This window comes from Homo sapiens, chromosome 4 (genome assembly GCF_000001405.40).
Source record: "Homo sapiens chromosome 4, GRCh38.p14 Primary Assembly".
NCBI classification, from domain to species: Eukaryota; Metazoa; Chordata; class Mammalia; order Primates; family Hominidae; genus Homo; species Homo sapiens.
Window position 1 is genome coordinate 14,466,817 of NC_000004.12, and position 424,888 is coordinate 14,891,704.

Genomic DNA, 424,888 nt, shown 5'->3' on the forward strand with positions numbered 1-424,888 from the left:
AGGTAAGGGAGGACTACTGTAATAGAAGCCTAATACAGATATGCTTGGATATGTGATGACCAGAAGGATACACAGTGAAAAAGATTGTTTGCAGACCACCAGAAATTATTTGGCTCTTTCCCCATGGTTTAGAATCGCTATTAGGAAAATATCACAGTAAGGAACATATTCCCCTACCCTTTTATCAAGGTAGGGCCATATGACCAGCTCTGGTTAATGTATACTGGAATAATATGTACCACTTCTGAGTGAAGGTTTCTATGTGCCCTGCATGCATGACACATCGTCTCTTTCTATTGGATCATATATACTGAAGATAGTCGAAGCCCATGAAGAAAGAGGCTTGGATCCTTAAAAAATTGCATGGGACAGAAGACCTTCCCCTCCCATGTTTTCATCAATGATTTAAGCTGTAAAATGAAAGAAGGATAAACTCGTACTGTGTTAATTCATCAACACTTGGGATTTTTCATAATATAACTTCACCTATTCTGACTAACACCATAAAAGCAAAGTATTTTTATTGTCATTTTATTTTAATAAAGACCATTTCTTGAATTAATTTTATAATATTTAAATGACAAATGTTAGGTATATATACCAGTGCATTTTATTTCTGAAGTGAAACAAAAAGAAAACTAGCATTGCTTCCAACTAAGTTTATGAATACCTCAATGAAACAAATCAATCAAGCAAGTCATTTTTATATCAGTTTTCTAGAACTATATATGCATATTCCAAGATGAGAGTAATATATCCATTGGCTAATCACAATATGCAATTGAAATTGTGTAAAGATCATGGACTTTGACAAGTTAGAGATTTGAACTTAAAGCCTGGTTTCAAAAAGTACAAGGTGTTTGATCTTGGCAAAGTAATTTAACCGGTTTCTCATTTTTGTCATCTTGTAAATGTGCATAGTATTTATAATATAAAACCGTTAGGAAAACGTAGTGATGAAAAATATCAAGCAAGCACAGTTCTTGTCACTTAGTAGGTGGTCAAACACTGCTAGATCTCTTCTCTTTCCCCCTTTATCTTTGTGTATCATAGGATGTCAAACAGATAATGAATAGCATCAATTATAGCTATGACATCTCCAGGACGTTACTAATGAGAGTCATACATCAAAACATTAGGCTTATGTGTTATGCAACTATTTGCTGAAGCTGTTCCTACTTTAATTTTTAAGACAGTAACTTCAGAGCTTTCTAACATAACAAAATCTATATTTACTTTGAAAGCTATGCAGTGCTTTGAGTATAAAAGCAAACTGACAAAACTGTACATTTGGAATCACTACATCTTTACAAAATCCTCCAAAGCCTTTTATGTCCACATATTTCTAACTAAAAAGTAAAAATTCTGTGAAGTTTAGTAACAGCTGTGTGTGTGTGTCCGTGTGTGTGTGCGCGCACACGCACACATGTATGTATTTGGAACTCGAGAACTAAAGAAGGACTGAAGACACGTTTGTGGTGTGGCAACCTTGGAATTTAGTGAACAATATTTTGCTTCTTACTCACTTTCCTTGTACACATCAGAGCCATTCACCTTTATTCTTTTAATTTTGCTCTCTCCTCTTTTCACTACCAGTGTCCCTCCTCTTATCTCACCCATTCTTCAGAACCCAGCTTAGGTTTCTCCTGTGCTAGAAGCCTCTCCTTAAGATTTGTCTCTTCATTAGCTGATTTGGGTCCTATTTGTTTTTATAGCAGAGGTCACAACTGGCCCAGAAAATGGCACTTGGATTCTGAGGATCCAAGTCCATAGCAGAAAATTCCAATGCTACAGGAGATATTGGTGGGGAGAGGTGATCTAAAATATCAAGGGAAGTGTCTACACACACCAGTTCTGGAGGGGTCAAATGTGAGTTTGAACTTGAAATCCCAAGAGATGACACCATAATAGGTGGAGAAACATGCAGTATCTTTATGTAAGGCTAGATGATGAAAAGTTTCCAAGAGGGCAAATTTCCCCAGACTGTTCTACAGAGGATATCTTACCTTTGTGATCATAAGACTTTATTGTTTATATTCATAGATTAATTAGGATGTCAGCCTACAGGGCCTGAAGTACTATGTCTTGGTAGGTAAATAACAGTGTTCTAGATATGGCTTCACAATTTATTAACTGCATTATCTTAGCTATGGTGCTGAACTGCTCCTGAGTCTTGGTTTAATAAAATACAGGAGGTCAAGTAATGCCCATCTCATGGAAGGATTGGAAATTCAATGAGATAATGCATGGAAAAAATGTGTGCAAATTCGAAGCCTGGAGATATACTAAAGAATGTTTTTATCTTTGGATCTGAGTCCATTTGGTGTTCCTATAACAGAACATCTGAGGCTGGATAATTTATAAAGAAAGAGGTTTATTTGGTTCATGATTTTGGTGACTGAAAGTCCAAGAGCATGGCATTAGCATCTGCTTGGCTTCTAGAGACAGCGTTTTTCTGTGTCACAATGTGGTGAACAGGCAGAAAGAAAAGTAGGTGGGAGCAAAGTGGCCAAACATGAGACGCAACCTCAATTTGCAACAACACACTTTCACCAGGACTAATCCATTCCTCAGAAAACTAATCCAATCTCATAAAAAGACAGTAATCTCTCTTTATGACCTAATCATCTCTGTAGAGTATCACCTCCCAACATTGCCACAATGGAAATTAAGATTCCTGCATGAGCTTTGGTGGGGAACACTCAAACCATAGCACTGTGCGATAAAATTGAGCACTCATTGAATGCTATTTATTAACTCCACTATAGACATAAAATACTCATTTTTTAACTTATAGTGAAAGCTTTTTGATGGGAGAAATCCAAATATCATTATTACTAAGTCATGCTTTAAAGTATAGGTCTAAGAGTACATTTGATATTCAACACGTTTATTTAGTGTTCAGTGAATGATTACTCTTCTCTCTGCACAACACTTTCTAATCTTCTGCTTTCTCTTATGTTTTTTATTACAAAAAGAAATTTACATAAATGATCACTTCTCAGAATTAAATTGACAGTGTAAATGACATGATTTATTACTGCCTAAAATATCTGAATTCAAATCCTGGCTTTGCCACTCACACAATTTTTGAGTAAATTGCTTAGCTTCTCTTTATCTCTTTGTTAATTTAAAACTATTCTTTTCTCCATTACTCATCTGTAGAATGGAGGTACGAATAGTTTTCTCAGGGAGTTTTCAAATGGCCAAATGATTTAAGGTATGTGAAATACATAACACAGTGCTTTGCTTAGCACAAAATAGTTGAACAATAAATTCTTCTTCCCCTTATCTCCCTTCTGCCAATGTTGTCTCTTCCCTTGAAGGATGCGAGAGCATGGATGATCTCACTACCTGATTATTGATGGCCTGCTTTCCTGTAACCATCTCTGAATTTAAGGATTATAGATATAGAGGAGGTATGTCACAATGAGACTAGAAGGTTTTCTTTTTAGAGTTAATATATTGTTATAAAAAATAGGCTTGGTTGTCCCTGCTTGATAATTCCCACAGCATCCTCCTAGCTACAGATAAAAGGACTTTCTACTTCATAACAAGAAGAAGGTTGTTTGATGTCATTTGAAAATTTTTAAAGAAGCCTATGGAAGGAAGTCTACAAATAAAATAACAGTGGCTGACTCTCAGGAGTTTCAGAGTGAAACAATACTTTATTTCTGTTCACAGGAAACTTTACCATTCAAATAAATTCACTTTTCATACAGCAACTCCTCAATTTCAGACCGAATGTTGAAAACTGGCCGCACTAAATCAGAAAGAAAACACTTTTGAAATCATCTTTGCAAAAGTACAATTTTGACACAAAAAGAAGAGAATCAAGAAGGTGAACAAAATTAAAATGGAATTCAGTTCAAGGGAGACAAGTTCTCAGGTGGTTAGTTATTTGTGAAACTTGCAAAGTACCAATCAAAGGGGGAGACTATACCCATCAGCACATATTGTTCCATGATAATGCTGATTCACTCTTTCAAACATTTAGAGTCAAGAAATTATAGGGGCCAAGGATCATATTTTATAGAAAAGGGAGGACACAGAATTGATCGTAGCAAGCATATTTATTAGAAGTCTTTCTTCATTCCTCTCTCTTCTTTCAAATCCTCTTTCTTCTTCATGGCCTCTTTCCACACCCCACTGCATCTACAAAGCATTCCCTGACCACTAGGCCTAACCATGTTTCCTTACTCTTTGAAAATCTGTGAAGACAGATTCTCTGCTCTTTTTAGGGCTGTTTCATGTAGTAAAGTATTGGCTCTGGATGTCAGACTCCCTGGATTGAATCCCCAGCACTTGCTAATTGTAAAAAATCTTAGGTGACATTATTTAAATTGTTTTTTTTTTTAGATTCCTATTATTATTATTATTGTTATTATACTTTAAGTTTTAGGGTACATGTGCACAACCTGCAGGTTTGTTACATATGTATACATGTGCCATGTTGGTGTGCTACACCCATTAACTCGTCGTTTAGCATTAGGTATATCTCCTAATGCTATCCCTCGCGCCTCCCCCCACCCCACAACAGTCCCCAGAGTGTGATGTTCCCCTTCCTGTGTCCATGTGTTCTCATTGTTCAATTCCCACCTATGAGTGAGAACATGCGGTGTTTGGTTTTTTGTCCTTTTGCAATAGTTTGTTGAGAATGATGGTTTCCAGCTTCACCCATGTCCCTACAAAGGACATGAACTCATCAATTTTTATGGCTGCATAGTATTCCATGGTGTGTGTGTGCCACATTTTCTTAATCCAGTCTATCATTGTTGGACATTTGGGTTGGTTCCAAGTCTTTGCTATTGTGAATAGTGCCGCAATAAACATACGTGTGCATGTGTCTTTATAGCAGCATGATTTATAATCCTTTGGGTATATACCCAGTAATGGGATGGCTGGGTCAAATGGTATTTCTAGTTCTAGATCCCTGAGGAATCACCACACCAACTTCCACAATGGTTGAACTAGTTTACAGTCCCACCAACAGTGTAAAAGTGTTCCTATTTCTCCACATCCTCTCCAGCACCTGTTGTTTCCTGACTTTTTAATGATTGATTGCCATTCTAACTGGTGTGAGATGGTATCTCATTGTGGTTTTGATTTGCATTTCTCTGATGGCCAGTGATGATGAGCATTTTTTCATGTGTTTTTTGCCTGCATAAATGTCTTCTTTTGAGAAGTGTCTGTTCATATCCTTCACCCACTTTTTGATGGGGTTGTTTGTTTTTTTCTTGTAAATTTGTTTGAGTTCATTGTAGATTCTGGATATTAGCCCTTTGTCAGATGAGTAGGTTGCAAAAATTTTCTCCCATTCTGTAGGTTGCCTGTTCACTCTGATGGTAGTTTCTTTTGCTGTGCAGAAGCTCTTTAATTAGATCCCATTTGTCAATTTTGGCTTTTGTTGCCATTGCTTTTGGTGTTTTAGACATGAAGTGCTTGCCCATGCCTATGTCCTGAATAGTATTGCCTAGGTTTTCTTCTAGGGTATTTACGGTTTTAGGTCTAACATTTAAGTCTTTAATCCATCTTGAATTAATTTTTGTATAAGGTGTAAGGAAGGGATCCAGTTTCAGCTTTCTACATATGGCTAGCCATTTTCCCAGCACCATTTATTAAATAGGGAATCCTTTCCCCATTGCTTGTTTTTGTCAGTTTTGTCAAAGATCAGATAGTTGTAGATATGTGGCATTATTTCTGAGGGCTCTGTTCTGTTCCTTTGATCTATATCTCTGTTTTGGTACCAGTACCATGCTGTTTTTATTACTGTAGCCTTGTGGTATAGTTTGAAGTCAGGTAGCATGATGCCTCCAGCTTTGTTCTTTTGGCTTAGGATTGACTTGGCAATGTGGGCTCTTTTTTGGTTCCATATGAACTTTAAAGTACTTTTTTCCAATTCTGTGAAGAAAGTCATTGATAGCTTGATGGGGATGGCATTGAATTTATAAATTACCTTGGGCAGTATGGCCATTTTCACGATATTGATTCTTCCTGTCCATGAGCATGGACTTTTCTTCCATTTGTTTGTATCCTCTTTTATTTCCTTGAGCAGTGGTTTGTAGTTCTCCTTGAAGAGGTCCTTCACATCCCTTGTAAGTTGGATTCCTAGGTATTTTATTCTCTTTGAAGCAATTGTGAATGAGAGTTCACTCATGATTTGGCTTTCTGTTTGTCTGTTATTGGTGTATAAGAATGCTTGTGATTTTTGCACATTGATTTTGTATCCTGAGACTTTGCTGAAGTTGCTTATCAGCTTAAGGAGATTTTGGGCTGAGGCAATGGGGTTTTCTAGATATACAATCATGTCATCTGCAAACAGGGACAATTTGACTTCCTCTTTTCCTAATTGAATACCCTTTATTTCCTTCTCCTGCCTGATTGCTGTGGCCAGAACTTCCAACACTATGTTGAATAGGAGTGGTGAGACAGGGCATCCATGTGTTGTGCCAGTTTTCAAAGGGAATGCTTTCAGTTTTTGTCCATTCAGTGTGATATTGGCTGTGGGTTTGTCATAGACAGCTCTTATTATTTTGAAATAGGTCCCATCAATACCTAATTTATTGAGAGTTTTTAGCATGAATGGTTGTTGAATTTTTCAAAGGCCTTTTCTGTGTCTATTGAGATAATCATGTGGTTTTTGTCTTTGGTTCTGTTTATATGCTGGATTACGTTTATTGATTTTCGTATGTTGAACCAGCCTTGCATCCCAGGGATGAAGCCCACTTAATCATGGTGGATAAGCTTTTTGATGTGTTGCTGGATTCGGTTTGCCAGTATTTTATTGAGGATTTTTGCATCAGTGTTCATCAAGGATATTGGTCTAAAATTCTTTTTGGTTGTGTCTCTGCCAGGCTTTGGTATCAGGATGATGCTGGCCTCATAAAATGAATTAGGGAGGATTCCCTCTTTTTCTATTGATTGGAATAGTTTCAGAAGGAATGGTACCAGCTCCTCCATGTACCTCTGGTAGAATTTGGCTGTGAATCCATCTGGTCCTGGACTTTTTTTCATTGGTAAGCTATTAATTATTGCCTCAATTTCGGAGCCTGTTATTGGTGTATTCAGAGATTCAACTTCTTCATGGTTTAGTCTTGGGACAGTGTATGTGTCGAGGAATTTATCCATTTCTTCTAGATTTTCTAGTTTATTTGCGTAGAGGTGTTTATAGTATTCTCTGATGGTAGTTTGTATTTCTGAGGGATTGGTGGTGATATCCCCTTTGTCATTTTTTATTGAGTCTATTTGATTCTTCTCTCTTTTCTTCTTTATTAATCTTGCTAGCGGTCTATCAATTTTATTGATCTTTTCAAAAAACCAGCCCCTGGATTCATTGATTTTTTGAAGGGTTCTTGTGTGTCTCTATTTCCTTCAGTTCTGCTCTGATTTTAGTTATTTCTTGCCTTCTGCTAGCTTTTGAATGTGTTTCCTCTTGCTTCTCTAGTTCTTTTAATTGTGATGTTAGGGTGTCAATTTTAGATCTTTCCTGCTTTCTCTTGTGGGCATTTAGTGCTATAAATTTCCCTCTACACACTGCTTTGAATGTGTCCCAGAGATTCTGGTATGTTGTGTCTTTGTTCTCGTTGGTTTCAAAGAACATCTTTACTTCTGCCTTCATTTCGTTATGTACCCAGTAGTCATTCAGGAGCAGGTTGTTCAGTTTCCATGTAGTTGAGCAGTTTTGAGTGAGTTTCTTAATCCTGAGTTCTAGTATGATTGCACTGTCATCGTACATATATTTTTTCACCTATAGAATGGGAATATTGTTAGTATAATAAATTTAACTGATAAAAGTTAAATGAGTTAAGGATTGCAACACACATCAAAAAGTACCAGAAGTGTGGTTAATAGTACATGCTGCATTAGTTATTTTTAGTTAATATGACCATTCTACGTTCATTGGTTTCAGACCTAGAGCTGTGCAATCTTTCTAAAAGCAAATTTGTCTTAGCCACCTTATGCTGCAACTCCTTCAATGATTTTACTATCTTTAGAAGGAAGCCCAAACTTCTTAACATGATGTTATGGTGAGCAATGCACACCAGCCCCCCCACCCAAAAACCATTCACACCCTAACACTGGAACCTGTGAATATGTCACATTCCGTGGCAACAGGGAATACTTTACTTTGCATGTATACTATGGGTATGAAGCTTGATATTATCCTGGATTATTCAGTACAAGCAAGTGTTTCCTTAAAAGTGGATAATCTTTCCTGCCTATGGTTATGAGAGAGAGACTGATGATGGATAAGTGTCAGAGAGATGGAGGAAATGAGGCCACATACCAAGGAGTATAGGCAGTATCTAAAAGATGCAAAAGGGAAGGAAAGGGATTCTCCCACAGAGCCTCCAGAAGAGAATGTAACCCTGCAGATACCTTGCTTATTAGTCCAGGTAAATCCATGCCAAACTTCTGGTCTAATGTACTGTCAGATAATATATTTGTGTTGTTTTAAGCCATTAAGTTTATGTTAATTTGTTAGAGCAGCTGTAGGAAACCAATACACGTGATATACAAAGCCTTTGAGGTTTCATGTTTGTCTTCTTCTCAGCCTACTTTCAGGGCCCTGGAGAACAAGATGAGAGAGAAGGTCTGCGGCTAATGGCCAAGCTTGTTTGTGTATAGACAGTATTCACATGGGTCTGCTGGTGTATTTCCAGGAAAGAGACAATGTAATTATAAGGATAATGAATACATATCTGGCGCGTAACTTCTCTAAGTCTGAGTCTGCACACATGGCTGTGAGGAGGATTAAATGAGGTGATTCCCATAATAGATTTTTCCTGATTCCTGGTGCACAAAAAGAGTTTGGTCAAAGGTAGAAAGGTAGTTATGATAGGTCTTCTTCCTCGTTTCCCTATCTCCCCTTTCTTTCTGTTGAAACTTCCCAGTATAATTGGAAAAGAGTAGCAGTCAATTCTCTGGGAAGATGAAAAGGAGCAAGTTGCAAAGATTCTTGAATGCAAAGCTAAAAAAATTTACTCTATTCATTAGGCAATAGAAAAATCAGTCACTTACTTTAAGAGTAATTATTTTTTAGTTATTTATTTATAAATTAATAACTAGAAAGGCCTCACTCCGTAGTCCAGGCTTGAGTGTAGTGGCATGATCATAGCTCACTGCATCTTTGAACTCCTGGGCTCAAGTGATCCTCCCACCTTAGCCTCCAGAGTAGCTGGGACTACAGTTATGTGCCACCATACCCAGCTAAAGAGAAATTACTTTGAAGTTTCATTACGTATACTGCAAGAGCTATGTGATCTCTACATGTTTTGTTTTCTCAACTATAACATTAGAAATATATGAAGACCTGCCTACCTCATACACTTGAGTAAATTAATACAAGCAAAGTGCATGGAAAAGTATCTTAGATGGTAAAGATTCAATAAGTGGAATTTCAATATACTTATTTACTTATCCATCATCCAATATTTATTAAGTGCCTACTGGTGTCAGAAAATGTTCTAGGAGTTGAGGATATATTAGGAGAAATAAACAAACTTCATGAATCTGACAATATGGTGGTGGTATTCAAACAATGAATTTAAAAGTTTTTAAAGTGTGTGTGTGTGTTTAGCATGTTAAGTGGTGATAAATGCTCCAGAGAAAAGAAAAAAAATTTTATAAAAGGGAATCAAGAATGTCAGGGCAGGAGCAGGGCAGACAGGCTTCAAGTATAAATGGATTATTCAGGAAGTTCTTACTGGGAGAATGACATTTAACCAAGACTGAATGGAAGAGGGAGCGTGCAAGCTATGAGACTTTCAAGGGGAAGAGCATTGCAGGCAGAGAGAAGAGCTAGAGCTGAAGTTCCAGCTCTAACTAGAAGCCCACCAGACATGTCTAAGGAACGGCAAGGAAGCCAATAGGGCTGAAGTAGATGTGGCCAAAGGAGAAGAAGCCATTGAATTAGAAGGAGAGGTAAGAAAGATTTTGTAGGTACCTCATTGCCACTGTGTTAGAATTTGGGCTCTGAGTATGCTGGATGAGGAGCTGTTCATCATTGCTAAGCAGAGGAGGAGCACAGTCTGGCCTATATTTTGACAGCATCAGGCTGGATGCTGTGCTACATATCGATGCAGGAGGATGAGATCTGAACCATTGAGACAAGTTAAAAGAATTGAGTAGTATATCAAATAGTACTATAAACGTTTAAACTTCAACTACAGGTTTTAAACAAAATGTTTGTTTTGGAAATCAAAATCTGCTTTCCCCAATGAATAATTTAATACATTTTGTATAGCTGAATGTCTTTTTTTTCTCTCTCTCTTGAAATAATACAGGTAATAGATCTTTCTTATTCACAGCTCTTTGTAAATTATCTGAAATTCTGCCAGCATTTAAAGCTGGATTAAAATGCTGGCTGCCTCGTCCTCCGTTAACATTTGCTTTGTTCAGAACGTGACTACTGGATAGATGAAGGATCAGGATGATTCAGAAAAGAAATGTATAGCATTTGCAAAGGACTTGAATGATAAATTACTGAGCATTCCCCAAATGCCAGCATCACATCACAGATCTCCTTACCTAGACCAAGGCAGCCTCCAGGGTTAATCATTTCTTCTTTTGGTGTCTGGGTAGTAGAGTCTGAAATACAGAAATATCCAAGACATCTGTGGCTCTTGAGACCTTCTTTTAGCTGTGAAGTTTAGGGAAGAAGAGATGTGTTACTCTGACTCACTCCATCATTGATGGCAACACCAAAGAAAGTACTTATCATTTCTCTTGTTAAATGTAAACATTTAAACATTAAGCATTTATTGAGACTCTGTTATACATTAAGCACAATGCTAAGCATTGTGGTAATTTGTATTTGAATTTTAATCCTGTTTTTTAAAAGCTATGAGTCCTTAGGAAAACCGTAATTCAGCCTAGCTTCAATTTTCTTATTATTTAAAGTCAGTAGAGGCAATTTCTGACAATATGGCAGAGAAAACTTGAATAGATTCCCCTTCAACAGTCCTGTGATAAATTTATAAAAATTCTGGCAAAATATTTTCAATATTTTGAAAACATTAAACAATTTTAGATTAAAAATATTTTTAAATATAAACCAATTTATATGTAAATATTTGTTTATATCCAAGTTCAAAATAAAGCAAAATATACATGTGAAAAAAATGTAGATAGAACTCAAAGTCATAATAATAAGGACCATCTGATACCATGGCAAAACCTAGAGGTGTTGGTCTCATTTAAAAGACAGAATGAGACAAAGGATTAAGATGGTGGAAGCAGGACTAGCTTGCAGCTCCCACTTGGATGGACAGAGCAGTGTATGGAGACACATAGTGAACTTTTGCTCCAAGAACTACCTCAGGAACATAACAGGAAACCCGAGAGAATTCATAGACCCCTGGAATGAACTAGATCACCACTGCAGGCTTCCTGAGATGCCAAAAATCTGTAAGTCTGCTTTCTTTCTCACTGGGGAGGCTTGTGGTCTAGGGCAAGCTCTCAGCCCTGGTCACTGACTGCCTGGAGATAGACTTGGTGCTCTTGGAGGGGCACGGTTGGAGTGAGACCAGCCTTTAGGACTGCCAGCTGCATGGGAGCAGGGTGAAGCCAGTGACTGCCAGCTTCCCCCCACTTCCCTGGTGATCTGCATGACTCAGCAGAGGCAGCCATAAACCCCCTGGGAATATAACTCCACTGGACTGGGAACCATACCCCTATCCCCCACACCAGCCACAGCAAGCCCCATCCAAGGAGAGGTTGACCTCAGACATGCCTATCCCTGCCCCTACCTGGTGGTCTTTCTCTACGCGCCCTGGCAGCCAAAAACAAAGGTCATAATCTCTTGGGAGCCCTATAGTCCTGCCCACTACCTGAGAATCCTGAATACTATACCAGGTGTCCCTACAGCAAGTTTGCATCCTCCCTGTAGCACCACAGTTTTGATACACTCTTGAAAGCGCCACCTTTTGGCTGGCAGCCAACCAACACAAAAGCAGTGCACTAAACAAAAACACAACCAAGGACCCTCACAGAGTCCATTTCACTCCCCTGTTATCTCTGCTGGAGCAGGTGCCGGTATCCATAGCTGCAAGACCTGAAGACATCACATCGCAGAACTCTTTGCAGACACTCCCCAGTACCAGCCCGGAGGACAGTAGCTCCACTGGGTGGCTAGACCCAGAAGAGCAAAAGCAATTACTACAATTTGGCTCTCAGGAAGCCCCATTCCTAGGAAAAGGGGGAAACTACCACATCAAGGGACCACCCCATGGGACAAAAGAATCTGAACAGTAGTGCTTGAATCCCAGATGATCCTTCTGACATAGTCTACCCAAATGAGAAAGAACCAGAAAAACAATTCTGGTAATATGACAAAATAAGGTTATTTAACACCCCCCAAAAGTTCATACCAGCTCACCAGCAATGGATCCAAACCAAGATAAAATCTCTCTCTGAATTGCCAGAAAAAAGAATTCAGAAGGTCAAATATTAAGGTAATCAAGGAGGCACCAGACAAAGGTGAAGTCCAACTTAAAGAAACCAAAAACATGATATAGGATATGAAACGAACATTTTTCAGTGAAATAGCATAAATAAAAAATAATAACTTATAGAAATCAAGAGCACAGAGAAATGCAAAATGTACCAAAAATCTCAGCAATAGAATCAAACAAGCAGAAGAAAGAACTTCAGAGTTCAAAGACAAGGCTTTTGAATTAACCCAATCCATCGAAAACAAAGAAAAAAGAATTAGAGAAATGAACAAAACCTCCGAGAAGTTTAGGACTATGTTAAATGTCCATATCTAAGAATAATCGGTGCTCTTGAGGAAGAAGAGAAATCTAAAAGTTTGGAAAACGTATTTGGGGGAAAAATCAAGGAAAATTTCCCCAGCCTTGCTACAGATCTAGACATCCAAATACAAGAAGTACAGATCTAGACATCCAAATACAAGAAGCTCAAAAAACACCTGGGAAATTCATTATAAAAGATCCTCATCTAGGCACATAGTCATCAGGTTATTACAGTTCAGCTGTAAGGAAGCCCCAGATTATCTAAAATCAAGACAAAAGAGAGAATTTTAAGAGCTATGAGACAAAAGCATCCAGTAGCCTATAAAGAAAAACCTATCAGATTAACAGCAGATTTCTCAGCAGAAACCATACAAGCTAGAAGGGATTGGGGTCCGATTTTTAACCTCCTTAAACAAAACAATTATCAGCCAATAATTTTATATCCAGTGAAGCTAAGCTTCATAAATGAAGGAAAGATATAGTCTTTTCCACACAACCATGTGCTGAAGGGATTCAACACTATCAAGCCAGAACTACAAGAATTGCTAAAAGGAGCTCTAAATTTTGAAACAAATCATAAAATACATCAAAATAGAATCTCCTTAAAGCATAAATTTCAGAGGACCTATATAACAATAACACAAGGAGGGAAAAACAAGGTATTCTGGCAAAAAAATAGCATGATGAATAGAATAGTACCTCATGTCTCATTACTACCATTGAATGTAAATGGCCTAAAGGCTCCACTTGTAAAAGTACAGAATGGCAGAACGAATAAGAATTCACCAACCAAGTGTCTGTTGTCTTCAGAAGATCCACCTAACACATAAGGACTCCCATAAACTTAAGGTAAAGGGGTAGATAAAGATATTCCATGCAATGGACACCAAAAGCAAGCAGGAGTAGCTATTCTTATATCAGACAAAACTAACTTTAAAGCAATAGCAGTTAAAAAAAAAAGACAGAGACATTAATGATAAAAGGACTAATCTAACAGGAAAATATCACAATTCTAAATATATATGCACCTATCACTGGAGCTCACAAATTTTTAAAGCAATTAGTACTAGACCTAAGGAATGAGATAGATGGCAACACAATAATAGTGGGGGACTTTAATACTCCACTGACAGCACTAGACAGGATCAAGACAGAAAGTCAACAAAGAAACAATGAACTCGGGAGGAGCCAAGATGGCCAACTAGGAACAGCTCCGGTCTATAGCTCCCAGCGTGAGCGACGCAGAAGAAGGGTGATTTCTGCATTTCCATCTGAGGTACCAGGTTCATCTCACTAGGGAGTGCCAGACAGTGGGCGCAGGTCAGTGGGTACACGCACCCTGTGCGAGCTGAAGCAGGGCGAGGCATTGCCTCACTTGGGAAGCGCAAGGGGTCAGGGAGTTCCCTTTCCGAGTCAAAGAAAGGGGTGACGGACGCACCTGGAAAATCGGGTCACTCCCACCCGAATACTGCACTTTTCCGACCGGCTTAAAAAATGGCGCACCACGAGATTATATCCCGCACCTGGCTTGGAGGGTCCTACGCCCGCGGAGTCTCGCTGATTGCTAGCACAGCAGTCTGAGATCAAACTGCAAGGCGGCAGCGAGGCTGGGGGAGGGGCACCCACCATTGCCCAGGCTTGCTTAGGTAAACAAAGCAGCCAGGAAGCTCGAACTGGGTGGAGCCCACCACAGCTCAAGGAGGCCTGCCTGCCTCTGTAGGCTCCACCTCTGGGGGCAGGGCACAGACAAACAAAAAGACAGCAGTAACCTCTGCAGACATGAATGTCCCTGTCTGACAGCTTTGAAGAGAGCAGTGGTTCTCCCAGCACGCAGCTGGAGATCTGAGAACGGGCAGACTGCCTCCTCAAGTGGGTCCCTGACCCCTGACCCCCGAGCAGCCTAACTGGGAGGCACCCCCCCAGCAGGGGCACACTGACACCTCACACGGCAGGGTATTCCAACAGACCTGCAGCTGAGGGTCCTGTCTGTTAGAAGGAAAACTAACAAACAGAAAGGACATCCACACCAAAAACCCATCTGTACATCACCATCATCAAAGACCAAAAGTAGATAATACCACAAAGATGGGGAAGAAACAGAACAGAAAAACTGGAAACTCTAAAAAGCAGAGCACCTCTCCTCCTCCAAAGGAACTCAGTTCCTCACCAGCAATGGAACAAAGCTGGATGGAGAATGACTTTGATGAGCTGAGAGAAGAAGGCTTCAGACGATCAAATTATTCTGAGCTACGGGAGGACATTCAGACCAAAGGCAAAGAAGTTGAAAACTATGAAAAAAATTTAGAAGAATGTATAACTGGAATAACCAATACAGAGAAGTGCTTAAAGGAGCTGATGGAGCTGAAAACCAAGGCTCGAGAACTACGTGAAGAATGCAGAAGCCTCAGGAGCCGATGCGATCAACTGGAAGAAAGGGTATCAGTGATGGAAGATGAAATGAATGAAATGAAGCAAGAAGGGAAGTTTAGAGAAAAAAGAATAAAAAGAAATGAGCAAAGCCTCCAAGAAATATGGGACTATGTGAAAAGACCAAATCTATGTCTGATTGGTGTACCTGAAAGTGATGGGGAGAATGCAACCAAGTTGGAAAACACTCTGCAGGATATTATCCAGGAGAACTTCCCCAATCTAGCAAGGCAGGCCAACGTTCAGATTCAGGAAATACAGAGAATGCCACAAAGATACTCCTCGAGAAGAGCAACTCCAAGACACATAATTGTCAGATTCACCAAAGTAGAAATGAAGGAAAAAATGTTAAGGGCAGCCAGAGAGAAAGGTCGGGTTACCCTCAAAGGTAAGCCCATCAGAATAACAGCGGATCTCTCGGCAGAAACCCTACAAGCCAGAAGAGAGTGGGTGCCAATATTCAACATTCTTAAAGAAAAGAATTTTCAACCCAGAATTTCATATCCAGCCAAACTAAGCTTCATAAGTGAAGGAGAAATAAAATACTTTACAGACAAGCAAATGCTGAGAGATTTTGTCACCACCAGGCCTGCCCTAAAAGAGCTCCTGAAGGAAGAGCTAAACATGGAAAGGAACAACCAGTACCAGCCGCTGCAAAATCATGCCAAAATGTAAAGACCATCAAGACTAGGAAGAAACTGCATCAACTAATGAGCAAAATAATCAGCTAACATCATAATGACAGGATCAGGTTCACACATAACAATATTAACTTTAAATGTAAATGGACTAAATGCTCCAATTAAAAGACAGACTGGCAAATTGGATAAAGAGTCAAGACCCATCAGTGTGCTGTATTCAGGAAACCCATCTCACGTGCAGAGACACACATAGGCTCAAAATAATAGGATGGAGGAAGATCTACCAAGCAAATGGAAAACAAAAAAAGGCAGGGGTTGCAATCCTAGTCTCTGATAAAACAGACTTTAAACCAACAAAGATCAAAAGAGACAAAGAAGGCCATTACATAATGGTAAAGGGATCAATTCAACAAGAAGAGCTAACTATCCTAAATATATATGCACCCAATATAGGAGCACCCAGATTCATAAAGCAAGTCCTGAGTGACCTACAAAGAGACTTAGACTCCCACACATTAATAATGGGAGACTTTAACACCCCACTGTCAACATTAGACAGATCAACGAGACAGAAAGTCAATAAGGATACACAGGAATTGAACTCAGCTCTGCACCAAGCAGACCTAATAGACATCTACAGAACTCTCCACCCCAAATCAACAGGATATACACTTTTTTCAGCACCACACCACACCTATTCCAAAATTGACCACATACTTGGAAGTAAAGCCTCCTCAGCAAATGTAAAAGAACAGAGATTATAAGAAACTATCTCTCAGACCACAGTGCAATCAAACTAGAACTCAGGATTAAGAATCTCACTCAAAACCGCTCAACTACATGGAAACTGAACAACCTGCTCCTGAATGACTACTGGGTACATAACGAAATGAAGGCAGAAATAAAGCTGTTCTTTGAAACCAACGAGAACAAAGACACAACATACCAGAATCTCTGGGACGCATTCAAAGCAGTGTGTAGAGGGAAATTTATAGCACGAAATGCCCACAAGAGAAAGCAGGAAAGATCCAAAATTGACACCCTAACATCACAATTAAAAGAACTAGAGAAGCAAGAGCAAACACATTCAAAAGCTAGCAGAAGGCAAGAAATAACTAAAATCAGAGCAGAACTGAAGGAAATAGAGACACAAAAAACCCTTCAAAAAATTAATGAATCCAGGAGCTGGTTTTTTGAAAGGATCAACAAAATTGATAGATCGCTAGCAAGACTAATAAAGAAAAAAGAGAAGAATCAAATAGACACAATAAAAAATGATAAAGGTGATATCACCACCGATCCCACAGAAATACAAACTACCATCAGAGAATACTACAAACACCTCTACGCAAATAAACTAGAAAATCTAGAAGAAATGGATAAATTCCTGGACACATACACTCTCCCAAGACTAAACCAGGAAGAAGTTGAATCTCTGAATAGACCAATAACAGGATCTGAAATTGTGGCAATAATCAATAGTTTACCAACCAAAAAGAGTCCAGGACCAGATGGATTCACAGCCGAATTCTACCAGAGGTACAAGGAGGAACTGGTACCATTCCTTCTGAAACTATTCCAATCAACAGAAAAAGAGGGAATCCTCCCTAACTCATTTTATGAGGCCAGCATCATTCTGATACCAAAGCCGGGCAGAGACACAAACAAAAAACAGAATTTTAGACCAATACCCTTGATGAACATTGATGCAAAAATCCTCAATAAAATACTGGCGAAACGAATCCAGCAGCACATCAAAAAGCTTATCCACCATGATCAAGTGGGCTTCATCCCTGGGATGCAAGGCTGGTTCAATATACGCAAATCAATAAATGTAATCCAGCATATAAACAGAGCCAAAGACAAAAACCACATGATTATCTCAATAGATGCAGAAAAAGCCTTTGACAAAATTCAGCAACGCTTCATGCTAAAAACTCTCAATAAATTAGGTATTGATGGGACCTATATCAAACTAATAAGAGCTATCTATGAAAAACCCACAGCCAATATCATACTGAATGGGCAAAAACTGGAAGCATTCCCTTAGAAAACTGGCACAAGACAGGGATGCCCTCTGTCACCACTCCTATTCAACATAGTGTTGGAAGTTCTGGCCAGGGCAATTAGGCAGGAGAAGGAAATAAAGGGTATTCAATTAGGAAAAGAGGAAGTCAAATTGTCCCTGTTTGCAGACGACATGATTGTATATCTAGAAAACCCCATTGTCTCAGCCCAAAATCTCCTTAAGCTGATAAGCAACTTCAGCAAAGTCTCAGGATACAAAATCAATGTACAAAAATCACAAGCATTCTTATACACCAACTCAGGATACAAAATCAATGTACAAAAATCACAAGCATTCTTATACACCAACAACAGACAAACAGAGAGCCAAATCATGAGTGAACTCCCATTCACAATTGCTTCAAAGAGAATAAAATACCTATGAATCCAACTTACAAGGGATGTGAAGGACCTCTTCAAGGAGAACTACAAACCACTGCTCAATGAAATAAAAGAGGATACAAACAAATGGAAGGACATTCCATGCTCATGGGTAGGAAGAATCAATATCGTGAAAATGGCCATACTGCCCAAGGTAATTTACAGATTCAATGCCATCCCCGTCAAGCTACCAATGCCTTTCTTCACAGAATTGGAAAAAACTACTTTAAAGTTCATATGGAACCAAAAAAGAGCCCGCATCGCCAAGTCAATCCTAAGCCAAAAGAACAAAGCTGGAGGCATCACACTGCCTGACTTCAAACTACAGTACAAGGCTACAGTAACCAAAACAACATGGTATTGGTACCAAAACAGAGATACAGATCAATGGAACAGAACAGAGCCCTCAGAAATAACGCCGCATATCTACAATTATCTGATCTTTGACAAACCTGAGAAAAACAATCAATTGGGAAAAGATTCCCTGTTTAATACATGGTGCTGGGAAAACTGGCTAGCCACATGTAGAAAGCTGAAACTGGATCCCTTCCTTACACCTTATACAAAAATCAATTCAAGATGGATTAAAGACTTAAACATTAGACCTAAAACCATAAAAACCCTAGAAGAAAACCTAGGCATTACCATTCAGGACATAGGCATGGGCAAGGACTTCATGTCTAAAACACCAAAAGCAATGGCAACAAAAGCCAAAATTGACAAATGGGATCTAATTCAACTAAAGAGCTTCTGAACAGCAAAAGATACTACCATCAGAGTGAACAGGCAACCTACAAAATGGGAGAAAATTTTTGCAACCTACTCACCTGACAAAGGGATAATATCCAGAATCTACAATGAACTCAAACAAATTTACAAGAAAAAAACAAACAACCCCATCAAAAAGTGGTCAAAGGACATGAACAGACACTTCTCAAAAGAAGACATTTATGCAGCCAAAAAACACAGGAAAAAATGCTCATCATCACTGGCCATCAGAGAAATGCAAATCAAAACCACAATGAGATACCATCTCACACCAGTTAGAATGGCAATCATTAAAAAGTCAGGAAACAACAGGTGCTGGAGAGGATGTGGAGAAATAGGAACACTTTTACACTGTTGGTGGGACTGTAAACTAGTTCAACCATTGTGGAAGTCAGTGTGGCGATTCCTCAGGGATCTAGAACTAGAAATACCATTTGACCCAGCCATCCCATTACTGGGTATATACCCAAAGAACTCTAAATCATGCTGCTATAAAGACACATGCACACGTATGTTTATTGCGGCATTATTCACAATAGCAAAGACTTGGAACCAACCCAAATGCCCAACAATGATAGACTGGATTAAGAAAATGTGGCACATATACACCATGGAATACTATGCAGCCATAAAAAATGATGAGTTCATGTCCTTTGTAGGGACATGGATGAAATTGGAAAGCATCATTCTCAGTAAACTATCACAAGAACAAAAAACCAAACACCGCATATTCTCACTCATAGGTGGGAATTGCACAATGAGGTCACATGGACACAGGAAGGGGAATATCACACTCTGGGGACTGTGGTGGGGTGGGGGGAGGGGGAAGGGATAGCATTGGGAGATATACCTAATGCTAGATGACGAGTTAGTGGGTGCAGTGCACCAGCATGGCACATGTATACATATGTAACTAACCTGCACAATGTGCACATGTACCCTAAAACTTAAAGTATAATTAAAAAAAGAAAAAAAAAGAAACAATGAACTCACCGGGCACAGTGGCACAAAGAAACAATGAACTCGTCTGTAATCCCAGCACTTTGAGAGGCCAAGGTGGGGGATCACGAGGTCAGGAGTTTGAGACCAGCCTGACCAACATGTTGAAACCCCATCTCTACTAAAGATAAAAAAATTAGCTGGGCATGGTGGCGGGCACCTGTAATCCCAGCTACTCAGGAGGCTGAGGCAGGAGAATTGCTTGAATCCGGGAGGCGAAGGTTGCAGTGGGTGAAGGTTGCAGTGAGCCGAGATCACACCATTGCACTCCAGCCTGGATGACAGAGCAAGACTCTGTCTCAAAAAAAAAGAAAAAAAAAAAAAAGAAACAATGAACTTAAACTATACCCTACAACAAATGGACTTAACAGATATTTACAGAACATTCTACCCAATAACTGCAGAATATACATTCTACTTATCAGCACAGGGAACATTCCCCAAGATAGGCCATATGATAGGCCCCAAAACAAGTCTCAGTAAATTTAAGAAAATCAAAATTATATCAAGGAAATTAAAATTATGTCACTCTCAGACCACAGTGGAATACAATTGAATACCCACTCCAAAAGGAATTCTCAAAACCATGCAAATACATGGAAATTAAATAACCTGCTCCTGAATGACTGTTGAGTCAACAATGAAATCAAGATGGAAATTTAAAAATTATTTGAACTGAACTATAATCGGGACACAACCCATCAAAACCTCTGGCATATGGCAAAAGCGGGGCTAAGAGGAAAGTTCACAGCATTAAATGTCTACATCAAAAAGTCTAAAAGACCACAAATAAACAATCTCCGGTCACACCTCATGGAACTGGAGAAACAAGAACAATTCAAACCCAAACCCAGCAGAAGAAAAGAAATAAAGATCAGAGAAGAAATAAATGAAACAAAATCTACAAAATATAAATGAAAAAAACAAAGCTGGTTCTTTGTAAAGATAAATAACATTGATAGACCGTTAACAAGATTAACCAAAAAGACAAGAGAGAAGATCCAAATAAGCTCAATTGGATATGAAACGAGGGATATTACAGCTTGAGAACAGAACTACAAAAGATTATTCAAGGCTACTATGAATACCTTTATATGCACAAACTAGAAAACCTAAAGGAGAGGGATAAATAGAAATATACAGCCCCCTAGATTAAACCAGCAAGTTATAGAATCTTTGAACAGATGAATAACAATCAGTGAGTTTGAAATGGTATTAAAAAAAAAGTCAACAGAAAAAAATCCAGGACCAGATGGATTCACAGCTGAATTATATCAGACATTCAAATAAGAATTAGTACCAACCCTATTGACATTATTCCACAGGATAGAGAAAGAGGAAATCCTCCCTAAATCGTTCTATGAAGCCAATATCACCCTAATATCAAAACCAGGAAAAAGACATAACAAAGAAGGAAAACTACAGACCAATATCCCTGATAAATATAGATGCAAAAATCCTCAACAAAATACTAGTGAACCAAATCCAACAGAACATCAAAAAGATTACCTACCATGATCAAGTGGGTTTCATACCAGTGATGCAGGGATGGTTTTACATATGTAAGTCAATAAGTGTGATACAGTACACAAACAAAATTAAAAACAAAAATCACATGTTCATCTCAACAGATGCAGAAAAAGCACTTGACAAAATCCAGAATCCTTTTTTTTGATTAAGACTCCCAGCAAAATCAGCATAGAAGGGACATTCCTTAAGGTAATAAAAGCCGTCTATGACAAACCCACATCCAACATTATACTGAATCGGGAAAAGTTGAAAACACTTCCTCTGAGAACTGGAACAAGACAAGGATGTCCACTTTCACCACTTCTCTTCATTATAGTAGTGGAAGTCCTAGCCAGTTCCGTGAGACAAGAGAAAGAAATAAAGGGCATCCAAATTGGTAAAAAGGAAGTCAAACTGCTACTGTTTGCTGATGATATGATTGTATACTTAGAAAACCCTAAAGAATCATTCAAAAAGCTCCTAGAACTGGTAAATGAATTAAGCAAAGTTTCAGGATACAAAATTGTTGTACATATATCAGTAACTTGTTACACACCAACAGTAACTAAGCTGAGAATCAAATAAAAAACTCAACCCCTTTTACAATAGCTGCAAAAAAAAAAAATACATAGGGATATACTTAACCAAGGACATGAAAAGCTTCTCCAAGGCAAACTACAAAACACTGCTGAAAGAAATTATGGATGACACAAACAAATGGAAACACATCCAATGCTCTTGGATGGGTAGAATCAATATTGCAAAAATGACTATACTGGCAAAAGCAGTCTACAAATTCAATGCAATTTCCAGAAAAATACCACCATCATTCTTCACAGAACTAGAAAAAGCAATCCTAAAATTCATATGGAACCAAAAAAGAGCCCACAGAGCCAAAGCAAGACTATGCAAAAAGAGCGAATATGGAGGCATCACATTGTCCAACTTCAAACTGTAGTATAAGTCATAGACATCAAAACACTATGGTAGTGGTATAAAAATAGGCACATAGACCAATGAAACAGAACAGAGAACCCAGAAATAAAGCCAAATCCAGTCACCTGATCTTCAACGAAGCAAACAGAAACATGAAATAGGAAAAGGACACCCTATTCAAAAAATGGTGCTGGGATAATTGGTAAGTCACATGTAGGAGAATGAAACTGGATCCTCATCTCTCACCTTATGCAAAAATCAACTCAAGATGGATCAAAGACTTAAGTCTGAGATCTGAAGCCATGAAGATTCATCAGAAAAACCCTTCTAGACACTGGCTTGAGCAAGGACTTCATGACCAAGAACCCCACAGCAAATGTAACAAAAATAAAGATAAATAGGTGGGACTTAATTAAACTAAAAAGCTTCTGCACAGCAATAGAAATAATCAGAAGAGTTAACAGAACCCACAACCCACAGAATGGGAGAAAAATCTTCACAGTCTATACATCTAACAAAGTACTAATATCCCAAATCTACAAAGAACACAAACAAATCAGTAAGAAAAAAAAATCTCATCAAAAAGTGGGCTAAAGATATGAATAGACAATTCTCCAAAGAAGGTATACAAATGAAAAAAAGTATATGGAAAAATACTGAATATCACTAATTATCAGGGAAATGCAAATGAAAATCACAATGCAATACCACCTCATTTCTGCAAGAATGGCCGTAATCAAAAAATCAAAAAATAATATGGTAAGGTGAAAAGGGAACACTTTTACACTGTTGGTGGGAGTGTAAACTAGTACAACCACTGTGGAAAACAGTGTGGAGATTCCTTAAAGAACTAAAAGTAGATCTATTGTTTGATTCTGCCATCCCACTACTAGGTATCTACCCAGAGGAAAATAAGTCATTATACCATAAAAATACTTGCACACACGTTTATAGCAGCACAATTTGCAATTGCAAAAATATGGGACCACCCCAAATGCCTATCAGTGAACGAGTGGATACAGAAAATGTGGTATATATGTACCAAGGAATACTACTTAGCCATAAAAAGGAATGAAATAATGGCATTTGCAGCAACCTGGGTGGAATTGGGGACTATTATTCTAAGTGAAATAAGTCAGGAATGAAACGTCAAACATTTTATGTTCTCACTCATATGTGGGAGCTAAACTATGAGGACATAAAAGTATAAGAATGATTCACTGGACTTTTGTGACTTAGGGGAAAGGGTGAGGGGTGGTGAGAAATAAAAGACTACACATTGCATACAGGGTACGCTGCTTGGGTGATGGGTGCACCAAAATCTCAGAAATCACCACTAAAGAGCTTATTCATGTAACCAAACACCACCTGTTCCCCAAAAACCTATTGAAATTTAAAAAAATTAATAATAAACAGAATGGCTGGGAGCCTAGAGTTCTAAAGCCTTCACAGGAGTAAAATCAAAGACCTCTAGCCCACTAGAACCTAGATCCTAAACATTAAAGTAGTACCTCCTCCTCAAATATAGATACTGACAAATGCTTCTACAAGGTTATGGATGCAGTGAAGAATCTTGCCTATGTTCTAGGCTTTGGATAGTTTAAATAAAAAAAGATAAGTCACCATTGAGAAAATGAAATTCTAGGGCTGTGCCACCTGAGATTATGGGATCTGAATTTATTAGCCATATTTGGGGCTAGAAGCCCAAACCAAGAAAATCACAAATAGGAAAGGACCTTTGAAATCCACAGAAACTCTTCAGAGACAACACAAAACTGTTCTATAGGTTAATTCACAGGATTCTTGTGAATCCTGCAAGTTTCCTGGAAATGAGCTCACATTCAAAAAGTACACAAGTGACGGCAACCATGCAAAAGGAAGAGTCAGGCCAGGTGTGGTAGCTCACACCTGTAATCCCAGCACTTCGGGAGGCCGAGGCAGGAGGATTGCTTGAGCCCAAGAGTTTGGGACCAGTCTGAGCAACATAATGAAACCCCATCTACACAAAGAATAAAAATATTATCCAGGCATCGTGGTATGTGCTGGTAGTACTTGTTATTTGGGAGGCTGAGGTTGGAGGGTCACTCTAACTCAGGAATTTGAGGCTACAGTGAGCCATGATCATGCCATTGCACTTTAGCCTGGGCAACAGTGCAAGATGCTGTCTATTAAAAAATAAATAAGAGAGAGAGGGAAAAAAATGAAGAGTCAATGAATAAAAATGAAGATACAATACATAGAATCAGTGCTCTAAGAATTAAGATAATCATATATATATTTGGTTTATATATTTATAATATATATATTTTTATATATAAATGTATTTATATTATATATAAATGTATTTATATTTATATATACATTTATATATATTTATAAATATAAAATGTATTTATATTCATATATAAATACATTTATGTATATAAATACATTTATATATGAATATATTTATATTCATATATAAATACATTTATGTATATAAATACATTTATATATGAATATATTTATATTCATATATAAACCAAATATATTTATATATAAGCCAAATATATATATACCAAATATATTTTGAGGAATAAAATAACCAAAGTTGTAGAGTGAATTTTCAAGTCATGCATTTTTCTAAATTTACCAAATTTCCTGAAAAATATTTGGAAAATCCTTATAGACCAATTAGTCTAAAAGTAATAAGCAAGTTGTCAAAAAGCTATTTCCCACTTCCTGAAAACAATATGGCCAGATAGTTTTACAGGGGAATTCTGCAAAGTTTTATATAATAAAATATTTCAATAATAGTTAAGCAGTTCTACAACATAAACAGAAGCTTCAAAAATTTATTTTATAAAGTTAGCATAAAATTGGTACCAAAACTTAACAAAGATTGCCTTGATTGACTTAATATTTCAATTTAAGTGAGATACTACATGTTAAAATTTTGAGGTAACCATTAAAACAATAACAATGAAATCTATAACTTCCAACTAAACAAAGAACAAACACTCGTTTAAAGATATCTGCTAACAATGATTCTCAGATTAAATGTATGCATTCCAACTTCATGCTATTTATGAGATTTCTCTAAGTTAATGAAATAGAGTGGTTTAAAGTAAAACAGAGAGAAGACTATTTCAATATTGTAATAATAGTAATATCTGATTATATATATTTTAAGATAAAATTTCTATTAAGTATGAATAGTTTATTTTATGATTAAAATTTTCCTTTTATTTATATATACATCTGCAGAGAGAAATAGAATTATAGAAAAAATTTAACTAAAATAGTGGCTATTAAAAATATACCTGCCTCAGAATTTACATATACATTAACAAATGATGATCATATAGATTTTTTTTTTCAACTTTTATGTTCTGAGGTACTTGTGCAGGAGGTGCAGGTTTGTTACACAGGTAAATGTATGCCATGGTGATTTGCAGCACAGATCAACCTACATATTAATCCCAACATCTATTAGCTGTTGTTCCTGATGCTCTCCTTCCCCCCGACACCCTGACAGGCCCTAGTGTGTTTTGTTCCCCTTCATGTGTCCATGTGTTCTCATGGTTCAGCTCCCACTTATAAGTGAGAACATTCAGCATTTGGTTTCTTGTTCTTGCATTAGTTTGATGAGGATAATGGCTTCCAGCTCCATCCATGTTCCTGCAAAGGACATGATCGTGTTCCATTTTATGGCTGCATGGTATCTTATAGACTATTTGAAAGGAGCCGTTAGCAAGAGAAAATTAATGAAGTCATAAAAAACTATCAATCTTTGCAGTCACAGGGTAATTTTAACAAATATTAAATAATTGATCATTTATAGTACACCTTGCCTAAATATAATGCAATTAAGTTAGATATAATACCCCAATAAAACACCTGTCAAAAAAGAGCAGGTTTTGACTAAATCTGTTTTTATTTAGAATATATATTATGAGATAGTCAACTGGGGCCACAAGAGGAGGCAGAGAAAAGGCTCAGGAAGACAAAGTTCATTACACTCAAAGGTCCTAGAGACAAGAGGCACAGCTACTGAAGAGGGTCCGGTGGGCCAGGAGAAACCATTAATACAGAGCCTGGAATGGGGGTTTCACATGCTGTGGTCTGAAAGTTTGTGCTCTTCCAAAATGCATATGTTGAAACCTAACCCCAAAGGTGATGGTATTGCAAGGTGAGGCCTTTGGGAAATGATTAGGTCATGTGTCTGGAGTCCCCGTGAATGGGATTCACACCCTTACAAGGGGCTATGTAGACCAGAGTTCTCTTCTGCCAGGTGAGAACACAGATAAAAAGTGCTATCTATGAACCAGAAAGCCAGCTCTCACCAGACAGGGAACCTGCCAGCACCTTGATCTTGAACGTCCCATCCTCCAGAATTGTATGAAATAAATTTCTGTTGTTTATAAGCCATCCAGGTTACCATAATTTGTTTCAGCAACCCGAATGGATGGAGATATCAAGGGAAAAGCAATGCAGGGTAGGATGAACAGTTTAGAATCGGCTAGTTGGGATAGTTCTAGCATGCTCTGGGGTATGGGGGTGGTCTCTTGTTGCCTGGTATCTGATGCTGGAGGCAGAGGAATATTGCCTGCTGGGGTACATAGGTTTAGTTTACATATCGAAGGCATGCTCCTTGCTGGACCATTTGTTATCTCTGAAAATTGGCTAGGTATAGGGGAAGAGGAGGTAGTCTCTCTCCCATCCCTTCAAAGGTTTTTTTAAGATCATAATATATAGAGAATTTTAAACACACACACATATATAATATTTTTAAATGCTTTGCTTTTAAAAAATGCTTTTGCTATTGTGCTATTGTGCTTAGCAAAAGCAAAACATTTAAAAATAATTCTTGAGTCAAAGAGAAAATAATATAATTGTGAAATATTTAGGAATAAATGGCAATGAAAACACCACATATAAAAAAGTTGAGGAATGCAGTGAATGCTATACATGTAGGGGAGGGCACAGTTAGACAGAATTTGTAGTCATAGATATTCATACAAGAAAAGAAAAATTAAAATTATAAATGGCATTCTCCAACTCAAGAACTTAAAATAATGATAAAACAAAGAACCATGCACATCAAAAAAAAAAAAAGGAGATGAAAGTAATAAAAACAAGAGGATAAATAAAAGAGTGAGCAAAGATACCATTAAAAAGAGCCATGCAACTCCAAAAAGAGCTGATGCCCAATAAGTAGTAGCTTCTGCCTTCACCATCACAATTGCCTACCTTTGGTTTTGTCAGACTGATGGGAACTAGTTTTCTATCACATTCTGCTGTAACATATGAAAGTTTCAGCTGGATGTTAAAAAAGTACAAAGCTGCAGAGTGTGTCATTTTCATACCAACTCAACTGGTGGAAAATGCAGGGAAAGGAGTAGGCTCTGCTTTTGCATCCAAATCTCATTTAATCCTTCCAACATCTTGTATCATTTAACTGTGGTCACAATAATGCTATGTAACAACCATCCTCAAAAATCTCAGAAGCATGTAATGAGCATTTATTTAGCTTATATGTCTCTAGGTCTGTTGGGGATTGGCCAGTCCAACAGGGCTCAGCTGTAGGTAGCTCTGTCTCAGCTGTCTCTCATTCTGAGCTTAGGAGCAGTCATGGTTCTGAGCAAGCTCTTGCCATGGTGATACCAATGATGCCAAAGAGTAAGCCCAAGTATACTAGTTATTTCAGGACTTCTGCTTATGAAGGTGAAAGCAAGTCCTATTTCTGATTCCAAAATTCAGGGTGGAAAAAGTTACTCTGGCTTCCTAATGAGAGGAACAATAAAGTCACATGGAAAAGTGGATGCAGGTAGACACGAAAATTGGGACCACTAATAATACATTCTATACAGTCCAGGATAGTAGATATTGTTGATATGCATCTCAGTAAATTTCTGAAAAAAATAGAAAAAAAAAAGAAAACTTAGAGTGCTGTAGCACTGGGCACCTATAAATTGATTTTCAGAGCCCAGTGGGGGAAATAAGACTTCCATAAATATGAGTGGAAGAAGGTTTCATAGTTTTTGTAGTTCAGTACTTACTATACTAAAGGAACCATGCTAGGCACTAGGGAACGCACTAGTGAGTATAAGCTGACATAGATTCTGTCCTCTGTACTGTCCTACCAGTACATAGCCAGAAAACAAGAAAATATTAGGTAAGTTAATGTATAATGTCATACTTTTTATTGTGATGAGTGGCCTGAAGGAAATGTCCGTGTACTTAATGCATAAAGGAGATGTGACTTAATCTGGGTGTCAGGTAGGATCCCTGAGGAAATCATGATGAAACTGAGACGTGAAGAATTAGCAGACATTTTGAAGCCTTAGACAGGAGGGAAAAGCATTACCAGCAGAAGGAAGATTATTTACCAAAACTCTGTCATGGGGAGGAACGTATGAGTGGCCAGGGTAAAGAGAGTGGAATAAGATGAGGCTGGAGATATGGCCAGAGCTAGAGCCTTTGTGGAGTCATGTGGGACGGGTGGAGGACTTGGGTCTTTATCCCATGAAAAATGGAAAGTCATTAAAAAGCTTTCACAGGGGCATAACATCATCAGGCTTTCACTTTGGAAATATTATTCTGGCTACAACATGTAATAAAATGGGCATAATGCAGGAGTGAATGGGTGGGAGGGCACAGTGAGGAGTTGCTTTCAATGCACCTGCTGATGAGAGATGACAGTAGCTGGAGAAGAATGAACCTGCACAGGAGGTGGAGGAAAAGCTAGAATGTTGGAACAAGCAATTAAGAGGTACTACTTCATTATAGTGGAGAAAATTGTTATTTACCAGAACAGAAAGAAAGAAGGATTGATGAACGATACTCTGAGAGATCAGGTACTGCTGGAGGTCACTGGTAATCTTAACGTGAATTGTTTCAAGGGAGTGGAGGGGAGGTGGCTAAATCTTGACTGCAGTGGGCTGAGGGATGAATGGAAGATCACTTTTGAGAAGTCAATTGTTGAAGGAAAGTGAGAGAGAGCGGGAGTTAGAGGCATGATTCTGATATAATTTTTGAGGTTATTTGTTTATTCTGTTCATGATTAGAGACTTAAGACAGTTTAAATGCAGACATAAAGGATCCAGTTGAGAAGGAGAGATTTAAAATATTTAGGAAATAGGGATCATCAATAATTTAAAATTTAAGGAAATACTTAAGCAAAGATAAAAATAAAGGCAATAAAGCAGTCTAGCCATTTTAACAGAACAAATTGTCAGGCAAGAATAGCAAAAGCCGTAAAAAAGAAAATACAGACTTGTCTAGCACAGAGGCCATTCCCTGAGCCACATTTGCAAATACCATCAAGAATTACTTCATGAAAATGCACAAGTTAATGTGAACCTTCTCTGTATAATTTATAGTATATGCTTATGTGTGTTTACAGTAAAAAATAAAGGGTTCTCATTATAGAATGCACACTCAGTCATTTCTACAAATAACAGTCTTGAGTTTAATAATACTTTTAGCAGTATCATAAATGGGTAGCTACTTTGGATACAGCTACTTGGATATTAGAGAAAAAGTTCATATGCCCAACATTAGTAAGGCCAGATAAAATCCCCAGACTCTATAATAAAAAAAAATTCAGTTTGAGAATGGTGCTCATTTCAGATGAGTGACAAGAAAAATCTAGAATTTAGAATATTACACTGAATAAATCCCTAATGAAGAGAGAAAGCATACACATTTAATTTTATCTTAATCTCATGATTTTATAATGTAGCTCATAACAGTAAGATTTTTGTGCCTACTATTTGCCCTTCCTCCCCAAGCTGATCTGCACAAACCTCCCTTGGCAGTCTCTCATGTTCCATCTCCTTGACAATATAAGTCAGCCTCAGGTGTCAGTGCATTCAGCATGTATTGACTTTTTAAATTTTTACTTTGACATTCTAATGATCTCTCTATAGATTTACACTGAAATCATGTTGCCATTTTCTTGGCACTTTAGAGTGGGTATTTTTGGCTTTGTATTGTTTTTAAGGGATGGGTGTGTGTGTGTTCAGTTTCTAGTGGTCTTCTGTTGGATGGAGAAGAGCAGACTAAAGCTAAAGGAGATCAATTTCACTTTCAGATTATCTGAAATTTTAATAACTCAAAAATATCTTGGACAATTGATAATTTAATGACTTGAGGTTTCCTAAACAATGCAAATAGTAATATTAACAGATATAGACATTTTGGAATGTAATAGAACAATATATGTTACATTTAACATATACAAACTCTTTGACCCAGTAAGTCTACAGTGCCAAGTCTTTTTCTATATGTGTATGCACACACACATATACATATATACATATACACACACACACTATATATAGGCATTATTATGACAAAAGCGTGAACATAAACTAATTGACCTTCAACAGGAAAGTAATTAGAAAAATTATGATATGGCTATACTACATAACACTATACAAACCTTCAAAACAGTGACTTATGTCCCCATGCAAGGACCTGGAGGGGTGTTCACTAACCAAAGGCTAGAACTTCAAATATAAGAAAATAGGAGATGTCTCAATTTAAAATGTGCAATCAATTTGAATAGATATTTCGCAAGAGAAATTTCAATAAACATATGGAAAGCCATTCATTCTCAGAACGTCAGAAATATCTTGATAAAAGTCACAGTTAGATACCACACACCCACTTTCAAAAACACTGACAATATCACTGCTGTTGATGATAAGGAGCTCCTGGAACTCATAGATTGCTGGCAGAAATGAAAATCTAGAATTATAGATTAAAACTGAATATAAAAATACCATAATTCAGCACTTTTCCTCTTAGGTATATGCTAAGCATATATGTGTATATATGTGTTTAAAAGGTCATGTAAAATAACATACATAGCAAGCATTATTCATAGCACCTTCAAACTGTTAACAATCCTCATATTCATAAGCAGAGTGAAGACACAGGTTAGGGTATATTCATACCATGGAATACTATACAGCAATATAAATAAGCCAATTCCTATTGCATACACTGATATGGATAAACATCACAAACATAATTTGGAGTAAAATAAGTCAATGCAAAGGAATATATACTCAATGGATTTATTTACATAAAGTTCAAACACAGGTAGAACTAATTTATGGTGAATGGCATAATTTTTCTAAAACAAAAGGGTAGGTCATTTCAACCCATACCTCAAGGAAAAGTATTCAAACTAGCAATAATAATATTGTAATATTGTTACTGTATAAAAATTGTGTTGAAATACTATAACACATGGCTAAAAGAAGCAAATGTTCTAAATTATAATAAACAGTTTTGTTGTTTTAGTGATAATACAAATGTTAACATAAGAATGTTATAATAGTTACATAAAAAATTTCAAAATCTCGCTCTTATTGAGAGATACAACCGTCTTAAACTAAAAGAATGAGGTTTGCGTTCTCTTACTTTACTTCCTAAAACATCATTTTCCTTGTTTGTAAAATGCATTGCTAAATAATATCTACCTCACAAAGTTGTTATAAAGATTCAATGAAATTGTGTAAGCACATGCATTTCAAAAGCCTAAAAATTACTAATAAATGCAACTTCTTGTTCATATAAATGGCTCTAACAATTTTGGAGCGGTTTTGCATGCTGATGTACAAGTAAACATTTTTCAGATCTTATTTTTGTTTTTTTCTTCTTCCAAGCAAATTGCATACTAAAATTCATCTGCTATAAATATGTGTCATTATAAAGTATTTGCACACAATTTGGTTCTATTTTAAAAGTTTCTACCTCACTTGAGTACCAGTACCTTTCAAAAATAACTTATATTACTACAGTGTCTACGTCAGTGTTTCTCATCTTTTAGGTTTATTATTTTTAATTAACACCAACTAATGAACCTTTCTAGATATCATTTTTCTAATTGATACCCATGAAATTTCCATACTACAGATAAACACTCCATGTTTGTATAGTGTATGTAGATTTGTACTTTGAAAAGAGTAAAATCCCCTCCTCTTCTGCCAAGAACGAATTTTCACTTCTTTGGATGCAGTTGAGAATGTATGAACTAGAATAAAGCTCATTTTAAACTTATATTTCTATTCATATTGCACAAGTCAATATTTGGAAAGTTCTTAGAACAGTGTCTGGTACAAGTTAGGTTTTATCTAGGTGTCTATTCATTAAATTCTGTGGGCAGTTCAGGTAGAAACACACAATTAATGCTAATTACAGTTTGAAATCATGCTCTCTGAGCTTTCTTGTTTGTGAATCCCATAAGAAAAAAAAATTCTTAACATGCACCACAAATGCCTGCATAGTTTGTTAATTGACAAGTTATATACCATATGCTTTGTAAAATAAACATAAAAACAGGAACTACAGAAGAGGTAAAACTTATGTAGAAAGAGAAATTCTAGTATTTTCCTCCCACATCCCAATCACATCTGTATCAGTGAGAGGACTCTGATTTCAACACATAATGCTGTCAATGTTCATGTAAGAACGAACTTTTTTCATGTACCACTTTACATTGTCAAGGCCCTTTTGCATTAAATGTCATACTTGACCCACATGACTGCTCTGTGAGACTGAGATGAGCCAAGCAAGTAATAGTCCCCCTACAGTCAAATGAAGCTGAGAATCAGAGAAGTCAACGTGTCTTGAGCAAGCTGTGTGAGTACACAGTCAGAATCATTGCTGAATGTCATATCTGCCTCTTTGACTGCTAAGAGTTGCCTTAGCATAATTCTTAAGGGTCCTAGGATTTTTGAAATGGTCAGTGAGCCTTGGCCTCAACTTAAAGTCCCCAGCTCCATTAGCCCCTAACAAGAGAGTCAGTCTGTCCTCTGCAGCTTTGAAGGAAGACATTGACTTCTCCTCTGTAGCTATAAAAGTCCTAAATGGCATCTTCTTCCAATAGGACACCATTATGTCTACATCAAAAATCTGTTGTTGAGTGTAGTCACCTTCACCAATAATCGTAGATCGATCTTCTTGATAATTTGCTGCAGCTAGTGCATCAGAACTTTCAGCTTCACCTTGCACTTTTATGTTAAGGATAGTGTCTTTCCTTAAACCTCATGAACCTACCTCTGTTAGTTTCAGACTTTTCTTCTGCAGCTCTCTCACCTTTCTCAGTCTTTACAGAATTAAAGAGAGTTAGGGCCTTGCTCTGCATTAGGCCTTGCATTAAGGAAATATTGTGGCTGGTTTGATCTTCTATATAGACCATATCAGCAATAGGCTTTTTGAATTTCCTTCAAGAACATTTTCTTTTCACTTATAACTTGGCTGTTTGGCACAAGAAGCCCAACTTTCAGCCTATCTCAGCATTCAGCATGCTTCCTGCATATTTAAAGTGAGAGACATGCAACTCTTTCACTTGAATACTTAGAGTCCATTGTAGGATTTGGTTGGCCAAATTTTAATATTCCTTTGTCTCAGGTAATAGGGCAGCCCACGTTGAAAGAAAGAGATGGAAAATGGTCAGTCAGTGAATGGAGCAGTCAGAAAATGTACAATATTTATCCATTAAGCTTGCCATCTTATCTGGGCACCGCTTGTGACATCTCAAAACAATTTCACTAGTAACATCAAAGATCCCTGATCACAGATCACCATAACAGACAAAATAATGATGAAATAATTTGAAATACTGTGAGAATTACCAAACTGACACAGAGACATGAAGTTGGTACATGCTGTTGAAAATACAGGCTTGCTCAACACAGGGTTGCTACAAACCTTCAATTTGAAAGAAAAAAACAACACTATCTGCAAAGTGCAATAAGGCAAAGCACAATAAAACAAGGTATGCTTTATGAGGAGGATGCTTGGGGAAAAGCCACTGAATGTGGTAAATTTTGTGCAGACCTTGATTCACAGAGTGAATCATGTGGATTTCTAAAGGAAGAGCATCCCATGCTAAAAATACATCAACTTGAGGACTGGACTTAATGTGTTCAAGGAAAGTAAGGAGGCCAGTGTGGTTTGAACCATTGGAAAGAGAGCCTTTAATTTCAAAGCAATGGGAGCGGAAAAGGAAGGATGCAGAAAGACACAAGGGGCAGTGAGCCTGCATGCTTTCCCATAATCAAGCTCATTTTCTCTTTTTCTAATGTTGGAAGAGGGATTTAAAAGACTAATCTAAGAGACTGTTCTAAAGCTTCTCAGTTAAACAACCCCAGAGTCGATATTCATATCCAGGCCAGACCAAAACCCCAGAGGATTTCCCACTACTCCTGATGTGCACCCACTTCTCGCTGGCTTTACACAAGAGAGGTGTTTATGGAAACTTTAGCCATGCTTCTAAGCTCTACCTTCTTGCTTCCTGAATTGTTTGCAAGTTTTCCATTCAACAGGACAACACAAACAGACTTTCAGCGACGGATTTACTTTTCTTTGCAAATTTTATTTTAGGTTCGGCAGGTACATGTGCAGGTTTGTTACATGTGTAAATTAAGTGTTTTTGAAGTTTGGTGTACAGATTGTTTTGTCACCTATGTAATAAGAATAGTGCTTGATAGGTGGTTTTTTGAACCTCACCCTCGTCACACCCTCCACCTTTAAGTGGGACTCGGGATCTGTTTTCTTCTTTGCGTACATGTGTACTCAATGTTTAGCTCCCACTTATTAGTGAGAATGTATATATTTGGTTTTTTATTCCTGTATTAATTCACTTAGGAAAATGGCCTTCAATTGCAACCATGCTGCAAAGGACACGATCTTGTTCTTTTTATGGCTGTGTAGTATTCCATGGTGTATATGTACCATGTTGTCTTTGTTGTCATGAGGTATATGTACCATGGTTGTCTCCATGTCTTTGCCATTGTAAATGGGGTGCTGTAATTAACATACACGTGCATGTGCCTTTATGGTAGAACAATTTATATATTCCTTTGGGAACATACCCAAAAATGGGATTGCTGAGTTGAATGGTAGTTCTACTTTAAGTTCTTTGAGAAATCTCCAAACTGCTTTCGACAGTGGCTAAACTAATTTACAATCCCAATAGCAGTGTAAAAGTGTTCCCTTTTTTCTGCAACCTCATCAGCATCTGTTATTTTTTGACTTTTTAATAATAGCCATTCTGACTGGTGTGAGATAGTATGCTATTGTGGTTTTTATTTGCATTTCTCTAATCATTAGTGATGTTGAACATTTTTTTCATATTCTTGTTGGCCATGTGTATGTCTTCTTTGAAGAAGTCTCTGTTCTTGTCCTTTGCCCATTTTTAAAAATGCGGTTGTTTGGTTTTTGCTTGTTAATTTGTTTAAGTTCCCTATAGACTTTGATATTAGACCTTTGTCATATAGTTTGAAAATATTTGCTCTCATTCTGTGTGTTGTCTGTTTACTTTGTTGATAGTTTCTTTTGCTATGCAGAAGCCCTTTAGCTTAATTAAACCCCATTTGTCAATTTTTGTTTTTACTACAATTGCTTTTGGCAATTTCATCATGAAATCTTAGCCAGGGCTTAAGTGCAGAGTGATATTTCCTAGGTTTTCTTCTAGGGCTTTTATAGTTTTAAATTATATATTTAAGTCTTTAATCCAATTTAATATTTTTTTAATATGGTGAAAGAAAGGAGTCCAGTTTCAATCTTCTGCATATGGCTAGCCTGTTATCCCAGCACCATTTATTGAGTATGGAGTCTTTCCCCCTTGCTTATCTTTGTCAACTTTACTGAAAATCAGATGGTTGTAGGTGTGCAGCTTTATTTCTGTGTTCTCTATTCTGTTACATTAGTCTATGTGTCTGTTTTGGTGTCAGAAACATGTTTTGGTTACTGTAGCCCTGTAGTACAGTTTGATATCAGGTAATGTGATTCCTCTGGCTTTTTTTTTTTTTTCCTTAGGATTTCTTAGGCTATTTGAGCTTTATTTTGTTTCCATATAATTTAAAAAAATTTTTTTTTCTAATGCTGTGAAAAATGTCATTGGTAGTTTGATAGGAATAGCACTGAATCCATAAATTGCTTTGGGCAGCATGGCTATTTTAACAATAATAATTCTATCCATGAGCATGGAAAGGTTTTCATTTGTTTGTGTCATCTCTGATTTCTTTCAACAGTGTTTTGTAATTCTCATTGTACAGATCTTTCACCTCCCTGGTTAGCTATACTTATAGGTGTGTAGAAATGCTACTGATTCTTGTACATGTATTTTGTATCCTGAAAGTTTGCTGAAGTTGTTTATCAGATCTAGGAGCTTTGGAGAAGACAGTATGGAGTTTTCTAAGTATAAAATCATATAATCAGCAAAGAGAGATAGTTTGACTTCCTCTCTTCTTATTTGGATGCCTTTTATTTCTTTATTTTGCCTGATTGCTCTGACCAGGACTTCCAGTACAATGGTGAATAAGAGTACAGAGAGTCTTGTTTTGGTCCTCAAGGGGAACACTTTGGGCTTTTGCCAGTTTAGTACAAAGTTGAGTGTGAGTTTTGATTCTTTCTATCCATGAACATGGAAAGTTTTTCCATTTGTTTATGTCATCTCTGATTTCTTTCAGTAGTGTACTTTAATTCTCACTGTAGAGATATTTCACCTTTCTGGTTAGCTGTATTCCTACATAACTTATCAATATAGATGGCTCTTATTATTTTGAGCTATGTTCCTTCAATTCCTAGTTTTTTGATGATTTTCAACATGAAGGGATGTTGAGCCTTATCCAACGTGTTTTCCTCATGTATTGAGATGATCGTATGATTTTTGTTTTTAATTCTGTTGATGTGATGAATCACATTTATTGACGTGTGTATATTGAACCAATCTTGTATCCCAGTAATAAAGCCTACTTGATCATGGTGGATTAGCTTTTTGATGTGTTGCTGGATTCATTTTGCTAGTATATTGCTGATGATTTTTGCATCTATGTTTATCAGGGATATTGACCTGAAGTTTTTTTTCTTTTTTCTTTCTTTTTTGTTTTGTCTCTGCTAGGTTTTGGTATCAGAATTATGCTGAGTTAGGGACGAGTTTCTCCTCTTCAATTTTTTGTAATAGTTGCAGTAGAATTGATACCAGCTTTACTTAGGACATCTGGTAGAATTCAGATGTGAATTTTTCTGGTCCTGGGCTTTTTCTGGTTGGTAGGCTTTTTATTTTTGATTCGGTTTCAGAACTCATTGTTGGTCTGTTCATGGTTTCATTTTTTCCTGGTGCAATCTTGAGAGGTTGTAAGTTTTCTACATTTTATCTATTTATTGTAGGTTTTCTAGTTTGTATGCATAGAGGTGTTCATAATAGTCTCTGAGGATTTTTTGTATTTCTTTGGCATTGGTGGTAATGTTCCCTTTGACTTTTCTGATTGTGTTTCTTTGGATGTTCTCTCTTTTTTCCTTTGTTAGCCTAGCTAGTGCTGTATAAATCTTATTTATTCTTTTAACATACTGACTTTTGGTTTTGGTGACCTTTTGTATGGTTTTTCACAACTCCATTTCACTCTGATTTTGGTGATTTATTTTCTTCTGCTAGCTTTAGGATGTGTTTGCTCTTTTTTTTTTCTATTTTCTCTAGGCTTAATGTTAGATTCTTAATTTGAAATCCTTCTAACTTTTTGATGTGGGCATTTGGTGCTATAAAATTTCTTCTTAACACTGCTTTAGCTGTGCCCCTGAAATTCTGGTATGTTTTATCACTGTTTTCATTACTTTCAAATAATTTGTTAATTTCTCCCTTAACTTGTTTACCCAAAGGTCATTCAGAAGCAGGTTGTTTAATTTTCATGTAATTATATGGTTTAGTGAGATTTTCTTAGTATTGATTTCTATTTTTATTATGCTGTGATCTGACAGTGTGGTTGGTATGAGTTTGGTTTTTATGAATTTGTTGCGAATTGTTTTATGACAGATTGTATGGTTAATTTTAGAGTATGTGCCATATGCAGATGAAAAGAATGTATATTTCGTTGTTGTCGAGTGGAGTGTTCTGTAGATGCCTGTTAGATCCATTTGGTCAAGTGCCGAGTTCAGGTCTTTAATATCATTGTTAGTTTTCTGACTCAGTAATCTGTCTAATACTGTCAATGAGGTCTTGAAGTCTCCCAATATTGTTGTGTGTTTATCTAAGTCTCTTTGTAGTCTTTAAGATCTTGTTTAATCAACTTGGGTAATCCAGTGTTGGGTGCATACATATTCATACATATTGTACTTTTTATCATTATGTAATGCTCTTCCTTGTCTTCTTACACTGTTGATTTAAAGTCTGTTTTGTCTGAAATTAGTATAGCAACCCCTGTTCTTTTTTTTTTTTTGTTTTCCATTTGCTTGGTAGATTTATCTCCATCCATTTACTTTAAGCCTATCAATGTCATTGCATGTGAGATAATCTCTTGAAGACAGAATACAGCTGGGTCTTGCTCCTTTCTCCATTTGACCACTATGTGTGCCTTTTAAGTGGGGCATTTAGCCCAGTTATGTTTAAGGTTAATATTGATATGTGCAGATTTGATCCTGTCATCATGTTGTTAGCTGGTTGCTATGCAGATTTTATTGTATAGCTGATCATAGTGTCAATGATCTATATACTTAAGTGTGTTTTTGTGGTGGCCAGTAACAGTTTTTTATTTCCATGTTTAGCACTCCTTTAAAACATTTTATAAGGCAGGTCTTTCCCCAGTGATAGTAGAATAGATGGGATCAGGGGTGTTAATCAGGTTAAGTTGTTTCAGGTGTGAGATAGTAATAGGGTTGTAGTGCTTGAGTTTAGGTTGAGTACTAGGAATGCAGTAGTTGTTAGAATAAAATAGATGGCTAGGTTAAAAATGGTAATATTTGGGTTGTATATTAGCACTGCTATTATTCAGCCTATGTGAGTGATTGGGGAGTATGCTAGGATTTTACGTAGTTGTGTTTGATTAAGTCCAGCCTGCCATGATAGATAAAATTGAAAGGGTAAGAATAATATTTATGTTTACTAATGGGGAGATTTGATATGTAATTGAAATGGGGTTAGTTTTTGTCATGTGAGGAGGAGTAGGCTGGGTATTAGCGGGGGTTCCTTGAGTAACTTCTGGGACTCAGAAGTGGAAGGGGGCTATTCCTAATTTTATTACAAGGGCTATTATTATTATTAAAGATGAATATTGGTTAGTGGTGTTGATTGTGGTTCACTGTCTGGAAAGCAGGTTATTAGAGAGAATGGCTATTATGATGATTATGGATGCAGTTGCTTGTGCGAGGAAATATTTAATAGTGGCCTCTGTGGAATGGGGGTTTTGGTGGTAATGAATTCCCATAGCATCTGCTTATCTGAAAAGGATCTCATTTCCTCTTTTGCCTATGAAGCTTAGTTTGGCTGGATATGAAATTCTTAGTTGGGAATTCCTTTTTTAAAAGAATGCTGAATATAGGCTCTCAATCTCTTCTGGTTTGTATGGTTTCTGCTGAAACGTCTACTGTTAACCTAAAGATGTTCTCTCTGTAAGCAACCTCCCCCTTCTGTCTAGCTACATTTAATATTGTCTTTCACTTTGCCCTTGGAGAATCTGATGACTATGTTTCTTCAGGATAATCATCTTGTATAGTATCTCACGGGAGTTCTCTGCATTTCCTGAAAATGAATGTTGACCTCTTCAGTGAGGTTGAGAACATTTTCACGGACAATATCTTCAAATATGTTTTCCAAGTTGCTTGTTCTCTCTCCCTCTCTTTCAGGGATGCCAATGAATCATATGTTTGGTCTTTTTACATAATCCTATATTTCTTGGAGGTTTTATTATTTTTTATTCTTTCTGTTTTTTTTTTTAATTTTCTGACTGAGTTGATTTGAAGAACTGGTCTTCAGGCTGTAAGAATTCTTTCCTCAACTTGGTCTATTCTTCTATTGATACTTCCAATTGTATTATAAAATTATTTTAATGAGTTATTTGGCTCTATCAGAACAGTTTTGTTCTTTCTTTAAAAATGGCTGTTTAGTATTTCAGCTCTTGTATTATTTTATTGGATTCCTTAGATTTCTTGGGTTGGATTTTGACTTTTTCCTGAATCTCAATGATCTTGATTCCTATCTAGATTCTGAATCCTATGTCTGTCACTTCAGCTATTTCAGCCTAATTAAGAACCATTTCTGGAAAACTAAGTGTGGTAATTTGAATTTGAAGGTAGGAAAATACTGTGACTTTGAGTCGTCAGAGTTCTTACACTGGTCCTTTCCCATCTGTGTAAGCTGGTGTTCATTTAATCTTTGAAGTTGCTTTCCTTTAGATAAGGTTTTTTTTTTTCTTCTTGTATATTCTTTGATGCACTTGGAGGCTTGACTGTGGCATAAGGTGGGTTTAGTAAACTGGCTTTTTTCTGGATAACTTCAGCAGGACAAGGCTTAGCTCATCACTTCTGGTCTGCATGCTCTCACCCTGGGGGACTGGTATCAGGTGCATGGCTTTGTTCTCTGGCCCCTCAAGGTTCAGGACCTGCTGTGCTGCAGGGCCCAAGGTGTTCCCAGTCCATTTGCAACACCACTGTGATGGGGGATGCTGGTCAAAGTACTTCACATGGACAGCGGTAGTGGGATTTGCTCTCATATACATGTGTCATCAGTGATGGCAGTGCAGCAGGATGTGTGCACATTAGTGAGGGCAAGGCACCAGTGGGGGCTTGACTGTCACTTTTTTTTTTTGTAGATGCAAGGTCTCACTCTGTCACCCAGGCTGGTCTCAAATTCCTGGCCTCAAGCAGTCTTCCTGCCTCCCCAGGTGATGAGATTACAGATGTGAGCCACCACTCCCAGTGCTTCAGCAGACTAATTTTCATTCTTAACTCCTAAACACAGTTTTCACTGTGGAGACACTATCTGGCGACTTTCAAGCAATTTCTTATTAATGGGTAGAATCGAACTAAACTAGAGTTAGTTAAGGTAGTCCGGTTCATAGTCCCCCACCTAGAGGGAGAGGTATGCTATATTCTAAAATCTCAGCTATCCAGAACCAAGCCGAGTATGCCTAAGAGAACAAACACTGGCCTTAAAATTAGAGTTAGAATCCATGTGACAACATTTATTAATTACATTTTTTAAGGAGGTTATCAGGCTCATATTCAAATTCTATTCACTCATTCTTTACCAAGATGTATAACATGCTAGACTGTCAGTGTTGCAGGATGACAGCTTGCAAGTAGAGGGACCAATTGCCCCTAATGTCCCTAATTGAAGGGTTCCACAGGAGTTGGGGACTGTAGAACGAAAACTAGGAAAGCCTGGGGCAAGCAGAAGCCAGCCACCCTATTTCAAACCATCTTCAAGACTAACAGCAGTTGATAGATGTGGACAGAGAAAGATGCTACAACAGAACAAGCCAAAAACTGATCTTCCAGAAAGAGTCAACAAAACAAGTAAAGTTAAGGACATGATAATTTCAAGCACTGCAATTGGGTCATTTAGTGCAAGAGAAAATAAGCTTTCATGCTTCACACCCATGAGGATATCTAAAATTATAGCACAGCACAAAAATGGATATGATTTTAGTTTAAAAAGTAGAGAAATATGAAGTTTATTTATAAAGTTTTCATTTCAATAACTAACCAAATGTAGTTGCTTTATTAAAAGGACAGCTTTTAGTTATTTGCAAAATTGTCTCTTAGGAAATAGCACATTTTCCAGTGTTGTTGGACAAATGAGAGGCAACTGTAATATAATATGCTAGAGGCCATCTGCACCTAAACTGCTATTCTAAGCTTTGAAAAAAGTGGTAATTTGTTCAGGCTTCTACTAATTTGGGCACTAGAGGGATAATTGGTTAAGTAATATCCTTGTAGTAGAAAAAAGAAAGAAAAATATATCTCTGCGCTTTCAAGAATGTCTTATGGGCAATTCAGGTGTCATTTGCTCATCAATAAAATCTACACCAGCATATGACTTAAAAGCAAAAAATGGTGATTCGATCTGGTGAAAGATAGATAGGCACAGATCTTTACTGTGAGAATATGTAATCTGTAGGTTCTAAAATTAGGGCAGAGTCTAATTTTAATTTTTTACAACAAATTTATTTTTGTCAAAATAAATTTTTTAAACATGTCTTAAAGTCTTTAGAATATTTGGAATAAAATATTTTCAGCTCTGTTAATAATTTCACATGTAATAATGACATTCCAATATCAATTTATAATTTAAAAGACACATCAGATACTTCACTTCAAACCCAATAATGCTACAATAGAAATATTAACTCTGTTGTATAAATGCAGACAATTACTCTTAGAAAGAGGAATAAATTATTTAGTACCTACTGCATTTTACAATGCATTATTTTATTTAATCCTTTTAGTAACCTGACACAGAAGGAATCACTAATGCCATTTACAAATGAGGAAACTCACGCTTAGGTAAATTTGTTTCTTGGCTTTTCAAAATCCAAAATCTATATTTCCCCTCTGCATTTCTATATTTCCAAATAACTTGCTAAGAAACACTCAGCAAACCAGTAGATTTCAAACAGCTCCATCACTCAGCCTGGGGTTCTTTCTGATAAATTAAAAAAAACTAACTTAGCTGTTATTACTTTTTAATGATAATAAGCAAGCATTGACTTCTAATGAAACTAAACAAACAATAAAAATCTCGAATTTGGTTCTATACAGTAAAATTTACAGTTGAATAAACTGGCTTATGTAAGCTGTAAATTAATATGTAATAAACAGTTTACCAGAATAGCCTGGTTTCTCAAATGTATCACCCTTAAATTAGTCAAAATGGCTATTAGAGTTGCATTTTATCTGTTATCATGTAATAATATGCAAATATTTATTTTATCCTCTTAATAAATACATATTGAGTATCAACTATATGCCAGGATTATCTAAAACTGAGATTTGAAGGTAAGCAAACATAGCCCAGCGCCGAAAGCTCTCACAATTTAGGTGAGTGTGGTTCCAAATTGCTGGCTCCATCTGTTTATGTTAAGAATCATTGAATTTTAAAAGTGACCACATATGCAGCCCTAGCTAAATACAAATGATGGTCAAACGCAGGGGAGCAGATCTACAATTTGGAGACAGTCATGACAAAATTTAGCTACAGCCAGTTTTATGTGAAACAACAATAATAAAAAAGATGGCTATGTGATAATTCTGCTGGGCACTTTATGCATCATTTCATGGTTGCAAATCTGTAAAAGACATATTATCACCATGTTACAGGAGACAGAGATTGCACAGATGCTAAGTAGTGGAGATAGGTTTTGAATGACAGACATTGACAAGAGATTATTATAATACCATGGGATAAGACTTATGATAAAGTTATGCAAAAATTGGTGTGAGTGTAGAATACAGGATACATGATTAATTCAATAAAAGGCCTATTTCCAGAAGACTTATACTGTCTATGGTAGAGACCAAATTTTGCTCATAGGTCAAATGTGGAGATATGTCAGTGAGCAAATTAGTATAGCCATTGTTAAATCACTGTACTGTTCATTGATAAAACTGTCTGTTACAATGGCAGAATTACCTAAAGTTTAAACTGAGGACATCTCTCTATAGTTCACTGATAAATAATCCCAATCTGGGTTTAGTCCTAAACACCAAACCAGGAGCACATTAGACAATAATTATTAGTACTTAGGTCTTGAGAACTATACTTCATGACTTTGGTCAATATCAAAAATTTACTTTTTCTGTTAAAATAAACTCAGTAAGCTGTGTGTGGTGGTGCACTCCTATAGTCCCAGCTATTCTAGAGGCTGAGGTAAGAAGATTGCTTGAGCCCGGGAGTTAAAGGCTGCAGCAAGCTATGATGGTACCACTGCATTCCAGCCCAGGTGGCATAGCAAACCCTCATCTCTTAAAAAAATTTAAAAGTCTCAAATCAGTACTGACAGTCTTATTAGTTTGAAATAATTCTGAATTATACTTTGAGTCTGGGAAATCTAATTCTAGCCATCCCAGAGATTAAATCAACTCATTGGAATTTGGACTGTGCAGACTGAACACCTAAATTGAGAAGCTAATGCTACTTAGTTGGGGAATTGTGTTTCATTAAAAATGCTATTCCGGTCAATGTTGTTACATAGTGGCCTCTCAAAAATATGGTGCAAATGAATGACTATTAATGTTACTACTTTATGTTACTACTTTTGCTGTAATGTTACTATTTTTCTATGGCTGTGGAAAATTATTCCAGCACCTTGAATTTTTGTTGAAGAGTTTATGATTTGTCAAGCACTTTTTTTTTTTTTTTTTTTTTTTTGAGACGGAGTCTCGCTCTGTCACCCAGGCTGGAGTGCAGTGGCGCAGTCTCGGCTCACTGCAAGCTCCGCCTCCCGGGTTCACGCCATTCTCCTGCCTCAGCCTCTCCGAGTAGCTGGGACTACAGGTGCCCGCCACCACGCCCGGCTAATTTTTTTTGTATTTTTAGTAGAGACGGGGTTTCACCGTGGTCTCACTCTCCTGACTTCGTGATCCACCCGCCTCGGCCTCCCAAAGTGCTGGGATTACATGCGTGAGCCACCGCGCCCGGCCTGATTTGTCAAGTACTTTTAAGTCCCTAAAGCATATATGCTCAATGAAGACAGGGACTTGTACGCTTTGTCAATGCTTATATTTCCAATACCTAGAACACAGAAGGCATTTACTGAATATTTATTACTTACCTAATATAGAACATAGAAAGCACTTACCTAATATTTATTACTGCACTATGCACATAATAGATGCCCCATTAATATTTGCTAAATGAATTACCATATGTCCTTGCAATGCACTTCTTTCAATTTATAAATTTGGGTCAAGTGGATTTTTTTTTCTAATTTCCCTCTCTTTACTAATTATCACAAGAGGACAAGGAGAGAGCTGTGGAAATGTTCATTTTATGAATTCACCTTAAAGGCTAGAACTTTCAGATAAATTTAATCAACACTGTTATTCTTTAAAATAACAATTCTTATTTTCACAAAGTAAATAAAATTTCTCTCCACATTGAGTGTAATATATGAATGAGACATCTGAGAAGAAATGGAAATAACATATTTGCTGAAACCCAGGTTGATTAAAGTTAGGTGAGTGCAAAAGTAATTGCAATTTTTGCATTGTTAGAATTTGCCATTTGATATTGTTGTACATTCTTAAACAAATGTGGTTATGTTATATATCATTTTAATGGGCATTTCTTGTTTTATGTTTTTTTGTGAATGACTTAGTACTTGCTGTTTATGTTTATTTTAGACTATGGAAATGATGTTAGACAAAAAGGAAATTCAAGCGATTTTCTTATTCTGGTTCAAAATGGGTAGTGAAGCAGCTGAGACAACTCACATCAACAACGCATTTGGCCCAGGAACTGCTAACAAATGTACGGTGCAGTGGTGGTTCAAGACATTTTGCAAAGGAGACAACAGCCTCAAAGATGAGGAGTGAGTGGCCGGCCATCGGAAGTTGACAACAACCAATTGAGAGCAATCACAGAAGTTGATCCTCTTACAACTACACGAGAAGTTGCCGAAGAACTCAACAATGACCATTCTGCAGTCGTTCGGCATTTGAAGCAAATTGGAAAGGTTTTGAAAAAGCTCTATAAGTGGGTGCCTCATGAACTGAGCAAAACTAAAAAAAAAAAAAAAAAAAAAAAAACACTTTGAAGTGTCATCTTTTTTTATTCTACACAACACAGAGCCATTTCTCCATCCAGTTGTGATGTGCAGCAAAAAGTGGACTTTATACAACAACTGGCGACTACCAACTCAGTGGTTGGGCCGGGAAGAAGCCCCAAAGCCCTTTCTAAAGCTAAACTTGCACCAAAAAAAAGTGATAGTCACTGTTTGGTGGTCTGCTGCCAGTCCGATCCACTACAGATTTCTGAATCCTGGTGAAACCATTACATCTGAGAAGTATGCTCAGCAAATCGAGGAGATGCACCAAAAACTGCAACACCTGAAGCCAACATTGGTCAACAGAAAGGGCCCAATTCTTCTCCATGGCAACACCTGACCGCACATCAGTTCTTCTTCAAAAGTTGCATGAATTGGGCTACGTAGTTTTGCTTCATCTGTCATATTCACCTGACCTGTCACCAACTGACTACCACTCTTCAAGAATCTCGACAACTTTTTTTTAGGGAAAATGCTTCCACAACCAGCAGGGTGCAGAAAATGCTTTCCAAGAGTTTGTCAAATCCCAGAGCATGGATTTTTACCCTAAAGAATTAAACAAACTTATTTCTCATCAGCAAAAGTATGTTGATTGTAATGGTTCCTATTTTGATTAATGAAGATGTGTTTGAGCCTAGTTATAATGATTTAAAATTCATGGTGTGTAACCACAATTACTTTTGCACCAACCTAATATTACTTTTTTTTAAAGAAGTATTTACTTAGGTGTGATTTTTTTGTTATTTGTTTTGTTTTGTTTTTGACAGCCTCTGTTGCCCACACTGGAATGCAATGCTGTGATGCAAGCTCACCGCAGTCTCGAACTCTTGGACTCAAGCCATCAGCTCGCCTCTGCCTCTTGTGTAGCTAGGACCACAAGCATGAATGAGTACAACTTGCCCCTACATTTATTACTTGAATGATTTTCTCAAGCTAGCCATGCCAACAGGCTTTGTTAGTACCATTTTATAGAAAAACGTGGGATTCAGTGTTTTGCTCAGAGTAATTGATGAAATTGGTGGAAAAGCTACCTGGGCTCAATCTAGCTTAAAGTTCTATGCCCTTTGCATTATGTTCCTATTCTTTCTACAAATAACGTTATGATTCTAAAAAGTTCAGGGAGATGGGCAAATAGGTTTGCCTTAATCTTAAGAACCTGCTACGTGCTGGTGGTCCATCAGTGAACAAAATGGACAAAGGTTGTGCTCTTTTAATCAAGTTATAGATGAAACAAACTTAAAAGCCAGTGCTGGAGATAAGAGATGATTAAGCAAACACAAAAATAAACATATCATTAACCTTGGGTGGATCACAATGGAGGAAATGACCAATGCAAGAATAGAAAACAACACAGGGGCCTGCTTAGACAATGAGCATCCTGTCAGTCATAGTCCCTGTACAACTCTGAACAAGCAAAATGTGAGAATTAAACATTGTATCCACTTCCTGCTCTCAAGTTAGTTACATTTTGAAAAAATTATCAAGATTCTTTCATATTCAGTTTCTTTATCAGAAAGATAGAATTCATCTTTTGAAGATATTTTGAGGTTAGATAATTTTGGTTGTGAAAATGCTACACACTCAGACACACATTAGGGCTTTATTATAAATGGTTAAAACACGACCTACAGAAACTAGGCAAAGTACTCAAAATATAAAGATAAATAAGTTGAAATTCTTACTCTTGGTTAAAGGGTAAAACATATCCATAATTAGAAAATTACATTCTGCCAAGTAAAATATAGATAAACATAGAGGAGAAACATCTAACACATTAAACCTTACTGGAGGATATGACATTCCTCCCTGGAGGATATGACATTCCTCCAACGTGGCAAAAAGATTCCTGGTAGAACAGCAGAGACAGAAAGATGGAGATGGGACACAGCATTGGTTTCTGGAAGTTAAGTGTGGACCAGTGCTGGAAGTACTTGGAAGAAGTAAAAGGGATGGATAATGGACAACTTTTCACGCTTCCCTGTTATCTCATTTAATTTTCTCCACTTATAAGAAGACCAGCTTCACATGTTATCATGGCTATTTCACAGATTAGAAAACTTTTGAGCAACAGTAACAACAATAAAAAAGAACACTAGATTCTAAGAAGATAGATCTGAATACTTCAGATTAAAGAGTAAATAACTGGAGGTGAGGTTGAGAATGGGAAGAAAGCAGAAATACAAAATAATAGAGTGATGATCACATCCCATGGAAAAGGAGAGAGACTGGGCTGATGGCCGGAGAGGTATATGGTCAAGGGAGATATTTTGCTTTATTTCATTTACATATGTCTTTATACTGAAGCTTAAAGCAAGGAGGAAATAGAAGGTACTGAAGAAAAATAATGATTAGGAGAAGAGACTAGAAAATAAGAGAGGTAAGGAGCAGAGGTGAAGTTATTACCCTTAATGCTAATAAGTTCGTCAGTGTGTATTAAGTATTTACTATGTATGAGAATCTGTTGTAAGTGCATTAACATGTTTATGAGGTATATACCATTTTTACACAACTTTAAAAAAGAGAAAACTAATGTACAGTAAAGGTAAAATAATTGTCTCAATATTACTGAGCTGGTTAATGCTGTAAATGGGACTCAATCACACACCACTAAGCTCTATGAAAGTAAAGGAAGAAAAATATTACTCAGTTTGTAATTTGTGACATTGCCATGACCACACACTATATATAATATTCGTTCATCAAATCTAGATACTATAGTGACATAGTTTAGATCTAATTAACAAGAGTGTGTTGAAAGCAAAATCTTATTTCCTAAAGTACAATCCCTGTTAATTTTTGTTTTCCTAGCAGAATGAGACAAAGGAAAAGCTAAGATGATTTTTTAAGCACTTCAGTTCTTTCCTCCCAATATATGACTATTTCTATCAAATACAAAGATGTTACGCAATTTGAAAAATATTTTTCAGTTTTGGCATATATCTGCAAAAAGGATGTTATCTTCAAGAATCATACGTCTTTTGAAAAATGTTTCCAAGTGATTGTTCCTGATGCTGCTCTGATCAAAAATCAGGTTTGGATGAATGAAAAGGTTGGTTTCTTTAAACTCAATAAATGTATCCAAATGTTCTGCTCTCTGTCTCTTACTCATGAGGAATCTCGCTAATTTGAGTCCATCTGAATATTTAGAAACTGGAAGTTATCTGTTAGTGTACTGAATTATTTTCAGAAGACTGCTGAATTAAATTATTTAGTAAACCTGATATTATATCAATTAACTATTCAACTAGAATATTAATCCAATCCTTGCTATTTTATTAGTGAGTGCTTATAATTTATTGATCACTAATAATATTATCATGAAATTGTTTTTAAGCACAATTAGGATAAGTTGAAACATATAGGACCTCTTTTCTGGCCATAATAGAATAACACAGTCCAAATTTTTTCATTTCACATGTTCTGCTAGAAAGTATATAAAACAATCATTTTCAGACATTTTGCAATAGGCAGCAAGGTTCTGTGGTTGCTCAGAGAAGGAAAACAACAAGGTAGTCCTTTAGATCACCTGGCATTCTGACTGGAGGCACACCTTGGACCACAGAGCAATAGGAAATAAGGCAAGCATAGCATTCGGGCCTCACTGAATTTAAAGTTACAGAATTTAAAGTTTAAGGAGACCAAAGTTGCTGAGTGCTGCAGTTTTAGAAACAAAAGAGTTAAACAGAAAAAGAGCTCCAGAAATCTATAGAGAAATACTTGCTTGTTGGACACCAAGGGCAAGATTCCATGAAGTAGGGCAAACAGCATGGAGGAACCGTGAGCAAAGTGGTTTCCATAGTCAATTCAGTGCTAGAAAATGTTTGGGTGTCGACCAGCCTGAGTAACAAGTATTCACTGATTACTCAGGACATTCATGAGAGACTCCAGAAGAACCAGGCCTTTTCAGTGAAAGTAAACAACTTACGGAATAAAGACGAGTGTAGATCTGCTCTGACAATGATTAAAGGTAAGCCTAAAAAGATCACACTAAACTGGAACTAATTAAGAGTCTGCCAGAACAAAGCCCAATCCTCATACAATAAAAACAATAAATTTCAGACAATTCACAACAAAATATCACAATATCCAGAATCCAGTCAAAATTACTAGACATGTAAAGAAGCAAAATTAAGTAAATCACGACAAGGAGAAAAAAAACAATAGAAGCAGACAAGGAACTGAGGAAGAACATGAATTCAGAGATAAAGATTTTTAAATAGCTATAAAGTTTTGTTACTATATTATGTTAATTAAAGAAGAGGGAGGAACAAGAAAACACCAAAAAAAAAAAAAAACCCAAATACAACTGCTAGAAATGAAAATATATAATGTATGAAATAAATAGTGGGATTTAAAAAAGTAAGAAGGGACTAATATGAGATCAGGCATGGCAGAAGAAAATATTAGTAAACTTGAAAAAATAGCAATACAAATTATGTTAAAAAGACCACAGGGAGAGTAAAAGGTTTTAAAATATCAACAGGGCATCTGTTAGCAATAGAATAATATCAAATACCCTTATATACAATAAAACTGGAGTTCGAAAAGAAGGGGATGTGAAATAGAATTATTTTAAAATAAATAGCCAACTATTTTCCTAATTTAATGGAATTTATAAACCTATGCTTCTATGAGAAACTCAATGAACCTCAACTGGGATAAATACAAAGAAAATCATACCAATTCATAGTGATCAAATTGCACAAAATTGTTCACAGAAATAAAATTTTATGAGAAGCCAGATACATAATCTGTATTTGCATAAAATACAAATAAGCAGTCATAAGAAACTATGAAAGCCAGAAAAAATAATAAGATAGCTTTAAATTGGTGTATGAAATATTTTCAAGTTAGAATTCTGTATTCAGTTTGTGTGCTGAAGATTAAAGACCCCCACCCACACCCCAGCACACACATATATTGCTGAGAAGACATCCCCATAAAAAGATTAAATAAAAAATTTCAGAAATAACTGAAATGTATATCGTCAATTTGTTGTTGACAAAAATATCAAGTAGAAAAATGAAATAAGAATGAGACTTTTTTCAATACATGGTGTTGAAACAACTGAATATGCATCCATGTGTAGGGAAAAACACCTACCCATCCACACTCATGTGACATATAAAGAAATCTCAATAGATGCTAGTTATCTTCATTATTTTTTCTAACATGTACAATTGGAATAATGGTATTAGTTCAACTGATCAGTCTAACTTCAGTGATGGCAGGCAGGATGTGGCCAAGTGGGTCAGTGAGGAAGGGGAGAGAATTGTTTATGAGATGAATACTGGGAATGCCATTGTAATGCTGTTTAATTTATTTTTTAATTTAGGAAAGAAGACATATTGATCTACTTTTAGCTCAGAATTCATGCAAGAAATAAGTTTTTGTACTAAAATGGTTTTAAAGTGCCCCTCTCTCTGCTAGAGTGAACAGAGAATGCTGAAAGCCACAAGAAAAGGCATTCACCAAAGAGAACAGAGCCAGGAGAGAGCCTCTGGGAAAGAGAAGGCTTTAGAGACATCGTTTTAACTTGGCAGTAAAGCAAACAAGCAACATAGCCACAGGACTGTTGGAGTGCGACAATGTTTTCTCTAGAAATAAACACTCAAGTCTTAAGGATTTGTTTTGAGCAAATGCATAAGAAATAAAACTTTTATTTGAAAAGTAATATGCATGTGTATGTGTGTATAGAGTGTGCCAGGAGAAAAACAGCATCATGAAACACTCTAAGGGTAAATACAAAAAATAAAAAATGATTTTGTTACTTTTATTATGACATCTGAAACATCACTTTCAAACCTTTCAACATAGGTGATGTATCCATCCTACAGTGTCCATGAGCCTTATTTTATTCCTTAGTAAAATAAATCCATCGGATAAAAGGGTCTCTTTAGTTCATCCTAGATTTAGTGGTCGCTATAGCATCTCCCCTTTACTCTGGAAAAAAAATATATATGATCCATTTTCTTTGGAAAGCTTAACCCAATCTCTACAGCACCCTTGACATGAAAAAGAAATGCTATATTGGTTATTTTTGCTTAAAAAAAGGGTTTGTTTAGCATGGAAAAATCTTTGCAGCTTGTGGGGCGATGATCAAGAGAGACAAAATTTTATAATCTCCCTTACAGAGCTCTTCATGGCTGCTATGATCACATATTAAAAGTCCCCCTTACAAAGGCATCTGCCAGATGTTTCATGTGACCCTGACTTTCCTAAGGAAAGAGTGAGGCCATATGAGCTAGATGCCAACCTCATCTAATTCGTTGAAACATAATTCATTTCCAATCAGGATATTAGATGAGAGAGGAAAGAGTGTTTTTATAGACTGCAGAGAAGTAATAGTGGAGGAAATAACTTGAAATAGACTGAGAATTATTTTTGGTCCTAGGAGACTTGGAAGTGAAATATGAGTTCCTTGAAATTGCCCTCAGGTCTTTAGCCTTCTTTAAAGTGTTCTATGGTTCACCAGAAATCCCACTCCTTTTCTTACAACAACTACTAACAATACTACTAGGGTCAGCTTTAGGGCTTTTAGATGTGTTTATAAACACCTGTTAACTGTTGTTCACATGGGGAAACATGGTTCTTCACTGGCTAGCAATAATACTTGTTCATCAAAAAGGGCACGTATTGCATAAGGCACTGTGGCTACTCATGTGTATTGGTGAACCATCTTCTGGAGCAAAATGCCCTGGTTATCATAGATACCCAGGTAGACTTAGAGCAGTTTACTCCAGACCATGACAACAACTTCTCCCATGTTCCTTTTAATTTCTTCTAAACTGACTGGGTTTCTTCTGCCTTGAAACCTGATCAGACCTCCCACCTTTTGAAAAGTATGAGATTTCTTTAATAGAATTACCCTTCAGGATTTTATTCTGAAAGAAAATTACACTGTGCCAACTTCTCTCATTTTGTATTGTAAAATTAGGTTAACAGACTCTTTGTTATTAGCCTCAAAGAAGAAATAAGTCACAGGTGGATCTTAAAGAGAAAACTAGGGTGGGGAGAGTCAATCCTTTCCCTATATTCCACTCACGGCCCTGGAAATAAATGTGTTTTTACAAGCCACGAGCTTCCAAATGGAGAATAGAGACACTAAAGGGGCATCTAAAGGTTGCTATTCCAATTGAGCTGTGGGCAAATGTCACAGAAGGTCTAGGAATCAGGGTCGGGGGCAGGAATTGAGGGCAACTCAGTTTCTAGATGTCAGGACATAAGCCACGAAGAACCTAGTACAGAAGACAGCAGAGTTAGAGTCATGGATGAAAGTCAAGGTCCAAATCTGGTAATATAAAGAAAGATAAAGTAAGAATCAGGCCTGGAACAGTCAGCCAGTCTTGGCTGGGAAGGAAGAAGTAAATTTTGGTCTAAATTAATTTAGGAAAAAAGTTTCAATTGACAAGGAATTTATTTAAAGGTCCAGGCACCCAGATGCTTGGATAAGCATCAGATTATCTCCAAATGCGCTGTCTCTGGCTCACACTAGATCTGTTACAGGGCTTGCTTTCAGAATCAGTATCTTCCCATCAAGAGGGTGTTTTCCTGACTCATGACTCAGCTCCTCCACTAGTCTTAACTAGCTGTTTTGCAAAGTGAGTATACACAACTACAGAGTTCCTTCCTCATCAACTGATATAATTGTACTCATATCTGCAAATGGTCCATCAATTCACATGCCAGTGTATTCTGTGAATGTCCCTAGCTCAGAGACTTTTAGAAAAATATAGAAACACAACGTGATTTTCACATCTTTGCTCCTACCTGAAGAATGACTGGTAACACAGATAAATCTTCAGATTCCTCACAACTGCATCAGAATGATTTCAAGAAGTGTTTGAGACCTTTTTGCATCTCAGTTCTGTGTTCAGTCATTACAGGAGACATTCAATGCTTTCCCTTAGGTCAGGCCCCTGGGCCCCTCATCTATAACACTGAAGTTAAACAGGAATTTTTCTTGCTAAAGACTTAACATAGATTTTAGTGAGAATGATCTGTGGTTTTTATCACATTTTCTTCCCAGATCAGAGGTTTCCAGAATGTGGATATGGTAAAAAGTAAAGGGTTGTTGGGGGTGGATGAGAATCATGACAAGCTCCTACTCTTTGTTCACTGGCCTCCTATGTTAGACTCTGCTTTCGCAAATCCAATTTCCTCCTCCCTTAGTAAAGTTATATCTGTGCAAATCTCAGATCTCCTACATACAGACTCACAGCAAGAATTGCCAGTGGCAAGCCAAGAGATGCCTCAATTCCAGAATAAATGGAGTTTTATGAAAAAGTATCATAGAACCTATGGCATATAGAATCATTGGTGTTCTCAAGTATCATAATAGACATACAAATATAAATTTTTTTTAAGGTTTGGAAAGGCTGAAGCACTAAATCTTGTTTTCAAAATTCACTTAAAGTCTTAAAATTTCCAAATTTTTATTCATAGAGTAAGCAGCAACAAAATATCTTGAGGCTTTCTGGGACATAGATGTCTTTTCTAAACTGTTTATCTCTCCACACACCAGGGTGGCCTTAAGCTCCCTTAATCCTGTCATAACATTTCCCCTAGAAACCGTTAAATAAATCAAGCATCACTTATTTATTCTATGAAGACATATTCCTTATCTTCCTTTTGTTGAATTTTCAGTTTCATTTATCTATTATACATTTATATATTTATCTACCTATCATCTATTCATCATCTATATTCTGTGCTGGGAAACCCAAAAATGAATCCCAGCACTAATACTGCAGCCTGACACTCATAGTGCCACAAGGTTTTGAGCTCCTGCCATGTACATGTGTTGGTTGGTTCTCACAACATTCTGAGATGGATATTACTATCCTCATTTTGCTATGAGAAAACAGAAGCTCAGAAAGGTTAAGCAACTTGTCCAAGACCACACAGCTTTCAAGAAGCACAGGCAAATTTTGAAGCCAGGTTTGTCTCCAAAGCTAGTGCCTTTTCCATTATTACACTGCCACTTAGCTCTTTGCGCCTCCCTTTACCTTTCCTTGGGGCAAATAATGCTAATATCATAGGATGGTTTTGTGAATTAATTACAAAATGTGAATGTACCTGGTACAAAGTCTTAGGAGCCTTAGGTACATTAGGGCCCAAATACTATCTTCACTTTAATTTATCCCATTGTTTTTAAAGTTTACCTTTTTTTTCAGTTGAAATTAATCTATTAAAGTCTGCAGGGAGCTTATCCTCTAGAAGCGCTTAGGATACTGTGGGGAAAGGGAAAGGCATTGTTGTTTCTCAGAGCCCTCAAAAAGATGCTGAAGGTGATAAAAACAAGGAGGCGGGATTCTGAAGGAAGAACTAAGGAAAAGAGAAGTTTGTAAATGAGACTGAAAAATGTGGACGAAACTAGGAGGAAAAACATTAGATAAAATATTACAAAAACAAGGAAGAAAATATTTTGAAAAAGACCTCAAATCATTTAAAAGCAGTATATCATAGATAATTACAAGAGCTACGATTATATGACTCTTTATGTGCCAGCCCCATTGTGATATATATACACACACACATAATATATAAATATATATTATAAATATAATTAAATTAAATTATATATAATATAGCATTATATAGAATATATATCATTTATGTATTTTATATATAATATTATAATATATATACATGTATTTAAAATCATTACATTGCTCACAACAATGTACAAAATAGATACTATTGTTATTCCCATTTTACAGAATAGGGATTTGAATATTAGAAAGATTGGCACCCAAAGTCATTATATCAGTTTTCTATGCTATGTAACAATATTACTACAATCTTAGCAGCTCAAATAAAACATGATCTTACCATTTTTGAGGGTCAGAAGTTTAGCCATAGCCTAGGTGGATCCTTTGCTTACAGCTTCACCAGGCTATATTCACAGTTTAGGCAGGGCTGTATTCTCATCTGGAGGTTCGAGTGAGGAAGACAGCTTCCCAGCTCACTCAGTTCCTTGATGGTTATTGGCTGTGGGCTGCCTGCAGTTTCTAGAGTCCATCCACAGTTCCTTGCCATATGGACATTCTCAAAATGGTCATTTACTTCATCAAACCCACTAGAATAATCTCTGGAGTGAGTCTGCTAGCAAGCCAGTCTTATACAATGTAATGTCATCTTGGGAGTGACAAATCATAATCTTTGACATATTACATTGGTTAGAAATAAATCACAGGTTCTACTCACACTCAAGAGAAGATTACATAGGGGCATGAATAGCAGAAGGCAGGAATCATTGGTGGTGGCTTGAGGGTCTGCATACTAGTCACCCAGCTATCGAGTGACAAACAGTTTAACTCCAGGGACTTCTCTTAAGCATTTTTCCACTGGGATTAGCAACATGGATATCAATAGAGATTTGAGGGAGAGCAATTTTACTGGAGCTATGAGTGAAAAACCCAACTGCTAGGACAACAGGCATATTTCAATTATTCCTAAATTTTTGCTTCTTTTGTTCCTTCCTTTCTTGTCTTTTCTTTCTTTTCATTTTCACTTCCCTTCCTTTTATTTTTCTTCTTCTTCTTATCCTGATCCTCTTTCTCTTTAGCACTCAATTGCTGATAAATTCAATCACAAATTTGGTTTACTCCAATAACATTTACTCGTAACAGGTACTAAGTCAGGTGTTTAGGGCCCAGTTCTGAATTAGAAGCATATTTATTTGCTCCCAGAGCTTGTCATCTTCCCAAGATTCTGAGACAAACTTTTATCTTGAAAATTACTCAGACTGACCCTCTGAATTATTCAGTAGGCACAATTCATCTCTCTTGTCACTGGTCCTTCTAGTCTGACTTTTTCCCAGAAGTGAAAGAAGTATAACTGGAAATTCATGGGGATTGTGAAGTCAATCCAACCTGTGTTTGAAATTGGCTGGTACCAGGTCACATTCATCAACCTTGCTGCTGAAAATCTTAACTTTTTAGAAATTGTATATAATTCAAAAAGGCAATGTATAAAAGCACTGATTTAAGTCCTGCCATTGTTCTAATTGAGAACGTGATGACTTCTACCTAATGTAAAGTACTTTTACAATGATCTCCAAAAGGTAAATATTTAGTTCTTTTAACCATGTATTTTTACCAAAAATGAGCAAACATAAAAGGGGCCTATAAACTAGGTAAATTTAATTTTGTATTTTTCTGTTTAATCCTTGGACTTATACATAGAATCAATAAAGACATGTAAGAAATGGTCACATTTGTTAAATTATTTTATGAAAAAAGACAGAACGAATAATAGAATGAACCAGCAAAAGAGAAGTGAATGAATAAATAAGTAAATAATGAATCAACTACCTACCTAGTAAGAACAACCTTGTATAGGCCAAAGATGATAAACTAATTTTTGAAGACATATTTCTTTTGTATTTTCCCATTTTGCTTTTTTCCACTTGAGCTGTCCATAGCAAAATATTAAGGAGTGAATGAGGAAGTCTTACTAAACCACAGTGGTGAGAGTTATGTAGAGTAGCCTTAGCCTCAGGAATTTCCATAGTCTGACAGAGGTAACTGGTGATGAGGAAAAACAACAACAGACAGACAAAAAATCATTCTGGGTTTCAGATAACCTCCAGCCAAGATAGCATTTGCTAAAGGAGAAAAGAGACTTGATCCAAAGCCAAGTGTCTAACAACCAGCCAGCCAAGAAGATGCAGGGGTGCTAGCCTTTAGTGAGTTAGAGCCAAAAGAATGCCTTGTGAATTAGGGCTACCACCTCTTAAGTACTTTCTATAAGCCAGAGATGTTGCACGCTGTCTTCTTCAAGCCCCAGCAGTTCTCAGTGCAGGAACAAGGCCATGGGACTTCAATTAAAGTTCCTGAGGCCTGCTGGCTTTCAACATTCAGAAGTATAGGACTCTAGAAAGCATAATACTCTATATATGCTTCATACTATATAACATCCTCAGCTTAATCACATTAATACATCTATATCCAAAAATTGGGAATATTAAGTGTGATAAGGGAAGACTTAAATAGTTGTATGTCAATTCAGAAGAGATTTTACTGCCAAAGGATCTTTCTCAATTAATTAATTTTTTTTAGATTCAGGGCTTTAGAATTTCAGAATTGTGTAAAAGAAATTATGAACATGAATTTGTATAGTCATGTTATAGATAAAGAAACTGAGACCCAGAGAAGTAAAATGACTCGCCAATATTTGCAGAGCTGAGGAGCATGGAATCAGGATGTGAACATCAAAGTGATGCTCAATGTTCCAAGAGAATATAGGCCCAGAGGAAGAAGCTTGAGTCTTGCTGGTCCAAGAGTCTGTTAAACACATCCTTTGTATTTAATGTACAATGAAACTGTGGATATAGGGCCTCTCAGTGACCCAGGCTTTGCTCAATTTTTGAGTCTTCCAGGATATTAAATGATGAAGAAATACTAAGATTCAGTTGTGAAAAATATACATTTTCACTTAATCTTTCACTTTTTAAAAACACACACAGTGATCTTTATTTGGAAGTAACATTTTTAAAAATCTAAAATTAAGACCTTTTATGAGCATGCACTGGTTAAATGAGTCTGTCAGTCCCATTTGCCATAATTTTAGCCCTAGAGAAATGTCAGTGGAACGTATCATATCTCAACAGTCTTAGGATCAAGAGAATTGATTATTGAGAAGGTGCTGTGTGAATTGTAAAACATCATATGCACATGTACAATCATCATTATTCATAAACAACTGTATTATTTGCATCTACCACTTTGGCCATGAAAGCTTCTGAATTTGAATTTCCCTGCCTTTTTTTTCTTGAGGCTATAAGCTATGCTAGACTATGTCTAGGGATATCTAATGCTGTCAACTCAGCAATGTCCATTTTTAATCGCTTTTTTGGGGTATACTTCATACATAAGTACGTACTGTTTTTGGCACAGTGATAAGCACTGAGTATACTTGGGACTAACCAGATAATCTCTTAACATAATAGGAATTTAAATTTAGTTCAAGAGGTGGATAATGAGCAACAATTGCTAGATAAGTGTTTTTAGTTTACAATTATGTAAGTGCTATGAAAAAATAAAATACTATCTGTGAATGTGAAAAAGGAGGACAGAATGAAAGCTGGCCCAGAGCTTGATTTAATCTGAGACCTAACAAGAAGTAGGGGACATCAAATCAACATCATGAAAATGGTCATAGAGCCCAAAGTAATTTACAGATTCAATGATATTCCCATTAAATTACCCTTTGCATTTTTCACAGAATTAGAAAAACTACTTTAAAATTTATATGAAACCAAAAAAGAGCCCACATAGCCAAGACAATACTAAGCAAAAATAAACAAAGCTGGAGGCATCATGCTACCTAACTTCAAACTATGATACAAGGCTACAGTAACCAAAACAGCATGGTACTAGCACAAAACAGATACAGAGACCAATGGAACAGAATAAGAACTCAGAAATAATCCCTCACATCTACAACGATCTGATCTTTGTCAAACCTGACAAAAACAAGCAATGGGGAAAAGATTCCCTGTCTAATAAATGATGCTGGGAGAACTGGTTAGCCACATACAGAAACTTGAAACTGGACCCATTCCTTACACCTTATACAAAAATTAACTCAACATGGATTAAAGACTTAAATGTAAAACCCAACACTATAAAAACCCTAAAAGAAAACCTAGGTAATATTATTCAGGACATAGACAAGGATAAAGATTTCATGAAGGAAACGTCAAACACAATTGCAAAAAAAGCAAAAATTGATAAATGGGATCTAGTTAAATTAAAGAGCTTCTGCACAGCAAAAGAAACTATCATCAGAGTGAACACACAACCTATAGAATGAGAGAAATTTTTTTCAATCTATCCATCTGACGAAAGTCTAATATCCAAAATCTGCAAGGAACTTAAACAAATTTACAAGAAAAAAACAACCCCATCAAAAAGTGAGCCAACTATATGCACAGAAACTTCTCAAAAGAAGACATTTATGTGGCCAACAAACATGAAAAAAAGGCTCAATATCACTTATTATTAGATAAATGCAAATCAAAACCATTTGAGATACCATCTTATGCCAGTCAGAATGGCGATCATTAAAACAAGAAACAAATGTTGGCAAGGCTGTGGAGAAATAGGAACACTTTTACACGGTTGGTGGGAATAGAAATCAATTCAACCATTGCAGAAGACAGTGTGGCAATTCCTCAAAGACCTAGAACCAGAAATACAATTTGGCCCAGCAATCCCATTGCTGGGTATATACCCAAAGTAATATAAATTACTGTATTATAAAGATACATGCACGCATATGTTCATTGCAGCACTATTCACAATAGCAAAAACATGGAATCAACCCAAATGTCCATCAGTGATAGACTGGAAAAAGAAAATATGGTACATATACACCAAGGAATACTATGCAGCCATAAGAAGGAAGATCATATCCTTTACAGGGACATGGATGAAACTGGAAGCCATTATCCTTAGCAAACTAATGCAGGAACAGAAAACCAAACACTGCATGTTTTCACTTATAAGTGGGAGCTGAACAATAAGAACATATGAACACAGGGAGGGGAAAAACACTCACTGTGGCCTGTTTGGGGAGGGTGGCAGGGAGAGCATTAGGGAAAAGAGATAATGCCTGCTGGGCTTAATACCTAAGTGATGGGTTGATAGGTGCGGCAAACCACCATAACACGTGTTTCCCTATGAACAAACTGCACATCCTGCACATGTATCCCGAAACTTAAAATCAAATCAAATCAAATCAATTTTTTTTAAAAAAATAACAATTATAGTAAAAAGAAGTAGGAGACATCCAGTAGAAACCATGGGGTTAATCTGAAATAAGGATGCACAGAGAGGCAGTAGCCAGATCCCAGATGACCCTTGTATGTTGTATTATGGCACACGGTGGGGCACTGCCCAGGGAGACAGTGGTTCAACTCTTTTGGAATTTTCATTGTCACATGTTATGGCAGGGACTGAAATATACAATGCAGCATAAATGATAGATATAGTGTCAGCTCAGTATAATCCCAGGATGATTTGGCTGGCATACCAAGCAACGTAGTTGGTTTGGGGTGTAGAAAAAATAACGAAGGCTAGCCTATGATGTGGGAGATTACGTCTGGATCATGATCCTGAACACTATAATCCTGAGTGTTGAAATCTCAAAAGATAAAAATCCCTAATGTCCAAAACTCTGCAAATCACAATCATAGGATGGTTGCATCATGTTAGGCAGAACTATTACCTTGTTTTTGTTATTATTATTATTGTCTTTATTTGGAATTCAAGTATGCTTTAAGGACATGAACTGAGAATTAAATATGGTTAAGGAGATGTTTTTGGGTGCCAAGTGGACAAGGGGTGGACTTGTGGACTTAAGTTTATGTTTCAACTTGAATGGATTAAGGAATACCTAGAAACCTGGTAAAGCATTATCTGGATATGTCTATGAGGGTGTTTCCATAGATTAGTGTATGAGTCTGAGTAGATTAGGTGGCAAACATCTGCCCTCGATATTGGTGGTCGCCATCCAACTGGCCAAGGGTTCAGAGAGAACAAATACAGAAAGGGAATGGCACTCTATCTGAGGGCTAGGACAGACTTTTCTTCTAGCGGCCTCAGAACACCAGGCTCTCTGGCCTTTAGACTCTAGGATTTACACTATTCTGCCTTCATAAAATGCTCTTTGTCAGAGAATAAAAAGAATTCAACAAGCTCAGTGACCTGTTGAACCAAAGACACTTGCTAACTTCCTTCAGTGTTAGAAAACACATTACATGGTGAAATAATTTGATTAGGGATTTGACTGTTGAAGAAGATAGACTTCCTATATTTACCACTAAATCTAACACAGAAAAACTAGCACATGCTTCAGTTTGGCTAATAGATGGCACTTTCAAAACTCTTTGTACTGTTTATATACAATTCATGACCCTGTTGGATCTGAAAATTCTAGAACTCTACAATTAGAATTCTGGAATTCTACCTTCTCATTTATGTATTAATGAATGGAAAAAGTGAAGCATTTTATAAACACTTATTTGAAGATTTGGTGGACTTTGCAGAAGAAAATGAATTTCAATCAAATCCTCAATCCATAATGACAGATTTGAAATTGGGTATGAACAAAGCTTCTAAAAGTGACTTTCAAGGTATTACCTACCAATAATGTTTGTTTTATCCATTAGGCTCAGTGCATTTGGTGGAAAATTCAGATGAGCGCATTGGTCACCTGATAGGGCAATGACAAAAACTGTAGTTCAAAAATGTGTCATTTGCCCGCATTGGCATTCCTTCCAGCTGATGACATTCCAGGAGTTTTTAAGGAATTAAAGCCACATTTTTCTGAAGAAGCCAGCAAAGCTACTGACTGGTTCAAAAATAATTATGTGCATGGTAGGATAAAAAGACACACAACAATATTGCTGTTTGATCTCCAATCTTGTTTCTGCCAAATTTGTTGCCTGTAAATGTAGGCATGCAGAATGTATTTCTGCATACCCAAAACAACAAATAAATAAATATCTTTCAAATAATTTGAATTATAGCTTTAGAATTATATTTTCAGGATTTTGATCTTTCAGCATTTCAACATTTGGGATGATGGCGTGATTGTGTCTTTCAGGATTATAATCAGCTCCCTGGTAGATTATGTTCACTTTTCTAATACTTCTTACATTGTATTATGGTCATTTTTCACAAGTCTTTCTCCCACTGTAGGCTTGAAACTCAGGGAGTGGGCAAATTTATATCTACCTCTACATCCTGTTTCAAAGATGAAAGCAAACTTTAAAAATAAAAATGAATAGGGCCTATAATTTGAGAAACATACATCTTTCAGTGCAAAGGAATCTGTAGATTTAGCAGTGGGAAAGCATGCTGACAAGGGAACAGTGCCCCTTGCAAAGAGCCTTGTGAAAAACACCCAGGATTAAGGGCTTTATCTTGCCTGTGATGGTGAGTCATCGAAGGCTTTAAAAATGGCATGGTCAAATTTACTTTTGAAAAGATGACTCTGAGTGCACTAGAGACAAATGCGTCTGGCAGCAGGAAGTCCAGTTAGGTGGCTGTGGCAACAATACAGAGGGGAAAAAGGAGACCTAAATCAAGGAAGTGGCGGAAGAGAGGTAGGGGAGAAGGCATATTAGAGAAGCAACCAGGAGGATTTTGCAACTTCAATTGCTCAACTGACTATTATCGGTTATTTACTATTTACTAGGTAGGATAGGGAGAAATAGTCCCCAGCCCTGCTTCTGAGGAACTCAATTATTTTAGGGGGAATGAAAAAAGTCAGGTGTTTTCTATTATAAAATGAGAAGAAATGTACTTTATTGGCAAATATTTGGAAAAATCTAGTGAATACTGCTTATGATAGTACTCTTTAAATTATTTATTTATAGGTATTCTTAAAAGCAAAAATAGTGCCAGGTACTATTCTTTACATTTGTTAATCCATTCAGTCCTCAGAACAGCTCTATGTGGTAGGTTCCAATATTAGCTCCATTTTACAGATGAAGAAACCAAAGTATTGTTGTTATTGAATTACACCAAGTAGCTTATCTGATTATCATAAAAATATGCCATGCCTTTAGAATGCAACCTTAGACAGCAGACAATAAGATGGAGCTAATAACATAGTACAAACTGATTGACCTTTTCCTAAGTTTAGGGGTGTGTGCTGCATGAATGTAGGTGAACAAAGCTGGGCCAAGAGTCACTCTGATCCATTCCTGCAATCCAAATTGCTAAACTAAATGAGTGGTTGGATATATGAAAGCATGGATGAGTGGTTGGCTAGTGGATGAAAGATAGATCCATCTCAGCATGTGATTTTTAAAACAGGTGAAGCCAGTTGATCTCATATAACATATATGTGATAGCTCTTAAAGAGAAGTCAAGGCCAGGCATGGTGGCTCACGCCTGTAATCCCAGCACTTTGGGAGGCCGAAGCGTGTGGATCACCTGAGGTCAGGAGTTTGAGACCAGCCTGGCCAACATGGCAAAACCCCATCTCTACTAAAAATAACAAAAATTCGCTGGACATGGTGGCAGGTGCCTGTAATTCCAGCGGTTTGGGAGGCCGAGGCAGGAGAATCGTTTGAACCCAGGAGGCGGAGGTTGCGGTGAGCCAAGATTGCACCATTGCTCTCCAACCTAGGCAACAAGAGCGAAACTCTCAAGAAAAAGAAAAGAAAAGAAAAAAAAAAGACAAGCCAGACACCTATGGGTATTTGGATGCATTTCCTGACACCTATGGGTATTTGGATACACTTCCTGGGGGACTTCATTATCATGTTGCATTTTCTCCTTTAAACTGATGTTTGATTAAGCCCCTGGCTTTTAAATTTGGTTTCCCTTGCTTAGACCATCTGGGGACATTTGTATTCCTCATTCAGAATTTTGAATTCCCAATCCAGGGGTCAGTGCCCTGTGCTATTTGGCCAATCCTCCACGAACAGGGGAATTCAGACTAGATGGATGGAAGAATGGATATATCATCACCTGGACCTCATAAATTACTAGATTAGAGATCACAGTTGGGCCCAGAAATGTACGCCTTATTCTTCAACACTTTATTTTTGTTTCCACTTTCTACAGCTTGTCTTGGCAGAATAATTTTTAGCAGAATTATTCTTGATTGACTGTCAACTTTATTTTAAGCCAGTATCTTATCCATGCCTAGAGCAAAAGTTATATAATGTTTCGCTAGGATAACTGGGAGTTCAGCTATTGGAATTCAACAATTAATAATGAAAGTATCAAGTCATGAGATTTTCCATTCTCTATAGGGTCTCCTGTTTGTCTGACTTTGAACTTTGAAGATTTTTTAGTAGACACCAGATTTCACACTTGAGTGGGTTCCTGCCCTCAGGTTTAACCAATATGCTTTTTCTCTCAGCTATAGCAGATACTGTTCTATTTTATTTGAATTCAAGTAAAATAGGGTTTGGTTGGGTGTACACATTCATCCTATGGGTCTTTTGTTCTTTTTCTACTATTTTTAAAGGAATATCCATATTTTTGTACGGTTTTATCACAGAGACAACTGCTTAAGAGTAAGGATTAGAGCGTGAATCAAGGGAAAGCCACAGGTTCTATGAAAACTGAACCACCAAACATGATTCTAGGAAATCCTTTGGATTCCAAGCACAATTGCATTTAACTCCTTTACATGCATGATATCTCCAAAAGAGATTTAATTCATCAGAGTTATGGTATGATATAGCAGAAAGTCTATTAGCTTTGTTAGAACAAAAGTAGACAGTTATGAGCTAACCTGAAATTTACTTATTTTAACATCTTCCTTCCTCCCTTTTTTCCTTTGTTTACTTCTCTTCTTCTTCCTTTCCTTAAACATGTATTTACTGTGCACCTGCTATGGAGCAGGCCCTGTGTTCGCATCTGGAGTAAAACCACATATTCTCTATCATGGATTCTATAAACTTAAGACTGACATGTTAATACTTCTGTCCTGGGGCTCACATCTATCCAAAAATCAGGTAAGTTTGCTCGTGAATGTTGAGCTCTGCTGACTAAGTACAAACAAGTGCAGTAGATCTGAAACAGTAGAGGAGGGCTCCTTGGAGAGGAATTTGCTAGGGTAGAGGTTCTGTGGAAAGAATAGGACAGCAGTTGCAGCTGGGGTGCTGAGACTGAGGGGATATGGTGAGAGATAAGTCCTAAAAGGCAAGTCATGGTCAGAGAAGGAAGGACCTATGTCATTCTAAAGAGGAGAAGAGGTATATTTGCAGTGACTAGCCTGGTGTGTTGAAAATACTCTTGTGGTTACAGAGTGAAGAGCAGGTTGAAGAGGGGCATGAACAGATGTGAGCAGATCAGTTAGAAGGATATGGCAGCAAGCCAAAGGTAAGACAATGATAGCTTCTACTTGGATGGGGTGATGGAGATGGAAAGAAATAGACTTATCCTAGACAAAATTGGAGGGAAAAGGCTTTCTTTAAGCTCCTCCAAGCTAAATTCTATTCTTTCAGAAAGCTTCTCTCATTTTTGAGATGAACAGAGTGTGTTTTTAGACTCTTATCTTCTTGTTCCCCTTTATAACCAGATTTGGCTTTATAAAGCTCTTCATTTTACATGTTTGTTTGTTTTTTTGTACAAAGTAATAAATGAAAAGCAGCAATTAAGGCCATTTCAATTGACCTTTATGTGTTTAGTGGTTTAGTGTGAATTCATTCCATCATCATAGAAGAAATCATTCTTGAAAAAGATCTATTGTTAGGGCCTGGGAAATTCAGAAATAAATAAGCCACTCTCCTTATTTGCCCTCAAGAAATCCCCTTTATCAGGGGAGAAGGACATGCAAATAGATCATTGCAAGGATATGATGTGAACAAGATCAAAAGCATGCACCAAATGCAGAAAAGATCTCAGAGAGGAATTGGATGATTCTGATGATAGGTTATAAGAGGATTAAGAAGGTCACAAGTCACCCAATATTTGAGACAGAGCAGTGGTTTTCAAACTAAAACTAAACACATGATTACCAGGCAGAGCTTGGATGAGTAGCTGAATATACAAGGGAAAATAAAGCAGTTTGAAATACTCTAGAAGCATATTGCTTTGGACATGTCTTTGATAGCTATCCTGTTTAACTGGATCTCCAACAGCAATAACTGGCAAGACAGAACAGGAAAGGGAGAAACATTCCCCAGACTCCATGGTGCCAGCATGTTGTTCAACATGAGGGACTTCCTGGGACTTCAGTCTACTTATAAGTCTAGAAGAAAAGAGTGGTGGTGTGGGGGTGGGTCCTGAGAACAATATGTACTGTATTGCAAAACAATAATCTCAAGAGAGGCTGTTAAAATTTCCTCAAGTAAGGCAGGATTCCCTCCTTCAAACAGGAATGAAGAGATGCCTTCTACTAAAGCTGGGAAGGTTGCTTCCACTGGTAAAGGAGACTCATCAGAATTTAGAGGCTCATTATCCCCAGCTTTATTGAGGTCTTCTCACACATCCCTCTTCAAATTTTTGGTATCCTTTTCTTTCGCAATCAATGCCCTCACTTTAACGTTAGACACCCTGTAAGGTGGGAATTCAACTTGCATTGTAACTCAGCCAGTCACTAAATGAGATTCTGGGTTTGGTTTTCAGGAATCTCACCCTGTGGCTGTAGGAGAAAAGGATCTTCTTCAGGGTACACATAGAAGATTTCAGATCATTTATGGGCCACTTGAGTTGGGAATTTGAGTTTCTGAGCTCATTCTTCTTTTCCAACACTTTGTCCAATGACCATAGGAGCAATCATCTAGCCTCGTTACAGTTGTTAGTTTGATTAAAAAAATGTTTAAAAATATCATGTATACCATCATTCACATCCTTGCCTCTCATAAGTGGTTATTAGGAATGTCCAATGGTGATATGTTGCATATTTCTATTGCCAGATGACATCATGGACTATTAGTTTTCTGCTTACTATAAAAATAGAGTAATTTATGTCTTTAAATATAATCACATTAGACAGCCAATTTCAGAAATGGAAAACCAATTCTAAAAACTCATTCTTAAATTTTTTTTTTAAGGATAAGTTTTTCACTCTCAGTATCAAAAATCTATATTTGTCAGATTATCTATCTATCAAAATAGAGAGCAATATTTATTATAAGAAACTGACTCATATGATTATGGAGGCTGGAAAGTCCCAAAATTTGCAGAAGGAGTAGACAAGCTGGAGACCCTACAGAGTTGATGATTTAGTTCCAGTTGAATTTCAAAGTCTGAAAACTAGATTATTTGATAGTGTATTTCCAGTTTGAATCTGAAGACCTGAGAACCAGGACAGCCAATGATGTAGTTCCAGTCTGAAGGCCAGCAGGCTGGAGACCCAGGAAGATTTGATGTTTCAGTTCAAGTTAAAAGGCAGGAGCAAAGTTAATGTTCTAGTTCAAAGACCATCAAGCAGGGAGAATTTCCTCTGAGGAGACAGTTGGTTTTTTATTCTATTCAGACCTTCAGCTGATTAGATGAAGTCCACCCACATTATGGAGGACAATCTGTTTTATTCATTCTACTGATTCAAATGTTAATCTCCTCCAAAAATGCCCTCATGGACATACCCAGAATCAAATATGACCAAATATCTGGACCTCTTTTGACCTAATCAAATTGACATACAAAATTGATCAGCATTTAGGATGTCTTTCTTTACAGCTTAGATAGGATGGTGGGAAACCAGCTCACTTGGAATATATCTGTCTCACATAAACTTATAAGTAAATATATATCATATATAGTAAATAATCTTCATGTAGGCAACTTTACAAAGTTTTGATAAACACACAGCACCCTGTCAATCCCCTGTAATTTTATCTCCAACCTACCATTCATAGCCCATAGATCAGACCATCATCTTCCTCTCCTCATAAAGCAAATTCTTCTTTAATTATCATAAGAGCATGGTTTTAAAATATATAGTTATTTAATGTTTTAAAAAATACAAGTTTGAATGTTTTGGATGCTTGCATCAGAATTGAGGAAAGGGATAAATTGGGAAGTTATGCAGTAACAACACATGCTTTATCCAGTCATGGTGGGGGTGAGTGGCTCTGGAACTAAAATAGGTGTACAAAATTATCCTGAACTTTGATATGGAGGCAGGGCCTTTATAACCCAGCATTGGACCAGTCATTAAGTGTGCTATGTGCCTTGGAAAGAGTTCTGATCGCATGTTAAGTCTATTACTTCAGCCAAGAGGTACATCAGGAGGGATGAGCTACAAGCCATCAATAATCCCTGGAGCTTAGGTGAATGAGCTTTTCAGTCTTGAGTAGGAGTGGGAAAGCTGATAGTATAGCAGCTCATCCTCCACTCCCTATTGCAGTTCTTTGCCAATCATATCAAGATATGAATGGGATGCTAATGTGTGGTTCAGTTCATAATTATGCATCAAATAATCTGGTAGAAGTTCCAACCTGGAGAGCAATGCCACAGTGTTGGCTAAAACAGCCTTGGAGCTGTGATTATGGTCACCTTCTCCTGATGTTTGACTGAAAGAGCTAAAGGAGGCCTGTTTCCATGTAGTCACAAAAACATGACACAGAGTTCAGTGAGAGGGCAGGATAAGGTACGGCTTGGGGAAGAGTCTGAGCTCCATAAAGTCATTCAAGGGTCTAAACGCCTTCCATCTTGTGACTCCATCCTGTTCAAGATCATTAGAGTTTTCTTTTGTCCACTACTGGAAAGAAATAGGTCATCTTAATGAACAGGACTGCACATGGCTTTTATCACTTCTGCTCATATTTTATTGGGCATAAGTAAGTCTCCTGGGCTTACTGAGCTAAATAAGGAAGTCTGTAAAACGTACTCCAGCTGTTTGTTCAGGAAGTAAAGAACACTAATATTGACTGGGCACGGTGGCTCATGCCTGTAACCCCAGCACTTTGGGAGACCAAGGCAGGTGGATCGCAAAGTCAGGAGATCGAGACCTGCCTGGCCAAAATGGTGAAATCCCGTCTCTACTAAAAAAAAAAAAAAAAAAAAAAAAAAAAAAAAAAAAATTAGCTGGGCATGATGGTGCATGCCTGTAGTCCCAACTATCTGGGAGGCTGAGGCAGGGGAATCGCTTGAACTCAGGAGGCAGAAGTTGCAGTGAGGTCAGATCGCACCACTGCACTCCAGCCTGGCAACAGAGCGAGACTCCATCTCAAAAAAAAGAAAGAAAAAAGAACACTAATATTTGCACTCAGCAATGGTCTCTGCCACACAATAGAAAGACCTTAGGCAGAATTATGTTCAAATTCCAGTTGTGCCATCATGTGCCATCACATCCGTAGCTGTGCCTCATGGGGCCAATTGTCAACCTTTCTGACTCATTTTTCTCATCTCTAAAATGTGACTATTATGTGTTTCTGCACGGCTTGTGGAAAAATTCATTGTGGTGAATTTGATTTCACAGAAAGTCTTACATAGTTTTTCTTTCTGTCTTCTTTTTCTAGCTCGTTATAAGTATGATCTTTCTAGTATTTGGAGCTGTCCAAAGAGGTGTGAAATTTGGTGGCCTGAAAGTTAGTCGCCCTGGGAGGAATTTTCATGAAGTGGCAAATGGGCCGTATTGACTTCCAAAGTTCTTCAATCCCATAGAAACAGCTGAGATAGTCATTAAACTCACACCAAGTTAAGCCAGAATCAGACTGGGCATTCACACTGGAACCAATCTGGAAAGTGCTCAGTAACCATAGCTTTTCTTTTCTTCTGGAACTAAGTCTTCTCAGCAGAATATCGACATCTATAAAGCTTTCAGACTCGACTTTTCATTTCTCCTCTTTGCAGAGCTGTGCTTGTCTTGGCCTTTTCATCTCGGCATTTAAGTGAGAAGAATTTCAATTGTTTGCAGTCAATCCCACAGTGCTTTTTCAATTTCCTTTTGTTTTCTTTGGGATTTTCAGAAAACCTCATGTGCCCTATATAATGCAGTTGTGATTCCAAGAGTCTGGTGCCTCAAAGTCACTGACAGATGCTTAAAAATATTTCAACTCCTGTGTATGAGAAGGAGCATTGAATTAGGCATTAGAAGGCCAGTGCCACACTCCAGCCCTGCCATTAATTAGCTGTGTGACCTTCAAGAAGTACTTTTTTTTTTTCCTTTCTAGGTTTTAGTTTTTCAATTGAATAAGGAGAGTAAGTTGAATCCATGGTTTGTAAACCATGTTTTGTGGAATCCTGGGTTTTCTTGGAGATATTTCCAGGACGGTGGGTATTTCCAGGGGTGATGAAATGCAGTCTTTTCCCCATATGACTCAATTTTTTACTTAATGTGTATATTTGGAGTTCTAGTAATGTCTTAATACTTGATGTTTCATTAATTTTTGTTTAAACCACTAAATTCTGATGACCCCTAAGGGCCAATCATGCTTCTACTTTCTCTAGCATGATAAGTTGACCAACATACGTATGTTTTTTCAAATGTAGGATAAAATGAAGAACTGACAAAATACTCAATTTTAGAGGAAATCAAATTAAGTCAGTTGTATCATAAAATAGCACAGAAGTAAGCTCAAATAGAAGCTCTGCCTTCAACTGCCTTTGGGTAAATCATTTGAATTTTTGAGCTTTAAGTTACTCATTGTAAGATGTAGAAGAAAGTGCTCACCTTGCAGATTACGATTGAAGTTAGTGCTGTACAGTGTCAAGCATAGAGGCAGCAAATTTGCACAACTGCTGGTTTTCACTCCCACACCCACTGCCCACCAATTAATGCCAGATTTTCTTCCCACCCTAGATGTGGCTCTGGAATCCTTCCCACACTGGGCAGTAGGCAACCACTACTATAAGAGGAAATCTCCATTTGGGATAAAGTGCAGCTGACATCCTGTTACACTCCCATTTTCTGTCTGTATAATAAGAATAGCTGTAGACTGAATTGTGTCCCCCCCAAAAAAAAATTCATATATAGAAGCAATAACTTCCAATGTGACTATTTGGAGACAGGACCTATATGGCAGTAATTAAGGTTAAATGAGAATTGGGCCCTGATCTAATAGGAATAGTGTTTTGTGAGATACCAGAGAGCTCACTTTCTCTGCTATGTGATGAGACAGTGAGAAGGCAGCTATCACCAAGCCAGAAAGAGGGTCCTCATCAGAACTCAATCTTGTTGTCACCTTGATCTTGAACTTCCAGCCCCCAGAACTGTGTGAAAATAAATTTCTGTTGGTTAAGCCACCCAGCCTATGGTATTTTCTTACAACTTAAAGGAATGCCAATGCCTTTTTAGATATGTATTATGATGATTAAAGAGGGCACCTTGCATCCAATATTATGCATGTCTACTATCCATGGGACTCTATCATAGGTGTAGGGCATTTAAAGGCACATGTACCGTGTATCAATTCTCATGGAAGTGACTGTCTTAAAGAAAGTGCTAACATACTGCCATTGCATAAAATAACCTAGAAAGTGCATGCTACCTTGGAGACATGCATACACAGTTAAAAAAACATAAATGCCAGTTAGATGCAGATTTAGTTGTAAATAATATTAACTGAAGACTTTGTATAATAGTTTAATTTGGAAAGGAACTACAATTTGTTTTTGACTCTGAGCATACCACGTGCCTTTTACCTTTTAACACATTCTCTCCACTAACCACAGTGGCCAGAATAGAATAGGAGATTGTACCTGTTTGTGGAATAAGCACATGAATTAATGTTAATATGTAATATATTATACATAATATATATAACCATATCTCATATCAAAGAGAGGGGAAAGGAAAATATACACTAAATTGTTAGTAGATTATCTTCACTTTTCATGAATCCATGTTTATATATAATAAAAATAAACATTTACATTTCTTTTGTGGTCAAAAAAGGAATTCTATCATTGATGTTTAGCTAGGAAAACAGAAGCCACTCTAGATGACCTGATATCGACTAAATGATTATCCCCCACAAATTCATATTTTGAAGCCCAAACCCCCAGTATGATGGTATTTGCAGGTGGGGTCTTTAGGCAGTAATTAAGGTTAGATAAGGTTATAAAGGTGGGAGACTCCTGATAGAATTAGTGTTGGCTGCTGGTTGTGGCAGACTGTGGCCAGAGTGCCTCCTCAGACCTGACCCTGACTCATCCTTCCTCACTGGGTGGGGCTTCCCTGCAGGAACTCCAAAAACTCCAGCCAGAGGCTCAGGGACAGATCCCAGATCTCCCTGGGCCTGAGGCCCTTAAGGAGTAGAATGGCCACAGACTCTGTGGACCAGCAGACTTAGCCTTTCCCATTGGTTGTTCTGAGGAATCCCGGCAGCCCAGATAAGCGTGTTTCCCCTTAGTGAAGCACACCCCCCTCCACCAAGGAACAAAGTGCTTCGTTAAATGGGTCTTGTTCCCTGTGCCACCCAACTGGTTGAGACCCTCCAACAGGGATTGTCAGACACCCTATACAGGAGCCTCCTTGAGTGACATCTTCAGGCACGGGAGCAAACCAGATGAACAGGGCCTGAAGTGAACCCCCCCAGCAAACTGCAGTAGCCCTACAAAAAAGAAACCTGACCATTGAAAGAAAAACAAACAAAGAGAAAGCAACAACAACAGCATTATCAACAACAAAAACAGTCCCCACAAGAACCATATCCAAGGGTCAGCAGCCTCAAAGATCGAAACTAGACAAAGATTAGAAAGAATCAATGAAAAAAAACACTGAAAACCCAAAAGGCCAGAGTGTCTCTTCTCCTCCACATGATTGCAATGTCTCTCCAACAAAGGTGTAGAACTGGACAAACGAAGAGATGGACAAATTGATAGAAGTAGGCTTCAGAAGATGGGTAATAAAAAACTACACTGAGCTAAAGGAGCATGTTCTAACCCAATGCACAGAAGCTAATAAATTTGATAAGAGGTGAGAGGAGCTGCTAACTAGAATAACCAATTTAGAGAGAAACATAAATGACCTGATGGAGCTGAAAAACACAGCACAAGAACTTCGCAAAGCATACACAAGTATCAATAGCCAAATCGACCAAGTAGAAGAAAGTATATCAGAGTTTGAAGACCACCTTGCTGAAATAAGGCATGCAGATAAGACTAGATGAAAAAGAATAAAAAGGAAAAAACAAAGCCTCCAAGAAATAATAGAGCTTCATAAAAAGACCAAACCTTCGATTGAGTGAAGTACCTGAAAGAGACTAGGAGAATGGAAATGAGCTGGAAAACACACTTCAGGATATTATCCAGGAGAACTGCCTCAACCTAGAAAGACAGACCAACATGCAAATTCAGGAAATACAGAGAACATCACTAAGATACTGCACAAGAAGATCAACCCCAAGACACATAATCATCAGATTGTCCAAGGTCAAAATGAAGGAAAAAATGTTAAGGGCAGCCAGAGGGAAAAGCCAGGTCACCTACAAAGGGAAGCCCATCAAACTACCAGTGGAGCTTTCAGCAGAAACTCTACAAGTCAGAAAAGATTGGGAGCCAATATTCAACATTCTTAGAGAAAAGAATCTTCAACCCAGAATTTCATATCCAGATAAACTAAGCTTCATAAATGAAGAAGAAATAAAATCCTTTCCAGACAAGCAAATGCTGAGGGATTTTGTTACCACCAGGCCTGCCTTGTAAGAGCTTCTGAAAGAAGCATTAATTATGGAAAGAAAAAACCAGTACCAGCCACTGCAAAAACACACCAAAATATAAAGACCAATGACACTATGAAGAAACTGAATCAACTGGTGTGCAAAATAACCTGATAACATAATGACGACAGGATCAAATTCACACATAACAATACTAACCTTAAATATTAATGGGCTAAATGCCCCTACTAAAAGACACAGACTGGCACATTGGATAAAGGCTGAAGTCCCATCGGTGTCCTATTTTCAGGAGATTCATCTCACGTGCAAAGGCACACATAGGATCAAAATAAAGGGATGGAGGAAAACCAAGCAAATGGAAAGCCAAAAAAAGCAGGAGTTGCAATTCTAGTCTCTCATAAAACAGACTTTAAACCAATAAGGATCAAAAAAGACAAAGAAGGGCATTAAATAATGGTAAATGGAACAATTCAACAAGAAGAGCTAACTATACTAAGTATATATGCACCCAATACAGGAACACCCAGATTCATAAAGCAAGTTCTTAGAGACCTACAAAGAGACTTAGACTCCCATACAATAATAGTGAGAGACTTTAACACCTCACTGTCAATATTAGATCAATGAGACAGAAAATTAACAAGGATATTCAGGACTCGAACTCAGCTCTGGATCAAGTAGACCTAATAGGTATCTTCAGAACTCTCCACCTCAGATCAACAGAACATACATTCTTCTCAGCACCACATAGTACTTATTCTAAAATTGACCATATAATTGGAAGTTAAAGACTCCTCAGCAACTGCAAAAGAACTAAAATCTAACAAACAGTCTCTCAGACCACACTGCCATCAAATTAGAGCTCACTCAAAACCACACAATTACGTGGAAATTGAACAACCTGCTGCTGAATGACTTTGGGTAAATAATGAAATTAAGACAGAAATCAAGAAGTTCTTTGAAACCAATGAGAACCAAGAGATACCGTACCAGAATCTCTGGGACACAACTAAAGCAGGGTTAAGAGGGAAACTTGCAGCACTAAGTGCTCACATGAGAAAGCTAGAAAGAACTCAAATTGACACCCTTACATCACAATTAAAAGAGCTAGAGAGAGGCAAGAGCAAATTAATTCAAAAGCTAGCAGAAGACAAGAAATAACTAAGATCAGAGCAGAATTGAAGGAGATAGAGACACAAAAGACCCTCCAAACAACCACTGAATTCAACAGCTGGTTTTTTGAAAAAATTAACAAAATAGATAGACCAATAGCTAGATTAATGAAGAAAAAAAGAGAGAAGAATCAAATAGACACGATAAAAAATGATAAAAGGGATATCACCACTGACCCCACAGAAATACAAATTACCATCAGAGAATACTATAAACACCTCTACGCAAATAAACTAGAAAATCTAAAAGAAATGGATACATTCCTGGACACATACACTCTTCCAAGACTAAACCAGGAAGAAGTCGAATCTCTGAATAGACCAATAGCAGTTCTGAAATTGAGGTAGTAATTAAGAGCCTACCGACCGAAAAAAGCCCAGGACTAGAAGGATTCACAACCGAATTCTACCAGAGGTACAAAGAGGAACTGGTACCATTCTTTCTGAAACTATTCCAAACAACTGAAAAGGAAAGACTCCATCCTAACTCATTTTGTGAAGCCAGCATTATCCTGTTACCAAAACCTGGCAGAGACACACACACAAAAGAAAACCAATATCCCTGATGAACACTGATGCAAAAATCCTCAATAAAATATTGCCAAACCAATTCCAGCATCAAAAAACTTATCCACCATGATCAAGTCGGCTTCAACCTTGGGATGCAAGGCTGGTTCAAAATACACAAATCAATAAACATAATCCATCATATAAACAGAGCCAAAGACAAAAACCACATGATTATCTCAATAGATGCAGAAAAAGCCTTTGATAAAAGTCAACATCTCTTCATGTTAAAAACTCTCAATAAACTGGATATTGATGGACTATATCTCAAAATAATAAAAGTTATTTATGACAAACTCACAGCCAATATCACATTGGGCAAAAACTGGAAGCATTCTCTGTGAAAACTGGCACAAGGCAAGGATGCCCTCTCTCACCTCTTACTCAACATAGTATTGGAAGTTCTGACGAGGGTGATCAGTAAGAGAAAGAAATAAAGAGTATTCAAATAAGAAGAGAGGAAGTCAAATTGTCTCTATTTGCAGACGACATGATTTTATATTTAGAAACCCTCATCATATTTGCCCCAAACCTCCTTAAGCTGCTAAGTAACTTTAGCAAAGTCTCAGGATACAAAATCAATGTGCAAAAATCACAAGCATTCCTTTATACCAACAATAGACAAGGAAAGAGCCAAATCATGAATGAACTCCCATTCACAATCACTACAAAGAGAATAAAATACCTAGGAATACAGCTAACAAGGGATGTGAAGGACCTCTTTAAGAAGAACTACAAACCACTGCTCAAGGAAACAAGAGAAGACACAAACAAATGGAAAAACATTCCATCCTTATGAATAGGAAAAATCAGTATCCTGAAAATAGCCATACCACCCAAAGTAATTTATAGATTCAATGCTATTCCCATCAAACTACCATTGATATTTTTCACAGAATTAGAAAATACTACTTTAAACTTCATATGGAAACAAAGAAGACCCCATATAGCAAAGACAATTGTAAGCAAAAGGAACAAAACCGGAGGGATCACACTACCTGACTTCAAACTATACTACAAGGCTACAGTAACTAAAAGGGCATGGTACTGGTACCAAAATAGATATGTAGACCAATGGAACTGAAGAGAGACCTCAGAAATGACACAACACATCTACAACCATCTGATCTTTGACAAACCTGACAAAAACAACCAATGAGGAAAGGATCTCCTATTCAATAAGTGGTGCTAGGAAAACTGGCTAGCCATATGCAGAAAACTGAAACTAGACCCCTCCTTACACCTTACATAAAAAAAACTAAAGATGTATTTAAAACATAAATGTAAAACCCCAAACCATAAAAACCTTAGAAGAAAACCTGGACAATACCATTCAGGACATAGGCATGGGCAAAGAATTCATAACAAAAATGCCAAAAGCAATTGTAACAAAAGCCAAAGTTGACAGGATCTAATTAAACTAAAGAGCTTCTGCACAGAAAAAGAAACTATCATCAGAGTGAACAGGCAACTTACAGAATGGGAAAAATTTTTGCAATCCACCCATTTGAAAAAGGCCTAATATTCAGAATTTACAAGAAATTCAAACAAATTTACAAGAAAAAAAAACCATCAAAAAGTGAGCAAAGGATATAAACAGATACTTTTCAAAAGAAGACATTTATGCAGCCAAGAAACATATGAAAAAAAAGCTCAACATCACTGACCATTAGAGAAAAGCAAATCAAAACCACAATGAGATACCATCTCATGCCAGTCAGAATGGTGATTATTAAAAAGTCAAGAAACATTAGATGCTGATGAGGCTGGGGAGAAATAGGAATGCTTTTACACTGTTGGTGGGAATGTAAATTAGTTCAACCATTGTGGAAGACAGTACGGCAATTCCTCAAGGATCTAGAACCAGAAATACGATTTGACCCAGCAATCCCATTACTGGGTATATACCCAAAGGAATATAAATCATTCTACTATCAGGCAAGAGAAAGAAATAAAGAGTATTCAAATAGGAAGAGAGGAAGTCAAATTGTCTCTGTTTGCAGACAACATGATTTTATATTTAGAAACCCTCATCATCTTTGCCCCAAAACTCCTTAAGCTGCTAAGCAACTTTAGCAAAGTCTCAGGATACAAAATCAACGTGCTAAAATCACAAGCACTGGGAATGTAAATTAGTTCAAATCATTCTACTATAAAGACACATGCACATGTATGTTTATTGCAGCACTATTTCCAATAGCAAAATCATAGAATCAACCCAAATGCCCATCAGTGATAGGCTGGATAAAGAAAATGTGAATGTGGTATGTGTACATTACAGAATACTATGCAGCCATAAAAAGGAATGAGATCATGTCTTTTGCAGGGACATGGATGAAGCTGGAAGTCATCATCCTCAGCAAACTAGCACAGGAACAAAAAACAAAACACCACATGTTCTCACTCATAAGTGGAGTTAAACAATGAGAGTACATGGACACAGGGAGGGAAACAACACACGCCAGGGGCTATTTGGGGGTGGGAGGTGACAGGAGGTAATTTAGAAGACTGGTCAGTAAGTGCAGCAAACCACCATGGCACACGTATACCTATGTAATAAACCTGCACATTCTGCACATGTATCCCAGAACGTGAAGTAAAATAAAATTAAAAAAAGGACCAACAATTACGTGTGTGTGTGTGCGTGCGTGTGTGTGTGTGTTGTTTAAGGCAAGTCTGGAGTACTTTATCATAGCAGACTGAGAAGACTAATACATTATTCATTAGGAAAGTTTTCAGCATGGAGATTCAGAGGCCCACACACCCTAGTATTTGCTGGAAAGTGAGGTCAGTGGAAGTGAAAAAATTAGAGGATTAGAAGGAGGATACCACAAATAGTCTCATTTGCTAGGTTCACCACCAAATAGGTGTTTCTCAGGAGCCTCCTTAGAAGCTGGTACCAACTTCACATCTGTTCTCTGCCCACACACCATCTACCATTCACAGTTTATTCATCTGGAATGCAGACATCCTATTTTATTCATCTCTTACACACAACACCTAGTAGAATGCCTGAAACATAGAAAACATCTCATAAATGTTTATTGAGTAAACAGGGTCTTCTTCCATCCTCACAACTGATCAGATAATCCCAATGATACAAATTAGGAAGTTTCTGAAATTCATCAAAACTGCCTTAAGATAAAAAGTTATGCAATAGTTTTCAAAATTTTAATGACACGAGAGAATGCTAATAATAAAATATTATCTTTACAAACACAAACACACACACACACACAAACATGCTGAGGTATTAGCAGTGATTATTTCTAAATCGGGGAATGAGGCTTTCCTGTATTCCTCACTACCGAGGTGGGAGGATTGCTTGAGCCCAGAAGTTTGCAATTGCAGTGAGCTATAATAGCACCACTGCACTGCAGCCTATGTGACAGAGTGAGACTTTGTCTCTAAAAAAAAATGAAATTTTGTTGCCATTCCAGTCAGTCCCCACGCCCTTTAGTCACTATTCAAATTTCTATCACCATAAACTAACTTTGCCTTCATATAATAGAATTACACAGTTTGTACCCTTCCATGTCTGGCTTCTTAGCATAATATTTTTGAGATTCATCCATAATGCAGGCATCAGTAAGTTTGCTCCATTTTGTTAAGGAATAGTTTTCCTTTGTATACACATACAACAGTTTGTTTAGTTATTGAAGTACTGACAGGCATTTTAATTGTGGCTAGCATAAGTAAAGCTGCTATAAACATTCTTTCAAAATCTTTGTGTGAAAATAACTTTTCATTTATTTAGGTAAATTACTAGGTGTAGAAATTTCTGGATCTTTAGGTAGATGGATGTTCAAATGCCAAATAGTGTTCCAAATTGGTTGTAGTATTCTACAAACCTCCCCCAAACCTTCAGGACGATATGAGAATCCCACCTGCTACACATCGTCACCAATGTTGTTTTGTCAGCGTTTCTAATTTGAGCTCTTCTGGAGAATGTATGCTCTATTTAAGTTTATAATTTGTATTTCTCTGATGACTAATGATCTTAAGCAGTTTCTTTCAAATTTTTACTGGTCATTTATATATCTTCTCATTGAAGTGTATGTAAAAAAAATTGTCCATTTTTAAATTGAGGAATTAGTCTTGTTATTGATTTGTAAAAGTTTATTACATATTCTGAATGAAGTCCTTACAGATATATTTACTATATATTAATGATATATTATATATTATCAAATATATACACATAAACATTTAAGAAGAGGTTAAAAAAGAAAAAGTAGATATAAAATAGTCTAAAAATGTTTAAAACTCTGAGTCATTGATCAGAGTTGACATATCAGCCTCTTTCAAAACTTACCAATAAGAAATTTAAAAAGACTTACATGTATTTAGCAACACCACTAGGCAAAATACTGTGAAGTTTGCTATATAAAGAAGATTGCATCTCGTTTCACAAGAATGAGAACTTCCTAGGAACATGTGTTACGTGCTTATATTATCATTTGATTTAGCATTAAAACTGGCATATTGAAGATTGTCAAATACATTTGTGGAGAGATGATTGAGATAATAAGTTAATTGGCTAATTGTATCATTTAATTATCATAAAATAGAATCAATCACTAAGCTTTGGGGAAAAATCCAAACCACTGCAAATAAAAGCAATGTGTATGTTATGTATTGATGATGTTTGGCTTCATCCAAGTGAGAAATGAGCACAGTATGAAAACAAGATAAATGGGATGGAGCACCCATCCACAGTTCCTAGATGTCCATAAATCCCATTTAGCCTAAGGCTAAGAATCAAATAATGCACTAATGTTTCTGGACATAATCAATTTCTTTCTCATGTACCATGATTCTTACTTTCTCCTGGATCAATCCTATCAGCATTCACACACGGTTTTTGTCTCCTTTCACTAACCCTCCTTTGACCTCATATACTCCTCAAGGCTTCTCAGAGGTGGAAAAAAAAAGGAAAAAAAATTTTGCAAAAGTTGTTGACACCTGCTGTCTGTGCTTCCCAGTCTCCAATTTATTTTTCCAGTCTTTCCTATCTGGTTTCTGCCAACCACATGCCATGGATATTACTCTTGTTAAGTCCGCAGAATGCAAAATCAATGAGCAGTTCTGTGTCCTAGCCTTACGTGGGCATCTCTGCAGCACTTATCAGGACTGGGTCAATATAACAAAGTGGTTTATGTGGGAGCAGGAAACCACACTGCACGGATTGGGATGTCAGCTCTGCTGCTTATTCAGACATCCTCCTCTGGCGGTCATATTATCTTTGTCATTCCTTGAAAGTTGATTTTTTTCTTCCCCACTTGGAGCCTTTGCATTCGTTCTTTTTGCTTAGAATGTTCCTTTCCATTTTGTCTCAATGAGATGAGCCAGGTACCTCAGTTGGAAATGCAGAAATCACCCACCTTCTGCATTGATCTCACTAGGAGCTGCAGACCACAGCTGTTCCTATGCGGCCAAAAACATGAAAAAAGTAATAAAACTAAAGAGCTTCTGCACAGTAAAAGAAACTATCATCAGAGTGAACAGGCAACCTACAGAATGGGAGAAAATTTCTTCAATCTATCCATCTGACAAAGGGCTAATATCCAGAATCTACAAAGAACTTAAACGAATCTACAAAGAACTTAAACAAATTTACAAGGAAAAACAAACAACTCCATCAAAAAGTGGGCAAAGGATATGAACAGATACTTCTCAAAAGAAGACATTATGCAGCCAACAAACACATGAAAAAATGCTCATCATCACTGGTCATTAGAGAAATATAAATCAAAACCACAATGAGATACCGTCTCATGCCAGATAGAATGGTGATCATTAAAAAGTCAGGAAACAACATGTGCTGGAGAGGATATGAAGAAATATGAACACTTTTACACTGTTGGTGGGACTGTAAACTAGTTCAACCATTGTGGAAGACAGTGTGGCGATTCCTCAAGGATCTGGAACTAGAAATACCATTTGACCCAGCAATCCCATTACTGGATGTATACCCAAAGGATTATAAATCATTCTACTATAAAGACACATGCACATGTATGTTTATTGTAGCACTATTCACAATAGCAAAGACTTGGAACTAACCCAAATACCCATCAATGATAGGCTGGATAAAGAAAATGTGGCACATATACACCATGGAATACTATGAAGCCATAAAAAAGGATGAGTTCATGCCCTTTTTAGGGACATGGATGAAGCTGGAAACCATCATTCTCAGCAAACTAACACAAGAACAGAAAACCAAACACCACATATTCTCACCCAGAAGTGGGAGTTGAACAATGAGAACACATGGACACAGGGAGGGGAACATCACACACTGGGGCCTATCAGGGGAGGGAGGTGAGGGGGCTAAGGGAGGGATAGCATTCAGAGAAATACCTAATGTAGAAGATGGGTTGATGGGTGCAGCAAACCACCATGGCACATGTATACCTACATAACAAACCTCCACATTCTGCACATGTACCCCAGAACTTAAAGTAAAAGAAAAAAAAAACCCACAACCCCCACCAAAAAAAAAAAGAAAAGCTCATCATCACTGGTCATTAGAGAAATGCAAAGCAAAACCGCAATGAGATACCATCTCATGCCAGTTAGAATGGTGATCATTAAAAAGTCAGGAAACAACAGATGCTGGAGAGGATGTGGAGAAATAGGAACACTTTTACACTCTTGGTGGGACTGTAAATTAGTTCGACTATTGTGGAAGACAGCATAGCGATTCCTCAAGGATCTAGAAGCAGAATTACCATTTGACCCTGAAATCCCATTAATGGGTATATAACCAAAGAATTATAAATCATTCTACTATAAAGACACATGCACACGTATGTTTATTGCAGCACTATTCACAATAGCAAAGACTTGGAACCAATCCAAATGCCTATCAATGATAGACTGGATAAAGAAAATGTGGCGCATATACACCATGGAATACTATGCAGCCATAAAAAGGATGAGTTCATGTCCGTCGCAGGACATGGATGAAGCTGGAAACCATCATTCTCAGCAAACTAGCCCAGGAACAGAAACCAAACACCGCATGTTCTCACTCATAAGTGGGAGTTGAACAATGAGAGCATATGGACACAGAGAGGGGAACATCACACACTGGGGCCTGTCGGCGGGTGGGGAGCTAGGGAAGGCATAGTGTTAGGAGAAATACCTAATGTAGATGATGGGTTGATGGTTGCAGCAAACCACCACAGCACCTGTATACCTATGTAACAAACCTGCATGTTCTGCACATGTACCCCAGAACTTAAAGTAAAATAATAATTTTACTTTAAGTATAAAGAAAGCTCCTTTCCCAGGCCCTCCCTATCCTTCATTTCTCTGCTCACGTTAATCCCCTTCAGAGAGGGCTTCCCTGTCCTCCCTTGTACATTAATGTTATTTCCCCCATAATTTCCATATCTGTCTCTGAAGCAAGGCCCATGGGAATAACGGCTTGGCCACACTCTGACTCCATGACCCAGGCCAAGTGTAGAACTTCTTCACACTGCACTTTTCTCTTGTTTTCATTACCATGACGCCCACCGCAACAGACTGCTGTAAGCACCCAGTGAGTTAATGCAGGTAAACTGCTTGCTACAGTGCTTGCCACATAATCAGCTATTGTTATAAGAAAAGTCCACACTCGCTTTTCCCTTCCCAGGTATGACTGAAAAATCTGCTATGGTTAAAATTGCCTACTTGTCTCTTCTAGAGAAAGATCTCCAATAACTGGAACAGATTGCCATACCTGTTGGGAAAATAAACTTATTCTTTTTAGAGATGGTCATTCTAGAGAAAGAAAAAGGGTAAATAGGTCTCAAAACAAAATAGAAATGAGCCTTCCCCATGCCTTTTAATAGAAGTGTTATTTAACTTTTATGGGTGTGTCATAGAGAAGACACTACTTTCTGCATGGCGAACTTACAAACAAAATAAAATAAACAAATAAGGGAGGCAGCGGGCCATTTGATGAACCTCCTCAGAAGACTCACAGTAACTGGAGAATCAAAATTAACCAGCTGTGCCTATTCACTTTTAATTTCTATCTGGGTTGAAGTTTAATTTCTGCCTGAACACATGCTATCTTTTTTATTATGAATTTTTCCCTGAAGAAACATGTGTCCTAGTCTTCTGTCTCCTGCATTTTTTCATAGAACTTGTGATCCCAGCATATGAAGAGGTGTGTGCAAGGCAGTGTGGCATTATGGCTAAGCATAAAGCTGTTATCAGACCATTCTAGACAATCATTTGAACAATGCCTGACTCAGAGAGATTTTCCTAATGTGTTAAGCCTCATTTTGAAACTGAGGAAAGTATTGTCACCCATCCCATAGAGTTGTGGAAAAGTTTAAATTAGATGATTCATGTAAAGCCCTTGAAGCTTACCTGGTCTGGAATAAGCAATGGTTCAATATTTGATTGCTTTCCTCTGCCCCCATATCATTAGGATGAGTCTGACTATGATGTTTACCACTACTAGAGGGAGCATCCAGGAGGGCTCTCTCCTCTCCAGTCTTGTCACTTAGCGTTCCAGTTTCTGACTCTTCCTGAAACTTGGATGACCATACTTCATGGAAGACATCCAGGGAGAGACTGGGCTGCCCTTGTTGGGGAGGTGGAAGAATAGAGAGTGAACCATGTACATATGTTTGAAGGTCTCTTCCACCTTTGCGACTCAAAGACAACAAAAATCTGAACAATGGTGATTAATATATCAGCTGTTTAAAAATCTACTTCATGTCTTGATTTCTTCCTCCTTGCAAATTTCGAACTACTCCTAACTAACCAAATGACTCTAGGTTGGTTGGGAAGAGCTTGGTGTCTTCCCATCATAGAAGGGACATGTGAAGTCAGATTACATCAGCTCTAAAACTCATTAGAGCACCAAGAAACCATGATCCTTCTTCCCTTGCTACAAACAAACAAAGAAACAAAAGAACAAGACAATGTGCTCGTGTATTTTTTTAGTCCTCTAACTAAACTCTTAAACTGTGGTTAATCACACTCTGTTTTTTGTTTTTTTTTTTTTATCCATCATTCTCTGATTATTCCCTTCATGAAAGAGTCCCTCCCTGGTCCCCTCCTCTCAAGAATGAAGGGAGTGAGGCCTCCCTGCAGCCTATCACTCTGCCCATTGAATGCATGAAGTCCCAGGGTCTTTGGTTGATAACTGTCACTTGCAGACCAAGCTGAAGCAAGAGTCTAACCCTATATTACAAGTGAAGACCCTTGTCAGGGATGAGTTCTCTAGGCAGAGCCTTGTTTGAAAAAGAGAAATATCCCTCTTCAACTGATTGAACTCTTTCCTGATTAATACTGGATAAATATGGAGACTATTACTTAGATACCACATGCTGGGAAGCAAATGTGATAATTATATCTGTCAATCTGCAGAACCTCATGCCCACCCCCAAGCCCAGTCTCAACTCCAGTGAAATGCTACCATTTCAATCTCATCTGCGAGAGAGGCAAATGGAGGGAGGACAATGACTTTGGAGAAAGCTGAGAGCACCCCAGCTGTCAAAGCGTGTGTGGGAGGCAGTGGATGGTTTGGGTGTCATCACATTAGCAATCTCTTGAATGAAGGGAAAAATGAAAAGGAAGTCTGGCTGCTTTGCGCCTTGAAAAGGAGCGGCAGTTGAAAGCATTAAAATTAGATGCCATTTTGCTGAAGATCATGATTATTTAAAATGTCAGTTGTTTTCCCTAAAACTATCATTTATGATGGAACACAGTGAAGGATATCAACATAACCAGGGACTGAGTCTTTTCTACATGTCACAGAGTGATGAAAAAATGCACTATTTCAGATGGTACTGAGGGCTCACAATAGTGGCGGGTGTGTGTTCGGATGTGAACATGTACGCATTTCCAATGCTGCTCTGAATTCCCCTCTCCTTATTAGGAGAGCTGGCCTTCAGCCCACCACACAGGCTGGAGAAGACAGGGGGAGACTTTCCATGGGTAGAGAGGAAGGAGAGATTCAGCAAGACACAGTGTAACACCAAAAGACACGGTCCCAAAGGGATACCAGGAGCCCATGTATAAAGGTGATGATGTTGATGGTAATAATAATAGCTAACATTTACATACTGTTGACTGTAGTTCTAATTTCATTTATGTGAATCCACTGCATGCTTATAATAGCCTCATGAGTTAGAAAACTTTTTTTTTTTTTTTTTTGAGAGGGATTTTCGCTCTTGTTGCCCAGGCTGGAGTGCAGTGGCATGATGTTGGCTCACTGCAACTTCTACCTCCTGGGTTCAAGCGATTCTCCTGCCTCAGCCTCCTGAGTAGCTGGGACTACATGCATAAGCCACCACACCCGGCTAATTTTGTATTTTTAGTAGAGGTGGGCTTTCACCATGTTGGTCAGGCTAGTCTTGAACTCCTGACCTCATATGGTCCACCACCTCGGCCTCCCAAAGTGCTGGGATTACAGGTGTGAGCCACTGAGCATGGCCCAGAAAACATTTTTAATCCCCTGTTTACAGATGAGCATCTAAAGATCAGGGAGATAACTAGCCCAAGGTCAAGTGATGGTGGGGACTGGCTCTGGGAGTTGGCTCCAGAGTTTATACCCTTATCTTCCTAGTTGGATGCTTTTCAGAGTAATGGTCTGGATAAGCACAAGGATTTGTGTGAAATAGCAGTTGGCTCATAAACAGGGAACGGTCAGGGCAATTACCACAGAAATACCCAGGTGTAATGAGGGGTGCAGCGTGGGGCTGCAGCATGGAAAAGGCCAGGTGGGCTCTAACAACATGAAACCCAGCAGGCAACTGGGCCAAACTGCATGTGGCCCTGAGGAGCCAGCTAGAGTATGCCTAGCATGTGCACATAGCACAAAGTCCTAGGATGCATCTGTTCATCAAGAATATCTTGTTCATTTTTATTTATTCAACACTGTCATTTCCTTCCAACCACAGGACCTTTGCACATTCTGCAGTCTCCTCCTGGAATGCTTTTACCAGAGGATCTTTCCCTGACCATCCAAAATACTAGTTGAGCAGGCCTTTTCCCCTTCTTAGCGCTCAATAACATGTAAAAGTAATTTATATCTAGTCATTGTCTTTTTTGTCTCTTCCAATAAAATTCAAGCTTCTAGAAAACATGTGCTATATCTATTTTTTTAATATCAATTATCCAAATTCTAGCACAAATAGAATTACTAGTAATAATAGTTGTGAATACTTCTTTACTGCAGCATACTCTGTTCTAAACGTTTATATATATTATGTTTGAAATCCCCACAATAGTTCTATAAGAGAGGTATTTTATGATTTCTCTTTACAGCTGGGAAAACTAAGTCATGAAATTTTTAAGTCCTATTGATATAAGTAGTACAGCCAAAATCTGAATACAAGCATTTAGGCCCCAGTGTCTACTCGTTTAATTTCATTTAAGTAAACTGTCCTTTCTATAAATCCTCAGGTAAAATTTATTAAATGGAGACATGAAGGAATGAATTAATGTCTTCATAATGGGCCAAAATAATGTCATGTGAGGTTCAGTGCCTATGGCAGAACCCAACCTGGGAGAAAAACTCTGAAGAATTCTAAGTGCAGTGACAGTCCATAGAGAAAGGAAACTGACTCTACTCCTTAGGTAGGACTTGGCCTTCGGAGAGTCTGAGGTAAATCTAAACATAAACCAGACAGAAGTCTCAAGGACCACTCTTCAGACAGATCATAGGGTGATTTCACTGCACTGCTTTTTTGTTCCTTTGCAATTTCCAGATGTTTTTCAGCATCTTTTTTTTTTTCTTTTTTGAGACGGAGTCTTGCTCTGTCACCCAGGCTGGAGTGCAGTGGTGTTACCTCAGCTCACTACAACCTCCGCCTCCCGGGTTCAAGCGATTCTCCTGCCTCAGCCTCCTGAGTAGCTGGGATTACAGGTGCCCGCCACCACCACACCTGGCCAATTTTTGTATTTTAAGTAGACACAGGGTTTCACCGTATTGGCCGGGCTGGTCTCGAACTCCTGATATCGTGATCCGCCTGCCTCGGCTTCCCAAAGTGCTAGGATTACAGGCATGAGCCACCGCACCTGGCCTTCAGCATCAATTATTAAGGAACAAATGGAGACCCCTCACATGACTAATACCTGAGTGTGAATATTTTCATCAAATTAAGCAGAGCTGTGATCATTTTGATTAATTCATCCACCCATCAGTCACTGAGAAACCCATCTGTATCAAGCCCTCTGTGAAGCAGACAAGAAGACAGGACTAGATGTATAAAATATTTATTGGGGAAATAAATCTCTTCACAGGAACACCTGTAAAGCAGAAAGGGGAGGGTGAGCAGGAATAAGTTGGAAGAGGATTCAGACTATGATGTAGGGTCTTCACCTTTGAAAAGGAAGGGGAATATCACACTCTGGGGACTGTGGTGGGGTGGGGGAGGGGGGGAGGGATAGCATTGGGAGATATACCTAATGCTAGATGACGAGTTAGTGGGTGCAGCACACCAGCATGGCACATGTGTACATATGTAACTAACCTGCACAATGTGCACATGTACCCTAGAACTTAAAGTATAATAAAAAAAAAAAGAAAGGAGGAAGAAAGAAAATGGGGTACGAAGAGGCTTGGACCACAGAGCAACTCTGAGAAAGTCTCAACCAGGTCTATGGGGAGTCCATGAGCAGGAGTTGCCCATTAGAGGAGTCCCGATGATAGTAGCCCCACTATGCTCCAATAGTCACTGGGAACAGCCTAGGTAAGTGAACACGGCCTCAGGTGACTGCTGCAGTGGGTTTGAAGATAAGGTTCGGCAGCTGGAGGCTGTCAATCCATTGTGCTTTTGGTAGCAGGTCCTCTTGCGGGGAGCTCTGAGTGACACAACTCCATGGCCTCTTAACTGCGTTCTTTAATGCTTCATTCATGTGCCACCCCCTCTTCAAAGCTCTCCCTATTCACCCAACCTGGCAATAAACTCTTCCTCTAAAACTTTTGGCACTTTCATCTTGTGTTTTGCCTTTTCATGTATCATATTAAATTTTAGTTTAATTGTGTATGAGAAAGTTCATGATGGGGCTGGGGCACTCTGACCTGCATGCTTATATTGGCTATTCTCAAATTTCGGAACTCACAATGACCTCTGGACACCCATGGCCTTTGCAAAGAAAATGCAATGAGAACTTTGACAAAGAGATCATTGAAATGCTTTTGGTGCCATCCTAACGAATACTGCTCTTGGTATCCTGAGTAGGCATACTGAGTAAAGGCAAAACATATGCCCCTCCGTGTACGGTGTTCAGGATTGGTTGGGAAGGATATTTTTAAGTGGCACATAGTGTGTGGCCACTTGCTGTCCCTTGAGGGACTTGTTCTTAATCCTTGGCAGACAGGATATCACACTGGAAGGACCAGCTTATCTTTGTGTTCTATAATGAAACAGCTACTTATCAACCAGACCCTCAAAAGCTGACCAAAAGAGCCCACACAGCTTAAGCCTTTCCTGCCTCAAATCTGGATGGATTAAGAACTACCTATATGTATCCTGCTGGATAAAAGTAGAAAAAGCTAGGTGGGAGGCTGAAGGAGTCCTCAGGGATGGGAAAGTCATATGTACTAGCTGGTATTAATCCATAGGCTTCAAGTTCAGCTTTAGGTAGAAAATTTCTCCTTCTAGTCACTGGTTCCCTGCTCAAATATCATGCTCCTGAGAATAAATACCTTTCCTCTCTGCTCTCTTCAGTGATGTGTGCTGTGCTTTCAAATACCAGCTCTGCTGATTTCTCAGTTGTCTCTCATCAGAGAATACAGTGTTGCCTCTGATCAGCTAAAGCATTAGGCTTGCTACCCCCAAAAGACCTTACAGGAACCATCAACTTGTCTTTCTTTATTTCTGAAGGAAATTTCATACCCTCATTCCCTATCACCAGCATATAGCCTCTGACTCTTCCACCCATTTATGGACCTCTGCTCTTTTGGATCATGACTGGCATGAGATGCTTCTTGTGTACCATGTCTATTCCATGGAAGCACTGCTGTCTTTTTACAACAGCCAGTTATAGGGGAAAATTGAATTTTAGGGTGGAAAAGCCTGGTCATAGGATGCTATAATTAACTCTAGAATTGACCACCTTTCCTGTTATGTATTTTCGTATTATCATGCCCAGTCCTTGTAATGCAGTTGTCACAATTTTAATTATTGTTGTAATTACGGAGTAACGCTTCCCTCCACTTTAGTGGCTTCCTAAGATCTTGCTGTCTTGTTCATTGCTGTATTCCCAGCTACTGGCTTAGGCCATGGCACATAAAAATAAGCCATTAATATTTGTTCAATAAATGGATGAATAAGTTAATGAATGAATGTCAAAGGATCTACTGAGTAAGGTTAAACTCACGCTTTGTAATTAGAAATCTCTACTTCTATATAGGTTTTAGTACCAACTTATATACAAATTCTGGAGACTGTTCAGTGTGTCCTGGTAGCCTCTGAGTTCTCCTCTCTAAAAAAGCTTTTGAAATCATCTAGCTATGGCATTTATCACCCCAATAGAGGCTAGGGTTTACTTAGTCTATTGAACCAATTTGTTTTGTGTAAGAGTCTGGTGTGTGTGTGTGTGTGTGCATGTGTGTGTGTGTGCGTGTGTGTCCCTTTCTCATATTTTACAAGTTTGGAAGCAGTTTACAGAAAATGACCTCTAAGTCAGCTAAAATTATGTTTGTATTAGAACTTAGGCTTGCCATGTTTCTGGCTTTGTTCAGGTTTGTTTCTATCCTAGATCATGTTGAATTTGTCCCACACTATAGGTGTGAAAACAACTACTTCTTGTTTTAGAAAGCTATTAGGATAAACATATGTGTTTGCTCAAAATATACGTTTTAAATACTAAGCCTCTATCAGTTAATTTCTTCTTTAAAAAAGCTTTACTTCCTTCTAACATGCTGGTTGTTGATCTATCTGTTAATGAAAATGAAGATAGTGCTACTGCTCACTGCTGTGCTGGTCAGAGAGTTGTGCCTGAGTTCTCTATATAATTAATTGTTTAGCCTTTGTTATGGCATCAGAAGTATTTTAGCTAGCTCCTCAAGTTTTATAAATTTTTTTATTCTGAAATAATTTTAGATGAACATAGAAGTTGCAAGAATAGTGCAGAAAGTTCCCATGTCCACTTCATTTGGTTTTCTCCAATGATAGCATCTTTCATTGCCATGGAAACCATTGGCACTATACCAATAACAAAACTACAGATCATATTCAGAATTCACCAGTTTTCACGTAAACTCATTTGTACGTGTGTATAGTTCTGACATTTTACTGCCTGTATGGATTCATGTAACTGCTAGCACAATGAATACTACCTCTCGATAGTTACATATTCCTCCAACACTTGAAAACCTCCCAATCTGTTCTCCATCTCTATAATTTTGTCATTTTGAGAATGTTGTCATATAATATGCAACCTTTAGAGATTGGTATTTTATTTCTGAGTTTACTGCCCTTGAGAATAGTCCAAGCTGTTTTATATATCAGTAATTCTTTTCCTTTTCACTGCTTACTAGTATTCCATTGTATGAATGTATGTGTTTGTTCAGCCATTCATCCCTTGAAGGGCATTTAGGTTTTTCCAAGTTTGAGGCTAGCACAAATGAAGCTGCGGTTTTTAATTTTTATGAATGAAGCTGGACATTTGTGACAATATTTACGTGCAAAATGTTTTCATTTCTGTATTGTTAATCCCGGGAGTTGAGTTGGTAGCTCATATAAAATGCATTTTTTAACTTTATAAAACACTGCCAAACTTTGTTCCAGGATAGCGATACCATTTTGCATTCTCAACAGCAAAGTCTGAAAGATCCAGTAGCTCTGCATCTTTAATAGCACCTGGTATGGTCAGTATACACATTTTTAATTTTAACTATTTTAGCAGGAATGTACCCTATTTATAAATAGTTATTTTTTGCAAGAATCTGAGATAAAATGCATTTCTCCACTGGATAAAGCCACAACAGACCCAGTGTAATATAGTTAAACATTCCTTCAATAGCTATGGCAGAGCGAGTTAATGTTTTTGCACCAAACGTCAAATGGGTATTACAGAATTCTGTAATTTATAAAATATTATATACATGAATTATTTTCTTGTATTATCACTCATAAGAAACATGTGGGGAGAAATTAGAGGGTAACTGGATTAACTAGACATAAGACTTTTTGAGTGACAGGAAAGATATTTTCCTAACTGTAGAAACTGAGGAGTCATCAGACAAGTAATAAAACCAAAGCTAGTTTTCTGGAAGATCCGTGTAGTTTCACTGTGGTAGTTGGAGTAAATGGAAAGGATGGTAGAGTGGACGCTGAACAAGCAGCCTTAGAGAAACTTCATAAAAATGTATACAAGGCCAGCGGTAGAAAAAATAAGATACAGGAAGAACATGTTGTAAAAGAAAAACTTATGTATCAAGGGAGTCATGAGATTTAGGATGACTCTAGGCTTATTAAAAGAGAAATAAGAAAGTCAGAATTAAAAGCTGGTATAAACAGAGTGTTAGTGATAATCAAATCAACCAGCACTACCAACACCTGGCTGTGCTAAGTGCTTTATCTGGCAATCTTTACCATAGTCCTACAAAACAACAACAATCACCTCCAACTACAGATGAGGAAACTGAACCTCACAGATGTCAATAATTTGTCTGAGATCAAACAATGAATAGATTTCTCTATTTGTGTAATGAGACAGTAGTGCTATCAATATGATTATTGAAATATTAAAATAAGATATCTACAAATTTTAAGGGCCATATAAATATTATCTAGTATTGTTTTGGTAATAATTCTTCTCTAAAGATTGAATGTACCAAAGGTTTCCAGGATTTAAATAATGGGCACATTTTCTCTTCAGAAAAAAGATGTTACCACACAATAAACATTTTCTATTTCAAAGTAAAAGCTCTTTGGGTTTAATTCCAAGATCTCCCATGAGAGACCATAATTTAAAAATGAATATGACAGGGAACTCAGAATTCTTTTAATTTTCCATCAATTATGTATAATATAAATGTGCATATAAGCAAGTATTGCAGTAGAAAAATAATACTTTATCCTCATTTTTCTAGAGTGTCAAAAATGATAAATTTGAATATTTGTGGTAAACACTCAGCGAAAATGTCAGAAACATTACTTCCTCAAGCCAGCATCTCATTGTCAGCTTTTTGTAATCAGTTTAACTTTTATTGAGGAAAAGGAACAATCACAAATCAGCCTTTTTGTGTCCTTTGAATTCTTATGGCTGCAAATGAGGCTTCCAGCTGCGTCAATTTCATTTTGCAAAGGCACCATGTTGAATCATTAATTACCTAAGAAGGTACTGGATCCTTATCTCCTTCTGGTAACAAAATTTTTTATATATTATATGTATATACACAAATCAGATTGGAACCTGGAGCTATAAAGTCATCTTTTCTTAAAATGCCATCTGCCAGATTTCACTTCAGAACATGAGAAATCTTTAAAGGTGAGGGAAGGAGAGACAAGTGAGGGTAGTGAAGCATCAGAGTGCTAGGCTGTCTTGTCATCACAGCCTGTGCTGTTCCCTCCTCCCCAGTCTCTCCAGCTCCAACCCCCCTTGGATTACTGATACAGCCTGCTATCTCATCCCCCCACCATCAGCAGCCCTGTCTGCCCATAAATCTGAGCGGCCAAAACAGTCACTCCATAATGCCTATCCAGCCACGTTTCTTTCCTGCTCATAATCTCCCAAAGGCCTTCCATGCCTGTGATGTCAGGGCTCCTTAAAAGGCCAGCAAGGTGCTTTCTACTCAACCCCCACATATCTTGTCAGCATCCTCTCTCACTATCAACTATCTGATAAACCATGCTCCTGCCATGTGTAATTATGTAAAGTCACTTTAACTCTAGGCTTATTATTTTAGTAATCTCTGCCTGACGCAAAATTCATGGCTCAGTTTATGTTTTACCTCTTCTAAGTCTTCCATAACCTTCTCTCCGACTACCAATCAGCATTTTTTATCCACCTCAATCATGAGACTGAACATGGTGCCCTGCAAATTGGTTTCAGCAAACTTTGATAGTGATTGCATGTTGTTATAATTGTCCTTTGTCTTTTTTCCACCTTCCAATAGTTTGTAAGATGCATGTAACAAGGCACAAAAAAGCAAAGATGATGTCATATTTGACAGCATAAATGTAGTCCCAGTGTTACATATGTAGTTGACAGGGAAACAAATGTCATATATGAAGGTATTTGAAATAAAAGAGAGGAAGAAAGAAAGGAAAGAAGGGAGGGGGGCAAAGAGAAAAGAAGGGAGGGAGGGAAGAAGGAAGGAAGGAAGGAAGGAAGGAAGGAAGGAAGGAAGGAAGGAAAGGTAATAAAAAATTATGGTAAAGACTAAGGTGTAGTGGGTGGGCTGGATGTCCATTCTAGTCCTGATTCTTCTCTCATCAACAAGTTGAGAGTCCTAATAAATGTTTATACTATTTGAGCATAAGTTTTGCATCTTTAAAATAAGATAGAAAGAATTCCTAGGGTTCATTTAAACTTGAAAATTCTGATTCTGTAACTCATTATCAGCATCCTCAAGGTGATTTTAGCAGCAGAAAAAGGCAGGACTTCTGGTGAAGTTGGACATGCCTATCTCACCGTTGGAGCCCAGGAGCTGCCTCATCACACAGTCTTCATTTTGCTCTACCGTGGCACACAAATCTCTCTTTTTTTTTTTTTTTTTGAGATGGAGTCTCACCCTGTTGCCCAGGCTGGAGTGCAGTGGCGTGATCTCGGTTCACTGCAACCTCTGCCTCCCGGGTTCAAGTGATTCTCCTGCCTCAGCCTCCCAAGTAGCTGGGACTACAGGTGCCCACCACCACGCCCAGCTAATTTTTTGTATTTTTAGTAGAGATGGGGTTTCACCGTGTTAGCCAGGATGGTCTCGATCTCTTGAGCTCGTGATCCGCCCATCTCAGCCTCCCAAAGTACTGGGATTACAGGCATGAGCCACCACGCCCAGCCTCTACATATTTATTAAAACAAAAAACAAAAAACAAAAAAACACCTGCACACTAATGCTGGCATTCTGAATGTTCTGCATTTCTCACCATTCTGAAACACGACCAAGCCTTGTGCAGGTCTTTCCAATACTGCAAAAAGTCTGATAACTGGGACTACATCTGTAGAAGACCAAGCCTCTCCTTAGAGTTTGACATTATACCACATTTGTACATTCAACCCATACTTATTAAGGGCTTGTTCTATGACTAATACTATACTAGGCACTAGTGGTATGATTAAAAATTAGACATAATTCTTTCTTTCATAAAGCTTTAAGTCTAGTTGGAAGACTAAACAATGGTATCTATCTTAACAATTTTTGTATTATAAGAGGAAGCCCAACTCAACATGGATAGGAAAAAGAAATGTATTGGCTGTAACTAAAGAGACTGTCTGTGGGTCCAATTCAGACAGAGATTGATCAAGGTTCTCAAATGATAATCACAATGAAAGGACACACACAAACACACATGCACACTCACAAACACACATTTATTTTCCTTTCTCTTTCTTCACTACATGATGGCTACTTCAGCTTCGGCTCCTACATTTTTCCTGATTTATGTCGACAGGAAAGAGAAAGCTACATCCCCAGCAACTTTTTTTATGGCCCAGAATTGAGTTTCACTATGCTACACTGTCCTGATTTGAAGTCAGAGACCCATCCTGGAAGCAGTTACCATGAGCAGAGGGGAGGATGCAATGACTGCTTTGGTCTCAGTCATGTGAGCCCTGGAGCCCTGGGCTGAAGTCAGCTTCATTTAAAGCTTATGGGCTCTCAAAAACTAAATTGTGCTTCTCTTTCCCCAATAAGTAAGAGGGGATATGGGCAGCAAAAACCCAAAATTTGCTTTAATATAACTTAAATGTTGGCAAATGATATGAGAGAAAAGAATAATGAGAAAATTGGAGAAAATGTCTATCTTAGAGAGCATGCCCTGGGAAACTCACCCTGAAGAAGTGATCATTCCACAAAACGGGATCTTTCAAAGGACAATAAGGAAACAGCCATAAGGCCATCCATGGGAACAGTATTTCATACATGGAAAATAGTACAAATGCCTGAGTCTCAGAGGAGGTTGGCCGCTTCTGGGCGGCATGAGATCAGGTGGCTGCATTGTGGTGGGATAGGAAGAAAAGGGTAAGGTGGATGGCGGGGAGGGGTAAGCAATGTCAACTGCATTCTAAATATTATAAGAAGCCACTAATGGATTTATTCCTCTCAGTCCTCAATATCGCTAAGCTAATTATTCAGCAAATCTTCCTGTTATTTATTCAATAAATAAACATATTGCAGGTGTCAAGAAGTAGGCAGGCTTCCAGCTTTCAAGAACCTCACAGTCTAAGGAGTGGGAGGAAGAAAAGACAACAATACCACAGCAAGATAGAAGAACAGCAGCCACACATGAGCATCTGCCAAAGCCGCCTGAAACTGCACTAGGTATGCCGTCTACATGCTCACTAATTCCCCTACAAGCAATTTACCAGATAAGTGTCATTTTGCAGAAAGAGGACACCCACGTATCCCAAGCTTGCCTGATGTCTCACCCATAGATTAATTGGTAGAGATAAGGTTTGAATTTAAACCTGGCTGACTTCCAATAATATTTACAAGACCTTCTTAAATGTAATAACAAAGCAGCCATTTACATTTAGTTTCTGCTAGTTTTCAAAACAGTCCAATATTAGATAATATCCTCTCTCTAATAATAAAAGCAACATGGCCTTAAATAAATAAACCCATTTCCAAGGTCACAGAGCAAGAGCATAGCATGGAAACCAGGATCATCTGGGTCCCAAGCCAGTGTTCTCTGTCCTGCCATGCTGCCTCCAAGACCCTGAAATACGCAGTACTTTGCTGATTCAGAAAAAGGAGGGTGCAAGTCCAGCTGAAGAATTATGGAAGCTTTCTTGTTTGGGCAGCAACTTGCTGCTGAGGCATTGACTGAACCTGGGCAATCAGATTAGGGGAGATTTTAACTATGGGAGCTCTAGCAGTTCCCACCGTCCCTCTCTCCCCATTCAAAGAGCTCCTCAGGAGGTCCTGGAGTAGGGATTAAACACATGTCTCTGACAGGTAAGCCCTTGAGGATGGACCCAGGTTAGCTGGGACCCCCACACTGTTGACAGCCTCCTCTCTTTCCCTCTTGGCTTTCAAAGAAAATTAGCTCCTGACAAGCAGAGGAGACAGTTTTGGCTTCTCTACCTAAAGGCTAACCCAGTTCTCACAGTGTAGTGCTAGGCTGCCCCATCAGCTGGCATCCTCCATGCCAGAGACACCCATGGGTACCCCAGGGGAAAGAAGCTGTGTCAGGACCCATGGTGGCTTGTGTCATCTCTTCTGGATTAGTCCTTGAGGGATGCACATCTTAGTCTTGCTTCCCCATAACATATGTCAGTTAACTTGCTTTCAGTATGCAATATGGTCCAAGCACTGGACTGGTAGGCTCAGTAAGTAACACACTAGTACTTGCCTGGCTTCATGGTGCTTTTAATCATTAAACACATATCTCTGACAGGCAAGCCCTTCAGGATGGGTCCAGGTTGGCTGGGGCCCCCACCTTGTTGCAAACCTCCTCGCCTTCCCTGCTGGCCTCCAGGAAAAATTAACTGAAAATTAGCTGTCGGGCAGAGGAAACACCAGGAATTACAGTTTGGTGCGATTTATGTACTTATTTATTTATTGAAGGAGGTGTATTAGATTCCTCAGTTGCTCCTAGGGGAGTCCAGAACGCACAAGAGCTCTCTCCTGTGGACCATAAGGGCTGCAAATTTAGGCTAAACTCCTGGGCTTTCACTTCCATCTAAACCTCACGGGAAACATGTCTTCCTTTAAGTTTGCTGACAATGCAAATTTCATAAAAATCTTTTCAATACATATTTCTTACTTTGAATTATAAAATAATCTGTTTAAAGGGCACATATTAAGGGATACTGCATTTTGGGAAACAGACAGAGCTGGTGCCTGTCACACAGGCATGCCCCTCTCCCTTGGAAGTCACTCTAGTGTCCGCAGGAAAAACTTCCAACTCCTTGGTCTGGATACAAGACCTTCCGTGTTCTTGAATCTTGGTCTGTATTTCTAGCATCACTTGCCACCATTTGTCCAGGCTTCTGGGCAGCTCCCACACCATCTTCAGTGCTGTTCTCCCTATCACGACTGCCTTATCCTACCCTTCTCAAAAATGGGTTGTTCTATGATCCCACTTAATAGCACCCACTATGTAAACTGTGCCCTGAATCCTTCAGGCAAAATTCGTGGGTCTTGTTCTGATCCTGAATCATCCCTTCATGGTGCTAATAGGACACTTATCACAATACAGCCCAGGTAGGTGCATATGTGCCCATCATCATCTGCGACTCCCCCATCCTCTATAGGGCCTCTACAGGGCCTCGCCTTGCTCATGGAAGGTACATGACTCAATGATTACATTCATCGTAAAATGTAAGATGGTGGATTTCACAGAGCTTAAGTTGCAGGGCAGCAGCTGACAAAAGCACAAGGGAGAGAAAAGAAAAGGGGATTGGTATGGGACATTTGTTTAACTAAATACAATTGTGTTGGAAAATCCCTATAGGAAGCCTCCGGGTCTTTCTTTCCCATCTACACATGGCTGGAGGTCAATTTCTTAGAAAAAAAGTGAACAACAATAGTGAAAAAATAATAATACCAGCCAGCATAAAAATTGAGCTGTATGGTTTTTGTACTAATAACATTTTTATCACAGATGTAACAAATGCCCATTATAGAAAATTTAGAAAACACTAACAAGCAAAGAGAAAAAAAAAGATAGTATTAATTCCACCACAGAGAAAGAGCCACTATTAATTATTTAGCATGTACTTTTCATATTTTTGTTTTCATATGGTATCTAAAATAAATATTCTATTCTTTCTCCCTATCCTTCTGATATGGTTTGGCTGTGTTCCCACCCAAATCTCATCTTGAATTGTAGCTCCCATAATCCCCACGTGTCTGGGAGGGACCTGGTGGAAGGTAACTGAATCATGAGGGTGGGTTTTTCCCATGCTGTTCTCATGATAGTGAATACGTCTCACAAGGGCCCATGGTTTTATACAGGGCAGTATCTCTGCACATGCTCTGTTGCCTGCTGCCATGTAAGACATGCCTTTGCTCCTCCTTCTCCTTCCACCATGATTTTGAGGCCTCCCGAGCTATATGGAACTGTGAGTCCACTGAATTTCTTTTTCTTTACAAATTAGCCAGTCTCAGGTATTTCTTCAAAGCAATATGAAAATGGACAAATATACCTTCCTTCATTTTTCTCTTCTTTCTCTGCTGTTCCTTCTTCTTTTCCTGCCTTCCATCACCTTTTCATTCTTTACCATATTAATATAGGCAGTTATTCAAAATATAAGATTCTAAATAGTGTTTGCAGAATGCCACCTTTTGTGTAAAATCCAGGGAGAATAAGAATATATACATTTGATTTTGCTTATATTTCTATCAAGGTTCTAGAAAGACACATAATAAAGAAATAAAAGTGGTTGCTGATTGGAGTGAGCTGGGGCAAACTAGCTGGATGAGAGCAAAAGTAGAAGGAAGAATTCTTACTTTTCACCAAGTATCATTCTATGGTACAGATGCTCCTTGACTTACACTGGGGTTACACCCTGAGAAACCCATCGTAAGTTGAAAATATAGCTAAGTAAAAAATGCATTTAATACACCTAACCTTCCAAACGTCATAGCTTATCTAACCTACCTTAAATGTACTCACAACACTGTCTGTACTTTGATTTTGCATCAGAAGAACATAATTCCTTGTAAATAAAAATAATAGTGTTGCAGGTCACACATGCTTTCCTGTACTATGCCTTTGCTACTCCCTCAACTAGTGTCCTCTTGAATCTAGGTGGCATCTCAGACTGTTTGTCCAATAGAATGTGGTAGGAGTGGTGCTGTGTCAGTTCTGGATGCCATGGATTGGTCTAGATGCTTTCTGGGAAGCTAGTTACCATACAAGGAGTGTGACTACCTGTGTACCATCATCCTCTGGGAGCCCCAGTTTTGCACAGAGGCCAACAAATATCAAAGCACTAGTCATATGCATAAAGAAACCACCAGGCATTCTGCTCAGTTACTCCTCCAGATGTCACCAGCCTCAGCAACAATCTCACTGCAACCACATCATGAGATACCCCCAACAAGGCCCCATCCAGTCAAACCACAGAAACCTGTGAGTCACAGTAATGTATTTTATTAAATAAAAAAATATTTCAGGGTAGTTTGGCATGCAACAATAGACAACCTGACCAGAAATACTAAAATGTAGGTCGACAAATACTTACCATGTGCCTGCTCTGCAGCATAGGGGTAAAAAACTCAGATTTTAGGTTCAGGTTGCCTGTATTCAAATCCTGGCTCTAACACAACTATCTGCGTGACCTTGACCAACTTTATTCACCTTTCTGTGTCCCAATTTTCCATATAATAGAGGTAATACTACCTACCTCAAAAGAGTGTTATGAGGATTTAATAATATTTAGAATAGAACCTGGCACACAGCAAATGCTCGGTATTAGCTATTATTATTATATACCAAGAGTTATACAGAATTGTCAATATTTTTAATACGAAAATATTCCTCAAGTAAATAATAGGCATTATTCCCGAAAATACTGTGATGGATTTTTTTGTAATTTTTTAAAATTGAACCTCTATGTTCAAATTAAGATTAGACTGGATTTTTTGTTTTTTTTTCTGTCTGTGCTCTTTTATAAGTTATCAAGGTTATGTTTGCCTCATAAAAAGCTCTGATTTTGGAAAGGTTTACATAATATATAACCTACCTTTTTCTTAGAAGTTGGAATCATGTTGGAAAATGCTTGGAAATTTTGACTTTGAATTTGTCACTTTGAAAAGATGCAACAAGTTTGTAATTTATTCTGACTTTACTGGAAAGCACTAGAAGTAGTTTAAAAAGATGGTGTCATGCTTAAACCATTATGAGAACATGATGGTCTTTTGCTACGTGGTGTGGCACTCTGAAGGAGAAGTTGAGCAACAGCTTAACACTTTTTGCCACTATAGGTCTGGCTCCTTTTTATTTGCCTGCCTGAATTACAGATTCTTTTTTATTATTCCTTGTTATTGTGAATGTCACAAAGCTATATCTAAGAATGATAGTCATGAACCTCATGGCATTCGTTTGATTGGTGAGCCTGAGCCTCTCTGATTTGAACATTAATTATTCAACCTTATTTCATTATTTCTTTCATTTCTCATCTATTCTATGTATCATTTATGTTCTCTTTGTTATTTTTCTGTTATTTTTCTTGAACAATGGAATTATATTTGAACCAACTTCTCAAATACTGATGTATTTACTTTTCCTGCAGAATCCAGTTTTATCCACTGTCTCCATAACTTTTTTTCCTTAATTCTAAATTCTTTCAATTCTCTAAAATTTTCTGGCCTTAAATCATTTTATTTCATAAACATCTTGCTTCTTTAATGATTTGAAATTTCCTCAAATCTTGTTGAGAATATGAATGAATATATCCTAAACATATCTCATGGTTTGTTTTTATTTTTTGTCCAGTATTCTTTTTTAGCCCTTCTCTTGAGTTTTTCAACCTACTCTTTTCATAATCTTAGATTACAGAAGATCAATTCACTTACTATTGGGAGGTGGCACTGCTTCTATCAAAAATAGCACATATCTCTGTTCATAAGGCCCTGATCCTGACACTTGAAGTCACAGGTGACAAGGGAAAATGCAGCAGTTGAAACTTTCAAGGCCTGAATTTGTGTAATAGAGGGAAGAGAAATAAAAAGAGAAAAGAAAACAATTTAGAGGAATCTAGGAGGCAAGGAACTGAGGGAATTAAAGAAGGCTCTTGCGGCCGGGTGCTGTGGCTCATGCCTGTAATTCCAGAACTTTGGATCTGCTCCAGTTTTGTGCACATTATATTGAAGTTTTCTGCCAAAGCTCATGTTCTTTTCCTTTTAAAGTTTGTCATGTGATTGTTTCCCTATAAAAATAAATATTGGAGACATGATAGTTTGTAGGAAAGAACATTAGACTAGGAATAAATACCTAAGTTTAAATTATTTTACACTATATTATTTTATGATTGAAAGCAAGAGAACAACTTGGTCAGCATTTAGAAAGATCACTCTGGACACCATTTGGAGAAGAGATTGGAGAGGAAGAAACTTCAGGCATTGAGAGAGCTATGGAAATAATTCAATTCAGCAAATGTAAGATGAGATTTTCCTTTATCTTTGGTAATGCTGAATTCTGTGCCTAGAATTTACTATTCCATATCAGTCCATTTAGACAGATAGATAGATAGATAGATAGATAGATAGATAGATAGATAGATAGATAGATACATACATACATACATACATACATACATACATACATACATACATACATGAATCAGGCACTGTTGGTTGCCTACCCAACAAGAATACCTGATTTTGTTTCACCTCTTCCCCACATGACTCAGAGATCAATCCTGATTTATTTCACTTAAACATGACAATCATTTTGCCATTAAAAATAATGCATTTGAAGGTGTCCTTTGACCCAGTTTTCATCATTGAATTGAGAGGACAGGTTTGCTGGAAGATCTTTCATGAAAGTTCTAGAACTTACATAAACAATAGGAAGAAACAGTGCCTTCTCTTGCACTGAACATGACTAAAAGTGACTATGCAAGAGTCTCAACAAGGACAAAAGTCTAATGAAAGTGGTAAAATTGAAAGATGGAAAGAACTGGGTACTTGTTAACATTTCTGAGACACTGAATGACCAACCCAAAAACACATTATCCCTAGCCATTAATGAAGCTATGATAACATGCTTATTACTACTATTATTATTATTAACTTTTATTTTAGGTTCAGGGGTACATGTGCAGACTTGTAATATAGGTAAACTTGTGTCACGGGGATTTGTTGCACAGATTATTTCATCACCTATATACTAAGCATAGTACCCAATAGTTATTTTTTCTGTTTCTGTCCCTCCTCCCAGCCTCCACCTCCACATAGGCTCCAGTGTCTTCTCCCTTCTTTGTGTCCATGTTTTCTCATCATTTAGCTCCCACTTATAAGTAAGAACATACAGTATTTGGTTTTCTGCTTTTGCATTAGTTTGCTAAGGATGATGGCCTCCAGGCCAATCTATGTTCCTACAAAGGACATGATCTTGTTCTTTTTTTTATGCCCCTTATTTTCGAAGCCAATTAAATTAAGTCTTCTGTTAGTTGCAGCCAAAAGCATTGTAGCTGATGTAAACAACTACTATGAACCAGACACAGTGCTATGGGTAAGAAACCAAAGTGAGGTCATCACAGGCCCTGCGTTCTAGGAGCTTATCGTCTTTCGTAAGAGTTTTCAATCTGTATGTGAAGTGTTGGAAACAATAGTTTTTTTCTAGGCTGTGGTAAAATTCCTCTACATTTTATAAGGCCTACCCAAATTCATTTTTTTCATGGATTCTTAATGCTTCTCTCATAGCACTTATTGTACTTTTTTGTATCTTGCCATTAATATATATCCTCTCCCCAGCACTGTAGGAGAATGAAGCTATCTTGGAGTACTGCACTGCTTCTACTTTATATTATTTAATTGTGAGGCTAAGAATTCAGATGACAAAATCATGTATAGCCCACACATAATTGCATCCCTGACTATAACCATGATCAGATGACTTAATCTTCTGGCCCTGACCACAGGCCTACAAATATCACAAATAAATATTTAATGGAGGAAAATCTAACTACTCACTGAACAATTGACATTTAAGCTCTTGTTTTATTTCTGTCTGATGTCAATGCCACAAGGTCATCTTCAAAACATCCCTTTTATCCCTATGCATGTTTATATGGCACCAGGTCTTTGGTAAATGGAAATGGACACTGTGTAGCCAATTACCAGAAATTTACATTTTATGCTGTCGAGTCATTAGAGAAACAGCATTTGATTACTGGTTACTTTTTGTTTTATCCCCTGGCTTATTCCATCACACATAAATCGACATATTTGAGTTTAAGGAAGACCCATAGGTATGTAATTGTGGAGTATAATCGTGGCATCTGTTGGCATGTAAATCCCTTAGGTTTGGTTCTCATAATGAACTTTGCAGTCCCAAACTACCAAATTAAAATGGAAATCTTTTCTGCTCTTCAGGTACAGAAGCAATTGCTACATCTTAAATTGGGGGCAGATCACCTAGATAAAATAAAATGCTGGGGAAAATAAAATTATATGCAAGTTCTCTACACAAGTAATGGTGGTCTGAACATATATCTTTTTTTCATCAACTTTCAAGTTCCGGGGTACATGTGCAGGATGTGCAGGTTAGTTACATAGGTAAATGTGTGCCATGGTGATTTGCTGCACAGATCAACCCATCACCTAGGTATTAAGCCTAGCATCCATTAGCTATTCAAGACTGAACCAGGAAGAAATTGAATCCCTAAATAGAACAATAACAAGTTCTGAAATTGAGGCAGTAATAAATACCCTACCAACCAAAAAAAAAAAAAAAAAAAAAAGTCCAGGACCAGACAGATTTACAGCTGAAATCTACCAGAAGTACAAAGGGGAGCTGGACCCATTTCTACTGAAACTATTCCAAACAACTGAAAAGGAGGGACTCCTCTCTAACTCATTTTATGAAGCCAGTGTCATCCTGATACTAAAACCTGGCAGAGGTACCACAAAAAAATAAAATTTCATACCAATATCCCTGATGAACACTGAGGCAAAAATTCTGAGTAAAATACTGGCAAACCAAATCCAGCAGCACATCAAAAAGCTTATTCACCACGATCAAGTTGGCTTCATCTCCAGGATGCAAGGTTGGCACTTGAACTTATATCTTCTAAGTAGAGTTTAAATTAGAGATTTTGATATTATACAGTCAACTTGTTCTTTGCAAAGAGGAAGGTTTTAAGTCTGGATGAACTCACTGGTTGTCCTAAGGTGATCGACATAAGCAAAACATTACCTTATTCTCTCTTATTCTGTGGTGCTGATAATCATACAAATCTTACTCCTGTAAGTCACCTAATAATTTTTCTCACACATGATCCTATCCCCTGTGAGCTTAGGAATACGTATTTTTGCAGAAATATATTCTATAGTTTCAAAGGCATATCTTCTAATCAGTAACAGTAGGGTGATCCACTCTGCAAAATGTGTTAAACTTATCCACAATCCTCAATCTTACAACGTTTCTGTGACATTTCCTGCAGCTGAGCCAACACTTGGAGGCCACAGATGATCAATTATCAAAGTCCCTGCATCATTTTCTCTGCATGGAGTCTGAGGCCAGGCCCTCCAAGCTAATTGGATTTTCCCACCTTTCCTCAGTGTCTGTGCTAGGAAGGATGACAGTGAAAACCAGAGAGTGGAGGAAAAATCAGCCCCTAGCCTTTTTTCTCCCAGTTTGAATCTAGTCCCATCCTTTGAAACTGATGTATAATCTTGATCCCCTCAGCTTCATCATGGAAATCTCTAAATACCTTGGCCAGAGTTCCCATTGGATTCCTCCACTCCTGGATTTCTCAGATAGGAGAGATTATCTTCACTCTTGTTTGTGGACACAAACATGGCCTGATTTTCCTGAGGAAAACATTTAAATGGAGAGAGAATTGATAAGAGGCAAAGAAATAAGGTGATGAAAAATTACAACAGGAGGCTTCATCCTGAGGTCATTGGAGGTCATCTTCCTGGGAGTGGATCAGTCAGGCTAGTTATGTGAACAGGCTCTAGTAGACATTAGGATAGCAAAGAGCAGAAGCAGCAGCGACCACTTGTGCAAATGCATCTTAATCCCACTTCTTCTCCGATATCCTAGCCTGTCTGCTTCATACTTCTCTCATGTCCACCACCTGACACAAGCCAAGCTGTGTCTCTAAGTGATGTTAAGGATCTTTTTGGGTTTATGGCCAGATACCCAAACTCTAATTTTTGGAGTGAAGGGGCATAAAGAGCAGGTTGTGTAGTTTTTCCTATCTGTATGTTATATAGATCTAGGGATTGGTTCTTGGGGCCAGAAATGGATTATAAGTCCTACCTAAGGCATCCAAGAAAAAATCTTTACAAAGGGTCAGTTGGAGACAAAGTCCTTAGATTATGTCATGAAAATTAGCAATAGGTATCTAGCCCAAAGAAGAGCATGGCTTGGATTACCTATTGCTGCGTAACAACCCATACCAAGTGTAATGGTTTAAAGCAACACCAGCCACTTATTTTCCTTGTGAATCAGCAATTTGTTAAGAGTCAAGTATTATGGGAGCTAGAGAATAAGCTGCCTCTATAATTGTGTAAGCCATCTTTCAGAAATAACATCTATCCATCAATCTATCTTACCTATATTTAAACGTACCATTGGTTCTGTTTCTCTGAAGAACACTGATTAATACAGCATTTGATTGAGTCACTGTTTAATTCCAGGCCATAAATCATACTTTGGATGTCACTGAATATTCTGCCTATGGGTCAGATGCCCACACATCTTGACATGACTGGCGAGTAAGTGCTGGTGTTACGGGTTTAACTGTATCCCCCCAAAATTCATATGTTGAAGTCCTATCCTCCCCAGTACTTGAAAAAGTGACCTTTGATGATCAAGTTTTTATAGAGGTAATCAAGTTAAAATAAAGTCATTAGGGTAGGTCCTAATCCCATATGTCTGATATCCTTATATGAAGGGAAAATTTGAAAACAGACAAGTCCGGAGGAAAGACTGTGAAGACACAGGAGGAAGATGGCCATTGAGAAGCCAAGGAGCTTCTCAAGCCTGGATCAGATGCTTTCTTCACGGTCCTCACAAGGAGCCAACACTCACCAAGCCTTGATCTCAAACTTCTAGCCTCCAGAACTGTGAGGCAAATTTGTGTTGTCTGACCTACCCAATTTGTGCTACTTTATTTTGGCAGTTGTATCAAACTAGCACAGCTAGCTATTAGCGTCTCTGAACATGGGTCACTCCTAGGGTGACTTTAGCTTCCTCATAGCATGGTGGCTGTGTTTCAAAAATGAGCATTCCAAGAGCAAGGAAATGGAAACTGCCATTTCCTTTCACCTTGAGCCTGGAAACTGGCATGGTGTCATTTCCTTTGTGTTCTATTAGTCAAAAATCAAAAGGCTGGATTCTACGGGAAGGAATATAAAGTGTACTTTTTAACGGAAGAAGCATCAGATAATTTTGAGGACATGGGCAAAAACCGTCTCCAGAATTGAGGCCAAGAGACAAAAGATGGAACACTTTGAATATTCCTCGTAAAAAATAATAACTAACTCTTGTTGAATATTTACCATGCCCAAGGCTCTAGAAGCTTAAGTGCATTATTTCTTTCTACTCTCATCATGATCCTAAATAATCCTGATATAGATATTGTTGTTGTTATTCTCGAGCTGGAATCAGAAAGATTAAGAAACTTACTCAGGGTCACACAGCTAAGTAATCGTCAGAACTGTCATTTGAACCCAAAATATCTGATTTCTGCACCTGCGCTTTTAATGACTGCAATACTGTCATATAGGTCTTGCAGGATTGATAGTGTAGAAGTTTCTGTGTTGGAGATAACTCCTACCTCAGCCCTTTAAACATGCACCTACTGGTTTTTAAGCTTCTCTTCCAAAACATGCTGCCCAGATTATCTAGTTTAAAAAGAAAATGCAACCCTCTTTTCATTTTTAAATAAAGGGTAAGAATAAAATCTAGCAACTTCTATAAAACAGCCATAGATTTAAAAAGGATAGATATAGGCCAGATAAAAAAAGTTTGTTACTCTGAGAATAAACTCAAGTGCATTAAGTTTATAGGCACAAGCAGGAGAATAAATCAATTTAACTCTATATCCCATCATTCTTTACAGGTTTGTAACAAGATGTACTTTGTTAGATTTTAATCTGTCTACATTTGAGACAGCAAAGCTCTCCACAATCATCTTTTAATGGCATTGCAATTTATAGACAGTAACTAATTTCAAACTTCATAGCACTTGGCTTTTATGATTATTTCAAATCATTTAAATGCAAATGAATTTCCAGAGCGAGAAAACATCAAATGCCCTTGAGTGGCACCATGTAATAGAACCATGCACGGAAGCCACTGTAGGAATCTGAAGCAGTTGGATAGGGTTGGGTGGTAAGACTGTATAAAAGTGTTTGCCTAAATCCAATTTACATTTCATTCCACATTATATTCTATTTACCCATTTTGTCATTTTAATACGACTTATTTACTTAATCCTCCTCTGAAATCCTATCCATTCTCCATTGCAAACGTAATATTTGAGTTAGGAAAAAGGAATGGCAATGCAACATTCCAAAACAAAAACTGGGGGCTGGGCGTGGTGGCTCACCCCTGTAATCCCAGCACTTTGGGAGGCTGAGGTGGGTAGATCACCTGAGGTCAGGAGTTCAAGACCAAACTGGCCAACATGGTGAAACCCCGTCTCTACTAAAAAATACAAAAAATTAGCCAAGCATGGTGGCACTCGCCTGTAATCCCAGCTACTTGGGAGGCTGAGGCAGGAGAATCGCTTGAAGCTGGGAGGCAGAGGTTGCAGTGAGCCGAGATCACACCATTGCACTCCAGCCTGGGCAAAAAAAGTGAAACTCAGTCTCAAAAACAAACAAACAAAAACAAAACAAGAATGGACGACTCTCAGATACCTCTTGCTTCTCCACCCCTCTTTGCAGTTAATGATGCCACTGTCTGATGCAGCCCCATGCATAAATGTGTAAATTATACTATTGCTCTTCTTTCAAACAGAGCTTGTGTTTGCCTGAAGACAAAGTAACATTTCCACCACAAAATTGCTAAGCAACAATATATACACAGTATCAGGACAAAGAAGGCTGGCCCCTATATGAACTCATTCTACCCTGATAGTTCACTAAAGCATTGGAAGCATCATGGCAATACACTTAGAGAAAAGCTGTGAGTAGCAATGTGCTCTTTAAAAAGGAGGAAAGATGATCATTCACTCCCTCAACTCTGCCCAGTATATGCCAAGCTCTGGGTTCAGCACTAGGAATACAGGTATCATCCTTGGTCTCTATAAGTTTAAACACAGTAGAAGAGAAAGATGCAGTTGAACAGCCATACACCAAGACTACACGGCACTGCAGGGCAGTGACTATCTCTAAGCATTAAAGAAAGTGGAGGTAAAGGAGACGGTAGGTAGTGTGGCAGATATTTCAGAGAACAGATTGATTGGATTGCCTGTTTTCACTTCCAGTTTTGGGGGCTTTTGCTTCATGATGCTCATCTCATCTAAGTTTTAACCATTTATAATTAGTGGTTCTCTTGTAGAGTAGTGAATCAGCCCTGCAAACCCTGTATCTTGCAGTTTATCACAGGGCCCCACATATAGTAAGAACTTCATACAATTTGTTGAACAAAGGAATCAAAGTTACTGTTTCTTTTCAAACATTTTAATCACCATGGTAAGAATTGGCTTTCGTGCCAGTCACGTGATCACCTATGCACTCACCACTTCTCTACATTTGAAGGTGCTGGACTTTCTGTTGGGGTCACTGCTCCCATTCTTTTCTATGTGGTCCATAAAAGCCTAGTTGAAAACTTTGGTTTTATCATAAGAACTGACCTGACAATGATGTAATGATCTCCCTACCTCTGAATTTGTACAACATGAGTTATCATTTTCATGGATTTCAATGCAAAATTGGTGTGCCATTCTTGGCTACAAGAAGTGTGTGTTTGTGTATCTGTGCAAGTGTATGTGTGTATGATTGGCATGGAATTATTTATGAAACTGTTTAAAATACACACTATGTCTTTTATGCCATGTTCTCCACTGTGTAGCATAGAGTGCAAACCTCAAAGAATAGAATTTCCGAGCCTTTATATTCTAGACGATAATACGATCCCCTGAACATGAGCCATTGTTTTGCATTTTCAGGGGAGCTAAATAAGCACGAAGTACCACGTCCAGCACCAAACAGCAGGTGCACAGAGGAAGACCCAGAATTTGTTTTCCTCACTTCTAGTCTCTTCTTGTTTTCATGCTTCCATGTTGCCATTCTTAAATGCACAATAAAGAGTCATATAAAAGATGAGAATTTGAAGCAATCGAAATCCATAGCTGATACCCTAGCTCTTCAAGATCAGTTCTTTTCCTGATCTGTGCCTCCATCTTCTCCCCTCCAAGATAAAAAGTCTGGATTAGGGGCTTTCTCAATCCTCTTACAACCCAAAAGTTTCAGTATCCATTTTCTGAGTTGATGGTTTTTGCTGCCTGGGAGAATTTGGAAATTGAACATTGTGATATGTATATATAACAAACTTTTATTCCTCATATTACAGTGTAATGACCTTTTTACATCAATTTATGACAAAAAATGAACTAGGCAAGAAATACAGTATGCAGATATCACTCCCAATCTTTCCTAAGAAGCTTAGAATTCAATTAGATAGAATGACAAGTGAAACCAAAATTACAGGGAGAAAATGAGTCACCAATCAAGGAACATAGAGCCCACAGGCAGATTCATTGAGTGCTATGTGAGTATTAGCACAAATCTCTCCATTAATTTGATAAGAATTTCAGAAGAGTTTCCAGCATAATATTTGAAAAAATTGTGAGAGAAAATTAGTTAGATACCAAAAGTGATTCATTTGGGGCCACAGGACATAAAGGGTGGAAAAGAATAACGGTTAAGTGCATCGACTTTGGAGTCATTGAGATCTGAGTTTAAATCTTAACTCTACCACTTTGATGTGAAACTTGGATCAAGTTATTAAACATTTGTAAGCCTCAATACAATTATATGCAGGCAAAGGTAAATAAAAATATTTTTTCTCAAGTTCTTTGTGTCTGGTTTCAATGATGTAATTTGTGTAGCCTCCAGGGAATAGTAAGTGTTCAATAAAGTCAATATCACAGGAGATCAATATTTATTAAATTGAGTTCACACAGTTTTAGGAAGCTATATTGCCAAGGTAATTATGTTAATAAGCCAAGAATATTGGAGATAGAATGAAGCCAGAAAAAAAATTTTGAATAGTAATTGTTATTAATATTTGCAGGGACATGATCGGAGCCAGAGGCCATTATCCTTAGCAAACTAACACAGGAAAAGAAAACCAAACACTCTATGTTCTCACTCATAAGTGGGAGCTAAGTGATGAGAACACATGGACACAGACAGGGAACAACACATACTGGGGCCTTTTGGAGGGTGGAGGGTTGGAGGAGGGAGAGGAGCAGGAAAAATAACTAATGGGTACTAGGCTTCACACCTGGGTGATGAAATAATCTGTACAAAAAACTTCCATGACACAAGTTTACATATGTAACAAACCTGCACTTGTACCCCTGAACTTAAAATAAAAGTTAAAAAAATGCAAAGTGCTTAGGAAACTCTCTTTAGTGCTTATCTCATTGAAAAGTATTAGAAGCTCTTTAAGTGACCAGAGAAGGGCTTGTGCTTCTTACTTTAGAGATGAGGAAATTAAGTAACTTGTTCACAGTCACGTACTTACAGAGAAGTGGAGCTGGTTCTCATATACATAATATTCTAAGTACCCAAATCCCAAAAAAAAAAAAATGCCTCACACTTTGTGTCAGGAGACTTCAAGTAAAAAGCAAGGGTTAGATTTAAATATGAGGCCAATAAGGGTCATATAGAAGACCTAGAAGAGAAGAGATGTTACGTTATTAGATGATAAGCATGGGACAAGTTGACACAAAGTACAGGTCTAAAGTAGAGACTAGAACAGAATGGAAAAGAAAGACATGTTAAGAAGCCCTTCCCATGGAAAGGAACACTTGGTTGTGATCTCAATGTGGGGACTGGAACTTTTTATTCTTTATCTGGAGTATGGCTATACAGATGTTCTGGAGGATGGCTATACATATGTCTGAAGTATGGCTGAATAAATGCTCTGGAGTATGGCTGTACCTATGTTGGAGCACCTGCTTTATCCCTGCTCCAGAATAAAGGTTCTTATCCTGATTTGGGATAGAAAAAGGACAGTCCCAATCCCTTGCCTCCTTCTTATGGGGTATCCTACTACAGGCTAGACACTGACTCAGGAGCTAGAAGTGCAGTAATGACAGGTTAACCCTGTTCAGGTTGTCAGGACACAGTAGAGTCAAATAAGGAAAAAGGCAAATCTAATAAAGTGGCAAAATATTAGAACAGAGGAAAGCACAGGGTTATCTGGGATTGAAATGGAAGGCTTCTGCACAGGGATAGAAGCAGAGAAAACCATCCTTGACCAGTAAGGAAAGAACTGGGTCTCAAGATGAGCACGAGATCAGCATGGGAGGAAAATGAAAGAAGCAGCTGTGAGAAGAAAGGGTGCTCCAGTAAGTAATCCAATAAGTAAGATTGCACAGCCCATGCCAGAGCATCACAGTGTTGAGGGGTGGGCATATCAAGATTATCCACCCATCCCCCTGCCTGTACCAGGAAAGCCACCTAATTAGGGATGTAATTGTTCCCGCTCCACCCTTCCCTTCTTCTAAATATACTTTCTCCATCTGTGGTGAGAAACAGCCACTGTATTTGGTACCACATAGCTTGATCTCAGCTAGCCACAGCCATGTAGACAAGCATGCACATCTGACCCACAGGCAGAATATTCAATGACATCGAAAGTATGACTTATGGCCTGGAATTTTAAAAATTATTCAATCAAATGCTGTATTAATCAGTGTTCTTCAGATAAACAGAACCAATAGTACATTTAAATACAGGTAGGATAGATTGATGGATAGATGTTAATTCTGAAAGATGGCTCACACAATTACAGAGGCAGAGAAGTCCCACCATATGCTGTCTGCACTCTGAAGGTTCAGAAAAGCTGGTGATGTAGTTCCAGTTCAAATCCAAAGCCTGAGAATCAGAGCAGACAGTGATGTCAGTCCCAGTTCAAATCCAAAGCCTGAGAATCAGAGCAGACAGTGATGTCAGTCCCAGTTCAAGTCTGGAGGCCCTGGAACTGGGACACTGGTGTCCAAGGACAGAAGAAGATGGATATCCCAGCTCAAGAAGAAACAGAAGATTTCTCCTTCCTTTATCTTTTTGTTCTATTAGAGCCTTCATTGGATTGAATGATGCCCCTTACATTGGTGAAGGTGGATCTTTTTCACTCAGTTTACTGATTCAAATGCTAATCTCTTCCAGAAACACTCTCACAGACGTACCCAGACATAACGTTCTACCAGTTACCAGAGCATCCCTTAGCCCAGTCAAGTTGACATCTAAAATTAACAACATAGGTGATCCACTTATTAATTATAATGGGAAAAAAGAGACACAAATGTAAACGGTAATATGAGAAAAAGCAAAAAAAAAAAAGACTATCTAGAATTACCAGTAGAAAGCATAAGAGATGTAGGTAGACAAGTAGACAAAGCCATAGGTCAGACATAGTTAGCAGGGAGAAAGGAACACAAACAATTAAAGAAACTAAGCTGGTAGAGAGATGAAAGTAAAAATATAAGCAATGACAGATGTCAAAGCTTCATGCAAGAGAGAAGTCTACTTTCTTGGTCCCTGTTATTGTTTTTTGGCATTATATGCTACTTGAGATGTAGTAAAAAAAAAAAAAAAAAAAAAGGATGATAACAGCAGGTAATTCTGAGTCAGCATTTTTGACAGTCTTCTAATCAGAATCCATATTTTGAATGTAGACTAAACCACCTCAAAAAGGGTATTTATCTAGTGATGTGAAAAAAAAACAAATAAATGAATAGGAAGCAAATAATTTAAGTAAAAAGATTAATATCTAATTTGTCTCCAAACTTTCTGGCAGCCAGAGCAAAAAGAAAAACCATGGTGAGTTACTAAATTTTATTGTCACAGTAAGAAAAGTCTCAATGGCCCAGAGGAGTTGAGACAGGATAGGAAAAGTCTCATTTCAAACTTCAAAATGAATTTCCACATGGGTCATTCTACTAGGGTTACTCTTCAGTACAGCAGCCACTCTCCTCCATGATAATTTCAGAGTAAATTCAAAAATGGTTTTCAAATGATGCATAGTCTTAAGTCATAATTAATTGAAAGAGGCCCTGCAAGGGCCTCATGTGATCTGGCTTTGCAACCCTCTGTGGCCATATCTGGAACCCAGTGCACTCTGAATACCAGGCAAACTCTCACTTCATCTCTTCCATGCTTCCTCTCATTTTCCACAACCCAGGGACATGTGAACAATAGAATATAACTTTCAAGGGTGCAAGACATTTTGTCTGCTTTGTTAACTGCTGAATGACCGTCACCTAGAATAGAACATTGTACATAGTTGGAACTGAGTAGATACGTGTTTATTTAGTGTGGACTGACTCATTTCAATCTCAATCTATAAATTATAATAGGTTCCCTTTACTAAATATGCTATCGAATGTTTTTCACTTGTTGTTGAAACCACATCCTTGAAGCTGGCCTTCCTAGAAGACTATAAACTCATTGAGGGTAGTACTTCTTACTGTCTTATGGTATCCCCAGACTTGGTGCAGGATCCTGCATTTAGAAGATGTTCAGTACATCGATGGTGAATGATTGATGATAGGAAGGAATGACTCATGAGTCATAAGTTGTATCATGTAATGCACGTCTAAATGCAATATTTTTAGGGAACTTAAAGAGGATGGAAGGATTGCAGAATGATTGAAAGTAAGAGGAGAGAAATAGTAAATGATGGAGGAAGAGGGTAACAAGGACAGGTAAAACAGGTTAAGAACCAGAGCATGGCTGCTGATGCTGAGAAGGAGGGTGATCCCATACATATCATCTCATTTGATCTTCCTAACAGGAAGAGTTATAGCTGGAGCTTGTAGGTAAAGAGACTAATAATTTAAGGGTCTAAGTAGGATATATTCAACGGATTAAATTGAAGATATGATTTTAACTATGATTGTTAAACTTTATGCCAAAGAGCCTCTGAGTCTTCCCACTGGTATGGCTAGCTCAGGGCCACCTGGCCCACCCACCCATTCTGCAGATAAGGGAGAAGGTGCAGCGAGATCTCATGAGTTATCCAAATTTGTCCAAATGGCTGTTAAGTGTTGCAAGAAACTGCAAAACAGTGACACTAAAGAGGGCTCCTCAATTTTCTCAAATGAAATCCTTTAAATGTGTGTGGTATCACAGCAGGGACTGATCAGGGTGAGAGTAGGGGAAGCAAAGGAGTTTGCTGTTTCCACTATCCGCACTTTCTCTTCAGAGTGGCCATGCCAATCCTGGGGGACATGCTGAAGCCAAGGGCTTGGTGAGTGTGATTATCCTCTCCCTCTGCTAATTAACCCCTGCAACTGACCCCAAAGAAAAGGCCCGAGGGAAGCCAAGGGTCAGATCAGCCAAAGGCCAAGATAATAAGGCTGACCTTTCAAGAGGCAATCAGACTTGCATAGTGATTTGTAAAGAGGGTAGGCCTGTCTTACAAAGGTCAGCTACCTCTTCTGAGCAGAAATGGCACCCTAAGCATCTAACAACGAGTGAAGGCTGCAGGGGCCCTAACAGGTGGGTCCATGTGACACTGGTGAGCCAGGTGGCTGTCGTACACTGACACCCTGCTGGAGCCCCATACAGGAATCTGACAGAATGAAACTTCCCTCAATAAAAAGACTTAGAAACTTCCTCCAGGTAAATATATACACTGGATTCAAGAAGATAAACACAAAGGTGCTATGCCTAGAAACAGTGGCACCTCCTGAAAAATACAATTATTCTATCACATAGCACACTACTCATTTTCCTAAACGTAGAGTGCAGCAGTCTTGGCTTTCTGTGTGTAATAAAGTTTATTTTCCAAGGAAAAGCTTACTACCAACACCAATCTATCAAACAAAATCTGAGTGCTATTAATTGAAACAGGATGGGGACAAGACATTTCCTTCAAGCCCCTTTTGCCCACAGCTGCCTCAGAAGCACCTCGAATGGACTGAATTTAAAACTAAAAACAAAAACTACTGGTGTAATAAAAAGGATTTCAATTGCATACTTGCTTAAGGGATGATTTGCTTAATGTCTGTCTGTCCCACTGTACTATTACCTTCCCAAGGGCATAAATTGATCTGCTTTTCTCAATGTCGCATTGCCACCACCTAGCACAGAGGTCAAAACAAGGCTTGAGATGGTGTGTGGGAAAGTGCTTTGTAAATTCTAAAAAACTAAAAGGCTACAGCTAGAAAGGAGTAGTCTCAATTCACTCATCAGAATCTATTTCAGGAAGCAATTATGTTCAGTCAAGTTGAAAGTGTTCTCTCAGTAAGTTCACTGGCTCCCAACAAACAAACAGAGAATTATTGTTTGACTGATGCCTGACAGACACTTGAAATGACTCCCAAGCCTATTGTTGCTTGTCATCATTTTAAAAATGCCCATCCCTCTCTCACTAGCTCCATGTCCCACAACTCATTGTTTGCGAGGCATCCATTGTCTCCAAGTTTCTATCTCGAACACCTGCATTAGCTCCTTTCAAATGGCCGCACAACAGCAGAATATAATTGCACTTTCATCTTCCTTAGGTATCATGTCTAAAGAAAAATCTGTGGTGGGCCTATTCTTCTGATTAGATGGGCATGCCAACAAAAAAATAAATTGAACCTCTGTCTTTCTGTGAAATCCAATATTTCACAATATACTATTTGACACAGCTCTGACTGCACTGATCTGAAAGGGAGCATTGTAGCACACGGAGAGAATGTTCACCTTTTACTATGTTACATGGATAAAGAGTGGTTTAAAGGCCCCAAATATAAACAATGTATTGAGCCTTCCTTGCTGATAAGTTGACATACTAGGTGTCAAGTAAATATTAAGAAAATGTTTTGCTCAAAGTTACATAATGAGGATGACCTATAATGCTTGCAAAGTACCTCATAGGTTATGAGTCATGAGGTGTGGACTGGGGAATCCAGCAAACAGGACTCCCTGCGTAGTGGGGAGAACTACACTCCCACCAATTCAGCCTGTGGTCATTCTTTTCCTAGCAGCACCTTCTACCCAGAGATAACAAAGAAGTCTTCATACGGAAGAAAATGCTTAAGGGTAGACTTGCAGGACCAGCTGACTTCACCTGGTAGCACCTGGAAAAGACCTTCCAAGCAGAAGGACTAGCACTCAAATGAGCAAGCACAGACCTCTCTGGCCTCTGGTTTTCCTATAATCCTCCGAAAGGAGCACAAGGATGGAATATTTTACCAAGACCTGTCTACTGCACAAAATCATGGGACTATAGTGGTTGGAACCAGCAGTGCTGGTTTCAACCCTTCACTCTTTTGCTGGTAGATGGAAAGCACATGATCAGCTAAATCCTCAGCTATTTTTTAGTGAACAGCTGCCCAGTCAGGAGTCTCTTCTTGCACTTACGAAATGAGTTTGTAACCTTTTCTCGTGCGCAATTTCACTTTTACTGTTTTTTTGTTTTGGTTTCATTTGGTTTGGTTTTTGCCTCAGCGTCCATACCTCTGAATATTATTTTAATCGCATATCCTTTGTTAATCATATGAGCTACGAATCCCTCCCTATTATGCCTGTTAGCAAACTTCACAAGGAACCTGCTTTTATCTTTGTGTATATCCTTTATAAAAATGTTGGTCAAAAAGAGATCAGGACATTCCCATGATGGTACAGGAGAGGACTCACTTGGGATCATGCAGACTCATTCATTAGAGGTGTCTACATAGGATTGATCTACCATCTTTGATTATGATTTTAATCATTACTCTTTAGTCACAAGATTTTTGCCAACACAATGCAGCACAGTGAAAAAAATCATTGAAGAATGAGACAAGATCTAAATTTGAATTTTTACTCTGTTACTCTCTGTACAAATATAGCATGGCATTTTTCTGCAAGTCTCAGCTTTCTAGTCTCTAAAATGGGGGTAAAAATGCCTTCCTCTGATGAGTGGTCTGAAAATGTAATTCACTGACTCTGAATACCTGGAGTCTAACAGGTCCACAAGCACATAAATGGCTGATGATGCTCATGCTGATGCCCTTAATGGTTCAGGCCTAAAAATAAACATTGCTTCTTTCTATTTCCAGGTTTTGGATAAATGAGAATATTTTCTTCTAGCACTTGCTTATTCCCACTGGGAATTGTCTCAGTGACTCTTTTCACAACATCTTCTATCTTGCAGTAACAGAGGTTCAAGCTCAGCTCCACTTATGAATCATATGCAACCTTGGACAAATTGTTTCCCCTTCTTTAAACTTTATTTTTCTTATCTGGAGAGTGAACATAATATTATCTACTTTGCAGCATGGTTAGGTGTTATTTGTTCATGCTGCTACAACAAAGCACCATAGACTGAGTGGCTTATAACAGAAATGTATTTCTCACGGTTCTGGAGGCTAGAAGTCCAACATCAAGTTTCTAGCATGGCTGGGTTCTGCTGAGGGCCCTCTGCTGACTTCTCCTTTTATACTCACATGGCAGAAAAAAATAGTGAGCTAGCCCTCTGGTCACTTCTTACAAGGATACTAATCTCATTGACCAGGGCTCTACCCTCATGACCTAATTGCCTCTCAAAGGCTCCACCTTCAAACAATATCACATTGGAAATTAAGATTTCAATAAACTTTAAGGGAACATGGACTTTCAGTCCATAACGGGAGGACAACATGAGACAGTCCAGACAGGACACATACAAAGTAGTAGCTTCTATTAAGAAAATGGCCTCTGAACCAATGGCTCTTCTAGTGTCTTCTGCCAAATCAGTGAAGCCCTTTTTAAACATGTAACTAATAAATTGAACTGATTCTTACTGATCATTTGCCGTGTGCAAGGTATTGTAGAGAAAAGCAAAATGGAAACTATGCCCTTAAGGAATAGCTATTCTCCTATATGGTGATGTTTGCCACTGTAAGTATACTTCAGTCAAGGTATGAGAGGTGATTGCCATGAGAGAGGTAAAGGCAAGAGACTGTGAGATTGCAGAGGATGGGAGAGAAGCCCTCTAGTTGGATAAGGCCATGAAGTTTCCTTGTACAGAAAGACTTTAAACCTGCCCTTAAAAAGCAAGCAAGTAAATTAATTCAAATATTGTGGAAGACAGTGTGGAGATTCCTCAAAAATCTAAAGACAAACTACCATTTGACCCAGCAATCCCATTACTGGGTATATAACCAAAAGAATATAAATTATTCTATTATAAAGACACATGCGCACATATGTTCATTGCAGCACTATTCACAATAGCAAAGACATGAAATCAACCTAAATGCTCATTAATGATAGACTGGATTAAAAAATGTGGTACATAGACACTGTGGAATACTATGCAGCCATAAAAAAGAATGAGATCATGTCCTTTAAGAGATATGGATAGAGCTGGAGGCCATTATCCTTGGCAAACTAACACAGGAACAGAAAACCAAATACCACATGTTCTCACTTGCAAGTGGGAGCTAAATGATGAGAACACATGGACACAGAGAGGGGAACAACACACACTGGGGCCTTTCAGTGGAAGGAAGGAGAGGATCAGGAAAAATAACTAATGGGTACTAAGCTTAATACTTGGGAGATGAAATCATCTGTACAACAACCCCTGTGATACATATTTACCCATGTAACAAACCTCACTTGTACACTTGAACTCAAAAATAAAAATACAACATAAATAAGTGAATAAAACTTAAAAAAAAAAAAAAAAGCAAGCAAAGATGGACCTGAGGAGATGGGATTTAAGTTAGATTAAAACTCCTTGGTGGCATGTACCTGAAAGCAGGGAAAATAAAAACATTTTTTAACGGTTCTGTTAAGGAAAAGGTAAGATTTGTTAGAAAGATTCATAAAGCGGAATTTCATTATCAAGCTTGAGGAAATTCAGGAACCAGCACCTCTCTGAAAATGCTAGCAAAAGGAGCATATAACTCTTCTCTCTAGGATGCAACCAAGAAATAACTAATTTTCAGCTGCATTTTACAAATAGACATCTCTGTTCCTTTGTTCAAATTATCAGGAGAGAGAATAAAATTGGCACAGTGTGTATCAGTAAAAAGTGGCCAGTGTAGGGACGGCATAGTCATTGGGAATGCCTTTGTAAGCAGAGCAACTACCCCAATTTGTGTTGATTATAGAACAGAATGAGGAAACGCATTCTAGGGGACAATAGCATGGAGGTCAAAGCGCTCAAGATGTGCACAGACAATAGCAGGCTGCATGGCCAGATTGTACACGGTGTGCAGGAGAGGAACAAGATGAAAGCTGGAACCTGTTTCTGTTCCATCAATGTCTTCAAAATCCCACGAATAAAGGATGAGTGAGAGATGAGAGGTCAGAAAGGAATGAGTGACATTTGGCTAAATTACTGTAGAGAAATTGTACTGTGTAGGATCTGCTGGGTTGTTACTGAACACCAGGACAAAACTTACTCTGGAAACAAATGGCAGAATCAAAGTGTGTTCAGTTTAATTTCACAGACTGCTCAAAATAAAAAACAAAGTACTTCAAATAGATTGAAAAATATTACTGGAACCGAATTAAATTTATCGTAACCTGGAAAATCTTGTTTTGATTTTGCTATCTAAATTGATTATCCTCTCTATTGGGAGTTTCCAAATTATGTCTAAGTCTCACTCATTCGTTCAACTAATTCTTTGGAGAATCTGAACATTCATTTATTTCTCAATAGGTAAATTCTGCCTGGTTGAATATGGAGACTCAATTCCTAAAACATAGGGACTGAGTTCTTAATGTCTCTCCTGAAACCCCACCTCATGTCTCTACAAACACCCCACCAAAATAAAATTCAAGAAGTACAAAAAGGAATACATTTATATGAGAAAACAGAGAAATATTTTTTAAAGAAGAAAGAAAAAAGGAAAGAAAAATAAAATGTGAAAAACGTTTCCAGAGCATAGAGCAAAAACACAAATAAACATAAAATTAAGGCAATAGAAAACAAATATGAATGCTCATTACATAAATGTCTTGGTGGGGGGTACTAGTATGATAAGAGGAGAAGAAATTAAGAAAAATCGAAGTAATTCAGAATAATCTCAGACTTAATGAACAACCGCTCAAATTAAAACAGCTAATAAATAAGCACAATTAATTAAACAAAAAGGCCCACATATTAACATGTCTTCATACGTGCACAACATCAATGATTACTTTTCTAAAGAAAAGGGTAATTCACATACAAAAGAACCAAAATGAGAGCATCACCATTCTAGCATCAACACCAAGCATCAGAAAACTTCAGAACAATAGACTCAAAGTTCTGGAGGAAAAATTTTCAACTCTTTAATCTCAAAAAAAAAAAATTAAAAGATAGCCTTTGTCCTTTAAAATGGGAACATAACTAGTATATTTTATAATGATTACATTTGTTTTATTTTATTTCTGCCATTTTAGTTTTCTTTGCTCTTAAACTTTTTTTCATGATTTCTGTTAGACTATATTTTCTTATTTTATTTTCTTATATTGGCTCCTGCATGAAGAGCCCCTATCCATTTATATTCCAAGAGCCATTTTTAAGAATACTCTTATCCTCTCTCTAACATCCTCACTAGGTAGCCTCAGGTTTTTGGCCACATTTTTGACAAGCTGACAGTAAAAAAAAAAAATCAATTTATTGACTACTAACTAAAAAAGATTCATGCTAATCACTGTGTTTATTTTTGGTAAGTGGTTCGCATATCTTTTCCATTTCTAATTTGTTTATTTCTTCAATACTGAATTACAAGTATTACATATTGTAGATACTAATTATTTTATATTATTTTAAATATTTTTTTCTCATGATATTACTTGTTTTTTAACATTGTGCTTCATGGTACTTGAATAATAGAAGTTTTTAATTTTTTTTTTTTTTTTTTTTTTGAGATAGAGTCTCACCCTGTTGCCCAGGCTGGAGTGCAGTGGCACGATGTCAGCTCACTGCAACCTTCACCTCCCGGGTTCAAGAGATTCTCATGCTTCAGCCTCCCAAGTAGCTGAGATTACAGGTGAGTGCCACTACACCTGGCTAATTTTTGTATTTTTCGTAGAGACGGGGTTTCACCATGTTGGCCACGCTGGTCTCGAACTCCTGACCTCAGGTGATCCACCTGCCTTGGCCTCACAATATGTTGGGATTATAGGCGCGAGCCACCGTGCCCTGCAGAAATTTTTAATTTTTAAGAGATCTCACTTATAATGCTGTTTGTTATTGTTTGTCTTTGAAGACTTTACAATCCCAAAATTATAAACATATTACCCTATATGTTTGTAATATTTTTGTCTTAATAGTTATTTTTATCATACTCTAAGATATCTGAGGATGTATAGTCCTGAGTTAATTTTTAATATTAACCAAATTTTCTAAAGTCATATATAAACAAGTCCATCTTTTCACTAGTGAGTTGCAATGATTTTTTTTTAATTCTCCAACACATCTGAATGAAATAATTTTATCACACATGGATTTCCATATATATACATGAGTGTGGATTCTCTATTCTGTCTCATTGATGTATTTATCTATTGTATGCAAATACCATATTGTATTTATTATTACAGTTTTGTGTATGTGTTTTAATCTCTGGTTGAACAATTGCTTTTTCTTAAGTTATCATTTACAGATTAATTTTAGAAACACCTTATTTCAGATATTATCCTAGAAGGTACTGTGCCACAGGATAGAAGGTCAATACACAAAAATTAATCACAATTTTCATACTGTCAGTAATCTATCAAAAACAAAAATTTAAGGTACATACCATTTACGATCACTTGAAAAAAAAATACGTAGATATAAATCTAACAAAACACAAAAACAGGTTCTACATGTAGAAAAACTGTAAAGTCTTGTTGAAAGAAAGCAAAGAATGTCTAGATAAATGGAGATAAATACCATGTAGGTGGATTACAAGGCTTTACATAGTAAACACATCAATGCCACCAAAATTGATACATAGATTAAAAACAATATCAAAACTTCACCAAAATTTTTGTAGTTATAAACAAGATCACTGTAAATTTTATATGGAAAGGCAAAGAATGGCTGAAATTATTTTGAAGAGAAAGAGTGAAGTGGATGGAGTTACATTAGCCAATTTTTTTTTTCTTTTTTTTGAGACAGAGTCTCGCTCTGTCGCCCAGGCTGGAATGCAGTGGCGCGATCTCGGCTCACTGCAAGCTCCGCCTCCCGGGTTCACGCCATTCTCCTTCCTCAACCGGGACTGCAGGCGCCCGCCACCACGCCCGGCTAATTTTTTGTATTTTTTTTTTTTTTTTTTTTTAGTAGAGACAGGGTTTCACCGTGTTGGCCAGGATGGTCTCAACCTCCTGTCTTACAATATAACTGCAGTATTTAAAACAATGTGTATTGGTGGAAGTATCAACACAGAGAACAATGCCACGGAATAAGAAACCCAGAAAAATATCTACAAATATATATTCAACCGATTTTTGGCAAAAGTGCAAAGACAATTCAACGGAGAAAGGATAGTATTTTTAAACAAATGATGTTGAAACAATTGCATATGCATAGGTCAAAAAAAAACAAAAAAAACCTCAACCTAAACCTCAGGCCTTCTAAAAAATTAATTCAAAGTGAATCAGAAATCTAAAAGTAAACTGATAAAAACAATATATATATTGTACATTTTAAAATATAAGAGAGATTTAGAATGTTCCCAACATAAAGAAATGATACATTTTTGAGATGATGGATATCTTAATTACCCACATTTGGATCGTTGCACATTGTATGCTTGTATCAAAATTTCACATGTACTCTTAAATATATACAACCATTATGTATCCATAATTTAAAAAAAAATCTTCTTTGAAACAGTTAGAGCCTTTATGTTCACAAAACATAATTAATTCCAGATAGTAATGGAAGATGAAGCTAAAATTACAAGAGCCTACTTTAGAATTAAAAATCATGTAGACACATAAGACCATATATGTTATAATTTCATTCATATGAAATATCCAGAACAGGTGAATTCTTAGAAACTGAGAGCAAATTAGTACTAGCCAGGGGATATGGGGAGAGAGGCATGAGTAATGACTGTTTAAGTTGTATGAGATTTCCTTTGGAGTGATGAACATGTTCTGAAAGTAGACAGGGGTGGTGTTTACATAACATTGTAAATGTACTAAATGTCATTGATGCTAAATTTTGGGTTCAGTGTTTAAAATGTTTAAAATATTTAGAAATAAAAGTACACCTAGGCAGAAAATAAATAAAAGTAAAAAAAAAACCATAAAACTATAAACCTTCTGGAAGAAAGCTTTAAAAAAGAGAATTTTTGGGCAAATAATCTTTAAACATAAAGTTCTATAAAAGATCTTTGAAAAAGTAGATAAATTGAATTAATCAAAATTTTAAAAAAGGTTTTCTTCGTGAAAGACCCCTGTTAAGAAGACAAAAAGACAAGCCACCAAGTTGGAGGGCAGGGAGGATCCTGTTTGCTAAGCACATATATGACAAAGGACTTTCCTCCAGAATATTTAAAAATACTCTAAGCTCAATAATAAGAAAACACAGAATTCAATTAGAAAATGAGAAAAATACTTAAACAGGCACTTTGCTAAAGAAGATAAATGAATGGTGAATAAGTATGTAAAAGGATGCTGCAAATCACTAGCTATGAAAGAAAAACAAAATCATGAAGATACGTCATTAAAAACCTATCAAAATGGCTGAAATAATACTGTTAGTACCAAATGCTGGAGAAGATATGAAGAGACTGGGTATCTTACATGTGCTATCGGGAATGTGAAATGGTACAGCTACTCTGGGAAACAGTTTAGCACTTTCTTTTGACGTTAAACATACATTCGCCATGTGACCCAGCAATGCCACTCCAAGAAAACTGAAATGTATGTTTACACTAAAACCTATACACAAATGCTCACAGCAGCTTCGCAGCTACATTTATAATAATCTCAAACTGGATACAATCTAAATATCCCTCAATGCGTGAAAAGTAAAATAAACTGTAGTACATCTATACTACTCACCAATATGACTCAACAAATTATTTGATGGTTAGATCTCAATAGCATTGTGCTGGATATTTTTAAAGCCAGTTTCAAACAGACGCATATTCCATTATTCCATTTATTTATTTATTTATTTTAAATCATATATATATATATAAAGAGAGAGAGAGAGATGGAGTCTCGCTCTGTCACCCAGGCTGGAGGGCAGTGGTGTGATCTCAGCTCATTGCAACCTCCACCTCCAGGGTTTAAGCAATTCTCGTGCCTCAGCCTCCTGCGTAGCTGGGATTACAGGCGTGGGCCACTACGCCCAGTTAATTTTTGTACTTTTAGTAATGATAGGGTTTCACCACTTTAGCCAGGCTGGTCTTGAACTCCTGACTTCAAGTGATCTGCCCATCTCAGCCTCCCAAAGTTCTGGGATTACAGGCATGAGCCACCGCACCCGGCCTGATTCCATTTATGTAGCATCCTCAAAATGACAAAATTGTATAGATGGAGACTAGATTAGTGATGATCATGGTTTAGAAGAAGAGTGACTCAAGTTTACCTATGTAACAAACCTGCACTTGTATCCCTGAACTTAACAGTTTTTTAAAGAGTGTGATTATAAAAGAATAACATGCAATTTCCATGTAGTGAAGAAATAATTCTGTATCTTTATCATGGTGGTAGTTATATAAATTTATACATGTGATAAAATGTCATAGAATTTATATGTATAACCCATAGACACACCAAAAACATGAGTGTATGTAAAACCTGATGACGTCTGATTAAGTTACAGTCTATTTAGTTGTATTATACCAATGTCAATTTCCTAGCTTTATTAAAAAATTACTATACATTAGTAATTATGTAAGATGCTACTATTGAAGGGACCCAAGTAATAGGTACATTGGATCTCACAGTACTCTTTTGAAACTTTTTGTCAGTTTATATCAAAATAAGCTAAAAATGTACATAAAGGGAATCGTATTATATGTATTCTTTTGTGACTTTTTTGGGGTCCTCTCAACATCATTTATAAACTTCATCTAGAAGATTACCCATAATTCTTACTTATTTTCACTGCTGTACAGTAGTTTTATTATGAGTACTCTATACTTTTTATCCTCCCTATGATATACATTTAGGTTGTTTCTAATCTAATTGTTGTTGTTTTTGTTGTTTTGTTAGTGACAACAGCAATGTTATGAACAACCTGGCGCCCAGAGGAGATTATTTTTGGGAGGCATATACCTAGGAGGAAAAGCCCTAGATTGTACAGGGTGGACATTATGAAATTTACAGAAAAGCTCATTGCTCTCCAAAGTAGTTATACCAGTGTGCACTACAACAGGTAGTTATAAGCAATCTCTTTTTCAGCCACTGGTATTTGTCAGACTTTTAAATTTTGCCAGTCTGATGATGGTATTTGATATCTCACTGCTGTTTTCTTTTGCATTGCTCTCATTATGAGTGTCGTTTCTAATATTTGGTGATTGTCTCTGCCTCCCTCCTCAAAGTCATCCCCTACCACCCAACCCCATTACTGATTGTGCCTCAGCAACCCTGTCCTTCTTTAATCTCCTTGTTGAGTCATAGACGGTTCCTGCCTTAGGGTTTTTTTATTTTATATTCCCTCTACTCACCCTCTCTGTTTGAATTAGTCTGTCCTCCAGCAGTCAGAGAACTGGCCTTTCTTATCCTTTGGGTTTCACTATATCCTCAAAGAGGCATTTTATAATTGTCTTCATGTCACCTTTTTACACTTTTAAAATATGGTTTATTTCTCTCTGAAACAGCAGAAAAAATCTTGATGATTTTGTGTTTAATAACCTTGTTGAGTCACTCCCCTTCTACAATATTATAATCTCCATGAGAGGAGCGGTTTTGTCTTTATCACAGTCTTCGCTACACCTGGAATAGTGAAGAGGTAACAGGATGTTGTGGAAAGGTTCTGAGGCTTGGAGCAAGTTGGAATGTTTCAAGAATGGAGCACGTAAGACCTTGTAGGCCACACTAAAGAGTGTGAATTTATTTTTAAACATGATGATAACATTTAAGGAACATGAAAAGGGAACAGGGCAATCCTACTTATATAGTAAAATTTATGTAATTCTCCTGCACAAGCCATAAACACTAGCCTTATCATAAACCTGTTCTCCAGGTTGGTTGACCTGTAGAGATGTTGCACAGTGGCATTCTGAGACTCCCTAATTTGAAATCTCCATGAGATTCAACATAATCGTCTATGTTGTTTTATTTCTTATTTTTCTGAAGTTTGTTTTCATGCAACTTCTGTGAAAATAAAAATTTTCAGACTCCTTGCATGTACAGTGTGCTCTAAATTGATAGTTTGGCAAGGTATCAAATAATAAGCTAAATTTGTTTTTAATAGAAAATCAAAGTAAAAAGCTATTGATATTTGAATCAAAAAGACAACCTTAAATACTAAATTGTTGAGATGGTCTTCAATTCATGTATTAGGTAACAGGAAAGAGAATTAATGGTCCAACTCTCCAATATACTAGAAGAATAAGACAATAAATAACAGAAGTAGAAATATATGGATAAAACCAGAAACTCTTAAAATTTAAAATACACATGGATACATAAAAACAAAAAAAGGACATAAAATATAAGTTGAATTTGTTTTTAAGTCAAAAAGTCTAACCATGTAAGAAAGAGAAAAAAACACCAAATAAATATTTGGATAGGCAAGAAGTGTTCTAACTACCAAGAAAAATATTTTTAAATTGCTTAAAATACAAATAATCAGATTGATTGAAAACAGTGTATAAATTTTAACATTAAAACTTGAATATATTTTTAAAAGACTGTAGAATAATTATAAAAATCTATTACTTATAAGCTACAATGAAACTATTAATTCAAATAAAAAGAAATTATGTTATATTCCCTAATGATTATGTTGTAAACTTGTTATATATAGATATACATAATAAATTAGACATATATATGACAAGACATATATATTGATAGAGAATTTTTAAAACATATTTTCTAAATAACACACCTAAAACCATATACAACTTTATACCAGTTAATTTTGAAATCTAGATGACACAGATAGTTTTCCTAAAACAACTAAATATTTCTGAAAATTCTTAGAAGAAAATAAACTCAAAAATCTTTAAACAGCTCAGACTAGTCAATTGTATGAAAGCTTTAAATTTCTCAGTGTCACAGTCTGAGATCTCCAGAATCTGGCACCCTTATGAGACAAAACAAAGGAAGTTTCATTGTGTACTTCAAAGTGACACTTTTAAAGATTCGGTTTGTAAATAACCAATCCCTTTGGATTGTTTTCAGCCAAGAATATAAGTCTGTCCATTCTCCTTCACTTCTTTGTGTTATAGGGCAAGCCATTCTTCCTTACTTTTTATACTTCATTCTGTTTGCACAAATGAATAGGAAAGCCTGTATAATTTGGAGTTTAATGAATCCCACTTTCTCACAGATGCATGCCACTATTTCAAATATCACCTTTATCAAGAATAAAAATAATATTTTGATTGTTCATCTCCTTTACTTTCCTTGTTTCATTTTAATATAAAGGCACAAAACTTGAAGAGAAAAGAGAGATGTTGTTTATTGAGGTCTTTGGAATCCTCAACACTGGCTCCAGCCATAAAAGCAAAAAAGGAGGAGCTGTCAATTCCCCTCTGTCTATAAAAGGTAATTGCATCTTTAAGGCCCCCAGGTTGAGAAAGGCCAGTACACCAGGCTTCTGCCCATGGATTATCTACCCACAAGGGATTAAAATGGGAGCAAAACCAGGTGAACTGGTATCTTAAAAAAAGAGTAGTTTTTCTATTTATTTAACTCACTGGACTTTTAAAATTATATATACCAGAAACTAAATCTCAGTCCTGACAAATGTGTTCCATGAATTAAATAATTTTTTGTTGAGAATTACAATGTAGTAAAGGTGTAAAGAATTCCCAGAATTTCTTGTAGAAAGCCAGGGAAGCAGTTGTGTAGATTATTTTATGACAGGTACGTGAAAAAGTATTTGATTATATTTATGATAATGTTGATATTTAAAAGCATATAGAGCTTTTAAGAGAACATGAAAAGTTTTTAAAAAGCTTAAAAAACGCAATTTTAAGAAAGATGATCCAGCAAATAGGGTACAATGCCACTTCTCTGAGGGAGACAATGAAAAAGTATTTTAGCAAATGAAAGGTTCCATTTCTGAAATAATTAGCACTTCTCAATGTCAAGTTTGCTCATCTTATGAACAGTTCTATTATTAACATACAGAAAGCTAATATGAAAAGCACATTCTTATGTTAATTATCTAATTAACTAATCCAGGCACAATTAAGCCACTAAATTCACACAGTATTAATTTTTCTTATGTTGGTCTCATGGATACTAAATTTCTTGACAAGTTAACATTTCTGCTGGTCTTCCTGACACTTTGATGTTTGATAAGTCCACTCCAGTGGACTTCTTAGAATGCATGAACTCAAGAAAAGTTAGAGGTCTCTCATTTAGTTTCACACGTCTGTTTTCTAGAGAATTTTGCCCAACTTCACCTGAAGAACTCAAAAAATATTACCCAGCAAGTAACGTTTCACTTCAAATGACAGTATTAAGTCCTTCCTTTTTTAGCAATTAATCATGTGATGACGAGAGGAGAAGGAAGTAGAATGTGTTGAGTGCATGGGGATATGAGGAAGCCCTGGTTTGAAGATTGAAAATTTTAAAGCAGAAGAGACAAGTGTCCCTGTTTTTTTTCCTGTAGCCATTGAGAGTGGGAAGACCACTGTTCTATCCCACATAGCCAAGATGCTGGACATGGGATTATGATCTGACTGGACACAACTATTTCTTGAGGCAGCCCACATCGTCTTCTCCTGAGTTTCCCTAGAAGCCTAGAGGAGATAAAAAAGATGACAGTGGCTAAGCATGAGAGCTTTTATCTCTGCCAGAGAATTACCCCAGGAAGGAAACAGAGTTAGAGAGAGCTAAAATCTCAGAGTAGCAGCAGCTGCAGCCATATCAAAGGTGAGAATTGGGCCAACAAAGGAAAAGCAGCCAAATACTCCAGTGAGTGTCAGAGGATACCGTAGAACATTCTGATGTCAAGGGCAGAATTATGCTTTTTGATGGACACTTCCCATCAGCAACCTTGGCTGCTATAACCCATGATCTATGAATCACATAATGGACAACATACTACGATGCCTACTGGGAAATTTGAGTCAAAACTGAGTTTTAAAATAACAAGTGATTGAATTAAAGGCTCATATGAGTTGGAGAACAACTGGATTGGTCTGACAGTTTTCCAGAGTTGGTGAGGCTTAATTGGATTCTAACAGAGCTACAATCTCAGCTTATATTGATTCTGATGTTATCCACATCTATTGAGCTAAGATAATAAAATATATTCCACTACTCAGAAGAGAGAGTGCCCATGAAGAGTCTAGATTTTGCAAATAGGGAAACGTGGGTGTAAATTCAATCTCTGCCACTAGGCTGGCTGAGTACACCTCAGCAAGCTTTTCCCTTCCTTAAGACTCACTGCCTTTTGCCTATGTCAGGTTGGAGGCTAATAAAATACCAGACAGCATTGGTGCGAGCATAGGTGTGTGACTGACTCAGAAGCAAGTCTCCTCTGAAATCCTTTGAATAACTGAGTCTCTCATCCCACATCCTCTGCAAAATCCTTCACCAGAGTTCTGGAAATTCCTGAGAGTTTGTGTCTCTCCCAGTCACCTTTAGCTTTAATGCCTATCTTCCACTAAAATTTCAGTCTTTACTTTGCATTTTGTGGCTATCTGCTCATTGAAAATCCAAATTTAAAATGTGTCCTTCTCTTGGTTTCTCAGCTGCCTCAAGTAGATTGTTATTATTCTTTTAGGGGCTCCACACTGCAATAACACATGATAAATACATTTATACTGAGTATTTAGGAACCATATTTTTAAGGCCCTTTTCTGATTCCAGCAAGTCAATTTTAGTAGCCTCCCCTCTATTTTCCTCAGCTCTCTCTTTATTTTCTCTACCCTTCTTTCTTCTCTGAGCTCTGCACTCACACATCTCCCTTTTACTCCATTACTTCTAAATGACCTATATGTGTAATGTTTTACTTATTTATATATGTATGTTTTATATATATACATGTTATATATATATGTTGTATGTATTTTTATATATGATGTAAAATTCTAGAAATTAAAGAAACAATCACCATAACAATTGTATTACCTAGAACCATTCATGTTTGTAATTGAAAACTATCCAGGTTAGCATCCAGACTTTACCTATGTTGGCTTGGGTAATTCTCCAAACCTGCCTATGTCTCCATTCCATCATCTCAACAGTGAGGAGAATAATGGTAGTTGCCTCTTAGTGTGGTTGGTTATGAGACGTAGTGAAGTATCACGTGCACAGTGCTCAGGAGACTTCCTGCATTCAGTAAACACTCAGTAAGAGGTGCTGGACTGCTCTTAGTATAATTCTTTGGCATTATAATTTCAGCCATCAATTTATCATATACAGAGTGAGAAAGGTAAAGACAAATGAATAGATAGAAATAATGTCTAAAGGAAGAAATCATTCTGGCAAGTATTTTTATTAATTGTTAAATTTTTTCTGTATGGTATTTTAATCAACAAATAAAATTGAAATTGTTAACTATCTGGTAAGAATTTTTCACAAATATTAAATATTATTATTTCTCTACAGTTAATAAAAATGATTGTGCAAACAGCATTATAAGGTTAGACTCATTACTTCCTTAACAACACTCTTTAATTTCAGAGGGTTTAAATTTATTATTTACTATAAAAGAGGCGAGATCAGGTAGTCAAACTACCCTGTCTCCAATTTCTCAACTCTCTCCTTTTCCCACTTCTAATTTGTGTAAGGTAAATTATGATGTTTATATTACTAAGAATTATAATATTTATGTACTCTTTTATGTATAATTACCCAAGTCTTAACTATATATCAAATAAATGCAATATTCAACCCAGATTTTTACATAGCTTTTTTTTTTAATTTTAAAATTTTGTGTGTTCTTCTTTAATTGGCCATTTTGTTTGTTTTGTTGTAAGAAAGGCATATGGTTATTGTATTTTTTTAATATTCTGTATCTGACAATATAGATGTTCCTTAACTTATGATGAGGTTACGTCCAGATAAACCCATCATAACTTGAAAATATTGTAAGTAGAAATACATTTAATATACCTAACCTAGCAAACACCATAATTTAGTCTAAGCCACATTTAAGGTGCTTAGAATATTTACTTTAGCCAAATCATCTAACCCAAAGCCTATTTTATAATAAAGTATTGAATATCTCATGTAATTGATTGAATACTATACTGAAAGTGAATAACAGAAAGGTTCTATAGGTACTTGAAGTATGGTTTCTCCTGAAGGCATTATTGCTTTCATACCATTTTAAAGCCAAGCAATTGTAAATCAAACCATTGTAAATCAGGGACTGCTGTGGTCTGGATATTTTCCCCTCCAAAGCTCAGATTGAAATTTGACCCCAAATGTTGGAGGTGGGACCTAATGGGAGATGTTTTGGTCCTGGAGTCAGATGCCTCATGTTTGTGCCATCCTCGCAATAATGTGTGAGTTCTCATTCTCTTAATTATCCCACGAGGTGGTGGTTTAAAAGAGTCTGGCACCTCCCTCTCTCTTGCTTCCACTCTTGCCATGTGACCTCCACACTCCAGCTCCCCTTTGCCTGCCACCAAGAGTGGAAGCAGCCTGAGGCTCTCACCAGAATCCCACCAGATTCCAACACCATGCTTCTTGAGCAGTCTACTGAACCATGAGCCAAATAAACCTTTTTTTCTTTATAAGTTACCCAGCCTCAGGTATTCCTTGATAGCAACACAAATGGAGTAAGAAAGGAACCATCTGTACTATAACCTCTATCCGTGCCACCAGAACTGCACTGAAATTTATCCACCATTTCTTGGCATTAAGTATTACTGTCAAGAAGTAGAAGTCCAGACAACTCTTTCCCCATGTAGGTGGCTCACTATTTCTGCAAGGGTATCAGAAATATGCTTTTCTATTTCTACCAAACAATCGGTAATTTTATTAGGACATGACCCAATGTAGATCAATCAGAATTTTATTTCTAACTATGAATTTACTTCTTTCTTGCTTTCAGGAAACTTTCCTGTATTATACCTTTAAATATGTTTTGTTCTGCACATTGAATTTACTAATAAGGACACCATTTATCCTTATGTTTTCTACCCTTTACATTTACCCTCTCCTATTTGCTTAATCTCTTCATCTTTTTTTCTGTGCATTCTTTTGTGATTATCCCAAAACTCTGTTCCATGACAAAAGAAAAAAATTTTCAGCCATTTTATCTCTCACTCTTTGTCATTTATTATTTGTCCTGTGGTGTCTGCTTTAATAATTGACAAATGTATTATCATCTTTCGTTCTGACTTTCCGTTTCCCATCACACCCCGTCTCACCCCTCCGCCTTTCATATTGGAGTTGAATGAGTCTCTCCCAGAACTGCCTCTGATCATGATCATGCTCATCGCCCACATTTCTAACCCCTGGCTCAAAAAATCTTCAAGGATACCCTGACTCTTCCACTATCTCTCTGAGACCTGAGAAAGTTGCTGCCATCAGAGTCCTAGTATCCTCACGTTTGTTTTTATGGATTTCAAAGGAGAAACTTAAAGGAGAAACTTTCATAACAATGATGATGATGATAATGACCATGACAATAGATGATACATATTGAGTCCTTGCTATCTGCTAAGAAGTGTTCCAGCTAATTTTTAATAATTGCCTCATTTAATCTATGTAACAGCTCCATAAGGAGGGTGCTAGTACTATTCTTATTCTCATTTTGTCAATGAGGCACAATGAGAAAATGAAGGCACAGAGCAATTAAGGAAATCACCCTGAATCAGACAGCAATTTAAAAGTGGTTGCTTCACTGCAAAGTGTTTTCCAATACTTTTTAGAATTAGTGTGTCTTTAGGAGTAAAAAAAAAAAAGTCATCTGCCTAACAAAAAGGTGCTCCCCAACCTACCCTGTGTTTTAAATTGCTTTAGTAGCAAAAAACATCATTCATTTTACAGTCCTGATTCAAGTCAACTCCTGCCTGACTGTCATAGTCTCTAACTGGTCTCCTGTGTCCAGCCACACCACCTACCAATCCATTCTGCTCACATTTGCCCATGTGGTTTCTTCAGAATACAGACTTAAGCCCACTATCCTTCAAGGGTCTCCTGGGTGTTAGAATAAGTCCCTAACGCTTTCATGTGATTCCTAAGATTCTCTATAATCCGGCCTTTACCAAATCCCTTTCTGGACTCATCTGCTGCTGCTCCCCTTCCTGAATTTTTTATTGCAGGACCACGGACTCTATTCTTTTAAAGTAATATTGGTATAAATGTATGAGTTACAAGCACGATTTTGTTACACACATAGGTTACATAGTGATGAAGTCAGGGCATCCATCATCCAAATAATGTATGTTGTACCCATTGCTCTATGGCTTCTTGAACCTTTGCTCTTCCTCTCAAATCCCGATTTCTGACTCTCTGCATTGAGTAAATGTCACACATTTTACTTGTCTCAACTTTACCATTGTTTTACACAGGCTTTTGCTGACCCTATACAGGTGTCATTTCATATAGTCCCATAACTTTAAATATTCATCAACCACATTTCATTGAGATTAATTTATACATAGGTTTGTTCACTTTGGTTTCCCCGGCACTTAACCCTGCATCCAGAAACGAGTAGGCTTGAAGTAAATATAGGTTTGTGGATGAATAAATAAATGCCATTGGAGAAAATAAAAACTGAGAAGGCACCCTAAATGTGGACTCCTGCTCTGAGGGAGAAATTAGATTAAGAGATGAAAATTGTGCTTAATAATTTTTCTGTGCCCTGGAAATATACTGAATATTATTTATTTGGGGGACCATTTTCCTCACTAGGTTGTGGGCTCCATGAGGAGAGGGACCCCATGTTATTTATGTCATATACCCACTGAATAGAAACATATTTGGCCCAGGGATTGATCATACTTTTTTTTCCCCGGGCATGGTGGCTCATACCTGTAATCTCGGCACTTTGGGAGGCTGAGGCAGGCAGATCACTTGAGATCAGCAGTTCAAGACCAGCCTGGCCAACATGGCAAAACCCTGTCTCTACTAAAAATACAAAAATTAGCCGGGTGTGGTGGTACACACCTGTAGTCCCAGCTACGTGGGATCCTGAGGCAGGAGGATCCCTTGAACCCAGGAGGCAGAGGTTGCAGTGAGCTGAGATCATGCCACTGTACTCTAGCTTGGGTGATGGAATAAGATTCTGTTTCAACAATAAAAATAATAACTATAATTTTTGTTTCCTTAAGTGTCAGTGTATACTCACTACCCACAGAAAACTACCAAACTAATCACACAGTCAACCGGATGTTATTGTCTTTTCAAAAGGAAAAGTCACACTGATTTTTCAGTGAGACACACATCACACAAAGTGAGACCTACGTGCATGCCTCTGTTTAAGGTTGGTTGAGTTATTTTCCATTTCCAAGGCAGTTGAGTTTCAACCACTTTTAAAGAGCAACATTCTTTCTGTAGTTTGGAGTATTCTTTGTTTGCTAATAAAGTTCCCCTTAAAGAAGGTGATAATCAGGTTTCCTTCCATTATGCATAGCACAAAGCACATGATTTATAAAGCCCATGGTACCATAACAATGTAAAAACGTCCTGTCAGATCTCTGGGAAGAAACTCTATATCCCAGTTCAATAACAAAGACACTGGAAATGCAACCAGCCCCTGGTTCTTCTGTGCACAGTAGCCTCTCAAAGAAAGAGAGAGAACAATAGACCTACAAGTTGAATTCTCAAAGCCAGCCACTCAGACAACCCACTGGGATGATGAATGAGCTGTCAAGTACATAAATAAACAGTAACTCTGCCATCGCATTCAATACTTTATTTTGATCAAATAAATGTCATTATAGAGATACATCATTTGAGAATCATTGTGTTGGAGAGGACCTTAGACATGTTATTAATAAGAGTATCTAATATTCATTCACTATTATCTGGGGGTAGGCAATTTATATGGATTACCATATATAGCCCTCAGAACAACCCTATACGATAGTTAAATTAGTCCCATTGCTACAGATGGGATTCTTGATGGATAGAGAAAAGAAGTAACTCTCCCAAATTCTTGTAACTATAAAATGGGAGAACAAGGATTTGAATTGGGACTATGCAGTTCCAGAACCTGTGACCTAAACTATAGCTAATCCCTTTGTCATAGAGATGAAGACAACAAACAGTGTAAGCAAAGCTACAATGTATTAAATCGTTAACATGAGTATTTCTCTGAGAAACCCTATACATTAATTGTGTTATTTACTAATGAAAATAACACTATAAATCTGAACATATTGTCCCCATTTTACTAGTGAAGAAAGGGAGGTTCAGAAACATTTAATGACTTCCCCAAGGTCGCACAAATAGTAAGTGCAAGGTCCATGATTCAAACTAAGGTGTGTAGACCTTGAAACTGAATCATGACTCATTATTAGTCTGCGTGGCTTCAAAAGATAATGAAGGCAATTAGTGCAAAACTATAAGTGATAACTCAAAAATGATACAGTGGTAAGAAGGGTACTGGGACAAAAGATAGTTGGGTTCAAATTGTAGTACCATCACATTTACTTTGTGATCTTAGGAAAGTTATCTCCTCCCTTCTACTCCTTTTGAATTTCCATTTTCTCAAGTTTAAAATTAAATAAAAATCTCTTAATGAAATATTACTGACAAAGTTAAATAAAGCAATGTAGGCAAGGGGGCTGACATATGATAGAAATTCAAAAAATATTAGTATATACCAATTAAACATGGCAGCAGATGTGTGTATTTGTCTCTCCCTTCCCACACAATGCTGAAATAAAAGTAAAGAAGTATAAGGGTAGGATCCCTCAAACACACACAAAAAAGAGGAAATAAATATGGATGATAGATTTCAATAGATTTTTGAAGGATGGGAAGCCAGCAGAGGAAGTTAAAACCTAAACACCTGCGAGGTGAGTAATTATTAGAAACAATTCAGTTAAATCCAAAGAATCTCAGAAATGTTCAAAATTGTTGGTACTATGAACTATGAAAGGTGTGGATGATACGTAGAATTTAAATGCAGATTTGATTCTCGTCTTCCCTCTTTCACCCAATGAAGAGGTAGCTGGCTATATTTTCCTGCTGCTGTAGGAAACTAGAGTTTATTCTTTGGAGAAACAAAAAACAAAGAGGTCCTGAAAGCAGATTCACCATGTCTGGAAGTTGTTAGAAGTGACACACTAAAATACATGGAAGCCTGCAGAGTGAACGAGGCAAGCCCAAGTGTCATCCTTTATTTCCAAACACCAGCAGGAGGGAAGGTATGAGATGGCTTCAGTCACATGTCTGCTACCTTCCTCAGATTGGCTTGAAAGCTGAACTTAGCAGGAGCCTTCTTTTTCTCCATGTTCTTTTGGGGCCTCTTCACATCTGTGTTGTTTAATAGTGTGGATCCTGTGCTCCAAAAGACTAGGGTGGAAGCCTTGCAGTCTTCCTAAATGCCAGGCCCAGAAAATCACAGCATCATTTTCTCTCTGTTCCATTAGCCAATGCAGTTACAGGTCGGCCCTTGTTCAAGAGGACAGAAACAGCATACTCCTCTCGAAGCGAGGAGTGTCATAGAATCTGCAGCCATCTTTAATCAACCACAGTTCACCGTTTCATCATAAATTATTTGCACTCCACATAAATCTAAAATATACTCACTCTCTTCGAAGGTTTCCTGAGTAGCATCCCATTTCATTGCAACATTAGCTCACAACCAGGAGTGGTGGAGGCTCTTCAGATATGGTTCCTTCAGTAAAGTTCCTCTTAATCTAAAAACCTGGAACTGAAGACATAGCTATGTGGACTCTTCACATCCAATATGTAATGCTGGAACAAAGACAGGGTACTACCATTGACAGTCCTGTTTCAAAAGGGAGAAATGAAGAGCTATATTGCTGTTGGTAGTGTAGAGAAATTTAGAAGTCTTGCCAGATATATGTTGCCAATTCCTTTATTTCATTCCAGTCCTACTTTTTGGAAAAATTTTCTGTGGCTCTAACCTCTGCCCTCTGGGTTTTGGGTTCTGCCATGAATCACCTTTCCTTTTCCATAGTAAATGAACTGGATAGCCCATATTTCAGCCCAATTCCTATTGAGAGTTTGGAGGTCTTGAGAGCTCTCATGCCAGCTGGTGGCATATATGCCAATCAACTTATTTTTAAAGCTTCATGGATTTCATTTGGATCTTATTGAGGTTCACTATAATAAACCATATTTATACCCATAATAACATTTTCCCACAAAATAAAATATTTGTATTTCATCTTCACAACATTTGTGTCATTTCATTGAGCAGGCATTATTATTGTCTTCATTTTCCAGAAGAAGATATGCCTTTCTGACAAAGGCTCTTCTCTGTCTTAGTTTGGCTGGGAGTTTGCTGTGGGGCAGCTTATAAGATTCTTCAAAGTTCTCTTGTCTAGCAATGACAGGCAACAAATATGCCTTTAAATCTTTCTGAGATATTAATAAATTGTCTTGTAGCCACATCCCACTTTTTTGCCCTGAAATTATGCATTGTTGCCATGGATTTGATCTTTGCCCTGTGACATTTCTTTGAGTATCTTTTGGTTGATGGACATACCTACATTATTTAGGTTTTTAAAAATAGATGCCAGATTCTATTTCAGCTGTATATCGCTATATAACAATCTTCCCCTAAATTTAGTGTAATAAAAAAACAAATGTTTTGTAATAATTTGTGATTTTGTGGGTCAGGGATTCAGGCAGGAATAGGCTGTGTTATTCTTCTGACATTGTATAATTTAGTAGCATTCAGCTAATAGCTAGGCTGGTCTAGGGGATCCAAGATGGCTTCCCCCAGGAAGCCCAGTACCTTGGTGGAGATGGCAGGAAGGCTGAAGTCAGCTGCCTTCCTGCTCCCCCATGCAATCTGAAGGTCTCTTTGCATGATCTTGTCAGCAAAGGAGCTGTAGTTCTTAAATGGTGGCTCAGGACTGAAAAATGATAAAGGCAGAAGCTACCAGTTCTCCTAAATTCTCAACCTAGAACTGGCACAGTATCACTTATGCCACACTCCAGTGACCAAAGCAGTCGCATTCTAGCCCATGTTCAAGGGCTGGAGAGCAGATACCACCTCTCAATGAAAGGCATGTCACAGAACTTGCAGCCTTCTTCAATCCACCACAGTTATTTCAGAGAATGCAGGAAGAGAATAGAGCTCTAGGTGTAAGAGAGCTAAATGTTAAATTACTATAATACAGAGTCAATAGATAATATTTATAATTATTATCAAGACCAAGAAGTACAAACATATTACTTACAGCTTTTCAGATAAATTCTGGAAATAATGGCTTTAAGAAAAGAAAGTAGGTACCTCTTGGGGAGGACTTGTTGGCAGAAAGGGATAAACAAAGCTCTTCTTACATTTTATTTGTAGCCTTTGAAATAATATTTGATTCATTTCACTATGCACATGAATTACTTGACAAAAATTAAAATTAATTTCCAAAGGGTAGTTTCTCATTATTTTTTTCAAGTGTGATAATTGTACCCCACTAGCCTAAGATGAAGTTGAATGAATTTTGCAATGTTATTATTCTGAAATAAGCAACTAAAGAATTATTCAGAAGTTCCTCTCTGTCTCTGACTCAGGATAAGCTCAATAAGTCAAATAATAATAACATTTCAGGAGAGCCAATACCATAGTTCCTACAAGAAAAAGGACTGAGACTACAAGTTTACAAATCTTTTAAATAAATCCAATGTTTGTTACACTTTAAAAGTGTGTTAAAGGCCGGGTGTGGTGGCTCACATCTGTAATCCCAGCATTTTGGGAGGCTGAGGCGGGTGGATCACAGCTCAGGAGTTTAAGACCAGCCTGGCCAAGATAGTGGAACCCCATCTCTATTAAAAATACAAAAAATTAGTCGGGCGTGGTGGCAGCTGCCTGTAATATCAACTACTTGGGAGGCTGAAGCAGGAGAATCACTTGAGGGAGGAGGTTGCCGGGAAGCCAAGATCACACCACTGCACTCTAGCCTGGGCAACAGAATGAGACTCTGTCTCAAAAAACAAAAGTGTGTTAAAATGCATGCCAATTTTATAATCAAACTCCAAAATAAAACCATTGGTAATATTTGTGTAGCGTTGTGCCTTTGATAGAGGATTTTCCTATACATATGTTTTTATTTCATGTCCACAACACTTCTGTTGTTTTATTGAGCAAGGATTACTATTGTCTTCCTTGTCCAAAGGAAGAAAGTGAGGTCTTCAGATATGGTTCCTTCAGTACAGTTCCTCTTAATCTAAAACCCTGGAACTGAAGACACAGCTATGAGGCCTCCTCACATCCAATATGTAATGCTGGAACAAAGATAGGGTACTACCATTGACAGTCCTGTTTAAAAAGGGAGAAGACCTTGAAACTTAATCATGACTCATTATTAGCCTGAATGGTGATGACGACGGTTTGACTCTGAGTCTCTACCCAAACCTCATCTTGAATTGTGATCCCCACATGTCAAGGGAGGGCCCTGTAATCTCCACCTGTCGAAAGAGGGAAGTGATTGGATCATGGGGGTGGTTTCCCCCATGCTTTTCTCTTGATAGTGAGTGAGTTCTCATGAGATCTGATGGTTTTATGAGTGTCTGGCATTTCCTCTGCTTGCACTTCTCTCTGCCACCATATGAAGAAAGTTCTTGCTTCCCCTTCATTTCCACTATGATTTAAGTTTCCTGAGGCCTCCCCAGGCATTCGGAACTGTGAGTCAATTAAACCTCTTTCCTTTATAAATTTAAATTACCCAGTCTCGGGTATTTCTTTATAGCAGTGAGAAAACAAACTAACACAAATGAGCTAAGTACATTATCAAAGCTGATTTTTCTTTTCCAAACCCTGAGCTCTTTCACTACACTTAGTAATGGTCTGCCAAACCCTTATAAGACTATGACCAGAGTGTGTAAGGGAAACAGAACTGTGAATGTTCATCTGAATCTGAAAAATACTACTACACTCGAACATTCCACAAGAATGAGTATAATCTTGACATGTGTAGTAGTGGTAGTATATTTATGGATTATTGCAACATCAAGAAGCAAACAGTGTCTTTCTTGATGCAAACAATGAAGAGAAAAGGATTCCAACTCAGTAACATTTCAGTGATAATGTTGAAAACTTTCCTCTATTAAGATAGAGACATTATCCAGAACACTTCCTTCTGGACAGTGCCAAAATGTATGTAACTTGAACAACCAACCAACCATTTAAAGTCCGGTTTGCAGAAATTCTGGTGTGATTTTTAATAGGAAGGAAAATGTGTGACTGGCATGAAGAGGTTTCACAGCTACATTTCACAACACGGGGTACTCAGCTGCTCCTCTTGAATGGACTAGCATGACAATGCACACTTATTCTGTAAACAGGTTTCACTTAGGGACCTGCCGCTGTGGCTTTGAAGGATAGAGCTGCCATCTTGTATAGTGTGATGAGCCACTGCGAGGTGTGGTTTTCCACTTGGCTAAGAATTGTTGTGTGACCAAGGGCACATAATACCTGAGTCTCAGTACTCTTATTTAAGTGTAAATAAATAGCGTTTTACAAAGTGTTGTGCCCATACCACTGACAGCACACATGTCAGTCTTAGTTGGGACAGAGCTGAAAGCTTTAAATTGTGATCATAACTTGTTTATTTTAATAGGGATTAGAATAACAATAAAGTATCTTACCTTCTCTAAGACTTTATCAACATTATTGCTTGGTTTGAGACTAGAGTAGGTATTAAAATTGTTGAAGGTAGTCAAATTAAAGGAAAAAAACAATTAAATAATAATAAAAGTATATGTGTGGGGAAGCAACTAAAAAGCACTGGACCAGAAGAATCCTTTCTGCTTGAAAAATGTTGTGATTTTTTTTCCTTAAAAGACAGGAACATCAACAAGAAGTAGTATTTTTTTCTATATTAATAAGAACACTGTTAATGATAACTACTGCTAACAGCTATAATATGAAGAAACTGTTATTTTCCCTGTTAAATAAGGAAACAACAGTTCAAGGAGACTAATTTGTAAAGAACCACACATCTAACTTGTGGCAGTGCCAGGATTCAAAGCAGTTTCACAATAATTGCAAAGTCCATACTTTTCCATGGACTATGGAAGAACATAATAGCTGGAGTAAAGTGGCTGAGGCTCTGGAATCAGACTGCTCAAACTGGCAACTTGGCTCCACCATTTTCTCTTTTATTAACTTTTATTTTAGGTTCAGGGGTACATGTGCTGGTTTGTTATACAGGTAAACTGTGTGTGATGGTGGTTTGGTGTATAGATTATTTTGCCATCCAGGTAATAGGCAACTTCCCAAGACTGAGCCAGAAAGAAATTGAATACCTTAATAGATCAATAATGAGTTCTGACATTTAATCAGTAATAAAAAGCCTACCAAGAACAGCAACAACAAAAAAATGACCAAGAAACAGAAGGATTCACAGCCAAATTCTACCAGATGTATAAAGAACAGCTGGTACCATTCCTACTGAAACTACTCTAAAAACTTGAGGAGAAGGGATTCCTCCATAACTCACTCTCTAAAGCCAGCATCATTCTGATATTAAAATCTGGCAGAGACACAGCAAAAAAAAAGAAAACTTCAGTCTGATATCCTCAATGAGCGTAGATGCAAAAATAGTCAACAAAAACCGAATCCGGCAGCACATCAAAAAGCTTGTCCACCATGATCAAATAGACTTTATCACTGGGCTGAAAGATTAGTTCAACATACATAAATCAATAAGTGTGATTCATCAAACCAGAACTAAAGACAAAAACCACATGATTATTTCAATAGATGCAGAAAAGGGTTTCGATAAAATTCAACACCACTTCATGTTTAAAAACCTTAAGAAATCAGGCATTGAAACCATATACTTCAAAATAATAAGAGCCACCTAAGAAAAACCCATAGCCAACATCACAGTGAATGAGGAAAAGCTGGAAGCATTTCTCATGAAAGCAGCACAAGACAAGGACACCCTCTCTCACCACTACTATTCAACACAGTATTGGAAGTCCTCGCCAGAGCAATCAGTCAAGAGAAAGAAATAAAAGCCATTCAAATAGGAAGAGGGGAAGTCAAACTATCCCTGTTTGTAAACAATATGATTCTATACCTAGAAAGCTCCATAGTCTCTGCCCAACAGCTCTTTGATCTGATAAACAACTTCAGCGAAATTTCAGGATACAAAATCAATGCACAAAAATCAATAGTATTCCTATACACCAACAACATTTAAGCTAAAGGCCAAATCAAGAATGCAATTCCATTCACAATAGCCATAAAAAGAGTGAAATACAGCTAACTAGGGAAGTGAAAGATCTCTACGATTAAAATTATAAAACACTGCTCAAATAAATCAGATGACACAAACAAATGAAATAGCATTCTATGCTCATGGATAGGAAGAATTATTAAAATGCCCATACTGCCAAAAGCAATTTACAGATTCAATGATATTCCTATCAAACTATCAATGACATTCTTCACAGAATTAATTTATAGAAAACTATTCTGAAATTCATACTGAACTCACAAAAGGGCCTGAATAGCCAAGGAAATGCTAAGCAAAAAGAGCAAAGCTGGAGGTACCATGCTATCCCACTTCAAACTATACTACAGTATAGTGACTTGCCCACTCTTTTGCAGATGGATTGTGGCAGAACCAGTATTCACCCCTATTTCCATGCAATTCTGTAATGCACAACCTCGACGGGTCACTTAACATTTACTATGACTTGAATTTCTGCTGGTCTTGGACCTTCCAAGGGTTTGCTCAGAAGCTGTCAAGTTCATTTATGGATGATTCCCATACTACCTTTTTTTTTTTTTTTTTTTTTTTTTTTTTTTTGCTGAAGACATTTTTAGTTTGGGGCTCAAGAAACATGACTCCCATATTTACACAAATCTGGAAGAGTGTCCTCCCAGGACATCATCTGGAAGACAAAAAAAAAAAATTTGTTTGCCTTGTTTAAAAGTGATGTCCTTAGTCAAGATGAACACATACTCTTTTTGAGGAGTTTAATCATTTTTCTAATTCAGACGAAATGTTTGGAATTGTTTGGTATCTACTGGCTTATTGTGATGGTCACAAATTGTCAACAAGGACCTTGAAAACTCTCTGAATCTTCATCCACAATGCTCATTTCAGCCATCCCCAACACTTTGGAGGAGGATTCACTTTATAGGAACTAAAATTTTTAATGTATCTTGTAGTGTTAAGGCTCTAAAAGAAACTTGGTACATTGGGGTAGCATCAATCCCTGGAACAAAATATTTGATTTCATATGGCCTTTCTTAGGCTCTTATGGTTCAGCTCAGTGAAGGAAATTTCCAGGCAAAGGAGAATTCTGAATTATATTTGTTTCTATTATGGTTTTGCTGGTGATTGGCTTTTCTTAGTTTGCCAATGGCACTAATGACCATAGTGAGTTTGAGCCTTAAAATATCAATATTTCTTACAAATAACACATGTGGGCTATTGATACTATGTCTTACAGTAAAAGATCTATCACTAAAGCAGCATCTACCTGAAAACTCAGTCTCTTTTATTCCTCTCTCTCTCTGAGTCTTCTGCTTTTGTAAACTTTTCTCATATGCCTCATTCATGTGTGAACAGCCAGTGATATCTGCAATGAGGGAAAAGGATAGACTATAATTGAAATTGAGAGACAGATATAGGAAAAGAGGAGACGGAGGGATATTGGGAACATATCACTTATGCGCCTGCATTGTTTTGAATTCTTGTGTAGATTCAATATGCATCATTATTTAGTCCTCACATTAACTTTATATTTATTTATCTCTGTATCTATCTCAATATGGAGCCATCAGACCACCCTATCTGGGCTCAAACACAGAGGGAAGCCTGAGATGAGGTTTAGCTAACACAAATGCTGATCCTTACTGGGTGTGAACATTTGGATAATTGTACTCTTATTTTCTCTTTTTACATCTTCTTGTTGCATGAATGTTTTTAATTTAAAAAAATGCATTTTTTTCAAGGTTCTTAGTATTAACAAAAATAATAAATACCCAAAGAGTCCTGTCCCAGCTTGGGCTCTCTAGAAATAGACTCTGAGACAGAGTTTAGTGTGCAGGGGGTCCCTTGGGAGCAACACCCATGGAGGAGGTGGTGAAGCAGAACTGGGTGAAGTAAGCTCATAAACTGTGACGCAGACCCGAGAGCCTCAGTGGACCCACAAGAAGGTCTGGAGTTGAAATGGCCCATCAAGCTGTTGCACATGGGGCTAAAAGGAGCAGTCCTTTTTCTCCATGCCAATCAGCTGGATATGATCCTCCCTAAAGTTCCTGTCCAAAGTTGGGTGACCTTGAGCAAGCTGGCTTTACTGAAGCTAGTCCTTATGGGCTGATAGCTGAAGGCTGATCCCTAACAGCATTTCTTGAAGCTGAAGCAACAAATTCTTCCATTGAAGGGGGAATCTGAATGGCACCTGCTTCACTGGCACATGATCTCTGTCATCACACATGGTCCTGGGCTTAGAGGGGATCATGTTTGGTTCAATGCTCTGCTGTTGCTGCTGTCCTCAAATTTAAATTTTAAAATAAGAGTTCCTGTATTTTCATTTTGCACTGAGCCCTATAAATTAGGCAGCCAATGTGTTCTGGGTACACAGCTCAATATCCTACTCCCTATGGGAAGTAGGAAACATAGTTCCTACTCCCTATGATTCTGATGTATCCTTATAGAGTAAGCTAGCCTTGAAAAATGAACTTCCAGAGTAAAACAAGATTAGTACATGCTACCCCTCAGCTGTGCTGATGCAGAATAAAAACCTTGAGATCTTCTGAAATGGAATTAAACATCTACATAATTTAGCTAGTTAGGTCTAAGTAAATGCCATTAGAGGTCCCTAAATGAAATTAGGCAACTGAGTTAAAATAAAGAATAATAAATCTTTTTCATCCATTTTGTTGCAACTTTTAAAAAATGTTTTATTACAGTGGTGAGTGTTGCATATCTGGAAACTGAATATAACATACCCAGAGATGTGAACTTTCAACTTTCAAAAAAATTCAGAGGGCAAAACTGATTTTGTTTCATAGACAAAATGTGTTTATGGGAGGTTGATGGTTTGAAACAAAGCCAAGAAGCAAAACTATGTCAAGTATCATTGTTATTGGGGTTAGTTGAAAATTAAAATATTTGGGCCAAATATTCTTTTCTAAAAGCAAAAATAATTCTGGAACAATGGAATGTAATCTTGGATAGGGACTAGAAGTGCTCATAGAGCTTTGACTATTCAATAAAAAGTCACAGTGAACTCTGTCTCTAGCATTTCAAATCGCCAGCAAACTCAGGTAATTTGGTGTATTGTTTTCCTGGTATGTTAAACTTGAGTTTGTCCATGCATTTTATCTTGACTGCTGCAGCTACCTCTGTTTGCCTCCATCTTAAACTAGGAGAAATAGAAAGAAAACTAATTTCTGCCTATCATCAGCATTCTTGCAAAATAAGAATTAGATCAATTAGATTCATGGATAAATCACAGTGGGTATTTCTTAGTCACCTTCCCTATGTCCTTTCCACTTTTTTACTTTTGAGAATTCATCCTCATCCAATTTTAGCCAATGCATTTAAGGTGGATTGAATTTATTTCAAGAAATCAATGCCTATTGGCCTGAACCAATCAGCCTATCTCATGTCTGATTCAGACATGGATTTATGACCAGGTTAGAGACTCTGAAACGCTGTGGCTACTCCAAGAAAACAGTTCTTCTCTCTTCCAGTCCTAGCGGTAATAGGATACAAGGCTTGGAGCCATCTCACCACCATTAGATGAGGCAAGTTTTGAGGAAACCAGTATAAAAGGAGGCAGAAGGCAAACATGATAAAATAAGCACTAATAACATAGTCTGAGCCGTCTAGATCAAGCCATGCCTTTGCCCTTGTCTGTTACTTTATTCCCCAAATTCCCCATTTGATTTGAGTTATGTGCTTATCCTTATGGCATAAAAAATAAAGATCATTAAATTATCCATCCCATTACACTTTGCATAAACCCAACCTGCACACCATATTATCCCAGTAATAATTCAGAATGTCCTGGCCTCAGGACTTGACCCCATCTTGAGATATTTGTCCAGACTTTGCCTACCCAGCCCTTCCACACTGTTGTTCTTTTTTCTTCCTCTACACACATCCCCTCTTCAATAACCACCATGATTACTGACCACAGAGTTCACTACTTACCCCGAGACCCCAAGCTGTGACAATCCATTTGGGTGTGCCTCTCCAAGATCACACCAACAAATTCCCCTTGGGCACAGTGTCAGGATGGGGACTTTGTAAACACACTACACGGCTGGATGGAAGGGGGACTCACAATTTCTTCTCATGCTCAATGAGAGCTAGCTGAGAAGATTGGATACCTCTGGCTCCTAGCCTCCCTAAAGAAGGAAGAATTAGATCACACTGATGGATGTGTTGCTGTGATTGAAGGTCAGTCCTGGAAAGAGCATGGTAAGGAGAGAACATATTTCTTTCCAATAAAAAGAAAGTGATAAGCAAAGTGGGAAGTGGAACTCACCTGAAAGCAAAAAACAGAGTTGCAGGCTGGGCGCAGTGGCTCACGCCTGTAATCCCAGCACTTTGGGAGGCTGAGGCAGGTGGATCACAAGGTCAGGAGATCGAGACCATCCTGGTGAACACAGTGAAACCCCGTCTCTGTTAAAAAAACAAAAAAATTAGCCGGGCGTGGTGGCGGGCACCTGTAGTCCCAGCTACTCGGGAGGCTGAGGCCGGAGAATGGCGTGAACCCGGGAGGCGGAGCTTGCAGTGAGCCAAGTTTGAGCCACTGCACTCCAGAGCCTGGGCGACAGAGCGAGACTCCATCTCAAAAAACAAACAAACAAACAAACAAAAAAAAAAAACAGAGTTGTTTCTGTGGTGGTTTTTCCCAACTGCATCATCTTTCCCTAAAAAGAGAGGTCTTTAGCTTAGAAATCTTGGCTACCATAAAGTTAATGTCTTCAAAATTTGTGAAACTCTAAGTTGTTTGGGGTGGGAGGTAAAATCTTCAATTCTCCCTACTCTACTCTCTGGGGAAAAAAACAAATAAATAGACAAAACTTAGTAAGACACTTAGAAAACAGGAGAGCAGCGCTCATCTGCTCATTCCATTAACTGACATAGAACCCTTGCCTTGGAGAGTGTGGAGGAACTTCAGAAGCAGACTCCAACTCCCACCTTAGAAAATGACAAAGCTGAGGCTCGGGAGCCTCCTTACTCTTGCCTGAGATTAGGCTAAGACTTAGCCTAGCGCCAGATGGAGCCAAAATAGCCTGGTTTCCACCCAGTGTTCCTGCATTGCAAATACTAAGTCATTCATAGTACAGTAACCATCCATGTGCCAAAACCTGACTGAATATTTGCTATGTGTAGGACACTATGCTAGTCACTCTCAATGTAAATCAATAAGTCAATTCCGTATCTGAAGGACATCAACTTGCTTCACTAGCAACATAAATAAAATTCATTGCATTCCAGGCTAAAAGGGTTGCAATTTCACAACTTTACAAGGCAGAATCTAGTATGAGGGGTTTCCAAATACAATGTTTGGGGAGGTCCAAGACTATTGTTTAATACCTCCATGTAGAATAAATTGCAATTACTTATCTATAATCATAGTTTATCTTCATAGATGGATGTATTGATATTAAAAGCTGCACTTGTTTTCCTCTTCAGAGCTGTACTAAAGGTGATTTAGAAGCAATGGTGGGCATAAAGTTTACAATTTAAATTCAGGACTTTTTCTTCAATTGATCCATCCTGGAACTTGTCAGCTTATCAAGCTAAACTCTCACTATGATCTGTGATTTCAACTCTCTTTCATATTTTTGTGATTTCCAAATCTATATCTACATCAAAGGCCCCCTTCCTAGCTTTAAACCCTTATTGTCCAAACATATATCAGATTCATCCAGCTGGATGTCACACTGAGGCAACTCAACAGTTCCAAACCAGAATCCTTCATCTTTCTTGCAAAGTTTTTGCTTCCCTCTCCCTGTGTAATTAATGATGTGTAGTTGCTTAAGACAGAAATAACATATTTATCTGTAGCTTCCCCAAATCCCTTGCCCTTATACCCAGTTGGTTACTAAGGCTTATCAAGTTTTTCTTCATTGTAATATTAATTCGCTTCCTCATTTCAATTCTCACTGCTCTACTTGAGACATTTATTGCTTCCTCATTGAACTTCCACTTGACTGTCCTTTAATTCACCCACAACTTCACCATCACGATTCTATTTCTTCATATTAGAAGATCAACGATGATGTTTCTCTACCTAAAATATTTTAACACTTAACCATTGCCTACTGAATAAATTTCAAATTCCTAAGTTTGATATTCTAACTTCTCTACAGATTCCAGCTTACATTTATAACTTGATGTCGGCCACTCATCTTAAAGTACAATATTATGTGATGAAACCAAATACTAGCCATTCCTGTAAGATGATATATACTTTCACTGGTGTCTTTTACTAGACTCTCTTTCCCCAAATCTTTATCTGTCAAAATTTTATCCATCAATGTCCACTGAAGTCTAACATTTACTGTCATCTCCTCTGCCAAGTCTTTTCCTACCATCCTTCCAAATGGAACTAAGTCCAGTTTCTATTTCAGTAAAATAGTTTTTTCTTGATAACTATTCTATAGCATTTTTCACGTTATACTATCATTTATTACATACCTGTTCATATCCTTAATTAATATGCATAATCTAAGAAAGCTGAAGTCATGCTTTTTATCCTCTCTGTTATTCCAAATGTCTACCAAGTTCCCCTGCATAGAAAAGGCAGTTTGATAACTATTAAGTAAAGGAACCCATAAATAAAACTCATGAATAATGAAAGAGAAGTTTTGTAATTAGAAACACACATGTTAGCTCTGCATATGTTTAGTCAAACTGCCTGTGGTCTCAACTACTTGGGAGGCTAAGGCAGGAGTATTGCTTGAACCCAGGAGGTCCAGGCTGCAGTGACCCATATTTGTACCATTGCACTTCAGCCTTGCTAACAGAGCGAGATCCTATCACACAAAAAAACTAAATTTTAAATTAAAGTTGATAAAAATGGAGGCCCAGAATATCAGGATCTGATAAAAAAAAGAAAAGAAAGGAAAGGAAAGGAAAGGAAAGGAAAGGAAAGGAAAGGAAAGGAAAGGAAAGGAAAGGAAAGAGGACTCCCATAGTTAGCTGGGAGTAGAGGAGACACAATAGTTAGAGAGTAGTACTCTAACTTCTAGTAAAGATCTCTCCACTCAGCTAATTTTTTTCTATAGCTTTGAGTCCCCCAAAATTATGATTATACCATTCAAACAACTGATTTTGGATACATGTGAAACCAATATTGACTTTAATTGTCAGTAAAAAATAAGAAAATTTTTACTTGCTTGAGATTCAGTATAACTAGGTCCTAATGCTAGGTTCTGGTCCTAGGAGCTAGAAAAGAACCATGCAATATTGGAAAAAGTATGCTAGAAGCTGGAAATTAACATTTGCTGGTAAATTTCCCATGATGAAGTGGGCGTGATAAGGGCAGAAATTTTTATACTATTCACCTCTGCATTCACAGTGCTTGGAATAATACCCAGTTGCACAGTAAGACCTTGGGGAAACATTTAGTTTATACAATAATATATAAATTTCTATATGCTATAAATTTTATTTTGTATTTTATATGCACTACTTCACTTAAATTTTATAATCAACCTATAGAATAATAAGTCTTATTAGCTCCACTTTCCAGATTTTAACACCAAGGCTCAGAGAGTAAAAATGTTGTTAAGAAACTCAGAATTATTTAGTGCTAGAGCAGGTACTAACACTCGGGTGTGTATATCTCATTGTTCTTTTTCCATCTGTAAAATCATAATGTTGGAAAAGTTTAAAGGCAAAAAATATATTATATATACACATACATATGTACATACATACATACATACATACATATGGTGAGGGAAGAAATACATTAATACTTTCCAGATCAAAAGGCATATTATTGGTTTAATATTTAAAATTACATCATGCATTGCTTAGTTTGCTGATAAAATTGTCACGACTGACATATTTAGATTTTTATGGATGAGAAAAATAATAGAACATTTCTGGAATTTAGGAATGCTGAGTTATTTTAAAAGAATGTTTGTTCAACAAACCTGCACGTTGTGCACATGTACTCCAGAACTTAAAGTATAATTTTTTTAAATAAAGAATTTTTGTACCCTTCCCCCTATCCCCTAGAATAACCAAAAAGTCCTTAAGATATATTTTCAAAATAACCCCACATTTTTCCTTCTGGGCTTTTACATCCCTAGGACTAGGTTACTACCAAGGTCTAATCAAGTAATAAGCATTTTATTATTGTAATAAAGTGCAGAATGGAATATTCAAAAGCCAAAAATGTATGCTTCAGAGACCAAGTATGAAGAAGAGTGGAAGACAAAAGATAATTATGGCCTGAAGTCCTAGAGGCAGGCCTCATGGAAGACTGGAGAATGAGGGAGACGAGCTATATCTTTATGATGGATATCTGGGTGGATTTTCTCATTTTGCTTTGTTTTGCTTTTGCCTTCTCAGTATCCGTTTCCTAATTCTGTTTTTCTTTTTGGAACTTGCCCCAATCCCACTTTGTTCATTTGGTTTGGAGGGAAACTAACCCCCCACCTACTACCCCAACCCATGGGGTGAGTTCTGGTCTGAGGTTTGGCCAACCAGAATTACATTGGTTTGTTCAAGGTGTATAATAAGTTCAGGTCAATAAAAGAAAATATGAGACTTTTGCTAAATGATTTAGCGAAAAGAAATCCTCTTTCTATTGGAGGAGGTAAGCTGGTAGGATGAAGTCTAGATCTGTGATGATCATTTAGGCAATTCATGGGAGAAGCCTAGGGATGGAGACCCAAGACGCAAATTCCTGGTGTGGTTTCATGAGGTCTTGAATTCATGCCTGAAAGAACTAGGCATCTCCACAGACTTTTTGCCTTCACTATTCATAAATTCCTTTTTATGAATCAAGCCAGTTTGAAGTGTTTATATCCCATGCAGCCAAGAGCATCCAAACTAATAAAAGCATGGATATGACTTGGATTAGGATGGGTAGAGAAAAACAATAAAAGTGTTTCCAATGAACCATTCTCTCATGAACAAAGGTCAGATGTAGGAACAGGTGATAAAATGGAAAGAAGACTAGAGATAATATATTGGGGCAGACCATGACATAAATGCTTTTACTGGTCAGTTGGGGACAATGGATGCAAGACTTTAAACACATTGATGGAAGTTCTTATACTAATGATGTCAAAGAATCACTGAAGGTTTTTGAGTAGTAGCCATAGTGATAAGATTAATTTATGTCTGAATAGCACTTTACAGCTTTCAGAGTGATTATTCTTCTATTATCTTACTTGACCATATTTCAAAGACATTAATATTATACATTTTTATAATAATAAATGTTGTTTTACATATAGTGAAACTAGGATTTAGAGAGGTGATATAAAACAAGCATTCTATCAAACCCTTCAGTGTTTTCTCATTGTTCTTAGAATAAATTCAAACTGTTTACCACAAACTTATAATTTCCTACACGGTCTGGCCTCTCATTTTCTCTTTAGTTTTATCCCATTACATTCCCTGCCATGTTTACAGTGCACCAAGATATTGTCTTGACTTTCATTTCTTCAAAAGCACCCAGCTTTTCAGGACTTAGGGCCTTAACACATGACGTTCCTCTGCCTGGAATTATCTCTCTGATTTTATTCCTTCAACTAATACTGCATGTGCCTCAGTTCCTCGCTTTGCCTAGGAGGGCTTTTCCTGACTAACCCTACTCCACATAAAGCAGGAGCCTTTGTTATACTTTCTAGTAAAACCATGAGTATTTCTTTCAAAGTAATTTAATAATTTCTAATTATGCATTAATTAGTATTATTTGTAATGTTTGTTATTCTATTAGACTATAGTTCCGTGAAGTATGAGAACTAGAGTCATTTCTTTTTGGTTCCTGTCTATCAAGGACTGAGGACATTAATTTCCTCAGTATTCAGTATCCATTTCCTAATTCTGTTTCTCTCTTTGGAATTTGCCCCAACTGCTTTGTTCATTTGTTTTGGAGGGGAACGAACTCCACCTAGTACCCCCAATCCATGGGGTGAGTTCTGGTCTGAGGTTTGGCCAACCAGAATTACAAAGGTTTGTTCAAGGTGTATAGTAAGTTTAGGTCAATAGAACAAAACGTGAGATTTTTGCTAATTTCCTCAGTGGCCCTGAATCAGAATTGTTGAGTGAATTAAAGAATAAATGAATGAATAACTTTCTACTTTCTGAACTGTAAAATATGAATACAAATAAAAATGTTTATGGCTTAGTTTATAAGATTCTGTAACAATTAAATTAGATAATGCTTGTTAAAAGTGGGTGATGTTTTCACCCAAGCACCTGCATTGGCCCCTTTAAATTGGGTTTTGCTATAGCCAAGTGTTGTGGAGAAAGGATATTTGCTAAATCCCTTTATCTCTATGTTCTAATCAAAGAAGGGGTCTCCCATAATGTAGAGAAAATCATCTTTCTACTCAAGGCAGACAGTGAGGCCACGAGGTTTACTGCTTAATGATAGAAAACAAAACCAAGATTAGCATCATTATTGTCATTATTACCACTACCATTATCTTAGTGCTTATAATGTGTCACTCATGCTTTGACTCCATCTATTGGGTTAATTGTCACAATAACCCTGTAGCAGAAGTGGATATTATTGTCTACATTTTCAGATGAAGAGGTAGATGCAGAGATGGTAATAAATATGCCCTATATCACATGGTCAGAGGCTCAGCCAGGACCAATCCAAGCAATCTAGTTTCTGAAGCTGTGTACTTAACCATTGCAAATACTGCCAATTTCATCACCATTTGGCTACACTGGTAGGGGCAGCACAGAAAGACTTGCTCTGTATCTCTGCCTTCTGGGCACAGCCACCTCCAGGTATCAGACAGGGCAGAGTAGTCACACAGAGGGACATCAGCTGTATAGTTCCTTGAGCCTCCCTTATTCCTCAAGGGGCCTATGCCAAGGGAAGATCCAGTGGCTATCAAGGTTCCTGTCAGGAAAGGTGACAGAGATCCATCAACAGAGTGGTGGACAGGACCCCCAGGCCAGTGAGCTGCATGGGGATGGTGCAAAGAGTCAGGATTTGCAGCCAGTGGGTACCAAAGTGAGGCCAAATAAGCCAGAAACCCCCTCAGACTTCCAGCCAGAGACAAAGTCGAGATTAGCATCTGTAAGAGTCACAAGCTTCAGCCACTACAGGGATCTTGTATGGCTCATTAAATTGCATCTGTTTTCTTTCTTTCTTTTCTTTTCTTTTTTGAATACTAAACCAAATTATAAATAACACAAAAGAATCAGTGATTAAAAAAAAAAACATACTTTAGCTTCTATTGTTCTACAACTAGCACTAGATTGCAGGCACGGATCAGTGTGAGAAATCAAAATGAGCCTGCTAAAAATCTTCCTTGATGGATATTTAAGTCACTGACTCTCACTGATTTATCCAATGAAGAAATGTGAAGAAAAAGGTAGTCATTTCCCAACCTGGCAATTCTCTCCTGCAGAGTGAAGAGTTGAAATTGAGAAGAGAAACACTGAGAACACCTCAGGAGTGGGACAGAAACATCAGATGAATAGATACATAGTTTTACATTTTCTCATAGCCACATTAAATAAAAGTAAAAAGAAACAATGAAGTTAATTTAAACAATATGTTTTAACCTATATTGTCAAAATACTATTTCAACATGCAATGAATATAACAATTACTACATTTATGTTCTTTTTTCATACACAGTCATTGAAATCTGATGTGTATTTTGTATTTACAGCCTATGTCAATTTTGATTAGCCAAATTTTAAAAGTCCTTAAAGAGGAGTATGTGTCTAGTGGCTATATTATTGGACAGCTCAGATTAAAAGTACTGAGTTGGCTAAATTTAGACTGCGCTAAATAATATTTTATTTTCTAGGAACCAGTGCATGAAGCTTAACAGGAAAGCTAGAACAAACACGGAAAAAATAAACTACATTCTGACTGCCTAGCTGAGTTTCCTTGTGAGTTAGGATTTCAACCTCTTCAACCTTTCAGCATTTATAAATCACTTAACGTAGTGTCTGACACAATGCAAGAGTACAGGAGTGTGAACTGTTTTTATTAGCGGCATTATTAATAGCAGGGACAGAACGAATGACCAGGTCTCCTGACTTCTAACCAAACGCCCTTTCCAGAATCTCAGGGGCCTCTCATGTTGGCAATACATTTGTGCTAAGAAGACAAAGTCATGATTGGCCATCAACGTTATTAAAACTTGTACACTGGATTCCTGGTGCTGTAAGATCTGAGATACTTCAAATGAACTGCTTGCAAAACAAAGTACTGAAAAACAAATCTTCTCATTTTCCTGAACTGACCTTTAAATCCACACATACTGCCTCTGCCATGCAGCCCTGGCTGCTAAGCACCCTGATGTTCTTATTAAAGATGCAAGATCCAGCTTGCTAGCAGGAAGCACCAGAGGCCTGTCATGGTTGAAAGTCAGTGTTGGGAGGCTGTGTTTTTATGTGAATATATTCTCATCAGTGAAAAAACTTACTGAGGCCACACTTGAACTACATTCTTACTAATGAATCAACTAAGAAAATGAAAGTTAAAAATGCTTCATAACTATCTTTTTGCAACATCCTCAGAACTGACAATGAAAGAAAATGCATTTTCTTAAGACAGCAGCTCTTGGGGACAACCATAGCAACCAAATCAAAGCCAGAGTATTACACAGAGGAGAGAAGCCAACTGTGAATGGGTAAGTACCAAATTAAGTCCCTTTTCTAGAAATGTATCCTCAGGATCCATTTGTTGTTCCTAGTCACTAAACATTTTGTAAAGGTTACCTAGTCTCTTAGGAAACTTGTCCTTATATTAATACTTTTTTAAACCCCGAGGGACAGATTAAAATGCTTATGACCACAAGTGTGAAAGAATCACACACAGCCAAAGGAGGAACCTCAACTACACCCCCTTTACAGGTAATATGGAAAAATCAAGCTTCCTCACTCTGAGTGGCAAATGTTTAGGGAGTGGATCAGAGAGCTGTCTGCAGCAGCAGAATATGGTGATCACACTTATTCCTTTTTCACTCTGTCGTCGTTCATCTACCATGGGCAGGTACCGTGCTAGGTCCTGAGGATAGACAAGAAATGTAGTTCTGCCTTGATGGAACCCACAGTCTCGTGGAGGGGAAGAAAAACATTAATTAACAAATTATGTAGACACTTAATAATTTAAATTGATTGAACATTTTGTACCAGGACCTGTAATCAATATTAAATATATATTATTTCTAGGAATCATCGTACTGCAAATGAACATCAAGCTACAAGTAAAGTATATGCTACAAAGAAGGGGAGCATGGGGTTATGGTATCACAAAATAGGAGGCTTGACCCAATCTGAGAGACTAGGAAATGACAAATGAGCAAGAGTATGTTGGTAAATGGTTAACAACAAGTTCTCCAGAGTAAAAGTGTGATGTGTAGTGTTTGCTGATTTCCAGAGTGTAAATAGTTCTGCAATGTCTGATTTTATGCTACTACTGTGATGTCACTGAAGGTGGAATAGGAAAAAGATGTGCACGATCAGATCTTTTCATGAGCAGAGGTAGTCTTGCTCCAACTAGATATTAGGACAATAAGCTATTGTCTGGAGAAGAAAAGATAGGCAGCAAGTTGAGTGGGTCTTGAATTCATCTGCTAGGACTGCCATAACAAAATGAAACAACCTGGGTGAATTAAACAACAGAAATTTATTTTCTAGTTTTTTTTTAAATTTTACTTTAAGTTCTAGGGTACATGTGCACAACGCGCAGGTTTGTTACATAGGTATACATGTGCCATGTTGATTTGTTGCATCCATTAACTCGTCATTTACATTAGGTATTTCTCCTAATGCTATCCCTCCCCCAGCCCCCCAACCCCCAAAATGTCCATCAATGATAGACTGGATTAAGAAAATGTGTCACATATATACCATGGAATACTATGCAGCCATAAAAAAGGATGAGTTCATGTCCTTTGCAGGGACATGGATGAAGCTGGAAACCATCATTCTCAGCAAACTATCACAAGGACAGAAAACCAGACACCGCATGTTCTCACTCATAGGTGGGAATTGAACAATGAGAACACTTGGACACAGGGCAGGGAACATTTTCTCAGTTTTGGAGGCTTGGCATCTAAGATCAAGATGCCAGCAAGGTTGGTTTTGCCTGAGGGCACTTTTCCTGGTGTGTAGACAACCACATTTTCACTGTGTCCTCTCATGACATTACCTCTATGTTTGCAGGGAGGAAAAGATATATGGTATCTCTTCCTTTTCTTATAAAGACACCAATCCTTAGGTTGTTTATGGCCCCATCTTTATGACCTCATTTAACCTTATTAACATCCCTAACAGCCCTGTCTCCAAAAACCATCACATTGGGGGTGATATTAACTATAGGCTTTGTGTCCCTACCCAAATCTCATCTTGAATTTTAATCCCCTTAACTCCCATGTTTGGTCAAGGGAGAGAACAGGTGGAGGTGATTGGATCATGGAGGCGGTTTCCCCCATGGTAGTTTCGTGATAGTGAGTGAGTTCTCCTGAGATCTGATGGTTTTTTAAGGGGCTCTTCCCCTTTGCTCAGCACTTCTCCTTCCCACTGCCTTGTGAAGAAGATTTCTTGCTTCCCCTTCACCTTCCACCATGATTGTAAGTTTCCTGAGGCTTCCCCAGCCATGCTGAACTGTGAGTCAATTAAACCTCTTTCCTTTATAAATGACCAAGTCTCAGGTGATTATTTACAGTGGTATGAAAATGGATTAATACAGAGGGTTAGGGCTTCAACATTTACATTTTGTGGGTTCATAATTCAGTCTATAACAGTTCCTACCCTCTCCGTTTGCACAGTGAATGCATATGTCATTTCTCTGACTCTGGGGTTTCCAAACTGCAAGCTACAGGTAGGAATACGGTGTCCTTAGAGCCATGATAAGGGATTTAGGCAGGCATAAATGCATACCCAGAATCTGCCTGTAGAATGAGTAGATATCTTACCTATATAAATAAACTGAAATTCTCATAAGCAATTACATATTCTTTTTTTTTTTTTTTTAAATTGAGAGGGAGTCTCGCTCTGTCTCCCAGGCTGGAGTGCAGTGGCGCCATGTCGGGTCACTGCAAGCTCCGCCTCCCAGGTTCAAGCCATTCTCCTGCCTCAGCCTCTCGAGTAGCTGGGACTACAGATGCTCGTCACCACGCCCGGCTAAATTTTTTGTATTTTTAGTAGAGATGGGGTTTCACCGTGTTGGCCAGGATGGTCTCGATCTCCTGACCTCGTGATCCACCCACCTCAGCCTCCCAAAGTGCTGGGATTACAGGCGTGAGCCACCGTGCCCAGTAGCAATTACATATTCTTATGATAAATAAAATAATAATGCACTAAAGATATTGGTAAGTTCCTTGTAGCTTTTTTTCATATAGTATTTTATCAGTAAGAAAACACGACTGATTTAAATCTGGAAAATGAGTTACTGAAGCTGGATGTTAAAAATAATTAAGGGTTTACCCAGTTGTAAAGGACAGAAGACATGCCAGAGGTAGGTTCTATCTGGAGCAGACTCAGAATGGTCCATGGTGTGGGTAGGTAGAGCACAATATTATTGGAGAAGACACTGAGGTGACAGTAAAAGACTAGGAGCAGATGTGGAGGGTTATTTTACTTTGCTAGGTAGTGTGGGCATCCCCCTGGTTATACTGGGCTTTTCACAAAGAGCTTTAATGCGGAATACAATTTGAGAAGACCTGCGTTGCAGAGGAATCTTTTGTTAATATGGAAGATGGATTGCAGAAGCCAGGATCTGGGAGCATGAAGATCAGATACAAGGCTGTGGCAGTAGTTCTGAAACATGAAGAGGGCTGTGTCAGAGGAGGTTCAAAACACAGGATGGCACTGATGCAGTTCTTACCATACTTTTCCTCCACACACATGTGGACTCTATCTTTTCTCATCAGACTACTGATGACACAAAGATGATGAACGTCAAACAGATATACTAATTTTCTACCAACAAAAATTGGTTAATTAAATAATAAATCAATGTTTATAAGCACACATTATAATTAAGATTCTATTTACAATTTTTACCAAATAGTCTTTGGAGGAACCTATACATTGTTTCACTTATTTATGCCAGAGAGCTTCAATGTAATGTCTTTGGTTTAGAGAACTACAAGGGAGAAAATCCTGTGTGTAAATGACGGATTTAAAACAGATAGATTTTGTCATACCCTCAAGGTGAACAAGGTTTTCTCATTTCTAGAAGTTTAGAATTGGTTTTCTTAATAGTTCGGATTTAAATCTTGACAGCTAGAAATAAAGTCAAAAGAGTAGAGTAAATTCAGATTGTTGAGATCCTAATTGATTTCGGTGTTTGATTTTTGCATAATGTTTAGCACACCTAGGAAAAGTCAAGCCCTGGTTAGACAGAATTATTAAAGAGACTCGCTTACATAATTTTGTCCTCACCAGGCACTGTGGCATACTTCTCTTTTTATGCCCATATATTTAATGTAGAGCATTATGAAAATGGTGGGAGGTTTCTCTGAGAATGATTGGGCCCACACAGACAAAAAAAATACATAGCTCTTAAGTGCTTACATACATTACTTTATTAAATTCTTTTTTTTTTTTTTTAGACAGTCTTGCTCTGTCGGCCAGGCTGGTGGCTGGAGTACAGTGGCACGATCTCAGCTCACTGCAACCTCCGTCTCCCCAGCTCAAGCAATTCTCCTGCCTCGCCTCCCGAGTAGCTAGGATTACAGGTGTGTGCCACCATGCCTGGCTAATTTTTGTATTTTTAGTAGAGACGGGGTTTCACCATGTTGGCCAGGCTGGTCTCGAACTCCTGACCTCAGGTAATCTGCCCGCTTCAGCCTCCCAAAGTGCTGGGCCACTTTGTACAGGCATGAGCCACCATGCCCGGCCTACTTTATTAAATTCTTTCATCAGCTTTACAAAGTGCTGTTATCATTCCATTCCACAGACCACGGAGCTGAAGCTTTACTTGCCTAAATACACAAAACTCAAAAGTAGATGCCACCTTTTCTGTCTGACTGCAGGGGCTGGGCTTTAACCATGCCACCACACACATTTTCTTCTTCATTGCTCTCTGTATCCAGTCAAATCCCAGGTACTGCTGAGTCTTTCCTGGATTGTTCTCGAATATTTGCTCCTGTCCCACCCCTTCATCAGACCTACCATCCAGCTTGTACCAAGACATGGCAAGCACCACCTAACCCTCTGGCTCCAAACCAGACTTTTCAAATACAAATCTGATTGGACCATTGCCCAGGCTTTAAACCCTTTAATAGTATCCCACTACCCTCATGATAAAATCAAGAATAATGAAATTAGAAATCCATATTAGACTTAGGAGACTTGATGTGAGCATAGCCCTACGTGATTCTACAGCCCCTACTTCACAATCTATGTTCTAAGTACAGAAACTACCTATATCTAATCATCTAACAGATATGCAGCGCTCTTTCGTACCTCTGGCACTTACGTATGATGTTTTCTCAAGGACCCCAGAGAACTGAAAGGCCCTGAGCTCAAGCTGGAGCCCAGCTTTTCAACCCAACATAACAACACTGGCAAATAACCATCCTGAGATATATTTGTATAATGTGAAAAAGACAGGGAGCCCACTCTTTTGTAAAGCAGACCGGTTCTTTGCAAAAGTTAGTTATATATATAGCTACAGGTACCAGCATCTTGTGTCTCATGATTCCCATCCATTGCCCTCTAAGTTCTGCCCTCTGGAGTTACTTAAGAGCAATCTAATTCTTTTGTACACAATGTTATATTGCCAAATATTAAAGTCAATTCTCATGTATTTTTATTCTAATGTTTATACTTAGACATAATTTTGTGTATGCGTGTATATGCTATTTTCTTTTCGTTTATTTTCTTTCCTTTTCTTTTGAGACAGAGTCTTGCTCTGTATCCCAGGCTGGAGTGCAGTGGCATGATCCTAACTCACTGTAATGTCCACCTCCTGGGTTCAAGATATTCTTGTGCCTTAGCCTCCTGAGTAGCTGGGATTACAGGCATGCACCACCATGCCCAGCTAATTTTTGTATTTTTAGTAGAGATGGGGTTTTGCCTTGTTGGCCAGGCTGGTCTTGAACTCCTGGCTTCAAGTGATCTGCCTGCCTTGGCTTCCCAAAGTGCTGAGGTTGCAAGTGTGAGCCACCATGCCCAGCTGTGTATGCTGACTTCATAAGACGACAAGAGAGTGCATAAAACACAAGGGAGACAAAGGTGAGAATAAGTCGTCAATCCTATACTCCTTAGATATATCTTCTAAAACAATAGTTCCCAAGCTTCTTGTATTGTTACCCCATCAAAAAAGTGCATTTCACATTATGGTCCACTATACGCATGCACACACCCACACGCATTTAGTCATGTGCCATATAAAGACGTTTCAGCCAACCATGGACTGCACTTATGATGATGTTGTAGCCTAGGAGCAACAGGCTGTACCATATAGCCTGGGTGTGTAGCAGACTATACCAGTGAGATTCGTCTAAGAAGCTCTATGATGTTCATACACTGACAAAATCACCTGACAACATCAGAATATATCCCCATTGTTAAGTGATGCATGACTATGTATCATAGACATTTGACCCTTGAGCAACTCATGGTTTAGGGGCACTAACCTCCATGTAGTCACAACTTTTGAGTTCCCAATAACTTAACTACTAATGGCCTGCTCTTGACCAAAACCTTACCAATAACATATAGTTGATTAACACATGTTTTGTATGTTATATGTATTATATACAATATTCTTACAATAAAGGATGGTAGAGAAAAGAAAATATTATTAAAAATCATACGGAAGAAAAATATGTTTCGAGTACTGTACCGTATTTATTGATTCTGTAAGTTTACAAGATGAACAGTCGGTCTAAGATGGCAGCAACTGCAGCTGCAGACCTCAATCAATGGTCCATATCAAGCAATTCAACTTTTTCTTATATATCACGTCATGAATTTTCCCTGCTTCTTGGGGAAACTTCCAGCATGACTAGTGGTGCTGCCTTTGTATAAGTCCCATGTCACTTGGTATTGCACTAAACACAATGAAAAACACATAAGAGCTATAAGAAATTACTTTTCACTGTGATACAAAATTTACTGGAGACATGAACTGCTCATGTAGAGATGATTAGCATCACTCGGCATTTTAAATGTATATTCCCAAAACTTGAGCTCACCAGAATGGCAACAGAAGGTGACTACAAAATTATTACAGTGGTACAGTATTATTACAGTTAATTGTATGCAGTTATAATTTAATATTGCATCTTTGCATTTGTTTACATTTGTCTCAACTGTGAGGGGCACCATAATAGATTTATGTATATTTAAGGTGGCAAATGATAAAATAGACTAGTATCTACTATTCTAGATCTACTATCTACTACTCTCTACTAGTAGCTACTATTTTAGATCTACTATTTTAGAATAGTATCTACTATTTTATGAATTTGTCATATACTTTTTTTTACTTTTTTGGTATTTCTAGGATACTCAGTTCATCTGCTAGTTTTCCAAATTGTAGCAAGTCTCAAAAGTTCTTTCAATATATTTTTTGAAAACAATCCACATCTAAACAGACCTGCACAGCAAGAGTCAACTGTATACATACTAACCATCTACACACAAACACACACACACACACACACACACACACACATCATTTATTCTGTCCAATGGACTCTCATTTTATTTTCTATTTTTCTTTTTTAGATTCTGGTCATGACTCACACATTTATTTCAGAATCTGCTAATGTACAACAACCAGCAATTTGAAAGACATTGTTCTAGATGAACTCTATCTCAAACATGGTCCTCTTAACACATAGATTCATGAACTAAATCAAAGATTCCCACACACTCTATTGCTAATAAAAAATGTTAATTCCATGTGTTCAAGTACTATATGACAAAATTCTAAAGCACAATGAAGTTGCCAAAATATCACAAATATCAGCACAGGGGGCCAGGATTTGGCTGCATGAGAACAAAGTCAACAGCTTGGCCAGCAAGGATTTAGGAGTCATAGTAGACTGAACAGTTAAGCCTCTGAAAATAGATAAAAGGATGTGTTATCAAAAATGACCTAAGAAATATTCTCCGTGCCTCCTTTCCATGTAGTAAAAAGAAGAACCCAAAGGAGAATGTCTCAATTCCTTATGCCTGGACTCTAGGCCTATATCTTCCAGGAGTGAACTAAGAGATATTGAATACGTCCTTTTATTTCAATAGGCCTTAATCTAGTTTTAATATTTAGGAGTTTGCCTTAGAGTAGATTAATGGTCCTCAGCCCTGGCTATTAGCTAGGGAGCTACTACAAATTCTAGAACAGGGGCCTTCTTCCAGCAATCCTAGTTTAATCGATCTACAAAAGTACCTGGGAATGGGGTAATTCTAATGGTGAGCTACTGATGGGCATTGTTGCCTCAGGTAATTTCTAAGGTCCTTATAGCACATTCTGCAATTCTACAGCAGAAAAAAAGAAAGCTGTGTGTCCTAAGTGGAGACAAATTTCCAAGCGGCAATATGGCAGGCTGTGCACAGCAAAGGCTCTGGGGTCAAGTCAACATCCTTCATTTCCTAGCCTCAGTTCTCTCATAGGTAAAATAGAGACAGAAGTAGTCCCTGTCTTAGGAAGTAGGTACAGGGATTAAAGAAGAGCATAAGGATAGTGTCATTTGCATATCACTGTACACACACATGTGCACATATAAATATAAAGCTTTAGGTAAATGTGAGCAATCACAGTTATCAATGTATTGATTAAATAACTGAGGTCACTTAAAAAGATAATTGAAAGTGAGCTATGTTTACTCTCCTACCCAAAGTTTAAAATAAATTTTTGTTGGCCCAAATAAAAGTAAACGTTTGTAGTATGCTGAAGTAGGGGTGAAATGACATGATGTCTGAATTGCTTTGAAATTCATCAGACAGCAAAAAGAAAAGAAAAATGGGTATAACGTAAATATGACAAAGTCTTGGCAACTGTAAAATATAGTGAATATATAAAGGTTTGTTGTACTATTTTTTCCACTTTCTGGCATTTTAAAAAGATTTCATGCTAAAATGTTTTTTCTTTTAATCCAAAAACAAAAGAAATAAAGTCTTGGCTGTGGTATGCTCAGATCTGTAGACAACATACCTCCCCCAACAAAAGAAGAAGACTAGTTCCATGATAATCCAGAAACCTTTCAGAAGAGTTAAGAGAAGGATGCGTGCACAGAAGTCACGACAAGGGAAAAAACGAAGACACTAAGTACATTCAGTTTTTGTCTGCTTTGTTTTGCTCTACAGTTGGTATTTTCTTGAAAAAGAATGCAAGCCAAAGTATCCAATTCTTAAACCTATTATATAACACGATGTGAAAAATAGTGATGCAGAATTCTGTACTTGTGGAAATTAGTTTGTCTGGAAACATCTGAGGTCCTTGTATGTAAATGAACATTCAGAAAAATCTCTGTATTAGATCTGAACTCTTACGAGAGGTTTTAGTTTCCCAGAAAAGTGGCCTCCTAGAACCACAGGGAAGTTTCAGACCTGTTGATTCAATGGTCTCTTTACTGTGCCCCAAAGAATCCATAAAAGAGTCTTATTCATTCAACAAGCATATAATGAGTACCTGCTATGTGGCAGACACTGTTCTAGTACTCAGTGATAAAAACAAACAATTCTTACCTTGCCCTAGAATGGAAAAGGTAGGTTGCTGGTGATCTAATTGTTAAGTGCCTGCTGTAAGATTTGCTTCATGAGTTAATGGTCTGTTGTGAGACTTCTTTAAAAGAAAAGGTTTTAATAAAAATGAACTAACGCTATTTAAAAATAGCTAGTCTACTCTAAACCTTCATTTTATATTAAAATTTTATGGCCCAAAAAGGGAAACCAAATCTCCTGAGGTAGTGTGGAGCTGGTGGCAGGGCCAGGACTAGCACACCACATTCTAGGCTCCAAGTGAAGGCTTTTCCCTCTCTCTCCCACACTGTTTTTTGGCTCTTCTCCCACCCCACCCCACTTGACAGACTAGTCTAGTAGGAGCTCACAGATATGGAATAAAAAGGTTAGAGTCTAAATCCCAGATAAATCAATTACATTTTCCTGGAACTCAGTTTTCCTGGATCTTAAAGGATACATGTGGTTTGGGGAATCAAATCAGCCCAAATATTTTGTACATAATCTGTAAACTGTAAAATACTATACAGATGTTAGTAATTATAGTCTGAGTTCCTGTGTCTTCTCATTGGTACTCCTCAAAGCAAAATAATTGAAAGATGGAGTAATAATAGTGAAATGAAAGGAAAATAAAATGTGTCCACTGGCCAAATTGTTATAGTTAAAACAAAAAAAAATGAAATCTAAACAATCTTAGTTAGATGCTGGCCCTGCTGCTTCCTATGCAATGTCAGTCAGTGCAGGGAGGCCCTGTGGGCAATGGTGAGGCTTGAGCACTAGAAAGTCAGACAGGCTCTGAAGTAATCTCCCTGTCTCCAATTTGTCAACTGTAAAGTGGAGAAGATGACACTAGTGCCTATTTCATTTGGCTGCTCTTTGAGATGGTGCTTTAAAAGCCTTTAGCATAATATTTAGGACACACTCAATGCTCAGTGATGATTATCTATTATTTTTAATTCTAAAATATGGACAATAACTCCTACCTCATAGGATATTTATGAGGATTGAATGAACGAAAGTAAACTGTACATCCAATAAGTGAGTGATGTCTCTGAAAGGTTAAAAATATGTTCTTTACCTTTTCCTTCATTTTTTACTGATTTATGAAATTGGTTGCAAAAAAATATACTTACTGGAGGATTGTAATTTAAGGGGCATGTGATAAGCCAATTTCTCTGTCAGTAGCTCCAAAATTTTAGTATATGTCAGAATTTTATGCCAAACCAGGAAGGCAATCCCATTCACAATTGCCACAAAAAATAATAAAATAAGGAATTCAGCCAACTAGGGAGGTAAAAGATCTCTACAATGAGAACTACAAAACACTGCTCAAAGAAATCACGGTTGATACAGACAAATGGAAAAACATGCCATGCTCATAAATAAGAAGAGTAAATATCATTAAAAATGGCCATACTGCCCAAAGCAATTTATAGATTCAATGCAATTTGTATCAAACTTCCAACAACATGTGTCACAGAACTAGAAAAAGCTACTTTGAAATACATATGGAACCAAAAAAGATCCCAAATAACCAAGGGAATTCAAGTAAACAGAACAAAGCTGGAAGCCTCATGCCACCCAATTTCAAACTATACTGCAGGGCCGTGGTAATCAAAACAGCATGGTACTGGTATGAAAAAAGATATTCATTTTTTTAAAAAGGCAGCAGTATCCATGGACCCTCCTCCTATGGAGAGGGAGCTCAGAAATCTGATTTTTAACAAATAATTTCAACACTATAACACAAACGATGGTGATATGGTTTGGATGTGTCCCCACCCAAATCTCATCTTGAATTGTAGCTCCCACAATTTCCACTTGTCACGGGAGGGAACTGGTGGGAGGTAGTGAAATTGTTGAGTGCATGTCTTTCCTGTGCTGTTCTCATGATAGCGAATAAGTATCAAGAGATCTAATGTTTTTTTAAAGGGGAGTTTCCCTGCACAAGCTCTCTTCTCTTGTCTGCCACCATGTGAGACATGCCTTTCACCTTCCACCGTGATTGTGAGGCCTCCCCAGCTATGTGGAACTGTGAGTCCATTAAACCTCTTTCTTTTGTAAACTGCCCAGTCTCAAGTAGGTCTTTATCAGCAGCAAGAAAACAGACTAACATGGATGGGTAAACACTTCTTGAGTGGTGTAAGCCCTTGTTACTCAAACTGTGTGTTCTGGCAGCAAAAGCAACTCCCTGGGGATTTGCTAGAATCACAGAATCTCAGCTGCACCCTGACCTGCTAAATCAGAGACAGCATTTTAACAAGATCCCTGGGTGACGTGTGTGTGTGTGTGTGTGTGTGTGTGTGTGTGTGTGTGTGTGTGTGTGTGTCTAAGCTCTGTCTCTTGGGAGTTAGGTAACTGACTGTCTTCCTGGATCTCATAGCTTCTTTTTCTGTTAAAAAAAAAAAAGTCATTGCTCTTCCTTATAAATGGGAGCTTTATAAAAGCTTAATAGAAAAAAAGAACATATTAAGATATCTCAATATTTCTGCTGAATTATTATCAGAAGTTTTTCCCATTATATTGGTCAGTGTCTTTCATTTAAAAGGCTGTATGATAAATGGATTTTAGAAAGACAAAATCTCTTTTAAAATATTTATCTTCTGACCATTTTTATTTTATTTTTAAAAAGGGAATGAAAATCATTTGGAAGTTTTTCATTGGCTACTACCTCAAAGTTAAATTTGATATTCAGTTACAGTAACTTTAATAGCCCAGGTTTGGATATGTTAATCCCCCTCCCTATTTGTAGAGCTTTTTGCTGTTCTACTGCTTCTTAAAGATTTTTTAAACATAGATACAATTAATATACTATAGGCCAGGTGCTATGGCTCATGCTTGTAATCCCAGCATTTTGGGAGGCTGAGGTAGGTGGATCACTTGAGGTCAGGAGTTTGAGACCAGCCTGGCCAACACGGTGAAACCCCATCTCTACTAAAAATATAAAAATTAGCTGCGTGTGGTGGTGCATGCCTGTAATCCCAGCTACGTGGTGGCTTGAGGTGGGACAATCATTTGAACCCAGGAGGCAGAAGTTGCAGTGAGCTGAGATTGCACCACTGTACTCCAGCCTGGGTGACAGAGTGAGACTCCATCTCAAATAATAATAATAATAATAATAATAATAATAATAATAATAATAAATATACTCTAAAGCTCAAAGCCAGATTATTTTCACATATCCATGCACCCATGTAAAAATAGTTACATTGCACCCCTTCCCAGTCAATAGCTCCCAATTCCACCCCAACTATTCCAACTTCTATCACTATAGATTAGTTTTGGCCATTCTTGAACTTCATATAAATGAAATCATAGAGTATATAATCCTCTGTGTCTGCTTTCTCTTACTTAAGATCTTCAAAATACATCCATGTTATTGTATGTGCTAGCAGTTCATCCTTTTTATTGCTGTGTAGTATTCCATTGTATGAATACATTGCAACTTTTTATCCATGCTTCTGTTGTGGGCATATGAGTAATTTCCAGTTGGGAGTATTACAAATAAAACTGATGTGAAGATTCATGTCTAATTATTTTGGTGGCTATCAACACTTATTTATATTGGGTATGTACTTAGGAATGAGTTGCCCTTTTAACAGTTTTCTGCGTACATGAATAAATTCTTTCTGGTTATCAGTAGTTTATAGATTAGGGCTGAATGGAAAGAAAAAAAGTGTAAAAGGGAAAAAAAGAAACAAGCATAAGAGAAAATGGAATATAGAGAAAACATAACAGCACTTCAAGATCAGAGGTGGACCCTCCTATGAGGGAAAATGCTGGTTGAGCAACCCAGAACCCTGGAATTCTTTAGGTAAATCATTTATTCTTGTTAGTGGTTAGTTTACTTATCCAAAAGTTGTGGATAGACTAGATGTCCTGAATGATCCTTTCCAGCTTGATAATCTAGAAATTTAACAAGTGAATTATGCAGTCACTTGAAAAGGAAATGCATTGAAGAGTCCTTTCTGATTAATAGGTTGTGGAGAGGAAATTTCTACCACTTTTCTCTCATGCTAGGCTCACCTCTCTCTACTTCTTCCTGAATCCCTCTCTCAGAAGGAGGCATCATTAAGCTTACTGAACAGAGCCCAAGCATTCATTGGGCCACATTTCCTGGAGGGCAGGCCACTGTGTCTTGTTGGGCAGGAACTCAGGTTGCCCCGTCGCTTTATCACCCTGTCTCCTGGTACAATAAACTCTCCTGGGCAGACCCTGAGCTCTAGGGAAGGTTGATCCTCCTGTTAGCTTCCCTCTTCCCACCCATGTGTTCATCAGGGTGAATATGCTCAGAAAACATGGCACCCATCTAAATGTTCCTTCCTGTATATGCACGTTTTAGTCCCTGAGCCCCAATATTTGAGTTTGAAGAAGACAAGACACCACACTTCATCCAGACTTTATCACACACTAACTCAAAATTCTCAGAGATCTATATATTAGTGGGTATTGGAATCTTGGTTGACTACTGATAAAGCATTTTCTTCCAGTTGAGGATTTGTTTTTATTCCCTTTGTGCATTGTACTCCCTTAGTCCAAAACCTCAGAAGGGAAAGATGGCCGAATTATTCAGACTCCCTTAAAGCCTTCTGAGACATTGCAGAAATCCTACACCCAGGGCAGCCAAAGGCGGTATCAAGAAAAGTACATCGTTAAAACAAGGAGCCAGGGTGCCATGCCACACAAACATCCAAACCACAAACCTGCAGCCACAGATCATGAGGGTTGCTTGTATTAGGAGGACAAAGAAAATTAGACATAAAGGAGACGTAGGAGCTCTGGGAACACAAGCTACCTGCAAAAGGACTGGAGCATATTGTGGGAATGCTGATCTGAGCAGCTGTCATGTGCCCAACCTGAGCTTGTCTCTTTATAGAACGTATTTACTGCTCCCCAACAGCTTTTGTTATCATAGGGGTTTATATGCCCATTCCAGATGTGAAATACAGATGTTTAGAAGAATTAAGTCACCTGTCCTAGAACACACATCATGTGGCAAAACCAACTTTAAACTTTGTCTGCCTGCAAAACCCATGATATTTTTGCCATGACCAGCTATCTCCATCTATCATTCTAAACTGAAGAAGTTGTAGCCCAGATGACCTTTGCAAATTAGTTGTCAGAGTCAGGACAGGAGACTGAGACTTCTGACTCATTACTGGGTCAACTCCAGTCATACTGTCCTGTCTGTTAATGCCAAAACAAAGTGAAGCCCTATTTGGCTTTCAAAACATTGTCTGAAATGTCATGATGGGATTGTTTTGCCATCTCACTTTTAAAGACATGAGCCCTGGAGTCCTACTGACTTGATTTAAAGCATAGCTCTATTATTTGTACTGTGCTACTGGCAAGCTACTTAGCCTTTCTGTGCTTTAGAGTTTGTTATCTATGAAATGGGTAAAATAATAGTGCCTTCCTATCAGGTCTTAGGAAGACTAAATGAGATAATCCATGTAATTAGTTTACCATCATATTAGACATGATGACTACTACAGAAGTAATAATAATGGCTACTATATATGGTGCGGTGATTTATCAGTGCACCATAGACGTAGGTTGTTTTCCTGGAGCTCCTGCTTCTTTTTCATGTCTAATTATTATTTCTGTGCTATTTCTCACTCATTAGCAATAAATGCGGTTTCCCTGAAGACCAGAGGCTTGAGGATAAGGAGAGTGATTATTTTGTCTTCACGATATTCACGGGTCTGTGAAGATACACTTTCCCAGGGCCTTGGATCAGACCTATGTCTTAGATCAAAGCAAAGGACCAGCCTGTGTCTCATGTTCATGATTATTCAACAGATTAGTTCAATATAATATGCCAGGCCCTAGGCTGGGCTCCAAGACTCCAAGGATGAAAATAACAGAGTTCCTTCCTCACAGTTCAGCCAGGGAAAAAAACATCAACAAATGAGGACAATATAGTGGAACAGGTTCTGCTACATTGAGAAAGGGATAAGAGGTAATCTGTTTGCTGATTTAGGGTCCGTGCACAGCCAGAGCAGCTCACCAGAAAGCCTCCTGGCTTGAGGACCTGATGAATCTTCTGGGGGAAACAGAAGAGAATGCTCTGGAGCTGAAAATCAGCCTGGAACACTGGGAATAGGACTGAGAAACAGGAAGAGGTTTCCCTGGCTCTGAGCAAGTCTCTCTTCTTCTCTGAGCCTCTGATCCCTCAACTCCCTCAATGGGTAGATTTAACTCTATATATATATATAGTAGATTTAACTATATATATATATATAGTAGATTTAACTATATATAGTAGATTTAACTATATATATAGTAGATTTAACTATATATATATACATATATATATATATATATATATATATATATACATATATATATATATATATTTTTTTTTTTTTTGAGACAGAGTCTCACTCTGTCGCCTAGGCTGGAGTGCAGTGGTGCAATCGCAGCTCACTGCAAGCTCCACCTCCCGGGTTCACGCCATTCTCCCGCCTCAGCCTCCCGAGTAGCTGGGACTACAGGTGCCCACCACCACGCCTGGCTAATTTTTTTTTGTATTTTTGGTAGAGACAGGGTTTCACTGTGGTCTCGATCTCCTGATCTCGTGATCCACCCACCTCGGCCTCCCAAAGTGCTGAGATTACAGGTGTGAGCCACTAAGCCTGGCTGATTTAACTATTAATGTTACTATAAACATTAAACAGGAACAATTTTTGTCATGTAGCAAGTACATAATAAATCGTAATTTGATGAGGATAATGATGATAACAATATAGTTCAGGGTACAAAAAAAAGAGTAATTTCATTAAAATATTATCTGAATCAGGTCTGGGTTAGTTTCAAGACTCTGATTTTGCTTAAAATCCATTTAAAAAAATGAAAGGTAAATCAGAGAAAAAGAGCAGAAAAGCCTTCCAGACACAGGTTTACAGGACCCAGAGCACACCCTCTTCCTCTTCAGAGTTCAGTAATCCTGTGTTGAGAAAACTAAAGAGAGTTCTAACCCCAGGAAAATGACCCCTTCCCACTCCAAAAAGAGCTGCAGGGCTGTAATAGGAGTCACAGTCCAGGGCCTTGGCTGTATCCAGCGCAGAATCAGCAGCTCTGGCTATGGCCACAAGGCAGACAGCAGAAATCAGTCCTGGAATTACCAGCAGAACATTTTACTAATCACTAGAGAGAATACGTGAATCTTCAGGGACCCTGAAAGGGGAAGGAGGAAAGTAAAGGGATTGGAGTTATAGGAATTATTCTGAGTGTGAGCACAGATTAAAAGGCAACTTTCCCTTATTGTTCTAACATCATCCTTCCCCCTCCCTGGGGTGGCTTATAGAAGTAGCTGTGCATGTGTATGTATGTAAAGAACATATAAGATAAAGCATCAGGAGTAAGAATGGTAAAAAGATGTGCTCAGCTACAGGAGGCAGGGGTGGGATGGGAGTGAAATGAGGGAAGACTTTACAAGAGAGTCACTTTGGACCTGCAAACACCAGCAGACCAGAGGCCACGTAGAGCTGATCCATGGATGTATCTCCAGCACCTAGTACAATGATTGGCACCAGCAGGCAGTCAGTGAATATTAACTGAAAAGCAGATCTCTGAAAAAGAGCAGAAAAGCATTCCAGACACAGGTGTACAAGACCCAGGACATCACCCTCCTCTTCTCCTGTGTCTAACTAACAGACAGGAGAATCAATTACCTAAAATGAGATGAAATTATCTGCTTTTTGCTTTTTGAATGCTCAGAAAGAATCCAAACATTTGCAAAGGCAAGTCTCTTGACTGAAAAACATGTTGGAATATTTTACCTCATATCTCACCTGTGACTTTTAACCCAGTCACAGGTGGGCTGCCTCCTCAGGGGAAGCACTAGCCTTGTTGTATGGACCACAAGTGATAAGGCAAAAAAGGGGAAGCTTCTCTCTCTCTCTTTTTTCTCTTCTCTTCTCTTCTCCTCTCTTCTCCTCTCCTCTCCTCCCCTCCCCTCCTTTCCCTTTCCCTTTCCCTCTTTCTTTCTTTCCTTCCTTCCTTCCTTCCTTTCTTTCTTTCTTTTCTTTCTTTCTTTCTCTTTCCCTTCCTTCCTTCTTTCCTTCCTCTTTTCTTTTCAGACAGAGTCTCACTCTGTCACCAGGCTAAGGGAGGCTTCTCTTTTCAGGGATACAGGTACAAGAGAACAGTGACCCTTTACTTGGGAATCCCACATACAAGCGACAAGTCCAAGGGATGCTCAGCTTTGTCCAAGAATATGGTCACTTCTTTTGGGGGTAGAAACTAGCAAGAAGGTAGTGAAAAAGAGGGACATCTTTTACTCCAGGATGGGCCAAAGCAGAAATATGGAAGGTGGGGCAGGATCCCTTTCCACAGGCTGAACTTGGGCAAAGACACAGGAGAGAGGAAGGTAAAGTAGCTTGGCACAATGGAGCACAGGGGATGTGTGAATGGGGATTGTTGACATGAACCTCAAAGACAGGCATGGGCTGGACCATACTATGCTAACAAATCTGGAATTTATTCTGTAGATCAGGGGATGCAATAGGAGGTCTCAGAAGCTAGAGAGGGGCACAATCAAATTTGATGCTAGAAGGCAAATTTTCATTCAGATTCTTATGTGTGGTAGATGGCAAAAATGGCCACGAATTCTTCCCATTCCTGCATACATACATCTTGCTATGTGGTATGGTATAATCTTCCCCCTCAACTCCCTTGAATGGGGGCTTGGCCATTTTATTTTCTTTGGCCAATGGACCATTAGCAAACATGATGCAAACAAAGATTGACAAGTGCTTGCACATTCAGGCTTTATCTTTCTTGATGCTCTGAGAATCCTGAGATTACTGTGGAAAGGAGCCTGAACTGCTAGAGGATGAGAAGTCATGCAAGGGAGACTGTGGCACTGATGTGAATAGTCTACCAACGTCACCCATGTGAATGTGATCATCCCATATCATCCAGCTACCAGCTAACCTACCAGCTGACCACAGGTGTATAGTCAGGCCCAGAAGTGATCAGCAAGGTGATCCAGACTGGAAGAGCTTCCCAGCCAATACAGAAGCAATGATTTTATTTTTAGGGTTGCCACTAAGCAGTGACAGCTCACTGGTACAGAATGTTCCTTGAATGTGTCAGCTCCTTTGTCTTCATACCAATATAGTGTTGGATGGCAATAAACAGAGAAAAGTAACAAATAACTCAGAAATCAATCTCAGTATTTATTTAAAAAGCAATATATGGCATAGGTGGTCTTTCAAAATATTGGAAAAGGATGTACAACCAGCACAATTGCTTATGCTTCCAAAGAAAATAAGGCTGGATTCCTATCTCACACTAAATGTAAAAAAAAAAGTAAATAGATAAACTATAAAACAGAGAAAATCAAATAAAAAAATCAAGGAACCTTATACAGGCACAGCCTAGGGGTTGAGGAGACCCCAATGAACACAGAAAACCCAGGTGCGATAAAAAAAATAATATTGATATAATTGACCATTGTGATGGTTAACTTTATGTGTCTACTTGACTGGATCACTACATGCTTGAATATTTGGTTAAACATCATTCTGGGTGCAAATGTGAGGCATTTTTTATGAGATTAACATTTGGATCCATAGACTGAGTGCAGCAGATTGCTCTCCCTAATGAAGGAGGACCTCATCCCATCAATTAAAGACCTGAATAGAAAAGAAAGAAGAAAAGAAAAAAAAGGAAAGGAAAGAAGGGAAGGGAAGGGAAGGGAAGGGAAGGGAAGGGAAGGGAAGGGAAGGGAAGGGAAGGGAAGGGAAGGGAAGTGGAGGGGAGGGGAGGGGAGGGGAGGGGAGGGAGGGGAGGGAAGGGAAGGGAAGGGAAGGGAAGGGAAGGCAAGGGAAGGGAAGGGAAAGAAAAGAAAAAAGAAAAGAAAAAAAGAAAAGGGCTAACTCTACCAAGAGGAAAAGGATGCTTCTCCTACCTGACTGCTTGAGCTGTTGATCTTTGGACTGAGACTGAAACATTGACCCTTCCTAGTTCTTGAGAGTGCTGGCTTTTGGACAGGAACTTACGTCATTGGTTCTTCAGGGTCTCCCACTTGGTGACCACAGATATTGAGACATTTCAGCCTCCACAATCATGGGAGCCCATTCCTTACAGCAAATCTCTCTCTCTCTCTCTCTCTCTCTCTATATATATATATATATATATATGTGTGTGTGTGTGTGTGTGTGTGTGTGTGTATTATAGACATAGTCTACATATATGTATACATACATACATATATACATGTGTGTATATATATATATAGTACGTGTGTGTGTGTGTGTGTGGAGAGAGGTGTATACAGAACATATATGTATACACACACACCACATCCTGTTGGTTTTCTCTGAAGAGCTTTGATTAATATAGCCATCAAAAATAAAAAATACTTGCTTGGTGTGGTGATATGTACATATAGTCCTAATTACTGGAAAGTTTGAGGCAGGAAGATGCGTGAGTCCATGAGTTTGAGGTTACAGTGAGCTATAATCACACCACTGCCTTCCGGCCTGGGTAACAGAGGAAGGCCCTGGAGATAGGAAGGAAGGAAGGAAGGAAGGAAGGAAGGAAGGAAGGAAGGAAGGAAGGAAGGAAGGAAGGAAGGAAGGAAGGATGGGAGGGAGGGAGGGAGGAAGGGAGGAGGGGGATTGGAGGGGAGGGAAAGAATGGGGTAGTATAGGAAGGAGGCAAAGAGGGAGGAAGGAAAGAAAGAAAAAAAAGTATATGCCAAAATATAACATAAAGCTAATAAAAAAATAAGATTGGGGAAAATAGCAATGAAGATAACAGATAAAAGACTAGTATCTACAATATGTAGGGTGATAATAGGTTATCACAAATAAAATAATGAGGTCTATATATGTGTACGTTACAGAAGAGAAAATTCATGTGGACGGCAAACATATGAAAAGATGTTCAAGTTCACTTATAAACAGGGAACAACAAGGTATTACCTTATATGCCCATCTGCTGGCAAGAGTTAAAAAGGGCAAAACACTGATTGCTGGCAATGATGGGGGATGTGGTCGCATATATCACTGGTAGAAATGTTGCCTATTATAACCATTTTGGAATCAAAAAGGGCAAAACCTATTCAAATAAAAAAAAAATGGACTTTTGTCCCAGGAAATCAAAACGGGCAAAACCTATTCAAATAAAAAAAATGCACTTTTGTCCCAGGAATCTCTTCCAACCTAGAAATCTCACTTTTGTAAATCTACCCTACAGAAACAAAAGAAAAATTATATAAGGTGTATTTTGCAGCATTGTTTCACCAGGGCAAGAAAATCGGAAACCAAAGTCATATGCAATGGTACGATATGATGGAATAAATATTAGTGCATCCACCTCATAGAATACTGAGCATTCATTAAAAATGAGTTTGAGGAATAACAGTTAACTTGATATAATTTCTATTAAATATTGATAAGAACACTAAGATACAGAGAATTATATAAAAATTTATGATATAATGATGTTTTTCTAAAGTAAACAATTAACTCTCTATGTATTTAGAGATGAATACATCTCTATTTGTTTGTAAATTGTTATATAAGCATTAGTAAAGTATGTATAAAAAGATGCCCTTCTGTTTATTAGCATAGCTTGAGGCAGGGGGCACATGTTTAGCAACAAAAACAGCAGAAATTGGAAATAGAAATAGAAGAAAATGGAAAAACAGATGGCACTTAATAAAATAGCATATATAGTCTAATTCAATTTATGTAAAATTATCTGTTTATCTATAAAATTAGAACAAAACATACATACACACACACATGTGTTTATACATAAATATCTATGTGTGTGTCTGTCTGCTGATTTGTAGGAATATCCCTCCATCAACTGACTATTTTTCCTTGAGGACCTACTAGATGCCAGGTATTTTTCTGAGGGTATAGCAGTAAAAGGAATAGGTACAAAGTCCCAGCAATCATGGAGTAGACAGAGTAATGAAAACATTCTATTTTACTATGTACTTATAATAATTATTCTATACAGATATAATTACTAATATAAATCAATAAAGGCTATGGAGAAAAATCAGTCTTGGAAAAGGGGTACAGAATGTCATGGGTACAGATTATTTTGCAGTTATAAATAGAGTATCTAGAAAGATGCTGTCTGAGAAGGTGATATATGAAAAAAGACTTGAAAGAGCTGCATAAAGGAGGAAGCAGGGAGGTCAGTGAAGAGGCTGTAGCAACAAGGCGAGTGAGAAAACATAGTGGCTTAAACCAGAATGGAGATAGGAAAGGAGGTCAGAAGTGACTGGACTCTGAATATGGTCTGAAGAAAGAGCAAAAGGGATTTGAAAGATTCAGTGTGGCATAACAGAGAAAGAGAGGATTCACAAGATTTTAGAAGGCTGAGCCAGAGGAATGATGGCATTTTCATAAACTAAGATGAGGCAGAGTCCAGGGATAGCCGGCTTGGTGGGGACAGGAGTGGTGAGAACACTAGGAGCTCCACGGTGAACAGGTTAACTTTTAAAAATCTATGAGACAGGCAAAGATTAACAATGATTAGGCAGTTGAATATACAAGTCTGAAATTCAGGCAAAGGTCCTGTTGGGAGGTAGAAATTTGGAATCAGCAATCTAGAGATTTCTAACGTCTTGGTACTAAATGATATCATGAAGAGAATAAGTGCACTAAGGAAAACAAAGAGTCCGAAAACTAAATGCCGGATAATATCCATGATCTGTGTGCTATATTCACATTGCCAAATGAAAAATTCAGGTTTCAAAGTAATATGTGTAATATTCCATTTGGTTAAAAAGTAATTAGACTAAACCCTTACATTATTTCATGTTGGCATATGAATATCAGAACAAGGGGGAAAATGGGAGAGTGCACATGAGGCTATTAACATTGGCTACGCCAAAGGTTTGGAAGTGGAGCAGTCACTATGGAGAGGGTCATTAACTGCGCCTTTATATATCTTCACTTTCTTGTTTATTTTTGCTTGTCACAGCAGGAAATTAATGTAGTTTGTAAAACCTCAAATGAAGAACAAAAATATCAGTTTGCTGCACCCCAAAATAGTAATTTCTGACTTCTCTGCAAGTAGGAGGAATAATAACACAAGTTCTCTGTAAAGTACTGTACAAACACTAAGGCCATATGGGAAGGGTAGAATGGCCTCTTGTGGCTCTGCAGATAAGCAGCATATGAGCCAGAGATTCTGAGGGGGAAACGCATTGAACATTCGCCTTGAGCAACAGCGCAGCTCCAGGGAAAGGTTCAGCTGTCTTTGGCTGTGGTTCACTGAGCTGTAGAAAAGCAGCATCGTCCTGAGATGAAAATTGGGGAATATATACCCATAGGGGCAGGAAGTTTCAAATGGAAAACCTGTGAAGGAGGCAGCAGCAAAAGAAGGTCCCCACATGCTAGAATGTAACTGGAGAAATAATCTATATTTATATTGGCTTCAGGAACAATTACCTCATTGAAAACCGATACCAACTACACAGGATATTGGAAGAAACCATTGGCTCTGGGCTCAACACTGACTTTTTTCTGTTCTGGCTCTGCCAGTTCATTGTCTCACCTATGACAAGTTGCTATACTTCTTTACTTCTCAGTCTCCTCATATGAAACAGTATGATAATAATTATGGTGATAACAGGACTTGCTTTATAGGAGTGTTGTGATTAAATAAGACAATAGTTAACTCAATGCCTGGTGAATAGCAAGCACATAATAAATATCTGCTGTTATTATATTACTACAAATATCTTAGTAAAATTAATTTGATTAATGCTGTGGGTTGAATTGTGTCTGAAGACATGTTGAAGTTAGAATCCTCAGGCTCTGTGAGTATGGCCTTATTTGAAAGTAGAATCTTTGCAGATATAATCAAGTTAAGAGAAGGTCATACTAGATTAAGGTGAGCCTTAAACCAATGGCTGGTGTCCTTGTAAGAAGAGGGAAATTTGGACACAGACACACAGGAAGAAAGTCATGGGAAGACAAAGGTAGATATTGGAATAATGCAGCTACATGCCAAAGGAGTCTAGCAACCCCAGAAGCTAGGAGAGGGACAGGAAACATACTCTCCCTTGGAGTTCCCAGAAGGAACCAACCCTGTCAGCACTTTGATTTCAGATTTATAGCCTCTAGAACTGTTAAACAGTAAGTTTATCTTGCTTAAGCTATCAAATTTGTAATAATTTGTTATGGCAGCCATAGGACATTAATACAGTTAAATATATGAGAACACTTGATGAGCTTTTCGAGCAGTAACTCTGACACCACAGAAACCACTTTGGTCTGAGGATTGATCAGTCTCATGGATTTGGACAAGCTGATGACTGAACAAAAAGTGGAATATTCCTTCATCCTTTCTATTCAGTGGAGCCTTAGATAGCTTAGTGTATTTCATAATAGGTTAAAGAAGACAGAGACTGCCACAGTCCTAACTGGGAAACAAACTCTTCAGATGCATAAGCATTAAATAAACTTCAATGGGACCAAATGAACTGCATTGAATACCAACATAGAGCAGGGTTTTATTGGAGTTCACTATTCTCTATTCTAAACAGTTTGCATTTCTTAACCTATTAATTCATATTACAATTCTTTTCAATAGGAAGAAAGAGCAGTTGATATTATAGTTTTGTTTACTTGTAGTAAAATGGTATTATGTCATGAACTTTGGAAAGTTTCCAACACACAAACAGATCACAAAAATCAAAGAGCCACGTTCCCTTTCTATGATATAGAGCTGTTGTTGGGAAGTAGTTGCCAAGCCAGGGATTATGTTTCCCAACTCCTTTGCATCTAATCCAAGTGAGGTCTTGTTTCTGGCCATTGAAATATGAATAAAACTGACATGTGTCAAAGCGGGACCAAGGAATTTACATATATAGTAAACTTTTACCATGTTCTCTCTTTGCCTTCTTCATGAACTCTAGAAGATGGGCGATGTGTATGGAACATCACAAGCTGGAAGCCTGTATCTCTGAATTATTTGCTACAGTTAGCCCCAGAAGGGCTGCCCCACAGAAAGAAACATTCCTAAACCATCCTGGGATTCTTTTTTACAGCTTTTGGCCTACTCTTGTTATCATTGTTTTTGCCATCATTATAATTATTGTCATGTAACTTTCATATTTAAGAAAAAAGGAACGAACACTGGAAACTCCACTGTTATACTGAAGCCATCCCCTAAAAATACTTCACAGATTGGAAACTCATTACAACGTGTCTAATGTTTGAAGTTTGGGTCAAGAGAAAAATCTTTTTTAAAGCATTTGTTCATTTTCTTTCCAGGCCGCCTCCAAGTAAAGTGACTATTTTTCCCAAAGTGCTTGAAAATGATGTTTTTGTTGAAGATTACTGGGTTTCAGATTATGACTTCAAGCTGTAGAGAGAGAGATAAGGATGGCAGCTAGACCTGGTTGATCAAGCTCACCCAGCCCTTCTGTCTGGGCAACTAATGAGTCATAAACCATTTGGGGGAAATGTCTACATTACTGAGTGGCTAAGCAAATGAAAAATCTGTCTTCCTCAAAACCACAATTTTCTCTAAAAGAGAGAAATAGAGAAATTATTAGTCACAGTGTTGGGTACCATTTTGAAGCTGATCCTTAAAAGCCAATCATTCCTCTCCTAATTTTAACTGATTGAAGCTGATAAGGTAATATTTCCTCAACATTTCACACTCCATTTTCTCCAAGGTAATATCTTGGCTCATATTCGAATAAGTTTTTTTTTCCATGAATCTATCAGCTCGCCATTTGTAGACTCAATATTTGCATCTAAGTCTAGAGAGTTGGAGCAAAGCACTCAGCACAATTCATTGCATGATTAACTGTAACTACTCTATAAAGATTGTTGCCTTTTCTCCTTATCAATTACCATCCACTGTCACAATTACTTAGTTCTGCCACTGGAACATGACAACAGCCATGGGCAACTTGTAAATGAACAGGCATTGTTATGTTGCAATAAAACTTTATTTACAAAACAGGCATTCTGAACAGCATTTCAAAGATAGAGAAAAGCAAGTGCCACAAGCTGAAGGCATTAATGTGTGTGGCATTGGCATGTTCAGAGAAAAGAAAGACCAGCTGACCAAAGATTAGTGAGCAAGAAGGAAAAGAAGTGTATACTAAGAAGTCCAAGAGATATCAGGAACCAGGTAAAGCAGGGATCTGTAGGCAATGATCTAGCTTTAAGTCTACATGTTTTTGATGGATTAGATATACAGTGAGGGAAAGTGATAAATCAAAGCAGATTACTAAATATTTTACTTGACAAACAGGATCACCTATGGTGGGGAACAGAGAATTTGGGAAATTGAACTCAAAAATTATATTTTGGACACCGCATGGTAGGCAAACCATTTTTCCTACAAAATGCTGCAATGGCAATTAGTGATGCATTTGTTTAGTCTTAAATTCTGGGTCTCATCGTTCTTGGCCTATATCACAGCTTGGTGCCATAGAAGAGTGGACTTTTAGGGAAGACAGAATTGGGTTGAAATGTCGCCTCTCACAAGGTCTGGCTGTGTGAACCAGGAAAGTCATCCTCTCTGAGCCTCTGTTTCAACATCTGGGATATAAGTTTACTATTGTCCACCTCAGAGTTATTTTGAAGAAAAGATTTTAATTAAGAATACGGCATAAAAAACCGGGCATGGTGACAGGTGCCTGTAGTCCCAGCTACTTGGAAGCCTGAGGCAGGAGAATCACTTTGGAGGTTGCAGTGAGCCGAGATTGCACCATTGCACTCCAGTCTGGACAAAAAGAACAAAACTCTGTCTCATAAATAAATAAATAAATAAATAAATAAATAAATAAATAAATAAATAGAAGACTGTGGCATAAAGTACATGCTCCATAAAAATTGTTTCCCTTCCTTTATTTATTCATTCAGCACATTTTTATTTTATTTCATTTCATTGTGAGACAGGGTATCACTCTGTCACCTAGGCTGGAGTGCAGTGGCATGGTCATGGCTCACTGCAACCTGGACCTTCTGGGTTCAAGCGATACTCCCATCTAAGCTTCCCAAGTAGCTCGGACCGCAAGTGCACACCACCATGCCTGGGAAATTTTTTGATTTTTTTGTAGAAATGAGGTCTTGTTATGTTGCCCAGTCTGGTATCAAACTCCTGGGCTCAAGTGATCCTCCTGCCTCAGCCTCCCAAAGTTCTGGGATTACAAGGTGAGCCACTGCGCCCAGCCTATCTATTGCATTTTGTGCTAAGTATATATCTGAGCACTGGTATAAGATGTGAGCAAGACTAACAAATCTTAGTCCTCATAAACCACAGATACAGATCTGTGAATAGATCTGGATATGGGTGTGGATATGGATGGATATAGATATAGACCATTAGTTCTCAACTAGGGATGGGTTTCCTCCCACGAGGACATTTGACAATGTCTGGGATGATTTTTAGTTGTTACACTAGCAGGAAAATCCTATTGGCATCTAGTAGGTAAAGGCCGAGGATGCTGCTAAACTTGCTGCTAAGTACTGAACAGCCCCATCCACAACAAATGATTATTAAGTTCAAAATGTCAATAACATGTTAAGAATCTGATATTGTGTGTGTGTGTGTGTGTGTGTGTGTGTATGAGACAGAGAGAGAGACAGAAAGAGAGTTAAAAACTATAAAGAAAAGTACAAAAAACAAAGTAATAGAGTACTATGGGGGCTACTTTATGTACAAATATCAGGTAAGTTTTCCTTGAAGAGGTAAGCCCTGAATAAAATGAAGGTTCTCTTTGTAATATCTCAGACAAGATTTTTCCAGAGAGAAACTAGGGCTTGTAAACTGTCTCTCATGATAAGTCTTAAAAAAAAAAAAAAAAAAAGAATAGTCTGGATTCCAGCCATAAATGTGAATTAAGTTTATCATTAATTTTTGCTTTAATCTCCAAGGATTTATGTGGTTCTTTATTTCTCATACTGTGAGCTATAATGATAAAGACAAGGATATTACAGCTGAATAGACTTAGGACCAAAAGAACAATCCTAGGTTCATAATTTTTTTAATTTTAATTTTTTTGAAACAGGATCTTGGTCTTTCACCCAGACTGGAGTACAATGGCATTATCATAGCTCACTGCAGCCTTGACATCCTGGGCTTAAGAGATCCTCCCACCTCAGCCTCCTTAATAGCTGGAACTACAGGTGGACATCACCACACTCAGATGATTTTTATTTTTATTTTTAATGTTTTTTATTTTTATGTTTCCCAGGCTGGTCTTAAACTCTTGAGCTCAAGTGATCCTCCTGCCTTGGTCTCTCAAAGTGCTGAGATTATAGGCATGAGCCACCACACCCAGCCCATAATTCATTTTATAACCTTAAAAACTCTCACTTAATATCTTGCAACCCTGGTTTCTTTACCTGGAAAAAAAAGAACTGATAACAGAAAACACATAAAACATGGTTGCTTTGAAAACTAAATAAAATAGCCCATGAAAAGCACCTATGTCATTGTCTGACACACAGGAATTCAATAAACAACCATCCTTCTACCCAATTGTCTTGAGAATGGAGACATTTTGTCTCTTTTAATTACCACTTGTAAGTACGTGAGCCGAAAATCTCAGAATCATTTTTGACTTTTCTCTTTTTTTGAGAAAAGTCCCCTCTAACATTCTCCCTTTGAATTAGTTCCAAAGTCATACAGATTTAGCCTTCTTGGTAAAAGTAGATCAGTTTGGAATTTGACAATTTAGGCCTACCAGGAGCTCACCCAGGGAGCTGTCCAGCAGGGAGTTAGAAATCCAGGATAAGAATATTGAAGACAAGCTAATTCCCATGTCAGCATTATAGGAAGCATCCACCTTGCAGCAATATTGGAAAGGACAAAATCTTCAAGGAGAGTAAAGATGATTGAACCTTAGGGAAAGATTTCATGTGAAGGAGAATGCCTATCAAGTTGGTGGGATAACCCAGCCAATGAAGCTTCACAAAAGCCAAAAGAATGTAGGTAGTCAGCAGAATGAGATGTGTCGGAGGGGGATAAGGATAGAATAAAAACCACTAGATTTCCTTATTGCAAAGGCACTTCCAACTCTCTAGTTAGCCAGTTTAATAGAGCTGTGTGAATGGAATCCAGATTACAAGGGAATCCATTGGAACATAATGTCATATAGGCCATATATATCTATATGATGTTTTCAAGATGCTCATAGCAAAAGTAAGTAGAGAGAGGGGAAACATCTTAAAAAAGAGGTGGAATGGTGACCTAAAGCAGAAGTGAAAGTATTCGTTTGGGCAAGCAGTGGAGGAGGAGCAATGGAAGAGAAGTGGAGATATGGACGAACTATGAGAACTCTCACCATATCTCATCTTCTTTTTCCAATGAGGCAGCAGATGAAGATGATCAATGATTAGCAAGCAGCTGAAGAGTTTGGATGGCAATTTAAAAGATATGCAATGGTTGCTTTGAGAATATGTCAGAACCCTTCAGAGATCAATCAAGGGTTGCTAAGCTGTGGGCAGAGCCTAGCTGAGCTTACAGAGAATCAACTTGTCATGAATTTGACTACCACACTGTAGCTATCATCAGCAGCAGTGGTTGGCACAGAGCATAGCAGAAGCCAGTATACCAGAGAGTGGATGACCTGGATTAGTACATTGAAAGAAAGAATGTAAATTAAGAAGGTTAAAGTTGAAAGGGAAAATATCAAAATGGTAGCAGGCCACAGAGTTGGTCTGCTCTTTACTGTTCGGGTTGACTGGGAAGGCATGAGCAAAGAAAAGAATTAAAGGAGGAGGGTAAACTTTAGTCAGTTACTCACCAAACACATTTTACATCTACCATATATGGGCTGTAAGTGAGGCAAGGCATTTGGGGCCACAACTTTGAGTAGAACACAATCTCTGCCTTTTACAGATCTCTCTGTAAATAGAAAAGAGTACTAATCATGACGTGGGCTATCTTAGAGAGCATCCAATTCCAAGGGAAAGAAAGCCTTTGAAAACTCAGTAGGGGATTTGTTATCAGGATAATGATACATTTCATAGAACCAAAGGGCTGGGAGTACAATTGGTCTTCAGTAAGAATTAGATACTTCCTAGGAAGTTCCAAGGAATCAGAGCATCTACCCTTTCAATTTCTATTTTGAGTCTTATTATCTCTCGTGTCTTTGAATCTTCTTTACCTGGAGATCTGAAGTCTGGCTTTCTCTACTGTCTTGTATCTTCTTAATGCTGCTTTAGCAATCAATGCTTTACCAAGTTAAGCACCCAACCAAAAGAGTATATGCATATGTACTAATACATATGTTTATGTATTAGTATATGGGTCACCATATACTAACATCAGATTCTAGGGAGCCAACATGATTGCTCAACCTTACCAAGAAAGTGTCTCCCTCTGAGTCAGATGTTCACCCTTCACTGAGCTATGCAAGGGTGACAGGATTACCTTGTTCAAAACATGAGAGAATGTAGATGGGGCAGAGGCTCAAGAGAAAAAGAAACATTCAACAGGTCAGACACTCAGAGGGGAAATGTTGAAACTTTTACTTTTTCTCAATACAGAACAGCAAAGGCATCAAAAAAAGTATTACACCTGCCAGGTATTAGAGATGTATTACATGCCAAGCAGTAATGTGCTTTAATGAGGTAAAGGCTCAGCCTGAGGTTCTTGGAATTGGAGACTAAGGCAAAGGCTTGCATGGAGAGTTCATTTAGGAATGTGATCCTAGGCAGGAAGAGTGAGGTTGGGACATAAAATAAGGAAGGAAAAGCCAACTGGCCATCAATCCTGAGAGACATTTGAATGATCCTCATGACATAGTTCTCAAAACTGTCTGCTTGGAGAATAAATGGGTAGAGCACTTATTCACCTGTTCCTGCCCTCATTAGTCAAAAATTGCCCCACATTGTTACTCTCCTGAAACTTCCAGGTAACACATGCACAGTGCATCCCAATCTTCAGCGTCAGAGAAAATACAGGGCAGGAAGAGGGAAGTATTCAGTGCAGGGCTGGATGAGATGCTGTCAGGTTGCACCTGGTGAAATGGGTCCAACCTGCATAAAACTGTGTTCTGTCTAGAAGTGGTTACATAAAAGATAGGGCCAAGAGAATAAGCAGCTGTTTGCAAGTGGATTCCTGGATAAGTAATGTCGAAATGTAAACAGAATATGAGATCAGGCTGCCCTTGTCATCTGTACTGGATCTTTCATCAACGGTTTCCTCATATGCTGACCACTTATGAAGCAGGGTGCTGGAAAGTAGGTGTGGGAGAGAGGGATAGAAAGAGGGAGAGGGAGAGGGAAAGGGAGAGGGGGAGAGAGAGGAGGGGAGAGAGAGAGAGAGGGAGAGAGAGAGAGAGAGACAGAGACTGACCAACCAAAAGGGAAGAAAACAACTATTTACTGATTCTCTATTTGATAGCACACAAATTTTATGCTGAATCACATTCATTTCTCCAAACAGTGAACAGCTCTTGGATTTAAATATTCAAATCTCCAATTAAAGATAAACAGAATGACACTCAGGTTAGTTGAGTAATGTGTACAAGGTCACACAACTATAATTAAAATCTAGGTGAACTCCTCCATGATTTTTCGTCCAAGGTTAGTTAGACACAGTCTCTACCTTCAGGAAGCTTGCATTCCCATAGAAGGGAAAACAACATGCAGATGTTAGCAGTCACAACGTCCTGCAGGATCATTGACCACTGACCAGGAGAAAGCCAGTACCTAGACTTAGAGTTTTCAAAGATTGGATAGATGTGCTTCAAAATAATGATTATGCCTTAATGCTAGATGACTTTAGGAAATCTAGGGTACAAAGCACACCAGACATATATAACTTTGTTTTCCTTTTTTTGCTACTATAGAACATATTTATTAATATTTTGAACAGGTTCAGCTACCGGTAATTTTAGAAAGGGAAGTGAGGAGGAGAGCACATGTTCACCTGATGAGCCCAGCTAAGTTGCTGCCAGGCCGGAAACCTTGGCAGAGTGTCCAGATTAGGACCCTGGAGGCAATGAAAACAGCAGAGAACTTAGGACAGAGAGTTCTGTGTCTGTTAATAGGGCACTTAGTCACTTGCAAGGTTAAAATAGCCTACTGGGATTCTCTGTTTTCATCTAGAAATTTAATATTTGTAACACACTTTTCATGTTATTAATAGTAAAATAGCTTCTTACTATATTGTCTTCAGAGGATACACAAATGAAAACTATTGGGGCCACTCAGGACTGTAACTATTGCTGGTTTTTCAGGTGGAGTCATGCCAAAGCAACGTGAATTATGATAAAGCCCAGGGATACTCTGCTGTGTCAGAGCTCACAGTTGAGGTTAGAGAGTATTGCCCCATCATGGACCCAACCATCATATTGTGTGATCTTCTCCGGCAATAGAGTCTGGCAAGGAGCAAAGCAGAAACTAGTAAACTTGAAAAAGAAAGATGCTGGGCAAGATCATTGGGAAGTTAGGTTGAAGAATCCAATCTGAGCCTTCGTGGCCATACGTGGTTCCATAACTATATGGTGAGATCTATTTGTCAAACACTTTCATTTCCCTCCATTCCTCCAACTATAAACACATGTATATGCATACACACACACACAGGGATGAACACATTTAAATAACACTGCTGGTGGGAATGTAAATTCATTCAGCCACTGTGGAAAGCCACCAACATTTGTCTGGTGTTTTCTGAAAGAAGTTAAGACAGAATTGCCATTCAACCCAGCAATCCCATTATTGACTATATACCCAAATGAATATAAATCATTCTACTGTAAAGATACATGCATATGTTCACCACAGCAGTATTCCCATTAGCAAAGCTAAAGAATCAACCTAAATGCCATCAGTGATGGACCAGATAAAGAAAATGTGGTACGTGTATGCCATGGAATACTACGCAGCCATATAAAGGAACAAGATCATGTTTTTTGCAGCAACATGGGTGGAGCTGGAGGCCATTATCCTAAGTGAGTTAACACAAGAACAGAAACCCAAATACCACATGTCCTCACTTATAGGTAGGAGCTAAACAACAAGCACATACGAACACAAAGCAAGGAACAGTAGACACTGGGGCCCACTTGAGGGTGGAGGGTGGGAGGAGGGAGAGAATCAAAAAACTACCCATCAGGTACTATGTTTATTACCTGAGTGGTAAAATAATCTGTACTCCAAAACCCAGCAACATGCAATTTACCCATGTAGCAAAGCTGCACATGTACCCCTGAATTTAAAAGTTTTTAAAAAATCCATATTTATGTTATAAAATAATTATTCATTAAACTCCCATTTTAAGAGAAGAAAAAAGAATGTAGGAAAACATAAAAGATCAGAACAATAGGAGATGGAAATCCTCAGTTGGAAGTCATTTCTTGTTCCGGAGACAGCTCCTTGAGGCTAACTATGAGAGCTACCATTTATTCTTTGCTAAGATGAACCAGGTTTCTCCTCTTTAATGTTCAAAATAGCTCTTTGAGGTGAATATTTATTATGCTTATTTTACAGATGAAGAAACTCCAGCACAGGGAGATTAAATAACTTGCCCAAAGTCTTTAGCTGGTGAATGATGAGGCTGAGATTCAATTCCATGTTTCCCTGATTAGGAATTCAGATCTCCCTCATGTATACACAGTGCAATCCCCATTCTTGCCAAATCTTAAGATTCTTTTACTGAAGAGATTTAAAACTGCCCTACCCTTCCTCTCTGTTCTGTGTCACCAGACATTGGTAAAAAAAACGCTACTTCAAACACTAACACTGGATCGAGACTAAGAAGCAGATCTTTACATATTTTCCACCGACTTTTTACTTCCTTGTATTTTTACGTATTTATGGCTTATCGATAAAGGATTGCAAGTTGAGTTTTTGAACGATGGGCCATAAACCCTCAGCCCTAAAATTTTTATTCATTTATCCCACAAACAATTATTGTAGCAAACATTGTGCCAGATACTTGATATACACAATGAATGGGTTCCTGGCTTCAAAGAATTGAAAACACAACTTATATGAAAAGAAAAGGAGACATAGACAGAGGTGAAAACTAGGAAGAGTGAGGTAAATATCGCATTGAGAGTCCACACAGTGTACTGTGAGGGCACAAAAATCTGTGCCAACACCAAATAAGATATCCTGGTGGTGTGACTAGGAAATGTTTTTAGACTTTGCAAATGGAAGAAAGGATTTGTCATCATTTGAGATGGGGGGTGGAGGAGTGGAGCAGGTTGTGATGGTGGGTAGGGTGGGAGGTTAATGAAAGGTCCAATTTGAATTGTCTATTAGACTCCCAAATAGAGAGGCAACATAAAATAGTTGAATGTTGAATCTGGAGTTTGGCAGAGAGGTCTGGACCCTTCGGCATATTGATAGTGTTTAAAGCCTGATGCTGGGTAAGATCATCAAAGGGATGAATTTGTAAGGGAAGAGATGGAGAACAAGCACTGAGCCTAGGGAGACTCCAGATGAAAAGATCAGGAAGCCAAGACACCAATACACGAAAATGAGAAAGAACCACCAGTAAAATAGAAATAAAATCAAGACACGTTACGTTATTTTGCTGTTGTTGTTTTTGTGGTAAAAGCCACATAACATAATGTTTATCATTTTAATTATTGATAAGTGTACTATTCAGTGGCATTAAATATATTTACAACATTGTGCAACTATCACACTGTCTACACTCAAACTTTCAAAATCATCCTCAATAAGAAAGCTGCACCCAATTAAAAGTAATTACCCTTTTCCCTACTTCTCACAACCTCTGGTATACTCCATTCTACATTTTGTCTCTGAATTTGCCTATTCTCAGTGCCTCATATAAGTAGAATCATATAACATTTTTTTCTACTGTACCTAGCTTATTTATCTAAGGATGTTTTCAAGGTCTATTCATGTCATGGCACATACAAAAATTTTATTTTTTGTCTGAATAATATTCCATTGTATGTATATATCACATCTTTTTTATTCTTTCCTCTCTTGATGAAAGCTTGGGTTGTCTCTACCTTTCAGATATTGTGAATAATGGAACTATGAACATTGGTGTGCAAGTATGTGTTCAGGTCCCTGCTTTTAATTATTTTGGATATATGAGTGAAATTTCTGCATCATATGGTAATTCTATGTTTAACCCTATGAGAACCCACAAATCTGTTTTCTGCAGTAGCTCCACCATTTTACACTCCCACCAGAAATACAAAAGTTTTTCAATTTCTCTGCATCCTCATTAACACTTTTTATTGCCTTTTTTCTTTTTAAAATTATAGTTATCCTAGTTGGTATAAAATGGTTTTGGTTTATGTTTCTCTACTAATTAATGATGTTAAATATCTTTTCATATGCTTATTGCTCCTTTGTATATCTTCTTCGGAGAAATGACTATTCTAGTCTTTTGCCTATTTTTGAATTGGATTGTTTCATTTTTGTTCTTGAAAGGTGCCAAGACCATTCTACGGGGAAAAAGACAGTCTTTTCAACAAACAGTGCTGGAAAACTGGATATCTACATGCAAAAGTATGAAAGCAAATTATGTAACCACATACACTAACTCAAAATGGATAAAATGCCTAAACTTAAGGGCTAAAGCTATAAAACTTCTTTTTTTTTTTTTGAGATGGAGTCTTACTCTGTCTCCAGCCAGGCTGGGGTGCAGCTATAAAACTCTTAGAAAATACTGGGGGGAAATCTACTGATATGCTTTGGATATCTGTCCCCTCAAAATCTCACATTAAAATGACTCCCAGTGTCAGAGGTGTGGCCTGGTGGGAGGCAATGGAATCATGGGAGTCAATCCCTCATGCATGGTTTAGAACCATCCCCTTGAGAGTGATAAGTGAGTTCTTGCTCAGTTAGTCACGTGGGATCTGGTTGTTTAAAAGTCTGGGACCTCCCCCTCCTCACTCCCTTTCTCACCATGTGACACCACCTGTTCTCCCTTCACCTTCCGCCATGATTGTAAGCTTCCTGAGTCCCTCCCCAGAGCCACATGCTGGAGCCCTGCTTGAAGAGCCTGCAGAACTGTAATACAAGTAAACTTCTCTATTTTTAATAAATTATCTAAGCTCAGGTATTTATAGTGATGCAAGTACAAACCAACACATCTATGTAACATTAGATTTCACAATGATTTCATAGGTATGATACCAAAAGCACAGACAACAAAAGAAAAAGAAAATCAAAGTGAACAAAATTTCATAAAAATTAAGAATTATTGTACAACAAAGGATCCTGTCAAGAAAGTGAAAAGACACCCTACCAAATTGAAGAAATGCATTTGTGAATTGTGTATCTGGGTTTAATAGCCAGAATATATTAAGAGGCTTTAGAGTCCTGCAAATCTTAAAGAAAGAATACCAAATGCTGCTGATAAATCAAGTAAGATCAGGACCAAGAACTGACCACTGGATTTTGCAATTTGGAGGTCAGTGGAGACCTTGAAGTGAGTAGTCTCCACAGAGGTATACGGAAGAAAGCCTACTTAGAGTGGTTTTAAAGGAAAAGAGGAGAGAAACTGGAAACAGAATAGACAGGTCTTTCAAGGTTTGCAGTAAAAGGAAGCATATGAATGGATAAAGACTCACAGGAAGAGGGGGTTCTAGAGGTTATTTCTAAGACAGAAATAGCACATGATTGAATGCTGATTACAATGACCTAACAGAGAGAAATGTCTATTGAGGATGTAAGAGAGAGGGAAGAATTGGTAAAGCAAAGTCCCCAGTGGAAGATAACTATATAGGGGAATGATACAAAGATTTTGCTTATTTTACTAAATGTGGGGAGGCAAGCTAGTTTATTTGGTGTCTGCCATATACTAGGCACCATGCTTTGAATTCCCTATTCTACATAATTTCTCAAAAAATGTCTTTTCCCAACAGCTCTTTTAGGCTGCTCCCAAGGCTCAAAAAGATAAAATACCTTGAGCTAGTGAACAGCAGAGCCGGAGCTTTAATCTTCACCTACCTCCGTCCAAAGACCATCCTCCTACCTCAACAAATGCTACCTTCTCTAAAGGAGGAACAAACAAACAACAATAAGCTTCTAGCAGGTGTGAAAGATGGGACAAATTAGGAGGCAGGAAGCCAATTAGGAAGCTCCTTTAATCATCAGAATGAGCAGTGGTGACTGCAAGGGCCTTAGCTGAGATCAGGCAGTGGTACTGAGTGGGAAACCCAGTAGGGAGAACTTTATGAGGTGGGCTTCTCTGATATAGGGAGATGTAAGGGGTGAAAGTGAAGTCAGGAGAGGTATGGAGGAGGGGAATAATCTAAGACACCTCCCAGCTTTCTCATGAGAGTAGACAACAGAGGAGAACAGGTAATTCTAAGGTTAATAAATGAGGATAGGAAATAAAGAATTCTCAAGGTGGGGCGCAGTGGCTCATGCCTGTAATCCCAGCACTTTGGGAGGCCAAGGCAGATGGATCACCTGAGGTAAGGAGCTCAAGACCAGCCTGATCAATATGGTGAAACCCCAACTCTACTAAAAATACAAACACTAGACGGGCATGGTGGTGTGTGCCTGTAATCCCAGCTACTCAGGAGGCTGAGATAGGAGAATTGCTTAAACCCAGGAGGTGGAGGTTACAGTGAACCGAGATCATGCCATTGCCCTCCAGCCTGGGTGACAGAGTGAGACTCCATCTCAGAAAAAAAAAAAAAAAAGAAAGAAAGAAAGAATTCTCAAAGGAAAAGAACATATTAATGTGTGTGGATTCACGGTTTTTCTTCCATCCTTGTGTGTGCCACAATTCTGCACTAAAAAACCTTAGACAAATTAAATGTAACACTTTAAATGAGGAAAAAGCAATTTAAGCGTCGGCAGCCCCCAAACCATAATAGGTTGAGAGAGACTCCAGGACAGCTGCTTGGTGGAAGAAAATTTATGGGCAGAGAACGTGATGTGCAGAGAATGGAAGTGAAGTAAAAAAATAGCTGGATTTGTTCCAGCATGGTATTTGCTTATTTGAACATGGTTTGAACAGTTGGCCTTCCTTGACTAACCAAAACGTGGTGATCGGCACCAGAGTAGGTTACAGTCTATTTGTACATCCAGTTAGGTTTCAGTTCACTGTGCATGAAGAAACTTTTAGACTGAACTGAAAATATGGACAGGGGATGCTTTAGGCTAAACTTAACAACTCTCTCCTCTGTCTTCCATCTCCCACTTTCGCCCCCTACTCACTGAGGAAGCATAAAGGTCCCCTCAGGAAAAAAAGTGATAACAGGAGAAGGACTATGTTATCATAAGGCTTAAGGTGCTGAGAAGAGGGGCAACTCTGAGAACAGGGCAGCAGAACAAGAGGAATGACAGAGGTGAATGTGCACAGCCCCTAGGAAACTGGCAGAGAAGAGAAAAGGCAAGGTTTTACAAAACATTAGTCATCTTTAATATGTATTGACCATTTATCATATGCAAAATACTATTCTGTGTGCATGTGTGTATATGTGTGTGTGCATGTGCATATGTATGTGAGTGTGTGTGTTGGGAGAGACCATCTTTAATCCTCCCAGTGTGGTAGGTGATTTCATTAGGCCCATTCTACCCTTGAAGATACCATGGGAGGCTGAAAAACTAGCTTTCCAAAAGACGATCATATTTTAATTTCTAGAACTTGTGAATGTTACTTTATGTGGCAAAAAAGTTTTTTACAGATGTGATTAAGTTAAGGACCTTGGGGAGAATTATCCTCGATTATCCAGGTGAGTACTAAATGCAATAAATCATATGTTTTCTTTTTCTTTTTTTTTTTTAATTAACTTTAAGTTTTAGGGTACATGTGCACATTGTGCAGGTTAGTTACATATGTATACATGTGCCATGCTGGTGCGCTGCACCCACTAACTCGTCATCTAGCATTAGGTATATCTCCCGATGCTATCCCTCCCCCCTCCCCCCACCCCACCACAGTCCCCAGAGTGTGATATTCCCCTTCCTGTGTCCATGTGATCTCATTGTGCAATTCCCACCTATGAGTGAGAATATGCGGTGTTTGGTTTTTTGTTCTTGCGATAGTTTACTGAGAATGATGATTTCCAACTTCAACCACGTCCCTACAAAGGACATGAACTCATCATTTTTTATGGCTGCATACTATTCCATGGTGTATATGTGCCACATTTTCTTCATCCAGTCTATCATTGTTGGACATTTGGGTTGGTTCCAAGTCTTTGCTATTGTGAATTGTGCCGCAATAAACATACGTGTGCATGTGTCTTTATAGCAGCATGATTTATAGTCCTTTGGGTATATACCCAGTAATGGGATGGCTGGGTCAAATGGTATTTCTAGTTCTAGATCCCTGAGGAATCGCCACACTGACTTCCACAATGGTTGAACTAGTTTACAGTCCCACCAACAGTGTAAAAGTGTTCCTATTTCTCCACATCCTCTCCAGCACCTGTTGTTTCCTGACTTTTTAATGATTGCCATTCTAACTGGTGTGAGATGGTATCTCACTGTGGTTTTGACTTGCATTTCTCTGATGGTCAGTGATGATGAGCATTTTTTCATGTGTTTTTTGGCTGCATAAATGTCTTCTTTTGAGAAGTGTCTGTTCATGTCCTTCGCCCACTTTTTGATGGGGTTGTTTGTTTTTTTCTTGTAAATTTGTTTGAGTTCATTGTAGATTCTGGATATTAGCCCTTTGTCAGATGAGTAGGTTGCGAAAATTTTCTCCCATTTTGTAGGTTGCCTGTTCACTCTCATGGTAGTTTCTTTTGCTGTGCAGAAGCTCTTTAGTTTATTTAGATCCCATTTGTCAATTTTGTCTTTTGTTGCCACTGCTTTTGGTGTTTTAGACATGAAGTCCTTGCCCATGCCTATGTCCTGAATGGTAATGCCTAGGTTTTCTTCTAGGGTTTTTATGGTTTTAGGTCTAACGTTTAAGTCTTTAATCCATCTTGAATTGATTTTTGTATAAGGTGTAAGGAAGGGATCCAGTTTCAGCTTTCTACATATGCCTAGCCAGTTTTCCCAGCACCATTTATTAAATAGGGAATCCTTTCCCCATTGCTTGTTTTTCTCAGGTTTGTCAAAGATCAGATAGTTGTAGATATGTGGCGTTATTTCTGAGGGCTCTGTTCTGTTCCATTGATCTATATCTCTGTTTTGGTACCAGTACCATGCTGTTTTGGTTACTGTAGCCTTGTAGTATAGTTTGAAGTCAGGTAGTGTGATGCCTCCAGCTTTGTTCTTTTGTCTTAGGATTGACTTGGCGATGCGGGCTCTTTTTTGGTTTCATATGAACTTTAAAGTAGTTTCTTCCAATTCTGTGAAGAAAGGCATTGGTAGCTTGATGGGGATGGCATTGAATCTGTAAATTACCTTGGGCAGTATGGCCATTTTCACGATATTGATTCTTCCTACCCATGAGCATGGAATGTTCTTCCATTTGTTTGTATCCTCTTTTATTTCCTTGAGCAGTGGTTTGTAGTTCTCCTTGAAGAGGTCCTTCACATCCCTTGTAAGTTGGATTCCTAGGTATTTTATTCTCTTTGAAGCAATTGTGAATGGGAGTTCACTCATGATTTGGCTCTCTGCTTGTCTGTTGTTGGTGTATAAGAATGCTTGTGATTTTTGTACATTGATTTTGTATCCTGAGACTTTGCTGAAGTTGCTTATCAGCTTAAGGAGATTTTGGGCTGAGACAATGGGGTTTTCTAGATATACAATCATGTCATCTGCAAACAGGGACAATGTGACTTCCTCTTTTCCTAATTGAATACCCTTTATTTCCTTCTCCTGCCTAATTGCCCTGGCCAGAACTTCCAACACTATGTTGAATAGGAGTGGTGAGAGAGGGCATCCCTGTCTTGTGCCAGTTTTCAAAGGGAATGCTTCCAGTTTTTGCCCATTCAGTATGATATTGGCTGTGGGTTTGTCATAGATAGCTCTTATTATTTTGAAATACGTCCCATCAATACCTAATTTATTGAGAGTTTTTAGCAAGAAGAGTTGTTGAATTTTGTCAAAGGCTTTTTCTGCATCTATTGAGATAATCATGTGGTTTTTGTCTTTGGCTCTGTTTATATGCTGGATTACATTTATTGATTTGCGTATATTGAACCAGCCTTGCATCCCAGGGATGAAGCCCACTTGATCATGGTGGATAAGCTTTTTGATGTGCTGCTGGATTCCTTTTGCCAGTATTTTATTGAGGATTTTTGCATCAATGTTCATCAAGGATATTGGTCTAAAATTCTCTTTTTTTGTTGTGTCTCTGCCTGGCTTTGGTATCAGAATGATGCTGGCCTCATAAAATGAGTTAGGGAGGATTCCCTCTTTTTCTGTTGATTGGAATAGTTTCAGAAGGAATGGTACCAGTTCCTCCTTGTACCTCTGGTAGAATTCGGCTGTGAATCCATCTGGTCCTGGACTCTTTTTGGTTGGTAAACTATTGATTATTGCCACAATTTCAGCTCCTGTTATTGATCTATTCAGAGATTCAACTTCTTCCTGGTTTAGTCTTGGGAGAGTGTATGTGTCCAGGAATTTATCCATTTCTTCTAGATTTTCTAGTTTATTTGTGTAGAGGTGTTTGTAGTATTCTCTGATGGTAGTTTGTATTTCTGTGGGATCAGTGGTGATATCCCCTTTATCATTTTTTATTGCATCTATTGGATTCTTCTCTCTTTTTTTCTTTACTAGTCTTGCTAGTGGTCTATCAATTTTGTTGATCCTTTCAAAAAACCAGCTCCTGGATTCATTAATTTTTTGAAGGGGTTTTGTCTCTCTATTTCCTTCAGTTCTGCTCTGAAATTAGTTATTTCTTGCCTTCTGCTAGCTTTTGAATGTGTTTGCTCTTGCTTTTCTAGTTCTTTTAATTGTGATGTTAGGGTGTCAATTTTGGATCTTTCCTGCTTTCTCTTGTGGGCATTTAGTGCTATAAATTTCCCTCTACACACTGCTTTGAATGCATCCCAGAGATTCTGGTATGTTGTGTCTTTGTTCTCATTGGTTTCAAAGAAGATCTTTATTTCTGCCTTCATTTCGTTATGTACCCAGTAGTCATTCAGGAGCAGGTTGTTCAGTTTCCATGTATTTGAGTGGTTTTGAGTGAGATTCTTAATCCTGAGTTCTAGTTTGATTGCACTGTGGTCTGAGAGATAGTTTGTTATAATTTCTGTTCTTTTACATTTGCTGAGGAAAGCTTTACTTCCAAGTGTGTGGTCAATTTTGGAATAGGTGTGGTGTGGTGCTGAAAAAAATGTATATCCTATTGATTTGGGGTGGAGAGTTCTGTAGATGTCTATTAGGTCTGCTTGGTGCAGAGCTGAGTTCAATTCCTGGGTATCCTTGTTGACTTTCTGTCTCATTGATCTGTCTAATGTTGACAGTGGGGTGTTAAAGTCTCCCATTATTAATGTGTAGGAGTCTAAGTCTCTTTGTAGGTCACTCAGGACTTGCTTTATGAATCTGGGTGCTCCTGTATTGGGTGCATATATATTTAGGATAGTCAGCTCTTCTTGTTGAATTGATCCCTTTACCATTATGTAATGGCCTTCTTTGTCTCTTTTGATCTTTGTTGGTTTAAAGTCTGTTTTATCAGAGACTAGGATTGCAACCCCTGCCTTTTTTTGTTTTCCATTTGCTTGGTAGATCTTCCTCCATCCTTTTATTTTGAGCCTATGTGTGTCTCTGCACGTGAGATGGGTTTCCTGAATACAGCACACTGATGGGTCTTGACTCTTTATCCAATTTGCCAGTCTGTGTCTTTTAATTGGAGCATTTAGTCCATTTACATTTAAAGTTAATATTGTTATGTGTGAATTTGATCCTGTCATTATGATGTTAGCTGGTTATTTTGCTCATTAGTTGATGCAGTTTCTTCCTAGTCTCCATGGTCTTTACATTTTGGCATGATTTTGCAGCGGCTGGTACCGGTTGTTCCTTTCCATGTTCAATGCTTCCTTCAGGAGCTCTTCTAAGGCAGGCCTTGTGGTGACAAAATCTCTCAGCATTTGCTTGTCTGTAAAGGATTTTATTTCTCCTTCACTTATGAAGCTTAGTTTGGCTGGATATGAGATTCTGGGTTGAAAATTCTTTTCTTTAAGAATGTTGAATATTGGCCCCCACTGTCTTCTGGCTTGTAGGGTTTCTGCCGAGAGATCCGCTGTTAGTCTGATGGGCTTCCCTTTGAGGGTAACCCGACCTTTCTCTCTGGCTGCCCTTAACATTTTTTCCTTCATTTCAACTTTGGTGAATCTGACAATTATGTGTCTTGGAGTTGCTCTTCTCGAGGAGTATCTTTGTGGCATTCTCTTATTTCCTGAATCTGAATGTTGCCCTGCCTTGCTAGATTGGGGAAGTTCTCCTGGATAATATCCTGCAGAGTGTTTTCCAACTTGGTTCCATTCTCCCCATCACTTTCAGGTACACCAATCAGACGTAGATTTGGTCTTTTCACATAGTCCCATATTTCTTGGAGGCTTTGCTCATTTCTGTTTATTCTTTTTTCTCTAAACTTCCCTTCTTGCTTCATTTCACTCATTTCATCTTCCATTGCTGATACCCTTTCTTCCAGTTGATTGCATCGGCTCCTGAGGCTTCTGCATTCTTCATGTAATTCTCGAGCTTTGGTTTTCAGCTCCATCAGCTCCTTTAAGCACTTCTCTGTACTGGTTATTCTAGTTATACATTCTTCTAAATTTTTTTCAAAGTTTTCAACTTCTTTGCCTTTGGTTTGAATGTCCTCCCATAGCTCAGAGTAATTTGATCGTCTGAAGCCTTCTTCTCTCAGCTCGTCAAAGTCATTCTCCATCCAGCTTTGTTCCGTTGCTGGTGAGGGACTGCGTTCCTTTGGAGGAGGAGAGGCGCTCTGCTTTTTAGAGTTTCCAGTTTTTCTGTTCTGTTTTTTCCCCATCTTTGTGGTTTTATCTACTTTTGGTCTTTGATGATGGTGATGTACAGATGGGTTTTTGGTGTGGATGTCCTTTCTGTTTGTTAGTTTTCCTTCTAACAGAAAGGACCCTCAGCTGCAGGTGTGTTGGAATACCCTGCCGTGTGAGGTGTCAGTGTGCCCCTGCTGGGGGGTGCCTCCCAGTTAGGCTGCTCGGGGGTCAGGGGTCAGGGACCCACTTGAGGAGGCAGTCTGCCGGTTCTCAGATCTCCAGCTGCGTGCTGGGAGAACCACTGCTCTCTTCAAAGCTGTCAGACAGGGACATTTAAGTCTGCAGAGGTTACTGCTGTCTTTTTGTTTGTCTGTGCCCTGCTCCCAGAGGTGGAGCCTACAGAGGCAGGCAGGCCTCCTTGAGCTGTGGTGGGCTCCACCCAGTTCGAGCTTCCAGGCTGCTTTGTTTACCTAATCAAGCCTGGGCAATGGCGGGCGCCCCTCCCCCAGCCTCGCTGCCGCCTTGCAGTTTGATCTCAGACTGCTGTGCTAGCAATCAGCGAGACTCTGTGGGCGTAGGACCCTCTGAGCCAGATGCGGGATATAATCTCGTGGTGCGCCGTTTTTTAAGCCCATCGGAAAAGCGCAGTATTTGGGTGGGAGTGACCCGATTTTCCAGGTGCCATCCATCACCCCTTTCTTTGACTCAGAAAGGGAACTCCCTGACCCCTTGCGCTTCCCAAGTGAGGCAATGCCTTGCCCTGCTTCGGCTCGCGCACGGTGCACGCACCCACTGACCTGCGCCCACTGTCTGGCACTCTCTAGTGAGATGAACCCGGTACCTCAGATGGAAATGCAGAAATCACCCGTCTTCTGCGTCGCTCACACTGGGAGCTGTAGACCGGAGCTGTTCCTATTCGGCTATCTTGGCTCCTCCCCCATATCATATGTTTTCTTACGAGAGAGGCGGAGAGACATTTTCTTATACATCAAGGAGAAGGTGATGTGAAAATAGAGCAGACAGAGGATTGAAGATGCTGGCCTTGAAAATGGGAATGATGTGACCACAAGCCAAAGAATGCTGGCAGCCTCCAGAATCTGGAAGAGGCACAGATTCTCCTGTGGAGCATCTGGAGGAAGATGGCCCTGCCGACATCTTGATTTTCCCCTAGTGATATTAATTTCAGATTTCTGGCCTCTAGAACTGTGGGAGAATACATTTCAGTTGTTTTAAGCCACCAAGTTTGTCATAATTTGTTGCAGCAGCCACAGGAGACTAATATAGATGCCAAAAGAGTTTAAGTAATTGGCCCAGTAAATTGCCAAGCTCTCTTCAAACCCAGGCAGTCTGACCTGGGCGGCCTTGAACAACTCCTCTGTCATCCTTCCTGGATGCTGGCCTCCTTCAAGTGTTTGCAAGAAACAAGTATAAGGATTGGAATTCCTGTTGGTCTTAATTCTTTAACAATAATACCATTCTGCCACTCATCTTGGGGGCCCCTGCTTGATAGCCATCACACACAACAGGCACATGGCCAAGTTCAGGCCAGTGTGGGAAGTTAGTGGGGCAGCCAGAATAAGAGCCCACAACTCCAGAGCCCAACAGAGTTTGTTTATTTTTGAACCCAATCTTCAAGAACTGCCTTGGAGCAGCTTTTAAACGGAGTCTCTGGGAGACTGGGGTGAATAATGCCTGTGAAGTCTGGAACCTTCCTATTTGCACAGCCTCAGATCTCCAGTCACCCCCCTAGAAGGAGCAAGCCCACCCCCAGGGCTGCTATGGGTCTCACCTTTACCTAAGGGCAGACGGTCCCATAAGGTTTTTTTGAGAGTTTCGCTCTTGTCACCCAGGCTGGAGTACAATGGCATGATCTCAGCTCACTGCAACCTCCACCTCCCAGGTTCAAGCAACTCTCCTGCCTCAGCCTCCCAAGTAGCTAGTATTACAGGCGCTTGCCACCACGCCCAGCTAATGTTTTTGTATTTTTAGTAGAGACGTGGGTTTTCACCATGTTGGCCAGGCTGGTCTCAAACTCCTGACCTCAGGTGATCCACCCACCTCAGCCTCCCAGAGTGTTGGGATTACAGATGTGAGGCACCGTGCCTGGCTGGTCCCATAAGATTTTAATGCTGTATTTTTATTGTGCCTTTTCTATGTTTAGACATATTTAGATACACCATTACTAACCATTGTGTTACAATTGTCTATAGCACTCAGTACAGTAGCATGCTGCACAAGTTTGTAACCTAGGAGCCACAGGCTATACTACAGGTGTGTCGTAGACTACATCACATAGCCATCTAGGTTTCTGTAAGTAAACTCTATGATGTTTGCACAGTGATGAAATCACCTAACAATGCATTTCTCAGAATATATTCCCGTTGTTAAGCTATGCATGACTATAAATAGAGTTTCCTTGGCTCCTCCCCTTCCCTGAACTGGAGACCTTCTTTAGTCAGGCTTTAGAATACAATTAAAACCCTTTTTAAAAGGTTTCACATTTCCATGAAACATCTCTTCTGTCACTGGAGATATGCCAAGTGTCTTGCTGTGAGATGTTTTCTCCTCTGCATTCCTAATCTCTTGATGGGCACTGGGGGGTGACACCACCACCACAGTATTAGCCCTGTCCACCCCATTTCCTAGCACACCCTCCTCCACTAATGCACATTTTGTTCCCATCACCAGGATCTCCTCAGCACCTCCTCTGTACAAACTGTTCCTCCTTCTCACAACAGTCTCTCTGTGTCCTCTAGGACACATGTACCCACCCCCGTCTTCCCTGAATGATTTGGTTGTACTCGCAGGGGCCACTCTGTTGCCACTTCCTCTGAGAAGCTCTCCTTGATCAAACTCCCACTAGGTCTGAGTGTGGTCCCCTCCCCATACTCCCATAGATCCTGTGTACATCCTGGTAATAACTTGTAGTGCCTGAAGGTGTAATAGTCTATGGATTGTCCACAAGCTCCTCAAGCAAGAATGTTGATTCACTTACCTGTCTTTTTTTTTTTTTTTTAATCCGGAATCCTGGCACATGCTAGGGGTTCACTAAGGATTTGTAAATCACTGGATGAAAGTACAAACAAGTGAATGGGTGGCTTTGGGTTTGCTTGTCTCTGAAGCCCTTTGTCCCTTGGCAGACAGTATAATGTGGCAATAATGTATCCTACTCATCTCTCTGTCCTTTATAGGGCCTTGCCCAGAGCAAGTGTTCAATATTATATTATTGATTGATTCACATCAAAAATTAATCTTGATTGAAGAAATTTCAGATGTTACTGATGGTATTAACCTGAGGGCTCTGAATTCTAATAACCTAGACCCAGAATTTATTTTCAAAACCTTATTCCTCACGATTTCCTCCAGTAAATCATTTCACTGCTTTCCAACAGGGCATACTCTTGAATATCCCTGTGTTTTTATCTATGCTTTTGTTTCTACCTAGAATTCACTCTGATGTCCAGCTAGAAAACTTCTTATGTTCCAAGGTGCAGCCAGACTGGAAAGAACTGCTCCTTTCCCCAGCCAGATTTCTACACTTTGCACCCACTTCTATTACAGTATTTTCTACATTTAAATCAATGTAGTTGTTTAAGTGTTGGTCCCATTGTGCTGTGAGATTTTTGAAAATACAACAGTATCTTATTGAGCTTTGTACTGCTGTGTCTAGAGCCTACTGAGGTGCTCTATAAGTGCTTGATGACTGAATGAATGAATGAATGTGTGATACCAGCTTGACCAAAACAGAGCTCAGAAGGTCACCCATAATGACTGTAACTTCAAGTTTTTACTGTCAGAGCCATTTCTCAGAAAAATAAATAAACTGAAACACACAAAAGGCAAGCAGCCAAGCTCAAAAGTATACAGTAAGTTAGTGGGGTAGCTAGAACAAGAACCCAAGCCTTGAGAGTCTAGCCGGATGCCTTTGTCACTGGTCAGCCCTGAGAGGCTACAGCTTGGTGTTCTGCCCACTTTCCTGTATTATCGGCCACAAGAGCAGCATTTTGGGTCCACCCAGGGGCTGAGTTAAGGTCCTGGTTGCCTGAAGTCCTTACACTCCTTTGACTCAGAAAAGAAAGGAACTCATTGTTCCAGCCAGATGTGTCCTCCCTAGGGAAGCTGCAGACAAACTTGATTAGCTCCCTCTTAATTGTCTATGAAATGCAAATGTGTCCCACTCACACGCCAGTGACATCCTTTGTCTGCTTCTGTGCAAGGGCCGATAATGCCAATTAAATGCCAAGGCTCACTTAACAGGTGTGCTGATTGCCACTGTGGGATGATTTACTGGAGGAACACTCCGGATATGAAACAGACAATAAAGAACATTCTGTCTCCTCCTGCGCTCCATCTTGGTTATTAGCTTTGAAATTTGGTCTTTGCTTTCAAGAATTAACTTTTTCCACCTAAAACAATGTCAGAATCATGTTTCACATGTGCCAGAAATGCAGCAACATTTCTGATCTGTAATCTCCCCATCACGACTGCACCTCTTCAGTGCAGTCTCTCCCAGTCTTTGCCCACCTCTACCCCCATATCTAACCACCCTACTCACAGCTTCCTCAGTGATCTTCCTGAGAAGGCACAGCTCTGTCTGTCATTTTCCTACTCAAAAGGCTTCAGTGACTTCCCTCTACCAGAGGAAAGAGCTTGTTTAATTATAAGGTCTGATGTCTGTGGCCCTTGATTTAGCCTAAATAGCTGATTAAACCAGTTACCCAGGAACCCATCTATTCAATCAAGTGCATATTCTTCAGCCAGGCCCTCAAAATCCTCTGTATGTTGGGCCCATCCTATTTCTACAGATAATCTCCCACTGCACCATCAGCCCAACATGAACCTCATACTCTACTTTTCACGTCTGATTAGAAGTAAACTTCTAAGTTGTTGCCTTTACTGCCTTCTTGTCCAGTAGCATAACCCTTCCTCCAGAGCCATCTCTTACCAATAACAAAACAAATCAAAACAAAAAACAAACAAACCAACCTTTTCTAATCCCCCTTGATCAGAGCTTCTTTCTGTTTCCCCTACCATCCCAAAGTTATTGGTGTAGAATTATCAGTCTTTGAGCATTTACTGTACAATACAGATGCATGCCTGTTGCTTTCTTTGCACAACTTCATTTCATCTTTACAAAGTGAATTATTGTTAATCTCATTTTATGGATGGGAAAACTGAGTCTCTGAGTGATGAAATAACTTGCCCAGATCCACAGAGTTAATAAGAGGCATAACCTAGCATTAAACCCAGATACGAAGTAATTCCAAGGCACCAGCCCTTACTTATCCTGCATGTATGTGTTGGGACTCTGGGTAAAGTATTTATTACTGAGTATCATGTACCTGACAATTATTCATGTCTGTGACTACCTCTATCATCAAGTTACGAATCCAGACAGAAGAGAAAACATGTGATTTTCACTTATGTACCACTCCTACTGAAATGGAGAAGCTCCAAAGTAGATGTTGTTAAAATATTTTAAAGCAATCCAATCTGTCTTTGGAGAAAGATGTCTGTTTCTGCACTACTTTTACCTAAAGGATGTCTATAGATGTGTTGCATGAAAATGTGGATTTAAATTCTGCTGGCATAGAGGCTGGGATCATTTGTCATATTTATATCAAAGGTCTATATGGTTGGGAGTCACAGGGTGGTGGGGGTGAAATTATGTAATGTATATTGGCTGAAAATCAAATGCCATCACCCCAGACCCCTTAGAGCACAGTATTCCCATTGCTTTGGGTTTCTGCTCTCCACCACTGCAGGGTCCTACCTAGAGAAAACCACTACCCATTCCTGCTCCTTCCAAACTTTAACTTCCTTCCCCCAAGTCCAGAGAGCCATGATGACAGGCCCTGCTGCTCTCAGACAGAGCTGCAGAGAAGCCTGCCCATAGACAATTTTCATTTCAAAGCTCAAACATGAAAAGCACTCCCTTGCTGGGTAAATGAACCCACTGTTTTCTTGCTAAATCAAGCTCTGTTGAAGGGAAGCTGGAGAATGAAATTGGCAAAAGAATTGAGGAGATGGGAAGTGGAAAATAAAACTTTGATCGTTTCTTTTTTTTTTCTTTTTCATTTTCTCAGCTAAGCTTAACTTGACTGAATAAATAAACTGTGTTTTCCTAAAATGCATTGAGAAAGGCGACTATCAGAAAGGGCTTATTCAAAGATGAGGTCTGATGTTGGTGGCCCTTGATCTAACCTAAGTGGCTAATTAAAGCGCTTACCCCTGCATCCACACCCCTGTGACAGTTTGAACTTCATTTGCGGGGGAGGGTCATAAACATCCATCTTCCTTTTGTACAGAGGTGGAAGTTCAGTTTCCTGGAACCTGATATTCATGCAGTAGCAGTTTCTTTGCTACCTCTGGAAAATTACCAAAAAAAAAAAAAAAAGGAGCTGCAAGTTTTTCATAGTGGGCAGGGGGTAGATTTTACCTTCCTTATAATCCCTCAGGCTGCCTTTGAGTCTTTGAGTCTGAGCCATCTCCCTCTATAACAAGGGGAAATAAGGCTAATGATTGAATTATTTGTACAGCTCAGCTACCTAGTTTCCTAGCAAAAGAAGAGAATGGTGGTTAGCAGGGGCTGGGGGGCAGGGGGGTTGGGAGATGTTGGTCAAAGGATACAAAATATCACTTAGTAATGAGGAATACTTTCAGGAGATCTATCATACAACATGGTAATTATACTTAATAATAATGTATGGTATACTTGGAAATTGCTAAAAGAGTTGATTCTAAATGTTCTCACCACATAAAAAATAAGTATACCAAGTAATAAATATGTTAATTAGCTTGATTTAATCACTCCACAATGCATACATATATCAAAACATCATGCTATATACCACAAACATATGCAGTTCACCATAAATATATGCAATTCTAAATGTGTCAATTAAAAAATAAATAAAAATAGAAAAGAGCAGTCTTTTTCTCTCTTAGAAGAAATTCATTTTCCAAGAGTTGTAAGAGGACTCCACATAGAGCCAGGAGAGGGGAAGGGAATAGGTGCAGATACATGGCACAGTTGGTTATCACAATGCCTGGAAACGAGAGAGAGAGAATATTCACTTTCACAGATGATCCCTGAGAACCTGACCAGGTTTATTCCATGTGATTTTTAGGACACACACTTATTATTCCTCATGTTAAAAAAAAAAAACAGCAACAACTGAAAAACCCTTCCACCATCACTTGGCTCCTTTTCCTAATGTAACTAATGAAACACTGCCAATCAGTTCTTGTACAGCCACCTTTGGGTTGTCTATCCTTCTTTCTTACTGACTGAACCCACTTGTCCAAGGGTTGTGAGGGAGATAAAAGAACACACAAACATGCACAGACATACACACACATACACACACACAAGTTGGGTAGGGTTGAACCGTGGCTGAGGCTGAAGTGTAGCTAAAACTAACAATACCCAATGCTGTAAACTGGGATCTGGCACCGGACCACAGGGAACGCTCATCTTCACTAAGTGAGACATAATGCTCCATTAGTTTTCCAGCTGTTTTACTTCTCTAAGTGCCTAAACTCCAGTTTCAAATGTTAAAACACTATGGATTATTGCAAAAAAGGAGCAGAGAGAACAAAGTTTCCTTGCATCCAGAGTTTTACTTTGACCCTTTATGCTTTAGCAGTACAGAAGAGAAAGCCTGACCCATGTATCCTTCCTAAAACACTCTGTGATTCCATCTTCCAGTGAACAAGGCCAATCAGTGATTTGAATATAACTAGTAACAATACTGTTCCTCTCTTTAGGGACATGATACAAGAGAGACTGAAAGTACCATATAGAAGAGAGACAATATTCTGGATATAACTGTGACACAGTATTACGTAGTGTATTAGTCCATTCTCAGGCTGCCAACAGACATACTCAAGACTGGGTAATATATAAAGGAAAGAGGTTTAATTGACTCACAGCTCAGCATTGCTGGGGAGGCCTCAGGAAACTTACAATTATAGGAGAAGGGGAAGCAAACATGTCCTTCTTCAAATGGCGGCAGGAGGAAGAAGTGCTGAGCAAAGGGGGAAAAGCTCCTTATAAAACCACCAGATCTTGTGAGAACTCACTCAGTATCACAAGAACACGCATGGGGGTAACCACCCTCATGATTCAATTACCCCTCAACAGATCCCTCCCACCAGATGTAGGGATTATGAGAACTACAACTCAAGATGAGATTTGGGTGGGGGCACAGCCAAACCATATCATGTAGAGAGAAATAGAAAAATTGAAGGGACAAGAACAGTAGAAGAAATGTGTCTGAATGTTCAGGATACAATTTGAAATCAGGCAGGACACATACTGTTTCAAATATCACAGCCCCAGAGAGAGTGTGAAATAGTGGAAAAGCATAGCCTTTCGAGTAAAAAATGACTTCTGGCTCTGAATGCGTGATAAATGTATTCCATTTTGCTCTTTCTGATAATCACAATTTAAAAATCCCTGGACAAAATGCATAAGTCATCTAGTAGAAAACTCTGGGAGATGGAGAAAAGGACACCATGCTAGGGACCTTGGGACTTGAGTAAGGACAAAATACCATTTCTAGGTGCAGCCTAAGACAGAGTTCTAACTTCCACCCCAACCCTGCAGTGATAGGCATTGCCCTTCCTCCTGCACTGTGGACACTGTGGTATGGGAGTCCTGTCATCCAAGTAACACTCAAGTTGAGCAAACTGTAATAGCACTTCAGAAACGCTAAACACAACTTGGCATTTAAATCATAAAAGGGAGCCAGGATATGAATTCCGAACCTAAATAGGTTCCAAAGTTCTTTGAAATGCTCTAAAGAACACTTCAAAGTCTGTACTTTTTTCTATGAACTTAACTTGTGTCCTCATTTTCACCAGCTCGAGGACAGAGATTGTGTGTCTAATTCTGGATATTTAGTGACATCTGGGAGTTAATGAACATTGACTACTTACATGTCACCATATCAGGTTGACCACCTGATAAAATAAAAGACTTAAATCAGGACTAGAGTCTCATAACTTAATACTCAAAATTTCTAGGATAGAGTCCAAATTACTAATTATACCAAGAAAAAGGAATGTCTCAACTTAAATGATAAGGGACAATCGACAGATACCAACACCAAAGTGACACAAATGTTGAAATTATCAGATGACAGAAAGGCAACTAAAACGAAAATGTTCCAATGATCAATTATAAACACTCTTGAAACAACAACAACAACAAAATCTCAGCAAGAAAATATAAGACATAAAGAAGAATCATATAAAATTTTAGTTTGGAAAAACAAAATAATTGGAACAAGAACAGCATAGGGGTAACCATCCTCATGATTCAATTACCCCTGAACAGATCCCTCCCACCAGATGTAGAAATTATGAGAACTATAATTCAAAGTAACAAATACCTGAATTTAATGCAGCTAATTAATAATCTTGTTATTCTGCTAAAATGACCTCTTAGAATTGTATCTGCATGAATTCCTCTCTGTGGGCTTGAGTTCAAATCCTGTATAAATGAGTATTTTATACAATATTTCTTAGAGCTATTGAAAAAAATTAAATGCTATTAAATATCAAAAACAAAACATGTATTGGTTGATTGCTACCTAACAAACTACCCCAAACTTAGTGACTTAAAATAACAAAAACAGTTAATTTGCTCTTGAATCTGTAATCTTGTAGAGCCTTTTTTTGTTGGCTTCACCTACAGTAGCTAGAAGGTTGGGAACTAGAATTATCTAGAACATCTGAAAGCTCTCTCATGCACATGACTGGCCCCTGGGCTACAAAGAATCAATGAGGGAGGGCCAGGGATCTATATAGTTTTTCCATGTGAGTATCTGGCATGGCAGTTTCAGATTAGCAGGACATTTTGTATGTAATCTCAGAGCTCCCAAGATGTATGCTCCAAGCAAGTCAAGGGGAAGCTGCCTAATCTTTCATGATTTAGTATTAGAGGTCATGCAGCAACACATCTACTGTAGTTCCAGACCCACCCAAATTCAAGGGGAAGAAGTATAGACACCCCGCCCCCATCCCCATGTTTATTTACAAAACACAGTAATAGGAGAATATGACACAGAATACATTGGTGTGGCCCCATGGAAAATTCAATCTGCTACAGCACGTGTAAGTCCTTTGTCTAATATTGTAAACCATAAATTAGCAAACTACAGCCTGCAGGCTAATTCAGTCTTCTGCCTATTTTCATAAATAAAGTTTTATTGGCGTGCATTCATGCCCATGTATTTACATATTGTCTATAGCTGTTTTTGTGCTACAACAGCAGAGTTGAGTAGTTGTGACAAAGACCATCTGGCTGCAGAACCCCAAATATTTACTACCTGGCTGTTTGCAGAAAAAGTTTACTGAGCCCTATTGTACATAGTTGTTACATCCTCCTAGAGACTGCTCCCTGCCCCTCAGAGCTTCCATAGCACTTGCTCCATATTCTATTGGGTTCAGAATTATTTCCATAAACATCCAAGCTGGTTTTCAGCATGAAAGCTTTGCCTTTGATGTTTTCTCTGCTAAAAGTATTTTCATGTAGCTCTTGTAATGGGTGGTTCCTTCTCAGCACTGAGGTTTCAGAGCCTTGTCATCTCTTCAGAGAGGGTGTCCTTGTACATTAAATCTGAAGTAGCTCCCTGTTCTCCATCCGCAATTATTCTATCCCACTTTGGTGTTTTATTTTCTTCATTAAACATGTCACCACTGACAATCGTTGCGTTTAGTACCACCATGCTCTTCACTAGGGTAGAATTTGCACGATGGTAGATAATACATCAGGTTTTTTGCTTGTTTTGTTTTTTAACAGCACTCCTAGGACACTAGGCTTTCAATTAATACCAGTATAATTAAGCAAACATGTCAGTTTTGTTCCAACAAACTGAGTAGAGTGTTTTAAAGCAAATATTTATTACTTTTTATATGTTGGGTACTCAGCAGAGTAAAGGAAACATAATGAGTACGGTACAAATAGCTCCCAAGTACATGTCAAAATGACAGATCCCTTGAAGTCTACAACACAGTGAATTCTAAAGAACATTTCAAAGTCTGTAGCTTTTTCTCTGAACTTAACTTGTGCCCTCATTTGTCACAAGCTCCTTGAGGACAGAGACTGTGTGTCTACTTCTGGATATTTAGTGACATCTGGGAGTTAATGAGCATTGAGTACCTACCTGTCACCATATACAGATGACGACTGTAGCAAGACAATGGCCAGTGAACAAGGTTCAACCACAGTGAAAGGAGCAGCCCAAGTGAGGAATGAGCTTAGAAAAAGACCAAGAACAACTTCCTGGAGACCTCAGCAAGGTTTGGAAAATGTCAAGAGTCTTGAGTAAGAAAGAAGAAATTGACGAATAAAGGTCATGCGAACATGTTATAGCTCACATTTTATTATATATCAAATATTATGTTTAGGATTTTAACATATTATCCCATTTATTTCTCACATCAATCAGGTAATAATTATATCCTGCCTTAAGGAAGAGAAAACAAAATTCGAGAGAGAATTCTAACCTAGGTCAGTCTTATGATGATGATGATAGTAACTAATAATTATATAACAATTACTATGTACAAGACACTGCTCTGCACAATTTTTATGTATCATTTAACCACATAAGAAAAATACTATTATTAATCCTAGTTCTTCAAATAAGAAAATTAATGCACAGAGGGCAAGTAAATTTCTCAAGTTTGTTCAGCTCATACATTCCAGAGCCAAGACTCAAACCCAAATAGTCTGGTTCCAGAGGCCATGTTCCACCACACTTACTTACTCCCTAGGGCTCCAACATTTTTTCCTGCCTTTCACTTTGTTCTTACTAATATATTTACAGTCTTTATCATCATAGCCAACATCTGCATATGTGTCTAGTTTGGCTTAACCATAAAATATAGGTTGTAGGGGTGATACTGTGTGAGGACAGGTGAGTCTGGACAAGTAAGATAGGTTTATAATACAAAGGAACTCAAGTGCCACACCTGGAATTATTTTGAGATTTACCCAAAGGAAGTATAGAGCTATCAAACAATTTTTAGTAGCAGCCAAGGAGCCCAGAAGATAAACTTTTAATTGTTCGTTGCTTGATGAAAATGGTATTAAAGTGTTAGTGATAGACCAACCTAGATGTGTGGCTAGACTTGGTCACATGCAATGGACAGGTTCAGATTTTATTAAAGTGAATGATAATGTGTTTTTTGGAGAAGCCACCTAAGTCTGACTTTGAATCTCTGGTTCCATTAATTCCCTAGTCATGTAACTTTGGAAAAGTTGCTTAAACCTTCTAACCCCAATTTAAACATCTATAGAATGGAGTTAATAGTAGTTTCCAGCATCTAGGGCTAGCAAGATAAGTAAATGACTTTAAGCCAAATCACATTTACCTTTGATTGAACCTATTACCAAAATGGAAGTATCTTAAGAGATATCCTACAGATAGTAGGCAGTATAAATAAGTAAACTGAATAAAGACTGCATAAGTATTCTACCTGGTGTACATCATCTACCCAGTGGGAATATACCTCACATTTTTATGTTAAGATCACAAGAAAGTTTATTGGTTATTTGGCAAAGAAGGAGAAAACCATCTGGAAGAGAATGGCTCTTTTAAAAATATAAAAATGACAAATAATAAGAATAAAAGGGCAGAGAGGGGCCATTTTATTATCTGTTTTAAGTGAAAATTGGAAGTGAGACCCCCAGCTTCCAGAGCCACATCCTTTTCTCATCCCCTGTATTAGAGGAACTGGCAGAGTGGTCGTTCTGACTACATAATTAGGTCATGAATGATAATTAATCTTGGACCCTGAGTCAGTTCCCTGCCGGGACACTTCCTTTCTCAGTTCCAGTTTTCCATAACCCAGCCTGCCTCAGAATCCCAAACCTAAAACCATTCATTTTAGTTTGGCTTAATTAATTTCCCCTCCAAAATCTTGCCTCTTGCCTTTGCTCTTTGTTATGCTTCTACTGAATTTCCCCACTGATTATATTTATTTCCTCAGAGCCTGAAGGAAGGACAATAAAAGTGCAATGCTTCACTCTTCCCAACAATGCTAAAGGACATGGTGGAAGGCCCCCCTCCTTTTCTATTTGTGCTTAAAGTCTGCATGAAATTGACATTATGCATATGCAATGCACAATTTGGAAAAGACTGCCAAGAACAAAGACCAACAAATTGGCTGTGGTTTTATTTTAAGCTCGATTTTGGGTAAACAAGGTTGAACATGCTCCAGTGGTTCCCACTGCCACCAACCACATCTAAATCATTCTTGGTCAAGCCTTGCCGACTTCTGTGTTTAATGTAAAGGAGGTAGAAACAACAAGGTTTGGAGACTGACTGGAGAAGAACTGAAGATAAACCAGGTTTCTGCCTTTGTGCCGGGATGAACAATGCAGGCATTCTCTCAGAAGGGCAATGTTGGAAGAGAAGCTAATTTGAGAAGACAATGTTAATAGGTTCAATTTGGGGAATGTTGAGTGTGAGTTGCCTGTTGGACTCTAATAATCTTGACCCCAGTTCCCTCTCTTTAAAGAAAAACGTCTTGAAACAGATATTTATACTTAACTGTCTTAGGTCTGGGGTTCACGGAAGGAGACCCCAAGAGGAGGATGTGTGCTAAAGTGACTTAGGAAGTGTTTTTCTCAGGCAGATTCCCACAGAGGATACCTTTACTCAATCCCCCAAGGATCTAGAGAGGCAGCATAAATCACAACTGAAGAGGAGGGGGCAACGAAGCCTAGGGACTCTAAATTTGCACTTTCCTGCTTGGAAGTGTCTTTCCTTAGATTTTTGCAGATCTAGCTTCTTAAGATTTGGGTCTCTACTCACATATCATCTTCTATGGAGGCCTTCACTAACTACCTAATTGAAAATGGCTTTTTAGCCCCATAATGTCCATTACCATCGCCTCCCCCTAGAGCCACCATGATCACCACCAGCCACTGCTTTTGCTCTCCTAGCTTGCTTTAATGTTTTCCCCAGGACCTTGCATGGCTTGACATATATAACATTATATATCATAGACTTGTTTAGGGCAACTTGCCCCTCATGAATATAGGTTCCTGGAGATCAAAGACTAATGTGCGGTTACATCAGCAGTGTCTAGAACATGTCTGCCACATGGCAGGCATAGAAATGTATAGAATGGTTGCCTGTTAAAAGAATGACTAGTGAGGAATTGGAGAGAGATGGAGTCACTATAAAGGAACCATCTGGAGGAAGTAAGAAGGAAATTTAGGTAAGAACCCAGGAAAGAACTAAAGTTGCCCAGGGAGAGGGAAACCTCTCATTCTGATGCTGAAAATAAGAAAGTGGGGGTGGGAGTAGGCAAAGGAGAGATTTTTGAGAGATTTTAGACCTGACAGTTTCCCTTTTCTCTGTGAAACTGCAGTTACCTTAGACCTTCTGCCTGCCTCAGCCCCTGGTAAGCTCATTAAACATACTCTCAGGGAATTTTTACATTCTCTAATGATTCCATTTAAGAATCTTATTTTATAAGCCTATCAATTATTCCACCGTGTACCATTTATGCTTGATATTAAATGCCTTTATACCATTTTTCTGTGTTTGTTACTAGAGATTCAAAGGGGGCATGAGATCTGGAGTGGAGTCACGGAGCCGCTCATGTCATGGCCTGACTGCAGCAAGCCCTGCCAGAAGGCAGCCTAGTGTAAGGAAAGGAGTCAGAGGAAAGGCCCTCAATGCCTCACATTCTGACATCAACACTGGCACAGCTGTTTCTTGCTCATCACATTTGACCCCACAAGAAACAATATGCTTTAGAGGAAAGAATTTTAGAAACGAACGCAGAAGCCCCACTCCTGATGTCTGAGTGAACTCAGACAGTGATTCCTTCTCTTTTTTTTTTTCAACTTTTATTTTAGGTTCAGGGGACACATGTGCAGGTTTGTTACATGGGTAAATTGCATGTCTCTGCGGTTGGTGTGCAAATGATCCCGTTATCTAGGTAGTGAGACTAGTATCCAATAGGTAGTTCTTATTTGTTCTGATCAGCAGTTCTTCTGACTCTAAATGCCTGGTGGGGTAACCTGACCTCCATGGCCCCTTTGACTATGGGATCCTCACAACTCTATGACATGGTCAAACTTGTACTGTCAGATACTTTTTACAAAAAAGGAAACTGAGGCTCACAGATGTGAGACAACTTGCCCAAAAACCACACAGCTCCAGAGCAGCAGAGTTGACCCAAAAGCTCAGCTCAGTCCAGTTCCAAAGCTGGGCCTTTCACCCACTCTGCCGTCCTTCCCTCCATCCTCTCAGAAGTCCTGGGTGCTCTGAGCAGCAGAGTTCACAAGGGTGCTGCTGACTATCCGACAGAGCCAGTGGGGAGGCCTGTGGCAGAGGGGAGGACTGTCCTCTCTTACCTAGTCTGGGCATCTGCATCAACTGTCTCAATTCCTCCTCCTTGGCTCTGCAGATTTCTCATTCCACCAAGGCATGCCCTGCTCCATGCCACCGCCACTGGGGCAGTGCTTGTGTAAATCCTGTTATATGATCTGGATCTACATAACAAACCTGTTACATATGGACCCAAAAAGAGAGACGCTGGGAAGGAGAGAGAGGGAAAATGAAAATGACTTCATTAGCACACGGTGGGTTGAGATTCAAGGCCTCTGGGAAGCCCTGCAACCTTCACTGGGAATGGAGATTGGGGTGGAGGCTGGGAAAGCCTGGCCGTGGCCTGCCAGCACAGCGGGCTACACTCCAGTCTGCTACTTCATGTGTGAGTGGGCAAAATACTTCCTTCTCTGAGCCTCAGTTTCCTGTCTGTAAATAGGAAAAACAGTACCCACTTCACAGAATTGTAATATGAACCAGAGAAAAAAGCTTGCACAAGGCTAGCAGTGTGTAACATACTGTAGGTGTCTGATAAACGGTCTGTGCTTCAACTCATAAGAGAGGGCTCATTTGAAATGGCAATGGCAAGGGTGGGATGAGCTATTTGCTGTCTTTAGAAGAGGGAACATCTTCAGAGAGATGGCAACCCCTTCTTGGGGTACAGCATCTCTTCCCAGCATCTGCCACCCTGGCTGGACAAGACACCACTCCACAACCCAGGCAGGCAATGCCGTTTCCATGGTGATGGAGTCCCATGCTCAGTTCTGCTCTGGCCAGCCAGGACGCACAGAACACAGGTGGACAGCTCGCTGTCTGGAACAGAGATCAGGCTGCTAATGAGGAGGGAGGTGTGGGCCAGCCCACAGTCTCAGGACTCTCACTAACTCAGTGCATCTGGAAGTAACTACTTTACTTCAGTAGACCCCAGTGTCTTCATTGGTAAAATAAAAATACTAAAACCTGTCTCGAAGACTTATTTTAAAGATTAAACTAGGTTATGCATGTAAAATCACCAAGGGTGGTTCCTGACTGGTCCTTATCAAATGCTAGCTCTTTTCTTCCTTTCTTGTTATATTTTTAGTGGAATGAGAAGGAAGCGAAGAGCAGGAGAAAGAGAAAGAGAATGGTAAAGAAGGATGAGGGACAGGAAAAGAAGACAGAAAGTATGATAAAGGAGAAGAAAAACAACAATAACCAGAACAGCAAGAACAATAGCATTCAGTGTACCTCATGCATTTGGTGCTCCAGGGCACCAGTTTTTGTAATTAACAATCCTCATTGTATCTGTTTACTATTGCTGTAATTGTAACCAATTACCACAAAGGTGGTGGCTTCAAACAGCACAAATTAATTATCTTACAGTTCTAGAGATCAGAGGTCTAAAATGGGTCAGTAGGGCTGTGTTCCTTTGGAAGGTTCTAGGGGAGAATTCATTTCCTTGCCTTTTTCAGCTTTTAGAGGCTGCTCTCATTCCCTGGCTTGTAGCCACACCACTCCCTTCATCACTCTGAACTTTTCTTCTTTTGTATCTCCCTTCTGACTTTAACTCTCCTGCCTGACCTTTTTTATGTATAAGAGCCCTTATGAATATACTGAATCCACATAGACAATCCAGGAGAATCTCTCCATCTCTGTATCCTTAGCTTAACTCAATCTCATCTGCAAAGTTGTTTTGTTTTGTTTTGTTTGCTGTGGAATGAAATATATGCACAGGTTCTGAGGATTAGCATGTGGACTTTTTTGGGAAGGTCATTATTCTGCCTACTATATCCACACCAGCTACTAGATGGGTATTATCAACATTTCTACTTTCAAGGTTAAAATATATAATAATAAAAATATGACTCAGAAAAAGTAGGAAGCTCTCCAAAGGTCACACATATGTAAGGATTCAAACCACATTCTGTTCAACTCTGCACCATATGTTCTTTCTGTAGAATATACATGAAGATACTCAGAAAATGTTGCCTCTAATCCAAAAGGATTGGGTTGAATCATCTTTGAAATTCACCTTCTGTCTGATACTCTATGATTCTCTATTCAGGGGGGAAAAAAAAAGTCTTCATTATAGCCAGTCTTAACCATGATTATTCCTTCTCCTCTGGCTCTAGACTCTAAATCGAAGAGTCCTAAGGCATCACTAGAATGGAAGAGAACGATGGGAGTGAGCTTTTCCTAGGCAAGAACTTTGAGAAATGCATGACAAACCCTGCTCCTGCATATACTACCTTGGAATAATAAATACAAAATCTGCTTAAGATCCTGAACTATTTCCCATTGGGCTTCTCTCCTGGAAGCCCAACCACCAAAATCAATGACAATCATGTTGGCATTTTGCTAATTGAACCAAACAGGAGGTAACTGGTCTTGAAAACCTATAATGAAGTAATTAGTTACTCTATCAGTAAACGGAAATAATAGTCATAGATTGTTGAAGCTAGAAACAAACTTTTTGATTATAGATGGGGACCTGAAGCCCAACATGTCTGAACCACCTGACATAGCTGTGATGGGCAGGGCTGGGACTCACAGCAGGTCTCCTAGCTGCTGGCCTAGGATTCTTTCCACAGGACCACCATTTCTGGAAGTTTGAACATGACTAGGTGGTTTCTCCTAAAAACTGGAGCATCAGGGATGAAATGACAGAGACTGTGTAGGCATCACAGCCTTTGCCCCAGATAAGGGAAGGATTGCTGAAGAGTCTGGAATCTGTCTGCATCTGCGTTTGGGCTGGTCCTTGGGTCACATGTACTCATCCACACATTGTTTGATGGGCTTACCAGCTGGCTTGGCTTTCCAGGATCATTTTTTAAATTTTTCTTTTCAACTATAAAAATGCTGGGTTATGACAAACAATCATTTGGAAACCCTATGTTAAAAGTTAAAATAAAAGTAAATCATTCACCAAGATATCCACATGTTAATTACTCCTAATATTATGAAGAGTATATAGAATTTCTGGCATTTTTTCCTTCTGTGTCTACTCAACAGCTCTTTGGAGAAAAGAAACCTCCCCCATCACATAACAATACTAAAATATTTTTACGGCCTCATAATGGGCCTCACACTGTTAGCCTGGCCTCTAGTTGAGCACAGTGATTTGCTCTTTGCCTTGGCCACAGTGATCTGTTCAAGGATGGCCACGTGAATGAAGCCAAGCCAATAGAAGACCTCTCTAGGACTTTCCTAAAGCTACTGGATACTGGAAATAATGTTCTTATTCTAAAGCATGAAGTCTCTTTACTGGGTTGACTTCAGACTCATGTTATCATGTAGGGAAAGTCGGCCCAAATAAATCCAAGCTGAAACAAGCAGAGCCTGGATAGATATGGCGATAAAGAGAGAGAAGAAGAAAGGAAGAGGGTGGGGGGAAGAAAAAGGAGGGAGAAGAGGGGGAAGAAAAAGGAGGGAGAAGGAGGGGAAGAATATCACTACATCATTCTATTTGGATGACTAAACTTAAATATATGTAAAGCCAGCTCTTCCTAGTAGATTTTCTATTTATTTATTTTATTTATTTATTTTTTTTTTAATTTTTTTTTTTTTATTATACTTTAAGTTTTAGGGTACATGTGCACATTGTGCAGGTTAGTTACATATGTATACATGTGCCATGCTGGTGCGCTGCACCCACTAACGTGTCATCTAGCATTAGGTATATCTCCCAATGCTATCCCTCCCCCCTCCCCCGACCCCACCACAGTCCCCAGAGTGTGATATTCCCCTTCCTGTGTCCATGTGATCTCATTGTTCAATTCCCACCTATGCGTGAGAATATGCGGTGTTTGGTTTTTTGTTCTTGCGATAGTTTACTGAGAATGGTGGTTTCCAATTTCATCCATGTCCCTACAAAGGACATGAACTCATCATTTTTTATGGCTGCATAGTATTCCATGGTATTTTATTTATTTATTTATTTATTCATTCATTTTTGTGACAGAGTCTCGCTCTGTTGCTCAGGCTGGAGTGTAGTGGCACAATCTCGGCTTACTGCAAATTCCGCCTTCCAGATTCGAGCAATTCTCCTGCCGCAACCTCCTGAGTACTGGGATTACAGGCACCTACCACCACGCCCAGAAATATATATATAAATATTTTTTAGTAGAGACAGGATTTCGCCATGTTGGCCAGACTTGTCTCAAACTCCTGACCTCAAGTTATCTGCCTCCCTTGGCCTCCCAAAGTGCTGGGATTCCAGCTGTGAGCCGCTGAGCCAGGCAGAGTTTCTCATTCTTATGAGACAATAAATTGTCTTCTTGATTAAGTCAGTTTGCATATTTGTGACTTACAATTGAAAGAACACTGATTGATACCAAAATCAGTATCCAGTTGGTGTATCGCAGGTGGCAGATGCTAATATGTGAAATTGGCTGAGTTGAGGGAGGTTGTGAAGTGGTGAGAGGGCAAGAGTGCCCCAGCTCTGATGCAGAGATTGAAAGTCCTGTGCTAATGTGGACTTTATTTTATCTTGTCACTTCATGCTATACATATGAGTTTGTGCCATGCTTTTTTTTTCACCTACCACAATTATGGAGATAATGGCAAAGGTTTCTATTAATTGAACATTGAGCATTGTGTGCTGTGCATTATCCATGCATTCTCTCATTTTATCACCCCTGCCCTTTCTATTAGATGTGTGCTATGATAATCAACACTCATAATTATAAAGAAGTTAGAAAACTTGCTTAAGTTCCAACAGCTTAAAAGAATTCAAATGGTATAGTTCTAATCCAGAACAAGAGTTCTTATCTACTGGTATTTCTTCATAACCTTGTTTCTCTGGATTATTTATTCCTTGTAAACCTTTTTAACAGCAAAACACTGTCCCAGTGGAAACATTTAACAATTATTTCTCTCTTTTGAGTTGGGAAATAGAAGATTAAGAGATGATAAGACGTGGATCAAGGCTTCAAAGACAAGGGTTGGATCTTGGTGACAAAAAAGTACATCTTCCTAAAAGTCTTCATGGGGAATTCCCCCCATGCTCCTTCCAACTGGGTCCTGGTAATTTGTACCAATTTTCTTCATACTCATTCCCATTGAACCTGCACAAATAACGAAATGAGTTGTAACGGGAAAAGGGGTCTTCTATGGCTGGAGGTAGGGACGGGGTTTAGCCACTCAATAAAGTATGTTAATGCCTCCTGTATGTGGTTGGGGCTCTAGCACTGACCCAAGCCACAAAAACCCTCATCCTTATAAAGCTTACATTTTCACTCTAGTTCAAGTCACTCTTTTATCTCTTAATTTGAACCCCTGCTTCTACATTTGCCCTCCCATAGTCACTTCTCATACACAGACCAGAGGGGTCCTCTGGGCAAGCCTTTAGTGAGGAGGTGACATTTGAGTGGACACAAGGCTATGAGGGGCTAAGCCATGTCAGTGTGTAGGGAAAGAGCATTCCATAAATGTGTTCTGGCAAACATAAAGTCTCTGAGGTGAGGGACTGTCCTGTTTCTGAGGAAGAACCAGGAGCCCAGTATGGCAGGAGTAGAGCAGGTGAGGAGGACAATATTAGGAGGGGAAGACAAAGAGAAGAGGTGGCCGAGGGCAGATTCTGTGAGTTACTGCATGCCCTGGGAGTGCTTCAGCATTTGAGCTGAGGAGTGGAATTCCAACTTAGAGTTTAAGAGGACCCCTCTGGTCCATGTATGAGAAGTGACTATGAGAGGACAAGTGTAGAAGCAGGGAGTTCAATTAAGAGATAAAAGAGTAACTTGAACTAGAGTGATAATGTAGATGTGTTGAGAAGTAATCAGATCCCAGATGTGGGGAATGCAGACCAGAAATGATTTGCTGACCCATAGAATGTGGGGACAGAGAGCCAAGAATGGCCCTGGTGTATAAACAAAAGCATCTTTGTTTGCCCCTGCATGGTTAAGGTTGATGTGGACCATGTCCATGGCCTCCGTCTTCTCTGGAAACTGGAGGCTGGTGGCTGCAGGTGGTCCATGCCCTTCCCCTGCTAAAGTCATTTGATGAAAAGGAAGGTGATTTAAAGATATAGCCCTAGTAATTCGCTTTTCCAATACGTAATTGGTATTTTAGAGCATCATAAAGTTATTGGTCTCTAAAACTGTGCCTTTCTCAGAATGTTTTAGGTGAGTTCTACTTTTCTGCCAGTCCACTTTTAAATCTTGTTTTGTCAATTATTTCTCTTCTGTATACTTTACGTTGAGAAACATTGGAAAAATCTAAGTCACAAATAATTATTTAGATGATGACATAAATTATGGAAGATAACAAAAGAGTGTCTATATTAAATCTTTTTGGTATAGTAAAATAAGAATACGTAGAGAGACATCTGGGAAGATCTTAGGTATACACAATGGTTTTAACAAATGTCAAGGTGCGAGAGATTATGAATATTCTGTTTGATTTTTCTTTAATGAGAGATATGGTTTGGCTGTGTCCCCACCCAAAATCTCATCTGGAATTGTAATCCCCATAATCCTCACATGTCAAAGGAGAGACTAGGTGGAGGTAACTGAATCATGAGGGTGGTTCCCCCAGGCTGTTTTTGTGATAGTGAGTGAGTTCTCACAAGATCTGATGGTTTTATGAGTGTTTAGTAGTTCCTCCTGCATTCATTCTCCTTCCTGCAGCTTTGTGAAAAAGATGTCTGCTTCCCCTTTGCCTTCCACCATGATTGTAAGTCTCCTGAGGCCTCCCCAGCTATACTAACCTGTGAGTCAGTTAAAACATGTGGCCCCAAACTAGTTCACACCAGTTCTCATGCAACAGCCCCTCACAAGTCCACCTGCTTTCATGGTGCTCTAATTGTTTATAATGCAAGTTGTTTACAAATTTGATCATGGCCCTCCTGACTTGCATCTTCCAATGACTTCCAATTACTCATTAGATTGACAAATGGGAATTTCAAGTTGTTCAAGAGTAATTTGGAGAGATAATAACAATCACCATTATTGAGTGGCAACACTATGGCAACTAGCATGAGTGGGTGCTTTAGGGACATTATTTTTTCCTCACAACAGCCTCATGAGGGAGGAACTTTTATCATTAGCACTGTTCAGATAAAGAGATTCAGCCCATCAATCAGCGAGTTGATAAAGAAGTCATAGAATGAATATATATATATATATATATATATATATATATATAGAGAGAGAGAGAGAGAGAGAGAGAGAGAGAGAAACAGAGAGATTATATTTTAATTGGTTGTAAAGTTTCACCCTTCAATCTATTACCCCAACTACAATGGGAGCTCTTGCAGCCAGGACATGGCCTATGTACTTTTCCTCTTTAGAACCTGAGACAGTTCCTCTTATAGAGACATATTTATTAAATGGTACATGAATGAGTGCTTTGATATATTTATAGACATTACATAAGATCAGCCTCACTCAGGTGTATACGTGTTTTCTCGCTTGTTTTTATGTAAAAGAAAAAGCAAGTTATAGCAGCAGGGTAAAAATACTCATGTTAACATCTTTTCAGTTCTATAAATGGGTCAGATTTTGCTTTTCTCTGAGCAGTTGCCAATAGTAATAAAAATGCTTAGAGTTGGTCTTCCAATTCTCTCATATAGTATATAATATTATATCCACTAGAGGGTAATAGCTTCTATTTATAACTCTAAAATGTATTTAACATTTTCTGTTATAGTGATGACAGCTTTAATATTAATACTCTCTTAATGGGAAGGAAGGAAGAAAGAAAGGAGGGAAGGAAGAAAGAAAGGAGGGAAGGAGGGAATGATGGAAAGAAGAAAGAAAAAATGACAGAAGGAAAGCTTAGTAAATTCTTAGGACAAAAAAAGTCCCTGGGCCCATAAATATTTATTTATTGAGGTCAACTTTAGAATGTTTATCTTTTCTCTTAAATTTTATCATTCATCTAAACTTGTGTTTTGTCCTACTATTTTCAACTAACTAGCCCTCCAACTCCTTTTATTTTCAAAGCAGATGATCTCACATCCTATCTCATAAACACCTAAAATTTAATCTCATTACCTTCAAATTTATTAGGGACTTGTCTCATCAATTATTTGTCCCCTTTTCCAATATATTTTCCAATCTCCTTTCAACTAATTTCTATTCATCAAGAGGTAAATATTCCAGCTTTGCCCAATTAAAACAAAAGGCTTTTATTGCTCCATATTACCTTCCAGCTCCTGCTGTGTCTACCGATTACCTATCTCTTTATATTCAAAGTCTTAAAATAATTTTCTACTTTAACTGTCTCCTACTCATTACCTGGTCCACCTCATGTCACTAAGTCAGACACAGCCACATATGAATGCATTTTGAAATCAACGGACATCCCAGTCTTACTTTCCTAATGATTCAGTACTTTACCTATGTACATCTGTATCTGCAGAACAAGGTCTCCTCAGAGGAGCACATCTTTGGAATGGTTCCATCTCCATGAAAGTGGTCCCAAACTATGTCACACCAGGTCTCACACAACAGCCCCTCACAAGTCTACCTGCTTTCATGGTACTCTAATTGTTTATAATGCAATTTGTTTACAGGTTTGATCACGGCCCTCCTGACTTGCATCTTCCAACGACTTCCAATTACTCATTAGATAAATTCTAAAAGTCCCTGATGCAATATAAAATGCCCTCTAAGTTTTATCCCTGTGTGCTTCTGGAGCCCTTCTCCCAGCATCAAATCCAGTCATAATAAACTTCTTTCAGGTTCTCAAAACGTTAAGCTCTCACCCAACTCCAAATCTCACTGTGCTTCTACTTTTGCCTGGAACCCTATCTTCCATCACTCATCTCTGTCTAATGAACTCTTACTAGATATTTAGGTCTGCTTTAATGTCACGTTTCTAGGAGCCTTGTCTGAATTTCTAAGCTATCAAAAGTGTCGCTGCTTATATGGTCCCAAAGCATATCATTCTTCCTCTATAATAATACTTACTATGCTTCACTGAAATTTCACATTTAGTCAATTGTTTCTGCAGCTAGGCTTTAAGAGAAAAGAGTCTTGATTACTGTTATAAGCCCAGAATAAATTAGAGAGACCCACAAATTGTGGATTTAAAAAAGTATTTATAGAATGAATAAATAAATGGACAGATACTCATCAATTGGCTGAACCACTCACTATTTTAGGTGGTTGGTACAAGTGAGTGAAGGTCAGGAGCTCTTGACTAGAGTAGCAGCAATTTTACTTAGATTTACATTTATTATTGAACATGGGTCATACTCTCTAATATCTGTGCTAAATAGTAGCTGTTGTTGAATATTAATAATCTCTATTATCACTGTGAAGTCTGCAATAGGCTTTAAAATAATGCACACAGACATATAAATCTATGAATATATTTCTCACTTTCCTTCAAAGGGGCCCATTGTAATTTGCGTACTCTACATCAGGATTCTTTTTGTCCAGTGTTCCTCAGCTTTAAACCAACTTCTTAGTTTCCTGATCATTTAATGTTATTTCCTCTATCAGCAACATTGCAACTTTCCATCAGCTTTTCTCTCTTCAGAAGGCCTTCCTCTTACTAATTTTATCAGGTTTTTCTCCACTTCCAGATTTTATCCAACTGAAACATCTTCACTTCTCTATAGAGCTCCTTGAAATTGACATCTTTTTTTTTCAATTTGCCTTCTAGTCTAGCATAGTATTCAGAGCAGATAAGAATCTCAGGAAAATAAATGAATTAAATAAAATAATGAATGGATAGATATATGAAAAGACAGATGGTTGGGTAAAACAATAAATGAATGAAATGAATGAGTAAAATGAATGGATCTATCCCTCATAAATCTAAGTTTTGTGGAAGACGAGGGCACATACATCTGGCCTTATCTCACAATGTACAAGTAACCCAATAACAAGAATCACAATAGGCTAAAGAACTTCTCATAAGTCCACATGAGGGGTCTTCGTTCCACACTGACATATATTGCTTCTGCTTGAGAACATCAACAGCAAATACCATTGAGGAAATACAGCCTTCTCTCATAAAAATCTCATATAAAGGCAGGTACTGTTAGAATATAACTGAAGTGTTTTATTGTTATTGTCATTGCTTAAAGCATTGGATACATAACTATCTCTAACTCCATTCCATACTAAGACAGAGATGTTGCATCTCAAACATCTTTTCCTTGGGAAAAAAATAATCCAATAAAACCTCATACTTCTCCAAAACACAATGCTCTGGAAGCTTTGTCTAATAGAAGTTGTCCATTAGTGGACATCTGATATGGTTTGGCTGTGTCCCAACCCAAATCTCATCTTGAATTAGTTCCCATGATCCCCACATGTCATGGGAGGGACCTGGTAGGAGGTAATTGAATCATGGAGGCAGTTGCCCTCATGCTGTTCTCATGATAGTGAGTGAGTTCTCATGAGATCTGATGGTTTTATAAAGGACTTTTCCCCCTATTGCTCAGCACTTCTCCTTCCTACCATCATGTGAAGAAGGATTTATTGCCTTCCCCTTCTACCATGATTGTAGGTTTCCTGAGGCCTCCCCAGCCCTGTGGAATTTTGAGTCAATTAAACTTCTTTATGTTTTAAATAAATTACCCAGTCTCAGATATTTCTTCATAGCAGCATGAGAACAGGCTAATACAGAAAATTGGTACCACAGAGAGTGGGGTGCTGCAATAAGAATACCCGAAAATGTGGAAGCAACTTTGGAACTGGGAAACAGGCAGAGGTTTTAACAGTTTGGAGGTCTCAGAAGATGACAGGAAAATGTGGGAAAGTTTGAAACTTCCTAGAGACTTGGGGGGCTTAGAAGAAAGGAAGATGTGGGAAAGTTTGTAACTTCCTAGAGACTTGTGGAATGGTTTGACCAAAATGTTGATAGCGATATGGACAATGAAGTCCAGGCAAAGGTGGTCTCAGATGAAGATGAGGACCTTGTTGGGAACTGGAGCAAAGTTGACTCTTCTTAATTCTTTAGCAAAGGGACTGGAAGCTTTTTGTCTCTGCCTTAGAAATCTGTGGAACTTTGAACTTGAGGGAGATGATTTAGGGTGTCTTGTAGAAGAAATTTGCAAGCAACAAAGCATTCAAGAGATGACAGAGCATAAAAGTTTGGAAAATTTGCAGCCTGACAATGTAGTAGGAAAAAAACACATTTTCTGGGGAGAAATTCAAGCTTGCTGCAGAAATTTGTATAAGTAATTAGTAGCCAAATGCTAATCACCAAGACAATAGGGAAAATGTCTCCAGGGCATAAGAGACCTTCCCAGCAACATTTCCCATCACAAGCCTGGAGGCCTAGGAGGGAAAAATGGTTTCCTGGGCTGGGCCCAGGGCTCCTTGTTGTGTGCAGCCTAGGGATTTGATGCCCTGCATCCCAGCTATTCCAACTGTGGCTAAAAGGGGCCAAGGAGAAGCTCAGGCCATTGCTTCAGATGGTGCAAACCCCAAGCCTTGGCAACTTCCACATGGTTTGGGGCCTGTGGGTTCACAGAATACAAGAAATGAGATTTGTAAATCTTCATCTAGATTTCAGAGGATGTATGCAAATGCCTGAATGTCCTGGCAGAAGTCTGCTGCAGTGGCAGAGCCCTCATGGAGAACCTCTGCAAGGGCAGTGCAGAAGGGAAATGTAGGGTTGGAGCCCCCACACAGAGTTCCCACTGGGGCACTGCCTAGTGGAGCTGTGAGAAGAAGGCCACTGTCTTCCAGAACCCAGAATTGTTGATCCACTGACAGTTTGCACCACAGACACTCAATGCCAGCCTGGAAAGCAGCCAAGAAGGAGGCTGTACCCTGCAAAGCCACAGGTGTGATGCTGCCCAAGGCCATCAGAGCCCACCTCTTGTATCAGTGTACCCTGGATGTGAGACATAGAGTGAAAGAATATCATTTTGGAACTTTAAGGTTTAATGAATGCCCCACTGGATTTCAGACTTCCATGGGAACTGTAGCCCCTTTGTTTCGGCCATTTTCTCCCATTTGGAAAGGGTATATTTACCCAATGCCCCCATTTTATCTAGGAAGTAACTAATTTGCTTTTGATTTTACAGGCTCATAGACAGAAATGACTTGCCTTGTGTCAAATGAGACTTTGGACTTGGACTTTTGGGTTAATGCTAAGACTATGGCAGATGGTTAAAAAGGCTTGCTTGTGTTTTGAAATTTGAGGACATGAGATTTGGGAGGGGGCAGGGGTGGAATGATATGGTTTAGCTGTGTACCCACCAAAATCTCATCTTGAATTGTAGTTCTCATAATCCCCATGTGTCATGGGAGGGACCTGGTGGGAGGTAATCCAATTATGGGGGTGATTACCCCCATACTGTTCTGGAGATACTGAGTGAGTTCTCATGAGATCCAATGGTTCTATAAGGGGCTTTTTCCCCTTTGCTCATCACTTCTCCTTCCTGCTATCCTGCGAAGAAGGTGACTTTCTTCCCCTTTGCCTTCCACCATGACTGTAAGTTTCCTGAGGCCTCCCAGACATGTGGAACTGTGAATCAATTAAAACTCTTTTCTTCATAAATTTCCCAGTCTTGGGTATTACTTCATAGAAGCATGAAAATGAACTAACACAACATCTAACAACTGAAAATAGAACACCTCTCTACTATGTCAGAATTTGGACTTGACAACCTTTAAGATTATTCCAAATTTGAAGATTCTGTAATTCATTGCAAGCTCTGAAAAGGGCAATAGGAGAATTGAGTCTGAGAGAGGTGCCAGACAGGATGCAATCAGAAAAACAGAAACCATGCTAGGTATTTTAACAGAGAAAGCTTATTATTAGATCTGAGTTAAGTAAATGCTACTCAACTGAAAAAGCAAACAGGTAACCTGAAGATAACCCAGACTGCAACTGCAGAAAGCAGCTGTCATTCTTAGGGTTAGGGGGAACCGTCTGTTACTGTTATGGGAGTAAAGATCTATAGCTGAAACCACACTGAAAGGAATTACAGGCAAATAGAAAGAGTTAATCCCTTCTGTCCTGTTCTGCCTTCAAGTCTTGCTCTAACACTCTTTATCAGCAGATCCTAACAGCTGGCATACCAGAAATAGAGTTTGCAGGTTCCAAGCACCAGCATTAAGAGGACAAATATTGAAGGATGGATTTGATGCTGAGAGATTGAGAGATGATAGCTTAGTAAGTGACAAATATAGGAATCTTGCTGGCTAAAAATTTAGATGCTTAGAATTGTATATGGGAGCACAAAATATTCTTTAGTAATGCTGGGATACAGCAGTAGAACAGCTGAATAAGCAAAATGCAAATGGGAGATCTGGAAAGAAAAGTTAACCTTATATCATTGGAATGGTTTTGGTAGCCAGTAGAAAGAAACCCAAGTGGAAAATACCAGATTTTTGGAAATTAAAATGTTCATATGATTTAAGCTGTGTGTCTATATAAAAAAGCAATCTGCATAAAAGAGAGTAGGGCAGAATCTTGTTCTTTTCCTAGTGAGACAAAACAGATTTAAACCCCTTAGGAGCACAAATAGAATATTGGTTAAGGGCTGGGTCCCTGCAGCCAGGAAAACTTGGTGTTAAATGCTATTGCTGACTAGCCCTGCCACCTTGCACTTGTCTGTGTTTCCTGATCATTAATGTTGAGACACAAAACTACCTTCTTTTAGTTCCAGTGAAACAGGATAATTTTGAGGAGTAAATAAAATATGCTCTTAAAATGCTTAATAAGCACACTTAGCGCATAGCATCAATGCATGGGAGCCATTACCTCACCCCGTCCTACCTTCATCTGGTCCTTCCTATATTTTCTTCAAAAATTAAGAAGTTGATAGCTTAGGTCTTCTTTGTGGAAAACAGCATGTCAGGGAAAATTCTTGAATTAAGAAGGTTAGCTTCCTTCTTTGTTCTCTGCCTATACAACTGAGACCCCTGATTTTTCCCCAGCCTTTCTCATGAGTCTAGAATTGCCCAGATTCCTTTGACTAACTCTGAACTTTCTTTTATACCCATGGCCCAAGGAATGTTTTTCCCTGCCTGAAGATGGTACAAAATGTTCAGTCATGCCCTGTACTCCCTGAAAGGCTTCTGTAATGGGATAGACTGTCCTACCTCAAATCAAGCTCTCATTAAACCACATTAATTCATGAGTGAATTGCTATGCTTTCTTCAAAAATTAAGAAGTTCACAGCTTAGGACTTCTTACGGATTAATGAATCCCTTGGGAATTAATGAATTCACAAAACACCACTTGAGTTAAAAACAGATTAGAATAAAACAAAATATCCTTCTTCTTTACATTAACCCCAAGTTGATCTTCAGGTTAAAAGGGTACAACTGTGGCCATTCTTATGTTTTCTCCACAGATAAGCATTGTTAGTCTTCGCTGTTCTCTACTGTAGTTTGTATTCTTCTGTTTTCTTCATAAAGGGGTTGAGGATTGAGGAAATGAGCAATTAAATATTATTTTTTGGGTATTTGTTCCCAAGATGGGGAAAAAATCACATTCTGTTGATAAAATGCACAATGAAAATATATGAAGAAAAGCTCTGTGGAACCAGAACCAACTAAAGAATCTGATCAGAATTTTTTTTTTAACAAGAACAAAGCAAAACAAAACAAGCATGCATTTGCTCCATCTGTCACTGTCCCATGGAAAATAGGGTGGGGTTTACCCAGATTTAATTTGTTGACATAACGACATAAGGGACAACACTAATTTAATCTTGTCTTCAAAATCAAATAACGATTAACCACACTGAATTCTTCCCACAAATTGCATTACTATTTTTTATTATTCTAACTCATTATCCACAAGAGTCCTGCTTTTAAGGGCGGACTTTCTATTATGGGTTGTTACAATTGATTAAATGAGAGGCATCTAAAATGTTTTCTTGGAATCCCAATGACGTTGCTAATGCAGACTGAGATTTGAATAACTACAGCTGAAACTATAAACGGAAGATGAAAATTATGCCTCCAGATGTGGGGAGTGTTTCACAACACACATCATTCTCCTGCCTCTTAATCTAAAATAATAATAATAATAATAGATGATTCATGGTTTCAAAGCAAGTTTTTCCATGCTTAGAAACCACATTTTCATTGTGTGACCACAGTTTTTAAAGGATTTTCATCGGAAAGATAAAGAAGGGTTGATGAAGTGATAATTGCCTTGAGATAAAATGTAAATTTCATGAATTTTTTTCAAGGTTAAGATTTTTGCAATTGTTGGCTTTTTCTTCAGTTTATCTCACTCCTATATCTTAATTCCTATTTTCAGAGCCTTTCTCAATTCATGCTGCACTTTTATTGGATGATTTCATTCTTTGGGTACAAAACAATATTGAGGAAGGAATTACTATTATCCCTCTTTTATGGGTGAGGAAACAGAGGTTCAGAGAAATTAAACAATTTATTGAGCAAGGTCACATAACTAGCAAGAGACAAAGGTGGGATTGGTGCCCAGGCTGGCCCAATGCCAAAATTAATGCCTTTTCTAGAAACCTATATTGTCACCAGCCCTGATTTCCATCTCCTTGTTAACCTCAGGAAAGCTCCTGAAAATTTTGACATGCTTAGAAAAGATTTCCCAAGTTAATCTCCCATAGACTTGGAGGACAGAGGCTAGTTCTGGTTATTCTCTGCATCTGGAGAGCTTGGTACAAGGTTGGCAGCAGAGTATCCGTTCATTAGAACAGCTTTAACTGAGGGACTAGTTTCTCTATTTAATCTGCATTAATGGAGTCCTACTGGATGGGGAAGCAGGTAACAGAGAAGACCAAAGGAGAAAGGGAAGGAGGAAGGGATGGAGGCTGAAGAGAAAAACAAAGAGGCTTGAGAGGCCCCAGAGAAGGACTGGTGACATATGATGGCCACGAAACCCGCCCAGGTTTTAGTTGACCTCCAAGAGGCCTTTGCAGTAATAGAAGAGAAGAGCATATCTGAAAGAAATTATCAGGAGCAGAATGGCAGGCACAGAATATTTCTCCATTATCTGCTAGAGGAAAAAGAAATGTAGGTTCTTAAAAACAACTTGTTTTGTTCTACTCTCACACTGTTAAATTATAAATCCTTTTTCTTTTCTTTTTTGAGATAGAGTCTTGCTGTTGCCCAGGCTGGAGTGCAGTGGCATGATCTCGGCTGACTGCAACCTCCGCCTCCCAGGTTCAAGTGATTCTCTGGCCTCAGCCTCCCAGGTAGCTGGGACTACAGGTGCACACCACCACACCCAGCTAATTTTTGTATTTGTAGTAAATACAGGGTTTCACCACGTGGGCCAGATGGTCTCAATCTCTTGTCCTTGTGATCCGCCCACCTCTGCCTCCCAAAGTGCTGGGATTACAGGTATGAGCCACTGCGCCCAGCCTATAAATCATTAAAGCTAGACAGGCAAAATTTACCAATCTTAAAAAAATGCTATATAGCATTTATTTAGTTAATAGTCTGGGTCAGACATTCTGCTAACTGATATGCTTATATTACCTCATTTAATCCTCACAACAATTCTATGAAATAATTACTATTATTCCCCTTTGTACAGATGAATGGGCTCAGATAAGTTAAGTAACTTGCCCAAAGTCAGAAAGCAATAACCTCTTTTATTTTTGTTCCATATGTTATATATGTTACGTATGTTTATATATGTTTTATCCTCTGTAAAACAGTGATTATAACAGCTCCCTATTGGAGTTGTGTCCCAGTGAAAAGAGAAAATGTATATATGGGAACAGAGTCCAGCATACAGCAAATAACAGATCTTCACTCAGTCACTTAAAGCAGAAGTACAGATGTGGTTTGAATGCAGGTGGTTAAGGTCCCATGTGTTACAACAAAATACAGGGGTCAAAGCACTTGCTCTGGTTTATTCATCTGGATGGGTTATCTTGGCTTTTTAAGCTAGCCCTGTTTCCTTAGTTCTATATGCTAATATATAACAATGATAGAATGTGCCTCATGAGGCTATTGCTAATAATCAAATGAGGTTATGCATTTGGGTAGGTAGAATTCTACTATGCCCCCTATAATCTCTGCCCTCTGGTGTCATGTTTTTTGTAATCCCCTACCCCTGAGTGTGGAAGGCACCTGTGACTTGCTTCTAACTAATAACATGTCAATGGCAATGGGCTATCATTCCTGTGATTAAGTTCCATTATATAAGACAAGCTAGTCCAACTGGCAACCTGAGGACTGCATGTAGCCCAGGACAGCTTTGAATGTGGCCCAACACAAATTTGTGAACTTTCTTAAAATATTAAGAGAGTTTTAGTTTTTGTGTGATTTTTGTTTAGTGCATCAGCTATCATTTGTGTTAGTGTATTTTATGTGTGGCCCAAGAAAATTCTTCTTCCAGTGTGGTCCAGGGAAGCCTAAAGAGTGGACATCCCTGATATAAGACTTTGTTTTAGCAGAGCAAAAAGAAAGATTCTCCTGCTGGCCTTGAAGAAACAAACAGCCATGTTGTGAGCTGCCATGAAGGGGCCACGCAGCCAGTAACTACAGGCAGCCCCTAGGAGCTGAGGTAGCCTCCAGCTGACCATCAGTAAGAGGCCAGGGCCTTCAGTCATGAAGCCACAAGGAAACAACCTGAGAAATCTTGGAAGTAGATTCTTCCTTAGTTGAGTCTCCAGATGAGAATGCAGCCCAGGTGACACCTTGATTGCAGCCTTGTCAGTTCCAGAGCAGAGGACTCAGCTAAGACTTCTGACCCATAGAAATTGACAGATAATAAATGTGTGCTGTTTTAGTCTGATAAGTTGTAGCAATTTCTTATGCAGCAAGAAATAACCTAATACATACATATAAAGCATTTGGCACCGGGCCTTGTATGTATTAGTCTTCAAAAAAATACTACGGGTATCTTCTACATATGTCAATCAGTAAACATATGTTTACAGAGTTCTTACTTGTGCATAAAATATCTCTTTAAAAGACAAATGCATTTATTGAATTCATGCCTTCTATATAGTTAAGACAAATATATTTTTAGAACTTTCTAGTTAATGTCCAGAGTTACAGAACACTCTTAGGGTGCTAGATAGCTATATTGTAACAAGGTCTCAGAGACGCTGTGAATGCATAAGATTCAACTATGTGCCTAGAATATGAAAGGCCTCCAAATAAGGAGTGAATCTGTAAAGTGGATGGGTGAGACTGACTTTATATAATAAGCCATGTCATTTGTTTTTAGGCTTTTGTCATATTACTAAATGACAATTTTTAGCAAACTAAATGATAGCAGCAAACTTCAGTTTACCCACGTTTAGCCACGATACAATACACATATGCTTTTAAAATCCTCTCTAACAGCTAGTGAGACTTCAGCCTGAGACAAATTCATAAATATGTATTTTATAACTTGTTTGGTGGGACATTACAAAATGAAGCTAGCTTTATCTATCAGTTATTCAATCAATGGAAATAGAATACTTTCACAATACAGGCTGCTCCTGCTCTAAGGCTGCTGATGTTGGGGGGCTCCTTCTCTAAGGCTGTTGATGTTTGGAGGCTTCTCCCTCAGACTCCTGTTACCTCTAGAGAAGGGGATTACATGTCCATGGACACACTGACAAAAGTATTCAAAGACCAAACCAAAGAAAGTCTTCATCTTGCCATACACTAGAGCTCTCCTTGGCTACAACACTGAGTTAGGACTCCACTTACACAGTTTTTCCATACCTAGTTGAGCATTTTTTCATTATATTAACCTTGAAATAAGTGAGGACTAGTTTTTATTAACCCATGCATTCCTTCAATAAATAAGTCATTCAGTACCTACCCTATGCCAGTAAAATAAAACAGAAGAACCTAAAGAAGTTTAGTGACTTGACTGATGTCACACACTTGAAATGCAGGAGAGTTGGAACTCACACATACAGCCAGCTCTGTTGGTCTGTTCCCAACATGTCCTCTGGCCACAACAGCACTCACTTGTTTCTGTCATAATGATGTAGGATGCAGGAGCATGGATGAAGCTGGAAGCCATCATTCTCAGCAAACTACCACAGGAACAGAAAACCAAACACTGCATGTTCTCACTCATAAGTGGGAGTTGAACAATGAGAACACATGGACATAGGGAGGGGAACATCGCACACTGGGGCCATTCGGGGGCTGGGGGCAAGAGGAGGGAGAGCATTATGACAAATACCTGATGCATGTGGGGCTTAAAACCTAGATGACGGGTTGATAGGTGCAGCAAACCAGCATGGCACATGTGTACCTATATAACAAACCTGCATGTCCTGCACATGTATCCCAGAACTTAAAGCAAAATAAATAAATGAATAAATAACTTTCTGAAATTAGAAAAATAAATGCAACCTCAAGGGGAGCAATGACAGTTAGAATTAGTTCTGAAAGACAAATGATGCCTTGTTGTTCTAACGGGTTTTGCTTAGGACTGTAATTGTCAGGGAAGTACAGAGATGTGTACCAATCCCAATACTCAACACTTGATGACCCCACACTGTGCAATGGGGAGGCACTGACTCATTACCTAATTACATCCAACAGTCTTCAGATTGCCCAGTGGCTTGTGTTGATATTTTTGTTTGTAATTTTAAGTCTGCTATGAACTACTGCTCTTAAGTATACTTTCCAAATATGCCCTCTCAGAAACATCTCCAAATGATTGAAGGAAAAACAAACACCACCACTTATTTCAAGGTCTTTCCCATACTGTATTCCCAGTACTTGCAACCAGCTATACTAGCCACTAATTCATTTATTCAACAAATGTTGATAGATCACACTTTCTACCTGGGGGGCACAATCAGGATGAAATTGATTTCCACTGGGCAAGAATAACTCTCAATCACTCCCCCTTGTGTCACATGCATCACTCAGCACCTTCTCTCAGTCTTTGCTATAAACTGCCTTTAATTTCTGTTGCAAAGTCCTCACAAAAACACGTTTGGCTATTTCCAGATCTTGTACAGCTTTTGGCATACACGGCTACATTGACCAACTGAACAGGCATGGAGAAAAAAACAACCACTAAAGAAAGGACTCTTGAACCCATAGCATGGAAAGGTGTTGATGAGTGACTGTGAGCGTGGGCTGTGGAGCCAGGCTGCATGGATTTGAAACTTGGCTCTACCACTCACCAGCTGTGTGTGATCCCAGGCACACCCACTTCACTTCACCTGTAAAAGAAGGATAATAATAGCAATTATCTCACAGGACTATTGAAGGAATGACAAGAGCTAACATAGGTAAAAAGCTTAGAACAGTAGCTGACATTTGGTAAGCACTCAATAAATGTTAGCTATCATTATTATAAAGAATATTGAATATTTTCATCCAAATTCTATATATCTTTATATAGGATGTGAATTCACTTTTCATAGTAAATTTGAAAAAAAACTGTCTTATAAAATCTTCCATATCAGCTACCTTTGGGGGAGTAATTCCAAAGCCATTATCATAAACATGGGCTATTGTTTTATAATCAGGGCAAGAAGAAACAAATGTTGTTTTTAAAACTTAGATTTAAAACATGAATTAGTTTTGTTATTCTGACTCCTTCACCTCCCCATCGTGGTAAGTACAATTTGTTAATTCCTTTCCGTGTTTCTGTGCTAAGCTTTCTTTCCACTCTGATTACTCTTGGCTAGTTCTCGACCCAGACTGTCTATATTTGCAATCTGGTTCTTCTACATCTTGTCTATGAGAGCTTGGAGATGTATTTTACTCTCTGTCAATCAGTATCCTCTTATCAAATGGGAAAATAAGTTGGACCTACCTCTTAGTATTGTTAAGCTGGCACAATACTGGGCAAAGATAGGTTCCCAATGAATTCTAGCTATGACTGTTACCCTGAGATTTCAGGACAATATCTGACCTCATAGCTGTTCACTGAACACTTTTTGATGTTATGTTCTATGAGCAGCAGGAGCAATGACTCGGTGCTAGGACAGTGCAGGATGGGTAGCAAAGAATGCAAAGTGTTCCATGAAGCCAGAATATGTGTCACTCCAGACATGAAAGCCAAAACCCTCTTCCAGATGTTGAAGCACTCCTGCTCCAAGTCATTGCCAAAAAGCCAGGCCTCTCCACTTTGCTTGGCAATGAAGACCAATAATCCACCTTAATTTGGAAAATTCCACTCACGTTCCTGGTCTCTGGCTTTCCACATGTCCCCACAAGGTTTTATGCCAGCTCTGAGTTCCAAATGTTGAGGAGGAAGAAAGGAGGGAATGGAAAAAAAAAATAGGTAGAGGAAAGGTCGGAAATTTAAACTGAATTATTTGGTAATGGAAATTCCCTTTCAAGTCTCTTTCATTCTTTATTTGGATTCCATTGAGTGTGGGCCAAAAGAGAAAAAGGAAAGGTTAAATTCTCCTATCAGATCTGGCAAAGAATCTCAGCCAAGCAGCTTAAGGGACAGATTAGCTTGCCTGCAAAGCAAAAGTGTTGATACACAAGATGCCAGCAGGCTGCACAGACCCCTCCTTAGAGGCCTTGGCATCCACTGGCCCTGGGAGGGGCTTGCAGGAGGAAATTGGCCCATAGGCAATAGCTTGATCCTCAAGAAAGTGCAAAACATTCTCTCTGCCCAGGGGTAGAAGGAGGCTTTAGATATTCTCACCTTAACTAGTCGGATCTGCTTCCCTTTGAAGAATAAACTTTCATATCCTCCCCCCAGAGAAATACTCACAAGATTTTGCCCCCAACCTAGGGTTTCATGGACCTCAGCTATCCCACCCACAGACCTTGAACCCCTGTCTTATGAGATCCCCGACCTCTTTGAGAACATCTTACTAAAAGCCTTTCTATTTTTCACAGGCCTCTTTCCATCAGCCTTCACTAGAGTCAAAACCCTTCTTTTTAAACTAAGATCAGATCCAAAATTCAAAACATGTCTGGCTGTGGCCTGATGTGTCTGTGTTTAATTCAAAAAAAAAACTGGCAAGTTTAGTGGGGAAAAATAACCCGAAAAACCGATCCTTGGAGTAAATACTGAGCCCTACTATTATCTCCTGGAGTAAATATTGGTCTCTACTTTTAGCTCCTGCAGTCCTGGACTGGGTGTTAGGAAAGTCACTCAGCATTTCAGAGTTTTCAATTTTCTCATGAATAAAATGGGAATTTATTAGTCACCTGTCAACCTCTTCAGGTTTTTGTCAGGTTACATTTCCTGTTTGTCAAAGTGATTCTCCAATGATAAAAGAAACTATGAAATATGAAAGTTTAATGAGCAGCTATCACATGACAGACCCTGAAGATGGGGACATAGGTTCCTCCTTCCCTGAAGGGGCTCCCACGGAGTGGGGAGGTGGCTGAGGAAGGCAATGACCACAGTTCATTATGAGAAAGCATTCTGATAAAGGCTTGAAGAGGCCTTCCAGGGAGGATTCCATGCCTTCTGAGACAATCAGGAGACACTTCCTAAGGGAGAGAAGCATCTGAACTGTTCCCACTAGGGCAGTGAGAGGAGCCAGCTGGGAAAAGGAGGGACAAGATATTTCCATCAAGGGAATCAGCATGCTCAAACTTAAAGAGGAGAAGTGTAATAATAATGACTGCATGATATGGTTTGGCTGTGTCCCCAGCCAAATCTCATCTTGACTTGTAGCTCCTATAATTCCCATGTGTCATGGAGGGATCCAGTGGGAGGTAAATGAATCAGGGGGGTAGGTCTGTCCCATGCTGTTCTCATGATAGTAAATAAGTTTCCTGAGATCTGATGGTTTTACAAAGGGCCTCTCCTGCACACACTCTCTTGCCTGCCACCATGTAAGATATGACTCTGCTCCTCATTTGCCTGCCCCCATGATTGGGAGGCCTCCCCCAGCCATGTGGAACTGTGAGTCCATTAAACCTCTTTCCTTTATAAATTACCCAGTTTCAGGTATGTCTTTATTAGCAGCATGAGAGCAGACTAATACCCTGCGTATTTCAGCTCAGGCTGCTGATACGGACATGAGTGCTTACTGTGATGCTGGGAGTCTTGAATTAAAACACAAATACTGAAAGGACATTTCAGGGTCACGAAGTGGGGCTGAGGAGGAGAGAGTAGGGAACAAGTCCCCTCTCCAGTCTCCTCACCACCCTGAAAAAAGGCAGAGCTTGGCTGTTGAGAATATCGATTCTCTCTACTCCCATGTTTCCCTGTGTCCCCATGTCCATGGTTCTATTTAGGGGAGATGCTACAAAAGGCCACACTTCCTCAGTGTGTCAGATTCTTCCACCTGCCTTTAGACTCTCCAAATTTCAGATTAGAGGACATTTTTAGTTCTTCAAGGTCTTTGGGATCGAGCTCTTAAGCAAGGGACCCGGGTGTACATCAAGAAAGCTGAGCCTGCTTTCTGGCAGAGGAAAGCAAGCCTGTCATTCATGTGAAGAGCATCCCCTAAATGATCATGTGTCTACGTGCATGCAAACACTGGGGATTTAACAAAACCAAAGAAAAGTATTTGGAAGCCCCTTGCCAAATACTTTTCTCATTAAATGTTAAGTGTGTTTGTGTTTTAAAGGGAAATGTAATCCGTATGTTTCTGATGGACTTAGATTTAATATATCCAAATGCTTCATAGTAATGTCTACCATCCAAGAAGTTCTTGGAACTTGGATTTTAGTCTGAAATCCTCCTCAAAAATAGAAAGCTATAGATATTTTCTAAGAGAAGGAAGAGCATGAAGCAGGTGGGACAAACTTCAGTTTTTTGTTTAATGCATGGAAAAATAAATCTCCCTAAAACAAACTCATCTGTGACAGTTCTCACCTGCCCTTTCTCTTTGGCATTCACAGTTACCTTATTCATTGGGAAGTTGACCTCATATCTCACTGTCTAGGACAGTCCCAGTTAATGCCACTTGTCCCAAAATCATTGTCTACAGTGCCCATTTTTATTCTCCAAATATCCTGGTATGAATAAGAAATGATGTGATCACCCTAGATAGGGCAGAACTCTGACATGCCCATTCTCTCCTTCCTTCCCCTTTGAGATAGCCCGAATACAAATGTAACACAAGCCACAAATTCAAGCTACATATGTGACTTAACATTTTCTAGTAGCTATATTAAAAATAGTAAAAATGAACAGGCAAAATCAATTTAAATATATTTCATTTAACTGAATATATCTAAAATATTATCATTTCTAAATATAATCAACATAAAATATTAACAAAATATTTTACATTACTCTATTTATACTGTCTTTGAAACTTATGATGCATCTCAGATTGGACTTACTATATGCCATAACCACATACCACAATTGTCTACTGTACTGGACTGTGCAGTTCTGCTATGAATGTCTTCCATGTCAAGCTTTTTTACCCCATCTATGGTTAGTAGTTAAATTCATTTACAATGAGTTCCTGTACTTGTATCTTAGTATGTAAAGTGAAGATTTTCAAAGACTGGCTTTAAAACCCATCATCTTTCCATGGCCTTAATAACAGGAATAAAATCTAGTTTCACACTCAAATCCCAGGAATAACTTTGTATTCAAGGTGGTATCTTGTCTCCCCTTGAAATACTGAAATCCATTATTTTCATGGGGTAGCCAGACACATAGCAATGCAATTTTTAAGTGAGGAAGAATATATTGGCTATTTCAATATTTCACATTAACCTCAGTATACAATCAACAAAGGTTGTTTGCTCTTATTTTTATGTTCTTCTTGTCTGCCACCCTTTAGTGTCCTTTTAGGTCAATAAGATTCTTGGATTTTTTTTGTTTTTGAAGCCCTGCCCTAGGGCCTCTGCCATGCCTGCAAATATTAGACTCCTAGTCATTGTCCTAGGAAGGTATTTGGGCTCTGACTTCAACTCTCACTTGTTTAGGAACTCTCTGGCAGGGATTTCCTCCCCAACCATTGGGCCTGAAACATCAAAGGCCATTCACTGACATCTGCTACTGGAAATGATGGACTTTCTCCAAAAGTGCCATATTTGATTAGTGATACATTCAATTCTCATTTAAATTGAAGTTGTCACTTCCTTGTCACACTGGGCTCCTAAAAGGCCATGTTCACATATGTCCATGTGCATGAACACACACACACACACACACACACACACACGGTTAGTAATTAATGCATTTGTGTATTCTTTTCTTCTCTCTCCCTGCTTGTATTTCTTCCTTTCTACCTTTTTAGCATTTGCCACTAAGGCTGACATATAATATGTACCTGATATGGTTTGGCTGTGTTCCCACACAAATCTCATCTTGAATTGTAATCCCCATAATCCTCACGTGTCAAGGGAGGGACCCAGTGGGAGGTGATTGGATCGTGCGGGCAGTTTCCCCCATGCCGTTCTCATGATAGTAAGTTCTCATGAGATCTGATGGTTTTATAAGTGTTTGACAGTTCCTCCTTCACATGCTCACACTCTTACCTGCCAGCTTGTGAAGAAGGTGCCTGCTTCCCCTTCTGCCATGATTGTAAGTTTCCTGAGGCCATGTGGAACTGTAAGTCAATTAAACCTCCTTTGTTTATAAATTACCCAGTCTCTGGTAGTATCTTTATAGCAGTGTGAGAATGGACTAATACAGTACCCAATAAATAGTTCTTAGCTAACTGATATATCTGACAAATTTTAATAAAAAGCAAGAGGTTTTAAAATTTAAAAATACTCATAACTAAACATTTAAATACGTTAAAAGGCAGCTTTATAATTCCAGATGTCACTACAAACCAACTCAACAGGCTCAAGCCATTTCTAATCTGGGAAAGTCTAAAATAAAGCTAATTCTGTTAGCTTTTTAATGGGACAAAAATTACGGTTACTGTGAAAACTTTAACTTAGAACTCTCAGACTTGAGGATAATTAAAGTCACAGCTTGAACACTACAGAAATAACTATTTCAATTTAATTTACTATTGCATACAATGTAAGGGCTGATTACTTTCCCCTCAGCATTTTGGACTTTGATATAACTTCCTTTTTGTGAGTTAAATTTACTTAAGTGTCAATATTTTGCAATTCAAAGTACCAATTAACTTTATGTGTGTTTTTTCCCCTTTAAAAAAAGCAGCATTCAACAAAATTGTAAATGTTCTCTTGTTTTGCTTCTATCACACACTTTGGGCTTGAGTTGTATTTTGGAAATGTTTGTGTCAGGATAAGGCAAACTCAGGGTGTTCCTAGGTCAAAAGCTCTAATCATCAAATAAATTCATCACCACATTGGTTTTATTCTTGGACACTCACCCCTTTTACCTAAGAATGTAGTATAGCATATTCAAAAGAACAGGTGGTCTACAGAATACTGGGATTTGAAACCTAGATTTCTATGAGATGTTGGGCGAGATATTTTAACTTCTCTTAATCTCTCCAAATAATAATAATAATAATACCTATTGAATGCTTATATGCTAGGTACTGTTCCTGGTAATTTTCAAATGTTATCTCATATAATAATCATTAAAAATCCCATCTCTCCATTTTGAAGATAAAAAAATGAAGCTTAAAAAAGTTAAATAACATGCTCAGAATCACACAGCTAGTACAGAATAAAATCTGGATTCCCAACTCATCCAACAGTTTCAGTTCCACTGCTTTTAATCCCTACTACTTGGATTCTGTAAACTGATGGTGGCACCATTGTTAAGACACAGACTGGGAGACTTGATGCAGGGCATGCATCTGGCTCAAGCTTACTGTTGTCAGTGGACCATAGGTGCCCAGAGCTCTAACTCATCCTCTGTTTGACCTGTCAACCTAACATGAGTGACACAGAGATCAACTCTCCAAAACAAAGAGTTTATTCAGGAAGAATAAGGGATTGCATTTCTGGATATGTGTGCTACGGCAGACCATAGGCATATCTGAGAAGGCATAAGCAAGGGAAGCTTTTTTAAACTGTTTAATTTTTTTTTAGAGATGGGGTCTTGCTCTGTCAGCCAGGCTGGAGTGCAGCAGAACAATCATAGATAAAAGTAGATTCGACCTCCCAGGCTGAAGCGATCCTCCCACCTCAGCCTCCCAAATAGTTGGGATTACAGTGTGAGCCACTGTGCCCAAGGGGAAGCTTTTAAAGGCAAGACCATTGTTTACAGGAGATTTTCAAAGTCGCTGGTGTTGGTTCATTGGTGGTGCTAGCTGTTGATAGGTGAAGGCCTTCATAAAAGAGGCTTAACTGGAAAGTTCTGGTTGGGAAAGTCCTTTGTGGCAGTTCCTGTTACTGTCATACCTGTGTGAGGGCCCTTCCTTCATGGCCTCCCAGTTCCATTTTCTTAGGGTTTGACATGAGTGACTCCATCTTTGTACTGATAATTTTCACAGACCTGAGAGAGAATCACCCCAAACTGTCATGTTTATACCTTTCTATGTGGCCCAAATTTATACAATCCTGCAAAATAAATACTGAACCAGCCAGTAGGAGCAATCTGCTTACCAGGCAATCCTTCTGGAAACCTTGCAGGCTACAAGTCCCAAGACAGCCCTGTAGGCACAAGTCCTAGAGCGACTCACAACATCTGGTCGACTCCACATAAGGTTCAGAGTTCCCCAGGGGGCATCTCAACCAGTTAGCATAGCCAGACCCGGAGACAGGGGCTCCAAAACTCAGTCATCTCTGATGCTGGGAAGACCAGGACCTCCTGTTTCCCAGATCAAAAGACAGTATTGTTAACAGTCCGATCTTCTAACCAGGTGGACGAAGTTGAGCCGAGAGAAGCAGAGAAGAACAATGAAAAGACCGTCTCATCAGCTTTCACATTCCCAGAGACCAGACTGGACCCCTGCCCTCTATATTAGATGAACTATTTTAGTGTCCTTCCACACAAAACTTGCCTATTTTGATTAAGCAAATTCAAGACAGATACCTGTGTCTAAAATCAAAAGAATTTTTAAGAATGTACCAATGAACAATTTCATTCTTGTTATTTATCCTGGGACTGGCTTCCATAAAAAATTCATAGAGCAGAAGCTAATCGACTTGAAAGTTAGAACACTGGGAACAGTTTCCCATCTGCCCCTTATGAATTTCATGACTGTCAGGAAGTTATTTCATCTTTCTTGCTCAGTTTATTCACCCCATTTAAAATTGCAAACACACACATTCCAGAAGTCCCTACCTTCCTTCCCCACTTGATTTTCCCCATAATAATTTTTATTTCTAATATATTAACTTATTTTTAATAATATTTTATTTTATTATTTTATTTATTTTATTTCTAATATTTTTGGATATAAATTTCTAATTATTTTATTTCTAATATTTTAACTTATTTATTCATTTTGTTAATTGTTCCCCCCCTATATGCAAGTTCCATATAGATGCTTCTGAATCTCCCTGGTCCAGAATAGAATATAATACATAAGAATTCAATAGATATTTCTGGCAGTTGTTGTTGAATATATTATGTGATTTGATTATACCGTATCAGTGGTTGCCCTCTTGAGATCCTATGAACTCTGTGAGTTCATGAAGATAGTATTAGACAAGCCTCAGGCTAATTTGAATATGACTGAAAGCATAATGGAGATAACACATTTTAACCATCACTATGTTCCTCCAGCTAACATATCTAACATCTTATTACACAAGAGAATTTAATGCTTCTTAAAATTGCGTTTATTATTACTTTTCACTATTTTCATTAATTATCTATGTCTTTTGTTAATAAAAAATGATAATGTTATTAGTTTGACCAAAAGTCATAACAAGAGACAATGGAAGAAAGAGCTACAAAATAAATCTTTGGCGTGTGACAATTCTCAAGTTAATCTTCTCAAGCCATATTTTGTTACCTTAAAAATAAGTGTGGTATAAGATAGCACATATAAATAGCCTAACATGTACTTAATAAATACTAGCTCCTTTTTTTCTTTCACATGGTAGAGAAATAACTCTTTTCCAATCCTAGAATCCAGGATTCTTTGTTGTTGGAGCTGCACAAGCTGAGATGTGTAAGTGCAGTTTAAGACCAGAATTTCAAAAGATCATATTGTCCACTTAAGAGCTCTTTTAAAAAGTATAATAATAATAAAATAAAAAAAGTTCAACAAATAAATAAGGCTTAACAAATCTCTATTAAGCTATCATGAGTTCAATTCTTATTGAACTTATCGAACACTGCAAAATTGGCTCAGAAAAGACAGCAACATAGGTGAGAATAGTGCTTATATCTCTGATTCTCAGGAAAAGTAACCAGTGTGGGGCAATTCATTGAGTGGTTTATTTCTAGTTGCATAAGGAGAGACTGGGCAAAAGTGACAGACTGAGATAAAGTTTGAGAAGAAACAGAAAGAGGACACTGGAAGACAGAGTGACAGGGCAGGTAGATGACAAAAGCTAATTCCTTCCTTATGCTGAGGAGCCCCGTATCTGCATTAGCATTTGAGCAATAGAGGAATTAAACAAGCATATTCCCTCTTTCCCCCATTGGTTGCTAAGTGACACCCAGAAAAGAGGTCAGAAGAACACAACTTAAAATGGGAATCTTTTTAATTTCTCAACATTTCTCATGCTTCTTGAAAGTAGGAAGCTTTCACGGTTACCTTTGTCAAGAATCCCTGAGGCTATGCACGGGACATTAAACACAATAATAATAACTAGGAGCAATTCCTCTATGCCCAGATGTTACCTTAGATACTTTGCACATATTACCTTGTTTAGTTTTACCCTTCAAAAATTCCACAGTTTTCTAAATATTATTAGTTCCACTTTTAGGATGAGGAAGCTGAGCTTCAGAACAGCTAAGAGGTTTGATTAATCAAAGATAGGACAGGTTACATTAAATCAACAAACAGCCGCCAAATCTAAATGGTATTTTTTTACACAAAGTTCTTTCTGATTTGAATCCAAGGCACTCTCCAGAATAACTTTCCTCCATGTGGTGAGTTGAGACTCCAAGCTGATCACCATTTTGAATCTGCAATCTTAATGTGAGACCTCTTCAACAGCTATTTTGGCAGGAGAAGGAAAACAAGTGGAAGATCTCATACTGACAAATGCTTCAGCCCAGAAGTGGTAGGTGTCACTTCTGTTTACAGCCAATGGGCAGCAAAAAGCCCTCACTCAACTGTGATTACCCACAAGAGAAGAATTAGATATCAGTAAGTCCTAACAGAGGCTTCCCCAAGGCAACATAGGGAAAAGACAGAGTAGTAAAGACCCTATTTCAAGTGTTTTGATTCCAAATTCCTAGTTTATTGTTTTGTCAGCCAATTAAATAGGAAATTCCAAATGTATAAAAGAAAGATTCTCAAATATTGACAACATTTTAGAAACTGTACATGCTTAGGGAAGATTTAGGGCAAGTAAGAAGTTTCTTGCCACCTTAAATTATACTCTACTGTCAACCAAAAACAGATGTTTCTGGAACTACAGATGCTTCTGGAAGAGCCAAAAGGGAGAAGTCTATCACTCCTCAGTAATGCCATCATGGTCAGCTCAACACCACCCCAAATAAACAATCTAATGGTAAACATTACTAGTGTTAGTATTAGTATAGCCTGTATCTATTGAGCAATTGTGTCATAGCAAATGGTTTTGAAAATTCTTTTCACATATTGATTCATTTCATCCTTACAAGAGCCCAATGAATTAAGCATCACTATCAGCCTCGTTCTCATGTGAGAATAAAGGATGCAAGGATCAAGGGGTCAGGTAACCTAAGTTCAACCTGTAAGCCTGCTACACAAATACAGTTGAAGAAGCAGTCTCCGTCTTTGCCTTTTTACCAGATTGCTCTTTTTGGGTTCCTTGTGTATCCAGTTCTAGAGCTACCTCCATGCACAGTCATCTCTGGGTAGGACAAGTCAACACACCAAGTCTCAATAAGTCAGAGAAAGCAACTGGCCAGGTCCAGAGAGGTAGAAACTGAAGTTTAAAGCTTTGGCTAAATACCAGACACTCGGGTTACACAAACCAGCTCTCAGGACAACCCAGTGGAAAAAAGAACAGGAAGAAAAGAGCAAACATTTATGGAAACTTGTTAAACTAGCGAAGTGGGAGAGCTCAGCACTCTGTAGAGGATTCGGAACTCCAATGATACAATCCCAGCAGGTTCCTCCTTTTTACTTTTTATTAGCAGCACTGGTTGAGGCTCACTGTCAGCTGCAATAGGGCTTGTCTTCCCAGAGCATTCTCCTTCTCTGAACAGTTTTTTTTAATGGAAGAAAAAGCAAGAAAAAAATTTTTAAAAATTTGCTTAAAGAATTTACAAGTAAATTCTCCAAATATGAGAGCTTTTGAGTGATGAATAAGGACAAGTTATGAATCTTCTGTAGCCAGAACACTGAATTAGGAGCTTTAAGAATGTATGAGAAGGGACTCAGTATCTCAGCTTTCAATGTCCAGTAGTGTTAGGATTGAAAACAGCACTGGACTTAGATTTAAAAGATCAGATTTTTGGTTTGCTACCCATGGCACCACAAACAAATCAGTTAACCTCTGTGAGACTCATTACATTGTCTATTAATAGTGAAATATGCATCTCTTATCTCCTAGAATACATGGCATACATAAGAAACACAAAGATTTCATAATACCCCAGACCCTTTCTCTTACTTAACAGCCTCTGAAAGTGTGTCTCCTTCTCTTTTGAATGTCCTGTCCCATCCAGTCACCCTTCATATGGCTAATTGTATGAAAACACATATGATCCTGTATTGCAATGCCATTTTACGTGCCTGTTTCCCAACTCTGCTGTGAACTCCTTCACAACAGAGGATGGTGTCTGCTGTGAACTCCTTCACAGCAGAGGATGGTGTCTTGCTATGCATCATTGAATGACCAGCAAACATAGGGGTTGTGCTGAAAACGCACAGTGGGGACTTGTAATTCCAGAAATACTATGAACAAAACATCATAACACTGAAAATGCTGACTACAATATACACAAACTTCTCATTAAATTCATCAATGGACTGACAAAGAAGGAAAAATATGTAAAGGTCAAAACCTAAATGCACAAGGGTAACCCAGAAGGTTGAGCATAGCACTGAAGTCAGCTCGCATCCAGGGTTTGTTTACTGAGCTCCAGTGGTCTTGAGCACTAGTTAACAAGGAGACAATCCCCAAGGCTCACCCAAAGTAGGAAATCTGATAGGAGATTTCCCAAAGAGCTATGACTTTAATTTAAGACTGAACATAAAATGAATCTACCATCAAAATGATTACAAAAGGATGATCCTGTCACAAACTTTTACACCGTGTGGAAGACAAAAAGCTCTCTGAACATTCTTAATCATAAGTTGGCCTCCAATCAGGTTTATTGTTCCAAATCTCCATAGCTGGGTGAAAATTCCTATCTGAAGATTTGGTTTAGAGTATTCTCAAATTAGTGGAACAAATCTCCCCTGAAGGAATCAGGTCCAAATGAGGCCTCAAGTAATTCTTCAGATGAGGAATAAGAGGATAGAGCTCACTATCACCTCTTCCATTCAATATTTGTTGGGGGTCCCAACAAAATAAAATGGAATAAAAGTGATGAATAAAAACATTTCTAGAAAAAAAGAAAAATATTATTATTTATAGACTATATGATTATCCACACACAAAAAAACAAAATCAACAGATTAACCATTAGGCTCAATAGATATATTATCAGAAGTTCTTGATAAAATATGAAATATGAACAAACAGAAAATAGACTTTAAAAGAGAAACCATTTATACAATTAAGTATTTATGTCTGTTAGACGTAAATCTAACAGAAATGGGAAAGAGCTTTATGGAAAATATAAAACTTTATATTGAAAGTTATATATTGAAAAACATTAAAGAAGGACAAAATTTTAGAGAAGAGATATGTACATGGATAGGAAGACTCAATATTTATGACACTTCTTTCCAAATTTATTTATAAACCTATAAAGTCAATATAACTCTAAGAAATTTTAACAGGTTATTTTTAAGGAACTTGGCAAAATGACTTGAACATTTTATATGAAATAGCAACGCTCCAAGGACAGCCAAAACACTCCTGAGGAAGAACAGTTTGGGGTTTTATCTTTCACAATACCAGGCATTATTAGATGAGGGTAATTAAAGAAGGCTGGTGTTGGTGACAGAAAAATAAGTACAGAAGAAGGAAAAAGGTGGACAAAAACAGGACCACACATATATGGAAACCCGATTTATGACAGCCAGCACTGCAGATCAGTGGCAAAAGATGACCATTCAGCAAATAATCTTAGAGCAATTGGTTACTTATATGGACCAAAATAAAAATTAACCCCATCTCACACCACACATAAAATCAATTTCAGCTGGTTTAAATATTTAAATATGAAAATAAAAAATATAAAACTTCTAAAATATAATACAGGAGAATACCAGAATATCTTGATGACATCTGGGGAAGGAAGGGTTTATAAACAAGAAATAGACAGTATAAATCTTGAGAAAATGAATGATGTACTTTGTCAATGTTAAGAACATCTATGCATCCAAAGGCATAGTACAGAAACTGAAGTGACAAGTCACCAACCAAGAGAAGGTGTTTGGGAATATATCATGATGAAATTAGTATCCAGACTGTATATACATGTATATACAATTTATATTAATTGATAAAGACAAACAATTTAATAAAATAAAATGGGAATGTCCTAAATAAGCATCTCACAAAATTAGAAACTGTAATGACAAGTTTTAAAATATTCTTCACCTCTCTAGTAATCAAACTAATGCAAACTAAAACCACAAGGGGGGACAATTTTTTATCCAATAGATAGGCAAATATTAAAGACTAAGAATAACAAGTGTTGACAAGGATGTGAGGCAGACATTACCATGATAGACATGAGCTGGGATTGTAAATGGGCATAGCTACTTTGTGTAACAAGGCTACGGCATTATCTAGTTAGGTTGGAAATGTTCACATCCTGCAGCCCATCAGTTTCATTCTCTGATATCTACGCTGCAGAGAATTTTGCCCATGTATACCATCAATTTATATAATAATGTTACTAGAAGCACTTGTAGTAACACGAAAACAAATTTAAAGGAAGTAACTAAAATGCCTATTAAGAGTGAAATGGATAAGTGAATTCCTCCATATCTGTCCTCTTGCATAGTACTGAAAGAATTCATTACAGTTATGTGAACAACATGGATACATTTCAGAATACCACATTGAGCAAACAAAGCAAATAGCATAAGATCAATAGCAATGTGATTACATTAATATAAATGTCAAAAGCATGAGAACCCCCCCCAAAATTTATTGTTAACAAATGCAAACATAAATGGTATAACCATAAAGAAAGGCAAGGAAAGGCTCATCACAAAATTAAGAGTTGTGGTTGCCTCTGAAAGGAGAAGATGAGTGCTTTCATATGGTCGTCTTCACAGTATGGTGAGTGGATGGTTTATTTTGCTGTCATGTTATATAATGTATGCATTTTTCCAAACACCTCATGTTCTCACTCATAGGTGGGAATTGAACAATGAGAACACTTGGACACAGGAAGGGGAACATCACACACCCGGGCCTGTCATGGGGTGGGGGGAGGGGGAAGGGATAGCATTAGGAGATATACCTAATGTAAATGACGAATTAATGGGTGCAGCACACCAACATGGCACATGTATACATATGTAACAAACCTGCACGTTGTGCACATGTATCCTAGAACTTAAAGTATAATAAAAATAATAATGTATGCATTTTTATAATTAATATTAATATATATTTACTACATAATTATAATTAACAAGTTTTTTGATATTTAATATAAAAATTTAATGACACATTGGATAATGAATAAATTAATTACATACCTCCTTACATTGGAAATAATTAACTTATGAATTTCCCTTTACTAAGTATTTTGCTAATGCTACTAATAACTAATAATTACCAAACCATTGTTATGTAGCTGGAAATGAGTAACCAGTATTTATACATTATTTCTTTTAATCTTCTCAAACCTGTTTATATCTATGCCCGTTATATAAATGAGAAGACTATATGAGAAATTAAGTAAATTACCAAGGTTTCATAGGTATTGAAGCGGCCCTTGTTGGCGCCCTTGAGCTCACCAAGCTTTAGTTTTCAGTGTCTCATGCAACATTTAGATGCTTGGTACATGGTCAGTGGTCAATGTATTGGGAGCATAGTTTCTACTGCCAAGAAGCTTAAATAACCTCACTCAATGACCTCCTGAGATGAGGCTTGAGAAGGTGACCCCTGCAAGTTGCTGATAATTAGTGAAAATCAATAAGAAGGATGTTAACCATCTTGGGCACTATAAATAAGTCAACTCCAGGTGGGGAAGCAAAAAAACAAAACAAAAAAAAACAAACAAAAAAAAAACCAGAAACGTGTGGGTTTGTTTTGTTTTCTAAGAAGATTATTATTTAAAAACATACAAGACTGCCATTATGGGGAGGAGCAGAGGGAACCAGCAGGTATGGAGCAGTCCTTATGCATGACAGTCACTTTCTCTGTACTCTCTCATTTCATTTTCATACCCATCCTGCCATGGTATATTTTATTTCTTTCATAGGTAAGAAAACTGGGGCTCAGGCATTATTTCTGACTTACCCAAGCATGCCCATCTAGTAAGGAAGAGATCTGCATTTGAATCCAGGTCTGTCTTTCTCCAAAGCTGTCTTTACTCTGCCAGATCAAATCAAGAAAGAAACATCTTTGAGCCTCTGCTAGGTATCGGTCCCTCTGGTGGATACAGCATGGAGGGTGTGTGACATCTCATCCATATCAGCTTTGGTGTCAAATAAACTACATTCTGGAAATTTGATGCTTGATCTTTATACTTTTTATTTAGAAACTTATAATAATTAATAATAATAAGAAGAAAACCAATCTTACAAGATTGTCATAGTGAATCCAAAATAATATTAATTATAAAATTCTTGACAGCTAATAGGTGTTTATACAGGTTTGTGCTCTTACTCTTCCTACCTTTCTCTAGGTAGGAAATTAGTGAGCTGGGCTTCGATTTTCCACAGTAGCTGAGAGGGCTTTATGAACTGACTCCCCTCCTCTGGGGCTTCGTGTTCTCATCAGCACAAAGGGCAGTAGACCAGATGTCATTAGGAAGGACCAAGCCCCAAGGGCCACGGTGAATCAGGCTTCAAAAATGAGATGGCAAATATCCTCCATCATTCTATGAAGCAGTGTGAACAGAGAGCAGGGAAATGAATCTCATTCTATTCTTTTCTGAAACAACAGGAATACGAACCCTCACCACCCACCTCGCTGGGATCTGGGAAGGATTAATGAGACATAATATGCAGTGCTCCACTGAGAGCTATTACCATCTTATAGGGGGAAAATTCCCATTGTTGCCTGCAAACAAGACTGACAATTTGATGAGGTGTGAATATTTTTAGTGTAACAGTATGTAAACACTGCTTTTTTCATCCAAGTCATCACTGTGCACATACCCTTATGCATTTTTATGAGGCCATTTCTCTGCGGCTGTAAATAGTCTGTGCTTGCCCTTTTCCACGAGCTCGTAGAATGTGCCGACCAGGGGCCAGGCTGAACCTCTAAGCTGATTCCTAGGGCTGTCCACATCCTTTGGGAGAATGTTAATAGGCATATTCACATTTTGTACCAAAGTATATGCCTTCCTGCTGGCCTATACAAATTGCATCATGCAAGGACAGGGGCAAAAAAGGCCTCTGTTGGAGAAGGTTCAGCTATTTCATAGTGATAAATATGGAACGGCAACGTGATTACCAAAGCAGAAAAGCAGAAAAAAAGGCAGGATTCCTGATGCTAATTTCTGTTCCTGTCACACTTGCTTAGAAAGTCAGAAAAAAGCCTAAGTCTTCAAACCAATACCTTTTCAATAAAGAATTCCACCATTCATTCAAGAAGCATTAACTGGGCACTAGGTACTAGAGGCTGAGCCACGCACTAGGATATAAAAGTTAATACGACTTAGTTCTACCCTCCTGTGATTATATTTTAGTGAAGGAATTGACAAATAAATGACGACAATTCAGTGAAAAGTGTGCAATGCACAGATTTTCTTCCATCTTATCCCCCGTCCATCTAACCCCTAAAGCATCACCTTCCTCACAATACCCGATAAAGAGATGGTTTGTCTCATGTCTTTCCTGGAGGGATGTCCTTGGCAATTGTTTTTGCACGTTTGTTGTTGTTTTTGGTATTTTGTTTCGTTTTGTTTTGTTTTTTGAGACAGAGTCTTCCTCTGTCGCCCAGGCTGGAGTGCAGTGGTGCAATCTCAGCTCATTGCAACCTCCACCTCCCGGATTCAAAGGATTATCCTGCCTCAGCCTTCAGAGTAGCTGAGATTACAGGTGGACACCACCACACCTGGCTAATTTTTGTATTTTTAGTAGAGACGGAGTTTCACCATTTTGGCTAGACTGGTCTCGAACTCCTGACCTCAAGGGATCTGCCCACCTCAGCCTCCCAAGCTGCTGGAATTACAGAAGTGAGCCACCGTGCCCAGCCTGTTTCTGCATTTTGATATCTCTTTCCCAACCCTCTCTCTGCTGCTGGTTACATCTTAAATTCTAGGGCCATTACTGTCTGAGACCCTATTACTACACTGCCTGATAGGCCTGGGCAGTGGGGTGAATGAGGGGCAGGGCAGGGTTTTCTCTTTTGCCTCAACACTGCATTCCTTATGAAAGCACATTGCAAGGTGGTAACACATATCTCATACCACTGAGGGTGGCATGCATGGTGAGGTCAGAGTATATAAATCCATGCACTAAAAATAACAAATCCTGCCATATCCACCTCCAGAAGATCCCCAATCCAATCATTTCTTTACCCTTCCAGTAAGATCCCCCAATCCCAACAACTCATGATTATTTGTAATTTGGCTAAACCAATAGTTTCCTATTTCTCACACTCTACTCTTTTCCCCCACTCCCAAAATCAATTTCCCCTCAACAACCAGAACAACTTTTAAAATTATAAATTAGATCATATTCTGTATTATATAGGCCCTCCAATTCTTCTGTAACACTTAAAATCCAGAATCTTCACAATGGTCTTTAAGACCTGGTTCCTGCTGGTCTTTTCCAAACTCTCTCTTACTTCTCTCCCCCTTACTCTATGGATCCAAACTACATGGCCCTCTTTCTGTGCCCTAAAGATGTTCAGCTTGGAGGAAGAGCTCCCGCCTGTAGCTCCCAGCAAGACCAACGCAGAAGGCAGATGATTTCTGCATTTCCAACTTAGGTACCCAGTTCATCTCATTGGGGCTGGTTAGACAGTGGGTGTAGCGCAGGGAGGGCTAGCAGGAGGGTGGGGCATCAACTCATCTGGGAAGCACAGGGAGTCAGGGAACTGCCTCCCCTAACCAAGGGAAGTCATGAGGGACCTTGCTATGAAGGATGGTGCTATCTGGCCCAGATACTATGCTTTTCCTACGGTCTTCACAACCCACAACCCAGGAGATTCCCTCAGGTACCTACACCACAAGGGCCCTGAGTTTCAAGCACAAAACTGGGCAGCCGTTTGGGCAGACACCAAGCTAGCTGCAGGAGATATTTTTTTCCTATCCCAGTGGTGCCTGGAATGCCAGTGAGACAGAATCATTCACTCCCCTGGAAAGGAGGCTGAAGCCAGGGAGTCAAGTAGTCTTGCTCAGCGGAGCCCAACCCACAGAGCCCAGCAAGCTAAGATCCACTGGCTTGAAATTCTTGCTGCCAGCACAGCAGTCAGAAGTCAACCTGGGACACAGGAACTTGGTGGAGGGAGGAGAGTCAGCCATTACTGAGGCTTGAGTAAGTCGTTTTCCCCTCACAGTGTAAACAAAGCCTCCAGGAAGTTCAGACTGGGTGGAGTCCACCGCAGCACCATGAAGCCACTGTAGCCAGACTGCCTCCCTAGATTCCTCCTCTCTGGGCCAGGGATATCTGAAAGAAAGGCAGCAGCCCCAGTCAGAGGCTTATAGATAATGCTCCCATCTCCCTGGGACAGAGCACCTGGGAGAAGGGGCAGCTGTGGGTGCAGCTTCAGCAGACTTAAACATTCCTGCCTGCTGGCTCTGAAGAGAGGAGCAGATCTCCCAGCACAGTGGTCAAGCTCTGCTAAGTGGACCCCCAGCAAACTCCAGCAGACCTGTAGAAGAGGGGCTTGACTGTTAGAAGGAAAACTAACAAACAGAAAGGAATAGCATCAACATCAACAAAAAGGACAACCACACAAAAACTCCATCAGAAGGTCACTAACAGCAAAGACCACAGATAGATAAATCCATGAAGTTAAGGAAAAACCAGCACAAAAAGGCTAAAAATTCCAAAAACCAGAATGCCTCTTCTCCTCCAAAGGATCACAACTCCTCAACAGCAAGGGAACAAAACTGGACAGAGAATGAGTTTGATGAATTGACAGAAGCAAGCTTCAGAAGGTGGGTAATAACAAACTTCTCTGAGCTAAAGGATCATCTTCTAACCCATGGCAAGGAAGCTAAGAACCTTGATAAATGCTTACAGGAATTGCTAACTAGAATAATCAGTTTAGAGAAGAACATAAGTGACCTGACAGAGCTGAAAAATACAGCACGAGAATTTTGTGAAGCATACGCAAGTATAAATAGCCGAATTGATTAAGCAGAAGAAAGGATATCAGAGATTGAAGATCAACTGAATGAAATAAAGCATGTAGGCAAGATTAGGGAAAAAGAATGAAAAGGAACAAACAGAGACTCCAAGAAATATGGGATTATGTGAAAAGACCAAACCTACATTTGATTGGTGTACCTGAAAATGATGGGGAGAATGGAACCAAGTTGGAAAACACACTTCAGGATATTGTCCAGAGAACTTCCCCAATATAGCAAGACAGGCAAACATTCGAATTCAGGAAATACAGAGAACACCACAAAGATACTCCTCAAGAAGAACGACCCCAAGACACATGATTGTCAGATTCACCAAGGTTGAAATGAAGGAAAAATATTAAGGACAGCCAGACAGAAAGGTCAGCTTACCCACAAAGGGAAGCCCATCAGACTAACAGCAGATCTGTCTGCAGAAACCCTACAAGCCAGAAAAGAGCATGGGCCAATATTCAACATTCTTAAAGAAAAGAATTTTCAGTCAAGAATTTCATATCCAGCCAAACTAAGCTTCATAAGTGCAGGAGAAATAAAATATTTTACAAACAATAAAATGCTGAGAGATTTTGTCACCACCAGGCCGGCCTTACACGAGCTCCTGAAGGAAGCACTAAACATGGAAAGGAAAAACCAGTGCCAGCCACTTAAAAACAAATGAAAAAATACAGACCATTGACACTATGAAGAAACTGCAACAACTAATGGGCAAAATAACCAGCTAGCATCATGATGACAGGATCAAATTCACACATAACAATATTAACCTTAAATGTAAATGAGCTAAATGCCCCAATTAAAAGGCACAGACTGGCAAATTGGATAAAGAGTCAAGACCCATCAGTGTGCTGTATTCAGGAGACCCATCTCACCTGCAAAGATACACATGGGCTCAAAATAAAAGGATACAGGAAGATTTACCAAGCAAATGGAAAGAAAGAAAGCAGGGGTTGCAATCCTAGTCTCTAATAAAACAGACTTTAAACCAACAATGATCAAAAAAGACAAAGACGAGCATCACTTAATGGTAAAGGGATCAATGCAACAAGAAGAGCTAATTATCCTAAATATATATGCACCCAATACAGGAGCACCCAGATTCATAAAGCAAGTCCTTAGTGACCTACAAAGAGACTTAGACTCCCACACAATAACAGTGGGAGAATTTAACACCCCACTCTCAATATTAGATCAATGAGACAGAAAATTAACAAGGATATTCAGGACTTGAAATCAGCTCTGGACCAAGTGGGCCTAATAGACATCTGCAGAACTCTGTACCCCAAATCAACAGAATATACATTCTTCTCAGCACCACATAGCACTTATTCTAAAATTGGCCACGTAATTGGAAGTAAAACACTCCTCAGCAATTGCAAAAGATGGAAATCATAACAAACAGTCTCTCAGCCCCCAGTGCACTCAAATTAGAACTCTGGATTAAGAAAATCACTCAAAGCCGAACAACTACATGGAAGCTGAACAACCTGCTCCTGCAAGACTACCAGGTAAATAACGAAATTAGGGAAGAAATAAATAAGTTCTTTGAAATCAATGAGAACAAAGACACAACATACCAGAATCTCTGGGAAACAGCTAAAGCAGTGTTTAGAGGGAAATGTATAGCACTAAATGCCCACAGGAAAAAGCAGGAAAGATCTAAAATCAACACCCTAACATCACAATTAGAAGAACTAGAGAAGCAAGAGCAAACAGATTCAAAAGCTAACAGAAGACAAAAAATAACTAGGATCAGAGCAACTGAAGGACATAGAGACACGAAAACCATTCAAAAAATCAATGAATCCAGGAGCTAGTTTTTTGAAAAAATTAACAAAATAGATCGACTGCTAGCCAGACTAATAAAGAATAGAATAATCAAATAAACACAATAAAAAATGATAAAGGGGAGATCACCACTGATCCCACCGAAATACTAACTACCATCAGAGAATACTATAAACACCTCTATGCAAATAAACTAGAAAATCTAGAAGAAATGGATAAATTCCTGGACACAAACACCCTCCCAAGACTAAACCAGGAAGAAGTCAAATCCCTGAATAGACCAATAACGAGTTCTGAATTTGAGGTAGTAATTAACAGCCTACCAACAAAAAAAGCCCAGGACCAGATGGATGAACAGCCGAATTCTACCAGAGGTACAAAGAGGAGCTGGTACCATTTCTTCTGAAACTATTCCAAACAATAGAAAAAGAGGGACTCCTCCCTAACTCATATTATGAGACCAGCATCATTCTGATATCAAAACCTGGCAGAGACAAAACAAAAAAAGAAAGTTTCAGGCCAATATCCGTTGATGATGAACTTCAATGTGAAAATCCTCAATAAAATACTGCCAAACCAATTCCAGCAGCATATTAAAAAGCTTATCTACCACAATCAAGTCGGCTTCATCCCTGGGATGCAAGGCTGGTTCAACATATGCAAATCAGTAAATGTAATCCATCACATAAACAGAACCAATGACAAAAACCACATGATTATCTCAATAGATACAGAAAAGGTCTTTGATAAAATTCAACACCTCTTCATGCTAAAAACTCTCAATAAACTAGGTATCAATGGAACATATCTCAAAATAATCAGAGCTATTTATGACAAATCCATAGCCAATATCATACTGAATGGGCAAAAGCTGGAAGCATTCCCTTTGAAAACCAGCACAAGACAAGGATGCCATCTCTCACCACTCCTATTCAACATAGTATTGGAAGTTCTGGCCAGGGCAATCAGGCAAGAGAAAGAAATAAAGGGTATTCTGTTTGCAGATGGCATGATTGTATATTTAGAAAACCCCATCATCTCAGCCAAAAATCTCCTTAAGCTGATAAGCAACTTCAGCAAAGTCTCAGGATACAAGATCAATGTGCAAAAATCACAAGCATTCCTATACACCAATAATAGACAAACAGAGAGCCAAATCATGAGTGAACTCCCATTCACAATTCCTGCAAAGAGAATAAAATACCTAGGAATACAACTTACAAGGGACATGAAGGACTTCTTCAAGAACAACAAACCTCTGCTCAAGGAAATAAGAGAGGACACAAACAAATGGAAAAACATTCCATGCTCATGGATAGGAAGAATCAATATCATGAAAATGGCCATACTGTTCATAGTAATTTATAGATTAATCACTATTCCCACGAAGCAACCACAAAGATTCTTCACAGAATTAGAAAAAACCACTTTAAATTTCATATGGAACCAAAAAAAAAGCCCGTATAGCCAAGACAATCCTAAGCAAAAAGAACAAAGTTGGAGGCATAACACTGCCTGACTTCAAACTATACTACAAGGCCACAGTAACCAAAACAGCATGGTACTGGTACCAAAACAGATCTATAGACCAATGGAACAGAACAGAGTCCTCAGAAATAACACCATAAATCTACAACCATCTGATCTATGACAAACGTGACAAAAACAAGCAATGGGGAAAGGATTCCCTATTTAATAAATGTTGTTGGGAAAACCGGTTAGCCATATGCCAAAAACTGAAACTGGACCCCTTCCTTACACCTTATACAAAAATTAATTAAAGATGGATTAAGGATTGAAATGTAAGACCTAAAACCATAAAAACCCTAGAAGAAAACCTATGCAATACCATTCAGGACATAGGCATGGGCAAAGACTTCAGGACTAAAACACAAAAAGCAATTGTAACAAAGCCAAAATTGACAAATGAAATCTAATTCAACTAAAGAACTTCTGCACAGCAAATGAAATCTAATTCAACTAAAGAACTTCTGCACAGCAAAATAAACTATCACCCAAGTGAACAGGCAACCTACAGAATGGGAGAAAATTTTTGCAATCTACCCATCTGACAAAGGGCTAATATTCAGAATCTACAAGGAATTTAAATTTACAAGGAAAACACAAACAACCCCATCAAAAAGTGGACAAAGGATATGAGCAGACACTTCTCAAAAGAAGACATTTATGCAGCCAACAAACATGAAAAAAATGCTCATCATCACTGGTCATTAGAGAAATGTGAATGAAAATCACAATGACATACCATCTCATGCCAGTTAGAATGGTGATCATTAAAATGTCAGGAAACAACAGATGCTGGAGAGGATGTGTAGAAATAGGAACACTTTTATACTGTTGGTGGGAGTGTTGTGGAAGACAATGTGGTGATTCCTCAAGGATCTAGAACTAGAAATACCATTTGACCCAGCAATCCCATTACTGGGTATATAACCAAAGGATTATAAATCATTCTACTATAAAGACACATGCACACTTATGTTTATTGCAGCGCTATTCACAACAGCAAGGACTTGGAAACAACTCAAATGCCCATCAATGTTAGACTGGATAAAGAAAATGTGGCACATATACACCCTGGAATACTATGCAGCCACAAAAAATAATGAGTTTATGTCCTTTTCAGGGACATGGATGAAGCTGGAAATCATCATTCTCAGCAGACTAACACAGGAACAGAAAACCAAACACCGCATGTTCTCACTCATAAGTGGGAGCTGAACAATGAGAACATATGGTCACAGGGAGGGGAATATCACACACTGAGGCCTGTCGGGGGCTGGGGGGCAAGGGGAAGGATAGCATTAGGAGAAATATCTAATGTAGATTACGATGGGTGCAGCAAACCAACATGGCACATGTATACCTATGTAACAAACCTGCACATTCTGCACATGTATCCCAGAACTTAAAGTATTAAAAAAAAAAAAAAAAAAAAAAAAAAGATGTTCAGCTTGGTTCTATACCTTTGGGTTTATGCATTTGTTATTTTTTTCTATCTGAAATTTACTCCACCAAGACCTTCACTTGGCTGGCACCCTTATATCATGTCTCGGCTCAAATGCCCCCACTTAACTGACTATCCAATTTGTCCCCCACCCCCATGCCATGAGGTGCTAACAAAAAACTCACTTTTATTTCATCATAGCTATTGTCATGATCTGAAATTGTCATGTTTATTTCTTTGCATTTGTTTTTATTGTGTGCATTGCCCTACCAAGTTTCTAAATCACATTAGGAAAAGCATTTTACTGCCTTATCTACCCTTTATCCCAACACTTAGCACAATGTCTTCCAAAGGGCAGTGGCTCAATAAGTGAATATCCTGATCATACAAAAGGAAACTATAAGAAATGTTGATTGTTCAGATTTCCCAGACAACTTATCAATCTATAGTGCCCCACTCCAGTCAGAGTACCACCTTCTTCAAAGCCTTCAGTGCTGATGCCTAACTCCTATCCACAGGGCTGGTCTGGACCAGAAATCTGTACCCTGACAGTGCTTCACCTATTTGCAGAGACAGAACTACATTTTTCAGAGTCTAAGTCTTTCAGTCTAATATTTCAGCAAAATATTTTAACACCAATTCTGGCCCTATACATTTATCAAAACTGTTCAGCCCCTTCAAATTCTCTTCTCCCAGGAGAGGTGCTGCAATGCTCCCAATATGGTTTGAATGTTTTCTTGTGTTCTCCCAAGAGTCACATGTTGAAATCTGAGCCCCCAAGGTAATGATATTAGAAGAAAGGATTAAGTCATGAGGATCAAATCCTCATTATTGGGATTAGTGCTATTATAAAAGATGCCCAAGAAAGATCCTTGCTTTTTCCATCATGTGAGGACACAACAAGAAGTCGGCTTTCTGCAAGCCAGGAAACAAGCCCTCACCAGGAAAGATATTGATTGGCATCTTAATCTTGGATTTCCCAGTCTCCAGAACTGTGAGAAATAAATTTCTGTTGTATATAAACTACCCAGTCTATGATATTTTTATTGCAACTCAAACCAACTAAGAAACCCCCTCATTCTTCTTAATCACCAAATAAATAGATGTTAGGTCAAGAAAATATACAAACACACACACCTGTTAGGGGTAAGCATCAATTTTCAAACACAATACAATCTGAATCCATCCTAAGTAGAGGAATAAAAATATTCCTGGGAGCAGGAATATTTTCACAATTGTTATTGCTCATATTGATCATATCATCTTTCAACATTAGAAGAGCAATGGCCATTTCCCTTCAGACTCTGTCCTGTATCACTGGTGATGTATGAGAAACAAGGTGCAGTACAGAACCATCTACTCCCACTGGTCAACTCTTAACTACCAACAGGCCAGTAGAACATTTTACATTATTTTAATTTTGTTCGTTTACTCTTTGGTCCAAGTCACTTCTCTGGTAGATTGTCTTTTTGAGATTCCTAGACACAGAAGAAAGGCTGTGTAAGAATCCATCTGTAATTCTTGGAAAAGTAAGACAGTCATTTTTCCAGGGAGGGTCTTTCTCTCAGGTACAGATAACAGCTAAACAGAATGTTTTAGCTCCTTGGAGAAGAGGCCACTGACACAGCCCACGTGTGACAGGTGGATGAGGCAGAAATGAGAGAAGGTTTCCCAGGCAGGTGATCTAAGAGCCAGCTCTAAATAGTTTATAAGCAAAGAAGATAATTTCAGGCAGAATCTGCATGAGCAAAAGTCTGAAGGCAAGTCATAGCATGAAACAACCCGAGAACCCAGGGAATTTCATGCAGGTGAAGCACAAAGAGGCATAAGAGAAGAGTGGTAATAGATGTGTCTGAAGTGGAAACAACAACAACAAAAAAAGCACCTATCATAAATAACGTAGTAAGTAGTATAAGAAATCCAAACACTTCTCTGAAAACAAAGCAAAAGAGTGACAGGTTTTAAGCAGAGAATGGAACTTGGATTTCAGGATTTTGTTTTAGCACTAGAGTTTGCTTCGACCCTATGTGCCCCTCCCGTTGCTCTCTCCCCTCCCATTGCTGGCCTATACCTGAGCGCTGAGTCATTGCCAGGTGCTAGGACTTCTAAGAACATCAACCACAAATCATTACCTGAGAAACAGGCTTATGTTTTTGTTTTGTGGTTTTTTTTTTTTTCATTTTACAATGGAAGAGACCTAACTGAAGTTCCTAGTAATTAAAATAAGCAAATGCTACTTATGTAATGGATTATTAATTATCCTGCCTGTGCTTCTGAATGTCTTGTTTGAATAGATCTTGATATTTAGAGGGGAATTTTGGTGTCAGAGGTGCCTATCTTCTGCGTCATGCATGACTGTTGATCCTTTTCCAAAACAAATTCAAGTCTGCTGACTAATATTTAGATGATAAACTTGACATTTCCATTTCTTAGGTTATTAATCATGTGCTGTATCCCAACTGAGGTTTGCTTTAAAAAGTCCTCTCATATTATCTACACTTTCTCTTCAAGCATTATAGAAAATGTATCTGTGTGGAATGGGAGAAAATTTTTGCAACCTACTCCTCTGACAAAGGGCTAATATTCAGAATCTACAATGAACTCAAACAAATTTACAAGAAAAAAACAAACAACCCCATCAAAAAGTGGGCAAAGGATATGAATAGACACTTCTCAAAAGAAGACATTTATGCAGCCAAAAAACACAGGAAAAAATGCTCATCATCACTGACCATCAGAGAAATGCAAATCAAAACCACAATGAGAACCATCTCACACCAGTTAGAATGGTGATCATTAAACAGTCAGGAAACAACAGGTGCTGGAGAGGATGTGGAGAAATAGGAACACTTTTACACTGTTGGTGGGACTGTAAACTAGTTCAACCATTGTGGAAGTCAGTGTGGCGATTCCTCAGGGATGTAGAACTAGAAATACCATTTGACCCAGCCATCCCATTACTGGGTATATACCCAAAGGACTATAAATCATGCTGCTATAAAGACACATGCACACGTATGTTTATTGCGGCATTATTCACAATAGCAAAGACTTGGAACCAACCCAAATGTCCAACAATGATAGACAGGGTTAAGAAAATGTGGCACATATACACCATGGAATACTATGCAGCCATAAAAAATGATGAGTTCATGTCCTTTGTGGGGACATGGATGAAGCTGGAAACCATCATTCTCAGTAAACTATCGCAAGGACAAAAAACCAAACACTGCATGTTCTCACTCATAGGTGGGAATTGAACAATGAGAACACATGGACACAGGAAGGGGAACATCACACACTGGGGACTGTTGTGGGGGAGGGGGAGGGGGGAGGGATAGCATTAGGTGATATACCTAATGCTAAATGATGAGTTAATGGGTGCAGCACACCAACATGGCACATGTATATATATGTAACTAACCTGCACGTTGTGCACATGTACCCTAAAACTTGAAGTGCAATAATAATTAAAAAATAAATAAATAATAAAAAAAAAAGAAAATGTATCTGTGTGTTGAACCAGCTTCTTTCCCAATAATGTTCCCAGCAAGCCAGGTAAGGAAAGAAGCAATGTTTAATTATGTTAACCTGTCTCCATTCGCAACACAATTAAAATACATTACTGTTGTACAGAGCATGTGAAAATAGTGATAAAGAGTAATTAGACCATGTGGTATTTGACGTTCTGTTTCTGAGTTATTTCACTTAAGATAAAAATGGACTCCGGTTTCATCCATGTTGCTGCAAAAGTCAAATAACACATGTTCTCACTTATAAGTGGGAATCAAAATAAAGTGTACACATGGACACAGATCATGGAATAATAGACTGGAGACTTGGAAAGGTGGGAGGCTGGGAGGTGGGTGAGGGATGAGAAATTATTTAATGGGTACAATGTATACTATTTGGGTGATGGTTATACCAAAATCCCAGACTTCACCACTATCCACTATGCAATATATCCATGTAACAAATCTGCATTTGTATCCCATAAATGTATATATATTTTTAAAAAGAATAATTAGAATATTAATTTCTAAACTCGGAGACCCCCCATGTAGAGGAATGAGCATCAAACCCGGGATCAAAGACCTCCATTTGGACCCAGCTCTGCTCCTGGGTGTGTTTCCTGCCTTAGACAAGCTACTTCACATTTCTGAGCTCTTCACAAGCTGCATTAACGGGGTAAATATGAGACTTTCCATCAAGATTAAAAGCAGGCAGCCTGGTTAAGAGGTAATGCTGTTATTCTTACCATCAATACCATTACACTACTGTGTGTGTGTGTGTGTGTGTGTGTTTAAGAATGATTATTGGGGGCCGATTTTTAGAGCGCTTTTATTGTAAGCAGAAGTTTGGGGTTTGTTGATTTGATTTTGCCTTTAGTAGGCAAGAGTACTGCATTGGGAGCCAGACAGACAGGACTCACACTCACCAGCTGTGTGTCCTCAGCAAAGTCAGTTAATCTCACTTACCCTCTATTTTCTCCTGGGTAAAATGAGTATAATGATACTCTCTACCCCAAAGAGCTGTTACTGTGATTAAGAAGTCTCTGCAGTGTTTGACCTGTGCTAATGCTTTGCTGATGCAATACCTCTCTGAACCCTATGGAAAAGTTTTGCTGGCATTTTCCATTGGAACAAAGGAGTTACCTTCAAGAAAGGTCATCAGGATCAGAGAAGATGGGCAGTGACTTCATCCTTTCTGGGGAGCTTTCTCTGACCCTCCATTTGTTCATTAAAGCATTGCCTCAGCTTGCTGAGCTGCCCTGAGTGTAGGACTGTCTACACTGGGTTGCAATCTCCTGTTTGCTGGGTCATTTTCACAACTGTACTGAAAATTTTTAATCAAAATAATTGTATTTAAATCTCCATTCTCCCTTCAAGGCCATCCACATTTTCTAGAACATGTCCATAAATAGCTGACTAAGATAAAATTGAAGAAATAAGCTACAATAAAATTCTTATGACTCTATATGGGCTATAAGAAATCATCAGGATGTGTAATTATACATTTATTTCAAACAACTTTTTTTCAAGCCTAACTATCTATTAGACATCTTTGTGGATTTTAAACTGTTTATTGAAGTGGAGTTCATAAGCAATGAGAAGGAATCTTATAGCATATGAAAATCAGAATAGATATTTCAAAAAGAGTTGTGGACGCTCAGGAACTGGACACGTGAGAAAAAGAACCAACTTTGAGCCTTTATAATAAAGAAATGGAATGAAGTCCTCTTTGGATACAGGGAAAGAGAATACTAGAAACAGTGCATCTGGGCTACAAGAAGGCCTTGAACACCAGTCTAAAAATTTGACCATAATCAAAAAGGAGCAACTGCAGATTCCTGAGCAAACGAATAGCAGAGTAGAAGACGCCACACTTCACAGCTTCTTGCCAGTTACCTTCTCCAAACACAACCATTGAATAAGATAGCTCTCTTGCCTTGCTTAGAAGTTGATGAGTCTATGGAAATAATCTCCTTTGGAGTTTTCCTTTCTTTATTGCACAAGCTGATCTGTATTCTCTTCCCATCTGGTGGTTACTCTTGAACTACACAGAATTTAGCCCAGGTTTGGAACTACAACGCAAAATAAGTTGAAATAAAATTAATAAAATAAACCATCCCCCTCAAAAAAAAAAAAAACTTTTTTCCAACTTGACAACCCCAGCTAACTGTCTTCCTCCTCCCCAACTTCTCCTTCCTGTCAAGAAGTTGAGTATTGAGTACTATAAAAGCAAAAACCAAAGCAATCTGATCTCTTCTGGGAAGTCAGGGACATTTTGTTTTTTGGCTGTGAAACCGTGCTTAGACCTAAACAGAAAGTACCAAAGTCATTTGTGTGTGTGTGCATGTATATGAGAATGTAGGTAATATTTCCAGGAAAGGGTGATAGCACATATAAATATCCCAAGACATGAGAGAAGATGACTCTTAAAGATTTAAAGAATCAAGGAATCTTCAATAAATGTTAAGTGAGTACTTATTGTGTGCTACAACTTTCAGGCAATAGGAGAAATGCAAAAAATACATGCAAAGTCTCTAATCTTAGGAAATGTACAATAATAATAGACTTAATTAACAGTCACAGGCAATTGAGATAATATGAAGTCATAAAAAATAATCATGATGACAAATTTGTATGACTTATTTTACAGGTAGCATATATGCTTAATAGAGCTGAAAGCACATTATGCCTGTATATTATTTCATTTTCATAATAGCTCTATGAAAGAGATTTCATTTTTAATCCCAACATTATATATAACACCAAGGCATAGGAGTGTTAAGTGTATTGTTCAAGCTGATACCAATAGTAAATGATATATACTAGATTTAATCACAGAAATATGAGTTTGAAGTTATTGTCAGAAACATGTAATATATTCATTCAATAAATATTTATAACCTATTATATGCCAAGAATACTGGATTTTTTGGGAGACTGAGGTGGGCAGATCACTTGAGCCCAGGGTGTTCAAGACCAGGCTGAGCAACATGGCCAAACCCTTTCTCTACCAAAAATATATGGAAAGAAATTAGCCAGGCAAGGTGGCATGTGCCCATAGTCCCAGCTACTTGGAAGGCTGAGGCCGGAGGATCACTGGAGCCTGGGAGATTAAGGCTGCAGTTAGCCGTGATTGCACCACTGCACTCCAGCCTGGGTGACAGAGACCCTGTCTCAAAAAAAAAAAAAAAAAAAAAAAAGAAAAGAAAAAAAGAGAGAGAGGGAGAATAATACTGGTTTTGACATTGCCTTCAAGAAGCATACATTTTTGATTCTAGGACTGAGACACACAGTAAACCAAAACATAAATATGTTAATTATTTTAATCAATTTAGGTATAATTTAATGCAATAAGATATTTTGCTGTTACGTGTAAAATTAGAAGTTTTGAAAAATAAATATAGTCACACAACTGCCACTACCCTCATGATTTAGAACATTCCTATTACCCTAAAAAGCAACCTCATGTTCCTTTGTAGTCAATCTCCTACTCCATCCCAGCTCCTAGCAACCAGTAATCTTTCTGTCACTGTAGTTTTGCCTTTTGTTTGATAATTTCCTATAAACAGAATCATACAATGTGTAGTCTTTGTGTCTGGCTTCTTTTACTTAGCATAATGTTTCTGAGATTTATGCATGTTATTTTATGTATCGATACTATTTTCCTTTTCATTTATGAACATTATTCAATTGAGTAAATACACCACAACTTGTTTCTCCATCTATCAGTTGATGGACATTTGGGTTGTGTCCAGTTTTTAGTTATCATGAATAAAGCTACTATTAACAGAAAAATCTCTGTACAGACATATGTTTACATTTCTGTTAGGTAAATACCTAGGAGTGGGATTGTTGGGCTGCATAATAAGTGCATATTTTGCTGTATAAGAAAACTGTCGAATTGTTTTTCAAAGTGGCTGTTCGATTTTGAATTCCCATCACATTCTGCCCTCTGGACCTGTCTGTTATCCATCAACCAAATCCTTCCCAAGGTCCTCAATCTCTTCTATGTTCTAGTTACTGTCTTCATTATGCACATACCAGAAGATCAAATGGTCAGGTAGAATATTCTGTTTGCTACTGTTGCCCCCTTCAGACCTCCTCACTTGCCCCCTGCCAAGAACTCCAACTCCTCCTGAAGTCCACTCCACTTAATAACCCCTCTTTCTCCAACACAGCCATGTTGCTCTAATCCAATGCTCTCCTGATCACTGTTCCTTCTTCATTGGCGATATTAGCATCTGCTTTCCTGTCTTCTTCTCTATCATTATTCCTTTCACCATTAATTTTTTTTTTACTCAACAAATATTTTTAGAGGGTCTACTTTGTATTAGGCAGTTTCAGCTACTGGTCTATAGTAATAGAAAAATATATAAATAAATATCCCAGTCTTCACTTAGCATGTAATTTAATGAAAACCTGTATACATACATATATTTACAACATGCACACCTATAAATGTATACACATATGCACACATTTATATAAGTTATGGAGAAAAGCAAAGCTGGAAGGGGCTAGGCAGGTTATTTTGATAGGGGGAGGTAAATTTGTAATATACCATTTTTAATAGTATATTAAAGGAAGGCCACACTGAGAAGCTGACAGTTGAACAAGGTGACAGACGAAAAAGCAGGTCATGAATTTCTATAGGTAAAGAGATGTATTAGTCCATTTTCATGCTGCTGATAAAGACATACCCAAGACTGGAAAGAAAAAAGAGGTTTAATTGGACTTACAGTTCCACATGGCTGGGGAGGCCTCAGAATCATGGAGGGAAGTGAAAGGCACTTTTTATATGGCGGCGGCAAGACAAAATGAGGAAGAAGCAAAAGCGGAAACCCCTGATAAACCCATCAGATCTTGTGAGACTTATTCATTACTATGAGAGTATTATGGAGGAAACTGTCCCCATGATTCAAATTATCTCCCTCAACACATGGGAATTATGGGAATATAATTCGAGTTGAAATTTGTGAGGAACACAGCCAAACCATATCATTCCACCCCTGGCCCTTCCAAATCTCATGTCCTCACATTTCAAAACCAATCATGCCTTCCCAACATGCCCCAAAGTCTTAATTTATTTCAGCATTAACCCAAAAGTCCACAGCCCAAAGTTTCATCTGAGACAAGGCAAGTCCCTTCCACCAATGAGCCTATAAAATAAAAAGTAAGCTAGTTAATTCCTAGATACAATGGAGGTACAGGTATTGAGTAAATACAGCCATTCCAAATAGGAGAAATTGGACAAAACAAAGGGGTTACAGGCCCCATGCAAGTCCAAAATCCAGCAGGGCAGTCAAATTCTAAAGCTCCAAAATGATCTCCTTTGGCTCCATGTCTCACATCCAGGTATCACTGATGCAAGAGGTGGGTTCTTATAGTCTTGGGCAGCTCTGATCCTGTGGCTTTACAGGGTACAGCCCCCCCTCCTGGCTGCTTTCACAGGCTGGCATTGAGTGTCTGAAACTTTTCCAGGTGCACAGTGAAAGCTGTCAGTGGATCCATCATTCTGGGATCTGGGGGACAGTGGCCCTTTTCTCATAGCTACACTAGGCAGTGCTCCAGTAGGGACTCAGTGTGGGGGCTCCGGCCCCACATTTCCCTTCTGCATTGTCCTAGCAGAGGTTCTCCAAGAGGGTGCTGCCCCTGCAACAAACTTTTGCCTAGGCATCCAGGCATTTCCATAGATCTTCTGAAATCTAGGTGGAGATTCCCAAACCTCAATTCTTGACTTCTGTGCACCTGCAGGCTCAACACCACATAGAAGCTGCCAAGGTTTGGGGCTTACACCTTCTGAAACCATGGGCTGAGCTGTACCTTGGCATCTTTTAGCCATGGCTGGAGCAGCTGGGATGCAGGGCAGCAAGTTGCTAGGCTGCACACAGCATGGGGACCCTGGGCCCAGACCATGGAACTATTTTTTTTCCTCCTAGACTTCGGGTCTGTGATGGGAGGGGCTACCATGAAGACATATGACATGCCCTGGAGACATTTTCCCCATTGTCTAGATTAACATTCGGCTCCTTGTTACTTATGCAGATTTCTGCAACCAACTTGAATTTCTCCTCAAAAAATGAGTTTTTCTTTTCTACTGCCTCATCAGGCTGCAAATGTTCTGAATTTTAATGCTCTGTTCCCATTTTAAAATGGGATGCTATTAACAGCACTCAAGTCACCTTTTGAATGCTTTGCTACTTAGAAATTTCTTCTGCCAGATATCCTAAGTCATCTCTCTCATGTTCAAAGTTCCAAAAATCTCTAGGGCAGGGAAAAATGCCACTAGTCTCTTTGCTAAAAGATAACAAGAGTCGCCTTTGCTCCAGTTCCCAGTAAGTTCCCCATCTCCATCTGAGACCACCTCAGCCTGCACCTTATTGTTCATATCACTATCAGCATTTTTGTCAAAGCCATTGAACAAGTCTCTAGGAGGTTCCAAACTTTCCCACATTTTCCTGTCTTCTTCTGAGCCCTCCAAACTGTTCCAACCTCTGCCTGACACCCAGTTCCAAAGTCATTTCCACATTTTTGGATATCTTTTCAGCAATGCCTCGCTGTACTGGTACCAATTTACTGTATTAGTCCGTTTTCACATTGCTGGTAAAGACAGGCCTGAGACTGGGAAGAAAAAGAGGTTTAATTGGACTTACAGTTCCAAATGGCTGGGGAGGCCTCAGAATCATGGCAGGAGGTGAAAGGCACTTGTTAGATAGCCACAGCAAGAGAAAAATAAGGAAGAAGCAAAAGCAGAAACCCCTGACAAAATCATCAGATCTCGTGAGACTTATTCACTGTCATGAGAACAGTATGAGGGAAACCGCCCCCATGATTCAAATTATCTCCCACCGGGTCCCTCTCACAACATGTGGGAATTATGGGAGTACAATTCAAGATGAGATTTGGGTGGGGACACAGAGCCAAACCTAATCAAGAGAGTTCCAGGCAGAAGCAATAATAAATACCAAATCCTTGAGGCTGGAATATGCCCAAGGAATATGTTCAGAAAGTGCAAAGGCCAGAGTGGCTGGAGCACAGTAAGCAATGGGAGAATAAAGATGAGGTCAGAGAGATGAGGGACAAGTGCAACTGACTGGCCATGGTAAGGACTCAGAAGTTGGTCAAGGTGGCATGTGAAGCCCCTGTGCAGTTTTGAGCATGGAATCAACACGACCAGGTTCATGTTCATAAAGGTTTACTCCAGCTGCTCTATTAAATAAAATAATAGAAGACAGAAGAGCAGCTGACAAGTTATTGCAATAATTTGAAAGATACACAATTTAGGTGACAGTGTTTGGATTCTGTATATAATTTGAAGGAATAGCTATGAGGATTTGCCGAGTAATTAAAATGTGGGATACAATGAAAAAATAATCATTTACTTAGAAACAAAAAGATTATATTGATAAATGATAAATGAATTACTGAAAAAGATAATTCATTTATGCTCCAAGATTTGGAGCATGGGTAACCAGGATGGGGACACTATTAACTTTCACATTAGCTTTCACAGGCTGGCATTGAGTGTCTGCAGCTTGAGTGGAAAAGACAGCAGGAGGAGCGTGTTTAAGGAGTGAGATCGGGAATTCAGTTTTAGATGGCTTTTCTTGATAACTTCAACGTCTGTACAACTCACTCTGGATTCTTGGTCCCATGGCATCCTCCACCAAGGAATCTTACACTCCACTCCCCCTATGATGACTACTCCAAGGCTGTGGTTGCCATGGTCATTTCCTGGATCCTGTCATTGCCAACAATCATTCCACCTCCAAAGATCGATTTCAAGTATCTCACTTTCTGGTTACCACCTTGTAATCTACAGCTCACTCTTCAATGTTAAACTTGCCCTCTTCTTTGGCCCCACTGAGAAATCCAATCCAATGACCTCACAAGAGTGTTGCTATAGTTCTGTGCTCCTTTTCATCTACCCACACCTTTCCTTACCGGCCTTAGATGCCATGGTCAATTATTACATCAAAACCCTAGCTTGCTCACTCGGATCCCCTTTTCCTGCTTTTCCCATCATACTCCATGTCACAAAACCCTGGGGTCCTAGTAAATCTCATCTCTTTACTACTTTATTACTACACTTGAGTTCCAGGACATAACTGCTGAAAAGCTCACAAGTGTGCTGACTAGTGTCACTTTAAACTTATAAAGTCAAACTATCCCTGTTTGCAGATGCCATGATCTAGAAAACCCTATAGTCTTGGCCCAAAAGCTTCTAAAGCTGATAAACAACTTCAGCAAAGTCTCAGGATAAAAAATCAGTGTACAAAAATCACTAGCAGTTCTATGCACCAACAATTGTCAAGCTGAGAGCCAAATCAGGAGCACAATCCCATTCACAACTGCTACAAAAAGAATAAAATACCTAGGCAAACATCTAACCAGAGAGGTGAAAGATCCCTAAGATGAGAACTACAAAACACTGCTCAAAAAAATCAGAGATGACACTAACAAATGGAAAAACAGTCCATGCTCATGGATAGGAAGAACTAGTATCATTAAAATGGCCATACTGCCCAAAGCAATTTATAGATTCATGCTGCTCATGTTAAACTACCAATGACATTCATCACATAACTAGAAAATAACATTTTAAAATTCATATGGAACCAAAACAAAAGAGCTCGAATAGCCAAGACAATCCTAAGTAACAAGAATAAAGCTGGAGACGTCACACTACCCTGCTTCAAGCTATATACTACAAGACTGCAGTAACCAAAACAGCATAGTACTGGTACAAAAACAGACACATAGACCAATGGAGCAGAATAGAAAACCTAGAGATAAGGCCGCACACCTACAATCATCTGATTGTTGACAAACCAGACAGAAACAAGCAATAGAGAAAGGATTCCCTATTCAATAAAGGGAGCTGGGATAATTGGCTAGCCATATGCAGAAGATTGAGACTGGACCCCTTCCATACAGCATATACAAAAATCAACTCAAGATGCATTAAAGACTTAAATGCTGGCCAGTGCGGTGGCTCATGCCTGTAATCCCAGGACTTTGGGAAGCCAAGACAGGCAGATCACCTGAGGTCAGGAGTTTGAGACCAGCATGGTCAACGTGGCAAAAGCCCATCTCTACTAAAAATACAAAAATTAGCTGGGCATGGTGGCATGCACCTGTAATCCCCAGCATCATCCTGATACCAAAACCTGGCAGAGACACACACAAAAAAAAGAAAGTTTCAGGCCAATATCCCTGATGAACTTCAATGATACAAGTTTAACTATGTAACAAACATGCACATGTACCTCTGAACTTAAAAGTTAAATTTTAAAAACCAAAGATCCAGTGGTCACTCAACTTTGCTTAGCCACCCTGACTTACATGCTTAATAAATTTACTTTCTCATTCTCTGGGTGACCATTGTATATATTCTGTGATGTTTTCAAACATGTTAATTTTCCATTTCCCCATTTCAGGGAAATTCAGTATTTCCGAGAGAAATACTGTCAGCTGGTGACTGCATTTCTTATTAAACTGAGAAAACTTTAGCAGGAAGCAAGGCAAAATGCACAAGTACCGATAGAGACAGGGTGGCAGATTTGGTCTGAGGGAGATGAGGGAGCATTTTGCCTTGCTTCCCCCTAAAGTGAGTGAACATCACTGTGCCTATTTGGAGTTACTTCTTTGATCTGAATTCTGTCTCTTCTCACCTATTAAACAAGATTTCTTCTACAACTATTTTTTCTCTCATCACCTGAATCTTTACTGCCCTCCACCTGCTAGATTATTCCCAACTACATTCAAAAGTGCCATAATAAAACCCATCTTAACAAAAACATTTCCACTCACCCCACATTTCATTTAGGCCACCTCCCCATTTCTTTGCCTCTCTTAAAAACAACTCCTCAAAAGAGTTTTCTCGGCATGATTTCAGTTGCTTACTTCCATTCTCCTTTCAGCCCATCTCAAATACAAACTACCTCATCAAATCACTGAAACTACTCTTTCAAGGTTATTAACAATCTTCAACTTGCCAATTCTAGTGACCAATTTTCTGTTTCACCTTATTCCAAATCTCCACAGCATTTGACAGAGTTGGTTCCTTCCTCTCTCCTTAAATACTTCCTTCACTCGATTTTCAGGGCACCACCCCTTTTCCTACTCTTTCCTCCTAGCTCAGCAATGACACCTGAACAATCTCTTTTGCATGTCTATCTTGAAGTGCCTCAGGGCACAGTCCTCATGCTTCTCTCTCCATGGCCTCACTCGTGATCTCAGTCATGCCCCCAAGATTGTAAATACCATCTAGAGTAGTGCTCCCTTATCCACGTGGAGTATGTTCCAAGACTCCCAGCGGATGCTTGAAACCATGAACAGTACCAAATCCTATATAGACTATGATTTTTCTCATACATACATACCTATGACAAAGTTTAATTTATAAATTAGGTACAGTAAGAAATTAACAACAATAATAATAAAAAAACAAGTATAACAGTATACTATAATAAAATTATATAAATATGGCCTCTCTCTCTCTCTCTCTCCCTTCCTTTTCAAAATATCTTCTTCTACTGTGCCACAGGTAACTGAAACCACAGAAAGGAAACTGGATAAAATGGGATTACTGTATATGCTGAGTGCTCCCAAGCACCAAAATGATGAGTCTCATTGCCCCCAGGAGTCCCCAAATGGATGTTTAGTGGGCATCTCAGTCTGAACAAGGTCAGAACAGAACTCTTGATTTCTCACCACCACTACCCCATCCCTCCACACACACATATTCAAACCTCCTGTGTTTGCTCCCAGTTTTCTTTTAATACATGGCAACAGTACTTCTCAGTTGCTTTATTAGTTTGCTACTGTTGCCATCACAAAATACCACAGATTGGTGGCTTAACAAAGAGATTTATTTGCTCTTGATTCTGAGGCTAGGAACTCAAGATCAAGATGTTTGCCCTTTTAGTTCTTCTGAGACCTCTCTCCTGGGCTTGCAGACAGTGGACTTCTCCTTGTGCACACATTGTCATCTCTCTGTGCACACACACATGTGTCTGGTGTCTTTCTGTGTGTACAAATGTCCTTTCTGTATAAGGATTGTCAGTCATATTGGATTAGGGTCCACCTTAAAGGCTTCATTTTAACTTAATTACCTCTTGAAAGACCTTGTCTCCAAATATAGTCACATCCTGAGGTACTGTGGCTAGAACCTCAACATATAAATGCTGGACATGGGGAGATACATAATTTGATCAATAACAGTTGCTCAATCCAAAACTTCAGATGACATTCCTGTTTCTCTCTTTTCCTACTTAATATATCAATGAATCCTTTTGATCTAGCTTAAAGCATGTCTGAAATTTGATCAGACACAATCTGTCCTTCTAGAACCTAGATACTAGAGTCTCCCCAGAACTGGTATCCATATTTCCAAACTTGCCCACACAGTAGTTACAGGGAAAAATAAACACATTAATTCATTACTTCAGTGGCTTCCTGATGCACTACGAATAAAATCCAAACCCCTTACATTTGTCCACATGATCCAGCCCCTGCCTCTCCCTCCTATCTCAGCAACCATGTGTCTATCCTTGATTTCCACGTTCTAGCCACACTGTGCTTCTTGCCATCTTTATACACACCATCTTAACTCCAGCATCAGACATGTTACATTTTCCAATTTCTCTGACTGAAACACTAGTCCCCTATATCTCTACCTCCCAGTGATGCTCCATCCCTTTACCCCACTCTATTTTCTTCAGGGTTCATGTCACTCTCTGAATTATGTTTAGTTATCCATTGCCTGTCTCTGCAACTAAAATGTAAAGTCTGAGATGGCACAGACCTTGCTGCTTTGTCTACTGTTATATTTGCAGTGCTTAGAGTATAATCACGTATAGTACATGCTCAACACTTAGTGAGTACATAGATCAATGGATAAGTGAATATTATTTTTACCACCAGTTTGCAGTTTTAAAAATGGACGCTGAGACATTTTGAGCAAGTTGCCCGAGGTCATATGGCTCTAAATGGTCACTGCAGAGCCACTTACTTTAAATCCGCATCTTGTGTGTTCTTATCACAACACACTGTCTAGTTGGGACTTAGAACAGTCATCGGAATTAAAGTTTAAAAATAATTGGAAGATTTAATATTAAATTTTTGTCACTTTAACTTGCTCTTATGTCATCTTGTGACAGCCAGATGTGTTCTTCCACAGTACCAGAATGGAGACATGTAACTTACGCTCCCCCTACTCAGAAAACAAACACAGCAGAAACCACACCTTCCAGAGAAAAGCAGATGTACAGAGACTGTGAGAAAATCATTGATTTTTCGGCCCAGCGTGGTGGCTCACGCCTGTAATCCCAGCACTTTGGGAGGCCGAGGCAGGCGGATCACGAGGTCAGGAGATCAAGACTATCCTGGCCAACATGGTGAAACCCCGTCTCTACTAAAAATACAAAAATTAGCTGGGTGTGGTGGTGCATGCCTGTAATCCCAGCTACTTGGGAGGCTGAGGCAGGAGAATCGCTTGAACCAGGGAGGCAGAGGTTGCAGTGAACAGAGATTGCACCACAGCACTCTAGCCTGGTGACAAAGTAAGATGCTGTCTCAAAAAAAAAAAAAAAGAAAAAAAGAAAATCATTCATTTTTCCCTTAGTGTCCTGTCCAAAAAAATGAAGGAACTTTTAATAGTGAGGAAATTTTTCCTGGCTTCACATCTGCTATTGTTTTCAAAAATTTTTTGTTGTTGTTGTTGTTTTAGATAAGCTCATAGACTCTCAGTTGTATTGCTTTTCACCACAACATTTTAAAGTTTAGATTTTACTTCTGTGAGTGGCTGAAGTAACAGAAATTTATTATCTCCCAATCCTGGAGGCTACAAGTCTAAGATCAAGGTGTTAGCAGGGTTGGTTCCTCCTGATGACTGCGAGAAAGAATTTGTTCCATGGCATTCTGCCTGTGTATGTGTCTGTCTCCAAATTTCCCCTTTTTAAAAGAACTCTACTCGTATTGAATTCACGCCCACCTTCATAATGTCATTTTGACTTGATTACCTCTGTAAACATCCTATCGCAAAATAAGGTTATAGCTTGAGGTACTGGGATTTAAAACGTCAACATATGAATGTTGGGGTGGGGGCCGGGGGTACCATTCAGCCATTAACAATTCTTACAGGTACTCTAATGAATCATATATTCCATTGCCAGAAAATTGTAAAAGGAACAAAGCAACCTCTTTTACGATATCCTCAAACTCACCATTTCTGGAAAGAAAGGGGGAGCAGATAAAAAAATAATACACTCACTGAGAACATACTATTACTTCATTATGTAATTCAATTTCATTGAATTAATTTCAAATCAATGTTATCTAATGAATTCATTACATTTTCTTATTCTACTCTTAAAACATTCAGGTGAATAATATTCCTACTTGACAAAGAAAGGTATTAAGATAAAGATAGGCAAAATGAAATATTTGTTGTCAACATAATGGAAAAGTTTTGATGTCTTGGCATTTTCATGTGATTCTAAAGCCTTGCTTTAATGCATGCTAACCTTCTCATGATTCCTGCCTTTAATAAAAGAGAAGTAGAAATCAGTCTCTGGTCACAAAGTTTTTATAGTCTAGCTGATATAATGAGCTGCATACAAAACTGAAGATGAATTCAAAATCAACTATCAACAAGACTAAGTTTAAGTTTCTTGAGACTTTGTCTTATTCATCAATGAGGCCTCAGCACAGAGTCAAATGCCTAGCACAAAAAGGATGCTCAATACATATTTGCCAAATGAACAGGTGAATAAGTGCATGAACAAATAGCAGCATGTCAAATAAGACTCATTCAGCAAGCTATTTACTGAATGCCTCTTATGAGCCAAGTATGTGCCAGGTACTGCTTCAAAGGGTACAGAAATCCACATGCCTTAAAGGGGCAAACGCTGGAGAATGAATCAAATAAGGTCAAAATCCTCCCATGATTCACCTACATAAGGATCACTCCAGCCCTACTTGTGAGAATAAGACTCCTACTATTTTCCAAGAACTCTAGGAGAGAATTATTGAAAGAACCAATATTTATTGAGTGTTTACATGTTGAAAGGCACTGTGTTAATTACTTTTTACATGTGGATACATTTCTTGCTTACAACATCCCCATGAGCTGGGTATTGTTACTACTCCCATTGGAATACAATATATGTGAAGAAACTAAAACACAGGTATTAAAACCAAATATGACAAAATGTTAACAGTCATTGAATTCAGGCACTAAATTTAAGGGTGATTAATGCAGTTTAATTTGTATATTTATTCAAAAATTTTCATGATAAAACACTTAAGAAAAAGAATAGGTTTTGAGGAGTTTAGATCAAGGTGATTAAAGATCTCTCTCTCTCACACACATACACACACACACATCCTAACTTACAGTTCAATAAAGGAGGAAAAATGCTAAGAATCTAAGGCACAGTAGGACTCATCTATTGGTAGGTGCATGTCTATTCCCTCCCAAGTTTCTCAGATCCTTGAGGGTAGGGACTGTGGCCTCTAACCACGTATTCCCAGCACTCAAAACTGAATCTAAAACGTGGTCAATGCTTAATGATGCTTAATGAACAAATGAATGAAAGAATGGGAATGAGAGATCCAGTCCGATGTAGGGCAGGGAGATGGTTAGAACCACGGCATATCAGTTTCCTAGGGCTTCTGAAACAAAGTATCTCAAATGGGCATCCTAAAACAATAGAAATTGTTTGCTTTACAGTTCTGGAGGCTAGAAATCCAAAATCAGGGTGTCAGCAGGGTCGCACTCCCCCTGAAATGTGTAAAAGAGAATCCTTCGTTGACTTTCCTAGTGTCTGGAGTTGGCAACCACCAATTCTTCGCATCCCATGGCTTGCTGCTGGACCACTCCAATCTCTGCATTAGTCATCACATGGCATTCTCCCTGGGTGTCTCTCTTTCCTCTTCTGATAAGGAAACCAGTCCTATTGGAATAAGGGTCCATCCTATCTCAGTATGACCTCATCGGAACTAATGATATATACAAAGACACTATTTTTAAATGAGGTCACATTCTGGGCTACTGTGGATTAGGACTTCAATATATCTTTTGAGGGGTCATGATTCAACCGAGAACGTATGGTACCAGGAGAGATGCATCCATCCTAACACTCCTTATCTCTCCAAATGTCCAAAAGAACACAAATTTAACCAGACTGCTTCAGCGTGTAAGATGGGGAACAAGCTTAATATGTGTTCATTGACAATCCTGACATGGCAAGAAATTTTATAATCTCCGCCAATCAAATGCCAGCAACAGCTGGCTTTCTCCCAGTGCCAAGTCAGCTTTCCCAAATAGTTTGTGACTGGCTTCTCAGCAGCTATTTATGTTTTCAGAATATTAAGCAGTGTGTAGTCACTTTCTCAGGGAGGGCTTCTCAGTGTGGTTTCTAAAAATGTGCTGAATGTGTTTCCGAAGAGGAAAGGCGCCAGGGGGGCTTTAGTGGGGCACGCTGAGCCTTGTAATCACAAACAGATGAGAGCTTCCTGGTTCTAACTCCAAGAAACCAGCAAGAGTCCCCAAAATCAGCTCACAATCAGCCTGGGCAAAATCGCCATCTTACAAAAATTGTCATGGGCTCCTTCCCTCCATCCTATGAAGTCCTCAACCCTCCAGGAAACTCAATTTGCTGATATGGTAAAGGGACCCAGTCTTCCTAGCTTTGTGGTCTAGAATTCACAAAAGGCCTTCTGTGGCCTCAGATTAACATAGAGAGCTCCCCAAAATGATGATGTACTGAGCACAGCCAGGGCTTTGTCTCCTGCTCCATGTATCCATCGACACTGGTAAGCTCTTGCATCTGCTAAGATTCTAGAGAGCTAGTAACAGAATCTGAGTATAACTTAAACGAAGGGAGAAAAGTGCTTATTGGATGGCTACTGTGGTAGTGTGTGCAACCACAGGAAGCCTGAACAATCTCAGACCCCTGGGGATGTAATAAGGTGTTCAGGAATGGGGAAACTGATGTTGATATTCTCGTTGTGGAAAGATCCAAGAACCCTGGGTGCCTGTGGGTCTTTAGCCAAGATTCCAATTTTTAGCCTCACTAGCGTTATCTGCCCCCTTGGGTAAAACAACAGAGAGGGAAAAGCCGGTCCTCAAGTGAAAGAATGCTATTATCATATGCAAAGAGAGGAAGCAGTGTGCTGAGTGGACAGCAGCACTAGCTCCCACCAGGAGACCAAGGCATATGACTGCCAGAGGACTCACTTAACCTTGCCCAGCAGCAGACAGATCTACCACAGCCTGTTTTCCTGAGGCCACGCTCCAGGGAGCCCTGTAAGATCAGTGAGGCTCTGGGTCTGCCCAAACCATGGGCAATGGGTACCAAATGGAGAAATAACCTACCCAAAAAATGTCTAACTAGGGATTCCCATAAGAGAGTCCACCAAGCAAGATCAATCAATGACTTTTAATATCCTTCTTCCTGCCTAGAGCTAGCACCTAACATAAAATGCAAAGACCAGTGAGCCCTGCTCTAACTCCTATAGGAGATAAAACAGTTTCCTTAGTCTGACATTTAATACTATCTGTAGCAGTAGGTTTTTACCTCCAGGATACTTTCCAGAATGTTCTGAGGCTCAAACTGTGTTCCCACAGTACCTTGTACAAAGAGTCACTTCTGCATGTACCACATTATAAAGCTTCTATGAGCAAGTAGAATTCACCTAATTTCCCTAAATACAGGTAATTTTATGGGCAGAGAGGATGAGAAGAGAGCCTGCGAAGCAAAAGGAAACCTATTAGCAACAGGACAACTTAGGAATAACACAAGGAATCGTCAGAGGCAGAAAAGAAGTCCTATTAGGGGCATTGTGTTTATTTAGAGGAATAAAACATTAAGCAATATTCAAAAACTATAAATTATTTAAAAATAATAAATGTGATTACATTAAAAAGTAAAAAATAAATTTATGAATGTCTTCTCACCAAAAATCTACATACAAAATTAAAAGACAAAGAGAAAACAAAAAAGAAACTTATAACAACTATATGAAAGGATGTTAATTTGTCATGCTATAGAGTTCACACTAATAAAGGGAATAATAACATAAGCAGCATATATAATTGCTCCACAAATATTTATTGTTCACCTATTAAGTATTCAGTTCAGAAAAATATATAAATTGTTTAGAATTATATAAACAGAAGCCTAACTTCTCTCAATGATTTACTAAATGCAAATTAAAACAACAGGATATAGTTATTTTTACCTATCAAATTGGCAATGAGTAAAAGGGATTTCAAAACATGGATTTGGCAAGATTTGGAGGAAATGTATATTCACACACTGGTAATGAGAGTACAAATTGGCATAACTTTTTTGAAGGTCAATTTGGCAAAAGATCAATATCTATTATAATGAAATATCCTTTAATTCAGACCTTCTGCTCCAAATAATTTCTGTGTACAGATATACCCACAGAGGCACACAAGGATGTATGGCTAAAAATATTCATTGGAGTACTGCATGGAAAAGAAATTTAAAACATAAAATGCTCCAAACTGAAAATAATCTGCATGTTCATTAATAGATGATGTATACATAAATCATGGTACATGTATATAATAAATACCATGAAACCATTAAAAAGAAGGTCCTAGAATGATATAAAGAAAATGGTATATACTAATATAAAAATATCTACAATATATTAAAATGAAACAAGAAGGCGCAGAAAAGAGTTCATCGAATCTTTTCAAAATTTATTTAATTGGCAAAATATAGAACTTTCTTTGTTTTGTGAGTGTATCAGGTATGAAGATAGGAGTGTGTGTATTTGCATTCTATATTTGCATATGTTTGTTATATGTATAATAATTTCTATTTCATTGTGTTTATCTTTGTCTACCTATTGCATGAAATTCATGTCTTTAAATCTATACTTTTTAAAATGTTTATCTGATTTTTGGTCATAACATTCTTGTAGACTATTTTCCTTCCCTGGAGCTTTTATTACTATTATTATTAACATTATTAGTGATGCTTAATTTTAATGTGTCAACTTGACTGAACCATGGGGTCCTAGATTGCACATTATTTTGGGGTGTGTCTGTAACGGTGTTTCCGGATGAGATTAGCATTTGAATCACTAGATTCAGTAAAGTAGAACACCCTCCCAATTGGGTAGGCATCATCCAATCCCCTGAGGGTCTGAGAAGAACAAAAAGGCAGAGGAAGGAGGAATTCACTTCTTTTGCTTTCTGACAGCTTGCTTGAACTGAGACTTAAATCTTCTGCCTTTGATCTGGGATTTAGGCCATCAGCCCGCTTGGTTCTCAAATCTTCAGACTTGGACTGAGTTATACCAGCAGCTATGATGGAACTCTAGTTTGCAGATTGTAGATGATGGGACTTCTCAGCCTCCATAATCATATGAGACACATATGGTAATCATATGAGACACATATGGTAATCATATGAGACATATATGGTAATCATATGAGACACATATGGTAATCATATGAGACACATGGTAATCATATGAGACACATATGGTAATCATATGAGACACATGATAATCATATGAAAGAAAGTAAAAAGGAAAACAGGGTATATGCCCTATTTTATACCCAATATACCATAACTCTGTGTATATGTATATGTATATATGTGTGTACATATATATACACACACTATATTTTTAGTGTATGTGTATATAATGTGTATCTATACCCAATTTTTTTCTGTTTCTTTGGAGGACATTAATATAATTCTTATTCTGTATCTTTATTATATCCTCACATTTTAATCCAGCTCTCAAACATACTACATATCCAACACAGGCTCTCCTTTCCCTCTTTCCCAAATCCAGCAAGTTTTGCACTGTTTGTAAAATTTTTTGACCATTTAAATAAGAGACCTTTGTGTTTGAAAATCCTAACTTGAAGCATACAAGTCCTAGAAGACAAACTTATAAAGGTGGCTTGGGGCTTTCCCTCAAGGCCAGAAAGGCAACAACATCATTTGAGAGAGAGATTTGCAGTCCTTGCCCCCGAATAGTAATACCACTACTGTGCACAATACTCTGTGAGCAAAATCCTCAAAGCTGGACTGGTTCTATCTGTTGGGTCTGCTCTGTCTTTCTGATAAGCACATCCCAGGAAAGGAAAGAAATATGGTTGACTAGTTAGGTGAAGGCAGGTCATTTGTGGTTCCTTCTCTGTTTCAGGAACATGGTCAAGGACAGCTTGACCACCCAGGTTTAAGTAACGGTTTCTCAGTTTACATGGTTTACACAGGGACGCCAGGACAATTACTTCAGAATTTAGAGAGTTTCCCAGAGATGCACAGTCCTCCTGGGAACAGGAACCAGCTGGGTGTGAGGCTTGTGCTCTTGCTCTGAAAGGAGCACTCCCACACCCTTCAGTGAACCAACAGAGAGATATGCACACATTGGGGACCAGAGAGACATTTTTTGGATCAGTGCTAGAAGTCACGACTACAAATTCTCTTCCAGATTGTTTCCTTATTAATGGCTGTGAAACATTACAGCCAAAAGCTTCAGGAAAGGCACTATGAACCAACATGGCACTCAGTTCTCTAATTAGAAACATAATATTTCAGCTTGGCTCAAGTGTTGGAAGTCACTGTGGCAGAGAGCAGATCAGCAAAATGCCCTGAGAGCCACGCAAAGGAGACAGTCATTTAGGGGGAGGAGGAGACCTGGCACGGGTCACATTTTAAGTAATAAAAAAATAATAGCAGCAACAAGCACTTTGTCATGTTCAGTATGTAGCAAGTTCGGTTCTAACTTCTTCTTTTGTGATGATCATTTAGTCCCCACTACAGCCCTATGGTCCCTGTCCCTGTTATTGCCACATGGCAAGCCAGGAGGCCTAAAAATAGAAGGAGTAATGTGGCAAAGGCACTCAGCTAGTTAATGTGGAGATGGCTGGCATTGGAACCCGGGTAGAATGGCTCCAGACCCATCCACATAAACTCTGCTATGCTACCTCTCTATGCCTTAACTGGATGCCTCCATCAAGACTCTCCTCCCTCCTGATTTCAGGACAAGTGCAATGACTACTCATAATTGCAACCTCTGTTTGAAATTTTACCTGCTACAACTTGATTTTTATTGCCTCAATTGCTTTGCATCAAGTAGAAATATCACAGGCAGATGTTGGAATGAGACCAACCCCTGTTTGGAATTTGCTCAGCCCCTTGCTCTCTTGTTAGACCTTAAGCTGAGCGTCTACTCTCTCTAACTGAAGTTTTCCCATCTGGAAAACTAGAATAACAACACCCACCTTACAGGGTTCACAGACTAAAGGAGACATTTGCAATTCACCTGGTGGAGGAACAAACACATAGGATGTGCTCAATATACATTGGTTCCTTTCCTTGTCTTTTCCTTTTCCACAGTGCCCTACTTACACTTATTCACCTCAGGTGTTAATAGAAAAACACTTTCCTGTTCTACAACAGCCCTCATCTCCATTCTGGCCAAGAGCAACCACACACAGAGGCACTCATTCCTTCATTCGTTTACTCATTCACTAACACCAGGTAACACGCACCTCGGTGGAGGGTATTTGTTTCCCAGGGCTGCCTTAGAATACCACACATTTGGTGGCTTAAGACAAGGGAAATTTATTGTCTCACAGATCTGCAGAGAAAAAGTCTGAAATCAAGGTTTTAGCAAGGCCATGCTCCCTTGGAAGCCCTTAGGGGAGGATCCTTCCTTGTTTCTTCCAACTTCTGGTAGCCCTGGGCTTCCCTGACTGGAAGGTGCAGCATTTAGACCTCTTTCCATGGTCATGTTGCATTCTCCCCATGTGCCTCTGTCTTCAGATGGTGTTTTCCTCTTCTTAGAAGGATGCCAGTCATATTGGAGGAAGGACCCATCCTAATGACCTCATCTTAACTTGATCAAATTTGCAAAGACCCAAATTATTTCCAAATAAGGCCATGTTGCCAGGTACCAGAGGTTAGAAATTTAATATGTTCTTTGTGGGTTCACAATGCAACCCATAAGAGGGATGAGAATTGCAGAATGGTGCATCATGGATCCAGGGGAGGCAGATGGGGAAACTGAGGCACATACTTGGAACTTTTGGTCAATTTGTTTCTCTCCTGTTTCCCAGCATGATCTCCCATCATGGCTATGCACTCTGCAGGCAGGAAAACTGTGGCACAGGTCAGAAGTATTGAGGGAAACTCCTTCATAAGAAGCCAAGGAGTTGGCAGTCAGCGTTTCTCCTTGACACCTACTATGCACTGCACACACTCCATTCACCTAATTGAATCCTCCCAAAAACCCTATGAGGTTACAAAAGGTGGAAGTGAAGCAACTCATGAATGATTAAGCAGCTTACTGCTGATAAGGTTCAGGGCTGGAATTTGAATCCAGCTCTGCCTGGCTCCAGAGCCTGTGAATAGACAAGAACCATTTAATAGAAAATTTGTCACAGATGTTCAGTGCTGCATGCACATGAAGAATTAAGGTTAGCATATTGTGATATCACTGTGGATCCTTCATTGTTATTTGCCACATGGAAATGGCAACCACCCCATGTGGAACAGCTCACCAAGGAGATGCAGGGTTACTTATTTAATCGACTGCCCTCCACCTTTCCTCTCCTTTCCTCAAATCCCATTTTGTCTCTGGGCACAGATGGAGCATTCACTGAGGTGTTTGTGCAGCTGTAGCCTATGGGGACTCCCACGAATCAGCCACAGGGTGGAGCACTAAGATGTGGTGTTGCATCTGTGACTGCTCACCACACCCAAGTTGTCTTCCCTGCTGTCCACCAGCTCTGTGACCTTAGGCAAGTTACCTAACATCACTGAGCTTCTGTTTTCCCATTTGTAAAATGAGGATAATTATACCTATTCAGAGGTTGTTGTGAAGATTAAGGTAAATGTGGCAACACATGAAAAACCAGTGGTATAGCACCTGATACCTAGTATGTGTTTAACTAATATAACTTTCTTAGGTCTATAAGCCAATGGGTTCTCCTATATTTTAGCTCATTGCACTAGATTCCTATGACATGATCTAAATGGGGAAGGAGTGGAATGAGAGATCACTTTAACCTTAAAACACAAAAAAATGGGATTTTTCCCAAAGGCAGTCATATTTCAAACCAGGGGGTGCAGGGTATAAGAAAGCACAGGGACCTTTAGTTTCCTAAGGCAGGCATAAGGTGGCTAGATGACTTGAAACAACTGAAATGTATCTTCTCACAGTTCTGGAGGTTGGAAGCTTGAAATCAAGGTGCTGGCAGAGCCATGCTACCTCTGAAGCTCCTAGGGGATGAGACTTCCTTGCCTCTTTAAGCTTCTGGTAGTTACAGGAGTTCCTCAGCCCAAAAATGCATCACTCTGATCTCTCTGTCCATCTGCACATAGTCTTCTGCCTGTGTCTTTGTGTCTTCACTTGGCTATCTTCTTATAAAGATGCCAGTCATATTGGATTAGAAACTCACCTTACTCCCGTATGACCTCATTTTAACTAATTGCTTCTACAATAACCCCATTTTTAAATAAGTTAACATTCTGAGGTACTGAGCATTAGAACTTCAGTATACTCTTTGTGTAAGACACACCATAAATGACCATGTGGACTGAACTTCCAGAGAATTGATTTCCACTCCCCCAACCAGGGCCTAGGCTGTGGTTTGCCTGATGGGGTCATTGAACCCTTAGGCTCAGGAGAACCCAGCATGCATAAGTCTCTTCCCAAGTCTACATTCAGTGACATCATGCTGATGGTTTGAAGTCAGCCAGGTGGGAATATTCACACCATGCAAATTAGTAAAAGCTGCTCAGAGAGCCTGTTGTTCAATATTCACCAGCCCACTACTGTAAGTCACTAAGCTAAGGGAGTCACTTGTCTACTGTGAGATAGAAAAGACCCAAGACCCATGGGTTTCAGGAGATGAGAGTGTGTAGAACTGTAGAGAACTCCACTATTTATTGAGGAAGTCAGTTCACTTCTCCAAGAAAGTATGTAAATGCAGGATACCTCCCCTCTGCTACCCAACAGGCCCATGTTGAAGGCTGAAAGAGATAATGGTATAAGTACAATGTGTTCTTTTCAAAAAACAGAATTTTGCTGCTTTTTTTTTTTTTAACAGAATCTTGTTTTATTCAGCATGAAAAGTACAAAAAGCCTCAGACATAATCCACAGTGGGTGTATTAGTGCATTCTCATGCTGCTATAAATAACTGCCTGAGACTGGGCAATTTGTAAAGAAAAGAGGTTTAATTGACTGTGGGGCTAGGGAGGCTTCAGAAAACTTACAGTCATGGTGGAAGGAAAAGCAAACATGTCCTTCTTCACATGGCAGCAGGAAGGAGCAGAATGAGAGCTGAATGAAGGGGGAAGCCCCTTATAAAACCATCAGCTCTCATGAGAACTTATTCACTCTCATGAGAACAGCATGGGGGAAACAGCCCCCATGATTCAATTACCTCCCACCGGGCTCCTCCCATCACATGTGGTGATTATGGGAACTACAATTCAAGATGAGATTTGGGCATGAACACAGCCAAACTGCATCATTCTGTTCATGACCCCTCACAAATCTTATGTCTTCATATTTCAAAACATAATCATGCCCTTGCAACAGTCGCCTAAAGTCTTGTCTGAGACAAGGCAAATCCCTTCTGCCTATGAGCCTGTAAAAATCAAAAGTTAGTTACTTCCTAGATACAATGAGGGTATAAGCACTGATTAAATACATCCCTTCCAAGTGGGAGAAATTGGCCAAAACACAGGGCTACAGGCCCCATGCAAGTCTGAAATCCAGTAGGGCAGCCAAATTTTAAAGTTCCAAAATGATCTCCTTTGACTCCATGTCTCACATCCAGGTCACACTGATACAAGAGGTGGGCTCCTATGGCCTTGGGCAGCTCTGCCCCTGTGGCTTTGCAGGGTACAGCTCACCTCTCAGCTGCTTTCATGGGCTCTTGTTGAGTGTCTGTGGCTTTTCTAGGCACACAGTGCAAGCTATTCATGGATCTACCACTCTGGGGTCTGGAGGACAGTGAACCTCTTCTCACAGACCCACTAGGCAGTGCTCCAGTGGGAACTCTGTGTCGGGGCTCCGACCCTACATTTCCCTTCCACACTACCCTAGCCGATGTTTTTTATGAGGGCTCTTCCCATGCAGCAAACTTCTGCCTGGACATCCAGGCATTTTCATACATCCTCTGAATTCTAGGTAGAGGTTTCCAAACCTCAGTTTTTGACTTCTGTGTTCATGCAGGCTAAACACCACGTGAAAGTCATCAAGGCTTGGGGCTTAGACCCTCCAAAGCCATGGCCCAAGCTGTACCTTGGCCTCTTTTAGTCATGGCTGGAGAGGCTGGGATGCAGGGCATCACGTCTCTAGGCTGTATACAGCAGGAGGGCTCTGGGCTTGCCCATGAAACCATTTTTTCCTACTAGGGCTCTGCGCCTGTGATGGGAGTGGCTGTCATGAAGGTTTCTGAAATGCCCTGGAGATATTTTCCCCATTGTCTTGATGACTAACATTCTGCTCTTCATTACTTATGTAAATTTCTGCAGCAGGCTTTAATTTCACCTCAGAAAATGGGTTTTTCTTTTCTACTGCATTGTCAGGCTGCAAATTTTCCAAACTTTAATGCTATTCTTCCTCTTGAGTGCTTTGCTGCTTAGAAATTTCTTCTGCCAGATACCCTAAATAATCTCTCTCAAGTTCAAAGTTCTACAGGTCTCTAACACAGGGCAAAATGCCACCAGTGTCTATGCTAAAGCATAACAAGGGTCACCTTTACTCCGGTTCCCAACAAGTTTGTCATCTGAGACCACCTCAGCTTGGACTTCATTGTCCATATCACTATTAGCATTTTGGTCAAAGCAATTCAATGAGTCTTTGGACTCATTCCAAACTTTCCCACATCTTCCTGTCTTCTGAGCTCTCCAAGCCTCTAGGAAGTTCCAAATTTTCCCACATTTTCCTGTCATATTCTGAGCTCTCCAAATGTTCTGACCTCTGCCTGTTACCCAGTGCCAAAGTTGCTTCCACATTTTCAGATATCCTTATAGCAGCACCCCACTCTACTGGTACCAATTTACTGTATTAGTCTGTTCTCATGCTGCTATAAAGAACTGCCCGAGACTGGGTAATTTATAAAGAAAAGAGGTTTAATTGACTCACAGTTATATGGGGCTGGGGAGGCCTCAGGAAACTTACAATCATGGTGGAAGGGGAAGCAAGTATGTCCTTCTTCACATGGCAACAGGAAGGAGAAGAATGAGAGCCAAGCGAAGGGGAAGCTCCTTATAAAAACATCAGATCTCATGAGAGCTTACCATCATGAGAATATCATGGAGGTTCAATTACCTCCCACCAGGTTCCTCCCACCACATGTGGGGATTATGTGAACTACAATTCAAGATGAGATTGGGGTGGGGACACAGCCAAACCATATCAGTGAGTGTCCAATAAATATTTATTAAATTGAAGTATTACTATCTTAATCAGAAGAGTGGGTTTTCTGTAGTTTGTTCATAATTTACCTCCAAAAAAAAGCATAAGTAAGTCTAGGATATTGACCAGTTGCTAAGCCAGAATGACTTCTTAAAAGACCTTGTCAACAATTTACCCAGCAGTGGCTAATGCTTTTCTGTCTCCAACTGGGACCCAGAAGAGAACATCATCTCTTTTCTCCTTCATTTTCCCACACTTCCACCACCTTGTACACAGCTCCTATTCTAAGGCCTTACTTGGACTCTGAAATTAGCATCATAATGGGTCTTCCAGCTTCATATCTGCCCCACCAACTCAACTACTTCCTCATTTTGCTCCTGGGGTTTTCTTTGTAAAGACGTATCTGACCATTTCATCCCCCTGTCTAAAACCTGAAAATAATTTCTGTCACCCTCAAATACAATCCAAACTCCTTAGTATGGCATTCAAGTCTCTGGGGCTATTATCCAGTCTGGGTCTGGGTCTGGATAGGATCTTTTGATGCCTGATCCCACCTCAGATGCAGATGGGCAAGTAACCCAACTTAGCCAATTAGATTTTCCCAACCCTGGTCACTGTGGTTGGTAATCCAGGAAGATCACTGACCCAAATAAGGCCAATCAGTCTTCCCTGGGGTTTATTTTTTAAAAAAACAATAAAGTTTCTCTTTATTTCAAGTCATTAGGCTGGAAATAAATAATTCTAGACATATCTATGATTGTTTTTTACCGCATAGGAATTCCATATTCCATCTTGGCAATAAGAAAACACACATACACATACACACACACACACACACACACACACACAAACAGAGAGAGAGAGAGAAACAGAGTCTCAGGAAAGCGAAGATAGAAAGCTAGAGGCAGAAGAGAGAAGTGAGGTCTTTAAGTTTGGGTCCAGTTGCTCTGGGGCCATCTTTTTTGGCCCAACTCATGCTTTGCCACACAAGTCCATCTCCATTCCACCTAAACCACCTCCAGTTGGGTTTCTGTGATGGAAAAGACTCCTCACAAACAAGACAACCATTGACATTCTGTCCCCAGCCTGTCCTTCCAGCCTTGCCCATTTTTCTTCCCTGGACTCTCTCCTCCATACCTTTGCACAATCTGATGTATATTGCTAAAATTCTCTTGTCCACTGTTTAGGCTTCTACTTTTTTTTCATCTTGATTGTGTGTTTCTTTGTAAGCTTTTGGTCTGTCTTTCCCAGTGTGGACGAATTTCAAATGATCAAAGTATAGATGGGAGGAGCCAAGATGGCCGAATAGGAACAGCTCCGGTCTACAGCTCCCAGCGTGAGCGACGCAGAAGATGGGTGATTTCTGCATTAACATCTGAGGTACCGGGTTCATCTCACTAGGGAGTGCCAGACAGTGGGCGCAGGCCAGTGTGTGCGCGCACCATGCACGAGCCGAAGCAGGGCGAGCCATTGCCTCACCTGGGAAGCGCAAGGGGTCAGGGAGTTCCCTTTCCGAGTCAAAGAAAGGGGTGACGGACGCACCTGGAAAATCGGGTCACTCCCACCCGAATATTGCGCTTTTCAGACCGGCTTAAGAAACGGCGCACCACGAGACTATATCCCACACCTGGCTCAGAGGGTCCTACGCCCACGGAATCTCGCTGATTGCTAGCACAGCAGTCTGAGATCAAACTGCAAGGCGGCAACGAGGCTGGGGGAGGGGCGCCCGCCATTGCCCAGGCTTGCTTAGGTAAACAAAGCAGCCTGGAAGCTCGAACTGGGTGGAGCCCACCACAGCTCAAGGAGGCCTGCCTGCCTCTGTAGGCTCCACCTCTGGGGGCAGGGCACAGACAAACAAAAAGACAGCAGTAACCTCTGCAGACTTAAGTGTCCCTGTCTGACAGCTTTGAAGAGAGCAGTGGTTCTCCCAGCACACAGCTGGAGATCTGAGAACGGGCAGACTGCCTCCTCAAGTGGGTCCCTGACCCCTGACCCCCGAGCAGCCTAACTGGGAGGCACCCCCCAGCAGGGGCACACTGACACCTCACACGGCAGGGTATTCCAACAGACCTGCAGCTGAGGGTCCCGTCTGTTAGAAGGAAAACTAACAACCAGAAAGGACATCTACACCGAAAACCCATCTGTACATCACCATCATCAAAGACCAAAAGTAGATAAAACCACAAAGATGGGGAAAAAACAGAACAGAAAAACTGGAAACTCTAAAAAGCAGAACGCCTCTCCTCCTCCAAAGGAACGCAGTTCCTCACCAGCAACAGAACAAAGCTGGATGGAGAATGATTTTGACGAGCTGAGAGAAGAAGGCTTCAGACGATCAAATTACTCTGAGCTACGGGAGGACATTCAAACCAAAGGCAAAGAAGTTGAAAACTTTGAAAAAAATTTAGAAGAATGTATAACTAGAATAACCAATACAGAGAAGTGCTTAAAGGAGCTGATGGAGCTGAAAACCAAGGCTCGAGAACAACGTGAAGAATGCAGAAGCCTCAGGAGCCGATGCGATCAACTGGAAGAAAGGGTATCAGCGATGGAAGATGAAATGAATGAAATGAAGCGAGAAGGGAAGTTTAGAGAAAAAAGAATAAAAAGAAATGAGCAAAGCCTCCAAGAAATATGGGACTATGTGAAAAGACCAAATCTACGTCTGATTGGTGTACCTGAAAGTGATGTGGAGAATGGAACCAAGTTGGAAAACACTCTGCAGGATATTATCCAGGAGAACTTCCCCAATCTAGCAAGGCAGGCCAACGTTCAGATTCAGGAAATACAGAGAACGCCACAAAGATACTCCTCGAGAAGAGCAACTCCAAGACACATAATTGTCAGATTCACCAAAGTTGAAATGAAGGAAAAAATGTTAAGGGCAGCCAGAGAGAAAGGTCGGGTTACCCTCAAAGGAAAGCCCATCAGACTAACAGCGGATCTCTCGGCAGAAACCCTACAAGCCAGAAGAGAGTGGGGGCCAATATTCAACATTCTTAAAGAAAAGAATTTTCAACCCAGAATTTCATATCCAGCCAAACTAAGCTTCATAAGTGAAGGAGAAATAAAATACTTTATAGACAAGCAAATGCTGAGAGATTTTGTCACCACCAGGCCTGCCCTAAAAGAGCTCCTGAAGGAAGCGCTAAACATGGAAAGGAACAACCAGTACCAGCCGCTGCAAAATCATGCCAAAATGTAAAGACCATCGAGACTAGGAAGAAACTGCATCAACTAATGAGCAAAATCACCAGCTAACATCATAATGACAGGATCAAATTCACACATAACAATATTAACTTTAAATGTAAATGGACTAAATGCTCCAATTAAAAGACACAGACTGGCAAATTGGATAAAGAGTCAAGACCCATCAGTGTGCTGTATTCAGGAAACCCATCTCACGTGCAGAGACACACATAGGCTCAAAATAAAAGGATGGAGGAAGATCTACCAAGCCAATGGAAAACAAAAAAAGGCAGGGGTTGCAATCCTAGTCTCTGATAAAACAGACTTTAAACCAACAAAGATCAAAAGAGACAAAGAAGGCCATTACATAATGGTAAAGGGATCAATTCAACAAGAGGAGCTAACTATCCTAAATATTTATGCACCCAATACAGGAGCACCCAGATTCATAAAGCAAGTCCTCAGTGACCTACAAAGAGACTTAGACTGCCACACATTAATAATGGGAGACTTTAACACCCCACTGTCAACATTAGACAGATCAACGAGACAGAAAGTCAACAAGGATACCCAGGAATTGAACTCAGCTCTGCACCAAGCAGACCTAATAGACATCTACAGAACTCTCCACCCCAAATCAACAGAATATACATTTTTTTCAGCACCACACCACACCTATTCCAAAATTGACCACATAGTTGGAAGTAAAGCTCTCCTCAGCAAATGTAAAAGAACAGAAATTATAACAAACTATCTCTCAGACCACAGTGCAATCAAACTAGAACTCAGGATTAAGAATCTCACTCAAAGCCACTCAACTACATGGAAACTGAACAACCTGCTCCTGAATGACTACTGGGTACATAACGAAATGAAGGCAGAAATAAAGATGTTCTTTGAAACCAACGAGAACAAAGACACCACATACCAGAATCTCTGGGACGCATTCAAAGCAGTGTGTAGAGGGAAATTTATAGCACTAAATGCCTACAAGAGAAAGCAGGAAAGATCCAAAATTGACACCCTAACATCACAATTAAAAGAACTAGAAAAGCAAGAGCAAACACATTCAAAAGCTACCAGAAGGCAAGAAATAACTAAAATCAGAGCAGAGCTGAAGGAAATAGAGACACAAAAAACCCTTCAAAAAATCAATGAATCCAGGAGCTGGTTTTTTGAAAGGATCAACAAAATTGATAGACCGCTAGCAAGACTAATAAAGAAAAAAAGAGAGAAGAATCAAATAGACACAATAAAAAATGATAAAGGGGATATCACCACTGATCCCACAGAAATACAAACTACCATCAGAGAATACTACAAACACCTCTACGCAAATAAACTAGAAAATCTAGAAGAAATGGATACATTCCTCGACACATACACTCTCCCAAGACTAAACCAGGAAGAAGTTGAATCTCTGAATAGACCAATAACAGGCTCTGAAATTGTGGCAATAATCAATAGTTTACCAACCAAAAAGAGTCCAGGACCAGATGGATTGACAGCCGAATTCTACCAGAGGTACAAGGAGGAACTGGTACCATTCCTTCTGAAACTATTCCAATCAATAGAAAAAGAGGGAATCCTCCCCAACTCATTTTATGAGGCCAGCATCATTCTGATACCAAAGCCGGGCAGAGACACAACCAAAAAAGAGAATTTTAGACCAATATCCTTGATGAACATTGATGCAAAAATCCTCAATAAAATACTGGCAAACCGAATCCAGCAGCACATCAAAAAGCTTATCCACCATGATCAAGTGGGCTTCATCCCTGGGATGCAAGGCTGGTTCAATATACGCAAATCAATAAATGTAATCCAGCATACAAACAGAGCCAAAGACAAAAACCACATGATTATCTCAATAGATGCAGAAAAAGCCTTTGACAAAATTCAACAACCCTTCATGCTAAAAACTCTCAATAAATTAGGTATTGATGGGACATATTTCAAAATAATAAGAGCTATCTATGACAAACCCACAGCCAATATCATACTGAATGGGCAAAAACTGGAAGCATTCCCTTTGAAAACTGGCACAAGACAGGGATGCCCTCTCTCACCGCTCCTATTCAACATAGTGTTGGAAGTTCTGGCCAGGGCAATCAGGCAGGAGAAGGAAATAAAGGGTATTCAATTAGGAAAAGAGGAAGTCAAATTGTCCCTGTTTGCAGACGACATGATTGTTTATCTAGAAAACCCCATCGTCTCAGCCCAAAATCTCCTTAAGCTGATAAGCAACTTCAGCAAAGTCTCAGGATACAAAATCAATGTACAAAAATCACAAGCATTCTTATACACCAACAACAGACAAACAGAGAGCCAAATCATGGGTGAACTCCCATTCACAATTGCTTCAAAGAGAATAAAATACCTAGGAATCCAACTTACAAGGGATGTGAAGGACCTCTTCAAGGAGAACTACAAACCACTGCTCAAGGAAATAAAAGAGGACACAAACAAATGGAAGAACATTCCATGCTCATGGGTAGGAAGAATCAATATCGTGAAAATGGCCATACTGCCCAAGGTAATTTACAGATTCAATGCCATCCCCATCAAGCTACCAATGACTTTCTTCACAGAATTGGAAAAAACTACTTTAAAGTTCATATGGAACCACAAAAGAGCCCGCATTGCCAAGTCAATTCTAAGCCAAAAGAACAAAGCTGGAGGCATCACACTACCTGACTTCAAACTATACTACAAGGCTACAGTAACCAAAACAGCATGGTACTGGTACCAAAACAGAGATATAGATCAATGGAACAGAACAGAGCCCTCAGAAATAATGCCGCATATCTACAACTATCTGATCTTTGACAAACCTGAGAAAAACAAGCAATGGGGAAAGGATTCCCTATTTAATAAATGGTGCTGGGAAAACTGGCTAGCCATATGTAGAAAGCTGAAACTGGATCCCTTCCTTACACCTTATACAAAAATCAATTCATGATGGATTAAAGATTTAAACGTTAAACCTAAAACCATAAAAACCCTAGAAGAAAACCTAGGCATTACCATTCAGGACATAGGCGTGGGCAAGGACTTCATGTCCAAAACACCAAAAGCAATGGCAACAAAAGACAAAATTGACAAATGGGATCTAATTAAACTAAAGAGCTTCTGCACAGCAAAAGAAACTACCATCAGAGTGAACAGGCAACCTACAACATGGGAGAAAATTTTCGCAACCTACTCATCTGACAAAGGGCTAATATCCGGAATCTACAATGAACTCAAACAAATTTACAAGAAAAAAACAAACAACCCCATCAAAAAGTGGGCGAAGGACATGAACAGACACTTCTCAAAAGAAGACATTTATGCAGCCAAAAAACACATGAAGAAATGCTCATCATCACTGGCCATCAGAGAAATGCAAATCAAAACCACTATGAGATATCATCTCACACCAGTTAGAATGGCTATCATTAAAAAGTCAGGAAACAACAGGTGCTGGAGAGGATGCGGAGAAATAGGAACACTTTTACACTGTTGGTGGGACTGTAAACTAGTTCAACCATTGTGGAAGTCAGTGTGGCGATTCCTCAGGGATCTAGAACTAGAAATACCATTTGACCCAGCCATCCCATTACTGGGTATATACCCAAATGAGTATAAATCATGCTGCTATAAAGACACATGCACACGTATGTTTATTGCGGCACTATTCACAATAGCAAAGACTTGGAACCAACCCAAATGTCCAACAATCATAGACTGGATTAAGAAAATGTGGCACATATACACCATGGAATACTATGCAGCCATAAAAAATGATGAGTTCATATCCTTTGTAGGGACATGGATGAAATTGGAAACCATCATTCTCAGTAAACTATCGCAAGAACAAAAAACCAAACACCGCATATTCTCACTCATAGGTGGGAACTGAACAATGAGATCACATGGACACAGGAAGGGGAATATCACACTCTGGGGACTGTGGTGGGGTCGGGGGAGGGGGGAGGGATAGCATTGGGAGATATACCTAATGCTAGATGACACATTAGTGGGTGCAGCGCACCAGCATGGCACATGTATACATATGTAACTAACCTGCACAATGTGCACATGTACCCTAAAACTTAGAGTATAATAAAAAAAAAAAAAAAAAAGAAGTTTACGGATAAAAGAAAAAAAAAACAAAGTATAAATTCACTGCAGTATCCCTGACACCTAGACAGGGCTGGGGATATAGTATTTGTACAACAAATATTTTGCTGAAGAAATAAACACATTTATCCTCAAAATAGGAGAGAAGGTGGTCATGATAAAAGGTTGCAGGCTTAATGTCTTAGCTTTGCTAGACTATGAACTCGCTGAGAACAGGCAACAATTCTTACCATGTCAAAAGCCCCAGCCCAGTGTGCAGTTCCTTGCGCATGGGGGTGCCCAGTAAAAGGGAATAGGCTCGCTTTGTCTATAAGCCTGTGGGGTCTGAAGAAAGCCCCAGGAATCCCTAAACATTAGGGGCACTCAATAAACCTGTGTTTAAACCTAGGTGAGAATTAGTCTAGTTTTAAGCACAGTTTTAATGAGTGCCCCCAATGACTTCTGGCTTCATCCCTACTCTTTTGGAAGGAATAATAAAATTAATTTATTATTGATAAGAGCAGCCAATAACTTATCTCTTACTAAAGGCAATATAATTTTTTCATAATTTTGCAGTTTTGTAGTTTTATGTAATTTAGTCTATAGAAGAACCTTATATTGAAGCTATTATAAGTCTTTCCTTTTTACAGATTAGGAATTGAGGCTCAGAGCTGTTAAGTGACTTGCTCAGAAGCCCATGACAGTCAGTGTCAGGGAAGGACTGGAATCTGGGGCCATCGTCAACTAGCCCCTCCGCCATCACTCACTTAGTGGACACTCTGAGGCAGGCCCCATACTCACATTCAGGATAGAGATATCAGTGGGACACAACGCCTGTCCTCGAAGGGAACACAGAAACTGATGGCAACATGCAAGGGAGAACATCAGGGTAAGGTACAGGGAACAGAAGCTGAGGGTAGTGGGAACAGCAGCATCAGAAAAGGTCCTGAGGACTGAATTTTGGAAGGTGAGTAGGAGTTAGCTTGGAAAGGAAGCAGAAAGGAATAGAGAAGAAGAAAACAGGAAGCATTCTCCAACAAAGAGACAAGTGTCTTTGAGGGCTAAAACCAGAGTTGGCAGTAGCTCCTTAATTAACAGGACTCAAAGATCAGGATTTGAGGTAAGGAATGGGAAGAGGGAAGGGGTAGATGATCAAAATTCCAAAAGGCCATTAGTGTCTCATCAGGGAGTCAGACCATCCTGAAGATTTGTGCCTAGAACAAATACAGCACAGTGTCCTAGGAATGGACTTAGGAATCAGAAAAACATAGGCTGTTATAGCCTCAGTTTGGAAAACAGAGCCCCAGGTAAGATCCTATATGATAGTTCTTTATTATGTATCCCAGAGAGTAGAAGTGAGGGAAAAGGAAGACGAAATAGGAACATAGGTTGAAATAAAAAGATGCATTATCAATTTGGCTGCCACAAGGCACAACTTGTTGCTTGATTCTGTAGGACTGTTCTTCAAGAATATATATAAAATGTATGATTGCATAGCCTGCCCAGGGTAACAATCAGTATACCTGATTCTACCTCCTACCGATCAAAGATTCATCCCATGGAGCATTAATTCTCCAGTTCTTGTGGGCTGGGTATGCACAGGTGACTAAAGGTACTGTGCAGTTGGGGTCACAGAGAAGCCGCAGGACAGAAGGCAGCAGGCATAGGGTGGCTGGGTGAGGTGGTGTCAAGTCACCTCTGCCTGAAGTAAGTGGAACTCACGCTGAGCTTATTGCTATAGCAGCCCCTGAAACAAAAAACCAAGTGAAGCCAAGAAATAGGTAAGTCTTGTGCAAACTGTCCCAACGCCTGCTGGCTATGTGTCTTACATGTGCCTCAGTTTCCTGTGAATAAAATGGAAAGAGTAATTGTACCTGGCTCATGAGAAAGTTCCAGTGCTCACAGTTGTTCCTAGAACACAGAAAATGCTCAATAAATAGCAGCTATTCTTATTACTACTGTCATCATCAAAAACAGTGGTATGATCAAACTAACTTTGCCAGAGATTTACATTTTGAGTCATTGATTTTTAACCTATTATTATATATACAGAAGTTTATCATTAAAAATGCATGAGTAACCTTGAGCTTTAAAAATAAAAATGCAGCACTTTTTAAAATCCCTTTTATCTCTGTTCCTGGAATCAAATTGACCTCTCTCTAAAAACGTGTCTTGGAAAGCACCATGAATGAGGACACAGAAGATGTGGGCCTCAGTTTCATCTTTGTACAGAGCTGTGTGTCCTTAACAATTGCATTTGTTCCAACCAACAGAATGTATTGATTCTGGGGGGAAGGCCCTGGGTCTTGCCCTACAGACAAAAATCAGTCAGGGTTAGTCTTCTGAGATCTCAGTCTAGGAGGTGAATACAGACCCTGAAACATCTGACTCTGGTATCAGACAGTAAAATTTTCACAAATATTACAAATAACCAAGGAGCAACCAGAGAATCACATGGAGTCTCTAGAAAATTGGTTTCCTCACAAGGTCACAGGAATCCAACAGAGCGTCCCAAGTATGGAGCATAAATCTCTAGTAAAATTGAGGCAATTTAGGTGGTATACAGACAGGACATTAAATAAATTATAATTAATAGTGTAGTAAGAAAGTAATTCTCTTTACAATCCTTCTGGTTCTTTCAGGAGGTAGCCGCCATGTGGAACTTGATAATCTTCACTTTTAATAAAGAAAATATGAGACCAGTGGCTTGCTCAAAGTTTTTGGCTAACTTGGTATTTGTGTATAATTGTATAAATTTGTTTCATTTTACTTTTTTTCATAATTTCTATGTAAAGTTTTACTTTTTAATTGAAGATAACAATATATTGCTTTTATTTTAGACATAGTCATTTAAGTTTTAAAAAGTAACTTGATTGAAAAACACATTATATAAAGACAGTACAGATGCTATGTAAATGTAAGGAAATAATTTTTCACTCTATGATTCAATATAAAGTAATCACTTTGATGGATAGCATCAAATATAGCAAAATCATAAAGGTAGAATGAAAATTTCTGAAGTTGGGGAAATATTGGAGTAGATGACTTAGAAGCCCTCCTGTTTTCTAAATATGTTTTGTCTATTATACAAATACTTATGGAAAACACATCTGAGAAGAGTCCTTCAAGGGCGCTGACTCTGCCAGGGTGATTTACCTGCTTCATCCTCTGTGGCTTGGAATGAGGATATGATGGATTTAGCCAAAGCAGTCATTTTTGACCATGAGGTGGTCTTGATGATGGATGCCAAACTCCAGGAGAAGAAAGAAAAGAGATTGGGACACCATTGAATACCGTACCACTAAAGCCAAAGGAGTCCTAGGCTATCTACTGGTAGGCTTCTTTTATATGATACTGAAATAAACTTCTTTCTTGTGTATTCTACTGAATTTTTAGAGTTTCTGTCAGATGCAGCTGAACCTAATATTAAATGATGTAGCATTTATTTCTTGCAAGAGAGGTACTATGAGAAATGAAATCTAAAATACAGTATTACCTCATTGCATAAAGTCCTAAAGGCAAATATTGTGGACTAGGATATTGCAGGTAGAAAAGCTGAAGTCCCATGCTATATGATAGCAAAACAGTTTGCCAATCTATTGACTAACAGAAGTTGGAACACAGACCACACACTCACTTAGGCTATACCATTAGGAGAGAGGAAAGGAAAAGTCAAGAATGTTGATATATTAGTTATCTATCACTGCATAAAAATTACCCCCCAAACTTAGCAGTTTAACACAGCAAAGCATTTATTATCTGACAGTTCCTGTGGGTCAAGAATCTAAGCACAATTTAGCTGGTTCTCTCTGGATTAAGATTTCTTTTAGAATTGTAATCAAGATTTTTCCTGTGGCAACAGTATCATCTGAAGACTCAACGGAAGGAGATCCACTTACAAGCTCACTGATGTAGTTGGCAAGATTCAGTTCTTCAATCAAAGGCCTCCTTCAATTTCTTGCCATGTGGATCTCTCCAGAGAACAACTCACAACATGGAAGTTGGTTTTCCTGAGAGAGCAAGTGATAGGATAAGAGAGAAAGTATACCCAAATCTTAATCTCACAAGTTGTATTTATCACCCTGTTGTGTTGTGAAGTGTATCAGTAAATTCAGCCCACATTCAAGGGGTGTAGATTACACAAGTAAATTCCAGAAGGTAGGGATCATTAGGGACCATCATAGTTGCTTACCATAGTTGATATGTGATAACACTGTCTGCCACTTTCAACAAAGATTCACAAAAAATAAAGTCAAACACCACCTATCCATTTACAAAAAGAATAGCAAGAAATGAAGCTTTGCTTTGTCTGCAGACTAAAATCTAGGCTCCCTAAGAGGCCATAATTGGAGGTCTAGAAAGATTATAGTCTAACCTGAATCTGTTATCAGCAGCTGCAGGCTTAGCATCAAATAAACTTGCTGGTGAAATGAAAATAAGTGAATTGCTTCCTGACCAAAGCCTATTGTTTCAGATGGCCATCAAGCTAGGGGAGAAGAATGGACAGATCACAGAGGTCTCTGATTGAAATTCAAGAGCCGTCAGGTTTAAAATCTCTAGCTGGACAAGATTTGGGGCTGTGGTCACTTATATGTGGAACTTTCCAGAAGCATATGGAACAGGAACCTTCTAAGTTATTAAGCAAGAAACTGCCCCACGAGAGTTGTTATTTGTTATGGACTTGTGGCTGTTGGGTTTGTCCAACCCTCTCCTTTACTGAGTGGAGGTTCTTTCTGCAGGAATGCTGTTTCTGCTTCACTGCTGGTTGCTGGTGGACAAGGAGTGAGAAGGAGATAGGTTGTGTCAGTGTGTAGGTCACTGGGGTTTAAGGAGATAAAATCAGACCTGGTGAAGAGAACTGCACATCTTCCAAGATCCTAGACTTTCAGCAAATAAAGCACCTGGAGATACCAAGGTCCTCTTCCTTGGATGGGGATTATATTCTAAATATAAAAAAAAATGTAGGTTTGTGCTGGGCGTGGTGGCTCATGCCTGTAATCCCAGCATTTTGGGAGGCTGAGGTGGGTGGACCACGAGGTCAGGAGTTCGAGACCAGCCTGGCCAATATGGTGAAACCCTGTCTGTACTAAAAATACAAAAATTAGCTGGGTGTGGTGGTGTGCACCTGTAGTCTCAGCTACTCAGGAAGCTGAGGCAGAAGAATCACTTGAACCCAGGAGGCGGAGATTGCAGTGAGCCGAGATCGTGCTACTGCACTCCAGGCTGGGCAACAGAGTGAGACTCTGTCAAAAAAAAAAAAGTAGGTTTGGAGGTTAGGCAGCTAAAGGATCAACTGTGACAGAAATTGTTTGATGACTACCTAGTATCTATTGTCTTCTTTTGCACAGTCTAAATATTGGAGCCTCCAAAATGAAATACTCCTTGAAACTAAAGCATCTTTCACTCCTTGTGTCAATTGTTGTTCTGGGCGAATCCCCTCACACCCAGCAGAAAGTGTTGGTTTGATAGAAGAAGCAGAAATGAAGCTGGAACTATTAGGAATCAAAAGAGGGAAGGAAAACCTGAAACAGATAAAGTTTGTGTATTAATCTGTTCTCACGCTGTCACAAAGAGCTACCTGAGACTGGGTAATTTATGAAGAAAAGAGGTTTAACTGACTGACAGTTCCACAGGTTGTACAGGAAGCATGGCTGGAGAGACAGAAATATATGACCATGGCAGAAGGGTGAAGGGGAAGCAAGCACCTTCTTCACATGGTGGTCGAGGACCAGGGGGAAGAGAGAGAGAGAGAAAGAGAAGGGAGAAGTGCTACACAGTTTCAAACAACCAGATCTCATGAGAACTCATTCACTATCAGGAGAGCAGCAAGGGGGATGTCCACCCCATGATCCAATCACCTCCCACCAGGTCCCTCCCCTAATATCGGGGATTAGAATTCAATATGAGATTTGGGTGGGGACACAGAGCCAAATCATAGCAGTGTGGCTTGAAGGTTCTGCACAAGCAGCCCCCAAATGGAGTTGAAAAAGTACAATAGACACATTTTATCCACTTGGCAGTTTTTTCAACTTTTGGCAATAGTCAGGATAGAGCCTGTGAAAGTTAAAACTTCAGGACTCATTTGGAAGTTGGGACACTAAGTTCTTCCACTTTGATGTGGTCTTTCTGTTGTGGAGAAGAAAACTAGAAATAAAGGAAGTGAAACAGAAAATGAAGGAGTGAGCAATACTCAGCACAGATGGCTTAATTCAAACAACAGGATGAAGCTGATTGCTTCCCTGACACTGATTATGTGCTGCCACTGTTCTGAGTGCTATACATACACTGCTAATCACTTCACTTTCTCAGCAAGGGGATACTCTCTATCTCCATTTTACATATGAAGAGACTGAAGCTCAGATAGCCTACCAGCCAGGATCCTAACCCAGGCATTTGGTGTCTAGGGACCATGTGCCTAAGGATCAGCTCCTCTGTGCAAAATTGTTTGAGTCAGCTAGGGAAGGAGTGTATGAATCAATTACAGTATGACCAAATTTATAAGTAAGTAAATTACTGAATGCATACATTTACAGACAAATGAACTGAATAAATATATAGACAGCATCACTTTTCTGAGAACTAAAAAGGATTTGGCAAATCTCCTTAGTCTTTATCTTGAGATATATCCTCCATGAAATCTTTGAATCTAATCAAAACTGCCACTAAGGGAAGGCAGGTTGTTATTTGCATCGTTGTAGGTACCATAGGGGAGGAGAAGCCAGGGTAGGGAAGAGAGGGAGAGAACATCAATGCAGCTTCACTCGTTCCTCTAAGGCCAGCCTTGCTGCCTCCCATGCCACAGAGTCCAAATCACCCACCAGTTACTTTCCAAGGAAATTATATTTTCTCTTCCAAAATGTTATTATTACGGATTTATTTGGCTTTGATTAAAGAAAAAATAGGGGGAAAACTGCTATCAGTCACTCACATTTCATTGTCCATTTATTTATTCACTAATTTATTTGCTGGACATTTATTAAGTCTGTGTGCCAGGATTTGTGTCAGATCCAGCTTTGCCTTGAGAGGAGAGTTGTTGTCTTAGGTTTGATTCCCCTGGAGGTAGACTGAGACCAGAATGGGTGTGCAAGAGGTCTGTTTGTAAGCAATCCCAGGACAACTGGCACAAGTGTGTGAGTAGCAGAGTCAGATTGGGCAGGGAAGGAAGCTAATAGAGGGTATGCCTTCATGCCGGTTAGTGCAGAGCTCAGTTTTACCTGGGCAACCCTGGAACATGTTGTAGAACATACCTCCAAGGGACCCTGCCCAAGGGGTGATGAGATAGGCTCATGAAGAAAAGAGGTTTAATTGACTCACAGTTCTACAGACTGTACAGGAAGCATGGCTGGGGAGGCCTTAGGAAACTTATGATCATGGCAGAAGGGCAAAGGGGAAGCAAGCACCTTCTTCACATGGTGGAGCAGGAGTGAGAGGGAGAGTGAAGGAAGAAGTTCTACACAGTTTCACAGTTTCAAACAACCAGATCTCATGAGAACTCACTCACTATCATGAGAATAGCAAGGGGGAAGTCCAGAGTCTTATCATCTAACTCACATCCATAATTGGTTGAGGTGAGGGCTGCTCCCAGGTACCATAATCCCCTTGCACTTTTGGTTTCCCTGTCTGTGATGCAGAAAATTCTCTCAGACTGAAAGCTGCAGGTGCTTGGAGTAGGATACTGTAGGCATGCACTAGAATGGTGAGTGCCAAGAGGATATAGTATGGGTAAGACCCCGCAGCATCTGCTACAAATGAACACATAGATGATTAATTTAAGCAGAAGCTAGACTAGGAATATGACCCTGGTACTACAAAAGCACATAGAAGAGAATGATTGATTTATTCTCCACTAGGCTTCCCTGACCACACAAGCACACACTTGTACACACATATCCATGCATGCACATGTACACACACATGCATACCTATGCGCAGATGCACACACACATGCACACACACACTCTTCTTCATTCCACAGCTCACAAGTAATTCTTTATCAGGTAACTTGGCTAAATGCTTATGTTCTGCTGTTTACAAGGATGAAGGCTGTCCTTTTGAGACCTCAAGCCTTGGAAAGACTGTGATTCCTCTTCTGATATGGAATTCAATGTAAAATCACCCTAACATATAAATATGTGTATGGAAGTTCAAGCTAGTTGTGATTTTTCTGATGTTGATACGCCAGTTTTTTTTGTATGTGCAAAAAAATGTCATATTTTTTCCAAACAATTTCTTGGTGTCCCTGTTTTGTTTGTGTCTCGGGTGCATACTTGGTGTGCCCATTGGGTGGTCTCTACACTCTTCACAAAACTAATGCATCATGCGGAGGAGGGTGACCTTGTCCACTTTAGAATCAGTGGTTTCTGCAAGGCCTGGTAACATTAGGCATAGAGTGGGAAGTCGTTCAATGCTAGATGGATGGGTGGGTGGATGGATGGATGGATGGATGGATGGATGGATGGATGGATGGATGGAGAGAAATATGAGTGAGCTCTATTTGAAGAGAGAAATCCTAGGACATGTCAGAGCTTTCAAAGATGAAGTAAGCTCTAAACTTAGACTTGGAGGATGGCCATTGGATATCTTCAGATAGGGGATTCAGTGTGGGAGATAGGGAACACCTGACTTTTCAGGTGTGTTGAAAAACACCGTTCAGTTTAACTTAGTTGTACTATTGGATTGGAATTCATCAGGCTCCTGAGGTTAGAGTTTCTCAGGGCCTGCAAGTCAGGGCCTTGACTTGGGAAGACCACACAGGTGGTCTCTGAAGTTGTCAGCAGCTTTGGCCACTGCCACAGATAATTTATTCCCTCTGCTGGAACTTCAGCTACTGAGAGGGACAGGCTAATTGGGTCTTCCTGGCAATCCACGTCAGCTAGAAGCTCCCTGCTACAATCCCTGCACCTCCTTTCTAACCTTTTGCAGTGCCAAGGCATAAAGAGAAGGAACATTTATAAAGCACATGCCTGCTGAGAATACCCTGTTGTGATTGTTTTCCTCAGTTCAGACAATCCCTGCCAGCTACTTCAAAGGCTTTTGAAGTTACTGCTAATTTAAAAGCAATAATAAGATTGACACTGAAATGCTTCCCAGCTGGTTTTTCTGGGCAATAACTTTCACCAGTTCCTTTACAGCCTGCTTTCTGTTACAGTTTGGGGTTTGGAAAACATGGGCTTCTAAAACACTCAAACAGAACAGAACATGTTTCTAAAACAAAGAAATAACATGATCCTAGCACAGATAAAAACATGTTCTTCTCCATTTAGGATATATTTCTTAACAATGAATGTCAGTGAAATGTACCTAGCCCAGTACCTGGCACTTAACAGAGTGCTTATAGCAAGTGTGGGGTCAATGAGTCCTAGGTTTAAAACTCAAGTCTTCCACTTATTAATTGGTTGTTCTTAGACAAGTTATTTAATGTCCATAAAACTCCAAGTTATCCTCTAAAAATAGAGTATAAAAGTACCTCCCATGAAAGCTAGTTGAGAAAGTGGAAACTCAAGGATTTAATAAAAACACAGGTGTAAGATTCAGATCGGAGATGAAAGCTTAGCTTTGCCACTTTCCAGCTGGTAACCTAGGGCTTAGTCAATTCACCTAACCTCCCTGAGACTCAGTTTCTTTACCTATAAAATGGAAATAATAAGACATCTCTCATAACTCATATAGTAGACATAATAGGAATTAAATTTTATGACATAATATTTAATGGCACAGTATTTGGTACTGAGTTCAGTAAAATGACAGCTTTTATGGATGTAAAGATGAAATGAGAAAAAGTATCCAAGTAGCTGTCCCAGTATCTGGCACTTAACAGACTGTTTCACAAGCTTTTTCTATTTTAAAACCATTTTCATTGACATGTCTCTATCGGCTGTTGCCTCATAATCAGCTTTCTCAATGTTCAGTGATTAATTTTATCACTGTTTTTATTATTGTCACAGTGATTTAATCATTTTAAACATTCTGTCAATGTTTAAGCTCCAGCTTAGAACAGTAACAGCTTAACATGGCTCATGAGTTGCCCCTTCAGCTGCAGGCTGGGAGTTCTTCTGACCCAGAATAGCTTTGGTTGCAATTGTTTGTCTGCTCCACAGTTTTGTATCCTCCGGCAGGCTAGCCCCAGCTTGTTTATTTACATCAGAACCAGGCAAAGTCCCAAAAGTGAGTGGGAAAAGACTTGGAACTGGCATCTCACAGCTTCTGCCACATCATTGGTCAAAGCACATCACCAGACCAACCCAGATCCAAAGACTGGGGGAAAGACTGCATGTCTTGATGGGAGGTGCTGCAGAGTTATATGCAAAAGGGCATGAACATGGTGAGATGTGGAAAGAAATGTGTCCATTATCGCAATCTATCATATTGCTCCAAAATAAATTGTAGACATTTTACCATGAGTTCGTCATGAGAACTCAGATGCTCAATCTTCAGGCATAGGCTCAGAAACAGCCTGTCAGCCCCTTGGAAGTGACAGACTATGAGCTTTTCTTTTTTAAGAAAACCGGTTAGCCATGTAATTTGCCTCATATGTCCTTGGAAGAACTAACCTGGCATTGCTTTTCTCACACTATCTGCCTGAGCCTTCCCACACTCATAGTAGGGGTGCTGAGTGGCAGTCCTATGGACTGTCATTATGCAGCAGCTGCAATGCTCTTACCAAAGCAGGGATAGCAAATGGGCATGATGCAGCTCCTGAATGCCAACCTTGCCACAGGCCCATCAAACCATCTAAGTTAGGGTGGGTAGCTTAGCTAGGATCCAGAATTGTTGGGGTTACCAGAAAGGGCAGAGCCAGTGCCCTCAGGGTTGGGAGAGGATCAGAATGTCAATTCTTTCCCATCTTAGTCATAGCTAGGGTGGGAATTCAAACTGACTCAAGGGAAAGAGAATATGGTTATTTAAATCTGGTATCATTAAAGAGCACAGGAGATATAGTCAGAATTGGTGTGAATCCCAGTTCTGCTGTTTACTCACTCTATGACCTTGGATGACTTGCTTACCACTCCTGGTTTCCATTCTTCCAATCTTCCTAATGGGGACAATAATATTTAATTTACAATGATACAATGAGGACTGGATTAAGGATATACCATATGTAAAACACGTGACAGGTGGGCACTCAATAAATGTATATTTCACATTCTATCATACTAGCAGCCTTCTAAAATGGGGTATTAATAGAACAAATCAGAATGAGACGTTTAAATAGTGAAGTTGAATACCTTCTTTTTGAAGTAGTAGGATCTGTGCACTAACTAGAGATGATGAAAATAAATGGTTGCACTTGAAACTTCAGAAAACCCTACTCATATAAATGCCACCCCTACTTTCCAATACATTTGGCCCCATTATGACTTCTTATTTCTCAGCTTTTCTTTTATTGGCTTATCCGGATAGTCAGATTATTGAGAGTTCTGTATGACTATGAAACCAAAGCATGGTAGAACACTTAGGGTCTGAACTCAAGCTTTCTGTTTCCATATTAAGTCACTTAGGTTAGGGAGAAGACTCAAAGCTGCCACTAATGCAGAGCAAGTCCTAGAAGCTGGCTTATCGCAGGACCAGCTTTGGTTTCAGGCAGAACTTACACTAAGGTTCCTAAACTATCTTTTTATCTTTCCATTAAGAATAACCCAAGAGTATTTTTTTTCAGCCAAGGTTTACACTGGAATATAAATTTTATTTAGTACAATTCTCAATAACTTACTAAATACGTATATGTGAGAGGTAAGGTGATATTACTAACAACTAGTATTTATTTGATGTCCACCATGTGTCAGGAACATTGAACACAATATATCTAATACTCACTATGACTCTAAGAATGGTGTATGGTTAAGGTGAGGTTGGGCTAAAGGTAAGGGAGACTCAAAATGTAACAGTGGCTTATGCAAAAGTTTACTGCTCTGTCTTTGTAAGTTCCAAGACAGAAAATAAGCTTATATACTGACTGTGTTCCAAACCATTTTCAAGAACCCAAGCTCCTCTGAATGTGAAGTTTATTCCCAAGATATCTTCAGAGTTCAAAATTATTGTTTGGCTGACAGCCACTATGCCCACGTTCCAGCCAGCAGGGCAACATAAGGACCAACAATAAAGGTAAAGGGTGTGATCCACTTGTTTTTTTTTTTTTAAAAAAAAAAAAAACTAATAAATAAATAAATTTGATAAATAAACTTACAAAATTTATTTATCAAATCTAGAAGTCTTTTGGGGAGTTCTTGGGGTTTTCTACGTATAAGATCATATCATTAGCAAACAGAGATAATTTGACTTCCTTTTTGCCAGTTTGGATGCCTTTAATAAGCAGCATTTCTATACATCAAAAATAAGCAAGGTGAGAACCAAATTAAGAAGTGAATCCCATTTACAATAGCTATAACAACAATACAACAACAACAACAACACCTAGGAATATATTTAACCAAGAAGGTAAAAGATCTTCACAAGGAAAACTACAAAACGCTGATGAAAGAAATTGTGGGTGATACATACAAATGGAAGAACATTCCATGCTCATGGACTAGAAGAATCAATATTGTTAAAATGACCATACACTCAAAGCAATTAATAGGTACAATGAAATGAATATCAAAATCCCAATGTCATTTTTCACAGAATTAGAGAGAAAAAAAAAGCACTAAATTTCATATGGAACCAAAAAAGAGCCCAAATAATCAAGGTAATCCTAAGAAAAAAGAACAAAGCTGGAAACATTACATTAACTGATTTCAAATTATACTACAAGGTTATAATAATCAAAACAGCAAGGTACCATTATAAAAATAGACATAGATTAATGGAACAGAATAGAAAACCTAGAAATAAATCCAAATACCTACAGACAACTCATCTTTGACAAAGTTGACAAAAACACACTGGGGAAAGAACACGCTATTCAATGAATGGTGCTGAGAAAATTAGCTCGCCAAGTGGAGTGAAACTAAAACCCTACCTCTTACCATACATAAAATTTAACTCAAGATGGATTAAAGACTTAAATGTAAGTCCCAAAACTATAAAAAATACTAGGAAAAAGCCTAGGAAAAATTCTTCTAGACATAGGCCTAGGTAAAGAATTCATGACTAAGACCTCAAAAGCAAATTTAAAAAAATAGACTTAAATAAAAATCAACAGAGTAAAATGCCACCTGCATATTGGGAGAAAATATTTGCAAACTATATATTCAATGAAAGACTAATATCCGGAACCTACAAGGAACTCAATTCAACAGCAAAAACCAAACCATACCACTGAAAAATGAACAAAGGGCACAAACAGACATTTTTTAAAGGAAGACATAAAAATGGCCAAGAAACACATGAAAAAATCCTCAACATAACTAATCATCAGAGAAATGCAAGTTAAAACCACAATGAGATACCATCTTAAACCAGTCAGAACAGCTATTAAAAAGTCAAGAAAAATAATAGATGTTGGTGAGGATGTGGAAAAAAGCAAATTGTTTATACACTGTTGGTAGGAACGTACATTAGTGCCAACTCTATGGAAACCAGTATGGAGATTTCCCAAAGAACTAAAAGCAGATCCACCATTTGATCCAGCTATCCTACTACTGGGTATATCCCAAAGGAAAAGAAATCGCAATATCAAAAAGATACCTGCACCTGTATGTTTATCACAGGACTATTCATAATATCAAAGATATGGCATCAACCTAAGTGTCCATTAATGGATGATTGGATGAGGAAAATGTAGTATATACATATATACGATGTACTACTACTTGGCCACAAAAAAAAGAATAAAATCATGCAGCAATGTGGATGAACTTAAGCCTATCTAAAGTGAAATAACTCAGAAACACAAAGTCAAATGCCACATGTTCTTACTTATAAGTGGCAGCTAAATAATGTGTACATATGGACATAGAGTGTGGAATAATAGACACTGGAGACTCAGAAGGGTGGGAGAGGGGCGAGGAATAAGGAATTACTTAACAGGTACAATGTGTACTATTCAGATAATGGCTATACCAAAAGCCCAGACTTTACCACTATGCAGAACATCTATGTAACAAAATAGTACCTGTACCTACTAAGCCTACAAAAAATAAAAAAAAAAAATTAAAAACATTTTCCAAGTAAGGACCTATGACACTTCAGCATGAATATCACTAGCCAACACTTAGTCAAAGGCTTTAAGAGTACCTGGAAAATGTACTCTTCATTCTGGCTAGTGATTTTCTAAGAAGAAAGAAGAAAATAGATACTGAGGGAAAATTAGCAGTCTAGGCCATTGTTATTAAAATCTTCAAAATACAGAGTAGAAACAGCCTCAGAGATGTTGTCACTTGCTTAGCTAATCCAGATTTGAGCCCAGGGTTGTGTGAGTTTATTTCATTCTTTCTACTAAATTCTATTGTTATAAATCCATTCTTTCTATAGGGATCAAGGCCATAGACAATGCCATTAATGAATGGATTAGTGGAGTGGAGTTCCAGATATGCCCCATCCCAAACTTCAAACCTCCTTCTTCCACTGTTTTACAGCAAGGTTATGACTAAGGATAATTATTACATTGCCAGTGATCTTTAAAAAAAATCACAAAAACTCTCCCCTTTAGTATTCTCATCTGTACAATAGGTATAATACCTATTAAAAATCAGGATCAAGGGCTTTAGTATATGTAAAAGAGATATATAAACAGAACAATACTGTAAACAGATGTTAGCACATTTTGTTATTTTATGTAAGGCATTGAGTACATTATTTTATGTAAGTGGGTCCTCATAGGAGGAGGAGATGTATTTCTGCAAGGGGCAAGCTTTAAATGTTTCATGAATGCAGCGGCACTTTTATTTATTTGTCAGTCAGGGACTGAGGAAGAAGGTGCTCTGGACTAGGGGCACCCACAGTATAGAGACAATAGAGTTTGCCAGGACATGGTGTTTGGGGAAGACTAAGGAAATGAAAAAGAATAAACCCCCATGAATCACTGATGACGGGCAGATATCCTTGCAATTATGTGGCTATTCTGGGTGACCTTCATTCTCAAGGTCATCTTATGGTAATGATAAAAGGTGGCTACTCTAGCCACTTTGTTCACCATTGTCTTGCCCAAGCAGCTTATCTAAAAGAGACGAGAGAGGTAAATGAAAGAAGTTATGGTGACTCTGATGGGGAACTATACAGCCCATTCCTAGGAGAGTTACAAAAGATGTGTTCATTAGGGATACAACAAAGGACCTAGGAAAGAGAAGGTCTAGCTCCATATCCAAGTGAGTAAAGGCTAGGATTATGCAATAGCTAATTTCAAATAGTCCTATATTCTGAGGATTCCCAGATTTTTATGTTCTTATTCCTTTACTCCTAGTCTCATCTGTAACATTCTCAAAAGACTTCAAGAGAGTTTTGTGTTATCTTAGTAACATGATAGTAAGAAGGGCACCTGTGTCACCATCCACAGTGGCCAGGAATGAAGGGAGTGTTGTGTGGGACATAGGAAAGGGAGAAGCAATAGGGAAAAGCAGGCAGGCTGGTCCCAGAAGCCAAGTGGACAGATTCATAAGACTGACTGGGTTTTCCAGAGCTGGAACCTCCTGAAAAATCCTCAGCTTTCCCTCGCCCAGCCTTCCCCCTTAGCTTAAGCCTAAGATGCATGTTCAAGATGTATGAAAGGTCTACATGTCTAGACTTCTCTCCCGAGACAAAGGGAAGGTGCCTAGGTGCATGAAGTCTGAGATGTATACAATTTGGGAGAACCTCTTCAAGAAATAGAATACAAACTTGGGGATACAGAATTAATTATGGAGCCTTGGAACAAAGTGAAAGAAAAAATAAGGCAAAGAGAACACCATATAAGAAAATAGTGAATGGGACTCACGTGATTGGATTCTACAATTGACTTTATCATTAACCAATCATGTGAAAATAAATGCATCACTCTCCTCACTGAGCCTAAGGTTTATTCTGGAAAATGGTGTCTCCTCCCCCATCTCCATCAGTCAGGGTCAAGGAAGGAAATAGATGGTTTGATATGGTTGGGCTCTGTGTCCCCACCCAAATCTCACCTTGAATTATAATAATCCCCACGTGATATGGGAGGGACCTGGTGGGAGGTAACTGAATCATGGGGGCAGGTTTTTCCTGTGTTGTTCGTGATAGTGAAGAAGTCTTATGAGATCTGATGGTTTTATAAAACGCAGCTCCCCTGCACATGCCCTCTTGCCTGCCACCATGTAGGGGAGGCCATTGCCCCTCCTTCACCTTCTGCCATTATTGTGAGGCCTCCTCAGCCATGTGGAACTGTGAGTCCATTAAACCTCTTTTTTAAAAAAAATTACCCCAGTCTCAGGTATTTCTTCATAGCAATATGAAAATGGACTAATACATGGTTCATTCTAATTGGATCATAGCAGAAGGATTTGGTAGGTGAGGCCTGGATGAGGATAAAGTATAAGGAATTCTAGTAGAGTACCCAGGACTTGCAAAATGGAGAGTTGTCTCCAATGCTAGGCCTGAAAGGACAAGGATTGAGAGTAAGTACTGAACCTTAGAGAGGGTAATAGTATGGAGAGGGCTTCCAGATGCCACCAACATTGAGCAACCTAAAGAAAAGGAGTTGGGGAAATAAATACTCCATTGTCATTCGCCTCTCACCCACTACCTTCTGCTGAGGGTCCGTGTCCAAGAAACTCATCCAGAATTGTGAAGACAGAGGAACCCACTGATGTGATCTATAAAGGTTGCTCTCCTGAGGCATAGAGGAGGAAAGAGAAGGGTGGAAGTGGGTCTGAAGGAGCAAAGTAGCAGTAAAGATTTCTGGTTCTCTTTAGACCTGGCGGGCTAATGGTCTGTCTGTATAGAAGATCTCCAAAAGTTTGCTGACTTACAACATGAATTTGGTAAACTTATCTCCTCCTTTTCCTTCTTCACCATGAAAATATCTCTGGCCAAAGAGAATAAAGGAAGCAATGTATGTATCTGTGCCCATTTCCCTCTGAAAATGGAGCATCTGTGATAAACTTCAAATACAGCTCTGGGTATGCCGTGCGATTTCTCAGAGCTTCAGTTCATTCCTCAACTGCTCTGCAAGATGTTATGATGACCAGCTAAGATAATGGATTTTTGCTTTGTAAGCTGTAAATTGGCACACAAAAATTGGCCTTTGTCATAAGAACTAAATAACAATAATAGTGACATTTTTGATGTTTGTCCTATGCTTCTGAACTACACTTAATATTCTTCCAAATCACCCTTTGAAGAAAGTATTATTAACCCCCCTTTTTTACAGATGAGGAAACTGGAGATTGAGAGGGGTTACATAATTTGCTCCAAGTTATACAGGAAGAACAGCGCCTCTTAAACATGAATACAACTAGAATCAACTGATAAGACGCAGACTCTGATGACGAAAGTCTAGATGAGACCTGAGATTCCGAATTTGTAACAAGTTGATATTGCTGATCTACTAACCATGTCCTAAAGAGCAAGGAACTAAAAAGTGGAAAGCAGAGATGCAAATCCAGCAACCTGACTCCAGAGCCTGGGTATCAAAGCACTACAAAAACTTCTGGACTAACTCTACCCTGGTTTCAGGATCCTGCTGAAAGAAGTCAGGCCTGGGGACACTGATGTGCAGAAGCTCTTGGAGGACAGAATGTAGGAGTGAGGATGGCTGTGAGGGAAGAGCAGATCACATAACCAGGCCTAAACGTGAATGGGACTGAGGAACTCTGTTGCCTCCCTCACCCCTTCCTGCCATTCAGGCCCCAAGGTCTAGACCTTCCACCTCCCATGGTCATGGACCTAATCTGGATCTTCATTTTCTAGAGCCAGCACCCCCAGTTCAAATCCTAGCTCTGCCATTTATTAGCTGGGTGACCCTGGGCAAGTTATTTATTCTTTCTTTGCCAAATGAGAGAAGACATTTCTCCTAAGATTATCGTGAGGGCTAAGCTACTGAAAATGCATTTAAAGTGCTTAGAAAAATGTCTAAACTACAGAGAACTGTAAACAAGTCAAAAAATATCATAACTAGTCTCCTTTATTGTAGGTCAATTCCCCTCAGATCCATTCTCTTGTAAAGGCCAGATGAATCTTTCAATAAACTTGATCTGGCCTTGCCAGTTTTTACCTTCAGACCCTTTGATGATGGCCTTTGATTTCAGTGTGGTGTGCTTGGTTCTTCCTCTAAGCCTTGGGCCCTGCCATGTTCCTATACTCAGATCACATTTAAAAAAAAAAAAAAATCTGTTGTTCTCTGAAATTGATATTTACCTTTTCGCCTTTAAGCCTTTGTATGCACTATTTCCTCTGCCGGGACAGTACCTCTTGTTCCTTCAAGGCAAAACTCAAACACCTCTGTGAGCCAGTCTCATTCCCCTATCTCTCTTCCCCATCTTCCCATCATGGCCAATTTTGTAAGAGAGCATGTGCCCCCAGAACTCTCTGTATCCTCCATTATGAAACATCACAGGGTGATCCATTTGTCCATGCCCATTACTCTCCTCTGGAATATGAGCCTATATCATGCACCTCCTGAGCTAATGCAGGTCCTGGCATGTGATGGAGTATTCTAGGGATTTGATGCAAGATACAGAAAACAGGAAGCAAGGGAAGGAAGAAAGGAGAGAAGCAGAAGAAAGTCAGAGAAGAAGTTGGGGTAATTTGTGCTGCTGTAAACCCAGAACTCACACTTACTCATCAATATAAAGATTCACCCAATTTAGAAATAGGTTTTGTTTTCAAAAGTTTGTCCAGAATTTTCCTGGTTCTTTGGTGGGCATCCACATACTTCTCCACAGAAGTGATTCTGTATTGCAGGTTTGCAAGTTGTGATGTAAGTCAGGAATAGTAATTTATTTGTAAATTAGCCCCAGGCCAGTTCTGAAAAGCCTTTGTCAACTTTCAAGTCACCAGGTTATCAGCATACTGAGGTTCTCGACTCTCAAATTCCAGACAGAAAAAGGTTCCTAAGGGAAAACGCTTGCCATATTTTAAGAGCAGGTCCCCTAAAAACACCTGATAAAGGGGCTTGGGGAAAGAATATAGGACAGGACCACAATCTGGGTCAAAGCTGGGGAGCAAATTTTTATAGGTAAAGTGTTCGTTCACCTCATTGGCTTAATATGTCATCTTTTATCAGCCTGTGGAGATGTAAGAGTCTGTTGATGGGGCCTTGTGTGTGACATGCAACGAGCAGTCCATGCATTGAGTGGATTCTGAGTTCTGCAATAACTCCAAGGATACATACTTGCTCTTCATCTCTCACAGCAATATTGTGGGATAAGAAATGCCAGCATTATCACTCTATGTGGAAGAAGTGAAACAGCTGAAAGGCTTAAGTTGCATAGTCACCAACCAACAAGTGGCTCCTACAAAAAGATATGTTCATGACCCAATCTTCAGCACCTGTGAATGTGACCTCATTGGATAAAAAGTCTTTGCAGGTGTGATTGTTAGCAATCTAGAGATGAGGAGATCCCTTGAACAATCTGCATGGGCCCAAAATAAAATAATACGTGTTCATGTAAGAGGACCACAGAGGAGAAAATGATGTTAAGATGGATCAGAGAAAGAAGTGCCCACAAGCCAAGGATTGCCTACAGATGCTGGAAGCAAGAAGAGGCAGTAGACAGATTCTTCCTGAGCGCTCTAGCCCTGCAGGCACTTTGATTTCAGATTTTTGAGCTCAAGAGCTGTGACAGAATACATTTCTATCGTTTTAAGCCATCAAATATATGGTAATGTGGCCTCTGGAAACTAAAACAATGGCAAAGCCAGGATTCAATCCAAAGTCTGCCTGGCTCTGCTCTGTGACTTGGGACACGTTATTTATGTTTCACAGGCTTCAATTCCTGATTATAGCAAAAATTAAATGAGGTAATGTGCTCATATCCAGTACCTGACACACTGCCCAGTGGCAGCCCTCACCATAGTTTAGTAGGAGTTTATGAAGCAAGGAGCATACAGGAAGAGAACCTTCAGAGGCCATGAAGCTTGACTTCAGAGGTCCTGATGACCCTCTCTTCCACTTCCTAGCTGTGTGGCTTTAATCAACTTACCCTCTTAGGCCTGAGTTTCCTCATTATTAACATGGAAATAATATCTACCACCTAGGACTGTGTTATGCATATAAAACAAGATCAAGTTGAAACGCAGCATGATAAAGACTAGTTGGTTTGTACTTCTTCCTTCTCAGTTTCTCAGAATTAGAAACATAATCCCAGTTTCTCTGCTGGGGAAAAGCTAGATATGTATAAGGCGAGATTTGGCTAAATTGTTTTTTAAATGTTCAGTGAAAAGTCCAGTCTTTCATCCCTCAGATAGTGTCCATGCTGAGTCCACTCAGGGCTAATCACTGGGGACCCAGAGTCAAATATAAATGAGCAGAACTCATTTCAGCAACTTAAAATTCTCTCAGAATTCATTATTTGAGCGCTCTGAACTGAACTTGAACTCTCTGGCATTCAAATTGGCTTATACAGTTTTGATTGCAAGAAAAGAGAATTTTAAAAAGTCATTAAACAAGGTGAAAAGCCTTATTGGATATGAATTGGCTCTTAAAGAATATTACAATGATATAAAGCTCAAATGGGTCAGAAATTTATGAAAGTCATTTCCCTTAAATAAAACATGATTTTAAAATTCAAGGGAGAACACTTTGCCAAATTTACTTGGTGTTTTAAAACATCTGAAGAACTACAAGAGATTTTGTTCATTCCAAAGACAACATGCTAGACAGCAGGATATCCACATCAGAACTGAGGTCTCCACTGGGCCTAAGGCATGTGCATGAAGCCACCTGCACAGCCCTGCTGGTCTCAGGATAGAGCCACACTGATTGCCCCTTGTTTCCCCAACTGTGAAGGCCATTTAAGACCCAGGCATTGGACATACAGATTAAGAGCCCCAGTTATCACAGGATATACTATACTGGAATTGCTTGCTCTTCAAACAGAACGCAAACTTCTTGAAGGCAAATAATGGGCCTTTTTACTGTTACATTACCAAACACCTTGCAGAATGACCAGTCAATACATGGGGGTTAATGACTGAGTAGGTGAGGAAGGAAGGAAGGAAAGAAGGAGAGGGAAAGAAAATGAAGGAAACAGTGGATGGATAAACAGATAGGTAGATGAGTGAGTATATGGATGAATATGATGATATGTAAGTGTATGGATGGTTAGATGGGCAAAGCAAAATGGGTAAGACAGATAAATGATCATGATAAAGATAGATAGATAGATAGATAAGATAGATAAGGATGGACAGATGAATAAGTTGATGTATGGAAGGATGTATATGTGAAAAATGAAGGATTCGATAATACATGGATAAAAGGAAGGAAGGGAAAGATGGATGGATGGACAAATAGATGAATGGATGGATAAACAGATGAATATAGGGCCTACCTAGGAATTCTTATGCGAAGGGACTATCTAGCAATTCCACACTTGAATATTATACTCCCATGTTTCTATTTCCCTTTTAAAAGGTCACATTTACCTTGTAAAACAGTGGCCTGTAATGCCTTAATCCCAAAATAATATACTATACCCTTACAATTCTTTCTGCTTCAACAAAAAAGTAACATGTGGCAATGAACAAAGCAACTGGAGGTCACAGAATCTGCTCCAAGGTGACAGCTAGTAGGGTAGAAATGGGATTTGAAACAGTCAACAGCTATCCATATAATCATCATACCATGCTGTTTTCTCTTGTTGGCTAAGTGTTAAATTTGGATGCAGCCAAAGTTATGTCATGTTATACAAAACCTACACCTAAATTTCTATCTTTCATGGTTCTTGTGAACACATATTGGTGCCAATATATTATGCAACCTTCAAAGAAACCCTAGGAAATATCTAATACGATTCTCTAACATGTAAGTTAGGAAAAGGATGATCACAAAGGTTGAGTCACCTGCCAAAGCCCACATAGGTCCGTAGCTGAGCTGGGATTGGATGGAGCCCTGATTCCCCTGGCTCTGAGGCTGACTCACTTCCCATCAGTGTCTGCCTTTCTGTGAGATGCTCATTTCTTTGCACAGTCATAAAGGAAACCCAAAGGAGTCCTCAGTGATGGTAATGAAACCTGACACCTAGGCTGAAAATAGTCCAGCGGGTCTGTAAGGGAATTTGGAAGCAGAAAGTAATGTTCAATACTCTCAGATGCCCCTGAAAGTCTCCTCTAATCTCACTCCTGAGGGGTCGCCTCTCCCCAACTTTGTGACTCAGAAAGACTTGGTCTCCCTTGTGGCATTAGCAATTAGTTTCAGAACCAATGATCCTTCCTCACCGTGAGTCTCTAGTCCTGCTGCTGAGAAAGCACCATCATCACCCAACAAGTCTATACATGGAGTTGCTCCTCACAATGCCCTGAGCTAAGCCTGTACATTTTTAAGGAGCAGAGATGTGGTTAGAAGGGGAATAAGTCAATGGAGATCCCAAGAGATGGAGAACAGCCAAGAATCAGAGACCCTGTGACCTGGAAAACATCAGAGATCAGCTGGATGAACACCTTCAATTTATACACAGTGATGTGAGACTCAGAAACACCCATGAATCACTACAACTCTCATCCACTCATCATGCACTGCAATGTCGAACTCATTTAAATCCTTACCAAAAATTAAGCAGTAGGTGATAACCCAAAGAGAAAACAAATGCTCAGAAATAGGTGACTTGCCCAAGGTCACAGAGCTAGTAAGTGGCAGAGGTAATCCAGGCAGGCAGGTTTCTGATCTCCATACCACTGCTCTTTCCACAGCCCCTGTGCTTTTTGAAGGTCCTAAGGCTTACAGTCAAAGAAAAAAGCAAGGGATGAGGAGAAGAGAGTCAAAAAGAACAAAGAGAATGGAGGAGGTACCCAGGCTCAGGTTTAAGGCATGTGCAGCCCCTGAAAAATGCTTGCAGAGATGTGTGTCTGCATGCATGGTTGAAGAGAAGGGGAAAGGGTTTCATGCGTTATTGACCTTTTCTCCCACTGGTTTGGTGGGATTGGGAAAATAACAAGCAGGGAATCCCTCCAGGTTACAGGACATGGTAGTGATAAATGGACATGCGTGTGGGCATGCGTGTATATATGCCTATCTTTTCACAGTTGTCAGCCTTTGTTTATTCTAGTACATAAAGTTTCCTTGCATTTCTTGAAAAGTTCTGAGAACTCATCTGAGAAATGAATTGAAAAAGTTAAAAACAAAAATGTTGAACAGAAATATAAGTGCCATGGAGTTCAAAGGGCACTGCTGTGCATTAGTTGTTGTGGGGGAAGGGGGAGGTGTAGATGATAGGTAGGGTCCAGCAGGCCAGTGAGGGAATTTGCAACTGCCTGGCCATTATGCTTAGCTTCTGCTGCACACATTCTGATGCTTTGTGATATTGGGAAACAATCAATCTACCCATGAGCTTCCTTCCCCTGAAACTCAAAGCTAACCAACCACACCTCTGCTAGCCTTTTTTTTTCCTCCCTCCACAAGTTTAGCATGGAGGGAGAGGTTGGTGTGGTAGTGTTGGAGTTAATTATACACTTCTAGGTGCTGCTCCTTTATTCCCTGATGGTGATATTGTAAGCCACGCATTGTTCTGAGGTTGTATTTCCATCTGTAAGTGGGGGTAGTAACACATTTGCTCCCTTTTTTTGCTCTGCACATCAGCCATGCTGGTTTTCTCAAGTGTGCCCTCCGACTCTGGCATGCGTTATTCCCTCTGTTCAGAATACTCTTCTCAACCCTTACCCCATTATACAGTCTACTAGACATGTACCCTGGCCCTCATAGATCTGTCAGAGTTCCCCTTTTACATTTGTCATGGTGGCTATTTGCCATCATCTCTCTCCCACAAAATTTCCCAAAGTGAAGGATTGTGTCTGCTTTTGCTTGCAGTTATAGCCCAGTGTCCAAGCTCTGTGCCCTACACTTAGTGAGTGCCCAAAAAATATTTGAACTGTTATGTTTCTTTCAAAGTGTTGTCCTAAAGGAGAAAGGATTGAATCAATCTAAAAGGCCATTATCAAAAAACAAAAGACAAGTGCTGGTAATATGGAGAAATTGATAACCTTACACACTGTTAGTGGGAATAAAAAAAATGGTGCAGCCACTACGGAAAACAGTATGGAGGTTCCTCAAAAAATTAAAAATAGAACTACCATATGATCCAGAAATTCCACTTCTGGGTATTTATCCAAAATAAGTGAAATCAGGATCTCTAAGAGATACTAGCATTCCCATTTGTTGAAGCACTATTTATAACAGCCAAGATGTGAAAGCAACATAAATGTTCATTGACAGGTGAATGGATAAAGAAAATGTGGCATATACATACAGTAGAATATTATTTAGCCTTTAAAAAGAAAAAAATTCTGCCATATGTGACAACATGGATGAACCTTTAAAACATTGCACTGAAAGCAATATAAGCCAGTTTCAGAAAGACAAATACCACATGATTCCACTTACGTGAGGTATCTAAAATACCTACAATAGTATCTAAAATAGTCAAATTCATAGAATCAAAGAGGGTAATGGTGGTTGGTGGATGCCAGGGCCTGGGGGGGGAGGGAGAAATGGGGAGTTAGTAGTCAATGGGTTCAAAGTTTCAGTCAAGCAAGTTGAATAAGTTCTAGAGATCTAGAGATTGTTGTACCTATAGTCAGCAATCCTATACACATCAATATTGTACACTTGAATTTTTAAAAAATGTTTAGGAGGGTAGATCATGTGGGAAGCATTCTTACCACAATATGATTAATAAAGTAAAAAATAAGAATTCACCAAACAAATATGAATTATGAGAATTATCTTGGAAAGAACATGCATATAAATGTAGACTCATAAGTGGGTCTTATTTTTCCCTGAGCATCCTACTCTCTCCTCTTGGGCCCATAGTCATATGTGGAATATTCCCAATCCCTACTTTCTCCACCATGAGCAGCCGAGACCACCTGAGAGATGCATATAAAGTGCTGGATCATCACCTGGGAAGTTGTGAGAACTCAGTTAATGGCAGTTCCCTTTCTTCCTATTTGGTTTATATTGTGAAGAATACTTGAGACCATGGTCACAAAAATTATTCATAGCATCAAGGCATCTTCCGGCATGACTCAGTGTTTTCTGAAGACATACGAGACTTCCTATGCTTGATTTCGCATAATTGAACAGACTATCCCCACTTTATTTAGTAGATAAAAGACCTTGTCTCATGCTTCATCTTTTACTCTTCCCTGAGGTGTAGTCATTTGCCTGCTTAATAGCAGTAGTCATTGGTTCATAGCGTGGAGCTAATTTACAAGGACCCCAAGCCCTGGGAATCTCTTCTCTCTCTTCCCTTCCACACCTGCACCAGTGACAGAGTGACCTAAATAAAGGAGTCTGGACTGTAGCATCCAACTTTGCCAGGGTGGGCTAACTCAAGGCCTAGACAGGGAGCTGGAGTTAGCAAGCCCATTTTCAATCTCAGTCTATAAGATGTATGTCTACATAGACTTTATCAATAATAAATCTAACATTTTCTTCTCTATTTGCTAATTCTCTTGCCTATTTCTCAATTGTTTCAAAACTCTGGTAGAAAAGAGAGGGCTGCAAGTTACAGACCCTATCACATACCCTGACGCTGCCCCCACCCCTCATTTCCCTGGCACATAGTAAAAAGCAATTTCAGGAGTGAATAATATTATTTAATATATATTATCTAATAGATATCTAATATATAATATTATCTAATAGATATCTAATATATATTATTATCTAATAGATATCTAATATATAATATTATCTAATAGATATCTAATATATAATATTATCTAATAGATATCTAATATATAATATTATCTAATAGATATCTAATATATAATATTATCTAATAGATATCTAATATATAATATTATCTAATAGATATCTAATATATAATATTATCTAATAGATATCTAATATATAATATTATCTAATAGATATCTAATATATATTATCTAATAGATATCTAATATATAAAGTTTATCATGTGCTAGGCACTGATCTAAGCATTTCACATGTTTTGCTTCACTCCCATGCTGAAATCCAGGCATTTAGAACACCCACTCACCTGAACCAGCAACCTGAGGTGCCCTACCCTTCATAGACATAGATTATGATGCAGCAGGACCCTCCCTACTCTACGCCCAGGGAAATATCCAGGCATTCAGAGCACCCACTCACCTGGATCAGCAGACTGACCTGCCCAACCCTTCCCATGCAGAAATTCTAGTACAGGGAGGCTTCCTCTGCTTCACACCCAAGTAGATCTCCAGGCATTCGGAGCACCGGCTTGCCTGGATCAGCAGCCTGAGCCACCCCACCTTACCGAGACATAGATTGTGGTGTAACAAGGTCCTCCCTGCTCCACACCCAGGCAGATCTCCACACCCAGGCAGATCTCCAGCTGATTCAGTGCACCAGCTCACCTGAATCAGCAGCCTGAACTGCTCCACCCTTAATGGACATAGATCACAATGCAGCAGGGTCTTCTTTGCTCCCTACCCAGGCAGATCTCCAGGCATTCAAAGCACCTTCTCACCTGGATCAGCCACCTGAGTGGCCCTACCACTTCTGTGTAGAGATCTTAGTATAGGGGAGCCCTCCTTCACCTATGCCCAGGCAGATCTCTAGGCATTGAGAGGACCCATTTTCCTGGATTAGGAGTTTAGACTGTCCCCTAGTGCCATGTGGAGAACTTGGGGCCAAGAAGGTTTCCTAGATCATTGCCTAGGCACACCTCTGGATATTTGATGGCCACCCACTGGATTCTCCCTCAGCACTAGTGCTTGTGCCTGCAATCAGAGGACCCATAAGAGTACATGCTCAGTCTGGCCCTGCTCAACATGGTCACTATCCCCTTGGGGCTGAGCAGGAAGCTCAGACCACTATGCATTTCACCAGTCAGCCCATTGACTGAAGCAACAGGGAGCTTCTGCCAGCAAACAAGGATCAAGTATATACCCAGCCATGTTGGCCACAGCCAGCTCTTACCTATAAGCACCCTCTACTGGTTGGGATGTCAAACTGCACAGCCCAGTACAAAACCTGCAGAAAGAAGTGCATAGGGCCATAGGAGCAAAGCCAAAAGATCCTACCCTGCATTGTTTACAACTGCATCCCCTAAGGAGTGAGGGGAAGGAAGGGGGAAAAATATATTATAGAGAAAGCAAGAAAAAGGAAATATCCTACCCACAAAAAAAAATTACAAAAATTAAAAGTGCCAGCATCTCCAGATGGGAAGGAACCAGTACAAAAATTCTGGTGCCATGAAAATTCTGAATGTAATTACCCCACCAAAGGATTACATTAGGTCTCCAGCAATGGCCCCTAATGAAAATGGGAACTCAGAATTTACAGATAAATAATTCAAAACATGGATTGCAAGGAAGCTCAACAAGATCCACGCCAAGGTTGAAAATTGACGCAAAGAAACTTCTAAAGCAATCGAGGAAATGAAGAAAGAGAGACATATTTAAAAGAAATCAATCAGAGCTTCTGGAATTGAAAAACTCACTTAAGGAATTTCAAAATACAATTGAAAGCTTTATCAGTAGACTTGATCAAGTAGAAGAGAGAATTTCAGAGCTTGAAGACTGGTCTTTCCAAGTAATCCAATCAGACAAAAATAAAAAAGAATTTTAAAAAATTAAAAAAGTCTTCAAGAAATATGGTATTATGTAAAGTAACCAAACCTATGAGTCATTAGCATTTCTGAGAGAAGGATAAAAAGCAAATGACCTGGAAAACGTATTACAGAGAAAAATTGAAGAAAATTTTCCTAATTTTACTAGACAGGTAGACATCCAGATACAAGAAATCCAGAGAATACTATGAGATACTGTACAAAATGAACAGGAGGGCATAGAGATACCAGATTGTCCAAGGTCAATGCAAAAGAAACCTTAAAGAGAAAGGCCTAGAGAAAAAGGTCAGATCATGTGCACAGGGAATCCCATCAGGCTAACAGCAGAAACCTTATAAGCCTGAAGAGATTGGGGGTCTAAACTTAGCATTTTTCAAGAAAAGAAATTTCAACTGACAATTTTATATCCCTCCCTAAGTTTCATAAGCAAAGGAGACATAAAATCTTTTCCAGATAAGCAAGTTTTAAGGGAATTCATTACCACTACACGAGCATTACAAGAGATTCTTCAGAGCATTCTAAACATGGAAACAAAGAACAATAACAGCTACCACAAAAATGCACCTAAGTACATAGTCAATAGACCCTATAAAACAACCACACAATACAAACTACAAAGCAACAAGCCAATAACTTCGTGGTAGCCCCAAAACATCATATATCAATATTAACCTTGAATGATAATAGGTCTAACAATCCAAATTAAAAGTCACAGAACGCCAATTTGTATTTTTTTTTAAAAAAAAAGAGGATCCCTTCATCTTCTGACTTCAAGAAATCCATCGCACACATAATGACACCCATAGACTCAAAATAAAGAGTTGGATAAAGATCTATTATGAAAATGGAAAACAAAAAGGCAGGGGTCACTATTCTTATATCAGAAAAAAATAGACTTTAACTAACAACAGTAAAAAAGGACAAAGAAGGGCATTACACAATGATAAAGGGCTCACTTCAACAAGAAGACTTAACTTTCCTAAATATATACACACCCAACGTTGGAGCACCCAGATTCATAAAACAACTACTTTAGAAATATGAAAAGACTTAATAACATTATAATAGTGAGGAAAGCCCTATTCAACACCCCTCTTACAGCATTAGAGAGATCACTGAGGCAGAAAATTTACAAAGAAATTCTGGACTTAAGTTTGATACTTCACCATTTGGACCTAATGGGCATCTACAGAATACGCCATCCATCAACCACAGAATATACATTCTTCTCATTTGCACACAGAACGTACTTCAAGACTGACCAGATGCTCACCATAAGGCAAGTCTCGATACATTAAAAAAGCAAAACAATACCAACCATACTCTCAGATCACAGTAGAATAAAACTAAAAATCAATAACAAGAAGATCTCTCTAAACCACATAATTACATGGAAATTAAACAACTTGCTCCTGGATAACTTTTGGGTAAAGAATGAAATTAAGTCAGAAATCAAAAACTTATGTGAAATAAATGAAAACAGAAACCCAACATACCAAAATCTTTAGGATGCAGCAAAAACAGTGTTAAGAGAAAAGTTTATAGTGCTAAGCACCTACCTCAAAAAGTTAGAAAGATCTCAAATTAATAATCTGAGAGCAAACCTAGAGGAACTAGAAAAGCAAGAACAAACTAACCCCAAAGCTAGCAGAAGAAAATAACTAAAATCAGGTCAGAACTGAACAAAACTTATGTCCCAGAATCTTCACAAAGACTCCATGAAATCAAAAGGTATTTTTGAAAGGATAAACAAGATCAATAGACCACTAGCTACATTAACAAGAGAAAAAGAGAGAAGATGCAAATATCCACAATTAGAAATAACAAAGGTGACATAATATCTCACAGAAATACAGAAGATCCTCAGAGGCTATTATAAATACCTCTATACACACAAACTACAAATTCTAGAGGAAATGAGTAAGTTACTGGAAACACACAGTCTCACCAGGTTGAATCAGGAAAAACTGAAACCATGAACAGACTAATATTGAGTTCTGAAATTGAATCAGCAACAAAATCCTACCAACCAAAAAAAGCCATAGACTGGATGGATTCACAGCTGAATTCTACCAGACATACAAAGAAGAGCTGGTACCAATTCTACAAAAACTATTCCAAAACATCAATCAAAGAGGAGGGACTCATTCCCAACATATTCTATGAAGCCACAATTATCTTGATACCAAAAGCTGGTGAAGACATGAAAAAAAGAGAAAATTACAGGCCAATATGCCTGACAAATATAGATGCAAAAATTCTCAACAAAATACTAGGAAATCAAATCTAACAGCACATTACAAAGTTAATTCATCATGATCACCTAGGCTTAATTCCTGGGATGTAACGTTGGTTCAACATATGCAAATTAATAAATGTCATTCACCGCATAAACAGAATTAAAAACAAAAACCATATGGTCATCTCAATAAATGTGAAAAAGTCTTCATTAAATTCTAACATCCTTTCATAATAAAAACCCTCAAGAACTTAAGCACTGAAAGAGCATGCTTGAAAATAATGAAAGCCATCTATGACAAACCCATGGGCAACATCATACTAAGTGGGCAAAAACTGGAAGCATTTCCCTTGAGAACTGAAACAAGAATGTCCACTCTTACCACTCCTGTTCAACATAATACTAGAAGTGCTAGCCAGAGCAATCAGGCAAGAGAGAGAAATAAAAGGCATCCAAATAAGAAAAGAAGTCAAACTATCACTCTTCACAGATGATAAGTATTTTAGAGACCTAAAAACCCCTAAAGATTCTGCCAAAAGGCTGGGGAACTGATAAACAACTTTAGTAACATCTTAAGATACAAAATCAGAGTACAAAAAACAGTAGCATTTTGTTGCACCAATAACATTCAAGCTTAGAGCCAAATCAAGAATGCCATCTCATTCATAATAGCCACAAAAACATAAAATAAAATACCTAAGAATAAATCTAACCAAGAAGGCGAAAGACTTCAAGGAGAAGTACAAAACACTGCTAAAAGAAATCATAGATTACACAAACAAATGGAAAAAACATTCCATGCTCATGGACTGGAAGAATCAATAACGTTAAAATGTCCACAACATCCAAAGAAATCTATAGATTCACTGCTATTTATATCAAACTACCAACTCATTTTTCATGGAACTAAAAAAAACTGTTCTAAAATTCATATGGAACCACAAAAGCCCAAATAGCCAAAGCATTCCTAATGAAAAAGAACAAAGCCAGAGGTATCACATTACCTGACTTAAAACTATACTAAGGCTACAGTAACTAAAAACAGCATGGTGCTTGTACAAAACAGACACATAAATAAATGCAATAGAATATAGAATCCAGAAATAAAGCTGTACACCTACAGCCATCTGATCTTCAACAAAGCCAACAAGAATAAGAAACAGGAAAAGTAATTTTCTATGCAATAAATGGTGCCGGGATAGCTGGCTAACCATATGTAGGAGACTGAAACTGGACCCCTACTGTATTAATCCATTCTCACACTGCTATAAAGAACTACCTGAGGACAAAAAAGTATTGGATGTGGCGGATGGGAGGCAAGAATAGATTGCAGCTCCAACTCAGATGGACAGAGAAGTGTGTGGAGGCTTGCATCATGAATTTTAGATCCAGAACAAATGCAGGAATAAATCAGGAAACATGAGAGGACCCAAAGACCCTCTGAAGGATGCAGACTGCTCCTGCACAATCTGGGAGACACACCAAATATTGTAAGTGTGCAAACTGTGGAAGTGGGAAAAAGAGGTTGTCCACCCCTGAACACACACCTCCACTGGGGAAACTGAAGGTCTAGTTTACAGGAGAAGATTCTGACCTTACCTGGAGCTGAGTCAATTTAGACAGCCAAGCGAAATACAGGGGTAGAAGAAGCAGTGGGAAAGGTCTGGTGAGCTCACTGCATCCCCAAGCAGGCCACTGCTGCCTGGAATCACAGGGAACCTTCAGGAGGGTGGCCAGAGATGTGGGGAAAACACCACAGGGAGAAGGAAATCTCTAGCTGAACTTTGTAACAATTCAAACTGCTTGAGAAGGCTCCTAGCCACAACTTGGGGGAGGGCATGAATCCAGCATCCAGACTTTGCAGGTAGGGGAAGAACTAAAGCCCTACTTTCTGTTGCAGCTAGGAGGCAGGTATCCTGGGGCAAGTTCTCAGCCCTGCTTGCCCACTGCCAGGAAACAGACTTGGTGCTCATAGGAGAGGCATGGTGGGAGTGAGACCAGCCCTTCAGATTGTGTGGGAGCTGGGTGAGGCCTGTGGCTGCCAGCTTTCCCCCACCTCCCTTACAAACAGCATGACTCAGCAGAGGTAGTCATAATCCTTGTAGGAACATAACTCCATTGACTGGGCACCTCACCCCCATCCTCCACAGCAGCCACAGCAAGACCCACCCAAAGACAGTCTGAGTTCAGACACTCCTAGCCTTGCCCCCACCTGATGGTCCTTCCATACCCAACCTGGTAACTGAACACAAAGGACATATACTCTTGGGAGTCTAAAGCCCCACTCTCTGCCTTCTCCATAGTATGACAGCTGATGCTATCTGGAAAGCACCATCTCCCAGCAGGAGGCCGATCAGCATAAAAATAGAGCATTAAATTACCAAAGTTAAGAACCCTCACAGAATCCATTTCACCCACCACCACCTGCAGCAGAACAGGTGCTGGTATCCACCGCTGAGAGACCCATAGACCATTCACATCACAGGACTCTGTGCAGACAATCCCCAGCACCAGCTCAGAGCCTGGTAGACTTGCTGGGTGGCTAGATCCAGAAGAGAGATAACAATCACTACATCTTGGCTCTCAGGAAGTCACATCCATAGGCAAAGGGGAAGGCACTACATCAAAGGAACACCCCGTGGGACAAAAGAATCTGAACAACAGCCTTCAGCCCTATAACTTCATTCTGACAGAGCATACCCAAATGAGAAGGAACAGAAAATCAACTCTGGTAATATGACAAAACAAGGCTCTTTAACACCCCCCAAAAAATTACACCAGCTCACCAGCGATGGATCCAAACCAAGAAGAAATCCCTGATTTACCTGAAAAAGAATTCAGGAGATTAGTTGTTAAGCTAATGAGGGAGGCACCAGAGAAAGGTGAAGCCCAATGCAAGGAAATCCAAAAAGGAATACAAGAAGGGAAGGAAGAAATATACAATGGAATAGAAGGCATAAATAAGAAACAATCAAAACTACAGGAAACACTGGACACACTTTAGAAATGCAAAATGCCCTGGAAAATCTTGGCAATAGAATTGAACGAGAAGAAGAAAGAAATTCAGAGCTCAAAGGCAAGGTCTTCAAATTAACCCAATCCAACAAAAAGAAAGAGAAAAGAATAAGAAAGTATGAACAAAGCCTCCAAGAAGTCTGGGATTATGTTAAAGAACCAAACCTAAGAATATTTGGCGTTCCTGGGGAAGAAGAGAAATCTAAAAGTTTGGAAAACAATTAGGGGAATAATCAAGGAAGACTTCCTTGGCCTTGATAGAGACCTAGACATCCAAATACAAGAAGCACAAAAAACACCTGGGAAATTCATTGCAAAAAGATCATTGCCTAGGCACACTGTCATCAGATTAACTAAAGTTAAGACAAGGAAAGAATCTTAAGAGCTGTGAGACAAAAGCACCAGCTAACCTATAAAGGAAACCCATTACATTAACAGCAGATTTCTCAGCAGAAACCCTACAAGCTAGAAGGGATTGGGGCCCTATCTTCAGCCTCCTCAAACGAAATAATTAGCAGCCAAGAATTCTGTATCCAGATAAATTAAGCATCATATATGAAGGAAAAACAGAGTGTTTTTCAGAAAAACAAATGCTGAGAGAATTCACCACTACTAACCCACCACTACAAGAACTGCTAAGAGAAGCTCTAAATCTTGAAACAAATCCTGGAAACATAACAAAACAGAACCTCTTTAAAGCATAAATCTCACAGGACCTATAAAACAAAAATAAAATTTAAAAAACAAAAACAAAAAATCAAGGTACACAGGCAACAAACAGCATGATGAATGGAATGGTACCTCACATCTCAATACTAACATTGAATGTAAATGGCTTAAATGTTCCATCTAAAAGATACAGGACTGCAGAATGGATAAGAATTCACCAACCAACTATCTGCTGCCTTCAAGAGACTCAACTCACACATAAGGACGCACATAAACCTAAGGTAAAAGAGTGGAAAATGGCATTTCATGCAAATGGACACCAAAAGTGATCAGGAGTAGTTATTCTTATGTCAGACAAAACAAACTTTAAAGAAACAGCAGTTAAAAGAGACAAAGAGGAACATTATATAATGGTAAAAGGCCTTGTCCAACAGGAAAATATCACAATCTTAAACATATATGCACCTAACACTAGAGCTCCCAAATTTACAAAACAATTACTAATAGACCTAGAAATGAGATAGACAGCAACACAATAATAGTGGGGAACTTCAATATTCCACTGACAGCACTAGACAGACCATCAAGACAGAAAGTCAACAAAGAAACAATGAATTTAAACTATACCTGGGAACACCTGGACTTAACAGATATATACAGATATTTCATCCAACAACCAGTGAATACACATTCTATGCAGCAGCACATGGAACTTTCTCCAAGATAGACCATATGATAGGGCACAAAACGAGTTTCAATAAATTTTAAAAAATTAAAATTATATCAAACACTCTCTCAGACCTCAGTGGAATAAAACTGGAAATAAACTCCAAAAAGAACCTTCAAAACTATGCATACACATGGAAATTAAATAACCTGCTCCTGAATGATCACTGGGTCACAAATGAAACCAAGATGGAAATAAAAAATTTATTCAAACTGAACAACAATAGGGACCCAACCTATCAAAACCTCTGGGATACAGCAAAGGCAGTGCTAACAGGAAAGTTCATAGCCCTAAACACCTACATTAAAAAGACTGAAAGAGTACAAACTGACAATCTGAGGTCACACTTCAAGGAACTAGAGAAATAAGAATAAAACAAACCCAAACCCAGCAGCAGAAGAAAAATAACCAAGATCAGAGCAGAACTAAATGAAACTGAAACGAAAAAATACAAAAGATAAATGAAACAAAGGGCTGGTTCTGCTAAAAAATAAATAAAATTGACAGACCATTCACAAGATTAACCAAGAAAAGAAGAGAGAAAATCCAAATAACCTCACTAAGAAACAAAGCGGGAGATATTACAACTAACACCACAGAAATATAAAAGATCATTCAAGGCTACTATGAACATCTTTACATGCATAAACTAGAAGATCTAGAAGAGATGGATACATTCCTGAAAAGATACAACCCTCCTAGCTTAAATCAGGAAGAATTAGAGACCCTGAACAAACCAATAACAAGCAGCAAGTAACTTTTAAATTACTTTGTAATTTTTGTAATTGTAAAATTGTACTTGTAAAAATTACAAGTAAAAATTACAAGCAAAAATTGTACTTGTAAAAATTACAAGTAATTTTTAAATTACCAACAAAAAAAGTCCAGGAGCAAATGGATTCTTGGCAGAATTCTATCAGAAATTCAAAGAATTGGTATCAATCCTTTGGCACTATTCCACAAGATAGAGAAAGAGGGAACCTTCCCAAAATCATTTGATGAAGACAACATCACCATAATACCAAAACCAGGAAAGAACATAGCCAAAAAATAAAACTATAGACTGATACCCCTGATGAACATAGATGCTAAAATCTTTAACAAAATACAAGCTAACCAAATCCAACAACATATCACTATGGAAAACAATGTGGAGATTCCTTAAAGAACTAAAAGTATAACTACCATTTGATCCAGCAATCCCACTACTAGGTATCTACCCAGAAGAAAAGAAGTCATAATATGAAAAGGATACTTACACATGCATGTTTGTAGCAGCACAATTCGCAATTGCAAAATTGTGGAAACAACCCAAGTGCCCATGGGAACCATCAATCAACAAGTGGATAAAGAGATTGTGAGACACACATATATATATATATATATATAATGGAATACTACTCAGTCCCAAACAGTAATAAACTAATGGCATTTGCAGCAACCTGGATGAAACTGGATACTATTATTCCAAGTGAAGTAACTCAGAAATGGAAAACCAAACATCATATGTTCTCACTGATATGTGGGAGTTAAGCTATGAGGACACAAAGGCATAAGAATGATACAATGGAGCTTGGGGACTTTGGGGGAAGGGTAGGAGGGGTTCAGGGGATAAAAGACTACAAATACAGTGCAGTGGATATTGCTCAGGGGATGGGTGCACCAAAATCTCACAAATCACCACTAAAGAACTTACTCACATAACTAAACACCACCTGTACCCTAATAACCTATGAAAAATAAAAAAATTTAAAAAAACTACCTGAGACTGGGTAATTTCTGAAGAAAAGAGGATTTACTGACTCAGAGTTCTGCAAACTGTACAAGAAGTATGGCTAAGAGGCCTCAGGAAACTTACAATCATGGCAGAAGGTGAAGAGGAAGCAAGCACGTCTTACCATGGCAAAGCAGGAGAGAGAGAAAGAGAGAGAGGGGACAAAGGGGGAGATGCCACACACTTTTAAACAATCAGATCTTGTGAGAACTCACTGTCATGAGAACATCAAGGGGGAAATGCACCCCAATGATCCAACCCACTAGGCCCCTCCCCTGAAAGACGGAGATTACAATTCAACATGAGATTTGAGCGGGGACACGGAGCCAAACCATATCATTCTGTCCCTGGCCCCCTCCAAGGCTCATGTCCCATGAAAGCAGCTGGGAGGGAGGTTGTACCCTGCAAAGCCACAGGGATGGAGCTTCCCAAGACCATGGGAACCCGCCTCTTGCATCAGCATAACCTGGATGTGAGACATGGCATCAAAGCAGATCATTTTGCAGATTTAAGATTTGATTGCCCTGCTAGATTTCAGACTTGCATGGGCCCGATAACCCCTTTGTTTTGGCAAATTTATCTTATTTGGAACGGCTGTATTTACCCAATACCTGTACCCCCATTGTATCTAGGAATTAACTAGCTTGCTTTTGATTTTACAGGCTCATAGGTGTAAAGGACTTGCTTTGTCTCAGATGACTTTGGACTGTGGACTTTTGGGTTAATGCTGAAATGAATTAAGACTTTGGGGGATGTTGGGAAGGCATGATTGGTTTTGAAATGTGAGAACATGAGATTTGGAGGGGCCAGGGGTGAAACAATATGATTTGGCTGTGTACCCATCCAAATCTCAACTTTAATTGTATCTCCCAGAATTCCCAAGTATTGTGAGAGGGACATAGGGGGAGGTGATTTAATCATGGAGGCTGATCTTTCCCGTGCTATTCTTGCGATAGAGAATAAGTCTCACAAGACCTGATGGGTTTATCAGGGGTTTCCGCTTTTGCTTCATCCTCATTTTTCTCTTGCCACTACCGTGTAAGAACTGGCTTTTGCCTCACACCATGATTCTGAGGCCTCCCCAGCCATGTGGAACTATGAGTCCAATTAAACCTCTTTTTGTTTCCAGTTTCAGATATGTCTTTATCACAGCATAAAAACAAACTAATAAAACAAGTTAGTTACTTCCAAAATACAATGGGGGTACAGGTATTGGGTAAATGTTCCCATTCCAAATGGGAGAAAATAGCCAAAACAAAGGGGCCACAACTCCATTTCAATACCCAGCAGGGCAGTCATTAAATCTTAAAGCTTTAAAATAATCTCTTCTGACTTCGTGTCTCACACCCAGGGCACATTGATGTAAAAGGTTGGCTCCCAAGGCCTTGGGCAGATCCACCCATGTGGCTCTGCAGGGTACAGCCTCCATGGCTGCTTTCAGTGGGTGGCATTGAGTGCCTACAGCTTTTCCAGGCACACAGTGCAAGCTGTTGGTGGATCTACCATTCTAGCATCTTGAGGATGGTAGCCCTCTTCTCATAGCTCCACTAGGCAATGTCGCAGTGGGAATTCTGTGTAGGGCACTGCCCTAGTAGAGGTTCTCCATGAGGACTCCAACCCAGCAGGAAACTTCTGCCTGGACATCCAGGCATTTCCACACATCCTCTGAAATCTAGATGGAGGCTCCTAAAATCTTGCCTTCTGTGCACCCACAGGCCTAACACCACATGGAAGCCACCAAAGCTTGGGACTTGCATCCTCTGAAGCAATGGCCTGAACTGTACATTGCTCTCTTTTAGTCACAGCTGGAGCTGCAGTGGCTGGGATGCAGGATGTCATATCCCATGGATTCACAAAGAAGCTGGGCACTGGTCCTAGCCATTGAAACCATTTTTCCCTCATAGGCCTCTGGGCCTGTGTTGCGAGGGGTGCCGCAAAGGTCACTGACAGGCCCTGAAGATATTTTCCCCATTGTCTTGGCTATTAACATTCAGCTTCTCTTTATTTGTGCAAGTTTCTGAAGATGGCTTGAATTCCTCCCCAGAAAATGGGTTTTTCTTTTCTACCACATGGTCATGATACAAACTTTCCAAACTTTTACGCTATGCTCCTCTTTTAAGCATAAATTCCAATTTCAGATTATCTTTTTGTAAATGCATATGACTGTATGCTGTTAGGAACAGCCAGGTCGAATCTTGAACACTTTGCTGCTTAGAAATTTCTTCCACCAGCCTGTAATCCCAGTAGTTTGGGAGGCCGAGGTGAGCAGATCACTTGAGGTCAGGAGTTCGAGACCAGCCTGGCCACCATGGTGAAACCCCATCTCTGCTAAAAATACAAAAATTAGCCAGGCATGGTGGTGGATGCCTCTAATCCCAGCTACTCAGGAGGCTGAGGCAGGAGAATCGCTTGAACCCAGGAGGTGGAGGTTGCAGTGAGCCGAGATCATGCCACTGCACTCCAGCCTGGGTGACATAGCAAGACTCTGTCTCACAAAAAAAAAAAAAAAAAAAAAAAAAAGAAAGAAAGAAATTTCTTCCACCGGATACCCTAAATCATCTCTCTCAAGTTGAAAATTCTACATATCTCTAGGGCAGGGGCAAAATGCCAACAGTTTCTTTGCTAAAGCATAGCAAGAGTGACCTTTACTCCAGTTCCCAAGAAGTTCCTCATCTCCATCTGATACAACCTCAGCCTGGACTTCATTGTCCATATAACTCTAAGCATTTTGGTCAGAACCGTTCAACAAGACTCTAGGAAGTTCCAAACTTTCCCACATTTTGCTGTCTTCTTTTGAGCCCTTTAAACTGTTCCAACCTCTGCTTATTACCAAAGTCACTTCCACATTTTCAGGTATCTTTATAGCAATGCTCCACTCCTGGTACCAATTTCTGTATTAGTCTGTTCTCACACTGCTATAAAGAACTACCTGAGCCTGGTAATTTCCAAAGAAAAGAGGTTTAATTCACTCACAATTCTGTAGGCTGTACAGGAAGCATGGCTGGGAAGCCTCAGGAAACTTACAATCATGGAGGAAGGTGAAGGGGAAGCAAGCACATCTGACCATGGCAGAGCAGGAGAGAGAGAGTGTGTAAAGGGGAGGTGCCACATACTTTTAAATGATCATATCTCATGAGGACTCGTTCACTATCACAAGAACAGCAAGGTGAAAACCACCGCCATAATCCAATCATCTCCCACCAGGCCCCTCCCCTGACACATGGGGATTACAATTCGAGATAAGATTTGGGTAGGGACACAGAGGCAAATCATGTAACATACTTTTCATCATATAAAAAAATTAACTCATGGTGGATTAAAGATTTAAGAATAAGACTTCAAACTATAAAAGTCCTGGACACAAGCCTTGAGAAAGAATTTATGACTAAGTTCTCAAAATTAATGGCAACAAAAAGAATCATCAATAAGTGGAACCTAATTAAACTAAAGAGATTTTGCACAGCAAACTGTAATCCTAGCACTTTGGGAGGCTAAGGCAGGCTTGAGCCCAGGAATTCAAGACCAGCCTGGGCAACATAGTGAGACACCACCTCTACAAAATATAACAATAATAAATAGCCAGGCAAGGTGGTGCACACCTGTAGTCCCAGCTATTTGGGAGGCTGAGGTGGGAGAATTTCTTGATCTCAGGAGGTTGAGATTTCAATGAGCCACAATTGCACCACTGTACTACATCCTGGGTGACACAGTAAGACCTTGTCTCAAACAAACAAACAAAAACACATGCATAAACCAAAAAAGAGAAGCTATCAACAGAATAATCAGACAATCTAAAGAATGGCAAAAATATTAGCAAACTATGCATCTGGCAAGGGTCTAATATTCAGAATCTGTAAGAAATTTAAACAACTGAACCAGCAAAATACAAATAACCCCATTAAAAAATGAGCCAAAATCATGAACAGACAATGCTCAAAACTAGACACAGAAGCAGCCAACAAAGATGATAAAATGTTTCACATCGCCAGTCATCAGAGAAATGCAAATCAAAACCACAATGAGACACTATCTCACACCAGTCAGAGTGGCTATTATTAAAAAGCCAAAAAACAACAAATGCTGGTAAGACTGCGAAGAAAAGGGAATGCTCATATACTGTTATTGGGAATGTAAATTAGTTCAGCCACTATAGAAAGCAGTTTGAAGATTTCTCAAAGAAATTCAAACAGAACTACCACATGACCCAGAAATCCCATTACTGGGTATACATCTAAAAGAAAACAAATCATTCCACCAAAAAGACACATGCACTTGCACGTCCACTGCAGCACTATTTACAGTAGCAAAGACATAGAATCAACCTAGGTGCCACATCAATGGTGGACAGGATAATGAAAATGTGGTACATATCCACTGGGGAATAATACACTGCCATTAAAAAGAACAAAATTATATATTTTATAGCTACATGGATGCAGCTGGAGGGCATTATCCTAAGCTAATTAATCCGGGAACAGAAAACTAAATATTACATATTCTCACTTATAAATGGAAGCTAAACACTGAGTGCTCATGGACATAAAGATAGCAACAGTAGAAACTGGGTACTACAATAGGATGGAGGGAAGGAAGGGGAAGGAGATGAAAAACCTACTATTGGGTTCTATGCTCGGTACCAGAGTGATGAGATCATTCATACGCCAAACCTCAGCATCACACAACATACCCAGGTAACAAACCTGCACATGTATACATGTACCACCTGAATCTAAAATAAAAGCAGAAAACAATAAAAATTTAAAAATAAAAGGCATGGCTATAAACAATCAGAGGTAGGACAGATATAATTATCCTCACATCTCAGAATAACAAAGACAATCAGAGATGACTTGCCTGAGAAAGTATCCTTTGGTTCCACTACTCTTCAACAATGGTGTGCTGGGAATTGCACTCAAAGCTTGTCTATACTTAGGCATACCATGTTGAAATCAAACTGTTGTCTGTTCCTGTATCAATTAGCATAGGATAATGGCCTTCACAGCCTGATTGCTTTCAGATAAGGCATGTAATGTCTGTTTCATGGATGATCAGGACCAACCATCAGCCATGCCTGGTCTCCTTGATTTCCTTGTGTTTTCTATCCTTAATACTTATTCATCTTTACCAAAGCTTGTTTGTATCATTTTTCCAAAGAGATCCAGTGTAGTGGGTTTAACTGCTTTATTGTAAGACTTAAAAAAATTAAAAGGTGCTTAGAAGCCTCTTGGCTCAGGACTCCAATGTTGAAATCAGTCATTTGATGAGTACCTGCTATATATGCCAGGTGCCTTAAAAACATTCATCTTACTAAACCCTAATAATAATGATGAAATGTGGGGTTATTATCCTATTATCCTAATTAAGCAAGAAAAGAAGCCAAATCTCTGGAAAGTCAAGTGACTTCCTTACATGTGCACAGCTACTAGGTAGCAATGCCAGGATTTGAACTCAGATCCTTCCCTTATGCTATATTTCCTCTATAGTTAGCTTTGTTGTCTAGATAGCCAAGAACTTGTGTTCTGATTCAATATTCGCATATTCACCAAGAGTATTCATATAATTCACAATATTCACCAAGAGTAACCTAAAACAATAAATGATGCAATCATTTCGCTTCAGATAAGTCTCATAATCCTCAAAATTGTCACTGCCTAGTATCTGTCATATTGGCTAAAAGATCAGTCACATAATTACATCATAAAACCTGATCTCATACCTGGGCTGCCTATTTTCTAAAAAGGAGACAGTCAAATGTACTTGATATTCAAACAAAGCATAGGCATCACTTGCTCTTCTCTTGCCATTAAACCACTGTGGTTCTCATCATCAGCAACTATCATCAATTCAGGAAAATGTGACCCTGGCTGACAAGGAGATCCAGCTAATGAAGCTCTCAATGAGAGTTGAGTGTGCTTGGTAGATATGAAATGCAGACAGGGAAAATTGGTACTTTTAACTAATGCTGGTAAGAGCATAAGAACAGTTTGGTAAAACTGATTGAAATTATAAATATAAAAGCATTTAGACCCATGGAACACAAGTATAGAATTATGTATTTATCAAGATATCATTGTAACATTGTTTGTGGGAACAAATGTTGGAAACCATTAAAAGGTCCGTCCAAAGAAAGCAAGTTAAATAAAACACAATAAAGGTCTACCGTTTCTAATCCAGAATGCTTGAGGCCGATTTTGTTTTAGAATGCAGATTGTTTTTCACTCTAGTTTAGTAACATGGCCCACAGATGAGATGTACACCCATTACCATCAGGCCTTGGGAAGCATACTCTAATCAAATATATTGGTACTTCTGAGGTATGTCACATAAACATGAAGTGGGATAATCAAAAAGCATAAACATTTTCATACCAGTTCAAATTCGTTTGCTGCCAGATGAGTTTGGGTGTCAAAATTTAGAGGAAAAAAACCCAGTTTTCAGGGTTTTGGGGATTTGGGAATTGGAGTTAAGGATTGTGGACCTGTATATTTACATAGTGGAATATTGTGAAACGAGCTAAAAACAAGTGAGGCAACTCAATATACTGATGTGGAAACTTCAATATATATTCTAAATTGAAAAAAATATATGTCAGGAAGTGTATACGGATGCTATCATTGGTGTTTTATACGCACACACACATGAGCTGTACATGCATAGAACTGCTCTAGAAAGACACAAAAGGAACGGATTTCAGTTTTTGTCTGGAAATGCAAATGGGTGGCTGGGGAATAGATATGGAGAGAGAGATGACCCTTTTCTCTACTGATGCACTTTAGAATATTTGGAATTTGTGTAGAGTGCCTGTGTTTGCAAATTAAATTGAATAATTAATATTCTCCTGACTGCCACCTGAAAGAGCTTTCCCTAAATATCGCATTCCCCATCACTCTATATCACATCCCATGTTTTTTTTTTTTTTCTTTGCAGCACTTTCTACTAGCCATGACTTCATCTTCATTTGTATATCGTTTTACTGTTGGGATACCACTTTAGAACACAAGCTCCACGTTTGCCTGGCTTGTTAGTGAACCTCAGCACCTAGACAGGGACTGGCACAAGGGAACTTTGAGGAACTATACATCCCACACCAAGAGGCAGGCTGAGGTAGAAAGTGCAGAGTAAACCATGCTTGTTCTCATAACAAAGCCTGACCTCAGTGTGCAGACAAAAGTGGCCCTACTGGTTGTCCATAAAGGACAATTTTTGAATTATTTTCCTGATTGTAAAGAGGGCAAAAGGGCTGGCCACACTCTAATCTATGGCCCCATTATAATATCTGGCTGGGAATACTTTGAACAACACATTGTGTGATGAGGCTGAGGTGTTCTGAGCACCTCCCAACCTCCTTCCTGTCGTTGAAGAAAGAAATTCACACAACTGCACCTGCCTGCAGACCTCCCTGCAGCCCCCTGCCAGAACATCCTGAAAAACCCCATCCCCTCCCATGTAGAACACACTGTATGCTTCCCTGCTCCCTCTCCTCCTGAGTCCTCTGCCCAGAGGTCCTTCCTGGCCATTCTCTGCTCAGCTGAACCTCATCCTTCAAAGTACACCTCAAAATATTATTTCTACTATGGAGGCTTTCTAAGTCCCTCAGTTATAACCAATCCCTTCCCTCAAAACCAGTCTCCTCTCCCCTAACACTCAGGCAGATAGTTCATTCTAGGAAACTTATTCCATCTGGTATTAAAATCAGCTGTTTCCATATCGCCAGTAGACCATGAGTTTCTCGAGCACAAAGACCCTACCTAAAGGGAAAGTTCTCCCTTTATTCCCAGCACCTAAAGTGGAACTTAACACATTCTTAGAACAAAATTTGTTTTAACTTTACATCAGAGAAGAGAGGAGAGACAATTAGAGCATTCAAAAGCAATATTCTGTGCTGTGGAAAAAAAAAAAGTAAATGCTTAGGAATCCTCATCTTTATCTTGGCCCCACCACTGATAATTCTGTAACTTCTAATTGTTTCCTTAACATCTCCGAGCTTCTATTTCCTCAATTCTAAAATGGGCCAATAATATCTACTTTGTAGGAATGAGATAGAGATTAAATTCCACTTAGCCAAGGACTTAACACAGAGTAAGCATTCCATAGATGCTATTTCTTTAGTTTCCTTTATTACATGGAAAAAAGATGGATAAATTAGAAAGTATTTAAAAAATAAAGCTGATATTTACTGTTAAATCAAATTCATAATTGGGCCATACAGACATTTAACTTTTGACCTCATTCCACTACCCCCAGGGTCCAGTTTTAAATTGACTAGGATAATTAACAATGGCATAGAGTAAATCCAGATGAAGAACACTCATTCCCAGAGGTAAAGCCATAATTTCTCTGAGCCTTCAGATTAAAGGCAAATCTTCTAAAATCCTATCCAGACAAACAATATGGCAGGATTTCTCCGACTCAAAAAATACAAAATGTGGGGCTGGGATATCCTACCTCAAATTCCAATTCTGTTTCTTACTTGAGTCAGGTGAAAGGATAAGGAAGACTCAGAAGCAGCAGTGCTGTAACAAAGCTGCAGCAGGTAAATTAAATGCCATTGGCATCACTAGGAGGCTGAACCTGGTTATGTGCTCCAGTGATCATACGCTATGCTTATATTGTGCTACCTGATTTTCCACTCACCTGTCCTGTTGGTTTCTGCTCTTTTTGTCCTCAATTGGGTCCAAGAGAATTAGTTCCTTTGCAAAAGAGACTCACCAAAAAATTGAAAGACAATTACATAATGCTACACTTGCCAGGTTCTGTTTATTATGAATCCAGGAGTTGGTATGAGTTCTCTCTGGCAGGAAGATTTGAGCTGTGTTCTGTTAAGTCACAGGTATCCAACCTATGGCCAGATAAGTGGAGAGACTTGACTACATGGCTTTGGAACTCTCCTTGGTTGTGATATGTGTGTCATGTCACCATGCTTGTTTTGTACCCAACATTCAAGTCTAGTTTTACCTTCTTTGGGAATCTTTTGGGACTCTTTCCCTATGAGGGATACCACCCTTCTGGGACCCCCACAGCAAGGGCCATCTTTAAACATTTTGCAGGATCTAGGAACTCATGTTTTCAGAGGCTGTCTGCACACCACGTTAAAATAAAACATATCCACATCCCATGTTTACTATATAGTCTGCTCTCCACACCCATGGGTTCTACATCCTTGGGTTCAACCAACTGTGGATAGAAAAATGTATTTAATGGATGGTACTGTTTGCCCTAAACATGTACAGACATTTTTCTGTCATTCTCTAAACAATACAGTATAACAATGATTTACATAGCATTTACATTGTATTGGGTATTATTGGTCATGTAGAGATGATTTAAAGTATACAGGAAAATGTGTATAGGTTATATGCAAATACTAAACCATTTTACATAAAGGGACATAAGCATCCTTAGACTTGGTATTTACAGGGTTCCTAGAACCAGTCCCCCATAAATACTGATGGCCAACAGTCATTGTTTCATTGAAGGAAATGTTAAGGATTATAAAAATAATTCTTAATTCGTTTAGTATAAATTATTGACTTTTTTCTTATAGTTTAAGTTTTATGTGTTTATATATAATATGTGTATTTTGCATGTATATATATGTACATATTAGTGTATATGTGTGTGTATATGTGTCTGTGTTGAGTTGAAGTAGAACAGCTGATGTAAAGTTTTATAAACATTTAACTTATCATTTGTTCACTTGTAATTTTGCAGTTTTCTTTTAGGAGTTGCTACTTTTTTCAGATATTGAACATTTACATTCAAGCCCATGAAAACTCGCAGGCCTCAGGCTCTCTGCTTTGAGTGCCTAATGGATAAACTGCATTAGACCACAGCCCTTTCTAGTTGAAATGTTGGAGTAAACTATGTTGTCATGAAGGTCTCCCCACTGGACTCTGACTCTCCCAGGACAGGGCACCCTGATATGTTCTACACCTCTGTGTACAAGGGACCTCCATATAGTGGAGGCCTCAGGACACTGTTGCAGATTTGAGGGCCACCCAAAACATTTCTATTACACTCTCTGTCAGAGATCATTTCTAGTTTTCACAGATAGAAAGCTACTAAAGCAAAACAATACAAATATTCCTGTCTCCCCTCTTTTCTCCTTCAACAAAAATTTTATCATCTCAAATGCAACTTCACAGTAGACTTAAAATGTCCTTTTAAATAGGGCCAGGATGTGAAGGTTGGTACAGAAATTCAAACCTAGAATATTTTTTTTTCTGAGGCTGTAACTCAGCCATGAAATTTTGCTCCAGGCAAATTTCAACAAGCTAGGTCTTAGCTGCAAGATAAATGTTTCATGCATGTACTTCACTTGACAACCAGAAGCTTTTTTATACTATTATTTTATATATATAAGTCGGACAAAGACTGTTCTCCCACACATTCTCTTTTGAAACTGAGTCTGACGGAACAGTCTAGAATGTCTGAACTAGTCTCCCCTCTAGAGAAGAAAACTGACTTTACTGAAAAATTACTATGTATCTAGGGGTGTCCAAGGGAAATAATATAGTCATGGGGTCCTGGTTTCTGTTTCTGGTTGGGCAAGTAAAGCCCCTTTTTCATCTCCCCTTTCTGCTTATCACTAGAGACAGAAACTAAAATCCATGGTGTATTAGTCCCTTTTCATGCTGCTGATAAAGACACATCTGAGACTGGGCAATTTACAAAAGAAAGAGGTTCAGTGGACTTACAGTTCCACATGGCTGGGTAGGCCTCACAATCGTGGTGGAAAGCAAGGACGAGCAAGTCACGTCTCAAGTGGATGGCAGCAGACAGAGAGAGCTTGTGCAGGGAAACTCCCATTTTTAAAACCATTTGATCTCATGAGACTTATTCACTATGACGAGAACAGTTGGGGAAAGTCCTGCCCCCATGATTCAATTATCTCCTACTGGGTGCCTCTGACAACACATGGGAATTGTGGGAACTACAAGATGAGACTTGGGTGGAGACAGAGAGCCAAACCATATCACATGGCTTCAGGCTGCTAAAAGCCTAAAACAAAACCAAACAGAACAACAACAAAATAAGGTGGGTTGGATAAGCTTGTAAAATTAGACATTGTGCTAAGTGCTTTTTATGTACATTGTTTCTTTTTTAACCTTGTACCAATTTTAACCTTAAGAAGGGTAGAAAGCATTATCCCCTTTTTATAGATGAAGAAACTGGGTTCAGAAAGGTTATAAATTTTGACCAAAATCAAACATCTAAAACTAGTCAGGGACAAAATCTGAAATCAATTTTTATCATTCTATAATTGCACAAAGCTGCTTCAAGAGCTAATTGAGAAAAACAAAAGCTTAAATATATACATATTTAAAATCAGTTCCAGAAGAATTTTCCCATAAAGAAAAGTAAATTCAAGTGTGCACTGAAGATATAAGAGATCCAGTTTTTGGTGATCCCATTCATTTTGCAGAGAGAGTAATTCTGTATTGCAAGTATGTCCCAACTTTCCCTCTCTTACCACTTTATTTCTGGATTCTTGTAACAGCCCTATAGCTGTTATATATAATGATGTGCTTCCCAGATGCCCCTTCAATGAGGGTCTAGTTGTCCTAGCCTGGGAGTTCTAGGGGCAGAAGTCTGCAGTGATCAGCCCCTTCAGAAATCTTTCAGTTGTAGAGATGCCCCAAGGTTATCTAAGTTCATGCCCCTCCCCAGAAGGCCCACATCCAATGATGGACCAATGTGAGATTATGAAAAATCCAGGTCATCTTGGCTTAACTCAGGACAACTCTGAAGAACCACTCTAGCTCTGGAGCCTTCGTAGGGTGGGATAAAATTATCAGGGATGTATCACCATTCAACTTCTCCCCCTGCCCAGTCCTGCTTCCTTCTTTTCCCTTCCACTGGTCTTCATCCCAAAGAAACACTTTGATAAATATCCAGCCTGTTAAATTATTTCCAGAGTTGGCTTTCCAGATGAACAACCTATGATGTCTTATTACATTAGAAACTTTCCTTCCTCTTAGGAACTATCTGGGTTCCTAAGGAGGAAAGGAGAGAAGGGGAAAGGAGGGGAGAAGGGAAGGGAGGGGAGAGAAGGAGAAGACAGGGGAGGGGAGAGGAGGGGAAAAGGGAGGGGAAGGGAGCGGAAGGGAGGGAAGGTAGGGGAAGGTAGGGGAAGGGAAGGAAAGGGAGGGGAAGGGAGAGGAAGAGAGGGACAGGAAATCAAACAGAATTATTCATGCTAATTAACTAAATTGGTCTCTTCTTCCAGCACCCTCAGAAGCCTCAGTGTGGTTACTATTTCCAGTGATATTTAAACATTTAGCAAAAGTGATGAGAATCTTAATTTGTTTACTTAGAAATAGGATTATTCCTAGACTAAAAGAAAATACTAGGAAAAGGTGGCCATAAACACGATCTGCTGAGCTGATTTTTCCCATACTGCCTACTGCTTCCCTGCCTGAAAGTTTAGTGGGGTCTATCTAGTTCTAAACACATATACTTGTATGGATCCTTTAACATAGACATTATAACAACAGACATAATGGGTTTGCTTAAAAGTCATCCAAACCTGAATTGTGAAGTAAGGCATATATACATGGATTACACTAAACAAGTACCTTGAGCAAAGTTATTCACCCCAAACTACCAAATACACCTGCAGCGTGGTCTAACATTTATTTGTGATTACCACTCATAATCATACTTAGCCAGGTGTGCCAGGGAGAAGAGTATCTGACCCAGCTGACACTAGATTGCTCTACCATTTGCATTGATCAAGTTCTGCTGGTTCCTTTCCATGTCCTCATACTGCTATGTTAGTCTGCCTTGGGGCACCTTTTCTATGTTTCAAAGACCATATTCCCAGTCCTTGCCATTTGTTTTCTGCTGGTTTCATTTATAAATCATCTTAAGCAATTGGATTAGATTGCTTAGTCCATACAATGCTGCACAAATATCTGTGCATAAATGTCCCTTGGCCTGAGAATGGCTGCTCTGCATGCATGGCCCTGCGGTCCTCTGTGTCTGTCTCTCTGATCTGAGTGCACTGTCTTGAATGCTGTTTTTATGCTTTATGTCATACCTTTGGGCTCTGCACACATTTTACTCATGTTAATGTAATTCATTGCTGAGGATCTGGGCTAAGAACAGCTCCTTTATAGAGGCAGCTGCCATGACACTTTCTGAGTGTCAACATTTGCATCCTCTGACTCCACGAGTGTAGGGATTCTGATATTTAGGAATGTCACTCACAATCATGTGGGCTATGCTGGTTTGCTGCTCCTTCAGCCATCTCTAAGAACACTGACTGTTTAATTCTTCCAATTTCTCAGGCATGAATCTTCTGCTCTTGGGACACTAAGACCCCTGCCATTTATTCTCCCATGCATTTCTACTCATTGTAAATGTGATCCTGTTGGGGCCTTAAATAGGACCCAATAAATAAATAGTCAACCTCTTTACTGATTAAGTTCCAAACCAGTAGAGAAATCTAAGGAAGCAGGCAGGTTGTGCCAAAGTGTGACACTGTTAAGCTGATAATAGAGAATATGGCTTATAACCACAGGCATTTAAACTTCCTTATACTGAATACCAGAATTTGCCAGAATTATCTCCCAGACATAGCAATTCGGAGCCAGAGCAAACACACATAGTTCCTAAGAGGAAGGAAAGTTTCTAAGTATTGCCAGTTTCTCTCTCTAGACTCTCCAAAGAGTTTAGTTATTTCTCTCCTCCAAGGGAAGAGGCCAGGAGTGATATGGTAATGGATGTTTCTCTACATGGATTAAGAACACCAAGAACGGTCAACAGTAGTATCAAATAGCCTTTCCAGATGCATCCTATGTCCAAGACACTGTTTTAAGCCCATTACATATTTTAACCCATTTAATCCTCATGACAACCTGATGAGGTAGGTACTATTTCTAACCTCCACTTCAGCAGATGAGGCACAGAGAGAGTAATATGTTTGCTTAGGGTCACTCTCCCAAAAAGGGCTAGAACCAGGATTTGAACCCAAGAAGTCAGATTCCAGAAACAAGGCTCTTAACTACTGAATTATGAGTTCCAAATTTACCAAGAATACACAACTGTTCTCTCCTAACAATTCCCTTCTCTATAGTCCAACTACACCTGCCCCTCAAGGCTAAGCACGAGCTCCAGCTTCCTGAAAAGTCTCCCTGACAAAGGAGTTCCTTGAAGTTCCCTCACCTATTAGACCTGCAAGGCTTTGGAGCTACAAGAATAGCCTTTACTTTTAAACCTACTAATTGACAGCTTGAACACTGTAGCCTTTGTTCCAGGGTGGACAGAAACCAAGGGATGCAAGGGTTAAGCCAGTGAGAGATAAGGTCTGATTCATTCTAGCCTATTATTAGATAACTCCAAGTGAATGAAATGATGTAGAGAAAAAATGGCTAAAAATAGGGTCTGATTTGTATCTTGCAACTATCAATTTTCTACCATCTTAGGGTATTATTATGAGTGCCTGCTCTGTGCTACGTGCTGGGCACCGTTCTAAAGCCTCAGTGGTAAGGTGGTGGAGGCAGGGGTTAGTGGAGAGTAAGAGATGTAAACAAAACAATCAAGCAAGTGAATAAAACCTCTCTGACCTCAGGGACTTTAATGCCTTATCAAAAAGCCCAATTTTAATTCTATAATCACGTAAGCATGCTACAATGCATTGGAGAAAGTATCAGGAAACAAATAGAAAAGTGCTAAGTGAACAAAGGGCAGAGGAAGACATCTTGTCTAAGGAACTAGATGTCAAGAAAACTTTCCATGGGAAGCCATTTAGCCACAAGTTGAAAGATGGGTAGCCACTCACTGGCATAAGATTGGTTAGAGCAGGGAGCACATTCCAACCAGAAGGAAGAGAATGTACAAAGTCTTGGGAATGGGGGCAGTATGGGACTAACAGGCAGCTTCCTATGGCTGGTACCAGAGGAGATGGAATTAAGCAAGGTTGAAGAGTTACATAGGCCATGTGAGAGATTTTGGAACTTATCCTAAAAGCAAGAATAAGCTTTGCTTCATGTTCCACTCATTCATTGACTCATCCATTCAAAAGACTTTTTTTTTTTTTTTTTTTTTTTTTGCAAAATATACCAGGTGCCAGATCTGTGATGAGTTCCGGGGATATGACAGACAGGTAAGGCAGCATCCTTCTCTCTCTCTCCTTCTCAATCTGTCAACTGAGAGATGTAGATTAGATAAGGAATAATTATAACACATTTTATTGTGATGAAGGAGGCTTGTCTCAAGTCCTAAGAGAATACAAAATGGAGTTCTCACCACTGGCACTAAGAAAACCATAAAGAACAAAAGGAAACCATCCAGACTATTCCCAGCAGGGAAGACTTCTGTCCCAAAGAGCAAGGTGGATCAGGAAACTAAATTATGAGTGGGTAAAGAGAAGAGCTGTCTATGTGTGACCTGTCAGGTAGGTGGAGATTAGAAAAAAAAAGAGCCTTATATGCCATGATTTTATCTCATTATATTCGTCTTCTCAGGCTGTTATAACAAAATAACACAGACAAGTTGGCTTAAACAACAGAAATTTGTTTTCTCACAGTCCTGGATGCTCAAAGACCCCAGTCAAGGTCTGGCAAGGTCAGTTTCTGGGGAGGGCTCTCTTCCTAGCTTGTGGATGGCTGCTTTCTTGCTGTGTCCTCACATGGCAGAGAGAGGAAACTCTCTGGTGTCTCTTCCTATGAGATAGCTAATCCTATCAAATCAAGGGCCCACCCTCATGACCTCATTTAACCTTAATTACTTCCCAAAAGCTCTATCTCAAAACACAGTCACACTGGAGGTTAGGGGTTCAATGTGTGAATTTTAGGGGACACAATTCAGTCCATAGCACTCATAGTTAGCAAAGAGACATTGAAAGGTTTTAAGCAAGAAAGTAACACAATCAAACTATTAATTATAAATGGCATACTGGTCACAGGGTTGAGACTAGATTAGAGCAGAGATGGGGACAAGACTTGAGGCAGAGAGAGGAACTATAGTATTATTTCTTCTTCTGAGTAAAAATAATAATAATACTAATGAGCATGGAGAGAAGAGGTCAGGTAAAAAGATGCTAAGGAGGGGCCTCAGAGGGATTGGTGACTCCGGGTTTTGGGCTTGGGTGATGGGACCCAAGTGACTGCTACTCACTAAGACTGGAAGCACAGGATGAACAGATTTAGGGACAGAAGTGGATAGGTAAAGAGTTCATATCTGGGAATGTTGACTTTGATGCAAAGGTAGAAATGTAGACCATCTTAAAGATCCATTTTTATACATAAAGATCATTGCTGGGCTTTAAAGTAAAGACAAAAACAAGAATTGGAAATTTGGTTGGTTGGCCAACTAAGAAGTGAACTTGAAGTTCTTAAGGGATAGAGGTTTATTTAAATATGTATTTTTTTTTTTTTTTTTTTTGGCTGGGCACGGTGGCGCATGCCTGTAATCCCAGCACTTTGGGAGGCCGAGGCAGGCGGATCATGAGGTCAGGAGATCGAGACCATCCTGGCTAACACAGTGAAACCCCATCTCTACTAAAAATGCAAAAAATTAGCCAGGCGTGGTGGCGGGTGCCTGTAGTCCCAGCTACTCAGGAGGCTGAGGCAGGAGAATGGCGTGAACCCAGGAGACAGAGCTTGCAGTGAGCTGAGATAGCGTCACTGCACTCCAGCCTGGGTGACAGAGAGAGACTCCATCTCAAAAAAATAAAATAAAATAAAATAAAATAAATAAAATAAAATTAAATTAAATTAAATTAAATTAAATAAATAAAATAAAATAAAATAAAAGTGTGTTTTTGCAAAGAATATCTTAGTCCTTAGGCCTAATCCTAATTCTTAGTTCAAGCAACATGTTCCCTTCCCATCAAAATTATCTTCCCTAAATAGTACTGTCTTGATGGTCCTTATCCCAAAACACAGCCCCTCACCTTGTTGGGTCAGAGAACCTGGAAATACTTGGTGTGGTGGGCAGAATAATGGCTCCGAAAGATGTCCAAAAAGCTTCTAAACTGGAAGCTTTTACTATCTAGCATCGCGTTAACACTAAATGTAGATTAATTTCTTTCTAAACAATATTCAATGGCTTAGTTCAAAGAAACAAAAATACAGCAGGTTTAGTGGCATATAGCCTTTGGAGAAGAAGTTTGTCTCCATTTCTAATACATCTACTTCTGGGCTGCTTCTCTTTGGTTGTTATCAATCAGAACAACTCCATAGTTAGCTAATATCTGAATTTACAGATAATCAATGGGATCATGCATACTAATCTGATAGTCTGTATGTGATATTTTATACATGAATAATTGAGCTTCTGAGAGGTTAACTGCCCAAGATCACAGAATGAGAGAAATGCAGTCAGGTTTTAAACCATATTATTTTGTTCCAAGACCCATGCTCTTCCACTTTCCCAGAGGAATCCTCCCAGTACAATGTTTGCTCTCCTTTAAGAAAATATCAGCTAACACTTTTTCTGTTTTAATTGTGCTTTCCTGTGCTTGGCTTGGGCCACACAGGGTGGTCACCTTTACACACTCCAATCCCTGAACTCAAACCCTCTGGCCGGTTTCCTACCCTATCCCTTTCCTGTGTTATGCCAAGTAGATTAGTTTCCTATTGCTGCTGTAATGAATTACCACAAGCTTAGCAGCTTTCAACAGCACAAATGCATTATGTTACAGTTCCATGGGTTAGAGGTCCTACTCTGGGCTCATGGGGCTACAATCAAGACGCCAGCAGGGCTATATTCCTTCTGCGGCAGAGAACCTGTCTCCTGACCAGCTCTTTTTGTATCATGGCCTCTTCCTCCATCTTCAAAGTCTGCAACATCAGGCTGAGTCCTTCCCATGCTGCCAACTCTCTGCTTCTCTAACTTCTGCCAGCCTCTTCCACTTTAATAGGCCCTGGTGACAATATTGGGCCCACCTGGATAATCCTGATAAGTCAGCAGACTTGCAGCCTTCATTCCATCAGCAACCTTAACTCCTCTTTGCCACGTAACGTAACACATTCACAGCTTGGGGGATTGGGACGTGCACATCTTTGGGAGCCATTGTTCTGCATACCACACCAATAATTTCCAGGTTCTCTGACCCAGCAAGGCTAGGGGCTGTGTTTTGGGATAAGGACCATCAAGATAGTACTAATTAACTTCAACAGAGGATAAAAAATAAAAACAGGGAGGGGGCTGCCCCAACCTTCCTCAGGCATATAGGGTGGGTAATGTAAATGAGAAAAGGAAACCAACAGTGGTAAGAAATTACTCATGTCAGGGACCACCCAGACTCTTAGAGCCTTTGCCCACCCCTACGAGGACAAACTTGGTTCTCTTTCCCAGAAATTCCTGTTAGCTCTCTGAATTTCATCTGGGAAGGGCCCTGCCTGCCACAGAGAAGTATATAAACTTATCGATGGATATTCAAAATGTCTCCCATAGCCCATGAAATGCCTTGGGGATGGTAAACAGATGAGTAGATTCAGAGTTACCATCTCAACCTGTTAGTACCCAGTGCTCCTCATTCCAGCTTCTTAACACCCGTATTGGAGACCCTATATTTTCACTGAAGATGTTTATAACTAAACTCCCAGATGAGGGTAACTATCAGCACATGTGTGCACGTGTGCAGGACCCCAGGCTGCTCTCTTATGAAATATTTCTCCTTTTATAGCTTTCCCTTATTCTTTTTAACGCAATTTCACCCAGATATATGCACTGTGGAGGGAGGGAAGGAGAGAGATGATTGGAGTCAGGCTCCAGCAACATGCCACTGCGTGACCCTAGGCAAATTATTTCACCTCCCTGGGCCTCAGTTTTCTCATCTATAAAGTAGAGAAGATAACAACATCTACCCTACATGCTTATTATAAAAATTAAATGAGATTCTATGTATGTTGTTTAGCCCAATACTTGGCACACAGTTGGTGCCAATGTCCTTTAGTTTCTGCTCTCGCCACCTACAAGGTTCATGAGTCAATAATAATTAGAACAACCCAATAACAACAAACGTTGATTAGTTGTATTTGTGTGCCAGGCACCATGCTAAACCCTTTGCAGGCATCATTACTTGTAAACTTATATATATCACAACCATCCAACAATGTAAGTTCTCCTGTTATATCTGCTTAACAGATAAAGAAACTGAGACTCAGAGAGGTTAAGTAACTTCTCCAGGGTCACAGTGAAAGGGAAGTGATTTAAACCCAGATGGGCACAACTATAAAGCCCAAGTTCTTAGGAACAGCTAGACTTAGACATATGACCAAAAAAAGATTTTAAAAATAAACTGAAACTTCCCTTGCCTTTTTTGGCCTTCTGCCTACAATAAGCACTCCAATTTCTGGCCACCAACCAGGTTATTTTCTCCAAGCTCTCCTACCACCTGGATTCCAAAGCCCAGAAAAGGAAGAAGCATGTTTACCTGATTAATCTGTGTGATCTCTGAGCCATCACCCATCAAAGGGCTGGCTTTGCCAGGAAGCAATTAGTGCCTAATTGACAATTGCTGGTGTCTCTGTAGCTATTCTCTAGACCTGCTGACAGCGCCCCTCAACCAGAGTATTTTATTATAAACATCTTCTCTGGTGAGGTTTCCAGGGCCTGCATTCTAGGTGTGAACAAGCTGAAGGAGAGCACTGTGCTGCTAGATAGGAGAGAAGACCCTGGAGTCCTGCCTGAACTCAGCTCTGGCAGAAGCCATGTGCCTTAGTTCAGGCTGCTATAACAAATGGCCATGTACTGGGTAGCTTAAAAACCAACATTTACCCAGTCTATCAATGATGGGCATTTGGGTTGATTCCATGTCCTTGCTATTGTGAATAGTGCTGCAATGAACATACATGTGTACGTACCTTTGTAATAGGATGATTTATATTCCTTTGGGTATATACTCAGTAATGGGATTGCTGGGTCAAATGCTATTTCTGGTTCTAGATCTTTGGAGCTGAACAATGAGATCACACGGACACAGGGAGAGGAACAACACACACTGGGGCTTGTCGGGGGGGTGGGGTGGGGGGAGGGAGAGTATTACAAAAAATAGCTAATGCATGCTGGGCTTAATACCTAGGTAATGGGTTGATATGTGCAGCAAACCACTATGGCACACCTTTACCTATGTAACAAACCTGCACATCTTGCACGTGTACCCCAGAACTAAAAATAACAATAAAAATAAGTAAATAAGAAACCAACATTTATTTCTTGCAGTTCCAGAGATTGGGAATTTCTTCTCTTTCTTTTTTGTTCCAGTGGGTACATGTACAGGTTTATTACATGGGTATATGCTGCATATGCATGATGCTGAGGTCTCGGGTATAACTGATCCAGTCACCCAGGCAGTGAGCATAGTACCCAATCATTATTCAATCTTTGGTTCCCTACCTTCCTCCCCCACAAATAGTCTCCAGTGTCTATTGTTGCCATCTTTATGTCTATGAGTACCCAATGTTTAACTCCCATGTATCAGTGAACATGTGGTATTTGGTTTTCGGCTCTTGTGTTAATTTTCTTTGGATAATGAGGCTGGGAATTCTAAGATAAGGGTGCCAACATGGCCGAGTTCTTGGGAGGGCTCTCTTCCCGGTTATGTTCTCACATGGCTGAGACCAAAGACAGAGGAAGCAAGCTCTCTCCTGCGTCTTCTCCTAAGGGCACCCATCCCATTCCTGAGGGCTCCACCTTCATAACTTAAGTATCTCCTAAAGCCCCACATCCTAATACCATCCCATTGTGAGTTAGGGTTTCAACATATGGATTTTGGGAAGAGACAAGCATTCAGTCCACAGCACCTTTAACCTGAGAATGAAAGTGTTAAAATTCAAGAATTGCAGAGCAGGTGGGCTCCAATAGCCTTGAGGGCCAGAAGACCATAACATGGTTTCATCTTATAACAATCTTGAAAAGTTTTTAAAAATATTGATGCCCAGGCTCCAACCTAGAACAACTGAATCAGAATCTCTAGGGGTGGACCTAGACTCAGTAGTTTTTAAAATCTTCCCAGGTGGTTCCAGTATGGTGTCAGAGTTAAGAGTCACTAATGTTCCAAAAGACTCTTTTTCACAGATGAGGAAACTGAGGCTCAGAGCAGGAAGTCATTCTTGCCTAAAAGTAGCAATTGCCACTATCCTGAATTACAGCTTCATCTCACAATGCATAATCAACCTAGGGAATCAATAAGTGATGGAGGAATAAAAAAGTTAAAGGTAAAAATGTGGGGAACCAAAGAGACTTCTGAATGAAGATGTGCTTTGTAAATGCAACTATCCGAGTGCTGATTCCATTATACTTTCCTCATCTGCTCATTTTTCTTAATAATCCCACTGAATCCATAGACAATGATTGGCTACAGAAATGAACCATGACTGCTTCATCTCAGAATCTCTGGTCCTGGCACAGTGCCTGGTCCATTGTTATGGGCTGAATTATTGCTCCCAAACAATATGCTGTAGTCTTAACCCCCGGTTAGGGGTTGTATGTGAATGTGACCTTGTTTGCAGTTAGTGTCTTTCCAGCTGTAATCAAGTTAGGATGAGATCATTGGTGAATCCTTAATCCAATATGGTATTCTTATAAGAAGAAAAGAAGAGACACAGAGATGCACAGAAAGAACAGAGTGTGGAAGTGGAGGCAGAGATTGGAGCAATTCATCTACAAGCCAGAGATCAATGGCCACCACCAGAAGCTAGAAAGAGACAAGGAAAAACTTCTTCCCTGGAGCTTTCTGAGGTAGCAAGCCAATACCTTGATTTCAGACTTCTAAGCTCCAGAACTGTGAGACAATACATTTCTGTTGTCTTTTTAAATTTTTATTTATTTATTTATTTTTATTATTAATTTTTTTTTGAGACAGGTCTTGCTCTGTCGCCCAGGCTGAAGAGCAGTGGTATGATGGCTCACTGTAACCTCTGCCTCCCAGGCTTAAGCAATCCTTCCACCTTAGCCTCCCTAATAGCTGGGACAACAGGTATGTGCCACTGCACCCAGTGAATTTTTGTATTTTTTTTTTGGTAGAGATGGGGTTTTGCCATGTTGCTCAGGCTGATCTCGAACTCCTGGACTCAAGTGATTCTCCTGCCTTGGCCTCCCAAAGTGCTGGGATTATAGGTGTGAGCGACCATGCCCAGCCCATTTCTGCTGTCTAAAGTCACCAAGGTTTTGATACTTTGTTATGGCAGTCTCAGCAAATTGATACAGCGAGTGTCTGAACAGAATTCCTGAGCTCATCTCTGACCATGAGTCTTGGAGACAAAATGCTGAGGTTCACAAGTTAGCTCCCCCTCTTATTTGGCTGTGCAACCATAAGAAAAGTGTGTAAATTTTCTAGGTCTCAGTTTCTCTTCCTATAAAATGAGAATAAAATAGCACCTACCTCCCAGAGCTGTTGAGAGGATTGAGTCAATACATCTAAAGTGCTTGGTATAGCATTTGTTCCATAGGAAGAGCATAATAAATCTTAGATAGTGTTTGTATCTGTGTTATCTCTAGAACTACAAAATTTCTGCCTGGAAATTTTTCTCTATGCCTGGTAGGTTTTCTCTAATGAACAGGGCTTTCTTGACCACATGAAATATGGTGTCACTTCTTAGAGGTTCATATTTGATCCTCTGTGTAATAGTTACTTTTTGTGCCTCACCCATGTCCCCTTGGGTCACCCTCAAGGTCACTATCTAGTTTGGCACACATTGAGGAATCCTATGCCTCTTGGCCCAAGGGTGTTCTCTGGACACAGAGCATGCCCAGCACTCCTGGGGAAGATGAGATGGGCTCAAGGTCAACCAGGTGAAATCGGGGGACCAAGGGATCAACCCTTCAAACCATGAGGAAAGAGATTTGATAGATAAATCTACCAATATGCTTTTCAGTAGGACAAATTAGCGGAAGTGTTTTTCCCGTGGGTTCTCAGTGCAGTTGAGCCCCAGTTGCCCACGGTAGGTACCCTCTCCCTCAGGGGTCAGCAAATATGAACCAAATCCTGCTAGATACTTGTTTTTAATAAAGTCTTATTGGAACACAGTCACGCCCATTTATTTGCATGTTGCCTGTGACTGCCTTCACACTACAACAGTGGAGTCAAGTAATTGCAACAGGGACCATATAATCCACCAAGTCAAAAACATTTACTATCTTGGCCTTTACAGAGAATATTTGCTGGCCCTTGCTCTAGAGGAAGCATACTTTATTGGTTTCCTTTTCTTCCCTGACTCACTTCTCCACTTATTTGCATTCCTTACTAGGAGCACCTGTTTCCCAAATAAGCTACCTACACCCCAATAACTGTGTTGGGGTTGGCTTTTGGATGGATCCAAACTCAGATGCTCTGTTAGAGCAACTCCATCTCAAGACCAAACACAGTACCTGGCATGGAGCAGGCTCTCAAATATTTGTTGTATAAATGAACGGATGGAAAGTAGAAAGAAGCTGCACTAGGTCACAAATTAAAGAACCTTGTTAAAGGGGACAGCATTGCTAAGAGGGACCCTAGGATCAGGTAGAAAAACAGACAGAGCTTTGATATGCTAGATACCACTTCTCTGCTCAATGAACACCTCTGTCTTCTGAAATCCCAATATTACCACATCATAAATAAACTTGACTCCTGCAGGAACATTCTCTGAAAGAGTAAATACTCCATATAAGATTAAGCATGTAGAACACAGGCTCTCATTCTGGGCCTTAGGACAGGTACTTTGATAAATTTGTTACCTAAGTAAATTAAGGTAAGTGAAAGTAAAGGGGGTAGAGTGCAGAGAGAGGAAAGTTATGGAGCCGTCCTGCACTTAGGGTTACCTATGTCTGGTAGAGTTGTCTTGTTTTACCCTCTTGTCAGCTCCCTGTAATAGGTAAAAATATGTTTAAACATTTTCCCAAAGGCATTTCATAGGATTGGGACTTGAAGCCAGGCATATTTTTTCCATCATATGTGGGCCCCTTCCCAGGTTTCCTGAGCATCTCTTGTGTGCTGCTCACAGCACTCGGCGCTTTCTCATTCTTTGCCAATGTGAAGGCTTTGTCTATTTTGAGGTAGAGGAACCCTGCCCCACAAATTCAGGAAATGGCATCTCACTTCAGATTCAAGTGTTGGACAGTCACTTTTGTAGTCCAGGAAATGTGACAGGCATTGACGTAGCTGTGAGGATGAACCTTGCAGACCTCCTACAACAGGGAACATAACTGACCTTGGACCCAGCTGTTGTACCTGAAATCCATCACCACATTTATGCCTGAGTACCCCCCCACCACAACACAGGCTGCCCCCACAATGACTAACTGCAGCAAAGACACCAAAACCAACCCATTCCTGAGAGACATGGAACTCCAGGACATCTTTGTTGGCCAACTGAAGCTCAAGGACTTCCCAAAGGCTTTGTCAACCCTTCTGTAGACTAAACAATAGTCTCGGATGCTTCCACCAACTTCCTCTCCCTCTCCCCTTCACTGGGGTCAGAGTTACACTGCCTCTGAGGCTCTCCCAGCCTTTCCAAACTCCTGACCTATTTCCTTTCTCACAGGCATTTCTTCTAATAACATCTTAACGTGTCTTATCCCACTTTGGTGTCTGCTTATTGATGGACCTAAACCAATGCAGGCGGTTCACTGAAGTCTCACAATTTTAATCTCTAGTTTTTAAATAAAGCCCCAAGAAATAGACCAGCCCACAGCCAAATAGCCAACTACAAAAGGCCTAGTGCTTAAATTAGTGTCACCTGACTCCAAAATGTGCATTCTCTGCACTTGTTTGCCTCCCAGAATTGGCTGTTTCATTCCCGCACAGAAATTTTCACAGAGATAAAGAGGCATCAGGCACTTCTGGGTTACTCTCAAAAAAACATGGAGACTAAGAAGAGATACAACACTTGAGTTAATGTTAGAGAGTAAGAAGACACTATGAGGAGCTTAGAGGTGTACTGATGGCATAATTCAACAAGGAGGAGAGAAAGACCCACAGCACTAATTAAGGCAGGAAGGCATAGAGACAGAGATGCTTGAAACCATTTTGGACATTCTATTTAGCAAGAAACTGTAAAGAAATATCTGTACAACTGATGGAAAAGAAAGACATAAAACACCAATTTCAAAAATGTAATACAGGGAAAATGAAGTAAAATTGATCAGATTTAGAGTAGCGTCTCTGGTGAGGGTTTCAGGATGTTTGTAAACCTGGTAACTTTGTCCTAAACTTCATAACCAAGCAAGGTGAGGGTGGGATGGCAATGTCAGAGGTAAGATAGAGAGCCCCTTCTATGTGGTCAGTGAATAGCCACTTCCCTGAGTTCTCCCAACTGACTGTGCTCAACCCCTCCCACCCTGTCTCATCCTCAAGGTTGCTGGGAGTCAGCAATTACAGGGTTAATGCTTGGCATAACAGAATGCATCTAAGAATCCAGTCCTAACTCCTTGACCAGAATCTACTCTGATTGGTCCAACACCAACATAAACTGTCTACCAGATCATCTTCTTCAAGCAACCCTCCCTGGCCCTTCAGTGAGGTGACTAGTCCCTCTCTCTGCCCCCATCCCATAGCTCCTCTGCTTATTTCCATCACAGTGTACACCAGGCTGTATTGCCTACAAACTAAGAGTGTGTGCCTCCTCACACAGGAACTACATCTTTGGCTCACTAGTGCAGTGTTCGGCACATAGTAGGGGCTCAATAAACCCCAGTTCAATGGTTGAATGCACAGATGGAGGAGAGCTGGATGCACCATGAGAGAGAAAAAATTGTTTGTACTCTGGTACAAACAACTTTTGTATGCATGGTATGTACAGCATAACCAAGGTGTTCTCTGAAGTGGCTATATCATATTTGAATGTATCTTTTATACTTGATCAAATATAAAACTCTTTCCAATACACCTGACTTCTGGCTATGCCCTCACCAGCTGTGTGTCTAAGAGCCAAGGACTTAACCTTATCTAAGCTGCACTGAATCTATGGTATTACCTAGACATTAGAAGGCAGCTCATTCACATGGCCACTAACAAACACACAGTGTAGCTGCAAAAGACAGATCATGGCTAAACTCCCACTCCATTGATTCGGGAGGATTTGCTGAGTCCTTGAGCCAGAAATATTTTATTTGTTCCATTACTTTATCCTTAGAAGAACTCTGTGAGGCAGTTATTATTGTTTTGCAGATGAAGAAAGCAGGAGGCTTAACATATCTTTTCCAAGAAGATGCAGTTAATAAGAGGCATGGTGATGATTCAAACCCTAGACTTTGTTTCCTAATTCAAAGTAAACAGCTTTCTAAGCTAACTCCCAAACCAGGTCTCCTGATTGAGGGCCATGGTCTCCTTCTCTCGGAGAATTAGGACCAAGTAGCTCAGGCTGTCTCAGTGTTCCCTAAGAGGATGTAGAGTTGCAATTGTGTGTCTGCAGAAAGGATAGAAAAGAAGAGAACAGGATGATTCTAGGGGATGCTTCCCAAGCACTCTGGGCTGGGGAAAAAAAAAAAGCTACTTTCATCTTGCTTAATGCCCAATACAAATAAATACACCAAAATATTTCCCTTCCAGCATAGAGGCACTCAGCCTTCAGAGATACAAGACTGTAGTTCTCTGAACACTGGGAAACGTCTTGCTCATCTTTCTATCTCAAGCATTGGACACAATAATTTTCTATGGACTTAAATTGAACTGTATGTCTAAGCCAGTGCTTCTAAACTTAAGGACATTAAAAAAAATAGTATTAAGGAGGTGGGAAGAGGGGAAAATACTTTGGAAATTAAACTGGGTACAAAGTGAGTATGACAAGATTTATTTAAGAAAGAAAAACTAAAGGAGCTAAACTGAAGAACTTGACTAGCAGACAAAATACAAGGACCAAGAGTGTACAAATATTTGAAAGGTGCTCCCTAGAGCAGGAAACATCATATAGTATGATTGTTAGTATGGTATATAGTGAGAGTAACTTGGGGAAAATGGTCTAGAGGTAGGAAATGAGCATGCAAGGCAAGCAGGGTCTACGGACAAGTTGATGTAGGGAGATGGTTTGGGATGGGGAATTTAGAATTCCAAGTCTCCAGAATTAGCTCTTGATGGCTCTGGGCAAGCCACCACACTCATCTGCTCATCCTTCTACCTAATATGCATTGAGCACTTGCTATGTACCAGGAACTCTGCACAAAGTGAGGCCAGGCTACCTGCCCTAGTGAAACTCACCATCTTCCAGAGAGGAAAAATGTTAACAAGCAGTGGCAGCAGGGAGTGGTTGAGTTTTACAATGGGAGCTGCAAGAGCACATCCAGGGATCCGTCTTGGTTTATGACACCAGGAAGTCTCCCTGAGACTAAAAGAAAGAGAAGGTGTTGGCCACTGAAGACAGAGGCGGAGAGCATTCAAGGAAGAGGGAGAAGCATGCGACATGGGAGGGCAGTAGGAGAGTTAAGGAGCCTCCAGAAAACTGGAAGAAGTTTGGAGTGGGAGAGGGAGGCTGCCAAGGCATTATTCAAGAGAGGAATAGGCAAGAGCCAGCCAGAACTGGCCACGTGTGCCAGGCACCTTCAGAGCAATAGGGAGCTAATGAAGGGTGAGGAACTAGGGAGGAACAAGATCTTAGCTGCATTCTAGAAAGGTCCTCATGGCAGATGGGTAAAGAAAAGATTGGATTGGTGAGAAAGGGTTCAGGAAGAGCAGGCTGAAAGTTGTTCAGCAGTCTGTGAAAATATAATGAGAAAAGCCTTCCTCAAACAGTGACACATGAGCTGAGCATTAAAGGAAGAGGAGAAAATTGTGAAGGGAAATCTTGGCAGATGCATGACCTAGGCAAAGACAGAGGTACAGAAAGGGCACAGAGTCCAGGAACAGCAATAACTTCTTGTGGCTGCAGTGTGGCATGAGTGAGCAGGGGTGACAGGGGCCAGTCATGAAACACCTCGCATGTTAAGCCAAAGGATAGAAACATTCTCCTAAAATCCAGTAGAGTGGAGCAGTTTAGGGCAGAGGTTTGGGATCAGAACAACCAGGGTTCAAATCCCAGCTCTACTGCAGCCTGTGTACTGGTGGTCAGTGAACTTACAGTTGAATCTCACTTCCCTCATCTATAAAATGGTAACACTGTATGGAGCAAAAGATAAGTGCACAATGAGTGGTCATGGAAGCAGTGGGGCTGCATTCTGGGCACTCTTTGGACACTACAGAGAACACACTCTTGTTTTCTTCCCCAGAGAGCGCTGGAGAGATTAACCTTGGACCTGTCCAAAGGGTTTGAGTTAGACAAGCCACCCAAAGGCTCAAGTCACTTGAAAATGTAGTTTTTTCCATAACAGAATCAATCAATGTGGAGGCTCCACTGGGGCTCTGATCCTCTGTCCCATGTGTTCTTGAATGTAAAGTGCCTCAATGTCTCCTACCTGGAAGGACCTGCCTCTTCATCCCCAAGTACCATCCTGTATCCTGTCAATGCCTGCCATTGCCTTCCTGGGAATGAGGCCTCCCATTTCAACAGCTTCTTCCTCTCCCAGGCCTTACTGAAGACAGCACTCTCACCTGACCCTCCTATGCCCTGAACCAGGCTAGGGCAGCTATGACCCAGAGAAATTAAAGTTGTGCAATTTGGTTTTGGCCTCCAGCAAGTCTTGCCTGGGCCCCCGGATGAACACAGCATGGCTGCCCTCTGAACCAATACATGTCCCACTTCACTCCACGTCCTGCAGCCTGTGGCCTGATCTGTTTATTCCATTTGCCAGCTAAGTCCCATGGTGTACAGCCAGATGTAGAACTGAAACCACTATAATCGAAGCCCATTTCTACTTGACTGCTGTGTCACCTTGGCAAGGTAACCTTCTCTGTTGCCTATTTTTTTAATCTGCAACACAGGTATAATGTATTTGCTTCATGAGATACTTGTGAGGGTCAAATGAATTAAAGTATGTGAAGTGTTCAGTAATAACAAAGTGTTTGCAACAATGATGATGATGGGTCTGGGAGCTGCTAAGAATTGAGGAAACCTTTCTCCATTTTTTTTTTTTTTTTGAGATGGACTTTTACTCTTGTTTCCCAGGCTGGAGTGCAATGACACTATCTTGGCTCACTGCAACCTCCGCCTCCTGGGTTCAAGCAATTCTCCTGCCTCAGCCTCCCGAGTAGCTGGGATTACAGGCATGTGCCACCACGCTCAGCTAATTTTTTTTTCTTTTTTGTATTTTTAGTAGAGATGGGGTTTCTCCATGTTGGTCAGGCTGGCCTCAAACTCCCAACCTCAGGTGATCCTCCCACCTCAGCCTGCCAAAGTGCTGGAATTACAGGCATGAGCCACCACACCTGGCCTCTCCTTCTTTAAAGTTTTGTAGGCTGCCCAGGGAGCTCCTTGCCTTGTCATGTTTCACACATGCTGGAAACACCCCTCCTGTGACCTCTACCATCTAAGGTCAGGCTAGTGCTCAAGGCAAATTTCTATAAGACAGGCATCTGTGATAAGCTTTCCCACCCCCTGGGAAGACTGGGATATTATAGCAGAAAGAGTGAACCTTCTCTGACCTCCTAATCTTCTAGTAAGAACACCCAGAGAGGGGCAGTGACTAGCCTGAGGTCACACAGCTAACAGGTGACGAAGCCTGGTCCACAATCCGTGGTAATTGACAAGTCCTACCCATGCTATGCCACAAGTCTGTGGTGAAGGGAACCACAAACTTACTAACATTCACTGAGGACCTACTATATGCCAAGCCCAGAAACGGGGGCTTTAAGTTCATGAACCCATCTCATCTTCACAGGAACTCCAGGAAATGGATGTCATTATTCCCATTTTACAAGTGAGAAAATAATTACAAAGGTTGTAAACCCATACTGGCATGTGCTGTGGGCAAGACTCTTTAAAGTGTGTGTGTGTGTGTGTGTGTGTGTGTGTGTGTAGGCATGCTCATTGGTCCTCATAACAACACTCTGAGGAGGTACAACATTGTTCCCATTTTACACATGTGGAAGCTGAGGCACAGAACACTAAGTAGCTTGGCCAAATCACAGAGTTGGTAAGTAGGTCCCAGAGACGATCTTTGCTGAAGTTCCATACCTTGCCCACATAGAACAAGGATTCAAAACCAAGCCCAGATGACCCTGGAAGTCACAGTCTTCCATTACCCACACTCCTTCCTGGCCCCTCCTGGGTGCCTGGCCATATTCCAGGCCCTGTGGAAGGCCAGCGGCTGACGCATCTGGCATTTCTAGGGGCTTCCCTGAGTCGCTGAGCCAAGCAAAGTAGCACTAACAATCCTGCCAGGCTGGGGGCTGCTGAGTGCAACTAGAAGTGCGTGCACTGGGGATTAAGAGAAGAGAGCAAGCCAGGCGTGGCTCACGCCTGTAACCCCAGCACTGTGGGAAGGCCGAGGCAGGTAGATCAGGAGGTCAGGAGTTTGAGACCAGCCTGACCAACATGTGGAAACCCCATCTCTATTAAAAATACAAAAAAACTTAGCCGGGCATGGTGGCACACACATATAATCCCAGCTACTCAGGAAGCGGAGGCAGGAGAATCACTTGAACCCAGGAGGTGGAGGTTGCAGTGAGCCGAGATCACGCCACTGCATTCCAGCCTAGCAGCCTGGATGACAGAGTGAGACTCCATCTCAAAAAAAAAAAAAAAAAAAAAAAAAAGAGAAGAGAGCATGATTTTTTTTTCCTTCTGGCTCCTGACCAAGGCACTGAAATTTGCAGAATAACTGCCAGATGGGTTACTGAATCTCTGAGCATTCCAATTACCAGCCTCTAAAAGCCCAGTTCCCATTCCAAACCCAGAGCAACTCACAGCAAATGTTATCGTCGCTCACACCCAGGTCACTTCAATTTCTGAGCGGGTACACATTCTAATGGTGGGTGCTCTTTCCCCCTTTGCTTACCCTTTCTCTCTCTGTTTTTCATAGAGCTGAGCTCTGTAAAATGAGTGGCTGCTTCCAACCCTGCCCACAGTCCTGAACATCCTCCACTCTGCACAATGGCAAGGAACAATGGTTCTGCTATCAGCAGAGGCCACCGTGCAGATGGCATGGCGATGAAACCTCTGCAGTAGACCCACACGCCTCCCCGCTGCTGGCCAGCTCCCCTGTGTGCCAGCAGCTCTTTTCAAGCACAGCATCTCTTTAGAAAGCAAAGCCCCTCCCAGTCTGCAAGCCCACTCCGTCCTAAGAAAGACTTTCTTCTTCCCTGGTGCCAGGCCCTTCACCTCTACACTTGAGAGACCTCAGATGCAAGTCCCTGGCCTGAAATGAGAAGGAACAAGGCTCCTTTTTATTTATTTTTTCTTGTTTTTTGAGAGAGTCTCACTCTATCACGCAGGTGGGAGTGCAGTGGCACAATCTCGGCCCACTGCAACCTCTGCCTCCCGGGTTCAAGCGATTATCCTCCTCAGCCTCCCAAGTAGCTGGGATTACAGGTGTGTGCCACCATGCCAGGCTAATGTTTGTTTTTTTAGTAGAAACAGAGTTTTGCCATGTTGGCCAGGCTGGTCTCGAACTCCTGGCCCCAAGTAATCTGCCCGCCTCAGCCTCCCAAAGTGCTGGGATTACAAGTGTGAGCCACTGCCCCTGGTCAGTTTTATTTTTAAAAAATAACTCTGGCCGAGGCAGGTGGATCACCCAAGGTCAGGAGTTCGAGACTAGCCTGGCCAACGTGGCAAAACCCTGTCTCTACTAAAAATACAAAAACTAGCTGGGTGTGGTGGCATGTGTCTGTAGTCCCAGCTACTCAAGAGTTTGAGGCAAGAGAATCACTTGAACCTGGGAGATGGCGGTTGCAGTGAGCCAAGATTGCGCCACTGCACTGCAGCCTGGGTGACAGAGCAAGGCTTCATCTCAAAAAAATAAATAAATAAATAAATAAATAAATAAATAAATAAATAAATAAATCTGGGCACATCTACTGCTTGTGCCTAGAACCCTGGATGAAAAAACGTCAATGAAAACATCTCTGTTCTTGCCGTCTTATCTGGCAAAGGAGGAATGACGCAGAGAGGGGATCCATAGAAAGACAAAGACAGCACAAAACAGCCTTACATTTGTCTACAGGGAAACAGAAAAAGCAATGTGAATCAGAAGCTACAATAGGGGTCAAGACAGCATGCAAAATTTAGTGTGGGGCTGCATATCTAGATGGCAGCCTGTTTTATAAATAAAGTTCTATTGGAACACAGTCACTCCTATTCATTTACATATTGTCCATACCTGTTCTTGCCTTACACTGGCAAAGCTATAAGACCATATGCCTTGAAAGCTGAAATAATTTGCTACCTGGCTCTTTACAGAAAAATTTCGCTGACCCCCAAGCCTGCTATATTCCTGGCCCCACTGAGTAATTCATACATTTAATTCTATTGAATCATCACAGCCATTCTTATACTGTGGATATTATTAATTCCTTTGCAGCTGCAGGCTTGGAGAAGTAAAGTCGCTGTTCCCAGGTCACATAAAAGTTAAGAAAAGTATTTGGATTTGACCCAAAAGCACTGACCTTCCTTCACACCTGTGAGCTGGGACTCGTGCTCTACCTGTAAGTGAGAGGATTCCAATGAACAGTGAGGAGTTACAGAAAACTCCTCACATGGCTCAGGTGAAGGCAGAGGGGCAGGAGTGAACACAGCCAATAGCAGAGGGGATGTTAAGAGAGAATGCTAGAATTTCAGAGCTTGATGGAGTCTTTGAGATTAAGCTCAACATACTACAGGAGGATAGACTGGAGACCAGAGAAGCAGAGCAATGGGCCCAAGGTCACACAGGGACAGAGGCCTCATGGTGAGCAAAACACCCTAAGAGACTTTGTAGGGTCTGGGTGCTTCTGGCCATGCCAAGCAGGCCTCCTATCAGTTGCCCTGTGTTCACTCTGGGCTGATCGCAGTCCCAGGGCACACCAAAGTCATGAGTACCATCGGGCTCTTTGAAGTCATAATCGAACCAATTGTGGACTTGCTGTTTGTTTTAACTACATGCCCTCGTGTGACTGCAGTTTTTGTTTGACCAGGTGTAGAGAAAGGGCACAGGACTGGAAACCATCTAACCTAGAATCCTGTTTGTCACTGGCTCCATGTGTGACCTTGGGCAAGTCACTTAAATCCTCTGGTTCCAATCTCCAGCTCTATCATACGGGGAGGGAGGGGTGGGGCTGGGATAAACAACACTTTCCTATCAGTTCAAATATTTAAAATGATAATTAATGAATATTTACAAAAAATTTTGAGCTGACAAGAAAATGTTGTTTATCCCAGGTGATATTCATTAAATAAGATGAATTAATACAGAAATCATTAAGGAACCCAAAAAGAACTCACCAGTTAATTGGCCATTGTGTGTGTGTGTGTGTGTGTGTGTGTGTGTGAGACAGAGTCTCACTCTGTTGCCGAGGCTGTAGTGCAGTGGCACGATCTTGGCTCACTGCAACCTTGGTTCAAGCAATTCTCATGCCTCAGCCTCCCAAGTAGCTGAGACTACAGGCACTCCTCACCATGCTTGGTTAATTTTTGTATTTTTAGTAAAGACAGAGTTTTGCCATATTGTCCAGGCTGGTCTCAAACTGCTGACCTCAGGTGATCCACCCACATTGGCCTCTCAAAGTGCTGGATTACAGGCGTGAGCTACCATGCCCAGCTGGCCATCCTTTTTTTTTAAGTCAGACTTCATCTCACAAAATCAAGAATGAATTACTTGAATTTCTGAGACATAGAGTATCTGTAACTAGAATTCAGGCATTTATTTCACCAAAAATATTCATTGAGTTTAATTTTTGCCTGGATTTCAGCTTTATGCTCAAATTCCTGAATTCTAGTTACAGACAAATGTAAAGATTTGAGCTCACAGCTATGAGTAAAACAGGAGTAACTAGACAGTGCAATGCATTGTGACAAATGCCGTTCACGAGAGGCAGTCAAGAACAGCTATGCCCTGTGGCTTTAGAGCCAGCCAGCCTGGGTTCAAAACCTGACTACACCACTAATTACCTGTGCAGCCTTAGACAAGTTCTGTAACTTCCTTGTGCCAGATGTCCTCATCTGTAAAACAGAGATTAAAATAGTACCTGTCTCAGGGTGGTTGTGGAGGATCAATTGAGCTAATCCTTGTACAGCTCTTAGAAATGTGCCTGCATAAATGAAGCATTCTATGAACAGTGGCTACTATGATGATGATGAAGATTTACATGGTGACAAAGGAGAAAAAAGAAAAGGCACCTACATGATCCAAAGGCACCTGCATGATCCAGGCCTCCAGGGCTCAGGGGATGTAAGCAGCACAGGCTTCTTCTTAAGGGAAGGAGCATCAAAACCGAGGCTCACAGGAGGAGCAGGAGTCAAGTTAAAGGGTGGAGAGTGGGGTTGAGAAAGTTTCCCAGGCATGGGCAGGGGGTGTGCAATAACCCAGAAATAAGGGCAAATGGAAGTTTTGGGGGAAACCACAAAGAATGCTGGCAGGTTAGGCTGGGGAGATAAGCCTTAATTTGATAACCACCCTCTCCCACTTCTACTCTGGAACTAAAGATGTGTAACTCGTCATACAACTTCTCTGCAGAGCTATGTAATAAATTCTGGGGGAATCCCACTCTTGCTTTAGAGGCTGTGTCACACTGGAAATTGGGACTTGAGTTGGCATTTGGTCAAGCAGGAGACTTGCCAGAAGCTGCCAGGGGCAGAAGAACCCAGGCAGAGTGCTGGCTGTATGAAGTGAGGCTCACCCAGGGAAGTCAAGCACTGCTGCAAAAACTGAAAAGGTTGCAGGAGCTAGAGCTGAAAACAAAGCCAAGAGGGCCGAAGGGTAGCCAAGTAAACATGGGAAGAGAATACGGAGAGAGAATAAGAGTGGAAAATAAGCAGCAGTGTTCCAGACAACAGCCTGAAGAAGGCTTGGAATGCCAGCATCCTACTTGCACAAGCCCAATCACAAGGTGTGCAGATAGCCCAGCCTGGTGAACCAGATGGCCAAGAGTCTGGACAGATAAGAAGCACCCCTATGCATTATAGTTTGAGTCATGAGGGGTAGTCTGGGCAGGGGTTAGCAGGGGGACAATCTCTATATAGACCTTTGAGTGTGCTTAAATATTGCCCTCTCTCCATGGGCCTGGGACCATTCCCACCCTCATCACCCCAGGAAGCCCACTGGGGAGGTATTAGAAGAGACATAGCTTTCAACAGCCACAGCTCTAGAGACAGAAAGTCTGCAGTCACCAGAGCCCTCCATCTCATATACAAGTAAGCAGGGACAATAATAGAACTCTTGCAGGGTATTGCATGAACCCACAGAGGCAAAGTGCTTAAAAACAGTGCTTGAAGCATAGTTCTATTGATTCTACTTTATTCATTTAAGAAAATGTACTGAAGCCACTTCTAGGCTCCATGTTGGTTGCTTAGAATACAAAGCTGAGGCCGGGCATGGTGGCTCACACCTATAATTCCAGCACTTTGAGAGACCGAGGTGGGTGGATCACTTGAGGTCAGGAGTTCGAGAGCAGCCTAGCCAACATGGTGAAACCCCGTCTCTACTATAAATACAAAAATTAACTGGGTGTGGTGGCATGCACCTGTAATCCCAGCTACTCAGGAGGCTGAGGCAGGAGAATTGCTTGAACCTGGGAGGAGGAGGTTGCAGTGAGCCGAGATTGAGCCACTGCACTCCAGCCTGGGCATCAAGAGCAAGACTCCATCTCAGGAAAAAAAAAAAAAAAAAAAAGAATACAAAGCAGCTGAATATGGCATGATCCCTGGACTCAAAGTGCCTGTAATCTAGTAAGTCAGTCAGGCAAGCAGGCAGATGAGTACGAAACAGAGTTATAGTGGCTGTTAGAGGGAGAAGCCGGGGATGCAGAGGGAGTCCTTGTGAGACCCAGGAAGGACAAACAGGTAGGGAACAAAAAGATAGATGATGAATACAGAATTACGTATCCTGATCTCTAACACCTCTAAGGGTGGCCCAGGGAGGGAGGAGAAACAAATGACAACAAAAACAAGAACCATGAACATAAGGTGGTGACTCTGCCCTGAGAAGACACGGGCCTGCTCTCTTGCCAAGCCCATTATCCGCTTATTAGAGAAGACACTGTCCTCCATGAAGAAACAGAAAAAGATGCCAATGTCCCGCACTTGGAACAAATATATACATCAAAGAGTTAACAACAAGCTGTGACTGAGTCTCCTTTCCTTCCTGACATTCAGGCTCCTGGGTTTTTATTGTTCCCAATCGATTTATAGATGCAATAAACATAAATACAAGAGGCAATGGATTTGTCCCATGTGAAAAAGGAGGCATCGGTGAGTTTCAAATATATTCAGGGCTTTAATTTCTACTTGAAGTTTCATGTTTTGAAAATTAAATATATTAAGAGTTAGAACAACTATAATTCTTGGTTGCTCCAACACTAAAACATTCAAAGCAAGGGAAAAAAAAACGTCTTTCCCAGAATGTAAACTGAGAATGGAAGTAGTTACCAGAATAATTCAAGGCTCTCTAACATCAGATTTTCTAAGTTTTTCACTTGTTTCTGATAACTGTGACAACTGGGTCTGAATCACATTTTAGGGATCCTTTTTTCCATCTGCTTCCAGAAGGACTTTTGAGCACAAATACATATGTGTTTCTTCAGACTAAAACATCACAGCAGTGTTGGGTTAAACTATTCTTTTAAATTTGATTTTAAAATTATATGTGCTTTTAATAGAAAAATTAGAAAGCACAGAAAATCAAAAATAAGGAAAAATCATAACCTACAATTCCAGTTCCTTGTGGCAACCACAGTTTAACTTTGGGGCATTTCCTTTCTGACATTTTGTTTCAATGCAAATTTCGCTATTTTTCTATTCACTTGCTTTAAGTAGTTAAGACTATGTTTTAGGCCGGGCGTGGTGGCTCACGCCTGTAATCCCAGCACTTTGGGAGGCCAAGGCAGGTGGATCACAAGGTCAGGAGTTCGAGACCAGCCTGGACAATATGGTGAAACACGGTCTCTACTAAAAATACAAAAATTAGCCGGGCGTGGTGGGGGGTGCCTGTAGTCCCAGCTACTTGGGAGGCTGAGGCAGGAGAATCACTTGAACCTGGGAGGCGGAGGTTGCAGTGAGCCAAGATCGTGCCACTGACAGAGTGAGACTTCATCTCAAAAAAAAAAAAAAAAAAAGGAAACAAAAGACTATGCTGTAGGCCCACGTTCATATTTGACTTGCTCACCTAATGATGTGCTATAAGTATTAATACTTTGAGTTGCTATTATTTATCATCCCCACATGTCTGACAGCTTTTCCCAGAAAGGTAATTCAACCTGGCTTTTGAACCAAGGATTGGGAACTGAACCAGCAGGAATGGAAAAGGTAAGGAAAAGTATGCTTTAAGTTTTACTCAGACAGACTGAGCTCTGGGATGAGGATGCTTTGAAGCCTTGAAGATACTGACTCTTCTCCAGCCATCAGGCAGGCTGAACTGGAAAAGGCAGCAGGACTAGCCCCGGGAGCAGTCACATAGGAGGAGCCATAGTGGTTTAGAAAACAAAGCAAAACACTCAGGTCCACAGTTCCTGAGAGCCAGCTGATGTCAGAGCCTCTGAGACCACCTTCAGCTGCTCCCCATTTGGCCAGCCTGACAAGTTAGACTGGTTTATCCTCTACAGTTACTGTATGGAGATGCCAGACACTATCCCCAAACTCATTGCCAGGCACCACCCCCAAACTCACTGCACTAATAGTGAAGGGGACCCTACTTCTAAAATCTGGCAAAGGCTCTCTATTAATTGACCGGGATAGGGGTTGACAAAAGTTTGCTCTCAAGTGAGTAGATAGATAAGGCTCTGTGGGTGTCTTACAGTCTCTGCCATGTGTTCTTCTTTGTGTGGTTTTTTAAATAATCATTTTTTTTTAAATCCTTCTTAGGTCAGGCCACAGGTCAGGGCATATGGACTCCTAGGCAAGAACTTCTTTCCCTTTTTATTAAAAAATAAAATAAAACAGAAATCCTGAGAGTTGTTCTGAAATTGCTGAGACATGCTATGTCAAATCTAGTCCAGTCTTCATTGACATCCTGAGAGTAATCAGTACAGGGAATTAAACACTCCATGGGGGAGCCTCCAGTTCCCCTCAGGAGCCATGAGAGTGCACAGGAGTCCCATTAGGTTCTTCTGGAACTCACAACTCTTTTGAAGTTTAAGAAGATGCCTTCCCAGAATCATAAAAGTCTAACTATTACATTCAGCACATGATTTGTGACAATGATGAACTACAGGAAAAGAATTCCAGGAAGATCCATGGTTTCCTCTATTGTCATATTTACCAGAAGCACAAACACAAGACACATTTCCTTGACTTGGGGAACTTTTGAATTGAGTTATATGGGGAACTTTAACCAAGAGCTAGTGAGTATAAGAGGAGGCTGACTATCCAAACAGACAATGGCCCAGCTCTACATAAACGTAGAACTCTGACCCACAACTGGCAACCTGTCCAGAAAACCAATCCATCATCCACAGTAACAAACCCAGGAAGCCAGCCAGCTGTCTATAATCAGATGTACAGAAGTCAGGTTAGCAGTAACTGGTAATCTCTAGTCATTTGTCCAGGAAGCCAAACAATAACCCCTGTCACAGTAAATCCATGATGGCCAAGATTTTATTAATAACTGCCAGGCTTCCTAATTGTTGTCCCCACTTTCAGCTTAGGACCAACCAGCGAAAATTAAATATTCATCCCTAATTGATCGCATGGGATGCCCTGCTTTGAGTTAGCCCATGTTCAGATTTCCCAGGCCAACAGCCTCCACCCAGGGCACACCTGAGCCCTTCCCTTCTTTCCACTACAAATCCTTCCCACTCCCCTGCCTGCCTTGGAGTCTGGCATGTGATGGTAGCTAACTCCCTTCCTGTAGCAAGCTCTGAATAAATAGCCTTCCTTTGTTGTCATGTGGTTAGTCTTCACTTATTTTCACAAGGTTATGACTCTTTTCTCCATTTTACCTATTTTTATCATAAAACTTCACCAAATTTAGTGCCATTAATTCAGAATTACATAGAATTTAAAAGTAGACAATAACTCAGGGCCTCTCCAATTTGTCACACTAAAGCTATAAATAAGGAAAGTAAAGCACAGAAATATTTGGTCCAATGTCCCCTCTATGACATTAGGCTGCCTGCCTGGAAGTAGGATAATTTCCTACCATGCTGGGCTGAAGTTCATTCTCTGTGAAATAGAATACAGATTCCAATGAATTGGATGAGTGACATTTGTGTACACTATGTGTACACTGTCATGGTAGATATAAAAAGACATACACACACACAAACGTATATATTATGTATACATAATATATTATATATACATAATATATTATATATACATAATATACATATTATATATTATGTATATATATTATGTATATATAATATATTATGTATATTATATAACATATATTATGTGTATATTATATATAACGTATATTACGTATTTATAATATATAACGTATATTACGTATATATAATATATTATGTATATAATGTATATTTTATATATTATGTATATAATGTATATATTATATATTATGTAATGTATATATTATATATTATGTAATGTATATATTATATATTATGTAATGTATATATTATATATTATGTAATGTATATATTATATATTATGTAATGTATATATTATATATTATGTAATGTATATATTATATATTATGTAATGTATATATTATATATTATGTAATGTATATATTATATATTATGTAATGTATATATTATATATTATGTAATGTATATATTATATATTATGTAATGTATATATTATATATTATATAATGTATATATTATATATTGTATATATTATATAATGTATAATGTAGATATTATATATTGTATAATGTAGATATTATATATTGTATAATGTAGATATCATATAATGTATATATAATATATTATATATAGTATATATTATACATATAATGTATATATTATATATAATGTATATATAATATATTATATATAATGTATATATATTATATATAATGTATATATAATATATTATATATAATGTATATATATTATATATAATGTATATATATTATATATAATGTATGAATATATTATATATAATGTATATATTATATATAATGTATATATTATATATAATGTGTATATATTATATATAATGTATATATTATATATAATGTATACATAATATATAATGTATACATATTATATATAATGTATACATATTATATATAATGTATATATAATATATAATGTATATATAACATATAAGGTATATATAATATATAATGTATATATAATATATAATGTATATATAATATATAATGTATATATAATATATATAATGCATATATAATATATAATGTATATATAATATATATAATGCATATATAATATATAATGTATATATTATATATAATATGATGAGGAAACTTGAAAATGAGTTAAAGAGACCCACACATACACAAAGAATTAGAAAATTATATAAGATGCCATTTCCAAAGTGCATTCCACTATTAAGTGAAGATGGTGGGTGTACCAAGTTCAACAAGATTTTTGTTCTAAAATTTCCCAGAACATTTAATTTGCAAAGGGGGAGAAACTGTAAATGTACTTCCAAACATAATTGATTCTAGAACTCATTCTAAGAAAAGCATCTTTTGACTTCAGGATACAGAAATTATATCTTGAAAAATGCTATTGTAGGAGATTATCTAAGATGTTTAATGACATTTTGAACTCTTACTGAAAGGAAGTAACTAAGGCAAAAAAAAAAAAAAAGTCACTTCCTTAGAAATGTCCAAGTATGTTCCAGGCATTATGCTAAGTTATATTCTCTCACAGTATCCCCGCGAGTTGAGTATGATTTTTATGCTTGGTATACCAATGAGGAAAGGCAGGGACCAAGAGGTTGAGCAACTTGCCCAAGAGTTGCTTTCCCCAAGAAAAGCTCACTAATGATCCTGCCTTCACTACATTGGCCTCAGGGGGTGCCACTTCCCCTTTATGCTTGTGGTCCTAGGACAGAGGGCCCTTTCACCTCTGTGTGTATATCTAAGGCAAGACGTGAATGTGACTCCTAAAAGGCTTTACCAACGGGGAGTTAACATCAGCAAAATACACATAAAGGATCTTCAGGTTCTAAATATTTGAACTTGTAAAAGAGCTAAGAGTGGTTTGGTTAAATATTTGAACTTGTAAAATGACTAAGAGTGGTCTGTTATGAGCTAAATCGTGTTCCTCCAAATTTATATTGAAACCCTAACCCCAGATATAACTGTAGTTGGAGATAGCATCCTTAGGAGATAATTAAGGTTAATTGAGGACTTAAGGGTGAGGCCCTAATTTACCTCTCCTCATCTTTTCTCTTTCTATCTTTCTTCATTTCTTCCTCTGCCATGTGAGGACACAGTAAAAAGTCAGCTGTCTACAAGTCAGGAAAAGAGCCTTCACTAAACCTGAGTCTGTTGGAATCTTGATCTTCAACTTCCCCCAGCCTCCAAAACTGAGAAAATGTATTTCTGTTGCTTAAGCCACTGGGTTTATGTATTTTGCTATGGTATCCTGAGATAACCATGAGAAAGTCCTAACCCCCAGTACCTCAGAATGTGACTGTGTTTGGTGATGGAGCTTTTAAAGGAGTAATTTAATTAAAATGAAGCTGTTAGGGTAGACCCTAATCCAATCTGACTGGTGTCTTTATAAGAGGAGGAGATTAGGACACACATACAAATACCAAGGGTGAGCAGGACAGAGGGACTGCTATGTGAAGGCAGCAAGAGGGCTGCCATCTGCAAGAGGCCTCAGAGGAAAACAGCCCTGCCGGCACATTGATCTTGGACTTCCAGCTTCCTGAACTGTGAGAAAACATATTTCTGGTGCTTAAACCACCCAGTCTGTGCTATTTTGTTATGGCATCTCTAGCAAACTAATAGAGTCAGAATCATCAAATTCAAATCCCAGTACCTTCACTTATTGCATATGTGACCTGAGAAAAGTCATTTGATTCTTCTGAGCCTCAATCTTTTTGTCTGCAAAACTGGAATAACAATAGCATCCAGTGATCTTTTACATTTGCTGTGAAGTTGATGAGACCACTTCAGATCACTGATCAGAGTGCTTGGTATATAGTGGTAGAGTGCTCGGTATATAGTGGTAGAGTGCTCAACTAGTGTGAGCTACCATTACCACTGGCATTTACTCCCAAGTGACAGAGTCTGTCTCTATCTCCCACTGCTTGAGAGTGACCTCATAGGTACCTAGGTGCTTCAAGTGCAGGTCAAGAAGGGAATACAAAAGTAAACTTATTGTCCATGTAAGCCACCCACCCCTTCTGTGGTTCCTGACCAAGGATCTGCCAGCCCAGATGGTTGACACTGGAAACATAAAAATGTTTCCTGCCACCATCGGGGTATGTTTAACCTTGATCTTGTAGCCCATTGTCTTAGTCATTTTCTGCTGCTATAACAGAATATTAAAGACTGAATAATTTTTTTTTTTAAAGCTGGAGGCATCACGCTACCTGACTTCAAACTATACTACAAGGCTACAGTAACCAAAACAGCATGGTACTGGTACCAAAACAGACATATAGATCAATGGAGCAGAACAGAGCCCTCAGAAATAACGCCGCATATCTACAACTATCTGATCTTTGACAAACCTGAGAAAAACAAGCAACGGGGAAAGGATTCCCTATTTAATAAATGGTGCTGGGAAAACTGGCTAGCCACATGTAGAAAGCTGAAACTGGATCCCTTCCTTACACCTTATACAAAAATTAATTCAACATGGATTAAAGACTTAAACGTTAGACCTAAAACCATAAAAACCCTAGACGAAAACCTAGACAGTACCATTCAGGACACAGGCACACAGGCATGGGCAAGGACTTCATGTCTAAAACACCAAAAGCAATGGCAACAAAAGACAAAATTGACAAATGGGATCTAATTAAACTAAAGAGCTTCTGCACAGCAAAAGAAACTACCATCAGAGTGAATGGGCAACCTATGAAATGGGAGAAAACTTTCGCAACCTACTCATCTGACAAAGGGCTAATATCCAGAATCCACAATGAACTCAAACAAATTTACAAGGAAAAAACAAACAACCCCATCAAAAAGTGGGCAAAGGATATGAGCAGACACTTCTCAAAAGAAGACATTTATGCAGCCAAAAGACACATGAAAAAATGCTCATCATCACTGGCCATCAGAGAAATGCAAATCAAAACCACTATGAGATACCATCTCACACCAGTTAGAATGGCAATCATTAAAAAGTCAGGAAACAACAGGTGCTGGAGAGGATGTGGAGAAATAGGAACACTTTTACACTGTTGGTGGGACTGTAAACTAGTTCAACCTTTGTGGAAGTCAGGGTGGCAATTCCTCAGGGATCTAGAACTAGAAATACCATTTGACCCAGCCATCCCATTACTGGGTATATACCCAAAGGACTATAAATCATGCTGCTATAAAGACACATGCACAAGTATGTTTATTGCGGCACTATTCACAATAGCAAAGACTTGGAACCAACCCAAATGTCCAACAATGATAGACTGGATTAAGAAAATGTGGCACATATACACCATGGAATACTATGCAGCCATAAAAAATGATGAGTTCATGTCCTTTGTAGGGACATGGATGAAATTGGAAATCATCATTCTCAGTAAACTATCACAAGGACGAAAAAACCAAACACCACATGTTCTCACTCATAGGTGGGAATTGAACAATGAGAACACACGGACACAGGAAGGGGAACATCACATTCTGGGGACTGTTGTGGGGTCGGGGGAGAGGGGAGGGATAGCATTAGGAGATATACCTAATGCTAAATGACGAGTTAATGGGTGCAGCCCACCAGCATGGCACATGTATACATATTTAACTAACCTGCATATTGTGCACATGTACTCTAAAACTTAAAGTATAATAATAATAAAAAAAAAAGACTGAATAATTAATGAAGGATGAAAGTTTATTTGGTTCGCAATTCTGGATGCTGGGAAGTCCAAGAGCATGGCACTGGCATCTGCTGAGAGTCATCCCAAAGTGTAAGGGAAGTGGGACAGAGAAGGCGAGATGGACCAGACTCACTCTTTTTATCAGGAACTTACTCCCCCAATAACTAACCACCCCCACGATAATGACAATCATCTCTTCAGAGCCCTAATGGCCTAATCACCTTTCAAAGACCCTACCTCTTAGTACTGTTACAATGACAACTAAGTTTCCAAGACATGAACATTTGTGGACGCTTTCAAATTACAGCATTCTGCCCTTGTTCCCTAAAATTCACGCCCTTCCTCTCACATGCAAAATATATTCATTTCATTCCAATAGCCCCCAAAGTCTAAACTCAGTCAAGCACCAACTCAAAAGTTCAAAGCTCAGAGTCTCATCTAAATTAAATACGGGTGAAGCTCAAGGCATAATTCATTGTGACACAAATTCCCTCCAGCTGTGAGCCTGTGAAATGAAGCAAGATATCTACCTCCAAAATATAATGGTAGAATAGGGATAGGATAGACATTCCCATTTCAAAAGGGAGAAACTGGCAAGAAAAGAAGGGTAGGTCATTCCAAGTAACTCCAAAACCCAACAGGGAAAACAAAATTAAGTCTTAAATTTGAAGAATAATCTCCTTTGACTCCTGAATCCTGAACACACCTGAGCATGGGTTGGGACCTACGCAGTTTGCCTATGCTGCTCTTACTGGTTGGAGTCTCATGCCTGAAGCTCTCCCAGACTAGCACTTCACATTGGTAGCTCTACAGATCTGCGGTCTCAGGAATGACCCCAATTCCACCACTCCACTACATGTTTCCCTACTAGAGACTATCTGCAGCCGCTCCAAACCCACGTTTCCCCTGGCAATGCCCTAGTAGTGGCTCTCTGCAGTGCCTCCACCCCTCTGACAAGTAAATACCACATGATATAAGAGGGAGTGTGAATGCTACTCCCCTGGGAGTGGCAGCCTGAGTCACACCAGGGGCCACTTGAGCCCTGGCTTGGGCAGCTGAGAAGCGCTGTGCCGAAATGCAGAGTGCAGAGTTCTGAGGCAGTCCTAGGAATGAATCTGTGGAGGGCATCCCAAACTCATCCCCTGAAACCATTCTACCCTCCTAGAGCTCTAGGACTGTGATAAGAAGGCAGCCTCAAAAATTTTTGTAATGAATTCTGGGTCCTCCTCCCATTGTCTTGATGAGTAGCACCTGGCTTTCTTCCAACGACAGAAATCTCTTTAGCAAATGTTCACTTGGCCACATCCTTAGTATTCTCTCCTGAACATTTTTTTTCACTCTTTACATGGCCAGGTTACAAATTTTCCAAATCTTTCCATTATGTTTCTCTTTTAAATATAAATTTTGCCTTTAAGTAATTTACTTACTATCATATCTCACTGTGTGGTTAAAAATAGCCATGCAGCAGCCTGAATGCTTTGCTGCTTAGATATTTCTTCCACCAGATATCCTAGTTGATCACTCTTAAGTTCCACATTCTATAAAGTCCTAGGTCACAGACACAGTTCTGCCAAGGTCTTTCCTACTTTGTAAAAAGGATGGCTTTTATCCCAGTTTCCAATACCTCATTTCCCATATGAGACCTCAACAAAATGGCCTTTACTGCCCCTATTTCTACCAACATTCTGGTCATGACCACTTAAGTAATCTCTAAGAAGACTCAAACTTTCCCTAAAGCTCTTCTCTTCTTCAGAACCCTCAACAGAATCACCCTTAATTTTCCATTCATGGCAATACAGGCTTTTTCTAGCCTCTGCCCATTATCCAGTTTTAGATTTTTGTTATAGCAACAACCCACTCCTGGTACCAATTTTGTCTTAGTCTGTTTTCTGTTGTTATAACACGATACCACAGACTGGGTAATTTATAAAGAACAGAAGTTTATTTGGTTATAGTTCTGGAGGCTGAGAAGCCCAAAAGCATGGCCCCGGCATCATGGCCTAATCACTTCTTAAAGACCACACCTCTTACTACTATTACAGTAGCAACTAAGTTTCCATCATGTTCAAATCACAGCATCCACACATATCAAGAGGTCTTCTTACTGGCCACAGTGAGAGAAGACTTGGTACAATGTAGGGAAGTACTTGGCTTCCTGTAAGCTTAATAAAACACCAGTTTTATTTTATTAAAGTGAGTCCTCAAAGCAATGCCAGTTACTGGCATTTTTAAAAAACTTATCTGGGCCATATAATAAGCTACACTGTCATTTCTCTCTTGTATGCTCAGAGTTTAATCTGTCACTTGGTAGTTGTAAAAGAGCAAATGAAGAGGTAGCTGTAGGATTTCCAGTATGTTACTAGTGTCTGTGTGACTCGCTCCAGGCTTCTTGCTTTCATAGCTCTATTTCTCAGTCTTTTATCTCACAAATGAAAGAAGGTAGGCCAAGAAAGATGTTCTACCTTAGTCACATCTAAAGGGTAAATCCATTGACTAGTTTTGAGGGATGTCTGATACATGTCAAAAATCCTAAAATTGTCTAGCTATTATTGAGGGCCAGGAACTCTAGCTTGGTTAGTCCTCTCAAATGATTTTCAGAGTAGGTTAGCATCTCATTTTAAGGAGTAGAGTTTGGGTATGTCATGAAAGTGTTTATGGGAGGCCAAAACACTAGTAAAATAATTTTCATCTTGTTTGTGATAGCTAATATTTCATCACTGCATACTATTTGCCAGACAGGGTCTTTCATTTATGGAATAAATATTTATCGAATACCAGTTATGTGCTAAACAACAAGACAAACCAAATGCTCTGCATTCATGGTACTTGCATACTGGTCAGGGAGACAAACAATAAACAAAACAAATAATAAGTAAATTATAAGTTATAGAATAATAAAGGTTACAGAAGAGTAAGTCATTGAATAGGAATATTACATGCTAGTTACAGGGGTGCAATTTGAAATAGAGACCAGGGAAGTCTTCCCTGAGAAGCTGACATTTGAGCAACATTTGATAGTGAAGCTAAGGATATTTACCTTATAACCACTATCTCATTTAATCCACTGGACGACTAAATATTATGATTTTCCCCATTTCTATATATGCATATACATATCTACATTTATAGTTAGATAAAAAAAGATTTATGAAGAATTGGCTCACATGATTGTGGAGGCTGGAAAGTCCCAAGATCTCCAGGTTGAGTCGGGTGAGTCAGAAAGCTAGAGACTCAGGAGAGCCGAAGGGGAGTTCTAGTTCAAAGGCCAGCCGGCTCAAAATTCAGGAAGAGTCAATGTTTCAGTTTAAATTTAAAGACAGAAAAATTTGTCATTTACTTGGAGGAAAGGTCAGTCTTTTTGTTCCTTTCAGGTGTTCAACTAACTGGATGAGGCCTACCCACACTGGGAAGACAATCTGCTTTACTCAGTCAACTGACTCAAATGTTAATCTCATCCAAAATTATCAGGAAAGAAACACCCAGAATAATTGTTCACCAAATATCTGGGCATCCCATGGCCCAATCAAGTTGATACATAAAATTAACCATCACAGTTGTAAAATCTCACTGTACAGTGGTGCCTTAGTCTGTTTTACGTTGCCATAGCAGAATACTACAGACTGGGTAGTTTATAACAAAAATAAAATTATTTCTCACAGTTCTGGAGGCTGGGGAGTCTACAGTTGAGGAGCCTCATCTAGCAAGGGCCTTCTTGCTGCTTCACCCTATGGCAGAAGGCAGAAGAGCAAGAGTGCATGTGCAAGAGCAAACTTGCTTTTATAACAAACCCACTCGCAAGATAACTAACCCACTCCCGTTATAACATTAATCCATTTATGCAGCAGAGCCCTCATGACCTAATCACCTCTTATTAGGCACCACCTCCCAGCATTGTGTCAATCAGAGTTAGGTTTCCAACACATGAATATATTCAGACCATAGCAAGTAGTTAAAAGCTAGGATGGGAGGGGATAGGGATAGGGATAGCATAGGGTGGGGATGGGGATGGGAGTGGGGATGGGGATGGGGATGGGAGTGGGGATGGGGATGGGGATGGGAGTGGGGATAGGGATGGGGATGGGGATGGGGATGGGGATGGGGATGGGGATGGGGATGGGGATGGGATGGCATGGCATGGCATCACCAGAGAAAGCTGGATTCAAAACTTGACTCCACCTTTTTCTAGCTTGCGTGATTGAAGACAAATGATTATACTCTCTGACCTATGGTTTCCTCATCTGTAAGGTGGGAATAGTCATGCCTGCCTCCAAGGGATGCTGGGAGAATTATAAAAGCTAATATGTAAGGTGGCTAACACAGTATCTAGACCAGAGCCAACAGTATGAGTGCTGAGTGCACCCTCCCCACGTGGAAGGGAACTGTGCTAGACACTTCCCCAGATGCTGTCTCATTGCACATGGCTTCTTTAGGGTTTCTCTTTGGAAATGCTTTTATTCTCAACAAGGCTAATTAGCCAGATTTCTGAGACCCTGAGCTTCATGCGGTTTTTCAGATTGCTTTTCACTCTTTGGAGGCCCAGAAACACTGCAGCCCAAAAAAAGGAAGGATTCTTGCCAGATGCTTGGGGTGGGGCAAGAAACCTGGGTACTCCACTTAGGATGGAGTCATTCAAGGATTGAGAAAACTACAGGCCTGAGGCTCAGTTTTAAGGTTCTGATCAAAATAAGCTGAATACTTTGCTAGAATCTCACAATAGGCCAGCCCTGAGTCGAAGCTCCTCAGCCCTGCTTTTGATTTTGTCAAATGTCCCCAGAATAAGATATGCAATTCCCTCTTTCTTGTCTCCTTGACACAGAGGAGAGCGGATGTATCCCAGGGCCCCTTCCTCCACCTGCATTGGGGTAGAAATGAAGATCATTTGCTCTCACTTGTGCTACTTATTATAGAAATTTCTGCTTATGGGTTTTCCACACAGAACCAGGCAGAGGCCTGGCTCAGTCACTTAGCCATCTGACCTTGTTGGGTAAGTTGCTTTACTTTCTCGATCTTCAGTTCATTTATACAGCACTATTAATATATACCTCTCAAGGCTTCATTCTTAAGTGGAATTTATTGACTTCCTACCTTGTCCTAGACACAGGAATGATCTTAACAGCTTCACAGGCATACAATCTCTGGGGTTGCATGGGGCCCTGGGCTCAGAAAGGCCGTCCTGAAATTCTTAATAACTTTTGAAGGAAGGGCTCCACAGTTTCACCGAGCACTAGGCCCTGCAAATTTTGCAGTTAGCCATGGCTCTAAGAGAAAGGAATTAACCTTATGCTCCTTTCACAGATGAAAAAATTGTGAGGCAAAAAGGTTCAGCAACTTGTCCAAGGTCACACAGCTAGTAAGTAGAACAAGAAGGAAATTTCTTTCTGATTCATGCTTTTAAATCCTCCTGGATAGTGCCTTCCTGGTGAGAGAATTTAATTAAAAGCCATTACTCTGTGCTTTATAACTCCAAGTGGCTTCCATCCTCTGCCATTCTCACTTCCCATCGCCCAAGTAGTCTTTATCCTCATGCTGATGACTCTTAGCCCCGCAGCTTTTAAGAAATGATCCCCATGTTGCAGATGCATATGATTCTTGAATATAGTGCCTGGGAGGCCTGCCACAGTTAAGTCACTGCCCGGTCAGTTAGGTTGAGGCAGGATCTCTTTCAAGGGAGCAGAGATGGAGTATCAATGCCTGCTATCAGTCATCAGGGAAAGTAACAAGACATCAGAAAGTAGATGGAGCCTCCAGTTTCTAGGACAGTCTCCCATCCTGGAAGAGACTCATCTCTCTGTTTGTTTTTATTTTTATTTTTTTAATTATTTTAAGCAATTAATTTTTTTTTTGAGACACGGTCTTGCTCTGCCGCCCAAGCTGGAGTGCGGTGGTACCATCATGGCTCACTGTAGCCTCTAACTCCTAGGCTGAAGCAATCCTCCTGCCTTAGCTTCCCAAGTAGCTGGGACTACAGGCATTTGCCACCATGCCTGGCTAATTGTTTTTCACTTTTTACAGAGAGGGGGTCTTGTTGCCCAAGCTGGTCTCAAACTCCTTGTCTCAAGAGATCCTCCTGCCTCAGCCTCCCAAAGTACTGGGATTACGGGTATGAGCCACCATGCCCAGCCTCTCTGTTTCTTGACTACAGAATAATCAGGATGATCTCAGGCCTATTTGCAGGGGTTAGGAGTGAGCAGAAAGTTGGAGGTGTGGTGTATGAATTGTGAGAAACCCCCTCCAGGAAGCAGCAGGGCTAGAAAGCCAAGGCAAGAGAAGTGGCTATAAAAGGGCCCTGGGCCAGTGCACCACGCATCTGGGGGTAGAGGGCAAGTCTCCTAAGACAGAGTTAGAAATAGATCAAGACTTGGCTTGTGAATCTGGACCCAAGACAGGGACAAGGGTTGTGGCAGGAGCAAGAATCTATGCCTCCTAGACTTTATTTCATCCTTCCTTTTATTTTTCCCCTGTGTTTTGCCTCTGTATTTGGTGTTGATGGTTGTTATTTTATACAGTAAGTGTATGCCTAAAGGAACCAGGAGAATGGGCCTATAACCTTGCTTGGGCCAGACTCTGAAAGGAGGGAGAGGAGCATATGCCCAGGTAACTTTTTGCAGTATGTGGTGGTGGCAGCTGAAATGAATTGAGGGAGGACAAGAAGAAAGCAATGGTCAAGAGGAAGAGAGGTAAGTCGTTTAGATGGCTTCGATGGCCCGTGGAGTGGTGGTGCTTTTTAATGTGCATGGTAATCACCAGGACATTTCCCTGTCAAAAGGCAGACCCTGATTCAATAGGTCTGAGTGAGGCCTGAGACTCTGCCCTCTAACAAGCTCCCAGATGAGGCTGACACTGCTGGTCCACAGATTGCACTTGGAGCTGCAGAGCCCTAGGAAAGGGCCAGCCCCTTAGACAATGGGGGCCACCATTCAGATCGGTTTTACAGCAGAGATTCGAACAGGAGTAAAAATGCCAACAGGCTATTTTCAGGGAAGAACACATCCCTTCAAAGACTAAAAGCTCTTGGGGTTATCACTACAAAGAGAATGGCTAGGAGGAAAGAGAAGTTGAATATTTTCATTGACAGGTTACATTTCCTTTTTGTGAAGGTCAGTATGATCTTAGGAATGATCAAAAGCCCCAGCTGTGTCTCGTATCCCTCCCACCTTACCAGGGTGTCTGAAATTCCCACCATCAGGAAAAATGACTGTATTTTACTAGGGCACCATTTCCTCAAGAATGTTCCACTCAGAAGAGTTGTTCTAAGGTATTAATTGATAGAAAAAATAAGAGTTCTGTGACGATATTAATTAGGGCAACATTGATGCAAATAAAGTGGGATATGATTCTTTACCACAGACTCTTCAGAGCGTGTCCAGTGCTAACATACATTGTGAATAGCTAATATAGGAACCAAACTGCCACAGTATTTCCTAACCTTGTTTGATTGCAGAACTCTGTTTCTGTTTCTCTCTAGCTCCCTTCCTTTCTTCCTTTACTAGCAATTAAATAAGTGCCAATTACATCAACAAAATGCTGAAGGTGGGAAGGTTCCTTATTTGTTTCAACAGAGATTTATCTTTTTAAGTATTCAGTATTCATAGCCGGGTAGTGATATAAACACTCATATACTTCCAATATGAATTTAAATTGGTATCAGCTTTTTGAAAAGTTCTTTGGAAGTATGAAGGAAAAACAACAAAAATATTTATAAACTTTAAGACAATATATTAACTTACGTGATTCTAGATTTAGATTTTTTAATTACCCCAAATATAAAATTTTTCCAACAAAGCTTTGGAAATGTTTAAAATTATCTACGAGGGTGTCACTCAGTTTAATACACTCATTTGTCATATAAAATCATCACAAATGTCCATGAAATCATATAGAAGTGTGCTTATGTTATTTTGCTATATCAATTGCAAAAAGTAGCTGCCATTCTTCACTCCTCCTTCTATCTGTGACCTTTGCAAATGACTGGGGAGTCCCATCCCATCCAGAGGTGGTGTCTACTTCCCCACACTGGAATCCAGGCTGGCCTTGTCACTTGCATTGGCAAAGTGTGGCAGTGACAGTGTGCCAGCTCTGGACCTCAGCATCTTCTGGTTCTGTCTTCTCTCCCAGAATCTTGCCACTGCTATGTACACACCCCCAGGCTGTCCTCTTAGGGAATGAGAGACCAAGGATAGGAGTGCTGTGAACCCACCAGCAAGTGAGAGAACCCAGCCAAGGTTGCAGACCCATTAGCAAGCCCCGCTGAAACTAGAGTGACTATGGAACCTTCCAGCTAACCCCTGAACTCATTTGCAATCATAAATGGTCATTGTTTTAATAGGTGGCAATAGATAGTTGATAGAGTTATGATGTAATATAAAAAGAAAAAAAAGCGTAAAATATGTCAACTAATGTGAAATTGTTATAATTATGACCAAAAGAAAAATGATATGAATGAAAATATGATGAATGGCTGTTTTACAACAGCAAGCTTATTAAAATATTGATATATTTTATCTCTCTACATTTCTGCATTTCCAAATTTTCTTTGATGAGCATGCATTACTGTCATCATGTTTGTATATTACACAAATGGTTTATTTAGCAATAATAACTCAGGAGTCTTAGGGATAGTTGGTATCTGCCACATACTCTAGTATCTAGACTAGTCCAAAGTATGTGTTTTAAAAATCATAAAACGCCTTATAATCTGTAAGGTGTTATAGTTTTTACTGTGGCACCTACTTTCATAATTGTTGAGCACTCTAATAAGATGCCACACTTTCTGCTCCAAAATTGGTAGAGTTTTTACATTTTATTTTTGAGTTAAGAATGTATTAACCCTAAAACGCTAACAAATTGACAATCCAAGGATTTGAACAAACTTCCTTACCATTAAGTAATATATATGGCAATAATAAACACAAGCCCTCTGTGTGTCACACAGAAACTTCTCAGGCTAAATAGAGCTGAGCTTTCATCTTGAATGGCAGCTTTGGAAAAAGGATCATGCACAGAGCAACCATTGAACTGTTTACAGAGAAGGTAATGTGAGGAGCACACCCTCCCAAGATAAAAGCTGCTTTATGGTATATAAAGAAAGTCCTTTGAAAGTACTGCTAAAATTGAAGAGACTTTGTAGTTCTCCAACAACTTTCATGCAAGCATCTGAAAACATTTTACTGACATACACCTTTAATCTGCACAGCCGCCTGAGGGTAAGTAACAAGTTTTACTATCCCCATTTTGCAGGTGGAAAACCCAAGGTAGAAAGGTACCAGAAAATGCCACATGCTAGTTAAATTTATTTGGTTGCAAATAACATAAAAAACTAGCCAATCAGGGAATAATAATTTATATTATACAAATATTATATTTATATAAGATATAATTATATATAATATATAGTATTGTATCTTATATTATTAAACAATGACAAAATTAAAAATAAAAATAAATGTGTGTGTGTATATAAAGGACAAAGGAAGGCACATGGCTATGAAAGAAGGAAGTTGGGCAACTCGAGGGCTCTAGGTTCTAGCAATCAAGTCTCTTCAGGGTGCTGGTGTCTGGATGAAGCTGTTTCAGCCATTTGTTACTCCATTCAAAACAAATTGTAAAGAGAGAATGCCTGAGCACCAGAGTTGAGTCACAGGCCAATTCTATGAGTGCTGTACACTACAGTTGAGGAGTAACTCCCCAGGAGAAAGAAAGTCAATGTCAGGTAGACACAAAACTATGCATATTTTAGAATGAATGAAATGTAACAGGAAGTTCTTTTTGATTTTTGCCTATCTATCACTTATTACTCAGCCCTTTTCAGAATGAACCAGGAGTTTCTAGGAACCAGGAAGGAAGGGAGCAGTGTTTTTGAGCCTAGCCCATGGTCTGGCACAGAGTTAGTTCAATAAAAGAACACTGAATAACTGAATGAATGCATGAACCACTTGGCATCTGTGCAGTCCTGAATGAAATACTGATAATAGCATTTGTCTCCCATTTTTCTCCCATGGGTTTGCACACACTTCAACACCCTGGGCCATTTCCAAGTTTCTTTTCAACAGGCGTTAAGTGCCTACCCACCCAGTCCTCCATGTCCTAGAGTTGTTCCTTCTCAGGGATGTGTTCAGAACTGGTTCTAGTGTGGCCCATCCAGAATTCATTATATCTTCTTCTTTTTTATTTTTTTAATTGAGACAGAGTCTCACTGTGTTACCCCAGGCTGGAGTGCAGTGGCACAATCTTGGCTTACTGTAACTTCCACCACCCGGGTTCAAGCGATTCTTGTGTCTCAGTCTCCCAAGTAGCTGGGACTACAGGCACGCACCACCACACCCGGCTAATTTTTGTATTTTTAGTGGAGTCAGGGTTTCACCATGTTGGCCAGGCTGGTCTCGAACTCCTGACCTCAACCTGCCTCGGCCTCCCAAAGAGCTGGGACTACAGGCATGCCACTGTGCCCGGCCAGAATTCATTACTCTTCAAACCTGAGGCCTCTTGTGCCTCAGTGTTCTTACTGGTTAAAAGGGAATAGGTAATAATAATTCTATCTTGTAGGGTTGTTATAAGGATTAATGGAGATAATATTAGTAAAGCATTTAGAGTAATCCTGGCACATAGGAAGATACTATTTGTTAGCTGCTATCATCATCATCTTTATAATATTCTTGTTATGGAGCATTGTATATTTAATATCAAGAATTTCTCATTCATGGTTGCCAATAACCCTCAGCACAATCAGGGTTGGTTGTGCTGAGTTGTGCAGAGTTGGTTCTTCCCATATAATGAATGATGAAATGAAGCTCAAGGAATTTAAGTTATCAGCTCAAGGTCCATCAACTGCTAGATGTCATCTTCCACTGCTTATCCCTAAGGACTGTCTTCTTTCTCTTACAGTATGTTACTTCCCAAAATAAAAGGTAAAGAGTGTAGCCAAAAATAGTGAACTTGCAATGGTGGAATTCCAGGCACGTAGAAGGAAATGTCCCTCCTGGTGACCCACAATCCATCTTGAACAGGAAATCTTGCTGGCCATGAGCTCCATTCATGATATACCCAAGCATTTTCCCCACTAAACTTCAAGTTCCTTCAGAGTAGAGAGGTGCTCTCCCAGCACCCAGCATGGTTCCTGGCATTTGGTAAGTCTAATACATGCACTGTACAGCCAAGATACTCTACAGGAGAAAAACATCAAAAATTCTCCAGAATATGTCTATGGCTTATATCCTATGGAGAGTTACCTTTTCTTCTCCCTTTTTGAGATCTCTTTTTTTCCCTTTTCCTCCTTAATGAAAGAAGGAATATTTATTTGGCTTTTTAAATGTTAATCTTCCTTACTCAGCCCTCTCCCTAATCTGGTCATATCTCCGAACCCAGCCTGTCACTCACATGGTCACTTGTCCCATGAACAGTATAAACTCAACATGCCCCAAACCACGTTTATCATCTCCGCCAATTTCTACTCCTCCCAAATTTGTTCCTACTCTTGTAATTTCTGATCTCTCTTGGATGCATCATCCACCAAGCCAGAAACCTCAGGGTCATCTCTCTCCTTCCCATCATACTTCCTCACCCATCCATACGTCAAGTCTGCCAATTCTGTCTCTGTAATCATTCTTATATTATTTCTCTAATCTCTCTTTCCACCACTTTTAGGCTACCATCACCTCTAGCATGGACTACTGCTACAGTCCTTTTATCTTGTGTCTTTTCAATCTAATTTTTATTGAGGCAAAGTACCATTTTTGAGCAGAGATGAACTAGCCATTCACCAAACTGGTTTTTCTTTCCTCCAAAGCAACATCTTGGCTAGGCAGGAGACCAAAATATGCCACCTCAAAATATGCCTCTTTGATATAGTATTATCTTGAGCCAATTATTTGGGAACCCTGCAGACACAAGAGAATCTCTGAAAAGAGAGTAGACGTTACCCTTTTGCAGGGAAAATTTGCATCTATAAAAAAATCTCCATATGCAAGAATCTTAGTTGGTTTTATGCTGCTGTAACAGCATACCACAGATTAGGTAATTTATAATGGACAGAAATGTATTTGGCTTATGGTTCTGAAGTCTAGGAAGTCTTCTTGTTGCATCATTGCATGGCAGAGGGCATCATCAGTACATAGCAAGGGAACAAGAGAGGGGGCTAAACTCATTCGCATGGTCTAAAAACATCTTAAAGGTCCTACCTCTCAACAGTGTTGCATTGGGAATTAAGTTTTCAACCCATATGCTTTGGGAGATACATTCTAATCATAGAAGAGTGTCTCCTTCTTTGTACCAGGAAGAAAAGGATGACTACATCTCTAAAGACTCTTATCAATGGAGAAGGCACTGACTTAATCTGCATAACAAACCTTACCCTGTTTACTGAGCTTTTCCTGGGTATTTCTCCATAACCAGCCTTCCCCACACCTTTTTTCCATTTCAACAGACATGGTATTTAAACCTGAATTCAAAGCCACTTCTGTGAGATTTATTCACTTATCCTTGCATATATCTGATGTATACTTGAAATATACATGTTAATAAACTCCTGAGCCCCTTTCTCTTGTTAATCTATTTTTTTGTTACAGAGGTCTGTCCCAACTAAGAACTATCAAGGGTAGATGTTTCTTCCTGTACAGCTCCATTTCCCAGGCTCCCTTGCTGTTAGCATTGGCAGTGTGACTGTGTTGACTCAGCTCTGGACAGTGGAATGTAGATGGAAGTGATGTACTCATTCCCTGATCTAATCCTTAAACACTTTCTGCACAAGCCTTCTCAGTTTCCTTGCCTCATCTGCTGGCTTGATGTCAATGGCCAGAGTTTGGAAGTCATGACTAGAAAATGGCAGAGCCTATGTCCACCTGCGACTCTGAATACATTCCTTGAACAGACCCCTTGCTCTTACCAATTGAAATACATGTCACTGAAAAATAATCTTGCACAGCATTTAATCACTGAGGTTTCAGAATTTCTCTGTTGGAACACCTACCCTTGCCTTAATTAATATATCTTTCTAAAGCAGAAATTTGACCTGCTTAAAACCTTCTAATCTCTGCCTATCATCTTTGAGATCAGGTCCAGAGTTATCTGGCTCCGGCCCTATCAAACTCTCTAATCATTTATCTCACCATTAAAGTCACACATTTCACTTTCCAGTAACATCCAACTACACGTCAGTTCCCCCATTCCCCAGGATAGCTCATATACCTTTCTATCTATCCCTGACTAACTTCCTGGTGTTTGAAACACCCTTACTATTTTTTATCATAAACTTAGTTTATATTAACCTTCAAAGATTAATTCAAGTGCCATCTACTCCAGGAAGCCCTCTCTTCCTCTCTCAATCCAGGCTAAGTTCCCCTCCCCTGAGTGCTTCCCTCTACCTCAATGTATCACAAATTATATTACAGTCCTGATAATGCAGCTCTCTGGTCTACCTGATAGGCTGCAAAGGAGCAGCACCAAGAGGGGTCTATGACTTGTCCATCATGATATCCTGCCTCCTACCCTAGAGCCAGTATACTCTATAGAGTCACCCCTCAGTATCTGTGGGGAACTGGTTCCAGGATCCCCAGTGGATACCAAAATTCACAGATGCTGAAGTTCCTTATACAAAATGCCATCGTATTTGCACATAACCTATGCATTCTCCTATATACTTTAAATAGTCACTAGTTTACTTACATTACTTAAGACAATGTAAATTCTATGTAAATAGTTATTATATTGCATTGTTTAGGAAATAATGTCAAGGAAAAAAGTTTGTACAGACACAACCATCCTTTATTTTTTCAAATATTTTTGATTCATGGTAGGCTGAATCCACGAATGTGGAACCCACAGATACAGAGGGCCAATGGCATATGCTTATTGGATTGAAACCTTTCTCATTCCAGCTGACTTATGTCCTAGGCTAGTGATCTGCTTTCTTTGTTCACAAGGCTTCTTTGCTATGCAAAGGTACTCCAAGAAAGTTTTAATCTTTTTTTTTATCTTTTTGGAATCTGTCTCTTTCATTTGGGTCATGTAAGTATGCCAGAGTTTACCAGTTTCAGGAAAATGGTAAATAGAGAGTGGGATAGTAAGGAAACAACAGCCTCAGCATTCATTTCCCATCCCTAGTGCTGCTGCTATATGTAAGTCCTTACTCAGTTGGCATAGACCACCAAAAAATGAGTGACGATGCTAGCAGCCCCCCGTCCTCTGTATCAGCTCAGCCACAGGGTTTCTGAGGCCACCACACTCAGTACTCAGCCCTCCCAGGCCCCCATGAAGGCACCTCCTTCTAGGAACCCATCTTCCAGCTGGAGCAACTCACTGAACACTCCCACAACCATGCCCTTGACCCAGTCCCTGAAGACCTAACCAACTCACTGATTATGCCTCCACTGTCTTCAAATCTTGAAAAAGTCCCTCTCTACTTTAGACTATACCTCAATGGGTCTGTACCTTCAAGCAAAAAAGAAAAATGTTGTGGGATTAGAACTGAGTTGGGGAGAGGCTTGCCTGTTTCTTTCTTTTTTTTTTTCCCCCATCCTTGAAACTCAAAAAGGCTATTAACTTCTTTCATGAAGAGTAAAGAAAATTCAGATCTTAGTAACACAGACTTGTTAACTTTGCTAGGAGAGGAAGGAACGCCTTTCCTTCATTTCCAGTAACTCTATGGCATCAAATGAGACACAGATAAGTTTCTCAACCACCCTGCTACAGCGCCCATCATTTTGAATGCCTACTATGCCACTAGTGCTAACAAGGCCCTGTCCGTTGAGGAGTTCATGGCATGGTTGGGAAGCTAGATGACTAAATGCAAAACCAAAGTACAGTGCGTTAGGGCTGGGCTAGAAGGAGTTCAAGGTGTGTAGCAGATGCACAGAGCAGGCAACTAGCCCCACTTGGCAAATCAGAAGAGGCAACAGCAGAGCTGAGCCTTGGAGAACCAGGAGCAGTTGTCAGGTAAAGCAGGGAGGCATAGTAGAAGAGGTGTTTCTTGTTTCCTTTCCATTTACGCTATAAAAATATTCTTCCCCTTGTTAAATAGAGATGAAAGGGAAGCATTAAAGATCTTTAGTGTAAGCATGACATGATGATGGGGCAAGCTGGACAGAAGCCAAACTGGAGGCAGGGGAACTAGTTCCAAGGCTCATTCTCTGCTTTCCTCCAGGATGAGCTGTCTGCTAATTATCTCCTGCCCATGAAGCCACAGGCCCAGAGGCCCATAATGACACAGCACTGAGGGGTCCCTGCTTTTACTAGAATTATTCCTGATAAGCTTCACTTGACAGAAGACTTGGCTTCCCCAGTCTCTGATTCTTTTGTAAATCCCCAGAATTCAACTAAGGTCTCTGCCCTGGAGCTTTTGTAAGCTGATCTCAAACCCAAAAACACCCCCCTTGACTGACAATCCTCTCAGGGTGGAACCAAGAAGAAAGATATTAGTCTAAAGGGAAAAACCCACAGAGGCATGGAGTTCCCCTTGGCTAAAGGAAAAAGCATGTGCACAGTGGTGTGGCTTAAAGAATGATAGTACTCCTTGACCTTCAAGGGTTGGGCTCAAGTTCATGGTTCTTTTAAGGCTGTCAGAAGCCACAGTGAGTCATAACGCTGTTTGTCCTGGGAGGAGGGAGGGTGATGGGGTGTGAGTCACAACGGAGAGAAGGACTCACTAGTATGGGGCTTGGGAAAGGCCCGTAATAGTGACGTCTTCCAGTGTCTTCTGAGTTCTCATGTTTCCTTTCAGACTTTGAGCTGGGCAAGGGGCGAAAAAGGGGACTATATGGTAGTCTCTTATTAATTAGAATGGATAACTAGAGAATAAGGGAAAAACTAACAAAAAAGGCCAGAGACAAGACTGGCCCTGGGGAATGTGAATTCCAGGTCATTTATAAAATAATAATAATAAATCAAGGTTGTCTTTTGTCTTTCCTGCAAAAAAAATGTGACTTGGTAGCACCACGAGTGTATGAGTGATCTTGGGCCCAAATCTGTCTGCATGGGATCCCTGTTCTGCCTCTCCTTAGACGTGTGATCATACGCAAGTCGTTGAATCTCTGTGGACATTAAGCAACATATTCTTGAACAATTACTATGTTCTGGGCACTCGACTTGGTATCTTATTTGCATCATCTCAAATAATTCCATCCCTACTTTAAAACAATACATTCATTTCAGGGTTGTTGGGAGGATTAAAGGAGATAGCCCAGTGAAAGAGTCTAACTGCCTGGCACAATATAGGGATTAAATAGGTACCATGTCCCCTTAACCTGCTCCTTTTTAAGGAAGTGTGCCTATCTTGGGCGTTAGGCTTTCTATAAGCATGTTTACTTGAGTGTAGTTGAATTTATACATGTCTCCCTGGCAAAAGGGGAAAAAAATGCCTTTGATTTTGGTCATTCTCGCACTGTATAGCTTTATGTGCATTTTTTCACCAACATTATCTTCACACACATCATTTTAATTATGATTTTGTTACCTGTGATATCTTACAACTATTAGCACAGAACATACTAGTGAAAAGCCAATCTGTTTAAGCAACAAAGAGAACTGGGAATAACTCTGTTTTTAATGTACCTATTCCCATGAGTTCTTGAAGTTAGGAAGAAACAGCTCCCCTGGCTTTGCTGCCCTGACCTTTGGGTTGTACAAATCAAGTCGGCTTGGCACAGGAAGCAGCACTCAAATCCAGATTCTAACAAACCGGAAGTGAGGTGGAGAGAGATAGGATAAGCCTCTCCTTCGGGCACCAGAGTTCTTAATTGAAGTAGGGATTCCTTGGGTAAATCTTGTATCTTACAGAAGATAAAATTATATAATAATTGAAAACTATAGCTCCCTAAGCTATGAGGATACAAAGGCACAAGAATAATATAATGGATTCTGGGGACTTGCGGGGAAGCTTAGGAGGGGTTGAGGAACGAAAGACTGCATATTGGTTGCAGCGTACATTGCTTGGGTGATGGGTGCACCAAAATCTCAGAAATCACACCTAAATAACTTACCCATGCAACCAAACACCTCCTGATCCCCAGAAACTATTGATAAAAAAAGCCAAAATATGAACAAACCCTAATGTAAACTATGGACTTTAGTTGATTATGATACATCAATGTAGGTGCATCAATTGTAGCAAATGTATCACTCTGGTGAGGGATGTTAATAATTGAGGAAGCTGTGGTTTGTGGGGGTAGGAGAGATATGGGAAATATCTGTACCTTCCTCTCAAATTTGCTGTGAAACTAAAACGCCTCTAAAAAAAAAAGAAAACATATATATAAAAAAAGATATGGCTTGGTAGCATCACATAAAATTTAGTATTCGACCCAAGATTAGAGCCTTCTTTGGCTCCTTCGGATCAATAGCTTAACCCATATAGGAGTTATCAAGCCTTCATACAAGAAAAATATATATATACACACACACGTATAAAATATATTTATATAAACAACTTTATATATATATACACACACACACACACACACACACACACACACACACAACTACATCTCCCTAAAAGCTGGGATTGTGGAATTGCTTTTGTTGAATTATCCATGGATTAATAGTACATAGAAATTGCTCTGAAAATTACTAATAAATGAAGGAAGGAAGGAGAGAGAAGACTGAATTTCAACTACACAGGACCTTTGCTAATTCCTGTCTGTCCAAGAACTAAGAGAGATATAAGAACATTGGCTTGGCAATCAGACTTTCCTTGGGTAAAATCCAGGCTCTGCCACTAATCATCTCTGACTAAGGCATGTCACCTCTCTAGGCCTCCATGTCCTCATCTGTAAAACTGGGATATTAATACCTCTGTAGTGTGTAGGATTATATCATCACTCAATTGATTGATAGATAATAGATTATTCATACGAGAGTATCCAGCACGATGTCTGGTACACAACCTGCACACTCAATGCTTTTTTCCCAAAGTTCCTAAAATGGGAAAAACTTCATCCTTTTTATTTCCTCTACATCTCCCTCTTATTTTTCCCTATTATAGAAGACTTATGCTGTATGTGCAACTAAATAAAAAAAAAAATTTGAGAAAAAGTTAAGACCCTATCAGAAATTTAAGACTTCTTTACCAAAGAAGGAATTGTTTCTCCTTCTCTTTCTGGCTCCTCCTCCTCCTCTACCTCCTCCCCCTTCTTCATGCATTCATTAGAGTAGTTATGTCTGTTCACAGACCCCCTAAGGTAAACTGGAATAATGGGCAGCTTACGGAAGCAGGTTAATACAAAGGGTTAGGGACCTGGGTTCTGGAGCAGATAGCCTAGGCTTGACTCTTGGTACTGCAAGCAATTAGTTTTGTGATTCCTGATAAATTAATTAACTTCTCTGTGTCTCAGTTGCTTCATCTGTAAAATAGAGGCATTAACATTTACCTCCTAAAGTTGTTAACTGTTGACATAAGTAAAGCACTTAGAATAATGGCTGGCTCATAGTAAACTCTCACTGAATCTCATATCTTTATTGCTGATCTAATTTTGGAGATAAATATGTAGGCTCAGAGAGACTATGACTTACCCAAGGTCACACAGCAAGAAGTAACAGCAGATCTTACATCGTCTGCCTCAGCTCTCTCTTCCTTTTCCACCACACTGCAAAGGAAAGAAGGTTTATTGTGACGTCTGTAAGCAAAGACAGCCTTGAGAGCCAATATGAATTATGTGCAGCTTTAACACTAGATTGCTTGTAAGTTCCCAGAGCAAGGAGCTCATCTTAATCCACTTGATATTCCTAGTACCCACACAGCATCTGGGACAGAGTAAACACCAAGGGAATATTGGAGGAATGAATGAATAAAAAACATCAATGAGAAAATAGGGGTTGGGAATTATAATACTATTGGGAATTTTAGACTCTGATGAGTGAACCAGGTCCTGCCCATTAGTGGAGGTGTATGGAGGTGGGGAGGAGATGAAGGGGCATTTAGATTTCTAAGGGAAAGGAGGAACAAACAGACCCACCCTTAGAAAATGCAGCTCAGGTATTTCAAACACCTAATGTAAATGATGAGTTACTGGGTGCAGCAAACCAACACGGCACATGTATAGATATGTAACAGACCTGCACGTTGTGCACATGTACCCTAGAACTTAGAGTATAATAATAAAAAAAAAGAAAATGTGGTACATATACACCATGGAATACCATGCATCCATAAAAAGGAATGAGATCACGTCCTTTGCAGGGACATAGATGGAGCTGAAAGCCATTATCCTCAGCTAACTAATGCAGGAACAGAAAACCAAATACCGCACGTTCTCACTTGTAAGTGGGAGCTGAACAATGAGAACACAGGGACACAGAGAGGGGAACAACAAACACTGGGGCCTCTGGGGGGTGTAGGGGGAGGGAGAACATCAGGATAAATAGCTAATGCATGTGGGGCTTAATACCTAGGTGATGCGTTGATATGTGCAGCAAGTCACCATAGCACATGTTTACCTATGTAACAAACGTACATGTCCTGCACATGCATCCTGGAACTTAAAAGAAAAAAAGAAAAGAAAAAAGAAAATGTAGCTCAGGTATAATCTATTGGAAGGGAGCGGGGCACACTGTCTTTGATTTGGGAGATCAAGCCTATTAAGGGGTGTGTCCTGGAAGAGGGGCAGTATATTATTGAACTTACTGCTTCCTATAAGACCTCACCCCTGACTAATCCCCTTCTCCAAACCCCACTTCTGCCCAAGCTTGGAAGGAAATGGCTTGGTAGAAAATGAGCAGAAATAAAATGGCTGGTGAGGAGGAGCAATTGCCAGAGTTGCCCTAGTGAGGAGAGGTCTTTTCATGGAAATAGCTAAGTTCTCTTCTCAGGCGAAGCTGTAGTAACCATCATATTTGTGACTCACAAGGCATATTCCTGTCTGCGATCTCACTGGAGCCCCTCAAGACTGCTACAAGGTAGGAAAGGTAGAGTCTATTAGCCTCGTCTCACAGGTGTGAACACTGAGGACCACAGAGCAAGGCAAAGCTGCCCCAGGTCACTGAGGGAGTTGGGGTCAGGAGCAGGCCCTGACACAAGAATCAAATTCATACCCTGGCCTCCCCATCTAACTCATTCAGGTTCTAGATTGCACACATGGCAAGTTCCATGCCCAGGGGCCTAGACGGTTCACAGGATGCCTCCCCCAGCCTTATACCGCCATCCACACAATCCAGGTTTGAGAGTCAGAGATGGATTCTGGGTCTCTGTCTCTCAGAGCTGGCAGGAGTCTTGTTTGAGCTACTAATGTGATAGCCCTTTGTAAACTTTTGTCAGTCTGGGTATTACAAGTGGTCAGCAGGATAGATTGTGGCAGCTGCCTGCATTCAATCCACAGTTGGCCCCAAACTGACTGTATGGCCTTGGGCAAGTTACTTAATCTCTCAGGGCATCAGTTTCCTCATCTTTATAATGGAGATAATCATAGCGGATTTTGACTTTATTTAAAGATTTCTCTAAGCAGTTCAAAATTTCCATGATAGATTGGAATGCCCCATCAGGTGATGAGTCCCCATCACTAGAAGTTTCCCAAGAGGCTGGTGAATGCAAGCATCTGGATTTAGGGAGAACACTGTAAGGCTGAAGCAAGCACTGGATAGGCTCAGAGAGGCTATGACTTACCCAAGGTAACACAGCAAGAAGTAAGAGCAGATCTTTCATCGTCTGCCTCAGCTCTCTCTTCCTTCTCCACCACACTGTAAAGGAAGGGAGATGGGCTCACCAGTTCCCAATCTCCCAACTAACTTAGAATCACCCAAGGGATATTTAGAAAATGCAGTTCCATTGGCCCCACTCCTGGGTATTCTGATTGCAAACATTTCAGATGGAGCTCAGAAACCTGGGTTATTCTTAGGAGTACCCAGGTGTATTGGTTTGCTAGTGCTGTTGTAACAAAGTATCACAAACAAGGCGGTTTAAACAACAGAAATGTGTTGTCTTATGGTTCTGGAAGCTAGAAGTGGGAGACCAAAGTGTAGATAGAGTTGGTTCCTTCTGAAAGCCATAAGGGAAAATCTGTTCCACGGCTCCCTCCTAGGACCTGGTGGTTCCCATCAGTCTTTGGCTCTCCTTGTCTTGAAGATGCATTACCCTGATCTCTGCCTTCATCTTCATATTAGATTCTCCTTGTGTTCATGTCTGTCTCTGTGTCTCAATTTCCTCTTTTTATATGAACACAGTCACGTTGGATTTGGGTCCATCCATTCTAACGGCCTCATCTTAACTTGATCAGCTGTAAAGACCCTATTTTCAGATAAGGTCACATTCACAGGTTCTGTGGACTGGGACTTCAACATCATTTTGAAGAACACAATTCAACCCATAACTTCAGCCAGGGTTAAGAATCAGTGCTGTTGACCAGAGCTTTTTCAAATGGAGTGTACCCAGGAACCTCCAGGAGATCCTAGAAAACAGCAGGTTCTGACTCGGTGGCTCTGCGGGCCCTGAGTCTGCTTTTTGAACTGGAGATACTGTTGGAGCAGGTCCAGGGACCACAACGAGATCCTTTTCAAGACAAGATTCCTACAAAACCCAGAAATGATTGCCAAGCAAATAGAAGCTCTTTGCTCCATTTCTCTAGTGAAAAGAACTGCCTTTATTCTTTTTAATCTCCACTTGCAAGTAGAACTCAGATCCTTCATGCCTGTCCCGGAGGAGGAGCCCAGGAGGGGCACCCATCCTAAGGTGGAAAGAAAGGATTGGGCTCTCAAGCTTTGGAAGAAGTTTCCCTCATCCTTATCCTCCCTACCCCAGCTTTGACCTGTTTAATCTTGTCTATTCAGTCATTTTCTTATTCTTGTCGTTTTGTACTGTCCTCCCCCTGCCCCACCCAACGCCCACCCCCAACGCCATCATCTGTTAGCCCAGCTCAGCCTGAGCGCGGGTGGGTGCAGCTGGCTCCCAGGAAGTGACCGCCGTCAGGTCACCTGCGCCGGCCAAGTCACAGGCCAGAACCTCGCAGCCCAGCAAGGCCAGCCCGAGTCGCGAAGAAGTCCAGCCTCGCCCCTGGAGCCAATCTGCAGCCGCCGGCGGGGAAGGTGCGCCCCGCCCCCGCACGCGCCGCCCCAGGCCGGGGTAATCGCGTCCACAATGGAGTGCGCAAAGCCGGGTACAAAGACGACAGCTGCGTGGCAGGGCCTGCGAGGCCGTAGCAGAGGGGCAGCCACCCGCGCCTTGCAGCCTCCTTAATTTATTTATAGATGCGCTCGCTCTTTATGTGGCCTAGTTAAGGACGCCTTTCCATAAATACATAGAAACGGATGTTATTCTAGAGCCCACCAATAATAGACACAGCTGTAGAGGTTGGTGCTGAAATTAACAGCCCCACCTTGCTGTCCCCCCAAAATGGAAAATAAAATTAAAAGCATGTGTTTTGATTTGGCTTGGGTATATGCAAGTGAGTAATCCTATTTAACAATGAGATGTTTCTTTTAAAACGAAGGAAGAATGTCTTAGCAAACAACATTTTGGAGCAAGGCTATACCTTCGCTAATCAAAGTTGCCTTGTATCTGGCCCGCGACTCTCACCCTTAACTAGGAGCATCTGTTTAACCCAAACACAATCCTCTTCTTCCCCAGGCCACACGTGGTTCATTTCTTCACAAAATATGATTTGCCAAACACAATTCCGGTTCTTTCTGATCCACCCACTTGTTTGGGGCGTTGGCCCTATAACCGCTCTTTGGAGTCTAGGGGCTCAGAAAGAATCAAATCATTACTAAGCTGTGAAAGCGTCTCCAGCCTGTATCCCTTTGTTATTTCTCCCAGTTTGTTCGACAGACCCTTAATTCTATTATCTGGTTGTAATTTGGTTCTGTGTCTCTCCAACATTCTTTCCTTTATTCTGCCCTCTTTCTTTGTAATCGATTGACTCATCTGTAATTGGATTTTCTCTGGCTCTTACCAGCTATTAAAAGTAGCTATGTGTGTGTGTATGTGAGTGAGTGTGCTTTCTAACTAGGCCACACTTTCCAACGCCTTGCAATCTTTAATCTTGCTCCGAGTTTCTAAGTGTGAATTCAATTCCCTGATTCCTTGTGAGGCGTCAGGGAGTTGCAGAAAGGATACAAGCTTTAGAAGCAGTTTGGTCTCATTTGTTGTGTTTAAGGCTGACATTTATCAAGCTCATACTATGTGCCAGGCATTCTTCCAAGCACTTTACAGGCATTAATAATCCTTACACCTCCTTTTAGGGCAGATACTCTTATTACTCCATTTTACAGAAAGCAAGGAGACAAATGGGCTAAGAAACTTGCCAAGGTCAGAGCTTTTGAACACGATGCAATTTTTCTAAGTTCTCTTCATTTCGTATCTGGGTGACCTTGGGCACAGCTTCTTATTTCTGCCTCTGTTTCCACATCTGCAAAATGACTAAATGTTGGTTTCTCTCACAGGGCATTTGTTAGAATGTACTGAGGGCACAGTGCCTGGTTGTCAGTGGGGATTAAACACACAGTCAATCCCAGCGCTGGGACAATGCAAGGGAGTCCAGTAACCCCTGAGCTGTGTATTAGAGCAAAGACTAAATAAGGGAACCCTGGGAGCAAGAGTACAGAAATAGAGCACTGCTCTTAGACGCTTATAAAGCCACTACAGTCTTTGCTTTAGAGGAACTCAAACAGGAACCAAGCAGATCACTTTAGAGAATCATTAGAAAGATTCTGCTGCTGACAAGCAATGCAATTTTTGAGAGTCACTTCCTCTCTGGAGCCTCCGGGTTTCCCAAATGTAAAAGGATGGGGGGAGATGGCTGATCACTGAGATCTCTTCTGTAACTATCTCTGGGGACAGGTTTGGTGCTGTTACCTCAAGGCTGGATCAACCCTGCCACAGCAAGTGAGTGCTTACACACTTCTTAGCTTCATGTCATAGAATTCTTTAGCTGACACCACAAATGCATAAAGTAGATACTCTTATCTTCATTGCACAGATGGAGAAACTGAGCCACAGAGTCACCAAGTAACTTGCCCAAAGTGGCATGGAAGTATTAGGACAAAGATTCAAACCTTGTTCTCTCCACTAAGGCCCAGCCCTGCCCATTTCTCGTGTGGTTCTCAGGTAAAGATAGAGATGGGGTGGTGCAGACTGCAGGTGGTGAGTTAGGCACTGGGAAGGAATAAATGACTAAGGAACAATGGACGTGCCAGACCGACACCACGAGTAGCTTGTTACTTGACCATCATTTACTTTGTGTAAACTTATGACATCCATTTTTTAAACAATCTAATAGATGATTTTGCAAGGCTGTGGAATGACATAATGAATACGAAACACTTAGCATACATAACACCTGGGCCTCATTGTCTCATAACTCTCCAATCATGTGAAGTATTATAATAATTATTATTGGAATGAATGTTTAAATACAGTCTGTGTGTGCAAAGGTATACAGGGATTTTAAATATAATTACCAGATTTTTTATATCAGATTAAGATCTATTTTTTTAAGTCAAACTTTCAAAATCAGTCCTAAAAATTATAAACAGAATTGGTTCCACCTCACACGCCTCTCTCTACCAGGTCCTCATGCTGTTCAGGGGGACACAAAACCCAATTTTGACTGTCACTCAAGGGGTGCGGTGAGGAATTAACCTCTACTGCAAAACTGCAGAGTAGTATAATTTCATAACTTCAAACATCTGGCAAACTCCACAGGTAGTATTTGCAAAAGCAATTTTGCAATGACCGCTTTTGTTATCGCTTAAGTCTTTTTGAGTTTTCCTTGGGAAATCTCCAACGTTTAACATTCTGCAGATTTAGAGATTTAATTCTCAATTGTCCCAAAACCGCATGATCCCAAATGTAACACTCCTTTTCAGATTTAAACAACATGTGTGTATTAACCTTGACAGCTCAAAAATATAACCTAATTGGACCACAGTTGTATAGACTGATCATTATAGTATTGTTTGAAATAATAAATAGCTGTAAGCAACTTACATATCCAACTATGAAGAGCTGACTCAATAGCTCATGGCATCTTAACAGTACTCTAGTTACCATTAACTAAGGGTTGGAGGAGGCAGGGAATAGGGAGTGACCTCAAATGGATAAGAAATGTTCTGAAATTCAGTAACAGAATTACACAACCTTGTGGAAACACTAAAAACTACTGAACTGTACACTTTAAAGGGGTGAATTTTATGGTATGTGAATTATCTCAATTGAGAAAAAAGTTAGGAAAAAAAGATTGGTATAATTCTGCCCATTAAGAGTCAACAAACTATTATACAAATAAAATTTAAATGATGTTATAGAAATGTACCTATTGACATAGAATAAGATTGAATATATTAAGGGGGGGAACATGTACCAAGTGAGCAAGTAAGACTCATTTTGATGAAAAAGTAATATCTGTGTCCAGATGGATGTAGAATATAAACAAAAGTGTTAACTGGTTATTTCTGAAATTATAGGTGGTTTTTGTTTCTTTTTTTCATCTCTAGGGATATATATATAGGATATATATATAGAGAGATATATATATAGGATATATATATAGAGAGAGAGATATATAGGATATATATATAGATATATATATTCATAGTTGGATATATAAGTTGCTTACAGCTATTTATTATATATATATTTTATTAAGGGAGGGGGAAAAAGGAGAAAACAATTCTAGGAAGAGGAGAGGATAGATGAGAGGATAAGTTTAGACCTTCAACAAAACAGAAGTGGACAAGCTTCAACAATGTGTACAGTGTGCTCCACAATGCATGTTCTGTTCCAGGAAAACCATCATCTGTGGCCACAGGACAAATACACAAGGCTTCAATGTTTACTCGTAGACTGCCCTATCTCTTTCACTTGGATTTAGAAAATGAATAGACAGTTCTCCTGATAAAAGTTACAAACAAAGCCAACTTCATCTGTCAACCTTTTTTTTTTTTTTTTTTTTTGAGACTTTGAGACAGAGTCTTGCTTTGTTGCCCAGGCTGGAGTGCAGTGGTGAGATCTCAGCTCACGGCAACCTCCGTCCCCGGGTTCAAGCAATTCTCTTGCCTCAGCCTCCAGAGTTGCTGGGACTACAGGCACGTGCCACCATGCCCAGCTAATTTTTGTATTTTTAGTAGAGGTGGGGTTTCATCATGTCGGTCAGGCTGGTCTTGAACTGCTGACCTCAAGCAATCCACCTGCCTCGGCTTCCCAAAGTGCTGGGATAGCAGGTGTGAGCCAGTGCACCCAGCCACCTGCCAACCTCTTTTTGATAAACATAACCGAGCTTCACCTGTTATCAAAGACACCCTCTAAGATCTGTGAACAGCAATTTTTTGGTTGGTTATTTCCATATCATTGACATCATATTACAAAATCATTCCTATCAAGAAAGAAAGGAGAAATAAAATGATATTTTCAGAGCATCTGCTATAGATTAGGCATGTTTCAGGCAGTGTTGATGGCCATGTTTACTTGGCACTGACAACATGCCCAGAAGTTGAGCATTGGGACCTATTATTGTCAGAGACACAGAGAGGCTGCTACGCCAGCCTGAGCTCACCTGGCTGCTGATGGCAGAGCCAGGATCTGAATGCCAGTGTGTCTGACTCCCCAGAATCAAGTTCTAAACCTCTACAGCACACCACCCCCACCCCGATCCTTGCTCCCACAAGGTCCTTGTAGCCAACTAATTACCAAAGCACCATAGATTTCTGGAACAGCTTCTGTGAAATAAAATTGATCAGGGCTGCGAGACAACTCACTTACTGAATTGCCAGTGCTCAACCCTGACCTTCCCCATTGAGGATGAAGCCCCCAGCACACACATACTCCATGTGCTAGAAAACATAATACTAGAGGGAGAAGGTGGAAGGGGAAAGGAGAAATAAGGAGGGAAGGCAGCAAGCCTCCCTCCTACTGTGCTCCCTCCCATCCATCCAGGGCTTCCCCTGGCCCCCGCCCCCTCCCCACAGCCCTGCAGTTGGTCCCATTATCCCTTCACCCCAGCTAATTATAGTCACTGATTACCTAACGGCAAGCCCTACTATCACCTGCTTTGGCCTGACAGATTATGCCATCTGGGCCACGTGGCTAGGGTCTGAGAGCCATGAGAGGTCACAGAGAGGGGCAAACGGCTCTGAATGGGAAGAAATGTGTTTACAGCCCTGACAGCTGACTGGGCAATTAAAGGGGCTTTAGCTGTGTGTTCCCAGCTGAAACCCCTCTCCAGGGGCCTCGCCACCTAGTGCTATTAGCTGATGGGATGTGGCTGCATCTCATACCGGTCGGTTCCAAATGTGGACATGCTATGGGACTGCACCCTCTCCTAAAAAGGACAAGAAAAAGGACTCAGAGAAAGCTGTGGGCTCACAGTTGTTTGAGGTCCTTGTTGAGCCGACACCAGAATATACCCTCAGAAGAAATGGCCAGCATTTTGAGAAAGCAGTGTCCAAATACCTTTCTCACTTCCTGTGTTTATTGTACATTACCTTAAATACATGTATGAAACACACTTTATGAAATTGAACTCTATGTGACTTCTATATTAACAACTTTTGTTTCCTTATCAGCAGTGTGTCTGTCTCTAACTTTACTATGCCTGTAAATGACTGTCAATCTTATTAAGATGCAGGTTCTAAATCTGTCTATGTGGGGAAAGACAGGTGAGGTAGAACACAGTTTCAGTATTTCTAAGGAGCTCCTAGAGGAAGCAAACACCACTGGTCCACAGACCATACTTTGAGTAGCCAGGACCTAATTCACTACTGAATAAAATTAAATTAGTGAATTAATATTATATAGAAAACCTACAGATTAGTATTTCTCAAACTGTGTACTTCGGAACGCTAGTTATCCAAGAAAGCTGCCTGCGCTCCAGTAGGTTCTTAGTCAAGTAAGTTTGGGAAGCACTAGGTACTCTGGGTCCCCCTGGGAATTCACAATACACATGATTAGCATATCAGAGCTGAGAAAACCCACAGTGATCTCTTCCACTTTTTTGTGAACAGTTTGCAGTCTACTAAAAGTTTTGTGCTCTATGCCCTTAATGTTTGTTGCAATCCTTGCTGAGTATTTTATACTATCCTGATTGCTTAACCTGTCTATTAATTTCTCCATTTTGAAAATGCCTTCTCAGCCAGCCAAAGTTATTCACATGAAACACACACACGCACATGCACACACACTGGAAAGAAAGGCTTTGAGACTTCAGAGCAATGCCCATATGAGGTACTGCCATCAAATGCAGGCATTTTGGCAGTTAGTTTCCTGACAGCTTCTGAGTACAAATGAGTAAAGCTTGCCCAGCTTTTCCTACTCCCAGTTTGAGGAGGAAGCAGGAATAGAGTAAAAAGCCAGGAGGACTGGATATGTAGCATGTCTGGAGGCCTGATGGCAAAGGCCAGCAGTCAATGGAAAACTGAGTCAAGACTGATTTGCTTAGAATGCAACTTTTAAAAATTGCCAAACATTTCTAAAAGTATTTTTACATGACCTCATAAGATGCACACCATGTAATACCAAAAAAAAAAAAATGACTAAGTGGAAGGCACAATGTGACCATAGCTTGTGTGTGTCTGTGTGTACAGCAAGTGTGTGTGTGCACATGTGCAAGTAACCACACACACAACTATGAAGGAGTAAAGTGGAATCATTAAGAATATTAGCTTGAGAGTCAGACAACATTAGGTTCACATCACAGCTGATCCAAGTTTCTTAACGTTTAGTTTGTATCTTCTTTGAGGTGGGGCTGAGAATTTCCACCTCACAGGCTTATGTGGGAATTAAATGAGAGGTCTGGCAAGCACTTAGCACATTGCCTGGCTCAAATTAAACACTCCCCAAATGGGAGCTATGATTGTAACTAATATGGAAAAAGCCTGCAAGAAAATGCACAAAGTGTTAACAGTGGGTCATCTGCGAGTGATGAAATGAATTTTTTTATTTGTATATTTCTGTATTATCCAAAACTACTCAAAGAAAAAATATTTTAAGTCAAAAAATTAAACAAACTTTATTAAGTAAAATGTTAATTGTAGATTTAGGGGCTGGTAAAATGTGGGTCATTTTTATTTTCTCCTTTATGCTTTTTAATATTTCTCAAATTGTCCACTATTTACTAACTTTAACAGTTTTTTAATATAAAAGCCAGGCCTATACATATTTGGATATTTTGGAGAAATACAGAAAAACCCTGAAAAGAAAGTGAAAAATAACTGACAGTCTCATGACTTTTTCCTTTATGCTTATTTTTTGTTGTTTAAATTTATAAAGTACAGACTCACTCCTAAATGAATGGCCTTCTTGAATTGTAGGGTGCACATTGTAAACAGTCACATCCAGTGGTCCTAAAACAGTCCCCCACTGCCCACCTCCCACCACTCTCCCCAGAAAAAGTCACTGATAAATTGGATATAAATTCTTCCAGCATATATCTAAGACACACATGTGCATGTATGTATATGTTTCTATGATTAGGTAGAAATATCTACATTAAAAAATCCAAGAAAGATTTTGGAGGCCCCCTAAATGTAATGAATATAGAGAAAATCTGTCCCTCAACTCGACTCTGGGAGGGAGAACACCTTCTTCATATTCTCCATATATGAATTTATTTCAGCAAATGTGCAGTAAGCACCTACTCTGTTCTAGGGAGTGTGCAATTTACTAAACAAAGATGAAAAAGACACTAGCCCTCTGATCTCAACAAGCTCCCAGTCTATCAGGGAAATGCACGTATTATAAATGTTTGCAGTGCTATGTGGCATATACAATAATAGAAGCTGATAATAGGTCCAGAGGCAGTAATAAAAGACAATAAATCCCTCCTTCTCTAGGGATTCAGGAAGACTTCCTGGAGAAGGACTTATCTGACTTGAGTCTAAAAAATTATACATTCTGGTTCCTATCAGACCTATGAAACTTGCAGTTTGCCCACATTCATTATGTCTACTCACATCTCCGTTCTTGGGCTGCAACACATCCCCACGCTTCTCCTCCTGGCTAAACCCTACTCAGTCTTCCAAACCTAACCAGAAGTCACTTTTTGGAAGTTTTCCATCACTACCCGGACTATAGGAAGTACCCATACTTTCTGTGCATGCGTATTTGTCATAACTTACCTTAAACTGCTTAGTTATATGCCTGTCTCCCTACAGGACTGAAAATCAGTATTTTACCTTATTCATATTTGTGTGATGAGGCAGGACTGAACACCTGGGGACAACTGAACATCATGCCTGGTACACAGTTAGTGCCAAATAAATGTTGCCTGAAAAAAGTACAGCACTAGAGTAGCAAAACATTAGGCCCATAATACCTATGGCCACTTCTGGCATAAAGAACATGTTTGTGCTAATCAGAAAACTCCTTTTCAGAGCCAACCAATTTGAAAAAAATGCTCCTTCTAGGAGCACATAGTTCTTAAGGTATGCAGATGAGCAAACAGACAGTACCTTGTGTTTATGGGAAGAAGTCGTCATTTATTCTGGCTCTTCCTCCAGGTTAAAGCAGCCCTAGTAAGCAAGAGCAGAGGCTGGAGTCCAGCCCCGGGACATTCATGTGAGCGTCCACCACTGTCAACTGTAGCCCTGATGACAGGGTGATGAACAAGATGGGTTTCTTCTCCATGTGGAGCCTAAAATCTGTTCAATTCAACAGTCAAGTAAACCCACATAATAAGTGGGTGCTTATAAAATGCAAAGTGAATGAATAAATGTTAAAAAAAGAATCAATTTTCTCAGACTGATTTTGACTGGATATAGTTAAGTCCTACTCTGTGTCTGCTTTGTGCTCTTACTAAGGTCCCCTTTGACTGAATCCTAATTCCCTTTCTTCCTGGCTGAAGGTTCTGGAGGCCTCTGGCTTGTTTTTGACAGGTTGAGTTTGCACAGGACTCAGATCAGCACTGAGGGGGCCCTATCAGGGCTTTTATGTAACTGACACACCTCCACTTTGGCTACGATGCTAGGATGCTCGTCAGAATGCCCTTGTCTCTCCTCCATGCTTTTAAGCGAGGTCTTTAATAATAACACACACACACACACTGTTTTACACTGCAGAAGCATTGATTAGTGACAGTCTCACTGGGTGTGTCATCCTGAGGGAGAGGAGGAGCGAGATCTGACCCCACTGTTACTCACAGCTCTTGATGCATGGTGAGCATTCCCAAGTCCTGAAAGAGTATTTCTAAGCCAAAACTCCAATTTGATTGGTGGATACAATGAGCAGATCACCTGGCATGACAGACGTGGCAATCACCCACGATGCTTCAATGAGCTGCCTAAGGCTATTCCACCAGGAGTCAAGCCTACCTGGGGCTCCTGAACCCTCACTGAGGGCTCTTTAAGTGCCACACACAGGGCAAATGGCCACCAGGGGGTGTCTCTGAAATGCCCCTGAGGTCCTCAGACATGAATAACAGCAGGATCAGCAGTTTCATTAAAGAGCAAATTATAGCCCAAGGTGGTTTTAAATGCCTGTGGGACCAGTCCTTTGCTTTGCAATTGCACAGCCTCCACTTTTTTCTCATGTCAGAACTCTTGCAAAAGTATCCTTATTGGGCGGTCCAGACTTGCCCCTTCTCCCTGCTTACTTTCAACTCACTTTTATTTTTCCCATCCAGCCAACACTGAAATTAGACCACCTCTGTGCTAGAAGATCATCATCATCTCTCAGACTGTCCCCCAGAAATAGCTCCCACTTCTCAGCATGACATTGGGGTTACTCTTATACAGTGACTTCCCTCTATTTGGGTAGAGTCACATCTTCTCAGCTAGATGAAATTTCCTTAAGCAAGAAAATCACGTCTTCCTCAGTGAAAAGTGGTAGACAAAATCACAGACTCTGGAGTCAGTCACAGACCTGTTTATAACTTTTAGCTGCCTTTAACTTTCTGGCCTGAAGCAGTTTCCTTTCTTTACCAAATCTCAGTTTTCTCAGCTGTAAAAGGGGTATCATAATAATAATGACGATGATATAGGGCTGTGTGAGGTTTACTAATGATGCAGACAGAGCCATTATAAAGTATACAGCATAGCAAGTGCTCTATAATATCAGTTACTATTATTATGTGAGAAGGTAGGATGTATTTAGGGAAATATGGTAGTTTGCTGGTGGCTGGAACTTCAGCTGAGGGGAGAATAGACAGAGATGAGGCTGGAGAGCTAAGCCAGATCAAGATGACAAAAGGCCCCCTGAGCCAATGCTAAGAAGTTGGGACTGATCGTGAGGACAAGAGTGGGCATCAGAAGATATTAAGCAACGGAAAGACTAATCTGATTTTTACCTTAAAGCCTTCCTTGGCTGTTAGGGGAGCATGGTTCCAGAGATAGGACAAACGAACGTCAGAAAAACCAGTTAGGAGGCTGTTGCAGTCATACTGGTGAGGGCTGATGAGGGTTTGAGATGATGACCCTGGATGATTTATTTCATGCCTTCTACCTACAAATAGTCATTAGATGCGCCAAAGTGAGTAAGACCTAGTCCCTGTCCTTGGGGAGCCCATGGTCCATTGACACAGATGAAAAAACTAAGTACTGTATAAATGAGTGAAGAATAATGGAAAAGAAATGGGCACTACTTGGAAGCAAAGAGAAAATAGTACTGTCTGCCTCTCATGGGGAGGAGGCTCCAAGAAGGCTTCAGGGAGGATGCAGCCAGTGAAGGCTTCCTCTTTCCTGAAGGATCCTCTCTGCTATCTTAAAGATAACCCAGAAAGAAATGGCTGGATATTCTAATATAGCCCATTGTCCCCAGGACGGGAATTCTCAGCATGTATAATGCACCCAAAGATGAAATAGGGAGAATGCTTCTCAGAGATGAAATACTATGAGTTGGCTGGGCATGGTGGTTCACACCTACAATCCCAGCACTCTGGGAGGCCGAGGCAGGTGGATTGCGAGGTCAGGAGTTCGAGACCAGCCTGGCCAACATAGTGAAACCCCATCTCTACTAAAAATACAAAATTCAGCCAGGCTTTGTGGCATGCACCTGTAATTCCAGCTACTCGGGAAGCTGAGCAGGAGAATTGCTTAAACCTGGGGGGCAGAGGTTGCAGTGAGCCGAGATCAGGCCACTGCACTCTAGCCTGGGTGACAGAGCAAGACTCCATCTGGGGAAGAAAAAAAAATACTACGAGTTTCTGAAAATCTCTAAATTCCATTTTTGTGACTATGCTTTAAAACTTTAATCTCCCCCTTTGTGCTATAATGTCTGTGTTTTGTATTTTTTTCCTTCTTTCTTTTTTATACATCATCTTGCTTCTTGCTTTGTTGCCCTGGCTAGAGTGCAGTGGCACAATCATGGCTCACTGCAAGCCTCAACCTCCCCAAGGCTCAGGTGATCCTCCCACCTCAGCCTCCCAAGTAACTGGTACTACAGGCATGCACCACCATGCCTGCATAATTTTTGTATTTTTTGTAGAGACAGGGTTTCGCCAACTCGCCCAGCTTGTTCTGGAACTCCTGGGCTCAAGTAATCTGCCTGCCTTGGCCTCCTAAAGTGCTGGGATAAGAGACATGAGCCACCATGCCTGTCTGTTTTTTGTATTTTAGAAGGGAATTACTTGGATAAAGATAATAGCTTGCTCTTGTGTTTTATTTGTCTGTCTAGCTGTCATTTTAAAAATTTCCCTGAGAAACTTTTTTAGCAGAAACAGGGGTTCTGAAATAAACTGGAATTTAATGTTCCATTAACATTTCAAAAAATGCCAGCAAGCAGTTTGAATAGATAATTACTTACGAGGGAAGCATGCTGGGTGTGTTTGCTCTCCATAGGTCCACCAGAAAGAAAATGTTTCAAAGTGGATTGTGTCACCAAAAATTATTTGGACTATTTTGGTCTCCACAATTATAGATTAACATTTACATTTGGACAAATGGTCTCCAATTGGGTTGCCCATTAAGTGATTGAGTGCAGGAGCAGTGGTAAATGAAACCTAGTATGCAAGCCTCAGACAGGAAGGTGGTGATGAGTTGCAAAAGGTGAGAAATGCTATAACTCCTGGTTCCTACCTTCAGCTGTGCCAGAAGAAGATGGGCAGCCAAGAACTGAACCCGGGATGTCCACAGTGCTAATAAAAGCCCAATCCTTTATAGAATTTTTCAAAGTACTTTCCCATGCACCATCTTGTTTGATCTCACCACCACCCTGAGAAAGACAAGACAGGAGCTCTTGTCCTCATTTTACAGCTGTGGAAACTGAAACTGTGATTCTGATGACTTAAGAAGGGCACACAATGAGGGCAGAAAGGGGCCACAGTTCAGACCAGCTCTTCTGATCCTCAGTCCTGTGATCTGACCACTATACCACATGGCCTCTCAAAAATCTTTGAACAGTCACAGCTCAAAGTAAGGGCTCTGGTAATGAAAGCATATATGAATGTAGCTGGTACATTAATGGGTATAAAATGATTACTCAGAAATGGCCTGACCTCCTGCTGCCAGGGAGTGGCCATGGGGATGCTGCTGGTGAGATCCCATAGGGCAGTGGATTTCATTGAGGCCTCCAAGCAGCAGAATCCCACTTGCCATGCAAAGCCTGGGGGACCCAGGGAAAGAAGCCACACAGAGGAAGCCCTCACAACAGAGAGACTGGAAGCAAAGCCACCAGGAGAGGTAAATTGCTGACATATTGGTGGAGAAACACTGTTCTTCAAAGCTGAAGACATCACACTACCCAACTTCAAACTATCCTACAGGGCTACAGTAACCATAACAGCATGGTACTGTTACAAGAACAGACACATAGACCAGTAAAACTGAATAGAGAAAACAGAAATAAAACCACACATCTACAACTATCTGATCTTCAACCAACCTGACAAAAACAAGCAATGAGGAAAGGATTCCCTATTTAATAAATGGTGCAGGGATAACTGAACCCCTTCCTTATGCCATATACAAAAGTCAGCTCAAGATGAATTAAAGACCTAAATGCAAAACCCAAAGCCTAGGCAATACCCTAGAAGAAAACCTTGACAATACCATTCAGCACATTGGCATGGGCAGAGATTTCATGATGAAGATGCCAAAAGCTATTGCAATAAAAGCAAACATTGACAAATGGGATTTAATTAAACTAAAGAGCTTCTGCACAACAAAAGAAACTATCAACAGAGTAAACAGACAACCTACAGAGAAACATTTTTCCCTCATTCAAAAGAGGGCAAAAGACATGAAAAGACACTTCTCAAAAGAAGATATACATTCGACCAACAATCATATGAAAAAAAGTTCAACGTCACTGATCATTAGAGCAACTCAAATCAAAACCACAAAGAGATACCATCACATATAAGTCAGAATGGCTATTATTAAAAAGTCAACAAATAACAGGCTGGCAAGGTTGCGGAAAAATAGGAATGCTTTTACACAGTTTGTGGGAGTGTAAATTAGTTCAACCATAGTGGAAGACACTGTGGCAATTCCTCAAGGACCTAAAAAAAGAACTACCATTTGACCCAGCAATCCCATTACTGGGTATATACCCAAATGAATATAAATTGCTCCATTATAAAGACATATGCACTTGTATGTTCATTGCAGCACTATTCACAATAACAAAGACATGAAATCAACCTAAATGCCCATCAATGATAGATTGGATAAAGAAAATGTGATACATATATAGCATGGAGTACTATGCAGTCATAAAAAAGGAATGAGATCATGTACTTTGCAGGAACATGGATGGAGCTGGAGGCCATTATCCTTAACAAAGCAATGCAGGAGCAGAAAACTAAATACTGCATGTTCTCACTTACAAGTGGGAGCTAAATGATGAGAACACATAGAAACATAGAGAGGAACAATGCACACTGGGGCCTACTGGAGGGCAGAGGGTAGGAGGAGAGAGAGGATCAGGAAAAATAATGAGTGGATACTAGGCTTAATACCTGGGTGATGAAATAACCTGTACAACAAACCCCCATGACACACATTTACCTGTGTTACAAACCTGCACATCCTGCACATGTACCCCTTAAATTAAAATAAAAGTTAAAAAAGAGAACAGTATTTCCCTGTTCTTTGAAGAAGTGTACAAGGCCAAATTAGGACTCTTCTATTGTTAGCATTATAGGATGCAAAGCAAGAAGCTTAGACCAGAGGCAAGAGGGCAGTGTGAGACACACAGACCAAAACCGAATCTTTTCCTATCATCATATTTCACCAGATTAATGAAGGGTCCCCCTGGTCCATGAGGGAGGCAAACTGGAAACTATCAGACCCTACGAACTCCTGACTTTTCAAAGACTTCCTCAATTGGCCTTAGGATAACATGCAAATTTCACAAGAGGATCCACCTGCTTACCTTCTCAGCTTTGTCTCTCATCACGCTCCACACCCCGCATGTGTATTCACAAACACCCCACACAGGACCTAAAACATGCATTACCCCACTTCCTTTGCTATAGCTTACAGTCTCTTGTTTCTAGGTTTTGGCCCTTGCTATTCTTTGTCTCAGCTTCATTTCCTCCCTCCCACCCCAATTGCCTAACTCCTAACCATTCTTCAAGTATCAGCCTACAGGCCACTTCCTGCAGGAAGTGTCTCTCCAGCACCTCCACCCTTACAGGCTAAGTTTGCCTGCCATGCTCTCCCATGTCAGTCTGCACTTCCTCAAACTTCACTGTAATTGCTTGATTCTTATTCTGTCCTCACCACCTGGCAATTACTTGGTAGAAGCAGGGACTGCTGACGTACTCACTATGGTAACCTCAAACCGGGCACTGTAGTATTTGTTGAGTGATGGAATAGATTAATTCTTTAATTAATTTAGCTCATGGTAAAATATAGTAAACAAAAAGCATTTCTCCTCTATAGGTGGTTAGTTCAGTTGGGCTTAGCTCCACAAAGATCCGGCTGGGCAGGCCTCCATGCCATGTTACATAAAAACCTAAGCAGACTATTAGAGTCAAGATTCTGCTGCAAAAGTGAGCAAGAGTCCTATTTACAGAATTCTGTCTTAAGAAGGCTTATTTCTGTCTGGGTGTGATCCAAGTTACTGAGGGCTTTAAACAATTGGGAAAAACATTATCTTTGGAAAGTAAAATCCAACCCCTGTCCCTTGGTTCTTGCCAAATATCTCCCACAACCCACATTAAGTAGATTACTCTGTCCTTAATCACATGCTAAATGCCTGCATCTGTGGCTGGCATCAGCTGAGTGTGAGGCAGCTGCAATCCCCGTGTATATCTCCTGCTATTACAGCAGGAAATCAACTGGGTAAAGAACCCCCAGTAGTGGGTGAGAAACAAGACAATACAGGTTAAGATCTTCATTCATTCATTCGACATTAGTTAATAGTCAATTATATTCCAGGTATTGAAAAGAGAAAAATAAGACATTCCCTTTCTTTGAAGCGCTCACTAGGGAAAAAAAAAGTGCTTAGAGAATGAAAAATTCCTTGTAATTGTTTAGCCTTCACTTCTGAAACTTTAATGTGAATTTTAAGTCACTTGGGTGTCATGTAAAAATGAGGTTCTGATTCAGTAGGTCTGGGGTAGGGCCTGAGAGTCTGCATTTCTAACAGACTCCCAGGTGACACTGATGCTGCTGGTCTGGGACCACACTTTGAGCAGAAAGCATCACAATATACTCGCAAGAGAGAGAGACAATAATCGTATCCTCATTTAACTCATGTCCTTCTCACACGAATGCTGAGAATGAATACAGGAGGTTCTTTATGACCCTTTCATAGATTAAAAAAAATCATTGACTCTAGGGGGAATACACTTTTCCCAAGGGTATCACAAATGCTAAGGCCTGAATTCATTTATTCATATGCAGTACCCCAAATCCCCAACTTAACCCTCTGTGTTGCCCCCTAACCTTAGCTGCTGATCACAGCCATGACTCTTCTGCCTCTGGATGCAGACTTGGCATCTGCTGGGTGTGGCCTCCCAAGCCTCACATTGACCACATTGACAGCCATAACCCCCTCCTTTGTGATTGGCCTCTGCTGACCTTCACTGGTTTCGTGGCTCCCAGGACAATGGACTGAGGACCACAGGGAGTGGAATAAGAACGGAGTTTGGAGAATACAGGAACACTTATCACCTCTAGGTCTCAGCCAGGTCCCTGAGCACCTGCCATCCCCTCCACACTTCACGGTATCCCTGAACAAGTTACCTGCAGACAACAAGCCACTGACCCAAGGGGAATGGGAGAGAACTGCACTTGGTGAGCACCTGCAATGTGTAGGAGTTTGCACAAGTGATTTCCTTGAGTTATCTCTTTCAAGAGGTATAATATGTGTTATAATCTTCACTTGTACATGTATTTATTCATTCAACACTAGTTAAGGACCAGCTATGTTCTAGCCACTGAGTAGAGATAAATATAAGACACATTCCTTCTCTTCAAGGGATGCTTGAAGAGTGGGTGACAGGCCCCAAATCACCCAGCTAGGAAGTGTGGCAGGAACAGAAAACCATCATCTCTCCAGCCTAAACTCATCACCTTTTCCATCCTCAGTGAACTTGTTGGACCAGCAGCCTTCATCATCTGAAAAGTCTATTAATAATACAGAGATTATGATTCAGTAGGTCTTGCAAGAGGCCCTATAGTTGGCATTTTTACCAATGTCACACCAAGAGATTCTGATCCTAGCAAACTTCAGATCATACTTTAAAAGCTATGGCCTCAGACAAACTATATAAGTAATGCAGGAGCACTGACCATCTTCCCTAAGATCCTGCTTGGTGCAGAGAGAGCAGACATCCTCCTACCTTGGGGAGACTGAGTCGACTGGAAAGAAGAGTGCAATTACTGCATCCAGCCAAATTTGGAAGCAATATAACAAGTGTTACATCTGAGGCCAGGAATGCAGCCCTGCTAGAATGCTGCAGTGCTGGCAGGGCGCGTGTGGGTGGCGCAGCCTGAGAGTCCCACCCCCACACTCACATCATGTCATGCTATTATGACCGGTGTTCCTCCGTACTGCTGTCCTTCCATGTGATTATCGCATTGTGGCTTTCAGTCCCACAATCCTAAGGGATGAGCCACCTGGGTCCTTATGTAGGCAGGTGCTCTCAGTAAACACCCTCCCCAAGTAACTGCACAGCTAGAGTTAACCCCAGGCAACTGGACTCAACAGGAAATCACCCAGAGCCACCAACTAAGACAGAGAATGGGAGCATAATGAACCCATCTGGACAGAGGAGCTGAGCCCAGATGAGCTGGGGACAACTGAGATGGTAGAAAGAGTACTGAGATGAGAGTCCTGGGTTCCAGACCCAATTACTGACTGCAGGATCCTCAGCAAGTCATGTCCCCTTTCTGGGCCGTTGTATCCTCATGAGTAAGATCCTTTCCAGCTCTGATTTTCTGAGCCCTTGATTTTATTACAGGGTGAAGACACTTGCTCGGCTTGAAATGGGAAGCCTGAGATCCACTCCTGGCGCTTTTCTCATTGCACCCTTCACTCCTGGAAAACTGGTCCACTCCTTTCCCCGGAAGGCATCTGAGTCACTCCCATCCTAATTCCCTCCTCCCTCCCTATATGTGTGTAGGGCTACTGGGATATCTCATAGAATGATTCGGAAAGGGGAAGGAAATGGGAATATTCCAAAAGCAAAAGTTTGTAGCCCCCATTTCTAGTATGCTACCATTAGCTACTGCCAGTACCACCACCTTCCAGCCTTTGTATCTTTCTGATTTAAATATTAAATTCTAGGAGAGGGAGAATTTCATTGCCCAGGTGGGGCTGGATGCCTAGTCCTGTCTCAACCAGGTATGGCCAGGTGGGCAGGGTCACTAAATGGAAATATGGCCAGTTAGAGTCCACTGCATGTTAGAGGCAGGCTACAGAAAAGGAGGCTGCCATACCAGGGCTGAACACAGTAATAATTCCTGGGGGACTCGAGCCTTTCCTGTCCTTCCAACTCTTCTCTACCACTGATGCTCTGTCCTTTCCTAGGCCTACATGGGCTCCTGCAGGATGCAAAACTCAGTGCTCAGGACAGCACTGAGCACTCTCAGCCTGATCCTCCACAAAGCACATGTTATTCACTCTGTCTCCAGAGGTCAGCCTTCACTCAGAGCTCATGAATTCTGGAGCTGAGTAAAACACTGACTATGATCCATCACAGCAGAACAGTCAGCTTACTGCCATCTTCCAGGAATCCTGCCAGAAAATCTTTATGGGGCGTTTATTATATTGTAAAGGTCTATACTCAGTGCTGTGGATAAATACAAGCTCAGACATACATAGACTCTCTTCCCAAGAAGGCCATATAGGAGAGAGAATAGAAAACAGATAACAATGTAACTAAACAGTTCCCAAGAACTTTCAGGAGCCAAGCACAGAAAGCAGTGGGAGAACTTTGGGAAAGGAGAGAGGTCAGTAAAGCATTTCCAGGGAAGGTGACACCTGGTAAATTGCATCTTAGATGAAGAGTAGCAGTCAGCCAGAAGAAAAGATGGAAGACAGTTTCAGGCAGAAGTAACAGCCTGGGAAAAGGCTCAGAGGCATTCTACAGTACAGGAAAGGAAGAGCTTGTCTATGTGAGGCGAACCGAACATGTGAGACACACAGTCCGGTGAAGTTGAGATTGGAGGGCTGGGCAGGCGTTATACCATGCTAAACTGAGCGGATCCTGCTGAACCTGCTGAGCAGTGTGGAGGAGTGGGAAACAAGGGTGATTACAGTCATCCCAGACAAGAGATGATAGAGATATTCCACAAGGTGGAATTTAAGCTAAGACCTAGAAAACAAGAAGGAGCCAGCCATAGGGAAACCAGAGAAAAGAATATTCTAGGCAGAGAAACAAAAAACTGTGAAATCCCCAAGAATGGAAGATGCATGGAGCAATAAAAAGTCAGGGGGTGGTTGAAAGAAGCAAGAGCAGTGAGATTGGTGAGGGAGGAAAACCCTGAGGTCCACCCTGTTCACGTTTGAATTTTCTTCACAGGGAAGTCTTTGGAGCGTTCTAAACAGCCAATTTCCATGATCTCATTAGCATTCGTTTTTAAAGACTATCTTCTTATTGTGTGGGCAGTGGACCGCTGGGAAGTGAGAATGCAAGCAGGAAGAACAGACAGGGGTTTATTGACATATTCCAGTAAAGAATGATCAGGATGGCCAAGGGGCAGAGTGACTTGGCCAGATTAGAAAGAAGTTAGAAGTTTTGGAGATAGAATGGGCAGAAATAGCTCATGGCATAGAGAATGGTGATAAGAAGAAAGAAAATCTGACTCGTTTGCAAGTGCCACTGAATATATGGTAGTGTATTTACCAACGGGGAAGATGGGCAGATGAGCGAGGTCTGATTTTGGGGGTGGATAGAGGAAATATGGAAATCAAGGGCTCTCTTTTGAATGTGTTATGTTTGAGATGCATTTTAGATCTGTAAGTGGAGATGTCACCTAGCAGATGGTTATATAGGTTTCACTCTATGACTAGAGACAAAAAGTTGAATATCATTAGCATATAGATGGTATTTGAAGACATGGGACTGGAGGTACAGGACGTACCTAGACAGAAAGTGAGACAGAGAGAAAAAGGAGATTTGGGGTCATACTTGTGGCCAACCGACATTTTAAGACAGAGAAGAAGAGAAAATTGAGTAGGACTAGCCTGTGAGATTATTACTGGCCTGTGAGAGAATGTGGTTTCAGAGAAACCAAAAGCAGGGGTATTGCAGTGGGGCTGGATGGTGGGGTTGTGGGGTAGGAAGATATTTTAAGAAGGGAAAAGTGGGTCAGACACAGTGGCTCATGCCTGTAATCCCAGCACTTTGGGAGGCCGAGGCCAGTGGATCACAAGGTCAGGAGATAGACACCATCCTGACTAACATGGTGAAACCCTGTCTCTACTAAAAACATAAAAAATTAGCCAGGCATGATGGCACATGCCTGTAGTCCCAACTACTTGGAAGGCTGAGGCAGGAGAATTGCTTGAATCTGGGAGGCAGAGTTTGCAGTGAGCCGAGATAGTGCCACTGCACTCTAGCCTGGGCGACAGAGCGAGACTATGTCTCAAAAAAAAAAGTGAACGACTGTATCTGATGTAGCAGATAGGGCAGGTAAAATGTGAACTGAGAAATAGCCATTATATTTATAACCCAACCCTCTAACACCACACTACTGGCCCATAGTAGATGATCAATAAATGTAAGTTGAATTCATTGACTGAAAGAACTAGCCCAGGAATGGCAAATATAGAACAGTTTTAGCTTCCAAGTTACAACAATTATTGCCTTTTTGAAAATAATTGAGACTCAGCCCCAGAATCCTTAAGCACTATCGAGTAATTAGAATTGTCATGCAGATTTAATCTATTTGCCATTCCTGGTGTAGACTAAACAATCAGGACAGGACTTTTCATCAGAGTTGTTCAATAGAGCCTCATTAGCCCAGCTTCAGGAGGAACCACAAACCATCTGCTAAGAGTCTTGCAGCGGGAATTCCTGCTCTGGTGGAGCCTGAACCAGGTGATCGCTAAGGCCCTTCAGAGAGTCTGTGGTTCAGATGGCAATTCCTTCTAACATGCAGCTGTTCAAAGCACAAAGAGAAAAATCCAACCTAGCCTAGGGTTAATAAGGGCAAACTAAATCTTTCCTAAAACTTCCTTCTATGCATTTTTTCTCCCTCTTATCTTTACTGGCCTCCTGAAATGTCTTATCTGCAAAGACATGATTCTGTTCTAAATCTCTGTCTATGAACACAGTTATCATTTTTGCTTCTTCCACACGATAACATTAACCTAACTTACCCATTCAGCCATAGGCAGACTGTCTTCATCTCTAAATGATGCACTCCCCCACATAAAATAAAGGCAGACACTTTTATTCTTTAGTCCAAAGTACTTAGCATTATGAAGAGACAGCTGCTGCAGACAAATCTTGGGTCTTTGGAACCTTAATACTTTGAAATTTATTCCTCTTCACCACCTGGAGGCTCATGAGTCCATTTGTGGACTCTCCCACCTAATGCTGCCTTGCAAGTTAATGAGCAGTTGGTACATAGACATGCAAGTTATAACTCTTCTATAACTGCCTACATCCATATTGCAGTTGAAAGGGCAGAAAATTAACCACTAGAAGTGTCTCAGTGCCCTCTATCTCCTCTCACCTTTATTCATTACTTCAACGAACATGTACTGCATGCCAGATTCCACACTGTTTTCTAGAATAGAATCAAGAGGTACAGTGAGGAATAAGATTTGGTTTTCTTTCCCACCTGGGGCTCATAAATGGGCTTTACAAGTTCTATATGTCCTTCTGAAATGACATTCAAAATGCTGCGTGTGTGTGTGTGTGTGTGTGTGTGTGTGTGTGTGTGTGTGTGTCTGCCTCCAGAAAGAGGTTTATAATTTTCATCAGATTTAGAATCCAAAAGAGCTAGGGATCAATGGGAACCTAAAGTCAGCTTTGACACTTCCCTTTCTGTCATCCCAGATGACATACAAACGAATCACCAAGGATTGCCAGGTTTGTTTTTCATTTTCCCCTAAATTGCTCTAGATCTATCTCCCACTGTCCATCCCCCACCTTAGTTCAAGCTACCCTCATTTCATTAGTTAACAGCCCTGCCTCCTACATGGCATCTCTGCCATCCTCCAATCTATTCTCCATACTGAAGTCAGAGCATATTTTCAGCTCTCTAATCTGATCATTTCGACCTCTTGCTTAAAACCTTTCAATGGCTTCCCACTGCTCTGAGCATAAATGCCAAGCTATAAACATTCCCATGAGCATTTGCAATCACGACACATTGTTCTCTACTATTCTCTTCGCTCTGTGAACTCCAGCCTCGTGCAACTTCATTTTCATCTTTAAATTCTCTTTCCACTCTCCTGCCATGGGGCTTGAGCACATTCTGCAATCTCTACCTGAAAGGCTTCTTCTCCTCTCCCTTCACCAAATTATATTGTAATAATCACTTCTACCACCCACTTCCCCTGACCTCCCTGACTAGGCTAAACGAGCTATTGTAAAACCTCCTAGCTCCATGAACTTCATACTCTTTGTCCAAGTTAGAATTGTGCAAACTTTATATGATCCATTGATTAATATTTACCCTTCAGCAAACCTGACTATGCATCATTGTATCCTAGGGCTTACAGAAACACTGGATACATAGAAGGCAAATGCTTGATTAATACTCAGTGAATGAACAAATGAATAACTGAGTGGATGAATAAAGAAGTAATGTAGCAGATGCTAAAAATAAAAGAAAGCACTGAGCATTGCCACAGCACAAAAAAAGGGACACATATCTTTAGGAGGTCATAAGGGCACGGATTGTACCTCCTATATCTTTAGTGTGTCCAGAGGTTATGATGCATGCATATATGCAATGTACATTGACTGAAAATATTAAATAGCAACTAAATCTGCCTGGATGAGTGACAGGAGGCTTCAAGAAGACTTAGCATTTGACATCAGTCATAAAGGAAAACTAAAACTATGCAGATCAGGCCAGGCATGGTGGCTCACACCTGTAATCCCAGCACTTTGGGAGGCCGAGATGGGTGGATCACCTGAGGTCGGGAGTTCGAGACCAGTCTGACCAACATGGAGAAACCCCGTTTCTACTAAAAATACAAAATTAGCCAGGCATGGTGTTGCATGCCTGTAATCCCAGCTACTCAGTACGGCTGAGGCAGGAGAATTGCTTGAACCTGGGAAGCGGAGGTTGCGGTGAGCCGAGATCACACCATTGCACTCCAGCCTGCGCAAGAGGAGAGAAATTCGGTCTTAAAAATAATAATAATAATAATAATACAAAATTAGCCCAGCATGGTGGGGCATGCCTGTAATCCCAACTACAAGGGAGGCTGAAGCAGGAGAATCTCTTGAACTCCGGGAGACAGAGGTTGCAGTAAGCCGAGATCGCGCCATTGCACTCCAGCCTGGGCAGCAAGAGCAAAACTCCGGCTCAAAAACAAACAAACAAAAAAAGTATTTAGATCAAAGGGAGAAAGAGGCAGGCAAGTGGCATTTCAGACAGAAGAAAAGGCAGGTACAAAGGCATGAAGCCACAGAAAAGGAGGAAAAGTTCTTTGCAGAAAAAAGAGATTAGGTGAAGTAAACATGGAGATACACTTCCTAGATCCTCCTTCTGAGAGGGAAAAATTTTGTTTTCCCAGATGCTGGAAACATTCGCAGAGAAACATCTCCAGCGGTCAGCTCCTCAGGGGTGGCCTGGGCTGCAGAGAGCCATCTTACCCAAGGTCACACCATCCCAGAAGCAGCCCCCTCCCCACCACTGCTCAGACATTTGGGTCCACTGAGGGAAAATCTTAGCAGCAATTTTTCTCCAGAGCTCCCACTGGGGTAGGCAGAGGCCACCATTGGTACTGCATTACCATAGTTTATCTCTTCCCTCCATCCTTCCCCTCACAGGTGTTGATCTCACCTGAACACTAAACTCTGCACTTGAGTCTGCTTCTCAGAGAACCAGACTGCAAGCCTGGGTTATGCCATGAGTGGGTTTATGCAGAGGAATCAACTAGAAAGGTAGTTAAGAGAAGGATGGTGAGGGTTCTGCAATGCTGGGCCAATAGGTATGAGCTTACGCAGTTGGCAGTGAGAGACTGGGGGCCTTGTAATCGGAGGGTGCTGAGTTTAGGGTCTTTTATTGGAAAGACTTCTCTGGCTTCTGTGCAATGACTACATTAGAAGGAGGCAGAGAGGCGTGCTAAAAGGCCATTGGGTTAGTACAGGGAGGAGAAATGTGAGTTCCAAGATGGAGAAATAACCGATCATGGAGAGGAGGGGTGGTGTTGAGCAATTTAGGAGGAAAAATCAAAAGCCCCTCATGACACATTGACTATAGGGACAGAGTAAGGATGAATGGATAATGACACAGAAAGAGTGTGCTAATTCATTCCTAGGTGTGGCAGGGAGATTACTCCTAATTTAAAATTGCAACTTGCAAGAGGAGTTCTTTCTCCCAAGGCCTTTTCCAAGGCACTCCAGGTAGCAGAGAATTCAAATGGTAGCTAGAATTCTCCTTTAGCTTGAAATACATAATAAACCAGCAATGTCTTCTACAAAAAGCATCATTAACAAAGTTTGTGTTTGTTCATCAGTTAAGATCTTGGGGCTTTTTGCCTGATATCATTAATCGTCACGCTTGCTAAAGAACATTCTTCTATCAAACAGACGGGGATTCAAATAAAAGGAGCAAACATATGAATATGCAAGAAGGAAGGCCAAATTATTAATGCAGAATGAAGAAGAATCTGGCAGGAATATCCTTCATTCGACAAGTATTTATTGAGCGTCCTCTACATGCTAACCATTATGCCAGGGGCTGGGAATACAATGACGAGCAAAATGCTGCAGATTTCATGCCAGGAAGCAAGCACACATCTGAAGGAATTTTACATAAATACATAATGTGTTGCTGGTTCCAGCATGCCCCTCTTCATCGGTTTAGTTCAAATGTACTCCTATAACTCTTACTTTTGCACTGAAATTTCCTTCTGTTTTTTTTTCTCATTCATTGTGGCATAATAGAAAGAGTAGACAGGCATACCAATTGCCTTACTAATCATATGACCTTGAGTAAATTACACATCCTTCCAATGGGGCCAATTATACCAATCTCCGAGGGTATGCTTGAAAATACATTAAGATACTGTGTACCACAGCCAGTTAGCTATACAACATATCATATAAGCCTTTATGTGAATTCAACTATACCAAATTGGGATGGGAATGAGGGTAAGTGAGAAATAATAATTTAAATATATGACAAGGGCTGACTATATAATTTGTAGGGACCAGAGGAAAGTAAAATTGAGAGACTCCCTATTCAAAAATTAAGAATTTCAAGACAGTGATAGCAGAGCATTGGGCCAAGCACAGGGTTCTTCTGAGTGTGAGGCCCTTTACAATGGCACAGAATGCACAACCATGAGGTCGGCCCTGGACTTTCTTACTCCCCTGCATATCTAACATGGTGAATAAGTTCTATGATCAATATGATCTTAATTCTAAAATATATGTCTTGTTTACTTGGTTTTTGTTCACTTTGGCCGCTAACCAGAAGCGACCTTATTTTCATGGGCATAAAACCATATATGCAATCATTTGGCTTAAGGGATTTTCAAGGGTAGTTGTATTAGTCCATTTTCATGCTGCTGATAAACACATACCTGAAACTGGGAACGAAAAGAGGTTTAAGTGGACTTGCAGTTCGACGTGGCTGTGTAGGCCTCAGAGTCATGGTGGGAGGCGAAAGGCACTTCTAACATGGCAGAGGCAAGAGACAAATGAGGAAGAAGCAAAAGCAGAAACCCTTGATAAACCCATCAGACCTTGTGAGACTTACTCACTATCACGAGAACAGCACAGGAAAGACCAGCACAGGAAAGACCGGCCCCCATGATTCAATTACCTCCCCATGGGTTCCTCCCACAATATGTGGGAATTCTGAGAGATACAATTCAAGTTGAGATTTGGATGAGACACAGCCAAACCATATCAGTCGTTTTTACTCTATTTTCCCATTACACACTGGTTTCCTAAAGCCTGCAGGAGGTGAAAGCTCACCATAGCTGTCATTTCTGCTGAGCCTTTGACAGTAGGAGTCAACCTTGTGCCCAAGTCTGGATCACATGCTTTGCAGTGAGAACTTCATTCAAGCCACACAGCAAGCCTGCAGGATAAATAATACCATCCTCATTCTCTAGAGGAGGGAGAAACAGAGCCTCAGAGCAGGGAAGCAATTTGCTTAAAGTTACCCAGAAAATAAGTGGCAGATTTGGGATTCAAATACGGGTCTTTGGAGCACACTGTCCACATTCATTCACTGATATCTTAATAAATGGTTGTTCCTTCCAACTCTCTTCTGCAAATCTTGCCCTAACCTTTTGAAATGAAGAATTGTTTGGCAAATTAGGAACCTGATTTTCTGCATCCTGGTAGCAGAGAATGGCTTGCCAATTCAGTTCAGGCACGTAATGCTGGAGGCAGAGCAACAGAAGAGCCTGAAAGTCTGACCTGTGCTTCTAGAGCTCTGATTGCCACATGATGAAAACTCAGGGCTGACATCACCAGTCTCCAGCCTCCCAAACATGAGCCCATGTGGAGAGAATGTTATAAAGAGGAAAAAAATAAAGGTCATGTTAGAGTGAATGATAGGTATAATTAATGTTACTGACAATGAAAAGCTTAGGTGCTGAGAGAAAAATGAGTCAGCAGTGAGCTTGATGTTGAAACTACATGCTGCCTTGTTGCTCAAATACTTACCTATTAGGAAAAAAGAGCAATTTCCTGATCAATGCACACAAAATTCTGGGTTGAGAACACTAAGTGAAAAGTGGGAAAAAAGCCACTTGTGTGTTTTATTTCCAGCATGTGCACAGCCACATTTATGCATAATTTTGGGTTTGTCATTCCCCTTTATGAGTTTTTGTGATCTCAGTGTTTTAGCATGAAGGCCTTTCATAATCTGATCGTATCTTCCCTTTCTATGATCGTCCTCCCTAGTCTCTTCTCTAAATATCCAAATATTACTTCGTCATTCCAGAAGCAGCTCTACCTAGACATGAAGCCTTCCCTGGTCTCCAAATCAGAAATGCAGGCCATGAATGGGCATGAGCTGTTTGTTGAATGATGAGAAATTCAGTTTATTCCCTGATTTTAACTGGGAATGGCCTCATTCACCTCTCCACCTGGCAGGCATCTCCTCTCCATATTGACTCAATCACCTCTTTCTCCAGGTGTCCTCAGCACTTACTTCATACATCTATTATTGAGCTCAACAAGATGCACTGTACGACATATCTTTCCATTCCCCTAATAATATCTGATGTATCACTGAATTAATACATGGGGGTGTCTTCCCCATTAAACCATGGGATTTGTGAGAGTAACATCTTTATATTGCTCATCGTTGCAGCTCCCTCTGTGCTTGGCATAATATTTTGAACAAAATATGTGCTCAATAAATATTAACTAGATGTATTTACATCCATCAGGATTGCTTTTAATGATTACAGATCTGGCTTTTGGTGCCTCTTGTAAACAGAGGCAGTCTGATTATTTGATAACACAAAGATCTTACCAGACTGCAGGAGGGGTGTGAGGGAAAATATGTTCTGGACTGACACAGATGCTGCTGAATTAATAATTAAAAATTGCGTGCGATGTATAAATGATAGAACATCAAATTAGAAAGGACAACACAATGGTCTGTTTCCTGTTGAAAAAGAATTATCTGGTCCACTAATGAAGTAGAGCCATTAGTCTTGGCCATAGGAAATTAATAGCTACCTTCTTGTAGTGACTTGCCATGTGCCAAGTGTTTGCTGAGCCCTTTAGAATATTATCACATTAAATCCTTCCAACAGCCCTATGAAGAAGGTAGTACTTGTATCATCCCTTCCATATTCCTTTTTGGAGAGCAAGCTTGGGAGAAGTATGATAACTTGCCTAAAATTGCAGAGCCATGAAAGAACTGGATTCAAATCCAGGTATGTTGCTTCCAAAGTCCATGTTCTAAACTAGTCTGCTCTGTAGGTAAAATAAGGATGTCAGGTGATGTTTTTCAGCTCAGTTATAAGTGGAATCATCTATTCCATAGACTCCAGTCTCCTCATTCTACAAATGATAAAACTGAGACTCAGAACAATAAAGGAATGTAGGATCTTAGAATCTCATGGCTGAAATGAACATTAAAATTCATCTAGTCAAATATTCCTACATCCACCTGCTGACAATGTCTAACAACTTTGTTGAGATATAATTCACACATCATACAACTCACCCAATTTAAGTTACAATTCAGTAGTTTTTAATATATCCACAGTTATATGTTGATTACCACAATTTAATTTTAGAACATTTTATCACCCCCAAAAGAAATCTCATATCCATTAGCTGTGCTCCACATCCCAGCCCCAACCCCAGCCTTAAACAACCATGAATCTGTCTCCATGGATTTGCCTATTCCAAATATTTCATAGAAATTGAACTATACAATATGTGGTCTCCTGTGCTTGTCTTCTTTCACTTAGCATAACATATGCTTTTGAATATCTTGAAGTCACCTGAATACACAGCAGCAAATTTTTGGCAGCAACAATGAGTGGCTGGTGGGTGGGGAACATTTCCTCCAAATAATCTTCATTAGCCCCACCCCAATAGCTACCCCAAAATAAAAATAAAATTTAAATTAAGAGAGTATGTTTGATATTTGTTATGGTTTGAATTGTGTTTCCCCCTAATATTCATATGTTGAAGTTCTAACCCCAGTATCTCAGAATGTGAGCTCATTTGGAAACACAGGCTTTACAGAGGTAATGAAGTTAAAATGAAGTCATTAGAGTGGGCTTATATGATGGGTGTCCCCAGACACACGGGGAGAATGCCATATGAAGACTGGGTTTTGCCACCACAAGCCAAGGAACTATCAGATGTTAGGAAAGAGGCCCAGAACAGATCCTTCTCTCAGATGAAACGAACCCTGCCAACAGCTTGATTTTGGACTTCTGGCCTCCAGAACTATGAGAGAACCCATTTCTATTGTTCAGGCAACTCAGTTTGGGGTATTTTGTTGTAGCAGCCCTAGCAAACTAATACAACATTTAAACACAGCTTCTGCACAAATTTCCTAGTCATCGTCTCTGACAAGTACAATGCTACTCTGAGGCTCCTCGTCAGGCAAAATCTGAAAGTCAACATTTGTTTAAAATCAAATCCATGAGATTTTCACCTAAGCCTGGACTTCTTTCAGAGCTCCCTATTTCAGGCAATGGCAACACTAGCCAAACAAATATGCAAGCCAGAATTCTAGAG

At 39.5% G+C, this 424,888-nt stretch overlaps 2 long non-coding RNA genes and 1 pseudogene across 4 annotated transcripts, besides 10 other annotated features; 1 reads left to right on the forward strand and 2 right to left on the reverse strand.

Annotated features, from left to right (window-relative positions):
• Positions 1–3,648: 3,648 nt before the first annotated feature.
• Positions 3,649–421,353, reverse strand: LINC00504 (long intergenic non-protein coding RNA 504). The gene is made up of 7 exons (NR_126435.1): positions 421,243–421,353; positions 392,727–392,800; positions 233,927–233,965; positions 147,464–147,600; positions 105,331–105,430; positions 10,531–10,642; positions 3,649–7,747 (listed from the first exon to the last, which is right to left on the reverse strand). It is a non-coding gene; the product is annotated as a long intergenic non-protein coding RNA 504 (long non-coding RNA).
• Positions 11,096–11,596: an enhancer, noted in NCBI's record as "H3K27ac hESC enhancer chr4:14479536-14480036 (GRCh37/hg19 assembly coordinates)". NCBI's record gives its function as "activates a minimal SCP1, AML or CMV promoter by ChIP-STARR-seq in primed H9 embryonic stem cells {active_cell/tissue: H9 hESC(primed)}" and the evidence as "EXISTENCE:reporter gene assay evidence [ECO:0000049][PMID:30033119]".
• Positions 11,597–12,097: an enhancer, noted in NCBI's record as "H3K27ac hESC enhancer chr4:14480037-14480537 (GRCh37/hg19 assembly coordinates)". NCBI's record gives its function as "activates a minimal SCP1, AML or CMV promoter by ChIP-STARR-seq in primed H9 embryonic stem cells {active_cell/tissue: H9 hESC(primed)}" and the evidence as "EXISTENCE:reporter gene assay evidence [ECO:0000049][PMID:30033119]".
• Positions 14,290–14,847: an enhancer, noted in NCBI's record as "H3K27ac-H3K4me1 hESC enhancer chr4:14482730-14483287 (GRCh37/hg19 assembly coordinates)". NCBI's record gives its function as "activates a minimal SCP1, AML or CMV promoter by ChIP-STARR-seq in primed H9 embryonic stem cells {active_cell/tissue: H9 hESC(primed)}" and the evidence as "EXISTENCE:reporter gene assay evidence [ECO:0000049][PMID:30033119]".
• On the reverse strand, positions 39,048–39,663 carry MTND2P31 (MT-ND2 pseudogene 31; annotated as a pseudogene).
• Positions 46,774–51,697, forward strand: LOC105374496 (uncharacterized). Of its 3 annotated transcripts, none has more exons than XR_925421.3 (3): positions 48,472–49,072; positions 49,891–49,990; positions 51,359–51,697. It is a non-coding gene; the product is annotated as an uncharacterized LOC105374496 (long non-coding RNA). The 3 variants fall into 3 exon arrangements; XR_007058060.1 differs by having other exon boundaries at positions 51,454–51,697; XR_007058059.1 differs by having other exon boundaries at positions 46,774–49,990.
• Positions 198,572–199,131: an enhancer, noted in NCBI's record as "H3K27ac-H3K4me1 hESC enhancer chr4:14667012-14667571 (GRCh37/hg19 assembly coordinates)". NCBI's record gives its function as "activates a minimal SCP1, AML or CMV promoter by ChIP-STARR-seq in primed H9 embryonic stem cells {active_cell/tissue: H9 hESC(primed)}" and the evidence as "EXISTENCE:reporter gene assay evidence [ECO:0000049][PMID:30033119]".
• Positions 301,717–301,936: an enhancer, noted in NCBI's record as "active region_21330". NCBI's record gives its function as "activates an Ori minimal core promoter by ATAC-STARR-seq in GM12878 lymphoblastoid cells {active_cell/tissue: GM12878}" and the evidence as "EXISTENCE:reporter gene assay evidence [ECO:0000049][PMID:35858748]".
• Positions 301,977–302,026: an enhancer, noted in NCBI's record as "active region_21331". NCBI's record gives its function as "activates an Ori minimal core promoter by ATAC-STARR-seq in GM12878 lymphoblastoid cells {active_cell/tissue: GM12878}" and the evidence as "EXISTENCE:reporter gene assay evidence [ECO:0000049][PMID:35858748]".
• Positions 389,125–390,324: an enhancer, noted in NCBI's record as "CDK7 strongly-dependent group 2 enhancer chr4:14857565-14858764 (GRCh37/hg19 assembly coordinates)". NCBI's record gives its function as "activates an origin of replication core promoter dependent on BRD2, BRD4, P300/CBP, MED14 and CDK7 cofactors, with strong dependence on CDK7, by STARR-seq in HCT116 cells {active_cell/tissue: HCT116}" and the evidence as "EXISTENCE:reporter gene assay evidence [ECO:0000049][PMID:35650434]".
• Positions 389,520–389,899: an enhancer, noted in NCBI's record as "active region_21332". NCBI's record gives its function as "activates an Ori minimal core promoter by ATAC-STARR-seq in GM12878 lymphoblastoid cells {active_cell/tissue: GM12878}" and the evidence as "EXISTENCE:reporter gene assay evidence [ECO:0000049][PMID:35858748]".
• Positions 408,219–408,268: an enhancer, noted in NCBI's record as "active region_21333". NCBI's record gives its function as "activates an Ori minimal core promoter by ATAC-STARR-seq in GM12878 lymphoblastoid cells {active_cell/tissue: GM12878}" and the evidence as "EXISTENCE:reporter gene assay evidence [ECO:0000049][PMID:35858748]".
• Positions 408,659–408,788: an enhancer, noted in NCBI's record as "active region_21334". NCBI's record gives its function as "activates an Ori minimal core promoter by ATAC-STARR-seq in GM12878 lymphoblastoid cells {active_cell/tissue: GM12878}" and the evidence as "EXISTENCE:reporter gene assay evidence [ECO:0000049][PMID:35858748]".
• Positions 421,354–424,888: the final 3,535 nt, after the last annotated feature.